Raw genomic sequence first — 576,716 nt, forward strand, 5'->3', positions numbered from 1 at the left:
ATTTATTTCCACAAGATTTTGCATTACAAATTTTCTCCCAATTTCTACCCTCCCCCCCACTACCACATGGCATTATTCTGATTGCCCCATTCCCCAGTCATACCTCCCTTCTGTTACCCCACTCCCCCCCATCCCCATTTCCCTTACTTTCTTGTACGGCAAGATAGATTTCTATGCCCCATTGCCTGCATATCTTATTTCCCAGTTGCATGCAAAACAACTTTTTTTTTTGAACATCTGCTTTTAAAACATTGAGTTCCAAATGCTCTCCCCTCTTCCCTCCCCACCCATCCTCCCTAAGAAGGCAAGCAATTCAACATAGGTCACATGTGTATCATTATGTAAAACCCTTCCACAATACTCATGTTGTGAAAGACTAACGATATTTCGCTCCCTCCTATCCAGTCCCCCTTTATTCAGTTTTCTCCCTTGACCCTGTCCCTTTTTGAAAGTGTTTGCTTTTGATTACCTCCTCCCCCATCTGCCCTCCCTTCTATCTTCCCTCCTTTTTTATCCCCTTCCTCCCCAATTGAGTGTGTATGTTATTCTCTCCTCAAGTCAAATCAGATGAGAGCAAGATTCACTCATTCCCCCTCACCTGCCCCCTCTTCTCTTGCAACAGAACTGCTTTTCCTTGCCACTTTTATGTGAGATAATTTACTCCATTCTATGTCTCCCTTTCTCCCTCTCTCAATATATTCCTCTCTCACCCCTTAATTTGATTTTATTTTTTTAGATATCATCCCTTCACATTCAACTCACCCTGTACCCTCTCTCTCTGTATATGTATATTCCCTTCAACTACCCTAATACTGAGAAAAGTCTCATGAATTACACACTTCATCTTTCCATGTAGGAATGTAAACAATACAGTTCAACTTTAGGAAGTCCTTTATGATTTCTCTTTCTTGTTTACCTTTTCATGCTTCTCTTGATTCTTGTGTTTGAAAGTCAAATTTTCTATTCAGCTCTGGTCTTTTCACTGAGAAAGCTTGAAAGTCCTCTATTTTATTGAAAGCCCATATTTTGCCTTGGAGCATGATACTCAGTTTTGCTGGGTAGGTGATTCTTGGTTTTAATCCTAGCTCTATTGACCTCTGGAATATCATATTCCAAGCCCTTTGATCCCTTAATGTAGAAGCTGCTAGATCTTGCGATATCCTGATTGTGTTTCCACAATACTCAAATTATTTCTTTCTGGCTGCTTGCAGTAATTTCTCATTGATCTGGGAGCTCTGGAATTTGGCAACAATATTCCTAAGAGTTTTCTTTTTGGGATCTTTTTCAAGAGGTGATCAGTGGATTCTTTCAATTTCTATTTTACCTTCTCCTCTAGAATATCAAGGCAATTCTTCTTGATAATTTCTTGAAAGATGATATCTAAGCTCTTTTTTTGATCATGGCTTTCAGGTAGTCCAATTATTTTTAAATTATCTCTCCTGGATCTATTTTCTAGGTCAGTAGTTTTTGCAATGAGATATTTCACATTGTCTTCCATTTTTTCATTCCTTTGGCTCTGTTTTATAATATCTTGATTTTTCATAAAGTCACTAGCTTACGCTTGCTCCAATCTGATTTTTAAGGTAGCATTTTCTTCAGTGGTCTCTTGGACCTCCTTTTCCATTTGGCTAATTCTGCCTTGCAAAGCATTCTTCTCCTCATTGGCTTTTTGGAGCTCTTTTGCCATTTGAGTTAGTCTATTTTTAAGGTGTTATTTTCTTCAGCATTTTTCTGGGTCTCCTTTGGCAAGTCATTGACTTGTTTTTCATGGTTTTCTCACATCACTCTTATTTCTCTTCCCAATTTTTCCTCTACTTCTTTTACTTGGTTTTCCAAATCCTTTTTGAGCTCTTCCATGGCCTGAGACCAATTCATATTTTTCTTAGAGGCTTTTCACGTAGGTAGGCTCTTTGACTTTGTTGACTTCTTCTGCAAGCTCTGCCACACCAGCATTCCTTCTCCCCCAGATCCAGGCAGGGCAAAGCAGGATTTGCACTCCTGCTCTAATCCTAAACTTAATTCCTCCCACCAGGTGAGCCTGGAGCCAGAGGCAACTGCAACTGTAGCTCCAGAAGCAGCCTCAGAGCTGCACTGCTTCCACTGCCCCCTGGGGTGGTGGCTGACCACAACCTCCTTTCACTGCCCCAGCAGCTTTTCCAACTAACCTTCTCTGTTGTCTTTGGTGTTTGTGGGTTGAGAAGTCTGGTAACTGCCACAGCTTACTGATTCAGGGCGCTACTATGCCTGTTCTGCCTGGCTCCTGGTCTGCTTGGTCTTGGCACGGCGCCCATGCTGGGCTGTGCTCTGCTGTGCTCTCAGCTCCGTGCTATAGACCCTTCCCAGTGACCATCCAGGCTGTCCTTGGCTGGAGCCCTGCTTCCCTTTGCTATTTCGTAGGTTCTGCAGCTCCAGAATTTGTTTAGAGCCATTTTTTATAGGTGTTTGCAGGGACCTGTTGGGGAGCTTAAGCAAGTCCCTGCTTTCCAGCTGCCATCTTGGCTCTGCCCCCAGTAAATGCTATCTTGGGGCTGCATTAAAGAAAGGCATAGTTCCAGGGACAAGGAGGTGAGAGTCCCTTTGTAGTTTGCTCTAGTCAGATCACATCTAAGAGATGCTGTTGAGTTACTTGGAGGAACCAGGTATGTTTGACTTGAAGAAGAGAAGAGTGGATGGTTTGGGTGGTTGTTATTGAGTTGTTTCAGTCACATCTAACTCTTTGTGATCCCATTTTGGGGTTTTCTTGGCAAAGATACTGGAGCGGTTTGCCATTTCCTTCTTCCTCTCATTTTACAGGTGAGGAAATTGAGGCAAACAGGGTTAAATGACTTGCCCAAAGTCCCACAGCTAGTAAGTGTCTGAGGCTAAATTTTAAATCAGGAAAATGAGTCTTCCTGACTCTAGGCCTGGTGCTCTATCCACTGTGCCACCTAGATGCCCTGGTGGCACATTATATCTTCAAGTACTGTTGCCAGGGAGAGGGGTTAGTCTTACTCTGCCTTATCCCAAAGAGAAAAAATGGTAGGAGTTGCAAAGAAGCATACTTAGCCTTTATATCACGAAAAACTTCCTAAGGATTAGAGCCATTCAAAAATGGAGTCACTGTCCTAGGAGGTAGCTGGTTCTCCTCACTGGATGTCTTCAAGCAGAGGCTGAATGACTGCTTTTAGGGTGAGGGTTTCTCTTGTGGTGTGGGTTGGATTAGATGGCTGCCCTTCCAGTTCTCAAATTCTGTGATTTATGACCATGGACGTCACCTCTGCATTTAGTCATAAGGGGCACTAAGCAAGTTAATGTAAATTTGTTGTTGTTTTCAGTTGTTTCAGTTGTGTCTGACTCTTCATGACCCCATTTGGAGTTTTCTTGGCAAAGATACTGGAGCGGTTTGCCATTTCCTTCTCCAGCTCTTTGTGTAGCTAGATTAGTCCAAATTGAATATCTGAAAGAAAATGATTCCAGCTCACAGATTACTGATATGAAGAGGCTGGGGCATGTTTTGTGTATGCAAGACACAACACTGCTATCATGATTTTTTTTTTGAAAAAATGCTCAAGTTAGAAAGTTTGTGTGTGTGTGTGTGTGTGCGTGTGTGTGTGTGTGTGTTTGTATGTGTGTGTGTGCATGCGCGCTTGCGTGTGAAGCATAATATTTAAGATCTTTGCACTAAATTAGCTCTATGATCTGGCAGGATGCAAAATTACTATTTTACCTGTGGAATAGTAACATTGTAAAATCTGCTAGGATGGTGACCAGGATAGGGAGAAAACTGGACCCTAAGCCATATAAGGTTGCTGTTGTTGTTTTTCTTTTGTCATGGAAAAGGATCCTGACATCAGGGAGATGATGCCGTGATGTGCAAGTGAATTGGATTTAGATGAGGGAGGGCTGTGCAAAGTCACCGGCCTCACTTTCTCCTCCAGGGCCATCTGGGTCCAGTGGGGAGATACGGATCAGGATGACTGGAGATAGCTCGATACAGTGGGAGACTTTGGCCTTTTCAAGCTAAGGTTTTTAACAGGTCTCAGTTTGACTGAGGCATCGCCCATTCAGTGATTAAGGCTAGGTGAAAAATGAGGCAGAGAATGGCCCCTTTACTCATTAAAAAAAAATCAGTCTGGGGTGGAAAATGTCAACGAAAGGATTCCTGTTCAAATAGAGCCTCTGAGAGGTCCTTCCGATTCTAAGAGTGTATGATTCCTGAGAAATAATGTAGAATGTCAGAAATGAAACGTAATTTTAGCTCTTGGAAAGGCCTTAGAGATTATCTAGTTCAACCTCTCATCTCACAGATCAGGAAAATGAGGCACAGATGTGAAGTGACTTTCCTGAGTTAGTGGCAACACCTGGGGACCAGAACTCCCATTCTATTACTGTACGACATCATTGGGTCTGGAGAGAGCGATGTTTCTTCAAAGGACTTGGGTTCAAATCCCAACTCTGACACTACTGTGTGACCTTCGGCCAAACCTTTTACCTTTGGAGGCCTCTGGTTTCTCACCCGTAAAATGAGGATTTTGTACTACATGGCCAGTGAGGTCCCTCCAGCTGTAGATTTGTGATCTTATGAATTAAATTCATTGGTGTTAGGAAACTTTCTCTACTGATGCACATCAAGGCTCTTCAATTTACGATCCTGAAAGAGTTGTCTGGGACACTGAGAGTTTAAGTAACTTGCCCAAGGTCATGTAGCCAGTTTGTGTGCTTAGAAGTCTATTAGATTGTAAACTCCTTGAGGGCAGGCACTGTCTTTTGCCTCTTTTTGTATCTGGAGTGATCAGCATAGCCCTTGGTAGACAGTAGGCACTCAATAAATGCTTATCGAATTGAATGCAACCTTTCAGCCTTAGTTTTTTCTTCTGTAAAATGGGGATAATAGCATCTACTTCCCAGCTCGGTTTTTTTTTCCGTTTGTAAAAATGGGGATAATAGCACCTATTTCCCAGGGTTGTCATGGTGATAAGATGAGTAAGATGGTAAGATGCCTGGCAATCTTTATAAACAATACTTTTTCTCCTTCTCCGCCTCCTCCTGGTGTAGTGGGAATTAACTCTGAAGAAGGCTTCTTTATGCCATAGGCCTTAATATGTTGTAAATCTCATTTGAGGAAGTAGTTATTATTATCCCCATTTTACAGATGTCAAAAGTGAGGAAGAGACGTTAAAGTGACTTGCTCTAGGGTCTCACAGCTTAGGAAGCAGGATTCTATCCTCGTCACTTAACTACCTAGGGACCTTGTTTCCTCTTCTTTAAAATGAGGGGACTTGTCTAGGTGGTCTTTGGGGTCCTTGGTTGCTATAATAATTGATGATAGCAGCATTTACGTAACACTTACGGTTTGCAAAGTACTTTACATATGTTAACTCATTTAAGACATTTTCACCCTAGATTCACGATTCTATCCTGACTCAAAGGGAGAAGAAAAGGAGGTTATTTTTTCTTGGTGCCCCCAGAGATCTCTAAAAAGCCCTTCTCAGAAGCAACTGAGGCAGGGAGGCTAAGTGGCTTACTTGTCCAGGGTCACACAACTATTAAGTTAGTCCCAGGGCATACGCTGAGTGAGTGGTCCTGGGCAAGTCACTTAAACTCTGGGTGCCCTGGTCAGGCCAGATGTGTTTTCTTTTAAAACAGGGAGCAAGGCTCCAACGTTTTAACTAGCTGAGTGCTCCTTCGCTCAGAAAGGACGCGCGGCAGGGGACGTATCCACACGCTCTGGGAGGCCAGAAGCTCCGGGAGGCGTGTCCGAGCACTCAGCGCTAGCCACGCCCCCGGGGCGGAGCGCACGTGGCTCCCTCAAAACCCTGTTTTCCTCTGAGGCTCCAGCTTGTCTATCCTTGTGCCCCGCGGTCTCGAGGAAGCGCTCGGGCGGGGCTGGAACACGGGGGAGGAGGGGGGGAGGGACTTCTTGTGCCTTCCTGCTCCTCCCCACCTCTGGCCACGACCGGAAATGAGGTCACAGAGGGAAACCCCCGCGGAGAGACAAGGCCCAAACTGCGGTGGCCGTTGAAGGGGGCTGCGGCAGCCGGTGAGTGGGCGGTGGGGGGAAGCCTGGGGGCCCGGGGCCCGCCGGTCCCAGGGATCTCCTTCTTGGATCCCGAACGTGGACCCCTGGGGGGCCGTGGCGAAAGTCGTACGGGCCAGCCCCTAGGTGTGCGACGGTGGTGGGCGGGCCCCGGGGAGGGGTGGCGGGGATCGGGGTCGGCTGCTGGTGTGTTGGGCCTCGGCTGTCAGCGGCTCGGGGCCTTCCTCCGGACGCCCCTGGCCGCGAGAGAGGCCCCGGGCCCTGTTTCCTAGGCAACGCCTTTTGCCTTCTTCTTCCTCCTCCTTCCACTCCGCCTCCTCCTACTTCTCCTTCCCCTCGCACCTCCACCTTCCTCCTCCTCCTCCCCCCTCTTGCTCCTTCTTCCCCTCCTCCCCCTTGTCCTCCTCCTTCCTCTCCCTCGTCCTCCTCCAGCCTCCCTTCTCCTATCGTCTCCTTCCCCCTCCCCCCATTACTACTTTCCCCAGGTTCTGGGGCACGGGGCCCCCCTTCCTCGAGATAAAGAATAGGAAGGGGTTCAGATTTAGTCCACACATCCAGCCGCCTTCCGCACGCTGGAAGAGGGTGGGTGGTGAAACTGATTGCCCGTGGCATTGCCCGTCTGCCCTAGTAGCCTGGGCTAAAGGGGCTCTTCGCCCGCTACTGAGCCCACGCAGGCCCCCTGATGCTGAACCCCAAACTCCCCGGGTCTGCCTTGGGAGGAGCAGGATTTTCCTTTCCTCCAGCAACTCACACGTGTCCCCTCCACATCTGTCAGACAGCTTCAGGTCTTAACTTTGACAGGGCTGCTTCCCTTGGGCTTGTACGTGTCTCTGCGCTTGAGACTGGAGGTGTATGAGTCTGGAAATTCCTCAGACATCACCTGTTTGAGCCATACACAGCCTTTGAGAGAGGGAAGGGTATTTGCTCGTAAGGCATTGCCGTTAGGAGTGTGTGTATGTATGTATATATATACACCCACACATACTTATAGATAATATGTAGGTGTTTGTATATATATTAAACTTTTCTAGTTTGACTTTGTGCGTTGAAGTTGCACAATCAATAAGCCTGAGATGTAAGAGCAGTGAACTCTTTCTAGGGTCAGCGAGGTTATAGGACTGCCTCCCCCTTTTCTTTATCTTGTTTGGTCTCCAGGAAACCAGTGGTTTTCAGTGGTTTAAAACGTCATGTTTTAAAAATTTGGCTCTTGCAGCATTTTGATCATTTGAATTGTATGTCAGAAAAACATCTTCTTGGTAATTACGTCTTTGCATATTCTTCCAGTTGCTATAGTAGATGGCACTCTCCATAGAATTTGCTGTCTTGACTACATAATGAAACTGGAATGATTTGAAGCCCATTGTAGCCATAAACTGGTATCAGAATACTTTGTTTCATGAATTGCCATTAGGGAAATGGGTGATTGAAAAAGCAGGTGGGTTGGTTAGATGGTGAGGGTAAGGGATAACAGGAGGATAGCAGGAGTGTCTCATAAAGTTTTCTTGTGAGGAGAAAGCAAGGAATGCTCTCCAGCACATAGGGTGACCTTCTTTGGAGATCTTAATGGGAGGCCATAAGAATTGGACGGGTTGGGCAGGCATGGATGACTTGGAGGGAATGCCCAAATTGATGTGCCACACAGATACAAAACACTGACTAGTAACCCACCCCTTAAACGCAGTAGTAGGCATTAAGTTTTTTTCAACTTGTGCTTAAAATGGGCTTAATGAGGAATAAGAAAATATTAAATAATACCCCTCTTTCCTGGTTCAAGGCTTCCCTTACCAGGGATGGATATAGGTTGGAAAAGGGTTGGGACTTAGTCAACACACCCACCCCACCTTCTACACTTTGGAGAAGTGGTACTGTGGTTATTTTGTTGAAAAGTTGTCAGAAGCTGTTAGAATTTTTGAAAATTCCACTGCTCTCATCATGAAAATTTTGAATGTGAAGTTGTCTTACAGTACAATTCCTGGTGTAAGCCAGTGTGAAATTTCAAAATTCAGTCACATTATTTTAAGTCAGTGTGAATAAAAAGTCCAGAAAACCAATTAGCCAGGAATCTTAAACCAAAAGTTCAGTTCCATACAATTAATGTCATTTCAGTTTCAGATTAAGCCTAGTTTTGTTTGTTGGTATGTAGGGGTGCTTTTTTTTTTTGTAGCAATAAGACTTTTAATTGGCAAAGATGCCAATGTTTTTAAGGAGAAATTTAAATGTTGGCAATTATTCAATTCCTTTTAAGTATTCTTAAAGAGCTGTTGGTGTTAAGTAGTTTTTTGTACTGAACTGTGTTCTTGGGTGCTGATATTAAGCATTTTTCTCTTTTGTGAGTTACTAGATAATACCTTTATATTAATTGTCATTCTCACAGAAGATCCCCTTTTACAAAAGATCCAGCAAGTCATGTCTGGTGATCTTTCCATTTCATCATGCTGCCTCCTGTTTTATGTGAAACTTTGTGACTCTTCTTTATAAAAACATGTACTTTCTGGCATAGAGCATGTGCCAACCACATATTTTTAGAAGGTTTTTTTGGGGAGAGCAAAGATTGTGGGAAAGGAGTTAGAGTGCATTCTAATGAAAGGTGACTTTTTCCTAGAAGTTATTACTGGTATATGAGTATATACCATGGTAATATGGTATGTTCAACACTATTTACTTCACTTAATTCTTAATTTTGTTTTTAAATTCTTGTTTTTGGCAGGCGTGGCTTCATGGATGAGCTGGTGCATGATTTGGCCTCGGCCTTGGAGCAGACATCTGAGCAAAATAAGCTGGATGAGCTGTGGGAGGAGATGGCTCTGAGCCCTCGCCAGCAGAGACGACAACTTCGAAAACGGCGGGGTCGGAAGCGGCGTTCTGACTTCACCCACTTGGCTGAGCATACCTGCTGCTATAGTGAGGCCTCTGAGTCTAGCTTGGATGAGGCTCTGAAAGACTGTCGGGAAGTGGCTGCAGTCACCAACTTCAGTGACTCTGATGATACAATGGTGGCCAAGCGACATCCGGCTCTCAATGCCACCTTAAAGAGTAAGCAGCACTCCTGGCATGAGTCAGACTCTTTTACTGAGAATGCACCTTGTAGACCACTGAGGCGGAGGAGGAAGGTGAAGCGAGTGACTTCAGAAGTGGCTGCTAGCCTCCAACAAAAACTCAAGGTGTCAGATTGGAGCTATGAGAGAGGCTGCAGGTTCAAATCTGCCAAGAAGCAGCGACTGTCGCGTTGGAAGGAGAATGCTCCCTGGACTTCCTCAGGCCATGGGTTGTGTGAGTCCACAGAGAATAGGACTTTCCTTAGCAAATCGGTCAGAAAGGAGAGGATGGAGTGTGAAGCTGATGAACAAAAACAGGGCTCTGATGAGAACATGTCAGAATGGTGAGACCACCCCCCCACACTAACCAAAGGTTTTCCCAACTAACATTTTCCAAAGTGCAAACACATGGTCTTGTACAAACCTTTCATAACAAATTTGCTTCTGTAGTTTTGATTTTGTCGTCTTATGTTAATCAATAGCTTAGATATCTCCAGGCTTAAATGATTTTAGTAACAAGAGTTGATATCCATAAACCTTCTGCATCGCACCTATGAGCATGTTTTTGTAGTTATTAGAAGCTTTGTGCCTGTAATGTGAAACTTTGAATTTGGCTTTAAAGACTGCTACTCTTTATGTCAAAATTTTTACATAGCATGAGTTATTTAGGAATATCTGAGTTTTAAACTGCTGAAACACTTGGATTATTCAGATATATATCATGTCTATCATACAGACCATCAAATTCTTTCCACACTCATCAAAATTACACGTATCAAGAATAAAAATAATTGGTTTCTGTTAGCTTTTTTATATTAAGTTTAATAAAAGTCTTACCTGTAAGGAATTTTGGCTAACATGTCAGCATAGTTTTTCTTAACCATTTTCCTCCAGATAAGAGGAGCCTAGTGCCTTGGCAGCTGGTAGATCTCTCATTGGAGAGGTTCAACTTGATGTCTCTCATGAGCCTTTTTTCTGTCTCACCCTAAACTTTTTCACACTGCAGGACTTATGACCTCTGCCAGGACTTTGCTTTTCCAAAACATGTCTTGAAAGCATTGGCGTAAATCATGGGGAGTTTCAGGGTAGGATGTGTCAGAAACAGGAAAAGCTGCCTTGTGCTTGAATGTCTGTTTTTTTTTGTTTTTTAATCCCAGCATCTTGATTTCACTCTAAACCTTATATTCTTAAAAGTTTTCAGAAGTTTATCAAGGGGATTTCACAGTTTGACTCTCCTTCCCTTCCCTGAATACATTACTTAAATACTTACCTCTCTTCACATGTATGTGTTTGAATTCTGTAGTTTAGGAAACAGGTTTCTTAAGTTTTTGTTCCTTTCGCATCATTGAAACTCTCTTGACTTAAACAAGTTTTCTTCCTTTTTGGTTTTTTTTTTTATAACTCAGTTTCTTAGATCAGTACGGCTTTAATTTTTAGCATGTTTATAAAATTTTAATTTTTACTAATAAATTATCACTACTTTGGGATAATAGCTTATGACTTTTTTCTAAAAACTTCTTTCTATGGCATCATTTTTTTCTTTTTACATTGGTTATTTCTTAGACTATTTTACATATAGATGTAACTATTGTCTTTCTGCTCCACTCTTGAACCCCTTTTGGCAGTTTGAGGAAGCCTATGAACCCTTGCTCAAAATAATGTTTTTAAATACATAAAATAAAATATATAGACTTGGAAAGGAAACTAATTACATCTTTTTAAAAATTAAAAAAGAAATTTGCAAACTTGGGGTTAAAAATCCCTACCCTCTGATAGACCAATTTTTTTTTTTTTCCTAATCTGGCTTCTAGATGTGGAGCCTCTAGTCGACTAATCAGTTTCTCTTCCCTTCCATCTTGGCTCATAAGCACATTTATTTTATCTGATAGAATTTAGTCTTGACAGTATACTTCTTGGTTATCTGAAAGTCCGGATTATTTGAAGGGGACAGGTTTGTAAGTTTCACATTGCAGAATTTGTGGCCTCTTTTAGGGCTTTGTTTCTTAACCAGATTTTTCTTGAAAATAGGTTCATAGGTATAATTTTCAAGGATTTGAGGATGTGTCAGGAACACACATTCCTTTTTTCAAATTGGAAATAATTCTTTCTAGTTTTGGTTGTCCCTGGGGTGTAGACAGAACAAGGGATGTCCAGAGCTTTCTGTTTCTGACACGTCTCAGAATTTTATTTAATGTCCCTTACCCCCTGCCCCCAGTCCTCTTCTAGTAGTTAGAAAGGAACCCTGGGATGGAATTAGAATCAGAAGCAGAGAGAACAATTCCTTGTTAAGAATTTTATAGTTATTCAGAAATTCCAAAGTCTACCACATCTTAACTAATCAGTACTCAAATGAAAATAGAAAAGCCATATGTTTTGCCCCTTTTAGATTCCCTCCCTTGGAAAATAGGAGAATTTTCCTTGCTCCTCCAGGGCTGTACTAGCATTGAGTTGAGACTTCTGTCAAAATGTTGGTAGTTAAAATTTGTGATTTTTTTGTTAATGATAAATGTGCCCACTACTTTTTATAGATCCTCTTTGCTTGTTGTTCATTGACATGTAATTCAAGATGTGGAATTTTGAAGGTATTAACCAAGTAGATTTCCAGAACTGCCCATCTTGCCCAATTTTCATTGTTAGATTCAAATATTAGTAACTTTACTTTCTACCTTGCTTTATTGAGAATAAGCAAAAGTAGTTCAATTCATGAAAACTTCATGATAAAGTTTTTTGTTATGTTTAGTAGTTTTAAGTGCTTTTTAAAGAAAAGCTGGGTGCTGCTTTTTTTTTTAATGCTGGTGTTAGTCACTTGAAGGTTTTTTTTGTCCAACTTTTCTAAGTTCATTTTTGAGATTGACTAAATATGGAGTCATTTTAGTTTTCTTCTATTTTGCCCTTTTCATTCACCATCCTGTGACAACTAACTCATTTTTGAGTACTGAAAACAATCATGAATATCTCTTATTGTGTATTCATGTATGTGTCTGTCTTTCTCTGCAGGTTATTTGTGCTTACACACACACACACACACACGTATGTTATATAGGATATAGATTTGGTTATTTGTCATTAATTTTGTGTGCATGTGTATATGTGCACATTTTTGTACATGGATCTTGTGACTTAAGATTTTTTGGGGAGGAGAGAGACAGAAGATGTATTTTATCAGATTTTTTCGTGCAGTTCCTATTTCAAAGTCTGTTCAGCAAGGACTAATGAGTTGATTCACAGAGCCTGATCATGGGGTCCTGGGCTAACAGACCAACTTGGTTGTTCCCACTGAATGTAGTTCAGCTCTTTTCTCTTGGGTTAATTGAATTGGTTTGGTGATAGCCTGAAGTGGCAGCCAAGAGCCTTCCTGAAGTGATGTATTAAAGGCCAATTTCACAGGAAAGAAAATATTCCCTTCTCCTAGAAGGCAAGTGACAGAGACAGAGTGCTAAGCCTACCCCTCCCTTTGTAGCCCAGGCTGACCTTCTGCAGCCCTGCAGTGCCTCTTGTTTTCTTATTTTTATAGAAAATCAATATCCCTTCTGACACAAACAATAGTTCAGAAGCAGGAATAAATGGATGAAAGCTGAGCTCTCTGTCTATCACCTCTCACTTAAACTCCCCCAAACTCCTTAATTATGAGCATGCTTTGCTCTAGGTGTTTGCGACACTGAAATTGCTAAATGAGGACCATTTTAACCAAAGATTGGGTGATCAATAACATTCTATAACAGTGGCTTGTTGAATCAATAGCATTCATTATTTCATGGTTAAGGTAAGTAGCCTCCTTTGCAAGTGGAGGTCATTAATCAGTGCTTACTGGAGCTGGGAGAAAGGACATGTCTAGCAGGTTGAAGATAATGTTTTTTAATCCCATAAGTGGGGGTGCTGATCTGTATTTCTCTATATATTTTGCTACTTCTGTAAGCATAGTAGCACCTCAGAATTTTGGGCATCTTCAATAGAATACCTGATTATTTAAAATTCTTATAAAGTTATATAGTTGTTTTCAGTGGTAATTTTAGGTCTATTAGATTAAAAAGGCCCCATTTTTAGAATCAGATTTGTTCACAGAACCATAGGCTAATTCTGGAGAGAGTGTTTTACACTTTTCCCCGGTTTTGAGAATTTAGAGGGATTTTGAAATTTTAACTAGAAGGTAAGAATTAGGGACCTAAAGTTAGGCATTTTCTCTAAGAAATGGTGAAATTGGTTCTATCTGCTATTTCTGAAACTTTTTTAAAAGGTTGACTTGAAGGTCTTCCTTATATACTCTGAAGAAATAGTGAATGGATTAAAATCAAGTCTTTGTATTGGGCTCTGAGGAAAGTAATTAGGTACCCTTGGGGCAACCTAGTCTAAAAGATCTCTGTGAGTTTACTTCAGGTGTACTTTAGGGAATAATACTGAGGTTATTTAGTATAAGAGTAGGGCATTAAAAGGACAGTTTTTTCATCTGTTTCCCCTACCCCCATGGCTTAAAATTACACATCCCTAAGGCCAAGTGAACTTGTTCATTCAAGGTAGAACTTATTTTCATGTAGCTCTCTATTTACTTTTCTTTGGGAAGGGCTGGTCTACCAGCCCAACAGATTTACCAGGGTAGTTTTGCTGTTGCCCAGGAGCTTCCTTCTTCTGAGAGTTAAACTTAAGGTCAGAAGTTTCATTATGTCATAGATTTAGAACTGAAAGAGACTTTAATGTCCATCTCATTTTACAGATGATAAAGTAGGCCCAGAGAATGGAAGTAAGCCTAGGATCTTACCAAGCTACTAAGTATCTGAGGTAGGATTTGAATTTAGGTCTTCTTTAATCCAAGTCTAATGCTTTGTTATGCCATGTTGCCTCTTTCCTCACTGTATTCCTGGATTGGGATATGAGACGAGTTGCACTAAGAGCTGGGTCTATTTTATTCTAATTTTAGGCATATACACCAAGAACCCTGTTTACTCTAGCTTAACCAATGCATTTTCATTTCTTGCCTGCTTGGGAAGTACAAAAATTTAGATGTTATTCAGCTACACAGAGAAATTTGATGCTGATTGTATTGAATGGTTGATTGTTTACTGTTTGTACTGGTTTTGAAGTTTCCTACTTAGGTTCTTTGCTGCTTATTTTTTCTTTTGAGCTCATTCCAGAACAGAGTACCTTATGAGATGCTCTAGTATAGCTGCTTTTGTTGCTGTGTTTGGTCTTGGCAAGTTATTGCGGGATTCACCTCTGGGGATATAACAAGTTCCATAATCTCTCACCCTCAAGGATAAGATGCGCACACATCCACATTTTCAAAATTAAATGGTCAGGCTTTTGTTCAGTTGAAAATTTTCTTTCTATTTTGCATTTTCCCTTTCTATTATCGACTTCCTTGGGGTATGTAGATAGTAGGACAGTCCTGAGAAGACATGAGTAATTTAGTCACTTTTCTCCCATGATTCCAAATTGACATCTGGAATGGTTGTACTACTGTGCTGCTTCACCAAGAATTGCGTCATTGTTACCACAACGTCACTGTCATTGACTTGATTCCTCGTTTTTCATCTTTGCCGTTTGCATGAAGCGAGGTAAAATCTTGGAGCTGTTTTAATTTGGATGTCTCTTACTACTAGTAATTTTGAAGCATGATTTAATGCCATTTATAGTTTTCCAATCTTCCGTTGAGACCTTTGTTCATATTCATAGGAACTATATGAACCTTTGACCACTTATCTGCAAGTTATAGAAAAAACTGGAAGTTTTTTGAGGAAGAAACTATGATTTTTTTTTCAAATATGAATTTTTCAACCATAAATTTCCAAATGCTATTGCTAACTAAATATATCCAAATATTGCATGCAAACATGTTTTTCATGATTGTGAGGTGTAGGTGTATCTCTGAAGAAAATAGCTCTTTCTCATTGTGATCCAGAAACCCCTCTGTTGTTGCACAGAGGGAAAAGGGGTGCCATTTAATGTCTTTTAGTTACTTCATAATTAACTATATAAACATTTTCAACAGCTTCACAGAGAGGCGAGATGACACTAGATGATTAGAGAAAAAAAATAGACAAAGTCATCACAAGATCATTTTATTCTCTGGTAATGATATTGTTAGTAATGGAAAATAAATGTAGGCAGAAAATTTTAAAATTACTCCGGCCTTTGTATTACTTGCCCAGCATTGTTCTTTGTAATGGACAAATGATAGAGATTTTTCCAGTAAGGTTAGGGATAAAGCAGGGATATCTATCATCACAAATTTTTGATATAGTTCTTGAAATGTGAGCTATAAGACAAGGAAAAAAAAAGAAATTGAGGCAGTAAGGTACGCAAAGGGGAAGTAAGATTAATGCTGTTTGCTAATGACTTTTGTGGGTTCATTTTAAGATAAGCAATTCTCAAAAGAAGAAGAGCATACTATCAGTAACCATTTGGGAAAAGATGTACCAACAAGTGTCCAGTCTCATTTTGCATTCATCAGCTGGGCAAAGATGACTAAAAGGGAAAATGAGAATTGTTGAAGGGTTTTTGGGAGAGCAGGCACAGTAATGCATTGTTGGTGGAGTTGTGAATTGCTCCCACCATTTTGGAAAGAAAATGTACTACCAAAGTCTCTAAACTGCGTATCCTTTGACCCATTAATACTAATTAGGCATATACCTCAAAAAGATAAAGGAGGAGGGAAAAGGACCCATATGTATAACAATATTCCTACAAGTCCTTTTTGTTACAGAAAAGAACTGGAAACTAAGGGGGAGGGGCATCAGTTGGGGACAGCTTAATAAATTATAGTATATGAATGTGCTGGGATATTATTGCACCATAAGAAATGACAAAAGGGGTGGAGTAAGAGAAAGCTTCAAATACATATGTGAATTGATGCAAAATAAAGGAAATCAGGAGAACAGGTAATAGAATAATTAGAATACTATAAAGAAAAACAGTTTTGAAAGACAAACATTCTGATCCATGCAATGACTAACTATGGCTCCAGAAGATGATAAAGCATGCTTCCAACCTCTTGACATGGTGCGCTGGACTGGAGTTGTAGAATGAGGTGTAGATTTTCAGACATGGCCAATAGGTGGATTTATTTGGCTTGACCATGTTTATGCTTATTGTCATCTATAATGGAGAGAGTTTTTTTGTTGTAGGGGAAATTGTAGAGGGGACTAGTAAAAGTCTCTACGGAAAAGTTTTATGACGCATTAAAAATGCATGGCTGAGAACAGAAAGAAGCTCAAAGGAGACTGAAGAGCAGAATAATTTGGAACTAATGTGTTGAATTTATTTTATGCTGTAATAAAAAACAAGCAGTACAAAATTGAGATTTGTGGTTTTATATAAAAGATGAAAAAAGGAAACAGCATTTACATTTATAAATGGAGATTATAGTAAAATGAAATAATTTATTAAGAATTCACCTGTTCATGCTGTTGCAAATATCCCAGATTCAGTCAGACAAATTGCTGTTAGCATTACTACTGTATTTGGCTGGATTACAAAATAGAGTAGATCTAGGCCAGAGGACCGTAGCTCAGGAAGCAGATGGAACTTCACAGACTCGGGAGTCCAGAGATAAAAGGTCCAGGGAAGTTGCCTGGTGTGCCTGATGTCATACAAGAGGGACACACCCAAAGCAGGAACCGAACCTAGGCCCTCTTACTCCAGAACCAGGGTTCTTCCCATGGGCAAAGAAGGTATGTTTAAATGCTTCAGAATATAATCATAGGATCACAGATGGAAAATTGGAAGTGACCTCAGAGGACACTGAATCTAATTCCCTCATTTTACAGATGAGGAAACAGGCATAGAATTTGTAACATGCCCAGGGTCACACAGTTAAGTATCTGAGGCAGGATTTGATTTAATGTCTTCTTGACTCAAAGTCCAGCACAGTTGTAAAGTGCTTATCACAGTACCTGGCACATAGTAAGCACTGTATAAATGTAAACCATTATTAGCGTTATGGTTAGCCGCTGTGCCATCTAGCTGCCTGTGATCTTTAGGGATTGCAGTTTTACCAAATATATTTGATAATATGTAACTGTTGTTGCTTCTTGCTGTCCTCAGGTTCTTCTATTTGCAGCGTATGAAAGAAATTGGCCTAGGAAACCTTCATTTCAGAAATCTGAAGATATGATAAAAAAAAATCAAATCATCAGAAGCAGCAGAAACTGCCAATGGTGATGTTTCAGAAAATGAGGCTGATTAGAAATGTCAGATTGAATTAAGCGAGTTTGGTAGTGGTGGTGGCAGTCTCTTTTTTTCTTCTATCTCACCTAGCTTCTTTATGAAAATGAGTGCTTTTAGTACTTTCTTGATATTGGAGATACAAAGTTCAGAAAATGTTATAACTTTCTTTGTTATATTTTGGTGTTGATGGTTTATTGTGTTTCTTGGGTTTTTGTCTGCTCTTATATAGTAGCAGAAAGTAAGATATACTAGGTTCATTAGCGTTTAATAACATTTGTGGCAAAAATTTTTTGTTAAAAATTAAAGTTAAATCTAGGTAGGTTGATATAACACTTTCTAAATTATTTTTGTTGTAGCAAATTACTCGAAGCATTACTTTTGTTTGTAGCAAATGTCTCTTTATGGGGAAACTACATATATCTACATATATATGAATAATGCTGTAAACTAGTTACGCAACTTTACTTCATCAAAGAGTGTTTTCAGTCCAAAGATTTCATTACATTCACATACTCCATGTACAAGACATGGAAAATTTCCAGAAGTTATAAAGCCATGAGTTCTTTTCTGGTTGAGACATGAAATTTTCCCATTCAGAATTTCTGGAAATTTTTCCTTTAATTATTCATAGAGTATGTGGATACAGTGAAATCTTGGAATCTTTAAACTTAATTTGAGATGTCTAAAATATTGTATGACTGGAGCTAATGTATAGTTTTTGTTTGTTTTTTTCTTTTTCCAGTGAAACCAGCAGTGTATGTAGTAGCAGTGACACAGGTCTCTTCACCAATGATGAAGGTCGTCAAGGTAATCTTGATCTCAGGGCCCTGAGGCTGTGCTCAGTATTGATGAAGAGTTGTCTAGTAATCGTAAGAGTGACTCTTTGATGGCACTTATATGATGTATTTGATGTATTTGAATAATAGGTATGGGTCTTTGGGCTGTTATTTTTTCTGAGTCAACAAATATGTCCATCTTTTATAATTGTGTGGTATATAAAACTTGTATAGGAAAAATATAATTGCCTGTATGTATTTTTATTCCTGAAAATGATTAAAATTTTGTTGAGTATGGCTTATTGTAGAAAACATCTTCATGCTATTCTACAAACATGTAATTCGTAACATGGAACACAGCAAGCAAGTTTAATATGTTAATAATAATAATATGTTAATAATAATAAGAGTTTTCGCTTTTAGTGCCTAAGAAGATGTATTTTTTGTTTCATAGGTTTGCCCCATATAATTCTGGGAATGTTGTTTCTCCGTTCTGGGTTGCAGTTCTTTATATAATGAAATTGGATTAGATTTTTTTTTTTAACTAGCTCTAACATTCTAGGATTATTTGTAGGGAGTTAATGGCACAATGATAGTGACTATATTTCCAAGTCATAGTTCACTTTGTCAGACCCCACTAAAAGCTGAAAGGATTCTTTTATGCCTGAAGAGTGTAGGACTATCCCACCCACGCCTCAAAGCTGTCAGAGATCTGAGATAGTATTCTTACCTTCCTACAAGGAATGATAAATTATAGTTTCGGTGGCCTAGTTTGGTTTGGGGGCCTTCTCCCTGGCAGGCTTGTTGGGTCTCAGTACTTGACTCAGTCTTGGTCAAGTCTGGTAATTCTAACCGTGGTCCTTTTTACCTGCACAGAAAACTGTTTGCATATACTGCCCCAAAGTACTCATATCTGATCCCTTATTTTGATTTACTTAAGGAGAAACAATAGAGTGACCTAATAAAATTTTTTTAAGTTTATGAAGCATTATTTTTACACAGGGACATGACTGCAGTATAAAGGATTAAGTTTAGGAAGACCTTTATGAAAATGAGGATTAAATATTGAGTTGCCAAGGGAGATTATGAATTTTTTTCTTGGTGGTCTTCTGTTACTTTCTCTCCCTCTCTCTTTTTTTTCAAATAGAAAGTCATCTTTTAATGGTGGTATAGGTATAGTCCCGAGTAGAGTTAGGGTATCTAGGTTACTTATCAAGATATCTTTTAGCCCAGTGAATTTTTAAAAAAAGTCTTCTGTAAATGCTTAGGAACCACCACTTCCCATTTCAGTAATTTCAGTGCAGTGTTTGGCATTTCTCATACAAAAACATTTATTTGCACAGACTATTCTTAGTGTGAGGTCTAGGGATTATTTTTTTTTGTGGATTAGAAGGTATAATGAAGATGTGTAAGATAGAATATTACATTAAATCATCTTTTATTCTGCTACTTTCCAATTTTCTTGGCAGTTATTGCTGGTTGTATTGGTGTGCCTTTATTGAGGGGACAATGGGCAGACCTGCTTTCATAGGAATATTGTTGAGTACAGACTATTTAACAAGATACAGTTTGTTAGTTGCATAAACTTTGGTTTTTGGAGACCTCCAAAATAATTTAATATTAGTCACAATCCTGTGTTTAAATTCAGATGACTGGCAGGTTCAAAGTAGTTCTCCTAGGATGCAATTCACAGCACAATTAATGTATCCATTAACTCTTACATTGTTACTGGGGTAATAGGTGTAGTCCTTTGTTGTCCTGCCCATTGTTTCTTAATTCTGTGGTTTTGAGAAGAAAAATGAGGAAATTTCCCATGTTTATGTTTTGGCAGGCAGAAGTTTTCTCAACAACAGAGTACATTTTGTTTCACCTGTAGCCGGAGGACACCTTAAACTGAGAGCTAGGAGATGGGATTTCAGCCCTGGCCTGATCATTAATAATTGATTACGTATATGACCTTGAGCAAAGAACATAATTTTTCTGGGCCTCAGTTTCCTCATCTATAAAACAAGGCGATTGGATTACGTAATCACTAAGATCCCTTCCAATTCTGAAATTCTGTTTTTCCTTTTAATTTTGTAGTGGTAGCATATTGAGCCAGTGCTAAATTGCTTGTCTTCCTCCCATTAATGAACTCTTGGGGAGGAAGATGTGAATATATATAATTTTTATTTGATAAAAGGAGACTATGTCACTTTAAAAGGGTTACGTAAAATGTGGTATTATGAAATTTTGTTCATTTTGGTCTCCTTATAAGACTTAAGTGTTGATAACTCAGCTTACCTGTTTCAGGGGATGACGAACAGAGTGATTGGTTCTATGAAGGTGAATGTGTCTCAGGATTCACAGTCCCCAATCTCCTCCCCAAGTGGGCACCTGATCATCGATCTGAAGTAGAGAGAATGGATGCAGGACTAGACAAACTTTCAGATTCCACATTCCTTTTGCCCTCTCGTCCAGCTCAAAGAGGTGAGTCCCCAATGTGCTTGGTAAACAAAGTTAATGATAATTTAGTTATTTGGCCACACATCTGATTAGCTGTAGTCTGGATAATTGTTCCACAGCTGAAGCATCCATAAATTCCTGTCTGCCTGTTGGTGAATGTCTGAGGATGTTCTTGGGATTCCTCCGGACAACTGTATAAGTTTGAGTTTAGACTGGAATGGGACCAAGGCTAGAGATCTTGAAACCCACCTAGGCGGCTACTGGAGGCTTCAGAGCTGGCTCACCATCTCTCTAGGCTTCAGTTTCCTCATTTGTAAAACTGAGATAAAGTGGAATGTGGTGGAGTACACAGTGAGTTGAGAAGAGTTCCTTCAGTCCAGTGCTGCCAGTAGCATTCTTGTTAGGATACTGCAGGTCAACACCTTGTCTCATTGCCTACTTGCTGAGCCACATTGGAGCTAAAGGTTTGTTAGCGGCCCACTGGAGGATGCTGAAATGTTGGCTCTTTGGGCTTGATGAGAACAGATTTCAGTAAGAAATGGTTGTAGAATACTGGCTTGTTATTAAGAGTTGATTAAAAGGTATTTCTTTGAATAACTCTTATTCCCATTTTTAGTTTATGGTATCATAAAATTATAGAATGTTAAAGTTGGTGAAGGCCTTAAAGACTGTCTAGTCCAACCTTTTAATTTTAATAGATTCTTTATACTTATTGCAATTTTTATTGCCACCGCCCCTCTCCATCATTTCATGTTCATTCAGTACATCACCCCTGCTCTGATCTCATTTTTTCTCCTTCACATTCTCAGTCTTGTAGTTGAACACTTCAGCTCTGTACTGCCTTATACTGACTCACTTGGAACTATTGCCACTCACAAATTACCAAACCCTTACTCTGGGTTGAACTTCTCTCCCCTAAGCTCCCCCAAATCCATCTTGTCTGTTTATATTTATGTGCTAATTGATATCCCAGAACTGTGCAGACATTATCTTCTGCAACTTTATGTTACCTGATTTCAGCTGGATCCTTGTAGCTCAAGATAAGTTTTTTATTTTCTCCTATTTGACTTATACTCTAATAATAACTATTTCATGATTTCTGGCCTTAACCCCTTTATGCCATCCTTCCCCCACTTCCCCCACTTCCCCCAAGCAAAGGACCTGTTGTCCTACTTTAATTAAAAAAAACAGGCTGTCTACTGTCAGCAACTTCTTGTCTCCTATTTCACATCACAGACCCCCTCTACTTTGTTTTCGTTCTCTTCCTTTGCTCCCATCTCTGAGGAAAAGGTGGTCTTTTTTTCTGTGCCAAGATTGGGTTCAGAATTGAACAGAAGCGTGAAAGCAGTCCAGATTGCCTTTGGGAAATTACAGAGGTATTTTAATAGTGCCAGTATTTAATAGTGTAAAAAACAAAAGCATATCTTTTTTACCCTAGTATTCTTCTATTGGTGTTGCGTGACTGAAAAGCATGGAATACTTCAGTATCTGAAGAATTGAAATTGAGACTCTCAGATGCATTCAAATATTGATGTATTGACTCTGCCATCCCCTTCAGACTATCCTCATAGCTAGCTCCCTGTTTCCTTTCATAATGAGACTCATAGGAGAAGCAGTCTTCAGGAGAAGTCAACTCATCAACACTTCCTACTCACTTTTTCACCTTGTAGTTTTCCTTTCCAGGCTCAGCTAAACTTTTCTGAGGTGACTAACAGTCACTGCCAGATCCAGTGACTTGTTTTTCTTTCAGCTCATGTGCTATTTATCTTTCTGTAGCATTCAGCACATTGACCACCCTCTCCTCCTACACTCTCTTGAGATGCTTTTCTCTCCTGGTTCTTTTATTTGTTGATTTCTTCATGCTCTGCTGGATCAGTGTATATTTCCCCCTTTAGCATGGGTGTTGCTCTTGATGGCCGTAATTATCTACTTCCATAGTCTTCATTACTACCTGTAAGCAAATGATTCCAAAATCTCTTTTCTTAGTTTTAAGCTTCCTGAACTCCAGCTGCCTGCTGGAGATCTCCACCAGGATATCTTGTCACTATTATGTTCAAAACAAAACTCATTTATCTTTTCCTGTAAACCTCCCCGCCATTACAACTTCCCTATTTCTGCTAAGGGCACCGCCATTCTTCTTGTCACTTTGAAGTTATCCTGACTTTTTACTCTCCCACACCCCTTCGCATCTAATCACTTGCCAAATTTTGTTGATTCTGCTGCCACAAAATCTCTTTTATCTCTCCCATGTTCCCCACTCACAATGCTATAATCGTAAGTCAGGCTCTCATCATTTCTTACTTGGATTATTAAACTTGCCTTTTTATTTTAATATTTTATTTTTTTACTTTTTGTTTTTATATCACTTTTATTTTTGAATATATTTCTCCCTCCTGTCTTCTTTATGTCACTGTAGTCACTGTAGTTTCACAATGGATTTTTAGATTATTATTTGATCTGGTGCTATTTTTTAGAGCTTTGCTTGAGTTAGGGATGTTGAAATGGATCTGTCTGCCTCCAGTGGGCAGTTATCTTAGCCAGGAGTCATATCGTAGCCTTGTAAGTATTCTTTCTGCCTCTAGAACTCAGTAGACAAGTATTTACGTGCTTATGTTCCAAGCACTGTGCTAGACCCTGGGGATACAAAGAATAAGACAATCCTTACTTTTGGGGATATAACAAATATGTGTATCAGTGTAGTATTCCCACAACTTTTTCTAGAACCTCTGGTTTGGGTCCCCAAAGGGTAGCTGACACTCTCTGGTTATCCATTCTTAACACCGTAGTGTCTATGTTACACACACGTGCGCGCGTGCACACACACACACACACATGCACACACACTCATGTTACATAAATTATGTAAGTTATAAAGTTAATTCATGAGCCCTCACCAGTGTGCATTGGTAACCATCTGTTAGACTCTCAGCAAAGGCCTATGATGCTATGTTAAGAACAATAATTGCAAAACATTTTTCTTGTAAATATGGAGCACACTGTCCTAAAAATACATAGAGTATTTATGGAAAGTGTGTGCTCAGCCTTATAGTTCAGTTGTAGTGAGGCACATGTGTAGGAGACGTGTGGCAAAGGCAACTCATAACTGGTAGTAGTAGCAGTAGTAGCAGTAGTGTAGTTTCTGGGAGCCCTTTCTCACCTTGTAATAGCTCCTCTTCGATATGACATTTCTGCTTAGCCAATTGTTTAGCAGTGTTCCCAGCTTCTGCTCTTCTCAGGGATTCCATTCCTTGAAACTGCTTCCTCCTTAAGTGACTGACTTTCTGTATCCATGTCTGTTTAGAGTGTGGGTCTTTGTTCCCTCAGTTGTGCCTGGAACTCTCAAACTGATGAACTCTCCGGACTGCTGGATGTGGGAGAGAGAGACAGACTATTACATAGAGTTACTGTGTTGTGTTTTGTCTTTATACTTCCCAATTATTTGATCAATAAGCATTTATTAAGTAAGTGCCTACTTCGTGCCAGGGCTGTGTGAGGAGCTGGAGATATGACAATAGAATAATCCCTGCCTGTGGTTAATCTTGAGATTTGTGCTTTTTTGTTGTTGTTCCAGACTGATGGGTTCATCAGTGTGAGAACCTTCCTCCGTGGAAACCTACTTTACCAAAGCAAATCAGACCCTCATTTGTGTCTTACAGTCTTAGCCAGCTGACGGGGCACTGAGAGACTTGTCTGTGGTCTAGAAACAGGACTTATACCCAGGGCTTTCTGGCTCCAGGGTTTGCTCTTTTGTACTATGTGCATGGTATAGGTACTTAAGAAATTTTTCCTGAGTTGAAGAAATAGGTTTAGAAAGGTTGAGGGTCTTGTCCAAGGTGCTATAAGTTAGCACTTTCCAGTTTTACTAGGAATTAGGTTTTAAATTGGCAGTCCAGGGCTCTTTCCATTATGCCATTTTACTTCCTTATCACTTGTGAAACAGTGGAATAGACATTGAACTGGGATTTGAGACCTCTCTTCTAGGCCTACCCTCCCTCTGCCTTCTGCCCCCCTTGTTTCTTTGGCTTCTCGTGAGGTAGGTGGCCTTAGGCAAGTCAGTTATTTAGCCTTTCTGAGCCTCAGTTTCCTCACCTACCAAGTAAGGGGATTGGAATAGATGATCTGAGATCCATTGCAGCTCTAGAATTCTGTAACTTTGATTCCCAGTAATGAATCAATCAGTTTTTATGAAGCTCCTGATTTGCATTCAGTACTCTTCTTAATGTTTTATCACTGATATGGTAAGTTTGAGGTATATTATTTGTAGAACTTTTAGCATGGTGCCTGGCACATAATAGGCACTTAATAAATGCTTATTCCCTCTTTTCTCCTTATTTTTTCTTCCCTCTCTTCTTCAGGAACTATTTAAGATCCTTAGTTCAGTCAGTTTTACATGTAAAAGAATAGCTGTGTATGAGGTATGACTTACCAATATTTTAATATATTTCAGAACTCTTACATTGTTTTCCTTAGAATAGGCACCTTGAGAAACTATACGCTTATTCTGGTGATAACTGCCATTACTTAGGATAGTTTCAGAATTCCTTGTTTAGCATTGGCTTCTGCCCCCAAATTTTAATTTTCAACTTACTCTGTTTTCTAGACTTGGCTCTGAAGTACTGAGATTATTTTAAAAATCAGATCTACCACCAGAGAATGAAGATTTTTCACCATTGAGAATGTTTGAAAGAACATTCCATGGCTCTAAAGTCAGTTTCAAAATTGTTGTGAGCAGTGGTAGCACCCCTGGAATAAATAAGTTTTGACTTTAGGTTATGACTGTGAAGAGGACAACTCATTTGAATTTATAAGTTTTAGTATGTGTTTAATTTTTTTTAAAGGCACGTTACCTTGGAAAAATTTGCTAATGATTTTAATAGAGCTGCTTTCTACTTCTCTGGTTGTAATAGAAATTGAGTTTTTGGTAAAGACTAGCATCAGTGTTGCAGCCTAGCTTGAGGCCTACCTTTTAATATATTTTCGAGTTAACAGACCCCTGAACTTCAGTCCCGTGTCTCTATCTGTATTGGATATGTCAAATTGGTTGTCCTGGAAACATCTCAAACTAACATGCATAGCTAATATCTAATATCTAATTTGGATAACTAATGTCCAAAGCAGAATTCATTTTTTTTTTCCATAAACCTACTTCTCTTCCAAACTTCTCTATTTCCTTCGCAGTCATGACCATCTTTCCAGTTCTGAAGTTTGTAGCCTTTGCATTCTCCTCGTCTCCTCACTCTCTCACTCTCACCCCACATATCTAGTTGCTAAATTTTGCCATTTCTACCTCTTCAACATCCCTGGCATCTGAACCCATTTCTATTCACACAGCCACCTTCATCATTTCATTCCTAATTTATTGCATTGGCTTCCTAATCGGTGTTCTTGCCGCAAGGCTTTTCCCCAGCACTAGTCCGTCTTCCACATAACTGCCAAATCAGTTTTCCTTAAGATTTCCTTTGTCCCTCCCATGTTCAGTAAACTTCAGTGGCTTTTTATTGCCTTTCAGATAATATATATGTGTATAAACTCTTCACTTTAACTTTTAAAACTCTTTACAAGTTGGCTGTAAACTATCTTTCCAGCTTTTTTATATAGTACTTCCTGTCCCATGCTCTATAATCTAACCACACTGGCTTTGTCTCTTTCACACAGCCTTCTCCATGCCAAAAGTGTACTTTTCCTTACTTTTGCCTTATAGATTTCCTTCCTTCCAAGATGCAATTATCATGTTCTACATGAAACCTTTCCTGACCCCTATCCAAAACCCCCTCCCCTTTTTGTCCTCCCCCCCAAGATATTTTGCATTTATTCTGTTTATATTCATTCTCTCTTTCCCTCATGCCATTAAAATGTAAGCTCTTTGAGAGTAAGGATTGTTTAATTCTTTGTATTTGTTCCCCTCTCACTCTCCGCCATGACCACAGGGCCTAGAACACTACTTGACACTTTGTAGGTACTTAATAAATGTTTGTTGAATGACTGCTTATTTAAAAAGAAACAGCTTAATTATAGAAGAAACAGGGCACAAAGGATAAAGTGTTGAGTTTGGAAACAGGAAACTTGGGGTCAAATCCCACTTCTGACACATATTAGGTATGTGGCCCTAGACAAGTCACTTAACTTGTAAATGCAAATTCCTTGATTAGTCATGTAAATATAATAATAATAAGCCAAGACTTATTTTTATCCATGGGTTGTGATCTTCATTGGTGAAAGTAGTTCCTCACACTGATGACATCATAGATTCTCCCTGCATGTTTAAAATTGTGGGAATTGAGGAGTTAGGGTTTTGGAATACCTAAATTTGGGAAATGAGCTTTATGAGTCCAATTTCCACGGTAAAATTAGTAGAGTTTTGTTGGTAAAGCCTTCAAGGTAGCAAATATTCTCAATAAGTAGTTAGCTTTATTGAGTACTGAGACTATAAGCTCCTTTAGGATAGAGATGGTTTCACTGGCTTATTGTTTTTAAAATTCCCAGCACCTGCTGTGGTGCCTTGAACATAGTACTTGATTAATAAATACTTGCTCAATTGAAATTAAACGCTGAGGTCTTTCCCTTTATTTCCAGGGTTCCATGCACGCTTGAATCGGCTCCCTGGAGCTGCTGCCCGATGCCTCAGAAAAGGACGAAGAAGGCTTGTTGGAAAGGTGAAGCCCCTCAATGTATTTATTGGCCTAAATAGGGTAATAATAATGCCACCTATTGAGTATGTATACTCAATCAGAAGTGTTTCTGTAAGTTAACAGTATTTCCCCATAGCCAATTTAGCATGCTGGTATTACTTCTGTTAGATCATATAACAGAACTGAATTTATTTGGGAATGAATGGAAAGCTACAGAGCTTGTGGCCCACTTGCTGAGGCACCCCCCCCCCCCCAATTCTTGTTTAAACTTAATTCTGTCTTCTGCTTCAAGTAGAGAAAGTATTGGCCAACAGAGGATTTATTGTGAATCATTTTGTAGTTCAGACCCGCACTTTCCTTATGTTCTGTACTTCAGCTTACTGTTGTATTAACTATGTTACTTAAAGTCTTTTTGCTCTGAGATCTTTTCTATCCCTTATGAAGATTTCTTTGTTCATTTGACTTTTCATCCCAATATTTGTAAGAGACCATCAGAAATAATAGCTGCTACTGAATGAGGCTTCGGGTCTCTTTAGGGACATTTAGGACACAGGCAGTCTTTAGTCTGTTACTTTTTTTTTAAAGCTTTCTGAGATACATAATCAGGGCCAGAAGCATAGGAGCCCTATTTGTCCAGAGAGGGTTAGAAGGAGAGTTAGAGGTAGGAATATGAGGAAGATAATGGAGAATGTATTTATTTTCTGAAGTTTAAAAGAACAGAATACCAGTTTTGAAAAAACTTCTATGGAGATGGGGATGTCACTTTTTGTAGTCATACTCCTGCCCCCATATAGAGGTCATTTAGCCCCACTTCCTCATTTTACATGAGCAATCTGAGAACCAGAGAGGTGTCTTAGACCTCTGAGTTTGGCCCTTTTTCTACTACAGTACACTGCCTGGACTCATTTGTGTACATTCAGATGTCCCCTGTCCCTTTTGCTCTGTTGGAAGCATAGTTGGAGTACATGATAAGATTATGTAGTGGTAGGGGGTGGGGGGGGGAAGAAGGAGGACTGTATCACTTCCCCCCTGCCCCCCCCCAATCTGGTCTGTCTACTAGATTTGATAGCTAATAGTCTCCTTTCCACCTGTCAAAGTTTATTTTAGCTATTGTAAAATAAGAGCCTTTAGCTGGTATGGAGTAAATCAGGCTTTCTTTAGCTAGGAGACAATAAGAGTCTATTGGAAATATCTCCAACGATTTCAAATGAATAGGATAATATTTACTTGTTAAATTCATCTTCATCACCTCAAAGGGGTATTTGTCATTTACAGTGGAGGTCACTGTCCTACCCACCTCCCCCTACTTCCTCATTCCCTGTCCCTCTCTTCTCTTTTTCTAAATGGTAATCATAAATAATGAGTTTCATTCACAGCTCCCTGCCAGCGAGCTGCTAATTACTGAAAGTATGGCTTGTAATTTACACAGTAATAAACTGTAAATTTAAACATTACGGCACTTTAAGTTAATAATTTTTCTGCTGTAACAAATAGCCCATTTTTCACTCATCTCTTCCTGTGGGCCCCCTACCTCATGTGTGTCTGTGACCAGGAGGCATGGCCATAAGAGATGAAGAATACAGGGTGTAAAACCTTTTCATTTAGCTCCATTCCCGCCCAGAACCTGACCTCAAATTAATTTTCTATAGCAAATTGTTATGCTAAGATGTGCAGCTTAATGCTTAGATTAATTCACCACATAGATGAACACACAAAATACCTGCCCAGAGACTGTGTGCACACAACAGGCTTATATATTTCTTGACTTTTGTGCACACTTGACTTGTGCTTACCCAGCCTTAACATTTATACATATTTGTGCAACTCTTATTCATGTTATGTATTAGTATGTGCACACAGCCTAGTCCATTTGCCTTCACAGATACTGTAATGGATGTTCATGTTGAGTGAAGGGTGAGTTCTTCCTGTCATTTCACTATATTCCAAAGATGATGGTTCTGTGCTCATTTACATTCTGAGACCTGTGATGTCAAAAGCTTAGGCTAAAGACTGATCAGTTTGTGAAAAACAGTACCATTTTCTGTTTTTTTGGGAAAGAGGGGGAGGGGAAAAGGGTTTGGTTAGTAGGATACCAATATGTGGTGACTAATTTTAGCCTTTGAGTCCTTAGTAATTCATTCAGCTCACTTAGCAAACGTTCACCAGGACTGCACTAAATATTTGGGAGGGATATGAAGATTTACCTTTATGGAGCTTATAAGTAAGCATATTAGGCCCATTGGAAACAAGTTAACCTGGGCTCCACTATTGACCGATGTCTTTGAATTTGACTTTAACCATAGATGAACCAAGGATGTGAGTTTGAGGTACTTTTCAAAAAGTCTGACAGAAAATCATGCTTTGCTCTGTGTGTCATTGTTCATGGTAGTGGTGACATATTTCACTTCTCTGTCTTTTTAGGAGACCAGCATGAGCACTTTAGGGACTGAGAGGGTAGGCCACATAATTAGTGACCCACATCAGAAAGAGTAAGTACCTATTGTGTTTCTGGTTGGCTGATTTAAGCTCTGAGAAAGAGAAAGATCAGGAATTTCCTGTTCCATGTAGGGGGAAGGGGAATTTTTATAGCCACTAGAAATTTGTCATTAAAACCAGAATTTTAGCATCATAAAAGAGGCTTTGAAATCCAGTGAAATGTTCTTTATGGCATTTGTCCTATCTAAAGCACTGACCCATATGACGTTATGTCTTTTATAGCCGTTTTTTCATTTCTAGTCTGCTTTTTCTCCTTGCTTTGCTTTTTAGGCATATTTGCTATTAAAAGGTAGCCACTCATAAGGTTTTTGTACTCTGAACTCCTAGCTTAATAGTTATTTTTCTCTTTTAATAAAAATTTACAAAATTGATAATTATCTTCACCCTCCACCTCCTTTGCAAATAATAAATATATATTGAGTGCCTACCACTACTTGCATTGGGTTAGATACTGAGTGGCAAAGTAGAGGAAGCTATCAAAATAAATCATGCTTGGTGTTAAATACAAGAGATCTCATGCAGCTTTATAGAGAAAGAATTTTTGTGCTAATTATTGGTGGTGAAATCCTTCAAGGAACTCCGTTTTGAACAAACTATTTATTGTAGGAGAAATGTTGTGTCCTTTCTCATGACAGCCATATGCAGTAAATCTTATTCCACAAAATATGATGGCCCTTTGGTATTTCTTCTTGAATATATTTGTTTATCCCACATAGGTACTATTCAGTCTATAACAGCAGGCAAAGATACTTATAATCTGTGGTTAAGCTCTTGTTGACTTGTGGGTCAGGTTGTCAGTTAGCAGTTTATTTGCATAGCTTAGCAAATGGATTCATTATCATGTTGCCCCATACTTGATATTCTCATTAGGAGGCTTTTCCTTTGAAAAGTTGTTTCCAGTGTGAAGCTTGCACATGTTTAATATTTCTTTCCCTTTCTCCCCCAACTCCATCTTTTCATTTCCTTAATTTGTTTTCCTTTCCTCTCTTTGTTTTCCTTTCCTTTATCTTTTTTTTTCTGCTTCTTGTATTTTGTTTTCTTCCCCTTTTTGTTCTTTCCTCCCTTTAGTTTCTGGTTACCATCAACAGGGAAGAGAGAGCGCAACCAGGTAAGTTGGCTCTTCTGTCATCTTTATTTTCTCATTTGGTTTCCTTTTCTTTAGAAAGAACAAAGTGTTGACTTCTGATTTTCCCCACATTCCTGCCTGTTCACATGAGGTAAGGGAGTCCTTATCCACACATTTAACTTTGGTGTTCTAAACATTCTGTGTTCCCTGGATGTTTGGCTCTTCTTGAATTATGTTATGCCTTAGGTTGCTGTGGCTAATTTCTTTTTCAGTGTTTAGTGTTGTGGTGGTTACTTTATTTTTCAGTCACTGATTCTTTATAGGATGTCTGGTGGTAATCAGTTACTTTGTTTTGAGCTGGCAGCAAGGATATCATAGAAGGAATGGCATGTAGATTTTTCCACTTTGAGTTCTAGGGGTTTCTTTCTCCTAATGATTAGTCTTACAGAAGAGAATATGTAGTTGTTGAGGCTGATCAATAAGAGTTCTTACTTCCATGTGCCCCTGTTGGATTTGGATATCTGTTAGTGAAATGGCTGTCCTAATAATAGAAATGTATTCATATCTAGAAGCTGGAAAGTCATTTTTACTTTTTAAAAGATATGTTTAGGTCTGGGCTTTTTGGGGGATGCTTAAAGTGATTTTGAAAACTTGGACAAAGGAAGCAAGAATACAGCTATCTTGAGTTATTAAAAGTATTAATTAGCTTTCTTTATGCCAAATGTATCATACAGTACCTGACATTTGTATAGTACTCTCTTTTTCTAAACCTTTTAAAGTTTTATCCCAATAACCCTGTGAAGTGATAGGTAATAATAAATAGCACTTTCAAGGTTGCAGAATACTTGATGTACCATATCTCATTGGAACCTCACAACAACCTTGTGAAGGAAGTACTACAGGGATTATTCTTTTATTCCTTATTTCAGCTCTTAAGTTTCAGAAGAGGGATTTGAACCCAGGTCTTCTTAGCTCACGTCTGGCACTTTATAGCATTTCCCTGTTAGAAAACACTGTAAAAGCCAAGAAGTAAAATCACATTGCAAGTTAGTGGCACTGTTGTGACCAAAACCTGGGTTTTATGATTCCCTGTCTATACTATTTTCAAAACATCATATTGCAGATATTTTTATCATCCATCAAAATGTTTCTCTAAGTTAGGTTAGAAAGTAATAATTTGCTAGTCTACTTGAGAATGAGTTCGAATGGAGTCCAAGTTGATAGGCAAAACTGCCAGTTAATGGTACCTTTGCAGAAAATGCTGTACATTAAAAGGTTTTTAGAGGACTAACAGAATAGAAGAATAGTCATTCTTTTTGGGGGAACTGGACTAGTCATGCTGCAAGCACACAGCATAATGTTGAGCATTATAGCCTCACTAAGTAGTTTTGTGATAATGTTGCGGGATAGCATACGTGGTTGAGGTGTCTGACAGTGGGATTATTTTTTCACATTCAGATTGTATCTTTCAAGTGGGTCTTATTGAAATTACTTCCTTTTTGTTCTTTCAGTTCAATCCCCTTTCTCCCCTCTATTCTTTGGATGTTCTTGCTGATGCTTCCCACCGAAGATGCTTACCAGCACACTGTTCTGCCAGGTAATATTTCTAGTCTCTTGGAGGGACTTCTCTCATTTCCTTCTAGTCAGTGCCAATAAAACCTCATCTGAAAAGAATGTTATTAATAGTGCTTTTCCAGGGAGAGGTTCTCTTAAGGAACTAGGTGAGAAAAGCAAATTAAATAGGCTTTTCTTTTTACCACAAAGGTGGAGTTGGATAGTTAGTCTAAGGTTATCTCTTAATTTGGTGCAAATTGATATACCTGAGAAGCTTGTGTATTTCAAACATATTTGTTGTGTGTGTATTGTACATGCAGTTCCTTAGCCAGTTCTTGACCTAATGGCAAAAAAGTCCATGCATTTACTCATTTAATAATTTTTGTATAGGGTTGGCTGTGCAATATTTGAAAAGATGAAGACTCTTCATGGGCGCAGTCATTGTTATCACATGAAGCTGTGACTCCAGTCACAGGCCTCTGATATACTGCAGAATCAAGTGGGCAAGTTGGGAAAAAGTCTTGTGAAAGAAAAAATATTACAAATGGTTGTAAAAGAAAATATGAAAACTTTTTAGTTAGTGTAAGCCACTCCTCTCTTAGCATTTACTCTGGATTTAAATCCTCAGTTTAAAAAGGCAGTGTGAATGCAGTTCCCTGGCATTTGGTTGGGGCTTTTTTGTTTAGGTGGCTATTGCTTTCATCACATGTAAATACCCTCAGACAGACCCAGCATGCTGCATCGTGTCAGAAGCAAAGTGGAGTGAGTAGTTTTGCCCTCAGCCTAGGTCTGCCAGGAAGGTTATACAGTGCTGAATTAATTAGTATCTGTGCCTTCATTGGGATTCCTTGTTTCCTTTAAAAAGCTGTGCTGCACAGCACTTGTGTTTCTTCTCTGTGTATCTCATTAGTCACATCATTATCTTCTGTTTCTTGCTGATCAGTACTGGTGGCTAGGAGGTGGGAACATGAAGAAGTCTAGGCTGTACTCGTGGGCACACCAAACTATAGAGCAACATTGTATATTGCTTCACATACTTGGCATTGGCTGAAGGCTAAGGAGAATGAATATAGATGATGTTATCTCTATTTTTCTCTCACTCCTAAATACCATTCCTTCTTTGTTAATCATTTGATAAGCACGCGTAGCCTCCGTGAAACCTTTAGGAAATATGAACGATAAAACACTGAACCTTCCAGGCCATCTTTTACTTTCTTGAAATAATGTATGTGTCTTTTCTCTGTAGAGTCTTTTAAGGAGGAGGTTTCTAGCCAATGAAGCACTTTCCAGCTCCTCTTGAGGCCAGATAGACAGAATTTAATATCAGCTGTTGAGACTGTGGACTTCAGGTATAGGTAGAAGATATTTTTTTTGGGTACATGCTTGGCACTGAGGAGAGCTGGTCTTAGGATAGAGCTTTGCCTTTTTTTCTGCCTCATTTTGTATGTAGTGGGGAAAGATTTCATTCAAAGCATCTGGGCAGCATGGGAATTTCACACCCATCATTAGAATGGTTTTTTGTATGTGTGGTGACTGTGTTATCATTAGTGGTATAATTTTATTTTGCGAAGAGAGAAGTGTTTCCTGTTTTATCACAGCATTCCCTGAGGACAGTTGGTGTATTAATTTGCTGTATTGCCTCCTGGCTGTTCCCAAGCTGTTTTCCTCTTCATCTTGGAATTTTTAATGGCCCTGGTGCCTCTTGGGAGGAATGCAAGGAAGAGTACCTCAGGGAGTGCTTCCCTTTTTTCACATGCCTATAATTACTCTCCTTTAAGAGCACAAAGAATTTGATAATCATGCTTAGGCTATGAAGGTTTCCTCCTTTCAGGCTGCTGAGCAGAGTTGGCTCCTGCGTGGACTACTTTAATTCCAATTTCCTAAACATTTGACAACTGTAAAGGTTTTTCAACATCTGCACAGCAGACAGCATCCTACAGGTGTACAGCTAGTTTAAGGATCATTGATGGTCTGAGGATTCTTCAAGTTGTTCAAGGAATGTGATGTCAATATTTTTGAAAGCATAGTGTTTATCATTTTGTTTTGAAGGAAAGACTATTGATGAACAAATTAGTAAAAATTTTAAACTGACTTCCTTATCTTATAAAATGACTGCAGTGAAAATGGGTTGGGAGATGGTCTGATCTGTGGTTTTTTGCTCTAAGAGAGCTATAGTTTTAGTTAAAAAAAAAGATGGGGCAAGCGGTTTGATCACATATCTTGTGTTGCCATAGATGTTTCATTGTTTTTGACAAAGATGCTTCATGCCTTGATCGATGGAGGAAGTAAATTTTATAGTTGATGTTAGCTGTGTAGCGTACTTTGTGTTTTTAGGTAGTAGTTTTAGTTCTGTGTAGGAGACTGTATGTTTCATATAGTCATTTTTGATTCTTTGAATTAAAGATTTAGTTTAAATTTGATTTAAAGCCTAGAGGAGGATAATTTCTGTCAATTCAATTTGTTGCCGGTCTTTGGTTGACTCTTTAGCTTCTTAGTTGCTTGTACCATTATACAGTGGTTAGAGTGCCAATAAATAGGGATTGGGGAAGTAGTCGATATTATCCATATAGGAGATGCAGTGATTAGTATTTTGAATTTAGAAGATTTCTTTTAAATGTGGAAGTGCTTGGCTGTTAATGTTGAATATAGAGGCTCTTCATAAGGGCATGATAAAGCTGGAGAAAAAAGTATTGTTGTACTTAGACTGTAGTGGCTTAAGGATATTGGCATTAAGGAAGGATAGTACCACCCTGTCTGGGAAAATAAAAAAAAAATAAGACCAACACCTACCTATCTCTTTATGTTGAAGAAGAGATAGTCTTAATTTTTTTCTTATTTTGTGAGTGTTCCATTAAGTTTTATCCAGCTCAGTAACCTTTTTAATACTTGGGTGAAAATTTTATAGTAAACCTTTATAGACTTTTCGTTTAGTCTTAGCCCCCAAATCACAAAGGACATCTGTAACTTCTTACCTTATGTAGATGAACTTCCCCCTTTCTAAAGAGGCTTGGTTGGTATTCCCCTCAAAGAAGTCTGATGTTTCCAATTTTCACCAGATTGCAGGATCATACATCTAGTGCAGAAAAGGACCTTAGATTATTATCCTGTCCATTCTTCTCAATTTATAGATAAGGTACCTGAGTCCCAGTGAAGTTAAGTGACTTGTTCAGGGTACTAAGTAACAGAGCTAGAATTCCAGCTCAAGTCCTCTGATGGAAATTCAGTACACTTTCTACTCTGCCATGCTGCCTCTTTTAGTTCCCTCAATCCTGTGTTCACAACCAGCTGCCAGACCTGGTAAACTCACACAGTGCATGGAGACTTGTTTTCTAATTGTTTTGTGAAGAGTTCCGTATCTTCAGCCACTGTCTGACTGACTAGGCGTTGGCTGCCAGCGGTGCCTAGAAAACACATCTATTGCTTTTTTTTTTTAAGAGTAACTTTGTGAAGGGTAAGAAGAAATAGAATGTCTTTGCCTGTTAGGTTGGGTGTCTTCTTATTGTTGTTCATGGGTGGTCTTATTTTTTCAGTGCTAAAAAATGCTGAAATGTGATTTTTTTTTACTATATCTTTTTATAGTTTATTTTACTTGGTTATTTTGGTGAAACAATTATGATGCCATGAGGTTTTCACTTTTTAAGTGTTTTGAGCCATGTGCTGAGTTGTGTACAACTAGCTTACAGAAAATTGAATATGAGGTAAAACAAAGCTATAATAGCACACACAAATACTAACTGCATATACTTTTCATTGCTGAAGACTAACTGATTGTGGGAGGAAGTCTTCCTGATGGAATGTAAGCTCATTGAGGGTGGGACTCTTCCATTTGTCCTTTATCTCCAGGTCCTAGCATAGTGCCTGACACATTGTAGGTTCTTAATAAATAGCTGTTGTTTTTTATTTTATTTTATTTTTATTTTTGAGAACTCTTATTTGAGAATTTGATTATTGGTTTGATTTGATCCTTAAAATAACACGCCCCTGAGCCGTGGGACAAATTTTCAGAGTGCATAGATGACTCCAAAGATTACTGTTTATGAAGATATCTGATTTATTGATTTCACAAACATTTATTTAACATTTGTAATGTGCCAGGCAGTGGGCTAAGTCTTAGGGATACAAAGAAGGTCTCTAGATTATGACTGTTTGGTTAAAACATGCATGTGAGACTTGGGTTCGACAAGACTGAGTTTATTGTAATTCAGTTTGTTTTTTTCTTCTGTCATTTATCCTATATGTATTTTGTTTGTACATAGTTGTTTGCATGTTGCCTTCCTCATTAGACTGTGAGCTCCTTGAAAGTATTGACTGTTATTTCCTTTCTTTCTATCCCTAATACTTAGCACTGTGTGTAGCATATAGTAAGCATTTAATAACTACTTATTGGCTTGACTTTTATATGCAAAAGCTTTTTTCACTTTCATAATTGAAATGACCTTTTTTATTTTGTGATTGCCGCTGTTGCTTGTTTGGTTAAGGGTTCTCCCCTAACCATGGCTCTGAAAGGTGCCTAATTAGTTCTCTTGAATTTTTAAAATATGACCATTACTATTGAAGTTCTGGATCTGTTGTAAAGTGCCACACTGCTTTCTAGTTTTCCAGTGAATTCCTGTCAAACGAGAATTCTTCCCCAAGTAATTTATATTCTCAGGTTTATTGCATGCTTAGCTATTGAGTTCATTTGTTTTTCTTTCTTCCTTATCTAGTTTTATCCACTAATCTAATTCTTTAACCAGTACCGAATAGTTTTTAAATTGTTTTTATTGGATAACTTAAAAGTATGGAAATTCTATACTCCCTTCATTTTTCCTTTTTTTTCCATTATTTGCCCTGAAGTTGCGGACTTTTTGTTCTTCCAAATGAATTTCGTTATTATTTTGCCTAGCTATATAAAGTATTCCCTTGGTAGTTTAATGTTATGATGTTGATAACAGTAATAATAATAACTGCCATTTAGTTAAAACTTTTAAGGTTTGCAAAGCACTTTACATACATTATTTTGTTTGGTCCTTGCAACTCTGTCTGGTAAATTGATATTATCCTTATTTTATAGAAGAGAATGCTGAAGCTGATAGCAGTGAAATGAGCTTACCCAAGGTCATACTACTAAGAAGTGTCTAGAGGCAGGATTTGAACTCACTAGAAATTCTGTTGATTTTTGGGACTTTATTTTGTATGCTGCTGCTTTACTAAGGCTACTATTTGTTTCTTTGATAATTCTGAAAGCTGTTCTGAAAGCTGTCCTAAATAAATTATCTTGTTATCAGTGAATAGGGAAAGTTTTGTTTCTTTTTTGCTTATCTTTATGCCTTTCTTTGCTATTGCTAACATTTCTAGAACGGTGTCAAATAACAGTGGGGAAAAGGTCCTTCTTGCTTTACTCATGTATTGTAAAAGCTTGTAGTGTTTCCTTTTATCTGTGTTGTTAGCTTTATGTGTGTGTGTGTGTTATATGTATTATATATTACATATAATCATGTTAAAATGCCCTTCTATGGCTGTTTTGTAGGATTTTTAAATGTACTTTATCAAAAGCTTTTTCCTACATTTTAAAAATTTAATCATGGTTTAGATTGTTTAGTTTTTAATATAAGCAATTATGTTAATTGTTTTCCTGATGTTGAACCATTATTATACCATGCTTGGCATAATAAGGCCAACCTGATCATAATGAATAATTTTTTGGATATTTATTGTAGTCTTTTTGCCAGTATTTTGTTTTAAGATTTTTGACTTCATCAATATGGTTTGTAGTTCTCTTTATTTTGTCCTCTCCTGACTTAGTTATTATGACTATATTTGTTTCATAAAAGGAGTTCCATAGAGTGTTTTATTTCCCTTAAGTTTTCCTTATAACTTTGATAGGATTCTTTTATAAATATAATGTTGGTTTTATTTGTTTTTTGGAGGGGGTGGGTAGGTAAGTGTAGTTCCTTCATGGCTAGTTGGATTTCCTTTTCCAAAATGGGTTTAAGAGCTTTATTTGTTGTTTTGTCAATTTGGGGATTTTATGTATTTGTAGCTAAAGTATTTTAAATTTTTAGTTTTCTCATCATTTGACTTTATATAGTAGATTCTCATTCTTTTTATTTGTTGTGCTTTCATCTTATTTTTAAGTTTGTTAATTTGATTTTCATCCCTTTTTAAAATCAGATTAAACTAAAAGTTTATCAGTTTTGTTGGACTTGTCAACAAGGGCCCCTTCATAGATTTTTCAAAGAACCAGCTTTTATTTTTTTTTTATCATTTCTTTAAGTTTTTAGTTCTATAGTTTCAATCACATAGCACCATTTATTCTGCCTTCAATGTGTCAGGCACTATGTTAGGCACTGGAGATACAAAGACAAAAATGAAACAATTCCTAATCTCAAAGAATTTTTATTTTATAGAGAGAGGCAACCTGTACATATATATTTATGTATGTATGCATAATATAAATACAAGATAGTTGTGGAGGTATAGGGTACTAGCTGTTGGGGAAATCAGGAAAAGAGATCAGGAAAAGATGGTGTTTGAAGAAGGAACGTGAGGTATTCTATTAGGTGGAGTTGAGGAAGAATACTTTGCATTGGGGATGGTTATTCAGAGGCATGGAAATGGTAGATGTTCCTTTGTGAAGAACAAGACAAGGCCAGTTTGATAGGATCATAGATTGTATTCAGGGGAGTAATATATGAAGAGGCTGGAAAGTTGGTTGGAGCCAAGTTAAGAAGGGCTTTAAAAGCTGAGCAATAGAGTTTATACTTGATCCTAGAGTTAATGGGGAGTCCATGGTGTTTATTGAGTAGTGGAGTGACATGGGTCAGATTTGTGCTTAAGGAAAATCACTTTGGTAGCTGAGTAGAGGATGAATTGGAATTTGGAGAATCTTGAGGCAGGGTGATCAATTAGGAGTCCATTTCAGTACTCTAGTTAAGACATAAGGAAAGCTTGAAATAAGATGCTAGATGTGTGAATAGAGGGAAGGAATCAGATTTGATAGATATGGTGGAGATAGAAAGGATAGGATTTGGCAATTGATCAGGTATATGGAGTGAAGGAGAATGAAGAGTCAAAGATAAGGCCATCATGGTTAGGAATCTGGGAGACTGGAAGGATGGAGGTGAGCTTTTCAGAAATAGGGAAGTTTAGTAGAGCAATGGGTTTTGATGGAAAGAGAATGAGGTCTATTTTGGGTATATTGAATTTGAGAAATCTTTAGAATATCCAGTGTGAAATATCAAAGAGGCAGCTTGGTGATATAGCCTTGAAGTGTGAATCTGGATATATAGATTTGGGATAACTAAACACATGAGAACCAGTGAAGTTACTGAGACAAAGCGTAGAGAGAGAGTAGAAGAGTGCCCATGGCAGAGCCTTAGGTACACACACAGGTGTGTTTTGGGGTAAGAGATAGTTAAGGGGTATGATATGGATGATGAGCCAGGAAAAAAGACTAAGAAGTCACATGGATAGGAGAACCAGGAGGGAGAAACATTATAGAAACAAGAAAAGAGAGAATCCCAGGGGAGAGAGTAATTGATAATATCAAATGCTGCAGAAACATGAAGAAGGATGGAGAGTGAGAAAAGACCACTGGATTTGGCATTTAAGAGATAGTTTAATTTTGTAGAGATAAATTTCAGTTGGGTAATCAGGTTCATCCATATTGTAAAGGATTAAGGAAAGTGAGTAAAAGAAAATGAAGTTGGTGAGTACAAATAGTTTTTCCTGGGAATTGGGCTGAGAAGGGAAGGGAGGAAAGTATGATATGTTATGATTGTCTTGAGGGGGATGGTAGGACCCAGTAAAAGTTTTTTTTTTTTTAATTGGGAGAAAATTGGGAAAGGAATTAATATGTAGATAGGAATAGTGAAGATTAGAGAAAGTAGGGGTGTTCATTTAGGGGCTGATCTGCTGCTGAAGACTAGGGAGGATGGGGTTCAAGGTCACATGTAGAGGGATTGGTCTTGGCAAGGAGGAAAGCCACTTCATTACTAGAGAATGTAGGAAAGGAAGACAATGAAGGATGATGGTTAAAGGGTTTTGTGGTGAGGAGATGAGGGAGCTCATGGCAAAGGGGTCTTAATTTTCTCATTAAAGTAAGAGGCAAGGTTTCTTGGATTGTTTTAAATGCTCTGTTTGGTGAAGGTGAGGGAAGGTTAGGATATCTTCTGTGGTGAATGGAATAGGAATTAATTAGGAGGAAATGAAGGATTACCATGGTGAAATTCAGGTTAGATAAAATTTGTAAGGTACCTAGTCAGCTCAGTAGCATGTTGCATGATGTCGTCCAGTTCCACTTATCTCTGTTCAGTTTATCTGTTTTTCCTGTAATCTTCATAATTTCTTTATTTTCTTGTTTTTAATTGCATATTCAATTCATTAATCCTTTTTTTTCTTTCCTTTAGTTTATGTTCTCGAGAATATAATTTTTCTACTGAAGATTGCTTTAGCTGATCCAAGAAGTTTTGACATATTGTCTCATTATCATTCTCTGTTATATAGTTACTAATAGTTTTTGTGATTTGTTTTTGGACCTACTCATCATCTAGGATGTCATTAGTAAGCTTTCATTTTGGTCTGGATCTTTTACTTGTGATGTCTGTGTTAATTACTCTTTTTATTATGTTGTGGTCTATAAAGAATATTTAGCATTTATTTTAACTTCCGTTCCCCAGTAAATGATCTCTTTTTATAAAGGTACTAAATGGTGCATGTTCTTTCATGATCCCAATTGGAAGATTCCATAAATCTTTTACCTCCAAATTCTCCAACAGTTTATTCATTTCTGTCTTTTTATTTTTGTCTTTCTGTTAGATTTATTACACTTTTGTTATGTTCATTGTGGATTTTTTTTGGTCATGAACTCTTCCCCATCTCCATAGATCTGATAGATAACTTCTTCCATGCTGTATTAATTTGCTTATGATTTCACCTTTTATGCCTAAATTATTTACCCATTTTGAGCTTATCTTAATTTACAGGGTGCAATTTTGGTTTGTGCCTCATTTCTGTCAGACTATTTTCTAGTTTCCCCAACAGTTTTTGTCAAATAGTGAGTTATTACCCCAGAAACTGGGATCTTTTGGTTTATCAGATGCCAGATTTGTTGTTGTTGCTATTCAGTTGTTTAGTCATGTCCAACTCTTTGTGACTCCATGGACCACAGCATGCCTGGCCCTTCTATTCTCCACTGTTTCCCACAGTCTGTTCAAGCTCATGTTCATTGCTTCCATGACACTATCTACCCATCTCATCCTTTGCTGTCTTCTTCTCCCTTCAATCTTTTCCAGCATCAGGGTATTTTCCAGTGAGTCCCCTCTTCTCATTATGTGGCTAAAGTATTTACACTTAAGCTTCAGTATTTGTCCTTCTAATGAATAGTCTGAATTAACTTCTTTAAGTATTGATTGATTTGATCTCCTGGCTGTCCAAAGGACTTTCGAAAGTCTTCTCCAGCACTACAATTCAAAATTGTTGATTCTGCAGTGTTTAGCTTTCCACCTCTCACAGCCATACTGGAAAAACCATAGCTTTGACTATATGGACCTTTGCTGGCAAGATTATGTCTCTGCTTTTGAGTATGTTGCCCAGATTTGCCATAGCTTTTCTTCCAAGGAGGAAGCATCTTTTAATTTCATGGCTGCAGTCTCTGTCTGCAGTGATCTTTGAGGCCGAGAGTATAAAATCTGACACTGCTCACATTTCTTCTCCCTCTGTTTGCCAGGAAGTGATGGGACCAGTTGCCATGATCTTAGTTTTTTTTAATGTTAAATTTCAGTCCAGCTTTTAAACTCTCCACTTTCGGGTGAGGTTTCTTAATTCTTCTTTCAAGAGGTTTCTTAATTCTCGTTCACTTTTTGCCATCACAGTGGTAGTATCTGCATATCTGATAGGTGTTTATATTTCTCCTGCCCACCTTAATTTCAGCTTTTGATTCGTCCAGCCTAGCATTTTGCACAATGTCCTCTACATATAAGTTAAGTAAGGTGACAGTATGTAGCCTTGTCATATTCCTTTCCCAATCTTAAACCAATGAGTTGTTTCATGTTCAGTTCTAACTGTTGCTTCTTGATCCACATACAGGTTCCTCAGTAGATAAGTAAGATGATCTGGTATTCCTCTTTCTGTAAGAACTTGCCACATGTTGTTGTGATCCACACAGACAATAGTTTCTGTGCTCATTTGCTTCCGTGTGTTGTGTACCTAATCTATTCCATTGATCAACCACCCTATTTTTTTTTCTTTATTGTTTTAATGATTGTTTTAATGATCATAGCTTTGTAGTATAGTTTTAAGATGTGTCTCGTGTTGCTAGGCCTCCTTCCTTCATATTTTTTCATTGATCACTTTGATATTCATGAGCTTTTGTTCCTTCAGTGAATTTTGTTAATATTTTTTTTTCTAGCTCTGTTCTTTGGTAATTCTTTGGTAGTTTGACAGGGCACTGATTTTGTGTGTGTGTGTGTGTAGTTTTAATTTACGTTGTTGTAATCATTGTATATTTTGTTTTCTTCACTCTGTGTCAGTTCATGTACATCTTTCCATGCTTCTCTGTATTCATTACATAGGTTATTTCTTATAGTACCATAATACTCCTTTACATTCATGTGCCGCAAATTGTTTCCTATTCCCCAGTTGATGGTCATCTAACTTATTTTCATTTCTTTGCTATCACAAAAAAGTACTGCTATAAATATTTTGGTGTATAGTGAGATTTCTTCTTATTGATGGCTTCTTTTGGTTATAAGCCTAGTAAATAGAGTTTGGTTCAAAGGGTATGGACATTTTAGGTATTTTATTTGCATACTTCTAAATTGTTTTCTAAGATGGTCATACCATTTGATAGCTCTACCAACAGTGTATTAGGGTGCCTATCACTGCATAACACCTCCAAAATTGACTACAGACAGTTCTTGCAGTATATAAGTGGACTGTTCTACAGATCTTTATATGTAAAACCATTTTTACGTAATGTGAATTTGCCTGTGGATGTGGGCAGGGGAGAGAGGGAGCTGGCACATGGTTCAAGGACATGTTGGGGCCAGGAACAGAGAAGTGAGAACAAGAGGAGGAATACATAGGGGCCAGGGCCAGCTATAGGGGAGCTTGACCAGAACTGAGAGGAAGAGTATGCAGGGACAGACATATGGGAGATGGACACAGACACGGATAGAAGATGACTGGAGAGATGTGGTGGGGCTGGGGACAGATATGCAGTCCTTGAGTGGGACTTGGCATCAGTGGCAGTTTCTCCATGTGTCGGTTCTTCTACTTTCACTTGGTGGTTTTTTTTTTTAGTATTTTTTTTTTTTAGAATAAATGAATGGAGCATTTATTAGACACTTATGCTATACAAAACACTGTGATAAGCACTGGGAATACAAATAGAAAAGTAAGATGGTCCATGAACTCAAGGAGCTCACATTCTTTTTTTTTTTTTCTTTTTTTTCAATTTAATATATTTAGTTTTCAGCATTGATTTTCACAAGAGTTTGAATTACAAATTTTCTCCCCATTTCTACCCTCCCCCCCACTCCAAGATGGCGTATATTCTGGTTGCCCTGTTCCACAGTCAGCCTTCCCTTCTGTCACCCCACTCCCCTCCCATTCCCTTTTCCCTTTCTTTCTTGTAGGGCAAGATAAATTTCTACGCCCCATTGCTTGTGTATCTTATTTTCTAGTTGCGTGCAAAAACTTTTTTTTTTTTTCTTTTTGAACGTCTGTTTTTAAAACTTTGAGTTCCAAATTCTCTCCCCTCTTCCCTTCCCACCTACCCTCCCTAAGAAGTCAAGCAATTCAACATAGGCCACATGCGTATCATTATGTAAAACCCTTCCACAATACTTATGTTGTGAAAGACTCACTATATTTTGCTCCTTCCTAACCTATCTCCCTTTATTCAATTTTCTCCCTTGACCCTGTCCCCTTTCAAAAGTGTTTGTTTTTGATTACCTCCACCCCCATCTGCCCTCCCTTCTATCATCCCCCCTTTTTTTGTTTTTCCTTCTTCCTCCTTTTTTCCTGTGGGGTAAGTTACCCAATTGAGTATGTATGGTATTCACTCCTCAGGTCAGATCTGATGAGAGCAAGATTCACTCATTCCCCCTCACCTGACTTCTCTTCCCTTCCTACAGAACTGCTTTTTCTTGCCACTCTTATGCGAGATAATTTACCTCATTCTATCTCTCCCTGTCTCCCTCTCTCAGTATATTCCTCTCTCATCCCTTAATTTGATTTTATTTCTTTTAGATATCTTCCCTTCATCTTCAACTCACCCTGTGCCCTCTCTCTCTCTCTCTCTCTCTCTCTCTCTCTCTCTGTGTATATATATATATATATATATATATACACACACACATATATATATACACACACATATATATATACACACACACATATATATATCTATATATCTATATATATATATATATATATATATATGCATATTCCCTTCAGCTACCCTAATACTGAGGTCTCATGAATCATACACATCATCTTTTCATGTAGGAATGTAAACAAAACAGTTCAACTTTAGTAAGTCCCTTGCAATTTCTTTTTCTTGTTCTTTTTCTTGCTTACCTTTTCATGCTTCTCTTGATTTTTGTGTTTGAAAGTCAAATTTTCTATTCAGCTCTGGTCTTTTCACTGAGAAAGCTTGAAAGTCCTCTGTTTTATTGAAAATCCATATTTTGCCTCGGAGCATGATACTCAGTTTTGCTGGGTAGGTGATTCTTGGTTTTAATCCTAGCTCCATGGACCTCCAGAATATCGTATTCCAAGCCCTTCGATCTCTTAATGTAGAAGCTGTCACATTTTGGGTTACTCTGATTGTGTTTCCACAATACTCAAATTATTTGTTTCTGGCTACTTGCAATATTTTCTCCTTGATGTGGGAGCTCTGGAATTTGGCGACAATATTCCTAGGAGATTTCTTTTTGGGATCTGTTTGAGGAGGTGATCGGTGGACTCTTTCAATTTCTATTTTGCCCTGTGGCTCTAGAATATCAGGGCAGTTCTCCTTGATAATTTCTTGAAAGATGATATCTAGGCTCTTTTTTTGATCATGGCTTTCAGGTAGTGCAATAATTTTTAAATTATCTCTCCTGGATCTGTTTTCCAGGTCAGTGGTTTTTTCAATGAGATATTTTACATTGTCTTCCATTTTTTCATTCCTTTGTTTCTGTTTTATAATATCTTGATTTCTCATAAAGTCGCTAGCTTCTACTTGCTCCAGTCTAATTTTTAAGGTAGTATTTTCTTCTGTGGTCTTTTGGACCTCCTTTTTCATTTGGCTAATTCTGCCTTTCAAGGCATTCTTCTCCTCATTGGCTCTTTGGAACTCTTTTGCCACTTGAGTTAGTCTATTTTTTAAGGTGTTGTTTTCTTCAGTGTATTTTTCAGCATTTTTTTGGGTCTCCTTTAGCAAGTCATTGACTTGTTTTTCATGGTTTTCTCGCATCCTTCTCATTTCTCTTCCCAATTTTTCCTCTACTTCTCTAACTTGCTTTTCCAACTCCTTTTTGAGCTCTTCCATGGCCTGAGACCAGTTCATGTTTTTCTTGGAGGCTTTTGTTGTAGGCTCTTGGACTTTGTTGACTTCTTCTGGCTGTATGTTTTGGTCTTCTTTGTCACCAAAGTAAGATTCCAAAATCTGAGACTGAATCTGGGTGTGTTTTTGCTGCCTGGCCATATTCTGAACTAACTGTCTTGACCCTTGAGTTTTTCAGTGGGATATGACTGCTTGTAGACTAAAGAGTTCTGTGTTCCAAGCTTGGGGGGGATGCACCAGCTCTGCCACACCAGCACTCCTCCTTCCCCAAGAACCCCCAACCCGGACTGGACTTAGATCTTCAGCAGGCTCTGCACTCCTGCTCTGATCCACCACTTAATTCCTCCCACCAGGTGGGCCTGGGACCGGAAGCAACTGCAGCTGTAGTTCTGTAGCTGCCCCACCTCTTCTGCCTCTGGGGCGGTAGCCAAACAGAGAACTCCTTCCACTCCTGCAGCTTTTCCCACTAACCTTCTCTGTTGTCTTTGGTGTTTGTCGGTTGAGAAGTCTGGTAACTGCTGTAGCTCACTGATTCAGGGCTCTAGGGCACGCTCCACCCGGCGCCTGGTCTGGTTGGTCCGCGCCGCCCATGCTGGGCTCTGCTCTGCTCCCCTCCGCTTCCAGCTCCGTGCAGGATAGACCTCACCCAGAGACCATCCAGGCTGTCCTGGGCTGGAGTCCTGCTTCCCTCTGCTATTTTGTGGGTTCTGCAGTTCTAGAATTGGTTCAGAGCCATTTTTTGTAGGTTTTTGGAGGGACTCAGCAGGGAGCTCATGCTAGTCCCTGCTTTTCAGCTGCCATCTTGCAAGGAGCTCACATTCTCAGTATTTTTTATTTAAAAAAAAAAAAAAAGATTTATTTTTAGTTTACAACATTCATTTCCACAAGCTTTTGAGTGTTAAATTTTCCCCTCTCTCTCTTTCCTCCCTGCTAAGACGGTGTACAGTCTAGTATAGGCTCTACATATACTTCATATTAAACATGTTTTCATGTTAGTCATTTTATAAAGAAGAATTATAACCAATGGAATGAACCATGAGAAAGAAGAAACAAAACAAAATAAAAAAGAGAGAAAGCAAATAGTCTCCTTTGATCTGCATTCAGACTCCATAATTCTTTCTTTGGATGTGGACAGAATTTTCCATCATGAGCTTTTGGGAGTTGTCTTAGAACCTTGCATTGCTGAGAAGAGCCAAGTCTATCAAAGTTAGTCATCACACAATGGGGCTGTAACTTTGTACAATATTCTACTGGTTCTGCTCCCCTCCCTCAGCATCAGTTCATATAAGTCTTTCCAGGTTTTTCTGAAGTCAGCCTGTGGGGGAGTGGGTGGGAGGCCACAGAGTTCTGAGTTGAGGGGCAGGAGTTGAGAGAGAGGGAGCACGGTACTATACAGTAAACTTAACATAGATTTTTTTTTTTTTGGAGTGAGGATTTCTTTCAGAATTCTTTGAAGTTGAATTTGTGTAATTTGAATATGTGTAAATTTCTTTCAGAATTCTTTAAAGTTGAATTTGTGTAGTTGAAATGTATGTAAAGTTAGAACTTGTCTGTATTGCTATTTTTTGCATATTTTGCCAATTTTTAAGGTTTATGGTAAAACCTCAGGGTTATATTGATTTGCATTTTTCTTATTATTAGTGATTTGGAACATTTTTTCATGTGGTTGTGAGTACTTTGCAGTTCTTCTTTTGAGAAATGTTTGTTTATATCCTTTGACCACCTATTTGTTAGGCAACAGCTGTTGGTTGCATATGGGGTGTGTGTGTGTGTGTGTGTGTGTGTGTGTGTGTGTGTGTGAATTCTGTAAGATACCAAACCTTTCTTAGAGACATTGAATAAAAAAATTTTCCCATTCGACCATTTCAGTTCTTATCCTAGGTTCATTAATTTTGTCTGTGAAGAAGCTTTTCAGTTTCATATAATCAGAGTTATCTGTTTTTTATAATTGTTTGGTTTAGAATACGTCTTCTACCCATAACTGTGACACCTATATGATTTGCTTTTTGTCTAATTTTTTTAATAGTATGAACTTTAATATTAAAGTTGTATATTCATTTAGAATGTATTGTCAAATATGTTACAAGGTTTTGATCCAAGCCTAATTTTTTGCCAGACTGCTTTCCAGTTTACCCAGAAGTTTTTAATTAATAAGGAGTTTTTCTTATATAATTTATAGTTCAATAAGAGCCTAAAGAAAAAAAAATCTCCTTTTCCTGATAGAAATTGTCATAGGAGAATTCTATCCAACTTTTAAAGAACAATTACCCATACTTTACAAATTTTTCTCAAAAATAGAGAAATAAAGCATCTTACTTCCTTTTATGAGACAAATTTAGTCCTAATACCTAAACCAGGGAAGGATAAAATACAAAAGGAAACATATCATTAATCAGTATTGACTCAGAAACTTAAAACAAAATCCTATCAAAAAGCCTATGGCAATTTATCCAAGAAATCATTTATTAGAACCAAGTTTAATTTATACCAGGCATGCAAGGGTGGTTCAACATTAGGAAAACAATCAACATAATTAATCGTATTAAAAACGAAAACATCCAAAACTACATGATTATCTCACCAGATGCAAAAAAAGCCTTTGACAAAACACATCATGTTTTTGCTTTAAAAAAAACTCAACAAAGTATAGAAGGACCTTTTCTTTTTAAAAAAAAAATGTCATTTAAAACACCTATCTAAAACTAAAAGGAAGCAAGATATGCAATGAGGATTTACTAGAACCTCTTCCAGTAAATAAAGGAGTAAAGCAAGGGTTCCCATTGTCCCACTGTTATTTGATATGTTTCTAGAAATGCTAGAAACAACAATAGGACAAGAGAAAAAAATTAAAGGCATAAAGATAGGTAAAGAAGAGATAAAATTATCCCTACTTGTTGATATGATACACTTGGCTAGGGAATCAGCAAAGCTGCTAATTGAAGCAATAGCTTCAGCATGGTTGCAGGCTACAAAATAAACCCTCAAAAATCAATTGCACTTCCATATCATAATAATAAAATCAAAGAAGCAGTAATAAAAAGGGGAATCCTGACCCACATAATACCAAAAGGCATGAAATGTTTAGAGATCAATTTACTAAAGTATACAAAAGACATGCATAGATTCAATTATAAAATTTGTTTTGCCTTTTTATAGTCTTTTGTGACCCTTTTGGGTTTTCTTGGCAAAGATACTGGAGTGGTTTGCCATTTCCTTCTCTAGCTCATATTACAGATGAGGAAACTGAGGCAAACAGGGTAAAGTGACTTATCCAGGATCACAGCCATTAAGTGTTTGAGGCTTGATTTGAACTCAGGAAGATGAGTCTTCCTTACTCCAGGCCTGACACTATCCACTAAACCACCTAGCTGCCATTGAAGTGTTCCTTTAAGAAATAGCTGGAGGAATATTCGGTGTCATCAATGGGCTGCACCAATGTAATAAAAATGACAGTACTACCAAAGTTAATCTACACTTTTAATATTATACCAATCAGATTACCAAGGGTTAATAGAACTTGATAAAATAACAAAATTCATTTGGAAAAACAAAAGACCGAGCGTATCAAGGGAAATGATAAAAAGAAGTAGGGATGAAGAGAGAATAGCACTTCTAGACCATACTATGTTATAAAGGATCAGTCATTAGTGAGCTTCCTCTTCTAACCTGTTTCTGTGTTGTTGTCTTTATGAATATAAATATAAATCTCACCTACCTTTTTTTCTGCTAAGTCTCACTCTTAACCGAACCAGTTCATGAGGGAATCACTCTTCAACAGAATCATTACTGTGTAGTAGAAATCGCCCTAGGTCTTGGATCATATGAGTCAGTCTCAGGCAAGCCCTCACCATGATCATTCTCCTTCTCAAAGGCCATGCTATCACATGTTTAATTGTTTAAGATCACTTACCCCACCCTTCCCTGCCTATTCTGGGTGCCATTTTCTCTTAGGAGCTTGCCCATGAAGACAAAATAGTCTGTGAGGAGGTTGCTTCTTAATGCACACACTTTCCCTAGACTAAACTCATCATGAAGTTTCCATGTTTTAATCCAGACATATACTTAATCCCCATGGGAGAGGCGTGCTCCTCAGTGCCATACCCCTTTATAGTTCCCAGTCTCAGTCCCTCACCTCTGCTGCTTCTCTTATTCATTCACAGCACCCCATCTTGCTGAGAGACTGTAGGAATCACCATCTCTTCACTGTTTTCTCATGGAATTAGGGTATATCACTCATTCCCCTCTGTCCCACACTTCTCCTTCCTTTACTTATGCAGCCTCCTATAGCAACTTTGTTTCTGCTAAGACAAAAGACATAGATTCACCTGTAATGAGGAGGGGCAGCTGTCATGGGATTTAATCCTTGGATGTTTGTTTATCTTCTTTTCTCATATATTTTAAGTTCTATTTAAGTCTTCGTTGTAGCCTTTTTATCCTTTGATGATCCCTCCTTATCCTTTCTCTCACCCTACTGTTCATTCTTCCCCCTCCCCCTCAAACCTCCAAATAGGAGATGTTGTTACTTGTTCTTTCCTTGATAGCTTTACTTGTCTTTCTTATATCCCAGTTGCTTGAGGTCTTTGTAAGTTGAATATTCTTCTCACTTTTGTTTTTCTATTTTGCAGAAATTCCTCAGATGCCTGTTTTGTTTAAAATGAATGATTGCAGGATATGTCATGCGGGGTTGTTTGGTGCCTGTACTTTTGGAATGTATGATTCCACTTTATTATGCGGTTTTTTTTTGTGGCTATGGAATAATCCTGTATTATTTGAATTTCCTTTCCTTCATATTTAAGTCTTTTTGCTGCTTGCAAAATTTGTTGCTTATTTTTGACATTATTAAATTTAACCACTGTTTCTCTAGCATTTGAACTGCAGGGCTTTTTTCTTCCTTTTTTTTCCTCATGGTGATCTGGTATATCTCAATCGACAATTTGTTATCTGTATCCACAAGTTCTGGACAATTTTCTTGCACTATTTCCTGTGTTATGGTATTGTCATATTCTTTTGGGAGAACTTCAATCTTTTAGTTATCTCTGTTCATCCTATCTTCAAGGTCAATCACTTTGACTTGTATGGAATTCATATATTTTTTTAATACTGTTGCCTGTTGTTTTTCTTCTCTCAAATTTTCCTTGAATATTTTTGTTTTCTCGATCTGTTAATCTTTCATTTCTTTAGAGGTAATATCTATCTTGGATGCACTTTTCCTAATCTTTTAATTGTGTTTTTAAATTCTCTAACGAAAGCTCCAATTTCTCACCTATTTTCTTAATTTCTTCTTTTGTAGATTTTATTTCCCTTTTGAACCATTCTGAATTTCTTCTTGTTCCATGTTCTCTGAGGAGCCTGCAGGAGTCTTTTATCAGGCACTGGTGCATCACCTTCCTTCATATAATAATATCTATTAAGAGATCCTTTTGTTCTCTTTAAGATTTTACTCATTCTTCCTTATGGTTTTAGGATCTTCTCTTGTTTTGTCTGTGTAGCTGGGCTTTTATTTAGGCTTTTTCTCTTGAAATTTTTGGTGTTTCAGCCTTTTTTTTTATTCTGTCACTTCCTGATCCCTCCTTCCCTGCTGATGAGTAGATTCCCAAGGATGGTCTACAAAGTTGCCCTCAGCCTCCTCTTATTGGGGAACGTGGAGGTTGCTAACCTGTATCTTTGCCTTATATAACTCCTGGGGGCGCAGCTTCGGGGTCCCTATCCATTATTTACATGTGCTCTTGCTGAAAATGTGTGATGACTGGTAGAGAGAGGTGCTGAGTGAGCTCACTTGAATACGAAACTCTGCTTGTTTTAGGTCAGGGCTGTCCAAAGTGTGGCCTGCCTACAAACATAGAAATTTACATAAATGCTTTAGTAAACAGCTGAGCTCCCGCAGAGCTCTCACTAAGATGGCAAATCAGAATGTATTGTCTGTTGTTTCGATAAAAACCAAAGGTTGGACAGCCCTGTTTTTAGGTAACTCACATATGATTTCTCCTTTTGAGGGATTATTTTCTGCAATAGCCTTTTCACAGGTCTCCCTGGTTATGTTTTCTTTCTCTTGTCTATACTCTGTACAGCTACTAAAATAATGCACAGACCTGATCATATCAATAAGAAGTTCACGACTGAATGTAACTTTACAACTTACAAGATTATTTCTTTAAATAGCCTGATGTGGCGAAGAGTAGTGCAAGCACTATTGAGGAATTGAGGTGCAGTCACCACTAATCAGTGGCAGAGCTCATATTTGAACCCCAGGTCTAGTATTCTTTCTATTGCACTTTCTCTCCAAGTCCTCCTCTGCTTAAAAAAAAAATCTCACATAGCTCCTTTTTGCCTGCCTAGGAAGTTTCAGATTCCTATTACAGCCCTATCTCATTCTCTTACTATCCAAATTAGACTACTTACTATTCTCTTTGCTTTCCTGATACCATGCTTTCTTCTATACTGTTAACAAATGAGATTATATATGTAAAGCACTTTACAAACCTTAAGGTGCCATATAAATGCCAGCTATTATTATTATTATTTTATTATCTACAGTTGAAGTGTGGTCTTCCCCATTTTTGCCTGTTAAATTCTTTTTTATCCTTTAAAATACAACTAAAATGTTACTTTCTCTAAGAATACTTTCCTGTCTTCCACTGGTGCTTCTCTCTTTTGAACTCAAAGTAGTTTGTACTTCTTTAATATGCTAACCATGTATCATTTTATAACATAGACAACTGTGTATATGTCATACATGTACCTCATTTTCTTCTAAACTTTAAGCTTCATGAGGGTAGAGAGATACAGTGGTCATTTGGTAAATATTTGCGGCATAGCTCACCTAAGAATTTAAATTAAAGTAGTGCATTCATTAAATTATTTATTGGATTAAATTATAATAGGAGAGGTATTGAAGAAGGAAATAGAAATATATAATGTGTTGGCAACATTTCAGGACCTTAAACAGACTTTAAATTGTTTAACATTTGGTAATTGGCTTTGATCAAGAAGTGATATAGTTGAAAAGGGTTTGAGCTTTCTGTATATTTCTGAAATGCTTTGGGTGCATGTTTTCTGTTAACTTCAGTAGCCACCCTGAATTGCTCAAAGTCTCACTGCTCACTTGAAGAGATAAGAATATATCATCGTTTAAAAAACAAAACAAAGCACTTTGTTGTTTACAGTTGTATCTGACCCCTTTGGGGTTTTCCTGCAAAGACACTGGAATGGTTTGCTGTTTCCTTCTCCAGCTCATTTTGCAGATGAGGATAGTGAGGTAAGCAGGGTTAAGGTGACTTGCTCAGTGTGTCCGAGGCTGGGTTTGAACTCAGGTCTTCCTGACTCTAGGCCTAGCACTCTATCCGCTGAGCCACCTCAGCTGCCTCTTAGGCAAGCAGAGGTTAAGTGACTTGCCAAGAGTCACACAGGTAGTAAGTGTCTGAGACTGAATTTGAACTCAGATCTTTCTGACTTCAGGTCCAGCTTTCTGTCCACAGAGCCCTGCCTGTCCCTGCCTCACACATAGTAGGCACTTAATAAATGCTTGTCCCTGTCCCTTCCCTCTTCCCTTTTCTATGTGTTATCTTCTTCCATTAGAATGCAAGTTTGAGAGCTAGCTGGGCTGCTGGGTGGCTCAAAGGATAGAGTGCTGGGCCTGGAGTCAGGAAGACCTGGGTTCAAATCTGGCCTCAGACCTTACTAGCTGTGTGACCCTGGGCAAGGGCAAGTCACTTACTAGCACATACTAGCTGTGTGACCCTGGGCAAGTCACTTAACCCTGTTTGCCTCAGTTTTCTCATCTGTAAAATGAGCTGGAGAAGGAAATGGCAAACCACTCTAGTATCTTTGTCAAGAAAACCCCCAAAAGGGTCACAAAGATTTGGACATGACTGAAAAAAAACCCATCATTCCATATTTCATAGATTTGAATTATTCAGATTCTGTTGGTGACATGAATCAAGTCCATGACATGCCCTGATCTGAACTTGGTGTCCACTAACATGAAAAGGCTATTTATAGAGAGATTTTAGGAATAAGTGAATTGTAGTTAGAGACTGCTGTGGGTCAAATTTGAATAAACTAGAATACCGTTCAAGTGTTTTTCTATTGTTACAGGGTACCTCTCTAATTGTTAAAGTTTTCCTTTCTTATTTGCTCCTAGTGTCTTAGGCCCAGATCCTTCTGTGTGTATGAGTTAATAAGAATCCGATGCTTACTGTAATGTTTGTTACTTAGTGCTAAAAATAAATGTTAATTGATGTTGAAGATAAGTCAACAAAGAAAACAGTGTATTGAGGTCCTCAGAAAAGCAAGTTTATTCATGATAGTAGCCATAATTACAGGTATCTTGGTGTGGGTATGTAAGCTCCTTTTCTCTTCTGACACAAAATATGAGTTCTTTTAATGACTTTTCCAAAATTATTGGCTTTAAAAACAACAACGGTATAACAATGCCCAAGGTACCTTGGCATAGTGAATATATATAAGCTACTTTTTATCATTAGAAGTGACCAAAACATCTCTTATTCTTAATCTAAAAAACAAAGTCATTTTAGTTCCTCTTTGCTGATGTTGGTACTATAAATAAGCACATTTGTCCAAAATATTTTCTTCAGAAGTACGTACTTGCCCTAGAGATACAGTCATCTGGTACCTACTTTCCTAAGCAATAATGCAGTTTTAATAGCTCACCTGATCTTCAGTTTCCTGGAGTCAAATATAAAATATAAATATTGTGTGTGTGTACATTTTCAATGAATTGTTAATAATCTGCACCACTCATCCTGTCATTTGTTTTTTGCTGTTTGTCTAAAGCAGTTATTTAAAGTGCGGAATTTTACTTATTGCTTTTGTAGCTTAATTTTATTCTGCAAATTATATGGCCAAATAGTTTCTTCCAGAGAGGTTTGCCACCTCCTTAGGGAAGTCACCAGTCCAACTTCATGTCCTTATTCAGCTATGAAATAAGCCGTTGTCACAATCTGTAGGAGGTTTCCCCAAATTTCATCAATCTCCTTTCTACCTCTTCCCTTCTGAAAGTGATTTCTACGTCACGTTTTTTTTTTTTTTTTTTTTTGTTTTTGTTTTTTTTTTTGGAGCACGGAAGGCAGGGCAGTTGGAATTAAGTGACTTGCCCAAGGTCATGCAGCTAGTAAGTGTGTCAAGTGTCTGAGGTTGGATTTAAATTTAGGTCCTCCTGACTCCAGGGCCGGTGCTCTACTCACTGTGCCACCTAGCTGCCCCTACCTCACATTTTCTTATGCCAGTCCGTCTGGACTTATCCTATGTTCCTCTCACATTCAACTTTTTTTCATACTTATTTGCATGTATGTCTTATCCTTCCTATTAGATAGTAGGCTCCTTAAGTTCAGGAACTATGCTTCAAAAAAAAATACCCAAAACAAGTACTTTATTTCCAGTGCTTTGCCTGTGTAGGTGTTTGATAAATGTTTGAGCTGAGTTAAATTGAATTTTTCACTCAGTAACATCATTAGATGCTGAAACAGGAATCAGGTAGTACAGTGGAAAGAGCACTGGCTCAGAATGAATCAGAAGACCTGGGTTCAAATCCCACCTCCAGCACTGTGTGACTTAGACAAGTCTTCTTTAAACTACTTGGACCTCACATTCCTTATCTACAAAATGGAAGCTGGAGTAGACGTTTCTCGATGTTCCTTCCGGCTCTAGCTCTATGAGCCTGTGTTTCTAAGATGCAAAGAAAATTAAATAAAAACTAAAGGGCCAATACCTCCCATTTTGGAATATTTTCTAAATTCGTGTCCATTATATGGCCTCTTTTTTAAAATGAAGCTTTATTCCTTGGTTTGCTTTAGGACTCAGAAGTTATTCTGGGTCTTAGAATCTGGGGCAAAGGTATTTCCAGAAAGATTATTCAGTATTATTTAATGTCATGTATGTTTGTAGGTGGGGAGTATTTTGTTCTGGTGGAAAGAACATTAGTTTTTGAGTCAAGCTTTTCTTCTGACTTATAAATTCGTGTGGCTGAGAGGCAACTTGCTTCTCTCCGAGTAAAGTGGAGATAGTAATATTTGAAATTATCTCAAAGCATTGTTATGGGAAAGCATTTGATGAAGTTTAGTGATATGTCAACATGAATTTTTATATTAATCATCCCCTAATGCCTAGTACCATGTTTCGCAGATAGTAAATATTTAAAATAAATGACAGTTGAATAAATTAACTGTACTCTAAATTGTGTTGAGAACCTTTTTAATAATTTAATTGGCTTTGGGATGTTATCTTTAAAAGAGTTTAAAATTTGAGGAGTGTTTTTGCTATAAATATATATATTTGGCAGTTCCATAGTATTCAAGCCTCATTTTCTTCCCATGTTTCCCTCTTTTTGTCTCTATCCCTGTCTGTCTCTTTCTCAACATATATATATATATATATATATATATATATATATATAGAAAATTTAATTATATTACGTTACATTATGTGGTATATAATAATAATAATTTCTCTCCCTTTGTTCAGAGTGGCCAGGTCTATCATATGCTTAAACCAATTGGCCTCACTAACTGTTATAAAGAATGGCCAGTTCAGGAACATCAGAAAAGTGTTTGGAGAAAATGCAGATTACTACCTTTTTTATTTTAGCCCTCCTTAATTTTTTCTGCTTGTAGTTAACTGCTTGGGAATATTATTTAAGGTCAATAGTGAAAGGGTAGTCTTTTGTAGAGAAAGATATAGTTCAATCAAGTAGCAAAGAGAACAAATGTTTCAGTAAGCCAACTGGCAAGGAATACGTTTTAGAGATACATGATAGCTAAGCTAGACAGATAGAAGCAGTTTCTAGAGTACACAGTCTGCAAGTCAGATAGCCAAGCCAAGCAGTCTTTTGGCAAAAACCAACAGAAAAAAAAAGACCAAATTGGTCTTTGGCAGAGATTCTTTTGGTAGGTGGAAGGATTCTACAAATTGGGATTGGATTATAGAGCTTCCAATCACAGGGGAAAGAGCACTGAACCTTAGATATGGGATGATGTTCTAAATATCTAGTTCACCATACATTTGCAACAGAAAGGGATCTTAAAGGCCATCCAGTCCAGCATCCTCATTTGGCCCATAGAGACTAAAGTGACTTGTCTGCATTCACACAAGTAGTGAGTGGCAGAGTAAATCTAATACCTTTTTCTTGAAATTCTTTGAAGCCTTTGAAATTCTTCAGGACAAGTATCATCTGCCATTACCCTTCCCTTCTTCCCACTATCCTCAGGCTTCCCAACTTTAGGCTGAATAGCTCTAATTTCTTCTACCTTCATAGGTCATGATTTCCAGTCACTTCATCATCCTAGATGTTCTCCTCTTATTGTCAGTGTCCTTAATTAAATGTAGCACCTAGAATTGAACACAGTGTTCCAAATGTGGCTTACCAAATCACCTCTCTTGATTGGCATCCTATTAATTTCAGGCTCAACTAATGTTTTTAATTAAAAATTTTAAAAAGGAAAAAAATATTATTTAACTGCTGGTCTATAATAGGATAAAAAATGCATGTATTTGGAGGTAGGGGGGTTAAAAGTAACTACTGATACAATATTAGCAAATTCCTGTGTTCACATGGCATTAAACTTTTTATGTTTCTTCATTTGAGAATAGGTATTTCATTAATGATTTTAGAACATTTGTCTCTTTAGCTCTTATACCTAAAATCTTCATGAATATACATTATTATTTCAAAATGAATACTGTATACCTGGTACTCTGAAGTCAGGTGGTAAAGTTAGGATAAATGTATACTATTGGTGAAGTTATGGAATACCTTCAATTAATTCTGAATGGTCTTAGGCAGAAGTTTGATTAAAATTGGCAGAAGGACTGTACAAATTTTTCCATGTTCCATGATTCAGTTTAATCAATCAACTGGCATTTATTAAGCACTAACTAAGGGCCTGGCATTTTGTGTTAAATGGTGGCAAAAAAAGTATGAAATGGAAATGAAAAAATGCCCTAAGAACAAGGATGAATAAATACACAGTAACTTAAGGAGAGAGAGCTCACTAACAGCTCGGGAAGATCGAGGAAGGATTCTCACAGGAGGTGTTACATGAACCTGAGTCTTGAAGGAAGCTAGAGATCCTAAGAGAGTTGAAAAGGGACAACCTTTGCAAGAGCTTCCAGGGCAGAAGGCGGAGTGGTGAGTTTAGGGAGCAGTTAATAGACTGGGTTGGCTGAATTTTGTGTGAAAGGAGAAGAAGATGAAAAAAAATTGGGAAAGGTGGTAGTCAGATTGAGGCTGAAGGCTTTGCATTTATCCTAGAGATAATAAGGAATCACTGAAGATTTTTGAATAGGGAGTGAAATGATGGGGGCAAGTGTTAAGCTTCCAGTGTAAATGAACTTAATATCTTGCATTATAAGAACTGCTTTAATTTATAAGTTGATAGAGCCTTTATCTCTTTTTCTCATGTGCAGACAGGCAAATGTACACTTGGGACCACCATGTTCAAGGGACATAAAGAGGAAACGGAAACCTATGACCACAGCGTCTCTGTCCAGCTCAACTGCAGGTAAATTGGATTTGATTCTGAGTCTTCCCACTGTGTTCTGCAATAGATAAAATATTTGTGTTGTGGTGGAGGGATTAACTAATTGGGATAGTTTAAAGGTCTGTGCCTTTACTGTTTGCTTAATAGGTACAGTGTGCTTTACTTAGACCTGGAAATGACTCTGTTTTCTGAAAGATTCTGAACATCAGTTTTGGCAGATCCTGTCAGCCCAGGAAGGTTTTAATTACAGGCTGATGATAGATTTGTGTCAGCCATCTTAGGACCAACCTGATAGTAATAGCCTACATTTACGTTAGCACCTAATAATTTACAAAATTTTTTTAGAGAGTTGGTAAACAAGCATTTAAGTGCCTACCCTGAGGCACTTGAGTGCTGAGGATACGGAGACTACAGTGGAAGAACCTATGCCTACAGAGAGTTTACATTTTTTTGGGGAGAGAAAACATGTGCACATATAAGTATATGCAGAATAAATACAGGCTAGTTTGGGAGAGAGGACACTAGCAGTGGATTCAGGAAAGGCTGCATGATAGAAAGTGGAACTTGAGTTGAGTCTTGAAGTAATTAAACGTTTCTACAAAGCAGAGGGGGAGGAAGTTCGTCCCAGGCATGGTGGGAGATGGAGTATCATTTGTGAGGGAAAGCAAAAATGCTTATTTGAGAATTCTATAGAGTGAGGGAAAGGTAATCATATTTAATAAGTCTAGAAATGTAGATTGGGAGCAGATTTTGTGGGGCTTTGAAGGTCAGACAAAGGAGTTTAATCCTAAAAACAGTAGGGAACCCCTAGTGTTTATTGAGTAGGAGAGTAACACTTAAAGAAAACCACTGGTAGCTATGAGGAGGATAGATTGGAATGGGGAGAGATTGGGGGGTACAGAGACAATTTAGGAGACTATTATTGCCCAAGGAAGTCATGCTTGAACTAATAATGTTATGGCTGTGGGAGAAATGAAAAGAAGTCAGATGCTAGAGATGTGAAGGTGGAAATAAATTGAATGGATATGTACAGTGTGGGAGACAGAGGAGTCAGGGGAATAATGCTGAGGTTAAAATGTTGGTACCCTGGATTGTAACAGGGAAGTATATAGGAGAGCTGAATTTTTTGGGAGAAAGATAGTCTTTTGTACATGTTGAGTTTGGGATCTGAATGGATATCTAGTTTGAATTGTCTAGTAGACAGCTTAATTGGTGGTGTGGAACTGAAGCTCAGGAGAGAGGCTAGGGCTGGACTTACGGATCATGTAGTCTTCTCATGGGAATTTATAGGAGCTGATGATGTCACTAAGTGAGGGAGTATAGATGGAGAACAGAAGAGGGCTCAGGCCAGAGCCTTGGGATGCATCATAGTTAAGGGCTGTGATTTGGGTTATGCTCCATCAGAGGAGACTGAAAAGAAATCAAGACAAGCAGGAGGAGAATCAAGAGACAGCAGTGTCACAAAAAACCAGAGGGGAGAAGAGGTATCCATGAAGAGAGAGTGGTCAATGTTTTAAAATGCTACAGTCAATCAGTCAGTCAGCAGGTATATATTAAGTTCCTACTATGTGCCCAGCAATGTGCTAGGCCCTGGGAATACAAAGACAAGAAAGAAGGAAAGAATCCTTGTTTGAAGGGATGACTTTCAAACTTGATAATTGCTCTTCAGTCCTCATACTTTAAAACAAGGATCCTTCCTTCCTTGGATCCTTCCTTCCCCCATCCCTTCCTTTCTTCCCCCTTTGTACCCCCAGGGGCTTGCATATTGCTGGCTACATAGTAGGAGTTTTATAGATACTTGTTGACTGACTGTAGCATTTTAACAATTTTCTCATGAGTGCCTTCTCTGGCTTTTTGTGACATTGCTATCTTTTGATTCTCCTCCTGCTTGTCTTGATTTCTTCTTAGTCTACTTTGATGGAGCATAACCCAAATCATAGCCCTTAACTTTGGATGCATCCCAAGGCTCTGACCTGAGCCTTCTTCTATTCCACTGTGCCACTTAGCTATCCCATGAATGTAGGCAGCTTTTATTTTTAGGAGTTTAGCTTAGAAAGTCAAGAGAAATATAGAACAATAAATTAAAGGCCTTAATTAATAGAGTCTAGTAAAAGTTTTTTAAGGATAGGGAGAGTCAGGCATTTCCTTAATGGCTATTAGGTGAGAAACTAGTAGATAGGAAAGGACTGAAGATTAGAGAGAAAATGACTAAGGGGACAGTCTTCTGGAGAAGATTGGAGTAGATGTAATCAAGGGCTCATATAAAGGGATTGATCTTATGAGAAGGACCACCTTATCAGAGACTAAAGTTAAAGGGGCCAGTAGGGGATGGTCAAGGGTTTTGAGAGGAAGAGAAAAGGAGGGGGAGAAGAGTGAGCGAATGATTTCAGTTTTTTCTGTAAAATATGAGACAGGGTCCTCAGCTGAAAAGGGGGGGAAGGTGAAGATGTGCGTGGAAGACTTGAGAGAAGGTTTGGAATAGCTTTGGAAGTGGCATAGAGAATCAGGTTGGGAGGAGTAGATTTTTTTTTTTTTACAGCAGTGATGACCCAGTTGAAATTAGATAACATAAATTTGTAATGGACCTATTTGTAATGGTTACATGAATTCCTCTAGCGCTGTTCCTTAGTATATGAGTGGGGGTAGAGGAGGTAGATAGAAGGAATAATCCAGGGTTGGTGTTGGCGAAGCATTAACAGTAAGTGATAAGAGATAAGTGGATCAAGGGATTTGAGAGTAGAAGATAGTGTGAGGTGAACTGGTTAATAATTATAGAGTTGAGGTTGGTAGTGGAGAGATGTGAAGTCAAAGTAGTGTGATAGCCAGAGAAAATACTGAGGGGTAGAGGTATTGAAGGTTTCTGTGAGGACCAATGAGTGAGAGGTTTATGAGGGGTTCAGCATAGGAAGAGATGGAAGGCTATGATCCGATAAGGGAGTGTAGTTTTTTTTTAATTGTGGAAATGGAACGTTTGTGGTTAATGGTGAGCTTTAGACTGTGAATCAATCCAGTCCAATCCAGTAAACATTTGTTAAGCATCCACTGTGTGCCAGGTAGTGTGCTAAGTGCTGGGGATACAATGAATAAAAAGACAGCCCCTGCCGTCAAAGAGTTCTCATGGTGGTGGGGGAGAGGACAACGCAAAAGGAGTCAGGAAAGTGGGGATGTAGTCTTGGGGGGGGGCGGTGTAGATGAGACACTATGGGCTATTGGTATGGAGCCATCTTGTTCTGTGCAGTTGAAACCAGGCAGAGCATCAGGTGCAGAGTGGAGTGAGCCCCAAAGCTCAGTTTCTGAGCTCTGTAATGGAAGGCATTGGGAGGAATTTGGTACTGCATCCCCCAGGGGAGAGGAGGCCAAGGGAAGTGGTGTTAGTTAAGGCCTGAGTTAGCCACATGGTGATGAGATTGGAGGTGATAAACCTAACGTGGAAGAGGCATGCAGAGTGGAGTGAGGTCTTGGGGTCTTATCTCTAGAAGCTTGACTGCAGGATCTTTTTTCTCTTTTTTTGATCAGAAGAACTCATAAAGAAAGACCTTCTCCTAAGGCATAAAGGATATGTGATCTACACTAGTCAAACAAGTATCCTCTCCAATGAAATCATGGTTCCTTGAAGTATTTATAATGAAAGCTCACTAATGGAAGAACTGTAATATCTTGCCTGTCAGAAAAGCCCGTTTTAAAATTTACAGTCACGTGCATTTTACAATGGGAATTTGTCATATTTTTGTTTCTCCTTGGAATTTGGAGAAAAAAATTGGAAAAAAAATGTAGAGCCAAAAAATAATCCTGAATGTCATTTTATTCCACTTAAGAGTGCATTGCTTTTGAAAAATAAAGGAGGCAAATCTTTCAGGACCTATCAAAATTAAAATTTTCTAGAGTCCTTTCTTAGTGATATTAAATGGAATATGTCATTTGTTACTAGATTTATCTGAAGACCATGAAGAAGGGAATCACAAATGAAGTTACAGAGCAGCAAATGATGACTAGGAGGAGGGTGGGCCTCAGAAAAATAAGGGCCTTTCCATCCCTCCCTCCTTTCCTTCCTTCCATCCTTGCTTCCTTCCTTCCTCCCTCCCTCCCTTCCTTCCTCCTTCCCGCCCTTCTTTCCTCCCTTCCTTCCTTCCTTCCACAAATGACTTCCCATTTTAAAGCTTTTCATTCTCAGAAATTTACCTCTTTTACTATTCTTCTATTGTATTTCAATTGACTGTTAAAAGTGTTTCATACTTGGCCAACTGAAGAGTGTTAGTCAAAGGACTAATAGAGTTAGTGTCTACCCCTGGACGATCACCCATACACTCTAATCTATCCCTATCCCATATACTCTCATCTATTCCCATAGCAACTAGTGCCTTACAGCATCTCTTCTCTCATCTTTGTTGTGACTTCATTCTTTTTTTTTATTGTCCATCCATCTTTTCTATTTTTAGTATTTTATCCTTTGTAGGAGAAGAATGGTTGGTAAGAGTTTTAAAAATTCAGGGCCTTGTCTAAGGTGAGGAATACCCAAACAGAAGGAAATTAAATGAGATGTGTTTTAAACCTTTTCTTTTTTGGAGTCTAGTTCTTGTCTCACTTGTTGACCAGGTCTTGCTTCAGTGAGTTTTTTTTTCCTTTTCTTTTCTTTCTTGTTTTTTTGCAACCTGAGTGCCCCATAGAGGTGAAGGACACAGCCCAAGCCCGCACCATCAGTCAGTAGAACAAATGGGCTTGCTCTGCCTAACATCGGGCCATCTCAGATTCCACCTCTTTTATAGAAATGAGTGATGAAGAGAGGTGCGTTCCGCTATGCCGCTGTATTAATACACATCAGGGGCCAGCTCCCGGCACTAAATCACGCTACTGCATACATCTGTTATCAGACTCTTCACCAGTGTGATGAACAAGACTGCAGATAGAGGCTTCCTCGTGTCATTCTTTATAGGATTTTCCTAAAAGAATAAATAGCTCAGATCTCTGCCAACACTCTCCCCTGTCATTGTGATGAATTCAGCTTCTTTCTTAAACATGCAGCCACAAATCTTTCCCTGTTTTCCCCTCCCCTCCCCTGTCTGTATAAAGTTTTTAGTTGAAATTGACTGAATTTAAGGATGTTAATAAAGGGGCAGTGAATGAAGAGCAGAAGTGAGCTGTGAACCTTCTTTACCTTTTCTAGTGGTAGAAATGAGAGACCATGGAAAAGATCTGTTCATAGAATCATTGAGAAGGCAGTAACTTCCTTTTCTTCTCTTTAAATCATCTCATTTGAAAAGATTTTGTGCTTCCCATGTGATTCAAGTGACCTGCATATGGAACCACACCTAGATTTGCCACCTAGGGAAGGTTCCAAATTTATATGTCACAATCGGAATTGTATAGTAAATCCACTGTCTCAGGTTGAACGAACTTTTAGAATTGTGTTACTAGATAAAAGAAATTGGGATGTTTTCTAAATATATAAACCAACTAGCCAAAAAACAAATAAAGAACCCAGATGAAAATACAACTTTATTTCCTTAAGATGATGTGATTTTTGCCTGTTAGACAAAGTCATGAAACTATCCCTAATTTGGGTTCACTGCAGATACTGTTGTCTTATCTCAGCTTGGTCCTTATCCATAGCACAACATTTTAAAAAATTACTGACCCATTATCACACTTCCCATGGTAATTGTTCTAAACTTTTTTTTCCCAGTTTTACCCTTTCCCTCCACCTTTCTCCCCCACTTTCAGCAAATCACCTCTTCTACAAAAACTGAGGTAATTGTCTTGAACTACCTCTTTTCTGTTCTTTCACAACAGAAAACCTCATTATGTATTCATCAGTCTTCACCTCCTTTCACCCCTTTATGAGAAGATGAGGTGTTCTTCTTCTATTCCAAGACTAACCCTCCATTTGTGCCTTTGATACCATCTCTGTTCACCTCCTCTTGGACTTTACTTCATGAATCATTTCGCCTTCTGTTCCTCATCTTTGACTTCTCACTGTTGGCTTTTTCAGCTCTTTGTAGCGTCTTCCTAAAGAAAAATCTTCTCTTGACTCTGCTAACCCCGCAAGCTAACTTCCTAACTTATCCCAACTATTACTGAACTTCTTGCTAGGAGTAGTATCTCTGCCACTTTATCCTCAATTACTTTTTCCTCAGACTCTTGCAGTTTGCCATTCTATTGATAAAACTTTCTTCAGCATCACCAAAGGTCAGCTAAGTGGCTCAAAGGATAGCGTGCTGGGCCTAGAGTCAGGAAGACTCATCCTCCTGGGTTCAAGTCTGGCCTCAGACACAGGCTGTGTGACCTTGGGCAAGTCACTTAACCTTGTTTGCCTCAGTTTCTTCATTTGTAAAATGAACTGGAGAAGGAAATGACAAACCACTCCAGTACCCTTGCCAGGAAAACCTCAAAAGGGGTCACGGAGAGTCAGACACGACTGAAGCAATTGAACACCAACAATAACAACACAACGGAGGTCACCAATGACTTCTTTTTTTAAATGAATCTTTATTAAAAATGTCTTTATTTTTACATCTCTTTTGTTTCCTGACTATGTCCCTGTCCCCTTTCCTATCCAGTTAAGCCATCCTTTTTAACAGAGTATGAAAAAGAGAAGAAAAAATTTAGAAAAGTTAACCTGACACATCAACCAAGTCTGCCGCGTCCACCCCAGAACCCCCCTTTATCAAAGAAGAGGGGGGGAGATACAGTTTCTTCATTTTGTTTTTATGGTCAGATATGCTTGCTAAAATTAAACTTTCTTTTCTATTCTTTACATGTTCCCTTTTTATTTATTCTTTCTCTTTACACTGAGGTAGTCATTGTGCATATTTGTTTCCTGATTCTGTTTACTTCACTCTACACTAATTCATGTGATGAGGTTTCTCTGTATTCTTCATATTCATCATTTCTTATTGCATAGTAATATTGCATCACATTCATAGGCTATAACTTGTTTAGTTATTACTCAGTTGGTACACATCACTTTGTTTCCAGTTCTCTGCTATCACAGAACGTGCTGAATATTTTGGTGTACGTGGGACCTTTCTTTTGGTCATTGACAGTTCTATGGGATATGCCTACTAGGGAGACATTTGAATAGTTCAGAATATTTCAACCAATTCAGGTGTGGCTCTACTAACGTATTAGCATACTTGTCTTTTTCCACAGTCCTGCCAGTATTGACTGTCACCATCTTTTATCATCTTGGCCAGTTTACTGCTTCTAAGGTGGAACCTTATTTTGACTTGCATTTCTCTTACTGCTTTGTAGTACTCTTTCTCCAATGACTTCTCTGCCAAGGATGGTGGCATCTTCTTAGTTATTTACCCTTTATGTGGTGTTTTCACATTGTTGAGCACTTCACCCATTCCTCCGTGAAGGGTCTTCTCTCCCTTAACTCTTCAGTTATGGCTCTCTCCCTGTTTTCTTCCTACCTGCTTGTTCTTTCTCAGTCTTCTTTGATGGTAATTTTAACCCTATCCCCACCCCCACCCCCCAAGCATGGGTTCCCCCAAGCTTCTGTCTGTCCTTACCCTTACTCTCCATTATCAATCTCATCCAGTCCTATGATTTCATCTATCACCTTTCTACAGATACTATTAAATTACAGAGAGGTTTAAAGTTTTTTTTTCCATTTTTTAAAAAATTTATTTCATATATTTAGTTTTCAGCATTGATTTTCACAAAAGTTTGAATTACAATTTTTTCCCCGTTTCTACCCTCCCCCCACTCCAAGATGGCATATATTCTGGTTGCCCCATTCCCCAGTCAGCCCTCCCATCTGTCACCCCACTCCCCTCCCATCCCCCTTTCCCTTCTTCTCTTGTAGGGCAAGATAAATTTCTGTGCCCCATTGCCTGTGTACCTTATTTCCTAGTTGCATGAAAAAACTTTTTTTATTGTTGTTGTTTTTGAACGTCTGTTTTTAAAACTTTGAGTTCCAAATTCTCTCCCCTCTTCTCTTCCCACCCACCCTCCCTAAGAAGGCAAGCAATTCAACATAGGCCACATGCGTATCATTATGTAAAACCCTTCCACAATACTCATGTTGTGAAAGATTAACTATGTTTTGCTCCTTCCTAACCTATCCCCCTTTATTGAATTTTCTCCCTTGACCCTGTCCCTTTTAGAAAGTGTTTGTTTTTGATTACCTCCTCCCCCCGTCTGCCCTCCCTTCTATCATCCCCCCTTTTTTATCTTCTTCCTCCTTCTTTCCTGTGGGGTATGATACCCAATTGAGTGTGTATGGTATTCCCTCCTCAGGTCACATCCAGTGAGAGCAAGATTTACTCATTCCCCCTCACCTGCCCCCTCTTCCCTTCCTACAGAACCACTTTTTCTTGCCACTTTTATGTGAGATAATTTACCTCATTCTATCTCTCCCTTTCTCCCTCTCTCAGTATATTCCTCTTTTATCCCTTAAATTGATTTTATTTTTTTAGATATCATCCCTTCATATTCAACTCACCTTGTGCCCTTTGTGTGTGTGTGTGTGTGTGTGTGTATACCTACATATATACACACATAGACACACACATGTGTATATATATGTTTACACACACACACACATATATATATATATATGCATATTCCTTTCAGCTACTATGATATTGAGGTCTCATGAATCATACACATCATCTTTCTATGTAGGAATGTAAACAAAACAGTTCAACTTTATTAAGTCCCTTAAGATTTCTCTTTCTTGTTTACCTTTTCATGCTTCTCTTGATTGTTGTGTTTGAAAGTCAGATTTTCTATTCAGCTCTGGTCTTTTCACTGAGAAAGCTTGGAAGTCCTCTATTTTATTGAAAATCCATATTTTGCCTTGGAGCGTGATACTCAGTTTTGCTGGGTAGGTGATTCTTAGTTTTAATCCTAGCTCCATTGACCTCTGGAATATGAAATTCCAAGCCCTTCAGTCCCTTAATGTGGAAGCTGCCAGATCCTGTGTTATCCTGATTATTTTTCCACAATATTCAAATTGTTTCTTTCTGGCTGCTTTCAGTATTTTCTCCTTGACATGGGAGCTCTGGAATTTGGCGACAATGTTCCTAGGAGTTTTCTTTTGGGGATCTATTTGAGGAGGCGATCTGTGGATTCTTTCAATTTCTATTTTGCCCTGTGGCTCTAGAATATCAGGGCAGTTCTCCTTGATAATTTCTTGAAAGATGATATCTAGGCTCTTTTTTTGATCATGGCTTTCAAGTAGTCCAATAATTTTTAAATTATCTTTCCTGGATCTATTTTCTAGGTCAGTGGTTTTTCCAGTGAGATATTTGACATTGTCTTCCATTTTTTCATTCCTTTGGTTCTGTTTTATAATATCTTGATTTCTCATAAAGTCACTAGCTTCCACTTGCTCCAATCTAATTTTTAAGCTAATATTTTCTTCTGTGGTCTTTTGGACCTCCTTTTCCATTTGGCTAATTCTGGCTTTCAAGGCATTCTTCTCCTCATTGGCTTTTTGGAGCTCTTTTGCCATTTGAGTTAGTCTATTTTTTAAAGTGTTGTTTTCTTTAATATCTTTTTCAGTATTTTTTTGGGTCTCCTTTAGCAAGTCATTGACTTGTTTTTCATGGTTTTCTTGCATCCTTCTCATTTCTTGTCCCAATTTTTCCTCTACTTCTCTAACTTGCTTTTCCAACTCTTTTTTGAGCTCTTCCATGGCCTGAGACCAGTTCATGTTTTTTTGGAGGCTTTTGTTGTAGGCTCTTGGACTTTGTTGACTTCTTCAGGCCGTATGTTTTGGTCTTCTTTGTCCCCAAAGAAAGATTCCAAAGTCTGAGACTGAATCTGGGTGTGTTTTCGCTGCCTGGCCATGTTCCCAGCCAACTTACTTGACCCTTGAGTTTTTCGTCGGGGTACAACTGCTTGTAGAGCAAAGAGTACTTTGTTCCAAGCTTGAGAGGATGCGCCGTTGATTTCATAGCTATTTCTATACAGGCACCTCTGCCAGCGCAGCACTCCTCCTTCCTCAAAAACCACCAACCCGGACCTGATGCAAATCTTCAGCAGGCTCTGCACTCCTACTCTGATCCACCACTTAATTCCTCCCACATGTGGGCCTGGGGCCAGAAGTAAGTACAGCTGTAGTTCTGTAGCTGCATCTCCCCCACTGCCCCTGGGGCGGTGGCCAAACCGAGAACTCTATCCCCCTCAGCTTTTCCCACTAACCTTCTCTGTTGTCTTTGGTGTTTGTGTGTTGAGAAGTCTGGTAACTGCTGTAGCTCACTGATTCAGGGTGCTAGGGCCTGTCCTGCCTGGCTCCTGGTCTGGTTGGTCCTGCTGCCTACCACGCTGAGCTCCACTCCCCTCCACTCTGTGCGCGATAGACCTCATCCAACGACCATCCAGGCTGTCCTGGGCTGGATCCCTGCTTCCCTCTGCTATTTTGTGGGTTCTGCAGTTCTAGAATTTGTTCAGAGCCATTTTTTATAGGTTTTTGGAGGGACGTGGTGGGGAGCTCACGCAAGTCCCTGCTTTCCAGCCACCATCTTGGCTCCACCGAGGTTTCAAGTTTATAACACCCACTTTATGTGATTCTTTTATTTGATCCTCAAAACACGCCTGTGAAGTAGGTGATAAAATTATCCCCATCTAACAGATGAGGCAGTGAGATTTAGAGAAATCAAGGTGAGGTCTCACGTAAGCGTTGGAGCAGGAATCTGGACCACTGTCTTTTCCAAAGGCATTGTTTCTTTAAATGCAGCTGCTTCTCAAATTTACGTCCAGCTTGATTTTCTTACCTGAGCTCCAGTTTTATCTTCCTAATTGCTAGGACATCTTTACCCAGATAGTCTACTGGCACCTCAAAATCAGTGTATACAAAAATGAATTCATCTTTTTCCACTTTGAACCTGCCTTTCTTTCTACCTTCCCTGTCTTATTAATGACACCACTGTCTTTTGGTTCACCAAGGCTCTATACCATACCTGCACAACGTTCAGGCTCTAGAACAGGCTACCTGTAGCCCGCCAAAGGATTTTGGGTCGCCCGCCACTGTGCGCTCTCTTGTTTGTCACGTGACCCATGTTAACCAACCATCATCAGTCCTTAGTTACCTTCACTTGGAAAGTGAGCCCCTAAAAACCTATCTGCAGCTGGAAGAAGTTTAGCCTATTTTCATTTTGGCCCCTACCTAATGCCTAGTTGTGCAGGTCTGCTCCTGCACCATAGCATCATCTTTGTTTATTTTCCTCTTCTTCATCTCCCACAGCCAGTGAGTTGCCAAATCCTAGAAATCTACTCACACAATGTCTCTTAAATTGGTCCTTCTCTATTTTTAGTGCTCTTATCACAACTCTTGCCTAGTCTGTATTATAATAGCTTCTTAAGTGATCTCTGAGACTGTAGTCTTTTTTCCATCCATCATTCTTGCAAGTGCCAAATAAACTAGATCCTTGTACTCCCTTATTCAGAAACTTTCGGTGGCTCCCTGTTGCCTGTAGGTTCAGACACAAGCTTCCTAACTTGGTGACTTAAGGTTCATCACAATCTGCCTTCAGCCTTTCTTTCCAGTGCTATTTTAATCCATTCCTATTTATGAGTTCCTGTTCTCTACTGCCTCTCTGCATTTATTCAGGTCGACCCCCGTGCCTGCACCCAATATTTCCACTTAGCCATTGCTGAAATCCTTCTTTCAAGTGTTGGCTTAGCTACCACTTCCTTTGTGAAGCTATTTATGATCCTCCCCATCTTTATATTTCTCCTAGCACTTTGTGTAGATCGTTTCTTTTGTCTTATCACATTCTATTTTGAATGATACTTATTCGTATATATGCCTAATCTTATCCTGTATTCATTTGCAAGCTTGTTGTGGGAAAGAACCAAGTCATTTTTCATCCTTGTACTCCTAAAGCAAAATGCAGGGCCTTGTACAGAGCAGGGTCTAAGTCAGGAGTTCTTAACCTGGGACCCAGAACTCATTTTTAAAAATAACATTTTAATAACTGTTATAATTTGGTTTCCTTTGTAATCTTAAACATTTAAAAATATTTGGTTTCCTTTGTATTCTTAAGCATTAAAAATGCAAGCATTTAAAAATATTATTCTGAGAAGGCATCTGTGACACCAAAAGGTTAAGAATCTCTGTTCTAAATAAACCCTCATCAAATTGCATGCAGGATGGAGTACTGAGCTCAGAGTCAAGAAACCTGGTCTGAAATCCTGCCGCGGACGCTTACTAGCTAGGCGATGATAGGCAAGTTACTTGTCTTCTCAAAGCCTGTTTTCCATGTTTATAAAATGGAGATAGGAATAACTGAACTACCCACCTCACAGAATTGTTATGAGGATCCAGTGAGAGTAAAGTGAAATGTTCAGTAAACCTTATAGCATTATATTATTATTGGTGGTGGTTTCTTGTGTTGAATTTGTTTCAGAAATGGGTAGGATAGTCCCTATCTGTTTGGAAGATAGATATTCAGGTATCTTCATCTGAATATAGTAGACCACTGATTTTGAAATATAGATTTCAGGCTAACTTATTAGAAAAACAAACAAGTAACTTTACTGGGCATTGGGATAGCAGATTTTTCTAGAGATCATCACTATGATGAGATAATTCAAATGAATTTAAACCCTTATATCTCCAAGATATGAAATAAATACTTTATCCTTAAGATACCATTTGGAATGTTAGCTTTCCTTCTCCTTCCCATCAGTTGCACTCTATTAAGTTTTGAATCACAGAATTTTTGTTTCATTTTTTGGTCTAGATCTATATATGATCCTGCGATCCTTATTCCATAACTGTAGGGAACTTCTGGTGTAGAAACTATTAATGCAGGTCAGCAGTTCATCTTAACGTTAGATAGTTGCCTGGGGCTACCAGAAAGTTAAGTATATTGGACATGTTCACACATTGTATGTAACTTTTAAGCCAAGGTCTTCCTGACTCCAAAATTGGTACTCTATCCTATATGCCACAATGCTTCTCAAAGGATGGAATGTGTTTTATTGAGGTAAACTGTTCATAATTCCATTCTTCCCTATTGTGAGGTTGGTTTTTTCCCAGATTTTACTGTATATTCAGAGATGGAGAGCATATTGCCTATTATGTATTAATGGGTAACTTGACCTGGACTACTCTTTGGATCTAATGTTCTTCTTTTTGCCCTTCCTTATATTTTTATCCTAACAGTATTTGGATAAAAATGTTAGAAACTCATGTTAGAAATTCCCACAGCTAAATTTATTCATTTTAAATGCATTTTAACTTAATTTAGGTGGAAACAGGCATATGGATACTTAACTAAGCATCAGTCTTTTCTTTCTGTTAATTTTAAGTAAATTAAGTATACAAGCATGGGTTACTATCGTCTGCCCTTTCAAAGTATTAGGGTTTCTGGTTATTAGTAGAATTTTGTTTTTCCTTTGAAAGTTTTACTATTATTTTAATTTGAGCATTTTTTCCCTTTGCCTGCCTCTCTTATTTCCCTTCCCTTGTCTTGACCCCTTCCCCTTGCTTCTTTCTTATTTTCATTCCAACAGCTCTGCCTGTTCACATGGATGAAGTAGAGGCAATCCCACCATCATCTCAGGCCCAGAAACCCCCGAATTCTGAGTGGTCTGTCCGGACCTATGCAGCAGAGAAAACCACTGGACCCACTCCAGCTACCTTTTTTAAAATGCCGCAGGAAAAAAGCCCTGGATGCAGCTAGAGAGGCATTGTGCCCGCCAGGTGTCGGCTGGATTTGTTGACATTTAGACTTTGGATTGTATTGTTCCAGCTATCCAATTTGGCAATACCTGTCTGGTCATCTTCAGCGCACTTATCTTCAACCACAGCAGCTTGATCTCCATTGGAAAATCATGCCTATGATTCATTTTTTTAAAAAAAAGTATTAACATGTTGGGGCAGTTTAAAAAAAGTTCTTGCTATGCTGTATTTATTCTGTTCATCTGTCATTGCTGTCCCAACATCTCTCTACAGCTGCTTTTACAGAGCTGTTGCTTTTTTGCTGATGTCTGTCTGTCTTTGTTGTTGTGAAATTGGTGACTGCTTTTGCATCTTGTTTTGTGGCAAGGCTGCCAATATCATTTGAAGAAGAGCTGACTTTGCAGCTAGCCCTGGGCAAGTGTGAGAACTGAGTTTAAGGCTAGCATGGAATTATATTTGGCCAGGAGGTAGGAGACCAAAACATGGGGCTGATTTCAAGGCTGGAACTTTGGAATTTTGTCTTTCGGTGATCTCAGAAGCTAACACTCATCAACCAACGCTGGATCTTAGGAGAGACTTGGCCAGCAACTTGGGACTCAGAAAAAGTTTATCCTGTCCTGGTAGATGTCTTAACGTTGCTCATGATTGTGCTATTCATTGCCTTCTCTCCCATAAACATGTCCAGATTGGCACAATGAAGATAACTTAGGTGAAAATCACAGCTCTAGGGTATTTAGTGACATATTGAAAAAATTTCATTTCCCAAATCAAACCTTTTCTTAAGCAAAAAATCCATTATCATGTGAGTTATTGATCTCTCAGGCCAGTAACCTTCAGCTCATATGTTGCTATAACAACTCTCTTGGGCTATCTGCTTTTTTGGTAAAAATTTCTGTCGTCTCCCTTCATATTTGAAGCTGCATTGTGAAAGCCCATAGTTGTACCTGAGGTTAGTGGCAATGCTGTCAATAGAACAGATAAATAACTAATTGGAAATGCTGAAGGGAGGCTGCCATTTCCAAAAGTGGTATTAGAGCCACCTATTTAAGGGGCTTGATTAACTTAAAGGTACTCACTGAATATTTTTTGAGTACTTTATATTGTGAAACATAAAAGAGTAAACAGTCAAAAAACTGACTCTCTTACATGCATACCGCACATAGTACATTCTGTAGGGACTCCCTCTCATATCTCTGATTATTTTCTGTACTAAAGTAGATGTTGAGGGGAGACAAGTGCTCCCATTTCCCGAAGCTCAGAAACTTTTCTAGTAATAGATATAATTAAGGAACTCCCTTACTGCTTTCCCTTTTCAAATCATATTCTTTTATAGATTTGAGAGGGGTTCAGGACCCAGCTGCTTTCTTTTCTCCATAGAAGTATGTGTTGTCCATTGTGTTCTGAAACAAAGATGAAGTAGATGGCACCTTTGACTCGCTATCAGTAGGGCATATACTTTGTGTTTTGATAATAGTAGCAATGGGTTATGGCCTTTTTGTTAACGATGTTACATTTAGTCGATGATGGGTTTGTGGCCCCAGAATGTTATTTTTCCTTGTACCAAACCCACTGGCCTATGTGGGCAGTTGTATGGTTGATAGAGTGCTGGACTTCGAAGTGGGAACACTGGGGTTTGAATTCTGCCTCTGATAATTATGCAGTGTGTGATTATAGGCAAGTCACTTAAACCTTCTAAGCCTCTTGTTTCCTCACCTATAAAATGGTGGTGACAATTGTCATACCTCCTAGAGTTGTCATGAGGCTCAAATGAGATAATAATGTATTGAAGCACTTCACAAACTTCAAAGTGCAGTGTCTACCAGTGCACTGGTTACATTATTAGATTTAAGCCAAGCCTATTGGTCATCGGTGCCATTGTGCCAAGGTAATAGAAGTATAAATAATTGTGTTGACCATCATAGCCCCTTTCTGGCTGGAAGTTAAAGACCATGTATCATCTCATTTACCTTTAACAATATCCCGGTGAGTCACAGAGAGCCACAGATCATTTAAGTGACTTGCCGCATAGCCAACCTAAGACTAAATTCAAGTCTTTAAATTCTTGGTCCAAATGTTTTGCCACTAGACCAAATTATTCCTTGATTATATTCTGATTAATCTCCACTTTGCAGTATATGTAGGGGACAAGTAATTGGGAGGCAGGGTGGGGGCTGGTCTCTCCTTCCTCTTTATGTCCCCCGATTTGTTCTTAACGGTATGTAGAGGCACCTTATATCCTGATTGCTCTCAACTTTGTAGTGTATTATTTGGATGATGTGTAGGGTTTCCCTCCCTTCATTCCAACGCCTTATATTCCCTGCTAGTAATACTGTAGCTTTCCCTCGACCAGCCCGATTTGCAGACTGAGATCCAAATTTATGAAGTGATATGCCAGGATTGCACATCAAAATGCTTGGTTTTGGAATACTCTTGTCTGCTCATTTGAGTACATGTAATAGATGCCACTCAATAAGATGGAAAAATCATTTGTACCTGGGAAAATGATTATCTATTAAGCACATGAATGCTTTTCAACATGGGGGTGCAAATTGTGCTCCTTGACTTAGGTGCTGTATTTGCATGCTTAAGGAATTATGAATATTGACCAAATGTCTTTTTTGTGATGCTTTGTTCTCCATATTCTCTACAAATGGATTTCCGAAGGATGATATTAATCCTGAGTATATTTTGGTTTTTTAAAAAGTCATTGTCCTTTCTGTTATGTCAAGGTTTTAAGAAATCAGTCATACAATCCTACAAAGAGTTTTGGGGAAAACACAGTATTTTAAAATTAGATCATCAACAGAAATCCTTAGAACAGTGTGGGACACACTGCCTTTTGAGCCAGATCTTTAGCCTACTGAATATTTGATTTGCACAAAAGTAATAACTCAGGCTGAATCCCTTAGTTCATATTCATTTCAGAGTTCTGGTAAGTGTAAACTGGCTGTACACTCTGTCAACATATACTGTAACGTTTTGGTACATAGTATGCTCCCAAACCAACAAGAGTCTTGAACATTGTACTTTTAATAGGGCTGTTCACTTTCAAGTTTACTTCCAAGTGGAGACTTTGAAATGGGGCTTTTAAAACTATCATTTTAGAGAACTTTGTTGTTGTAACATTAAGAAAATAACTCACAATTATGTAGGGAAAAAGAAAAAATTACATTATCTTTTTTAAAAGGTGTTAAGTAACATGCAGCTAAGGAGCAGATCAGACAATCTTGGATTTTTGTTTGCAAATCTCAGATGCACCTGAAAATCAAATATAATATTGTCATAATCAGTATTCTTTTATTAGAAGGTGAAATAGATTGCACCTAAGCCATTGCAGTGAGGAAATGACCCTCGTCCGAAGTGAATGCCTGCTGCTTTTGGTGCCTCTTACATCCAGCCTTAAAATTAAGGAGAATTAAAATGCCATAGTAAAGTAGTAGTGTATATGGGCTTTTAGTATTCAGAATATGTTGGATGTTGCTGAGCCCAGTGAGCTAAAATTTTACATAATTTTACATAATTTACATAATTTTACATTATGGGAATAAAAACTGAATCCATACTAGGAAGTGGGAATTCCTAGATGAGAAAACAGATTCTAAAAGTTAGAGAATGAAGGTCAAACGATAAATGCAGTGATCACAGAGATGGAGAACTAACCAAGATTTAAAAACCAGACAAGCAGACGGGGCAGATGATGACGTGGCTGTAGCTTTGCTGCTTCCTGTTTTTCAGAAGATTGCTTCAGGCATAAAATGATTTTATTTAGATACTTTCTCCAGTCTTTGTTTTCCACTGTAGACATATCTAGTCAGTACTTTTAAGGGTAAGAGCTGCGTTACAAAAAGAAAAGAATAGGTTTAGTGGTTTCATGCTCTTCATTATTTAGTCCATCTTAGCAGACCTGCGATGAGGGTAGGGTGAACACAGTTTTGATGTCATTGCCTCAGGGAATGAGCTGCCTTATGAAGTAACATGTTTTCTGTCTCTGGAGAAAACAACAAAACAAGTCTCTATGACTCTTTGAGGATGAGTGTTTGAGTGTGGGGTCAGGGGGCCAGGGTGGTGGTGTTTGAGCAGGGAAGGGGATTCATGCAGTAGATGGTCTCACAGGTTCCTTCCTACTTAAGGTTCTGTGATTCTGTCAGGAATTGTGAGAGACAGGGATCAGTTTGATGTTGCTACCAGTAAACCTCAAGTCACTGCTTTTGGGGACCATAAAAGAACTTTTTTACTACCAACGTATCCATCCTCTTTCCCCACTCCGGTAGTCACTGACCCCAAGCTACTTTGTGGTAGGAGCAAAACCTTCCTGGCATGATTCCTCATTCATTTAGAAAACTAAGTAGCCATGGTGGAAGGGGAGGACATCAGGAGATACATGAATGGGGTTAACCCCAACACCTAATGAAACAGGGATGACAAGGTCTGCATCTAGGAGTTCATAACAGATAAAAGTCAAATAAATGAAAGCATCATAGAAGAAAAGTGAACAGAGATGAGAATTAGAACTGTCTTGCTGAAGTGGCTGGTTGCCAGGGTTATTGCCTAATTTGAGATATATCAAACAGGAATTATCTTGTTCCAAAAGGAAAGAAAAAACCCTCAAGTATCTAATAGACTCCTGATGAGTTGACTGTTTTGGAAGTAGAGGTTTAGCAACAGTTTTGAAGAATAAGAATTGAAGATGTTCCTTAAGAGGAAGCTAGATGGAGGCCTAGGTTCAATAAAATTTAACCAATTACAGATGCATGTGTTACCTAGAACGCTGTGGTATCTACTTTCTTAAAAGAGTAAATGATTACATGGACTTACGGTGATGAAAACTATGATAACGTGTCAGATTTTCTTTGTTGCCCTTATCCTTCACTTGTTAGGGATTAGAATGATCCACTGGAAGGTGCTTCCTAGATGGGATAAAGATGTGGAGAAAATGATACCATACCATGTCTAGATTAAGAGACGTTAAACTTCTTTTCAAAGTAGATTATTCCACCTTTCCGAACAATTTCAACTGACTTAGTAGTGATATATGGGAATTTTTCGCAGTAGTAAAAATTTCAATCTCTGGTGACAAATTAGGTGAATGATTTCAGGATTTTTAAGTGTGTGTAGAACAAGTCATAATTATAAGTACTTTTCATATTCTGTGGTGTGATAATGAGGTTTCAATGTAATAAGCATTAGGCATATAATGAAACAAAAAGCAGTGTGGTCCCTCTCCTCAAAGAATTTTATGGTCTACTGGATTAAGACATACCCAGGTAACCATGACACAAGAGCAAGACAAAGTGATACAAGAAATATAAGGGAATAATCACTTGAACTGGGAGGAATAAGTAAACCTTCATAGTAGGCATCACTACTGAGCTGGTCCTAAAAGGAAGAAGATGACAACAGATGAAGATCTGTCTAGGCTGATCAAGTGTGGACCATAACCTGTGTGAATGCAGAGATTGGAGAGGATGGGCAAGATTGGGAAGCAGCTGGGAATAATTCATCTGAAATGAGGGAAAGTGTAGGTGTAGCCAGATTGTGTAGCCTTAAATTACCTGCATTTACTAAATACCAGGCTGAATAAGTATGACTCACTTAAGTAAAGAGGAGTTAAGAATTCATTTGGGTAGCAAAATGTGACCGTGCACAAATACATGATGAGTAATAATCTATTGCCTAGACTAAGCATGGTGGTAAACAAGATCAGCTTTTAGATGATATTTCCCTTTTGTACTTATTTTAAAATTTAGCCAAGGTTTGTAGAATGGATGAGGGACCAATAGTCCTATTTCCCAAATACTTGGAGTAAGACTATTAAACTACTCCCAAGTTCTCAAAATACTCTTATCATTTTGTTAATATTTTGCAAGTCACATTGATGTGTCCAGTATTCCAGAATATGGCACTTTGAACTTCATGTGATGAGCTGAATTCTGATTGTTTTTCCCCTATACATATGTTATTTGTATAAATTGGCCTGGAACCGAGCAAATTTGTCCAGCATATGAATATTCCAGTTCTCTTTGGCAGTGCCCAAGCATATTCCAAAGCCACATTCAAGTTTTCTGTGGCTTTTCTTAATGCCTCTTTAGACAAACACATCTCAGGAGTCCTTTAGGATGTCCATGTTAGCCTTGGAAAACAACATATGTGATGTAGTCATGCCAATCAGGAACCCAGTGCGTATGCAGCATTGTTCAGGACTCTCTTGCATTTGCCATTGCGGGGTGTGGGGGCCAGTATTGGAAAGAAGTAAATAATGAAAGATGCTGTTTAAATTTCTATGAGTGACCTATGGCTCTTAGAGCAAAAAATCTTGTATCAATTATGGAAATGGAGAAAGGAAGTGAAGGGAACGTACAAAAAACTTGATGTTCATTTATCTGATAACAAGAATTCTGCTAAATTCTGTCCTAAAGGGAGGAGGAAGAATGGATGTGGTGAGGGGGATGGAATCTACCGATAACTGGATGAATCTCACTCAAAACTTTAAGCCCCGTGCAGGGTTTCAGTTCTTTGTGTATTTCTGTAGACGACTTTTACTTCCATTTTGATATTAAATACTTCACTGACTCAGGTGATTCCTAGGGAAGTCTGCAAAGGATAACAATTGGATTTTACCATTGTTGAGAACAGGAACAGTATTTCTAGACATTTTCATGTTTTAAATTCAACAGATATCTAATGTCTTGTCTATGCCAGATACTGTATTAGACATTAGGGTTATAAAGATAAGGACAGACTTTCTGCCCACAAAACTTATAATTTATGGGGGCTGGGGGTAACGGCGGGGGGGATGGTGGGTCGGCGGAGAAATAGGAAATGGTATGTACACAAGCATTATGAAATATATCCAACTATATATTAAGAAGTGAAATATTAACATTTCAAATGTCAAGAATTGTTATGTGGTGGGAAGGTGTGGCACACACATAAGAGATGAGATAGTTGAGAGAGAGCTTTTGGTGAAAATGCACCTGGTTTCTATTTTGAGTATGATGTTCAGTGAATAAGAGAACTACTGAGTCATTGCATTTGCCTTCACTTCATGTGATTTTCCTGGTAAAAGAGTAGGTTTAAGTACAGCTTGGGTAAAAAGTAATGAAATTACTGTTTAGACTTAAGAGATGAGGCAAGTGCTCTTCTGGTAAAAAATATATTAATAATTTGTATGTGTTAATGGAAGTGTTAATTTTCCCATTAATGTATATCTTTGTATATTTCAGCACTGAGTTTAATAGCAGTTAATCATGGCATCTACATCTTTCAATCAGCTCCTTTACCATAGTTGCTATGTTTCCATGGGGCCCAATGTGTTTTGTGCTGACACTTGATGGTTGGTATCATTACGATTATCTTTATTGTTATTATTTTTGATAACAGCAATAACTGCAGAGATTGGGAATATTGGAGTTTCTCTTTTGTTTGGCATTCTATGATGAAACAGTGCTTTCCATACTTTTGAGTGAAGCCATTCAAGTTGGTTCTTCATTATCTTTTCACTCGGTATGGGTGAATTGGCCATATAAAGTAGCACTGTTGTAGAGTATGGTCTAGTATTTTTCCTGGCAAGGTGTCAGATTGGAGTTTCTTAACCCATTTTCCTGTTTGCTTTTTGGCTTGTCCCAGGTATATTTCTCTGTCATTGAGATCTCCAAGTAGACTTGTACCTTCCCTATATGAACACTGTGAAAGAAAGCAAACCTCTTTTTAATTTTGACACCTGTTTTTGTGTCTGAAAGTGGTTAGCATAGTCAATAGTGTAGTGCCTTTGAAGCCAAGAAAATACACATGTACTAAACTTCCTAGGTTGTACGTGTGGTATATTGGAGAGAGCATGAACCTGGGACTCATGAGAGACCCGAGTCCCACATTTGCCACTTAATGTGAAAGGAAGGGACTTGGAGTCATCTCTGAAGTTCCTACAAGCTCCAAAATTATATGATATATGCGTCGTTAATGATGATGATTGGTTGTGCTGGGATAGTCTGCCAAAGTGATGCTGCTCATCCCTCTTGTGAGATGTCTTAGCAAAACAGCTCATCTAAGGGTAGTCTTCCTTTTTGTAGACTAATTTAACTTCCATTTTAAATTAAAATTAAATAACTTCATTTGTCCAAAGAATTGATATGAACAATTTTTTTTTCAACGTGAAGTTAATTGACCTACATGGAGATGGAGCACCAAGAATAGCATATTCACTCCCAGTGAGAGTGGACAACCACTTTGGGTGGCAGATTGAATTGTAGAGGGAGGCATATCCCACCTGGACTCTATCTGCCACCTTGAAACACTATCTCAAATTCTTTCTCTTATAATACATGTAAAACAGCCGTGTATTGTTTAGTACAGAATGTGTACAATTACCCCTTTTGGACTTTGACTCTGGGTTTGAGCTCTAAGGCCAAATGCAGAAATTTGTACTAAAAGAACCTTGGAAATAGTTTGGGGGCATGTAAAAATGAGAAAATTGACTATCGTCTTCATACCAGTGTCATGTGGCCAACGGAATGGTCAGCTTTACACCAACAGACAGTGATAGTTGCACTTTGTTGCTATACTGTTACTGATTGACCTGATAGTAATGAAAGCTTATCTAGTCTGTGGTAGGATGTAGCAGCCTGCTAATTCAAAACAAGCAGTATAGTGTGAGAGTTTGCCTGCTGCTTCTCCAGAAGTAAGGATGGGGACTGTACCTATGATTTTTTTCTAAGAGGCACCTTTGTCCAGAATTGCACAGCCAGTATGTGTCATAGTGGAATATTTGGGCTTCCTGGTCCTGACACCTCCTCTATCCACTATGCCATGCCTCTAAGAAATACTGATGTGAAATTTCCAGAAACACTTCCAAATTAATGAAGCGACCTCAGATATTTGAGGTTTTTTTTTTTAAAGAACAACCAAGTTAAAAACAGACCTTTCCATTTGAAACTTTGAGTGATATGTAGCTAACAACCATGCCTCACTCTGAAGATGTTTTTCCCTTGCTCATGCAGTTCCTTGTCTTCTATTACTGTTTCAGTTTCCAGAATTCTGCAGACAATAACAGGTACTGAATTCCCAAAAGAAGAGGTGATTTTTTTTCTGCTGACCATTCTCAAACTTATGATTATAAACAAACTCTTAACTCTCTCCCTGTAGGTCATTAGAAAGAAAATCTTCTATGGCTTAAAAAAAAAAACCACACCTGCAGATAATAAGCATATTTAATTTATCATTTTTAGAAAGTTGAGTTTTATTAATGTTCTTGCAGTCTATTGTGCGCTTTTTGCACTCATCCTTGTTTCCGTAGCTGTTTGATACCTTGTCTCTTGCTCTGTAAAAGACTTCTTTAGAAGAAACCAATATCAAAGGTGATTATGAAAGATACCCTGATGATGTTGTCGAAGGTAGGCAGCTCTTCTTTTTCCCATAGCTTAGCCCCAGACCTAGTTATCTTATCCTGTGTTATGTGAACCTTATGGCTGTCCAGGTGCCTTCCTTGCAATTTCATATGGAACTGTCAGTAGGGGAAGAGGGAATTTCTGCTTGGCCAAGTATGCCCTTGTGCCTGAGTATGATTATGGCCCTGCTTAATGATAGCAAATTGTCAATCAGTCAAGGATCAAGTAGATTTTCAGTCATTGTTTCATTAAGATCTGAAGTCAGGCTTTGTCAGGATTTGAATGACTTAGGACAGAAGTACTGTAAAAACCAACTTGTCATTTAATTTTAGTATCCACGAAGCCTTGATACTAGAAGTAATTTTTTTCTTTGCATTATTGCAGCATGTAGAGGTCAACTGTATTTTTAAGAGGGAGAATGTGATTTTTGTTACTATTTTATTTAACTAAAAGAGTCCACTTCCTAAATACAGCCTGTTGTTCTGACTAGGACTGGAAAAGAGATTCTTGAAGCCATGACTAAAACTTTAATAGATTTAGGACCATAGAACCAGACTCCCAGGATACCAGATCTGGAAGGGACATTAGAGATAATTTAGTCTATTTCCATATTTTCATCTCTGAGTTGGAAGGGAACCTCAGAGGTCACTGGGGAGGATCTTACCTTAATGAATTCCTTATAATATCCGTGAGTAGATGCCCTGTCTCTTCTTGAAGACCTTCAGTAATAAGGAACTTGCTACTAATGGAGACAGAGCCTCATTCCTCTTTGGGATGGCTTTAATAGGGTTTTTTTAAAAAAAATGTATTGAAATCTACCTTTCTGCGATATCCACTGTGCCACTCTCCTGCCAGTACTGACCTTGTCAGTGTCCTTTGTAAAGTGAGGCACTTCACACTGACCACAGTAATTCAAATGCTTTCTCTTTGGGGAAGGATAAAGTGGAGATAATCTTCTGTCCCAGTATTTTTCTTAAATCTGAGGATCACATTCGCTTTGTGACTGTGGCGTCACACTGTTGATTGCAGGTCTTTTCCATATTGACTGTTCTCCCATCCCATTAACAACTGAAATGATTGGTCTGTCATTCTAGACTGTTGAGAATTATTGGGATCTGGATTTTGTCATCTCTGCCTTCAAGTCATGGGTAAGAATGTTGAACGTTTTACAGAAGAGGAAGCAGACCTAGAGATGTTGTCTTCCCAAGGTCCTACCTTGAGGGAGAACCACAACTAGAACATAGGTCTTCTGTGTCTCTGCAACAACTTTTTAGATGGTTCAAAGATAATCTTTTGCTCAATCTTCCTAAGGTACCAAGTTTGTGTGAAAAATGCTACTGAGATATGCATATACATATACACATACATATACGTTTTAAACAGGAGAAAAAGGGATTACTCATTAAATAGAAATATACATTGTACCTGTAGTGACTTTTACAGTTTTAGTAATTTGCCGCTTTGAGGTTATTTCCCATATTCCCACCTTCTTATCCGTGTGAAGAACTTAATATTCAATGAAGTGCAATATCGTGCTGTCCCTCAGGCACGAAAAATGATAACTACCTTCAGTCAGGAGTGTGTTTCGAATTGTATTTTTAGTAATGACAATGAATTTGTCCTGTTCCTTCCACTTTTTCCACTCAGTTTATATACTCTGTAGTTTATACTTTCAGAATGGCAAGCCGGTGTTATGGATGCATTCAGTAATTATTGAACAGAACAGTGCTAGCTGGTCCGTGCAGGCTTTGGTCCTATGGTCTTTGCTTCTTCAGCACTGCTTTAAGCAAGCCAGACTTAAAATCATATACATTCAGTTCAACAAATATTAAGTGCCTACAGTGTGCCAGTGAGGTGGTACAGAAGGTAGAGCATGGGGCTTGGAATCAGGAAGACTAATCTTCATGAGTTCAAATCTGGCTTCAGACACTAGCTGTATGTCTCTGGACAAGTCACTTAACCCTCTTTGCCTCAGTTTCCTCATCTGTAAAAATGTCCTCGAGAAGAACATGACAAACCAATCCAGTTTCTTTGCCAAGAAAACCCTAAATCAGGTCACAAAGACACAACTGAAATGACTCAACAATGACAAAAAATGTGCTCCAGTACGGTGCCAATTCACCAGAGACGCAGGGATGAAAAGATATTGATGCCAAGGATGAAAGGAGAACCCTTCCCCTGTGGCATGTCCGGCGTGTTTTTATGTGACCACTAGTATTTATATTTAGGAATGAAAAAGAATTCTTAAGTTACTTAAAATTTTATGTATTTATATTTCCATATCACAGTCACTTTTTTTCCCTGGAAATACTGCTAACTTTTTTATGGATAATTTCAACAGCTTTTTGTTGTCGTTCCCATCATGTACTCCAAATCTACTTTAACTGTCTTGTTTATTTGTTTTATAATCTCCTGTCTGGTAACCATGTGAGAATTCTTTGTATCTTCTGATCCATAGTTGCTCGCAATTAGAATCCAATATCTACTGTGATAAGTTAATGGATACCATTATCAACTGAGGAAAATGAAATACCAGGGAATTAAAAGTGTCCTTTGGAATCATACTTTGCATTAACTGGCAAAAGAATTTTGTTTTTTTTTTTAAACCTGACTCAAGCCTTATTATTCAGATGTTAGAATATGACACACCCCCTTTTGGGGATAAAGAGATTTTGATGTGTGGGGGTTGTGATTGTTCATTTTTTAAAAATTTGAGATGAATAAATCAATAAACATTTATAAAGCACCTACTATGTGCCAGGCACTGTGCTTATAGGAGGTGTGGGAATACAAAAAAAGGCAAAAGACAATGCTTGCCTTCCAGGAGCTTCCAACCTAACGGGAGAGACAACATGCAAACAAATGTATGCCAAGCAAGTTATATACAGAATAAACAGGAAATAGTTAAAAGGGAAATGTTGGAATTGAGAGGGATTAGGGAAGGCTTCCTGTAGAAGGTGGGACTTTAGTTGGGACTTGAAGGAAGCCAGAGAAATTGGTTGGTTGTCTTAGGTTCTTGAAGAGGAACAAAATGGCATCGCTATGTTGAGGTCAAGGTACAGTGGGTCTGACTATGATCAGACCAATATGAGCTTGGAGGGCTCTACCACAAGTTGGGCACAAATAGTCCATATTCAAACAAATAGCATGGAAGAGAGAGAGTGTTACAGGCACGGGAGATAGCCAGAGAAATTGTTTTGAGCCAAGAGTTAGGTGCGTCTGAAGGATGGTGTTGACCTCTACGGTAGTAGGTAAGGTAGGAGTAGGAGAGGGTTTGGGGGAAAGATAATGAGTTCTGTTTTGGACATATTGAATTTAAGATGTCTAGTGGACATCCAATTCAAATGTACGTAAGGCAGTTGGAGATGCAAGATTGGAAGTCAGCAGGGAGATGTGGGCAGGAAAAGTAGATGTCAGAATCATCGGCCTAGAGATGATAATTAAATCCCTGGGAGCTGATGAGATCACCAAGCAAAATAGTATAGCAGGAGAAGTGAAGAGGGCCCAGGACAGAATCCTGAGAGATACCAACCGTTACTGGGCATGATCTGGAGAAGCAGATAGAGGTGCAGGTAGGTAGGAGGAAAACCAGGAGAGAGTGGTATTCCACGAACCTAGAGAAAAGAGAGTACCAAGGAGGAGAAAGTGATCAACAGGGTCAAAGGCTGCAGACAGGTCAAGAAGAATGAGGATGGAGAAAAGGCCATTGGATTTGGCAACTAAGAGATCACTACTAACTTTGGAGAGAGTAATTTTGGTGGAATGATAAGGTCAGGAACAAGATTATAAAGGGTTAGGAAGAGAGTGAGAAGAGAAAAAGTAGAGGAACATATTGTAAAAAGCCTTTTCAAGGAATTTAGCTACAAAAGGCAGAAGAGAGAGAATTATCTTTAGCAGGGAAGGAAGGATCAAGTGAGGTTTTTTTCCAGGAAGAATGAATATATGATGGAATTTTTTGGTACTGCGGGTTAATTTCTGAAGTTTTAGGAACTTGAAAAGGTCTGTTATTCTTAGAGCATTTATTTCCCTGGGAAATACACAAATGGGGAGAGGAAGAATAATTTTTCACAAAAGTGGGGTTTTGAAATTATGTTTGAATTAGTATTATATTGCCAGTCCTGTGACACCAAAAATATGGCTCAGCCATCTCACAAAAGGTGGCCAATAAAGCCTGAGTCGCAAGATGAGAGTTGCCCCAGTTATCATTATTATTATTATTATTATTATTATTATTATTATTTGTCCTTCATTTTTAAAGGACGTTTTTAAAGAGGAACATTGACATCATGGAGTGATGTCTTGACTGATGCTTGAGATTTAAGTGAGGCAGAGTTGCACAAAGTCATCTGCCTCACTGTCTCTGGAAAGAGTCATTGAAGTCCACTGGCAAGACAAAAGTCTTCCTGGCAATTGCCCGGGATGCAGTGGATGACTTTGGCATCTTTGATGTCTGACCGAGCTCTAAGTACTCCACAGCACCTGCTTTTTTTTTTTCTACTCTCAACCAGGTTTAGTCTGTTGGCCAAGATGGCTTTACTGGGTTGTGGTCACTGTACATACTACAGTTTCTTAGAGGCACAGGTGAGAGTTGAGTGCCAAGTAGACACCACAGGTGAATGAGCAACCCTGAAAAGGGCTTGGCAAGCCCTCACATCAGGGGTGCTAGTCCTCCCTGAACACTCCTCTGGTTATTTAGATAATACGTTGAATAACAGTTTAACTAGGAAAAGCCTCTTTCTTTAAGTAGCTTCCCACAAATGAAAATAAAAAGCAGTTTACTTAAAACACAAAACTGGTTTGCTTTTTTCAAAAATCCAATTTATCTAGTAGGGCAGATAAAAGGATCTTCAAGGTTATGCTTACTTATTTATCATTGTGCTTTAAAAACATCTGTTGACCTGGTCTGTATATACAATGTACTCTTACTATGCATGATGTGATCTGCTCCTTGCCACTTCCTCTGAACTTGTATCTTCTGGATTGTGCCAGGGGGTATGTGGTTTCTAGGTTGTCAGTTTTCCAAGGTCATTTGTTGAGATTAGCTGTCTGCTGGATGCATTTGCAATAAGTCTGGTAAGTATTTCTTCGGCTGGCTGGATAGGTCTTTCCCTTCTGATGTTAAACTCCTAAGTATCCTCTATCCTGTTTAGTTGCTCTAAATTGCTAATAGAACGTGAATGAAATGTAGAATCTTTTTTTTCCTAAGCCCCCTTGCTCTCTCTCCACACTCCATTCTCACCTCTTCTGCTTGAATGGGTTCAAAGGGGGAAGATTGAGCAAGTGTATACGTTGGAGACTGGGGGGTGGGGAGGTAGGAATGATAAGCAATGACTTGTTGGTTGGAGCTGCGAAGAAGAGGTTATCCATAGTTGAAATGTAAAACCAAATCAAATTGATTTTCTTCTTGAGGGGTCCGGATATTACATCCTGCCATTTCCCTCCAGTCTGTTCCCTCCATCAACTGGGAAGCATTAACAGGGAATAATCAATGAAGCTTTGTCCTGAAAATAAAAGCCTTGTCATGTTCCTTCATATAGTGGAATGGATGAGGACGGGTGTCATGAGTACAGGGCACCTTCTGTCTCCTTTTGGAGGGACTGGCTCAAATATGTCCATGTTTCTCTTTAGTTTGGCAAATAAGAGACCATTAGTAACTTTGGAGAAAGAAATTTTGGTGTTTCTCAATCCTCAATCTGGTTGATCACATACTAACTGGACATCAGGTAAAACAAAATCTGTTTCTTTGGGATGCTTTGTTCCATGAAAAAGGCCATAGGGATGACTACTAACTTGTCAGATTATTCATCAATGTGTTATTTTAACAATTGTAGCTGAATTATTATTATTATTTGTCCTTCATTTTTGAAGAGGATCATTAACATCATGGGGTGATGTCTTGACTAATGCTTCAATTGGATTTAAGTGAGGCAGAGTTGCACAAAGTCATCTGTCTCACTCTTTCTTCCAGCGTCATCGAAGTCCACTGGCAAGACAAAAGTCTCCCGGGCAATTGATCATAGAATCATAGAACTAGAAGAGAACCTAAGAAACCATCTAAAGACTACTCTTATATATTCAATTCAATTCAGTAAATAATAATAATCAAAGGAATACTTTGTGCAGACTAAGGTCCAAGAGAGTCAAAGAGACTTGTCCAAGGTCACCCAACTAAAGCCAAGACTAGAACCGGTCTCCTGACTCCTAATCCTGTGCTTACGCTATATCACCATGCTTTCCTTGAATGCCTATAATGTGTTAGATGTTATGCAGACTCTCGAGGACAAGATCTGTCCTCTCATTAAGAATTGCCAGTAAAGTCTTTCCCAGTTTTTAGTAAGTACCAAAACCTGACCCCTTTTGACTTCAGAGATGCAATCCTGCGATTCTTGATGTTTTCCTTCTTGGCCTCATGAATATGCCTGCTCCTGAAATGTCGAGGAACAGTTTCTATCCAAAAGGCTTTCTCAGTCAAATATCTGGAGGGCCGTAAATTGTTCCGAGTGGAAGCATTTAAGTAGGAAATAAACTCCTCAGCCTTGAGCTGACCCCATGCAATCACCATGCAGATCATGTCAACATTTAAAAACTTCCAAGCTTTCCTACTATGCAGAATTTTTTCTTATCTTTGGCTTTGTGCTTTGAACTCCTGTAGCAACTCTTCTCTGTGTCTTTCTCCCTGTCTTCTATATTCTGGCCTGGCTATGTAAAACCAGTTATTCTCAACATTTGTCATTTAATCTGTTTTCATTTTTATTTAAGAAAGAGAGAGAGAAAGAGAAAGAAATAGCAGTGAGATTGCAGATGAATAATGAAAGAATTCATCACAGCTGTACTGGGATATATATATTTTTTGCAGTGAAGCGAGACGGATTCCCATCACAGCTCGGGGACTCGTTCCATGAAGCCACTCATCTTTCATGCTTGTTGGGGGGAAGGGAGAGGTGGAGAGACAGTATCATTATGGATGTAAGTGGGCTCAGAAGTGACTGGTCAAGGTTGTTGCTTCAGTCTCGATGAAGCTGCTTACAGTAATTTTTTGTGATACTACTGCTGGTTGGTGAAGTGGACAGATGTTTCAAACAGTAGCTTTTCTCTGACTGTCTTTGGTCTCTCTTTCACCACAGGCTCTTCTCGAGGCCTAAAATTTGTCTCTTCTAGGTTAGCTAACTTTAAGCAGAGTATTGAAGGGAGTCTATTCTGACTTCAGGGAATGAACCTTTCTTCCCCTTGCCTTGATTCCATGGCATACCTCATCTTAGATAATTTTTGAAAAACCTAATCAACGCATTTTGTTGAATGTCTATGTACACGAGTCACAAATGTCTCTTTTGCTATAGCTGTAGGTCCCACTCTGCTCATAAATCCTCAAGAAAAGAAAGACATATTTGTAGCTAATAATTTGTGCCCTAGGAGATAAAATGTTTGGGCTTGGAGTGTTTAGATTGGACAAACCCAATACATTTTGATTACTGATTAGAATCAGGAGACAAAAGAACACAGAAATTTATTCATCTGAGGGTTCTTTTAGAGCTCATAAATAGAGCAAGAAAAATAAGGAGAAATAGGTCATGAAAATGATCTTTGAAATGAACAGAGTAACCAGTATGTTTAAGAGGAAATTAAAACCCAAGGTAGATGAGGAGATAAAAAGAGACATGTCTCCTCTAAATTATGATTTCGAATCCCTGATCTAGATGCTATTCTACATTATGAGAGGAATATAGAGGTAAATTTATATAACTGCTGTTATTCATTTTTGAGAAATTGTGGAGAAAATTTCCAATTTTACGAAAGGAAAAAAAGTAAATTTCAGGAATTACTGATTGGTTGAAACTGCTATCCATCCCCAGTAAAATTCTAAAACATTTAAATGGCTTATGAGCACTTAATATGTAAGGCAGCAATCACTACAAATTGGCATAGATGCACACATTTTTTCTATGGCAAGTCAACCTCACATTCGTCTTGGATATGTTATTAGACAGATCAGGGAAATGCTGAAGACAAAATAAGTTGAATATCCGAAACCTACTTGGTACAGTCTTTCATCATTGGGTTCAAGATGAAGAAAGGTGAGGTGGGTAATTATATAGTTAAGGATATTTATAGCTGATTGAATGACCATAGCCAAAAAGTCATGATTAATGATATAATATTAGAGGAAAATCTCTAGGGTTCAGAGGACCATATCTAGAGGTCTTCCCAGTTTAATAATTGCAAGAAGACGGAGTGCTTACCAAATTTTTAGGTGACAAAAATCTGAGAATGACAGAATTAGGATTCCCAAATCTTTCATCAAGTTGAAACCAAGTAGAGATCAATCTAAAGTCTTATTCAGACTGTATATATGTATTCATTTCTAGACAGCCACATTTTAAGGCAGATAATAACAAACTAGAGAGAAAGTATATAATGGATAGAGTGTCAACCTTAAGAGTCAGAAAAAATTGGATTCAAGTCCTACCTTTAATACATAATAGCTACATGACTGTGAGGAAGTCACTTAAGCTTCCAATGTCCCAAGCAACTCTCTTATGTCTATATTGGTGGATGGACTATTCCCTCTGGGAGTTCCCTATATCCATGAAATCACCTTTTGTATCTTCTCCCTTTCCCCCCACTCCCCCAAAAAACCCCAACCAAATTGGAATACAGATAGAGGCAGAGAATGGATCACGATGAAACTAGAATTGGCTGTCTTGTGAAGTAGAAAACGAATTAACAAATGTAAATAAATTAATCAAATGAGTTAACATGTAAAGCACGTTGCAAAACTTAAGAGTGCTATGTCAGTGCTAGCTAGGTAGTAGTAGTAGTAATAGTAGTGATTCTAGTAGTGGTAGTAGTAGTGGTGGTGGTGGTGGTAGTAGTAGTAGTAGTAGTGATAGTGGTAGTGATAGTAATAGTGGTGGTGGTGGTGGTGGTGGTAGTAGTAGTAATATTAAGCATAGTGGTGGTGGTTAGTCAATCATTGTCTTTTGTTCTCAAAGAGGACCAAAATGACCCCACTATGTTGTGGTTAAGGTCTTGTGTGTCAAACTGTGGCTGATCAGACCAATATGAGCTCGGAAGGCTCAACCACAAGGTGGATATATAAATAATCCTTATGACGTTTGGAGCAGAGATGTCTCTGAATCAGCACATCTAATGTTTCTTTTGAGATTGCAATTCTATTTTGCTTATAGAGCACGGTACCTTCTTTGATGCGGGCATGTCGTGCTGGTCAGTCTTGTACCAATGCCTCCCGTGTCTCACAATGGATTCCAGAGTTCTTCAGAGAGACCTGGAGAGTGTCTTTGTATTGCTTCTTTTGATCTCTGTGTGAGCACTTGCCTTGTGTAAGTTCCTTGTAAAATATGTGTGAGTTCTCTGTAAAATAGTGTTTTTAGGCAAATGCACATTTGGCATTTAAACGACGCGGCCAGCCCTTCAGAGTTGTACTCTCTGCAATAGAGTTTGAATGCCTGGCAGTTTAGCTCAAGAGAGGTCTTAGTGTCTGGTACCTTATCCTGCCAGGTGATCTCCAGAATCTTCCTAAGACAATTCAAATGGAGTGATTCAGTTTCCTGGCATGGCGCTGGTAGGCTGTCCAGATTTCACAGGCCTACAGCAATGACATGCAGTTTCATAGTCAGTCTAATACCTCTTCTCTCCCACACTTTCATTTGGAACCTCCCAAACACTGAGCTAGCTCTGGCAATGCATGCATCAACCTCGTTATCAATGTGTACATCCCTGGAAAGCGTACTGTCAAGGTAAGTGAACTTATCCACAGCATTCAGAATTTCTCCATTTGCTGTAACTGATGGTTCCATGTATGGATGGTGCAGTGCAGGTTGGTGGAGAACCTGTCTTTTTCTTGGTGTTAATTGTCAGGCCAAAATCAGCATGAGCAGCAGAGAGTCAATCTTGCATCTCCACCTCAGAAGCTGCATTCAGTCCATAATCATCTGTGAACAAAAAGTCGTGCACCAGTTCTCCCCCCACTTTAGTCTTGGCCTGTAACCTTTTCAAGCTAAGTAAACTAATGTTAGTGAGGTAGCTGACCTTGACGCCATTTTCATCCTCCTCGAAGTATCCAACAGCATCACTAAACACAAGGATGAGAGCAAGCACACAGCCCTGTGAGGTGGAGTGGTTTGTTAAGCTAGTAAGAAGATTCCCATTAGAATGTGAACTCTTTGAAGGCAGGGACTGTCTTTGGCCTCTTTTTGTATCCCCAGTGCTTTGTACAGTGCTTCCATGTAATAGACTATATATAATACATAATGTTTATTGACTGACTGACTGACTCCATGAGGTGGGCAGCTACACCAGATAATCTCTAAGGTACCTTCCAACTCTTGTGATTTATGATTCACCAGAAAAGTTAATAGCTAGGTTATTTGCTTCCTCTCTCCTCCTCCCTTAATTTAATTTATTTTATTTTAGCTCTTCTACTTAGAATTTCACCTGGGGAGAAGAGTGTATCTTTTCCCTCAACTAATAGCTACATCTCCTACCTCCTCTGTTTTCCTGTAACACATCACCACCACCACCAGAATCAAAGAGAAAAGAAGGTTTTGCAGTATCACCACGTTGGCTGTCTGCAGAGGAACAAGGGAAGATCCTACCTACAATGGTACCTCATTTCTTCACCTGTCTGCTCACTGATACTTTGAACTCTAGATGTCTTTCCTTAATGTTTAGGTTTTCGACTTAGCGAAAAATCATTTAACATTTCTAATGGTTTTTCAAACCCCTTTAGGGACAGTTGTAGAAATAGGTAGTGCTTGAATTTTGTATTAATGAACTAGTGTGCACATTACATAATGCTATGAAATGCTGCATAGCCTTGCGGAGAGAAGCCTGGGCTTATTTCATCCCACAAGAGTCAGGCTACCTGGCTCATGGCTCTTACAACCCAGATACGTTTGTCACCTTGGGTAATCTGCTTTGTGCCTCAAATTCTCCATCTATTTAAAAAAAGACCCTGCTTACTAAGTTTGGGGGATAAAATGCAATGAGCTGAAAGTGATTCAATTAAACTCAATTCAGGGTAAGATTTTAGTCATTAATGCAAAGTGGAAGAAACCCTGGCCTAGTCCACTAGGCTATGATGACTTTCAGAGTTTTCTATCACAAGAAACTAATTCACTTTCTAGACATAAAATTCAAATTCTATTGGTCTCTATAGTAGTCCCGTCGTTAATATTATATCACAGTGCTTGGACAATACTGTTTTGTTACCAAATAGTATATGGCTAGGCTTGTGGTTTAAGATTGTAGCTTTCCCTCAGCACTTCCTGCCCTCTTTCTTCTTTTTGCTCTGTTTATGAGCTCCAGAAGAGCCCTCAGATGGATATGTTTCCATCTTGCTTTGTCTCCTTTCTTCTGACTTAATTAGTTCTCAGAATTTACTGTGTAGTGCCCCCATAGCACTAATCCTTCTCATGGTTGAAGGTAACCCAGGATTCTCAAAGGCCATGTTCATGAAACCCAACCTCTGCCAGATCCCACAGAGCCAGAAAAGATTAGCATAAGGTCTTAGTGATGCATTGCACATCCCAGGCTCAGTCTTGCTAAGCTTGGAGAGGTTCATCAGAGAGAGTTGGCCACCAGGTGATGAATTTGTTTTCAGCTATAACAGCTCATGAAAACATCCACAATAACATGGAAGGAGTTGAGCACAGTGCGCTGGAAGAGAATATCTGCCCATATTGATGAATCCTTGTTAAATTAAGTAATTTAATTAATTTTATTAATTTAATTAGTTATTATTATTATTATAAATTTTATTTTTTATTATTCTATACTGATCATATTCTGGGCTTACCATAATCTAACTTGAATATCACTCCATATAGTGTAAAATGTGAGGCTTAAGTCTAAAAGAGGATAACTCGTAGGGCTTGAATGGTGACTTGCTATGAGACATGAGTGCCCATATGTATGGTTCTTGCAACATTAAAAAAATTAAGACTGGGTCTTCCTGTTTAGCCAGGCTAGAAATGTAGGAGCCGTTTATAAGCCCCTAGTTGGCATGACCGCTGTAAATTGCTCTGTTTCTAACCTGAGCTAGTCAGCCCCTGCTTGGGCAACCTAGAGGCATCCCATGCCTGGGTGCTCATCACATTAATGTTGAACTTCATGTAGATACCATATTGCTCAGCCCACTACGACACAGAACTTCCAAGCTTGGGTGATCTAGCCCAGGGGTGGGGAACCTGTGGCCTTGAGGCCACATGTGGCCCTCTAGGTTCTCAAGGGCAGCCCTTTGACAGAATCCAAACTTCACAGAATAAATCTCCTTAATAAAAGAATTTGTTCTGTAAAACTTGAACTCAGTCAAAAGGCTGCACCCAAGGACCTAGAAGGCCACGTGTGGCCTTGAGACTTCAGGTTCTCTACCTCTGTCCTAGTAGCTCAAAGTGAATAGATAGCAGATTCAGGTAGTCCAGGGGACCAGATTTCATTCAGAATTTGTTGGTAATGGTGGCACCTTAAGATTTAGCTTCTTTTTCCTGACATTGTACCCAAAATTCATTCAATAGTTTTGATATTTTGGTGCCTAATGCAAGGACCCAGTTTGGCCACTGTAATTGATGGACTGTAGGGCAAAAGAAGAGCAGGGAGTTGGGACAGGGTTTCATAGTGGCAGGTGGTTCCCAGTGGTGGAATGTTCCTTATCCTAAATCAACCTGGATCCCATGTTGCTGATGGTGCCTTCAGTATCAAGGTCATGGTTTTAATCATCTCATAGGCCAATCAGCTCTTCACGTAGACACTATAGACAAGACTATACCGCAGGCCGACCAGTTATCTTGCCAAAACCTGTCAATGATCACCCGTGGGAATTAGATGAGAAAATGATTCAACACAACCCATCACAAGTCACAAGTCGTAGCACGCAGCCTACCAAATGATTCAGGAGTATCTTTTTTAATGTGCTTGATTTGGAAGAAACTGCTGGTTGTATTTCCTGTGCTAGTTATTTTTTGAGAGGAAGATACTTTTTAATGTTAATATGGAAAAGGACTCTGTATGTAAGGTGAATTTTAGTTTGTGTAAAGTGGATTTTTGTTATTCTTTCTTAGAATTTAATTTCCCAGGATCCATGGCCATAACAATCTCTAGTTCCCAGGCTCATAACTTGTAAACATCTCCACCCCACTTGCGCGTTATATAATGATAAATAATATAAACATTTGTACTTAAATTTGCAACTGTGCAGTGAGATATAACAGTGAGATAATGCAAACTTGTGAGCTTAAGGTTGGCAAAATGCCTTTTTTTTCTGTTGCCCTGTAAATCAAGTGGGCATTGGTCAGTAAGTGGAGAATATGACAGTGTTATGTTGTGTGTGCCTTGATTGGCCCCTGTCAAGGCTTAGGGGGATTTGAGATTTGGGTAATGGGTAGAGGAATGCACATATCTGCCTTGGTCGGCCCTCATCAAAGCTTGGGGGGGATTTGACTATGTGTGTTTGCCCTGGCCAGCCCCAGTTGAGGCTTAGGGGACATATAGGAGTTGTATGTCCTAACTATTCTTGCCTACGAGAAGAATTGTACAGGAAGCTGTAGGAGTTGGTGCTCCCATTACCATCAACTCTCTTTGAGAAGACTAGACTAGAATAAAGTAAACTAGCTTATTTAACCCCTTATTGTGACTCCGTTCCTGTCTTCCTGTTTGCTGGATCAAGAGTGAATCTATGCTAATGCTAGGACACCTGCTGCAGCCCTCTGCTGTGTTCTCCTGCCCAATAGACTCACACCTTCAAAAAGTAGAACTATCTAATTGCAGCTAAAATAGCTCAACAAAAAGGAACTAGATAATATTGTTAAGGCACAGTATTTGGTTTTCTTGGAATCATTTGCTACCATCAACCTGAATTTCTGAATTATTTTTATTCTATTCTCCACCATTTTGAGATGCCTTATAAAAATCATCTTATTTTCATTTACCTAGTTCTTCCACGTAACATCTCTCCATCCCCCAATTGCCTGCAGATCCCACAATTATCATAAAACTAAGTACTGTAGTATTATGAAAGAATGAATTTTCATCATAGAAGATCTTTGAAATATCTGATACAACTTGCTTCAACCTTGGTTGACCTCACAGGGAAAAAAAAAAGGAGATGCAGCACATACGAAAAAATTGATGTGGCTCTAAATAAATCTCCCCCTGAAACCGTGGCTCTGGAGGTATCGCTTCAAACTTCCTTTCCTCGGCAGGACCCTCTACCTTCAGAATAAGATTTAAATCAGGGCTTTCTAGTACCTCACAAAGATGATAATGCTACAAGATGCCTTTCTCCAGAGTCTGCAAATATATGGGCTAGGTGAGAAAAGCCAGGGTCTGGTGCTCATAGGGGAAGAGATTGAGATGCCAAATGTAGCAATGTGGAAGCCTAAGCAGCAGCTTAAGATCCTGTGAAAGGGGCTGTTTAATTGAGTCTCGAGGGTGAGATGATCCACTTGCATGTGTGTTTATGTCACACGTTTTCTTGAATATTTTTGTCGTCTTTTATAATAGAAAGGTTCTGCAGTCATCCCGATGGCTTGTACATGCAGTTACTTTACAGGTCATTTCATAAAAATGTACTCAGAAAATCAGGGATTGATTTGTAGCTGAGGTCAATTTATCTATCTACTGCATTTTTTCAAATAAAGTCTTTTTAAAGCCCTGCATGTTACACAAAGCCTCCTTGCCATTTATATAATGACCTGGAGCATTTAATTTATCCCTCGGTTGCTTGTTGTCCTAGTCATCTTAATAATATTAAATTATTAATATCAATTAATTAATATAAAATATTAATATAATAATACTAGCATAAATTAATGATAGCAGTAATAACTAGCCTTTAATAATGCTTTAAGCTTTACAAACAACTTTACACATATTATCTCATTTGAGCTTCATAAAGGCCCTGAGAATTAGGTGGTTTTATTATCTCCAATTATAGATGAAGAAACTAAGACTGGAGAAATTAAGGGTCTTGCCCAGGGTCACACAGCTAAGGGGAGCAGGATTTGAACTTAGGTCTTCCACGCTTCAAATCCAGTACTCTGTCCACACATTTCCTACAACTAAAGGAGGGCTTCAAATCCACTGATATCCAATTTGCTCTTATTTATTTTTTTTAAATTATATGCATTAAAAATTATATATTATATATATATGTGGGGCTGCTAGGTGGCACAGTGAGTAGAACACCGGCCCTGCAGTGGAGGACCTGAATTCAGATCTGGCCTTAGACACTTGACACACTTAACTAGCTGTGTGACCTTGAGCAAGTCACTTAACCCCAATTGCCTTGCTTTCTTTCCTCCCTCACAAAATTATATATATGCATATATGTGTGTGTACATGTATACACGTATGTACTGAGAAACACTTTGACTTAAGGAGCTGACCTTGGAACCGGGAAGACCTGGCTTCAAGCCTTACCTCTACCGTTTATGATGGACAAGTCATTTAACCTCAGTATAACTGTGTAGGCTGTGACTTCCAGAAGTCTCTCATAGACTCTAAATGGCAGAGAAGGAGATGATCTGCCTTAGTGAAGGAGTTTCCTCACCTGGGAGTTCCCTGTATCAATGAAGCAGCGGGTCCAGTACCTAATCCTATAGCTCTCCTTATTTTTTAGCCTCTACCCTTTACCAGCCTTCTAAACTCTACTTCGTTTTTTTCTTAACCTTCTGTAGCTAAGCATGATGGCCATGTCAAGGTTTGGTGACTACATGTGGTTGTAATAGCATGCCACTTGAAGTCTAGCAGCAATGTAGAATTAGATATGGGCCTTACCCTTTTGTGAACAAGCATGTTTGAGTTGTGTTGACGTGCAGCACAGAGTCTTAATTTGGTGAATTTTTCAAATGGGAGTTATTCACCACATAATAGAAATGTAAAATAAGCACATAGCTAACTCTACCCAGTGACCATTTAATGAAGGATTACACTATTTAATATGTTGGTTTGAGCTCATGTCACCATAGAGTTTTGGAAAACCTAAATGAAATAATTATACACAACAGCTATGGAAGGTCACAAAAACCAGGGAAATACTTGATTGACTTTCTGATTCACTTGTCACAATATTCAACTTGGTCTTTGGAACAGACTTAGAATGAAGCCATCTGCTATTCAATAAGGTGCTATGGTGCATTGGTGATTTCATTAATGGAGATATCCCTTTCGTCAGTACAAATTCATGCCCTCTCATCTTGTGATGTGCTTTCCCATGTTTCCTCATAAATCTACCATAAAAGAGCTACCCAATGTGCAGGAAAGCACTGTCCAAAAAAGAAGCAATGTTGTCTCGCATGCATTTGCTATTTTGGAGCTTCTCTTCTACTACCATTTGCTTTGTGGTTTAACAAAACAAGAACAAAATGTGAACTTATTGGTAAGAGGCCAAACTATAGGTGGGAAGGGATAGGAGAGGCGAATAGTTAAGGTATGATAAGATTAGATATAAGAATGAGTTATCTGGAAATGTGAATTAAAGAGACATTGAATTCAGTTCAACTAATATTTATTATGGCGACTAGATGGTAGAGTGGATAGAGCACTGAACCTGAAGTCAAGAAGATTCATCTTTGTGAGTTCAGATATGGCCTCAGACATATACTAGTTGTGTGACCCTGGGCGAGTCACTTAACCTCTGTCTGTCTCAGTTTCCTCATCTGTAAAATGAGCTAGAGAAGGAAATAACAAACCAATATCTTTGCCAAAAAAACTCCAAATGGAGTCATGAAGAGTCAGACACAACTGAAATGACTGAATGACAACACCACCATGTTAATCAGTTTATAATCATTTAATGTGCCAGGCGCTGTGCTGAACACTGGGGATACAAAGAAGTAAAAAATATCCCTCAACCTCAAGGAATGTGCATTCTAGAAAGGGAGACAACATATACATGACCAGGTACAGACAAAACATATACAGTTATCCCTTCCATATTGCAACTTTCCCTATCATGGTTTCCATGTATTATGGATTGGCATAAAAAATTAAATGAGAATTTCTGGGGAGTTTTTTGGAAACTACAGACGACATACAAATGCCAGCAAGCACAGTAAAAGTCTAGAAACTCAGAAATGCATAAAAATATATATAGTATTACATAACATCAATATACTTTATTTTTTAATACCATAATAATTGACTTCTTTTCTGGTATGAAGGGAGGACCAAAAGATTTTATGCAGATTTTGCAGATCACGGGGCACCATGCCCATAATCCCCCCAGAAGGGATAACTGTACAGAGTACATGAATGTAATCTGAAGGGGGAAGACATTAGCAGCTGGGGGACTGAGAGAGGCCTCCCACAGAAGATGGGTTGTGAAATGAATCTTGAAGAAAGCTATGGAAACTAGGAGGCAGAGGTGAGGGATGCAGAGCATTGCAGACATGGAGGACAGCTGAAGACCAAGGGATGGGAGATGGAATGTTGGGTTTCAAGAATTGCTAACAGGCCAGTGTAGCTGGATTGTAGCATGTGTGTAGGGGAGTAAGGATGTGAGAAAGGGACCATGTTATGAGGAGGTTTAAATACCAAACATTATTTTATGTTTGGTCATAGAGGTAAAAGGGAGTTTTTGTGTCTCATTGAGTTGGCATGAGGTGGGGAGGAGGATAACACGGTTCTGTCTATGCTTTAGAAAAATGGCCTTGCCATCTTGGGAAGGAGGAGAGAAGGCAGGAGGAGAAAATTTAAGACTTATGGAAGTGAATATTGAAAACTAAAAATAAATAAACTTATTTAAAAAAAGAAAGAGAGCCTTGGCAGCTGAGTAGAGGATGGAATGGAGTAGAGTGGGAGGGGACTTGAGGCAAGGCGATATTGCAGTTGTCCAAGTGAGAGGTTATGAGGGCCTGAACTAGGACTGTGTCTGTGTGAATGGAGACAAGGGTACCTATACAAGAGTTTTGAAGGTAGAAATGACAAGACTGGACAATAAATTGAATGTGTGGGGTGAATGAGAACGGGGGGCTGTACTAGGGATACAAAGATGGAAAATGACATAGTTCCTATGTTCATGTGATAACTTTAGAGCTTGAAAAGAAGTTGGAAAGTCATCTAGTATAGCTCCCACATTCAACAGAGGCGGTTACTGAGTCCCAGAGAGCTTAAGCAATTTGTCCAAGATCACATAGTAAGTGTAAAATTGGGGATTCGAACTCAGAATTTCTGACTATGCGCAGTACTTTCCCCACTGTATCACTCTGCCCATAAGGAGTTTACAATCTAATAGGCCATGCCTAGATGCACTAACAAGCCTTGAGATAAAGAATGTTCCAGGACTGTTGTCCTTGGGAAAAGATGTCACCTTTTTCTTTTTTCCCCCTGAAATTTAAATATACAATAAGAGAAGAAAAAGAAACACATTACCAACTTACTGGCCTCAACTTCTATAACAACTCTGAGACAACACCAGCTCCTATTCTAGACATATGAACTGTCCCACACCTTCTAAAACCATATTTATTTAGGCATTGCAACTCATTAAGCTGTTTACTAAAGCATGGAACAGTTGCAGTCTTCATGGGTAGAGTGCCTACACGGACAAAGTTGTGTATCGCTGAAGTATTTGTTTGTTGGAAGATGTTTGCTTTCATATTTCATGGAACTGGGGATCTCTCCTTGTTTTTACTTATACTTTAGTAGCTGTTGTTGCTGTTTCTTCATTCTTGAAGAGAGCCAATGACATCATGAAGGTGATATCTTGACTTTTGGCTGAATTGGATTTAAATGAGACAGAGCTAGACAAAGTTATCAGCTTTACTCTCTCTTCCAGAGTCATCAAAATCCAATGGCAAGTCAAAAGTCATGACAACTGGTGATGACCTGGGATGAAGTGGATCACCTTGGCCTTTCTAAATTAAAGTCTTTCTGGGTCTAAGGAAAATGATAAAGTAATTAGTGTTGGAGACCTCCAAAAGGGGTTAACTTTTTTCCAATCAATCCCTCAGAGGCCCTCAATTGTCTAATTTGCAGAGGAGGTGGCATAATACAGAAGGATGTGTGTATACTTACACACACATATGTGTTTATATACATACATACATGCACCCATTTATCTATATCTTTGTTATCCAGGATAAATGGAACATCCCAAGACCCTGTTTTTTAACATTTCTCATTATTATATAGATTTAATTTTACCATGGACTAACTCATCTCTACCCAATAATATATACTGAAAAATACTGATAGAGTTAGTACCTACCTATCTGACAGTAGGGCAGGCACCAATTTAACACCTCTCCCCAGCATACCATTAGTTAAAGATTACAATGTACACACAGATATCTGAAAAATGCAGATCAAAAAAAATCATCCTAACTAATAAAGTCAGGTACTTCTCTCCCCTTGATCATGGTCCCCAACCATTTTCTTAGAAGTGCTAATTGGCAAATTTCAGTTTGACTTCCATTCTTCTCTGCTATACACCCTTAAGTGGAGGTACTAATAAGTGGGGAAATGTCCAAAAGATACAGCAGGATGGAAACGAATGGACAAGAAAGGCCTGGATAATGCAGAAACTGGATAATCATTCTTTGTGTATTTGTTAACTCTTGTTTTCGAAAGCTAGAGCAAGTCACTTACTGTCCCCACTTTTTGCTGTGCCCACCCCCTCTCCCCACATATTCTCTAGCTTTGTCTCATATTCAACATTTTAAATGGGAAGGTGTATATGAGAGAGTTCAAAACTTGTCTTGACCTTGTTTGTTTAGGGGTATGTGTATGGGTATATATTTTTTCTTTATTTTCTTTGCATGAGCCTCTAATTGATCTTGAAAAGAAGGGACAGTTAAAGAAGATGTTAAGGTGAAATGAAGCCATAACTGTGACTGGAGACTTTTATTAAGTGTGGCAAAGTTCCCTGGGCCTCGCTGAAATTGTTTATTGATTTTGGTATGGCTGGGTGCTCGGGAGTAATCGCCCGCAGTGCCGCTGGAGAGAGCTCCTTGTTAGCTCCCGTTCAACTCCTTGGCGTACTTTTCCTTCAGTCAGATTTTGCCTCTTTAACCTGTAAATAAATATCCATAGCCCTGGTTAACCCTTGAGGTGTATCTTGAAAGAATTTGGACCATCCTTTCCCTGGACTTTATGACCATAACACTATCTAAAACAAAAGTTTTTAATGTAGGGTGTCTATACATAAATTACAGGGGATTTGTGAATTTGTTTGATTTAAAAACATTTTGATAACTCTGTTTATATATTGGGTTCCTAGTCTCATGTATTTTGTTTTATGCATTTAAAAGTATTATTCTGAGAATGGGTTCTTGACACCAAAAAGGTTAAGAACTCCTGATCTAAAGGATAATGTTTTCTTTTTGCCCAGGGGAAGAGTTGGGCTCTATGCAATGCAGGGATAAGGATTGGAGTTAACATTTATAATTGTAATATTTTCAATTTTGTTTTAAATTGTTTATCCTCTTTTCCCTTTAGATGGTGAATTGGGGAGATAAAGAGTAAGAGGAAAAGTAAATTGAGATGCTTCAGTTGCCATCAGTTTCCCATTCTTCCCTTCTTACTTGTATATATTAGAAATTGCATAAGCTTCCCCTTATTTGTGCTCTCTCTGTCTCTCTCTCTCTCTCTCTCTCTCTCTCTCTCTCTCTCTCTCCCCCCCCTCTATTTGTCTCCCTCCCTCCCTCCCTTCCTTCCTTCCTTCCTTTTTCCCCTACCTCCATAGTGCTTGACCTTTTTGTCTGAGGAGGATATGAGGGGTGCTGTCCCTTGTCTTGAAATTATTGCCATGCTGGGGGCTGCAGTTCTACCCAGGTACTCTTCAATCAGCAGTAATCTTATGGGAAAGAGAATGCAAAAAAGAGCCCAAATGTGTCCATTCTGCATTTGTATTTCCAGAGACCATTCTATGAAGTCCCATAGTCACTAGTCAGGACTAGGAGAAAAGATCCAAGAACTCTGCTGTGATATAAAAGCCTTAAAAACTCTGATCTATTAAGACAATTCCAAAGGACTCATGATGGGCAGTGCTATCCACATTCAGAAAAAGAACTATGGAGTCTGAATGCAGATGGAAGCACACTATTTGCTCTCTCTTTTTTTGTTATTGTTTCTTCCTTCTTGTGATTTCTCCCATTGGTTCTTAATTCTTCTCTACAACATGACTACTGTGAAAATATGTTTAATATGGATGGATATGTAGAGCCTATATCAGATTGCACACCACCTTGAGGAGGGGGAAGGGGAAGGAGGGGGAGAAAACTTAGAATTCAAAATCTTATGAAAGTGAATGGTGAAAACTAAAAATAAATAAATAAATAAAATAAAAAAAGAAGTCTGATCTAGCTTTTGGTGTTCCCCAGTTCGAAGAACCCCAGAGAAACTAGGTTGAAAGAGACAGTTCTGACTCCCCAGGACCATTCTGGGGTGGACTATCCTTAGGAAGGCTTCACTCCTGATTTACATTCTTGGGCTTGACAACCTCAGGATGAGGGTTGAGGATGGGGAGAAGAGGGTTACACAGAGGAAATTGGGCTAAAAGCTCTTTACCTTGTTAAATTCTATTCTATGTTATTCCATTAACAATTATCATTTATTTTCCCCTTATCTTCTAACATTCTTCTGGAATTTCTTACTGTCAGATTCTTCCCAGATCAGATGTTTACCAGCTTCATTATAATATTATTGTCAGCCTACCAGCACTGTTCCACACAATAATTATTATTACTAAGTAGGCAGGTAGGTGGTTCAGGGGAGTCTAGAAGAGGAGTTCAAGTCTTACCTGAGACACTCAGCTGTGTGACCCTGAGCAAATCACTTAGCTTCTGTCTACTTCAGTTTCCTCATCTGTAAAACGGGAATAATTATAGCCCTTACCTCACAGGGTTGGTAGGAAGATCAAACGAGCTAATTTATGTGAGGAGCTGTGCAAGCCTTTAAAGTGTTGTATTAATGTTAACTATTATTAAGTAGAAATCCTAAGTAGTCATTGGAAATTCTCTAGCTCTTTACTCTTTTTTTTAGCTTAGTCCTTATTTTGTTCTAACTCTGATTCTTGTAGAATCAACCTTCTTGTTCTGTTCCAGAGACATTTTAGAGTATTTTAATAAGATCTATCAGAAGTTCTATGGAGACTATTACAGTCTGCTCATTTCTTTGCCTTCCCCAGGCTTAAAAGTTGCATCAGTAGTGTCTCATGACTTGGAGCAGGGCTGTCCAAAACGTGACTCACGGGCCAAATGAGGCGCGCAGTGCGATTTATGAGGTGCGCCTACAAGCATAGAAACTTACATAAATGCCTTAGTAAACGAAGCCGAGCTACTGCAGAGCTCTCACTAAAATGATAAATCAAAATATATTTTCTATTGTTTCAGTAAAAACCTAAGGTTGGACAGCCCTGACTTAGAGGATAAGTTTACCTCTAGGGAAAACAAAAGAAGAGAAAAACCAAAGGAATGGCAGATGGGTTGGGAATAATCCCAAATCACAATTCATCATGTTACGTAACTTGTCCTTTCCTACCTCTACATTTCATGTCTGTAAAACAGGTATGGCAGTGTTGGCCACCAACCCACCTCATATATATGTATTTGAAGACTGAGGAGAGAATATGAGATTTTTAAATTGAAATGTGCTAGAGATCAAATCCCAGGACAATAATTCAAATAAGTAAAGATGCATTAAGCACTGGTATATGCGAGGCATTATGCTGGATTATGGGGATATAAATTAAGTTAAATTCAATTAGTATTTATTAAATGTTTAATATTCCTGGTCATAGTGCTAGATATCCAAAAACAAGAAGCTCCCTATCTTATCTTCCATTCTTCTCTTTGAGGTGAGGTAGTACAGCCTGTACACAGTAAGTACAAGGAGAGTTCTATGACCACGTCACTCTAATGATCACTTCCATGGCTGCTCATTGCCCATTGGCTTCAAAGTCCTTAGTTGAAAAAATAATGAGGGCTAAGAATTGTTGGTAGGGAAGGTTTTCTGGAGGACTTTGGGATGTGGGAGTACATTCCAGGCTTAAAAAGGAATTTGAGTGAAAGCATGTGGGTGGGAGATAGACTACAGAGTTCAGGGAATGGCAAGTAGTTTACTTTGGTTAGATTATAAGCTTGCCAAGGAATAGTAGGAAATAATACAGATGAGAGTCGGACTGTGGAAGGCCTTAAAAATTCCAGGCTAAGGAGTTTGTAGTCTATAGGCAATGGGAAGCCAATGGGGTCATCACATCATAGGATTATAGCTGTAGAACTTGAAAGAAACTTAGAGACTATTTAGTTCAACCATCTTAATTTTACAGACAAAGATGCCAAAGCCCAGATAGTTTAAATGAATTTCCCTGTCATACAATGACTACAGTAAGTAGTGGAGCAGATATTCAAATTAAGGTCCTTTGACTCTCAATCCAGGGTTCTTAAGCCTAATGAAATAAATCTCTGCTCTCTAGGACCTTATTGCTACTGGAGGTTAGGGAGAGATAGAACTTTCATCCAAATGTGTAAATACAAGGTAATTTGAGGAGGGAGAGGACAATTAACAAATCAAAGGATAATAGAAGAGGTGGCAGGGATCATAGAAGAGGTGGTAGCTGAGTTGAACATTAATAATAATAGTAGCTAGCACTTATATAGCACCTAGCGTGTACAATAGGCACCATACTAAGTGCTTTACAAAAAGTATCTCATTTGATCCTTCTGACAACCTTGGGAGGTTGTTGTTGGTCGTCCTTCATTTTCGAAGAAGACCAGTGTCATGAGGGGATGACATCTTGACCTGCATGTGAACCACGCGAGGCAGAGTTACGCAAAGTCATCAGCCTTACTCTCTCTTCCAGACGTTGGAGTTCAGCAGCAAGACAAAAGTCAAGACAACTGGCAATGGTCTGGGATGAAGTGGATGACCCTCACATCTTTGATGTCTAACCAGTCTCCAAGAACTCCACCAAGTTTGTTTCAGCCACTTTCATGGCTATTGAAACAACTTATTTTCGTTCACCTGCTCACCAGGGAAGTCTCCATATGTTTGGAGTAAACGTCCCCCTAACTCACTGATGGGTTTGAAGTAGATGCTGTTATGATCCCTCTTTTAAAGATGAGGAAACTGAGGCATACAGTCAAACAGCTGGGTAGCTGGTGTCTGAGGCTGGATTTGAACTCAGATTTTCCTGACTCTGGGACCGGCGCTCTATCTGCACCACTACCTAGATACCTTATAGGAAAGCAAGGTTTTGGAAAAGGGGCCATGAGGAGACAAACATGTTCCAGGTACTGGGAATAATTGTGCAAATTCATAGAGGCAGGAGATGGCACAGTACCCGCTACTAGGCCAGGCTGGTTAGAAGATACAGTGCATGAAGGGGAACAGTGTGAGACATAGCTAGAAAGGAAGATTGGAGCTTTAAATGCAAGGCAGAAAAATTAGTATTTTATCTGATATGTATTAGGGAGTTATTGAAAGTTTTTGAGCAGAGGAGTGACATGAATGAATGAATAAATATTAAGTGTTTACTGTGTGTCAAGCACTGTGCTAAGTGCTAGGGATAGGCAGACAGAGAGAAAGCTCCTGCTTTGAAGGAGCTAACTGGGAGAAACAACATAAAAGAAAGCTCAGGGCCGTAGCATGTATGGAAAGGCCATTTTAACCGTGGAGGAGGTGGCAGGTTCTAGAGATCATTAGGTTACATAGGGAGTTAGGATCACAGTGTGGGAGGAGGGCAGATGGTAAGACGGAGGTCTTCCATTTCTTCAGAAGGAATGGAGTTGTTAACTCTCATATACTCCTAACCCTGTCAACAGTCAAGCAGTCCAAATGAAGGAGAAAGACCGGCTGGGAGTGTCCTCTGTCTTGGTGGTGTTAGTGACTCTTCACCCTGCCCAGTTGTCCTGGATGGATTCTGGAGTCACCCTAGTGGAGGAGGAAGTGAGGAGGGAATGTAAAGGAAGGAAAGTGTCCCTACCATCCAGGAATCCAGTGGGTTGATCAGCCCTGCACCTTAAAATGTTTTTTGGCAGTTGTACGGAAGTCGTACCAGAGTGGTGGAGAGATTGGAAACAGAGAGACCAATTAGAACTCTGGGTTTGGAGTCAGGAAGACCTGAGTTCAAGTGTGGCCTTGGACACTAGCTGTGTGACCCTGGGCAAGTCACTTAACCTTGTTTGCCTCAGTTTCCTCACCTGTAAAATGAGAATGTAAGCGTGCTTATCCCCCAGGGTTGCTGTAAGGATCAAATGAGATAATGTTTGTAAGGCGCACAGCACAGTGCCCGGCACACACTAGGTCACCATATAAATGCTAGCTATTATGATTGTCATTGTTATTAATTACAACAAAAGTAAGTGTGACCAAAATATTTCTAATCCTTGCTTTATTTGTCCTCAAGCAGCACTTTAGATGCCCTCACAATCTTTTTTCTAAGATGTCGTTTGACAGACTCCACCCCACCTTCCATCTCTGCAGTCGGGCACTTGATATAGAGACTCTCTCATCTCCTATTGCTTCCCTGCCCGCGCCCCTTAGAGAATTTAGAATTCCTTTTTAGAATTCCTCATTCTGCGGCCTCCATTGGAAAGAATTATTTTTGACCTAGCCCGACCCCTTCTTGAACAACAATAAAATGGAGATCGGGAGGAATGTGGTACAGATCAATAGGTTATCCCAACAGACGTGATCTTTGATGCTGTTTTTTTCTCAGACACGGGCAGCGGTAACCAAGAGAAGTGTTTGCTTGATTACATTGTCGTCGGAGCAGCAGGTGGCTTGGTGGGTCAAGAAGTGACCTCTCGGGAGGCCTGGAGAGAGGCCGGGGCTGGACGGCAAATAGGGTGAGGGGTAAGAAAAGCCGCCCTGGCGACAGAGAAAAGAAAAGCAGTCCAGAGGGCAGTATGGACCTTTATTTCTTTTCCTATTAGCTAGGACACATGGATTTGGTTGTCAGTTTATAAATAAAAAAATAAAACAACAAATGAAGGCTATTAATGCTTAAATTCCTGGAATACGGGAATGAAGATAGTGATGATACAGATAATTCCTTCCCCCTCTGGTTCCATCAAAGCCTCCTTGACTGAGAGAAAGGTGAGGAAGAAGGAGGCACTGTGGATGGAGGCAGTTTATGAGTTCCAAATTTTCTCTCCCTCCCTCTCCTTCCCTCTCCCTGCCCCAAGATGGCATGTGATCCAATGTAGGTTCTACATATACCTTCACAGTGAACTTATTTACATAATGATCCAGTTGTAAAGAAGAATTATAACCAATGGAATGAATCATGAGAAAGGAGAAATGAAACCAAAAAAGAAGGAAAAAAAAAGAGAGCACATAGTTTGCCTCCATCTGCATTCAGAGTCCACAATTCTTTCTCTGGATGTGCATAGCTTTTTCCATCATGAGTCTTTTGGAGCTGTCTTTGAACCTTGCATTGATGAGAGGAGCCAAGTCTATCAAAGTTAGTCATCACAGATACTGTGTGTCTGTAATCGTGTATAATGATCTCCTGGTTCTGCTCCCCTCAGTCAGCATCAGTTCATATAAGTCTTTCCAGGTGATACAAGCACTTATTAAGTGCCTACTAGGTACCAGGCACTGTGCTAGGTGCTGGGATACAAATAAAAAGAATAAAACAATTCCTACACACAGAGTTCGCATTCTAATGAAGGAGACAATAAGTATACATATATGTATATGTATGTGTATATGTATGCATGTATAATATATATAGTAAATATAAAGTTAATAAATACAAATATATAGCAAATAGCTAAATAAAAGATAATTTGGAAAGGAAGGCTCCAGCAGGGTACTAGTGGATGAAAGCTGCCTCCATTCTCTCCCATCCCCACACAGAATGCCATGGGACTTCACATCCGGAGTTTGAGAGAAGCCAAATCTTTACAAAGTGGATAATTTGCAAAGGAGGGATGAAAGTTGTCCCTTAATTGTGTCAGTGGGGAGATGCTAATGTTAATGAATCAGTTTCATCTCTTTTCAAAAAATTTTAGCTGCTGTACAGACTTAGCCCCTGTGATCCCAGGCAAAATCATGCTGATCTCTGGTGCCTTCATATCCCTAATGCTATGAAATCACCTAAGTGAGCAGGATCTATGAATTAATGTCTGAAAAACACCCCAAGGTATCTGGATGTAACTTGGGTACAGGAAGGCAGAATAATCCTGTCATTTGATAAAGTACCTCCCATTTCAATTTCTACTTGTCTCTTCATCACAAAACAACTAAAGAGAAACCAACAGAAAAGCCTTTGTCTAAGTAGACATTTGTGGCATCTGTAATCTCCATCTATAAAAGTAACGTGAAAAAGGAGACCTTAACAGAGTCAAAAGCAGTGTCTCCCTCTAGGAGTCCGACACCACCATGATATGAGGTTCTCAAATTGTGACTCACTCCCTGGATAATGGTAATGTTCTCAGTACTGCTGGGGATCATGACATAATATTCTGGGTGGGGGGAGGGCGAGGAAGAAATTAATTAATTCACGTTAACAGAAGGGCAATCTGTTTTATCTGTTTTTCAACCAAAATATACTGAAATACCTTGCCAAAACTCGTTCTCTGAATTAGGGGTTCTGGGAAGATCCTGAGTTTTTAATTTTTTTTTCTCTTTGACCCTGCCCCATTTTCACCCCTTCCTTTTTGTTGGGAATATATGAGCCTGGCGGTCCTTTGCAAAAAAAAAATCACTCTTGGGCATCTGTCCTATGTCTCACCACCTCTCACTTTATTTTGCCTTTAATGAAATGTATATAAAGGGCAAAGTTGAGAAAGAAGAGGACTTTATTTATTTATTCCATGTCATGGTATCATAGTTCCCATCTGGCAAACAACTCAGCTGCCCTCTCTCCACTTGGGTTAAATTCAGGTGGAGACAAACAGGCCTCTCTTTGCTTCGGAACTCAGAAAGTCTCCTTAGTCCCTGAGAGCTGGTACAGCTGCTTCAGAATTCTCCTGGAGATATATCTGTTGGTGCTGCTTAAACTGGGCAATTGTAACCAAAGCCAATTAGTTCCTTTGGATGTTGAGAGCTCTTTTTTGCTGCTTCCTTCTTAGCAAGAAATCTGTAGACATAATTCTATCACCAGCTTTGGGGATAAGATAAAGTTAGAAGGAGAGGAAAAATAAAACCAGCCAATGGGAAGCCCTCTTTTGTTCTCTAATTTGCCTGAGGGAGAAGAGCCCAGGTTTGGGCTGAGTGTCAGGTATCTCATGTTGGGGTGTCTGTCACCTTACCTGTCAGGGATCTAACTGCAGAGGAACATTCCAGCCTTTGGGTGAGAGCGCCTCTGTTCTTGACCTCTGGAATCTGATTTTTCCCCCCACTGTAGCCATTCTTTTATTATTATGTTACATTTATTTACGTATTTGTATATTTTAATTCTTATTATATTTTATTAAATGAAGATAATTTTGGGTGTTTATGAGTCAAACTCCCCAGTATTGTTATGACTTAGGTTTGCCATTTTTAATATCCAAGTAAGACCACTGTCTGTCATATCTCCCTGCCACTATGTCGCTCTTTGTCCCATCATTGAATATGATTTCAAAGAGAAGCCAGAGCAGAGCATAGAAACTCAGTTATTTCTAGTATAGGGCGCTCATTCTATATACTCCTCAAAGCATCAGTGATTGTTTGTCTCTCTTGCTCCATATAGAATTTGTCCCAATCAACACTTAAATGCTCTTTGGTGATTATTAGCAAGAAACATGTTGAATGGTCAAAAGTTTCAGTAGTCATCGCAACATCATCCTGGATCTCCTCTTTTCTCCAATCATTCCATCAAATGTGTTTTTTTTTTCATTCATTCCATGGTTCTTGATCAGCTCCAAGAATCGGAAAGTTATCATCTTTTCTGCATCTGTTCTCAAATGCTCGGACGCTTTTCACTTTTAGAGGATGGGAAATGCTTCAGAACACTGGCATTGCAATGACTTTTGAAGCTGTATGAACGAGGTCAGTTTCTCCCCTAAACTGTTGGAGGGGCAAACCCCTCAAAATTAGATTAGATTTTGCGATTGTTATAATTATTTCCTCTGATATTTGGAAAGTGCTTCTTTCTTTGCTAAATAGGAGAGTGATACAAAATGAATCAAATAGTACTTGAGTTTCAATAAAAACGTTTAAAAATTTTCCAATAGAGTTTGATGTACTATCCTGTGAAGATTTCCCTCTCAGATGAATGCTTATTGGCTGAATGAAATGAAAAGGAAGGAGATAACCATTTATTAAGTACCTATTATGTGCCAGACACTGTGTGCAGTACTTTACAAATATTACCTCAGTAAGCCTCATAAAAAACCTGGGACGTTGGTGCTATTATTTTCTTTATTTTACAGTTGGGGAAACTGAGGCAGACAGAGGTTAAGTGACTTGCCCAAGGTCACACAGTAAGTGTCTGAGGTCTTCCTGACTCCAGGCCCAGCAACCCAGCTTCCTTCAAGTTGAAACTCTGAATGACCATAACAGTTACCCGTGGTTCGAGGGCCAATTAGCACCATGGGTGTCCCTAACATGGGCATTTTCACGTTAGAATACCTGTTTTTTTTCCTCAAGGATCTCTAAGGAGACTATGAAGGAACTTGATATTTACAGTCAGATTCAGCTTATGTTTGGGTTGGGGGATAATTTCAGAGGAGAGTTAGCTGGAGAGAAAGGGCAAAATTAATCTAGATTTGGATTCAAGGGAAAACATTTTAGAAAGTAATAGCTAAATATGACTAACTAGAAATTTATGATGCATGTTGGGAGGGCTTTTTTGGTATAAAATCTCACACACTTGGATAAAATCACACATACATGTGTGTATGCAATGAATATATGCTCTTCTCTTTCTATATTTCTCCACTGGCCTCTACTCCATTGGCACCATGTGGACAGTTTACATTTCTCCATCTCCAGCTCTGACCTCTCTCCCCAGATCCAATCAGAAATTTCCAACTTCCAGTTAGACATCTCCACCCACATGTTCTAGGCCATCAAATATAAGCAATCTCCAACTAAACTGATCAGAATAGCTCCTCCTTCTGACTTGCCTATTTTCTTTTAATGGCATCAAGCAGCCACACTCAAAACCTTGGTATCATCTTTGACTCATGCAGGGCATACTAGTAACAACCGGCTCTCCTGGAAAAAATGTATACACGACATACTTTTAAGTTTAATCTTATCTTTAAGTTTAAGCATCATCGTTATCTTCTCCATCACTTTCTTGGGTCTAGATGATGAACAAGATAATAAATTGAGCCCATGTTTTAGCATTTACTGATTTCTTAGGTGTAAATAGTAGCATTGAAAATTTATCAATTGGCTTTTGCTAGACAGCTTGAATTAGCTACAGTGTACCCCTGGATGTGTCCCTCCTCCTTCCCCATCATATACAATGACTGAGTTCTGGTGAATTCTACTTCTAAAATATCAGTATCAACATCGAATATCTAAATATCAATATATTAATATGTCTAAATATCAATAAAATATCAAATCTGTTCCTCCTTTTTCTATTCTCACTACCACCCCTAATTCAGGATTTTATTATTTCTTGCTCAGATTCTTGCAGTAGCCTTCCAACTGTCCTGCTTGCCTTTAATCTCTCCATTATGATAATATTCCCAAAACAAACCTCTGATCACTTATCTTCGTTGATCAAAACCACTGAGAGGCTCCTCACTGTGGATTTTAGTATGAGCTCCTTAGCCTGGAATTGAAGAGTCTCCATATTCTAGCTCCAACCTAGATTTTGAGCCCCTATCCTTCACCACTCAGCTATAAGGGTGCTAGGGTGTAGGAGGTGTTCAGGAAGGACTAGCTCCTCTGGTGTGAGGGCTTGCCAAGCACTTTTCAGGGCTGCTCATCTACCTTTGGTATCCACCTGTCACCCAGCTCTCACCTATGGCTCCAGTTAGCTATAGAATGCATATCAGCCACACCTCAGTAGAACACTCTTGGCAGACAGGCTAAACCAGGTTGGGGACAACTAATAGCCTCAAACCCTCCATGAGGTAGGGGGATATCTACCCCAAGCATGTAAAAACTCCCTCCAGTGGAATGGGCAGATGAGAACAATTTTTTCCACTGGCCATGAAGGCAACTAAAGCAGAAGCTGTGGAGAACTTAGAGCTTGGTCAGACATTGAAGATACTAAGACTATCCAGTGCATCCTGGGCCATTGCCAGTCATCTTGATTTTTGTCTCGTCATTGGACTTCTGTGACTCTGGAAGAGATAGTGAGGCTGACAACTTTATGCAGCTCTGCCTCACTTAAAACCAATTCACATGAAAGTCAAGACATCACCCTGTGATGTTACTGGTCCTCTTCAAAAATGAAGGATGAAGAAGAAGAAGAAGAAGAAGAAGAAGAAGAAGAAGAAGAAGAAGAAGAAGAAGAAGAAGAAGAAGAAGAAGAAGAAGAAGAAGAAGAAGAAGAAGAAGAAGAAGAAGAAGAAGAAGAAGAAGAAGAAGGAAGAGGAGGAGGAGGAGGAGGAGAAGGAGGAGGAGGAGGAGGAGGAGGGGGAGGAGGAGGAGGAGTAGGAGGAGGAGGGGGAGGAGGAGGAGGAGGGGGAGGAGGAGGAGGAGGAGGAGAAAAAGAAGAAAAATGATGCTGGGATCCCACCAAATTAAACTTCTTCCCCAAATACACCTCGATCTTCCCTTTCTCTGACACTCTCTGATCCTGCCATTTTCCTTCCACCAAGAATTCTCTATTTGCAACCTGTTTTTTTACTTCCTAAAGGAGTTGTTCATACAGAAGCCACCAAAGTGTCTCTGTGCTTATTCAGATTGACTCTTTCTGAGAATTAGTGATAAATTAATAGCTGGTATTTATATAGCGCTTTAAGGTTGGAAAGGTGTTTTACATATGTTCTCTCACTGGATCCTCATAACACCGCTGGGAGGTAGGTATTGTTTTTATCATGAGGAAGCTGAAACAGACAGAGGTTAAATAACTTGCCCAGGGTCACACATCTAGTAAGTGTTTGAAGCCACATTGGAACTCACATCTTTTTGATTCCAAATCTGGTGCTCTCCGTTGTACCACCTATAGTTATCTTCATTTAATTTTTATTTAATTTGACAAACATTAATACCTTCTACAGGCAAAACAGTGTTAGCACTGGAGACAAAAATTATAGAAACAGTGGACTTCTCAAGGAGTTTGGAATCTCATGGTGGGGGTTGGGGGGATGGTTGTTATATATAGAAATAACTATGACATGGGAAATGATGAAATGCCCAGAAAGTAGCCAGGAAAAATGCTATGAGAAATTTATGGAGAAATAGGTCGGTTTCTGGTGAGGATAGAGATGGGGAGAATGATTAGAAAAGTCTATAATGGTGGATACCTTGATTGTATTTTATGGAAAGGAGGGACTTAAAAAATTGAAGTGAGGGGGGATAAAGCTCAGTGTAGGTATAGAGTACTAGAAAGCATGAAAACAGAAAAGGACAGGGCAATGATAGGGGAGAAAGAGAGTAGTGCTGGTTTATTGGCATCTAGAATACCTAAAGGGAAGAAGTATGAGATGATACTGAAAAGGTGGATTGGAATCTAATTGTGAAGAGCTTTGAATGACAGGATCAGGAGATTATACTATATTTGGCAGGTAATTTGTTGAGTTCCTTTAAGTGGCATCATGGGATCAATGCATCAGAGAGAACACTTGGGTAAAGGTGTGGAGGATAAACTGGAAAAGGCATAGGCTAGAGTCATGAAGATCACCAGTTAGGAGACCATCACAATAGTTAGGCAAGAAGAGATGGGGGTATAGACAAAGGTAGTTTTAATGGCAACAGGAAGAGAGGGATATCAGAGTTCTGTTGTTGTTCAGTTGTCTTTCAGTCTGTTCAACTCTTTGTGACCTCATTTTGGGGTTTTCTTGGCAAATATGCTGGAGTGGCTTGCCATTTCCTTCTCCAGCTCATTTTACAGATGAGAAAACTGAGGCAAAAAGGGTTTAGTTACTTGTCCAGGATCACACAGCTGTTAAATGTCTGAGGCTGGATTTGAACTCAGGAAGATGAGTCTTCCTGACTTCAGGCCTGGCACTCAATCCATTGTACCACTTAGCTGCCCCTTATCAGAGTCTACTGAGATAGTATTAATAACAATATGCAACTAATTGGGAGAGTCAAACATGGTGGGTACCATCAACCAAAATATCAAAGGTAGGAAGAGAGATATATTTTTTTGGGGAAAATGAATTTAGTTTTTGATTTGTTGAGTTTGAGGTAGTGACTTTGAATACTCTATCCATCTTCTTGTGGTAATAGATATCTGGCTCTTCCCAGAAGACATTATATCTGGTGCCTTCTCCAATACTGGGTCTGCATTTCCTGCCCTTGTTACACTGATCTAAGAGGAGGAGTAGGCATGCTCCTTGCTCCTCATCCCTACTTTGACTATCCTTCTGCCACTATCACTCTGCAATGTCTTTTCCTTTGGAGTTTACTCCATCTAGCTTAATCACTCATCTCTTTCTTTTTTCAGTTACCTGCTGACTTCCTATTCTTTTGTTTCTCAGGCAGTTTGTACTTGACTAATAGTCTTTTTCTCTGCTTTTGTCTTACCTTCATACTTGGGAATTTCAACTCTAAATGTAATATACTCTTGAGCATTCCAGCCTTCTACTTCCTGATTCTCCTAAACTCATTACTTCCATCTTCAGTCCACTTTAGCCACACAGATAGACTCTGGATCTGACAGTAACTCATAAGTCAAGTTAAGATGAACATTTGTTGAATGGCTATTAGTTGTCATGAACTGCTAATTGCTAGGGATGCAAAGAAAGGTAAAAATAAAAGTTCCTGCCTTCAAGGAGCTCACACTCAAAAGGGGAAAACAAGATGTAAACAATTATGTATAAACAAAAATATATACAAGAGAAATTGGAGATAATCTGAGAGGAAAGGTATTGCCATTAGGGGAAATTAGGAAAAACTTCTTGTAGAAGACAGACTTTAACTGGGACATGTAGGAAGTCAGAAAGCTAGAATGAGGGGGGAGAGAATTCCATGTATGGGGGACAGCTAGTGAAGATGCTCTTGGTAGATGGTAGATGGAGTGTTGTGGAGGAATAGTAGCACTGAGGCCAGTGTTACTGCATCACGGAGTATATGGAGGGGAATAAGGTATAAGAAGACTGGAAAGGTAGTAAGGGGCCCAGGTTATGAAGAACTTTAAAAGCCAATCAGAGGATTTTATATTTGATCCTGGAGGTAATAGGGAGTCACTGGAGTTTAATGATTAGAAGTCATGACCTGCACTTTGGGAAGACCAATTTGCTAGCTTGAGTGGAATATGGATTGTAGTGGGGAGACTTGAGATAAATCCTAACCCTGGGTTGTCCAGACCACCTTCTGACTTCTTTCTCGCATGCTGGGTATTGCTCCTCGTGAAAATTACTCAATTTTTTAGACCGAATTTCCTACAAATTGATACTATCTAACATCACCTGGGCCCTCACTGCTGCACAGCAATGCTTTTATTCTTCCCTAACTAGTTCTCTATCACCCTCTTCACAACAGTTATTCTAAACCTCCTGTTTTCTCACACTAACTGTACCACTTTCATCCCCCACCCTTCCTTTTTAGCAGAGGTGGGACTCCTATTTTCTCCTTTCCTTCATTCCTTTGTTTCTTCATTCCTTCATTCCTTTGTTCCTTCCTTCCTTTCTGTTTCTTTCTTCCTTTCTTCCTCTCTCCCTTTCTTTCTTTCTTTCTTTCTTTCTTTCTTTCTTTCTTTCTTTCTTTCTTTCTTTCTTTCTTTCTTTCCTTCCTTCCTTCCTTTCTTCCTTCCTTTCTTTCCTTCTTCCTTCCTTCCCTCCCTCCTTCCTTCCTTCCTTCCTTCCTTCCTTCCTTCCTTCCTTCCTTCCTTCCTTCCTTCCTTCTCCTTTCCTTCCTTCCATTCATTCATTCATTCATTCATTCAGTTTTTTTAAAAGATCATCCTTCTGGATTCTTTCTTCTTCATTCCCTATCTCAAAACTCCTCCTTCTCATCCTCATCATCATCACCATCATCATCATCATCTCGCTCTCTCTCACATCTCTGATGAAGAGGTAAGCTTCCTCTTTGTTGAAGGTAACTTCTTCACTTATGCTTCTGATTGCATTCCTTCCTCTTTCTCTCCTTGATCATTTCCTCTCTCTCATCTCCAATCTGTCACCCACACTCAAACTATGGTATTCATCCTCAACTCTTCCCTCTACCTCAAAACTCACACAAGTCAGTGGCCCGATCTTATTGAACTTACCTCTGTGATATCTCTCATATCTTTCTCCTTTCTCTTTTCACTCGCATAGCCTCTGCTCTAGGTCAGATCTGTATCACCTCACATTTTCCAATAGCTTTATTTTTTGTCATTAAATTTTTAAAAAATGTAATATTTTACTTTCTCCCAATTACATGTAAAAACACATTTTAACATTCATTTTTTACAATATTAAATTCCAAATTCTCTTCCTTTCACCCCTTCCTCATCATCAAAGAAAGCAACTATTTAATATAGGATATACATGTACGGTCACGCAAAACATTTCCATGTTAGTTGCATTGTGAAAGAAAACACAGATAAACCCAAGAAAAATAAAGAAAGTTTAGAAAAGTATGCTTTGATCTGCATTCAGACTCCACCAGTTCTTTTTCTGGAGATGGATAGCATTTTTCATCATAAGTTCTTCGCAATTGTCTTGGATCATTGTTTTGCTGAGAATAGCTAAATCATTCACAGTTGATTGTACAATGTTGCAGTGCAGCGTACAATGTTCACCTCGTTTTACTTTGTATTAGTTCATGTAAGTGTTTCTTGGTTTTTCCTAAAGCATCCTGCTCATCATTTCTTATAGCACAATCATATACCAGAACTTGTTCATCCATTCCCCAATTGCTGGTTATCTCCTTGATTTCCAGGAGCTTTCCAATCAGCTTCCCCGCCTCCAGTCTCTTCCCTCTCCAATCCATCTTACAGAGAACTGCCAAATTACTCTTTTTTAAACTCAGATCTGACCATTTCACTCTGCTCAAAAATCGTCCTATTGCCCTTCTGGTAAAATGTAGAGTCCTCACTCTGGCATCAAAAGCCCTTCACAACCTAGTTCCCACTTACTTTTCCAGTCTTGTTTCATATTGATCTCCTTTACATACATCCTAACTCAAAGTTGTCTGCTGGTTATTCCCTACAATCATTACACCTTCTGCTTCTTTGGCTTTGTACAAATGATCTTCCACTACTAATGCACTGTTGGTGGAGTTGTGAACTGATCCAGCCATTCTGAAGAGCAATTTGGAACTATGCCCAAAGGGCTATAAAACTGTGCATGCCCTTCGATCCAGCAATACCACTGCTAGGTCTACATCCCCCAAAAGGAAAAATATTTATAGCATCTCTTTTTGTGGTGACTGAGAATTGGAAATCAAAGGGATGCCTGTCTAGTGGGGAATGGCTGAACAAGCTGTGGTGTATGATTGTAATGGAATGTTATTGTGCTATAAGAACTGACAAGCAGGTAAATTTCAGAAAAACCTGGAAAGATTTACATGAACTGATGCAAAGTGAAATGAATAGAACCAGGAGAACATTGTATACAGTAAAAGCAATATTATTTGATGAAGAACTGTGAATGACTTAGCTATTTTCAGCAATACAATGATCCAAGACAATCCCAAAGGACTGATAATGTAGCATACTATCCACCTCCAGAGAAACAGAGACTGAAGCATGCTGTTTTTCACTTTCTTTCATTCTTTTTTTCTTTTATGCAAGTCTTTCATACAAAAGACTAATATGGAAATGCTTTACATGATTGTATATGTATAATCTATATCTGATTGCATACTGTCTCAGGGAGAGGGCTAGGAGAGGGAGGAAGGCATAGAATTTGGAACTCAAAACTTTAGAAAAAACAAATGTTAAAAAATTGTTTTAACATGTAATTGGGGAAAACATATTTTTAAAAAACAACAGGCAATCTCCCACATCTAGATTGCACTTCTCCAGCCCTGCCTTGTAGAATAAAGACAATTTACATTTAGATATGGGCAGCTAGGTGTCACAGTGGATAGAGTGCTGGGCCTGGAGTCAGGAAGACTCGTCAGTTCAAATCTGGCCTCAGAGACTTATTAGCTGTGTGACCCTAGACAAGTCATTTAACCCTGTTTGTCTCAGTTTCCTCATCTGTAAAATGCACTGGAGAAGGAAATGACAAACCACTCAAATATCTTTGCCAAGACAACCCCAAAAGGGGTCACAAAGAATCTGACATGACTGAAAAATGACTGAAAAACAACAAAACACTTAGATATCACAAAATATTACATATTACAAAATATATTACAAATATTATTTGAGGATCTCTACATTCCTTCAAATCATAGTTTTGGTGCCACCTCCTACATCAAGTTTGGAACTAGAGGCCAACATGGAGTCATCACCTGTTGCCCAGCCTGATGTTACAGTTGCAGAGGCTGCTAGGGAACAGAGGCCACAGGAAAGCCAGCTTGAGGCATCTATGAACTTAGGATTGGAGTTTGCCAGCAGTCCTGGCTAGGCTGATAATCAACCAACCACAAGCTCAAGGAGGGCTTTACAGGAATGCTAGGATTATTCAGGCAGGAAATGGAAAGTTATGATGATTCAAGAAAAATGGGAGAGGTTGTTACTCATGTAACTGACTTAAAAACTAAACTCACAGATGGACTTCAGTATTTTACCGTGCTAAGTGTTTTGTTATCAAATTATATTAATGGATTGTAGTGTTCATATCCAGGCTGATATGCAATGCTTTGCATTATAATACTGATAGGTGCTTCTCTGACATGTATTCTCGCATATTTACTATGTGCCAGACACTGTGCTAAGCTCTTTACGATGATTATACCTTTTAATTCCCACAACAACCCGGGAAGCTGTTGTTCTTCAATAATTCTCAGTCGTGTCTGACTCTTCATGACCCCATATGGGGTTTTGTTGGCAAAGATCCTGGAGTGGTTTGCCATTTCCTTCTCCAGCTCATTTTACAGATGAGGAAACTGAGGTAAATAGGTTTCAGTGACTTGCCCCGATGAGTGTCTGAGGCCAGACTTGAACTCAGGAAGATGTCTTTCTGACTCCAAGCCCAGCACACTATCCACTGCACCAAATAGTTACCATATTATGATAAGGTCATATACCATGTTCCTACATGAGACATATACACTTGGTTATTATATGCAACTCTACTATGTATAACCATGTATTTAGGGATGAATGTAATCCTCAGGCCCCTCAGCTATAGTAGGCCTGGATCCTTGTGGAAGAATATTAATTTCTGTATTATTTAAGAATTGTACCATATGGACTTTACTGTGTATCTTTAGTACAAGGTTCTAGGGAAAATATTTGAAAGGATGATGCTTGAGGCTCCCCAAATCACTGAAGAGCTATCCAGCATTTAGGATAATGGACAAATGTGCCCAAAACACAATAGCTGATTTGCTGGGGACTACACATGTTTAAGTTCAGGGAGAATGGGAAGGGGGTAGTAATTGGTCTCTGGCCAATTGATTCCAACTCTGACCCCCAGACCCTACCAGTAATGTAGTCTCCAAAAGCAAGGGACAAATAAAAGAGGTAATGAGGTATTGATATGTTAATTAAGTCCAAAGATTAGTTAATACCCTGCTATCCCTTTGTGAGATATGAAAGCATTTTCCTTGATTGAATTGAAAGGGGAGATTGGCCACTATACTTCTTATGGCACCTTAAAAAGCTGATCGCACCAGCTTTGGTAAGATTGGAGGAGGGAGACAATTCTAAAGAAGACTGGAATCGAGAGAATTCGGCATATGGGAACTGGCCTGTGGAGAGGAGCAGATGTGGGGACCTCAGACGAGTGGCCTGGCCAGTAGAAACTCTGCACCTGTGGGGGCACAGTGTGAATACTCCACGGAGAAAAAAGGGATACTAGATGGCACCTTGGATGGCACTCAGAACCTGAGGTCAGGAAGACCTGTGCTTGAATGCTGCCTCCAGTATTTGCTAGCTGTCACCGTGGACAAGTCTCTCCACTTAGCTCTCAACCATCGATCCCTCATCTGCACAATGTCAGCGATAGGAGCACCTACCTCACAAGCTTATTGTGAGGGTCAGGTGAGTTAACGTGTGAAATGCTTTGCAAAAACTTGAGAAGCGCTGCGTAAATGCTGGTTATTATTATTACGGTTACTCATAGAAGCCCCGTAGTGCTGGAGGCTAAGTGGCCCAGGCTGCAGGTACTTCCTACACGTGTACCTCAGGACCATTGTATTGTAGGCATCTCAAAATATAACGCCTATGTATGGTAATGTGTCAAAGCCAGATGTGGGGAACCTGAAGCCTGGAGGCCACATGTGGCCTTCTATGTCCTTGGGTGCAGCCTTTTGACTGAGTGCAAGTTTTACAGAACAAATCCTTTTCCTAAGGAGATTTGTTCTATGAAGTTTGGATTCAGTCAAAGGGCTGCACTTGAGGACCTTGAAGGCCACATGTGGCCTTGAGGTTGCAGGTTCCCCACCCCTGCCCCAAACCATCCCCCTTTTGAACTTTCCTATTGCTGTTGAGGACATCCTCCTAGTCAGCCAGGTTCGTGGTCTTAGTGTCGTACTAACCTTCTCACTCTCATTCGACACGTGAATCCAATCCATTGCCAAATCTCATTGTTTCTACCTTCCTAACATTGTCTATATGTGTGTACACACATACATACACATACACATATATGTTGGGATTTTATATACATATACAATGAGATATATACACATGCACACAGGAGATATATATGTGTATACATACATACATATATATATATATACACATATGTACATACACACGCACAGAGAAATATCCATCTATCTATCCATCCATCCATCTGTCTATCTGTCTGTATGTCTGTCTATCTATGTATCTATGCATCCATTTGTCTATCTATCCTTCCATCTATCTATCTATCTATCTATCTATCAGCTACCTTTCTTCCCTCTCATACTGTTACTACCCACACTCAATCTCTCACCACTTCGTGCCTTGACCATTGCAGTAGCTCCCAATCAGTCTCCATGCTTTCAGTTTCTCTCCTTTCCATCCAACACCTCTTCAGCTACCGGGGTGATTTTCTTAAAGGATAAGTATGACCATGTCACCTCCGTACTGGATAAACTCCTGTGGCTCCCTATTACCTTCAAGATCAAATAGAAGCTCCTTTGTTTCTCTTTTAAAGCTCTTCGCAACCTGTCCCCTCCTTACCTTTCCACTCTTCTTCACCTTCCTTTGCCCTTGCTTGCACATGATACTTCATCTTCTATTTTCATGCCTTCACATTGGCTCTCGTTCATGCCTGCAATACTTTCCTTCCTCATCTCCACATCTTGAAGTCTCTGGATTCCTTCAAGACTAGCTTTAAATCCCACGTTCTGCTGGAGGCTTTCCCTGGTCCTCGCCCACTTTTTAAGCCTTATGCTCTATGGTTACCTTCCAGCTATTCTTTATTTTTATATACCTACTTATCTACATCATGACTCTCCCATTAGAATGTAAGCTCCTTGAGGCAAGGGTTGTTTTTGCTTTTATATCCCTAGCACTTAGCACAGTACTTGACACACAATATCGGTTTAATAAATGCTTCCTGGTTGAATGACCAGCATCATTCATACAATGTAAAGACAAGCAGCCTTCCTCCTATGGGGGATTTATGGGAGAACATCAACAAGAGTTGAACAGGATGAGAAGTTATAGGTGGGTTATGACCTAAACTTTCAAAGGGAGTGCCTACATTGATAAGATCACACATCCATCAAAGTATTAATAATATGGGGCAGCTAGGTGGCTCAATGAGTAAAGCACTGGCCCTGGAGTCAGGAGGACCTGAGTTCAAATCTGGCCTCAGACACTTGACACATTTACTAGCTGTGTGACCTTGGGCAAGTCACTTAACCCCAATTGCCCCCCCTTCCCCCCTCCAAAAAAGTATTAATTATATATCAAAGACTGCTGAGAGTCAATAATTTGTCTGAGTTTGTAAATATATACACACCTACACATATGCAGGGATCTCTCTCCCTCTCGCTCTCTCTGTCTGTCTCTCTTTCTCTCACTCTGTCTCTGAATATATATATATATATATATATACATATATATATATGTATCTAATTTATCTATCTAATTTCTCTTTATATATCTATATCATCTATATATCTATAGCTATCCATATAATCTATCTCTCTATAGCTCTATCTCTATCATCTATTTATCTATATCTATCTATATCATCTATTTATATTTCTCTATATCATTTATCTATCTATATCATCTTTCTCTATCTACATAATCTGTTTATATCTATACCTATCTATATATCTTCTCTCCATATATAATCTCTCTATATCTATATAATCTGCCTATATCTATAATTATAGCATTTCTGTATATCTATACCTATTTATATCACCTCTTTCTTTCTCTCTATATACATATATATATATATGAAATCTATCTCTCTATAACTGTGTCAGCTATTTCTCTCTATATATCTATATCTTCTATCTGTCTGTTTATCCATGTCTATCTATGGCATCTCTCTCTCTCTTCCTCTTTCTCTCTCCCTCTCTCTCCCTCTCTCTCTCTCCACCATCCATCTATCTACTTATCTCTTACTTGCCTAATGAAAACTTGAGGTAAAATAAGGGAGATTAGGAAACTAAAGGGGGAGGTTGGGAACTCTAAATCTAATTCTTTAGTCCAAAAGGACTTTGCTGGTATTGGTTTAAATCAATAAGTCAATACATTTATTGAATATAGTGTCATGGAAACAGCCTTGGACTCAGAAACAGCAAACTTGGGTCCCAGTCCCAGATCTGATCTTTATCCCAGCTCTGTTCCTTACTCTCCGAATGACCCTGGACGTCATAATCTTGTTGAACTTTTAGTTTTCTAATGTCCAAAACAAGGAAGTTGGCCTGCATGGTATTTAAGGCTCCTCCAGCTCTAACGTTCTAAGAAGCTGAGTGCTTGTTCTGTGCCCAGCCCTGTGCTAGGGAGCAGGGGAAAGAAAGTGACAGAAGAAATATAAGTCAAAGTGCTTATAAACGATTTGGGAAGACAATAGAACGAGATAATTAGAAAGCAATTAAGTGCTGAACCATGGGACTGATCGTCAAAGCAAGAGAAGTTTGGAGAAAGGAGAAATCAGCTGCTAAATAAAATTATATTGATTGGCTGACTAACTAATAAGTAAATGTTATGAATATTCTTATTTTTGCCCTATTGATAAATGTTTTGTGTTTAAAAAAATTAAAAAAAAGAAAAACGCGTTTCATCGTCTCTTCTCCTGAGTCAAGATTAACGTTAGCAGATGAATGTTTACAGGTCAGTCTGAAAGGAGAAACTGCAAATGTTATTATGCCCATGGTACAGAAGAAGAAGCTGTGGCTTGGGGAAGTTATGTGACTTCCCTAACACAGGTAGTTAGTGTCAGAGCTGGGTTATCTAGCATGCTTTCTACCATATTGTCTTCCTTCGATGAGGAAAATTAAAATAATCTCTATCCAGGAGCTGTGAGGATGTAGAACATCAAGCCTGCCTATGAGTAGGTGTATCAACAATTTGGCCAGCAGCAGCTGTAGGGGTGTAAGACCCAACAGGACAAGAGCTGCCAGCACAGGTTCTTTTGATCGGCTTTACTAAGGAAAGCAACGTTAAGGGGTTAACAATCTCACTCTAATCCATCATACATATAACATTCACTTAGTTCAGGAGGAAAAGCCAGCAACCTGAACTTCAGAGCAAATACAATCAAATTACAAGCATACACAATATAAACAGATCAAATCACAATTCATAGTTAACAGGAAAGCATCAACATCTGGGTTTTATGAACCCGTGAGCTCCTAACAACGGCTTGCCCAGAGTCACACACCGCTCCTCCAGTGACTGAGAACCCCAAGAGTCAAAGGCCAACCTTGGATCTTATTTACATGTGTCAGGACCTGAAGGATTCACACCTAATCAGCAAAAGGGTGTGGGCTTGGGGTTTAGCACCTGGTTAGCAAAAAGGATGGGCCTGGGGCTTTGCACCTAGTGAGGCTTAACCAAAGGCATTTGATTACTTTAGCATTTCTAAAAGAGAAAACAATAAAAAAAGTCCCACCTTAACTACCAATACAGTAGTATATGAAATTCTCTCTTTATAATTAGAGAGAGCTGGTTAAGGAAGGCAGCAGTAAGTAGTAGAAAGAGAAATGAACTTGGAGTCAGAAGCTAGGTGGTATGGTGATTAGAATGTGGTACTGGGAGCAAGGATAGACCTGACTTCAAATCCAGCTTCAGATACTTACTGGCTGCGTGACCCTGGACAAATCCCTTAACTTGTCTGCCTCAATTTCCTCATCGATAAAATAATAATAGCATCTACTTCCCAGGGTTGTTGTGAGGATCGAATGAGACAATATTTCTAAAGAGTTCTGCAAGCTTTAAAGCACCCTGTCAATGTCAGTCATTATTATTGTTAATATCATTATTATTATTTAGGCCCAGGTTCAAGTTCTGCAAACTTTAAAGAACACTGTCAATGTCAGTTATTATTATTGTTAATATCATTATTATTATTTAGACCCAGGTTCAAGTTCTGCAATCTTTAAAGCACCCTATTATTTAGACCCAGGTTCAAGTTCTGCAAGCTTTAAAGCACCCTGTCAATGTCAGTTATTATTATTGTTAATATCGTTATTATTATTTAGACCCAGGTTCCAGTTCTGGCTCTAACACTGACTAATTTTGTTACTCTGGAATAGTCGCCGTCTTTTTGAGTCTCAGCTTTCTTATCTGTAACACGGTGAACTCATGGAATTGTTATAGTGAAAGCCTTGCATAAGCCTTAAAACGGTACTTAAGTGTGAGTTATCACAGGAAGTTTTACATGCTCATTGTAAAAGATGCCTTTGTCTTCTCTGCCACTGGGAAAGGAGGGAAGAGTATTTTGGAGAGAGCTAAAACTACGGGGGAGTGATTTTTGGTAATGTACTGTGAAGGGAGGGCAGTCGCAGGAATGGGACATTAAGCCGTAAGATGGAATGCAGGATGCATTAGAAGGATTCTAATCAAGTTTTGGGGAGAATATAAGTTAAGATTGAGCTTCAATTTAAATAGTTAAGTATTAGTGAGAAAGGTACCGAATTGTGCCTCTGTGTTTCTTCGTTCTCAAAGTTTATTTTTTTCATTGTTAAAGTTTTATACGTTAAAAGAGTTTGCTTTTGTTGTTCAGTCATGTCTGACACTTTGTGACCCCATTGGGGGTTTTCTTGGCAAAGACACTGGAGTGTTGCCATTTCCTTCTCCAGATGAGGAAAACTGAGGCAAACAGAGTTTAAGTGACTTGCCCAGGATCACACAGCTAGGAAGTGTCTGAGGCCAGATTTGAACTCAGGTCTTCCTGACTCCAGGGCTGGTGCTCTATCCACTGTGCCACCTAGCTGCCTCAGATGTTTTGGTAGAAACTAGAATTATATTTTGACCCACCTCAAATAGGGAAAAATTCATGGTTGTTGTCTGGAACTTAGATTAAGAACCCATCAATCAGTATACCTACGATCTGATGGCAGCATATAGGAAATAATTACATATACATAGATACATATATATATATAGATTATATATGTATATGTATATACACATATACACATACATACATATAATATACATACACACATACTTTTGAATTGCAGGAAAAGCATAGAACATCTTGGATGGTTAACTTGCAAATCTAAAGTTACGAAATGATCACAGACAATGCAGTCCTGAAGGCAGGTCAAAGCATTTGAACTTGGTGTGCTAGAGTTAGATGATTCCTAAAGTCCCTTTGAGCTTTCAATCCCCATGATTTATTAAAGCACTCTCATATGTGTTGGTCTGCACACTTGGTCAATGAAAGTTCCTGAATTGGGGAGTAACATGGTGAAAATGGTATATAAGGAGGATGAGTCTTGTGATGGGAGGCAGGCTGGATTAGGTAAGGGATAGCCTGGCGACAGAGAAACTAGGGAGACTGGTGTAATAATATAGCTGTGGAGGGATCCAGATGCTGATTCCTCAGTTGGATGGAGGGTAATGGTATTAGGAAGAACAGATTTTTGGTTCCACGGAAAGAAATGGCAAGGGACCTTTGGGGGTTAATAGGATTCAAGCTATAGGTAGCATGAAATTTGTATTTCAGGTCTTATCCTCTTTTCCCAATCTGACTTGTTATTCTGAGATAGCAGTTTCCTGCCTTATGATGCCAAGATTCTCCTCCCCCATCTGGATGTTGTCTATTCCCAGGTGTTTATACTCCTGGGTCTTACCTGCAAGGCCGTTCCCTGTGATGACAACCACTTGGATCCTCATCAAAGACTCCATTTAGAATCGGCCGTGGACTGAACAGAAAACTACAGTGTTTGGCCTGGAACCTGACACGGGAAGGCACAGCCTGTTTTCAGTGGGGTTTTGACAACCCATGACAGCTCAGGTCTGTGAGCCCTTCCTCCTTCTCTCCCTGCCCCTCCCCGCTCCCTGGCCCCAGACATGTTGGTCTAGCCTCATGCCAATGATACAGGTCCATTTCCACTTAGAAAGAAGGATGGGGGAAGGGAGAGGGACAATATGTCCCTGTCTATTAGAAAAGATTCTTAACCTTTTTATGTCATGGACCCCTTGGGCATTTTGGTGAAGCTTATGGACCTTTTCTCAGAATCATATTTTTAAATGCATAAAACAAGATGCATAATTTACCAGAGGAAACCAACTATCTATCTATATGTAATTATCAATATATGTATATATATGTATATTGTCTATATATTATTAATATGAAATAACTATTTTGGTGTTTATGGGGACTTTTTTTTGATGGTTTTCTTGTTGTATAAGTCCAGTAATAGAGTCTCTGGTTCAAAGGATATGAACTTTTTAGTCCCTTTGTTTGCATAATTACAAATTGCATCCATTTGCTTTTTCTTAGGCAATTGGAGTTAAATGACTTGCCCAGGGTCACACATCTAGTGAGTGTCTGAGGCTGGATTTGAACTCAGATTCTCCTGACTCCAGGGCCAATACTCTATCCACTGTGACACCTAGTTGCCCTATCTATTTTTTTTTTCAAAACAGATTATTCTACCCTCCTTCTATTCTCCCAGTATACACACACACACACATATATGTCTATCTATCTGTCTATGTCTATCTATCTATCTTATTACTTTCATCAGCAATATTAATGGAATTTTAGCTTTCTTTTGCACTTGGGCCCTGTCTTAGATTCTAGTGCGTCTATGGGAGTTCTTAACCTAGGTCCATTGCTTGAAAATAGATAAATTGAGAGATAGAGATATATGCCAATATCTATTATGTTAACATAAAACACAGATATCTAGATTATCTATTATAGTTGTATATATTACATATAGATATTGAAGAAAAGGCTACAAGCCAAGACTAAAGTGGAAGGAGAGGTGGTATGTGACTTTTTGTTCACACTCAATGCTGACTCAGAGGCTGAGATGCCACAGAGTATGGATTGGTTTTCTGCTGTTTGTCACATTTTGACCTGACAATTAACATCAAGAAAACAGATTCTGCATCACCAGCATCACATCATTGCTATTTATAAACATTGGTTACAGCAGATGGAGAAATTTGGAATGCTGTGGATGAGTCTGCTTACCTTGACATTGTACTCTCCAGGGATGTACACATAAATGATGAAGTTGAGGATGTATTGCCAGAGCTAGCTCAGTGTTCGGGAGGCTCTGGAGGAAAGGGTGGGGGGGAAGTTTTAGGCTGCCTGCCAAATTGAAGGTCTGCAGACCCATTGTGTTGATTTCATTGTTGCATGCCTATGAAACCTGTACGGTTTGCCAGCACCATGCCAGGAAACTGAATCACTTCCATTTGAATTGTCTTAGAAAAATTCTGAAGACAACGTGGCAAGATAAAGCACTGGACACTGAGGTCCTCTCTCAAGCTGAACTGCCAAGCAGTCAAACTGTACTACAGAGAGCACAACACTGATGGAGTGGTCATGTTGTTCGAATGCCAAATGTACATTTGCCTAAAAGACTGTTTTACGGAGAACTCACACAAGGCAAGCACTCACACAGAAGTCAGAAGAAGCGATACAAGTATACTCTCAAGGTCTCTCTGAAGAACTTTGGAATCAATTGTGAGACACTGGCACAGGACTGCCCACTATGACATACTTACATCAAGGAAGGCGCTATGCCCTGTGAGCAAGGCATAATTGCAGTAGCTCAAAAGAAATGTGAGAAGAGCAAATTTAGAAACATCTTCACTCCGAATGTTCATATAGACTATTTGTGCCCTACCTGTGGTAGAGCCATCTGAGCTGGTATTGGCTTGATCAGCCCCAGTTGGACACACTGTACATTGATCCTAACATAGTGATATCATTTTGGTCCTCTTCAAGTACAAAGGACTACAACTAACTAAAACAGATATTGACATCTATATAGACATCGATACCCATTTCTCTCTATACCAATATCTACCTACCAATCAATTGATCTATCTTAAAGCAGTGGAGAGTAGGTCAAGAACTTCCTTGGATTCACTAGAGTCTAAGAGAAGACCCAAATGCAAAAGGAAGCTAAAATTTCTTTGAGTAGCATTATATTGCTGATGAAGGTAACAGGTTTATAATCTACTGTATCTGTGTCTTTGGCTCTTCTTGCTCTGTATTTGGCAATGATGATGACTTTTTAAATTAATTTATTTATTTTTAGTTTTCAACATTCACTTCCATAAGTTTTAAGTTTTTCCCCCTCCTTCCCTTCCTCTCTCCCCAAGATGGTGTGTAATCTGATATAGGCTCAGCATATACATTCCTATTAAACATATTTTCACATTAGTAGTGTTGTATAGAAGAATTAGAAAGAATGGGAGGAACCATGAGAAAGAAAACAAAACAAAAAGAAAATAGTCTGCTTTGCACCACATTCAGACTCCACAGTTCTGTCTCTGGATATGGATGGCATTTTCCATCATGAGTGCTTTGGAGTTGTTTTAGGTCCTTGCATTGCTGAGAAGAGCTAAATCTATCAAAATCAGCCATCTCAGGTTGTGGCTGTTGCTGTGTACAATGTTCTCCTGGTCCTACTCACTTCACTCAGCATCAGTTCATTTAAGTCTTTCCAGGTTTTTCTGAAGTCTGCATGATGATGATTTTCTAGAACGTGGTCCTTTGGTAGTAGGAGAGTCCAGGGCAGGGCACCAGGAAGCCAGGCTCTGCGTTCAAGTCCTCTGTTTATTTCTTGTGTGTCTTTGGACAAATCCTTTTACCTCTTAATGTCTGTTTTGTTTATTAAATTAAGTTTTTGTCAATGTCTTGTGTTTTTTACATGACCATAGTTGTCACCAGTATTCTTTCCCTTCCCCCTTGTCACTTAATCTCTGTTTGCCTCAGTTTCCTCAACTGTAAAATGTAGATAATAACAGCACCTACCTCATCAGGTTATTGTGAGGATAAAATAATAGTTGTCTAAAAAAGTGCTTAGCCTAATGCAGATATTGAATTATAGCATGTAGTGGGTGCTACATAAATGCTTATTCCATTCCATTTTTAAAAATAATTTTTATCAATATCTTCTGTTTCTTAACATCATCATAGTTATCCCAGGTATCTTTTCCTCTACCTCTCCCAGAGTGTCATCCCATAGGCCAAATAGTATTTTTAGAGAGAAAAGTAACTCAGCACAACCGATCAATATATTGAAAAAGTCTGAAAACACGTCCAGTGTGTAACACCAATGGCTCTTCCACCTCCATGAAGGGGTGGGTTGGTGGTGTCCACTCCTATCTCTTCATTCTAGTCCTGTTGGGTCTGTATAATTTTGTTACATTTACTTTTGGTTTATTGCTGTGCAATTGTCCTTTCCGTTCACATTGTTGTAGTTACTATGTATATTGTTTTCTTGGCTTTGCTTTCTTCACTCTGCATCAGTTCATACAAATCTTTCCAGTTTTCTTTGTTTTCATCACACACATTATTTCTTACAGCACAGTAATATTGCATTATATTCATGTATCACAATTTGTTTAGCTCTTCCCCTGTCTGTGGATATCTACTTTTTTTCCAATTCTTTGCTATCCCAAAAACTGCTGCTATAAGTATTTTGGTGTACATAGAGACTTTCTTTTTTTAAACAGCTTCCTTGGAGTATAAGCCCAATAACAGAGTCTCTAGTTCAAAGGAGCATGCACATTTAAGTTACTTTATTTGCATAATTACAAATTGCATCAGTTTTCTTTTAAAAACAGATGTTAACTCTACCCTCTCTCTATTTCCTCAGGCAGAAGTGGCAATGGCAGTGTATGGTATAGCTTTGACTACTTGAAAGTTTACAATGCACTTTTGCAAATGTAATTTCCTTTTGATATCCTGTGAGGTTGGTAGGGCAGAGACTGTACCCTTTTTGAAGTCATACAGCTATAAATGGCCAAGCCAAAGCCACTTGAATCTTCTAAGAAGGTCAATGTTCTTCCCACCGGCACAGAGAAAAAAGATGGCAAGGGTTTCATCAGACTGCCACAGGGGTCCATGACACAAAAAAGGTTAAGAACTTCTGCCCTAAAAGGGGCAGCTAGGTGGTGCAGTGAATAGAGCACCAGCCCTGGAGTCAGGAGGACCTGAGTTCAAATCTAACCTCAGATACTTGACATTTACTAGCTGTGTGACCTTGGGCAAGTCACTTAACCCTGATTGCCTCGCCTCCCCCCTCGCCCCCTCCCCTCCCCACCCTAGAGATGATAGGGAAGTACTGGAATTTATTGAGTAGGGGGGTGAAATAGTTGGCTCCACTCAAAAGGAAAAGTGCTTTGGCAACTGTGTGGAGGATGTAGGAACAAGCATTTATTGCTTATATATTATTAATAATATATAATTATATGTTTATCATATAACTATGTAACTATGTATTATCAATAAGTGCCTGTTATATACCAGGCAGGCACTGTGCTAAATGCTTTTACAAACACCTTATTTGATCCTCACAAAAACCCTGTGAGGTAGGTGCTATTATTATCCCCACTGCAGTCGAGGAAACAAAGGTTAAGTGACTTGCCCAGGGTCACAAGCTAGGAAGACTTTGAGACTGGATTTGAACTCAGATATTCCTGACTCCAGGCCTAGAACTCTGTCCCCTGTGCCACCAGACTGCCTCTGGCCTAGAGAGACAGCTGTGTCCAAGCACATGGTATTATGAGCAGTGCCTCATGGTTGAGAGTATTTCTGAAAGCAATCTCAGAAAAGATCATAGAGGAAATGCTGGAATTAATGAAGAACCAAGTAGGATTGGACTGCGCCGGGGATGGGGAACCTGCGGGCTCGAGGCCACATGTGGTCCTCTAGATCCTCAGGTGCCACATCGGAGGACCTAGAAGACCACATGTGGCCTCCAGCCCACAGGTTCCCCACCCCTGGTCTATGCTTTGGGAATAGGGAGAGAAATATTCATATTTCTGAATAGCCCCTAATGGTTCTCCATTTGCCTCAATCCCTCCCTCCCTTTCTCCTACCAGCCCACCCTTAATTTTTTTTTGAAACCAGAAAAGTAACATTTGAATTTATTAAATACAACAGATCTCTCTTGCAAGAGTCCTTTCTGCTGTACTCTGCATTCAGACACCTGGTCTACCGAGAAGGCCATTCGTTCCATTGGGAGGCTGGAGGTGAATTTCCAGTTATGTCTTCATACTTATGCTCCCTCCCCTCTCCTCAGCTGGAGCAGCAGAAGTGGCAATGGAAGAGGAGGGAGAAGCAGGGACATTTTCTCTGGGGAGTGCGTGCAATGACCAAAGCTCTCGGCTTAGATAGTGAGGCAGGAGGTTGAGCAAGCCTTTAGGCTAGAATCCCTTCAAACAGACAAAGCTAGAGGCTTAGGGCATATCTCTTCAGGTGCACCCCGTTTGATAGGGTCTCTCCTTCAGTTGTATAACTTCAGGCAACGCCCAGGACTAACGGTATTGCCCTTTTCTGTTATAGAATCCCACATACTGCCGTGTGTGTGTGTGTGTGTGTGTGTGTGTGTGTGTGTGTGTGTACATGTACACAGGTGCTTGTGTTCTTACAGGAAGGTTAATAAAGATCTATAGCCTTGGTTATTATTTAGTTTTTATAAATAAATAAAAAAATAGCAGATAAGCAGAATTCATTACCCAGCAATAGGATCCTTTGCAGCTTGCTGGTTACACATTTCTCCTCTTCTTTCCTCCTATTCATAGTCCTCCCCCCACCCCAATTTCTACACACACACACGCACACACACACACACACACACACACACACACGGGTGCGATTCTCCCTTTAAAAATTTTTTTAAAAAAATTTGTTTTGATGAATGAGTGACAACCCTGACACCCGATTCGCTGAGATTAATAGAAACGACACAATATTTACGTCGCGCCGACGAACAATTATCCTGCCATCTATCTCTGAGATTATCTTCCTGATTGAAAACTACTCATCCGTGTAATCGGAATTATTTGGAATTAGAAGGGAATTTATGGCTCCTCTTGTGTGTTCTCTCTTCCCCCTCACTCTTGTATACTTCCATTTAAGTCTTTCTCTTGTTTCTTCTCTAGGCATGTTTCTTCCTTTGGTCTTTTCGCCTTTTGCTGTGATGGGATGGAGAAAAATCCATTGCTCAAAGGACCCTGCTTGTCAAGAAAGCGTATGCTTCTTTTTAGTGGAATGGGAATGAACAATATGGAGATCTGGACGTGGTAATGGGAATAAGAGGTAAAGACAGGTGGTGGTGATGAGCAGGAGGCCAGAGGGCCAGGCTGGATACAAATGGATGTTGAGATAAATATGAAATTGGACAAGGAGGTTTAGTACAGAGGAAGCAGGATCCGGAAGAGGAAGGGCCTGGGTTTGAATCCAGTCTCAGACATTTACTAGCTGTGCGATCCTAGGCAAATTATTTAACCCCTCTGTGCCTCGGTTACCTCCTCTGTAACATGAGGGAATTGGATCGCTAGACAAAGGTCGAATCACACCTTCTGTAGGAGCCCTTTTCCTCCCCTCCCCCCATGATTCCCTTTGAAATTACCTTCCGTTTACACTGTTCGTATCTTGTATATCCACAGCTTTTGTACATTGTCCCTTCCATTAGAATATGACCTCCACAATAAAATAATTTCAATAGCAGACATGTATATAGCACTTTAAGATTCACACAGCGCTTTATGCGTATTATCTCCCTTTATCCTCATTACAGCTCTGGGGGGAGGTGCTATTATTATATTACAGATGGAGACCCTGAGCCAGACAGCTTAAGTTCTTTTCAGAGGGGGAGGATATCACAAATATCTGGTACGTGTCTCAGGCAGGATTTGAACTCAGGTCTTCCTGGCTCCAGGTTTGGCCCTCTTTCTACTTCTCTGCCTAGCTCTTTAATAATGCAAATCCTAGGTCAACATGAGGAATTCTCCATTAAGGGGAAATGGGTGTGTTGGTTCTCTGCCCCCTCCCTGATTGCCTGTGCTTCAGCTACCACGGATTTACTCTCTCATTGTTTGTGATGAGAACCTTGCGCTTTCCCAGAGGAAGCACAGCTATTGTATGCCTGACCCTGGATGGGAACCAGGACATACGCATATGCACACATATTCATATATGTGTATATATATATACACACACGCACGTACATACATGTATGTATGTAGATATCCATGTGTGTATATGTACGCAGTTTATACATACACATGCGTACATACACACATGTATATTTATACGTACATATATAAGCATATACATACACACACATACATCTCTATATCCTGGTTCACATCCAACTTCCACCATAGGCACGCCATTTAATCTCTAACTAGCTCAGATGCCTCACCTGTAAAATGCGGATCGTAAGAGCGCCCAGCACAGCTGTGAGGGAGAAATGAGATAACAGTTGTGAAGTGCTTTGTAAACCTTAAAGTGCTGTATGAATATTAGCTATTATTATTATTATTATTATTATCACTCAAAGTGTCTTGCAAACTTTAAAGCGCTGTATGAACGCTAGCTATTGTCATTGTTTTATTGTTATTATTTAAAGGATTTTGCAAACCTTAAAGCGCCATAGAAGTGCCAGCTCTCATTGCCATCATTACATACCTGTTGGTCGTTAACATGTCTTAGATCGTTGCTGTTCAGGCATTTCAGTTGTGTCTGATTCTTCTTGACCTCTTCCGGGACATTCTTGACAAAGAGACTGGAGCGGTTTGCCATCTCTTTCTCCACCTGTTTTACAGATGAGGAAACTGAGGCAAACCAGGTTAAGTGACTTACCCAGGGTCACACAGCTAGAAAGTGTCTGATGCTGGATTTGAACTCACATCCTCCTGACTGCAGGCCCAGCAGTCTATCTACTGCCCATATCTTAGATACCAAACCTATATCAGAGAAATCCAATACAGGGATAACTTTCCCGTTTGACCATTTCCCTCGATACATTAATTTTGTTTATACAGAACATTTTCAGCTTTGTGCAAAGTTATCTATTTTATCTCTTTTAATTGCTCATCCTGTCTTTGCGGCAGTTATGCAGGCCCATTCCCCATACCTGGAAGGGTCTCCCGCCGTGGCTCTGGCAACATCCTTTCTCTTCCAATGAAGCATTTAGTTCTCTCCCTCCCATCAAGATTCTCTCCCCCTTTAAGCTCTCATTTCACATTTCACATTTTAATTTGTCAAAGGTTTTTTTCCTTCTTCTTCCAGAAATGTCATATTTCTCTACTGCTACAGACCGAAGACTCCTTCCGGGCAGAGACTGTTGTTTTTCATCTGCATGTCCCCGGCACTCCCCATCACAGACTACATATATATCTTTAAAATGTTTGTTGAATTAAATTGAGATTATTTGTAGGTGGTAAGAAAAAGTGTTGGATCAGGGAAGAAGTTACGCTTGAACTGGCTTTGAGGGGCAGGCGTGATTACGCGAGGCAAAGATTGGGAAGGGTGTTTTAAGAAAAGGGAGGAGCAAAAGACAGAAGAAGGGGAAGTTCAGTTGGGGAAGAGAAAACAATACAGTACAGCTCCCAAATAGTGCACCGTGTGTCAACATAACAGATTCAGAGGGATGACATGGAACATTTTAAGTTTTCAACATTAATTTTATTTTTTTCCTTTTTAAAATGTATTTTATTTCAATAAATATGTCCAATTACATATAAAAAAATTCTTAACAATAATTTAAAAAAAGATTCTAAATTCACTTTCTCTCTCCTACTTCTGTTCCCTCCTTAGAAAGCAAGCAATATGATATTAATTATACATGTGAAATCCTAAAAAAAATTCCATAGTAGCCATCAACATTAATTTTCAACTTAAATGAAATTGGTATTTCTTTTGGCTTACACTGAAAAAAATTACTAAGATAAGGGTGCCATGAACTGAGAAACTCTGAGAGCCTTCATCCTAGAACTTGTAAAAGGAAGTAGTGATTGACATAAACCTGGAATCATCAGTGAGGTCGGATTGTGAAAGGCTCTGAATGCCATTCTCAAGTGTTTTATTCTATGGGCAGTAGAGAATGCAGACTTTTATTATTAGGTCCAGAACTAGGGTAAAATGGGAAAAGGAAGAAGAGAATGGTTATGAGAGATATTGGAAATTAGAGATGATAGGTTTTAATAATGGATTGGGTGTGAGGGATGAAGAAGGAGTCAAAGATCACAGAATCACATAAGATAGGAATTGAAAAGGACCTTAGAAGTCATTGAGTCTAACCAGTTCCCGACCAAAATCCCATCCAACATCCCTGAAAAGTGTTCATCTAGTTTCTACCTGACAAAGATCTCTAATGATGGGGCATCCATTATCTATGGGTAATTTATTCTACTTCTTAATAGCTTTAATAATTAGGAAGACTTTCAAGTCAAAATCTGCCTTTGGAACTTCCACCTACTGCTCCTAATTCTGCCCTTTGGGGTGTCATAGTTATTTTAATCTCTTTTGCGTATTTGACCTTCAGATACAGCTGTCCTCTGCTTGTAAGTCTTCTCATCTCAATATCCCCATAACTAGTCCATGTATGAGATGTTCTAGTCGTCTCAGGATCCTGATTGCCTTTCTCTGGACTCATGGCAGTTTGTCATTGTCCTTAGCATTCAGAGCTTTGCACAATACCCCAGAAGTAGCCTGAGCAGGGCGGAAGATGCCAGGATTATCACCACTCTTTCTGGACTCAATACCTCCATCAGTGTAGCCTCGGGTTTGAGTCCATTCTTCTGGCTGATTCTCAGATCAGATATCAGATTCTCATCCGTAACTTCTCTCTTGACCTCCAATTTCCTATCTCCAACTGTGTATTGGATAACTTAGACTGGATGTCACATAAACATTTTAAACTCAATATATCCCAAACTCATCTTTCTCCTCTAAACCATTCCCTCTTCCTAACCTCCTTATTACTGTTGAGGATACCATCATCCTCCAAGTCACCCAGGCTTAAAACCTATCATGCTCACTGTCTCTCACCCCCATCCCTCCCATCCATTCCACTGCCAAGTTCTGTTGATTCTCCCTTCAGAACACCTCCCATACATGTACCATTCTCTCCCCTGACATTGCAACCATTCTGATGGAGATCCTCATTGCCTCATGTCTAGACTATTGGAATAGCTTCTGATGATCTCTCTGCCTCAAGTCTTTCCATGCTTTAGTCTATTATCCAGTCAACTATCAAAGTGATCTTTGTACAAGTATAGGTCTGGCCATCTCACTCCCCAGTCAATCAATTCCAGTGGCCAAATGTTATGAGCCAGGCCTGACTCAATCAAGCTGGTATTCAAGCTCAGAATTGGAATGAAATGAGATACTTGTAGACCATTCATCACTTAGCAACTTAACATTAGTCTCACCATCTCCCCAGCCTCTGCCACAGTCCAATCTGTTGCCAAGTCCTATCCAGTTTACCTTCACAATATCTCTTGTATATACCTTCTTTTATCTTCTGACACTGCTGCCATACTGGTATAGACCTTCATCACTTCACACCTAGACTTTTGTAATTGACTTCTGGTTAGCTTCCCTGCCTCAAGTCTTTCTTCACTTCAGTCCATCTTCCTCTCAGCTATTAAGGTGATCTGAATGGACATTGCCTTAAACAAACTGAGACCTGGGAAAGACCTTAGTTTAAAAAGACCGTGGGTCACCCACTGCATCCTGGACCATTGCCAGTTTTGCCACTGAATTCTGATGATTCTGGAGGAGAGAGTGAGGCTGATGACTGGGTGGCTCCACCTCACTTAAATCCAATTCACACACAAGTCAAGATATGTCCCTTATGATATCATTGGTCCCCTTTGATACAAAGGACAAACAACCAAAGCAATTGTCTGACCACATCACTCCCTATTCATTTCACTCCCTAGTCAATGGTTCCTATTGACCCCAGGATCAAAAATTTCTTTCTTTAAAAGCCCTTCATGACCTGCCCCCTTTCCAGTCTTCTTGTATCTTACTTCTCTCTGCAGACTTTATGATCCAATGACTCTGGCTCTTTTGCTATACCTCACACAAGACACTCCACCTTAAGACTCTAGGCATTTTCACTGGCTGTCTCCCAATCCTCTTGTTCCTCACTTCTGCTTCCTGTCTTCCCTGGATTCCTTCAGGTCCCAGCTAGAATCCCACCTTCTGCAAGAAGCCTTTCCTGGTCATCTTTAATTCTTTTCCTCAGAGGCCACCTCTATTTGATCTCTTTTCGTATCTGATTGTTCACATGTTGAATCTCCCATTAGACTGGAAGCTCCTTGAAGGCAAGGACCATTTTTGTCTTTCTTTGTAAATCTTGTAAAACTTAACCCAGGGCCTCAAACATAGTAGTTTTTTAATCATTTCAAGTTGACTTGACCTTGCCGCTATATGACACTGTTAACTCACATTGAGTTTGTAGACCACAAAAATCTCCTAGATTTTAATCTGTACATCATGAGCTATTGTCTAATCTTGCCTATCTTATCCTGTAATTGTGTAGTTGAACTTATATGATTAAGAAGTTGCTAAAGCTAAAAATTGGGATAGAGACAATAAGAATAGGACGTGGTTTGTGGGGTAGGGCGGAGGAATAAGATTAAATTACTTTTGGAAAGTACATCTAGGTGGCACAGCGGATAGAACACTGGGCTTGGAATCAGGAAGACTTGTCTTTCTGGGTTCAAATCTGGTCTTGGACACTTACTAGCTGTGTAATTCTGGGGAAGTCACTTAACCCGGTTTCCTCATCTGTAAAATGAGCTGGAGAAGGAAATGGCAAAGCACTCCAGTATCTTTGTCAAGAAAACCCCAAATGGGGTCATGGAGAGTCAGATAGGACTGGAAGGACTGAGCCACAACACTGACAACAACCTTTGGAAATGTCTGGAGTATTGGCAGGATATCCAGGGTGAGCTGTCTTTCTCTAATCTTCCTAGAATATTTTGTTTGTATCTCTCCCTTAGTTAGATCATATTCTGCATTATTTTATGTTTATGCATATTATAAACTTTCTGAGAATGGAAATTCTGTCACTTTCTAATTTTCAAAGCCCAAGGGTCTAGAATAGTGCCTCAATCAAAGTAGGTGTTGGTTGCGTCTAATTAACTCAAATTTAAATTTGAGATGTCCAGTACATGGCTGAAAATTGAGTCCTGGAGTTCAGGTGAGAGATCACGGCTGGAGATGAAGATTTGGAAACCATCTTCATCAAGGTGATAGTTGAAAGCCTGACAATGAGTCTGAATACAGAGAGGCAAGAGAAGCCTGAGGAAAGAACTGTTCTGGGAATGACTATATTTAGGGCTGGGGAGGAAGAAAAGGAATCAGAGATGTAGAGCAGAGATGGAGGCCAGAAAAACAGGAAGAAAGCCAGGAGAGTGTAGACACAAAACCCAAGAGAGGATATAGTTATGAGAGGGAAAGTGTAGACATAATAGCCAAGGGAGAAGAACATTGTGAGGAGGAAAAATATCAAGTGTTGCACAGAAGGTTAAAAGTGAGAAAAAAACCATTGGATAGAGAGATTAGCTGAGCTGGCTTTCTCTGCTCCTCTGCTGTTGTTTTAATAACACATAGTTTAGGATAAAAGAAGGAAGAAACTAGCAAAGATAGCTCCAAATCCCAACTGAGAAATGTCTCTTTGTCCTGTGGACTAGGCCAGTATGGCGAGCCTATGATGGCTGTTCAGGATAATTTGCTTCCCTAAGAGAGAAATGCTTATTCATCAGGTCTTGAAGCTTATGAAAAAACAAACAACTGATGGAACTGATACTTCTCTGGAGTAAGAGAAGTGGATATCTGGACACATTTAGGGTGTTGTAAGCCCAAAGTCTGTGTGGCCTCTAGACATTATAGGATGTATCTTTGATAGTATGTCAAAGAAATGCTTAGAGAGGACCCTCATCTGGACCCTATGGTGTGGATGTGGAGAGAGGGATTTGTTTATATTATGAGAATAGTCTCTATTTTTACGCATCTTTTGAAAGTGGGTCAAATCAGTTTTGATAACTTGGACTTGAGAAATGAAGCTTTGTTGTTTGTTTTAAATACAGCTGATTGGTGGAATTTGGGCATTTCTACTTTGGGTAATATATTTGTTGTTGAATCATTTCTGTTGTGTCTTCATGACACTCTTCATGACCCCATTTGGGGTTTTCTTGGCAAAGATACTGGAGAGATTTATCATTTCTTTTTCCAGCTCATTTTATAGATGAGGAAACTGAGGCAAACAAGGTTAAATGACTTGCCCAGAGTCACACAGCTAAGTGTCTGAGGCCAGACTTGAACTCATGAGGATGAGTCTTCCTAATTCCAAACCCAGTACTCTATCCGCTGCACCACCGCGCTTCCTGGGTAGTATATACAACGTACTTTACCGAAGTCATTGGGACATTGCCCAGTATAGAACTCCCTTTAGCCATGGAAATTGCAGAGCTAAACAACTGAATTATTAGCTTAGTATAGACAGGCTGAAGAAAAGGTTTTTTTAAACATCCAAACTTCTTACCTTTTTGCCTCTCTCAAAGTTGCATTCTTATGAAATGTCTCGTCCTAGTTTCTCACTCCCCACCAAAACAAGAAGAGAAAGAAATAAAAATAGAATTGTATTTGAAATCCTAGGCTATAATACATAAATTAATGACTGAAAGAGCATCCCAAAGTAAAACTAGCATTACCCTCTTCATTAGTATCATATTTATCATCTTGACCCCCTGACCCTCCACCATTTTCCTCACTGGTTCCTGTCATCATGTCCATGACCACTTCCAGCTTTCCCTGGCTCCTTGGTTTTTAGCACTCAGGTCTCCAGGAGACATGAGACTGGCTTCCTATAGGAGCTGCCAAGTAGGAGGTACATGTATACGGTTGTTCCCTTCTTTATGAAATGCTTTGAATGCAAATAGACAATTCTACAGAGGACCTAGCTGTGGCCCAGGGACCGAAGCTGAGTTTTATTTAAAATGACAGTGGATCAGTCTGTATTTGTTTGGGAATGAAGAGTTGAAGAGGGGGACCTCCATGAGGTTTGGGCTGTTCTAATGGGGTCTGAGAACAGGGAACAGGCAAGGCCATTGGTGAACTCACAAAGTGTGAACTTGCTTGCCCTTTGGAAGTGTTAGGTACTAAAGGAAGCTAAGCAGAATGTGTGTCTTTAGAGAGTAACCTCTTCATTGGAAGGGCCATCAGGGACAGAATCAAAAGTCACCAGTGTGACCAGTTTTTAATAAAGGCAGAAGATGAGATCTGAGAGGGGCAGGTTAGTGCAGAGGAGTTTGGGGAAAGAAAATAATTGTGGGGAAAACATCTGCAATTGAGAAAGAGAGACTGAGATGGATTTCCCAGCCTCCGTCCATCCCCAAATTCCCTGTGCTCATATTAATTAGCACGGAAATCTTTTCACGTCTGCAGAAAGGGCTGCTGAATTGCCAGTGGGATATCAGGGTGGGCAGACTATCAAGTAACTACTAATTAGGTTACTTCCCACTGCTGTTGACATGCTGGGGACACGTTCCTGAGCCAAAATAAAAGGGGGTGGAGGAGACAAGAAGGGAGGCAGAGATAAATGAGCAAGACAGGATTTTCACTGCTTATTCTGGAAAATGGAGAGTCAAGATGAAGAAGAAAATGTGGGTCTCCTGCTTAAAGAATAAGTCGAAATGAAAATGACAGGTAGCAAGTGGCGAGGTTGTCTGGTTATTTTCACCATGCCAGTGATTTATCTTTTGTGGCATCATTTCATCATTTTGTTAAAATACTTTGAAAAACACATCAACCACAGGAAGCAGCTCTATGCTCCTGTGTGGCCTGATTTGAAATTTGAGTCACAGGTATTTGGATCACACGGACTGAGGCTGTATTCATTTTTCTTGTTTTCTTTTCTCACCAGAGCTTCCTTGTTTTACCTTTCCCCCTAAAATATAATCTTCTGTGAAGTACAGTTAAGTTCCCTGTTCAGGGGACCTCAGCTGGGAGGGACTCTATATTTCCACAAATTAGAGAATCCAAGGGGTGGTAGGGACACTGAGATGCCATCTTAGGCAGGGCTACATATTTTTGGAGCAATGGCACAGGACCTTTCAGTCACTTCCTCTAGTACCTTCACCATTAGGAAACTCTTCTTCCTGTCTGTATTTCAGTTTGTCTATTTCCTTTTTCTCTGTCCTCAACAGAGGTAGAGAGTAATTTATTTGTCATTTTAAAATGTATCTGAGTATCATTAAGTAGCCTCTCAGTCACATCTTCTCTTGCCTGGAGGATCATAGTTCTTTCTATCTTTCCTCATAACCAGTATTGGAAACCAGACCAAGACTGCAGGAGACAACAGATCACTGCTGCTACGTTTTGACCTCAAAAGCATAGATTGCTTCATAGGCCACTAAACACATGGCCTTCTACTTTCTTGAATGTTTCTACCTAGCTTATAAATCCTTCATTCATTCAGCTAACTAACAGTCCTACTGTTAAGTGCCTACTATGTGCAAGACACTACTATAGATTGGCAGGGAGAGAGAGATAGGAAGATAAATGAGATAAGGTCCCTGCCCTCAAGGAGTCTATACTCTAGTAAATTCTCAGCCTTACCTGATTTACCTCATCTTAGTTAGTTTGTGGAAACTAACACCAATTACACTCTCCTAGAAAGAGTCTGACCTGTGACAAATGTTACATATTTCTGTAACACTTTACAATTTGCAAAGTACTTCACCAAAACTTTTTTGGGTAACTGGGGCAGGTACTATTCACCTCACTTTTACATATGATGAAACTAAGGTTTATAGAAGTTGTTACTTGTCTAAAGTCATATGGCTAATGGGTATCATAGACTGGAATTGAACCTAGTCTTCTGACCATACCATACACCAACTGCCTTCAATATATGATGGAAGGGAAAGTTGAGACATGCCTGTTGACTGAGCATGGTTCCCAGATGTTATACTTTTTTGTACATATCCAAGTGCCATGCTCATTTTAAAAATTAAATGAGTGTATAATTTTCACAAGAGCCATTGTTTCAAGAGGAGAGTAGAATTGAGGTAGTTTCTATCTTTAAGGCTTAATCTAAACAAAAAAGAATGGATGGGAGTAGGGTTGGGAGGGGAAGGCAGTGGTTGTGCTATAGAAAGAGCTGAGAATGAGTGTCCTAGACAGTGTACTGACCGTCACACACACACACACACACACACACACACACACACACACACACACACTTGAGGAGAAGAGATCTAACCACAGAGGGGTGAGATAGCAGAACAAATGGGTTACCTAAAAATAGCAGTGCTGGTTTCCCACATTAAAAGATGGGGCCTCTGTGAATTTCTCTGGCTGTTTGTAGAGAGTTGATTTATTTATTGAGAGATGGAGAGAGCGGTCAGATAATTCACTCAAAACAGAAAATCAGCAACTTCTTCTGCCACTAGCCACTAAACTGATGATGCAAAGGGTAGGTACCTTCGGATATGCCTAGGTACGGTCCTTAAAGTAGGACTTAAACTTCTCTTCGCAGGTTGGGGTGATGGAGGAGTGAAATGATGGATTGTTGGAAGGGTGGGCCTCTTTCAGACTTTGACAATTTTGCTGATTGAAAGAGGCAAGGAGTAAAATAAATGTGAGCCACGGATATGGAAAAAAAAATAAAACACTAAGAAAGCAGAAGCAGTGTAGTTGCCCAGGGAAAAGACTGATCTCAATGCCTTATTTCCATTTCTCATTTGCATATTTCCAACTAAAGAACATTGGAGTTAGTAATTAGGTACTGGTTTTTTTTTGATTATTGGACAAATATACATTGCGTAGTTATGGTTTAGTCAGGAGAGATTGATTACTCAACATAAGCCAGAATGTTTCTTGTGGTGAGGATGAAGCCTGGAATCAAGATTGTCCTAAGAAAAGACTTCACAGTGGTGTGGAAGAGAGATGATACTTCCCTGCACTTCTGCTTGACGCTTTGGAGGTGGAAATCTCTCAGAGCCCAGTAGGACTGGAAAGATTCTGCAAATTCCATGGTCAGGGTCTCTACCCTCTCTGAAAGAGGACATTACTATCCTGGCAGTGAAGAGATAGCGTAGCTGTATAAGAGTCCTCTCACCGTGAAGCAGGCCAGCACAGCCTTCAGTGAATTTTATAGGGACAATCCCCCGATAACTATAATTGCTAACATTTATTTAGCACCTACGATGTACCAGGCGCTATGCTAAGCACGGTCTAATTATTAGCTCACTTGGGCCTCACAACAACCCTGACAGGTAGGTGCTATTATTATATGCATTTTCCAGAGGAGGAAATTGCGGCAGACGGACGTTAAGTCACTTGCTCAGGGTCACACAGCTAGTAAGTGTCTGAAGCCAGATTTGAACTCAAGTCTTCCTGACTGTAGGCCCGGTGCTCTATCTACTGCATCACCAGCTGCCCCTACAAAGAGGGTATAAAGGACACTGAGGCCCACAATTTGAGAGCTGTGAGGTTCCCTGCCCACGTGTATTTTCTACATATATTCCTCCCTACAATAGCACTTTAAATTTGCATCCTCTACTTCCAATGTGTGCCGTGGACATCAGTGGAAAAATATGCTCCTGGTTTATGACTGGGATGTTATGTAAATATTATTCTTGCTTTAACTTTTGAGTACATTCTTCTGTTAAGGGAGAATCGAGTCAGCTGGCTGATTTGCTAATGAGAAGCACGCCGGTGGGAACTCTGGATCCCCAGTAGTACGAGTATGCCCCACTCCCTTTACTGTTAGATCCTTGAGAATAGCTGTAACAGCTGTCACCTTTAAGGGGAGCCCCAACCTGCCGGGATGGCTGCACGCTGAGAGAGCGAGACTACGAAAGAGAGAGCCTAAGGAGGGGGAGCGGGCAGGCCTGGAGAGGGGCTTGAAAGTGAGACTTCCTTTCTCAGATACACATAACGGAGGAGCAAAAATGGTGGATTTCCACCACTAGCCGTACTGATGGAGGTCCTCAGTCATCAAAGTCCCCGTTGGTGGATTCTTAATATTCACGCACAAGTGTAGGTATTGATGGCATAAGTATCAAAAGTATTGTGAGAAGCTGCAAAGTGTTCATAACATCACCTCTTTTAACCAAGATGCCAAGAAAACAACAGGAGGGGAGAAACAGTAGTAAGGATAGCAACAACTCACCTTCGTACATTTTACGGTTTACAGAGCGCTTTCCAGTGCAAATGATGGCCTGAGTGGCCCCTGAATCATAACTGAACATTCCATTAAATAATAAAATCTAAATCAAAACAAAGCACGTGCAGATATATGTATATACATATATAATGTACACATGTGGGTATGTATATTTATTTGTATTTCTATCTCTATCTTCCCTACTTCTTTAAGAAGCACATTTTAAACAGCAAATAGCTCTTTGTTCTTAGAGAAGATAAAACTTTGTTCAGATATTTATAGAAAAAGCTCAGGCTTTATTTAGTATTATTTATTATTACTTTTTTGAATTTTTTGTATTTTCTTATTCTATTATATTCTTAATGTCAATTATTGAAGGGTTGGTCCCATCATTAAGGATTCAGTGAAAGAGGAATAAACTATGTTTCCAAGATGGGCTGAGGAATAGACAGAAGAAAGAAAAGTTTTCTCTTGGTTTCTGTCTTTCTGGTCCATCTATTTCCTGAACATATCTAAGCGACTTGACCCAAAGACAAAACTCTGGCCCTTACCCTTAGGACCCTCACAACCAGCTCTAACATTTCATAATGATCTTGATTATTAATATCAGTGGATTGGGCCTCCATTTCCCCCCTCCATATCTTTGTACAGGCTATTCCCCAAGCCTAAAATATTCTTGATCCTCACCTTCCCCTCTTAGACTCTTGCTCGCCTCAATGGACAGACTAGGTACCACGATCTCCATACAATTCTCCTGATCTGGCAGGATGTTAGCACTCTTAAAAATGTTTTGTATATATTTTGTATTTCCTGATTCTTGAAATTGGGCGGCTATGTGGTACATTGAATAGAATGCCAGCCCTGGAGTCAGGAGGACCTGTGTTCAAATCCAGCCTCAGATATTTAGTAGCTGTGTAACCCTGGGCAAGTCACTTGTCTCAGTTTCCTTATATGTCAAATGAACTGGAGAAGAAGATGGCAAACCCCAAATGGGGTCATAAAGATTTGGACACGACTAACAGACAGAATGACAACAACAGCACATTTTCTCAGGAGAATGTAGGCTCTGTAGGAAACAATTAGTGGACACAGCGCTGGCCCTGGAGCCAGGACAGTCAGTTTAAATTCAGCTTCATAAACTCACTATTTGTGTGGCCTTGGGCCAATCACTAAATCTCTGGTTGCCTCAGTTTCCTCAACTGTAAAAGCATAGCAGATTTTACACATAGTAATTATATATCATAATAACAGCACCTACCTCCCAGTGTCCTGAGGATCAAATGAGATAATTGTGAAGCACTTAGCACAGTGCCTGGTACATAGCAGGCACTTCATAAACCCTTCCTTCCTCCCTCCTTCCTTTCTTCCTCCATCCCTCCTTCCCTTCCTTCCTTCCCTCCCTCCTTCCTTCCTTCCTCCATCCCTCCTTCCTTCCTTCCCTCCTTCCTTCCCTCCCTCCTTCCTTCCTTCCCTCCCTCCTTTCTTCCCGCCCTCCCTCCTTCCTTCCCTCCTTCCTTCCCTCCTTCCCTCCCTCCTTCCTTTCCTCCCTCCTTCCTTCCCTCCTTCCTTCCCTCCTTCCTTCCTTCCCTCCTTCCTTCCTTCCTTCCCTCCCTCCTTCCTTCCCTCCCTCCCTCCTTCCTTCCTTCCCTCCTTCCTTCCTTCCTTTCCTCCTTTCCTCCTTCCTTCCCTCCTTCCTTCCTTCCTTCCTTCCTTCCTTCCTTCCTTCCTTCCCTCCTTCCTTCCTTCCTTCCCTCCCTCCTTCCTTCCCTCCCTCCCTCCTTCCTTCCTTCCCTCCTTCCTTCCCTCCTTCCTTCCCTCCTTTCCTCCTTCCCTCCTTCCTTCCCTCCTTCCTTCCTTCCCTCCTTCCTTCCTTCCTTCCTTCCCTCCTTCCCTCCTTTCCTCCTTCCTTCCTCTTTCCCTCCTTCCTTCCCTCTTTCCCTCCTTCCTTCCCTCCTTTCCTCCTTCCCTCCTTCCTTCCCTCTTTCCCTCTTTCCTTCCTTCCCTCCTTCCTTCCTTCCCTCCTTCCCTCCTTCCTTCCTTCCCTCCTTCCTTCCTTCCTTCCCTCCCTCCTTCCTTCCCTCCCTCCCTCCTTCCTTCCTTCCCTCCTTCCTTCCCTCCTTCCTTCCCTCCTTTCCTCCTTCCCTCCTTCCTTCCCTCCTTCCTTCCTTCCCTCCTTCCCTCCTTCCTTCCCTCCTTCCCTCCTTCCTTCCCTCCTTTCCTCCTTCCCTCCTTCCTTCCCTCTTTCCCTCCTTCCTTCCTTCCTTCCCTCCCTCCTTCCTTCCTTCCTTCCTCCCTCTCTCCTTCCTTCCCTCCCTCCTTCCTTTCTTCCCTCCCTCCTTCCCTTTTGTCTTCATATTACTAGAACCTAGCACAATGACTTGCACATAGTAGGTATAATCAGCAAGCATTCAAAGTGCCTGCTCTGAATAGAGAAAAGGGTATAGTAGGAGAAAGCAAACATAGTAGAAAGGGCGTTGAACTAGGTATTGGGAGACCTGGATTTGAATCTTAGCTCTGCCACTTACAAGCTATATCTTAGTTTCCTTAGCTATAAAATAGAGATAATATTACTTAACCTTATATATGACCTTATATACCTCAACCTTATATATCACCTACCTCCGGGTAAAGATCAAATGAGATAATGATTTTACAAGTGCCTAGTGCAGTGCCTGGCACACAGTAAATGCCATATAATTCCTCCTCCTCCTCCTCCTCCTGATATTGCCACGACTATCGCTCCTACCGCTGCTGCTATCAGCTCCCACGGCTTTGATGGTCTCTATGCAGACACATCCAGACTTAGTTTCTTTTCAGAGCATCACCAGCTTCCCATTGAGCATTTTGAACTGGATGCTCTGCTGCTGCTGCTGCTGTTGCCGAGTCATTTCAATCGTGTCTGACTCCTTGTGACCCCACTTGGGGTTTTCTTGGCGGAGATCCTGGAGTGGTTCCCCATTTCCTTCTCCGGCTCATTTTCCAGATGAGAAAACTGAGGCAAACAGGGTTTAGTGACTTGCCCAGGGTCACACAGTTAGTAAGTGTCTGAGGCCGGATTTGAACTCACAAAGATGAGTCTTCCTGACTCCAGGCCCAATGCTCTATCCACCACACCACCAGACCACTATAGACACCGCAAATTCAACATAACTAAAATCGGACTCCTTACCTGCGCTCTCTTCCGAGCTTCTCCATTTCTGACAGGGGCACCCCTTTCCTTCCAGTTCTCCAGGTTTGCCACCCACGTGTCATTCTCGGTTCCTCGATCTTACCTGACGTATCCGCTCAGTTGGCAAACCTTGTCATTTTTGCCTCTACAACTTCTCTCGTATCCATTAACTTTAATCTACTCACACAATCATTAGCCTAGTTCAGACTCTTATCACCTTTGGCCCAGACTATTGCAATAAACTTCTAAATTGGTCTTTGTTGCTCAGACGTTTTAGTCATGTCCTCTTTGTAACCCCATCTGGGGGCTTCTTGGCAGAGACGCTGCAGTGGTTTGTCATTTTCTTCTCTAGCTCATTTCATGGATAAGGAAACTGAGGCAAGCAGGGTTAAGTGACTTAGCCAGGGTCACACAGCTAGTAAGTATCTGAGTCCAAACTTGAACTCAGGTCCTTCTGACTGTAGGCCACCTGCTTCACGTCTCAAATCTCTGCCTTCAATCTATCCTTCACACAGCTGCCAAAATAATTTTATTAAAGGGCAAATCTGACCATATCACTTGCCTATTTAAATGCCTACGTCAAAGATCAAATATAAACGTCTTTAAAGCCCTTCACAAACTGGCCTCAGCCACCTTTATGGCTTCACGGCATACTCCCTACAGACACTGCAGTCCAGTCAACCTGGCCTTTCTTTGGCTTCTTTGCCTCCCTGTGTCTTTGAGGTACTCCCTCCATACCACCATTTCTCAAAATTCCTTTTATTTTTCTTTTCCTAAAAAGCAGATCAGAAGCTACCTTCTCCACAAGGCCTTTCCTGATACCCCAACATATCTATTTTATATAAATCTACAAATGTGTGTGTCGCCTCCCCTGGCAAGATTAGATACTCTTTGAGGACAGGGTTTGATTCTGATTTTGTATTTTTAAAAATTTATTTATTTTGTTTTTAATTTATGAGATAAACAAGTATTTCCATAATATAGCAGAATAAAAAAGATGATTGCACTTGAAACTGCAAATCTATTATGTACCATATGTTATTCCTTTTAAATATATTTGTGACAAAGTTACGTACATTTCTTTTTTCTCTCTCCCCCCACCCCCAGCTTAGAGATGGTTACAAATACGTTTACATATGTAAAATCATTCTATACATACTTCTATTTATCACTTCTTTTTCTGGATGCAGATAGCGTCTTTATATCGCCAGAGCCTGGCACAGGCATAACCTGGCATATAGTTGATACTTGAGAAATGTTTGATGATTAAATGATTGTAGAATTCAAACGTACGTCTTCCTGACCCTAACTCTAGCATTTTGTCCTCTACTACTACAGTGCCTCTTATTGTTATTAGGGGCAAAATCTTTAGGCCAGAACAGAGGGGGATATCTCCCTTGGCTCTTCTAAGCCACCAGATACCTTAACTTTCTTTTCCCATTCATCCTAGAACCGACCAGAAACACTTTTTATATTTTTAAAAATAAAATTAAAAAAAATAATAATATGAAAAGAACACAGCAGGTAATAAGAGAAAATCTACAAGGAAGCGTAGAATGCAGGATAGCTTTGAAAATGACAAGTAGTACTTTAGTATATAGTCAAAAGAAAAGGTAAACTTTAGTGTATAGTTAAAGAAAAAGGTAAACAGAAATGTAAAGTCATGGTTCTATAGTGAATCCTCTTTTTAGCTTGTGCTGTGTGCATGGAAATGTCCTTTTTTTATTTTTGTATTTGAGTTCAAAATGAATTTTAAAAATTAAATTAAAAAAATAATGAGGCCTGAGTTCTGGCCTGTCTTGGCACACACACACACACACACACACACACACACACACACACACACAATGTACCAGAAACCTTTCTCTCAAAACCAAAAAAAGAGTGCCTTAGTAAAGAAAACAGATTAAATAGAAAATTTTTATTCTATATCATTAATACAAAAAATAGGTATATATATATATATATATATATATATATATATATATGTAGAAACGTGTTTTATGAGATCTCTCACTCTATGGCTTAATATTTAACTTGTCACCTTGCCTTGATGTCGATTTCTTTTATTTGTCTTTAATATTTCCACCTTGATCTGACTGTATCCCTGGTTACCTGTATGTAGCTGCGGTTTTTCGATTAAGCCCGGGCCCAGCACTGGTTAGTTCACTGCAATTTGCTATACTTTTCACCTTAATAGCTAGGATCTGAGGCATTAACATTTGGATAAAAGGGAGGAGAATAAGGGAATAAGCATAGGCTAGGGCAACTAGGTGGCACAGTGGATAGAGCACTGGGCTTGGAATCAGAAAGACTCATCTTCACGAGTTCAGATCCAGCTTCAGACAGTCATTGGCTGTGTGACCCTGGACAAGTCACTTCACCCTGTTTGCCTCAGTTTCCTCATCTGTCAAATGAGGGGGAGAAGGAAATGGTGGTTCGTGAAGGGTTGGACATGACTGAAGCAGCTCAACACAAACAACAACCATCACCACTAAGTGCTTTACAAATATTATCTGATTTATTCCTCACAACAACCGCGAGAGGCAGTGGCTGTTATTACCCCCCATTTTATAGGTGAAGACGCTGAGGCAAACAGTGGTTAAGTGACTTGCCCAGGGTCACACAGCTAGTAAGTGTCTGAGCCCAGATTTGAACTCAGGTCTTTTCTGACTTCAGGTCCCGTACTCCACCCACTGCGTAACCTAGCCATAGATGACACTGAGATTAGTAGAAAGAGAACTGAAGGTAGCAGCAGGTATCTGGGTTCACTTCCTAGCTTGGCTAGTTATCAGCTGTGTGACCTACTAGTTCACCTCATCTCTAGACTATAGGGTCCTCATCTGTAAAGTGAGGGTTTTGGATCAATGAACTGCAAGATCTCTTCAAGTATTTAATCTGTGATCTAAGGTTACAATCACTGAAAGATTATTTTAAGAAAAAAAAATCTCATTTTAAGGGCTATGGATTTGGTGGTGAGAATACCACAAGCTCCATGAGATCAGGGGCTGTTTCTCACTCTCCTTTGGATTACGTAGGATCCATATGATAGATGGAAGGAACCTTAGCGGTCATCTAGTGCATTGCCCTCATTAAAAATATATATGTACATATATATATGTGTGTGTGTGTGTGTGTATGCATTATATATAAATATATATATTTCCAACCCTCTCATTTTAAAGATGAAGAAGCTAAGGTCCCAAGAAGTTTCATGGCCTTGATCAAGGTCATACAGTTAATGACAGAGCCAAGATTTGAGCTCTGGTCCTCAGACACCCAATTCAGTGCTTTTCCCCTGTGCCTTGTATACAGTAAGTACTCAATAGATGCTTGTTGATTAGAGCATCTCATGAAGTTTTGCTCCCTGTTAATACTAACAATGCTGTTGTTTACTTGTTTTTCAGTTGTGCCCAACTCTTTGAGACCCTATTTGGGCTTTTCTTGGCAAAGATCCTGGAGTGGTTTGCCATTTCCTTCTCCAGCACATTTTCCAGGTGAAGAAACTGAAGCAAACAGACTTAAGTGATTTGCCCAGGGTCACACAGCTAGTAAGTGTCTGAGGCCAGATTTGATCTCAGGAAGATGAGTCTTCCTGACTCCATGGCTGGTGCTCTATCCACTGCACCACCAAGCTGCTTTAATACTAACAATACCTTACATTTGACTTTTAGAAATTAAGACATATTAGCTTTCTTTCATGATGCCTTAACTTTTTGAAGTTGATAAAGTAGATATGATTATCTCTATTCCATAGATCAAGGAAGGGAGGCACAGAACAATTTCACTTGTCCAAGGTCACACGAGTCAGTAGGGATACAATGTGGAACAGTAGAAAGAACCTGGGACTTGAAGCAAGAATGCCGGGTGTGACCCAAGGTACTCCTGACCAAGCCACCTCTTGGCAGTGTGATCCTGGGTGAGCTTTTAAAGCAATTAACTTGAGTTTGTTTCTTCATCCTTAAAATGGAGATAGTACACTTTTTCTGTGAGGCTCAAATGGAATAACCAGAGTCCATGATTAAGAGTTTTATTTATTTATTTTCTTTTAAAATTCATCATAATATGAGTGTCTTAGCAATATAGTAACTTAAAAATACAAATGATGGACATGTGTGTTTTTATAATTGTTGTACTCAATATACTTAGTATCCTGTGAACTTAATATACTTATTTTCAACAAATGCTCTCCATTCATTCCCAATAACAGTAATATCAATAGTGGTTTTACCCAATAAAGACAATTCATTGAAATGGTTTTATTTTAGTAGTAGGATTGTGAAGTGCATTTTCGCCATTCTTCTTTGATAGTGTGGTTTAGCATCTAAGCTTTTATTCAGAGCAACAGCACTGCAAAATTACAAATTATATCAAAATAAGCAATACATTATTTTGAAACAAATGTTGCACATTGTAGCATAAATATCCTTTGCTTTTTCTTATTAAAAAATCCATCGGTACCATTACAACGGCCCCTTTAACACCCACTGAGCAAATAAAAACAAACCAAAACAAAACAAAGCTGAAAAATAAAGCCTTCCCTACAGAGCTGCACAGCTCATCAAGACAAATTCCCACATTGGCCATGCCCGAAAATACATCTCTCTCTGAATATTAGAATCATCACCTCTGTGTTAGGAGGTTTCATCTTCATTCTTTTGGACATGTGGTTTATCATTTTGTTGAGAACAGTTCTAAAGTCTTTCAAAGATATTTTTCTCTATAATATTATCATCACATTAATTATTTTAATTCTGCTTTCTTCAACCTGCATCACTTCATAGAGGTCTTCTCAGGTTTCTCTGAACTGTCTATTTCATAATTTCTGATGGCACTATAATATACCATTATATTTGTACACCACAATTTATTTAGTCAGTTCCCCAATAGAAGCCTAGCCCCTTAGTTTCCAACTTTTAGCAAACAAAAAGAACTGCTAAATTTTTTTACACATGTTCTTTTACTCTTTATTTGATTTCTTTGGGAATATAGGCCTAGTCATGAGTTAAAGGCTGCTGGAGGACATTGAGGTAGGTAGGTGGTGGTTAAGATCACAAGGAAGCAAAGATGTCCATTAGAGAGGAAGTTTTTTTCTTCCCTCTTGTCATACTCCTCCCTTCCAAGTAATTGTGATTGTCTAGCACTGTTTCTGGCTCCAAAAATAATATACGTGAAATGCCTTTCTTTCTTTCTTTCTTTCTTTCTTTCTTTCTTTCTTTCTTTCTTTCTTTCTTTCTTTCTTTCTTTCTCTCTCTCTCTCTCTCTCTCTCTCTCTCTCTCTCTCTTTCTTTCTTTCTTTCTTTCTTGTCAATTAGTCATGTCCAACTCTTTGTGACCCCATTTGAGGTTTTCTTGGCAAAGATAGTGGAGTGGTTTGCCATTTACAACTGACATTTTAACTGACTAAACAAATCGTGGTGTACGAATATAATAGAATATTATAATGCCATCAGAAATTATGAAATGGACCGTTCAGAGAAACCTGAGAAGACCTCTATGAAGTGATGCAGGTTGAAGAAAGCAGAATTAAAATAATTAATGTGATGATAATATTATAGAGAAAAATATCTTTGAAAGACTTTAGAACTGTTCTCAACAAAATGATAAACCACATGTCCAAAAGAATGAAGATGAAACCTCCTAACACAGAGGTGATGATTCTAATATTCAGAGAGAGATGTATTTTCGGGCATGGCCAATGTGGGAATTTGTCTTGATGAGCTATGCAGCTCTGTATGGAAGAATGTATGAGCTGGAGAAGCTCATTTTTTACAGGTGAGGAAACTGAGGCAAAGTTAAGTGACTTGTCTAGGGTCACACAGTTACTAAGTGTCTGAGGTCAGATTTAAAGTCACATCCCCCTGACTCCAGGCTTCACACTCTACTCACTGCACCATCCAGCTGCCTCACATGAGATGCTCCATAAAAATAAGTGGTTTAGAAGTCAAAAAGGTACCATATACACCAAAATATTTATAGAAGCACTTTTTGTGATATCACAAAATTTGAAACAAAGTATATGCCTCGCAATTGAAGGAATGGCTAGACAAATTGTGGTATATGAATGTTAATGGCATAATTCTTTGCTATAAGAAATGATGAATTTGATTAATACAGACAAACAGGGAAAAAATCTTTTATGAACTGATGCATAGTAAAGTAAACAGAGATAAGAAAAAAACATACCTAATAACTATAATAATACAAATGGAAAGAACCACACAATCAAAAGTAAATGTTGCAAAATGGCCCAGAACAACCACGACCCCAGAGAAAAGATTTAAAAGGTGCTTCTATCGCACTCCTCTGCAGAGGTAAGAGCTCCACAAATGTGTTGCATTGCACATATTTTCAGACTTTTTCCAATGTATTCCCAGTTTTGCTATTTTTTCTCTTCTTTTTTGTTTCTTTAAAAATATTATTTGTTAAATGAGATGGCTTTCTGGAAGGAGAGAGAGGGAAGATTACTGGGAAAAAGTTTGGAGAGATAAAAATGATATTAGCAAAAACTTATTTTAAAAAAGTAAATGGTTTAGTTGTTTTCATCATCTGCTGTTGACCAGCTAAGTAGCCTACTTGTCCTACTCCGATACCTCACTTCAGCTTGACAGTGACTCTATATTCTTGAAGGCTAAACCAGGGGACCACAAGCCTTGGGGCTGGCACTACCATGCTGGAAAAGCATTGAGAATGGTACCAGCAATTGATTTTGTGTCTATCATCTGAGGACCAGTTTATCTTAGCTCAGAGAAACTAATCACAAGGTTGACTATAAGGTAATGAATGTGTGCGGTTATAGTGACTGCTTGAGATCATCCACTCAGTCGTACAGGAAGGCCCGGTGAAAGGAATATACCTACAGTAACAACATCTCAGATCTTTGAAGGATATTGATTATGATAACGATGATGATGGTGATGATGATGAAGATGGTGATGATGATGAAGATGGTGATGATGATGAAGATGGTGATGATGATAACGATGATGATGGTGATGATGATGAAAATGGTGATGGTGATGATAATGATGATGGTGATGATGAAGATGGTGATGACGATGAAGATGGTGATGGTGATGAAGATGGTGATGGTGATGATGATGGTGATGGTGATGAAGATGGTGATGGTGATGATGATGAAGATGGTGATGATGATGGTGATGAAGCAGAGCTAGGACTAGAACCTACTTACTATACTCTCCAGCCTTATACTTTTTTTAACTATAGCACTCTGGCTGCTGAGTTTGTTGCTGAGTGCTAAGGGATGGACACCAACATTACTATAAGGACTAGTCAACTACCAGACAAATACTCAAGTCAAAGCTAGTTAATCCAGCAGATCTGGAATTTATGACCTGCAACGTTCCCATGAAATTTGTTTTTGTATTACATTTGAAAAAACAGTTTACTAAGTAAAGAAATGGCTTCAATAAAGCTAAAGTACAAATGTTTGACCTACTTAAGAGAACAAACTATTTCTCATATCATTAATAGCAGCTATTTATATACAAACAACATTATAATTACAGATGAGTCTTATCTATTCATTAAAGCAGGCCCAGCAGGAATGCAACTTGGCATCTGTTAACATTTAATTTGAGTTACTACAGATACTTGAATCATATAGATCATCAGAACATTTTTGGAGCCATGAGAGACCTTAAATATAGTCTAAAATATCTATCTTTTAGAGATAAAGAAAGATGCATTTCTTTTAAAAAATTATGTAGTTTGAGGTAAAACAAAATTATGTGTCTATTCAGGAATTATCCTAGATAATATGAAGGATAACAAGGTTAATAAGGGACTACCCATGTCCTTAAGGAACTTAAAATCTAAATGATGTTTGTATAGTTTGAACGGGAACAAGAATTTATTAAGTGCCTTCTATGAGCCAGGTACTGTATTAAGTGTTTACAAATTTTATCTCCTTTGGTCCTCACAACAACCTTGGTAGATAGGTACTATTATGATCACCATCTTATAGTTGGGGAAATTGAGGCAGACAGAGGTTAAGTGAATTGCTCAGGGTAACACATCTCAAGCTGGATTCCAATTCAAGACTTTCTGACTACTGCAACACCTTGCTGCCTCTATTATAATGCAAATCAGAGTATATGTATTGGAAAGTTTCAAAGAACTATAAAACTGCATACTCTTTGACCCAGCAATAGCACCACTAGATCTGTATTCTAAAAAGATCAAAGAAAAGGAAAAAAGATCTATATATAGAAAAAAATGTAGCAGCTCTCTTTGTGGTGGCAAAGAATGGAAATTGAGGTGATGGGGAATGGCTGAACGAATTGTGGTATATGATTGTGATGGAATACTACTTTGCTATAAGAAATAACAAGCAGGTTGGAATCGGAAAAACCTGGGAAGACTGATATGACCTGATACAAAATGAAGTGACCAGAACCAGGACAGCATGGTACTTAGTAACAGCAATATTATACAGTGGTCAACTCTGAATGACTTGGAGACAATTCCTAAAGGACTTATGATGTAAAATGCTACCCATCTCCAGAGAAAAAAAACTGATGGAGTCTGAATGCAGATTAAAGCCTTTTTATTCATTCATTCATTCATTTGTTTGTTTGTTTATTTATTAACATCTGCTTTTAAAACTTGGATTTCCAAATTCTCTCCCCTCTTCCCTTCACACCCAGTCTCCCTAAGAAGGCAAGCAATTCAACACAGGTCACACGTGTATCATTATGTAAAACCCTTCCACAATACTCACGTTGTGAAAGACTAACTATATTTTGCTCCCTCCTATCCAGGCCCCCTTTATTCAATTTTCTCCCTTGACCCTGTCCCTTTTTGAAAGTGTTTGCTTTTGATTACCTCCTCCCCCTGTCTGCTCTCCCTTCTGTCATACCCCCTTTTTTATCCCCTTCCTTCCTCTTTCCTGTGGGATAAGATACCCAATTGAGTGTGTGTTATTCCCTCCTCAAGTCAAATCCGATGACAGCAAGATTCACTCATTCCCCCTTACCTGCCCCCTCTTCCCTCTCTACAGAACTGCTTTTTCTTGCCACTTTTATGTGAGATAATTTACTCCGTTCTATCTCTCCCTTTCTCCCTCTCTCAATATAGTCCTCTCTCATCCCTTAATTTGATTTTATTTTTTAGATATCATCCCTTCATATTCAACTCACCCTGTGCCCTCTGCCTCTCTCTCTCTCTCTCTCTCTCTCTATATATATATATATATATATATATGTATATATATGCACACAGACACACACACACACACACACACACACACACACACACACACATATATATATATATATATATATATATATATATATATATGTATATTCCCTTCAGCTACCCTAATACTGAGGTCTCATGAATTACACACATCATCTTTCCATGTAGGAATGTAAACAAAACAGTTCAACTTTAGTAAGTCCCTTATGATTTCTCTTTCTTGTTTACCTTTTCATGCTTCTCTTGGTTCTTGTGTTTGAAAGTTAAATTTTCTATTCAGCTCTGGTCTTTTAACTGAGAAAGCTTGAAAGTCCTCTATTTTATTGAAAATCCATATTTTGCTTTGGAGCATTATACTCAGTTTTGCCGGGTAGGTAATTCTTGGTTTTAATCCTAGCTCCATTGACCTCCGGAATATCATAGTCCAAATCCTTCGATCCCTTAATGTAGAAGCTGCTAGATCTTGTATTATCCTGATTGTGTTTCCACATACTCAAATTGTTTCTTTCTGGCTGCTTGCAGTATTTTCTCCTTGATCTGGGAGCTCTGGAATTTGGCAACAATATGCCTAGGAGTTTTCTTTTTGGGATCTTTGTCAGAAGGTGATCGGTGGATTCTTTCAACTTCTGTTTTACCCTCTGGCTCTAGAATATCAGCGCAGTTCTTCTCGATAATTTCTTGAAAGATGATATCTAGGCTCTTTTTTTGATCATGGCTTTCAGGTAGTCCAATAATTTTTAAATGATCTCTTCTGGATCTATTTTCCAGGTCAGTGGTTTTTCCAATGAGATATTTCACATTGTCTTCCATTTTTTCATTCCTTTGGTTCTGTTTTATAATATCTTGATTTCTCATAAAGTTACTAGCTTCCACTTGCTCCAATCTAATTTTTAAAGTAGTATTTTCTTCTGTGGTCTTTTGGACCTCCTTTTCCATTTGGTTAATTTTGCCTTTCAAGGCATTCTTCTCCTCATTGGCTTTTTGGAGCTCTTTTGCCATTTGAGTCAGTCTATTTTTTCAGGTGTTATTTTCTTCAGTACTTTTTTTGGGTCTCCTTTAGCCAGTCATTGACTTGTTTTTCATGGTTTTCTCACATCCTTCTCATCTCTCTTCCCAATTTTTCCTCTACTTCCCTTACTTGCTTTTCCAAATCCTTTTTGAGCTCTTCCATGGCCTGAGACCAATTCATGTTTTTCTTGGAGGCTTTTGATGTAGGCTCTTTGACTTTGTTGACTTCTTTAGGCTGTATGTTTTGGTCTTCTTTGTCACCAAAGAAAGATTCCAAAGCCTGCGTCTGAATCTGAGTCTGTTTTTGCTGCCTGGCCATGTTCCCAGACAACTACTTGACCCTTGAGTTTTTTGTCAAGGTATGACTGCTTGCAGAGTAGAGAGTACTTTGTCCCAAGCTTGAGGGGTTTCGCTGGTATTTTCACAGCTACTTCTACACAGCAAGTTCTGCCACACCAGTGCTCCTCCTCCCCCAAGAACCACCAACCTGGACCCTGACTAAGATCTAAGCAGGCTCTGCACTCCCGCTCTAATCTGCTGCTTAATTCTTCCCACCAGGTGGGCCTGGGGCCGGAAGTAACTGCAGCTGGAGCTCTGTAAGCAACCTCAGAGCTGCACCACCTCTGCTGCCCCCAGGGAAGTGGTTGAACCATGAACTCCTTTCACTCCGTTCCAGCAGCTTTTTCCACTAACCTTCTCTGTTGTCTTTGGCGTTTGTGGGTTGAGAAGTCTGGTAACTGCCACAGCTTACTGATTCAGGGCGCTATGCCTGTTCTGCCCATTTTCTGATCTGGTTGGTCCTGGCATGGCCCATGCTGGGCTCTGCTCCGCTCCGCTCCCAGCACCTTGTGATAGACCCTTCCCAGTGACCATCCAGGCTGTCCTGGGCTGGAGCCCTGCTTCCCTTTGCTATTTCATGGGTTCTGCAGCTCTAGAATTTGTTCAGAGCCATTTTTATAGGTGTTTGGAGGGACCTGGCGGGGAGCTTAAGCGAGCCCCTGCTTTCCAGCCATCATCATGGCTCCCAATTGAAGCCTTTCTAAAACTTTTTTTTCTTGTTTTCTTTTTGGCCTATGTTTTCTTTTACAACATGGCTAATATGGAAATATGTTTTGCATGACTTCAGATTATAATATACATCAAATTGCTCACTTTCTCAAGTGAGGGGGAGAAGAAGAAATCTCAAAATTTAAAAAAATAGCGTTTAAATTGTTTTTACATGTAATGGAAAGCAAGAAAATACAAAATAACACATTTTTAAAATAATCTTATGTCATAATAATATGTTTATATATTATGATTCGTTCAACTATTCTCTAACTGATGGACACTCACTTTATACAACAAAAGGTGCTACTGTAATTTCATTGGGATATTTTCCCCTTAATTTGGTTTCCCTGGGGCATATGCCTAGTGATCATTTTCCTGGGTCAAAGGGTATACTGCATTCTCCTCTCCCTGCCTTTTTCAGCTCCTTCAGGGCAGATATGATCTTTCTTTTTGCTTATATTTGTATCATCAGTGCTTAGCACAGGGCCTGGCACATAGTAAACACTTAATAAAGACTTGTCTTGCCTATTTTCAGTGAAGTTTACTACCAAGACTTTGTTTTCTCAGTTAACTATTTCACTCCCAATTTTCACTGCATTGACTTTTTTGGTGCAAGATCTTTTTGATTTAATGTAATCAAAGCTTTTCTATTTTCTCTTCTGTATTCCTCTCCATCCTTTAGCCAAGCATTCTTCTGCCCGTTCTGAAGAAAATTAGTTGTTTCTCTAACTTGTTCGTGATATGACTTTCAATATCTAGGTCATGTATACATTGGGGTCTTATTTTGGCATAAGCTATAAAGTGTGAAATCTTGTTCTAAACCTAATTTATGCCAGACCATATCCCGGTTTTCCTAGCAGATTTTTGTTAAACAGGAAATCCTTACACCCAGTATTTGGAGTCTTTGGTTTATCCAACCTTGTGTACTATATTGCCTTTGGTTCTTATGTAGCTAATATGTTTCACTGATCAACTTAATGAAAATCAGTACCAGATGGTTTTGATGATTTCTATTTTGCAATAAAGTTAAGATACAGTAATGCTAGACCCTCTTTTTCCCACTAAAAATATTTCCCTTGAGATCTTAGAAACATTATTTCTCGAATTGTTTCATTTATTTTTTTGCTATTTCTAGCAAGTAACACTTTGGTATTTTGGTTGGTAAAGCACTGTATCCATAAATAAAGCACTAGATCTATAAATTAATTTATTCAGTTTTGTCATTTTTAATTATATTGACATACAGCCATGATCAATGAACATTAATTATTTAAGCCTGTAATGGTATTTTATAGTTGTATTTGTATAATTCCTGCATGCATCTAATCCTAGATATTTTATGCATCAAGTAGTTATTTTGAAAGGAATTTCTCATTCTGTCTTTTCCTGTTGGGTTTTGTTAGTAATATACAGAAAGGCTGATGATTTTTGTGGGTTTATTTTATATCCTACTACTTTACTAAATATTATTTCAATTAATTTTGATTGAATTTTTAGATTGATCAAAAAACCAGATCATAACTGCAAAATTTTGATTGAATTTTTAGATTGATCTAAAACACCAGATCATAAATGCAAAAGCACTAATTTTGTTTCCTTTTTGCCTGTTTATTTACTTAACTTCTTTAGCCTGTCTTTTTTGCTATAAATAACATTTATATACCTCTATCAAATAATAACAATGACAATGGACATCCTTGTTTTACTCATGACCTTACTTGAAAGGTCTCTAGTGTTTTCCCATTGTAGATGATTCACACTCTTGGTTTTAAATAGATACCGTACCAGAGAACAGTCCATTTATTCCTTTGTCCAAGAGTGGCAGCATGACATAGTGACAAGAAAGTCAGCCTTGAAGCCAGAAAAATCTAGTTTAAATTCTACCTCTGATACATGCTGGCTCTGTGATCACATATTAGTAGAGACTGTTTCTTCACTTAGAGTTTTCTACACTAATGGATTCAAAAGTTCAGTCTCCATCAATTTATTACTTTTCAATTTTTTTAAGGAGTATTGTATTTTAGCAAGAGCTTTTTCTGCATAATACAATTTATTAAGTTTTTATTTTTTCTAACATTGAATCAACCTTACATTTTTGGTATAATTACAATCTGGTTATGACATAATCTTTTAAATATGTTATTGTAGTCTTTTGCTAACATTTTATTTAATATTTTTGCATTAATATTCATCAGAGACCTTGAGCTATGGTTTTCTATTTGTGACATGGAAGGAGTTTGGCAGGATTCCTTCTTTCCTTATTTTTGCAAATAATTTATGTAATTCAATTAATTATTCTTTGTTTGATAGAATTTACTTATGAATCCAACTGGTTCTGGGATTCCTCCCCTTTGGAAGTTCCTTTATGATTTGTTTAATTTCTTTTTCTAAGATTGGGTGATTTAAATTCTCTATTTCTTATTATCTTTATCTGGGTACTCCACATTTTTATAAGTAAACATTTAAATCAAATTTGTTATTAATTTTAGTGACATATAACAAAATTTTTAATACTTTATTTTTTCTAGTTGTTGTTAATATTCTTTTCATTTTTTATTTTGGCAGTTTGATTTGCTTCTCTTAAAAAACAAATTAGACAATGGTTTACTTATTTTATTGTCTTTTTTTTAAAGCTCCTAGTTTAAAAAAATTTTTATTTTGGCTTTAAATTTTGTTTATCTATTTCTTATTTTTTTGTGTTTAGATAGGTTTAAAACATTTTTAAGATTGAATAGACAACTTGTTTCTCTTTTGTGGCAAAAGTTTTTAATGAGGTATATTTTCCTCTAAATATTACTGTGGATCAATTCCCAAAGTCATCATTTTATCCCATTGTCTTCATTTATTTTGATAACTGTGTTTTCTAATATTTCTGTGATTTGTGCTTTTACTTTCTTTGGTTTTAAATGACTTATACTTCATCTATATTTTGATTCTTTCTTCAAATGACCTTTGTTGATTATAATTTTTATAGCATTTTATTCAGTAAAACTTGAATTTAATATTTCTGCTTTTCTGTGTTTGTTTATGAGGTTTTATGTCCCAGCATAGGGAAAATTTTTGTAAAGGTGCCATGCATAGCTGAAGCAAGTGTATGTTCTTTTCTATTTCCATTTAGCAGTCACCAAAGAGTTATCATCTAACTTTTACAAAATTATATCTAAGCCCTATATTTCTTTATTTTTTTTTGTTAGATTTATCTAGCTCTGAAAGGAACACATTTGAGGCCCCCAAATATTAGAGTTTTACCATTTATTTCTCCTTGCTCTTGTATTAACTTTTCCTTTAAATATTTAGCTACTGTCATTTATTGCACATATATTTGATACTGATATATTTTTTGTTTGTTTAAGGATAGAGGAGACCTGAGCATGTTTCTTAGTTAGTGAGAAGGAATTAGTGTAGAAAAAGAGTTGGAAAATTCAAGAATGTGGAGATGACAAATGGATTGAAGTCCTGGGTGAGTCATAAAGATCTTGAGATCAAGAATAAAATGGAGGGATTAATCTTTGAGAGGGTAAGAGGAGAGTAAAGGGAGCTCAAGTTAAATGTTTCTAACTTGGAAAGCTCATCTACTATGGAGAGAATATGTAGACTAGGGGTTTGGGCAAGATGGAAAAAGTTTGTGAAAGCTACTGCGAAGAATTTGACAGGTAGCTGATGTGTACAAATTTGCCTTTTTTTAAAAAAATAAGTGATAATCTCACTATATTTCTAGTTATGCAGACAGGATACATGGCAATTTAATTACCTTTTAAAGTAAGTAAAAGTAATCTATATCACTTTATATGATTAAAAAGTTGATTATTAAAAAAATCTCACATAGTTTGAACCTTATTCCTTACCTCTACCCTACTGTGTGTATGCACTAGGAAATTAAGCCAAATTACAAAAGTTCGCATTATCATGGTATGGATCAGAAGCATTACTGCAAGATTATCAGATCTTATCAAATCTAAAGAGAAAAATGAATTATCTAAGGAAAACTTGGGGACCAACGGACAAGAAAACCCCAGGATAGCAGGCCTTTCTTGAGCCAGTGGTACTGTGGTTTGAAGAAGAATAGAAAGCTATTAGGGAAGCTAGGTGACAGAGTGGATAAAATGTCAGGCCTGGAGTCAGGAAGACTCATCTTCATGAGTTCAAATCTGGCCTCAGGTACTTACTAGCTATGTGAACCTAAACAAGTCACTTAATCCTGCTTGGCTCAGTTTCCTCATCTGCAAAATGAGCTGGAGAAGGAAATGGCAAACCATGCCAGTATCTTTGTAGAAGACTGATTCAACAACAACAACAGAAATTACAGAAAATGTCTTAGAATCATATATTTAAACTAGAAGAAACCTTGGAGGTCCTCTAGTGCAACACCTTCCCTTTGACAACTTAGAAGATCCAGAAAGTTCTTGACAAATTGGAGCACTGGGCTGAACCTAATAAGATGAAATTCAATGAGAATAAATGTAAAGTTTTAGGCTTGGGTTCAAAAAATAAACTTCACATGTACGAGATATCCTGAAAAAATATCTGGAGATTTTAGTGGATAACAAGCTCAAGATGAGAGGCCAGTATAATATGGCAATCACAAAAGCTGATTTAATTTTGAGTTATATTAAGAGAGACATAGCTTCTAGAAACAGGAGGAATGGTCTCAGTGTGATTTTCTCTTGTCAGACTTCAGCTGGAGTAATGTGTTCTGGGCAAACCAGTTTAAGAAGAACATTGATAAGCTATGGAGTGTCCAGAAGTAGGTAACCAAGACGGCAAAGAGCCAAATCCTTACCAAATGAGGATTTGTGAAAGATACTGGGAACATCTACCCTGAGAAGACTCAGGAAAGTCATGGAAGCTGTATCCAAGTATTTGAAAGGCTTTTATGTGGAGAAGGGCCTAGAGCTAGGAGACGTGGTGGAAGTTACAAGGAGGTAGATAACAGGAAAGGCTTCCTAACAATTAGAGTTGTTCAGAGTTGGGATGGGCTAAGTGGTGGTTTCCCCTTTGAAGTCTTCAAGAAGAGGATGGATGTTTGTTATTGTGGGACTTCTGTTTGTGTATGGATCAGACTGGATGATTGTCAAAATTCCTTTCAGGACTCAAATTTTGGGATTCTTTGAGGAATTGTGGCCCAGGGAGGTTGAATGACTCATTTGAAGTCTCAAAGGTAGTTAAATGATAGCCAGGATTTTAACTCTCATCCTACGACTCGAAATCCGGCCCTCTTTCCTCTGTCATTTTGCCTCCTTTGCTTGGGAATATTATAGTTTATTGCAGCTAGCTGGCCCAGTGGATGGAGCTCCAGGCCTAAAGTCAGGAAGATTCATCTTCCTGAGTTGAAATTTGGTCTCAGACACTTACTAGCTGTATGACCTGGGGCAAGTCACTTAACCCTGTTTGCCTCAGTTTCCTCAGCTGCAGAAGGAAATGGCAAAGCACTTGCCAAGAAAACCCCAAATGGGGTCCCAAAGAGTTGGACCTGACTGAACAACAATAACAACAAAAAAACAAGTTTCCTTTTTGACTTAGGGGTCTCAAGGTCTTTGTAAAGTCAAATGGTCTTTTCTCCTTTTGTGCTTAAAGAATAGCCAATGGATGTTCAGGATGAGGTTAAAGAACTATCGTCTTAATTTGCTTTACTTTATGCTGGGGTTGAGGGGGAGGAACAGAAAACTAATTTTTTTAACCTGATACTTTTTTTAAAAAAAGTTTTTAAATTTATTTTGAGTTTTCAACATTGATTTCCACAAGATTTTGAGTTACAAATTTTGTCCCCATTTCTACCCTCTCCCCACCCCAAGGTGGCATGTATTCTGATTGCCCCTTTCCCCAGTCTGTCCTCTTTTCTATCACCTCCCCCCCATTCCCTTTCCTCTTACCTTCTTATAAGGCAAGATAGATTTCTATACCCCATTGCCTGTATATCTTATTTCCCAGTTGCATTGAAAAACAATTTTTTAACATTTGTTTTGAGAACTTTGAGTTCCGTATTCTCTCCCTTCTTCCCTCCCCACCCACCTTCTTTGAGAAGGCAAGCAATTCAATATAGGTTATACATGTATCATGATGCAATACACTTCCATAACAGTCATGTTGTGAAAGACTAACTATATTTCCCTCCATCCTCTCCCTCCCCCATTTATTCAATTTTCTCTTTTGACCCTGTCCCTTTTCAAAAGTGTTTGCTTTTGATTGCCTCCTCCCCCCATCTGCCCTCCCTTCTATCATCCCCTCCTCTTGTGCCCTTCCCCCCTACTTTCCTGTAGGGTAAAATACCCAATGAAAATGCATTTAAAAAATAATAATCATTACTCTCTTTTAATTCACATTCCAGGGATGCTAAGGTAACATCCACCAGTTAGTGACCTTTATCATTTATTTGCTTGATTCTTACCCTCTTTTTTGCCTTTCTTGTCACTGCCCCCATTCTTCTAGTCTCTCCTACTTTCCATGTTGCTTACTTAGACATTTTTATTTCCCGTTCCTACATTTACACAGTTTTCATGTTGCTCCTTATAGAGCTTCCATTTCAGACCCTGACTACCAGTGACTATTTTGTTACGCTATTACTGTTATTATTGGAAGATGATCTCCATAGTCAATTTTTTTTGGATAAGTCGGCATAAATTTTTAACTTGAATTAAAAAAATTGAGTCTATATTCATTAGCAAGAATAGTCTATAATTCTCTTTTGCTTCATTATCCTTCCTTGAGTTATAGATTAAGATTATTTGTCACATAAATTAGCTTGGTAAGGTATGTTCTTTCTCAATTTTTGAGAATAGTTTGTGTATATTAGTACACATTAGTATTGAAAAATTTGCTAGAATTCCCATGTGAATCCATCTGGAACAAAATTCCTACATGCTTCTTAGTAATAGTTTCTTTTCATCTAGGTTATTTACTGAGATTGGATTCTTTAAGAATTTTATTTGGCATCGTATTAATTCAAGTGTTTTATTTTTTATAGAAAGTCCTCTTTTTCCCTTGAATTCTCAGTTTTATTGATATGTAATTATCTACAATGCTTTCTGATAATATTTTTTATTTCTTCTAGGTTTGTTGTGATTTTATCTTGTTCATTTTCAATTTTGTCGATTTTCTTCTCTCTGATTTTTAATCAGGTTGGCTAATGGTTTAATAATTATGTTACTCTTAAAAAATCAGTTTTTACTTTTATTTAACAGTTCCATCTTCCTTTTGGTTTCTAACTCATCTAGATCACCTCTAATTTTCAATATTTCCTCTTGCATGCTTAATTTGAGTTTAGCTACTGACTTTCTGATTTTTAAAATCATGTATTCATTTTATTAATCTTTTTTGGTTAATATATGTTTTTAAGGATATAATTACTTCACTGAGGATCAATTTAGTTACATGCAAGAAATGTTGGCATGTTCTCTAGTCATTATCATTGCTTTTCACCTAGTAATTATTTCTATGATTTGTTCTTTGATTCATTTGCTATTTAAAAGGCCATTATTGTCTCTGTTTTTTGTTTACTATATCATTTTATTGTTTCTGAAGGATTCAGTATTTCTGCTTTACAAAAAAACCCCAAAGCTTCACACATTTATCCACTATTTTCCTCTGCCATAATACGTAGTATATTTTTGTAAAAGTGGGGGCAGCTAGGTGGCGCAGTGAGTAGAGCACCGGCCCTGGAGTCAGGAGGACCTGAGTTCAAATTCGGCCTCAGACACTTGACACATGTACTAGCTGTGTGACCTTGGGCAAGTCACTTAACCCCAATTGCTCTGCCAAAAAGCAAAAAAAAAATATTTTTGTAAAAGTGAATACTTAGAAATATATATATATATATATATGTATATGTATATATTCTTTAGTAGTCCCATTCAGGAATCAATGCCTAGCAGATAATAAATGACTTTTGCCTAACTTGATTTTTTTTTATCTTTCTGATATATCTGTCCATCTATCAGAAAGAAACATTAAAATTTTCTACTGTTAATTTGTTATAGCTACTATTCAGTTTTACCCCAAGTCCTTCCAATTTACCTTCTCATTAACTGTACCATATTATTTCTCCGTCCATGTCTATTTCACCCTTCTGGCTGCCACCTTCCCCTAGGGATCTGAGTATCTCTACTCCTAGGACAAGATGTTGCTCATGGAGGCACAACAGTCTCTCAAGAAGATGGTTTCCCAACATATCAGTTCACCTCAGAATAAACATCATAAGAACTCCATTTTCCCAATGCAGACATATACAATGGGAGTGCTCTTCAGTGAGTTGCCCTTCCTCCATTGGGTTGTTTCCAGTTTCAAATCCTCCATTCTTCTACCTCTCCCATTTTCTTGTAGCTCTACTTTTTTTCTGAGACATAGGCATCATCATCATCCCTTCAGTGTTCAACTATGGTCTTGATAAAGGTACATCACTTATTCCCCTCTATCCTCTACCTGCCCTCTCCCCATTTATGTACCCTTAAACTTTACAATTCTGTCACACAAAAAGTTTGATTCACTGTAGTTCATGGGTTTAGTCGACAGATGCTTGAGTTTTGCTCTTTCACCTTCTCTTATTTCTTTCAATTTTGCTTAGACTTTTCATCCCTATATGAGCTTTTTAATCTTTTGATGATGCTTCATTTTTTTTAAACTCATAGTTTGATTTATTTTTCTTTCTTTTTAAAAAAGAATCCTCTAAAATGTATTTCATTACATTTTTTTCCTTGGTAATTGTACCCAGGAACCCTGAGGGTCATCCCCTCCAAGTTTGATTTTTTTTTGAGTTTTAATTAAAAAGGCTATCCCTTGATTAACTTCTTAAAGAGGCCCATTCATTGAATGGGCATTACCTCACTCAAAGTGAGAACCTGAAAAGATCTTAGCCTGAAAGGGTGAGTGTCTCCTAATGCATCCTGGGCTATCTCCAGTCCTCCTGGTGAATATCAGGCTACTGGACCCAGATGGCTCTGGAGGGGAAAGTGAGGCTGGTGACCTTGCATGGCCCTCCCTCACTCAAATCAAAGTCAACTGCAAGTCATGTCATCATTTTCCTGATGTCATGGCCCTTTTCGAGAATGAAGGACTAACACAATGACAACAGAAGTGTGGTAAATGTTTAACAGTCCTCCTCTCCACAGAATACACTTCTAAGTTTAATCTACATTATTTACATTTTCTTTAAGTCTAGATAGTCAACAAAACACTAAATCAATTCTGATTTGTAGGTTTACTAAGGTGTAAATGCTTAGACTGAAAATTTAACAATTGGCTCTTGTTTCCCTGTTTGAGTTGTCTCTAGCACATTCCTGGATATATATCTTTTTTGTGTTTTTGTTATGTGGAGTGTTTACAAGCCAACTATTTTCCTCACATCTGCTTTTATTTGTGGAAATGCCTTACATGACTCTCTTTGTTGAATGTTCTCTCAACCTCAGTTCCCTTGCATGTAAAATTGAGATAATAATAACCCCTACCTCAAAAGGTTATTGTGAAGATGAAATAAGGGAAAACTTTAACACCACCATATAAACCTTAAAGCACTCTATAAATGCTAGCTGTCCCTGCTATTATTATCTTTGATAATCAGCCTGAGGTTGGCAGGCTATGTAACTCTGGGTTGCAGCTTGAGCTGCTCACCTTTTTGGAATATATTATTCCATTCCCTTCTGTGATTTCTAATGTGTACAGAATAATCTTATGCCATTTGAATTTCTTTTCCTTCATATTTTAAGGATATAAAGTTTGAAAGATATTTGAAGTTCTTTTCATGGTTGCTTGAAGAATTTGTTCTTTGTCATTGAAATTATTAAGTTTAATCACTATGTATTTTGGAGTTTGAAGTGTGAGAATTTTTCTCTAGGTGATTTATGATACTTTCAATAAATGTTATGTCTTCTCTATTTGAAAGTACTGGGCAGTTTTCTTATATTATACTCTGCATTATGGTGTTCAGTCTTTTGAAAATTTGTCATGTTCTTCTGGGAGTCCTCTGATTTTTAAGCTTTCTCTGCTCATCATCCTGTCTTCAAGATCAATGACTTTGACTTGTATATTGTGTGTTGTTTTAAAGTTATTGCCTTTTGTGCCTTCTTCAAAATCTTCGAATTCCAAATCTATTAATCTCTCTCTTGCTTCTTTAAAGAAACTCTCCACCTTGGATTCATTTTGTTTTCTGATCTGATAATTGAGTTTTTTTTATTACTGGTTTGGGAACTATATTCATTCCTAATTTCTCTTTTATATATCATTTCTTTTTTTAACCTTTCTGGAATTTCTTGTTGCCTCATGATCCTTTTAGGATTCCCTGGGTTGGGGGCGGAGCCAAGATGGCGGCTGGTAAGCAGGGACCAGAGTGAGCTCCGTACCGAGTCCCTCAAAAAAACTATAAAAAATGACTCTGAACCAATTCTAGAACAGCAGAACCCACAGAACAGCAGAGGGAAGCAGGGCTCCAGCCCAGGACAGCCTGGATGGTCTCTGGGTGAGGTCTATTCCACACAGAGCTGGGAGCTGGGAACAGAGTGGAGCGGAGCCCAGCCTGAGCGGCGTGGAACAACCAAACTTGGAGTCGGGCGGATGGGGCCCCTAGCACCCTGAATATGTGAGCTGCGGCAGTTACCAGACCCCTCGACCCACAAACACCAAAGACTGCGGAGAAGGTTAGTGGGAAAAGCTGCGGGAGTGGAAGGAGTTCGCGGTTCGGCTTCCAGCCCCGGGGGCAGTGGAGGTGGGGCAGCTACAGTTGCTGCTGCTTCTGGCCCCAGGCCCACCTGGTGGGAGGAATTAAGTGGCAGATCAGTGCAGGAGTGCAACAGCCTGCTGAAGATCTCAGCCCAGCCCGGGCTGGGGGTTCTTGGGGAAGGAGTAGTGCGGGTCTGACAGAGCTGGCACCTCCCCCCCAAACGTGGAACATAGAACTCGTTAGTCTACAAGCAGTCATACCCCACTGAAAAACTCAAGGGTCAAGTTAGTTGGTTGGGAATATGGCCAGGCAGCAAAAACACGCCCAGATTCAGTCTCAGACTTTGGATTCTTTCTTTGGTGACAAAGAAGACTAAAACATACAGCCTAAAGAAGACAACAAAGTCATAGAGCCTACAACAAAAGTCTCCAAGAAAAACATGAACTGGCCCCAGGCCATAGAAGAACTCAAAAAGGATTTGGAAAAGCAAGTTAGAGAAGTAGAGGAAAAATTGGGAAGAGAAATGAGAAGGATGCGAGAAAACCATGAAAAACAAGTCAATGACTTGCTAAAGGAGACCCAAAAAAATGCTGAAAAATACACTGAAGACAACAACACCTTAAAAAACAGACTAACTCAAATGGCAAAAGAGCTCCAAAAAGCCAATGAGGAGAAGAATGCCTTGAAAGGCAGAATTAGCCAAATGGAAAAGGAGGTCCAAAAGACCACTGAGGATTCCCTGGGTTTCTGTGTTTTGGGAGGCAGTGATTAATTTTCTTTTGTCTTATAATATTTAAGAGAACCTTAAAATCTCTTTGAGAGTTTAGTACTCATACTTCCTTCAAGTTTTAGGATCTTTTTTGATTTATGTGCTTGTGCTCTGGGTTTTTATTGAATTTTATTTCTCTTGAAATATTTGATATTTCAGATTTTTATTATGTTCCTCTGGCACTCATTTTTCCTACTTTTCCTTCTTTTCTTGGTGTTACCTCTCCTTCCTCCTTCCCCAGATGTTTCAGCCTCCTTCCACACTGATAGGTTTAATTTTCACTAGACTTAAGTTTTTCTCTAGGTAGCATCTGGGAGAATAGCACTGGCCCCAACTGAGTTTTAAACCCATTTCCTCCAGGCCTAGGACACCCATGCACACTGGCCCATTTCCCAGTTTATCCTTTGAGTCTTCTCCTTTCCTTCTGTGGCTAGACTTAATTAGTATCTACCATTTTTTGTTTGTTTGTTTTTTGTTGGAAGGGAAGGCAATTGGGGTTAAGTGACTTGCCCAAGGTCAAGTGTCTGAGGTCAGATTTGAACTCAGGTCCTCCTGACTCCAGGGCTGATGCTCCACTTACTGCACCACTCAGCTGCCCCATTGTCTACCATTTTTTTCAGGGTATGGTAGGACTGTAGCCTCGGACTGCCCCCAAAAGAAGGCAGAAGTTCTCCCCACTCTTAACACCCACACACGTGTGACTGGGCAGAATCAATATCTGCTATTTGTGGAATGGGAAGGGGTTGGTATATGCTGGCAAAGACTATCACAAAATAGGTTACCTATAAGGCCCTCAGACAAAGCCTGTGAATAGTTTGTTTGCTTACAGTGAGCATGCAGGATGGTGGTGGAAGGGTACTGAGTAAGTACTTTAAGAATGACCGTTTCCTGGTCTTAATTCTGAAGGATTTTAGGCATTAATTCACAAATATTTTTACCTTGTTAGATCTCTCTCTCTCTCTCTCTCTCTCTCTCTCTCTCTCTCTCCCCCTCTCTCGTCCTGGGGATTTAACTGTAATTGCCTTACATCTGGTTCGTAATTCTTCTTTGGGGGGTTTTGAGAGTTAGTCGAGACTAGGCAAAGTCCTGGAACCTAAAAGTCTGGAGGAGGCTCTCCATTCTGTTTCTAAGCTTATCTCTTACCTCTGGTCTCATTCCCCCACCCACTAGCTTCTTGACTTTCCATTTTGGTATTCCTGCTTCATTAGTCTGAAATCGTTTTTCTCTGGGGACTCCTCTACATCACACGCCTCTATGTTACCTACATATTTCCTGAAACTGATTTACCCTAAGCTCATCTGCTCTTTCTGTTCACCAAAACTACTCATTTATAAATCATTGCTATTTTAAATGTTGTCAATGAATGTAGTGTTGTCATTTAACTAGTGGCTTAACTTATTGTTATTATTACTACTAATAACCTTAATTATGAGATCAGTTTAGGTTTAAATCCAAACTTGGGAAGTTGTACAGCATTTTCATTGACTCCAAATGACTGTTCAATTCCACAAAACTCTACATTTTTTTAAAAAATTGCATTTTACTTTTTAAAAAATGCCAAATATTTATTTTCTTCTCTCCTATCCCCTATTGAAAAAATAAAAAACAAAAACAGGAAAAAACGAAGATTTTGTCATAAGTCTGCATAGTCAAGCAAAACTTCAATGTGTTAATGTTTTGCTGACTTTTTCTCTTCTTTTTTTTCTTTTTATTTAAAATGTTATTTGTTATATAGAATGGCTCTCTGGTATGGGGAAAGGGAAAGGGATATTGGGAGACATTTTGTCAATGTAAAAACAGAAAATATTAATAAAAATTTATCAAAATAAAAACCCCAAATATTGCATGCATGTATGAGCAACAAAGATGATGCATTTGTCATGTTGTGAGAATGAAGAATAGCTAGTCTGAATAGCCCATGGAATACGAGGGAAAGCATAAAAATTTTTCCAGCACATAAGGTAGAATTTCTATAATGGATTTACGGAAAGATATGCACAAGAATTGAACAGGATGAGTAGGGGCTATGATTTGCACTGGTAGTTCCCATATTAATGAAATAATAGATATTTCAAAGTATCAATATGGGGAGGGGGCATGCCTGGGATTTCATTGGGAGTAGGGAATTCCTAGAGAGGAAACTTTTTACTAATGAAAATCTGCAATTGTTTTGTCATTTATAGTCTTAGAGAGTTGCCTCAGGATAATCAGAAATTAAATAATTTGCCCAAGAATAGTGGTTACCGATCCAGTGCCAGTACCCATCCAGAAACAATACTGGAACTCAGGTCTTCCTGATTCTGTGGCTGGCTGTTTATTCATTATGACTCATTGCCTTTCCAACGAGTGATAGTAATAACAGTAGCCTACTCTTATAGATCCCTGGAAAAGGGATTCCTTGCGCAGTAGTTTCTCCTTCTTAGCCTCAGTTAACCAATCATCGGGAGGCAAATCAATCACCCCCAACCACTGGGAACCAGTTAGATGCACAATGCCTGTGTCCTCTAAAGCAAGTCTAGCTCCACAGAAAGTACCTCTTTCCAACAAAGGTAAAAGTCCTTTAATCTCTTCAAGTTATTAAGTGCCTCACCAAATGGATCATGGGTTCTTCTGATCACCGCTATTTTATACAGCACAATGATTTTTAGAGACAATTCCAAATTATTTTTCAGAATAGTTAGAATAGTTCATAGTTCACCAATAGTACAGCAGTATACCTGTCTTCTATGCCCCTCCTACAGTGACCATGTTCATCTTTTGCTACCTTGGTCAATCTGTTAGATATGAAGTGAATTTTTGTTTCTATTTGCATTTGTCTTTGTGCTAATGATTTCGGTCATTCTTTCACATTTTTCTTTCAACATTTCTTCTTTTGAAGAGTACCTGTTCTATTTGACCATTTTTCTATTGGTCAATGTCCGTAATCAATGATAATGTTGTTGTTGAGTTGTTTCAGTCATGTCTGACTCTTTGTGACCCCATTTGGGCTTTTCTTGGCATCCCCATCAGATGGGGAAACTGAGGCAAAAAGGGTTAAGTGAGTTGCCCAGGGTCACGCAGCTAGTAAGACAATTCTCTAAATTTTTAATCACTTGTTCTGGAAAATAGCATGAAACTATAATAAGTTTTCTCCTAAGGTCACTTGCAGTCCACTTTCTTTATTGTAATGTGCTGTCACTGTTTCTCCAAAGTGGGAGAAGCACTAACGTCAGAAGGGGAATTTGCTGATTGTCTGCTGAAGTCGTGATTAACAGCATCTAACACAAGATATATGAGTATCTCAGGCAAGAAGCTTTGAGCTTTTACATGATACACATGTGACTTTGCTGCGTGTAAGTATTTTTATATGTGATAAAGAGAAATGTTTCCGGCATTAAATGTACATTTATTTAAAAAACCACAATAATATTAAAAGTGCCCTTCATTGTGTCTCTTTTTCAAAGTATAAAACCCTAGATAGGTTCCTCCCTCACATGTCCCTAGACTTGGTTCTCCTATTATCTTCAATAATTCTAATATTTTAAATTATATACTATGTTCCCATGGTAAGAGTTACTGTACTTTTTGGAACTCAAGAAACCACATAAGAAGGTACTAGGATATGATTTGTGCCCTCAAAGACAGACAAGGTAGAAGATCCCCAAATTCTGTCCCCATTTATATTCAGTTTGACAAATATAATTTATTAAGTGCCTACTGTGTGCATCGTACTATGCTAGGTGCTGGGAATGCAAAATCAAAAACTAAAGCAGTTCCTACCCTCAAGGGGCTTATGTTCTATTGGGGAGAGAGAAGCAAATACACAGAGAAGTAAATATAAAGTATACATGAAGTCGTTTTGAGTGGTACAGATAAATATAAGGTAATGGTGGGGATAGGAGGAAGATGCTAATTCCTGGAAATTAGGAAAGGCCTAGTGAAGATGGTAGCACCTGAGCTGTGTTTTGAAGGAAGTAAAGGATTCTCGTCCTTTGCTAAGCTTGGCTGACATTCTGCCCTCTTGAAGGTCATTCTGGGGACTGACCATCTCACTGTGGAAAATGTGCCATAATCAGTGGTGGGATTCAGCCGGTTCACACCGAACAGGTACCAAACCGGTTGTTAGCGGGGGCAGGCTTGTGCCCCCCACATCAGCGGTGGCTGCGGCACCTCTGCTCCTTTCTGTGGAGAATTAGTTGTTAATTCAATTAAGTCCCACCACCTGCCATAATCCCCTTACCTGGGCAAAGTGACCCTTGACAATGCCTTTTTCATTAAAGCCAGTGGGTATTTTTCCTTAGGAAATAGCTTCTTCTCGCCCTGAGTCTATGATGACAACAGTTCACTGTTTCATATAGAGGCTTGAAACTAGGACATTAAAGCCTTTAGGATCAATGTTAATGATATAGAAATATCTAGTTTTATAGGCCTTTTACCTATCCTTAGTCATGGAACTGCCAGGGGAAGCCTGGTACCCTTGGATTGTGGTGTAGTCCTCCTTACCTATATCTATACTTATATCTTTATCTATACCTATATCTATACCCACACCTTTACCTATATCTTTATTGCTGAAGTGATATTCCTTGGGGATAGGTCTGACCCTACCACTTTCCTACTCAAAAAACCCCCAAAACTCTAGTGACTCCCCATTGCTTTTAGGATCAAATATAAGCTCTTGTCACTGACATTAAAAGACCTCCACAACCTGATCTCCAGCTACCATCGCAATCTTATTATCCAGTGCTCCTCTTCATGTACTCTACACTCCAACTAAACTTGCCTTCTTATTGTTCCTCATGTATGTCATCACATTTCCTATCTCCTTGCTTTTGCTCAGTGCATCCCTTGAGCATACCTTCACCTCTTAGAGTACTAAGTTTTCTTCAAAGCTTAGCTTAACTTCCATCTCTTCCATGAAGCTTTTCTTGAGATTGACAGCTACTAGTCCCTTCCTTGACCCCTGCCATTGTCTTATATTTATCTTGTGTTGATTTTCTATATATTTATTTTGTATGTATTTACATATGCACATGTTGTTCTCCCCATAGAATATAAATTCCTTGAGGGCAGGGACTATTTAATTTTTCTCTTTTTCTCTTTGCGTTGGTATAACAATGATAGATGGTTCTTGGCACACAGTAGGAGCATATTGGATGTGTATATGTTGATCAATTGGTTTACTTGTCTCATTTGGACTGGAATATAAGCCACTTGAGATCAATTACCAAATATTTTCTTGCTCACTATATGTTTCAGCTTCAATAAGACACTACTTTGGTGTCTAGTTGGGGTGTTCTCAAAGACTATGCCAACGAGGCACAAACTCAAAAAGCTTTGATAAAAGACCCACCAATAAATGTCTGTTGTCTGAAGATGAACTTAGCTAAGTTTGGAGAGATGCTTCACCAAAACTCATGGAGAGCTAAGGTTTGAAGGGCATATTTGTCAATGGGGGATAGGCGATAGGGAGTAGAACTCAGATTTCATTGAGATATGAAACTCCTGGAAGAGGAAACAACATCTACCAATGTAGATTGGCAGTGTCTCGGCAACTTACAATCTTAGAGAATGACCTAGGGAATTGGAGAGACTTGCCCAGGGTTGCACAACCATTGCACAATATGTGTCAGTCTTGCACACAGGTCTTCCTAACAGTGAGACTAGGGCTCTATCTACCATGACATTCTGTCTCTGAATGGAATAACCATATCAATAAAATCACAAATTGGGGGCAGCTAGGTGGTGCAGTGAGTAGAGCACTGGCCCTGGAGTCAGGAGGACTTGAGTTCAAATCTGGCCTCAGACACTTGTCACATGTACTAGCTGTGTGACCTTGGGCAAGTCACTTAACCCCAATTGCCCTGCCAAAAAGCAAAAAAAATGAAATCACAAATCTTTTGAAGCATTGAAATGCACCTCCACATCCTCTAGGTGGATAATGGTAGTTAAATTGAATTGGAAAGAGAAAATATGTCTAAAGATGGCACAATGAAAGGAGATTGAAGCATCTGTTGCAGGTAAGTTCTTCATGTTTTGCCCTTTACTTAATACATAGTACATTAATTTTCCTAATTATATATCATTAATAGACATAAAAGAAACTTAGGATGTAAACTAGTCTCTTATTCATTCATTCATTTCTTCATCTATCTATCTATCTATCTATCTATCTATCTATCTATCTATCTATCTATTCATTTTGAGACTTGATCTTCCTATCTTTTCTAGCCTGAAAGTGTGGAGGTGTCCCATGGACCTATTTCCACACCTATCAACACAGGAGCTTTCTCCATCTCTATATTTCTACCCAGGCCTGGCTTCTCCTCCTTAGGCAACCTGGTGGCCTCCAGCTCCAATTATCATGGCAATAACAAACAAAATAAGTATAGACACCCTATTAGCATAATCAAGTGAAACTCAGAACTCTTGAGCTTAAGAGATCGCCAGCCGTATCCTCCTCAGTTTCAGGGATTATTGGCATGTGTTGGCAAGCCTGACAAACTAGATCTTTATGCTCTCAGACACATTAGTATTTTGGGATGTATTCTAGCTTTCCTTTCTTTTTTTCTTTCTGTCAAATATTTATGCCCATTTGGGACAAGGACCATGATCAGTCCTGCACTGTTAATAGATGCCAGTGAACAGCATCTCTCTCCAAGATGTTCCTGGCGTCTTCAAAGACTTCTAAGAAAAGCTGATTCATCCATATACTGCCCTCGAGAGAAGGGCTGGGGTCAATTGTAGTCATCTCTGTTTTGCAAAAGAGGAAAATCAAAATCTAGAGAGAAGTTTGATTGCCCAGTGATGGAGAGACAGCTAGGAAGAGAAGTGAAAGCTAATTACTTTGTTCTGTTCTCTAGATCTTGTCACTCTTCCTTTTTCTTCTTCCTTTTTTCCCTTCCTCTTCCTCATCCTTTCCTCCTCTTCCTATTTTCTTCCTTTAAACTCCCTAAGAAAAGTGAAGGGGAGAGTCTATTTCCCGTGACTCCCTCCCTCAGCTTCTTGGTTTTTGAGCCCCAGAAATCACCCTTTCCTGTGTTCTAGGGGGCCTGTCATGACCTAGACATGGAAGCAGATTGACACCCTTTCCAGAGACCCTGAGACCCTGACACTAGAACCAGCAGAGGACAGCCCACTCATCAAACCAACTGGCAGCATTGATTCCCTGAGCTTGTTGCCTTAATCCCTTTTCTCTGCCAAATGGCTTGTTGTCCAACCCTGTAGGGAAATCAGTGCTAGAGTCTCTACTCAAAAAAACAATCCATACACACATACTTATGTACATACATATGTATGTACATATATGTATGTATGTGTGTATATATATATATATGTGTGTGTGTGTGTGTGTGTGTGCGAAAGAGAGAGAGAGGGAGGGAGGGAGAGAGAGAGAGAGAGAGAGAGAGAGAGAGAGAGAGAGAGAGAGAGAAAGAGAGACTTATTGTATATATAAAGCCATGCTAGGTACTATGGGGGAATACAAAGAAGCTAGTTTCATGTACACGAGAATGCTGATTAGTGATACAAAGCAGTACTCAGGTGCCATTTGAGTTGTACAGACAGTAGGGGCAGGTATGCAGGGTAAGGAGAGATTACCTTGGGCTACAGGGATCAGGAAAGGGTCTTTGGAATGGCAGAAATTGGAAACATCCTTGAAGAATAGAGAGGAATTAAATGGAGATCCTAGACCCTAGACCTCTACTTCCTTGTAGATAGAAGAGCAGAATCCCAGTAGAATATAAAAAGATATAGGGCACAAGGCAACTTTCTATGTGTGGTGGAGATAGTGAGTAGACTAGTTTGGCTAAAGAGGTGGGGACTGGCAGGAGATTTATGAGGGCAGTAGTAGGGGATAACATGGGGTGGGGAATAGCTATGTGGCACCTGCAGACTGGATTTGGAAACAGAAAGACCTGAGTTTGAATCCTGCCTCAGAGACTTACTAGCTGTGGGACTTTGGACAAATCATTTCACCTCTTTGCCTCAGTTTCTTCATATGTAAAATGAAGGAGTCCAATTTTATGACCTCCCTTCCAGTTCTAAATCACGATCCTGTAACTGGAATATTTGCTTTGGATTAGGATTTTAGGCTGAGGCTATTTCTCTTGATATTTATTATTATTATTTATTATTATCACTTCCCTTGTTATTTCTCTCTGCTACTGCCTGGTACCTTATGGCATTCTAAGTCACTGGATTGTAAGACATTTACTCAGCTTCTGGGCTTAGTAGAACAGCTGGCAAAAACAGGTTTACAGGCTGTGGTTGGACCAGACAACCTCTAAGGTCTCTTCCAGTCTTGAGATTATGAACTAACCTAGAGAGTCATCTTTCTGTGCATGTGTGTACCTTGAGATGCCATCTTTCACTTTCTATATAGGACTATTGATAAAATTAAACTATTTTTTTACCTTTTGCTTTCCTTTAAAACTAAATTTATTTCAATCAACAGTTTTTTTGTTTCCCGTAACTCCTTCCCCCAATTGAAAAAGAAAAAGGAAATCCTTATAACAAACATTAATAGCCAAGCAAAACAAATATCCTCATTGATCAGGTCCAAAAACGTATGTTTCATTCTACATTTCTAACACCTCTACTGCATTCTGTCATCTCTCTCTGTCAGGAGGTGGATAACATGCTTCATCATGAGTTTTCTGGAAAGATGGTCGGTCAGTAGGTTGATCAGAGCTCTTAAGTTTTTCAAAGTCGTCTGTCTTTACAATGTTGCTATTATTGAATACATTGTTCTCCTGGTTCTGCTCTTTTCACTCTGCATCAGTTTGTATAAGTCTTCCCATTCCCATTCCATTTTCCCCCACCCATACCAGAGTACAGAACATCCAGAGGTGACCCTTTTGCCACATGCCCTCAGTCCATTTAAATGAATGTGATTAAAAGGAGAGCTCAAAATGCCTGATGCCTCATCTGCTGCCTTAGGGAGGTAGATGATTAATGAACTAAGTACACAAAGAGCTATTTAGGTTTATTCTTGAGTGTGTGTACATATATTTGCATAAGTGTCTGTCTTGGAATATATATGTAATACATACATACACGTGTATGTATATATATTCCCCCTCAGATAAAACAAATGTAAATGCCTTCCAATTTTTGCTCATGCTACTACTTCTGGATTAAGCATCCCACCCACATATCTCACGCTTGGCTCTTTATGTTAGGGAGAGCTGAAAAGTAAATGAATTGATAAGCCTGGTGAGGGCTTGGGGGTGGAATTGTGCGTGCAAGGTGGGCAGAGTTCCTTAGTGGCTGATGTAAATAGTGTAAAGTCACCTTGATGTGCTTGCTAGATAATGCCAGCTAGAGGAAGCCAGACTGAGAGAAGGCTGAAAAGTCTTGTGGCATTGAGCCAGGTGTGTGGGTGTATGTTTCTGCAGGAGTAGAGAGGGGCTTAGAAGACATGGTGTATACTTCCTAGCCTTCTTGTTCTTTCTTAGTGGGGATGAAGCACAAGGGAGAAAAAAACCATCAGCTAAGAGCAAGTGCAACTTCCCCTAAGAGACAGTGAGGTGAGACAGTCTTGAGAAGTGATGTTAGATGAAGAGAGCTAGATTTAGAATCATATAGAGTTATACTCATCTCTGTTTTGTAAAGCACTTTACATGTATTTCTTCACCTGATCCTCACAAGAACCCTGTTAGGTTAGGTACTTTTGGTGTTGTCATCCCTATTTTATAGATGGTAAAACTGAGACTCAGAGGGTTTAAGCAACTTGGCAATGGTGAGAGAAGTGTCCAAGATGGGATTTAAACCTCCTTTTTCCTTTTTTTTTTTTTAAGACTAGTGGCATAGTGGATAGAGTGCTGGGCCTGGAGTCAGGAAGATGCATCTTCATGAGTTCAGATCTAGCCTCAGACACTAGCTCTGTGACCCTGGGCAAGTCACTTAATCCTGTTTGCCTCACTTCATCTGTAAAATGAGCTAGAGAGGAAAAAAGGCAAGCCACTCCAGCATCTTTGCCAAGAAAACCCCAAATGGGGTCGCAAAGAGTCAGAAGCTGAAGCAACTGAACAAATTGTTCAGTAACAACCTTTGGAGTGGGAGAGAAAGAGGATCTCTCCATTGATCTTGGGGTTTTCTTTGGAATCCCCAACAGCTATCTACCAGGTCTCTTCAGTCCTGGTGGATAGATTGTGTTGGTAAGCAAAATGGGCTCTTAGCACTTAGTTCAACAAGTGACCTTGAAGAGTTTGGTTTGTTTCCTCTGAGTAATTCAGTGTATTTCATTGAGACTTACTAGGTGCTAAGCCCCAGGCCCAAACCCCTATTAGGTGTAAAACCTAGGTGGGCGTGGATTGGTAACTAAGGTCGGGCCCCAGGTGGGGCTAACTCAGGGGAGGGCCTAGTTTACAAATGAGTTTGAGTGATAGGTTTGGGACATTAGAGGCTCTTAGACCACATGGGTTTAAGTCGCCTCTTTGTGACGATTTTAGGTCACTTGGGTGAGTTGCATGTGTGACTCACCCCGACGCTGAAAAAGATATTAAACCAGGGGTTGGCCTTCTCTTCTTTGGAGCTCTTACCCACAGCAGTGGTGGTGCAAGTGACTCTGGGCCAGCCCTTGTTCTGAGCTCCTGGGCTGAACCTAGATGTTGGTAACTACGAATTGTATTGGGTCTGTCTGTTTGTAATTTGTCTGGGGCTCTCGCTTGTGATGGTGCTGATGCAGAGACTCCAGGCAGCTGTAGCTAAGGAGCCCTCCAGCTCATAAACGCAGATGCTGAGACTTTGTTGAACTCTGGTAACTATGTATTAGGATTTGAATCAGACAAGGTCTGTCTGTTGATGTTTGTACTTTGTTTGTATTTTGTTCTGAAGTTTGGGGTGCTGGATTTTTCCCCTGAACTAAGTGAATGATATTTGTATGCTGAATTAAAAGTAAGCTTGTCAACCCCTTCACGTAGCTTTCCTTAGTTAAGCAGATCAAAAAAAGCTTGTGCTTTTGCAGCGTGTTGGCAGCTTTCTGGGTGCTGGTTGTTGGTGGATCTTGCACCCCCACAGAAGCTGCTAGCTGGATTGTGGAAACAAGACCTTAAGCTCTTTTCAGTTCAAAGGTTTCCTGATAGACCTTGATCTTTCATTTTCCGGTGGAGTGTCCAATTGAAAGATGAGCATTGTTAACGGCAGGGGCACAGTCAACACCCAGGGAGCAAGAATAGGTGCATGGCAATCCATTGTTAGTGAGGGGCAGAGTGGGAAAGGCAGTGGAATTAGAGTCAGGGGACCTGGAGTTCAAACACGGGCTCTGCCCCCTACAATCTGTGTGCCCTTGGGCAGGCTGCTCCTCTTTACCAGATTTCTGCTTCCTTATCTATAAAGTGAGGGGGTTGGACCAGATGACCTCTAAGAATCCTTCATTCTGTCAATAAGCCTGTGAATTTTCCCGTCTATGTGTTTCTTTCCTTCCTCCTGACTTTTCCTTTCCCTCTTACTCTTACTAAAATACACACATACATACCTACACATACACACATGTACACATGACACATACAATTCAATAGAAACCCATACACATAGCTCCAAAATAGATACAAGCAAATGAAAAAAAGCCTATACCTTTTTTTTTCATTCTGGACTTTATCCAGGTTCTGCAAGTGCCAAGAGGTGGAGAGAGAATGGAATGATTCATGTCTAAGTAGTAATTCTATTTTACCCAACCCTGGCTATACTAAACCAAGCTAATGGAAAGCAGAGAAAATCAGAAGTTTTCTCTTAACTGTGTGACCTTGGGCAAGTCATTTAACTTTGCTGAGTCTCATTTTCCTAATCTAGGAAACAGGGATACCCTCCTACTTCATCAGGTTGTTGTGAGAATCAGATAGCAATATTTGTGTCTAATGGTAGCCATCTCTAGGGCAGGGATGGGGAGAAGAAAAAAATAAAAAAATAAATTTACATGATAAATTTGTTGTGTATTTGAAAGGAATAGCAAATTGTGCAGAGTACATTTTCAGTTTCATATGCAATCAACTTTTTATCATGCTATGTTATGGAAATGATTATTTTATTCCATAAATTAAAAAGAAAATAAATTTTAAAAATAATATACACGAAATGCTTTGAAAATCATGAAGGGCTATACAGAAATATGATGACATATCATAATTATAAGTTGACGTCGTGGTGAGTGTGATTAGGCCCCGATACAAAGTTTGCTTAGAGGAGTGTGTATGTGTGCGTATGCGTGTGTGTGTGTCCGTGTCCTTTTCTAGTAGTCTGATACCACATGCTTCTAGAAATCTACAGAATGGTAAAGGCGCGAATAGGATCGGCAGATTCCAACCCTTTCCTTTTCTAGAAAAGCAGTCTGAGATTCGGACTGGTAAATTAACTCTCCTAAGTCACAAAGCTTGTGGGCAAGCCAGGCTGGAGACACATATTGAAGTCAGATTGTGGAGGGCCAAAAGTGTTAGGCTACAGGGTTTGTATTTTATCCTAGGGGTAAGGATACTTACTGAAAGTTTCTGAGCAGGGGGATATGATAGTAAGACTCAGGCCTATATGATAGGAAGCCTTAGGAAGATTGTTTCAGCAACTGTTTGGAAGATGGATTTGAGAGAAGGAAGATTGGAGAGACCATCGCAGTCCAGGTGAGAGGTGATGAGGGCCCGAGCTAGTGAAACGGGAGTGTTAACGGAGGGGAGAGATGAGAGAAATGTTGTGGAGCCAATAAAAACAGCAATGATAGTTGGAGAGGAAGTGAAGCGCGGTGGATAGGGGGCTAGCCTTGGGACCATAGCGACCTGGGTTCCAATCCCGCCTCTACATGCTAGTTGTGTGACCATGGGCGAGTTAGCCTCCAGGTTGCTCTCAGATTCTGATAAGGTCCCCCTTCTCCCCTCCTGCCCAGGAAACACTCTAGGACTATAAATCTATAAATTAGAGACGAATTGCTAATCTACAGAAAGATTTAACATCCGGAGAGTTTCTATATCCCGCCCCTCAAAAAAAAGGTCACAGAATCCAGTTGTTCAATCCTGTCTGACTCTTTGTGACCCCACTGGGCTCATTTAACAGATAAGGAAACTGAGGCAAACAGGGTTAAGGGACATGCCCAGGGTTACATAACTAGTGAGCATCTGAGGTAGGTTTTGAACTCGGGTCTTCCTGACTCTAGGGCCAGTATTCTATCCACTGAACCACCTAGGTGCTCAGAATCCAGACCTTTCCCTAAATAATAACAGTTGAACTCTATGACACTACTCTCATTTGTCATCTTTTCTCTACTAGCATTGCCACTACTTTGGCTCAGGCCCTCATCACCTCTCACCTGGACTACGGCAATAATCTCTTGAATGATCTCTCTACCTCTAAACTCTCTCCTTTCCAATATTATGTAAATGAATGGTTCTAAAACTTTTTGGTCTCGGAATTCCATTAATGACCCCTCCTCCCCACCCAGAGCTTTGGTTTATATGGCTTATCTACTGATATTTACTATATTAGAAATTAAAACTCTTTAATATTATTATGAAAATAGCTTTGACCTCAAGGACCCCTTGGAAGGGCATTAGGGACTCTCAACAGTCCTTGAACCACACTTTGAAAACTGCTGATATAAATGAATTCAATGTATTTATATAGTGTTTTTAAGTTTGCAAAGCACTTTGTGAATATTATCTTAATTTTTATAAACATTCTATAAAGTAGGTATTATAAAGTGGTATTAATTTCCATTTTATAGTTGAGGCAACTGAGGCTCAAAGAGGTTACCTGACTTGCCCATAGTCACACAAATATTGAGTGTCACAAATGGTATTAAGAGTACAATCCTGACTGCAGGGCTAACACTCCCTTGCTCGTGTCACCCTGTCTCATAGAGGGTTAGGAATTGGTAGGACTTGGTCACTGTCTGGATGTGGGGAGTAAAGAAGGGGGAACATGATTCCAAGGTTTCAAGCTAGGAAGACAGTAGTGGCTTCAGGAGAAATAAGAAAATTGGGCGGAGGGATGGGTTTAGAGAAGAAGATAAGTTCAAATTTGGACGTGTTGATTTTGAGGTGCTGGCAGGACATTTAGGCTGAATATACAGGTTTAAGGGTCATCTGCCTAGAGGGGATAATTGAATTCATGGGAATAGATAAGGTCACAAGGGAAGAAGTGTAGCAAAAAATGAAAAGAAGAGGGCCTGAGACATAGACTTGGGGAACATTAAGGAGTGGGAAGGAGGAGGATGAGTAAAGGAGAGAGAAGGAGCTCTCAGACAGGTTGTTGTTCATCCTTCATTTTCAAAGAGGACCAGTATCATCATGGATGATATCTTGACTCATGCATATGAATTGGATTTAAGTGAGGCAGAGGTAAGTAAAAATATCAGCCTCACTCTCTCTTCCAATCATAGAAGTCCACAGGCAGAACCAAAGTCAAGATGACTGGCAATGGCCCAGGATGCAGTGGATGACCTTGGTGTCTTTGATGTCTGTCCAAGTTCGAAGCTCTCCATGGCACCTACTTCAGCCACCTTCATGGCTGTTGGAAAAAATTGCTCTCATCTGGCCATTCCACTGGGGAAAGTCTTCACATGTTTGGAATAGACATCTCCTTACCTCACCAATGGGTTTGTGGCCAGTAGTTCACCCTCAACTTGGTTTAGTCCATCTGCTGAGATGGTTTTACCAGGGTGTGGCTGCTGCACGTGCTACAGCTCCTTGGAGCCACAGGTGAGATTTGGGTGACAGATGACTAGAGATGGATGAGCAGCCTTGAAAAGGGCTCAGCAAACTCTCACACCAGAGGCACTAGTCCTCCTTGAGTACCCATATGCTCCATCAGATAGGTGGAAATGATCAGAGAGAGCAGTGTCATGGAAGCTAAGGGAGAAAAAGACCACCCAGGAAGACGTGGTTGTCATCAGAGTCTGAAGCTTCAGCTAGCTCAAGGAAGTTCAGATTCAAGAAAAGGCCATTGGATTTAGCAATTAGATCATTAGTGACCTTGAAGAAAGAGAACAGCTTCAGTAGAGTGGTAAAGTCTGAAGCCAAATCATAAGGGGCTGATGAGTGATTTGGAGGTGAAGATAAAGAGCCAAGGTATAGACTACTATTTTTGGTTGAGGGGGAAAAATTTCCAAAGCTATGTCTCTCAGAGAAGAAGCCTATCTGCAAAAATTTTAATGTAGGTTTTCAATCCTAAATGATCCAACGTGGAAGCCAGTTTGGTTTCTCTGGAGTGCAGTCCCTCTGCATCATGACTCTCCAATTTAGAATTATAGATTCATCATTGGAAGAGGCCTTTGAGATTATATGATAATGTTACCCTAATTTTACAAAAGAGGGAATTGAAATTGTGACACTCCCAAAGTCACACTGACAGTCAGGATTTTAACACGGGTCCAAATCCTGTGTTTTTTCTGCTGGGATCATAGCTAGAAGGTACCTTACTGGCCTTCTAGCCCAACCCCCTGATTGTATAGATGAGGACCTGAGGCCCAGAGAGGTTGCTTTTCTTTATTTTTATTTGTTTGGATTGAGGAAAGTAGATCAAAAGACAGGGGGAAATGCCAGGATCAGGAGATTGTCGTGTCAAAGTGTGAAAAGTTTATTGAAAAATTTTCTCTGGTGGCTATCCTACCTCTCACCTTGCTAGTAAGGTTGGAGAGAAAAGATGCCCAGTTCTACCAGAACAAATAATATTTTGGTCCCCTGCAATCTGGGATAGAATTGTGCCTCCTGAGTCACGGTTGCCGTTGTCGTTTCCGTCACAATGATGTTTTTCAAACTTGGCGTATACCTAGCTGATGGCGTTCAGTTGGGTTAGTCGCATCTGACTCTTGGTGACCCCGCTGGGGGTTTTCTTGGCAAAGATACTGGAGTGGTTTATTTTCCAGGTGAGGAGACTGAGGCAAACAGAGTTAAGTGACTCGCCCAAGGTCACACAACGAGTAAGTGATTGAGGCCGGATTTGAACTCTGAAAGGTGAATCTTCCCTTCCCTGACTCCAGGACCGGCGTTCTATCCATTGCAACACCTAGCTGCCCATGCGCCTAGGTAGTGTAGTGGATGGAGCACTGGACCGTGAGTCAGGAAGACTCAGACACATACTAACTGTGTGACTCTGGACAAATCACTTTGTCTTTATCTTTTTCAGTTTCCTGAGCTGTAAAACAGGGATAATAGCACCTACCTCACAAGGTTATTGTGACTAGCAAATGAGATAATAGTTGTAAAACACTTAACATAGTGCCTGGTACATAGTAGGCACTTAATAATAATGATTTCCTCTTCTATTTAAGTGACTTGCCCAAGACCATACTGGTAATAAGTAACAGAGCTGGGATTCGAACCCAGGTCCTTTGACTCTAAATCCAGGATTCTTTCCACCGTAATCTGCAGCTTCTCGCCACATAGCACTTCCTTCCTATTATACTTACAGAGGACTGGGTTCAGTTGTTGCCTTCTGGTCCTGACTCGTGGCTAGCTCAGAGGAATAGGTAGTACTTTGAAGACAGCTGTCCACCTGGTAGATTTGACCCCATTGGAGCCAACCCAGACAAAACTGTAAGAAAGGCAAAAGGTGCTCGCTCTAGGAAACCTTTTCTACTTCTCAGGGTGACAGCCTTCCACTTCAGATCTTCCTATCACTTTATTCTGTAATTCTCTAAGGTGGTGATCTATTACTGGGTTATCTCCTACTGAATCGTAGGATCTATAAAGCAGAGAATATCTAATCTAACTCTTGCATCTCTCCCAATGTCTAGCATGGGGTTATGAGTAAATACACTAGGTACTTAACACGTCTGTGGCATGATATTGCCTTTGATGTCCTTCTACCATCTGCATCCCTAGTGGTCCAATGACACGTTTTCTAGAACACTCATCAAAGGGCTCTACTTATGTGTCCCTGAAATATGCCCTTTACTTGGACTTTCCTGTCCTCACTGCCACCATTCAAAACTTGTCGCTTTGTTTTTCAGTTGTATCTGACTCTTCATGACCTCATTTGGGGTTTTCTTGGCAGATACTGGAATGGCTTGCCATTTCCTTCTCCTGCTCATTTTATAGACGAGGAAAACTAAGGCAAACAGGGTTAAGTCACTTGTTCAGGCTCACATAGCTAGTAAGTGTCTGAGGGCAGATTTGAATTCAGGAAGATGAGTCTTCCTGACTCCAGGCCCAGCACTCTCTCCACTGCTCCACCAGCCACATTTACCTTTCTGGTATCTCTTCCTTTTGAGCCCTGAAAATCTTAGGATGGTTCTCAAGGTTATAAAATATCATATTCTATCCCTCACCATAATAGAAGAGGTTCCGGTTCCAAGGTCTTCACTTGTATCTACTGAAAAGAAAGAGGGCTTGTATGATTCTCCCAAGTGAATCTGCTGGTGCAGTTACAATAAATAGAGGTTTCTTTTCTTCCCTCCTCTCTCCCCTACCAATCTCTGAGAGCCAGGATTGGATTTCCCCAAATGGCGATCAGGTACTTAGCTGGTCACCTATAGAGTAACCTATGCTTTCTTCACTTTTCTGTGGAATATGGGCTTTGTTGCTCCTTGGAAAACTCTGCCCGGTGAATTGCCACCCAAAAAACTTAACCAATGTGTTCAGTGGGTGTAACCCTAGCCTTCCCTGCACTATAAGAATGATAGATAAGTCCTCATATTCTTGTCTCTACCTGTGTTTTCATGTCTCAAATGATGAGCCTTTCTGTATTTTCCTGGAGGATACTTCTTTAGACAAATACCAGGAAAATTTCTTAGATAAATGGAAATGTGTCTAATCTCCCCCAAATAAAACCAAACTAATCTAATTTCCAACTCTGAGTATTTCCTCAGGTGGGACTATCTTCTTCAGGATTCCTTTAATCATGCTACCCATAGGCTTACTGTATCTTGGGATGGCAGTATAAAAGAATTGGAGACTTTATTCTGTGCCCCATGCTTTATGTCCCAACCCTCACATAGTCTCCAAGTACAAGATTCCTATCACTGAGTCCTTTTCTCCTACCTGATTTTGCAGTATGATAGAAACTTTCTTTTTTTTTAAAAAAAAAAACATTTATTTCACTAAATATTTCCTAATTACATGTAAAATTTTTAAAATTTATTTTAAAAAAATTTAATTTTAATTCATTTTAAAAAATTGAGTTCCTAATTATGTTTCTTTCTCCTATCCCTCACCCATCTCTTGAGAATGCAAGCAATATGATACCTATTATGCATGTGAAGTTATGCAAAACATATTTCCACACAAAACCCCAAAGAGAAATAAAGAAAGTAAAAATACATGCTTCAGTCTGTACTTGGAATTCTTAAGTTCTCTCTCTGGAGGTGGATGGCATTTTTCATCATGGGTCCTTTGGAATTGTCTTGGGTTATTACTTTGATCACAGCAGCCAAATGATGATGAATTATATTATAGTGATGAGTTGATCATCACTATAATATTACTATACTGTGTACAACGTTCTCCTGGTTCTGCTCACTTCATTTTGCATCAGTTCATATATGTTTTTGCAGGTTTTCCTGAAACTGTCCCCTTTATCATTTTTAGGGCACAACAGTATTCCATCACAATCACATACCACAACTTCAGCCACAATGTTCCGCCATTCCCCAGTTGATGAGTATCCCCTCAGTTTCTAGTTCTTTGCCGCCACAAAAAGATCCGCTATCAATATTTTTGCACATGTTGGTCTTTCTCCCTTTTCTTTGATCTTTTTTGGAATACAGCCCTAGAAGTGGTATTGCTTGGTTTAAGGGTATGAGCAGTTTTATGGCCCTTTGGGCAGAGTTCCAAATTATTCTCGCTAAGGTTGGAGTAGTTCACAAAGGATGGAACTTTCATGGAAAGCGCTTTGAGCTGATAAATGCTTTCAAATCAGAACTTTTCCTCTGCCCTGGGCTGTTGGAGCTCAGGGTTTCAAGTTTGTCTTTTGAAGCATCTAGAAGCCAGCCCAGAACTGGGTTTTCCCTCCTCTCCCCTTCATTCCCCATCTGCTAAACTTCATTCATTTGCTTTTGTGACCTCAAGTTGCTAGGGAAGTAATTATCTTTTTCGCTTTCTCTTTTTCACCTTCTAGAAATCATCTGCCTCCTCCCCTCCCCCCTCCCCACTACATACATCTTCACTTTATTTTTTCTACTTTTGGAGGACGGGTGCCTATTCGTATGTGTGAAGTGGTGTACATGGGGTTTGATACAGTGGAAAGACTATAGCTTTAGCTGTTTTGCTTAAGACCTGGTTATTTTTTTTTGTCAGCTGCCTGTTATATCAATCACGGAGCCGGGATCTATTTATAGGTTGGGAGTACTGTGTCCTTAGTCACAAAGAGAGACACAGACAGGGGACTGTCGGCTTATGCAGGAGGAGCCAAGCCAACGTCTAATCAGCAATTAGGAACACCTGAGGGGTAGAAAATTCCACCACAGCCCCCTTGGTCCTGTTCTCCAAACCCGAAGCATGTGAGTAACCAAACTTCTCTCTTTTTCTTGCCCCCGTGCCCTTCCTTGCCCTCTCTCCCCCCTCTTTTTTCCAGGAACCCCCTTTTCTCTTCTCCTTTATTTGTGGATTGAAATATCACCCGGCACTAATCTTTCCACTTTTCATCCTGGTTCAAAACTCCGAAGCATCTCTAATGAGGCTGAGAGGAAAATTTTTGCCTTTCTCAGCCTGTCACAGGAAGGTCAGAGTGACTCAGAATGCTAGGGTGGGTTGGCTCCACAAATCCATTGGGAATCAGTAGGTTTCCTTTTGTTTTTATTTGTTTGTGTTCAGAAAAGTAAGTAGATGAAAAGGGCAGGGGAAGTTCCAACACTGCTCAGCGGGTGGTTATGTCTCACAGCATGAAAAGTTTTTGGTGGTGGCAGATCCAGTCCTTTGCTATGCTAGGAAGCTTAGAGAGGAAAGATACCCAGTTCACACAGGACAGGTAATATTTTAGTGTTCGGAACCTCTGGTCCAGTAGGGTATAAAGTTATCATCGTCAGAATGATTTTAAGAATCTGACATACACCTTTTTTTTTTTCGAGCCAGCAAGTTAAAAACAATTTTGCTTTATGCTGTGTTGTGTTGTGTTTTGTGTGTGTGTGTGTATGTGTGTGTGCCTGCATGCACGTGTCTGCCCAGGCATTCAATTCCTTTAGGGAAGTGGGGGGAGGTCCAGTGGAGATCTGATGATTTGTCTTATTTTAAAAACTCTTTTTGGTTTTGTGTTCTGTTGGGCATCCTTAATCTATCCCTTGTGTGTGTGTGTGTGTGTGTGTGTGTGTGTGTGTGTGTGTGTGTGTGTTTGGAGGGTTGGAGGGGTTGGGCAAGGATGGGGGGGGGAGATTCTCAAAGAGATAACCACCAGGAGTTCAGGGCTGCTGAGGAAGTGAGCCCAGCATCATTCAGAGAGGAGAAACTTAATCTCATTATTCCTCTTGAAACAGCATTTGTTTCAGACATTTAAAACTGTGTACAAGCTTGTAAGTCATTTTGTCCCCAAAGAAGAAACTTAAAATTCAATTAACTTGTATTTTATAAAATCTATCCTGTAAGTCTCTTTAAAAAGCTTCAGTTTATACCTTTAGGCAAGTGGAATACAAATAAGCAAGTTTAGTTTTGGATGGTAAGTAAGAGGGGGAATAATTACTTTATAATCTTAATACTAGCACAAAATCCCTAAAAGGGGTGGGGGCAGGGGGAATGCAATGTCATAGGACATGGACGTAAGATGTTTTTAAGTGGACATTCTATGCTCAACCTTAAAGTGATGCTTTAGTGTTTGCACACAATTTCTTTAACATGTTATTTGCAATATTTTAAATTGCTAAAGAAGAATCCCTGACCTGTTTTTATTGTGCTTAAGTTCTGAAACAAGGTTGATAAGATGAATTTCTTAAATACTTAATTTGTTTAAAAGATCATCTCATTTCATATCAGAAAGAGTCTCCAGTGCCTTTCTTAATAAACAGCAGCCTAGGAGCATGTTGAACTTGATAAAGGTAGAAAATTTAAGACCAAAGGTTTAGTCATTGTTTTAAAAAATATAGATAGTAGTATATGTATATATCACATATATAATGTGTATATGTATAAAAACACACACATATTCTGTATATAGTGGGTAAATGCAACTTGAACTTTTTCTCAGTTCTTTATTTCTGTGTGTATTTCCATTGGCTTTGTATATAATTGCTTGCTAACTAACCTATATACTTTCTGTGGGGGGAAGAGGGAAGGGATTTGAGCTTCACAAACCTTGTTAATAAAGACAAGTTAGTTAATGGGGAAATTCAGAATCAAGAATTGTGGTTTAAAAAGAAAAATCATTACTATTTAAAGCTTCCTTTGGAAAATAGGATGAAACAAATAAACAAATTCCCCCAGTGATGAGTGAATGACTATATACAGAATTGAAGACTTTCAACTTTGCCTCTTGAGGCATTTTGGGATTCATTTTGGTACCTATATGTCCCTCTGACATTCCCAATTACATTATGGGGGGGAATGAAATGATTGGAAAACCAGTTTCAGAATGCACTGTTCAATCCAGCAAATGCTCACGGAATGTCTCCCAAGGGGAGGGTTCTAAGACACAAAGACAGATAAAACAGTAAGGGATTCTTACCCTCAAGGAGATTTTAGTCCATGAGGGTAGGTAAGACAGGTATGCAAAAACTATAGTAAAACAGAAACTGTGACAAGTACATGCATAAAATAGGTAGAAACAAAGTCTTAGTAAAGTTTAGAGGAGAAAGTTAACTATATGTTGACTTCTGGCTTCTGGTGATTTCTGGAGAAAGTGTAAATGAAAAAAAATTTAACCTTTTAATATAAGGACAAACAGCTCCCCTCTCCTACCAGCGTGCACACACATTCAGGCATGACTGCACACACATCCATGATTAAATGCATTGGGAGAAACCCCAGCATTCCTGCCCAGGTCCTGCTATTTCTTTGGTGTTAACTATTAGGTGAGGAGAATATTTGTTGGAGCCCTTTAGGGAAGAATTGGTCCTTATCTCTTACTACCTTGCAGATGCTTTTCCAGTGGAGAAGGGCAATTTCCTTGGAAAAATGATGGAGGGCCTTGTGTTCAGAACTTGGGGGAGGTTGTTTTTCCCTTTTTTTGTGCTTGGATGGAGAGATGCAGTTGGTGGGGAAACTTCGATGCATTTGCATGAGGCAGCGTCTGATTATTTAGTTTCTGCTTCAATAACGATTAATTTTATGTGGACTGAGCTCCCATCAGCCTCATTTTTTCCAAACTGATTTCTTAAATGTAATTTGTCACGGGGATGTCTGTGATTTCAGGACTGCGAAATCTAACTCATTCTATCCTTGTCATTGTTTATATCTCTGAATGTAAACTAGCAGTCGTGAGCACACTAGAGTGTGTGCCTGGGCGCACTGTGATTTTTATTTCTGTCCCCCCTCCCCTTCTAGTGCTACGCATGGAAATCCAGAACCAATCTTCCATGTGGGATAGAAGCATGAGGTGCAGGTGTCTGGAATAGAGCAGGCTCAGGTGCACAGCTATAAATCTCCAGGAAGAAGTGCAAATACCTAGAAAGTACTCACCTAATTCAAACAATTTTACATAGCTGAAATCTCTCCAAATATCCCATAAATAAAAAATGGCAGCCAGCAGGATTTTTTTAATTTCTTCACTTGTGAAGTCTATCTGTCTGTCTATTTCTCCTCTCCTCTCCTCTTCCCCCTCCGTTTCTCTTGGTCTCACTCTCCATTGCATTAGGCTCGTTCTCTTTCTCTTCCTTTTTCCTTCCTTCCCTCCCTCTCTCTCCTTTTTCCTGAAAACACATTTCTATCTGGCACAGAAAATAAACTCAGATTGTGGGTAGTTATGTTAATCTAATTCAATCCTCTGTGGGTTAAGAGTGAAATTCTAATAGTGGAACTGTTGAGGGCTTTTTTGTTAATGGCTTGGGGATTACATTGAGTTAAAGGCTCATTTCCTAATCAAACAGAGAGGGAGAGAGTGACTCCGAATATTTATGAGTCTCCCAGTGAGAGTTTAAACATTCAACTCCAAAAGCAGGATTTCTGCAAGAGGAAAGAGTTAAAACCCCTCAGGGCTGCTATGGAAAAAAATTAAGCCACTTAAGCTATCAGCATTTTCAACTACCTGTACAACTTGAGTTCCGCAAAGTGGAAGGGAGTAAGTTGCTGAGGAGGGAGGAAAAATAATTTCCCAAAGCTGAAATGGAAACAGTGTCAAGAATTCTGAATCTAAAACTGGATGATGGTTTCTGAATAGAGTCCCCTGTAGGTAGACACACATACCCAATACACACACCAAAGGCCTGATGGGAGGAGTATGTGTCATAAACCCTCCAGAAAAGATCGGTTCTCCCAGTTTTCTCACTTCTAGATTGGACGAAAGAGGAGTGTAGCTCAGTTGACCAAAAGCTGGCATTTTCATCCAGCCTCGAACAGGTTAGTTGAAAGATATGGATGTATGGAGGTAGAGTGGATTGGGGGTGGGGAGAGGAAGCAGCCAATTTAAATGAGTCCCCTACTTTTGTCCTCTCCTCAAAATGCTAAGAACCATTCTGCCCTCCTTTCTCCCCTTTACATGCAAATCTTATCGAGTCATTTCTTCCCCCATATCAATGACTCAGTTTGCCAAAATCCAAGGGTGGATAGAAGGTTAGACTAGTGTTTGGTGATACAGCTGGGTGACTGAAAGCATTGAACAGGGAGGGGGTGGGGTAAGGACCACACCACAAATGATTGAGGTGTTCTGCTTTCTGTTGCTTTTAGAATAGCATCTTACCCTCATACAGTACCTTCCCATGAGGATCTCAGAGCACTTTGTAATGACAATCTCATCACATCCAGGTGAGAAGCAGTTAGGAATGACTTTTAAGTCAGAGAAAGTGAGGAGTCACTTCACCAAGGTCAAGAAATGTCAGGGCAAAACTGTGCTCAGAATTTTTTCTTACTCCTACCCAGAGTGGTCTGGCCTTGGTCACCCACCCATTTACCTCTGGGGAAGTGAAAGTGAAAGAGAATCAGACCGAGGTATAAGCTCATAGTCTTTTAGGTTGAGGCTTTCCTTTTTGCCTATTCACTTTTTAGCACTTTCTGGAAATGTTGGCTGGAACCAACTGGAAAGTTGGCCAGCTCCCCCATTCTCTTCCTCTTGGTGCCCCAATCCCCCAATCTATCCACAAAGTACTTCAGAGCATAGGTTTTTGAACTAGAAGGGATTTGGGAGCCCATCTGGTCCAACTGCTTCATTTTATAGGAGAGGAAATTCAAGCCCAGAGAAATTAAGTTAATTGGCCCAAGGTTAGACGTGTTGTAAGTGTCAGGACTGGGATTTGAACCCCAGGTCCCTGACTCTCAACCCAGTGCTTTTTTTCATTCTGCCCCCTCACTAACAATGGACTGCTATGCCCCAGCTGGAGTCCTTGTGCGTTGGCTGAGCAGATGCCTTTGCTGTTAACAAAGCTTCCGGTCTCATCTTTCAATTGGACACCAGAAGGAAACAAAAGATCAGGCTATATCAGGAAACCTTTTAACCTGAAAAGAGATTAGGGTCTTTAGCCAACATGACAGAATAGACCTAGTGGGCAGTTGTTTAGGATTCCAAAGTTAGATCCCCAGGATCAATAGACAGATTCCTGTTCTTCCCTAATGCTGTTGAAAAGTGCCTCATTGGCCATAGACCACACATTTTCCATGCTGTGATGGATGGCTCCACTTTTGTCAGGAGGTTACACCTGCACCTGCCTCTATTTCATCATTCCTGGAAAACAGGTAACAATATTGTGGACTTTCAGCGGTTTTCGACCGTCTGGTTTCACAAACGTATTCTCTCTGTGTGTTTGTGAATATGGTCAGGATTACGATACTCAGGAAATAAAGTGCCCATGTCCTTCCTTCTACTTATAAGCTATTGGGTTCCTACATAGGAAATAAAAGCAGGGTTCTTACATTCCAAAGACATCACTGTAGCCAAGGGACACTTGGAAGAATGTTTTGTTCTTTTAAAGGTCCAGTTAGCTAAACAGCATTAGGGTGAACCTAATCCATTCATCTTGGTTCCTACTTTTGATCTTTTTCCTATTCTCACATCCTCAAATCAGGTGCATCTTCTATGCATTTTTATGTACTGTCTTTCCCAAGAATATACCCTAGTTCAGGGGTGGGGAGCCTGTGGCCTTGAGGCCACATGTAGCCTTCTAGGTCCTTAGGTGCAGCCTTTTGACTGAGTCCAATTTTCCAGAACAAATCCTTCTATTCACGGGATTTGTTCTGTGAAGTTTGGATTCAGTCAAAGGGCCACACTTGAGGACCTAGAGAGCCACAAGTGGCCTCAAGCCCTCAGGTTCCCCACCTCTGCTTTAGTTACTAATGTGACTTTGTTGTAGTTATCCAATGTAATTGCTAAAGTGATATCTTTTCCATGTGAATTCTGTTCTTGTACTCTGTCCTCTCCTGTTTCCTAAAGTCTCTGCAATACCAAGGCAGGTGGGTGGTGCAGTATACAGAGGGCTAAGCCTGGAGTTAGAAAGACCTGAGTTCAAATGCAGCCTCAGACACTTACTAGCTGTGCAACCCTGGACAGGTCTCTTAACCTGTCTGCCTCAGTTTTCTCAATTGTAAAGTAGGATAATAACAGCCCCTACTTCCCAGGATTGTTGTAAAGATCAAATGAGATAAAAATTGTCTGGCACACAGTAGGTGCTTAATAAATACCTCTTTCTTTTCTTCCTCATTTGTAAAACAAGGGTGATAATACCAGCACTTACTTCACAGGGTTGTTGTAAGGATCAAATGAGTTAACATAAGGAAAGCACTTTAAAGTGGTATTCCATCCTTCCTTTGGTCATCAGTGGTGAGTCTGAGCTTCTCAGACCTATTTGGTGGCTTTTTAGATCCCCTCTTTTTTGACTCTTCTGGTCAGCTGGCACATGTGAAGAATAAAGGGTCAAAGGTGCTGTGCTTGGATGAGAAGACTGGCATTCAAATCCTGCCTTTGTGAGGTCACTAGCTGTGTGACCAGGGACAAACCATTTTAATACCTGAGTCCGTTTCTCCATCTGTCAAATGGGGATAAAAGAATTTGTACTACCTACTTTACAGATTCATTATGAGGAAAAAAAGCTTTATAAGCCATAAGGAACTATACTGGGCATCCCAAAAGTCTTTGTGTATTTTAAAGTTTATTAAAACTACACTGAGACTTTTGGGATGTACTGTATAAATGTGAGTTATTTGTAGTTTCCAGATATGAATGTTTTGAAAGTTATTGAAACACATTCTTCGATTTCTCTTCCCCTCTTCCCCAGCCCCATAACATTTTAATCTTGTCTTTGCATATAGAAGGTAAAAACTCTGGATGGACTGAAGAGGTTAAATGATACTGATAAAGGTCTAGGTGTTTCCTTGGGGAATGGTGACTGGCTGAGTGAATTGATTACTGTGGCTTAGTGATCTCTCTAGCAATATTCAGGACTGAAATTATTGCTGATTTAACCAGATTTTGTGTATGTGTGTGAGTATGCGTGTATTAGAGAACACAGTACTGCAGAGTGATGAGATTTGGGGCCATGTTGGGGTGAGATGTAATTAGAAAAAGAAAAAAAAATGCTACTAGGTTGATTGTTTCCAATTCACTCCAAGAATGGAACCTGCCACCACAGAGCATTTTCTCTGTGTGTTTAAAACTGTGAATCTCGAGTATATAGAAAGGATCCCTGGACACATATCAGCTCTGTTGTTAGCCACTAGGTCCTCAGTAGAGATGCTGAACATACCCATCCAGAGCTGAGATGGGCCCAGTAGGTTTCAGTTGTGTAGCATTTTGGGGGAAAGTTCTTGCCAAGGACTGAGCTCAATCATATTTTCCCTGCTGACCTCTTTTTATGCTTTCTATTTATCTACATGTATACTCTTTGAGGTGATGTAACCAATACCAGAAGGAACTCCTGCGTCCTTATAGTCTGTCTTTTTCCTTGACTTTTTTTCAAAACCTTTTGGGGATTTGAGAGGCATTATGGATAGACAGCTGGTCTCCAAAGCAGGAAATCATGGGTTCAAGTTTCACCTCTGACCTATACAGGCTGAATGGAGACCTTGGTTAAGTCTCTTAACCTCTCAGTGTTCTAGACAGCTCTTTCAGGCTGTAAGTTGATGAAGAGATGCTGACCTGCATTGGTAGAGGGAACTTCCTCACCTGGGAGTGTGAAATCATTCTAGGATCCAGTCCCTAGCCCTATCGCATTTAGGATATAAGGGAAAATCAGTCAGGATTAATTATTTGTCATGGTTTATCTGTGCTTAGCCATAAGTATGCCAAAGTGAAACTTCTGCATGGTCCCAGAAACTGTATTTGGGTTTCTATATACAGGAAGTCTGAATCTGTGGGCACCAGATTACTAACAATCTCTCTATAATAGGGCACATGGATGGATCCAATTTTTTATTCTCCCTATATTTGTGGCTTATAGGAAGCTAGTGGAAAGTACTCACCCCTGGGAGCCAGCAGATGTTTTCAGTGATGATCTTGGGCAAGTCTCTTAACTGTCAAACCAGGCTAATAATACCTGCTCTACAAACCTTCCAGAATCACTACGAACATGAAACGAGGCAACAAATATGACGTCACTCTAAGAAGTTAAAAGTGCTCTATGTGTGAGGTTAGATTACTGTCAATCAGACAGCATGATGGGATGGGAACAGCAAGCATGGTGGATGGTGAGGTGCTGAATTTTGATTTGGGAAGACCTAGCTTAAAGTTCTGCCTTAGAAACCTGCTAGCTGCATGAATGTGGGCATCTTCCCAAGACTCAAGGTTCGTCATCTGTAAAATGAGGACAGTCATAGCACCTGTCTCACAGGGTTGTTGTGAAACTGTGATAAGACGATGTTAAGTAAAGCTCGCTGCAAATCTTACACTATTTGGATAATTAACAATTATGAAATCATAGATTTAGGACTAGAAAGGACTTTAGTCTAACATTTAGTCCAAAGCCCCTAATTTTTACAAGGGAAGAAATGGAGGCCCGGGGCGGGGGTGACTGAGCTGGGGTTCAAACCTGGGTCATCTGACTCCAAACCCAGAACATTTTTTCCTGTGGTATCTCATGATAGTCTATGGTACAGAGTCAGCCGGGTGGTGCAGTAGATAGAGTGCCAGGCATGGAGTCAGAACGGCATGGGCTCAAATGTGGCCACATTTACTAGGTGCATCACTCTGGGCAAATGCCTTAACCTCTGTTTATCTCAGTTTTCTCAACTGTGAAATGGAGCAACAATAACCTTCCCTTCCGAGGTTGCTACGAGGACCAAATGAGATAATAATTGTAAACACTTAGGTGCCGTATAAATGTTAGTTTTTATTATTTTTATAATTCTGCATTATAAGTAGTAGCATAATAGTTACTACTCTGTATGTGATTGGAGATTGTTTTTTCTTCTCCCGTTTCCTTTTTGGCAGCAGCTGCCCAAGAGACAGCAAAGTTCAATGGAAAGATCTAGGGTCAGAAGACCTGGTTTCTAATCTTGGTGTGGGTTACTGGGTGTGGAACCTTGCTGGTCTCAGTTCCTTCATCTATGAAATGTGGGCGTTGAATTAGATGACCCCTGAGGTTCCTTCTGTGCTCCTGAGAATCACAACTCTGGGAGTATGCCCCATAGGCTACCATTTTGACATCTCTGATTTAGAGAATTAGGGAAAATGAGGAGGATTATTGCCTCCCGGTTACCTAGTTTACATATCGGCAGTTGTTTGGGCATTTTCTGAACCAAGCCTTTCTTCTCATTCTGGAGAGTTGGGCCAGTGTAGCCCAGTGTGTAGGGTAGCTAGTCTTAAAGCAGACCATGCCTAAAGATTGCCTCTAAAATGGAAACCATTTTAATTAGAATGCCTACTAGTATTACAGCATCACATTACCCCTATCTCAAACACAGCATACTCAAAATAGCCCTGTCCAGGTTCAGAGCTATATTGTGGGTCCATATTCATTTGAAGTGATAGCTCATGAGTCCTCACTGATGAATTAACTTTTTCCCCAGCCAGCCAAAGGACATAATGAATTCAAAAGAAGAGCATTTAATGAAATAGCATAGTAAGAAGGTATGCAATACAGGGGCATACTCTCCCACAAATAGAAATGTTATCAGGAGGACCCACATGTGGACAATATATGTTGAACTCATTCCTATGACATTTAGGACTCTGATATCTTCAGGCCACATCACCATTCTGCTCTTACTAGGCTTCTCTTTTAGTGGGCCTTGTATCTCCATGGAGCCTAGCATCTCTTATCATATCTACTAGTGTATCGTTTGGCTTTCTGCATGTCTTTGTTGGACACTTTTACCAGCTACTATATTCTGGGATCATCTTTTCAGAGCCAGTCAGGCCACCTCAGCTTTAGTCTGCTAGGGTAAAGTAGATAGAATCTCTCCCCGATAAAAGGGGGTTGGCTGTTCATTAGTCACATCCATCATACCTACCTAACTAAAGCCAGGCAGATTGCCTCTCTCCCACCCTCACACCAATTTTTGATCTTTCCTTTTTGACTCCCATGTCTGGGCCAGATAGTAAACCTTTTTGTTTCTGTTAACTAGCTAATTTAAGGTTCTTGGTGTCTTATACATTTTCAGGATCCTCTTTGGCTTAGCTGCAAATGAATTTGAGCCAAAACAAAAGATAGGCTAAGGCGGTAAGGTTAATGTTCCCTATCCACCTAGCCCTGAATTCCTGTCTTTATTATCCATAGCTTCCAGAATGTTTCACAGTATTGTGGACAGTGAAAATCTCAGTTGCCTTATATTCATGTGTTCCCTCACTATCCCTATATCCACAAGTGCTCACCAATCCTTAAGAATTGGATGTCTCCCATGTGGTTTATTGACTTTCATGTGCAGAATATCCATCTTGAAATTTTTTCTCTTTATAAGATTCAACTATTTTGATTGAAGCCAGAATGGTTTCAAGGTTATTTCTGTCACCTAAAAGGAATCAGTTGTCTAGAAATCAAGGATTTGGAGAATTTAAGATTTTCCATCATCTCTGGGAGTTGCTTAAAATTTGGTCTTCTATAGTCCTGTGTATGTAAATATGTGTTAGGTATGTTGAGGGTCATCTCAAACCTTTCTCTTCTTTCCATGTTTGAGGCTGAAAGTAATTTGGAAAGAAGGAGTAATTACTGTTTGTTCTGGAGTGCTCATTGATTGTAGCCCCACATTATGTCTTTGGGGCTAATTTTTGCTTCAGACAGGCACATGCTACTACCCTAGTGAAAACCAAAGGAATCTAAATGCCAGCATCTAAACGTGGAGAGAGACATTTAGCCCTAGGTAAAAGATCAGAGGTTATTGGATATTTATTCTCTGTGAATTTAAGCATTATCTCCCATTGCATTTTCCCTGCAAGGAAATCCTTATCCAGATCACTCTTCTTAGAGATGGAAACTGCCAAGCTTAATCTACAATCTAATGAGCAGCCTCCTTGGACATGGACAGTAAGCAATCAGTAAGTAGCCCATTTAAACAGCAATGATGGGGAAGGGAGAATTTAAAGAGGACATCTACTGAATAACTTGATTTCTCCAACTTCTCAGACTATTTCTTTTTGGGCATAGAGTCACTAAATTGATTGGGGGGGGGAAAGAATGGAATACAGTAGATGCATTCTATCCTCACCTAAATAAACCATTTTACATGAATGTTTGCTTGTTGAAAATCTTACTTTGAAAAATCAATTCCCAGTGGCGTGGATGGAGCATTCTCTCATGGAGGCCAAAAAATGTTAAAGTCTGATTTGTATTAAAAGGAAACATTTGCCACTAGCTGTCAGAAAATCTAGATTCCGGTTCCGGCTGAGTCATAACTATTTGTGTGACTTCCCCTCTCTGGGCCTCAGTTTTCATATCTGTAAAGCAAGGAAGTTGGAATAGCTAATCTGCAAGGTCCCATTCACTTCTAAGGTTCTATGATTCCATGTCTTAAATAAGAGATCGTGGGGTCTAGGGATTGCTTAGACGGGTAGTATTTCGAAATTTTATGCGCTTGGCCATGTATTGTATTGTATCACATGTATTGTGTATCTCTGCCTTTTTTTGAAAAGCTCACATTCTTTACACATCTGACTGGCTGTCAGTCGTTTGGCTTTTGCTTATATAGCATCAGAAGACCTTCCAAGCGCTGCACAAGCAGGGGAACCTTAAGCCGATCCACTTAAAATTCTGTTTAGGAATGACATCATTTCCAAATTGCCATTCCTGTCCCTGCGTTCCCCTCCCCCCAAGATTCTATTTACTAAAAATATTCTGTTTTAGAAACTGTTAAATAAGAATACCTCTGAGCATAAATTCTCTCCTTCCTCTCTCTCTTCACTTCCTTTATTCCCCCTGTTTCTGTCTGCTGCTTTCTAAGGAAGATTTCCCTCCCTCTCTTCCCAACCCCATGGCCTTGATTTCCTCCTTACTTAGTAGTGTCACTTATTTCTAAAATATTCACTATTGTGATTCCACCATAATGCCTTAATTCCTTTCTCATTGATCCCCTGTGCCTCTTTCCACTCCTGTCTTTACCTTTTCATAGGGTTCATAAAGCTATTGCTTTATCTATAAGACCCCTGATCTCAGGTACTCCCTAGTCATCTGCCAATTGTTCCCATAAGGTTCTTACAATTGGACCTTCGCTAGTTAGATGGTCTTAAGGGTCTCTGTCATTTCCATACTCAGCCTGGGGACATGCTTTGTTCTCTATCCCCTGAAACCTCACATTTCCTTTAACCAACCCTTTCCACGTTGGCAGTGAGAACAGAACACATTTCAAGTTTTTACAATTTTTCAGCATTTCTTTTTCACTTTTCTTCCTGCCCCTGGGAGAAACCAGTCCTGAAGCATTTCACATTATTTTTCCTTGTAGTGATCTATCCTTTCTCTAAATGCCTATATTGTCTGTACTGCTCATTTGTTACTTGATCATATTTCCCCTTTGTGACATCTATTTAATTTTTGCTTTGCTATATGAATCAGATATTGTTACTTAGTTATTATATCTTGTCTCACTTACTGTATCGTAAGTTCCCTGAAAGCCAGACTCTTGCGCAAAGCCATACACTTTGTGTAAGTGGTGGAATATGGATTCTAAGCCAGGTTTTCTGACTTCAAATCTCATATTTTCCCCCCTATATCATACTGTTATCTATTTTATCTTATCTTCTCTATTTATTTGTATTTTAGAATTTCTTCATTTTGTTTGCCACTCTTGTCTGTTTTCTATCTCCTTCATTTTCCCTTTCCTTAGCTCTGGGGTGGGGAACCTGTGGCCTTCTAGGTCCTTCGGTGCAGTCTTTTGACTGTGTCCAAGTTTTATAGAACAAATCCTTTTATTAAGGAGATTTGTTCTGTGAAGTTTGGATTCAGTCAAAGGGCCATATTCGAGGACCTAGAAAGCTACATGTGGCTTCAAGGCTACAGGGTCCCCACCCCTGATCTAGCTTGTTTCCTTAACCTACTTATTTTTTTGCACAAAGATTTGATAAGGTCCCTTCCAGCTCTGATAATCTATTAATTTATTTTTCTTTATAAACCTACTGAACGTTCTCTCCAAAGATACAAATGGGGTAGACAATCCCAAAACTTTCTCTAGTTCTTTCCCCTCCCACCTGCATCTTCATAAATATATGTGTATATGTATATATATACACATATATATATATATATATATATATTATAATATGGAACACATAAAGCACCAGACCTAAAATAAAATAATCTGTAATTATTCTTAGTTTTTCTTTAGAACTGCTGTTAATTTTGCTTTTTTATAACATGATTAAAAACAAAAACAGAAAAATTGGTGATGCAGATGAAATTAGACAAAACTAGACCATATATGTATCATATCTATGCATATGTATATGCACAGACACACACATATATGTAAAACTAGAATTAGAAAATTCTTGTTAAAGTCTGTTTTTACAAAACCTTTTCTATTTCCTGCAGCTTTTTTGTCTCATCTTACTTCATTCTCTGTTCTACCTTGCATTCCCTACAAATGTACCACAAATCTCACAAGACGGAAGCCTCTTGCTATCCCCAGGTTCAGGGTTTTGGGTAATCATGGTTATTATGCAAATATGACTCAAACCCCCAACTGGTGCCTTCATTACTAACAAACCTGGAACTATAAGACAAGTAACAAAGTTTTAATTAAGACAAAATAGCAAAGTAATAACAAGGAATCCCCTCTCTGCATAAAGGGATATAATCTCCCACAGAGTTCCACATCACTAGTGGGAAAGGGAACACTTTTAGGAAATTTATAATCCTAAGTTGTATCCCTTCTGGAAGCCTTCTCATGGCTCATTTTTCCAGCAACCAGAGGTGCCTCACTCCTGTTCTATCCCGCTTCCACAGCTGCTGTTTCTCTCTGCCTCTGAAGCTACTGTATGACGCTTCTTTTCAGAACTGCTGCTTCTGTCTGCTGTTGGGCTGCTGCTTCTCCAGTGAGCTGCTGCCATCTGCTACTGGGTTGCTGCTTCTCTGCTAAGCTGTTGCCATCTGCTGGAGCTGTCTTTTGATTACTGGGGCTTCTTCTTCAAAAGGAGTGTCATCACTCTTTTGTAAGACTGCCAAAACATGCCAAAGGCTAGTCAACAAATTTTGGGCTCTGTTGCTATGCCCGCAGTCACACTCAGCTAGAACAGGAAAGTAACCCTCTGGTCAAGTACAGAAATGGAAAAGATTTCAGAGGTCATTTGGTTCAGTCTGTATTAAAACAATAAACCCATCTAACTCCATCTTGAAGAATGGCTATGCAGCCTTTGTTTGAAGATTTGCAGCGAAGGGAAAACACAGCACTTCTCAGACTAGTTCTATTGGCTAATCTGGGATTTCAATTCAATAAGCATTCATTAACCACCTATTACGGGCAAGGCAACATGCAAGGCACTGGGGATACAAAGACAAAATGTAAAACAGTTGCTGCCCACAAAGAACTTAACTTCTACTGCGGAGATAAACTTATAAACACATGAGGGCATACATTATAACTTGAGAAAAGGAGAGCCCTAGAGAGGACTTTCCATAGGAATGCAAGATGCTAATCGCTATGAAAAAATCATGGAGATGGGAGATGAAATCCTGAGCTCAGGGAACAAGTAGGCAAAGTTGACTGAAGTGTAGAACACTTGAAGTGAATAGTACAAAATAAGCCTGGAAAGGTAGTCTGGCATCACGTTGTGGAACGCTTTATTTTTTTCATGCTGGGGAGAAATTTTATTTAATATTTTTAGTTTTCAGCATTGATTTTCACAAGAGTTTGAATTACAAATTTTTCCCCATTTCTACCCTCTCCCCCATTCCAAGATGGCATATATTCTGGTTGCCCCATTCCCCAGTCAACCCTCCCTTCTGTCACCTCACTACTCATCCCCTTTTCCCTTACTTTCTTGTAGGGCAAGATAGCTTTCTATGCCCAATTGCCTATCTATCTTATTTTGTAGTTGCATGCAAAAACTTTTTTTTGAACATCTGTTTTTAAAACTTTGAGTTCCAAATTCTCTCCCCTCTTCCCTCCCCACCCACCCTCCCTAAGAAGGCAAGCAATTCAACATAGGCCACATGTGTATCATTATGTAAAACCCTTTCACAATATTCATGTTGTGAAAGACTAACTATATTTTGCTCCTTCCTATCCTGTCCCCTTTTATTCAATTTTCTCCCTTGACCTTGTCCCTTTTCAAAAGTGTTTGTTTTTGATTACCTCCTCCCCCTATCTGCCCTCCCTTCTATCCTCCCCCCTTTTATATCTCCTTCCTCCTTCTTTCCTGTGGGGTTAGATACCCAATTGAGTGTGTATGTTGTTCCCTCCTCAGGTCAAATCTGATGAGAGCAAGATTAACTCATTCCCCCTCACTTGTCCCCTCCTCCATTACTACAGAACTTCTTTGTCTTGCCACTTTTATGTGAGATAATTTACCCCATTCTATCTCTCTCTTTCTTTCTCTCTCAATATATTCCTCTCTCATCCCTTAATTTTATTTTATTTTTTAGATATCATCCCTTCATATTCAACTCACCCTGTGCCCTCTGTCTCTGTCTCTCTCTGTCTCTCTCCATATATATTATATATATGTACATATATATATATACATATGTATGTATGTATATTCTCTTCAGCTACACTAATACTGAGGTCTCATGAATTATACACATCATCTTTCCATGTAGGAATGTAAACAAAACAGTTCAATTTTAGTAAGTCCCTTATTATTTCTCTTTCTTGATTACCTTTTCATGCTTCTCTTGATTCTTGTGTTTGAAAGTCAAATTTTCTATTCAGCCCTGGTCTTTTAACTGAGAAAGCTTGAAAGTCCTCTATTTTATTGAAAATCCATATTTTGCCTTGGAGCAGGATGCTGAGTTTTGCTGTGTAGGTGATTCTAGGTTTTCATCCTAGCTCCATTGACCTCCGGAATATCGTATTCCAAGCCCTTCGATCCCTTAATGTAGAAGCTGCTAGATCTTGTGTTATCCTGATTGTGTTTCCACAATACTCAAATTGTTTCTTTCTGGCTGCTTGCAGTATTTTCTAGGAGCTCTGGAATTTGGCTACAATATTCCTAGGAGTTTTCTTTTTGGGATCTTTGTCAGGAGGCAATGGGTGGATTCTTTCAATTTCTATTTTACCCTCTAGTTCTAGAATATCAGGGCAGTTCTTCTTGATAATTTCTTGAAAGATGATATCTAGGCTCTTTTTTGATCATGGCTTTCAGGTAGTCCAATAATTTTTAAATTATCTCTCCTGGATCTATTTTCCAGGTCAGTGGTTTTTCCAATGAGATATTTGACATTGTCTTCCATTTTTCATTCCTTTGGTTGTGTTTTATAATATCTTGATTTCTCAAAAATTCACTAGCTTCTACTTGCTCCAATCTAATTTTTAAGGTAGTGTTTTCTTCAGTGGTCTTTTGGACATCCTTTTCCATTTGGCTAATTCTGCCTTTCAAGGCATTCTCCTCATTGGCTTTTTGGAGCTCTTTTGCCATTTGAGTTAGTCTATTTTTTAAGGTGTTGTTTTCTTCAGTATTTTTTGGGTCTCCTTTAGCCAGTCATTGACTTGTTTTTCATGGTTTTCTTGCATCACTCTCATTTCTCTTCCCAATTTTTCCTCTACTTCTCTAACTTGCTTTTCCAAATCCTTTTTGAGCCCTTCCATGGCCTGAGACCAGTTCATGTTTTTCTTGGAGGCTTTTGATGTAGGCTCTTGGACTTTGTTGACTTCTTCTTGGTGTATTTTTTGGTCTTCTTTGTCACCGAAGAAAGATTCCAAAGTCTGAGTCTGAATCTGAGTCCATTTTCGCTGCCTGACCATGTTCTCAGCCAACTTACTTGACCCTTGAGTTTTTTGTCAGGGTATGACTGCTTGTAGAGTATAGAGTACTTTGTTCCAAGCTTGAGGGGCTGCACTGTTGTTTTTAGAGCTATTTCTACACAGCAAGCTCTGCCACACCAGTGCTCCTCCTCCCCCAAGAATCGCCAACCTGGACCAGACTCAGATATAAGCTGGCTCTGCTAAGATCTGCCACTTATTTCCTCCCACCAGGTGGGCCCAAGGCCAGAAGCAACTGCAGCTGTAGTTCTGTAGCTCTGCCTCCTCTGCTGCCCCTGGGGTGGTGCAAAATCCTTTCACTCTGTCCCAGCAGCCTTTCCCACTAACCTTCTCTGTTGTCTTTGGTGTTTGTGGGGTTGAGAAGTCTGGTAACTGCCACAGCTCCCTGATTCAGAGCTCTAGGGCCTGTTCTACCTGGCTCCTGGTTTGGTTGGTCCAGGCGCAGTCCACACTGGGCTCTGCTCCTCTCCGCTCCCAGGTCCCTGCGATAGATCTTACTCAGCAACCATCCAGGCTGTCCTGGGCTGGAGCCCTGCTTCCCTCTGCTATTTTGTGGGTTCTTCAGTTCTAGAATTTGTTCAGAGACATTTTTTATAGGTGTTTGGAGGGACCTGTGGGGGAGCTCACGCAAGTCCCTGCTTTCCAGCCACCATCTTGGCTCTGCTTCTTGTGGAAGGCTTTAAATGCCGACTTGAGGAGTTTATATTATTCTAGAGGCAATAGGAAACTACTTACAGTTCCCAAGCATGGCGGTGACATTTTCAGACTTGTGCTTTAGAAATATAATTTTGGCAACTGTGTGGAGGACAGATTGGAAGGGGGAAAAACTAATTGGAAAGAGTCCAATTAGAAAGCTATTGCAAGAATTCGGGCAAGAGGTGATTAGGGTCCGAACTAGGGTGAGGGCAGCATAAGCAGAGAGGAGGGGACAAATGTCAGAGATATGTCATAGAGACAGGAGTGACAACATTTGTCAACTATTTAGATATGATGGATGAGGGAGACTGAAGAATTGAGGATGACTCTGAAATTGGCAATGTAGGTAACATGAGAAGAGAATAAGTTCCATGTTGGAAATGTTGATTTTGAGATTCCTATGGAACATTAATTTGGAGATTTTCATATGCAAAGTTGGTTTTTCCACATGTTGAACATGGATCTGTTTCTTCTCTAAGATGTCAACTCAGGGCCAAACAGAATGTGTTTCATCCCTCTTCTGTATGATAGGCTTTCAGATGCTTGAAGAGAATTATTGGGTTCCCACCTTACCTGCTCTCCCTAAGACTTTTCTTCTTCAAGTTTAAAATCCCCAGTTTCTTCCATTGTTCTTTGTATGGCATGGTCTGCAAGGCATTATCCTCCTCCTCCTCCTCAAGATGCTCTCCCTATTAATGATGTCCTTGTAAAAATTGTGGCACCCTGAACTAAACAAAGCTTTCTAGATGTGGTCTGAACAGGGCAGAATCCAGAATCCTCGTGACCTGGACACAAGGTCTTCCCTCATGTAGCCTCAGACAATTTGAGGTTTTTTTTTTGGCTTCCATATCACCCTATTGGTTCATGAAATTCGCCGTCCACCAGGATCCCCAGATCTTTTTTGGATGTGGTTTTTATCTAGCCATACCTTCTCCAGCCCATACTTTATAACTTTTGGAAACCTAATCTGATTTTGCTTTCATATCTTATTAGCATTAGCCAGCATTTTAGCTTATAAGGATCTTTACCTACCCTGCCATCCAGTATGTTAGCCATCTATCCTAATTATCCCTTATTCTGATTTCTCTGCATATTATGTTTATTGAATTTGTATCTGTATAGCTCTGTGTATTTCATAAATTTGCAAATGAGGACTTGCAAAGTAGCTTGGCATAGCGGATAGAGTCATCCTCTGAAATAGCAAGACCTAGCTCCTCCAGTCCCATCTATAACATCTCTCGGGTATATGACCCTGGGAAAATCACTCGACCTTTCAGTGCTGCAAAGCAATTCTCTAAGACTATACATTTCAGATCTTCATTGATAAAGAGAGTTTCTTCACCAGGACTTCCCAACACCAAAGAAATCCCAAGTCCCTCCTTCCCACCTTTGCCTGTCACCAGGATCATCCTATTAGAACAACATTTGTATGGTTTTCTTTCTATTCATGCATTGTACTAACCTGAAATCTGTAGCACATGAGAAGGATGTTGTAGTAGGGAAATAATGCTGGACTTGGGGTCATGAGTCTTGGGTTTGAATTCTGGATGGGTAGCTTCCTAACTATGTAGTCCTGAGTAAGTTACTGACTCTCTGTTCCTCTGAACAGAAACAGAAGCTCTCCAAACTTCAATTTCATTATCTGGAAAATTGGGATAATAAATACATGTACCATCTGTCTCACAGAGTTGTGATTAGAGTATGTTGTATATCTTAAAGCAGAGATATCAAATGCACACCACTGGGACCTGAACCAGATTAAAATGTAATTGGGAAATATTTAACAAAATGAGTAAAGATACAATAGAAAATAGATAATCCTAATATGTGGTTTCTTAAGTCAATACATGCTAACAGGGATCCTTGTGTATAGTTTAGTGGCTCTTTCTATTTGAGTTTGACACTTTTGTTTCGAAGTATAAATATGAGTTTGAAAAAAAAAACGGGAGAGGGGGTAGATGTCTGTTGCCTCTCCCAAGGGCTGTTGACTACCAGCTAATATTGCCTTAATTTCTTTTGGGGCCTTTTGAAGTCCACCTTTTGACTCCCAGAATGCCAGCCACATTTGCATATCATTTTCTCTATCTGTCTGCTCAGATAAACCAATAAGCTTGCATTGTTTTAATACAATGTCACTCTTTTTCTTGTGCACTTACCTTTAGTTGATCTAGGTCTATTAGGCTACCTGACCACTTCCATACTTCTCTTAAAGTACTGAACAGTCTGAAGCTTTTGCAGCCCAGAATGAGGTCTTGTGCATGATTGATGCATCCCTTACTCCCTGTGAATACAATAAGAATGCTTGCAAGACAGCTGATAGGCTAAATTCAGTGTATAATTTCTGATCCTTATTGGATTGCTTAGGCCTACTCAAATCCTTTGTTAAAGGCTTAATTTATATTTTTATATATTTTAAATATGTATATATTTTAAAATATTTTAAATAATTATACGATTTCATGATAAACTCATTGTGGGAGCACTCCATTTCCTGGGGAGCTTTCTTTCTTTCCTTCCTTCTTTCTTCTTTCTTCCTTCCTTCCTTCCTTCCTTCCTTCCTTCCTTCCTTCCTTCCTTCCTTCCTTTCTTTCTTTCTTTCTTTCTTTCTTTCTTTCTTTCTTTCTTTCTTTCTTTCTTTCTTTCTTTCTTTCTTTCTTTCTTTCTTTCTTTCTTTCTTTCTTTCTTCGTTTCTTTCTTCCTTTATTTCTTTCTTTCTTTCTTTCTTCCTTTCTTTCTTACTTTCTTTCTTCCTTTCTTCCTTTCTTTCTTCCTTTCTTTCTTCCTTCCTTTCTTTCTTCCTTCCTTTCTTTCCTTCCTTCTTTCTTTCCTTCCTTCTTTCTTTCCTTCTTTTTTCTTTCTGTCTTTCTTTCTTTCTTTCTTTCTTTCTTTCTTTCTTTCTTTCTTCCTTTCTTTCTTCCTTCCTTTCTTTCTTCCTTCCTTTCTTTCCTTCCTTCTTTCTTTCTTTCCTTCTTTCTTTCTTCTTTTCTTCCTTCCCTCTTCCTTCCTTCCTTTCTTTTTTCTTTCTTCCTTTCTATTCTTCCTTCCTTTCTTTCCTCCCTTCATTCTTCTTTCCTCCCGTCCTTCTTCCTTCCTTCCTTCCTTTCTTTCTTTCTTTCTTTCTTTCTTTCTTTCTTTCTTTCTTTCTTTCATTTCTTTCTTTCTTCCTTCCTTCCTTCTTTTCTTTTCTTCCTTCTTTCTCTTTCCTTCCTTCTTTCTTTCTTTCTTCCTTTCTTTCTTCTTTTCTTCCTTCCTTTCTTCCTTCCTTCCCTTCTTTCCTTCTATCTTTCTTTCTTTCTTCCTTTCTTCTTTTCTTCCTTTTTCTTCTTTTTTTCTTCCTTCCTTCCTTTTTCCTTGCTTCCTTCCTTCCCTCCTTCCTTCCTTCTTTCTTTTCTTTCTTTCTTTCTTTCTTTCTTTCTTTCTTTCTTTCTTTCTTTCTTTCTTTCTTTCTTTCTTTCTTTCTTTCCTCCTTCTTTCCTCCCTTCCTCTCTCCCTCCCTTTCCTTCCTTCCTTCTTTCTTTCTTTCTTTCTTTTTTCTTTCTTTCTTCTTTTCTTCCTTTCTTTCTTCCTTTTTCTTTCCTTCCTTCCTTTTTCCTTCCTTCCTTCCCTCCTTCCTTCCTTCCTTCCTTCCTTCCTTCCTTCCTTTCCTTTCCTTCCTTCCTTCCTTGTTTTTTGACTCCAGACCCATCACTCTATCCACTGTGCTGCCTGTCTTCCTTAGCACATTTTTTGTTATTATTTCTAAACAACAGTGAACCTCTTTAAGTTTATTCTTATCTTCAACTATCATAGGAGCTAAATTTTGTCCAAATTTAGGATTTCTTATAATGGGAAGGGTAAAACTGAGGGATACAGGCTTACTGACTGATTGAATCCAGGACCGTCCATGCCAGTAGAATGAAGAGAGTACTGTTTTTCATGAATGTTTCATCCCAGGCTTATTTATAGGAAGGATTCTGAAGGATTTTGAATGTAGCTTTTTCTTTTTTTAAAATTTTTTTAAATTTTTTAAAATTTACTTATTTAACATATTTAGTTTTCAGCATTGATTTTCACAAGAGTTTGAATTACAAATTTTCTCCCCATTTCTACCCTCCCCCCCACTCCAAGATGACGTATATTCTGGTTGCCTTGTTCCCCATTCAGCCCTCTCTTCTGTCACCCCACTCTCCTCCCATCCCCTTTTCCCTTCCTTTCTTGTAGGGCAAGATAAATTTCTACACTCCATAGCCTGTGTATCTTATTTTCCAGTTGCATGCAAAAAAAAATTTTTTTTTGTTTTGAACATCTGTTTTTAAAACTTTGAGTTCCAAATTCTCTCCCCTCTTCCCTTCCCACCCACCATCCCTAAGAAGTCAAGCAATTCAACATAGGCCACATGTGTATCATTATGTATAACCCTTCCACAATACTTATGTTGTGAAAGACTAACTATATTTTGCTCCTTCCCAACCCATCCCCCTTTATTGAATTTTCTCCCTTGACCCTGTCCCCTTTCCAAAGTGTTTGTTTTTGATTGCCTCCACCCCCATCTGCCCTCCCCTCCCCTCCATCATCCCCCCCCCCTTTTTTCCCCTTCTTCCCTCTTCTTTCCTGTGGGGTAAGATACCCAATTGAGTATGTATGGTATTCCCTCCTCAGCCCAAATTTGATGAGAGCAAGATTCACTCATTCCCCCCTCACCTGCCCTCTCCCCTCCTCCCACAGAACTGCTTCCTCTTGCCACCTTTATGTGAGATAATCCACCCCATTCTATCTCTCCCTATATCCCTCTCTCAATATATTCCTCTCTCATCCCTTAATTTGATTTTATTTCTTTTAGGTATCCTCCTTTCATCTTCAACTCACCCTGTGTCCTCTCTCTCTCTCTCTCTCTCTCTCTCTCTCTCTCTCTCTCTCTCTCTCTATATATATATATATATATATATATATATATACATATATATATATATATATATATACACATACACATACATATATACAAACATGCACATTCACATATATATATATATACATAAACATATATATATATATGCATATTCCTTTCAGCTACTATGATATTGAGGTCTCATGAATCATACACATCATTTTTCTATGTAGGAATGTAAACAAAACAGTTCAACTTTAGTAAGTCCCTTGCAATTTCTTTTTCTTGTTTACCTTTTCATGCTTCTCTTGATCCTTGTGTTTAAAGTCAAATTTTCTATTCAGTTCTGGTCTTTTCACTGAGAAAGCTTGAAAGTCCTCTATTTCATTGATAATCCATATTTTGCCTTGGAGCATGATACTCAGTTTTGCTGGGTAGATGATTCTAGGTTTTAATCCTAGCTCCAATGACCTCCGGAATATCGTATTCCAAGCCCTTCAATCTCTTAATGTAGAAGCTGCTAGATCTTGCATTATTCTGATTGTGTTTCCACAATACTCAAATTGTTTCTTTCTGGCTGCTTGCAGTATTTTCTCCTCGATCTGGGAGCTCTGGAATTTGGCGACAATATTCCTAGGAGATTTCTTTTTGGGATCTATTTGAGGAGGCGATTGGTGGATTCTTTCAATTTCTATTTTGCCCTGTGGCTCTAGAATATCAGGGCAGTTCTCCTTGATAATTTCTTGAAAGATGATATCTAGGCTCTTTTTTTGATCATGGCTTTCAGGTAGTCCAATAATTTTTAAATTATCTCTCCTGGATCTATTTTCCAGGTCAGTGGTTTTTCCAATGAGATATTTGACATTGTCTTCCATTTTTTCATTCCTTTGGTTCTGTTTTATAATATCTTGATTTCTCATAAAGTCACTAGCTTCCACTTGCTCCAATCCAATTTTTAAGGTAGTATTTTCTTCAGTGGTCTGTTGGACCTCCTTTTTCATTTGGCTAATTCTACCTTTCAAGACATTCTTCTCCTCATTGGCTTTTGGGAGCTCTTTTGCCATTTGAGTTAGTCTATTTTTTAAGGTGTTGTTTTCTTCAGTGTATTTTTCAGTATTTTTTGGGGTCTTCTTTAGCAAGTCATTGACTTGTTTTTCATGGTTTTCTCGCATCCTTCTCATTTCTCTTCCCAATTTTTCTTCTACTTCTCTAACTTGCTTTTCCAAATCCTTTTTGAGCTCTTCCATGGCCTGGGACCAGTTCATGTTTTTCTTGGAGGCTTTTGGTGTAGGCTCTTGGACTTTGTTGACTTCTTTAGGCTGTATGTTTTGGTCTTCTTTGTCACCAAGAAAGAATCCAAAGTCTGAGACTGAATCTTGGTGTTTTTTCGCTGCCTGGCCATATTCCCAACCAACTAACTTGACCCTTGAGTTTTTCAGCAGGGTATGACTGCTTGTAGACTAAAGAGTTCTATGTTTCATGTTTGGGGGGGATGTGCCAGCTCTGCCACACCAGCACTACTCCTTCCCCAAGAACCCCCAACCTGGACTGGGCTTAGATCTTCAGCAGGCTGTGCACTCCTGCTCTGATCCACCACTTAATTCCTCCCACCAGATGGGCCTGGGGCCGGAAGCAACTCCAGCTGTAGCTGCCCCACCTCCGCTGCCCCTGGGGCTAGTAGCCGAACCTTGAACTCCTTCCACTTCTGCAGCTTTTTCCACTAACCTTCTCCTCTGTCTTTGGTGTTTGTGGGTTGAGAAGTCTTGTAACTGCTGCAGATCACTGATTCAGGGCACTAGGGCCCGCTCTGCCCGGCTCCTGGTCTGGTTGGTCTGAGCCGCTCACACTGGGCTGTGCTCTGCTCTCAGCTCCCAGCTCCCAACTCCCAGCTCCGTGTGGGATAGACCTCACCCAGAGACCATCCAGGCTGTCCTGGGCTGGAGCCCTGCTTCCCTCTGCTGTTTTGTGGGTTCTGCAGTTCTAGAATTGGTTCAGAGCCATTTTTTATAGGTTTTTGGAGGGACTCGGCAGGCTGCTCACTGCTTTCCAGCCGCCATCTTGGCTCTGCCCCCCTGAATGTAGCTTTTTTAAATCTGATTTCTGTGACTTACAGTGAGAGGCTTCCTAAATATGAAGGCTTCTAAGCCTTCCTAACAATTCCTTGTTATTACAATCAGGGCAGGAACCTTTTTGGTTATGGACTTCCTCAGAAAACCCTGGCCCCAGTCACCTCACCCTTCCCCCTGAATTCTCCTGCCAGGAACCCTCAAATCTGAACTAAGAAGCAGTTTCCCCAGGAGGACAGGGAAAGGAGCCAGCAGATACATGTGAAGGGGCTTCATTGCCTTTAATCCCACTTCGAGGATTAGAGGTCAAAATAATCAGGGCTGGAACAAAATGGTGTTCAGGAAAAATAGCCGAAAAGACTTTTTTTTTGGCCACTAGATAGTTTGGGGAGGAAGGAAAGAAATGTAATTAGCAGGGAGATGTACAAAGAGGTCTTATATAGAGAAAGTCATAGGTAAAGGAATAATCTGGATGAAAAGGGTCAGCTGACTATCCTCCAAGCAATTTGTGACCCTGTTATCTTCTCTCTTTGAATTTTAAAATTTTTCAAAATTCTTTCTCTTCTTCTACCCTTCGAGAAGGTAAGAAATATAATACCCATTCTACATATGAAGTCATGCAAAACATATGTCCACATTAGCTATATTGTGGAAGAAACATGGCAAGAAAAATAAAGAGAAAAAATATGTTTCAATCTGCATCTAGAATCCATCAGTTCTCAATCTGGAGGTGGATGGCATTTTTTATGAGTCTTTTGGAATTGTCATGGATTTTTGTATTGATTAGAATTGCTAAGTCTTTCACAATTGATTTTCTTTATAATATTGCTGTTACTGTGTCAATTATTCTCCTGGTTCTGCTCACTTCACTTTGCATCAGTTAATACAAATCTTCCAAGATTTTTCTTTTCTTTTTCTCTTTTTTGTAGTGAATAAAGCCAGTTATCCAAGCCATTGTGCTCCTGCAATATGTTTACCATGAAACTATATAAATTAGGCCTTTAGCAAAGGATTTCAATGTGCCAAAGCAATTGATCAGATTTCTGAAAAAGGTCAGAAGTTGTATTATGGAATTTAGCTTATCCCAGGTTTTTCTGAAACCATTCCATTCATTATTTCTTACAGCACAATAGTATCCCATTATATTCCTATACCATAACTTGTTCTGCCATTCCCCAATTGATATGTGCTCCATTTCTATTTCTTTGCCACCACAAAAAAGAGATGCTGTAAATATTTATTTTGCACCTATAGGTCCTTTTCATTTTTCTTTGATCTCTTTAAGATATAGACTTATTAACAGTATTGCTGGGTCAAAGGGTATGCACAGTTTTATATCTTTTGGGGTATAGTTCCAAACTGTTCTCTAGAATGGTTGGACTAGTTCACAACTCCACCACCTGCGCATTAGTGTAGCTATTTTCCCACATCCTCTCAAGCATTTGTCATTTTCCTTTTCTGTCATCTTAGCCAATCTGATGGGTTGTTTTAATTTACATTTCTATAATTACTAGTGATTTAGAATATTTTTCATGTGATTATTGGTAGCTTTGATTTCTTCTGAAAATTGCCTGTTGATATTCTTTGACCAATCATATTCTTTGTTTATATTCTTTGATCCATCAGAGAATGATTCTTATTTTTTTAAAAATTTAACTCAGTTCCCTATACATTTGAGAAATGAGACCTTTATCAGAGAAACTTGCTGTAGATTCCCCCTGCCCCACCCAAGTTTCTGCTTTTCTTCTAATTTTGGCTGCATTGGTTTTGTTTGTTGTTTTCTCCAAGAACATTTGAGAGTCCATCCTGTCTAATGCCGAAAATAAGCATTCCATTCTGACTTCAGTGCCATCTCAGCCATATTCAGTGTATGGAGTCAGGGCTCAGCAACTTATTTCCTTTCAAGGAACAATGTTATTAAAGGAGGTCCCATCAGTTTCCCCAATTATACCTTTTAGACAAGCCCCCTTAGTTGCAAAATGATCTGACCCTATTGGCTCTAGATTGAAGTGATCACCTTATCCCAAGGTATCCTTACCTATTTCCTGGGCCCTCACAAAGATCAAAGGTTGGATGTTTTCACTGAAATGGGTCGAATCTATTGCCTGATCTTTGTTTCATCCCAGAGCTTGTGGGAAATAGAAAAATCTCTTCAAAGGAGAGGATTGTTTGTGTGTTGACAGACACTAGAGGTGTATTCTACACTCATGCTAGCCTTGCTATGGTCTCTGGAGGACTGATGAGTGGTAAGAGGAGGGAAGATTCTTCTGTAAGGAAAGTTAGAATTTAATTGTGACCATCACCATTCTCTTTATAATTTGAATATGAGCTTCAGTTGCTCTGCAGCTTGGGCCCAAGGGTAGAACCCATTATAAATGCAACTGAATTCCAGTTTATTGAAGTTTCCAGGTCATAGAGACCAGAATGGTTGTCATGCTGTGATTTCGAAAATGCATAATGACCCGGGAAGAGATGATGAGATCTGTCTCTCCACAGTTGTGAACCACTTACCAAAGAGTAGGAAGTATAAGAAACATCTTACAATTTTATTATAATTTATATTTTATTTATAATACCTTTTTGCTCTGTCTGGAGAGTTGGAAATGAAGTCAAAGTTCCTTAACTTCCCAGCTGATTTCTGCCCAGGTCCTTATGATAAGAGTGTTGGTAAAAAGCTGTGGTCATTTACCTGCATCAAGGGTTTTTTGGTCTTTCATTCAGAGATAGTCTAGTTGTCTATAGGGAACCCAGAAGGGTTGTCCGTACCACTTATTTTTCCATCGATCTGCCTGTTGCTTTCTCTGTCCTTTTGGGAAAACTGTTTCTTGGCTCAGATTTGGGGGACCGTGGCAGGAGAATTCAGGGTCAAGAATGAGATGAAAGAGGTTTTTTTCCTGAGGAGGTTCCTCACCAAGAGGGTTCATGTCCTGCTTCTAATAGCACGGTGAATGACACATAGTAGGTACTTAATACTTGTTTATTAATGACTGATCATAGCCCCCAAGTACTTTATCAAATGCTTCTATGCATATGACCTTGTGCTGGGTGCTGTCCTAACAGAGTTGACCATGTTAAAATTGGGGAAAGAGGAAGAGGGAATCTTAATTACATTTTACTTTAGCCAAAGCATAAAGGAACTCTGTGAGTGAAGGCAGTCTTTGGGATGTGCTGACAGTGCTGGGGAACTGAATTTAGAAAACCTCTGAAGGTCAGGCCTGTTTTGATCCTGTTGCCCACATGGGTGGCTACAAACCACAGACAGCTAACTTAGTATTTTTCTCAGGTCATATTGGAACCCAAATTCTTCACAGTTTCTCATTTGCCTCAACACTCAGGTTCATTCATGACTTCTTGCCCAGCCTTGATACCCATTTATGCCCATCTACACTAATACTTTAGTCTAGTCCTAAAGCATCCTACATACTCCCACACATAAGCAATTTCCTTTGCCTTTTGAAAAAACACAAGTCTTCTATGAAGTCTGATGTGAAAATCTGTATATGATCTCCATTTTCAGCACATCTCCCCCACTCTCTTAGACTATTCATTTACAATTTTGTTTACCACTTGCAATTACTTCATGAGTATAATCAGTGTAGCTCCCCTTCCTTGACCCGATCTTCTGGACTGGGACATTTCCCATGGACATAAACTTGGGCCCTGGTCACTTCCAGTAGAAACATGTGTTTTGGCCTCTTGCTGAAGGGCATGCATGAACAAAGGTTCCCAGGTGGTCTCTTGGTTCTTGTGACTTGGGTGGGATTCACTGTGATAAAGATGATATGTCATGAGGGTGATATATCATGGCCATTGACTCAGGAATTACTAAAGTGACCCCTCACTTTCCTTCTTACTCTCTCCCACTCTCTGCCCCCCCCCTCCATTTCCCCCACCCATCCCCAACCTTCATCTGTCAAATGTGTTAGAACTTTTAAAGCTATCCATTGGACTTCTACTGAAATGGAGGTATATTTTTTTTCTTTCCTTCTCTTCCAAGCTGCTATGACAGCTGTTTGCACATGGTGAGAAGAGCATGAAGCCAGACTACTTGTCACTGAAAGTGGCCAAGGTGCAGGCGAGGCTCTGTGGGAAGTGCATTAGCGCAGAAATGTTGGGGGTGGGAGGTGGGGGTTCCCCTGGTTACCCTCATAATAGAGATTCTAAAAAAAATTATCTGTGCATGTGTCACATTCTCCCAGCAGAATGTAAACTCTTTGAAGTCAAGGGACTTTTTATTTCTATCTGTATCTCCAGCACCTAGTACACTGCCTGGTACTTTATAGTATGTAAGTACTTAATAAATGATTGGTGAATAAATTGAATAATTGTGACTAGATTTATATGTACATGCATATGTATATGTATGTATACATATATGTACATATATATTCACATGCATATGAATGTCCATGCTCCTGATTATCTTTAAGCCTGTCTCATTGGCCCAGTGAGATTCTATGGCCAATTTCATACACATAACAAAAATTTAACACAGGGATGGTCACTGCCTTGAAAGAGTTTTTACCCTGTTTGAAGGAGTAAGGCCAAAGGGAAAAGTTAGAAGAATGATATGCTAAGTTCAGTGCTATATAGAGGGAAGGAGATGAGGAGTAGATGGAAGGACAGCTTCTAGAGGAAAAGTGGTGAATATAATGAGAAAAGGTTGCTGAATCAGGAATTTCCATTGGGGTGAAGAGGAGAGGCGAGGGGGAACAGATGAAGTCTGGAGGACTTTTGGTGTCCTCTGATATACATACCCTCAGGATCCAATCAGACTGGTCCAGGACCCAGCCAAGAATTCTAAAGCTTTGTCTCCTCCTATGGCTATGGCACGGCTGCCAGTAGTTCTTTCCAGAGTCTGGAATGTTTTTTCCTTTGGCGTGGAGAGAGGGTGCTGTTGGTGCATAGGCCACCATCTGCCTCAGGCTCTGCACCTGTCTGCAATACCAGCTCAGTTCCCCAAACCGTGTCCCTTAAATTGGCAGATGTGTTGGAGGATGCCAGGGGTCCAGGGCTTGGCATGTGTGACCCCTACAAGCTGCACTTTCTGCTCCTTGGGGGCGCATTGTTTCCCTCTCCTGAGTATCTGTCCAAAAGTCCACTACTGCCCTTTGCTACCATCAGTACATTTCCTTCAGCTAGCTCTGCCAGAAGCTTCCGATGGTGGGAAATGACTTCAGAGTAGGCCCACTTTCTCTTCTGTCTGTTGCTTCCTATGGTCCTCAACTTTACATGAAGGAGCTTGTGCAAAGAGGCAAGGACCCACCTGTCTCTCAACGCCCTCACTGTCTTTCTTTTAGGGAGTTAGCACTTCCTTACGAAATTTTCTCTGTGGCCTCTGAAATATGTGAAGAAATCCTTTGAAAGGCTCCAAAAGACAGACCTGTGATAATGTGATAGACCTGCAGTATAATGCTCTGCATACAGTAGGCTTTTATTAAATTAAACTGAATTGAATGTATGTTAATCATATGTAATGTGTCAGTATTAAAAACTGGCCCTTTGGAAAACCTTGGTGGCCTGAACAGGGATTTCTCTTTATTTGGAGCTTCCTAATCACTGGGGCTGAGGTTGGGGCTGCTCATATTGTGAAAATAAACCAAGATAACATACGTGAAGTGCCGCATGAATGCTGGCTACGGTTGTTGTAGTAATCATGTTTTTGTCGAATCGTGGTCAGTAAAGGAAGTAGTTAATTTCTGCTTGTTTTCTTTTGTGGGAGTTTTTCTCTGCATTTGAGGTGTTTAATGTCCTAGCACATGGTCAGTTTCGGTGCCATTGCTGTAATCATTTTATATGCATGTGAGATGTCATGCCTTAGACATTTATGTTTGGCCAAGGCATCTACTAGGTGACTCACTGTCCAAGGTGACCTATAGGCATGAATACCCTCACCTCACCATCTACTAATATAGCCTAAAGAAGGGGAGAAAGAGATGATTTTTAGGCAAGAAGAAACGAAAAAAATCCTTTACTTTTGCTCCAACCTAAATTCAGAGCCAAATTGGACTTTAATTCTGAGAAGGTAAGTACCAGTGAAATTTTTCCCAGGTTGTGGAAGGGTTGGGGAGTGGGCAGTTCCTATAAGTAATAAATGGTTCAGCTGGTCTCCGGGGTCTAACTTCCGACAGAGGGAGGTCCCCTTGGCCTGATTGGTCACTGACGCCAGATGGAGCCTGAGCCAGCGGACCACATCTGCATACCCACATCCCCCCCCCAACCTGCCTTCCATGGAGAGCCGTGGCCCTTCAGGTCCCCATCTGCACATCTGGAGGCAGCCATGCACACCTCATCCTATGCCTATGTAGACATTTCAGGCACTGACCTATGCAAACAGAGGCAGAATTGTAGTGGCACATAAACAAATTAGCATGCTTTATAAGGTGAAAAGCACCATAAAATTGTCCTGTTTTTGTTTACAGCATCGGGGTAGGGGGCTAGAAGTGGAAGGAAGCTGAATTAAATCATAAAGGTGCCCGGGTTGCTCTTGTCTCCTCTCTTCTCTCCGTACAGTGGCACCCCCCCAACCCTGCCTTAAATGGACGCTCAGTCCATCCTGCCATTGTTCCTGCCAGCCTGGGTCCCAGCAGGTGTTCCCTAATTAGCAATCTCTTCATTTCCAATCAAAGCACAAAGCGGCCCCAAAAGCCTCTCTTTATGAGGGAGCTGAGCAGCGGCTGGGGATGTGGAGTGGGATAATTGTCTTCGCCACTGGCAGCAGTAAGCAGGATGGCTAATTCATTATTGTAATAACTTTGCTTGTCCTTGGGGAGGTGGGGGGAAAGGGATGATGGCAGTTATGGGGGAGAAAGAACCAAGTGTGGCAGGGCTGGCTCAGCCGGGGGGAGAGGGGAGTTCAGCTGGTTTGCATTGTCGGGCAGGTGAGGGCCTCAGGAGTGGGACATGGGGTGGGGAACGTGTGCATGTGAAGTGCCTACACTTTCCCCCTCATCTAGCCTCATGGCAGTGAACTGTTCATCTCCTGTCCTGTACCCCCCTTCCTCTGACTCCTTCAAATGCACAGTAAGGGGTAGGGTCCAAAGCAAAGTTGAGGGTGGCAGAGCTGGTTAAAAGCTGGTTTAAAGAGTGTTTGAAGAAGAAAATTTCCTTCTGATGGGAGTTAGTTGCAGCTAAGTTACCTAGGCCAGGGGAGGGGAACCTGTGGCCTCGAAGTCACATGTGGCCCTCGAGGTCCTCAAGTGTGACCCTGTGGCCTCGAGGTCACATGTGGCCCTAGAGGTCCTCAGGTACAACCCTTTGACCAAAGTTGGATTCAGTCAAAGGGCCACACTTGAGGACCTTGAGGACAACATGTGGCCTCAAGGCCGCAGGTCCCCCACCCCTGACCTAGGTATAGTCATCACCTGTGAAACTCCCAAAGGTCTTGGGAGAGAATAGAAGTTTCCATCTCAGAGCTGCTGTGGTAACTCATTGTGCCTCCTCAAAAATTCTGCTAACTGAAAAGAGATATGTGTTACATTTATCACAGAGGTCTTATTCTACCATATTATTCCATCTCCTGACTCAATGACTGCCTTGGCAGTCCCTCAAGTCTCCAATATTCCTTCTCCCTTCCAGACTGCCTTCCCTGGTTTCCTTCAGGACAGCTCAACTCCCATCTACTGTAGGAGACCTTTTCTGGTGTCCCCTACTACTAGTGCCTTTCCCCTGAGGTTACCTTATACTCACACTATAAATGTTTTGTATGTACAATTTTTGCATTTTATCACATTAGAATGTAAGTTGCTTGAGGGCAGGAACTAATTTTTTTCTTTGTATTTTCAGCATTTAGTACAGTGCTTGGACTAATAATAAATGCTTAATAGATAAATAAATAAAAGAATAAATGCTTAATAAAAGCAGTAGACTGGTTGGCTCCAAATTATCCCACAATTATAACCCTCACCAACCTCAGCTGTGCTAAGTTTCAAGAGTTACCAGCTTGCCAAAGATCAGTTATTCAGCTTAATCACGTGGCTGGGTTTGGTTTGTGCAGAAGTGAATAAAGGAAATTGATATATCTAAGTCAGAGCAAGGACACAAATACATAGACCCTAAATTGGAAAGATAGCAATGAATGAATGAATAAAAAGGCTTTTATACTAAACACTGGAGTAGTGGATAGAGTACAGGACTTAGAGACAGGAAGACTCAATCTTTCGGAGTTCAAATCCAGCCTCAGATACTTACTAGGCATGTGACGCTGGGCATGTCACTTAGCTCTGTTTGCCTCATTTTCCTCATCTGTAAAATGAGCTGGAGAAGGAAATGGCAAACCATTCTAGTATCTTTGCCAGGACTAGCTCCAAGTGGAGTCACCAAGAGTTGGACAGGACTGAAAAACAACTGAACGTGTGTCAAGCACTGTGTTAAATGTTGGGGTTACAAATACAAAAGCAAAGAGTCTATGAACTCAAGGAATTTATGTTCTAATTGGGGGAGACAACAAATATAGGGGAGTGGTGATTAGGGAGGGGTACTTTGGTCCAGAAAATTATAAGGAACATGAATAGGGGCATAAGAGAAATAGATTGATACACCCCTTTCAGGAACAATGGCAAAGTTGATTTAATCGTGGTTTGGTGATTAACAAAACAAAACAAAAAAGTAAGGTAGCTGTTTTTTACGTTCTTTTTACATCTGAATGAAGGTCATTATCCTGAAGTTTATGGGACTTGGCTTCTAATCGTGTGGAAGAAGATCTCAGTCCCAGTGTTACCATTACTATAGGACAGGACCCCGCTGGGATCAGAGTCAAGCGAGTTGCTACAGAAAGTCTTTGTTCTGTACTAAGGATTAATATCAAATGGAAGGGACCAGTCTCTGAGTGGGTTAGGAGGTGGAACTGCCCCCTACAGGTAGTAAGTGAGACCAGTTCCATCCCTCAACAGAATGGGTAAGGGTATGCCTTGGAATGCCCAGCTAGCACACTGTTGGGTGCCAAAGAGAATTTTCCTGCCTCCTGCGGGTATCTGTCCTATGTTGCGTTAGGTGCTATGGGAGATGCCCCGCTGCAACAGAAGGCAGTAATAACAACGTAGATGATAATTGTCAAAATGCCCATGTGGTTCTGTACTGCCAAGTACATGAGACTCTCCACAGAGAAGGTAGAAGAAGTAAACCATTTCTTCAGACACCAGAGAACCAGACCCCACAAGCCATTTATCCAGTCCATCAGAGCAGTAAAGCATTCTACACACAATGTGACAACCTTCTCTGACCCCCTGCTGGGGCCTTCCCCAAAACAGACTCGAGTACAGGTGTCACAGTCGGTGGCCATTAGCGGCCATAACTGCTCTCTCTCTCTCTCAGCATTTCCTGTGACATAACTTCCTTTTCCTGTCAGGAAGCTCCTCCCACCACATGGAACTTAGGATTCCTGTGACATAAGCAGGTCACATGGCCTATTAATGGGTGGGAAAGATCTTCAAATCTAAATTGCTGCTATGCCTGCCCTCAAAGATGTCAGAGTCTAGCAGGGAAGACAAGGGATAAATACATGGAACAACTAGAGAATAAAATGATTTCTGTAACTGTATCTATAAACAGATATAGTTATATTTACATTTAACTATCTATAATTATATAGCAGTGAATAATAAAGGGATGCCAGTGGTAGTTGCAGTAGCTAGTACATGTGTGTATATATGTATATGTATATATACATGTATGTATGCCTATACAAATATATATACACGCACATATCCATATATACACATGTATATACATACATGCACACACATATGTGTATATATAGCATACATGCATATATGCATATGTGTATATAGATGTGTGTGTATGTATATATAGTTCCTTAGGTTTGCAAAATGCTTTTCATACGTTATCTCGTTTTATCCTCGTGATGACCCTGTGAGGTAGGTGCTGTTAGCATTCCCATTTCATTGAGGAAGAGACTGAGGTGAGAGAGGCTATTGGAGGTAACTATTGGAGGTAGGATTTGAACTCATGTCTTCCTGGCTCCAAGCTCCTGAGCCACTTCACCCACTCAGTTGGCAGATACAAATAGTAACTGCAGCCAACATGTCAGAGAACAGCGATCACCTCCTCCATGAAACCTTTCCCACTGAAAATGTTCTTCCCTACTCGAATTTCGCCAGAGCACTTTGTCCAGATCTCTCCTCTGCCCTGCCGCTCCTCCTCTTATATTATTCTTCGTGTCCTATTCCCCTAGCAAGGTGTAAGGGCCTTGAGGGGACAGTCTGTGTCATGTTTGTTCTCCTTGTTTCTTCCCAGTGCCCAGATCAGTGGACACTTTTAATGAATGTTGAATGAATGAATGAATGAATGTTGAATACTGCCATAAGTCATGCCTTGAGGAAGTTAAACTAGGACTTTAAGGGGCTGTTTGGGCGATAGAGGAGATTTGAGAGGTGGGCTGGTGGTGCTAGAGACATCCCGAGTATGGGGGAATCATATGAACAAAGCTTAGGGAAAAGGGAAGGAAATACACATTTATTAAGCACCATATGCCAGACACCACGCTAAGAACTTTACAGATTTGATCTTCACAATAACCCTGGAATGTAGGAGCTGTTATTATTCTCATTTTACAATTGAGGAAATCGAGGCTGATGGAGATTAAATGACTTGCCCAGGGTCACACACACAGTAAGTGTCTGAGGTTACATTTGAACCCAGGTCTTCCTGACTGCCGGCCCAGCCCTTTATGCTCTCTACCACCCAGACACACGTGAGCATGTGGGTGGAAACGCAAGGGAGATGGACCTCGTTGGAGTGGATGGAACGTGTTGGAGTAATATCGCTAGGTGAGGTTGGATAGGCAAGGTGGGTTCGTATTACAAAAGGCCTTGAATAACCAGACTGAAGAGTTTGGGCTTGATCTTAAAGGCAATAGGGAACCATAGCAAATCAACACTAAAGCTCCTACCAGGAGAGGGCTGAAACATCACTTGTGGAATCTATGTGTATGTACAGATTTCTGTTGTTATGCCAACAGTCCTCTCTTACAATTTCCATTCCTGTCACTTTAGTTCACACCGTAATTACCTCTCACTCAGCCCATTGTATTTCTGGTCCTTATTTGTATCTTTTAATGACAGCAATAATAATACCAATTAATAATCCAATAGTTAGCAGAATCCTGTCTCTCTCTTTGTTTAACCTTTCTAATGCCCTCATCACCTTCTCATTTGTATTAAATTATTTGGATACGTTTTACCCTCCTGTTAGCCCATAAATCCCTTGAGGATCTGTAAATGGAAGAATTCTCCCTCATATCCCACACCGTCCATTGCTTATTCTTCTCTAACGTACTTAATCCTGTATACACTTGTCTGTATGTATATGCTGCATGCTTTTTACCAACCCGTAGGCTCCTTGAAGGCAGGAGCACTGTTCTACCTCAATTTTGTACCTCCTTCAGTCCATAGTATAATGCTTTAAATAAATGAATGAAAAAAAAACCAATCATCCATTATTAAATGCTCCCTATGCGGCAAACACTAAGCTTGGGGATACAAATGCAAAAGCAAAGACAGTTGTAGCCTTCTAAAAGCTTATATTCTAATGAGAAAGGCAGCAAACATAGCAAGGGGCATGGCCAGGGAAGGACATTTTGGTCCAGAAAGTTACAGGAATGCTGAGTATGGTCATAGGGTAATGCATTGATATGTCTCTTCCTGGAATAATGTAGAGTTGGTCATGATCATGGTTCCAGAACTGACGAGAGAGCTGGGAAAGAGTCCATGGCAGTTGTGGAGGTCACTGAGGAGTGGGTGGGGGGAGTAGTAAATCCTAGCTGGGGCTTGGGTGAAATAGTGGACCAACTAAGTCAGGAGAGTGTGGCCGAGGGCAGAAGTTGTGGGTATGAAAGGGTTAAATCCTCCATGGCACGGTCTTTGACCATGGTGACAAGGTGATTGGTGAAGTTGGTGAGATGCCTGGAAAAAGAGTTTGCATACAGTAGGGGCTTAATAAATGTTTGTTGAATTTGAATTTTGAAAAAAAGAATGCTACAGAGGGCCAGGGATGGAAGAGATTTTTTTTTCCTTCCTGCAGCTGCTTTGTTTTAAATTCCCTCTTATCTTCTTACTTCCTTAAATCTCCATCTGATTTCATCTCTCATCTGCTATCCCTTCTCATATATTCTCTTCTTCTTTTCTCTTGCCTCTCACATTACCCCTCCCCATGCCAACCTTGTTCATAAGCACCCCACATATACCCTCATTGCTAGGCAGGCAGGCTACCATAAAAAGAATCTTTCCTCTTGGCACCACTGGGGAAGAAGGGACCTGAGCAGGACTTCTTAACCTGGGGTCCATGAACTTGCTTTAAAAATCTTTTGATAACTTTTTTTTAAAATTGATTTTCTTTGTAATCCCATGAATTTTATAGCACATATTTAAAAAGGTGACTCTGAGAAGGAGTCCATAGACTTGCCCAAAGCAGTCCAAAACACAAAAAAGGTAATGAACTTCTGGACTTTAGAGACAGAGACAAAAACTGGAAATCATGGTCAAAGTCAGAAATTTAGTTGGCCTGAATATCTTCCCTAAGTCCCTACCCAGACCACACAGAAACCATGACTAATCTTCTCAGTCTCCACCTCCAGCCATTGGTGCTCCTTGTCTCAAACTACTGAAATGCAGAATCATCAACAGCCAGGAGATCTTGGTGCTTGCTCAGTAGCAGGATGGCTTCCTAGGCTCTTAGCCCTTTGAGACTTTCTAAAGGGAAATTTGGGAATAGGCTTCTGGGTCTCTACCTATTTTACAAGTCAAGGAAGACACCACCCAGTACACAAGTACTTCTTCACCCAGAGATCATTCATTTTCACATCTGTCACTTTGATGAGAGGGACCTGAGGACCCTGAAAGAACTTGGGAGCAAACCTCCTGAATGTCTATCACCTTATTCCCAAGGGGACTGAAGGCAGCTCTGCCTGGGGCTGTAAATGACAAAGGCTCCAGGGAGAGCTGGAGACTAGCGTTTCTGCCCCAGCTGGAGGTGTTGGGTTTTTTTTTCCTCTCCTTTCCCATCTTCTTTGAGCCTAAACTGTTGCTCACCCAGTAGCAGTCGTGTGTGAAGAGAGCCAGGGAGTCGGCTGGAGGGGGAATATTAATGATCCAATTTTCAGCCGGGTTCCACTCCAGGGCCTTGCCTGCGACATGCATTTTTAATCATAACAAAACAGAATGACAAAGGGAGTCATTTGGAGCAAGGCAACCCTGCAAACTAGCCCCTGGTGAAGGACCTCCACGGGATGAAGGGGGAGATGGGGATGGGAAAGGTGGGAGATAAGTGGAAAGGAGGCTCTGCTCCTAGCCCTTATGAGCAATTCCTTAGCCTAGCTCCCAGAATGGAGATCCATGCTCTTTCCATCCAACTTCAGAGAAGTCTGATGAGATAGACTCAAAGCCAAAAGGCAGAATCTGAGCCTTCCTTTAGTACCTCACTATAATACTGGTTCTAGAGAAATCCCTTTGGTGGGGGCTGGGGATTGGGTGGTGGTCTGGCAACTCAGAGATTAAAGGACATCCTTGGATTTCCATTGGTTTGAGCCTAGAGCAGCTTGGAGGTTACTGTGGAGATCAGCCCTGCTGGTCTGGGACCCAAGAGGAGGTGATGGTGATGGTAGGGAGAGAGAAGATGTGGTCAGCTTCTCCAAGTGTGATGGAAGCCCAAGAGAATGAAGATGTCTAGAGGGAAGGGAAGGGAATTAGCATTTATATAGTACCTATTATGTGCTAGGCACTCTAGGAAGGAAGGAAGGAAGGAAGGAAGGAAGGAAGGAAGGAAGGGAGGAAGGAAGCAAGGAGGGGAGGGAGGAAGGGAGGGAAGAAAGAAAGAAAGAAAAAAAAAGTATTTTTAAAGTGCCTACTATCTACCAGGCACTGTATTAAGCATGTGACAAATAATATCTCATTGAATCCTCACGACGAACCTGCAAAGTAGGTACTATTCTCCTCATTTTACAGTTGAGGAAACTGAGAAAAAAAGAGGTTAGGTGACTTGTCCAGGCTCACACAGCTGTCTGACGCCCCAATGAGCTCAATTCTTGACCACCACTCCATCCACTTATTTCAGGTTGTAACCCATTGCTCTAGAAGAACCTAAACTAGTGTAATACATTCATATAATGTACCGTGTAATGGTTTTTTGTTTGTATCTTATCCCTCTACTAGATAGTAAGCTCCTTGAAGACAATGATTGTTTTATGTAAACTTTATCCTTGTCACCTAGCAGACAGAGTGTTGCACACAGCACATTCTTTCATTTATATTTCATTCAATAATTATTGAGTAAAGGAATGACTGATGAATCCCAGTTTTGTTAATTTATCTATTGGCTCCAACCCTGGTTGCATTCTGATGCTATGTGTGTCCCTTACCTTTTCATTGCATGGACCTTTTGCCTTATCTCTGCTGCTCAGGACTATTTATGGATTCTATTTCTGCTCCTTGGCTCCTATCAGACACTTGTCTTTGTCTAGGTGGGATAAATCATCAAGAAGCTGGGATAAAGGAAGGTTTGTGTACTTAGACATAGACATCAACCGTCTTAAGCCACCAAGAGAAAACTAGAGTTGGGAGTCCCCTAGGAGTGTTTGCTGCCTGCCTCCTTCTGGTCCCTGGAGTTTTAGGAAAAGGAAGAGCTAACTAGCTGTGTGACCTTGGGCAAGTCACAACCTCTCTGAGCCTCAGTTTCTCATTTGCAAAATGAGGGTGTTGGTCTAGATGGCCTCTAAAGTCTCTTTCAGCTCTTAGTCTACGATCTTATGATAAAGAAATCTTACATTAAAAATGAGATGCATAATACCACCTTGGGACCACTTTTTGTGGTTCTGAGGGCTTCCTATGAAGAACTTTCTTAGGCAGTGCAGAGGAGGGTCTTAGTCAATAAACATTTAATCAGTCAATAAACATTTATTTATTAAGTACCTACTATGTGTCAGAAATTATGCTAAGTGATAGACTTAGGTACCTGAAAATAATTAATTTGATTGTACAGTGTAAAGCATAGGATTCCTTGAGAGTGGAGATGACTTTTTTTTTCTTGCTCAAAGGAATAAGGTTTATATTTTATTTTGATCTTGGTCCCCGCAGCATTTCCACAGGGAGTAATTCTTTGTCACTGGAGAGGCAATGTGGTATAGTGAGAAAGCTACTGGAACTGAAATCTGGGAATCTGGGTTCAGTTCTCAGCTTCGAAATTTATTAGTTGTATGGCCATGGATAAATCACTTAAACTGAGTCTCAGTCTCCTCACTTATAAAGTGGGGATAATAATATTTGTACTAGCTACCTCAAGGTTGTTGTGAGGAATGTGTTTTGTATCCCCTAAAACGCTACATAAATATATCATTATTCTTCATGTATATAAAGATATGCATATATGTATATAGAAAAAGGAGATAATATATAAAGATATATATAACATATAAAAAGCAGATTTTATCCATCTCTCTATATAAAAGGATATCTATGTATATCCTTATATCCCAAATTCCTGGGATCCTCACTGCCCTCCAGGGAGTCCTGGGGATGGTTAGAGCAGGGGACACCCTGGGGAGTCAGCTTGCATTTTGACTTGATACAGCTACCACATCTCAATCCTCCATGCTTCATCACTTGGGGCCCTCCATGCGGTGTAGGGTGCCCCGCTGGACCCCTGGTTTCCAGGGTGATGCTGGGGCCTCCTCACAAACTGAGCAGCCTGACCCTCACGACTCTTGCTTTTTGTAAGGTAAGTGCACCTGTGAGCAAGCGTATCTTATAGATACATTGAATTCACTTGCCTTTCCTTATTCCAGGCGCCTCTCTGATTTAAGGGCAGGTTTTATTCCCGAGCTGCCTCAGGGCTCCTCTTTCTGATTGCATTAAAGTCTCCGTAATTCTCCCCTCATTAATGATTGGCGTATTTTTACCTCTCACTAAAGGAGCTTCAAGGCAACTCCCGGGGGGCCGTGCTCTACGAATGAAACAATTTCATCCTGCTCCAGAAACGCATTAAAAAGGGTTTGTCAGGATCTTATCGCTAGTTAGAGAAAGCTAATCAAATTACTTCTATTTATTAGCTGGTGCAGCAATGTGTCATTCTATCAAGCCCAGGTGCCAGCCCAGGCTGGGGCTGGGAAGGAGCTGAGCGTTTCCCCACCAGCCCCAACAGCACCATCTGCCGCAGGAGTCCGGGCACTGGGATGGGCTTGCTGCCCAACTCCGGCGGTCTGCTGTTGACATTTCCCCCAGCCCAGGGAATTTAGAGCTGCCCACTGGTCCTCCTGAACTGTGTAGGGCTGACGATACCCCCGTACCATGTGTTTATTACAGGCCACAGACAGATAGACCCTCCTGGATGCATCCCTGTTGGTACGTCTATATTTGTGCCACTCAGCACTGGAATTTCAGGGGGCACCAGGTCAATAGCAAATGTGACTGTGGGTCAACATCGGAGAAGCAGCTGTTATTGATGTAAATAAAGTTACACACAGACAATGCATGCCTGCCACCACTTCTCTTTATGCAACCTAGCTCCCATAGTAATAACTCACATTTATGTAGCATTTAAAAATTTACAGTGATCATAAGAGCTAAATTAGGAAGCATAAGCATTTTACAAATGTGGAAACTGAGGACCAGCATTTTCCCCATAGCCATTTTACAGTCAAGGAACCGGTTAAGAGACTTGCCTAGGGTCACACAGCTATTAAATGTCTGAGCTGGGACACGAACCTGTGTCTTCTGACCCTGGGACCAATGTTCTTCCCATAATGCTATGTTACTATGAAAATATTGGTCTAGGTCAGGGACGGGTGGATCACTGATAAAAAGCTGCAGGAAACATCAGGCCATCCAACTCCAGCCCTTTATTTTAGAGGAAGAAATTGAAACTTGATTGAGGTGACTTGCCCACATTCACAGAGTGAGAAAATGTGTGATGCCACATTGCTTCTCCAGTGACAAAGAATGACTCCTGGTAGAAATGCTGCTGGGACCAAGATCAAAATTACTCCTCTGAGCAAGAAAAAAAATGCTCATCTCCACTCTCAAGTCACTTCACCCTGTTTGCCTCAGTTTCCTCATCTATAAAATGAACTGGAGAAGGAAATGGCAAACCACTCCAGTATCTTTGCCATGGAATCATGAAGTCAGATGTGATTGAAAAGCGACTGAAAAACAACAACACTGCCTCCTGGGGGAATCGTGGGGGAAGACAGCATGGTGCAGTGAAAAAGGGAGAGCCTGGGTTTGAAACCTGCCTCTGGTGCTTCCTATCTGAGTGATTACGGGTACATCCCTTAGCTTCCCTTACGTTCAGAATCCTTATCTGTAAAGGAAGGAAAATGGATTAAATGGCCTCTGAGGTTCATTCCAACTCTAGATCTATGAGTGTCCTTTCAGTTGTATCTGTAAGATCATAGATGTCCATTTTGCCTCTTTCCACACCCCCACCCCAATGTAGGCTGTTGTTCGGTTGTTTCAGTCGTGTCCGACTCTCTGTGACCCCACTTAGGGTCTTTTGGCTGGAGTGATTTGCCATTTCCTTCTCTAGCTCACTTTATAGATGAAGAAACTGAGGCAGAAAGGGTTAAGTGACTTGCAGAGAGTCACACAGCTAGGAAGTGTCTGAGGCCACATTTGAGCTCCTGAAGCTGAGTCTTCCAGACTCCAAGCCTAGTGCTCTATCCATTCACCACCTAGCTGCCCCTGTCCTTAGGGTAGTTCATTTCAAAAGGACCAGTGACCCTACAGAAGAAAAATTAAACTGGAGTCAAGAAACTGGTCTGGTCATTTAAAAAAAAGGGCAAACTGTGTGAGATAGATCCTCTAAAGTTATCCAGATTTGGAGGCAGAGGATTTCAGCTCTGTTTTATGTTACTTGTATGATCTTGGGTAAGTTAGTTTTGGTTCTCACTTGTATGAGGGGGATAGACTAGACGTGGGGTACTTAGCTTTTTTGTGTACCAAGGAATCCTTTGGCAATCTGATAAATTTCTCAGATTATATTTTTATATGCATAAAACAAAATCTATGGGATTATGAAAGAGACCCATTATATTGAAATAGAGTGATCGAAACATATTTTTTTAAAAATTTCTAGGACCCTAGATTAAGAACCCTCGGACTAGATGATTTCCAAGGTTTGTTCCGGTCCCACATCCTATGATACCGTGTGTCATTTGGCTTTTGGTTCTGGTGGCACAATCAGAGCAGACAAAGACCTGGCAAAATTAGAAGCCAAAATCCAGCGCCTGCCACCCTGCAGTGAAAGTATACTCAGAACCGCTCAGAGGAACTCAGCTGCCTTGCACAATCCAGGCCCAGTTCAAAAGGCTGAGCTGAGTGCCCCATCACGTCCAACAAAAGGACATATTGATTGGTTTGTAGGAGTATTTCCTGGGGTCCTTTATATCTCTCTCCCCTGTCTCCCATAATGAAGAGGCTCAGAGTGGCAAAAATGAAAGGATAGGCAGGCAGACATCCGGGTGGGATTTCTCCATCTTATCAATCAGGATTTTAATTAGACACGTCCAAGAGGGCAGTTCCATCTCAGGGCAGGCAGTAATCTTTATCAAGCATGCCACATCTCTAATTACTGTTTACTGACAGATAACAATTGGGGGACAGGAAAAGGAGCAGAGGCTACAGGGAAAGGACAGTGGGAGCCCGAGTGTGTCCACCCACCTAAGGAGATAGCCCCTTTCCGAAAGTCTCTAAAGCGGAGCTGAATTTCTCTTATTCTGCACAGAATGTCTGAGGCAGGGGATATGGCCTCAAGTACCCTCTGGCAAAATGAATGGTAAAGAAGGGGCATTCTAAAAGGGGAGGGGGAGGGGGGGAAGTTAGATGCATTGGTGGAGAAGCAATTATTTTTCTTCTGTTTTCCTTTTTCATTTTTATATCTGAATTGGATGATAGGATTCTAGATTTAGAACCAACTAGAAGCAATCATAGAGATCATCAGGTCCAACATATTCATTTTACAGATGAAGAAACGGGGCCCAGAGAATTGAAGGGACTTGTCTTAGGTCACACAGGTATTAAGGAGTGAGTAATAGAGGCAGGATTCAAGCTCAGGTCCTGGGCTTCCACATTCAGCACACTGTCTGCTGAACCTTATAAATGTTTTCCATTGAACTGAATTGACTTACTGTTCTCTCTCTTTCTTTTCTGTTATTTTCCTACTCTTTTTTTTCTCCAATAGAGCAAGGATTACTTTTTGCCTTTCTATGTGTGTTGGGTTCAGCCCAGTACCTGGCACATAGTAGGCACTTAATAAATGCTTGTTGGGTTCTATAAGGCATTCCTTTATAGCTGGATACAGGATCTAAAATTATTCAGATTCCTGAGGGAGTAAAGACAAAAGCCCCTACCTGTTTTGGGGTGTTTCTTCTGGTCAATGGTATTGATAAACCATCAAAGTAGATGGACCCTGGAGACCACAATTCGTGAAAAGCTCAGCTTGGATGGCTTTCGTCCCTTACCCACAAGACTGTGTGTCTGCTGCTCAGAGATTAACCTGATGAGATAAAATGTGACATAATTTAGGACGTTAACTGACTGGACACTTCCAGACAGTCTGGGAGAAAGTGACTGTTCTGTGGAAGAAGGATAAGACTGCTTCTGCTGGGTTCCAGATGATAGAACCAGGAACCGACGGGTAGGGCACAGATTTCATTCCATATGGGGAAAATCTTACAATAAGTTTGTCTGTTGTTGTCCCAGCCCCTACCAGATGGAACGAGCTACCTCTCTGAAGTAGGGAGTTCTACGTTGTTATAGGTATCCAAGTAGAGACCTAGGAGATGCAATAGATGGATTCATGCTTTGGGTAAGGATCTGACTAGGACCTTCCCAGCTGTGGGAATTCTATTACGCTATTGCCATAGGTCCAATGAAGATAGGGCCATTTGGAAGGTGTGTTCAGTACAGCAAAGGCCAAATGAGTGGTAATGGGTTAGGGAAATCTGTCTATCCATGGGACTTATAATGGCCCACTTGTCTTTCTGCTGTTGTAGTTCCTTGACCTTTGAAGCTGGATCCGCATGACCCCTGACTAGAAGTTAGCCTGAGACTAGTCTTATTACTAGGTTATATGGAAAGAAGGACCCCCTCTAGCAATTTTCAGCTTTGAGTTAGTCTTCCCCATAGTTCCTCATTAACAATTCATACCCCATTCACCAAGGCATGAGTTCTTGCCTTGTACCCTGGTGATTCCTCCCTGTTACCCAAGTCCCCTCAACACTAGCTTCTCCCCCTGAGACCCAGTCTTTTCATAACTGGGTCCTCAATTCCTTTCAGCCTGGACCGTTGTTAATAACCCTCCCTGTCTCTCCTCAGGCAGACAGCCTAGATCTTACAGGGGTGGGGAACCTGAGGCCTCCAGGCCACACATGGCCTTCTAGGTCCTCAAGTGTGACCCTTCGACTGAATCACATTCTATGAAGCTTGGATTCAGTCAAAGGACTGCACTTGAGGACCTAGTTGGCCACATGTGTCCCGGAGGCCCCAGGTTCCTCATCCCTGTTAACTATGGGCTAGACCTGTGACAATTGAGGACTTCCTTTCCTTTTCTCCTGTTCAAAACTAACTTTGGGCTCACCTGTTTTTTTTTTTTCATCATTTGCCCCAAATGGAAGTAAAAGGAGACTTCTAGCCAGGTAACCCCCTAAGTCGTGACACATTTTATCTCATCGGCTTAATTTCTGAGTGTTAGAAGCATAGCTTCATGGGTCAGGGACTGTACTGTCCTTGCTGTGTTGTTCACAGATTAGTCTCAAGGGTCCAGCTCCTTTGGCCTAGTTCCCATGGGATGTCCAGTTTCCAGTCTGGTCTCCTTCCTGTGGGTTTACGTGGATCCTCCCAGTCTTGGCCTGTCCCACTGCAACCAAGATCCAGTTAGATAAGGTTTAGGAGCTCTTAAAATGGGGAAATCATTAAAAACTTCTTCTAGGTTTTAAGACTAAGTACTAGGCTTAGGTGGGGATCTGAGTATTCATGGTGGAGAGGTTGGAGCCTCACACAGTTCTGCTACAGGTTTACCTAGTTGGGCACAGCCCTTAATGAAAATTCTCAAGTGGAATGTCCACAAAGGAAAATATCCTCCTCACTGCTTCTCAGACTGTCAGCAGGTGTTCTCAGGTTAACTGGTATATGTGTGTGTAGGGTAGTGATGAAAACAGGGAGTGTGTGTGTGTGTGTTGGGAGGGGGTGTCTTTTTACTCAGTTCTTGGTTTAATCACAGAACGTTTGGATTCAGTCAAAGGGCTGCACTTGAGGACCTAGAGGGCCACATGTGGCCTCTAGGCCTCAGGTTCCCCACCCCTGGGATGGTGCTGAATAATAAAAGATTTGGATAAAGGTGGTAGTTCTAGAAGATTGGTATGGGGTGATCTGGTGGTATAGAATAACTGGTTGGTATTAGCACACGCAGACATGGCACCACTGCGATTCTCCAAGACTCACTCCCATTATGTTAAGTAGGTTAACATGTGGGGATGGTCCCAGAACTATTACATCAGGTCTGATAAAGCAATCAGTATGTAGTGGAAAAGAATCAGAGAACCTGCGTTTGAATCCTGCTTCTGCATCTTTCTACCTGTGGGATTTTATGCATTCACTTCATCATAGCCTGGGCTTCCTCTAAGTTCCTTTTCTCCAGCGCTAAATCTGTGATATAATTCACAGACTCACAATTTAGTACTTGAGGCAGATAAAAGGTGCTGTGTATTGTATGATGGACTTGGAGTCAGGAAGACCTGAATTCAAATGTGACCTCTGGGTGAACCTAGGCAAGTCACTTAACCCCTGCCTGCCTCAATTTCCTAATTTGTAAAATGGGGATAATAGTAATGCCTACCTCTCAGGGTTGGTGAGAGGGTAAAATGAAATTGTAGTTATAAAATACTTGCAAAGTTTAAAGCTCTTTACAAAGGCTAGCTAGCCATCATTATCATCATCAATCATTTTTAATAGCACCTCCTTCACAGGGTTCAAATGAAGGATCAAATGAAGTACTATGTACTTCTTCTACCTTCTACCTTTACTATGGAAGGTGCTTTGCAAATCTTATAACACTTAGTATTACTCCCCATCATCATTAAGTCCTCTTCACCTCGGAACCAGACGGCCAAGAAATATTCATATGAAATGCTGCAGGAAATGTGTAAAAAAACATCAACTTGGTCCATAGGGTGAAGGATTTTATCATGTAGGAAGGGAGATGCAACAGACATATAGGACAATAACAAAGGAATTAAATGCTTTTCTGTTTGGTATTTAAAGCCTTACTAATCTCTCTCTCTCTTTCTCTCTCTCTCTCACACACACACACACACATGCACACAAACACACACACACACATACACACACTACATTCCAACCACTCTGACCTTCTGGATGTTCCCCATTCATCACACTCCATCCCTCATCTCCATACTTTTGTGCAAAAGCTATCCCTGAAATGTACTTCTTCCTCACTTCTGCCTCTTGGAAATCCTAGATTTCTTGGATGCCCCAGGTGGAAGCACTCCTGCCTCAGTGTCCTTCAATGACTTTGTATTTTGTATTTGTTTTGCACACATTTTGCATGTCCATGTTGCCTTTGTGTCCCCTCTCTCTCCCGCATTACGTAGGCCCTTTGAGGGCAGGGACCATTTTATGTTTGTCTTTGCAACCCCAGGACCCACAGTGCCTAGGACATAGTAAATGGGTACTCAGTAAATGATTGCTGGATTGAATGGAATGAAATTGAATTGTTACACTACAGGATGCTGAGTATAAATGCAATGGACATTCAGGGAGAAGAGAGGTTTGTGTGGACTGGAGAAATCTGGGAAGGCTTTGTGGAAATGCTGGGACTTGAGCTGGACCCTTGCCTCCTTAGAGGGGAAAGATTGAAATAAAGGGAAGGATGGAGAAAAGACATTTCAGGGGTGTATTGTGGAGGGGGGAGAATAGAGGAGTTGGGTGGGTGGTGGGTGGGAGAGGAATGGCATATGCAAAGGTATAGAGAGGTGAGAATGAATATGACATAAAAAAGTCTTTTGGATGGAGATTGGCCTAAATGTCACCCCATTTCCTGAATACAAAGCCCAGGATTCCAGACGAACTGAGCTCCAGTGGACCAAACTTCCTACACATTCTTATTCTTTGTCCTGGGTTTGAATCCTAGATGCTCATTAATTGTGTGACCTTGGGCAAGTCACTTGCTATCTTTGAGTCCTATTTAAAATGAAGATGATAATGCTTATAAAACTGACTTCATAGGGATGTTATTCAATTTGCTTAAAGTTTTTCTATTTGCTAGGTACTGCAGTACTGGGCATACAAAGATTGAGAGTCACGAGAGTTTTTTAAATCCAAAAAGTGCTATATTAAGTGACTTATTTGAACTACTGTTGTTGCCATGTTGCTTATTATTCCTTCTCTCCCCTAAGAAGGAGGCTGCCTATTAACTAGTCACTCAAGTCAGAGGACCTGGGTACAAACCCTACCTCTGCCATTAACTGATCTGTGTGACCTTGGACAAGTCACTTCCTGGGGTCCATGAGGACAATGAAGTTGGTGGCATCAGAGTTCAGCATCTAACATGTATGAACAGCCCGGCTGAGCCACCCTTGTTAAGGAATCCCTGCCCGCCTCCCTTTGATATCATTCTTCAATTCCCCAAGTATATTTATCCATGTGCAGATCAGCATTCCCCCTGTATTTGGTGGTTCTAGGACAAGGTGGGAGGGAATAAGGGACCATGGTGAATTATTTGTCTTTCATGCCAAACAGCTCTTCATTAACCACAGAGCAATGCCAGGCATCTCGGTGCCAGTCTCGCCCCTGGCAGACCCAGCTTAGAGCATCAGCATGCTTACCTTCTATTCAGCCCTCCCACCAGGCAGCCGGACTCTGCCTAGGAATCACAGGTTGGCCATTGCTCCTGGGCAGCCGGACTCTGCCTAGGAATCACAGGTTGGCCATTGCTCCTGGGCAGCCGGACTCTGCCTAGGAATCACAGCTACTGAACTGATTCCTAGCCCCTGCGCCTGACACATCCAGCCAGTGCTGCAGAAGGGTGACCACCAAGGCTTGGCCCAGCAGGCAGCTTCCCACTTAGCTGAGAGAACCAAGCGGGAGCAGCAGAATGTGCCTAAGATCAACAAGGACTCAGTAATTGGACTGTTGTTCTTTCATTTTGCGACGAAGTAGCGAGCGGATTATAGACACCACATGCTATAGATTTCCTGTCAGGCCTCATGAATCAGTGCCACTGTCTTATTTACTGTCGGCCAGTGGCTGTGAATAACATCACAGGGGGATGCACATTCCCGGGTTTCTGCAAACGCTTTCCTTACAGAGGAGGCTGCCAACCCCAAATGTTCTATGGCAGATTTGGGGCAGAAAGTATGGCATTCTCTTCCATCCATCCTCATGCCTTCTCACCATGGGCCACCCACAGAAACACAGCGGCCAGAATCTAAGCACACATTTGTTGCCTTTAAAAGCAACCCTGGCAAATGGGTAACCCCAGGTGGAGGCCTTGTTCTCTGGGTCCTTTCTAGATTCAGAATTTAGGTTTCTCCAGCCACTTGGGTGTCTTATCTTAAGATTCTTGTTGGATGGTCAGCATCCACATCCTGGACCTATTTGCTCCCAGAGTGATGTTAGGCACTGAAAAGAATGAATAGTAGTTATTCTTACCCTTCTGAGCCCTCCCTCTGCTCCCTTCTCCCAGCAAAAACTTCAGGAAGAACCTTCCTTGTATTTTGTTACCTGTAAAAATGATGTAGGTGGGAGAACACTAATTTTGGTGGCAGAAGATCTGATGCTTTCTAGCCTCATGACTGACCAAGCCACTTACCTTCTCTAATTTTTTGAATCTGTAAAATGTGGATGATGATACTTAATTATCTGCCTTATAGAGTTGTAAGAAAAGGGATTTGAGAATCTAAAAGTGCTCCCTGAAAGAGAGCTGTTATGATTAACATAGTAGGTGTTTGTCGATTGATCATCCATTTATTAGGACAATTTCTTTTTATCATCACATATCTCATTGAAGAGGCCCTGTAAAATTCTGGAGTTTGCACCCTGGTTATTGTAGTTCAGGGAATGATTAGATTCTGTTATGATTTTGCTTCTTCTTTGTTAAGCATCTTGGCAATTTGTAGCATTTGGGTGATAGAAGAAGTATCTACTGGGCGTTTGTGTGGTGCAGTGGATAGAGTTTCTGGGTCTAAAATCAGGATGACTCATTCTTCTGAGTTCAAATCTGGTCTCAGACATTTCCTAGCTGTGTGACCCTGGACAAGTCATTTAACCCTATTTGCCTCAGTTTCCTCAACTATAAAATGAACTGGAGAAGGAAATGGCAAATCACTCCAGTATCTTCACTAGTATCTTTCAGAAGAGTTGGACACAACTGAAAACAATTCAGTAACAAACAGAAGTATCTACTAAGATTGGAAACTACCAGTGCAGGCTAGTTTTTCCCTGAAAAGAGTGGAGGAATTGTATTTGAGACTTAATTGGCCCACTTAAAGAAGGTTTGAACCATTGACATAGCTTCCCGGTTTCCTAAGGCGTAAAAAGTCCTGCTTATAAGTCCTCAGGATTCTTCATGCTTGATGAGCCAGTACAACTCTGTATGGAGATGAGAGAAGCTATATCTAGTCGAGTCAGTGCTGTATCTTTGCTGACTGTCTTTCCCGTGCTATTAAGTAAACTTCTTTTTACAAAATGTTATATAGTCTTTGAGTATTTTATTTTATTCCAGTCCTGAGGTCAAACTACTGGACTGCTCTAAGCCAGGCCTGACTTAGACCTTTTGGCATAGATGGCAGGATGGATATGGAATAATTCTAGGACCTCATCCAACCTCATTCCTGGAAAACTAAAATAGCCTCCTCACTTACTGGCCTCCCTGACTCCAGTCTTTAGGTCCCCTCCAATCCATTTGGTGAATTGCAAGATTAATCTTTATCAACTGTGTCACATTTGAGTTCAATAACTGTCAATAGTTCCCTATTTGCCTAATTCATCAAATCTGGGTTCCTTCGCTTGACTTTCAAGGCTGTTCACAATCTGACCCTTCTCTACCTAAGCAGTCTTATTTCCCTTTATTCCTTAATACCTCTCTCTTCCATAGTCATTCTGGTTCTCTTGATACCTCATAACAATGATATAAGATTGTAGAATCATATTTCCAGACCTAGAAGACTACATATAGTCCAGCCTCCTAATTGTGTAGATTGAGGTTCTGGGAGGTTGACATGTTCATTCCCACAATATACATACATACATACAATATATGTGTGTATGCATGTATATATATGCATGCTTGTATGTATGTATATATATATATATATGTATATATATGTTCAATGTTTTTCTCCTCCCCTGAAACACTCTGCCTTTTCCCCTTTACCTATTTAAATCCTATCAAGCCCACTGAGCTTGATGGCATATTCGTGGACTGCTTGCTGTGGTGAGGCTGAGACTAGGCATAGGTTTCCAGAATGGGGGATACAGCCCCCTGGGGGGCACTGGAATGATCCAGGGGGGTGGCAGTAGCCTCAGGTAAAATTGGGGGTGTTGAATAAAATAAGGAGCATAAGGAGCATAAGGAAAGAGACGAAAAGAGAGAATTTTGAAAAACCACTTGTACATGTTTCATCTGCTGTGTAACAGAACTAAAGTGGTAGTCATCATATTCTTTTCCAAATAAACACACAAAATGCAAGTTCTAACCAATCAGTGGTCAAGTCCGCCAACAGGTCTTAACAACCAAATGTTGGCAGGTAAATCTGTCATGCATTGTTGGGAAGTCTGGCATTCATTGGCAGGAATATGTGCATGTGATGTCTTATTTACAATACAATATTATATGGTTACATGACACAATACTGCATCATCAAGATTTCAATGTAGGAAAAAACCCACAAATTTACAATGAATTATTAAATTTAAGATACATCATTTTAAAAAAAAATGATATTTTTTCAAAATGACACAAATTAAAAAGAAGTTAGAGGGCTAAAGAAAGTGGATCTCCAGAGGATCTCTGAGTAATTTTTTTTAAATAGGGGTGGTAGGCTAAATAAGTTTGGAAACTTCTGGTCTAGATGATCTCTGAGCTCAGGAGTTCTGAGCTTCAGTAAGGCTCAAGCCCATTTGGTGTCCGCATCAAGTCTGGCAACAATATAGTGAACTTCTAGGAGGCAGGGTCCATGGAGCCAGCTGCCTTAAGTAGGGAAAACTGGCCCAGGTAGCAAACAGAACCAATTGATCTGTGAGTGCCTTCTGAACTTCCAGCTTAGGTGGGATAAGTAGGAGTAGTCTCAAAAACAAAACAAAACAGAAAATCCCTTAAAAAAACCCAAACCAACCAAAACCAAAACAAACAAACAAATAAGTAAGTCATACACCAATCCTTCAAGGCCTAACTCAAGTCCTATCCACTATTCTAGTTCTCACTGATACTCTTCTATGATTCACTGTGGCATTTGAGGTGAGACTGTGTCAAGCCCTTTTAATGCTCATTGATACACTATCCCAGTGGCAGCTGGGTAGTGCAGTGGGTAGAGTGCTGGGCCTGGAATCAAGATGACTCATTACCTGAGCTCAAATTTGGTTTCAGATACTTAATAGTCATCCCTTCCACATTTCCAGGGTTAGGGGAGTAGCACCCCTCATGATTTGGAAAATCTGTGTAAAAATTTTTGGCCCTCTCTTTGTACCAGAGAAGAAGTCTGAATTCATTCTTTTTCTTTTACGGGGTATTTATACTTTATTGTAAAATTTGGGTTAAGTATTTGTCATAGGCTCTGTGTTGTCTGCTGACCTTCATGTGTTGTCTACACTTTCCACAAAACTCCCCCCAAATTCCCATTTAATCTCTTATGCCAACCCACAATATGTTGAAATCTCAATGGGGAAAGTCATGATGTGGAAGGGACAACTGTACTACCTGTGTGACCCTGGGCAAGTCACTTAACACTGTTTGCCTCAGTTTTGTCATCTGGAAAATGATCTGGAGAAGGAAATGGCAAACCAGTCTAGTATCGTTGCCAGGAAAACCCCATATGGGGTGATGAAGAATCAGAAGGGACTGAAACAAGTGAACAACAGCAAATATTGTCCTGCTATCGAGGACAATTATTTTGTGAATTACAGTTATCTCTCCAGTTAGATTATAATAGCCTTGAGGGCAAAGGGATGTTTTCTTCTTTTATATTTAGATGAATAGGAGTGGGGTGGGAGTGAGGCAGGTGGATGGCAAGATGGGCAGAATGTTGGGCTTGCAATCAGGAGAACCAAGTTATAATTCTGCCTTAGACAACCAGTAGCTGTGTGATGCTGGACAAACCACTCTCTGTACTTCAGCTGCCCACTCTGAAAAAGGAGGGAAAATGAGGCAGTAGGATTCACCAGCCTCTAAGACCCCTATGATCCTACTTTTTGATTGATTGGTTGAGGAACTTACAGTTCCAGCTCAGTGTAATGGGGACTTTTAGTACCTAGGCAGCTATTTCTACCAGGATTGCATCTGCTCTAAGCTAGTGTCAGGCACAAGTGACACAGATAGATAGACATTAACCCTCCCTTTCTTCTCTTTTTCTGTCTCACTCAAAAGACAATGGTACACAATGGACCAAAGTAGAAACTTTAGCTTTCAGTGAGGCATCCATGCCTTTTTGAAAACCTACTAACTTCTTGTTTTGTCCATCATCTTCAGTCTCTTTTCCCCTCCTGTCCTTCGAAAAAAGGGAGGGGGGAAGGAAGGGGAAAGAAAGGAAAGAAAAGACAAGCTCTTCATTTGCTTGTCCTCAGCCCAGAGGAAATGTTTTGTCTTCAAATGTAATTGTGTCTGAGGAGGTGTCCTCTGCAACCTGGCAGGTCACAAAGCCATCTAATGAGTCAGCATATCCTGGCAGAGTAAATTAAAACAGCAGTGGCTGATGGGGGGCAACTCGGGAGTCAGAGGAGTCAGAAATAAGATTGAGCTGCTGAGATAGGGAACTCACCCCAGCTAGAAAACAAACCGAGACCCTATTGCGTGGCTAACCCACTGGGCCTTTGGAGGTAGATGGAGACGAGGCAATTGAGAGTCATGTAACAGCTCTAGCAGAGTTATGGAGATGTCCATTTTGGTCTTGAGGAGAAGAGGAAGAAGAGGGCCAGCTTGAAGCCCCTGTGGCTATTTTCTACTATTCGTCCTGGGATTTGGTGTGTTCCCATTGCTCAGAAGCGGGGTCTCAAATGCTGAGCTACTGTTCTCCATATGTGGTTGGTTGGCTGTCTCTATGTCATTTCCCCTTTATGTTGCACAAGACCATTCAGTCAATCAAACGAACCTATTGATTGTTTACCATTGCCTGACACTGGTCAGACCAGATATCTCTCTGTTTCTCTCTTAGCTTTGGTAGGGGTGTAGCAAGTGGCCCATGAGGTTAGAGAATTGAGAATCACACTTGCAGATCTTAAGCCTATAACACGCAAATGTCTCTTTGGGCAATGGTAGTAGGAGGGAGAAGAGAGAAGGACAGTGTGGAAAGAAATATAGCCTTTTGTATGTAGAAATGTTTGAGCTCACAGCTGGGGAAAAACAGGGTGATGGAAATGGCTTGCAAGTAGAAGCTGGAAGTACAGCTCAAAATCCCTTCTGAAATATATTTCGCTCAATCTGTAGCTTTCACCATTGTATCCTGTTCCAAGTTCTCCACAGTGCCTAAACAGGTACACCCAGGTACATATGTCCAGGACCAAAAGGCAATCAGAATGGCTGTTATTGTTATTATTCAGACATTTTGGACTCTTCTTGACCCTATTTGGATTTTTCTTGGTAAAGGTCCTGGAACGTTTTGCCATTTCCTTCTCCAGCTCCTTTTCCAGGTGAAGAAACTGAGGCAAACAGGCTTAAGTGACTTGCCTAGGGTCATACATCTAGTAAGTGTCTAAGATCAGATTTGACCTTGAAGATGAGTCTTCCTGACTCTAGGCCCAGTATGCTAGCCACTGTGCTACTTAGTTGCCCATCAGAATGGATCTAATGGAAATCAGGTGACCCTAATGGCCACCTCATTGGTATCAATAATAATAGCCCTCATTTTTATAGCTCTTTAGGCTTTGCAAAACATCTTACATATATTATCTCATTTGACCCTCACCTCACGGAGTCATAGATAGAATGTGAGTCTCTTTACTTGCCATGTGTCATAAGGCCATAAGCCAGGCCGCTCCCTTTAGAAATGGGACCCTGAAGAAGCTATTCTGCTGGGCAGAGTGATAGATTTAGAGAGTGGGGACCTGAGTTCAAATTCTAACTGTGTCACTTACTATCTATGTGACCTTGAACAAATGATTCAATCTCTCTCAATTCCAATTTCCTTAACTGTAGAATGGGTGGGAGGGGATATTGAATTAAATCATCTCAAAGATCCCTTCCGGCTCTAAGTCTGTGATCCTATAACAGTGAATGCGACTCAGAGAGTATTTATGCTATTTTGTGTATTAATTTTCTTCTATGTTTAAGATTTTTTGCTATAAAATTATAGTAAATTATTAATTTAAATACAATAAATAATAAATACAAGTTTTTAAGTTTATTTACATTTTTTATGAAAAGTGTTGGTGGAAATGCATTATTTTTCTAAATAAAGTGGGCAATGGTACATAAAATCTTATTAATTTCAGATTCTCTTTCATATCATCTGTTCCATTGATTTCTGTTCCTATTTTTTTTAAACCTGTATCAAATAGTTTCAATGATAATTTCTTTATAATATAGTTTGTGGTCTGGAAGTGCTGGTTTCCCTCTATTCCTGCCTTTCCACCCCATTATTTCCCTTCATATTCTAGATCTGTTGTTTCTCCAAGTGAATTTTGTTGTTACTTCACCTTACTCTGTAAAGTATCCCCTTTGTAGTTTGATATAGCATTAAATTGCAAATTAATTGGCAGTATTGCCATTTTTGTTATATTGGCATGGCCCAGCCATGAACACTGAACATTCCTTCAATTATATAAGTTGTCCTTTATTTCTCTAAGAGTATTTTGTAATTGTCTCTACACTGGTATTGAGCATTCTTGGTATTTTATGAATTTTGCAGTTATTTTGTATGAGCATAATCTTTGACAAAGTAGAAAGGCTGAGACTAAAAGTGATAGGTGGCTTCCTTACTACCCTTGTTGCATTTGGTCTTAGGGTGAATCATGATGTTGAAGGACCTTGCCAATGTGGTTCTACTCAGTTGGATGAGAATTGAACTATCTCTGCGCGGCTTTCCATCCCCTGGAGGCTTAATCATGATCATATTGCTATCTTTAATAAAAACAATAACAAGAAAAATAATTCACATTTACTCTCCCCAATAATAATAACAAATTTATATAGTGTATGAAGGTTTACCAAGTGCTTTCTTCAACACAGCAAAAGTAGGCATCATTAGGTAGGCATTACAGATTAGGTCAGCAAAGCTCAGCAAATTCAGTGGCATTACCCGTGGCTACCCAGCTAGTGATGTCAGAGCCAGAAGACTGGGTTATTTTGGAAAATAAGATCATAGGAGGATTTAGAGCAGAAAGAAACCTTAGAAACAGCCAACTGCAATTCCCCTCATTTTTACAAATTAGTAAATTGAGGCCCAGATAGGTTAAACAACTTATCCAAGGGACCAGCACTTGAACCTAGATCTTCTAACTCCAAATCCACTGTTCTTCCTAACTACTCCATATTGTCTCCCTGATTAACCGGTCAGTGTGAACATGACAGCATTTCCTAGTCTTTTGGGCTTTTCCCCCATTTCTTGGCTCCACTTGCTAGAGAGGGTACCTTGGGGGGAAAAACTAGACTCATAGTAATTAATTTGTTCTTGGTCTATTCAAGTGCTGGAAATAAAAGTTTCCACTCCACTTTCTGTTTCCTATTGTACCCTCACTACCTCTCCCTCTTCCCCTTTTCTTCCCCATACACAGAAGCACATTCACACATTGGATCTGGAATTACAATTATTGCTATCTCCATCTGTGAGATTCAGGGTGCCCTCTGGTGGTCAAGGATGTCTCTGCTGCACCTCTGGAGCTGGGGACTGGCTGTGACAGCTCCCAGCTTCTGGCCAGTCTCCAGCTTTGCTGAAGGTCGTTGAAAGGGTCTATTTGCCATTCCCAAGGGCTCTTGCTCTCTTTTCTTTTATTTTCTCTCTCTTCTACTGTTAAGGAGAAAGCTTTGTCCATTCTCTGCCCCCCAGTCATCTGCTAACTCTTAGCTTTTCTAGAATTCTGGAGAGCAGCAGGGAACATAGATGAATCCTGCTGGACAGAGGCCACAAAGAAGCCCCGGGAACTGAGGAAGACCGAGCAGAGGGAAGAAATAGGTTCGTTAGTGTAGTTCATGGATGGACAAGAGTTCCATTTCCTGGGGATCCTGGCACCATGGGGGTTATGATAACTAAGGAGCATCTACTTTTCTTTTCCTTTAAAAAAATCTTAGTTTTTCTTTTCTATAAAATGTTTAAGCTGAGTTTCAGACAGAATAAAAGAACTAATTCTGATTCCCCAATTCTTGAATTCAAGTCAGCCAACAATTATTAAGTGCAGAGGCAACTGTAATGTTGTGGTTCAGTTGCTTCAGTTACGTTTGACCCTTTGTGACCCTGTTTGGGGTATTCTTGGCAAAGATACTGGAGTGGCTTGCTATTTCCTTCTCTGTTGGATCCATTTTGTCAGGCAATCAGAGGTTAGGTGACTTTCCCAGGGTCACAGAGCTAGGAAGTGTCTGAGACTGGATTTGAATTCAGGTCTTCCTAATTCTAATTCCAGGTCTCTACCTACTCCACAACCTAGCTACTTTACTTGGTTACCTTCCTGGCACTCCACCCTGACATTCGGTCCAATACTTTCTCCCCACCTCTAGATCCCTCTGGAATTAGATAGTCCCTGGATGCCCAGGGTCTGTGGAGTCTATCTTCATTAGATGATTCTGCTTCTAAGTGACATTTGCTTATTGGATTTTGATGATCTGATGGATTTCATCCTAAGGCTCCTTGACTGGCCACTCACCTGAGCAAGGATTCTGAATTGAAATCCACCAAGTAAGAAAGCCTGAATGCCAATGAAAATTAAGAAATTTGTGCCATGTCCATCTATATAAACTAGAGTCAATTCCACCTATTGATATTTACTCAGCAGTAAGTCTCAGGTCACCTTTCTTGGGAAAGGGGAGAGAAGGAGCAATCAATGGAATATTGGCCCCATTTTAGAGAGGGGAACACTTACATAATTAAAGTGCCACGACTTCTTTATTTCACTGTTTTGACCTGGTAAACAAAAAAGTGTCTGTTAGGAACTTTGGGGGTGAGTTGTATGTTAGATTATATGCTGGTTTTTTTAGGTGATAGCAACCTCCAACATTTTTTTGCATTTCTTTTGTTTTCTTTCAGTAGAGAAGAGGGAAAGTCAGTCAGATAAGTAATTACATAAGAATCTAGATAGAATAACCAAAAGGCAAAGGTGGCCAGGTCACCTTTGACTAAGGACAAGCTTGGCATTATAGATTTAGTAACTAGGGAAAATTAGAAAATTATGGACGGTAAGAAAGCTCTGTTTCAAGCTTGGGTCTTCCTGACTCCAGGCTCAGCATTCTATCCATGGTACCACCTAGATGCCTTTTCCAGGTGTGTGCTGGGGCCAGATCTAACTGTCTCTGGAGACCTGACTAGAATTTTCGGTGTGAGCAGTTGGACCTCGGAAATCAGCAAATGTAACAAATCAAGACTTGATTTATTGTATTGTTGACTGTCTGGACTTAAGAAAGGATGAGGAAAATATTAGTAATGCAGGTAAATCTTAAAAAGTCTGTAATGCATCCCCCATCCTTCATGTCTATCCAAGGTGGTCATTAAATATTTACCAACACATCCGTGCCTCTATCTGTTTATCTACCAATTAACTCCAGTTGGAGGAGTTGGTACCCTAAATATTCAGGGATTCAACTAGATTCATCATATCAGAGCCACAGGGATGGATCTTTCCCTTGTGGTTAGCAAAGAAAGAAGTCAAAGCTACCAGAAGTACAGTGAGCTTTGGAGAGTGTGCAAGGATCTTTTTTTCATGAAGTAGATTAGCAAGAGAATGAGACATTCCACTAACTGATACCATCTGAATGACAACCATCCCAAGGGGCAGCGTGCTGCTGAGAGCTGGGGAGAAAGGCTTCCTGTTCCATGGCTGGCAGGTGGTCAGCATAGGTGAGTGGAGGATTTCACTGAAGGTTGAGGAAAGTAGATGTGCTCAATCTAGAAAGAATCATGATGGGACTAGCTAGACAGAATAGCTTAATGCCACTTTTTATCGTTGCTGTTCAGTCATATCTGACTCTTCATGACCTCATTTGGCATTTTCTTGGCAAATATACTGGAGTGGATTCTCATTTCCTTCTCCTGCTCATTTTACATATGAGGAAACTGAGGCAAACAGGGATAAGTGACTTGTCCAGGGTCACACAGCTAGTAAGTGTCTAAGGCTAGATTTGAACTCAGGAAGATGAGTCTTCATGAGACTTCAGGCCTGGCATTCTATCCACTGTCCCACCTAGCTGCCCTATTGCCTTGTAGTCTGTAGCAATGAGAACCCATGTTCATATAGTGCTTTAAGGTTTACAAAGAGCTTTGCTCCTTACAACAACCTTGTGAGATGGGTGCTATTATTATCTACCTTTTACAGTTGAAAAAAATGAGGCTCAGAGTGGTTTAGCAAGCTGCCCAGTGTCACACAGCAATTAAGTGTCTGATATGAGTTAGAAAACCAGGTTTTCCTGGTTTCTAAGGGCAGCATGCTATTTGTGATGCCAAGGACTCACAAATTCCATTCTTCTTCTTATCTTGCATTAAGATCTGGCAGTGAGAAACTTCTTAAACCTCTCTTAGAAGATGGTTCTCCCTCCACATGGACTCTCCCTATATCCTGTTGGGGATATTAGAGCTAAACACACTAGATGAAGGCATATAGCTACAAGGAACGAGAAGCTAAACTCTCAGTGAACTTCTTTTATTCTTTTCATATGGTAGAACAGCCTTTCCTTTCTTCACCTTAGATGTTGTGCATACTTTGAATTCTCTTTTCCGTAGTACATTATTTCTGAATTTTTTTGTTCACATATAAATAAACCCCAGAAAATGTACTCTTGAAACCTGAAGTGTGTAAAGATAATAGGGGATGAAGGAAATAGCAAAGGGAGTAGTAGAAATAGACACCAAAATTTGGTGATAATGGTGACAGAAGAGGTTCAAGGAGTTAGGGACTGAGTAGGGAAAATTTCTGATCTCAGACAGCTGGTTCATAGACCTTCCAAGAGGTTTGGGACCTCAAACTAAGAATCAGGGATAATTGAAGTTTATAAAGTAAAAGTGGAATATGAATGTCCTAGGTCCAAGGATAAAGGTCTTCAGGACTGGTTCCAAAAAAGGAACTGATACCCTAGGAAGACAGACCCACCATCCTCTCAGGAACTTGGATTTTCAAGCTTCAACATATTTGACTCTTACCTTTCTCTCAACATTATACACACACATATGAGTGACAAAAATATACATAATAAATATATTTCTATATACATAAATTTATAAGATATAATTTAAACATAATATATGTAAGAAATATAGAAGTATAATATATAATATATATAATAGATATATGATACATACATATAATAAATCTATAATGACAGGGATAAAAACTACATATGTATTCATGTATGTAATGTGTGTATATATATATTTATATATACATATGTGTGTATATATGCATGCATACATACACACATATAGTTTTTGTCCCAGTCATTTGTTTCCCTTTTGTGACTCAGCTTCCTTGGTGTGATTTTGATATTGTCATTTTGGAAGCAGTAGGGTATGAGGCTGGAGGCAGCACAAGATTGGGGTGTGGACTGACAGAACTGAAGAGACTAAAAGAGGTAATTAGTGTCCTGAAGTTACGTAGGGGAGCTTCCATTTCTTGGATGCATAGAGTCGAGCCCAGGAAAACAGAATTTACATTTTATAAGGTCTCATGATTTTTTTTCTTCTCAGTACCTTGCTTTAAGATTTGCAATGAAAAATTCTTCATTAACCTCTCTAATAATATAGTTCCCAGCATGTAGCCCCTGACTCTTCCTACCCCAGGGCTGTATGGTACTAGTGTCTACTTAGCTAAAAATGTTAGAGAAAGAAGATTAACGACAAAGGATTGTGACCTAAACTTTAGCTGAACTCACTTTTTTCTTTTAACATGCTATAATGATCTTCATCTGTCTAAATCCTGTCCATCTTTCCTGGTCAATCAATAGTTAATAGTAATCCAGGCAAGCCAGCAAGTATTTGTTAGGTATCTACTATGTTCCAGTCACTGTGCTAAAGAATAGAGATGAAAAGAAAACCAAAAACCCCAGCCCCTGCTCCCAAGAAGCTCTCAGTGTAATGCTGTGTTGAGACAATATGCAAACAACCAGATACAAACAAAATACATCCTGGCTAAGTTGGAAATCATCTCAGATGGAAGGCACTAAAGAGGACTGGGAAAAAGTTCCTTATGGAAGACAGGACTTTACCTGGGACTTTAAGGAAGCTAGGGAAGCCAGTAGACAATGAGGAACAGCCAGTGGACATGGCTGGAGTCTGGAGTATGAAAGGAACAGTGAGGAGACCAGTGTCACCAGATTGCAAAGTAGATGGAGGGGTATACAATATAAGACTGGAAAGGTAAGAAGTAACCAGGTTATGAACGACTTTAAAAGCCACACAGACAATTTTATATTTGATCTTTAAGGAAATGGGGAGCCACCGGAGTTGATTGAATGGGGGTGAGATGATCAGATGTGCTTTAGGAAGATCCATTTGATGACTTAGAGGAGGATGGATGGTGTGGGGAGAGACTTGAGGAAGGTAGACCAACCAACAGTCTATTGTAATCGTCTAGGCAAGATGTGATCCTGCTCCACGGTGGTGGCAATGTCAGAGGAGAGAAGAGGGAGTATCTAGGACATGCTGTGAAGACAGAAACAGAAAGACTTGGGAACTGATTGGGTCTGAGGGGCGAGAGAGCATTAGGAGTCTGGGATGACAGTTAAGTTGCAAATTGGGTTGAATGACAAAGCCAGAAACCAGACCACGGAGAATTAAGAAAGGGAGGGGAGAAAAGCAAGCGGAGATTGTCTTCTTGTCTTCTTAAGAAGCTTCACCGTGTGAAGGAGGAGAAATACAGGATGACTGCTCACAGGGATGGATGGATAAGTGAAGGTTTGTGAAGATGGGGAAGACATAGACACGTTTGCTGGCTGTCAGGAAGCAGCCAGTCATGTATGTACGTATATGGATAGATTCTGTATTTACTTATCCAAGAACATGTGTGTATATATGCATGCACACATATACATATATGTACAATAAATATACACATGTGTTTGTTCAGTCATGTCCAACTCTTTGTGAGCCCAGTTGGAATTTTCTTGGTAAAGATATTGCGGTAGTTTGCCACTCCCATTTTACAGATGAGGAAACTGAGGCAAACAGGGTTAGGAAGTGTCTGAGGCCAGATTTGAATTCAGAGAGATGAGTCTTCTTGACTCCAGGCCCAGCACTCCATCCACTGCATCACTTAGGTGCCCTACACAAACATATGGTAATGTAGAAATGTAATTGCTCTATGTACGTATTTATGTATGTCCATATCCATATAAACACACATACCCACATACATACATACATACATGCACACACACGTATACATACATACAGATTTGGCAGGAGGCACTAACTGAGGGAAAGATCAGGAAAGACTTCTTAAAGAAGTGGTTCTTGTATGAACTTAAGTTAGAGTTTCCAAGGGGAGGAAGAACATTCCAGTCATGAGGGATAGATGGAAATTCATGGAGACATGGGATGGAAATTCATGTGTGGGACCCAACAAGTAAACTAGTTTAGCTGCAACAGAGAGTAAGGGGAAATGATGCATAATTAACCCGGAGGCACAGGCTGGAGCCAGAACAGAAAAGGCGTTAAATGACTTCGTATTTTATCCTCAAGGTAATAGGGGGCTCCTGAAGGTCCTTCAGCATGGAAGTCTATGTGGTTAGGCTTGTGTGACCTTTGGTATGCCACTTTCCCTCCCTGGGCTTTAAATCTAAAATCAGGAAGTTGGACTAGATGGACTCTGAGGTTCCTTCAAAGCCCTAGATCTCTGAAGTGGTGAGAGAACAGAGAAAGAATATCAGCTGATATCTACATAGAGGGTAGTTTGGAGAAGAGAGAGACTGGATGTAGGGAGATCAATGAAGGTCTTTTTGCAATAGACTGAGTGAGAGGTGATAAGGGCCTGGGCTAGGGTGGTTGGGATGTCAGTGGAGAGAAGGGAAGGGACAGAACAAATGTGGAAGTGTTAGAATCGACAAGACTTGGCAACTGATCAGATATGGGGGCTGAGGTCTTGGATTGCAAACCTGGATGACTGGAAGAAGGAAGGTTCCCTTGACAGAAATAGTGAGGTTTATGCCAGAAGTGACAAAGTGGTGGCCAAAAGAGGAGGGTCAGAACCAGATTAAAATATAACTGGGAAATGTTTGACAAAATAAAGATACCATTCAGCATAGATAATGTTAATTTGTGGTTTTCTAAGACAATATACACCAGCAGGGATTGGTTTCTTTTGACACCACTGGTTTATGCCCTTGGCTTCAATGACTACATCCCACACAGATGGTACAGAAATAGACATCTCTAGCTCCAACCATTCTTTGAGGTATACTATAACTGCTTAGAGGAAATCTCCATCCCTAATACAACACCCTAATATAGGGTGTATGGGGCATTCAGGGTAGACTAGTACTTCTGGTGTGAGGGCTTGCTGAGCCCTTTTCAGGGCTGCTCATTCACCTTTGGTATCCACCTGTTACCCAACTCTCACGCGTGGCTCCAAGAAGCTTTGTATGCGCAGTGACCATAGTCTGCTAAAACTGTCTTGGCAGATGGGCTAAACAAGGTTGAGGGTAACTGATGGGTCTCAGACCCATAGGCAAGTTAGGGGTATGTCCACTCCAAGCATGGAACGGGCAGATGAGAACAATTTTTCCCAGTGTCCATGCAGGCAGCTGGAGCAGACACTGCGGAATGCTTAGAGCTTGGTCAGATATCATCAACTGCATCTTGGGCCATCACCAGTCATCCTGACTTTTGTCTTGCCACTGGACTTTGATGACTCTGGAAGAGAGAGTGAGGCCGACAACTTTGTGCAACTCTGCTTCACTTAAATCCAGTTCATAAGTGAGTTGAGACATCACCCTGTGATGTGGTCACTCCTCTTCGAAAATGAAGGACAAACCGTGACAGCAACAACCACAACAACAACTCACCACCACCAACCTAGAAAATGCTAGCAGTCTCCTAATAGGAGATTTCTTGCCTCTACTCCCTTTGTCCCTTTACTTCCTCTTTCCCATTCATGCTGATTCATCTACTTATGAATAGATCTGGTCACGTAGCTCTTCTGCTCAAAAATTGTGAGCAGCTTCATAGAACAACCCAATAAAATTCACACTTTTTTTGAATGGCATTCAAAGTTCCTGACAATATGGTGGGACAGTAACTTTTTATCTTTATGTCATAGTTTTGGACAAACTAGACGATATCTTAAGTATGTTATTCACTTTTTCTACCTTTGTAGTTTTGCTCAAACTCTTCCTAATTCGAGAAATGCTCATCCCTTCTTTGATCCCCTTACCTCCATCTCTCCTTTATGTCCAACTCAAATGCCACTTCCTCCTTGAAACCTTCCCCAATTCTCCTAGTTGATCATGCCATCTCTCCTACTCCCCTACATCTCACATAGCACTTTATTTGCAACTCTCTTATACTATTTTTAGTCAATCAGTAAACATTTATTAAGTACTTACTATGTGCCAATCACTGAGAATACAAAGAAGAGGAAAAGATATTCTGAACTATTCTCAATAACTATGTACAAATACAGACTTTGTATTATTTGTGTACATGTTATAACTTCCTTCTAGAATACAAATGACATTATTATGATTATTGTTATTATCATATGACTTGCCCATAGTCTCACATCTAGTAAGGGCTGGAGTTGGGACTTGACTCCAAGTATTCTAAATCTAAGTAATTGGCTTTGCCTATCATGCCACCTTGTCTCTGAATGTCAATTGTATTGTAGGAAAAGTCACAGGATTTAAGGGATTATAGGCATTTATTTGAGGGATGGGGAAATATTAGTCTGTAGCACAAAGTAGGTTAATGACTTATGGAATTCTTGGATTTGTAGAAATATCTTCTATCTTAGAGTATGACTCAGGTCTTGAAATACAATTCCCTGTCTGTTTAGAATGAAAAACAGAAAGATGTGGAGAGAGAGAGAGAAAGAGAGAAAGAGAGAGAGAGAGATAGAGAGAGAGAGAGAGAGACAGAGACAGAGACAGAGAGAGAAACACAGAGAGACAGAGAGACAGAGACCGAGAGACAGAGAGAGAGAGAAACACAGAGAGACAGAGACAGAGAGAGAGTCAGAGAGAGAGAGGGACAGAGACAGAGACAGAGTCAGAGAGATAGAGAGACAGAGAGAGATATGGCTAGACAGATGGAGAGAGAGGGACAAATAAATAGATGGATAAATAGATAGGAGGATATTTTATTACGTTTACTATGTGCTAGGCACTGTGCTAAGCACTAGGGGTAGACATACAAGCAAATAAGACAGCATCTGCCCTCAAGAAGTTTGCATTCTAATGGAGGAAGACATCACATAGAGGAGGGAAGAAGGGAGGGACAGGAACAAGCGTTGATTAAATGCCTACTAGGTGTTAAGCAGGGGCCACTAGGTGGCTCAGTGATAGAGTACTGGGTTTGGAGTCAGGAAGACCTGAGTTCAAATCCAGCCTCAGACGCTTACTAGCTTTGTGATCCTGGGCGAGTCACTTAGCCCTGGTTGCCTCAGTTTCCTCAACTGTAAAAGGAGCTGGAGAAGGAAATGACAAACCAGTCCAGTATCTCTGCTAAGAAAACCTCAAATTGAGTCATGAAGAGTCAGACATGACTGAATGGCAAAACCACAACAACAACGTGCTAGGAGCTATGCTAAGCACCTTATAAACACCTCATTTGACAATCAAAGGTCGCTGGAGGACAGGTACTCACAGGACAGCACAGGGTAGAGATGGATAGGGAGTACAGGGGAGGAACAGTTGGGGCAAGAGAAAGTGCAAACTCAAAACTATCAGAGCCTTGTGTCTCAGGGATAGAGTTAAAGTTTGGGGAGCAGGATCGAGAGGAGAATGATGGCTGGGGGGGCGGAGGAAATTCGGAGGCAGCTTCAGAATTCTGGGCAGGCTGCTCAGGCCTACATCCCTTGTCCTCCTTGGTGACTGGGGGAAAGGCAAAATGGGGTGGAGATGAGTAATTTCTTAGGAAGGAAGTAATTTTGCGGTGATTGCTGTTTTTCTCCAACCTTTCACAATACTCAGGATCCTTGTATCGGATCTTGTTACTACACCATGTATCAGCAGTCTAAAGAATGACAGGGCCTCAAATCTTAATCGAATTCTTACCCACCCAAAGCTTAACATCTTTGAGAGCCAGGGATCGTAGGCCTCTCCTAATAGGTATGGTTAGTCTACCACATCTTCATCTTGAGTTCTATACACGTGGTCATAAATTTAGAGTTGAAACGGATTGTTGAGGTCATTTAGACCAAGGTTCTTAATCTTTTATTGGGTTGTAGATCCCATTGGCCATCTGGTGAAACTTCTGGACCCCCTGCTAAGAGTAACATTTTTAAATGCATAAAATAAAATACAAAGGATTAGAAAGGAAACCAATTCTACTGAAATAGTGATGCATTTTTCCCCATCTAATTTCATAGATACATTAAATTTACCCAGTGACCTCTTGGGGGAAGGGTCTCTGGATAGCAGGTCAAGAACCCCTGATCTAGTCCAGTTCCATTTTAGAGATGATGAAACTGAGGCCCAGGAGGGTTCAACAACTTACCCAGGATCACAAAGGTAGTGACTGGCAGAAATGAGATTCAAACCCAACTCCTTTGATGCCAAATCCGGTGGTCTTTCCAGTGTACCTTCACTGCCTTTCCACATGAACCTCCACAAACAATGGCATCACCCCACATTTCATCTCGCTGCTTTGCTCCTTGCCAGACTTTCACAGCAGAGATGAAAACCCCAGGGAAAAAGAGGACAAGAATTACATCAATAAATAGTCGTTTCTGTCTGTCCCCATCAGTGTACAGCACTTTGATGGCTCATGGGTGGCTGGATAGCTTTTAGGCCAACCTCATTCTTGCCTCTGTCCGGCTCCCTTCTTCCCTCATGTCCATTGTTGCTCCTGATCTCACAGCACACAGGGAAAGAGTTTGTTGGGACTTTGGTAGTAACCTACAATGGTTTGCACATATGGGGAATTCCTTAAAATTGACCTTTTTATAGTACTTTAGGGTTAGGGATTAGACATATACACACACATACATATATATATATATATTCATACATACACATACAGATATATACACACACAAACACAGACACATAGACACAGGGATACACACAGATGCACAGATACAGACACACTCAGACACACACATATGCACATATCTATACATATACATATATATGTGTGTGTGTGTGTGTGTATGTATGTATGTATACATGATTGGTTTAGGGAATTCCCAAATTAGGAAACTCCCTCTGCCAATGCAGGTTGACACCTTCTCTGTACCTTAGTCACAGAGACCTGCTTAGAGCCTTCCACAGTTATAACTCGCCCAGGGTCACACTGTCAGTTTGTTTCAGTGATAGGATCTGAAACCACATCTTCCTGGCACCAAGGCCAGCTTGATAGCCACTACACCATTCGCTTCTCTGGGAAATATTTTAAAATTGGTACGTTGCTTCTCATATGTTATCTCCTCTGGGACTATGACAAAACTGTGGGGCAGGTATTTTTATGCCCACTGCACAGCCAAGGAAGCCGAGGCTCACTCTGTGAGATTAAGGGCCTTACCTGTGGTCACATGACTAGTAACTGTTCCAGATAAAACACCAACCCAGGCCTTCCTGATTCAAATTCTAGTATTCTATCTACCATGACACCTCTGTGTATTTTATACCTGTTATAGACATAGGATTTCACATACATACTATATATAATATATATATATACACAATATGTATATATATGTATAGTATAGCATGTATATATATAATATAGACATATAAATTTATATACAATATGCATAGATTTTAAATATACATATTATATATAGAATTTTATATGTGCCTTATACATGAAATTTACATTCATAACAATTACATAGAATTATAAATATTATTTAGAGCATTTATAGATATACTTTGAACGTAATTTTACATGCATGTTATATATAGAATTTTATATGTATTGTGAAATCAAATGCATTGCTTTTCCTATGGCACTACTCTGCCTTTACAATGTAAGTTCTATTTTATAAATAGCTAGGTAGCACAGTGAATAGAGGGCTGGGCCTAGAGTCATGCAGATTTGAGTTCAAATCTAGACTCAAGCACTTATTAGCTGTGGGACCCTTGGCAGGTCACTTAACCTCTGTTTGCCTCAGTTTCCTCAATTGTAAAACAGGGATAACAAGAGTACTTACTTCCTAGCACTGTGCTGAGAACCAAACGAAACAATATTTGTAAAGTGTTTAGCACTTTACTGGCACATAGTCAGTACTTCACGAATGCTTGTTTCCTTCCTTCCTAATAAGAATTTGACTGCATAAAGACATTTATTCAGAGAGATGGGTTTGTGTTAGGGTGCAACGTAAAGTGGGTTAATGCTTTACAGAATCTCTGGAGTCACTGGATTTGTGGAAGCCTCCCTTATCTGGAAAAGTGAATCAGGCCTTGAAGACCTCTGAAATACAGTTCTGGGTCTTCACGCTGAATGACCAAGGTGAGAAATTCTGAGGCAGCTTCAGAATCCTGGGAAGGCTGCTGAGACCTAGCTTAATTGTGTTCCTTAGTGATGGGGAGAAGGAAAGGGGAAACAGGGGTGGTTAGAGGCTGATAAGAATCACAGCCTTTGTTATCCCCAGCATACTTCCTTAAGATATGTTTTGTTGTTGCTGTTCAGTTGTTCTCCAGTTGTGTTTGAGTCTTTACGACCCCCTTTGGGGTTTTCTTGGCAGAGATATTAGAGCGGTTTGCCATCTCCTTCTCCAGCTCATTTTACAGATGAGGAAACTGAGGCAAACATGGTTAAGGGACTTGCTCAGGGTCACACAGCTAGTAGTTTCCCATTTCCTTCTCCAGCTCATTTTACAGATGAGGAAACTGAGGCAAATAGGCTAAATGACTTACTAGATTTGAAGTCATGAAGATGAGTCTTCCTGACTCTGATTTACCCACTGCACCACCTGGCTGCCAAGATAGGTTTGCCTTATTGAACCGAACTCTTCAGGCCATCAGAAACCAGAGGTTTCCTATATTCTATTCCTATTAGGTAGAATAAGATTTACCGAGTAGTTAACTGGCTGCTTCACTGTAAGCTCCTTGAGGACATGAACCTTGTTTACACGGGACGGGGTAGTGGCATATGAGAAACGTTTTAATGGAGGTACGGCCCATGTGCAGAGTCCCTGTAATGACATTTTTGTCACATGGGGGTGATAAGATGGCTGTGATGACTCTGCCATTTAGTTGCCTTCCAGACTGTTTAAGGTCACAAGACTGGAGGCTCTCCTCTCTTCACAAGTCATCATGAACAAAGGAATCTTCAAGCTCTCCCAGAGGAAATGTGGTCAAACCTTTGTGTATGCCTCTGTGGCCAGTCAAAGGGCCTCCTCTTCACCACGTGGTTAGCCAGCCAGGGTCAGTCACAGGAGGTCCATGTGTCCTCCATAGTTTCTCTAAGGCACTTCCATTCCCATTATCATGACTCTCCCAGAAACAGAAAGCAGACGCTAGCATCTTCAAGTGGGGAGACACCATGAGAAGCGCTCTACACATGCATACGACACCCCAATTTCAATACATTATATCTAAATCTTGGCATCTTTACAAGGTTAATAGAAAGGTTAAAAATAAACAAATTAAGAACTTCAGACCTTGGATCAAAACATTTCCACTACTGCTGTGCCTCACTGGTGAGGGGAGGAAAAGGCAATGAAAGCAGCAGCATGACGAGTTGTACTCCACAGAACACTTGGTTCTACTTGGCTTCTTCATCTGAGCCTAAATCAAGAAGAGGATGTGAAAGAGGAGGGAAATAGAAAGCCAAATAGAAAAGTTCCTGTGATTAATTACTTATCCAGGTGTTAAATGGTGATCTCTCCTCGAAAGCAGGAAATGTTTAATTTTTTTGCTTTTTTATCTTTATCACTTAAGAGTGTCTGGCACATAGTAGGTGCTTCATGAACTTCTGTTGATTTATTGCTTGATTAATCTCATCCAAGTCTGGCATTCCTTCCAGTGATGCAGATGGCAACTCAACCATGGCCATAACCCCTATTCATGTCATCCAATAAGTTTTCCATAGGCCCACCCTACATTCTTGAGGCCTTCCCCAAGTTCTCTTGAAGGGGGAAGGTAACAAGCACTTATCATCAACCTACTATGTGCCAGGCATGGTATTAAAGCTTTACAAATAGCATCTCATTTGATCATGGTATCAAGAGGATGCCATTGTAGCACATAGGCTTTCCTTAGGTTAGTGCTTGTTCTTGTCATGTGACTAGCCCACCCTTTTCATTCATAGAATTCTTGAATGACATGTTATTCTCTTTCTTCTAATTCCTTAATTGAAATGCATTCTGGCCTGTTCATGCCCACAGACTTCTCCCTTGGCCCTGTGGCTGATTTTCAATTTTAACCCTTTGGGGACTATCATGTTATATGGCTGTAGATGTAACACCAGATGAATAGGGATATTAAAAAGACAAGGCTTTATTTTAGAAAGAAGCTTGGGGTTATTAAAATAACTATAATTTCCTATCATTGATTCAGCCTGCTTTCCTTCCTTTTATTTAATTCTGGGCTCAACTCATCTATTGTCAGTGCTTGCCATACATACACACACACATACATACATACATACATACATACATACATACATACATATGCATACGCATAGGAAAAGCAAATTGTTGAGGTCAGTCCTGAATCAATTTGATGAGTTCCTTAATCAACTTGCTGAGATAAGCCATGAGAGACACATCTAAGGGGCATCTCTTCATGGAAAAGGATATGTTCACTGGCACCTTGCTGATAGGATATAAGGATTTCCTAATGATCGACCAACTGAGACTCAGGAGGAAAAACTTGTCTAAGGAACTGCCCATTACGTGATCTATAAAAGCAAAGACAGACCATTGTCAGTAGATTAGATTTGAATACTGGGGAGTTAGGAAGGAAGCTGTGCTCATGAATAGGGTCTTTGCTTCAGAAGTGGTTGATAATGACTTGCAGTAGAAACATCAAAAGAGATAGTTATCTGCTCTCACATTATCCAAGAGGAGAGTTCCTGTGTGTGGACTCTCCTAGCTCATCAGATGGAAGTTAATGGTGGACTGATAGATTTCCTGAAAAAGCACAAGGTGGAGATAGGCGTGTTCATGCCCACTCAACCTGGGAGGATAGTTAATGGTCAATGTTTATGAACCCCACACTGTTGTGTAGAAGAGGGGAGATTTTTAATTCTCCGGCGATGCAGTCCTGGAATTGAACCTTCTAGTCACAGGAGGAAGACTTCCTAGACAGAACCAGCTTTGGGAATTGCCTCCTTGGTGATCCTAAGTTAGAGAGTACTAAGTTCGAGAGTTCAGGGAACAGACCTTTTAGAAACAGAAGGGGATTTCTTGATGCAGTGAGCTTCTTGGAGAATAAGAGAAGTGTATACACATTCCTCTTGCTTAATGTCTTAATTAGAGAGCAAAGCCAATAATTACTAAGATGGGGTAGGGGATTACTAACTCAGTAGCCCACAAAGTTTGTTTACCTTCTTGGGGGAATCTAAACTACAGGGAATTGCTAGAAGTCCTAGAGAAGCTGTAGGTTGGTGTTGGAAAGGACTCACTACAATAGCAAAGGGCTGCCCTGATAGTAGCTAGCATTTACATATCTTTTTAAGTTTTGTAAAGCACTTTCTATACCTTATCTCACTTTTCTTCTCACAACCACTCTGGGAGGTGGGTGCTACGATTGGCTTGTTGCTGTTCAGTCATGTCCAGCTCTCCATGACTCCATTTCTTGGTAAAAATCCTGAAGTGGTTTGCCATTCCTTCTCCAGCTCATTTTACAGATGAGGAAACTGAGGCAAACAGGGTTAAATGACTTGCCCATGTTCACAACCTAGTAAGTGTCTGAGGTTGGATTTGAACTCAGGAAGAGGAATCTCCCTGACTCCAGGCCTAGCACTCTATCTGTTGTGCCACCTGGCTGCCCAGGTGCTATTATTATTCCCCTTATATAAAGAAACTGAACTTGAAAGAGTTGGGGTGGCTGAAGGAATACTTGAGTATTTTATGTATTTATAAGTTCATAGGAATCCTTTGTATCATATGCATGAAGTGATATAAAGATTGTCCTGTGCCTGGCATGTATTTGTATTTATGTGCTCATATGGGAGCTAGGGACCCTATTTGGGAAACCTGAAAATTGTAAGTAGAGTAAGTAGAGTTGAACTTTCAAAGCCTTCAAAGAGATCTTGTCTCTTCCTCTGTTTTTCTAATGCTGGCCAAGTTGGGTAGGCAGACAAGAGACACACAAGAGCGAAGGAAGTCTTTTTCCCAGTCCACAGAAATGTACGGCAGTGAACACTACTTAAAAGGGAAGCTAGGTGGCGCAGCGGATAGCTCCCTTAGCTTGGAATAAGGGAGACTCATTTTCATGAGTTCAAATCTGGCCTTAGACACTTACTAGCTGTGTGACCTTGGGTTAGTCACTCAACCCTACTTGCCTCAATTTTCTCATCTGTAAAATGAGCTAGAGAAGGAAATGGCAAACTACCCTAGTATCTGCCAAGAAAACCCCAAATGGGGTCATGAAGAGTTGGACATGACTTAAATGATTCAATAACAACAACATAATTGATTTTTTCCTGGCTCAACTCCAGGTGGGGGCAATGAATAAAAGAGAAAAATTGGCTCTCATGGATCCGTGAGATCACAGATCAGAACGTGTGAGTCCGAAGTCTGGAAAGGGAGATACCCTGGGCCACAGGTTACATATATGCTGATGGACAAACTATATGGACAAACTATGAGGGGGTTGGATTAGGTGGTTTTTAAAGTTCTCTTCAAGCTCTGAATGTGTTATCCTATGACCGTTTAAGTGGTGGTACTCCAGTGAATATGTCGTTGTTGTTCAGTCGTGTCTGACTCTTCATAAGCCCATTTGGGGTTTTCTTGGCAAAGATACTGGAGTGGTTTGTCATTTCCTTCTCCACCTTCTTTTACAGATGAGCAAATTGAGGCAAACAAGGTTAAGTGACTTGCCTAGGGTCACCCAGCTAGTATGTGTCTGAGGCTAGATTTGAACTCAGGAAGATGAGTCTTCGTAACTCCAGGCCCATTGCTCTATCCACTGACCCCAGGGAATATGGGGCTGACCCTAGTTTTATTTACCCTCTCTACTGCAGTCAAACTTGTTTGCTTATTGCTTCCCAATAGATCTTTCACTTCTTTAAGGACCTGTCCACCTCTCACAGTCCTCTATGTTTTTGTTCATGCTGTTGTCTTCACCTGGAATACCTTTAAAGCACAGCCTGGCGCACACTAGTGCTTAATAAATGCTCTTTGACTTTACTTTTTCTTCCCTCTCCATCAATTTAGATCCAATTCATTTTTAAAGGCCCAAATCAAACCACATGTTCACAAATGTCTTCTCTGACCACCCCAGTTGGAAGGGATCCTGCCTCTTCTGATTTCCTACTGTGTCAGCTATCACCTCTCTCAAAACATTTGGCTCTGTATCAGGTATTACCTTGTAGTATCCTTTTTGTTACCTTGAACGGTTATTTAAGGCTTGTGTTATCAATAATTCCAAAGGACTCATGATGAAAAGGCTATCCATCTCCAGAGAGAGAACTGATGAATTCTGAGTGCAGATTGAAACATACTTTTCACTTAATTTTTCTTGCCCCCAACATGGCTAAGGTGGAAAAAATGAAACTTTAAAATTAGATTTAAAAATAAATCTTTAAAATTGAATAAAGTGTTATTTAATTTTGCACATTTGGCTTGTCTCTCCAACTAGAAGAGAAGCTCTTTGAGGGAAAAGACCAGGTCTTAAAATTCTCTTGTATCTCTACGGTATCCACCACAATTCTGGGTACGTAGTTAAATATCATTTGATTTGATTTGAGAGTCAGGATTATAACATTTTAGAACTTAAGATAGTCACAAGAAATTAGTAAAATTGTGGCATCATGAGAAATGGAGGTGGAGGTGTATGAACTATTGTGTATTCAAAGAAATGATATTCAGGAACCATCAGCTCCGGGATTGTCACTAGAGGGTTTGCCATAGAAAGATTATACATTTGACATCTAGGAGCATAGATTTAATACTGGAAGGGATAGATGAGGTAACTGAAGTCCAGGGGTTAAGCTCTAGACCACACACATAATAAATAATAGTGCTAGAATCTGAATCTAGGTCCTTGGACTCCAAATCTACCACCATTTAAAGCATTCCATTTTCAAATTAAACATAGATTTAAAAGAAAATCAGCATCTTTAAGGGAAATTACTCTAGAAATATCTCCTCTTCCTTTGAGGGTACCCTCATAGCAGCAGGGAAGAAATAAGGGTACTCTTACTCAGCAAGGGGGCACAGCAGATAAAAGTGGGACCTGGAGTCAAGACTTGAGTTCAAATTTGGCCTCAGATACTTACTAGCTGTGTGATTTTGGGCAAGTCACTGAACCCTGTTTGCTTCAGTTTCCTCATCTGTAAAATGAGTTGCAGAAGTGTAACAACAATGCTACTTGCCGCTACTGTGGCTGTGTAAGACCAATAACACCAGCACACAGGAGAGCTGCTAGCACAGGTTCTTTGATCTGCTTTTCTAAGGAAAGCACTGTAAGGGGTTTACAATCTCACTTTAATTAAACATACGTATATCATTCACTTAGTTTGGGGGAAAATGTCAGCACCCTGAACTTCAGAGTAAACACAAACAGAAATTACGAACAGAGAAAATAACACAAATCAACAGACAGGCTTCTAGTTGTTTGTCCAAGATATTACATACATAGTTGCCAGAGAAAGAAGCATCAACATCTGGGTTTTTCAAAGCAGGAGGCTCCTTAACGCCTACCCAGAGTCTCATCTGGTCAAATCACAGGACACTCTTCCAGTGACTGAGTCTCTAACAAAATACTAACCTCAGAGTACATGTATATATATATGTGTGTGTGTATATATATGTATATATATATATGTATGTATACACACATACATATATACATATACATACACACACACATACACACATATACTATATACCTCTTCAAGGTCTGAGAGCTTCACACCTCTCCAGGGCTTCACACCTCTCGTGACCAAATTAGCAAAAGGGTTCGGGCCTTCCTACAAACAAAGGCAAGACAAAATCAAAGGCACTTGATTGCCTTAGTGCTGAGAAGCATTCCAAAACAAAAGACAACAAAAAGTCCCACTTTGCTTGCCATTACATGAAGGAAATGGCAAACCACTCCAGTATCTTTGCCAAGAAAACCCTAAATGGGGTCACCAAGAGTCAGACAGAACTGAAACAACTGAACAACAGCAATCTTCTTTGAGTTCTTAATTTAACCACCGACATCTGTGGCATCTACCATTTTTCTATCGTTTTGCTAAGAGGACTTTAGGATAATGCTGTTTGAACATAACTATATTACAAAGAGTATAGGTTTTTCATGTTATAATGAGAGAATTTCACTTGTATCTTTATATCCGGGTTGGAGTTGGTGGATGTTATTTGACCAAATCTGTGGCCAACATCATGGCTTACCAAACTGCTTTTTATTGGCATTTTAGCTGACATTTTTCAGCATCCTTTTGGTCTTTTCTGTTACTTTTAAACTAGGCTTTGATGATAGGAAAGATGACTTGGTTCTCATCCCCACAGACCAGCCAAAGGGTCATCTCCTTAGCAATAAGACTTCCATAAGGGTATCAGAGTATATGTAACTGTATCTTTCTGACATGACTCTACTCCTTCCTGCAAACCTGTTGGGATGACATGGTATTTACCTTTAATGGGCTTCCATTCTGTGAGATTTATGCATTTCCTTCTCTCTCTCTCTCTCTCTCTCTCTCTCTCTCTCTCTCTCTCTCTCTCTCTCTCTTTCTCTCTCTCTCTGTCTCTCTTTCTCTCTGTCTCTCTTTCTCTCTGTCTCTGTCTCTCTCTGTCTCTCTCTCTCTCTGTCTCTCTCCCTGTCTCCCTTTTCCTCCCATTTCCCTTTTTCCCTTTTCTCTCTGCTCTGCTTTTTCTCTCCTATTCTCTCTTCTGAGCAATATCTACCCCATGCTGGCTAGACCATGTTTCTTTACAAAGTATTGAAATTGGGGCAGCTAGGTGGCAGAGCAGATAGAGCACTGACCCTGAAGTCAGGAGGACCTGAGTTCAAATCCAGGCTCAGACACTTGAAACTATCTGTGTGACCCTGGGCAAGTCAACTTAACCCTGATTGCTTTGCCAAAACCCCTAAAAAACAAAAACACAAACAAAACCCCCGAAAGTATTGAAATTGTCCTCAAGACTTACTGGTACAGAGGACTAATGTCCGAAGCAATGACGTTGCTTCCTTAGTGGCCTAAAAAGAAAAGGCAACCCAGAAGAAATGAGGAGCTCTTCTTCCAGGCTTGACACAAGTCTGGTCAAAGCAGAAGCAGGGAAGGGATACCCAACTGAATCAATGCTGCGTCACACCTGAACATCCCTTCCATGCTATGGGTAAGCAGACTTCCTTTTGCGAACTTTTAGATGATAGAAAAGGGTCTCTACAAGGAATCATTTGTCGAGTTTCATAACTTTTGTATTTGGAGGTGAAAGTAATCTATGGGCACACCTGCTGTGGTAGGCCTTCACAAATGCCTGGGCTTTTGGTACTAAGAACTATTTCTGAATGGACCGCTTGGGACTTTCTGTGTGGAATTTGAGAAGTCATTGGGAACTCTGCCATGTGGGCTTTTTGACTATTCTTTGGTACAAGGCACTGGAGCAGGCACTTGAAACGACAATCCTTGATCTTTGCCAGCCCCCATAGACCTTTTTAGAATGTTGGATAGGGACAAATATAGCAACCACACCCCAGGTGATGTTCTGAGGCCAGAGGGGGCTGTGTCAATGTAAAGGGAGAAACAGCCTTACCTCTTGCTCCAGATCATAGTTCTCTTTTTTCTCTTTGGGACATTCAGCGAGGGGCGAGTGAAAATCCCAGACGTTCTCCCTAACTCTTACAGAAATACATCTGCTTGTACCTGGCAGACAGTTAACATACACTGGCCTAGCTCAGTCTCTGGCACCCCTTCTACTTTGTATCTCTCTCTATGCATAGGTAAGTCAGCAGAGATTGTGAAATGGACATTTCTGTGGGTTTGAGAGTTTAGCCAGGCAGAAGGGGAATGGTGGCAGCAGCGTTCAGCTCCTGGCACAGGTAGGACATTGCTTAGGACCCAGCATAGGAGAACATTGATAACATCCATTTAAGTTCTTGACCTTGGCACAGAAGAACATTGCTAGACCCTGGCACAGGAGGGCCTTGACACTTGGGGCATTGGCTCTGTGTAGAGCTCACAGCCCAGCATAAGGGCCATTGTTACAACCCAGGTGTGAGAGGGAGAGGAGGTTTCAGGGCCCATGGACCTGGGCAAAGGGGAAAATTCTTGGCCCTGGCATAGTAGGCAGTGTAACAGGATCCAGTGGCCAATGGGCAGTGGAGTGCCGCAGGCCCCAGTGACAGCAAAATGGATAGCAACAGTGGGCAGACCCCAGCAGAGTGGGTGCTGGCATGATCAACACCATAAGTGTTACAATTATCATTGTAGCCTTTTGTTTATTGTAATCTGGAAGTAATAAGGCCTTTCCACATTTCTGTCATTATAATACCCTGTGGTACTTGGGCACTGAATTCTCAGGAAGGGCTTGGAGAACCAAGGGGAGGAATGGTAAATAAATGGCTTGCTTTCTGGTGACAGAAGAAAGCTATTAATTTCCATGAAAGAAATGGACAATCTTTTAGCAGAGTCCTTTAAAGGGACAAATATTTTTGTATCATCTCCCTGATGGTGGGGAGGGAGATTTTGGCTGGTGGGCCAGGGAGCATTAAGTAGGTAAAGTTATGGTACGAGTCTCAGTATCAATTCGCATCCTATAAAAGAGTGCCTACTATTGCTAAACACAGGGTTAAGTGATGAGGCTACAAACAAAAAAACACAACAAGATAGATCCTGCCCTTGAGGAAGGAGCTTACACTCTAGTAAGGGAAGTCATGTAGGAGAATGGTAGACAAGGAGTGTTTTGGTTTGGGAAGTCACAGGGCTGGTGAGTAGAGTCTTGTGGCCGTTCACTAACACGTCCTATCCAGGAATGGTAGTGCTAATTTGGTTATTGTTCCCAGAACAAGAGTCGGAAAATAGAGAATGAGACACAAGACAGTATAAAGAGGGCCAGAGAGCATTATGGTGTTTATGGGTGATCCTAGGTATGGAGAACTCACCATTCAGGATCCTACACTTACCATTTAGGAAGCTACTGTGACCCTGAGGGTCAGGACGGAACACTGGGTCTTAGCAGACGATGGCAGGTGGAGAATGATTAATGAGCTCAGATACTTGACTTGTGTTGGAATCATTATCATGGCAATTGTCTTATCGCAGAAAAGGATCAGAGAGTCTTAAGGAAGTCCTAATATGGAGTAATTGTCCCCCTCTGATAGCTGAATAAGGATACTAACCAGTTTGTTGCTCTGGCTTTGCTTTTAGAATATAAGCTCACTGTAAGTAGGGATCCTTTCATTCTGTGTATTTTTAGCCCTAGCACCATGCACGGTGCCTGACACATAGCAGTTACCTGATACATGCTTGTTCATTGATAACAATATAATAATTACCATAGTGGGAATGACTTAAGCTTTTTTAAAAAAATACTTTATTTTCCCTCAATTATATGTAAAAACAATTTTAACATTTATTTTCAAATTTTGAGTTCCAAATTCTCTCCATCCCTCCTCCCTCCCTTTCTTATTTAGAAGGCAAGTAATTTGATGTAGGCTATACACGTGTTGACTTACACTTTAAATATCTTGGATTCCATGGGTGTAGGTACACTTCCTAATAATACTCTTCCTTATCTACCATAATAGTTAGTCTTCATTTTTTAGATACTGTGGCCAAAAAAGCATTTTTTCCCCTCACCTGATGACCAAGCCTCTGGTGATGAAGTTTTCAACATAGTCTGGGCCTAGAAATATATATATATATATATATATATATATATATATATATATATGGCTGCTGTTGCTACCTGAAGCCCTTCCAGCTTAGTAAGGCCTGCAACAGCTCACACTATGTTGGCTCACTTGAACACCCCAAGGAGGTGCTTGAGTGTGGCCTTGGTGAAAGAGGTCAGATCAATTGAACACGTATGACATCGTTAAGAAACTCACCGTGAGATGATTGTGGAAGTGGTCTGGAAGGGAATCTCTCTGCCAGGTGCTGGAGTCTTAAGAACTGTTGCCCTTTATCTACAGTCAGAATGATACGAGCTTAGATATTGTGGGACTTGGGGGTGAGATGAGGGAGAGTGAATGCCTCGGAACAGAAAACGTACAGCTGTCACACCGAATAAGATCAGTCGCCAGTTACGGTCTCCGTTGGGTCCTGTCCTACGAGGGCAGAATCTTATCAAGGCTTGAGTGTGATAGAGTAAATGGATACAGCCACAAGGGAGAAGATCACTGAGAGGTCAGATCGGAGAGCTCCCATCCTAACTCCCTCAGGTTGGTGGCGCAGACAGAGTTCCTCCATAGACACCTTGTGGAGCGTCGGAAGAGAACGGTATGGGTTGGGATGCGAAGAGCGACTACTTCACTGACTCCAGCCCTGTTGTGCCTACGTATATGCGCGTACTATGTGTAGTTCAAACTGCATACGTGTGTCTATGTGTGTATGTATATACCGTATGTAGTATGAACCGAGTTACTTAAACATTTTTTGAGCTTGCACACCGCAGAAGAGCATTTCCATGGGCACAGCGGAGCTCAAAGGTGACAACGGCAAGCAGTCACGCGGCGTTCTAAGGTTTGCAGAATGCTTCACGTGTGTTATCTGACTCCATCTTCTCAACAGCTCTGAGAGATATTTGCTATTATTTCCCCATTTTACAGATGAGTAAATTGAGGCAGGCTGGAGTTAAGTGACTTGCCCAGAGTCACACATCTCCTAAGTGTCCAAGGCAGGATTCGAACTCATCTTCCTGACTCTGCCGCCTCACTTCAGGATTGTGTATGAAGCCGCAAATCTCCATTATCACCATTATCTACCTCATCACTTATATTTCATCTTCCCCATTAGAATGTAAGCTTCTTGAGGGCAAGGACTGATTTTTATTTTCTTTGTAACTCCCAGACCTCGTGACAGCGCCTGGCACATGAGAAGCCTTTAATAAATGCTTTTTTTGGAGGGGGGAAGGCAGGGCAGTTGGGGTTAAGTGACTTGCCCAAGGTCACACAGCTAGTAAGTGTATCAGGTGTCTGAGGCTGGATTTGAGCTCAGGTCCTCCTGACTCCGGGCCTGGTGCTCTACTCACTGCACCACCTAGCCGCCCCTAATAAATGCTTCTTGAATCATAACCCAACCCCCTCATTTTACAGATGAGAAAGCTGAGGACCATAAAGTGACTTACTACCAAGGGTTGGTATCATGCAAGTTGACCACGCTTTCCCATAATACATCTTTGGTGCCTGTGCCAGAGACAGTGATACATCATGCATCTAACCCAGCCTGGCAGGTCTTATATTCTTATAACATCACTTAGATCAAATGAGATCATATTTGTAAAGCACTTTACAAACTTCAAAACATAAATGTTAGCTATTACAATTTAGATTTCACATGGTTAAAGACTCTTGTTAAGACAAGTCCTTTCATGATCCATTATGAAAAAGTGGCTTTAAATTAAAACGTTCTTAGCTGTGGCAGATTTCTTTACAATAGCTTGAATTATGTAATAACTTGTCCCCAGTTTCAGGTGAACAAAGGTTTAACTAGGACTTTGGTCCAGTATCCTCATGAGTGCAAAATATAGTTATTAAAGTAACCAATCCTCCTCAATTAAATTTGTCTTAATCACTTTTTATAGTATTTTCACAACATGAATTACAACATTGATTGGAGGGTTCTTTTGTACTGCTTGTTCCCCGCACGTTTCTGTCTCAGGTATTAAAGTTCTTGGTTTTGACTCGATAGGTGAAGATGAGTCAGAGAACTACCAGCCCCTTTGCAATCCTTTACTACTGAGCACAACAAAGTGGATCAGTCTGTTTGAGTAACTGGTTTCCCGAAACCCAGAAAGCAAAATAAAAGGTGTTTGGAGCAACGAAAACCCCAAACTATTTACTCAGTTACTTCACGTCCTGCTACTTGAAAATGGAAGTATCTAGAGAGAAGGTCTCCTGAATTTTACTGGGGAAATTAAGCAAGACTAGGTCTCCTACTTTGTGGGTCTGTAGGAATGACTGTAGTAAATCTGGGTGGGTCAGAAAAATGTTCCGTGTTGGAATGTTTCCAGCTCAAGCAAATTGCCTTCAGTGAGCAGACTCCTGGGCTGTAGATTGTCTTTTGGAAAACAATGTAAATACTTTCATTTCTATGTTCCCCCCTCTATCACATCATGTTTAAGTTCTTTGAGGACAGACGTATTTCTAGCACTTCTCATGGTGTCTGACATACATTAAGGATTTAAGCAATTATCTATCTATCTATCTGTCTACTGTCTATCCTTCCAAGCTTCCATATATATTATATATCCATTCTTCCTTCCTTCCTTCTTTCCTTCTTTCCTTCCTTCCTTCCTTCCTTCCTTCCTTCCTTCCTTCCTTCCTTCCTTCCTTCCTTCCTTCCTTCCTTCCTTCCTTCCTTCCTTCCTTCCTTTCCTTCTTTCTTTCTTTCTTTCTTTCTTTCTTTCTTTCTTTCTTTCTTTCTTTCTTTCTTTCTTTCTTTCTTTCTTTCTTTCCTCTCTCTCTCATCTATCTAGCTGCTATCTGTCCATCCAAGCTTCCATATATGTATCCATTCTCTCTGTCTGTCTCTCTGTCTCTCTCTGTCTCTCTGTCTCTCTCTCTGTCTCTCTGTCTGTCTGTCTGTCTGTCTCTCTCATAAAAATTTATCCTTTAGGTGTCTGACTTTTTTAAGGAATCAGCTACCTTCCTAAGCAGTATAGTCAATAAGGTCTTGAACTTGGAGTCACAAAGACTGGAGTTCAAATGCTGCTTCAGACACTTACTGTGTGACCTTCTGGCAAATCACTTAACTTCTCTGACTTCAATGTCCTTATCTGTAAAGTGAGAGAGGTGGACTCTATGACCTCTAAGGTCCCTTCCATCTCTAAATATGATTCTGTTATACTTTTCTTAGCTTCTTTCAATTCCACCCTCTAATAATAATTACCCCACACAATACGTGTATGCATGTATATATGCACATACATGCATACACATACAAGCACACATATTAACACAACACATATACATGTATATACCTGTGTGTGCATATGTATATACGCATACACATACATATACACGCTGTATACTCACACACTATATATATACACATATATATACATATATATACACACATATATATATACACATATATATATACACATACACATATGCTCATATTGACAGAAAAACAACATTTACCTGCAGGAGTCAAAAAAACCTAAATATTTGTTGGATTGAATTGGTTGGACTTCTCAATGAGGACATTTCAAGTGATTTCCAAATGCAGAGCCTCACTTTACAACTCTGTTGTGTTTCAAACTATTTAATAAGTTGTTTGGAATTAAGGACAGATTTTCCTACTGAAACAATATCATTACTGTTAACTAATGATCTCAGTACATTTGTGGTGGGGAAAATAGTAGGAAACTATAGTTGTAATGCTGGAAATTAAACAAAACAGAGAAACAGTGCAACTGAATAGGAAATAGAGTTTTATTTAGTCTATAGATCATATATCATAGAATTGTAGAACTGAAGAGACCTTGAACACTACTGCTTGAGGTAAAGCAGGTTTGATTATCAAGAGGTGAGCTGGTAGGTGGAGTCCACTGTGAGTATTCTGAAGGAAACTTGAGGGCAATTTCAAGGATTTTCAAGAGTTGTAGAGTAAATAAAAATAATTCACAATTATATCATCCTTAAAGTCTTACAAAGTATGTTCCTCACAATAACCATGTGGGGTAGGTAGCTTAAATATTATTACGATGCCCCTTTTTTACAGATGAAGAAACTGAGGCTTATAGAGGTTAAAACTATTAAATAAATGTTATATCACTGTTGAGTATCCTGCTTATGCCATGACTCAGTAAATTTCCTTTTGTCAGGTGGTCTACAAGGGTCTCATTTCATTCTTTTTTTTTTTGGAGGGGGGAAGGCAGGGAAATTAGGGTTAATGACGTGCGCAAGGTCACACAGCTAGTGTGTTAAGTGTCTGAGGCTGGATTTGAGCTCAGGTCCTCCTGATTCCAGGGTTGGTGCTCTACTCACTGCACCACTTAGCTGCCCCTCACTTCATTGTTATGCCAAACGAGCATCAGACTGTCTCCCCTGGAGACAGCGTGGTGTAGGGTCCTAGGCTCAGAGATTTAGAGCTACAAGAAACTTTAGACATTAACTAGTCTAATTTCCTCATTTTACAGAGGAAGAAAATGAGGTTTACAGAGATTGTGTCCCTTCATATCACACAGATAGGGACAGAGACAGAGGGTCACAGAGCTGGTGATTGTCAGAGTTGGGAGATGAATGACTTAAAAGTCTAGTTGCTTCCCATGCCACCATATTGCCTCTCAGTATTATTTCTGGGTAATAAGGGAAGCCTGCTTTTTTTTCTCAAAGTTTCTTGGCTACAAGGGAAAGAGGGAAACAGAGGAAGAGTTGGAATAGAAGGGAATCAGGGAGGTGGTTAAAGGAGATGTGTGCATGCCCCTGAGAAAGATATTCTCTCCAGACTGATTCATTTTATGGATGGAGAAAGATAAAAGGAAAAGAGAGAGTCATATTAGTGCTAGTGAATTCCCTGCTCAGTGACGATGGAAGAGGAAGGAAGATGGCAGGAAAGAGTCTCCTGAGCTAGCCAGCCACCAAGTAGCATTATCACTGTGATTTGCTCCTAAGAACAATTGAAACAGGGAGAAGGGCAGACTTAAGGGGAATGAAAGGAAGGAGAAGGAACGAAGTTCAACCAACTGTTCAAATCGTATAGCCCTATGTGTGTATACACACATATAATATATATGTGCCAACCTCTGTTTGCCTCAGTTTCCTCAAAAGTAGGATGGGAATAATGTTAGCACTTGCCTCACAGGGTTGTTCTGAGAATCAAATGAGATTTGTCAATCGCTTACCATAATGCCTGGCACGTAGTAGGTACCATGTAAATGCTAGCTATTATTACTACTAGTAGTACATAGGTGTGTATATATTTATATAAATATATATAGCCACACATTATACACACACACACACACACACACACATATATATATATACACATATACGTGCACACATAGGTGTGTATGTGAGTGTGAATGTGTGTATGCAATGTTCCTAAGTTTTTAACTCAGGGAGTATGAGTAAATATAGATGAATGGAACCTAGTGTCTTTTCCCCTCCGAAATCAATCACTCAACCAATGAGCATTTATTAAGCACCTGTAATGTGCCACCATGATAGATAGTGGGGATGTAAAAACTAAAATGAAATAATTCCTAACCTCAAGGTTCTATAAGGGGAGACAATGTGTTTTACGTAAGTATATGGGAAATATCTAACAAATAAATACAAGGGAATATGGGAGGGGGGTGAGACTGGCAGCCAGAGAAGGTCAGGACTCAAGACTGAGAAAGATGGTAGAACCTGAGCTGAGCTCGCTCCAAGGGTGATGCACTAGATTTATAGTCAGTTTTTTTTTAGCCAATTATTGCCAAACAGTCATACCTTACTCCAATGGTCTGGCCACGCTGTTTGAATGCCAAATGTACATTTGCCTTAAAGACTATTTTACGGAGAATTCACACAAGGCAGGCACTCACATGGAGGTCAGAAGAAGCAATACAAGGACACTCTCAAGGACTCTCTGAAGAACTTTGGTTATTGACTGTGAGACCTGGGAGACACTGGCACAGGACTGCCCAGCATGGTGTGCCAGCATCAAAGAAGGCACTGTGTTCTATGAGCAAAGCAGAATTGCAGTAGGTCAAAAGAAACGTGAGATGAACAAATTTAGAGACATCTCCCTCCCAAATGGTCATACGGACTATTTGTGCCTGACCTGCGGTAGAGCCTTCCAAGTTTTTACTGGACCAATCAGTCACAGCTGGATACGCTATACCTCAGCCCCAACATCTTGAGGTCGTTTTGGTCCTTTTCAATCATGAAGGACAAACAACAACAGCAAATCAGTGGTTCTGAATTTACATGTCAATTCTGCATCTTACCACCTATATGATGTGATCTGTCTGGCCTTCAATTCCTTATTGGTAAAAGGAGGGCAGCTGATTAGTTAGTCTCTAAGATCCCTTCCGGTCTAAATCCTTCCTATGACTAATGATTAGAATGCAGGCACTTGGATATGGACACGCCATCTCCTTTGGGACCTTATTGTTCATCCCTGCCTCCGTGTGTGCCCGGCACCTTTAGCTTCTCCCCTTCAGAAGCACCTTTGGATCCACATTAGCATCTTTATTATCATTGGGTTCTTTCCAGATCGCTAGTGTCCCCTTTGTAGTTTACTTGTGGAGTGAATCCCCTAGAGCTGAACATAGAACTCAATCTGTGTCTTCACTAAGCCAGAGTAAAGAGGACTTATTGCAACTCCCTGCTCTACTGGGCTCTACAGAATTATCCCAAAGCAGTGTTTAGAATGCCATTGCACTGGATGGCCGTGTTTAATGTGCTATCTGTTTTGACCCCGGGGCTCTCTCTGCATCACTGCTCACTAACCAGCTCTCTGGCAGGCTGCGGCTCTGGATAGGGTCATTCCTGACAAGTGTATTACCTGTGTTTATCCACATTAAATCTAGTATCATTAACTGCCCTCTGCCTATTTTTCTAAACTCTCTTTAATCTTTCTACTGGTTCACTTTCTGCATTTTGTTAATGGTATGTCTCTTCCTGGTAAAGCAAACCATTTGAATCTATGAGTCCTATCAAAGCTGGGTACCATAGGTCATTTAACACAGTGTTGCAGGGTAATCCTCAATACGAAACAGTTTTGCCCGGGACTGGTACGGCACCAATCATAATGATGTGGCAGAGAGTAGCAGTTCTCAAAGTGCAGTCTGTAGACCTCTGGGGATCCCTGAGACCCTTTTGGGAGGCCATTGAGGTCAAAACTATTTTCGTAAAAATGCTGAGTTATTTATCTACTAAAACACTGCTCCCTTTTCCAGTTGTTGGTCAGTCGTTTTTCAGTTGGGTCCAACTCTTTGTGACTCCATTTGGGGTTTTCTTGGCAAAGGTATTGGAGTGGTTTGCCCTATCCTTCTCTGGCTCATTTTACAAATGAGGAAACTGAGGCAAAGAAGGTTAAATGACAACTTGCCTAGGGTCTCACTGCTAGGAAGTATCTGAGGCCAGATTTGAACTGAGCAAGGTGAGTCTCCCTGACCCCAGGCCTGGCACTCTGTCCACTGCACCACCTAGCTGCCCTAGCTAGGGAAGATCAGATTTTCTTAGACTTTAGCCAAACAAACAGATTACAACAGATTGAATGCAGAAGCAGATGTGAGAATCCAGCTGTCTTCTTTTAAGCCAGTCATTAAAGACAGTTTAAAAAATACGTGAAACAACACCAATCTTGTTATTTTTGGTTTTGAAAAATATAGCCTTTTAATAAAATGTTTTATTCATGTTAGCATGTAATGGGCTTATTATTGTTATTTTAAACGAATCAATAAATATTTCAAAATTTTATCAATTTTAATTTCTAGTACAGTAAATATCAATAGATATAACCTACGTAAACCAAAGCTCTTTGGGGTCATCAGTAACCTTGAAGAGTGTTAAAGGTGGGGCAGCTAGGTGGCGCAGTGAGTAGTGCACAAGCCCTGGATTCAGGGTGACCTGAGTTCCAATCCGACCTCAGACTTTTGAGACGCTTACTAGTTGTGTGACCTTGGGCAAGTCACTTAACCCCAATTGCCCTGCCTTCCCCCCTTTCAAAACAGAAAAGAGTGTTAAAAGGGACCTCAATAATTTTTTGGGAGTATAAAAGTGTACTGAAAATTTGAGAACTGGCATGTTGAATAGGGCTCTGGATTTGGAGTCAGAAAGCCGTGGGTTTGAATCCCTCCTCAGACATTTGCTAGCTATGTGGATCTGGACAAGTCATTAACCTCTCTGTGCCTCAGTGTCCTCATCTGTAAAATGTGAGCTTAGTGACTTCTAAGATTGTTTCCAGGTCTAAATCTATGATCCTATGACTTAGTAGTGTCCAGGAGTGAGAAGTCCAGCACCTGGTTTTTCAGCTTGCATGTCTCCTTTTAAATAGTCTAGTCTTACAGCACAAAAATATTTCCTCATCTGGAAGACAAATGGGGTTGGACCAGATGATCCCTAAGATTCCTTCTCTAAATCTTATGATCCTCTGTATTGCTATTATCAAATAGAACTGTTTAAGGATGAGGATTTACCTTTACAATTAGTCAGTCAAAATAAGCGAGCCTCAGACACTTACTAGCTATGTGACCTTGGGCAAGTCACTTCACTTAGACCTTTGAGGGTCCCTGAAAACTATTCAGGAGGTCTTTGAGGTCAAAATTATTTTCCCAAGAATGCTGAGTTATTTACCTATGAAAAAACTCCTCCTTTTCTCAGTTGTTTATTTATCTTCTTTCTTTTGGAGAGGGGAGGGCAAGGCAATTGGGGTTAAGTGACTTGCCCAAGGTCACACAGCTATAAGCAGGTCAATCGTCTGAGGCTAGATTTGAACTCAGGGCCTCCTTACTCCAGGGCCGGTGCTCTATTCACTGCACCACCCAACTGCCCCCCTCCATCATTTTTCAGTTGTATCATGACTCCATTTGGCTTTTCTTGGCCTCAGTTTCTTCAGATGCAAAATGAGCTGGAGAAGGAAATGACAACTGCTCCAGTATCTTTGCCAAGAAAACCCCAAAAGGGGTCTTGGAGAGTCACACATGACTAAAACAACTCAGTAACAACAATGATAAAAAGACAGATTGAGCCAGGACTTTCCACAGCTCACCCTTCTAATTATCAATTCAGAGCTGGAAGAGACCTCAGGAGCTAGTAGAGATCTAGCTCAATCCTTTTCTTTTGAAGATGAGGAAACTCAGACTCTTAGAGGCAACGTGATTTGCCTAACATGGCATTCGAACCCATGTTCTCTGACTCCAGACTGCAGACCTTTTCCGTTGTACCACCCAAGACTTCTTCAATGATTGGTCTTGGGAACAGAAGCGTAAAGAGAAGAATAACTCAGGAGTTTTGCAATTGTTCTTTCCTGCTATGACTATTAGCTGACTTGTTAACAGCTATATTGAACAAACACAAAGTTTTCTTTCTGTCTGTGATGATCCCCTGGAATGATTATTTGAGGCTTCTTTATTTTAAGAAGTCATCATGCTTGGGTGGTTGGCAAAGACATGAAATTCATGAAACATTATATGTGACATGGACAGAGAGGTATGGTCTCTCATTTTCTCGTTGCGGACAAAATAATCCACTGCAGTGGAAACCAGTTTCACCGGAGGGGTGAAATCCTCCAGCTTCAAACTACACCTCAGCTTCAGACTATTCTTCAAAAGCATAGTCTGAAGGAGGAGAAACTATTAGGGTTAGGATACATGTCTGCTTTCTCTTTTGGATGATAAAGAAGAAAATAAGCTTTTAGCTTCCACAGACTGTCAGTTCCTGAATCCTGCTTCCTCACCATAGCTGCTATCTTGCAAACCTCTTACAAGGGTATGAATCTGCTTGGTTAAAGGAAGACCAATCACTTGGTCTCCAGTGCCATGTTTTGCATGGGTCTTGGAGAATCTTAGAAAGTTAAGTGGTCCTTTGAAAGCAGTTCTTAGGGTTCCTTCCTCTTTGCAGTGACCTTCCTAGAATGAAGAGTGTGTGTGTGTGTGTGTGTGTGTGGTGTGTGTGTGTGTAAGTGAATTAGGGGGAGGAATCCAAACATTTCTTCCCCCAAGAAGTTCCCTTTACTTTTCTACCTTTGTTGTAATGGTAACAATACTAATAGGATATGAGACTTTTTGTACCAATAATGGCCCATTACAGCTTCAGGAAAAGCCATCTTGTCTTCTCGGCATTTATCTGTCAGCAGGAGACTATTACAGGAGCACAAACTCACATTGTAGTAATGTTATCAGTTAATTATGCCACATGGGACTTATGCCAACCAATCAGGTAGAAAGCTGGCTGACCACCACTCAGGGACATAACTCCAAATCCTAACTTAAAGGGAGTCAGAAAACAGCATATAAAGTAGGGGACAGCATTCCCTCCAACCTGGGGTCCATGAAACCCTCATCCTTGGAAATGACTGGCTAGAGCGATAGACCGGCTTCACCAACCAGGCCCAAGATAGAGTGAGTGACCGTTGACCAAGGACTTATTGACTTCCTGAACAAGCTGACCCCAGTCTTTGCCCTGGTGTGGAACTGAAGTGAGCTCGAGTTGAGGTTTGTGGAAGTTCAGTGGAGGCTTCTTCCATACTCCAGGTTGGTGGTAAGAAAAATCCTAGCACATCATGCATCCTTGCCAAAGCACCACCCTGAAAGGGAAGCTTCTCCTGGGAAAAGTGGGGAGGGAAAAGAGTAGCCAATTTAAATGAATGGTGACCCACCAGAATTAGTCTCTTCTTATTCAATGAAATTATCTTGGCTAGTAGACCACCTTGTAGCTTCTCATTTGATTTTATCTTCTAGGGAGGATCAGTCCAATCTAGTTACATGCTTTTTTGGAAGCTAGGATGGCATCTGTAGAACCTGCCAAACCATCATTTTTGAAGCATATGAACCCTTCTGGCAATGGAAGGTTCAGTGGTTAGGGAGCTGGACCTAGAGTCAGGGAGACTTGACTTCAAACCCTGACTCAGACACGTAGGCAAGTCACTTAATTGCTATCAGTCTCAGTTTCCTCAAATCTAAAGTGGTCATAATAAGAGCACCTACCTCACAGGGCTGTTGTGAGAGTCAAATGAGATAATGTGTGTAAAATACAGTGTAAACTTTAAAGTACTCTAGAAATGTGAGTTATCATTATTAGAGTCATAACTCTTTGGGGAGACTTGGGATTTTTAAAAAAATCTATACTTGCCTTCTTTTTCATAAAAAGCTATTTATTCAGTCCTGGAAAATGACCTTGGTAGAACAGAGGTTGAGCGAGCATGTCAGGCAATAATTAGTGTACTTTGGGGTAGAGACTTCTCAGTAAACTCACGGGAAGAACTTCCTTACTGAGGTCTACCCCTCCATCCCTTCACGTGGCCATCTCCGGTCATCCTGATTATAGAATCCAGTTACCTCATTATGTGAATTCAAGCAGTGCTCACGTTGGCAAGATCCAGCCTCCTTGCTGTGAAATGTGCATTAATTACTAGTGTACTGAGTGTTTAGGGGGCAGGATGGACTGGACAGTCTGGACCAAGCATCCTAAGGGGTGCATGTGAGGATGCTCATCCACTTACCCTTCCTTTCAGGAGGATGTCTATTGAATGTTGTTGGTGTTATGCTGTGGAGAAGTTAGGTAGGTATTGGATAGATCATTAATGGTGTAGAGGATAGATCGAGTTGGGAAGACCCAACTTCAAATCTTGTCTCAGACTAGCCATATCACCCTGGGTAAATCACATGATTTCTGTCTGCCTCAGTTTCCTCATCTATAAAAATCAATCAATACATATTGATTAAGCTTCTACTATGTGCCAGGCACTAAGCTAAGCACTGGAGATAAAAAAAAAGTAAAAGACAATCCTTGCCCTCAAGAGCTTACATTCTAATAGAAAAAAAGGGTTTTGGACTTGATGCTCCCCAAGGTCACTTCTAGTGCTAAATCTTTAATCTATTGATCAGCATTACCTTTTCCCCTAAAATGTATCAGTTGGAGATGATTGGGGTAGGAGTGTGGGCACAAGGACCTTTGCCTTCTACCCCATGCACGGTGGCACCAAAAGTGTCCCTCCGTTGAATGTATATTGGTGTAGTAGATAGAGTGCTAGACTTGGAACCACAAAGACTGGAGTTCAAATCCTTCCTTAGACGCTGGCTAACTTTGTGACCCAGGGCAAATCACTTAATCTCTATCTGCCTCAATTTCTTTATCTATAAAGCAGCAAAGATAAAAGTACCCACCTTCCAGGGATGTTCTGAAGATCAAGTGAGATAATAAATGTAAAGCACTTTACAAACCTTAGAGTGCTATGTAAATGTTAGCTATTACCAGGTCTTCTACGATTGCTAGGTTTAGTTTTTCTTAGGAAGAAGCTGACACTTTTTAAAGAAAGGGGGAATGAAAGTATGGAAAGCCGTTCAGAGAAGAACTTAGAAGTTGAATAAAGGGATAAGATCTCAGAGATGAGCAAGATGTAAACAAATACATTGAAGAGCTCTGACATTCACACTGAGTCATAGCAACTCCACAGCTTCTAAGCCCACTCAATATAATGTCCTTTACCCACCTCCTTGAAATTTCATTGACTTATCTCTTTGGGGATAGCTAGAGGGAATGGGAGGAGGCACAGTGAGTATTATAGCTAAGGGAAAAGTATGAGGGTGATGAGAGTTTGTTTCCTCAAAAATTCCATAGGGTTGTATTATGAGCGGTACCTGGTGACAAAAGTCACCCATTCTAAGAAAGCAAGACCTCCCCTTCTTTCCAGCATGGTGGCAGAAAACTGAAATTTTCATGAGCCACTTGGTTGAACAAAAACCACAACCCATAGGCTCATAGAATGTTAGGACTAGAATGGACCTTTGAGGTTATCTCATCATTTTATTAGAGGCTGAGAGGTATCTGAGAACACACTGGCAATTAGTGGTACAATATAGGCATTCCTACCCTTAATCCAGTGTTCATTCTAGTTTATCAGGCTTCCTCTCTTACTAGAGTCACCAGGACCTGACCTTGGGCTTCAGAAACAAAGAACTGCTTCATCTGATATCCCATCCTATGTGAGAAGCCTTGTGAAGGAGTACCCAGAAAGGTCACTTCCACGTATAGCCGTGACCCAGGAGAGATTTTACAGAGGGAATCCAAGGAAGGATTTAGGTCTTCCAGGTCATATCATATCACTGGTACTCAGCTCTCTGCCATCAGATAGGTCCTAGGTCCTGCTTATCATGGAGGGAAAAGGGAAAGAACTTCATGTATATTTGCACAGGATACAGGCAGTGAGAGAGTGGGGGGTTAGATGGATACAGGTAGGAGGAGGGAGATCAGAGGACACCTGTCTCACAAGGGCAATCGGTTTGTGCCCTGAAGTATGGCATTCAGTCATCCTTAATTCCGTGCCATGGCTGCTGATGTTACTATTGCTGGTCAGAGCGTTAGCCAGGATTTTTAGTCAACAAAGCCTTATTTTCCCTGTGCCCTCCAGTGGCTCGCTTTGTAGTGCCATTGTATTGGAAAGTTCTTTTTCTTTGAATTAGCATCATGCACAAAGACTTTTGATCACCTTGGTATATGGTCAGTCCCTTCTTAAGAAGAAATGACACACCTAAGTGTACACCTTTATTTACGCTTTGGTCCTTTTAACCCAGTCTGACTGAATGAGAAACTCCTGAATAACCACCCCTCCAATCCTCTTGTTCTGGATAACCTCTGTGGTTATCTGTCTTCCCAGTATGTTTGGCCCATACCACAGCATTCTCATCCCTGGCCTGGATGTCCTATTCCCAACTTTCCTAGCATAGTTCATTTATGTAAATTAACACTGGGGACCATGCTCAAGGGGAGACTCGTCTGCAATCTTTTGTGGTAGGTGCCTATGATTTTCCTTTCTTCCTAATGTAGCCATGTGGTTTTTAAAAAGAGAATTGGAACTGCTGCTTGGTCTTGCACACCAAGCAGATATCTTCGTCCCTTGTTCCCTGTGATGCCTCCTAAGTCTCTCACTTCAGAGAGTCCCACAAGTTCTGACAACATTTGTATACATGAAAAATCTCAATTCCATTTCCCAGTATGTATTAACTTGCATTTATCCAAGTCAAACATCATCTGCCACCATGCTGCCCAAACTCCCACCTCTTCCCTATATGATTAGCCCCTCCTGGGGTTTCTCACAATTCTCACTGCTTTTATTTCTGACGGGCTATACTGCTGCCTGCCGTTACATTCCATTTAGACATTATTTTGATGATAAAATTATGTCTTTCCCCTACTGGCTCATTGTCTTCCTCAGACTATAGGAGAATAAGGTGGTGGTCTCTCTGGAGATTTTTTTCTCCTCTCTCTTTAAATAATTCTTTACCTTATTTGACTCATTTAAATTATTAAATTGATTATTATCCCTTTGGCTGGCAAAACTCAAAAGATGAAAACAGAAGAAAAGGCAGAAAAAAATAAATGGTTTGTCTGACAAGATGTTTCAATAAGATGCCACTACACAATTGTACATTGTATGGTCCATGAAGGATTCTGTCTAGAAATATGAGGTGTTTGTGCTGATAGCTTTTTATAGGTATTAAGGTGTGTGTTTGAAGGGGTGTTCTTGGGTATACACCTTCCAGTGAGTTGGGGCATGTAGGTTATTTTAATTGGCCTCCATCCTTTGCTTTCTTTAGTATCACCACAAATCTGAGACATTTATATTCATAAATTATGTGGGTAAAGAATGAAAGATGTATGTCTGGAAAGTGTTTTTCATAGGAACTGAATGTCGATATCCCAATTGTTCGGGGGAGTTTCAAGACTGATTCAGTGACAATACTATTAAGGAATCTACTTCTTCTTTTCGCAGCATTCACACTTCACACGTGCACTTTGGCACACATAAGCAGGGTCTAAGTCTGTGAATCCCCAAGTATTGGGAATTCTCATCTTTTAGGTAGAAAAGACTATCACGGACACAGGAGAGATGTGGCCCTTACTCAGTTTGGAAGGCAAACTGAGATCTATGTCGCAAAATGGCCCATAGACTGCTTGGTTTGACTGCCCAAGGAAAAAGGGATGAGGGGTCTTAATCAAATTACCCTATCTCCCCTAGCCCCAAGTAGTCCTGGCTTTGCCCAACCAGTCTGACATGTTTTCATTAACTGTGAGACTGAAAGCCCTCTGGCTATGTAATCCATGTTCTCCTCTTCTGATGGTATTAGACCATGTGTGGGTATTTGATTCCATTGAAGTCTCACTTGCTTCCCCCCCTCCCCCCACCCCAGTTCTGTTCTGTCACTTTAAGTCCAGCCCCCGAGAGGTAGCCAATAGGAGCAATACCATATTCATCAGTCTCTCAGTCTTAAAGCTACAGTGGGGTTAGTGGGATCTAAATCTCTTGTGCCCGAGTCTCCTCAGCTGTCTCCCTTCCCCTCTGCCAACCTCAGTGTGTCTGGATGAGTGTGAGTGTTTCGATGTGCATATGTCTTTCCCTCCCCACCCCCATCCTCCCTTTCTCTTTCCCTTTCACTGTCTCTTTCTCTCTCTTCTTTCTCCCTTCTATTGTCCCCCTGCCTGGATTTCGGACCTTTTCATTAGCCTTCACTCTGTTTTCCGTGTGATTCTTTTTGTCGCCTTTCTCTACCAACTGGGAATGCTAAAACTGGACTGATGGACATGTCAGAACTTTGCATCTCGGACCCCCTCAGCTACCACAACCAGTAGGTGCCCTGCTTGTCTGTCTATGTCTGTGTCTCTGTTCTCAGTTTCTTTTACTAGGCATTAAAAAAATAAAGTGATGGGATGTTGCTGAACGCAGGTGGGGACCTGAAAAGTGGCAGGTGCTTTACTTTGAGTAGGAGAGGAGGGAGGCTGTCATACTTTTGGGGTTTCCTCTGTTTGAATAAATCATCCCGTAACTTTTTCTCCACCTTTTCCTATTCATTTACCTTTTGGGGAGAGCATCTCCTTCATTCATTCTCTCTTCTCCCTCCGTTTCTTCTCCTTCTTTATTCCATTGTGAAGAAAACATTTGTATTATTATCGGATAGGGATGGGAGAGCTCCAAATGGGTGCAGAGACGGAAGTTTTTAACCTCGGCTCTCGGGCTGAGAGTCCGCTACTCAAAGGAAAAAGACTCCTGCACACTGTTTTTACTTTATTTTTAATTTTTTTCTTTTCCTTCATTGGGGAGATATTTGAGGGCGAGGAGGTGGAGGAATGTAGAGGGAAAATTCAACCTCTCGTGGCATAGTTTTGATTCAGCAGGTTCACTCGTGTTTGCTCAATGGTCCTCACTCGTCGGCAAGTCCGCCCTTCTTGTGTTCCTTACGGATTATGATATGCTGTGTGCACAAGACTGTGTGCAAAACGAGCCCCTTTCCATGCTGTATTCTCCCCTCCTCCAGGTAGGAGAGGGGGATCCTGTACAACTCCCTAAAATCCAGAGTGTAAAAAGACTCAGCTTCTTTCTGGACCCTGGGGGAAAGGGACGGAGGCTAAGCAGCGAGCAGGCGTCCCGCCCAGGAGTGGATGGAAGGCAGAGATGCTGAGGCTGGGACTGGAGCCGTAAGGCAAAGAGGAAGAGAGGTCCCACTCCTCTGATTTCAGTCGAGAGTGTGTTGGGCGCTGGACACATAGGTCTTCAGGAAAGTTGACTGGGAGACTTTCGTGAAAGTTGGAAAGAGAGAGAGGAAAATTACTTTACGTAGGATCCCAATGTGATTTCTTTTCCCACCAACTCCTCCCTAATAGGACTGTACCAGGGCTAGGCTGTTCCCAGCTTCTTACTGTGCTGTCAGTACAGGGCTCTAGGCGATGGGGACCCAGCACATCCGATCTTTAGGACAGCTTCACTCTCCTCCCCTCCTTAATTTAGTGTGCCTAGTGTGAGAAGATGCTAAAGAAACCCGTACCGATCTCAAATGCCAGAAGAATGATGTTCTCTCTCTGTCGTCTGTCCTTCTCTCGGTCTTCTTCAGCTTTTATTGTCTTCTTTATTTCCTCTTAGATTCATCTTCACTTAATTTCAGAGTTGTTCCTGTCACACAGCTTTCCCTTGTTCCCAGTCCTTTCACTCAGTCCATTAAAAGAAAGGGCGCGTGTGTATTTGTAAGTGTGTGGGTTAAAAAGATTAAAACAAAAAACGGACTTTAGGGACTTGGGGAAAAAAACTTTCTCTTGCTCTTCTTTCTTTTTGTCAGCAATCAAAGTTAACATTTCTTTCCCTTCCCCATCCTATTCTATTCCGTCCCCCCCCCCCAATTATTACATCAACCCCCTGCACCTCCCAAGAAACGCTCTGGATTTCATGGAACCTTTAGGAAATACATCTAATGTACCCCCACAATCCCCACAACCATCCCCATGACTCCCACCCAACAGAAATGATAAAGCCACATGGTGATTTTGAGGCAACCTCATATTTGGAGGGCATGGCTATTACAGTCTTCAGTTTTCCTCTTTCAAACAAGTTCCAATATCTTTCTAGGCACAGTAGTAGTACCAGAATCTTAGGAAGGAAAAGGTTGAGATGGATTGAAAGTGGGGAAAACCACCCTGCAGATGGAAGCTGGCCTCTGGTCAGGTTTCTAAAGGGAATCTCTTTGCATTTAACGGTGATCCTACTAACTTGTAAGGCAGAAAGGGACTTTTTGGTTAAAGAATGGAGAAGGGAGAATTTTAATGTTGGTATTTCCCAAGAATAGAAGGGAAAGAAAGGGAAGAAACAAGAAGAAACCTGAATGTGTGTGGTTATGATTCTGTAGGAATATTGACATACCTGTATCCATTTTTTCCCATGTCAGATTGCCATGAATGCCAAATATTGGATATCTAAATTATTTAAATTTGGTCTCTCCAAAGATGACCTTTTTTTAGTTGTGCCTATGTGTGCATACACACATACACACACATAGGCACAATCATATATATATATGTGTGTGTATGTGTGTGTATACATATATATATATATATATATACACATATATATTCTTTCTTGGTTTCAGACATGTTAAGCAACTGTGATAATTTTGTATAGAAAGTAGATCCTTTTGTATGTATTGCTCAGGCAACCGAGGGAAGATTGTGTATCTAGGGGTGGTTGGCTCATCAGTTGAGTTGCTATAATACCAGGATTGAATCTGAATAGACACATGGCAATGAGGGAAACTCAAGGAATGAAAAAAGGATAGATAGTCAGCATCCTTGGGAAGAATCCGAAGAAGCAAATGCCTTCGAAACAAACTGACAAATGTTTGGACTCTGTCATATACATTCTATCAGTTTGTCTGACTAGCAGAAAGATACCTACCTGCTGTCTTCATTGAGGAATTAAGAAACCATCTGAGGAAAAGTCCTGTCATGATAATGTACTGTTTTGCTCAAGTCCAAAGCCTATGATGGCAGAAGCCATCAGCACCTTTAAGCTGGCACTCGTATATATTTATGCCAGTGTGTGTGTGTGTGTGTGTGTGTGTGTGTGTGTATGCTTGTGCGCATTCCTCTCGACTGGCTGTGATTCAAAGTGGGCTCAAATTTTCTGTGGTTGAGGTGCTGCGGTGTCCAATGGAGAGAGACCGTGGTGCCGTAGTCTGAGCTGGTGTCTGGGGAAAGTTTTCTTCTTTAGGGTCTTTCCTTTCTAGCTTTCTCTCTGTGACAAGTGAGCCAAACACCATGGAAGAACCTTCCATTAGAGCAGGAGTGGCCCAATAACAAAGCAGATGATTTGAGTCTTTTGCCTGGCAGGTTGAGTGAATGCATCAATTGAGCTGCTGGTGGAGTGGGTAGTGACACCACATGCACTCTGTCATGATTGTGTATGTGAATGTGTGTACTTGTACACTGTGCACATCATAAACAGGGTCTTTTTGCATGAGGTTATCTGATAGCTCTGCATTTTATACAAATCCAAGAGTATGCCACAGCTTAAATTCAGAAAGAGAGAGAGAGAGAGAGAGAGAGAGAGAGAGAGAGAGAGAGAGGAGAGAAATTTCCATATTTTAGCCTTTAATGTTCTTTTCACTTTCCCAGGTGAGAAGAATTCTTTCCTTCTTTCTCCTTCATTTTCAGCCAAGTCAATAAATGTAGGTGAAACCATTACCATTTCTAATCAATATTTTATATACACATATAATCAGCAGGAACATGAGTGTGCTTGTATATGTGTCCATGCTGTGTGCTCAGACACAATTGGGACCGACGGGAAGGCAGCGGCCACAAAAACAGTGACAAATGTGGATGTCCTCTCAACCATCTTATTCTCAGACCCACTCTCTCTGCTGTAACCCAAAGCAACAAAGAACAAACTGGACTAAAGGTAAAAATGTGGCCTCAAAATAAATAAATCGTCACATCATAATTCAAAATCAGTGGCCCGGAGGAAAGTAAAAAATACATCAATTTTCAAAGACAGGTTTTTTTGGCTGTTAAATTGAGAATAGATTGTCTCACCTTTTCCAAGGAATTTTAGGAAATTTTCTGTCCAGTAAAGCCTTGGGAAGGAGAGGGGGGAAATAAGGGGAAAGACATGGGCAACTATACTGCTGGCTAAGACTTCTATACTAAGGAGTTATTTTGGCCCCTGACGGGATTGGGGAGGGGGGTGGTGAGAGTTAGGGATTGTTCTGGGGCAGAGAGTGATAAATAAGCAGAAATTATTAGGTAAATGTTGAGTTCTCAGGTTGGCTATAAGGCTCTTGCTCAGCTTAATAACTGACCTTCACTGGAAATCTTCCTCCAAGTCTTTAATTTTCCTGTTGTTCTTTCTTTTATTTTTTTTTAAAGAATCCTTTTATCATTAATATGGAAACATGAAAGGCTCAATTTATTTAATAAAAAAAGAAAGAAAAGAAGAAACCTGCCTACCCCACCAAACAGGAACCTTTTCATTCTATTGATTTGGAGTAATCAATAAATATTCCATTTAGTCAGAGATAGAAGGAGAGGGAGGACTTTCGGGGAAAGAGCAGCAAGGAAAGTTGCTTCGATGGAGATTTTCGCATCTCAACCACAGCATTACTGGATGAACACAAGGGCCTTCATTCCTTAGCCTGCTCCTTTATCCTGGCCCATGCCCTTCTCAACTGATCCTTCTTATTGGGTGCTTGACTCATGGCCTTGGGAATTTAACATGTCTCAAAGTCATCTTTTAAGGTTCTGTTAACTCATAAGGAAACTTTGCTCCATCATCCCTTTGGATTTCTTCCTTTGGAATTCTTTGTGGCCATTTCCTGAGCTGGAAAGACCCAAATGACTATAGTTGACAGAAAGAATTGCATATGGAGGAAGATGTGAACACGATATTTAACCTTCTGGATGAATGTCTTTATTTTGGTGACTGTCTTGATATTTAAAGGAGAAAGAATGGCTAGCTAGGTAGAGGGAGAAGGAGAGAAAACAGGAAAACCAAATACTCCCATTTCCCCACCAGCCCGACCCAAATCCACATGCTGGATCACAGGAACCAGTCCAAATGATCCACCTCTTTCCTTTCAATTTAAAGGCAGTTCTCGAAGAGAGAGCTGCTATCAGCTAGAGTTGTGTGTGTGTGTGTTGTGCGTGTGTGTGTGTGTGTGTGTGTGAGTGTGTGTGTGTGTGTGTGTGTGTGTGTGTGTGTGTGTCAGAGGAAGCAGGGAATCTGTTACAGGAATCAGTCATTATTCTACTTGCTTTCCCCAGGAAGCCCCTTTCTTGGAATTTGAGGGCTCTTTAACTTAATTTTTCAGCGGGGGATCCAAGCTTGTACTTTCATTCCTGAACTACTGTTGAATAGTTAATCTTTCTTCATACTCTTGTAAAAAAATCTAGGGGAAGGAGGCAGTGAGGTGGCAAAGGATGGAAAATACAGTAAGATCTTTCAATGTATTGGGGGAAAGGTGTGAAGGTGACTGGAGGCCGGATAGGTCTGAGCCCAGATTTTCCTAAAACTCTCTACTCTGTCTTGTTTTCAGTCTTGGAAGGGATGTTTGATGTTTGTTGGATTGAGTTGAATTGAATGGAATTGGTGAGTCCCTATGTGTCCTTCATGTCTGTTAAGTTTTTTTTCTCCCTTCCTGCCTGGAGTCATACCAGGGTAGCCTGGACAGTCATGGGAGGTAGTCATGACCCCAAAGAGGCTGCAGAGAATCCCTTGGTGTTGAGGGAGGGGAGTAATGTTCCTGGAAGCCTGGCACCCTTGCTCACCCAGAGTCTCCCAGCCTGTCAGCCCTGGGTGGCCTCCTGCTTGCTCAGGGAATGTAGTGAGTATGTTTGTCATGTTTGTAATTGCAAATGTAATTAGCAGATCAGCTCTGGGGGATTGGGGATGTTCAACTTTCCCTGCATATCAGGATGACCCTTGTAATGTCTGGGCCAAGACATATTAACCCTATCCAGTCTACCTTGCTTTGCCTTTTTCCCTTGATCTGGGTTCAGAGTGTGGACTAGTGACCTTTTAAAGCTTCTGTTCTACCCTACCTCCACTCCCGCTGCAAGCAGTTTAGAGGCAGGGTCAGATGACCTTTACAAAGAAGATTTTTCAAATGATCATGACAATCATGATGCTGGCTCATGAGGAACAGTTTCCAAAGGGGCAGGTGGAGAAGGTTCCCATCCTCTAACAGTATAAAAGTCTGGGCAACAACATACTTTATAAGCCATGGGTGAAATATTCTATTTCTATCTATGGTAGTCTGATTCTAGGATTCAGAGAGTTGTAGAATCTTGCTTCCTACCCAGACCCCCAATATACACATAGACTTTCCCTTCCACAGGGCTAAGGCTTTATCAGAAATCTCCCAAGCCTGTTTGTCTCCTTCCAGCATTGCCAGCCTGCTCCATCAGCCACTCAGTAATGGTTCCTAGTTAGAAGGTGAAGTCCTTATTTTAAAAAGGAAGCCCCACCACCACCATCACACAGATCATATAAAATAGTGACTCTCCATCCTAGTAGATTATTTGTGTGTGCTCACTGCTTTCCCTCACTTTGCAGAGACAACCTGTGAAAAGCAGGGGGCAGGTTGTTATCACATAACCCTGCCTGTCTGGGATCAGAGTCCCCAGCAGAACCCAATGGTTGGCTGTTCTTTTTCTGAATGGGGATAGAAGGCCAGGGTAGAGCAGGATAGAACACGGGAGAGCATGGAGTAGGGACAGAGGAAAGTGGCTAGGAGTAGAGATATGTTTTTTTTTGTTTGCTTTGGTTTTTTTTCTTGTGGAGGGAGAAAGATGGAAGGAAGTGAATCTAGGAAAATTTAGTCATTTGATCTGGATTTAAAATCAGACAAATCACTACATCGAGCACTAGTATAAAGGAGAATATGGAGCTTTTATAATAAGTAATATTCCTCTATTTATTTGTATTCCCCAATCCAGAAGGGACTTTATATATACATACATATAGGTAAGTGTGTGTTTCTGAGTAATAAAAGCTGACTCCATTCATAAGAAAGTCACAAACTATGTGCAGGATTTTTTCCCTTCTCTTTTTTTTAAGGCTTGGCTTTCTTATGCAAATCTCTTATTTAAAACAGCTTCCTATTCTCAGTCTTTTTTGGGGAGGGGGGTGGTGTTAGGATTTAACTGGCTGGTGCATTCTTTGATAAAAGCGGCTGTTGTGTTTTAGATTTTTTCCATAATATGAAAAGGAGTACAGAGACACCTGCCTTGTCCCAGCCTACATTGCCGGAGAGGTGTTCTGTCTTTTTAGGGCATCTTTCCAATTTTCTTGTCTGGATGGGGCTGGAAAAAGGGGCTAGGGAGGGAGAATGGGAATCTGAGTCCCTTCTTTGGGTTAACAGATGGCAACAGTCAAAAGAGCATTTGGACAATCTTTGTGTCAAGATCCCAACTTTGCTTCCTTTCCATGGAAAGAGCCATGGACATTCTATAGCCTTTAGTGTCAAACATTTTCCTGGGTAGAAGAAAATCTTGGTTAATCTGCTCATGGGATTTTCAGATTGAGTAGAAGGGAAAAAAAAACAATTTGTCACTTAAATGCTTTCGATTCAGAATTAGTCTGTACCATATTTAAAAAACAAAGAACAACGACAAAAATTGTCCTTGATAATAGGAAAAAAAAGATTTCTTTCCCCCTTTTCCCTCTGCTTTTTCCCCTCCATTCATTATTGTCTTAGAGAATGGAGGTGAGTTTTGTTTGTGGGGGAGGTCGTTGAATTTTTTCTTCTGCTTATTTCTGAACACTTCAGAGTATTCTATTCAGCACTGTCACTCACAGTCCCCGTGATTGAACAGTTTCTGGGAACAATGTTGCTGGAGAGGGTCATTTTATTTCCCAATGTCATTTTATCTCTAGAGGTCAGAAGACAGTCCCTAAACATCCCCTAAGAATATTTCGTTTTCCTCTTTTGGTCTCAAATATGAGCATTTGTTGTTTTAAAACACAGCAGATTTACCTGCTATGCAGGAGTTGAGAAGCAAATGTAATTTCCTGCTGGTTGTTATTTATCTTAAAATTGCATTTAAAATGATAGGTAAGTAAGATACTCAATTAAGAGCAGTTGTCTCCTTGTAGCTAGAAAAACAAAACTTTAAAAACATTGATGTATCCATACCTTAGCTTAATTCTTTAAACAAAAAAGACTTCCTTGAATTAACTGAAGTTGCCAAGTTTTCTTTTTGCTAAGAAAATAATCTCAGTGGTCTCATTACATTTAGTTGTGAGTGCCTTCCCCTGCTTTTTGCTTTTTAATTTTTTAAAAAAAGATACTTGGAAAGGGTTTCTAAGTGTCACGGGATCTTTCACCTGCTCTTGGTTTCTGAAGGACATAGAACAAGGAAATACTGTCTGTCTCAAAGGAAAGGAAACAGGGGAGGGTGGCCAAGATGTAGAGAGAAAAGGTTTAGGTGAAATTTCTTGGGAAAGTTCATTCACACTTCGTCCTTTCCTTTTGAGAACTTCTCATCTTTACCCTGCTTTTTCTTTTTCTCTTCATTCTAAGTGTCTCTCTCCACCACCCCCCATCCCCCATTTTGATTGACTTAAAGAAAGTGTGTGCGTATATGTGTGTATTTGTGTGTCTCTGTGTGTGCATGCAGTTTCTAGCCCAGCTTGCCAGGGTGGATGCTGATCTACCCAAACAAATCTTGTTCGGTTGTTTCAGTCCCGTCTGACTCTTCGTGACCCCCAAACAAACCTAGTGATACACAAAACCCTAATACCAGTAGAAATGATCATCTCATACAGCTGTCCTGCTCAGACACTTTGGTGGAAAGGAAAGGAGGAAAGTAAGGCCCTGATGTTTCTTCATGGGCTTACTAGCCTCTGAATTCCAGGCAATTACAAAGATTGGTTCAGTTGTGGAGGCTGGGGTGCAATGGAACATAGGCTTGAGGTGTTGTAGAGAGTGTCAAAAAAGTTTGGGGTTTACTTGGGATTCATTAAAAACTGATTTTTTTAAACACCACCATCCTCTTCACCCACTCCTGCCTGCCCATTTGAGGGTCAGAAGAACAAGGTAGGTTTTAGCTAGATCTGAGCTTCCTAACCATTTGTGGGTCTTAGATTCCTTTGGCAGTCGGCTGATACCTATAGAGCCCTTCTCAGAATGATGTTTTTAAACTCCATAGAACATAGGATTACCAAGGAAACTAATCACATTGCAATATAATTAGACGTATACACATACGTGTATATATGTAGATGCAATATACATATGTCATGGTATTCTATGCTATGCTATGTTATATTATGTTGTATTACGTATAAGAGCTCACAGACCCCAGGTGAAGAACCCCTGAGTTAGAGGGAGAGGGCAGTCTCATGGAGGCCTCTGTTTTCTAAAAAAAAAAATTCCTTTTTGGTAGTGAAACATAGCTCCAATGCACAGATATTAAGCAGTATTTATCCTTTCCTTTGTAGCGTCATTCTTTACTACTTGTCTTGTTGGTGTCTTGGTATTGTATTAATTACTTAAGGGGATAAGCTGAGGTGAAAAGAATTCTGGTTTACAGTCATCGTAGTAATAATATAAGAATGCTAAGTATTATTAGTTACTAATTTACTAAGTTACTAATAATAATATCTTACAGCTTTTTTTCTTCCCAATAACTCAAAGCAATTCATGACCAGCTTTCTCACAGCATCTCACCAAAGCCCGAGCTTTGTCCTAAACATGAGCATCTTGACACAAACATAAAGACATAAATTTACACATAAATGAATTCTTACGTATATGTGTCTGATTTCATCTGAGTGTCAAAACTGTATATTCTCTAGGTTAGAACAAATAAATATAAGACAGGGACTCAAGAAGGCAGGCGTGTTTTATGTAGAAGAATATGGAGTCTGATTTAAGATTTTTTGAACCATTGATGGGCAAGAGGCCTGGTGACGCACCAAGCGGAGTGTTGAGCTTGGAGTTAGTTCATCTCCTGGCTCTGACACTTATAGCTCATGACCATGAGCAACTTTTGTGAGGCTCAGGCAGCTCTCTAAGACTTATCCACAGACTTATAGATGTGTTGACTTTGGCTTAATGCAGCCAAAGAAAGGTAATTGATCTCTGGGTGACCCAGAGCTCCATGTCTGGGGTGCCCAAGGATCTTCCTTGCAGGACAAGGAATGGGATTTCACAAGCCCAAAGTGCAAGGGAATACAAGAATATTTGGGGGTTTTGCCATGTGAATTGACAGGGAAAGAATTCTTAAAGAGAGAAGAGTTTTTCTGCCCTTGATTACTTTCTTGACCATGAAGTAACCATCTCTAGGCATCGTATACCCTGCACTGGAAGCTTGTGGAACAAATCCTTAGAGACAACTTCCTAGAGTTGATCAAGAATACCATTCCTCTCTGGACACAGACTACACCTTGAATGAACCTTTTCCAGGCATTTTAACATTGATTACCAAATTCAGTGACGTCTTACCCTTGAATAGGAAAATGCCTTTGTTATGGCTTCCCTTTCTTTCTACTTTCATCTATTTGCTACAGAAATATAGGGCAACATAGTGTTTCTGGCATTGGCACAGCTAGTTAAAGTGCTAGGCTTGAGACTTAAGTTCATATCCTGCCTCAGACACGCTATCTGTGTGACCCTGGACAAGTCACTTAATGTCCCTGAACCTTATCCATAAAATAACAGTAACACCCACCTCTCAGGGTTGACGTGAGCATCAGATGAGTTAAAATGTGTTTATAATACACACTTCACAAACCTTGAAACTAGCTTTAATCTTGTGTGTATATGTATAGTCTCTTTTCTGTCCTACACCCAACCCCTTGAGAATTTTATCCATATTGTTTTATGAGAAAAAAGCAGAAAAAACATGTGTTGCTTCTAATGATCATTAGTTGGCTTAACAATACAGCACCAAGGAAACTAACCCAGAGTTTGGCTGAGCAGCTCTGAGGCTGGAGCTGCCTTTTTGCTTCAATCGGTGAGAAATTTTATAGCTTCAATTCCCCTGTTGGGCCCTGAGTAAAAAATTAATTCATGAATAATAAAAACCAATCAGTCTTGTTGAGTTTAAGAAGGATTAGGAAAAAAGGGTGTTTTTTCTTACAGAGAGCATTTGGAATCTGAGTGTCATCTCCACTGAGCGATCAGGAATGGCTCAAGCTTGCCTTTATTAGCAGCAGACAGAAGCAAAGCTGGTAAATGAGATGTTTATTATCCCAAGGAGTATTGTGTCTTTAGTTGTAAGGTCAAGTTCCGATGACCAAGGGGCATCTTCCACTCATTTCTTTTCTTACGATTTTGTACTTCAAACTGGTAAGAAGTCATTGAAATCATTTTCCTATGCACATAATCTGCAGCCAAAGAGCCTCAGACCCTATTGTTATGAATAAGCTCATTTCTGAATGGATAGAGTTGTCCTTGGTCCATACCCTGACCCTGACCCCCAATAGGACTGAGCCTTTATACAATAAAATGGACCAGCTTTGGAAAGAACAGAAGTTAGGCTTATAGACATTCCCTTTCTTTAAGTCTTCCTCTTGATCGCATGCTGTCGATTTATTATCATTTTACTTTTTTCTTTGGCCCAGGATGTGGGGCAAGAGTTCTAAAAATGTACTTTGCTGTTAGCACCATTACACAATCAGAGGTCTATCCAGCCCTGAGAGACTGAGTATTGACGAAGCTGCATTTTGGTGGAAAGGAGCTAGCATTCAAATTAGTGCATGATATTGGGAGTGAAGAAGAAAGAATGAATTCTTGCAGTGGGTATATAAATATATGTATATATACACATGTATACATATATATTCATGTATATATACATACGTACATGTATATATTACAGCTAGGTGACATAGTAGATAGAGCACTAGGCTTGGAATTGGAAGGCTCATCTTCCTGAGCTCAACTCTGGCCTCAGACACTTACTAGCTATGTGACCCTGGATAAGTCACTTAACCCTGTTTGCCTCAGTTCCTCATTTGTAAAATGAGCTAGAGATGGAAAGGGCAAATCACTCCAGTATCTTTGCTGAGAAAACCCCGAATGATGTCAAGAAGAGTCAGACACTACCAAAATGACTGAACACCAATACCAACATATGGAGATAGGTATATATACACATATACACACATATATGTGCATATATGCGTGTACAGATATGGATACGCATACCTTGCAAATACACATACATGTGTGTATCTATCTATCTATCTATCTATCTATCTATCTATCTATATATTATACATACACACACACACATATATATATATACATATACATATACATATATACACACGTGTATATATACAAGCAGCCAGGTGACACAGTAGAGTGTCAGGCTTGGAGTGAGGAAGACTCATCGTCCTGAGTTCAAATCTGTCCCCAGAAACTTACTAGCTGTGTGACCCTGAGCAAGTCACTTAACCATGTTTGCCTCAGTTTCCTCATCTGTAAAAATGAGCTGGAGAAGGAATTGGTAAGCCACTCCATTATCTTTGCCAACAAAACCCCAAACAGGGTCATGAAGAGTTGGACATGCCTGAAAAATGACTGAACCACAAATGTATGTTTACATGCATACACATGCATGTAGACAAAAATATGTCCATCTGTGGTTGTGTACATGCACATATACATGCTTTACACTTAACTTGGTAAAAGCTTAGTTTTCTTCTAGCCAAGCTATGAAGACAGCATTTGGTCACGTGCCAATATTGTATTGTTTTATTTCATTCTTTGTGCAGCTTTAAATAACTTACCTATGTTAGCTCATTGGACTTGACCACAACCCACACTAGTGGGTAGAAGGAATGAATATCATCTAAATACCCTGACAATCTTGCAGTTTGAAAAACAGTCATTTGGTCAAGTCTCCCCAGAGCTCTTGGCAGGATAAGACCTGAAGAACAGATTGAGATGAGAGACCCCTCGGATCCTGAAGTTCTCTGACACGGGAGTCCACTTGATGGTTGATTTTTGGAGACTCCAAATCCCTTGTCCTTCACTGCCCAGGCACGTAGTGGTGGCTGGCTGGCCACTCCTACTACTACTCCTTCCCAGGGGAAGGAAAACATAAATCAAGCGTGAGTGAATAGAGAAGTTGAGCAAGAAATAGAACCATTTGGAATAAGGATGAACTGACATCCTTATGGGGAACGAGTGAATGAATGGATGGGTGAATGAATGAATGAAAAAGACCCCATTAGCCTCTATCCTTAGAGTAATAGAGTACATGGTTTTAAGCCTCTGCATCAAATAGCCTAGGGTGTGGAAAACAGAAGCATTCTAGAGCCCCCTGCAGGGCTTGGATAAAACTTCACCTACATAACACTGGTTAAAGCATTCCGGAGCTATGATATTCCGGAAAGTGATTCCATTAAAAAATCCTGCGGAGGTGAATGATCTGGAGGAGGGGCTTCATTGCTTATCAAGCTTCAGGAAACAACTCCAGTTCCTTCCTCAGTTTTTACTTACCTTTAGAATTCATATATCAGTTTTTCTCTTAAGCCATACTCCTCATTAGGACCACTGTCTCACTGTTCAAAACGCTGCGTTCTTCCGTCACCACCCATATCTCACAGTTTTGGTGTTTCCTCAGTTTCAGCAATTATGGAGTCCTATACTGGAATGTCAAGAATTCAAGGGTCCTGCAGTTGGGAAGATCTGATCATCTCTCTGTCCAGATATTGGCTGCTGGCAGCCAGTGATGCAGGTACCCCTAGGCTACAGGCAGTAGAGAAACAATTCCACCAGCATCAACCAGTGGTTTGCACCAGATCTCAAACTCTGAGTCAATTAAGCCCCAGTGGGATAATTTCTCCAGAGAAGAAAGGTTTGGATAGGTTGGAAATGAAGGAGAGAAAATACTATAGAAGTAGGAAACTAGAGAAAGCATCCAAAGAGGACCAACTAAATCTTAGAATTCCTTTCTGATTTAAAATATTATCACTCCCCTCTCCCATTAGAATTCCTGACCAGTGCTGTCTAAATTATCCCCATGGGTTTGGATCCTGCAGTGGCTCACAAATGTGAAAAATCAATGGCTGGCCCGCCTCTGTTAGAACCTTTGACCAGGTGTTCATACTTACTCATCTCAGCAGTGAGGATTCAGAAATTTAAGTTTTGTGTTTCAAGCCTTTTAAATAAATCCCTCAGTTGCATGTGGATAATATGCAGAGGGTTGTGTGAAAGGGGGAACCTGAGGCCTTCCTTGTACTACCGCATTGGAGTATATGTATACATGTATACACACATGTATGTATGTGTGTATGTATAAGTGTATGTGTATACACATGTATGCACACATGCATACACACATATATGTATTATATGTAATGCATAGGAAGGAAAAACAGTTAAGGGTTAGAGGGAGTAGAGGGAGTGAAGAATGGACGTAAGCATTGCTATAGAATGAATGAAACAAACATTTATTAAATACTTACTTTGTGCCAAGCAATAGGCTAAGTGCTGGGGTTGCAAAGAGAAAAGTGTGATAATTCTCGCTCTCAAGGGGCTCACATTCTAACTGAGCGGGACAAGAAATACAGGAAGGAAGGGTTCGGCTAGAGATGGAAAGTCCTGGTATTTCTTAGGGTGTCATTGCTCAGGGATCTCTACGGTATAGTAACAGGGCAGAGGAAAAGGCCCAGTGGTCCCCCATCTTATAGGAAGGATTGTAGTTGGTGATTCCCATTTCATCCAAATTGTATGAATAGCCATGTTAGCCCAAAGCCAGCAGTAGAGATGGGATAGAGGGATCCAGCCCTTAACCACTAGGAGGAGGGTTGAAGTGGAGTGGGGTTTTCTGATTTTCTGCATTGAGAGGGGTGAGGATGGAGTGTGGCGGGGGGGAAATCAACATCTAGTCAGGAAGGAAATGGAGGCTGGGGAGAAAGGGCTCCCCATGGCATCTTCTCTGCTGGAAACTTGGATGCCCATTAGGTGGGGGTGGTCTGGGGCAGGCAAGGGGAAGGGTTCGACTCTCCACATTTCTGCTAATACTGGGTCACCAGATATGCATTGTTCATCTAGTCCGTTATTCTTTAGTGCTTTCCAGACACACAGTCTTTGCCAGAAGTATTAAGGTATTGTTTTCGTTAACATTGACCTCAAAGGCTGAAAACACGACAAACCCCAATTTTGTGGAGAAAAAAAACCAACTCATACAACTGGAGATTTATCCAAGCCATTTTAAGGGGGGAATTCTTTACATTTTCAGCCTGTTCAAAGATTGTTTGGAGGAATAACTATGGTATAGTATGGAAAGAACAATGCATTAGGAGTTTGCGTGGAAGCTCTATCACTAAGCAACCATCAGACCCTGGAAGAATCACCCCAACTCTCTGGCCCAGAGTTCACTCATCTGTTACATGAAGAAGTTGGACAAATGGCCCCTAAATTCTTTTCCAACTCTAAGTCTGTGATGCTAAAACTAGGTCCTTTCTAGCTCTAACAGATAATGACCTCTGTGACTTTGCTGTCCTTTATGGGAGATTTTGGTTTTGTTTAGTTGTTTTCAGTTGTGCCTATCACTCCAGGGCCCTATTTGAGGTTTTCTCAACAAAGATATTGGAGTTGTTTGCCATTTCCTTCTCCAGCTCATTTTGCAGATGAGGAAACTGAGGCAAACAGGGTCATACAGATAGTGAGTGTCTGAGCTCAGATTTGAACTCATGAAGATGAGTGTCACTGACTCCAGGTCCGGTGCTCTATCTACTGCACCACCTGGCTGCCATGCTTTATTTGAGGCAGGTCTTGCTTTTCTTCTTGTAATTATCAGAAACTAGGATGAAGCATAAGCCATGCATCAGAGAAAGAAAGAGTATGATGGTAGTAAAGATACCAAATTCAATAAGAAGCAAGCTCCTGGCAAAGGCTGGTTTCTGAGGGTAAATGGCCTGATGTAGAGAAACAGCCAGAAGACACAGCTCAAAGAGAAAATGTCCCGAGGCTTCGACATGGTACAGTAGAGTGAGCACTGATTCTGGAGTCAAAAGACCTGTGTTCTAATCCCACCGCTGATTCTTACTTCCTGTGTGATCTTGGACAAATCACTTAACTTCCCTTGTCCTCAGAGTCCTCATCTGTAAAATATGGCTTGGACTGAGTGGCTTCTGGGGGCATCTAGGTGGTGTAGTGGGTAGAGAGCTAGCCCTAGTGTCAGGAAGACTCATTCTCCTGAGTTCAAATCTGGTCTCAGACACTTACTAGCTATGTGATCCTGTTTGCCTCAATTTCCTCATCTGTAAAATGGACTGGAGAAGGAAATGGCAAACCACCCCAGTATCTTTGCTGAGAAGACCCCAAATGGGGTCATGAAGAGTCAGACATGACTGAAAATAATTTGTTCGACAATAATAAGAAGAAATATTACTTCTGAGACACCATGACGTGAAAACACCTGACCAATCCTGGTAGCAGCAGGTTAGATCAAAGAAAAGAGAAAGAAGGTACTGAGATCCCTATAAAAGAACGTTCTGTATGAAACTGAAACTTCCTGAAGAGGTCGAGCAAAGTATCTAGAAGATGATAGAGATCTAGAAGATGGTGAGATAACATTTAATTGCGATCAGATAGAGAGACCAAGGCCAATGACTCCATGAACACCAAGGCAGGGCAACCCACCATTCTGGAAGCCAAATGAGATGGGGTCTGGATGATAAGAGGATATTGATTACCCATCTCAAGCCAGGGTTAAGTGGTGGAGAGGTTCCTGAGAATGACCGAATGGTCCTTGCTTTTCTCATTGGAACCCTGCTACTGCCCTTAACCTTGATGGAAGTATAGGAGGTGATTGGGAGGCCAAGGAGAGCAGGGCCGTAGACTGCTTGTCAGGAAGAGAAGAAAGGAGGGTCAGGTGTTGTAGAAGCTAATTTGTTTTTGAATTCTCTGCCTTGGGTCAGCATGTGTATAGCTTTTTGGGTTTGTGGCTTTCACTGCATTACTGAATCTGGAACTTGATTTGCTCCAGGTCCTTACTCATTGGTTTAATGCAGAGCCACAGTGCTTCATGTGTTCCATAGGACAGTGGGGTCAAACTAAAATAGAAATGCATCCCTACTGCATATGGCTTTAGAAAATCACAAATTAACATTATCTGTGTTGTGTTGTACTATTTATTTTGTTAAACATTTACCACTCCTGGTACAAATTTAAAAAAAAAATTTCACCAGATCTCAAACTGTATTACAAAGCAGTAATTATCAAAACAATTCAGTGCTGGCTAAGAAAAAGAGTGATAGATCAGTGGAATAGATTAGGTACACAATACACAGTTAGTAGATGACTGTAATACTCTAGTGTTTGACAAACTTAAAGATCTAAGCTTTTGGAACAAAAACTCATTATTTGACAAAAACTGATGGGAAAACTGGAAAACAATGTGGTAGAAACTAGGTACAGACAAACATCTCACTCTGTATACCAAGATAAGGTCAAAATGAGTATATAATCTATAGGTAAAGGGCATGAGCAAATTAGGGTAGCATGGAATAGTTTACCTGTCAGATCTATGGATAAGGGAAGAATTTACGATCAAACCAGATATGGAAAGCATTACGACATGTAAAACAGGTAATTTTGTATAAAATTGAAAAGTTTTTACACAAACAAAACCAATGCAGCTAAAACTAGAAGGAAAGCAGAAAACTAGGAAATATTTTTTATAACAAGTATCTCTGATAAAGGCCTCATTTATCAAATATATAGAGAATGGAGTCACATTTATATGAATAAAAGTCACTCACTAAATGGTCAGAAGGATGTGGACAGGCAGTTTTCAGACAAAGAATTCAAAGCTATCTATAGTCACATGAAACATTTCCCAATTACATTTTAATGTGATTCAGAGGGTTCACTTGGGAGTTTTGCAGACCTTGAGTTTGACACCTCTGAAGGGCATTCAGTCAGTACTTTGGTTTAGGGCAGGAAATCAGAGGTAGCATTCACTGAATATCATGTACCAAATAAAAGACACCATGGCCTAAAAAAGATAGTATTGTATTTGAAATCAGGAAAATCTGTTTTTAATTTTATTTCTGATACTTAGAGGTTGTGTGGCTGTGGGCAAGTCACTGAGTCTTAGGTACCTCTCTGAATTTTAAAGTTATACACAGATGTCATCTGCCTTAAGAATATGATGAACATGAAATCATAGGTCCCATTAGAATGTGAGCTCCTTGAGTTTTTGCTTTTCTTTTTATCCTGGGCATTGAGAATGGTTGACTGACTTGTAGATATTGACCAATCACACATCCTTGCTGCATTTTGGAGATAGCCTCATTTCTTATATCCTCTCTTTGCTGCCCAGAAATGAAGACTGATCAGGAAGCCGCTTTAAGGGTCTGGGCCAGCAATGGAGCAGACCTAGGGACTCTGGGAAGCTATCCTAGAAGTCCATCCAAATGCTATTGACTTAGAACGTCTAAATTCCCATGGTTGCCTTTGAGTAGTTTTTGGGTTTGTTGCCTTGGACCAGCTCAGAATCCACTTGTTCTCTCAGGGTGCTCTGAACTTTGCAGAAAAGTCAAGCTCAGAAAACTGCCTTCCTCGTACTCCCCTGGGCACTGTCTAGTCCAAATCAAGGCAGTCTTACCAGTCCCTGAGAAGACTTCAGCGCTCTGAGTCGGGGGGGGGGGTGTATATAGTATCTAAGAAGTGACTGTACTATATTAATTTCCCTGGATGGACATAGGCTGCAGCTCCATTCAGGGCAGCTCTCTGCAGCAGCCACCATGGGATGAGCCATCAGGGACACATTTGATCACCTTCAGCAGTTTGCTTCTTCTTCTGTCTAAGCAGTGGGAATAAATATCTATTTGTACCAAGGATGAGTGAGATGCCAAGAGGACACAAGCGCTAGCCTCTGTTTTTCAGCCTGATACTCAATTCTTTATTAAATGCCCTTGGAGTAAAGGGTCCTTTGCAAATACACAGAATGTTTTACAGTGATAGGGACTACTTGCGTTTGACCTCAATGTGTAGTTTATTATTGGGGGAGGGGAAAGGTTATATTAAATGTTAATTGTTGCAAATGTATGTACTTAGTGTTAATGAGCAAGAGTGTTGGTATTTCCTGTGATAGTTAAGGGAGGGGATTATTTTGTGGCTTTTTTTCTATACCTATGTGAGATTAGTAATTTCTTCCTTTTAAAAATTTATTTTATTTTTTTTCAACTAAAAAGCATTTATTTTTCTTTCTTCCACTCAGCTCCAATTTAAAAGAAAAAGAAAATCTTTTTAACAAATATGCATAGTGAGGCGAAACAAATTCCCACGTGGTCCATATCTAAAAACGTATTTCTCATTCTCCACCTTGAATCACTTTGAGGCAATATAGTATAGTGGAGAGAACCCTGAAATTGAAGTCAGAGGACCTGGGTTAAATTTGGATTTGGCTACTGATTGTCTTTGTGACATCGGGCAAGTCATTTGACTTCTTTGGGACTCAATGTCCTCATCTGTAAAATGAGTTAGACTAAATGACCTCTAAGGTCTCTTGCATCTTTAAATCAATGTCCTTAGGATTTCCTGTGAATTTGGTGCTTACCAAGCCTCATATATGAAAGGTGGCAGGCTAGATCAGGTTGAGGGTAACTGACAAGCCTCAAACCTATTGGCGAGTAAAGGGGCTATCTACCCCAAGCATGTGAAGACTTACGCTGGTGGAATGGGCAGATGACAACAATTTATTCTAATGGCCCTGAAGGCGACTGAAGTAGGCACTGTGGAGCACTTAGAGCTTGGTCAGGCATCAAAGACACCAAGGTCATCCACTGTATCCCAGGCCATCACCAATTGTCCTGACTGTTGTCTTGCTACCATACTTCGATGACTCTGGTTTTTGTTTTTTGTTTTGTTTTGTTTTTTCAAGGCAATCGGGGTTAAGTGACTTGCCCAGAGTCACACAGCTACTAAGTGTCAAGTGTCTGAGGCCAAATTTGAACTCATGTCCCCTCTTGACTTCAGGGCTGGTGCTCTATCCATTGTGCTATCTAGCTGCCCCTGGCAATGACTCTGGAAGACAGAGTGAGGCTGGCAACTTTGTGCAACTTTGCCTCACTTAAATCCAATTCACGTGCAAGTCATCACCCCATGATTCCACTGGTCCTCTTCAAAAGCAACGGACAAACAAAAATATGAAAGATAGTGCCAGAAGGATAACCTCTTATGTTTGGGATAGGAGAGCGACAACTGAAGCCAGCCTACCCTCATTGCCTCTGGGAAGTCCTCAGAATGAAGATTAAATTGCCCCCCAAGAGGTAAATCTTATTTTGAAATGATACAGTAAAAATCTGGCTGGCTTGTCCAGAGGGTCTCTCTGGCTTTTTCCAGTGGAGCCTTTCTGTTCAAAGACTTCCAAGGGAGATGGATGCCCATACTCTTGACCACCGGCTCATCACAAGGTGAGGTGCAAAAACCATGAATGTGGAAACTAGACTAGAAAACCTGCTTGCTTTTTATTATCTAGTACCAGCCAGCCATTGATAGCTATTGGGCTGTGAATCTAAAGAACACTAAATAAATATGGGATTTCCCAGAAAAATTGAGTGGGCTGCCAGTAAATGCCTAATTCTGTAAGCTAGCCAGGAGAATAACAAGAAAACAAACTGGATAATCTGGGGATGGGCACTGGAGGAAAAGTGGTTAAGATACTTTTTCCCTCCTTACTATCGATGCCTTTTGTTTAAACATCACATTTATTTTGATATAGGCCTCTCTGCCCCTTCTCTTTCCAGTGATCCTTCCTTTGTAACAAAGATTTATAAAGAAATCCAAATAAAGATTTAAAAAGAAATCGAAAAATGAACACATCTGGTACTATATATAGCATCCTACAGTCATCCTTCTCCATGCTAACTAATTTTTTCTTTAAAATTTTTTCTTTTGATATCTTTTGTTGTTGTATCACCTTTCCCAGAGATATCCCTCCCCACTTCCTTGTAACAATGAGTAAATGATGAATAAAAGACAAAGAGTTCATCAAAATTAATACATTCCCCCAATTCTAATACATATATTCTATACCCCCCAGTCCCCCACCTTTCCAATGAAGGTACCAGAGTCTATTTTCTCATTTCTTTTCTGAAGCCTCAAGCTTGGTCATTTTCATCATATAGAATTCAGTTCTGACGGATTTTGTTGTTGTTTTCATTCATAGTATTGGAGTCGTTGAATGTTTTCCTGGTTTTCATCATGAATCATTTCATATAAATCCATGCTTCTCTGAATTCTTCATTGCCATCATTTTTTAAAGTAAAGTAATATTCCTTTATATTTGTGTACCACAATTTATTAAGCCCTTCCCTAATCAATTGGCATCCATCTTATTTTCAGTTCGTTAGTACCATGCAAAGTACTCTATGAATATTACAATGCATAAAGGACCTTCCCGTCTTTAACTTCCTTGAGCTATACAGCTAGGTCTTGATTAGTGCAAATAAATGTATCCCTTGAAGTGGTGGCATTATTTGAATTCATATTGCATATTTCCATTGGACTGGAACCAATGATCCATATTTTATGTAATTATAAATTCGGATAGTGCAAATTTGTTATCACTTCAGGGGAGTCGTTATTTCCACTAATTGGGACCTAGCTTATATCTAGCAGTGGGATCTCTAGGTCAACAAGTATGGACATTTTCATCACTTTTTTTAAAGCATAACTCTAAATTGCTTTCCAGAATGGTTGAACCAATTTATAGTTCCACAAACAGCGTATCAATGCACGTATTCCTATATTGACCATTCCTATATTTTGTAATCTTTTGTGAATTTTTATTGGTGTGAGGTATTTTTCAGTGGGAGGACTTATGCATCTTGCTTTACTAGTATATACTGAAGGCCAATCTCTCCCATTCAAGTGAAAACAGAACTCCTCCTGTCCATGGTACATGAAGCCTACACTGTTCATGACAAGACAATTTTCATAGAAATATATATGTATATGTATATATACATATACATATTATATATGTATATGTATATGCAGTGGTGGGATTCAAATAAATTAACAACCAGTTCTCCATGGAACCAAACTGAGGCACTGCTGCTGCCACGGCTGATGTAGTGAACATAGGCCCAGCCCCTGCTAACAACCAGTTTGCCAAACTCAACCTAAAATTAGGTGCTGGTTCTACTGAACCTGTGTGAACCGGCTGAATCCCACCACTGTGTATATGCCTATACATACCTCCATATATGAACGTATTCTTTTCACTTCTTTCTTTCAATATCACTTCCTACCTTTGTTTTTCATAGTCATTTTCTCTTTTCTTATTTATCCTGATATCTCCATTTGTTTCACTCTCTTTTGTTTCTGAAGCAAAAACATAGCAATAAAACCTGAATGCAGACTAGGCGACCGATGTTCTGAGAGAATGCACACCATTCAAAGAAGCCTACAAGGAGCCTACACTTTAAGTTAGTGCTACGTCAATTTACTGGATTCTAGGTTCAGGAGGATTGATTCATAGAAGGTCATAGAATTTTAAAGCAGGAAAAGACTTTAGGAATAATCTAGTTCAACCTCCTAATTTATCCATGCCTCTCATCCTAAAATTATTTTTCCCCCATTTTACTAGTTTTTTTTTGGCAGGGGGAAGGCAATTGGGGTTAAGTGACTTGCCCAGGGTCACATCGCTAGTAAGTGTCTGAGGCTGGATTTTGAACTGAGATCCTTCTGATTCCAGGGCCAGTGCTCTAGCCACTGACATATTACCTGTTTTTTTCCACCCATTCTATGGATGGGTAATCCATCCAACATCATCCTCTGAACAACTGTTTCTTTACACTAGTGGTTGTCAAAATTTGCTCTATGGATCCTTTAGGGGCCCTAACACCTTTTCGGAGAGGGGGAAGGTCTGAAAGTTCAAAACTATATTCATAATAATACTAAGGCATTCTTGCTAATTAAAGTATTCCACCTTATTCCAGCTACTATCTGTGTGAAGCCAGTTTTTTCTTTCCCAAAATTGCTTCTTAATCAAAGCAATGCATCACAACAGATTGAATACAGAAGCAGATATGAGAATCTAGCTGTCTTCAATTAACCCAGACATTAAAAAGTTTACAAAATTATGTAAAACAATATCACTCTTCACCCTATTTTTTGTTTCGGAAAATATAGTTATTTTTCATTAAAATGTTACTTATGTTAAGTTATAATGGGTTTATTATTGTTTAAATGAATTAATAAATATTTTAAAATTTTACTAGTTTTAACATATAACATGATAAATATCAATAACTAAAATCTGTATAATAAACTAAAGCTCTTTGGGGTCCTCAATAATTTTAAATTATTAATTTATTAATTATTGATTAATAATTTTTAAGAGAGTTAAGGTGTCCTGAGACCAAAAAGTTTGCAAACCACTGTTTTAAACCAAATACATGAATGCAAATTTTAAGGCAAATCAAATGTACCAAGTAATAGTGATGAAGGTTTTGGGGTGCTGGGACCCCAAGAATGACAAGACAGAGTTGCCTGGAGTGAATTTCTGCACTTAAGCCTTCTCTTAACCAAGTGGCAAAGAGTTTATTATAACGCTTCAGCAAAAGTGGGCAAGGGTCCTTATGGAACCTGTGAGAGACTAAGGATGGTGCTGGGGTTTATATGGAAAAGGGGCATGGGAAAGAAATGCCAGGGAAGCTAATTAGGTAATCTAAGAGTTCAGGTGTCTTTGGGAGCTATGGATGGGAAAGTGTAGGGAGTATACTAGACATTGAAGAAGTTGTCAGAGGCATGGACCTTGGGGATCTGGCAGGAAGAAGAGTGTTTGGGCTAGGCAGGGACAGAAATCCTTGGGCCAGGCATCCTTCTGTCTGTTCTGATAAGAGAATGTGTTCTGCAACAAGAGAAAATTTTCTCATAGGACAAGGGCCGACTAAGAAATTGGGAGGCTGCCAGAGACATGATCTTAAGGCAGGGGCCCAAGCACCCAATTAATAGACTCTCCTGGATTTGAGACGCTGAGAAGGCAGCGTGGTGTGTTGGATAACTGGGAGTCAGGAGACATGGGCTCTTTGTTTCAGCTCTGTCCCAAACTAGCTGTGTGACTTTGGGAAAGTCACTTTACTTCTTTCTTTCAATATCATTTTCATAGTACTTTTCTCTTTTCTTATTTATCTTGGACCTCAATTTTCCCATTTTTTTAAAATGAAAAGATTGGACTAGATAATCTCTAAGACCCTTTTACGTATCTGGTATTTGGAGGACAGCCATACTCCAGAGAGCCGTGTGTCCTTACTATACAGTAAGTAAAGTTGCAGTGCAAATGTTTTGAAATGACTTGTTAAACCCAAATGACTTTGCAAACCCAAGGCAAAGCCAGGGACAGAACCCCGGAGTTACGATTCCTAGGCTGTTCACCAGAGTATTTAGATGCCATTGTAGCTACCCATGAATGAAAAATTAAAAAAACCCCAAAGATTCCCAAGACAGTTATGACTGAAGGAGATGTAATTTGGTAGTTAATAGACAATATTAGGACGATTCCAACCTACAGCCTATCTCTCTTTTTCCTTATCCAGTGTGTGTATGTGTGTGTGTCTGTATGTGTGTCTGTGTTTGTCAGTGTGTGTGTGTATTTTTTTCTCCTCCTAAGCTATGTTACAGAGAGAGAGAGAGAGAGTACAAAGTTTTGTGTCAGAACAGATTGGGCTCTTTAGGCAGGAAAGGATATTTATTTTTAAAAGACCATGCTTAAATTGTCACAAAGGAAAGAACACATCCTTTAGCACTGCACCAAAGGAAACAAAATTTTCATCATTTAATTAACACGTTAAGTTCCCACTATGTGCCTAATCAGGTAATATAAAGCTAAGGGGATGGGTTCCAGGAAACGTTGAGAGTTCTATGAGATTGTTTTTGTAATAGGGGGAAGGGAAGTGTTGAAAGGAAAACTCTTTGTTTGGACTTTTCACCCTGATTAAGGAGGCAAAACTCAAGACAAAGAGAATTAAAAGCAGTTTGTTATGAGTACATCAAGGTATCAACACGTTGATGGGCTGATTACTGAAGATCAGCCTTAACCACTTCTTCAAATCTTATCTGTGCCTAGCTGTGTGTACCCAGATGTGCTCCTTCTGGGTAGGTGTGTCTCCCCAGGGAGCTCTTAGTCCTATAATCCAAGAAAGCCGGCACAGTTTCAGACAGGTTGGAGTAGAATATTAAAACCCCCAGCAGATGTGAAGGCCTTGGTCCTCTTGGGTCTTTACTATCTCCACCTAATTCCCGTCATGTAGACCTTTGCTTCAGGCTCTGCCAGATGACACCTGACTAACAAAGCCTGTTCAAGGTCAGTACCAGGGTTGCTAAAGTGAAGTAGTGGTTTCTGTAGGTATCCTCTGTAGTCTAGCCAAATATATCTTCTGCTGAGTTTAAGAACCCTGGGAAAGGAGTCTTTGGAACATCGGCATGGTGCAAGGTTTCTTTGAAGAGTTATCGCTTCAGGGGCGGGTCTCAGCCTCCTATCTCCATCTTTTTCTGCTACCACCAATTCTTCCTTCTTCTGTTCCTACTCATGGGCAGTATTAAGGTTTGCTGATAACTATAATATGAGAAGAAGTATGTAATATTTGTGAACAGTGCCAACACCAAACATAGTTCAAATCTACAGGTAAACACTTTTATAGTTATAAAGTTCTTTACATATGTCTTGCATAATAAAGTCAATCCCTCTGAGTCTCATTCTTACCCATGTAAGATGGGACAGGAGCATATTGACAAATATTTAACAACTGGCTTTTTGGGAAAAAACCACATGACACACTTTTAAATTTTACCTGCATTGTTAACATTGTCTCGACTTAGTTCGGACAATCAACGGAACAATAAATTAAGCCATGATTTATAACATTTGCTGATTTCTGAAGTGTAAATACCTGAAAATTTAACAATTGGCTCTCACCAGAAGTATGAGCTCATACTACTCTCTTTATTTATACCACAAGGTTGTTGTGGGGCAAGCTTTTTATAACTCTTCAAGTGCCGTATAATTTTAAATTTAGAAATAATTATTAAGTGTCTGCTGCATGCAAGGCCCTGGGGTTATTGTCATCATCATTTTTGTTATTATGGTAATTGTTATTATTAGAAGATGGCATTCATTAATTAACAAAGCAATATTTTTTGAGCACCATTATTTTTCTAGCTCAGGTGGGTCTGTCCTCACGGATACTTAAAAGGAGTGGTGATAATTGTCTAGTCACAATTGAATTACCAGACAGGGTTTGTGAAGTACTTTCTCTATGTAGCATACCTTAGTAAGCAGTATCGGGAAGCATTAAATACATAATCGACATAATTCTTGCTCTAGAGGACATTAGAGTCTAGAAGAAGAATTAGCTTCCCTCCCCCCACAATCCTGTGGCTTCCCTAAGATAAAGTCAAATGATTGAAAAAAAAGCATTTATCAAGCTCCTATTGTGTACCAAGCACTGTTGATTAACAGATGCGAATCAAAATGGATGAAAATCTGTAACAGAGGGCTTCAGGGCTCTCTCCTTGGCTGTATCCTGATCGATATTTTTATCAGTGACTCGAAGGAAGAGAGGAACATCCTTATCAAACCTTCCTAAGGTGATTTAATGTTAGAAGGGATATGACAGAATTGTGATTTTTAAAAGTCTCAAAAGGGTGTATTAAGGCTAAGGGGATGAAAAGTAATAGGGATAAAGTTAAAGCCTTACAATTGGGTTAATTTTTTAAAAGCTTAACAAGTACAGGATGGGGAAAATTTGGTAAGAAAATAGCTCATGTGGAAAAGACTCAGAGATTCTACTGCAAGCTCAGCAACAGGAGCTGGTAGGATGTGATAGACAAAAAAGAAGGATTTTAGGTAGCATTAATAGCAGCTAGGTAGCTCAGCGGAGAGAATACTGGGTCAAGAAGACCTGAGTTCAAATCCAGCCTCAGACATTTACTAATTTTATGACTCTGGTCAAGTCACTTAACCTTGTTGCCTCAATTTCCTCATTTGTAAAATGAGCTGGAGAAGTGTAACAGTAAGGCAATAATAACAATGTAGATGATAATTGTCAAAATGCCTGTGTAGTTCTGAATTGCAAAGTATACAAGACTCTTCACACAGAAGGTAGAAGAAGTAAACCATTTATTCAAACACCAGAGAACAATATTCACAAGCCATTTATCCAGTCAGTCCACTTCATCATAACAGCAAGGAACCCCAAACACTCAACGCACAATATAATATAACAACCTGGAGCCTCGCCATCCCAAAACCTCTCCCACCCCCTGCTGGGGTCTTCCCCAAAACAAACTCACAGTACAGCTAAGTCGGCCTGTTCAGTTCTAACGATCACAAGGGTGGCCATTAGCAGCTGTAGCATCTCTCTCTCTCTCTCTCTCTCTCTCCCCCTCTATTTCCTGTGACATAACTTCCTTTTCCTGTCAGGAAGCTCCTCCCACCATATGTGACTTAGGCTTCCTGTGATTTAAGAAGGCCTATCATTGGGTGGGAAAGATCTTCAAATCTAAATTGCTCCTACAAACAGGAAATGGAAAACCACTGCAGTATCTTTGCCAAGAACACCCCAAATGGGGTCACAAAGAGTAGGACATGACTGAAACAAGTGAACAATAAAAAACCCTAGAATAGACTCACTACACATTGCCTTGGTCAGACCATCTCTAGAGTACTGTAATTGATCGGGCTGCCATATTTTGGAATCACCATAAATGAGAGCCCTCGTCTAGAAGAAGCACACCTGGAGAATGAGGACACATAGACTGGAGATATTGAGGCCGAATAAAGGATATTTAAAAGTACTATCGTTACTTGAAGGGATATGCCTTCCTACATGGAAGAGGAAAAAGGGAGAAGAATGAAGCAATCATTTGTCATGCCAGTATTTTTATCATTCACGTTATAAATAATAAATATATAAAAACAAACTATAAATAACTATAAATAAAAATTATAAATAATGCTTTACAAATAATATAACAACCCTGGAAGGCAAGTGATATTATTATCCCTATTTTGCAGTTGAGGAAACTGAGGAAGACTAGTCAAGTGACTTGTCCACAGTCACAGCTAAGTTTCTGCAGCTGAATTTGAACTCAGATCTTCTCAATTTTAGACACAGCATTCCACACTCTTTGCAACCTAGCTCCCCAAAGCTTAGAGTTTTCTGCTTAAATCAGAGGGCAGAATTTAAGAATAACAGGTGGAAGTTACAGGGAGACAGAATTCAGGTCCTCATGAGGAAAAATCTCATAACCATCACAGCGGTCCTTAAATGTAATGGAGCAACTCTTGGGGGTCTGGGGCTGTGGTAGTGAGTTCTTCATCACTGGTAGTCTTCAAGCAGAAGCAGGATGGCTACTCTTTGTTTAAAGGTCATTCATGACTTGACTGTGGGTAGAAATCAGATTTCCAGGAAAGAGCTTTTACAAACCTTAAGGGGTCCTATAAATGGGAACTAGTTATTTAAATGAATTCTGAGGCTTCTTCCAACTCAAAATCTATAATTCTATGGGATATAGACCCATGAAAAATTCCATTTTTATTAAAATGGAATTATTAAATTCCATATTTATTTTAAAAAAAGACCCTGAAATCAGGAGGACCTGTGTTCAAATACTTACTAGTTGTGTGACCCTGGGCAAATCACCTAACCCCAATTGCCTCAAAAATAAGAGTACATAAAACAAATTGAGGCAGCTGGGTATCACTTGACACCTACTAGCTGTGTGACCCTGGGCTAGTCAGTTAACCACCAAAAAATCCATTAAAGAAATAAATACTATGCTAACATGGAGAAACAATGGAAACAGGTTTAAAAGCATTAGCGGAAGTATTCTGATGCCTACCAGGATCAGTGCTGGTTTGTCCCACTTGGGGATAATGCTGATTAGGTGAGGCTAAGCCGACTCCATTGGAAAAACTGTTCTTGACATTTGCAAAAGAGTTTGGATGAAAGTTGAAGAGACCAATGAGCAACCATTTGGAGGTTACCCCATTTCTCTGCCCCATGGCAGTTTGGCAGCTGAGGTAGCCAAGCTTCCATCCCCACTCCACTCAGGAAGTCTTAGCTAGCTGGAGCAGTCTGTGCCACAGGCTTCCCTGAAAGGACTGCGTTAGGAGAAGCTTTAGAGCAGCGTCTGCAGAGCATTCACTCCCAGCTCAACCCTGCTCTGGACCCCTTCCACCCTCCCCCTCTTCACTAGCAGCCTTGCCTTCCCTTGAGATGCCTCTGCCCTGAGACCTGCCCTCCTGATTGGTGAGTCCCTGGACATGACAAACATTTATGAAGAGCCCCAGGCAGGCTCCCTTTACTCCCAGGGGTTCAACTCACTTTCTGGATTTCTCCATTTCCTTGCCAGCAGCCTTGCCTCCTCTATGTTTTGTTTTCCCCTGCTATAGGGGTTCTTAGTCTTATTTGTGCCACAGCAGTCTGGTAAGGTCCATTGCCTCCCTCCTCAGAACGATGTTTCTAAACGCAGAAAATAAAACATATAGGATTATAAAGGAAGTGAATTCTATTGAAATACAGTTTTCAAAATTAAAAACAAAACAAAACAAGTTCATAGGCCCCAGGATAAAAACCCTTGCTCTATTAGAATGTAAGCTTCTTGAGAGTAAGGATCATCTTGTTTGCTTGTATTTGTATCCACATTGCCTGACACATAGCAAGCACTTAATAAATGCATTACCATTTCTCTCTCTCTCTCTCTCTCTCTCTCTCTCTCTCTCTCTCTCTCTCTCTCTCCTCTCCCCCCTCTCTCCCACTTCCCCTCATCTCTCTCCTCTCCATCTCTCTCTTTTTCTTCTCTTTCTCTCCCTCCTCTTCCTTTTCCTCCTTCTCCTTCTTTTTCTTCTTCTTTCTTCTCCTCATCCTGCTTCTTCTTCTTCTTCTTCTTCTTCTTCTTCTTCTTCTTCTTCTTCTTCTTCTTCTTCTTCTTCTTCTTCTTCTTCTTCTTCTTCTTCTTCTTCTTCTTCTTCTTCTTCTTCTTCCTGCTTCTAGTTCTGTCATTTGCTATGGAGTCCTTAGCACAATTACCTCATGATAATACTGTGACAGCCTTGAGTACTATGATTCTAAATCTGAAGGATTTGCTTCCCAGTGATAACTGCTCCTCCGAGTCAAAAACCGAATAATTCCCCACCCGCTTCTCAACAACAAATCAAGCCCTTGAGTTCTTCTCACCCATGTGTCTTTTGCCCTTCGTGTCTGAAGGATGTGCTGATGTCCTGTACCCGGAGCCCTGTACCTGGGGCCCTGTACCTGGCGGTGGCAGTGGCCCATATCTGGAATTCATCCTCATCACCCTTTCCTTTCTGCACCTAAAAACCATCCCAGGCCAGCTCTGGGTTCTTTCGATAGTGGACTGAGACCCTGAGAAAAGACCATCTTTTGTGGGAATGTATTTTGACTCCAATTCCCTAGTTTAGGGGCACCTCAAAGAGAAGAGTCTGCTGACGCTGCTCATTGTTCCTCCACTGACGGGGCCTGGGGGATTCAAGGTCATGGGAAGACACATGCCTTCGGAAACAGCCTGCGCAGCCACATGCCTTGGTTTAGGGCGCTGAGAATGAGCTTGCAGGCAGAGCTAGACACGGCTTCATGTAGTACAAGAAAAGCATCCATGGAGCCAGGGTTCAAAGCTCTCTACTCTGTAAGCTGAGAAGTTCTTGTGACACTGGACCAGAATTTATTTTCACTGTTGGTCTCTGCTCTTCCTGCTCTTTGTCCCCTAAAACACACAAAGTACAAGGAACCCTGCAGAATAATGAGCAAATGACCTGTTACCCTCTGGGATGGTCTGACCCTGCCATGAAGAAACTAGTCTTGAGTTACAGAACCAATTTTCTGAGTGAGGAAAATGTTAAGGTTGCCAACTATAAAGATCAATGAACCAACAAGCATTTATTACCTACCTGGCACATGCCGGGGTCTGTGTTAAACACTGGGCTACAATGACAAAAATGAATAGTCCATGAGGGAGACAACATATACTTTTATAGGGAAATGAAAAATACAAGGTTAGGGGTTAAACCTCGAATTTTTTTTGTATACAGGGATTCCCAGGTGAGGAATGCCTCTATAATATTGTGAATTGGAACTTTCTCAGCAATGCATGGTTTTAGTGAATTGCCTAGAACACTGAAAAAGTAAGTGACTTACCCAAGGTCACACAGCTAGGATAGAATCAGACTTTTATGAACCTGGGTCTGCCTTAAAAGGCCACATCTTTTTCTAACTATGTCGTGTCTCTCCAACTATATCATATCAAAATAGTATAAAATAAATAGTATACAATAGCATAAAAATAAAAATAAATAGTAGAAAATAAGATTTTGGGGGTGGGATGGGGAGCAGGCACTAGTCGCTGCGGGGATTAAGAATGAGCATCATCATGATAATATTTGTAGTGCTTTAAAAAGTTTGGGGGCAGCTAAGTGGCACAGTGAGTAGAGCACCGGCCCTGGGGTCAGGAGGACCTGAGTTTAAATCTGGCCTCAGATGCTTGACACACTTACTAGCTGTGTGATCTTGGGCAAGTCACTTAACCCCAATTGCCCTGCCTTACCCCTCCAAAAAAAAAAAAGAAAAAAAACTGCTAAAAAGTTTGCAAAGTGATTTACATATGTTATCTCATTGGGTCCTCATGACAACCCTGGGAGGTAGGTGCTAGCACGCTTTACAGATGAGGGATCTGAGGCAGGTTAAATGACTTGTCCACAGTCACACAGCCAGCTATTATCTGAAGAAGGATTCACCCTCAGGTTTCTCCTTTATCTATTGTGTCATTTAGCCTTCTTAGCACTAATAGATGTAGGGGCCAGGAAAGACATGATGCAAAAGATGGAGTGCTGATGGATACAAGAGATTGGAAGGGGAAGATGTGAGTAGGGAGTGAATTCTAGGTATGGGAGAGAGCCCGTGCAATGGCCAGAAGACAATTCTGGTAGGTGAAGTAAATAAAAAGAGTGGGCTTTTGATTAGTCTGGGTACTTTGGTCTCCCCTTTCACTACAAAAAAATTGCTATTTCCTCAGAGGGGAACACCCTCCACTAATGCAAGTAACAGCCCTCAGTTGTCTGGGATTTAGTATATAAGTCCCAGATTGTTGCTTGATGCACATAGGAGATAAATGATTTCTCTAGGGTCACACAAATAGTTAAGAGTGAGAAGCAGATTTGAACTCTGGTCTTCCTGAATCTAAACCCAACATTCTAACCACTATTCCAGCCTACCAGTCCAAACATATTCTATTATTTACTATGTTTCTATGTCTAGTTACTTTAAAATGTAGTGATTTTATCAGTGTAGTTACTTTTTCTCCCAATACAGATCATAAACCTTCCATGCTTGAATACTGTTCATGCCAAGTGAGCCGCCCCCTGTAGATGAGTCTCTTGACATTAAACTAGGCTGATTCCTCAGTGAAAGACATGTTATATGTTGCTAGATCCCCACTCAGTCTTTCTAACTTGTTAGGAATGATATTACATGCCCTCTGCTCTCATAGTTTTTTGCAAATCTTGGGTCACTTCCATGCCATGGTGTTACATTGGAAGAAGAGGTAGGTGATGGTCCCATATGGTTCTTCAGCGGCATCCCATTCCTTTTTTTCCTGAGCCTGGACAGAAAAAATTGTAGGGGGACCTGGTTTGCTCATGTCTTTACTGGGTTTCTCAGTATATTATTTAAGTTATTAAAGTGTACTTAAGTGTTCTATAATTGTATTTATGTTACTAAAGCTTAAAACTACATGAAGACTTTTGGAACACCCGCATCTCGGCACCTTTTATTTTCCCCTGGGAACTTTTTCTCTATAGTTGTATATGATACTTACTAAATACAATAAAAAATCCCAATAAATACAATTAAATCCCAAATCTCAGAACTCAAACATATCAAAATTTAAATAGTAGTAAGAGATTACTGGCTTTCTGCCAGAAGCATTTCCCATTTGTCCTAGTGTTAGTACCTCTGACATCACACACACACACAAACACACAAATGTGCGTGTGCTCGCACCTAGCTGTTTTCATGTTGTTGTTCCCAATTAGATTGTGAGCTCCTCAAGGACAGGGAGGGTTTTTTACATTTTTGTATCTCCAGCACATAGAGCACATTGCCTGACACACAGGACACACAGTAGGCACTGGACAAAAGCTTGTTTACTTGTTGGTTTTATAGAATACTTATTGATTTTCAGCATTCTTCAAAATGTTGAAAAGTTCAGTGTTAGGTTCCTTTAATAAGCCGCCTTACCATATTTAAAATAGCGTTCAATTTACAAAAGGTTGATTGTTATACTACTCTGGGGATAGACAAGTGGGATTCACCAGTATACTTTCTCCCCTTATTGGGAATAATTTGTTCCCCCTTTTTTGTGGGCTGAGAATATTGTTTCACTATTAATTTTGATCTTTAAGAGAAAACACAATTCTTATACCATATCATTTGTGCCTGTCTAGAACAGAGGCTAAATTTGATTTGGCAGATCATGGTGGGTAAACATGGGTGTTGGGATGAGGTAGGAATGATGGACATCTAGGAATATGGAGAGGAGAGGATGGTAATAGAACAGGGGTTAGGGGCTGGTGACCCATACCAGGAGGTGAGAAGCAGAGACAAGGATGAGTCAGGGTCAGGCCAGGACTAAGAAAGGATGACTTTAAGATGACTTGAATTATGGTGTTTCTTCTGGGGGTCTCAAAGTATTTTACCTAATTCTCAAATGTTTTTTTAAGCAATTTGGTTGAGGTATGTTTGTTGTTTAGTTGTTTTAGCCATGTCTAACTCTATGACCCCATGTGGGGTTTTCTTGGCAAAGATACTGGAGTGGTTTGCCATTATAATAAAATAGGTAAAGAGGAGAACTTACTATTATCATTTTTCACATGGGGCCTCAGAGAGTTTTTCTTGAGGTTGGACAACGAATTTTTTATCTATTTATTTATTTAATTTTTAAAAAATTTTATTTTATTTTTTTGAGGTTAGGACAATGAATTTTTGGCCACGGTCAGATTCCCTCTTGTCTCTTTGTTTCATAGTAGTAACGAAGGCAGGGAAACTCGGGCCTTGACCCAGAACACTGAAGTATGGAGGGCATTGGACCAAATGGGCTTAGTGTAGAGTTAGAAAGAATGATTAGTTAAAATGGGAAGTCAAGTCATATTAGATTTCCTCCACAGAGATGAGCTCCACTCTTACCTGGTCCCCTACATTACTCTGTACATTTTGTGATGCTTATTCCAGTGCCAAAATGACTAGTTATGGCTCGGTTTTGTTCCGTACTCCCTTTTGTGGATGGAGACAATAAAAGTATCTCATAAGCCATGAAGAAAGTTTGGGGTGCAACTTGAAAGTAATGCCCAATATTTTTTAACAAAACTGCTAGAATTAATGTGTCCAAAAGAATGTTGTTACTTTCAATGCCATAACCTTGGAAGTCTGTGCACTTATCTCAAGCTGTTTTTTTTTAAATTTCTCTTTGGGAATTACCTTTGGAGCCTTTGGCTCATTATATTGCATATCTTCAGGGATGGCAAATCTTTATCCTTTGACGGTTGATTTCAATTCAGAAAACTGTCAGAAGTCAGTCAGAGCCAAGTATGGTAAATAAAGTGGATGATCAAGGTGAAGAATACAAGAAACAAAATGTGATGATTAAAATGATTAAAGAGATGAATTTAAGAGAGATTCCAGAACTGTTTTCAGAAATGAAAGTATCCTGGCCAAAAAGTATGGAATCTCTCAAGGAGACTGTGCTAAGTATAACAATGTCCATTTGGATGAGTGTGCAAGTTCTGGGGGTTTTGTTAAAAAAAAAGTCCTCCTTTTTAGTCACAACTGAGAGCCCTGGGCCAGCTGACTAAATGCTCTTCAGCAGTCTTTGTGAGAACCCAGATTGGTAACAGAGAAAATTTAGGAAATTGATGGCAGATGAAGGTTGCATCCACAGGCCCCAGCTGTATTTCTTACCATCAAAAATGGCCAATTTCCCAGAAGGACTCTGATGCTGTCCTTCCCTGTGAACATACCAGAAAGCCCAAATGATCGGGAACTAGCCACTGATTAGTGGAGACAGCAAACATACGATCCAATTGCACTGTATATTATTTGTTCTTGAAAATTAGCCTGACTGTAGGAACTCTACAATCAAGCCCTTACATACCCTTTCATTTGACCATAGCCCCCTGACATTTTCTCTTCCTAGAAAGATCCAAGAGACATTGCTCTGTGGAAAGGTGGAGGCTCGTGAGCCCTGATTTTAGAGGTTTGGAATAAAAAAAATGGCAAGCTGTGATTATAACAGGAGGCCAAGAACAAGGCTGGGAGGACCCTGGAGGATGTTCCAGGAGAAGCCAGTCTTCCCTGAACCCTGAAGAAGGACAGCTAGAGACTCTGGACCCCTAGAAAGTCAGGGAAAACAAATATTGAAGCCTGCAATCTAAGCTGAGAAGGAACGTGGTCGGATCATATGTCAGTCCATCCTAGCAATTCTATTCTGCCTACATGGAGTTCTCCTCTTTCATTTTGTTCAGCAGGCAGGAAGCCGATTTTAGGTCTCAGAGATATAAGATTTCTTTTTGTGATTGGTTCTGAGCACCACAGATAGTAACAATGTGGTCACCTCTTCTCCATCCACAAAATCCCTCTGGAGTTTGCGCTGAGCTCATGTCTCCTGTTCTGCACTGCCAGACTCATGTCTGGGAAGAAAGATTCCTCTTACCCTTTGTCTTGATCTCTGGGTCCGAGCCATTGCTCGTGCTGGGCACAGCCAATACTAGTCACTTGGGATGGATTGTGAGAGTTGGGACAAATGTTTTGGAGGAAAAGCACAAAACTCCTAGCCTTGAGGGAAAATGAAAGGATAAATGTGATTCAGATCAGGACCGCCATTCACAATGGAAGTCACCTTTAAGAGTTCTCCGCTAGTCCTTTAGCCCCAGAAGATTCTACGTAATAGATTCATGATGTGTTTGGATCAGGACTGGTTACTTTCGTAGGCAGAACTACTTGAGACAGTAAGTAGAATTAGAACCAATGGGAAGAAGCCATGTTGTTGTTTTTCAGTCTCTTCAGTCATGCCCAACTCTTGGTGACTCCGTCGGGGATTTTCTTGGCAAAGATGTGGGAATGGTTTGCCATATTCTTCTCCAGCTCATTTGACAGATGAGGAAACTGAGGCAAATAGAGTAAAGTGACTTGTCCAGGGTCACACAGCTACTAAGTTTATGAAGCCAGATTTGAACTCAGGAAAATGACCCTTCCTGACTTCAGACCTGGCACTCTATCCATTGTGCCACCTAGCTGCCTAGAAGCCATAAGGAAACATTTCATCTTAGTATAAGGAAGATTCAGACTGGGCCACTTGTAGCTAGTAAGTTCCTTGGCACTGGAGATCTTTAAGAAGGAATTGAGTGAAAATTTGGCCTAGAATCATAGACCTGGAGCTAGAAGGAAGCTTAGATTCTAATTAAGACAACCTACTCAATTTATAGATGAAGACATTGAGGTCCAGAGAATTTAAGGGACTTGACCCAGGTTGCACAGGCAGTAAGTGACAGTCAGGTTTGAACCGAGGTCCTCAGATTCCAATTCCAACAGTCCTTCTACTAAACCATGATGCCTTCAACACTCAGTGGAGTAAGTTCAAGAATAGACTCTGTAGCTGACCTCTGAGGTCCTTTCTATTATTGAGATTCTTTGGCTTACCTCAGGGAATCATTCTTGCTTCCTCTAGGCAGCAGAGAGGAAGCGGCCAGCAATTGCTGCCTTGTCTCTCCTCCTAGTAGCCCACACAAATGCCGTAGTAAAAAGACCTCATATAAGACATTACCAGTCAAAAGTATTTCTTTTCTGAAGAAGTTGTGGAATATGATTGTGATGGAATACAACTGTGCTGTAAGAAATCATGATCTCAATAATCTTAGAAAGGCATGGAAAGACTTGCACAAAATAATGAAGAGTGAAATGAGTAGAACCAAGAGAACATTGTCTACAGTAACAACAATATTGTTTTAAGAGTGACTTTGAATGAATAAGTTATTTTGACTCTTATAAATACCCAAATTAGCTATAAAGGATATATGAAGAAAGATGCTATCTACATCCAAAGAAAGAACTGATAAATGTATGTATAGAATAATTATGTATATGTGTGTGTGTATGTGTGTGTGTATATATGCATATGTGTGTATGTATATGTATGTATGTATATATGTATATATATACACATATACATATTTGTGTCTAATAGTGGCCATATCTAGGGCAGGGTTGGAGGAAAGAGGTAAGAAAAAATGAAAAAGAAATTCATATAATGACATTATTGTGTATTTAAAAGGAATAGCAAGTTGCACACAATAGATTTACAGTTTCATGTGTAATTATCACTTTAATTGTTATACTATGTTATGGAAATGCTTATTTTTTTTCCACAAATTAAAAATAAAATAAATTTTCTGTTACTGCCCCAGCTGACCAGAATACATAAACTATATTTCGTAATTAAATAGATTGGGAATCCACCCTGACTTTAGGGAAGAGATACATGTCCTGTTTGGGAGTGGAAGACAAGGCTAGAAATGTACTGTCTGCTGGCTATATTTTCACAGTCAAGCACAAATTACTTAAAATTATAACTCCGTAGTGCCTTGACATGTGCAAAACCTATTCCCCTTCCCTTAGCCCAGTGGGGTATCAGCTCCATTTTTTAGATGAGGAATCTCAAGCTCAGAGAGTTTGTGTCTTTTGGGGGGCCATGCAACCCAAATGTCTGAGTTGGGTTTTTGAAACTGGCTTTCTTGACTCAGAGTCCAGAACTCTGTCCCATGGTAGTAGAACTAATTGTGGCGGATTTATTGGAGTCATAGAACCCAGGTTCAAATTTCAACTCTGATATGTTTTACCTGTGTGGTGACCATAGACCAGGAGTGGGGAACCTGCGGCCTCAGGTGGCCTTCTCCCTCAGGTGTGGCCTTTTGACTGAGTCCAAGTTTTACAGAACAAATTCTTTTTATTAAGGGGATTTGTTCTGTAAAGTTTAGAATCAGTCAAAGGACGGTACTTGCGGACCTCGAGGGACACATGTGGCCTTGAGGCCACAGGTTCCCCACCCCTGACATACAGAAGTCACTCCTCCCTGGATCTCTCGGTTTACTCACCTGTCAAGGTGAGTGTTTAGTTAAGTGGCTTTTGAAGTCTCTTCCAGATGTATGAACCTATGATCCTTCCAACTGGGTTCAGGTCCCATCTCCCTAGGCCTTCACTACCGTCATCTGTAAAATGAGGGGGTTAGATGAAATGGCTCCTGGGATCCTTTCCTGCCCTAAACTTATAATCTCTGTGATAGTGAACCTTCTATGGTACCTGGGATACATTTCACTCTCTCACTACCTGCTGCCTTGTCCCTATTTGAGTTTTCACAATCCAGGTTTCAGTCAAGATTCAGAAACACGAGGTCATTTCCCCCACAGTTGAGAGAGCTTTGATGGAGAAGGAAAAGAAATCAATTCAACAAACATTTCTTAGGCTCATAGCACTTAGAGCTGGAAAGGCTGTTAAAGATTACCTTCTAACCGAACCCCTCAATTTCCAGATGAGGGAGGCGACTTCCCCAAGATCACAGCAGGGATTAGAGTCTAGGTTTTCTGCCCCTAAACCCAGGGCTGTTCCCCTCCCCCTTCCACTCTGCTGCCTGCCATGTTAAGAGTTTCCTATGCTCAAGGGACCGTTCTGGGGGAGATTTGCAGTGAAAACAGATAGCGTCCCAGCCTTCGCAGAAGGAGGAATAGAACACGCCATCGTGTTCTGAGCATGAAGAAGCATAATTTCCTACATCATCCACGATTCACTTTCACTTGTTCCATTTATCCAATCACATACCAAATCTTGTCATTTCTAGCTGCACCACATCTCTCAAACACACCCCACTCTCTCTAGCCACATGAACCCCATCCTAGTCCAAACTCTAACCATTTATTTCCTAAACTATTGCAATGGCCTCCTAATAATAATTCTCCCGCCTCAAGTCTTTACCATCTTCCACATGGCTGCCAAAGTGATCTTTTGAAAGTTATGGGTCTGACTGTTACTACCCTACTCAAGAAACTCCTGTAGGAGCTCCCTACACCTGGTCTATGGTCACACAGGTAAAACATATCAGAGCTGAAATGTGAACCTAGGTTCTGTAACTCCAATAAATCCACCACAATTAGTTCTACTACCATGGGACAGTTACAACTTCTACCTCTAGGATCAACTAGAAAGCATTCTTTTTGGCATTTAAAGTTCTTGACAATCTGATTCCTTTATATCTTTCTAGGCTTATCCTACCTTACTTCCCTCTATACACTCTATATTCTAAACTAACTGGCCTTCTTGCTGTTCTTCATACACGACACCCTTTCTTCCATCCCTCTGCCTTGCAATGGCTGTTTTCCGCACCTGGAAGGAAAAGAAGGAAAGAAGCATTTATTAAGTGCCAGCTGAACGCTAGGCTATACTTAGTGCTTTACATATATTATTTCATTTGTTTCTTACACCTTGGGAGATAGCTTCTAATTATTATCCTTGTTTTACGCTTCAAGAAACAGGCAGATAGCAGTGAAATGAATTGCTAAAGATCACATAGCCAGTAAGTGTCTGAGATCAAATTTGAACTCAGGTCCAGCTTTCTATCCACTGTGCTACCTAGCTGCCTCAGGGGATGCCCTTGCTCCCCATCTCTGCCTCTTGGAATCACTGTTTTCCTTCAAGACTCAATTTGAGCCTTTCTTCACTATCCTCTTTAGCTTATACTATCTCCTTCCTGCCCTTCATCCACCTTCACCCCTCCAAGATTACCACGTGTTTTGTATATACCTGTATATGCACCTGTTGTCTTCCCAGTTAGAATGTAAGCTTCCCATGGGCAGGGACTGTTCTAATTTTATCTTTGTATCCTCAGTATCTAATACAGAGCCTGGCACCTAGTAGGCATTTTTTAAATGCTTGTTGATTGATTAGTTCTAACAGGCAATCAGGGAAGGCTTTCCAGAAGAGGTAGACCAGTTACATAAAAATAGTAAAGCTTATCTCTTAAACAGGGAGTAGAATGAGATTAATTAAAAACCATCTTCTGCACAGAGGTCGTAGGATCATAGAATTTCAGAGTTGGAAGGGACCTCAGTGACCATCTAGTCAAACTTGAACCTGAAAAACCATCCTCTCAGTTATTTTTGACACCGGAGAGGAACAGGGAAAGAGACATCTTGAAGGTCAAGACATATTGGGAAGCAGAGGAATTGTAGGGGGAAGGGTATGGTTAATAAATGGGAAGGAGGCTTATAACATTCAATCAAATTCCAGAAGGAGGATGTCACATCAACTTGAAAAGTCAGAAATCCAATGTCCGGTTCTGATCATTGCAAGTAGATCTTGCCCTGCCCTTTTCCTGACACTGGAACTTCCCCTTATCCTTGGACCCTGACTTGGAAAGCTACAGACAAAGGAAGGGTTAAGACTAACAACCAGGCATCTTGATGATTGGAGCAGGATCTCTTGGGTCAATATTTGGTGTAACCTAGTGAAATCTGAATGTCCCTCAATGTCTGCCTGGTCATTCACTAATTGAACAATGGTGTCATGCTGTACCTCGCAATAGAGATTTCTAGGAAAATAATCTCAACTGTGGGTGTTTCTGTGTATTGTCAGCAGCCAATATTTACTGGGTGCCTACTGAATACATGGCACCGTACTTGTCTGTTTATCAGACTGTCATGTGGACTTGCAAAAATGCATCCTTTGGGGATCCTTGTCCGACACTACACTACACTCAACAGATTTGCATATACTTGTGTGCGTGTCATAATCAATTCAGTTGAATTCATCAATGCACAAGGCACTGGGGATACAAAAGAGGCTCCGCCTTAAAGCAGTTTACATTCTACTGAGGCAAAACAACACGGAGACAAAAAGGCAAATGCAAAATTTATTCGTAATAATTTCCAAAAAGAGAAAATGCTAGTAATTGAGAGGGATAGGAATGGTTCCTTAGGAGATGTTGAAACCTGTTCTATGATGGTAGACAGTGATATATGTCATATACACATATCTAGGAAAAATAGATATGGCACACATTATTTTTCAGTCATTTCTTATTCTTCATGATCCCTTTGGGGGTTTTGTTGGCAAAGATACTGGAGTGGTTTGCCATTTCCTTCTCCAGCTCATTTTATGGATGAAGAAACTGAGGCAAACAGGGTTAAATGACTTTCCTAGGGTCACACAGCTAGTAACTGTCTGAGGCTGGATTTGAACTCAAGATGATGAATCTTCCTAACTCCAGGCTTAGAACCTAGCTGCCCCATGTTATATATTGTGTATATGTATATGTACATGTATATGTATGTATATGTGTGTGTATCTACATGTATATATGTATATGTGCATATATACACACATACATATATACATGTATGTATACAAACACATATACATCATACTATTCACCCATCTAACACATTGTTGCTCAGTCATTTCAGCTGTATCTGACTCTACGTGACCCCATTTGAGGTTTTCTTGGCAAAGATGTTGGAGTGGTTTGCCATTTCCTTCTCCTGCCCATTTACAGATGAGGAAACTGAAGCAAATAGAGTTAAGTGACTTGCCCAGGGTCACACACAGAATAATGTCTGAGGTCAGCTTTGAACTCAGGTCCCCCTGACTCCAGGACTGGCACTCTATCCATTGCACTGCCGAGCTACTATAAATGTATGTATAAATGTATGTAGCCCACAGATGAGAAGCAACATGGTATAAGCTTGCCTTGAAGTCAAGAAACCCTGCATTCCGGTCCTTCTCAGGCACATACTGGCTGGCTGTAGCCAAATCACTCAAACTCTTAGTTCTCTAAGCAGTTCTCTGAGGCTAAAAAGTGTTACGGTTGAATTTTTTAAAAAATGTTTTAAATGTTTACAGAAATATCAGGACCCACGCATTCAAATGATCGTTGTCCTCTTTGAAATAGAAATCTGGGGAAGCCACACACTTGATTCTATTGGTGTTTTCACTGACATTGCACTTTTGGAACTCCTCTTTTGGGAAACCTGAAGGAACATGAATGTTGGTAAATCTTTGTCCTTTGAAGAGAAATGTGAAAGAAATGTGGAGCCTACTCTAATGAATAAGGTGGGTGGCCAACCTGGGTCACATTTTTAATAAAAACAGAAACACAAAATCTGCCTCCATGGTAAAAGATGAGATTTGTTTTTATACATCCGTGTGTGTGTGTGTGTGTGTGTGTGTGTGTGTGTGTGTGTGTGTAATTTTTAAACTGGCTCTAAAGGCAAGTCCAAAAGAGGAATTTCCAAAATATTTTACGCATTGGCAGAATTGTTCTAATAAATATACAGTCTGTTTTCTAAGTGTTATTGCTGCCCCATTTTTACACCTTAATTACGTCCCCAATATACCCCCTACTCCTACCCTAGGACTCCTCTCTTTAAGAGAAAAATCAATGGACACAGTAGCTATATCTGTCAGCATTTATCACGTCCCAACCTGAAGATCCTTGCTGAGAGGAGAAGGGTAGTCCTTCTTATAAAGCCTTCTTTAAAAAAGATGCACTTATTAAGATGGGTAAATCTTGGTATTTTATAGGTTTTTTTAATAATCCAATTTTATTGAAAAAAAATGTTGTGTTTCCTGCATGTACCTAAACACAAATACATGCAGCTCTTGAAGTCTTGGTAGCTGTTTGACTGATTAATGGGAGGAAGGTATTAGATACTTGGTAGGTAAAGATTTAGAGGGAAGATGGGTGAATAGACAAAGAGAGAATTCTATACATTTGTGTGGGAGAAGGAAGAAGAGAATGCTGAGAAGTGAAGGAGCAACTTGGGATTGGACACTTGGCTTCAAATACTGGCTTAGCTAATTAATACTTTGGGGTTTGAGGCCTCAGTTTTGTCATCTGTGAAGTGAGTAGGTTGGCCTAGGTCAGGGGCGAGTGCTAGTAAACATCCACACGTGGCCTCCAGGCCGTAGGTTGCCCACCCCTGACCTAGGTGGTCTTTAGCCTTAAGTCCTACGAATTTATGTGCGAGTACCAGGATGACCCAGCTCCAGTTTGTACTGCAGGCTACTCAGCTGTATGGAATGGGCTGGATCTGATCTGCTGACCTCTTTATACCTATTGTCAATAGAAATGAAGCCACCCCTTCGGCATCTCTACAGCTGTACAAACCTGGAACTGGTCATTCCCTTCACTCTCTTTCCCTTACAATGACTTCTCTCTCCACCCTTCTCTTCTTGACTCTAAGTAACCTTCACACCAGTTCGAACTTCCCTCTTTCCCCAAACCCATTTCCCAAATCTTGAATCACTTTTTTGATGAGGCAGCATCATGCGCAGTAGTGGAAAGAACAATGAATGAAAAGTCAGGTGATACTCGGGCTCTTTTCCCACCTCTGACACAAAACAACCAAGTCATAGATTCTGTCTTCCTCAGTTGCCTCATTTGTAAAATGACAGGTTAGGACTGGATGCCCTGTAAGATTCCTTCTAGCTCTAAGATTCTTGGTCCTTCTCTGGGCTCTGGGTGCCTTATCGACATCTCATGGAGGCTTAAGCTGCTAAGCTGCCATACCGGACGCCGGCCTTTAATTAATAATTAATTCAATAAGGGGTGGGATGAGGAGAGACATGTCATAGTATTATAGACTTAGAGCTGGAAGGGACCTTAGTGAGATTGACCCTTCATTTTACAGACGAATAAACTGAGGCTCAGAGAGCTTGAACCATTTGCTCTGGGTTGTATAGCTAATAAGCGGTTTTTGTCATTTTTTCCTGGAATGGTTTTTTGATCTATCACTTTAAGCTTCCTACTTGCCCCATTCCTATTAGCTTTTTTTTTTTAAACCAACAGTACTGAGTAGGCTAGATTTTACTTAGATTCAAGTATGTGGTATATGGAATCCGGGCAGAATCTTACATCAACAAATAAGATGGGGATCTTGAAGAAACAGGGAATCGGCAAGTGCCAAGTTCTAAGCTGTAACAACAAAATATCCTTGGGATTTAGCCTTTTGTTTCTTCAAAACCCCTTTCACTGGCTTCTCAAGAAAAATCTAAGGAAGCCAGGCAGTTTTCTTCAGTCTGATCCCCTCTGCCCATCTCTGAGAAGAAAGAGTACTGGCCTATTAGATTGTGAGCTCCTGAGGGCAGGGACTGTCTCTTGACTTTCTTTGTATCCCTGATGCTAGCACAGGGCCTGATATATGTTGTTGTTCGGTCGTTCGGTTGTGTCCACCTCTAGGCCCTTCTGAGCTCCACTGTCTCTTGAAGTCTGTTCAGCTTTACTGTTCCATGACACTATTTATCCGTTTCATCGTCTGCCATTCCCTTTTCTTTTTACCTTCAATCTTTCCCAACAATAGTCTTTTCCAATGAATCCCATCTGCTCATTATGTGGCCAGAGTATTTAAGCTTCAGCTTCAGAATGTGACCTTCCAATGAATATCCTGAATTAATTTCTTTAATTACTGACTGATTTGATCTCCTTGATATCCAAGGGACTCTCAAAAGTCTTCTCCAGTACCACAACTCAAAAACAATAGTAGGCACTTCATGAAATCTTGTTGACTGACTGAGAGTACCCGGCGTTTTTTTAGCATTGCCTTGGGACTCTTGCCTTGGATGTTCCAGTTCCATTCCATGACTTTTCTCTCTTCAGTGACTCTTTCCTGGAAGATCCTTTTCTTTGACCCAACAGGGTACCATCTTCTCTCCCGATCAATAGCTTATTGTAGCATACTACTTCAGAGCTTTGTACTGATTAGCCCCATCCTTAGAACAATGTGAAAGTGAGTGGTGATGTTGGAGCCCACGGGACTCCAGGAGGACCTACCAAGGTTGAGGAGTCCAGAGAAGCTAATCCCCAGAAAGAACTTGGTTTTCTCAGCTCAACAGTATTTAATAAACATTTATTAAGGATCAACTATGCACAAGGCTCTGTGGATACAAAGACAAAACAATCTTCAAGACAGCTTTCCTTCGCACCATTTATACAAATAAGTATTCAGGCAACGAGCATTTATTAAGCACCTACTAGGTTCTAGGCCTTGTGCTAAGCACTTTGGATACAAAGAAAAGCTAAAACATTGTCCACGTTTTCAGGGTGCTCATAACCTAACGAGGAGACAATGCTAATAACTGGGAGATTGGGAGAAGCTTCATGTAGGAGGTATTAGAAACTGACACCTGAGCTGTGCCCTAAAGGAAGCCAGGCATTCTATGAGGTGGAAGTTAGGAGGTAATGTATTCTAGACATAGCATGGTAGATTTAGAGCTGGAAGAGATAATAAAGGTCTTCAAGTCTACCCCTCCCCCATTTTACAGATGAGAAACTGAGGCTCAGAGAGTTTGAGTCATATGAGCAGCAAGTGGCAGAAATCCTTTGATTCCAAATTCAATTCTCTTTTTACTCTCTTAAGCTACTTTTTACTGTGTGTGTGTGTGTGTGTGTGTGTGTGTGTGTATGCGTGTGTGTGCGTGTGTGTGCGCGCGAGCGCGCGCGTTGCGGACCCTGGCATCAGGGAAATGATGGCATGACTTGCAGTTGACTTTGATTTGAGTGAGGGAGGGCTGTTCAAGGTCACCAGCCTCACTTTCTCCTCCAGAGATATCAGGATCCAGTGACCAGATATTCACTGAGATGACTAGAGATGGCCCAGGATGCAATGGGAGACCCTGGCCCTTGTAGGCTCAGGCCTTTTCATATACTCGAGTGAGGTAATGCCCATTCAGTGAATAAGGCTCTTTAAGAAGCGAGTCAAGGGATGGCCCCTTTAATTAGAAAAAAAAATCAAGCTGGGAGGGGAGGACCCTCAGGGTTGCTGTTCCAAAGAGAAACCGTTACCATTGACATTCACTCTAAGCCAGGAGGGTCCAAAATACAACCATTAAGTGTAAATCTTGTGCAAAGGTGTGTCTGGGTAGAAAACCACTACTCTGGATATAGGTTGATTCTGTGAACTGGGCTGGATATCACCTGCCTGCCTCTTAGTTATTGCTCCTTATGTCTCTGAACACTGCCAGAGGTGCCAGAGCTGCCATGTGAAGCTCGGCTCCCAGGTGCTAAGGACTGGCTTTAGAACTCTTCGCATTTCTCTCCTTTGTTGCTGCTTTAACATCTTGGGATGGAGCCCAGGGGAAAACAGTCTTTGTGAAGCATTAGCAGAGCTCTGTAACATGAGAGCAAGGCAGAGATGAATAGTCAAAAGCAAACTCAGGACTGAGCATGGGGAGGCCAGAGCCCTTATCCTCGCATACTGTGGTTTAAGGGACCAGCCTAGAACACGTAGGCCACAAGCCTGTGGCCAGAATCAGACTTGAACTCATAAGTTGGACTTCAATGCCCCTCTAGGCTCACGCTACCTCTCACTGCTTCTGTGATGAACAGCAGCTGCCTTCATCCTTTAAATCATTTTTGGATCAGGTCCTGGAGTTATGTATAAGTCCCTGGGCTGGCCTTAGGAAGTGGGCACATTTACAGCATTGTCCCTTGCATAAAAGGCCACATCAAAAGTGTGAGGTCCTGTTGACAACATGGGGTCATCCACTCCCTCTGTTTCACCATTTGTTCTCAAAGCTACGGCATACTCTGATTTTTGAGCTGCCTAGGAGCCTAGACTCTCAGCCTGCTCCACGGAGGTCATTTGGCCCTGGCTTTCAGTACACAATCTCTTCTATGTCTTTGACACTCCAATCCTTTACCTTTAGAAGGTTGCTTACAAAAAGGTCCCCAATTTTCCCTACCCCCACCCATTATTTTCTATAAACTAAAGAGAGAGTAACTATTTCTGAGTGCAAGGGACTGCCTGCAGAATGTCTCATATTCTGCCAACAAGAGGCCACAGCACTGTGGCGTCCCATTCATTCTCAGTCTTTAATTTCTGAGCACTGAGACAAAGGCATAGGGTCCAGCAGAAGCCCAGATGAGAGCTGCTTCAGGGGAATACTGTGTGGAGTTCTGTCTCTGCCATGGATCTTTGGGAAAGGGCTGGAGACCGCAGAAGAACACTAACCGAATCATGTATTCTCAGGAAAACTGACCCTCGGGATGCTGGTTTGAGTGGGTCAGTGTCCTTGCAAGGGGGCTTGCAACTTGAGATTGGCTGGAACTTCTTAAATCTGACCCTATGGATGACTGGAGAGCTATGAACTTCTCTAGTTGTTTGGGTGCCCTGACATTGGTGTGACGATTCTTGTGCAACTTCCATCCTGAACTTAGTGGGAAAACAGAGCCTTCTGCAGGGAGGGGGCGCTGCAGGGGACTGGGGTGGGGAGGTAGCGTAAAAGAGGATAGGAGGGCCAAAGATACAATAGGGATTCCAGACTTAAAGTTGGGGCCAAATGACCTCCATAGGTCATTCCTATGGGAAAATTCCTATGAATTCTGGCAGTTTCTAGGTGGCAATGGACCACTAATGCTTTTTCTCCCCTTCTGTTCTCCTCCAAGGAAAAGTACCGAGTTCCACTCCAAACCAGTGGGCACATTCTCAGTTAATCTCTGGTGAGGTCCCACCAAAAGCTATAGAAAGGAGAGAGAGGAATGAAAACAAATGCAATAAAATTTGGAATTTTAAAGGGAGAGGGAAACACATTTTTCTTGGGGACAAGGAAGACATAAGCTGTTAGAAAAATCGGGTCTCCACTACCATCCCCCTTCCCTCCCGCCTCATGCCTCTCTCTCATTGAGGGGAAGGACACGGCGACAGGCTCACTTCTTACTTAATACAGAATGTGTTTTATCTCCACCGACTTCTTGCAGACTTAGTTTAAAGATCTCAGCTCAATACCATTAGTGTATCTCAGCAGAAGGCCCTTTGTAAAATTGATTAGAAAGTGGGCTTTTGCATGTGGTGGGCATGTGGAAGGGGGGGCTCTAATCTGATTTGAGTCCAAGATGTTATCTTTAATTCAGTGCATCGTGGCAAGTGGCTTTGTAGAACTTCCTGGGGAGTCAGGGCCCCTAATATGGTTTGAGAATACATTAGCCAAACGAGTTCAGGAGGCCCATTTTGAAGATGGAGTACGTAAGGGGAGGTGGTGGGCAGGTTGACTACACAGAGAGATGATTGTGAATTCAGCCTAAGTCCTAGGCATAGGTTATTTCTAGAGTTAATAGGAAAACAGGTAAGAATGAAAACTTAATTGCTGGCCTTGGTGGTCTTCTTGGGAAAAAGAGAAAACATGACCCTTTCTGATGCAGGGAAACTACTTGAGACTATAGAACAGTTGGGTACCACTCATGTTTCATTTAGCTTTGGCACTTCTCCAAACTTGATTTTCCCTGTGTCGAAGTGTCATCCATCTTTTCATTTCATCCAGTCTAGACCAATAGGCATTTAGACATAGCATCTTAGGATCATAGCTTTTGAGCTAGAAGGGACCTTAGCAATCCTCTGGCCCAACCTCTCATTTTGTAGATGAGAAAATTGGAGCCCCAGTGACTTACCCAAAGTCATACAGACAGAAAATGGCAGAGAAATGTTTTGAAGTCAGGTCTTTCACTGCAGATTCTTCCACCATACCATATCTTGATCAGCCTATAGGCAAGGTAAGCTTGTTGGGATAGGCCCTCTACAATGAGTCACTTAAACACCTACCCTTCAAGTACCAGGAGAGGCTTTCCAAGTCCCTTCCCTCCGCCCTGCCCACCCGAGGGCCATGGAGATGGAATTCTTTTCTCTGTGTATATAAGTGTATACACACACACACATACCCACATAATACACACATACACACATATACATGCATGCACACATAATACACACACATATGCATACATACATACACATATACACATATACATACACGCATACACACACACACACAGAAAACAAGTCACTGACCAAGGACATGGGTCCACAGTAAACCTAGAAATAGAACAAGCATTCCTTTTCCTCATATTTTGTCTATCACTTCTCAATAACAAGAAAACTTCTGAGACAGAATTAAAAGGTGTTCTTTCTGAGCTCTGGACTTTGAAAAGGAAGCAATGGATGACCATAGACTTGGGGTTAGTTCTGGTAGAGGAGAATTCCATCCACATGACCCTCAGGAATCGCAGATACACACACACACACACACACACACACACACACACCCTTTTTTTAAATTAAAAAAATCTGTGTGATTAGTGTAGATTAATTTCTATAACACAGTCTGTACTGTACTACATTCCTAACTACATTCCTGACTCTCTAAAGAACGGCTACAAAGACCAGATAAACTGGTGATGATATCTAAAACATAGGGATGCAGAGTTGTATTTGGCTATATCCAAAGTTCCCACGATAAGCAGGGGGCCAGATTATTTCTCCATTTCTTCAAATGAGAGAGAATGATGCTCCCTATGTGGGCCACTAGATGGCACAGTGGACAGAATGCTGGGCCTGGAGTCAGGAAGACCTGAGTTCAAATTTGATCTCAGATACTTAACTCTGCCTCAGTTTTCTCATCTGGAAAAGGAAATGGTAAACCACTCCTGCCAAGAAAACCCTAAGTAGTGTCAAAAAAAGTTGGACATGACTGAAACAACCAAGCAGCAACAACATGTTGGTTGGGTGAAGAGCGTGATGTACATAATGGTGTTTGGGCTACCCAAATGTCCAAGGTTTAACCTCTTCCTCCCAAATCCAGCTCTTGTTCTGCCACAAACCTCATGGAAGGCCTACTCTTCCAGGATAATCTGAGCTATATGTGTGGGTCAAGCCTCATCAGAAGGTAGATGGAGAGACTAACCTTCATTTCCCCATCTTATTCCATTTGGTGTCTCCTTTCCCCTGGCCCCTCAGTAGAATTATAACTAAAACCTATATTTGTTCGAACCCTACTTCCTCAGTGGAAAGACATGGAATCAGGGGGTCCAGATTCAAATCTGCCTCTGATATTTATCGCTTGTGAGATCTTGGGCAAGTAACTTAATCTCCAAAGGCCTAAGATTACTCATTGGTAAAACGAAGGAGTTAGAACAGATGATCTCTAAGGTTTGTCCCAGCTTTAAATCTTTGAATCAATGATCTTCAGAGAGAAGATGCCACAATAGTAGGGGATCTCCTACTTTTTTTGTTGTTCAGTTGTGTCCGACTCTTCATGACTCTGGGGTTTTCTTGGCAAAGATACTGGAGTGGTTTGTCATTTCCTTCTCCAGTTCATTTTACAGATGAGGAAACTGAGGCAAATAGTGTTAACTGACTTTGCACAGAGTCACACGGCTAGTAACTGTCTGAGGCCAGATCTGAACTCACAAAGCTGAGTCTTCCTGACCTTAGGCCCAGACCTCTATCCACTGTACCATCTGGCTGCCTCACTCCTTACCTTACAGAAACCATTTAATAAAGGAAAAGTAGAATTTATACAAGTGACTTTTATTCCTTTTTCAAAGTAAAATCATTGCATCCATTAGGAATGGCATCTTAGGATTTCTGAATCTGGATTTCAGAGCTGTCTATGGGGTCAAGATAATTCGAGGCAAGAAAATGAGCTAATAGCCAGGTTTGTACTACCTCCAAAATTTCCCTATTGGGCATGGGTTACTGCCTTTTTTGGGAGATAAACTAAAAGCCAGAATTGGGCTCACCCCCATCTGTGTGCAGCATGCTCCCTCAGCATCCCAGGAGAGCTGTCCTCTGTCAGTGATGTTCCCAGAAGGTTCGTTGATTTTTTTTTCCTTCCCATATGCTACTCCTCCCCCGTCCTCCACAGGATCTTATGTGCTAATGCTGAGGTTGGTACATTCTTCTCAGTCTCTTGCACTCCAATGGACTTTCTTACTTTTTCATCTTCCTAGGCTGTCAGCACTGCAGTGCAGGAGAATAATTCAATTTCGCTTGATTATTAATAATTACTTTCTGTGGCTGTTTTTGTTTATTACTTTTTTGGGGGCATTCTAGATTGAATTGAGTTGATTGATTAGAATAAATGCTGATTGAATAGCCTAACCTGCAACACTATCCTCCTTTCCTCTCATGCTCAAAGAGAAGAGGCCAAACATGGTAATGGCCTGAGAGTTAGGATGCCTGGCTTCCAGTCCTAACTCTGATGGTCATGGGAAGATCACTTCGTGTCTCTAAACTTTAGTTTCTGTATCTAAAATACAAGCACCAGATGACCTAAAAGATAATGCAGAACTTCTATAAAATTATTTATTACCTTATAGAATTTGGAGCAGGAAGGGACCTTAGAAAGCGCCTTCTTATTTTAGAAAGACGCAAACTGAAGTCTAGAAAGGCTGAGTCAATTGTCCAAGGTCATGTAGGGAATAAACATCAGAGCCGGGATTTGAACCCAAGATTATAGAAAGGATTCTTCTTTACATGTGAATTGACTAGGATCATAAATCTAGAACTGGAAGGTACCTCAGAGATCTTTTAGTCCAATCCATTTATTTTACAGTGAGGAGAGTGAGTGCCAGAGGGACTGAGGGGCTTAACTGATGGGGTCACCCGGGTAATATCAGAAATGGGATTTGAACTCAGGTCCTGTGATTCCAGAGTTGACACTCTTTTCCTCCATCCACAATTATAAAAGGGGCCCCAATTTAGTCATGAGTGGACCAGATGAAGACCCTTCTACTTCCGATGCACTACGATTTCATGAGTAAATGCCCCAGACTAGAAGAAAGCACAATGTAATTCACCTTCCAGTCAGATTGCTAAGCAACTATTTCTCTGGCTTCTTCCCAGATGAAAATGAAGTCATTTCCCAGTAGTTTGCATAGAGTCTGGCACATAGTAAGTGCTTTCTCATTGATTTATCCATTTATTTGGTCATAGACCAGTAATTCTTTGATGTTTATCATATTTACATTTCTTCCAGTGGGGCAGACCACAACCAAGCCATACCTACTCATCTTATGCCATTCATCTCCATGTTTCCCCATAGTTCTTCCACAGAGGGTCTATTCTGTGTGCCTGAGTGCTTCCTCTTTTCACATAATTTGAGGACAAGTGAAACACCAGGATTTTCTCTTACCACCATCTGTCATCCCTTAATCTCATCTACCAGCACCAGTCAAGTTCTTTTTCTAATTATACATTTCCTGGGTGGTATCCCTTTATGTCATTTCCGATACCTAGCTTTGTGACCATGGGCATTACTTTTGTCTGCCTCATCTGTAAAATAGAGATGATAGTAGCATCTACCTCCTGGCATTGTTGTGAGGACCGAATGAGATAATAATAAGAATTGTTGTTGTTCTCCAGCTCATTTTATAAATGAGGAAACTGAGGCAAACAGGGTTAAGTGATTTGCCAGGGTGCCACAGCTAGGAAGTGTCTGAGACTAGATTTGGACTCAAGAAGTGCCTGACTCCAAGCTCAGTTCTCTATCCACTTCACCACTTAGCTGCTGTAATATTTACATAGCGCTTATTATGTGCTGAGAGCGTTGAGGTCATTGATGAAAATATTCTGCAGACCACACCCACTCTTTGTCCCTACCTACTGCCCTTCGGGTCACCTACAACACTGATTCTTCAGAGACTGGGGGTTTTCTAAGATTCTCAGCAATACAGAGTCCATGGGAGAACATTTGTGTTAAAAATATGGATTTTTATGCCAGATGTTCTCCCTTAGATTTAGAGCTAGAAGGAATCTCAGAGAACTTCTGACCTTATTTCAGAAAGGAGGAAAGCCCTGCTTAGAGAGCCTAAGAGCTCAAAGTCACAAGAACCAAGATTTGAACCCAGGTCTTTGAACTCTGAAAAACAACACTCTTTACCCTTCACCACACTGTCTTTTAATCATGATAAGTCACAATTTCCTAAATGCAATCCAGGCCTCTCTTTTTAGTTTGTAGGACTTATTGGAATGGCAGATCAGAACTGAGCCCAAGTGATACAGCAACCATTAACTCCCCAGGCAGAATTAGAGGAGTTTACCTAATGGGTTAAAGAAAAGAATTAAAAGAATATTATCATTTTTCTTGCTTTTTTATTTTTTTAATTTTAAATTTATTTATTTAACATATTTAGTTTTCAGCATTGATTTTCACAAGAGTTTGAATTACAAATTTTCTCCCCATTTATTGAAAATCCATATTTTGCCTTGGAGCATGATACTCAGTTTTGCTGGGTAGGTGATTCTAGGTTTTAATCCTAGCTCCATTGACCTCCGGAATATCATATTCCAAGCCCTTTGATCTCTTAATGTAGAAGCTGCCAGATCTTGGATTATTCTGATTGTGTTTCCACAATACTCAAATTGTTTCTTTCTGGCTGCTTGCAGTATTTTCTCCTTGATCTGGGAGCTCTGGAATTTGGCAACAATATTTCTAGGAGATTTCTTTTTGCGATCTATTTGAGGAGGCGATCGATGGATTCTTTCAATTTCTATTTTGCCCTGTGGCTCTAGAATATCAGGGCAGTTCTCCTTGATAATTTCTTGAAAGATGATATCTAGGCTCTTTTTTTGATTATGGCTTTCAGGTAGTCCAATAATTTTTAAATTATCTCTCCTGGATCTGTAGTCAGTAGTTTTTCCAATGAGATATTTCACATTGTCTTCCATTTTTTCATTCCTTTGTTTCTGTTTTATAATATCTTGATTTCTCATAAAGTCACTAACTTCCACTTGCTCCAATCTAATTTTTAAAGTAGTATTTTCTTCAGTGGTCCATTGGACCTCCTTTTCCATTTGGGTAATTCTGCCTTTCAAGACATTCTTCTCCTCATTGGCTTTTTGGAGCTCTTTTGCCATTTGAGTTAGCCTATTTTTTAAGGTGTTGTTTTCTTCAGTGTATTTTTCAGTATTTTTTTGTGTCTCCTTTAGCAAGTCATTGACTTGTTTTTCATGGTTTTCTCACATCCTTCTCATTTCTCTTCCCAATTTTTCCTCTACTTCTCTAACTTGCTTTTCCAAATCCTTTTTGAGCTCTTCCACGGCCTGGGACCAGTTCATGTTTTTCTTGGAGGCTTCTGTTGTAGGCTCTTTGACTTTGTTAACTTCTGTCTGTATGTTTTGGTCTTCTTTGTCACCAAAGAAAGAATCCAAAGTCTGAGACTGAGCCTGGGTGTGTTTTCACTGCCTGGCCATATTCCCAACCAACTAACTTGACCCTTGAGTTTTTCAGCTGGGTATGACTGCTTGTAGACTAAAGAGTTCTACGTTCCATGTTTGGGGGGACTGCACCAGCTCTGCCACACCACCACTCCTCCTTCCCCAAGAACCCCCAACCTGGACTGGGCTTAGATCTTCAGCAGGCTGTGCACTCCTGCTCTGATCTGCCACTTAATTCCTCCTACCAGATGGGCCTGGGACCGGAAGCAAGTGCAGCTGTAGCCGCCCCACCTCTGCTGCCCCGGGGGCGGTGGTCGAACCTCGAACTCCTTCCACTCCTGCAGCTTTTCCCACTAACCTTCTCCACTGTCTTTGGTGTTTGTGGGTTGAGAAGTCTGGTAACTGCTGCAGCTCACTGATTCAGGGCGCTAGGGCCACTCTGCCCGGCTCCTGGTCTGGTTGGTCCGTGCCACTCATGCTGGGTTCTGCTCCACTCTGCTCCCAGCTCCCAGCTCCGTGTGGGATAGACCTCACCCAGAGACTATCCAGGCTGTCCTGGGCTGGAGCCCTGCTTCCCTCTGCTGTTTTGTGGGTTCTGCAGTTCTAGAATTGGTTCAGAGCCATTTTTATGGGGTTTTGGAAGGACTCGGCGGGGAGCTCACACCAGTCCCTGCTTTCCAGCCACCATCTTCCATTTTCTTGCTTTTTTAAAAAATTTCTATGACCTCACATATAAGGATAATCCTTTCAACAGCCCTTTGACATTTGCAAAGCATTTCATAAATGTTAGATAGCTGGGTGTTGTAGTTGTTTGAGTGGTAAGTCTGGAATTCAGGAAGACCTGAGATCAAATCCAGCTTCAGACACTTATTAGCTATGTGACCCTGGGCAAGTCACTTAACTGATATTTGCCTCAGTTTCCCCATCTGTAAAATAGAGATAATAATAGCCCTACCTCCCAGGGTTTTTGTGAGGACCAGATGAGATAAAATTTTAAAGTGTTTAGCACAGTACCTGCCACATAATAGATGCTATATGAATGTTGTTATTCAGTTGTTTCAGTTGTATTTGGTCTCCGTAACCCCATTTGGGGTTTTCTTGGCAGATACTGGAGTGGTTCGCCATTTCCTTCTTCAGCTCATTTTCCAGCTGAGGAAACTGAGGCAAATAGAGTTAATGACTTTCCCAGGGTCACACAGCTACTAAGTGTCTGAGGCTGGATTTGAACTCAGATCTTCCTGACTCCAGTGTACTACCTACCTGCCCAATAATATAATAATTTAATAACATAGTAATAGCAATAACAAAGTCACTCGGGCGTTCAAATTCATAAATAACTCTAAGACATTTGAAGACTTTTGCCATCTGGCTCTAACCTATTTTCCCAGTCTGATTTCATATTTCTCCCTGTCACATATTCCACGGCGAAGCCAAGCTTCTATACTTCATACAACCCTCACACAGCAGTTGTCTTTTGTCTTTGAGCCCTTGTACAGTCTGCCCTCTCCCCATGCCACAGGCATCTTTCCCCTACTTACTTCTGCTTTCAGCAACCTTCAAGGCTCACTTCCACTATCTCCTCCTAGGAAAAGCCTCTCCTGGTTCCCCTCAGTTGTTGGAGCTCCTCCTCCCAATTGGGGTACGAGGTCCTACTACATTCTGGGTGCTGCAGATACAAAGATAAAACCGAAACTGTTCTATTGCCAAGGAACTTAGTCTACTGGGAGTCAGAGGGAAAAAGGGGGCCATGTAATAGATACAGTCAAAGTAACATAAGAATAAGAAAAGTCGTAATAAATGTCACTTAAGAGTAGAACAACTAACAACTGGGAGAATCAAGAAGGATCTCAGACTCTTTAGAGAGATGGTCTTTATACCCTCAGCACTTAGCTTTTGTTGTTATTGAGTTATATCCTACTCTCTGTGACTCCATGGACCATATATGGCACGCCACTGCTCTCCATGGGGTCTTCTTGGCAAAGATACTGGATTGGTTTGCCATTTCCTTCTCCAGCTCATTTTACAGATGAGGAAACTGAGGCAAACAAGGTTAAGAGTCATTGAGTTATGTGCTACTCTCTGTGACCCCATGGACCATAGCATGCCACTACTGTCCACAGGGTCTTCTTGTCAAAGATACTTGAGTGGTTTGCCATTTTCTTCTCCAGTGAATTAAGGCAAATAGAGGTTATGTGACTTACCCAGGGTCACACAGTTAGTGAGAGTCTGAGACCAGATTTGAACTCAGCTCTTCTTGACTCCAGGTCCAATGCTTTATCCACTGAGCCACCCTGCTGCCTCACCTAGCTTTTAAGAGCAATTTAATACTTAATGAATTAAATACAGGGTGTCCCTAAAGTCTGGACATGTAGGCAAAAATGCATATTTTCAAGAAACGAAATGAATGCAATTTTCAACAACATTTTACTTAATTGGAATATTAACACACCTAAGCCCCCTTGACTTCTTTTTCTGCGGTATGCTAAAGGAGAAGGTGTACTCAATGAAAATCACAGATGCAACATACTTGATTGAACGCATAAAGAGTGAATGTGCTAAAATTGACGGCAACGTAGAGTTGTTGCATCGAGTTCATGTGAATTTGGCAAAGTGCATCAACCTTTGCATCACAAATGATGGGAGTCATATTGAAGATGTTATTTGTTAATATTCCAATTAAAGAAAATATTGTTGAAAATTTCATTCATTTCATTTCTTGAATATATGCATTTTTGCCTATGTGTCCAGACTTTAGGAACACCCTGTACAAGGACAAATGGTATAAGAACAAAGAACTTAGCAAAGTACTATGAAGAATTTGAGAAATATGTGTGCTTTTTGGATCAGAGAGGAGGAAGTGATGGTAGAATCATAGATTCAGAGTTGGTAGAGATCTTAGAGGTCAGTTAGCTCAATTCACTTCTCTCTCCCTTTCACCCACTGATCAGTTTTGCAGATGAGATAATTTAGGCCCAGGGGGTGATTTGCCTGAGGGTACACAGGTGACCAGGATTCAAATTTGGGTCCTCTGAGTCCAAATCCAGTCCTCTTTCCACTGCAATGTGGAAAGGTAGACCCCTCATGCCCCTTTTCCAATCTTCTTATACCTTCTGCTCCCCACATCCCCATAGTCTCTGCTCCAGTGACATTCATTCTATCTTCTGACTCCAGGAATTTTCACTGGCTGTCGCCATGCCTGGAATGCTCTCCCTCCTTATCTCCACACCTCCTGGCTTCCCTGGCTTCTTTCAAGTCCCAGCAAAAATCTCACTTTCTACAGGAAGTCTTTCCTAATCCTCCTTAATTCAAGTACCTTCCCTGTTTACTATCTCCAATTTATACTGTGAATATATTTTTGATATATATGATTGTGCATGGTTGTTTACATGTTATCTCCCTCCCTTAGACTATTAGCTCCTTGAGAGCAGGCACCATCTTTTGCCCTTTTTTGTACCCCCCCCCCCCCAGCTTAGCATAGTGCTTGGCACGTAAGAGGTGCTTAATAAATGTTTTTGACTAATTGAATTTTCCATCAATAGCCTACTGCACAGACAATGGCATTTCTTCCCTCCCTACCCTCATTCCCCTTTTTTGCGTTTGTGTCAGAAAGCTGGAATCATAAAGGCTTATATCTCTTGGGGAATCACCATTGTGCAGAGGGGCATCCTTGCCTATAGGCTGATCTGGAGCACCTTCTCTAGTTGGTTAAGTAAAGAGACTGGGGAAGGTCAACAGGGTTCTAGGTTTTTAGAGGGGTCCCACAATGTGCTTCACACCCCAAGATGTAGCTCTACTGCTACTGCCTCAGGCCCAAGAAACTGGTCTGTCGATGGTGAATGGCCTTATTCTTTGTAAACTCCAGTTTCTTATATAGTTTATGATATGACACATATATATATGTATATATACTGATGTGTGTATATGTACATATACAAATTTATATGCCTATTATTATAACCCTAACCCTAATACCTTGCATTTATACAGTGTTTAATTTGCATCCATTATCCTACAACATTATCCCAACAACATTGAGGAGACTTTCTATGATGAGGAAACTGAGGTATAGGAAGTTTAAGGGTCTTGACCAACCTGGCCCTCTACTTTTTACATTAGACCATGCTCTTCTTTGATCCTTTTGAGTCTTTAGCCAGCCCCACATCCCCAAATTGGGCTGTTGGGGGATAGATTTGGTAGACTTACAGAGAATGCTGCTGTCTCCATGAAGCCAGCACCAATGATCTCAGCCTAAAGTGATCTCTACCCTTCTCTCCTAAACTCACAGAACCATAGAAACTTAGAGGTGGATGTAACCTTAGAAGTAATAAAGACCAGCTTCACATTCCACGCAGAAATCTGCCTAGCAGCCATACCAAGTTGTAATCCACCTTCTGCTTGAATATTTTCAGTGATGGGGAATCAAGTGCCTCAGAAGGCAACTGAGCCCACATATTATCCTCCTTTGGCGTTTCTTGTCTCCGCTGCTCATTTGGCACAAATTATTGACTGTCTGGTGAATCCTTTTCAAGCGTGTGATCTCATCTGAACCCTTTAAAGGCAGAGTCTACGCTTTGTATCCCCCACAAAGGATTGTTGTGTCCTTGTATAAATAAATGGGACTTAGGAAATACTTAGTGGTTGGTTGATGTGAAGGCTAGAGAAAGTAACCATGAGGTTACTCCAGCATCTCCTGTGGAAGTGTTGGAACCTGTACCTTCCTGTCCCGAATGCTTTTCTTGGAGATAGTTCAATAGTGAGGAAAGAGCTTAGAATTTAAGGTCAGACAATGTGGCTTCAAACCTATGTCTCTCATCTACTATCTGTGTGACCTCAGGCAAGTGACCAACTCTTTGGGAGTGAAGGGGTCAAAAGTTTCTTATCTCTAAAATGAGGGGAGTTGGACATCCAAGACATCCAAGATCTCTTCCTGTTCTGAATCTATGGTCCTACAATAAGATGGCTCCTAAGGTCTTTTCCATCTTAAAATCAATGACCCTTAAAGAGACAGTGCTCTAAGTTTTTAAATTTGTTTTTTATTTTTAGTTTACAACACTCAGTTCCACAAGTTTTTGAGTTCCAAATTTTCTCCCCCTCCCTCTCCTTCCCTCCCCCCCCCGCCAATGGCATATAATCCAATATAAGTTCTACATATACCTTAACATTAAACTTTCTAAGTTTTTTAATATAAATATTGTTTTAATCTTTGCACTAAAGTATTCCTCTGATACTTCATTCTGGTGTGAAGTCAGTCTTTGATATTTGAAGGCATAAACAGGTTCTATGAGGTTAGAAAAAATCCCTTTTAACCCCAGTGACTCACTATGTCTTTTCTAAAGACCAACATTATAAAGTCTAGAGTGTTGATTGGAGGATGGAGCTAGGTGTCATGGTAAATAGAGCAAGACCCGAGTTCAACTGTAGCTAGGTGGTCAAACACTGGGTCTGGAGTCATTTTCCCAAGTTCAAATTTGACCTCAGATACTTTATAGCTGTGCGACCCTGGGCAAGTCACTTAACCCTGTTTGCCTCAGTTTCCTCACCTGCTCATGAGCTAGAGAAGGAAATGCCAAACCACTCCATTATCTCTGCTAAAAAAAACAAACTCCAAATGGAGTCACTAAGAGTTGGACACGTCTGAACAATGAGTTCAAATGCAGTCTCAAAGACTTACTAACTGTAAGTCACTTAACCTCTGTCTACCTCAGTTTCCTCATCTAGAGGGATGGTTAGAATAGCCTCTGTCTCCTGGGATTGTTGTGAGGATCCATGGAAATGCCAGCTGTTATTATTACTATCATTATTCTTGGCCGTACAAGTTCTCAAAGACCAGCCTATCAGCTTGTGGAAGGGTTGTGAGCAAGGAGAACCCACATGGACAAAATCATAGATCCTTGAAGTTTTAATTAAATCATTATGATTATTGGATATTGTTGAATGGATATAACTTGGAAGTCAAATGCCTGAGTTCAAGTCCTTATTCTGCTATTTATTCGCTGGGTGACACTGGACAATTCATTTCACCTCTCTGACTCATTTTCATTATCTGTCCGATGAGGTCAGTAACAGTTATACTACCTACATTAGCCATATCATAAAGCAGGAGTTCTTATCTTTTTTGTATAATGGACCCATTTCACAGTCTGGTGAAAGCTATGGACCTTTTCTCAGAATAATGTTTTCAAATACATAAAATAGAATACATAGGATTACAAAGGAAGCCAATTATATTATAATAGTTAACAAAATATATTTTTAAAAACCAAGATAATGGACCTCAAGCTAAGAACCTCTGCAAACCTTACAGTAGTTATATAAAAGTGAGTTAATATAGTATTCATTTTATTACTCTGTGCGATCTAATATAAGAGTACTTCAAAGTATTGGTTTGAGGGTAGAAGAGATGTGGTTAAATGACTAGAATGAGGAAAAAGGATTGAAATAGCTGATTAGATCAAGGAATCATAGGATTGAAAGAGATCTTTGAGGTCCCACATCACACGTAAGAAAACCACTGTCCAAAGAGACTTGGGATTCACCCAAAGAGACATGAGAGTTGATGGCAAAACTGGACAGAGAAACCAAGTTTTCTGCCTCCTCATCCCATGCTTTCCACCCCACCTCCCCTCCTCCATTACTGAAGTGACAGTACGTGAAACTTGGAGCCTGCCTGGGCTTTGTGTCGGGGAGATGAAGTAGGCAACTAGATGCCCCAGAGCAGGCTGGATAGAGGTAGGGTTAGGACAGAGAGTGTGGTTTGGCTCTATCTGTAGATTGGGGTTGGAGGCTAGAGAATTATGGATTCTCTGTCTTTACACATCATATTGATCACACTCCAGTGTATTATGGTGAGTGTTTCATTTGTGTAATGTGGATTTTTCTTTGGTCAACTTTATTTTTAACCCTTGAGTTCCCATTAGTAGGTTACTGCAGGCAGTAAGGGGAAACCAACACATGGGAAAAGATGGTGGCTAGATTGGGAAGGACCTTATTTCTAGATGACAATAGTCCTTAATGATGATGATGATGATGATAATCATCACAAGGGCATAAAGGTAGCACAAGTGACCTTAGAGGTCATCTAGTTCAATGCCCCCATTTTATAGATGATGAAATTGGGACTCCAAGGTATGAAATGACTTGTCCAAGATCACACAGATATAGGTGCTAGAATCTGGACTCAAACTCATTTCCCGTGACTTTAAATTCATCACTTTTCCCACTTCATTGTATCACCTCTCCATCCTTAGCATTGGATATCACATCTTCATTTAAGCAGCTGGAATGTTGTCTCATGTGCAACTTCACTCATCTTCTTGACCTTCCTAGTGTCTTAGAATTTAGACCTGAAAAGGACTTTAGAGGTCATAGAGTCAGTCTCTTTATTTTACTTTATGTTTAATTGAACAATCACCAACAAACACTAGAATTCTGGTATACAAAGAACAAAAAAAGAAACCATGATCTAGTTATATACAGTTTTTAAAGTGTATTTTGAATTTGGTATGGTAGTAACACAATCATCTTGTGTGTACCCCCTCATCAACTTTTGGTCCTCTTGTTATTTAAGCATATTGTTGACTTTTTTTTCTTTCACTTTTTTTCTTTTTCCATTTCTATTGGGAACCACTTCTTCCTACCCAAGAAAAAATGCCCCCCTTTAACAAATTTGTTCTTGTTCAGTTGTTTTTTGGTCATGTTCCATTTTTCCATGACCTTTCGGGGGTTGTCTTAGCAAAGATACTACAATAGTTTGCCATTTCTTTCTCTAGCTCATTTTATAGATGAGGAAACTGAGGCAAATGGGGTTAAGTGACTTGCCCAGGATCACACATCCAACTACCCTGTACTAACCAAGCCTAAAAATGTTTGTCTCTGCCAATCATCACTCTGCCAAGAGGTGGGAAACATGTTTCATCTTTCATTGGTCTACTGAAGTCATGATTGGTCACTGTATTGATCAGAGTTCCGTAGTTCTCATTGTTTCACAGACGAGGAAACTGAGGCCCAGAAAAGTGACCAAGGTAGTCGAGAAAGGATCCAGTATTCAAAATCGGGTTCTCTGGCTCTATAACTTGTGCTCTTTCTTTCTAACTACATATTCTTTGAGAGCAGGCCGAGTTTTTCGTTTTTACATTTCTTGGTTTAGAAATTTAGAAAGGAGTGGTAGCACTCCCACCAGTGCTTAGAGCAGTGCCTGGCACATAGTAAGTGCTTAATAAATGCTTGTTGATAGACTGACTGACTATGCTGGAGATGGGCACTCGTCTCCATTTTTTAGATGGAGAGGTAGAATGACTTGTTAGGTCCAATGACTTTCCAAAGAACATATTATCTGTGGTAGAACTGAGAGTAGAATCCAAACTGACCAATCGATCAATCATAAGTGAGTATACCAGTGTTTTCTTCTATTAGATGATGGCTACACTAGGTTATGGAGATTTTTTTCATTGTGAAAAATGAGATCAGAGAAAAAATATATCCCAGCTCCAACCTTTGGGGGAGCTTGATGAAAGAGTGATGAGGGGAGGGTGAGTCACAGGCTGGTGACTGAAAAGGGCTGTGATGGTCCAAAAGAGTATTAAATTTGCAGTAATTTCCCTGGTTTTCCCGTTAGGAAATTGTTCCCCCATTTTTTTGTCCAGCCCCATGAGCATTCTGCTTCCAGGATGTGAGACTTCCCTCTGTCCAGGCCAATAGGTAGTTGTCTCAAGTTCTCCTAATTTCTATTGGCTCTTAAGGGTCTCTAGGCCCATTTTCTGCTCTGTTTCCTATCAAAATTTGATTTTTGATGCTTCATCGATTAGGGTCTCAATCTTTGATTTCTTCCTTGGACATTCTACCACCTTGAATTCTTGAACTGTGGGATGTAATCCTATAATCTAAGACCAGTGGTTTTCTAGTCAGCTGTAGCCTACAGAACGTCCAGAATTTTCTCTCTTCTTTTCAACCTACAGTGAAAAGGATGAAATGGTTTCTCCTCTTCCCAATTATTCATCTCTCCCCAAACCCCATGTACTATATACTGCTTCTTCACATCCTGTCATAGCAAGGAAGAGGACTGGAAAAATACTCAAAGTCTCTCTCTGTTTCTCCTAGAATACTCTCTATCTTTAAGTTATATATGTGTATATATTATATATCTTAAAATTATATATCAATTATATATCTTTAAATTATAATATAATGGATGAATTTAAAAATTATAATATCCCTGTTGTGTATGTGCCTAGCTCTTTTAACTTATTTTCAAGGGTGTCACATGCCTATAGAGAGGCGGTGTGAGCTACTAGATCAAGGGTTGACCAAAGAGTCGATAAGGCTCTTTTTTTTCTAAATCCTGCCTCTGACACATACTGGCACGCACTAATTATATAACCTCTCGGTACACCCAGGACCGTGTTGGTTACATAGATACCAGACAAGTTTCTGATGTGAATTGATGACTGGGAGGTCCCCTTACACTTGTGAAAACACAGGAGTGGGTAAAAACAAAATTCATGCCATATAACTTTTTTGAAGTATAGACAACAGGTATTCTTAACCCATCTTACAGATGAGGAAACTGAGGTTCAGAGAAGTTAAATGATTTCTCCGTGGTCATACAACTGAGTGGTGGCAGAGCCAATCACACATCATTAAAGTTTTTAGGAGAGAATTTCTAGGTACTGAGGCAGACTAGGTAGGCTGAGTTTCTCCCCAAGCTGAGCAGTAGAATACACTTCATCAGAATCTCAATCTTCTGATGGTCAGTTTGGCCATCCTGATGAGTCACCTCACTCCATCCCTCCTTGCTCACCCTTGATCTTGTCTCACTCCTACTATTTGAAGCCCACAGCTGCTTTTTCTTTGAATTCATGTCTGTACACCCCCATCCACAGAGGCTTGTCTGTCCATCTCCAATCCCCCTCTTCTTTTGCACAGCTAATGGAGTGTGGTAATCCCATTAGGTCCTTGCAGTGGGTACTGCCGAATGTGCTCCCAATGCTGGTGCCAGGTCGGGTGTCATTGCCAGCAGCTCTCTTGGTGGGATGAAGGTTGCATTAGTGAGCAGTAATTGAAATGCAAAATAACATTTTGATCGAGCGAGCAGGCTGTTTATTTATCAGATCAATAGCCAAAATGCCCCATCTGGAGAAGTCAGTGTGATAATAAGTGACAGCATTTCCAAGGGTAAGCAGGATAGAGAGCTCTGACTCCCCAGACTAGGAGGAGGATCAAGGAGAGGCTGGAAAGTGACACTCACCTCAACGACTCCCCCTTCCCTGACAAAGGCACTTGTTTGTAGTGGCTGCAAAGGACCTAGAATTGTTACAAAGAAGCTTTGGCTGTATGGTAAAAGGGGACAGGGAAGGGCAGTATGATGGGGTGGGGAGTGAATCCGATTTGGCATGAGGACCTGAATCTGAATCTAGCTCTGCTACTTATTACCTGGGTGACCTTGGGCAAGTCAGTTTGTGCCTCACTTTCTTTCTCTATAAAATGGGAGGGCTGGGCTTTGGTGTATGGGTTGGACTAGACCAAAGACTCTTAACTTGGGGTTCATGAATTTTTTTTATATTTTGGTAAATATATTTCAGTATGATTGGTCTTCTTTTTAATCCTATGTATTTTTTTTCATTTAAAAACATTATTCTAAGAAGGGGTCCATGGGCTTCATCAGACTGCCAAAGTGACTGATGACACATGAAAAAGATTATGAACCACTGTACCTACCCTGTCCATTAAGACTGAACAAAAAGGTCACAAAGTGAAAATGACCCTGAAGTCCTCAGCATGTTGACTTAGCCTTCTTTCCAAATCACCCTAGGGAAGGGACTAAGACAAGGAAGGGATGGTAGAAAAGAGTCCACTTTCTCACTAGCTTTTACCTTCTGTGGAAGGAGAGTGGGAAGACGGGATCCAGATAGATGATTTCTGGTTTGGATTTTAAGATTTCTATTGTAACTCACAGAAGAATCTCATAGAAAACAGTTAATCTGATGTAAAAGCAAATCTAATAAAACCCTATTATAAGACTTCATGGAATCATAGAATTTGAGAAGTGGAAGGGACTTTAGCATCCATCTAGTCCAACTCATATGATAAAGGATTCTCTAACGTAACAAAGATGACAACTTGGTCATATGCTTATGCTTAATTATCTCTAAAGTCCTTTTCTACTTTAACGTTTGTGAGGCTCCCATAGGGGATGGGATCTTGGATGGGGAACAGTGGGGTGAGACCTGGGCAGGAGCTATGGAAAACCATGCCATTCTGAGTTGGAGAGAAGCCTAGAAAGTTAGAAGCAGCCTTGGCTACCATTTAGTCCAACCCTTTCATTTTGTAGCAAAGAAAGTTATGAGATTAGGACTAAGAATTGGTAAATGGGGAAGCGGCAATCCCATTATATATGTGCAGTTTCTCAATTCCATTTTAAGCCTGGTGTCTCCTCCACCATGGCACCCAAAATATCCATTCTTCCCTGTTTTAACATATGGACTCTATATTTGGCTAATCAGGCATATTTTCTCACATTCTACCAATTCCATTAGTCCTTTCTTCCCTCCTTGGAGGTGAGCTCACTATAGAGGTTTAAGATCCTGTCACAGTCCACTTCCCACTCCTTCCTTCCCAGGTGACTGTCCACCTGAGTTACCTCATCTCTCTATCACCTACCTACTCTATCCATTATCAAGAAGACTGAAGAATCAAGTCATAAAGTGAAACTGACACTGAAGTCCTCAGGGTGTTGACTCAACCCTCTTTCCAAATTACCTTGGGGAAAAGAGCTAAGGCAGGAGAGGTGTGATAGAAAGTCCACTTCCTCATTGGCATTTTATCCCCTGTTAAGTGAGAGTGTTGGGAGTAGTGATGGTGGATGTAATTGTATGGTTTGTAGTTTGGACTTTCTGTTGTGTAAACTCATAGAAAGGCAAGCCAGTAAAATTCCATTATACAGTTATCTCTTCCATATCATGGGAGTTAAGAGCTCAGCACCCCCCGTGATCTGGAAAATCCTCATGAAAATTTTTGGCCCTCCCTTCCTACTTGAGAAGAAGTCCATTGATATTATACAATACTATACATATATTTTATGTATTTCTGAGTTTCTAAACTTTTTCTGTGTTATCTGCTGGCCTTCATGTGTTTTCTGTAGCATCTGCAAAACTCCCCCAAATTCCCATTTTATTTCTCATGCTGACCCTAGATATATTGAAACCTTGATGGAGAAAATTGCATGTGGAAAGGACAATTGTAAAATCTTTTTCTCTTCATAGAATCACAGAATTTGAGAGATGAAAGGAACCTCAGCGACCTTTAATGCAACCTATACCCAAACAGAACTGCTCTCCCACCTCCCCCATAACGTTCCCACCAAGTAGGCATTCAGACTCTGCTTAAACACTTCCAAAATAGGAAAATCCACACTCTTTCTCTGGGTAGATTGTTACACTTTGGGACAGCTCTAATTCTTAGGAACTTTTCTTAATATTGAGTAAAATTTTGCCTGTTTGCCTCTTCCTCCTGGTTCTTCCCTCTGGGGCTAAAGGAACAAATCTAGATTCTCCAAAGCCAGGTCAGATTTGGTTACATCACAAGTCAAATTATAGCCGCCATTCATGCTGTAACCTAGAATGCATCTTTTGCAGCATCCCAGACAATCTTTTAATGCATTCTAAGGCTTTGACCCCCAACACTAGAGTTAAAAGAGAATCCTACAAGCTCATGCTTACCCTATATCCAATCTTTCAAAGTACCCTCTTGTCATTTCCCTACATTCACAGTCTGCTTGGCACAAAGCCCTAGTTTCTATAAGAACGCCCCCTTCTCCTATGGGAATAAAAACGATGCTAGAATCAGAGGTCTTAATGATAGAAGATACAGATCAAAGCATACTTTGTTTCCTTTCTTTATTTTTCTCGATTTTTAATGTGTTTCCTTTCGCAACATGTCTATTATGGATATGTTTTGCATGATTGTATAACCTAGGTTGAATTGCCTGCCTTCTCAATGAGGGGGTGGGGTAGGGAGGGAGGAAGAAAGAGAATTTGGAACTCAAAGTTTTAAAAACAAATGTTAAAAGTTGTTTTTACATGTAACTGGGAAAAATAAAATACTAAATGGAGCATAAAAAGACATCAATGATGGAAGAGAAAAAGGGAAGATGAAGATGAAGAGAAAAAGAGAGAACAAAGATTTAAAACATTACTTTCACCTTTGGAAAATAGAAAAATGCAGCCTATCCCATTCACTCTTCTTTCTTTGAGGACAGAGGGATTGATTTGGCATGACCAGTGTCTGGCCTTCACTTTCCTTCCTAGTGGGGTGGGTAACCTTATTACTCCCTAAGTGGCAATTCTCAGGCCTGGGGGCAGCCTTCATGCATATGAAAAATAAAGCAAGCTAAAGTAATAGTTTTTACTGTTATATTTCCTTCCTTTCCATCTCCTCCCTCTGCTTTGGAAGGATGATCATTTATTCCAGCAAATATATACTAAACACCTGGTATCTGTTAGTCTACTAACATTAACATCCATGAGAGGCAGATTACAGTTGCTTTGAAGGCCAGCCCTGCCTATGGCAGAGAAAGAGAGTAGAAGGCATATATGTATATGATTTGAATGCATGGATGATAGGGGAAAAGAATTATCCCAGAAGGATAACCTATTAACAAGGATTAATTTGTCTGATTAGCTCTGACCTAGAGGTAACGGAGAGTGCTCAGACTCATGCATGTTTTCAAATACTGTACAATTGAAATCACTCAAGACCTGCCAAGCCAAGTGGATTTGATTGCTTTCTTCCCTGTTGGCTAGTTTGTCTGGGAGATAATTGTTGAATTGTCATCTATGGTGCCCTTCTCCCCACTAGTTAGCCAAAAGACTGCTAAAGCATTTGGACCATAAGCCTTTAGGGAAAAGACTCCTGTGCCTCTTAACTGTGGGCCAACAAAAGCAGCAGGTTTGATAATGATACTAATAATTAGGTGCACTCCTAATCTCATGCCATCCTGTCTGAAGAGATCTTTTTGTTCATTTTCTGGGCTAGTTCCTGTTCCTGTATGAAAGATTGAATGACTTGGGTCTGTAGATCTCTCTCTTTCCCAGCTCTGAAGTGAGAGAGAAAATGTCCAGCTCAGGAAGGTTACCTCCACAGAAATGCTGTGTGGTGCCTTGGCCCTAGGACTCCTTACCTGTATGACTCATTCCCTTTCTCCTTTGCTCCCAGGGTTCCTGAGCCTTCAGTTATAGGGATGCTGGTCCACCCATACAAGTTCAAAAAAACTGCACAGTAGGTAGTAAGAGCTAAAGCTAGAATTGACACTTGGCTGAGGTATGGTCTATTTCTTCTAGTGTCAAAGTAGTTCATATTTTGAGAGGGGAGGGGAAATTCTTGCAAGCCCCTTGTTATTTGGTACTTCTCAAGGATTTATGAAACTTGAAATGTTACTAGTAGGGTCCTGGATCTCTTCTTAGGTCAAAATTGTGACTGTTCTGTGACTCAGACCTCCCTTTAGAACATTCTCCAGTGACTCTTTTCTTTCACCTAATTATTAATTCTTTTGATATCTTCTTTCCATATGTACTTCCCTCTGGCATCCCCAAAGCAGTCTAGGAAAGTTTCTCCTGTGTTTCTTAATATTGAGAGAATGAGCAGACAGCTGTGAATGATAATCTGCTCCTAGATTATGCAACTGACTACTTGCTAGACAAACTAGTTTGATTTTTGGTTCCCCACAGATTTCACCTGACCAAGGACCCCTGCCAAATTCCTGTACGGTCAGGTTAGAGGTCATGGCCAAGCAGTGCCCAGACTTGACAAGGGCAATCCATCTTTATCCACAAGACACAATGAGACTGAGGTCTTGAAATTACAGCTGGCAATGAATTGTGGCAGGGAGAGATCATGTGGAGATCAAAGTCCGGACTGGTCAGACTTATTCCACATTTATTCTATGACACCAGCATTTCCTTCTCTTTTTCTAAACAATGAGCCTCTTCCCTGGGTCAATGCTACCAATAAATTGTTCCTTCAAACACACTTTTGCTTGCCTGATATATTAGTTGACAATAAAAGTTTATTGCTTTCTGATAAACAAATACATAAGTGTTGTGAGTTTTTACCATCTAGTTCAATTTGGGCACTTTAGATTTAGGTTGGAAAGTTTTTAGAAGGGGGAAAAGTTGATACCTACAAGTGTATATCTGGCAACAGGCATTTGTTAATTGTTTACTTTGTGTCAAATGCATAGGATACAAAGAAAGGCAAAATACTGGCCCCTTCTCCTAAGGAGTTCAGAGTCTAATGGGAAAGACAACATGCAGGCAACTAGGTATAAACATGATATATTCATGATAAATTGGAGACAGTCAGCAGAGGGAAGCCATGGAGGACAACCAACGAAAGGCCATAGTGTTGGGAGGTGGAGGGTCGTGTGGAAGGAATAGTAAGAAGGACAGTGTAGCATAATCTTAGCATACATGGAAGAGAAAAGGCATATAAAGACTGGAAAAGTAGGCGGGGGCTAGGCTATCAAAGGATTTAAAAGCCAGACAAAGGACTTTAAGTTTGATCGTGGAGGTAATAGGGAGCCACAGGAGTTTATGGAGAAGAGGATTGAAATGGTAAGATCTGGGCTTTAGGAAGACCTTTAGAGAATTCTTTGGGGAAAAAAATCCCAGGTCCCCTAGAAAGGTCAAACTGGGAAGAGGAGGGGAAAAATAAGCTTTGGCATGTGTATAAGGATGAGCCACATGTAAATCTGTCTTGTCCCTCTACCTTAGAGTTTCTCTTCATTTCTCTTTCCTGGTGTCCCTGCACTTAAGAGCATCGGGGATGGTGGAAGAGATGATGAGAGGTGAATCCCATACCTTGTTCTTCTCCTAACTATTATAGCTTACACACACACACACACACACACACACACACACAGCCACGGGACTTTGAGGCTGGAGAAAAAAATATTACCCACCCACATTGCCCTTATAGTATTTTAGTCATGGTATAGACATAGGGGTGAAGTGACTTGTTCACAGCTAACTAAGGGTTCCTACTCCTAATCCAGTCTTCCTGTTTTACTGCTTTTCTTCCTATTTTCTTTTCCTGTTTTACTTTTTTGAGATGGGCTAGATATAAAAATAGATTCAAGAAGGGTCTAAGGAAGACTTGAGTTCAAATCTGGCCTCAGATACTTACTAGCTATGTGACCTTGGGCAAATCACTTAACCTGTGTTTGCCTAGGAGGCATTGAGGTGGTTCAGTGGATAGAGCATTAGGCCTGAAGTCAGGAGGACCTGAATTCAAATCCAGCTTCAGACATCTACTAGCTGTGTGATCCTGGGCAAGTAATTTAACCTCTGTTTGCCTTAATACCCTGGAGAAGGAAATGGCAAACCATCCCAGTATCTTTGCAAAGAAAACCCCCATGGACACTATGGTCTATGGAGTCGAGTAAAGTCAGATACAACTGAACAGCAAAAGGCTTTAAGGAAATCTATACATGATAGATCCATAAAGCTTCTGAATGGAAACTAGAGATGTTTATGGTTATAGTCTTAATTTTTTTTGAAACTGAAAGCTTGGCGAATAATCAGAGGCAATTAAGTAGTGCAGTGGATCTCTGCACCAGGAATTAGAAAGATCTGAGTTCAAATCTGAACTCAGACATTAAACTAGATGTGTGACTCTGGGCAGGTCAGTTAACCTCTCAGCCTCAATTTCTGAAACTGTAAAACTGGGATTATAATAGCACCTACCATCCAGGGTTGTTGTGAAGATCAAATGAGGTAATATTTGTAAAGTGCTTAGCACAATGCTTGGCACATAGTAGGCACTTAATAAATGGTTTTTTCCTCCCTCCCTCCCTCCATCCGTCCCTCCCTCTCTTCCTTCCTTCCTTCCTTCCTTCCTTCCTTCCTTCCTTCCCTCCTTCCTTCCTGTCCCATAGCTCATCCTTTGGTACCCCAGTTAAGGACATTGCCCTGACCTCATTGGACTTTGGATCTGCTCTGGGGTAGCAATTCTTATGCTTTGATAACTTAACCCAGCCCCATGGCCCTCTCTGCAGTGCCAGGTCCAAATTCTTACCAGTCTCAGCCCATTTTTTTCCAATTGGGCAGGGCCCCTGAGCGCCATGCTATTTCACGCTGCTTCTGTCCATGCTCATCCTGATTGATGCTTCCAAGAAAGTCGGGGATAAAAAACCCTGATTGAAAAGCACTAATTACCCATCATTATTTTCCACGCTGTAATTTGTGTGGAACGAGATTTCAATCAGTTGTCCAGGAACGGCCTGGTTTTGACTAATCTTCCTAACTACAAGACACTTAATTACAGATTTCTCCCTGAGCTCCAGTGGGCACTGAACAGGCAGCCTCACACTCCAGAGCTTATGTTTGCTTTGGGGTCATTTTTCAGCAAAGGGTCATGGAGGGGTCCCTGAAAGAGAAAGAGGGTGGGGGAGTGGGGAAGGACACAATAGGCAAGGACGGCTTCTGAGGAGACAGAAGAAAGTCGAGCCTTGTGAGAGCCAATACAGCAATGGAATGCTTCAGACCTAACCATTGGCCTTGGATTTATACCAGGCTTGTCTTCTGATGCTTTTTATCTCCAAATAACCTGGACCGGATACCTTCTCTGTCACACTCGCTATATGACCTTAGGCAAGTCACTTTACCACCCTGGGTCTCAGTTTATCCATCTGCAAAAATGAGTGTGTCAGCTAAAGTCCACAGTTTCCAAACTTATTTGCTCTGGAAAACTTTGGGTCTTGAACTATATCCATGAAATCTAATAATATAGCTTGGGAAGGGGGGCCTTAGAGACACAAATTTTTTTAAGCTTAGACTTCTAGAAATTCCCAGTGAGAGCACCTTCCAGTCTTAGAGAACTACCTGGGGCACAAAGAGGTCAAGTGAATTGACCAGAATCATAAACCATGTATGTGTCAGAGGCATAATTTGAACTCAGGCCTTCTTGACTTACCTAGGATGACTGTCTTTAATGATGCTGATGATGATATTATTAAAAGAGCATTTTGAGGTTGGCAAAGCACTTCACCTATGTTATAAAATCTGATCCTCACAACAAACATGGGAAGTAGGTACTATTTTTATCCCCATTTTACAAGTGAGGGAATTGAGCCACAAAGAACTTAAATGACTTGGTTACACAACTAGTTAGCATCTGAAACAAGATTTGAACTCAAGTCCATCCTGACTGCAAATCCATGACTCCATCAGTGGATAGGGTGATACCATCTAGCTGCCTTTCCAGGTATGGAATTCCCCCCTGGATAAAGGAATGTCAGGGAAATTTTAGCCCAAAATAGAGGAAATGGAGCTTATCTTCATACCAAACAAATTCTGTATGCAAGTATTTTCATATGGATGTATTTTCATATTTAATACTTTAAAGGGGAAAATACCATCGGTATTGAAATGATTTCACCAAAAGCCCTATTCATGTCATTTGGAACCTCAGCACTTCATGGAATGTAGTTTGGGAGACACTGGACTAGGTGATATCCCAGGTCTCTTCCAACTGTTTCCACCATACTAGTGTGTCTGTGGAGTAGCTAGGTGGTGAGGTAGATAGAGCACTGGACTCGGACTGAGGAAGACTCATCTTCCTGAGTTCAAATCTGGCCTCAGATACTTATTAGCTGTGTGACCCTGGGCAAGTCGCTTAACTCTGTTTGCCTCAGTTTCATCATCTGTAAAATGAGCTGAAGAAGGAAATGGCAAACTACTCCGGTATCTTTGCCAAATGGGGTCATGAGCAGTCAGACATGACTGAATATCAACAGAACAAAAATAGCAGTGATGAGAAAAAGTATGTCTGTACTGTGTGTATTAATTAGAAAAAAGAGCTACAAGATAAAAGAACTATTCTCACAATGAAATAAATGACAGAAGTATGGAAAATACCACCAGTAATATAGGAATACCAGTGGTAGAACTATAAAGTAAGGGATAGGATCATCAAAACTTTGAACCCTCAGCTTTCCCATCTCAACCACCAAGAAGAACCTCCCATTCCATCCCTACTGTAGCTAACAGTTGTAAGTGACAGGGAGTGATTGGGATAGTAACTGCAGCAGAGGAGAAAGTCATGAGGATGAGGGATGTTGCCTGAGGTTCAGTGAATCATAGAAAACAGAATGAGATGGGACCTTAGAAGGCCCTCTGATCCAAATGCCTCAGTTTTACATCAGGAGGAGGCTGAGGCCTGGAGAGAGTAAAAGTGCATTGCCACAGAAGTAGAAGAGAGCATTGAAACCAAGGTCCTCTAACTCCAAACTGAGTGTTCCTTCTGCTGTACCATGGAATTAAAACATGAAATAATATGTGAAAAGTTAAACAACAGTAAAAGAATTCAGTGATAATATTCTCTTTATCCATCGTTCAAAATCTGCTCTTTTCCTATATTATAAAAAGTCTTCCCAAGCTATCTCTTTATATAGAAATTTTTTTCTGAATTCAGAAAGCTTCTTGTCCATCTATAGACCTCTTTTGGTATCTATTGGTCAATCAAGGATTACTCTGTGATGTCTCCTAAACAACAAATTTGTTTCCTGTTGTTTATTTCTTGTATCGGTATTTAACCCATTTCATATCTGAATTTATCAATTAAAAATAGCTTTATATTAAAAATAATGCTTTAAACATTTCTAAAGCTCTTTAAATGCATCATTTTATTTGGCTCTCACAATAACCCCGTGAGACAGATGTTCTCATTATTACAGATGTTTTTATTATCCTCGTTTTGCAGGTGAAGAAACTGAGATCCAGAGAGCTGCCACAGGTCTTGTAGCTAGTGTGTAAGGCAGGTTTCAAGAACAAGATACTATCTGCTGTATCAAGCAACGGGTCTGTACTCCCTTCCCAATTAGATGGTGAACTCCTTGAGGATGAGAACTTCCAACCAAGATAGCATTCTTTATATCCCTTCCAGCCCCTAGCACTGGGTCTTGTACATAGTCAGTTTGCAATAAATATGTGGGATTGATTGGATTGTCTTGCTATCTTGCCTCCATGTTGTTTTACAGAACAGATCCTTTTACATACGGCCTTCTAGATCCTTCAGTGTGGCCTTTTGATTGAATATGCATATAGAAGCATGCACACATTTTTTACATATTTGTACATACATTTGCATACATTTTGCACATATTTGTACATATATACATGTGTATATATGTGTAAATAATGCAAATGTGTTTATAGATACACATATACACATGCATGTGTATTCATGCACACATATATACATATATGTATGTATATTATATAATATATATGATAAATTGAAGATCATCAACAGAGGGGAGGCACTAGAATTGAGAAGAGAATACTAAAGCTATGGAACAAGACAGAAGAGATCCTGTTACTCTCAGTTTGGAATTAAGATGCTTGAAGTTTCTATGAAATCCTCCCCCTGCTCCCACCCCAAAGCAAACCTACAGCATTCATTCCCAGGGTTCATTCTAAGAATCTTGTCAGAGCAGTGATGCCTGAGAGTAAGATGCTTTACCCTACCGAGACCTCTTTCTAGGAGCTCAGAGGGATGAGACTGGAATGGGTTGGACACAGTTGGGGAGGGAGGACGCTGTATTGGTTAGGATGTTGGTAAAAATCTGGGTCAGGGCAGGTCTATCAATATGTAGCTCAGATCTAGTTACAAGATGGATCAAAAGGAAAACAATACCCCTGGGGGCTTAGGCCACAGAATATTGCTCTTACAAAAGGCAGCTCTGACTCTGGCCTCGAGTCCCTCCCCCCAAAATAGTCAATTTTCATTGATCCATTTTGGAACTGGATTCCAGCCAGGAATACACAATGGACCTGATATGACCCACTTCTCCCCAGAGTGAGGACAGCAGTTTGAAACCAATCCACTCTTCCTCCCTTTCCTGGCCTTGCTTCTCACCACCACCTCAGAGACACTGACAGAATTTCTGGATGCAGCGTAAGGGGTGCTCCTTGGCCAACAGTTTTAATCCAATCCTTCTAAGTTTTGTCTCTCATCAGCTTCTTCTTGTGTGTTGTCTACCTCATCCTTACCCTGTGCTATCACCCATAATAATTATGAAATTAATTTAATGATGAAATTTGGCCATGTTAAGAACTCCACAAAGGAGTAACAACTGGTAGCAACAAGAAGAAAGAGGAAAAATGGGACCAAGATGGAAGTTTTCTTCTTGGCCCTTAGCTTCATGGTGGCAAGAAAAATTTCCAGAGTGGGCCACATCTCTAGGTAGCAGCTATGTGGCCCAGTGGATAGCGTACCAGACTTGGAATAGGGAAGACCTGAATTCAAATCTTACCTCAGATACTTCCTGTGTGGCCTTGGGCAAGTCACTTCACCTCTGTTTGCTTCCGTTTCCTCATTTGGAAAATGTGGATAATAATAATACCTTATATCCCAAAGTCATTGTGAGGATCAAATAAGACAATGCATATAAAACGTTTTACAAACCTTAATGACGTGTAGACATGGTAGCTGTGATGATAATTTTGATGACGTTTTCCAGGCTGCTTGGGTGGCTTAACATAGCTGTACTCTTTCTTAGCCCCACTCTTAATAATTCATTTGTGGCTCTATGACCCAATCTACCTGCTATCTACCGGGCGTTCCTAAAGTCTGGACACAGAGGCAAAAATGCATATTTTCAAGAAGTGAAATGAATGAAATTTTCAACATTTTATTTAATTGGAATATTAACAAATAACATCTTCAATTCATTTGAGATGCAAAGGTTGATGCACTTTGCAAGATTCACGTGAACTCGATGCCATAACTCCATATTGCTGTCAATTGCCTATGTGTCCAGATTTTAGGAATACCCAGTACAATACAGAAACAGATTTGGGAGAAGGTGGAAGAAAAGTTTACTCCTGAGACAGGAAGAACCACTTGTTAAAAGAGGGATCCGATGGGATATATTGGAATCACCCACCATCACCCAGACCCAACCAAACACTCATTTTGAAGATTTAGGTATCTTGAGAACTTCTTCCTTTGGTCTTTTGGCAACAGGCCCTAAGTCACTATTCCTCCATCATCGATACTCTCATTCCCTTGAGTTTAGGTCCTCTTCAACAAATACTTACCTTCCTTGGCGTCTGAGGCGTCAGAGTGTCTTAAGGTCAAATGCCTTCATTGGAATACTTAAATTCCTCTTATAAGACAAGAAAACTTAGTAGTCCCTGCTTTGAGATAAGCTTAAATTGGCGTGAGACACCGGGAGAAGGCATGCATCTACACCTCCCAATAGGGCCGGGAGGAAACATAATGTGGTGAAATCCAGTGGATTTTGAAGCCAAGGACCTGGATCTTGAATCCTGGCTTAGCTCCTTTCTACCCAGCTGACCTTGGTAGATATATCCCCTGTCCATGACTCTTTTTTCTCACCTGAAGGACTGAGCTACATGAGGCAACCTGGAGTAATGGATGGAGTGCTGAATTGGAAGTCAGGAAGACCTGTATTCAAATTCCTCCTCCCTTACCTTCTAGCTATGGCAAATTATTTAACCTATTTTCTCATCTGGTAAAATGAAGGGGCTGGAATCAATGGTTTCTAAGGTTCCTTCCAGCTCTAAATCCATTAATTTTGAGATCGCTAAGATCTTTTCCAGCCTTGGATCCTAAGACTGGGTACCTTAGCCGGTTCACTCCAGTCAGAGGAGCTAGAATTTGGCCAACCTCCCCAGCTGTCACACACACACACACACACACACACACACACACACACTCTCTCTCTCTCTCTCTCTCTCTCTCTCTCTCTCTCTGTCTGTCTGTCTCTCTCTCTCTCTGTCTCTCTCTCTCTCTGTCTGCATAGCCCTTGCACTGTGTGTAATTCTAGAAACCTCAGGACAGGAAGGAACTCTCTGGGGTAAAGGCAAAGCTAAAAAATGGTCACGAAAATGGCAAAGTGAGTAGAAAGAATGACCTCAGAGGGGACACTAAGAGAATGAAATGCTTAGATCCCCCAGCTCCCAACATCCTCAAGCCCGTGACTCGTACACCAAAATAGCAACCCAGCTTCCCGGCCAACTCCGAGGAAAGTAGGATCAAATTTCTTTCTTTTTCATTCTCGAGGTCACCAGAACTGAATGAACATGTCTGACATTTTCTGCGTAGGATGGAGAAGGGGCTTACTGGGCCAAATCTGTATAGAAGGTGGGAGCTTGGGTGGACCAGTACTACTGTTGGGTTTCCTGTTGCCCTTCCCCTAGGTCTAAAACAAAGGGTAAACGTTCAGGATGGAGAAGGGAAAGCTCACTGGGGGCATGTTTAAAGACAAAGCTGCAAAAACCTAGCTTGCTCTAAGTACTATCTTCTCCCCTTGCCTCCACTATGAGCCCTCATCAGAGGATCAGTGAGGGATAATGAGGCAAACATCCTTCCCTCATTGTCCTTCGCAAGGACTGTGTGGCGGGTCTTTGTCTAATTTCCTCTGGTCAGTTGCCCACATCACCTAATGACTGAGAGAGCTCAAGGGTTACTCACTCTATTTCACCAAAGAGAGTGGTCGAAACAGATGTGGATGAAAGCAAAATCTTAGCAAAGGCTGGTGTTCTGCTTATTTCTCCAACAGGATAATTTTGTTTTCTCCGAAGGCCGATCAGCAGAACTGGAAGCAATAAAACAACACGGATTGTTTACACAACTCTTAGAGATTCCATCTTTCCCTGTGGGGTGTTTTTTAGTTCTTTTCCTGTACATAGTAGGTTCTAAATACTTGTACATAGTACTAAGTAAAGGTTGAATTGAATTGTCTGATTCCCATGTCTTATCTCTCCCACATTGCCAAATATTGTGCTTCAACTGAGAAGGTACCCAATTAATTAATTCATCAATGAAAAAAAATAAAGTGTACCCAGTCAACTTACAATGACCTGAGCTAACAGAAGGAAGCAGCGGTATGGATTATCGCAAAGAGCAGATAATAGCCAAATTATCATCATGTAGTTCTTTCCCATCAGATTTACCTTCCTAATGAGACTCTGCTCAGGCTGATATTAAAATGTTTGCATTCCGTGAATACACACGGTAGGAAAAGGCCTCAGGGATCACTTGGTCCCACCCATACCTGAAACATGAATCTCTTCTCCAGCATCCCTGCTGCTGGTTTCTCTCAAAGGGCTTGCTAAAGGAAGGGAAGAGGACTCTCTCCACCTTGCTGCTCGCCTAGATCAGCTTTCATTGACTCTCAGGATCAAAAATCAGAGCTGAAGAGAACTCAGAGGTCATCTAGTCAGGGCCTTTTATTTTACAGATAGGGAAACTGAGACCAGAGAAGGGAGGTGACTCATGTAGGATCACACACCTAATAAGTGGCAGAGCCAGGATTCAAACTCAGGTGAGCTAATGCCAAATCTGGTACCCTTTCCACTTTAGGACAACAGAGGAAGATTCTCAGAGGGCACAGTAGGAAGGGAAGGCAAAGAGAGTGCCTGGGGTAGAGGTGAGGTGAGCTAAGCTGGCTTTTGGGGAATGGGGGCCAGCAGTGGCCAGTGCAGTTATGGCAGAAAGAAGTGTGTGTGTGTGTGTGTGTGTGTGTGAGTGTGTGTGTGTGTGTGTGTGGTGTATGTGTCATGGGTCCCCCAGGTCAGGCAGTTCATGGGGGAGTAAGCAAGAGAATAACCCACCTCACCTGGTGGAAAAGTACCAGGAAAAGGGCATGACTGGCTCAGGCCTCTGGAGATGGAGAATATATTTAGCCCTTTGAGCCAAGGAAACTAGCCAGTTAGTAACTGTGACCCCACACAAGTTCTGGTATCATGGGATAAAGACCCAGATTCATCAGCAAAGTTGAGACCCTAAGAAAAGATTTTTCCTGTTGTGACAACCTTAGTGCTGTGTTCCCCTGGGTTCTGTGCTGGAAAGCACACATAATGAATTGGAGAAGCCCGATCCATCTAATCTAAGAATGAAAAGGAAAACAAGCGAGTTGGGTCTAAAATAACTGAAGGCATGGATTCATGAATTATCAATCACCAAGTGATGTCAGGCAGCCACCAAACACCCTTCTAAGGCTGGGGCTGATTTTCTTAAAGCCCATGTTCAGTGGCTGGTAAGTTTGATGAATGCTAATAAGTCCAAGGTCGTGGGTCCAATCTCTTTGTGGGCCCATTAGTTTGGCTCTGCTCTATAGCCATAAACTATCCTTCTAGCCCTGACTAGCTGACTTTAAAAGTTGTTGTCCAGTGATGGCAGACTCTTCCTGATCCCATTTGGAGTTTTCTTAGAAAGATATTGTAGTGGTTTGCCATGTCTTTCTCCAGCTCATTTTACAGACGAGAAAACTGAGGCAAACAGGATTAAATGACTTGTCCAGGGTCACATATCTAGTAAGGGTCTGAGGCTCAGTTTGAACTCTAGAAGATGGAGTCTTCCTCACCCCAGGATGGGCATTCTATCCACTGTGCCACCTAGCTGCACTTGAAAAGGAGTAGTAATACTCATAGAAGGAACTGGGTGAGGGTATAGAAAGATCAGAGCACAGTGGCTACCATAATTGGGAGGTGTGTGGGGATGCTTCTAACAGATTTAACTTACTCCTCTGATCTTGGAAGCAGAGCTCATTATCATATATGAATTATAGTATATATTATTCAGCAGAGTTAGGAATGGAGATTCTGGTTAATTAAATATTCTAGTTAATAGAGTGATCATGAATAATAATTTCCAAAGAATTAGAATACAATAGGTTGCAAGTTAATAGACAATAAAATGACCTTGAAAAGCAGCCTAGCATAGTGGTTAGAATGCTCAACTTGGTGTCTATAAGACCCAGGTTCAAGTCTTACTTCTGAAACATATTGGTCATATCACCCTGGGCAAACAAGTCATTTAAACTCTCCATATCCTAGGTCATTCTCTAAGACTATATAAGTTATGGAACAATTGCTTATCTGATTTGGTGGAGGTAGTTTCTTCACTGAAAGTTGTCAACATCAATGAAATCACCAGTCCGATTTTTTAAAAAATGGATTTAGTATTAAAATGCTATTGTTAGAAAAAATTGGGGACAGCTAGGTGACTCAGTGGATAGAGCACCAGCCTTTGAGTCAGGAGGACCTGACTTCAAACCTGGCCTCAGATACTTATTAGCTGTGTGAGACTGGGCAAGTCACTTAACTCTGATTACTTTGAAAGAAAGAAAGAGAGGAGGGAGAAAAGAAGGAATGAAGATAGAAAGAGAAAGAAAGAAGGAAAGAAAGAAAGAAAGAAAGAAAGAAAGAGAAAGAAAAAAGAGAAAGGAAGGAAGATGAAAGAAAGAAAAAGGAAGGAAGGAAGATGAAAGAAAGAAAGAGAGGAGGGAGAGAAGAAGAAAGGAAGAAAGAAGGAAAGAAAGAAAGAAAGAATGAAAGAAAAAGAAATTCTTTTGATAAATGAAGATCTTGAAGTTGCAGCCTCAGATCTGTTGTGAAACCATCATTGTCCTTGGTATAGACCCGTGTTCCTGCATTAGAATCAGCATTGAATTGTGTAAAGGACACTGGCTCTCTAGTCAGAGGTTCCTGTTCAGTTGTTTTCTGCCATGTCTGACTCTTGTGACCCCTTTTGGGGTTTTCTGGGCAACAATACTGGAGTAGTTTGCTGTCTCCTTCTCCAGCTCACTTTAAAGATGAGGAAACTGAGGCAAACAAGGTTAAGTGACTTTCCCAGGGTCACATAGCTAGTAAATGTCTGAGGCCAGATTTGAATTCAAAAGTCTTTTCTGATTTTTAATCCTGGAGGTCCATCCACTGTGCTACCTAGCTGCCCCAGAGTTCAGATCTTGCCTGTGGCACTTTGTACTTGGGTATCCTTGGCAAGTCACTTAACTTTCCTAGTCCTCCTAATTCCTTCCTTCCTTCTTTCCTTCCTTCCTTCCTTCCTCTCTTTCTTTTTTTTGCAAGGATCTTTATATATGGTTTATTTTTTTAAAAACATAAATATTATTATATTTTAAAACCAAGTGAATATGCAGCCCGTAGAGATCCTCAAGTACAGATTACTGAACCTTGTTTCTATTTGAGTTTGATGTTTTATTTGTAAAATTTGGGGGGGGTGGATAGATAGTCCTTTCCAGTTTGAGCTCTATGAGCCTATATGCCCTGGCTGTGATACTTAATATAGTTTCTGGGCCAGTTACTTGATCATTCTCAGACTCAGTTTCCTCATCTGGAAACTTGGATCATAATGATTTTATTGCCTGTTCCATAGGGTTGTTGCAAGAAAAGTGTTTTGTGAAATTTAAAAGTGTTGTGTAGATATAAGTTTATTATTATTATTATTGTTATTGTGAATGATAAAATAAAATAATTCTTTTTCATCCATTAGCAGGAATATATGTTATGGTCTTCTCGGCAATCCAGGAATACCACCAGTCAAATAATACAGAGCCCATCTCTTTCTGTGACAATGCCAGGGACCTAATCTATGGTCAATTGCACCCTTGCCATACCCCTGCAGGACCCAGATCCTGGCTCATTTCAATAGGTGACTCCTTTTGCCCTCTCTCTACAGGCTGCTGAATAGGATGTCTGCAGAAGAGCGGCACCTCACCTCCAGCTGTGGCTCCTTTATCAAGACAGAGCCTTCCAGCCCATCCTCGGGCATTGATGCTATCAGCCACCACAGCCCCAGCGGCTCCTCTGACGCCAGCGGTGGTTATGGCCTGGCCATGGGTCATCCCAATGGTCTGGACTCACCTCCCATATTCAATGGCACAGGCCTGGGTGGCACTCCCTGCCGCAAGCGTTATGATGACTGTGCCAGCGCCATCATGGAAGACTCGCCCACCAAGTGCGAGTATATGCTAAATGCCATCCCCAAGAGGCTCTGCCTAGTGTGTGGGGACATTGCTTCTGGGTACCACTATGGAGTAGCTTCCTGTGAAGCCTGCAAAGCTTTCTTCAAGAGGACAATTCAAGGTACAGTGACGTCTTTGTGTTTGTACTCAAACATGAGGCTGCACGGGAAATAGAGAAATCTGGGAGAGACAAGAGCTCAAAAAGTGTTACTATAGAGAGAGGAGATTAGACTGTTCTGCTTGGCCTTAAAAGACATAAGAGCTGGGGATGGGAGTGGTAGAGAGGCAGAGATTGGCTTGATGTATAGGAAAATCTCCTCACAATGAGAGTTGATCAAAGGAAGCATAGGCTGTCTCAGTTGATCATGGGTTCCTCATTACTGGAGGCCTTCAGGTAGAGGCCTGATCACTTGTTGGTGATATCATCAAGGAAAACTCTTGTATCTCTCCTGACCTTGTGATTTTTGTGATTCCTCCTATATTGATGGTTTAGGTCAAGTCACTGTATCTTGGGGAGCAGGAGACAGGGAACAATATGGTGTGACTGACAGACTGCTAAACTTTTACACTGAGCTTGGAGTCATGGGACCTGTATTTGAATACCAGCTCTACAATTTATTACTTTTGCCACTATAGTCACTTAATCTTTCTTGGGTCTCAGTTTCTCCATCTGTGAAATAAGAAGGTTGGGCTAGACGATCTCTGAGGTCCTTTCCAGCATTATATCTATAATCCTTTTATCCTTCAACCCTAAAATTCCAAGTCTCACTGTCAACCATGATGATAGGTATAAATTCCTTAATTCCAAACAATTGCATGTTGAAAATGAATATGCATGTACAGATATAATATATCAGCAGCACACATGTGTATCTGGGTTATTTATCAGTGTAGTTAAAAGACACATCCAGATTGTGGCAGACATTGGGATGATAGATGTAAAGCCCTCTGAATACTTTGAAGGACTATATAAAAATGCTAGATTTGATGATTGTCATTATTATCGACACATATGTATGCGTGTGTCTATGCCAGCAAATGCTCACAGATATGCAAAAGAGCTCTGTCATTAGAAAAACCCTATTGCCATTCATCCTGAAAGGGCAGAAATATTGAATTTACAAGGTCTCTCACTTTATGTAATTGATGAGTTCCTGAAAATGTTACACGAAAATTGAATTTTTGTAAACTGAATCACGTTTTAATTGCCATAGGGAAGGTGAATATTTTCAAGACTTCTATGTTAAATCCTTTTGTAAACGAAGATCTTCCCATTAATTCATCTAATAAAAATTGCACTTTCATGTTTTGGATTTACTTTAAAAAAGGCCAGAAAGCAAGTGTCTTTGGGCACACATAGTTCATGGAGGAGTAATATGTGGTTCATTTTCATATTATTTCTATCATACTTCTGACTCTGACACATACTGAATGTGTGACCCTGGGGTAGTCATTGCAGGGCCCTTGACAATTCTCTTAGATCTAAGTTACGGAGAAGGTGCTAACCTACAACATACAGAGAATTTTCTTACCTTACTCTTCCTTATAGCAATGAAATCACAAATTTGGTTTCTAGCCACTTGTGGGTATAAAAGTTTAGGAAGAGCAATTTCCATAACTCCTGAGTAACTGGATAGATTCGGTTCAAGTTTTCTAAAATCTAACACAGGAGGCAGAGATATGAGTAGGCGAAATTTGAGCCAGAAAAAAGTGGGGGTTGGGGGGAGGTATCTCAGACAGTCATCAGCAAGTAAGAAAAGCAAGCTGTCTTGAGAATCTGTAAATACATTTAATTATTTGCTACCATGAATAGGATAATGATCTCTGCTTAGAAGTCAATCTTGAACTCTTCTTTATAAAATACTGCCATGGCCAGGGCAGATGGACGGTTGGGATAATGACAGAGAGCAGTATTTGACAGGTAAGAATTGAGAAATGGATTTTGAAAGAGTCAAAAAACCCTCCCATGTGGACCAGGTTGCTTTTAATATCGGTTATCTTTTCAGTTTAGTATTGACTAAAGAGACACAGGGCAGTAGGCACCATATAGAAGTGGAGAATGTTGGAGCCATAAATCCCCTTACAGATCATCTAATAAAAGTTCCTGACTTTTTTTTTTGTATCCCTCTGGCATTCTGGTGTAGCCTATGGCTCCCTTCTCAGAATAATGTTTTTAAATACATAGAATAAAACATATAGGATTACAAAAGAAAAACAATCGTATCGCAATAATAATGTAATTTCCACTCATCCAAGTTCATGAGCCCCCTGAAATCTATCTATGGACCCCTTGGTGATCTGTGGACCCCTGGCTAAGAACCCCTGTTCTAGGCCAATTCACACTTTCTAGATAATGAAACTAAGGCATTTGAGACAGGGTGACTTTTCTTAATGTCAAAGAGCTAGTGAATGGCAAAGCCAAGACCTGTGATCCTGCTCTTTGGACTCCATATTGATGCTCTTTCTAAAGTCCCATATCATACACATATTCCAAGAGTCAACCTCAAATAAAACACTGGGGCCAGAGAATAGCTGAAGACGTTGGCCACTGGAATGTACAAAATACACGCACCAAAGACCAGTGGGTAAAAGCCTATCTGTGTGTAGCTGCAAACGGCCAGGTGGGATCTACCCAATTTCAGAAAACCATTAAAACCATTAGGGTCATCTATAACCAATAGAAGTGTCAACACATTGTGAGAGAGGGCTATTAGTAATGCAAATGTCAGTTCTCTAACTTTAATTAAGCCCAATAAATAATAAGTCTGTTAAGATATACTCACAAGATATTCAGGCTTTGCAAGCAAAGTTTTCAGAAATTATAAAAGCAGTAGATGGGATTTCTGCTTAGCTCAGATTAGAACTGATAGTCAATGACTTTTAATGGCTCTAAAACAATGGTTCTTAACATGTGTGTGTGGGTGTGTGTGTGAGAGAGAGAGAAAGACAGAGAGAGAGAGAGACACAGAGAGACAGAGAGAGAGACGAACGCCAATTCCAATATGGTGAAGCTTATGGATTCCTCAGAATGATATTTCCAAATGTATTAAAATAAAACACATAGGATTGCAAGAGAAACTAATTGGATTATGAGCTCCTCAAAGACACGGATTGTCTTTTGCCTTTCTTTGTATCCCCAAATGTTTAGCACAGTGCCTGGCACAGAGTAGGTGTTTAATAAATGCTTATTGATTAAGTATTGGCTGACTAATTATATTGAAATAATTATCAGGATTAAAAAAAGTTCATAGACCCCAGGTTAAGAAGCTCTTCTCACAATGATTCTTCATATGTGGATGGGGACTATCTGATAACATGCAGATTTCTTCAGGTACTCATCTTGATTTAGGCGTAACATCTATGATTCTATATCTTGCAGTAACCTCAGTTTGTGATGTTAAAGTTAGAATAAATAGAGAGGGGTCTTCAGAAGCCAGTCCCAAGGCTTAATCTCATCAGTGTCTTTTTGATGATGCAGAAATTGAGAATATGTTTATCATATCTGCAGGTAACACACATTGGTTGGAGCTGTTAAAACTCTAGAGTAGAGAAAATAAAACCCCAAATGGCCTGCTAAATTAGAAAGGTATTCCTATGAAAACAAGAAATTTAGTAAAAATAAGAGTAATAGGATAGACTGAGAGATAGAAACTTGACATGATCATTTGAGGGAAGAGAAAGATGAAGAAAGCGAAGACTAACCTTGGGAAGGTCAGAGTTTTAATATTAGCCAAAGATGTTAGTAGTCAGGTCAAAGATTGATTTCAAAGTCAAAGATTGATATCAAAGTCAAAGACTGATAGCAATCAAGCACCATGTGACAAATACCAGCATGCCATAGACACTTATGGGAGCCTGAATTGCAGGTGCTAGGAAGGAATCCTGCTAGTATGGCATTGCAATAACTAAATCTATGGGAGATGATTACATCTTGTTTGGATCATCACACTTTTAGAGGACATGGAGGAATTAGAGAAGAAAAGAAAGGAAACATCATATGTCAGTGTTCTACATGTGTGACCTTAAAAAGTTGACTAGCTTCTCTGGGATTGTCCTTCTCTTTCTAACTTTCCTATTACTGTTGAGGGCACCAACATCCTCTTAGTCAACCCAGTTCTGAAACCTCGGCATCATCCTTGACTCCGAATTCACACTCACCTCCCTCCCTCATATCTAATCTCTTGCCAAGAGATTTTATCATTTTTCTCTTTGCAACATCTCTTGTAACTGTCTCTCTCTCTCCTCTGACATGGCCACCACTGGTGCAAGCCCTCATCACCTCACAAACGGACTATTGCAAAAGTCTTCTGGAGGCTCTGCTTCTCCCCAGTCCAACCTTTCCCCTATTCAGATGCCAAATCATCCTTATGTCATTGCCTTACTCCAGTGGCCCCTATAGCCTCCAGAATAACCTTGATGACCTGGTCCCTTCCTGCCTTTTATATTCTTCTTCTACCTTTCCCTCCTATCTGTACTCTCCATCCACTGACATTTGCTGTTCCTCACAAAAGACACCATAGCTCCATTCCATGCCATTTTACTGGCTGTCCCCCACTTTCTTCTAAGCTTTCAGGGATTTCCTTGGCTTCTTTCAAGACTTAGCTCAAATCTTACCTTCTGCAGGGAGCCTTTTCGGTTCTCTCTCGGTCTGTCTCTCTATGTCTCTGTCTCTCTCTCCTTGTCTCTCTCTGTCTCTCTCTGTCTCTCTGTCTCTCTCCCTCTCCTCTCTCTTCCTCCCTCCCTCCTCTCTCCTCTTTCTCTTTTTTGTAGTCTCTTTCTCGGTCTCTCTGTCTCTGTCGCTCTCTCTCCCTCTTCTCTCTCTCCTCTCTCTCCCTCCCTCCCTCCTCTCTCCTTTTTCTCTTTTTTGTATTCTCTTTCTCTGTCTCTCTTTTTCCATTCCCTCCTTTAGTGCCTTCTCTCTAGGAGTGCTGTATATATCTTATATGTACAATGCTGTATATATCTTATATGTACGATATTTTAGGGGGGCACTCTTCCACTAGAATATGAGCTCCTTGAGGGCACAGACCATGTCTCTTGTCTCTCTTTGTATCCTCGGTGCTCTTAGCACAGTGCCTGGCATACACTAAGTGCTTAATGCATGCTGATTGAGAGTAAGATAAAGGCGCAGTGGTATTAGACAATCTATCTGAAGTCTCTCTCAACTCTAAATCTAGAGGTTTTTAAGAAATACATAATTCAGAAATCTGGATGTTTATAAAAGATGAATCAGAAGATAATTTATTTGCTTTACAAGGGGATTTGCAATAAGGAAAAAATATTAGTTTCTTTAGTATTTAAAATGTTAGCTCTCTTGTACTTAAAATAGGACTAAATTTACCAAAAAAAAAATTACATGCAACATTTAGGAACACATTGATGAAGTACAGTAAAATAGACTAGTGTGGCCAGTGTAGAAGAAAGACTACAGGAACTGACACTTTTAAAAGCCAGAAGAGAAAAAGGTTCAGAGATGGCTTTGTTAACATCCAAGGATTTATTTCAGGGCTATCCAACCTTAGGTTTCTATTGAGACAATAGACAATATATTTTGATTTGCCATTTTAGTGAGAGCTCTGTGGCTCAGCTTCCTTTACTAAAGCATTTATGTAAATTTGTATGCTTGTAGGTGGGTCACATAAATCTCACTGTGAGCTGCATGCTGCCACAGGCTGCATTTTGGACAGCCATGATTTATTTGATAAGTATTTAAAAGAGGAATACTGACCTGTTTTGTCCATGTCCATTGAGAATTGGCTAGGAAACAGGAAACAAAATGGACATATATTATTAAAGCAGGGAAAATTTGTTGGTATCTTACACATGGTAGGTGCTTTATAATGTCTGTCAGATTCAATTGAATTGAATGTCCACATAGAAGTGGGAATTGGACCTGGAGATAAAATCTTCTGAGAGAATGACTCCTGGAGATCACCTTTGTATCGGCCAACTTTAGAGGTTCTTCCCAGCCTTGGGAATGAGGAAAGGGAAGGAGGGTGGTGGAACTTCGCTGAGAGATAAAGTATAATTAGTGGTGTACTATTGAAGTCATATTCAACTCTTCACAACCCCATTTGGGATTTTCTTGGTAAAGATACTGGAGTGGTTTGCCATTTCCTTCTCCAGCTCATTTTACAGATGGAGAAACTGAGGCAAACAGGATTAAGTGACTTGCCCCAGGTCACACAGCTAGTAAGTGTCTGAGGCCAGATTTGAATTTGGGAAAATGAGTCTTCCTAACTTCAGACCCAGCATTCGCTGTGTCATGTAGCTGCTCCGTGGTGTACTGGTAAATGTTTAACTGGCTGGGAAAAAAAAAATTTATTCCCAACACATTTTTAAGTTGAATTTGCATTATTAACATTTTCTCCATAGCTCTTTTAAGTCTAGTCAACAAAACAATAAGTCAAACCCTGATTTGTAGCATTTTCCAATTTCCAAGGTGTAGATGTTCATACTGAATGAGGGGGATTTTATTACATGACTTCTTAGGTCTTTTATGATTTCATAATCCCAATTGGCCCAGCAAAGCCAACCCAAGCCTGCCTAAGTGGAATTTAGCTTCCTTTCCTTTCTTCGGGAAGGGGAATATAGCATTAGGTGAGGCTTTGATGTGACATGGGGGTATTTTCCCTAACGGAATTGCTTTGGGGGATCTGGAGGTATACACTGACCAGACATGGCATTGAACTGGTAGGCCACCAGCTCACATGGCAGCCAAATATGGCTCCAGCATCTTTTATTTATTTACAGAAAAAGGGAAGAGTGGGCAAGGTTGTAGTGGGGAGGGAGGCAGAAGGGAGACCTTCAAAATGCTTTTGTTTTTCACTTTGGGTCCTGATATGAGACTGGAAAGAATATTTCCCCAAGGAGAAGCAATGGCAGGAGGTGATTGATCAGTTATCAGAAGTGGGGTCTGCTTGGCTGGTGCTTGTCTAGATCCAAGTCGTTCTGGATCACTTCCAAGGCCTTTTGTCCTGGAAAACATTGGCTGATCCAAGGGGAGATGAGTTCAGTGACACACATGGGCGTTTAGAGATAAAACCTTTCCAAAACAGGCAGACGCTAGAACGACACAAGGGTGGTGTCTGGCACCAGGAGCGGATGGGATTGTTGGAGCTGATTTCCCTCTGCTTTTCTTGATCTCTTTGGGAAATGCTGTAATCCAAGAGTCACTTCACTGCCAAGTGTCCCCTCGTGGCTTCCCCAAGGGCTGTATGTATAAGCATACACTGTCCCAGAAAGCTCTCAGCTTTGGTGGCTTTGATCAAAAGGTTACAAATGCAGAACATTGGAGCTAGAAAGCCCAGCGATTCTTAGCCTTTTAAAAAAGCCTGTAATTTACAAGCCTTAAAATGATACCTAAATGTTGTTGTTATTATTAATTATTATCATCCCATGTGGCAGCCTCATGAAGTCCATGGACCCCTTCTCAGAATGATGTTTTTAAATATACAAAACAAAACACCAATGAACTTACAAAAGAAAGCAATTATGCTGAAATAGAATTATCAAAATTTTTTAGCTTTAAAAAACTAATCCATAGACCTCAAGAGCCCCTTATCCAGCCCAACTTCTCCTTTTACATATGAGGAAACAGAGGCCCCAAAAGGAGAAGTGATTTGCCAAAAAATGCACAGCTAATTTCACAGATTTAGATCTAATAAGGGCTTTAGAAGTTATCTGCTTTAACCCTCTAATTTTGCAGTGCAGTTAGCTGAGGCCAGAGAAGTTAGGTGACTTACCTAGTCACCTAGATAGTAAGTAGGAGAGAAGGGGTAGGAAATAAGTATTTATATAGCACCTACTATGTGTCAGGCACTGTGCTAAGCACTCTGCAAATACTATTTCATCCTTACAACAAGCCTGTGAGATAGGTGCTATCATTATGTCCACTTCACAGATGACAAAACTGAGGCAAACAGAGGCTAAGTGACTAGCTCAGGGTCACACAGCTTAGTAAGTATTTGAGGCCAGATTTGAATTCAGGGGCTTCCTGATTCCAGGTTTAGTGTTTTAGCTGCTTCCTAGAGCCAAGAAGTAGCATAGAGCCTTATTTCCAGTCTAGGGCCTCTGAGTCTTTTTTATCCATGTCTAGTATACTTCATGGGTGCAGCTAGGTGGCTGAGTAGATAAAGTGCTGGGCCTGGAGTCAGGAAGACCCTAGTTCTAATCTGGCCTCAGACGCTAGCTTTGCTACCCTGGGCAAGTCACTTAAACCTGTTTGCTTCAGCTTCCTCATTTATAAAATCGACTGGAGAAGGAAACAGCAAACCACTCTTTGCCAAGAAAAACCCATGGACCATATGGATGTCCTATGATCCTTGGGGTCATGAGGAGTCAGACATGACTGAAGAACAAGTACTCTTCATAGTATGCATATTTCTTCTCCCTCCCTTCTCATTTAACTTCTGTTTTTTTATTTTTGGTCCTTTGGGTTTTTTAAAATAAAAGTAGAAGGGTGAGAGAATAGGAAATTGGCTATAAACTATTATATTAGAGACAGACAAACAAACAAAAAGATGAAATGGGAGATAGAAACAATTTGTTTTCCAAGGAAAAATCCTAGGATTCTCCTGACCCTTCCCATTGCTGTCAGATCCCAATAGCTGTTAATTAAGGCCCTCTTGCCATCCCAAAGCTGGACTTTTTTGTTGTTCAATCATTTTCAGTCATGTCCAACTCTTCATGGCCCCATTTGGAGCTTTCTTTGCAAAGATACTGGAGTGGTTTGCCTTTTCCTTCTCTAGATCATTTTCCAGATGAAGAAACTGAGGCAAACAAGGTTAAGTGTCTTGCCCAGGTCAAATAGCTATCAAGTATCTGAGGCCGGATTTGAATTCAGGAAGATAAGTCTGCCCAGCTCCAGCCCTGGCACTATCCAGCGTGCCTCCTAGCTGCCCTAAAACTGGGCTTAATCAAGTTGTTTTGACTGACCTCTGGGTTAGTCCTTTTGGAAGTTAGCTCAGTTAGATGCACAGATCCTAGAAAGGATTCAGGCCTTCCGAGAAAGGAGGGAAGGGCAAGGAGCCCATGGAAGTGACGAGAGTCAGGGCTGGAAGAAAGGAAGGAAAAGATTAAGTAGGAGAAGGAAAAAATGTAATAATCATAATTATACTATAATTGTAATTATAGGAATAATAAAAGCTAGCATTTCCATACTCTACCTATGAGATCCTTGCCCATAGACTAATGGTACAGAATACCCTCCTCCAGTAATAGAACATATTAATCGACTTATTATGATAATAATGATGGCTAGCATCTATATGGCACTTTGAGGTTTGTAAAGTGGTTTACAAATATCTCATTTAGTCCTCAGAACAGCCCCAGCACACAGGTGTTGTTATCATCACCATCTTACAGATGAGGAAAGAGGGAGACAGAGACAGAGACAGAGAGACAGAGAGACAGAGAGACAGAGACAGAGAGACAGAGAGAGAGAGATACAGAGAGACAGAGAGAGATACAGAGACAGAGACAGAGAGAGAGAGATACAGAGAGAGAGAGAGAGAGATACAGAGAGAGAGAGAGAGAGAGAGAGATAGAGAGAGACAGAGAGAGACACAGAGAGAGAGAGAGAGAGAGAGAGAGAGAGAGAGAGAGAGAGAGAGAGCACTAAGTGACTTTCCTAAGGTTACACAGTTAGTAAAGTGTCTGAGGCAATATTTAAACTTGGGTCTTCCCAGCCCTTTACCCAATACATCATCGACCTGCCCTACACAGGTAGTGGGCACAGCACAGGCCACAAAAATCACAGATGCTCAACAGTTGTTTGTTGACTGGCTGACTGGTACAACTGAAAGTTATGCTAATCAGGAACTAGCTGGATGAATGAATCAATGGATGGCAATGAACAAAGGGATGAATGAATGAATGAGTTACAGACAATGAATGAATGAATGAATGGCTCACTGGCTTCTAGGAGTGTCCAGCAACTCCTGACTGCAGCCATTTTTAGAAAAGCCTTTATTAAGTGCTTACTGGATGTCGGTCACTGAAATATGCCATGTGCATTGGAATGATGTGGCCACTTCAGGGAATTCCTTATTTCCACTAATTAGGACTCAGCCGTACACATCAAGGGGCAAGCGCTCTGTGTCCATCCAAGTGTGTGTAGGCATTCCTCATTGACCTGGCCTTTCCAGGGTATACAGTCAGAGTGAACTCTATTGAGTGACTACAGATGCCATTTAGGGGACTCTGAAATGTTGATGCCATCAACCCATTATCTTCTATAATAAGAACATTGGGAGGACTGGTTGAAATGGTTCTTGTTGCCTTTGATTGCAATGAACTTTTCCAACTCTCTTAGTCTTCAGGAATCTGTGTGTGAGCCATCTGTCCCTTGAGTTGCATCTCCCTTTTTTCTTCCAGTTTTGTTTATAGTTGCTGAGAGGTAGCTAGGTCACATAATGAGGAGAGTGCTAAACCTCAAGTCAGGAAGACCTGAGTTCAAATCTTGCCTCGGACACTTACTAGCTATGTGACTCTGAGCAAGTCACTTAACCCTGCTTGCCTCAGTTTCCTCATCTGTAAAATGGCACTCACTTCCCTGGGTTGTTTTGAAGATAAAACAAGATAATATTTGTAAAACGTTTTCCAAACTTCAATGCACTCCATAAAATGTTATCATTATTATTATTATAGTAAGAATATTAAGATGAATATAATCTCTTCCTATAGGGGTGTCCATTTATTGGTTCCCTAGACAAGGATCTTACATTTAGGGTACCAACAGCTAAATTAACGTTTTTTATTGTTGTTGAGTTGTTTTTCAGTCCCGTCTGACTTTTTGTGACCCTTTTAGGGCTTTTCTTGGAAAAGATACTGGAGGAGTTTGCCATTTTCTTCTCCAGCTCACTTCACAGAAACTGAGGCAAACAGGGTTAAGTGACTTGCCTAGGGTCACACTGCTAATAAGTGCCTGAGGTCAGATATGAACTCAGGTCTGAACTCCTGACTCCAGGCCTAGCACTCTATCCACTGAGACATCTAACTGTTGCATTATAATTAATTTAATTAATTGTATATTATAATATATTTAATTAATTGATTGATTTAATTAATGTTTATAGATGGTCTAAAATCGCACAATTCTTAACACCTAATACTACTCCACCATCTTTTCACCACTGGGGCACCATCACCATAGAAAAAAGATGCCATGCAAGACTATGATCAGTTTTGTGATTTTTTGATGTTTCATGGCTTGCCAGGGTCAGAGAATCATCAAAGGGACACTTCACTAGTGAGATTTGACAAATTCAGGTAGCCTGGTCCCTGGAAAGCATAGTCTGTTGCTAGAGTCATGCTCAAAACCTTACCAGTGTAGTAGAACCTACCGGAACTTTTACTCAGTTGGCAAAACCTTCAGCAACCCAAGGTCATCTCCACACCACAATGGAGCATCAGAGTAGGACTTTGTGGAGGCTATTTCTTGAGATAAAATGGGAATAATACTGAAGCTATACATTTCTAAATGATAACACTGACAATAGCAAGGTTATTTTTAAAACTAGAGAGGCCCATTCTTGTATCTGTGCCAGCTGCTACCCAAAATTCGCTCCTCCCCCAACCTGATCCCTGACACCTGCAAATTTCTTTAACTCCTTGGCTCCCAAATGGTTTCAAGATTTGCATATCCTGTCTCTGAGAATACAGAGTCCCCATTCCACTCCCATAATTCACTGCATCTAAGATAAGCCATTGTCCCATGCATGTTCATTGATAGCTGTTGAAGATAATCCTTGAAAGATGAGCCTTCATTAGTTCAGTCCAGGATGACAGGGAACCTGGGTATCTCATGAGGGGTAGAAGCAGAGTGGGTCAGATCTTCAGGAAGACTCAGCCGTATCCATAAGTCAATAGACTTAGCAGCTATCAAGTTCGAGGCCCTGTTGGTTGGTTGTTGTTCAGTCCTTTCAGTCCTTTCTAACTCCATGATCCCATTTAGTGTTTTCTTGGCAAAGATATTGGATTGGTTTTCCATTTCCTTCTCTAACTCATTTTACAGATGAGGAAACTGAGGCAAACAGGGTTAAATGACTTGCCCAGGGTCATACAGCTAATAAGTATCTGAGGTCAGATTGGAATTCACAAAGATGAGTTTTCGTGACTCCAGGCCAAGCACAACATCCGCTGCACCACGTAGCTGCCCTGGGGGCCTACGAAGATGAATAACACATAGTTCCTACCTTCAAGAACCTTACAAGGAAGCAGGGAGTGATAAGAAATAGAAAATAATTATCAAACAAAATAGGAAACAATAAATTCAGAAAGTACTGTGACAGTTCATAACAGAAAGAATATTTTTGGTTGGGAGTATCAAGAAAGAGGTTAAAAGGATCATAGATTCATAGGTGGAAGGACTTTAAAAGCAATCTGGTCTGATCCTTTCATTTTCACAAATGAGGAAACGGAGTGTTTTATCTAAGATCACACCGCTGGGAAGCAGTTGAGTCAGGGTATCAATCTATGCCCTCTGACTCCAAATATAGCAAGAAGAGGTGAAAGAAAGACATATCAGGAGTAGGATACAGTATCCAAAAATACACAAATCAGAGACAAATTTTGGAAGATGGATAGTCCTGTTTAGCTAGAATACCATGAAGGGAAATGGCGCCATAGGCCCACCCTCATCCGTACTGCATGGGATGGTCCCCACTACAATAAGAGAAGGCCTCAAAGTGCATTTTTTTTAGATTAGATTCCTGTTGTATCTGAGGACACTTACATACAAACCCAGGCCTGGTTCTATGCCTTCCTACCCCACCCCAGAGCTTTGAGGTGAAGCAATGCATGGGCCACTGAAGTTTTGATATTAAAAAAAAAATCTCAAACTGGATGCCACTTCCTCTAAATGTCACAGCTAGAAAATTTTAAGCTGTCTTGCTCGGCCTGGTTTTTACATGTTCAGGTAATACTTGACATATAGTCATCCTGCCATGAATGCATGTAACCCATGCAAGGACCTCTGAAACCCTCCTACCCCTGCCCATTAGCACTTCCCCCAGCCTTGCAGCTCTCCCCAGTCACCCCCTTTCTTAGCATACAGGAATATGAAGCAGGACGTGTGACTGCCTGCCCCTGAGAGACTGCTGGAATTCTGATGAGGTAATCTCATCACTTTATCATGGGGCACTTACCGAAATTACAAGACAAAGCTACCAGCAGGCTTTGCTGGCAGCCAGCCGCCAGGCCCATAAAACAAATTGAAAGGGACATAAATAAATAAATAAACAAATAAAATCAGGACCTTCACCCTCCCCTACCCCCACCCTCATTCCCAGTCTGGACCCTAAAGGGCCAAGAACTTTACTTAGGCTGTTGCTACCGACCCTCTTCCCACCTGCTCTCAGGAGGTTGGACCCGGGGAAACTAATGGGTTCTAATCAATAGAAGCATCATGCTTAGAATGAGAAAAATAGTGTTTCCTCACCTCATCAGGCCATGTCTGGAATATTCTGTTCAGTTCTTGATGCTTCATTTTAGAACTGACAAACTGTAATGTACCTAGAACAAGGCAAAAAAAAATGGTGAGGGGATTCCAAATCATGCCTTGTGAAAATGGAAAGAATCTAGGGTGTCAAGCCTATAGAAGTGAATACTTATTGAAAGGGTCAAAGGATTAGATCTGGCCTCAGAGGGAAGAAGTGGGAACAGCATATGGAAGTTACAGAGAGTCAGATTTTGACTCAACATAAGAAAAAAATCTTCCTAACCACTAGAACTGTTTCATAATGGGATGGAGTGGTAGTGAGTTCCCTATCCTTAGTGTATGAGTAGGAGCGGATGACCAGAGAGGTTGTACGTGGGATTCAAAATTTGGATTGAGGTTGACCCAAATGACCTCTGAGGTCCTTCTTAATTCTTTCTTTCTTTATTTTTAGTTTTTTACATTCACTTCCATAAGTTTTAAATTTTCTCTGCCTCCCTCCCCTCACCCCTCCCCAAGACAGTATGCAATCCTATATAGGCTCTACATATACATTCTTATTAAATATATTTTCACATTAGTCATGTTGTATAGAAGAATTAGAACAAATGGGAGGAACCACGAGAAAGAAAAAAACAAGACAAAACAGAACAAAACAAAAAAAGAGAGCAAACAGTCTTCTTCGATCTGGATTCAGATTCAATATTTCTTTCTCTAGATGTGGGTGGCATTCTCCATCATGAGTATTTTGGAGTTGTTTTAGGTCCTTTCACTGCTGAGAAGAGCCAAGTCTATCAAAGTCAGTCATCACATGATGTGGCTGTTTCCATGTACAGTGGGTCCCTCTTAATTCTAAGATTCTGAGATGCCGTGATTCTTTGCTGATGGTGGGAGCCCTGGTCCACAGACTCACCACAGCCACCAGTCTCTTGTGGCTGGTTTTGCTTTTACCCGCAGCGGGCAAACACGACCACAGTGACAGCAAAGTCAGGAGGAGTAGATCCGTCTTCCTCACACCCCAACCAGCAGCACCCATTTTGTTGTACCACTTCCATGATGACACAGCAATTAGATAAAACATAAGATAACCATAACAAGAGATGCCACAAGGCAGTATAAGTGCTATTAATAACAGCTGACATTTATCTAACATTTCACATACATTGTCTCATCTGAGTCTTGATACAACTAATAATTATAACTAATATTTACATAATGCTTTTGGTCCTCACAACAACCCTGGGAAGGAAGGGCTATTAACATCCCTGTTTTACAGATAAGGAAGCTAAGGCAGATGGTGGTTAAATGACTTGACCAGGGGTCATGTAGCTAGCATGTTTCTGGGATGAGATTTGAACTCAGGTCTTCCTGAGTTCCCAGGTTCAGAGCTCTATGCACTCTGCCGCCTAGCTGCTGCCATCCGCCTCTTTTTCCTACTCCCACTAGCACTAGAATTTAATTAAGGTTACGAAACACTGTTCAAGGGTTATCTCATTTATTTCTCACAATGCCTCTGTGAGGAAAGTGCTATGATTATCCCCATCACATAGATGAGAAAACTGAGACTGACAGAGGTTAAATTATTTTTTCCAGGTCACACAATGATTAAATGTTTGAGGTGGGACTCTAAGGGCAGTGTTCTATCCACTACACCACATAGATACCCCGCTATGGATATTATTTCAATTTTATAAATAAAGAAACTGATAGTGACTTGACCATGGTCACACAGCTGATAAGTAGCACCTCCCAGAAAGAAACATTTTGCGGCCTAGCAACTCTGTACCAAAGTAAAATGTCAATGTGGTGTCATAGAAAGAACACAGAATAAATTTAAAAAGAAAAAAACAGGACGAGGAGTCCAGAAGCATAGGTTCTAACCTTGGCTCTGCCTCTAGGCCACGCTATAACCTAAGGCAAGTACCTTCATCCTTCTGGGTGTCAGTTTCCCAAAAAGAACTAATGGAACTGCTGAGGATGAAGAGATAAAAGCTTATAGGCTAATTATATGTTGTCTGTGCACAATGAGTTCAATGTGGAGCCAAGGGTAGATGTGCATCCTTCGTTCAAAGTCATTTAGAATACAGTTATCCCTTCCACATCACGACTTTCCCCATTGTGGTCTCGATATATTGCAGGTCAGCATAAGAAATTAAATGGGAATTTGGGGGAGTTTTTTGGAAGCCTCAGATGACACACGGAAGCCAGCAGATGACATGGAAAAACTTGAGAAACTTAGAAATGCATAAATATATGAATAGTATTGTATAATATCAATATAGTTTATCTTTTGGTACCATAATAATTCAGACTTTTTCTCCGGTAGAGAAGGTCAGAAAATTTCACACAGATTTTCCAAATTTGGGCAGAGTGGGCGCCGTACTCCAAACCCTGTAATGTGGACTTTGTGGTCATGTTAGATCTCAGGATCTCCATGCACTGTGCATCCTGGTGGTGACATTTTCATAATTTTATTACTATATAGTCCTACCTCAGTTAGATGGCCTAATGAGTTCAGGTGGGGATGTGGAGGCAGACATGAATGGGTGCAGGGATAAGCAAAGACTCCCTAAAATAGAATGGGCTACCTTGAAGAGGAGTTAATTCCCCATTACCAAAGACTTTCAGGAAGAGGCTAGATGCTCGAATGTCAGGGGCATTTTAGAGAGGAATTTTGTTCAGGAATAGGTTGGTCAAAGATCAGTGTTTCCCATAGGTTTTTGTTCCTTGAACCACTTTCAAGAAAATAAAAATGTGTTGTGAACCTCCAGGATAATTTAATATGCTATTCATAATAGTCTGCAGTTATTTACTGTTCAAGGTACCATTGAATTTTTAGTATAAGCCCTTTGGACCATTGTCTGTAACTTCCAAATGGAAGTCACTGGACTAGATCAAAGCTTCTGAAGCTTTTATGTATCATGGACCCTTTTGGCAGCTGGTGAAAACTATGGACCCTTTCTCAGAATAATGTTTTAAAATACATAAAATCAAACATGCATGGGGTAGCAAGGTGGTGCAGTGAGTAGAACACTAGCCCTGGAGTCAGGAGGACCTTAGTTCAAATCTGGCCTCAGTCACTTGGTGCACTTACTAGCTGTGTGACCTTGGGCAAGTCATTTAACCCCAATTGCCCTGCCTTCCCCTCTCCAAAAAAAATTTAAAAAATTAAAAAAAAATCAAACATGCAGGATTAGCAAGGAAGCAAATTATATTGGAGTATAACTATTGACTTATCTTTTAAAAAGTTTGTGGGCCCCGGGTTGAGAGTTCCTGTCCTAGATGATTTCTGGGGTCCATGTTGGCTCTGAGGCTCTCTAATTCTATGGTATGGTTACTCCAAAGCGGTGGCATCTCCCCAGAGCATTTATATTTGCCTTTAGAATATATTATCTGGTTTTACTTTCCTAATTATGCTTAACTTCCTCCCATGTGAAATTAGTTTGCATTTATTGTGGGGAAAGTGACCCATGGATAATTGAGAATTGGCTGCATTGAGTTTTCTCTTTGTGATTGAGTCGAGCTGAGTCTGGTCTCCAAGAGTGGCTCTATAGGACCTAGGCTGGTTCAGGATGTGAGGAGAGATGCTGGAGACAGGAAACTGAATTTCCAGAGACCAGTCACCTCACAATGGGAACGTAGGCGGTACAGTGGATAGAGCACAGAGCTGCGGATCAGGCAGACTTATCTTCTCGAGTCGAAATCTGGTCTCAGATATTTTACTAGCTGTGTGACCCTGGGCAAGTCTCTTAGCCATGTTTTTCTCAGTTTCTTCATCTGTAAACTGAACTGGAGAAGGAAATGGCAAACCCCTCCAGTATCTTTGCCAAGAAAATCTCAAATGGGGTTATGAAGAGTCAGACGCAATTAAAATAGCAACGATAGTCACTTCACAAGGCTGTCCCAGGTCAGGGAAGCCCAGGGAGTTGGCTCAAGCAACTTAGTGCTTTGGCCCCCCATTTTGTTTCAGAGGTGCCCTGGAGCCAGGCTGCGAAGATAGCAGGCGGTTCATGAAGTGTTAGGGAACCAGGCTTAGGTCTTTCATGGGCCACAGAAGCTAAGGCTCAGACTCTCAATGACTTCCCTGAAGGGGTTAGGATATTGAAGCTGAGACCAACAAAGGTGTTTGTCTGCAGCTCTTCCCCTCCCAGGTGATTCTGGCCAAAAAGAATTGCCCCTAATTCTGTTGTTGAAAAGGGGAACATACTTTTAACACATGGCTATCTAATAGGCTTTGATTCTCCAGCTCACTGATGATGATGATGGAGGAGGAGGAAGAGGAGAGGGAGAGGGAGGGGGAGGGGGAGGGGGAGAAGAGGAAGAGAAGGAGAGGAGGACGAGGAGGAGGAGAAGGAGGGTCACTGAGACGTTTTGAAATCTTAGAGAAATGTTTGAGAAAAACTGCTACAGAAAGCTACCCACGTGGGCCCCTGTGGTTCCCTCCACCCTCCTCTCCCTCTCTGGATGGACAGATGGGTGAGAGCCAGACAGACAGGGCAGGTGCTGTGCCATGAGATGCCTTCCAAGAGTGACCTCTCTGTGTCTTGTTGCAGGGAACATTGAATACAGCTGTCCAGCCACGAATGAGTGTGAAATCACAAAACGGAGACGCAAATCCTGCCAGGCATGTCGCTTCATGAAATGTCTCAAAGTGGGGATGCTGAAGGAAGGTAAGAGGCTAGGTGAGACGAGGGTGGGGGTGGAGGGGGATCTTTCTGTCTGCTGACCTGTGACCCGTCTACAGTCTACAAGTTTCCTGGTCTAGGGAAGTCACTTTCCCCAACTTTTTGAATTCCTTCCCAGTGTAGCATTTGCCCCAACTAGGACTTCTGAACTGCTCACACAGGTTGAAGGCAGCATCTACCCCCATGAGCAGTATCTGTGATGAGCCCTACCAACAATTCAGGGGCTTCTCTCCTTTCTCCAGGCAGAGAGGTGGTATTGGGGAAATGTGGTTTTAAAGGTCTTGATTGAAGGTCAATATATTGCTCTTCAGAATCCTCACCCACGCTGGGACTAGATAATATCCAACTCCCAAGCTAGCCCTTCTCCTCTCCTCCTTGTCCTCTTCCCCTTCTCCTCTTGAGGGGATTAGGCTATGAATTGCTTAGGGAAAACACTGGATTTGATGTCACAAGACCTGGGTTCCAATATGAGGTCTGCTATTTACTTTCTTTGTGACCTGGGGCAAATCAGTTAACCTCTGTGGGCCTCAATTTCCTCACTGGTGAGAGACAGTGTGATAAAGTGTGTAAGGGCTGGCCTGAGAGGCAAGAAGTCCTGGCCTCAAGTCCTGCCTTTGTTTGACCCAAGACTAGTTGTATGACCCCCCATGCAAATCCCTTAACCCCCTCAGTGCTTGGGCATTTCTCAGACTAGAAATCATAGAGAAAATTCCAGACTGAATTGTTAGAAGGATTTTCCTTATCTGAGACTTTCCTACATCAATAAATTTGAAGGTCCAGTCCCTATCTCTGTCCTTTCTCATATGTAACATGAAGAGATTGGACTGAGATGACATCCAAGGTTCTAAATTAATTCCACAAACAATTGTCCTATGACCCCATGTTGGGTTAGTCCTTTTCCCTTCACACCCTCCATTCCACATTCAGACTAAAGACTAAGACTTTAGACTCAATGAATGATAAGTGACCTCTTTACTGTGACAGTCCATGGGGAAAAGGCGCTCATCCTGGAGGAAGTGGATTGCTATGGTTGGCCCAAGATGCTGCTGCTTTTCCTTCTTGCTCCCCTGGCTCTTTTGTTCTTTCTCCTTTTTCTCTTCCTCCTCCCTTCTCTCTTTCCTCTTTCTTTCCTTATTTCTGTTTCTCTACTTTTCTCTTTCTTTTTTTTAAAATTCTTTTCTGTTTTGTTTCTCTCTTACCTGAAACTTCCTTACCGATTTGCTCAGGATTTCTTTGAACAGTGCTCGGTCTTTCTTTCTTTCTTTCTTTCTTTCTTTCTTTCTCTTTCCTTCTTTCCTTCTTTCCTTCTTTCCTTCTTTCCTTCTTTCCTTCTCTCCTTTTCTTCCTTCCCTTTCTTCCTTCTTCCTTCCTTCCTTCTTTCTTTCTTTCTTTCTTTCTTTCTTTCTTTCTTTCTTTCTTTCTTTCTTTCTTTCTTTCTTTCTTTCTTTCTTTCTTTCTTTCTTTCTTTCTTTCTTTCTCTCTCCCTTCTCCATTCAAAGTAAACCACTGGGAATTCAGTGGCAATTAAACACATTCTCATGGATTGACTTCAAAGCTTCGTAGTCCAGGATTCCCTCTGGAATGGGAAAAAGCTGGAGTGTACATAGGGTAGGGGGAGGTGAGGAAGAGAGGAGAGAAGGAAAAAGACTTGAATGCTGCTTACTACATCATGCTACACGTCCCTATATAGCTGGCTCATCTTATCCTCTTGAGATCCAGTGAATTTTCTGGATCCCATCCTTCTGAAGTAACAAAGGTCACCAAGGTCATTCCTTCCACCTTCCCCATCTGAATGCATGTGTGTGTGTGTGGGGGGGGCCGTTTGGGAAAAAAATGTGGTTTATCTCACAGCTTGGAAAGAGAAAGGAATGAGATTATTTCAGGCCCTCCTAGAAAAAAAATTACACAGATCCTGTCATAGCCTCTCCTGCTTGCTTGAAATTAGTGATTTAAAGCAAGAAACCTGCAGATTTCTTCTTACCAGAAGCTCTCTATCTTGTGATATGTGTGTGGGGGAGGGGGGGAGATTTATGGTTTCTAAGTTACGTGTTTTTATAATAATCATAGCTAACATTTATGTAGTACTTACTATGTGCCAGGCACTGTGCTAAGCACTGTACAGTTTGTATCTCTTTGGATCCTCAGAACAATCCTGAGAGAGTGGGGCTATGATTAGCCTCATTTTATGCATGAAGTCACACAGCTAGTAAGTGTCTGAGGCTGGATGTGAACCCAGGTTTTCCTGTCTCCAGGCCCAATGCTCTATCCACTGCACTGCCCAGCTGCCCCTAAGTATCTTATAATGGCGTTGTACTTACATGACACCTGTACTTTTAACTGGCTTTCACAACTATTATTTCATTTTTTGTTCTCCCTACATCTTGGAAAGGCAGTGTGGCACTGTGCGTCGAGAGCTGGCCTAGGAGTCAGGAAGACCGTGGTTTGAATTTTCTGTCTGACCCATACTACCTGTGTGACTCTGGGCAGATCACTTCAACTTCCTATGGCCTAGGCAACTCTTTAAGATTATAAGATGCTGAAAAAGTACCAATCTGAATTTGTGGTGGACATTCCTCATCTGGAATCTGTTTCTCTTAAGGAAAATCAGAGATCTGACCAGAAAAATGTGTGTGTGTGTGTGTGTGTGTGTGTATCAAAACCATACCCAGCTTTGTTGGGCCAATCTAGCCATTTTTATTTTATGGATTTGGGAAATAAGGTTCAAAGAAATTAAGTGATTTGTTCAAGGTCATTCAACTCAACAGAACTAAAAAAAATCAATCTATCTGTCTTCAGTCGTGTCCAACTCTGTGACAATACTTGGGGTTTTCTTGGCAAAGATACTAGAGTGGTTTGCCATTTCCTTCTCCAGCTCATTTTACAGATGAGGAACAAACAAGATCAAGTGACTTGTCCAGGGTCATACAGCTAGTAAATGTCTGAGGTCAGATTTGAACTCAGAAAGATAAGTTTCTTCTGACTCCCGACTCCAGGCTGGGTGCTCTATTTGCTGCCCCACCTAATTTCCCTTAACACACACACACACACACACACACACACACACACACACACACATCCATGGTGAAATTGCATGCATAATTCTTCCAAAGAACTCCAAATGTTTCATATACTTGCCTATTGGTTCACATACACATATCACAAGATGGAGAGCTTCCGGTAATGAGAAGAGATTCCCAGGTTTCTTGCTTTAAATCACTACTTTCAAGCAAGCAGGAGAGGCTATGATGGGATCTTTGTAATTTTTTTTCTAGGAGAGTCTGAAATAATCTCATTCCCTTCTCTTGGTTCTTACCATAACCTTAGAACAGAGGTTCTTAACCTGAGGTTCATAGATATCCCCAAGGGTCTATGGATAGATTTCAGGGTGTCCATGAACTTTGATGGGAAAAATTACATCTTTGTTTTTGCACACATCTAATTGAAATAGAACATTTCTCTTATTTATGAATATAGGCAACAAACTATTATTTTTAGAAGGGGTCCCCAGGTTGTACCATATTGCTCCAGGACACAAAGAGGTTAAAAAGATTTTGGGAGGAGAGTGATTAGAACTTTGGAGCTACCGGCACTCTCAGAGAGCCTCAAGGACAATTGACCCTTTTGGTTTACAGATGGAGAAACCGAGTTAACAGAGAGGTGATTTTTGCCCGAGGTCACACAGCTCTTTGTAACAGACAGGATTCGAACCAAGAACTCCTGATTTTTGGTTTCCTGCAAATGAGACAGGAGGGTGTGGATGAGAGCTAAAGAGAGAAGGATGTTGTGAATGAAGGAGGATGAGTTTGGGGATGTGGAACAGTAAGAGTGTGAGGGAGAAGGATTGATGATGAGAATAAGAAAGTATGAGAGGGCCTGGAACAGAGAAAGGAAGCTGCCCCCCTGAAAATCCCTGGAGATTCACGGGATGCTAAAGATGGATTCTCAGTAAGAGCTACCTGGTGCTGGGAAGAGAAAAGAGGAGCTCTGCAGTAAGGGAAAAGGAAGAGGAGGGGGTGGAAGGGGATGGAGATGCACAGGGGAAAGGGAGGAAGGTGCTTGAGCTCCCAATCAATAGGCAAGAGCTCAGATATCCGGCTGGGCCACTTTATTTAAGAGAACCGTGATCAATGCTGTGTATCTGGGGCAGGGGAATGAAGGGGTGGGTGGAGGGAAGTGGGAGAAAACTTAGGAGAAATCCAGTCTCTTTGAGAGGAGGCTTCAGAGTAAAGGACAATTAAGGCTTGAGCCCAGTTGCCTACCATTGTTGTGTCCTTAAGTCAGCCCCAGGGCAGAGGCATAGAGGATGATTGGGGGTTGAAGCCTTAGAGACAAGTGAGCCTTCTAGGCCTGGAGACAGGCCTTCTAGGCCTGGAAATGCCTGGCCTGCACAGGGAAGAACGCAGAATTGCCAGCTGGAGAAAAGTTTTTCAAGTGAGATAGAAAAAGGTCTCTCCAGGGTCAGTTAGGCACCTTGGACTGTCTCTCCCTGAGGACAAGCATCAGAGTTCTGCCTGTGACCCTAAGAAACTTTTCTCACTTAGAATAGCTCAGCCTGAAAGAGGAGACAAAAACACAGCCACCAGGGACCTCAGCACTGGCATCTCCAAATCCAGAGAGGAAAAGACACAAAGGTTTCCCAGTGCTTGACAGAACAGAGCATCTTGGTTCAGTCTCTTTCCTCACTGGTTGCCTGAGCCCCTGTTGACTGGCAGAGAAATCCTGGGATCTGTCGACCCTCAGGGAGCTGTCTCCTTTGGAATCGTGTGCCTTGTTCCCCGGGCTGGGTCCCTGCCAGATAGGGGGCTTTTGGCAGCATCTACTGCTCCTGGCTTTGTTTGGGTGCTTCCTTCTCCCCTCTGCTGGCAGGCAGTGATGCCCTCTGGGAGCAGTACTGTGACTAACCCCCCCTCCCCTCCCCAGGTTGTCACTGAAAGGGAAAACCATTCAATCTTCCCTAAAGACCCAAGCCTTTCCAAAGCTCATCCCTGGAGGGCTCTTGCCTTTGAAGACCCATGATGGTGAATTTTCCAAGATCAAGAATGACTGGAGTGCAGATACCAGGAAACCTGGAGTATAAGAGGAGGAAACTTGATGCAACGTGGTGGTCTAGGGATCAGAGCTGCATTTTACTCCGTAGTGACCACAAGCACATCTCTTTACTTCTCCATGCCTCAGTTTCTTTCTCTGCTAAATGAAAGCATTAGACTAGATAGTTTCAAAAGGCTCTACTATTCTGTGTGCAAAACAACCGCTCCTAGTTTCTATTCAGAGTGATGGTAGTGAACCTGAACCTGTCTGAGGATGGGGAAGCATATGCTGATTCTCTCCTCCAGGTCCTTTTCTGCTGTCTCTGATGGGTTCATGCATTCTCTCTGCCTTTATCTCTCTATTTCTGCCTTCTCTCTCAATGTCTCTCGCTCTCTGTGCTTTCTCTCTCTCTCACAACACAGTCATATCTATCCATGTTGCAAGGTTTTCCATAGCAGTTCATCAAACAGTTCTAGGCATTTATATTCATCCCCTCCTCCCCTTTTTTGAACAAAAGGGTAGTAAGATATAGTGGACATGGGACTGCACCCGGAGTAAGAAGGCCTAGGTTTGATTACTGCCTCAGAAACTAGCTGGGTGACCCAGTGTAAGTCACTTAACATGCCTCAGTCCCTATGGGAGCTGTTATTTCTTAATCCCCGACTCTCAGCGATCATGGAGAAAAGGTTGACAATCTTATACTTGTGAGCACTTTGTTTTTCAGTCGTTTTTCAATCATGTCTGACTCTTTGGGGTTGTCTTAGCAAAGATGCTGAAGTGGTTTGCCATTTCCTTCTCCAGCTCATTTTACAGATGAGGAAACTGAGTCAAACAGGGTCAGATGGCTTGCCCAGGGTCACACAGCTGGTAAGTGCCAGATTTGAACTCCAGGCCTGGTACTCTATCTGCTGGGACAAGAAGACCAGGGTTCAAATCCTGATGTCATCACTAGTCAGCGGTGTGATCTCAAGACAGCTGATTTACTTTACTGGCCTTGTTTGTCACCAGGGGTTTCATCTATATCTCTCTCATGAGGTTGTTTTAAGGTAAATGCTTTGTTGATGCCTTTTAAAAAATTATTTATTTTATTTTTTAACTTATGAAATAAAACAAGTATTTCCATAACATAGTAGAATAAAAAAAAGGTGATCGCACATGAAACTGTAAATCTAAAATGCTTTGTAAGCTGAAAGGCATTATAAGGGGAAGGTAAGGCAACAAGCATTTAAGTATCTACTATGTGCCAGGCACTATGCTAAGTACTTTTTAAATATTACCTCCTTTGACCCTCACAACAATCCTGGGAGGGAGTGCTATCATTTTATATTCTATTTTATAACTGAAAACTGAGGCAGACAGTGGTTAAGTGCCTTGCCCAGAGTCATACAGATATTGTCCGAGATAGAATTTGAATTCAGGTCTTCCTAACTCCAAGCCCAGCGCTCTATCTACTGTGCCACCTAAGTGCCTCTAATAATTGTGTGAATTACTTTTTCTATCATTGTTCTTGGACTTAATCCTAAAGGAAAGAGCGGAATGTGCTGCTCCCTATCCCTGGGGGTCCAAAGTGAAAAGAAAATGGATAAGGAGAAGGATGACATTTCTCTTTCCTGTCTCTCTCTCTCTCTCTCTTTCTCTCTCTCTCTCTCTCTCTCTCTCTCTCTCTCTCTCTCTCTCTCTGTGTGTGTGTGTGTGTGTGTGTGTGTGTGTGTGTGTGTGTGTGTGAGAATAAAGCAAAAGCTCTGCCCCAAATACCAAATACTTTCCCATTCTCTCCTGGTCCCCAGAATACAGGACAGAATGTGAGGGAAGAGTTAGTAGAGATAAAAAAAAAACTGGGATTTGGGGCACCAGAACTCTCTTTCTGGGTGCTTCTAGAATATACATGGAGCCTGTATCCAGGAATAAAAGAACAGAAATATTATTTACCAAGAATTTTCCAGGATAGTTCCTAAGTCAAAGGGCTAGTTTGGGGATTTGAGGAGACGTTCACAGGCCAAACTGGCCCTACAGTAACTCTCATTGGAACCCTTTCTGCTCCTTTTCCTTCTCCTCTTCATCTCTTCTCCCCTCCTCCTTCACTTTTACCCATGTGTTTTCTAAAAGATATTTGATTTCAGCCAAAGCTGGGCTGACATCCATGCAATATGCTCTCACTCCTTCTTTGTGCTTGCTGGGAAGGATGAGGACTCCTCCGGGGATTCTGGGTAATTGGGTTAGTGGCCAGCTCATGTCAGGAAATTAAAAGGCAGCCCTGATCGGGTTCCTGACTGCATGAGATTTAATGGTTTTGTATTTATAGAGTATTCTGCCTCTAGCCCGTGCCAGAAATATCACTTTTCTGGGCATCCAAATGAAGAAAGAGAATGAGAGACAATTCACTTTTAAAAATTCTTTTTCTTTTCTAAAATATTCCCGTGTTCAGAGACAAACCAACTTTCCTGCACTTCAGAGGATAGGACTGAAGTATAGCTGAGAAACTCTGATGTCAGCGTCCTTCCTCCCCTTCCCCCGATCCCCCAACATACATCAGCTTTTAAGAACATAAGACCTGCCTCAGCATCCCTGAACTCTGGACCACTCAGAACGCAGTAGATTGGTTTCCTCTCCTACTTGTCAGAGTATCCGCTTGCTTTGGGAGAATTCCAGTCAGAGCTGAGCATGCATTATGAAGGACTGAGCTTTTAATGTTTCAGTGCCTAGAAATCATGGGCTTTGGAAATGGCAGAGTCACTTTTGTTAGGCAACTAGATGGCATGATGGATAGCGCCCTTCTTACTAACTCTATGACCATGAGCAAATCACTTTGCCTCTGCTTGCCTCAGTTTCTTCAACTGTCGAATGGAAGTCATAACAGCATCAGGGTTGTTGCAAAGATCAAATAAGATACTTATAAAAAAAACTTAGAATAGTGTCTGGCACATAGTAGGTGTTATAGAAGTACTTATAATGAGAGGAATAAGTTCCTCTTTCTGGTGTGTGTGTGTTTATTCTTAGGTGAATAAAGCAAAAGTCCTTCTCAAAATAGTCTTTCCTTCTTTCCTGGTCCCCAGAAGACAGGACAGATCATGGGGGAAGAATCAATAGATATCCAAAAAGGGCTTATAAGTGCTTGTTCCCTTTCCCTTATCTTTGAACTCAGGGTCCATTTCCTTTCATCTTATTAATAGACATAGAATACTTCTTCCATCAGATGAATATTCTATGAGAATTATAATAAGCCTTGTGATTCACGGTGGCTACAGGTTAGAAAGGTTATATTTTGGTAGTTATTCAGCTAACAGATATAGTTTGTGTGCCTTTTGTGAGACTATCACTGTAAGAAATAAATATAAGGTATAATATCATAAAGTTATAGGAGCCTAGATTTTTGGAGCTGTAAGAGAAGAAGCTTGGGGAAGCTAGGTGGTGCAGTGGCTAGAGCACTGGGCCTGGAGTCAGGAAGACTCATCTTCCTGAGTTCAAGTCTGGCCTCAGACACTTACTGTGTGACTCTGGGCAAATCACTTAGCCCTGTTTGCCTCAGTTTCCTCATCTGTAAGATGAGCTGGAGAAGGAAATGGCGAACCGCTCCAGTATCTTTGCCAATAAAACCCCAAACGGGGTCGTGGCGAGTTGGACACAACTGAAAAATGACTTACCAACAACAATAAAAAAGTGAAGAAGCTTAGAGACTTCAGAGGTTAGAGTAGAGTGGGTGTTAGACTTGTACTCAGAAAGCTGTGGGTTTGAATCCTGCCTCACCACTTACTGACTGTGTATTGGATATAGTGCTTGCCTCTCTGAGTCTCAGTTTCCTCATCTTAACAGCAACAACAGACAATAATAATAATAAATATCCATTTTACGGGTCACTGTGAGTCTCTGAGATAATCCATTATGTTTTTTAAACTTCAGAACACTACATAAGTATTTGTTACCATCATCAATACCTAGAACAGCCCTTCATTGTTATAAAGGAAGAAATTGTGGTAACATGATTATTTTTGAAGCAAATACATCCAAATTTTTACGTTAAATGAGTTTTATCCCCTCTCAGAGTAGTCTCTTCAGGAAGTTATTCAGGGGGTATTGCTCAGAAGATTTGGGGAATTCCACTTTGGAAATTGTCTTTAAAGCCAGCAGCACTTTCTCTGGGATAATAACTAACTTTTATATATTGTTTTATTGTCTCGTTTGATTTTTGTAGCCACCCTGTGAAGTAGGTGCTATTATTGTCTCCATTTCTATGGATGGGAAACTGAGGCCGAGAGAGCTTAAGTGACTTGCCCAGGGTCATACAGCTAGTAAGCATCTGAGGCAGAATTTGAGCCCAGGTCTTCCCGACTCTAAGTTTAATGCTCTGCCCCACATGACACCTAGCTGTCAGAAAGAGCTGAATTTCTTCAAATCTGGCAAATCCTTCAAGAGTATAATTGACTTTTGGAATCCAAATTTAACAAACCAAGTGGGTTTATCAAGCTAAACAATACTATTTGGGATAAAAAATTTACCGTGAGTCATAGGATTGTTCTTCTGTGACTCAAATTAATGGTGAGGTCCATTTTCAAAGAAGAGTTCCGTACATATTTGAAGTAACAGCAGTATTACCTGAAATGTGTTTGACTCCGAAGTGGAGGATAACACTCATTCAGCTGTACATATACTGGTAAATTTGTTTGAACACATATATGCTCACATACAAATGCAAACAAGCAAGGGTGGAAAGATGTGACTCATTGCTTTTTTTTTTTATAACAATCTGCCTTCAAGGTGCTAACAGTCTAGTTGGGGAAATTACCTATACATTTATAAAAACTCAAAAAAAAAAAAACTCCAGTAGAAACCTGGGCAGCTAGGGGGTATAATGGATAGAGTACTGAGCATGGAGTCAGGAAGACCTGAGTTCAAATCTAGTCTTAGACACTTAGTAGCCCAGTGACCCTAGGCAAGTCACTTAACCCTGTTTATCTCATTTTTTCTCATCTGTAAAGTGAACTGGAGAAGAAAATGGCAAAGCACTCCATTGCCTCTGCCATGAAAACCCCAAATGGGATCATGAAGGGTTGGAAACAATTGAAACAACTGAAAAACAACAACAAAAGGGAAACAGTGTATATTTGGCCCCAAGAATGAATACGCCCATAAGAACCTGTTGACCCTATTCATAGTTCATAATTCTATTCACTGTCCTTGTGAGGCTTGAGCCTAAAGTCTGAATTAGACCTTAGGTCCTTCCTCAGATGCTTCTGAGCTGTGTGACTCTGGGCAAATCACTTAACGCCTTTGATATTCCTTTTCCTCATCTATAAAAAGGGATAATAATAATATCTATATCATGGGATTTTTTATGTGGAGATAATAGCTAATTTTTTTATTGCTTTAAGGTTCACAAAGTACTTGATATATGTTATCCCCTTTGACCCCCACAACAACTGTATAAGGTTAGTTACCATCCCTGTTTTACAGATGAGGCAACTGAAGCAGAGAGAAGTTGAGTGTCTTGCCCAGGGTTACCTCATAAATGCCTGAGGTGAGACATGAACTCAGGTCTTCCTGACTTCAAGTCCAATGCTCTATCTACCTAGCAAATGAGATAATGGATGTAGGGTTCTTTGCAAACCTAAAGCACCATATAAATGTCATGATCATCATCTGTTTAACCTGCTGAACAGCTGACATTGGTCCCCAAATATCAGTCTACTTCCTTGTCTCCATCCATCGATGAATTTTTCTTCTTTGAAGTCTCGGTGTTCTCAAGAGGTTAGGCTTGTGTCATTCTCCCCTTCCAGTTGATGTTAGATTACACTGCCAGGGCAAAGGAGGCAAATAAAAATAACCCTCGCATCTAAGGCAGTCAGGTATTCTTACAACTCACAAGGAAACCCCGACAGAATTGGGCAAGAGGTTGGAAGAACAACAGCTATAGTCGTGGTGGGTGGGAGTTGATTTTATTTTAATATGCAGTAACAAATACATACATACATACACATGCAAATATAAAATAAACTTGGAGTTGTCACACTCTTCAACATATTAGGGGCCTTGTGAGGCCTGGCCTCCAGAGGAAAGAACATGAGTAAAGGAGGAAAGTTGTAAAGAAGGAGATTGGAAGTGTCCAAAGGCAGAATGGATGCTGTTCCCTGTCATGGAAGGTCTGTGTGTGTTGGCAAAGTTATTTTCAGTGAGGTCCAGTTTGGGCCAGATGGCTTCTGGGATCCCGCTGGAGATGGTGGAATTCTATAACAAACATGAATCAAAAAAGCATCTGTCATCAGGTATGGTTCATGGTCTGGGCGACCTTCTGTTTAAGGCATCAATACCAATGCTCACTTTTGGTGATATTTCTTTCCCTTAGTTCATTTAGAGGAAGAAGCAAGCACATATGACATAACAAGCCTTAGCTTTATTGGGGAGGATGGACAGAACTCTCATTTGTCTCAGAGAATAAGTTTACAGGGAGGTGATGCTTTTGAATAGCAGAGAATGAAGGTGGCTTGGTGGCCAGTTATTGGGATGATAGGGATTTCTGGTCAAGTGCTGTATTTGAGAAGAGACATTCCCCTAAGAAGAGAACCAGCCATTCCTGACCCTCACTCATATCTAGGATTATCCTGAATATGGTTTTTCTCAGGCAGACTTCTAGGTGCTTCTAGGAGGAAGGGGGCTGGAAGGGGAGAGAGCAGAGAGTATGCTGATTGGGATGTTTCAGGCTTCCTGACTGGTGAGGGGTTTAGCTCCATTCCTACCAATTCATTAGCTTTTGATCAGCTCCAATATGAAGTGATGTGAGTCCTATAACTCAACCTGACAGATGCCACTGGGATGGGCCCACAGTGCCCACCATCTAGGGCTGTTCTTCACAAGTGATCACAAATTATTTTTAGGTCTGAGGAATAAAAGAAAGAAACTTAAACTGACTCCCCCTTCCTGCCCCTAGCCCCCTCCCCAACACACTTTGCTATTTTTACTTCCAAAAGACTGGGATCTAGTCCAGCTGTGTGAAAGAAAAAAAAATGAAAGAATGAAAGAAGTGGGAGGGGGAGGGTATCAGGGGAAGCAGGAATTATTTTACTTCCATTAAGAAAAAAAGTCAGAAGCCTGATGTTATCAAGGGAGCAAGTGGACATCTGATCCAGAACTTGCCAGGCAGACTTGCCTGCATTTCTCTGACGTGGCCTGATGGAAAGGTTTTGGAAAGATCAGCAAATCGGGGATGTGCCGCAGAGGCCCAGGCTGGCAGGATTCCCCTTCCCGAGAAACCCATAACAGTGCTCAAGACACAGAAGTTAGAATGGGGGAGAGGGGAGAGGGGATTGGTCAACCTGGCAGCCTACCTGCTAGGGGCCCAGGATGGACATAAAAAGGGTTATTTTTGGTTAAAGGTAAAAATCTCTGTCTAGGGAGTTGGAGGGAGTTAACCTTGGGAGGAGTGCTCTTTCCCCTCTGGTTTCATGCCCAAGTTTAGGTTGGGATTATTTGCTCATTGGCACAAAAGCTTCCCTGGGTGGTACTGGTCCTGAATCAGAATAAATAGAACTGTGTGATTGAGAACCAAAAGCAGCCCTCAAAGGGCCAGGTTCATCTATGATCCCTTGAATGAGAAGTTTCATGGTAAAGCGCTGTCTCTGAAATCAGAGGACTTGGGTTCGATTCTTGCCTCTGACATCTATGACCTTGGGCAAAAGTCACTTAACTTGCTTGAGGCTCATCTGTATAAGCCTAGGCTTGTGGTCTGATGAGGCAGATTTAAAAGGGCCCAAGTTCATAATAATTCTGACCTTGAAAGTGTAGTTATGAAACATAGTTTGGACTGGATGGCCTGTGAGTCCCCTTTGAGATCTCTGATCTGAAGAAAATGTTACTTCTCATCAAACCATGCCCCACCCCCAACCAGTCCCACATAAATGATCACAGGCCATGCATGCACATAGTCTTACAAAGAACGTGTGTGTGCCAAATGAGTCTCTCATTTTCCCCTCTGACACCAATGTGAAGATGGGCTCCTCCATTGTTTGTTCGGGTACTGAGCTATTTCCAGGGGCTTGGGGGTGCAGGACTAGATAACCTCTGAGGTCTCTGACAACTCTGTAGTTCTTTGATTTTCATTGCCTTAAGGAGTGTCAATCATGGATGGGAAAAAGGGATGTGGATGAAATTAAGTGGCCAAGGCCTTATATGAGCAGGGCTGGGTACTGTCCTGCTCTTTGGGATAGGAGTTGGTAATAAAGGAATCTATTTGTGGCTCTCTTATCTCCATTAATTCAATGAAGCCTTTTGTGTCCCATAATCTGATTGAGGATCCCAAATACCTCTAAGCAACTTGTGTAGCCATTTTCTTTCTGTGTCCTTTGCAAGAGTGCTATAGTCTTCTCTGCGGCACTCTAGGGAAAACAGAAAGCCAATCCTCCTCCTTCCCCCATCCCTCCCTCCCTCCTCTTTTCCCCCCTCCCTCTTCTCTCTTCCCTTACTGCATCTCACAGAAACTGAAGGTGCCCCCAGGGAATGTCCAATCCAGCTGCCTTTAAAGGAGCCTCCTACTTCCAAAGAACACACTGGACTTTTTTTCCCCCTTCTTCTTCTATTAGAATCCCGGAGGCCATCAGGAGGAAAAAGAAGGGCTAAGTTTATAAATGCTGTGGAGAGGAAACAACATAAAAGAATGAGGTACAGACATACACTGTGCTCCCTCAGTTTAGAGCTAGGTTGTTTGAGGAGATTGAAGGATTGAAACTAGGCCCTGAAAGATGCCTAGATAAGCAGACAAGGTACCAAGGGCATTCTAGGCAAGGTTATCCTAACCCAAGCCACTTGATCTCTGCAAATGGTGTTTAGTATGGGGACAGCCACTTGCTAAGGGGCTTCCCTGCAGATGCCTCTTAGATTCACTCGTCCAGACCTAACTTCTTTCCTGACCTCCAGTCTCACATCTCCAGCTGCCTTTTAGACATCTTGAACTGGATATCCCACAGACATCTTAAACTCAACGTGTCCAAAATTGATCTCACGATCTTCTCCTCTTCCCTCCCGCCCCAACCTTCCCCTCTTCCTAACTTCCCTATTATTGTCATTGGCACCACAATCTTCCTAGTCACCCAGGCTGGCCACCTAGGTGCCATCCTAGACTCCTCATGTTCTCTCACCTGCCATATTCAATCAGTGATCAAGTCTTGCTGTTCCCACCTTAATAACTTTTCTTATATATATCCACTTCTCTCCTCTGAGACTACAACCACCCTGGTGTAGGACTTTATCCCCCCCATACCACAGCCTGCTGCTTTTTCTCCTTGCTTCACATCTCTGCCCACTCCAATCTATCTTCTACTCCACTGTCAAATTGATCCTCCTAAAATGAAAACCTCACTCCCCCTCTGCCCCACTCCATAAATTCCAGTGACTCCCTTTTACCTCCAAGATCAAACACAAAGGGTCTTCATAACCCAGGCTTTCCCTAGCTTTCTAATCTTCTGACATCTTACATCCTTCCAACTACTTTGTAATTTAGTGACACCATCCTTGTACACAATAATCCATCTCCTGATTCCCAGTATCTTTACTGTCTGTCCCCCATGCCTGAAGTTCCCTCCTTCCTCATTTCAGCCCCTTAGCTTCCTTCAGCTCTGAGCTAAAGTGCCACCTTCTATAAGAAGTCTTTCCCAGGGCTCCTTAATCTTAACACCTTCCCTCTGAGAGACCCACCTCTCCCCCAATTTATCCTGCATATATCTTGTCTGTATATAATTGTTCACATGTTGTCTCCCCCATTAGACTGTGAGACCTTTGAGAGCAAGGACTGTCTTTTGCCTTTCTTTGCATCCCCAGTTCTTAAAATAGTGCCTGGTAAATAGTAGGTGCTTAATTAATGCTAGTTGACTGACTGATTTTCATTTCACACTGTCAACTCATATTTGAAGTCCACTAAAACCCCCAGATCTTTTTCAGACAAACTGCTATCTAGCTCTATTTTGCCCATCTTGTCTTTGTAAAACCAGTTTCTTCAGAGTGAAAGCTTTTGTATTTATCCCTCTTAAATTTTCTTCTTAAATTCTGCTTCATCCTCTCAAACTTGTTGTCTGTGATTTATCCAAGTCACTAATAAAAATGGTAATAATTATCAGAGTCAAGCATGGATCCCTGGGTTTCATTCCTGCCCTCCCAACAAACTCTAGACCAACCATCATTTTATGGTCATGAGTTATATTAAGAATCTCTATAGAGACAACTATCCTTGTTTATGTTCTTCATAGTTTGACCCTAAAGTTCTAAGAGGTAAGAAAAAAAGGTGATTAAAATCTAGAACTGGAAGAGGTGATCTAGTGGAACCCCTTCATTGTACAAAGGAGACAGTGAAGTATCCTGAAAGGAATGACTTTCACGTAGTCACATGGGTAGCAGGTGGCAAAGATAGAAATCCAGGGGCAGCTAGGTGGCACAGTGAGTAGGGCACTGGCCCTAGAGTCAGGAGGACCTAAGTTCAAATCCGGCCTCAGACACTTGACACATGTACTAGTTGTGTGACCTTGGGCAAGTCACTTAACCCCAATTGCCCTGCCAAAAAGCAAAAAAAAAAGATAGAAATCCAAATCAGACCCTCTGACACCAAGTCCAATGCACTGTTGGCCATACCAAGTTGCTGGGCAACCCTCTGAGAAGGCAGTTTTATAATGATGATGATGGCAACAACAGCTAGCCTTTATGTAGTGCTTACTGTGTGCTAGGCGCCGTGCTAAGAGCTTTATAATTATTATCTCATTCGACCCTCACAACAACCCTGAGAAGTAAGTGCTATGATTATACCCATTTTATAGAGGCAAACAAAAGTTAAGCAACTTGCCCACACTCACAAAGCTAGGGCTGAGGTCAAATTTGAACTCAGGTCTTCCTGACTCCAGGCCTGGCGTTCTATGCGCCGGTCCACCTAGCCGCTAACTCCTTCGGCAGTGTTGTCCATGAGGTGATAAAGCAGATGTAGTACCCGACCTGGAGTCAGGAAGATCTAAATTCAAATCCCTCCTCGGACGCTTCCTAGACATGTCACTCTAAGCCAGTCATCTAATCTCTCTCAGACTGTACCCTCATCTATAACACGGGATCAGTAACAGCATCTACCTCCCAGGGTTATTGTGAGATTCACATGAGATAGAATGTAAAGTGCTTTATCAATACTAGCTATAAATTATTTTTGCTGTTAATTATTCTCACCCATCTTACGACTTGTTTTCTTTTCTGGGCATCTATGTCTTTTCTGATCAAAGAACCCCGACCCTGTAAGTTGGCTTTATTAGAGAAAAAGCTCTCCTATAGACTTTAGGATTCGAAAGAATCTATGTTAGTGAATGAGGGAAGCAGCCATAGAGAAACATCAGTGAGGGGGACAGGTAGTCTCTTACTGGTAATGTTTGATTGGGGCTATTTGCAGCACTCCCATGAATCTTAGCAGCTAGCGTGGTTGAGCAGATTGGGGTTTTAAATACCGGAACACTTTGTTGCTCTTCACAAAGGATGAAGTTGGTGGCACTGTCCTAGACACATTGTATTTCAGTATTTCTTTTCTGCCAACGGGCTGGGGCATTATATGTGGAAATCTGATCCTAGAGTATCTCTACACATGGGTGTTTGTCCTATCCCTGGAAGGCAGAGAAATGACTGGGATTTGCATAGTCCTTTAATCCTCCAACGTGCTAACAGAGATGGATTACACAGTCTAAGTACTAGGTCTGTAACTCTTAAGCTTATGGAAAGTCCTGGTTCAGCTCCTTTCAACGTCAGCAACAGCCGTCATCCTCCAAGGCACATAAGCTGGGTGCCAAGCCGTTAGTTCACCAAGAAGGATTCTTTTAGATGAGACCTTTGAGAAGGAACAGGGATTTGCCCCAGTATCCAAACCCAGATTTCCTTAGGTGTGGAATGACCTGGTCAACTCTAGAGTAGTGGCAATGCATCCTACTACCTCTAGAGGGAGCTACTGAAATAGGACATTATGCCACCCCCCACCCCACTCTCTACCTTCGCCCCCCTCCACCCCCCAGGACTTTACTCCATATCAGAGGGGATTGTTTATGTACACTTAGCTAAAGACATCCTTTTACTTTGTATTGTTCCATTTGCACCTAGGGAATTGTATTCAGTACCAAGAGTCCTCTGGGAATGGGTAATAATAGCTCAAATTTATAGAGTCAGCAAGATCTGGATTTGAATCCTGCTCCAGGTCACTTAAGTCACCTTGGACAAGTCACAACTTCTTTCAACTGAAATTTCCTCATCATTAAAATGAAAATATGAATAGCATCTACCGTATGTGGTTAGTGCGACAATTAAATGAGTTTGCGTTTGTATATGTATATGTGTGTGTGTTTGTGTGTGTGTCTGTGTGTCTGTGTGTGTTTATGTGTGTGTGTGTGTTTATATGTGTGTGTGTGTTTATGTGTGTGTGTGTGTATCTGTGTATCTCTATCTCTCTCTGTCTCTTTGTCTCTGTCTGTCTGTCTGTCTCTCTCTCTCTCTCCAAACCTCAAAATACTGTATCAGCAGTGGTGGGATTCAGCCGGTTCTGGTACCTCATTTTGAACCTGTTGTTAGCCGGGCAGCGCCTGCACCCACCATGTCAGTGATTCGGCTCAGTTCCGTGAAGAATCGGTTGTTAATTTATTTGAATCCCACCATTGTGTATAAGTATCATCTATTACATTCAGTAGGCATTTATTAAGCATTTTCTATGTACCAGATACTACGTAAACACCGAGGATATATAGAAAAGCAGAAACAATTCTCTCCTCAAAAAGCTGAGATTCTAATGGAGAAGACAACAAAGAAATAGCTGGGTAAATACAACACATACGTAGAGTCGGGTTCTCAGAGGGGAAAGCTCTAATAGCTGGGGAGACCAAGCAAGGACTCTTGTAGAAGGTGGACCGTGAGCTGAGTCTTAAAATGAAGCTAGGGAAATAAATGAAGGGGCGGAGGAAACAGCTGAGAACATACCAGGCCTGGAGCACAGCCGGAGCAGGGAAATAAAGTGAGTGCTGTGTGAGAAGAAGCAGGGAGGCCAGTATGGCTGGAACACAGAGTTCATGGAGTGGAACAAAATGCAAGATTATTGAAAAGACAGGAAGGAGCCAGGGGGACCCCACGGCCCATATGAAGAGTTCTAAATGCCAAACAGGATTTATTATTTGAAATAGTCACTCCATCTCTCAGCTCTGGACATTTTCTCTGGCTGTCCCTCATGCCTGGAATTCTCTCCCTCTTCTGCTCCTCACTGCTCACCTCCCAGGCTTCATTTAAGTCCTAACTAAAACCCTCCCTTCTACTGAAAGCCTACTTTAACCCCTCTTAATTCCAGTGCCTTCTCTCTGTTCATTATTTCCTGTTTATCCTGTACATAGCTTGCTTTGTTTATATTTGTTTGCATCTTGTCTCCCCCATTAGACTATAAGCTCCTGGAGGGCAAGGGCTGTCTTCAGCCTCTATTTGTATCCCCATCTCTTAGCACAGTGCCTGGCACATAGTAGGTAGATAGTTAATAAATGTTTATTATTTGATTGACCCTGGAGATAATAGGGAGCCACAGGAATGCTTTATGCTTTTTTTTAAAACAGGGGATTTCAGCAGGTTTAAGAGCCCTAATATCTCCTATAGATGGATCTCAGAAAGGTATTGATTATTAAGAAGGAAAGGCAATCCTGCAGCAATGGCATGCCTAGGCAGAGTAGTTGTGTTGGGATGGTGAAGAACAGACTCCGTAAAGGCCTACTATAAATATCTGATCCCAGCACTTTTTGTACTTCTGACACCCTGCTTGCCCTGAGTTAAACCCCATAAAGATATTGCTTGATGTTGAAGTTCAGAAGCCCCACTAAGAGACTGGTGATGGTATGTCCAGTAAACATTTAGGATTTTTCTCCATTTTCTCCCTTCTTTCCTGGACAGGGGTTCGCCTTGACCGAGTTCGTGGAGGCCGCCAGAAATACAAGCGAAGGCTTGACTCAGAAAGCAGCACTTACCTGAGCTTACAGATTCCTCCTCCAGCCAAAAAGCCCTGTAAGTACTAGCCACATATGGTATCCCCTGTCCCAGCATCAATTCTGCTTCCCTGATCTGTACCCTGTGGCTTCCCCTGGAACCGATATTCTTTTCCATGGCACTGCCAAGGGTGATTGAATATTAATGACTCCCATTTGTAGAGTGCTTGAAAATTTACAAAGGATGTTTTGCTTCTTTAATTTGTAATCATTTTAGAGCTGGAAAGGGTTTTCAAGATCACCTAGTTCAACCTTAATTCCTGAGAGCTGAGATAGAGGCCAAACAATAGAATGCAATCTTACATTTGTATAAAACTTTATGGTTTCGAGGCATTTTATTTACTTAATTTTATTTAATATGCCTTATTTATCACAGTAGCAGTATAACTTCTGGTCTTAGCACCCATAAGATATTCCCTTGTTCTAGTCCTCATGAGCTCCTACTTGCCTCATTTCTTGCCTAACCTTAATCATTGGATGGGTGTTGCCTCAGACAAACTGAGACCTGGGAAAGACCTTAGTTTAAAAAGGCCAAAGACTTCCACTGTATCTGGGGCCATCTCCAGTGGTCCTGATCTGTATCTTGCCACTGGACCCAGATGGCTCCAAAGGAGAAGGTAAGGCTGGTGACTTTGCACAGCCCTGACTTCAATCCAATTCACTTGCAAGTCATGACATCACGTTCCTGATATCATAGTTCTCTTCAAGAACCAAGGACAAACAACAATACTGGATCCTGAGAAGAAGCAAGTCTCATCTCTACCAAAAGTCACGGTCTTTAGCCATGAAGGTCTTGCCCTCAGATCTTTCTTAGAATGTCACATCTACTCTTCATCCCTATGATAAATAGCAAAGGTATCTCTAGTAAAGGGGCAGCTAGGAGGCACAGTGGATAGAGCACCCAGCCTGGAGCCAGAAGTCCCAAATCTGGCATCAGACACTTACTAGTTGTGTGACCCTGGGCAAGTCACTTAACCTCGTTTGCCTTAGTTTCCTCATCAGTAAAATGAGGGAGAGGAAAATGGTAAACCACTCCAGGATCTATGCCAAGAAAACCCCAAATGGGGTCATGAAGAGTCAGCCTGATCCACTGAACAAAGGTCTCTCTGACGCAGCTAAAAACATCACCTGACATGTAAATGCTGTCTATATTGAGCCTTGGAGGAAGGGGTCTGCCTTGAAAAGCAGTTAATTCTGACTCTAGAATGCTCCATCAGTTCACCCACAAGAGATGCTGATATCCGAAGCACAGATCCCATACAAATGGCACTCCTGTGGATGCTGAGGTGTTGCTAATGTCCAGGCTGAAGCTCTCTGGCTCCTCCTCCTCTGTCTGCCTTCTGCATGCCCCAGGCTCTCTTTTCCTTTCTTCCCAGGTGCTCACATTTCCCTCTTTGGCCCTTGCAGTGACTAAGATAGTCTCCCATCTCTTGGTGGCTGAGCCGGAGAAGATCTATGCCATGCCTGACCCCACCATGCCCGAGAGTGATATCAAAGCCCTGACCACCCTCTGTGATCTGGCAGACAGGGAACTTGTGGTCATCATTGGCTGGGCCAAACACATTCCAGGTAAGTCATTTCCATGGGATAAATGTGGATGGGGGCTCCTTGGGCCAGAGGTAGGAAAATGCGGGTTAAAAAAAAACCCTCAGATACCAATACACCAAGGTTGGTGCTCTTGTTCATAGGAGGCCCAGGAGGGAAATCAAAAGGCTAATTTCAGGCCTTCATTCCTTTTAAAAGTTATAGAACAGATAGCCTGGTGCCAACCCTGTTGGGGCAAGTCAGTTTTGACTTGTGTCTTTTCCCTATTTTGCTGGTGGAAAGAAGAAGTTTAGAGCACAAGTACCTTGTGAGTAAGGATTGTTTCATTGTTTGTTGTCCCCAGTACCTGGTACATAATAGGTAATTAGCAAATATTTCTTGATTGATTGATCAAGGTTCAAATAATATTCATGGACAACAATAATACTAAAAGGATTACTCTTGTAGAAGCATAGGAGCATAAGTTTAGATCTGGAAGGGCCCTTTGCTATTCAGTTGTTTTCAGTCAGGCCTGACACTTTGCAACCCTACGTGGGGTTTTCTTGGCAAAGACAGAGTGATTTACCATTTCCTTCTCCAGTTCCTTTTACAAATGAGGGAACTTGAGGCAAACACAGCCAAGTGACTTGCCCAGGATCACAGAGTAAGTGGCTGAGGCTAGATTTGAACTCAGAAGTGACTCCAGGCCGGGTACCTCTATGCCCTACATCATCTAGCTGGTCATCAGATCCAATCCCCCCATTTTACAGATGAGAAAGCTGAGGCCCTTGCATAGTATATAGAAGACCACTCTTAGTGTCAGGGAGACACAGGTTCAAGTCCTACCTCTGACATAAAATGGCTATGTAACATTAGGTAAGTCACTTAACCTCTTAGTGTTTAGACCACCTTTTTAGATTAAACTGCCTATTTATATAGGCCATTTTCTAAGAGTATGAGTCACGAGGAGCTGTCAGTCTATATTTGTGGAGACCATTTCCACACTGGGGTTCTAGGAGTTCTCTATACAGATGAAGACATAGATCCAGTACAAAACAAAATGTAATTAAATAATATTAACAATGGTAACTCACATTTATACAATGTGATTATTTAAAGGTTTTTTAGACAAAGGTTTAGAAAGTACTTTTTCACAACAACTCTGAGGTAGGTAGGTAGTAGTATTATCATCTCCACTGTTCAAAGGAGGAAACTCAAGTTCATCAAGGTGAGGTGACCTACCTGCCCAAGGTGAGACAGTGGCAGAGGCGGTGGAAGTGCTTTGAGCCTCGGAAGCAGTTGATGTACACAGAGACATGATATCACCATCACCCGGGGAGGTGTTTTTAATTACCTTATATTCAGCAGAAAGGATTCAGAGAGCAGGTCCCTTAACCCCAGAGAGCCAAAAGTATAGGATTTTCCTAACCTCTCTCTCCCAGCTGGGAACAGTGGAAAACTACAGACCAAGCGAGTCACAGGCTCTATTGCCACTCTGCTGGGAAGGGAAGGGCAGAGCAGTGTATCCTTATGTTGATGGCCCTGATTTCTAGAGATCTGTACAGCACATCTTCAAAAGCCACAGAGAATCAGAGCTCAGTGATTGTTTGTGAATCAGGGGTTGGGGGGCAGACCCCTTCCTGCCTCAGATGGGCCATTTATTGCCAGTGCAGGGCTTGGTTGCAGAGGCTGGAGAAACAGAACAGGACTGTGGGGGAGATAGGTAGAGGGTGTTTTCTGCCTTGATTCACCAAGGATTGATGGGCAGGGGCTCATCTTCTTCCTTCACTGGGGCTCTGTGACTCTCAGAGAGTTTTAGGTTCCATGGGTTTTAACACTGCAGGGAGACCATGTAGCCAATATGTAAAGGGCCCAGCCCCCCTCAGTCATCCCTGCCAGGAGCAGCCAGTGTGACCTGATTTGATAGATCTCTAGCCATATGCATATTCTTCCATGTTGACCTTCATACAGTCTCTGTGTACTAAAACTTCAGTAACTTTAGTTATGGCTCTAATAAAAACACGGTGTCAAGGGTTTTTATTTTTTTAATTTCTTTTTTATTTTTAGTTTACAACACTCAGTTCCACAAGTTTTTAAGTTCCAAATTTTCTCTCCCTTGCTCTCCCCACCCCTCCCCCTAAGATGGCATGTAATCTGATAAAGGTTCTACATATACCTTTGCATTGAACATAACAGTCCAGTTGTAAAAAGAATTATAAGCAATGGAATGGATCATGAGAAAGAAGAAACAAAACCAAAAAAGGAGTAAAAGAGAGCAAATAGTTTGCCTCCATCTGCATTCAGACTCCTTGATTCTTTCTCTGGATGCGCATAGCTCTTTCCATCATGAGATTTTGGAGCTGTCTTTGAACCTTTCATTGCTGAGAAGAGACAAGTCTATCAAAGTTAGTCCTTACAGATACCTTGTGTCTGTAATAGTGTATAATGTTCTCCTGGTTCTGCTCCCCTCGCTCAGCATCGTATCACGTAGGTCTTTCCAGGTTATTATGAAGTCTGTGTGCTCCCCATTTCTTATAGCACAATATTATTCCATTACATTCATATACCATAACTTGTTTAACCATTCCCTAATTGATGGGCATCCCCTTGATTTCCAATTCTTTGCTACCACAAAAAGAGCTGCTATAAATATTTTTGTACATACTGGTCCATTTTCCCACTTGTGTGATCTCTTTGGGATACAGTCAAGGGCTTTTATTTTAAAAGCATGTTTATCAAAGTTGGAGACTACTATATCACCCAGCTGTATACCTCAGACTGGGCGAGAAATTTTTAAAAAAAGGGGGGTCAAATAAACTCTGACCTGCATGTTATTAGCTGACATTTCTTTCATGTGCTAAGTTTTGTTAAGCTCTTTTTATACATTATTCTTTCTGATCCTCACAACAGTCTCCTGAGGGAGGTGCTATTATAATGTCTGTTTTGCAGATGAGGAAACTGAGTCTCAGAGATGCTTAAGTGACTTACACAGCTAGTAAATGACTTAGGTGAGATTCAAACACCACTTTCCTGATTCCACATTTGGGGCTTAATCTAGTGGGCCTGTATCTTCTAAGAACTGTAGGCATCGTCATCTGTGAGAAAGAAAATTCACCCCCTTGTCACCAAAACCTTACAAATTAGACCAATAATCTAAGTTTTTAATTTTTAAAACTTTATGTGGATTGTAGGAAGATCCAACACTCCTCTTATAATGTATCTTCCTTCTGTCATGCTTGAACCATCCTCGGAAAGGCATGGCAGCTGGTTAGTGGGGAGGAGGTGTTGGTTATAATCTTATGGAGATGGGACCCAATTCTGGAGTTTGGAGACAAGTAGGAATGATTGTTAGTTAGCCCAGCAGACTGTCTGGGATTTCATCTTGCCTGTTTTCTTGATTCTTTGGATTTGGGGAGCTGGGATGGCCAACTTCAGAAAGCCTTTCTAAGCTTTACAGACTATAGGACTCCCCCTTTCCCTGAGACACTTCCCTTTTAGTGCAGAAAGCTATCTATGTTATTCCGACTCAGCATGCGTGTGTGTGCAGGCGGTTAATGCGGGTGTACCCTCTCTTAAGGAGATCAGCCCAGGGAGGATTAGATACTCAGTGCTTTCCGAAGCTGCCTGTTGCTGGTTCAGCACCAATGGAGGGGTTAGGCTGCTGCTAAAGATACCTCAGCCTGGATTGCTCCACTAACCCAGCTAAGAGATCCAGTACAGTCTTCCGGCTTGTACATTGAGCCTGAAGCTCATGAGAGTTCAGCATGGGGGAAGGGTGAGAGGCCTGCGTATCAACAGCTGCTGGGCGCCCCTTGGTGTCACTACTCTGTTACCACCTTTGTCTCTCTGTCCTGAACTCCTCTCTGAAGGCCACTGCAGCCCACCCTACTGCCGCTTGGTCTTCCTCAATGTGATGTTCTTCCCTTGTTCTCCTTGACCCCCAGTGGATTGAAACAATTTACTGCTGTGGATCTGGGTTTGAATCCTGTCTCTGCCACTGACCAAGCATATGGCTTTTGGCTGGGATCACTGATCTGGGGCTTCAAGCTGGTTCGATTCAAAGTAGGACGTTTCCTCTAAAACCTGAACCCCCTCAGGTTAACCTGTGTAACCTATGGCTTGGCCTTCTGGGGAAAGGTCTTGATGTGTTCTGGTTCCATCACTTATTTCTCGTCGCTTCTCTGAAATGGAGACCATAATTCTTGCACAGGGTTGTTTCACAAGGTTGCTATGAAGATCCAATTAGATGATAATCTAAGTATAAAACACTTTGGAAACCATGGTTTAGGGACTGGACCTGCGATGTCAGGGGTATAGGGAACTCCCAGGTAAAGAAACTCCCTCTAAGCAATGCAGATCTGCACGGTTCTGCAGCTGGCAGTCTTAGAAAGATTGCTAGAACGCTAAGTCAGGTTATTTGCCCAGGGTTACAGAGCCAGAAGGCAGGACTTGAACCTAGGTCATCCTATTTGGAGGCTGGCTCCCTAGCCACTGAACCACACTGCCTCTTCTAAGTGATATAAAAAGGTGGCCTATAAGAACAATTATTCATGGAGAAGCTCTATGACCCAGGGCAAGTCACTTAATCTCTCGACACTCTAGGTAGCTTTCTAGGGCTGTAAGTTGCAGAGAAGGAGAAGATAGTATAACAATAAGAACACCACCACCTAACATTTACATAGTACTATTCTGTACCAGGTACTTAGAAGCAATTTGATCGCTGCAACAACCCTGGCAAGGAGGTCCTATTAATATCACCCCCGTTTTACAAAGGAAGAAACCGAAGCAAACAGAGGTGAAGTGACTTGTCCAAGGCCACACAGCTAGGAGGTATCTGAGGCCAGATTTGAACTCAGGTTTCCTGACTATAGGCCCAGTGCTCTCTCTACTGCTACTGTGTCTCCTGACAGTACAGTAAAACAAAGCTGAATCCAGCTGCTTTTTATCTGTCGTAATGAAAGGTTGCCCTTCCCCATCCCCTGAATTATGTTGTACTTGGGAAAACTAAGTGGTGCAGTGGATATATTGTAAAATTTAAAGAGCTATATAAATATTAGCTGTTATTAGTTATTAATTAATAATTATTGTATCAACTAGAAAAAATAAAACAAAACCCCCCAATATTAACTTGCTTCTTGTTCTAAATATGTTTGTATGCTGAGTTCTCAGATATTTAATTCAAGGGCAGATGTGAAGAGGAGCCTTGTTTCATTCATCTTCCCGCCCCGATCATGGGTTACCAACCTTTTCTGAATCTCTGCACTCTCTGAGATTTTCAGTAAATCTTCTCCTACCCTTTTATTCAATTTGAAAGGAAGTGAATCTGAGTTTGCCATGCAAACACAGTAGGACTGTATTTTTGTTGAGGTGTGTGATGTATTGTACATATGTGAATATGGATCCAAGCGTCTCCACTCAGTTCATAAAGTTCAGAAAAGATGGTTGGCAAAATCTTGATTTTGTTCATTTACCTCAAAGCTCACTGGAACTAAAAAAAAAAAAACACATACAAAAGAAATATATAAAATACATAGAAAATAAAATAATTTCAATAGGATAATATAAATATTTGACGAACGTTCATACTCGCAACTTAGCAAGCTTCTCATACCTCTGGAGTGCATGCTGTGATTCCTCAGGTTGGGAGAGCCTTTCCTAGACAGAGAACAAAACCCCTTAGGTCGTTCAGGGACAGACCACACAGAAGGGGCTCTATCACCTAATCCATCAACAAATATTCATTAAACTTGGAACGTGTGTGAGGCTCTGTTAGCTGTAGTGGGGGGAGGAGGGGAAGGCATACATGGCACCTGAGCAGCTCTTGAGGGGTCTTAGAGTCTAGTTTGGGACCCCCCCCAACACACACATACACACACATGAAGAAACAACTAATGAGGCCAGACGTGATTTATTGCCAAATGAGTGATATGCAGACAAGAAATATTATAGAATTTCAGAGAGTGAAGGGGCTCTGTGAGCTAGGCTAAATCATGAGGATTTCATGGAGAGAGAGGGGAGACAAACTCAGTCTTCACTGATAGATAAGATATTGACCAACAAAGGGAAGCGGGGAGAGGGAAGAGGGGTCCTAGTGAACAAAAGTGGGTTCGAGGGACAATGAGAGACCTTGTCTGAAGTAAAAGGGGTAGCAAATTCTCAGTGACCATTCCCCTCCTGCTCCCCAAATTTCTAAGGACACAGGACCCCATTCACAAGTGTAAGTTGCACAGTCTGACACCAAGAAATAAGCTGAACATTAGAATGAACGAAATCCTGCCTGTACAGCAGGGATAGCCCCTTAGAGACAGGCCCTACATAAATTAACAGTATCATTACCACTTAATTAAGGGCCAGGTCTGCCCCTAAACATGTGTTTTTGCCTTGTATTTTCCTTTTTTTTTTTTTTTTGCTCAGGCAAAAAAAAAAAAATCCAAGTCCTTAAAGGGCCTGTGGCCCAGCTTTCTTTCCAGGTGAGGGAGAAGATTAAATGGAGAGCCCATGACTACAACCAAGAATGGGAATTACTTGATTAATTGCATTCAACAAACATTATTAGCTCAATATCCTCCCCAGGCAGCTTGGAGGCCCTCCCTTTCCAGTGAGGTCTTCCCTTGTCTCTTGTCACTCCCGGTGCTGCCCCACCTCCCTCCCACCCCTGCATCTATCACTCCTGACATTTGCATGCTGCTTGGGAGGGGCCACCTGGAGGGGCCTCCTTACTGACAAGGGAGGCTCTGGGAGATTCTCTTCCCAGGGTAGCCACTGTCTCTCGCTCACCAGGAAGACAAGAGCGCAGGCAGATGATGAAATATGGGGAGCCGAGTGACAGCAGCTGTGTCTGGAGTGGCCTCAGATCCTATAATTACATCTCCCTTTATTACCTCTGCTAATGGCCCTCCAGGACGACAGAAACGATAATAAATTAACAGATTATGAACTCTACTTGCCACAAATTATGTGTTTTTTTTTTTAAATTCTGGGAGCTCATACTGCCAAAGCAGAGAGAGAGGGAGAAAAAGAGCTTGAATGTCACAACTTAAGCCAGTGCCGATAAAGCAACTTTTCTGGGACCTAGATGGGTCTGGAGAGGAGCTTTCTGCCGGTCTCCTAGACTGTAGCACTCCCAGGGAGGGCCTATGATACAAGAGCCCACTCCATTCCAGGGATGCCCGGGGATGGTGAGCACTGGGAGAGCTGATGAACCCTTGTCCTAGGAGAAGCTTGAGATGGGCTTCCTTGGGGGAGGGACTGCTCAAAAGCCAGGGCAATTCTGAAACCCCTTTAGGGAAAGAGCCCAGCCCTGAGTGCGACTTAGACTTTAAATTCAACAAGCTTTTATTAGGAGAAACCTTATTGTGGTTCAAAGTATGATCAAAGGGACAACTGGGTGGTGCAGTAGATAGAGCACCAGCCCTGGAATCAGGAGGGCCTCAGTTCAAATCTGACCTCAGACACTTATTAGCTGTGTGACCTTGGGCAAGTCCCTTAAGCCCAGCCCTGGAGTCAGAAGGACCTCAGTTTAAATCTGAACTCAAATACTTACTAGCTGTGTGAACCAGGGTAAGTCACTTAATCCCGATTGCTTCCAAGGGGGAGGGGGGGATAAAGAAAGTATGATCAAAGATTTTAGACCACTGAGTTGAGAGCCCTCATTTTATAGGTGAGGAAATTAAATAATATTAACTCATATTTATATAGCATTATAAGCTTTACATATATCAGAGCAATAGTGTCAAAATCATTTAGAAAGGGATCCCAGGCTCTCCAATATTGACTTAGAAAATTACAAGTTAGGGGCAGCTAGGTGGCACAGTGAGTACAGCACCGACCCTGGAGTCAGGAGGACCTGAGTTCAAATCAGACCTCAGACACTTGACACACTTACTAGCTGTGTGACCTTGGGCAAGTCACTTAACCCCAATTGCCCTGGCTTCCCCTCTAAAAAAATAAATAAATAAAATTTAAAAAAAAAAGAAAAGCACAAGTTAACATTATCTGTGTTGTATTTTGTTTTTTTATTTTTTTTGTTAAACACTTTTTTATTTTGTTATTTATTTTTATTTATTTTGTTAAATACTTCCCAATTATATTTTATTTAACCTGATTTGATCTGCATGTGGGAGTGTGATGATGCCTGCATGTTTGACACCTCTGTATCAGAGGTAAGTGCTATTATTATCAACTACCCCATTTTTACAGATTAGGAAACTGAGGCTGAGAGAAAGGAAGTGACTTGCCAAAGGTCACATAGCTAGGAAGTATCTGAGGCAGGATTTGAACTCAGGTTCATTCTAACTCCAAGTCCAGATTTCTACCTACTGGGCTCCTGGCTTCACAGAATTTAATTAAGCCTAGGTAATTCAAGTACTACAGCTAGAAAGTGCCTGAGGCTAGTTTCAAACCCAGGTCTTCTTGACTCTAAATCCAGTAACATTTCCACCCTGATGCCGGAACTCTAGTACGTCGAACTGGGAATCAAAAGAACCAGATCCTGGTTCTAATTCAGTCACTGTGTGACCTCAGACAAGTTACTTAAGTGAATCTTGATTTTTCTATTCTTAATAAATGTGAATACCACCTGCCCTGTCTATCTCACAGTTTCGTTTCAGACATCAATGAAATGATGCACCTGAAAGCAATTTGTAATCCCTAAACTGTATGGCCTTAAGCAAGTCTTTTAACCCTGATGTCCCTAATCTGTGAAATGGGGATGATACCAGCACCCCCCTCACTCACTTCCTGTTGTCAGGATCAAATGAGGTAACATATTCAAAGTGTTTGGATAATCTTCTAAATTCTCCATTGAAATTTGTATCCTCAGAGTTTAGTATAGTGCCTGACAATATAGTAGGTACTTAATAAATGCTTATTGATTAATTGATGCTGACTATTATTATCCTCTAAAACACTATATGAATTAAAAACTGTTCTAAATGATTAAAATATGAGTACTTTGAGAGCAGGGACTGTCTTTTGCCTTTTGTTGTAGCTTCAGTGCTTGGCACACTGCCTGGCATATTGTAGGTACTTAATAAATACGTGTTGATTGCCTGGCATTTAATAAAAGTAGGCAGTTAATAAATGCTGATTGACTGCTTTATTAATGTCCACTATTATTGTTATTATCCCATAAAACATTATACAAATAAAAGCTATTCTTCTTGTTTTCATTATTAAGGAATTATTATTATTATTATTATTATTAAGAACTTAGTAGACTTGTTGAATCCCAGAGCTTGAAGGGACCTTAAAAATCACTTGTTGAACTCCTACCTGAAACATGAAACCATTAAACAGAATCTCTAAACCAAAGTCATCCGGCCTCTGAATACTTCCAGAAATGGGTGAGCTCACTACCTACCTCCTGAAGATAATAATGACAATAACATCATATAGAAGACTTTAAGATGTGCAAAGTAATTGGACATCACAAATATCGAACTTATAACCAATATCACAAATATCGAACTTGTAAGCGATATCGTGAATATCAAACTTGTCACCGGTATCACGAATATCTAACTTGTAACAGATATCTCGAATATCGAACTTGTAATCGATATCACCAATATCTAACTTGTAATCGATACCACAAATATCTAATTATCGTCGATACCACAATTACAAATTAGATATTACAAATAATATCTCATTACATCCTCATAACTACCATGGCAGCCTTTCAATTTTTGAAAACAACCACGTCTCCTCCCCAAAGTTTTCTCTCCTCTAACACATCTCCAATTCCTTCAGTTCATCTTGCACACAGAACACGGTTTTAAATACTTCACCATCTTGGTCATCCTTCTGCGGACACACTCCAGCTAATGACTTCAAGTCAGTAAACACGGAGTGCCCACTATGTGTATAGCAAACATGGAGCTAAGCACTGAGTGAGATGCTAGGTTTACGAAAGTCGTGTTCCTATGCTGCTCTCGTGGCGTGTAATATACAAATTATGATAATGTGAAATTATATGGTGAGTACTTCAGCGCTGCATACAAAGTGTTATGCTAAGGCTCAAGAGAAAAAGGGCATTGCTCACTGAAGGCTTCCTAGAAGAGGTGCCAATTGAGTTTGGCCCTAAAGGATGGATTCAGTAGTTAGAAGACAAGGAAGAGCATTCTTGATATAAAGAGCAGCATGAGTAAAGGTACGTAAGAAGGAAAGTGCTAGTCATGCATGGCAGACGTAGGTCATCCAGTTTAACTGGGACAGGGAGTATGTGGAGAGAAGTAAGCTAGAAAGGCAAACCTATGGCACTTTGTGGAATGGACTACCAGGCAAATGAGTTAGAGCACTACTCAATAAGCAATAAAAAAACTATTGAAGGATTTTGAGCAAAGGAGTGATATGACTAGATCTCCATTTAAAAAGATCGCTCTGGCAGTGCTATGATGGATAAATTAGATGGGAAAGAACTAAGACACGATGAGACTTGTTATTGTTGTTTATCCTTTGTTTTTTGAAGAGGGTCAATGACATCAGGAAGGCGATATTTCGACTTGTTTATGAATTGGATTTAAGTGAGGCAGAGCTGTACAAAGCATCAGACTCACTCACTGCTCCAGGGTCATAGGAGTCCACTGGCGAGACATAGGACAAGACTTGTTACATAGCTATTATAAAAGCCCAGGTGGGTGGCAATGAGGGCCCATACACGGCAGTGGAGTGAAAGAGAATGATGTAGATATTGTGGAAGTAGATTTGACTTGTTCAGTTGTGTCTAACTCTTCATAACCCCATTTGGTGTTTTCTTGGCAAAGATACCAGAGTGGTTTGCCAATTTCCTTCTCCAGATCATTTAACAGCTGAAGAAACTGAGGCAAACAGGATTAAGTGACTTGCCCAGGGTCACACAGCTACTAAGTTTCTGAGGCTGACTTTGAACTCATGAAGATAAGTCTTCCTGACTCCAGGCCTGGCACTCTATCTACTGTACCACCAGGATACCCCAGAATTGGCTAGATGTGTTAAAATTAGATACAAGTGAGGAAAGGGAAGAGCCAAACATAACAAACAAGGCATTGAATGTGGTTGCCTTGGTAAATAACAGTGCCACCAGTGAGAATAGTGAAATAATCTAAACTAGCATTTACATACTGCTTTGAAGTTCACAAAGCACTTTATATCTGTGTATCAGCTTACAACAGTCCTGTGAGTAGAAGGAAGCTAACTTAAGAGGTTAAGTGACTGACTCAGGGTCACCCAGTCAGTAAGTATCTAAGGCAATATTCAACCCCAGAGCTTCCTGAATTCAGGTGCATCATTTGATTCACTACACAAACAGGTGGAATGGATTTAGATGGAAAGAGAAAAAGCTGAAGGCTCAGCTTGTTGAGGTTGAGGGACTAATGAGTCCTTCAGGCACTTGTCAGTAACCCTCCTAAAATGTGGCACCTGGAAATGAACACAATCAAGGAGTGCCACCTTTTTGACATGATTCTTTATTCCAAGCAACCTAAGTGAAGGCTTTGAGTTTATTGTCCATTAAATCTCCAAGTCATTTTTCCCCATGTGAATTACTATCTAATCATATTTCTCTCGTCTTGTAATTGTGTTGTTGATTTAAAAAAAAAAACCTAAGTGCATAACTTTACATTTTTCACTATTAAATTTCACCTTATTTATCACCCCTATTATTCACTTTGGTACTAGAAATGTTAGCTTTAGCAATGAGAAGAAAAAGAAATTGGAGGAATTAGAATAGGCAAAGAAGAAACTAAGTTATCACTCTGCAGATGACATGATGATTAACTTAGAGAATCCTGGAGAATCAAGTAAAAAACTACTTGAAACAATAAAAAACTTTAGTAAAGTCGCAGGATATAAAATAAACCCACATAAATCCTCAGAATTCCTATATATTACTAAGAAAGCCCAACGGCAAGCGATGGAAAGAGAAATTCCATTTAAAGTTACTGTAGACACTATAAAATATTTGGAAGTCTACCTGCCAAGACAAACCCAGGGCCTATATGAACACAACTACAAAACACTTTTCATATAAATTTCACCTTATTAGATATAGCCATGATTCCAGCCAATCATGATCTTTTTCTGAATTCTGATTGTATCACCCAGGATGTCAGCTGGCCTCCCAGGTATGTGTTATCTGCAAATTTAATAAGCATCCATGGTTTTATCTAAGTCATTGATAAAATGTTCAATAGAATATGACCGATGTCAGACTTCTGTATTACTACACTGGAGAACTCCCTCCTGGTTGGAAATCAGTACTCTTTTAGGTTAACCAGCTCTAAAGCCTCCCAAGCCCACCAGGATTTAATGTGAAGACAGATGTATTGCTCAAGTTCGGGCACACTAAGTCTGGCATTCCCTGATCTGGTCTTGACTTTTCTCTTGCCAGTGAGCTCTGCTGACTCTGGAGTTGAGAGTGAGGATGATGACCTTGCATAGCTCTGCCTCACTTAAATCCAATTCATGCGCAAGTCAAGGCATCACCCTTGTGATGTGATTGGTCCTCTTTAAGATCGAACAACATTTCCTTGATCTAGCAAGCCTGTCAAAAGAGGAAACGAGGTTAACATGATTGGGCTTGTTCCAAGTGAACCTCTCCTGGCTCGTGGTCACCAATGCTTCCTTTTCTAAGTTCTCACAAATGTTGCCTTTGTTCATCTTTCTGAGAGTTTTGCTAGGGGTCCGTGTCTAGCTCTCTGATCTATAATTTGTGGATTCAACCTTTTTCCTCTCCTAAAAAGTAAAGGTCCCATTTCTCCATCTCCATCCCAGTGGCACCTAGTTTGTTATGATTCCTTAAATATCAACAACAGTGGCTCACCAATTACGACTGTTAGAGGAGTTTTTTTTAAGTCTTACTGATGTTTCGTTTTGATGTTACAAACACAGATCATCCTCACTTTTTGAGAGGTCTCTTTTAAAAAATAAAGCAGTTAAGTAAAATTAATATTACTTTGATATCATCTGAAAGTATGCACATTTCACATCTATAGAACCCCCTTTTCCTATTTTAAAAAATTAACAGAAGTCTATTTTCTCTCCTTCCCACTTTCTACCCCAAAAGGAAAAGAAAAAAATTCTTGTAACAAATATGCATATTCAAGCAAAACAAATTTCTTCAATTGCTGTATGCATATATAGATATATGTATTGGAGGCAGCTGGGTTGCTCAGTGGATAGAGCATTGGGCCTGGAGTCAGGAAGACTTGAAGTGAAATCTGGCTTCAGACACTTGCTAGCTGAATGACCCTGGGTAAGTCACTTGAACTCTGTTTGCCTTAATCCTCTGGTGAAGAAAATGGCAAACCACTCCAAATCATTTGCCAAACCACATGAAGTGCATTAGTGTGCTATGGTCCATGAGGTCAAGAAGAGTCTGACATGACTGAACAACAGCAACAACATCTGCGTAGAAATATATGTGTGTGTGTATATTTTTAAATATATATGTATACACACATGCCTCATTCTGCACTCAAAATCCATTGCTTCTCTGTAATTGGTAGATTCCTCATGGATCCTCTGGAATCATGAATGGCCATTGCCTTGCTCTTCGTTCTTACAGTTTCAAAGTTGTTTGTTTTTACAATTTCATTATCATCTAACTTATTTTCCTGATTCTGCTCATTTCATTCTCCATCAATTTATAAAAATACTCAAAATTGTTCATTTTTATATTACTGTTATAGTATAAATCATTCTGGTTCAATTAAACATTCCCATGTGTTTTTGAAATCATCTATTTCCTCATTTTTTGAAAGCACAGTAGTATTTACATCACATTTATTGCCAGTTGTTTTCGTAGCAAAGAACTGTTACTAAAGTATGCTTTGTTCTCCGAGCTCTCAGCATCAGAGTATCTTTGCCCATCTTCCTACTTGTTTTCTCCTTTGATGGTCAATTCCACTATTGTCCACGCCATGCCAGATGTTGTCCATGTCGTACCAGATGCTGTCCATGATGTCTGACTTGGCAGTTATATCTGCGCACTTTTCTTCACCACCCACCCTTTTGATCATTTAGCAAATCCCCAGTCAAAAGTATTCTTCCTAGTTCTCAAAAGGTGGCCAAAAGATCAGCAGAACTTTAGCTTGACCTACGGAGTCTGATCTGCAGAACCAAATACTACTCTCTAATAGTATGTCCCCAAATCCTCTTTTCTAGTCTAAAATCTTCATTTTTAATTTAAAGTGGTGAGGAAAGAGAGGGGACCCCTCTCTTTGACCCCCAATTGAAGGGTCATGCTCAAAGAGACGACAGGAGTGGATGGGATCAAGTGTGCGAGGAATGGTGTTGGTATTAGCAAGGGAAAGAGCCGCATTTTGAGACATATTCTACTTAGTCCTATAGGTCAAAACTAGGAGCAATGGGTAGAAATTATACTGAGGCACATTTAGATTGATGTAAGAAAAAAATTGCTACTGATTTGAGTAGCCCAAAAGTAGGATGGGGAACCTTGGGAGTTAGTGAGATGCCCTTCGCTGGAGAGCTACAAGAGGAGACTTACTGTTCAGTCATTTTTCACTTGTGTCTAACTTTTTGTGACCCCATTGGAGGTTTTCTTGGCAAAATTACTGTAGTGGTTTGTCATTTACTTTTTTTGTTAATTTTAGAGACGAGGAAACTGAGGGAAACAGAGTTAAATGACTTGTACAAGGTCACTCATCTAGTAAGTATCTGAGGCCATATTTGAACTCAGGAAGAAGAGTCTTCCTGACTCAGCACTCTATCCATGGCACCACCTAGCTGCATTAAAGGATACTAAATAGCCATTTTTTGAGATGTTGTAGGAGGGATTACAGGTCCAGTATGGATTACATGAGAGGCCTCTTCTAACTGAAGTGCCAACATGGCACATCTTTTCTTCCTGGGTCTGATAACTGATTTTCTTGTACTTGTTGACACCTATGAATTCTTGTTATAATTCTGTGGTGCATAAAATGCCTTTTCTTACTCAAAAGATACAAATCTACTTTCTATGTCAAGAGTCCCATACCACTTGGGGATCTTATCAATCAGTCCAATGATTCAGATATTTCTTCTTCTTCTCTTGCATTTCTGTGTCCTGTTCTCACATTCTTAACATTGGTTAAAGTTTCTCTCTTCTGCCTCAGATGATTCTTTTCCATGGGCTCTTGCTTCTTACTTGGATCATTTCTTTCAAGGGGCACAGAGAGGAGAGGAAAAGTCACCACTGCTCTCCTAGAATGGCATACAAATATGCATATGGGGATATTTTGGAATGAGGTTTGGGTTAAAATGGGGTTTGTGGAAAGAGGTTGACCCCTTTCAAAGAGAACCGAGGAAAAAAGAGATCAGAAGCCCAGCCCAGCTACTCATACCAGTAATGCTTAAGCTGACATGGTTCTTTTCATACCTTTTGCTACACATGGTAGGCACATAATCACAATACAATATCAACTTCCATGGGATCGCCAATTTCCCTAAAAGTAGGACCACCCCTCACAACATATACACATGCACACACACATACACACAAACACACACATACAGAGAGAGAGAGAGAGAGAGAGAGAGAGAGAGAGAGAGGGAGAGTATACCATATGCAGAGGCCAGTGACTTTAAAACAGCCTAAGGGTAGAAGAAATACTTGTTCAGGTTTACTTTGAACTGGATGGTTTCCAAGGTCCCACCCAACTCTGAAATTCCATGGTCCTTAGTATGAAGTAAGTCTCCATAGGAATGCCCTCTCAATAACGAGGAAGCCAATGGCCATTAGACAGAGTTCATGTTATCTAAAATCTTTCTGGTTTATTTTCCTGATTACACCAACAGGACACTGCTTGGCATTTTCCCTCCAATTCCAAAGGCCTTGACCCCTATTTTATTCTGGCTGTATCCCTTCTCCCTCCTCTTCTGCCACCTCTTCAACTCAATGGTCTATCGATTCCTTTCCCTTCTGCCCCCTACTCCTCTTTCTCTTCCTTCCGCCTGTCTGCCTTTTACTCCCCCCCCCAACCCCTATCCCCAATCCAACATATTCCAATACATACACTCATAGGCCTGCTGATTGGTATCTGTTAATTAATGTAGCCTGAGGCCTCTCTCCTCTTCAGTGGCCTGATAAGGAAAATTGGATGTCCATCCCTAGATTCTCCATTATCGTCTCCCACCTCCCCTGGCAACCATAGGCATGCACACATCCTCTCACACTAACAGCATTGTGATAAATACATAATCACCTGCCCCTCTCTTTGCTACTGCATCTTTGGCTGAGATAACACATATATCAAAACCCAATGCATGGCCAGTCAATATAGCAATCATCAGCTCTTTTGTTAATTGCTGACTTGATAACAAGGAACATCAAATGATCATTGAAGACCTGGGCTCTGCAGACCCAGCTGCAGGCATAAGGATGCTCGGACAAGGGGGATTCTGGGGAGTCTATATAATTCACTCCCTGGGTATGAGCTCTGTCTGCTACAAGGAACTCCAAAGAATGTGGAGCATATGAATGCGAGGAGGCAGTGTGTTCTGGTGGAAAGACTATTGAAGTCAGAAGACCCAGGATTGACTCCTACATGACCCAAAGTAATCAATTTATCAAGTCAGCTAACTTCTCAGAGCCTCAGTTTCCTCATCTGCCAAGTGAAAGTGGTTGGACTAAATGGCCTCTAAGATCATTTCTAGCTCTAACATTGTGATTCCCTTTTGGGGAGAAGGAAGGTGGAAAAGGAAAAATACATTTATAGAAAAAAATCCATTAATAGAAGAGGGCTAGTGACAGGCTAGGGTAGAGGGCATGGGGGCGTAAAGGATAAAAATAGATGATGGGAAGAACCAAACACACTTGAAAAGAAAAAGTCTGCAAATACCCCCATGAAGTCCACAATTTAACTTACCTAGAAGCAACTAAAGAACACGTAAAGTCTATTTGTATCTAATTGGCATTTGCTGTGACCAGTACTTTGGGGCACTTAGGTGGTACAGCAGATTAGACCACTGACCCTAGAGTGGGGAAGACCTGAGACTCTTATTAAAAGTATGACTCTGGGCAAGCTGTTTAACCTTGATCTGCCCAGTTTCCTTATCTGTAAAATGGAGATCATAATAGTGCCTACCTCTCAGGGTTTTTGTGAGGATAAAAAAAGATAATATTTGTAAAATGATTTCAAATAGTTCTAAAACACTATAGAAATGCCAGCTATTATTATTATTAAGAGATGGGACGGGGGAGAGGTAGGAATTGGCAGGAGAAAGAAATAGCATGGATTATCCAAGACAATCCTCGGATCATCAAAGGATACCAACATCAGCTATATTTGGTTTTGGCCAATGTTTTATGAAATCTTTTGGCCCCCGACTTTCTCTTCCTAATTTTATCTTGTCAAGGTTAATATTCAAAGGAGTCTGCATCCTCTGAGAACACAGCAACTAGAAGGAAACTCAAAGCATGGGCATGAGGATGTGAGGGTAGCAATCTAAAAGTCTCTTAGTTGTGAGTGAAACTAACCTGAGATTCAGCCTGGTTAGTAGACTGATGATGCATGGAGTCATAGAATTATAAAATAAAATATTCAGGACAAACTGAAAATATCACAGTCATTGTATACACGCAGACATAGAATCATAGACTGTCAAATGCTGAAAGGGACGTCGGTGGTAATCTGTTCCCACCTGGTCAACTTCTAAATAAGAAACTGAGACCTTGAGAAACGAAGTGACTTACCAAGATCATATAACAAGGGTGTGGCAAAGTCAGGACAATTCAATTTAATTCAACAAACAGTTCTCGTAACCATGTGCAGAAAGGATGGCTCTCTCAGACTAGACCAAAACTCAGCTCTGCTTTATTCCTAATTTACAGTAGCGCCAGGTAGATAGGTGGAAAGAGTACTGGGCCTGGAATGAGGAAAACCAAACTTTAAGAGTTCAAATCCAGCCTCAGACACTTACTATGTGTGTGACCCTGGGCAAGTCACTTAACTCTGTTGGCCTCAGTTTCCTCTTCTATAAAATGAGCTGGAATAAGGAAATGGCAAAATACTGTAGTATCTTTACCAAGAAAACCCCAGATGGGTCACGAAGAGTCAGACACAACTGAAAAATGATTGAAAGAGAGAGAGTAGCACCAGCACGTATATTTAGGTGAATTCCACCTATTCTTCCCTAATCACTTTGCCATCCCTTAACGACCTCAATAGCTTTCTCCTTTTTTGTTGATTTTCATTTGACCACAGAAGCCATAGCCTCAGCTTCAAAAATCAACCAACCAAATCAGCTCTGTGCCAGACCCTGTGCTAGGTGATGGGGATAGAGAGACAAAAATGAAGAAGGACCCTCCCTCAAGGGGCTTCCATTCTATTGGTAGGGACCTCTCTCTGTCTCAGTTTGCTCATCTGCAAATGAGAATAATGATGGGATCTATCTCACAGGGTTGCTGTGAGGACAAACTGACATAGTATTGGTGGAGTGCTTTGTAAACAGTAAAGTGGTATATACACACTATTACTGTTATTGTTTACATACGAATGGAATAAATGCAAAATCAACACAAGCCAATCTGGAAAGAAAGCTTGTGGAAGACGGATCAGAGAAAAGAGAGGGTTGAAGTAGGGAGACAGATAGTTGGAAGAAAGGTAATGAGAACCTGTTCTGGGATAGCATGTGTGAGTGGAGAGAAAAGGATGGATGAGAGAAATGTGGTGAGGGTAGAACTGATAAGACTTGACAACTGATTGGACATAGTGGGAGGAGTGAAGGAGAGGGAAGAATCTAGGAAGGCACCAAGATTTCAAGTCTGAGTGACTGGAAGAATGGTGGCACCATTAACAGAGATCTAGGAAGAAGGTAGGGTGTTTTTATTGAGGAAAGGAGGGGATGTGTTTTATTTTAGACCAGCCAAGTTTAGTTTTAAGGGAATTTTCAGCTGCCAACCTAAAGTAATCTTGATCCCTCATTGTTATAGCAATGGCTTGAAAGAAAGAAAAAAAAACAGATGAACAATTTCTTCATAAAGCCAGATCTAGATCATAGGTATCAAGTGGAAGGGATTGTAGAGGCCCTCTTATCCGTACCCCCCTCATTTTACAGATAGGGGAAACTGAGGCCTGGGGAAGTTAAGTAACTTGCCCACAGTCACACAGGTAGTAAGTGACAGAGAGTATTTGAACTCAGATCCCGTGGTTGAAAGTTCAATACTTTTCCTCCTGCATCATGCTATTCATTCAACACAAATGAAATTCCACAGAAAAACCTAAGAACTGAGTCAGACCAAAAGACCTAGGCACTGCCTCAGTGCCCTCAGAAAAGTCTAGAAATGAAGGCTGTCCACAGGAAGGAACAAGTGACAGCAAGAAGCAATGCCATCATTTCAAGCCTCCAACTCTGTCAGTTTCCTGTTGGATGCCCTTTACCCAACATATTCCCATGATGCTAGACAATCACAGGCCACTTGCAAATGTTCTTCCAGTAGTGATGTAACATCATTAGTAGGAGCTGAGATTAGGAACAGGGTAGAGATGGGTCTTAGACCAAAGGATTTTGAGCTAGAAGAGACCCTTAAAATCATTTAGTCTAACCTCTTTGTTCTGTAGTATAAAGAAATGGAGGCCAGACAAGGCTATGACTTGGCCAAGGTTAAAAAAGAAGTGCAAAGAAAGGATTTGAAGCCCTAGGCTATTTGGCTGCAAACCCAGTGTATTTGCTACTACATCAAGCTGCCTCTTAATACTTATCCCCATTTTACAGGTGAGGAAACTGAAGAGGCTAAGTGACCAACAGTCACTAAGTGGCACAGCTGACATTCAAACTCAGGTTTCCTTAATCATTGATTCATACAAAATCTTGGAGGTAGAAGGGGCCTCAATGACTGTCTAGCTCAGTCTGTACCTGAACAAGAATCTCTTCTACAACGTAACCAATGAGGAAGGACCTTTCTCCCAAGTCAGCCCATCCCACTTTTGGATACTTTTAACTGTTCAAACATTTTTTCCTTGAATCAAGTCTAATTTGCCTCTTTGTAATTGCTGCCCATCTATTACTCCTGATTTTGCCCTGCATCCGGTACTACTGCTTTTTACACCACGGTAGGCTGTTTGGTAGCTGGCTGGCACCATCTTCTCCTTTACCTTCCTAGAAAAGCATTGGCTACATTAGAGACCACTGGGCAAACACTTTTCTCCCTCACCTTAATTTGACCCAGATCTTGTGTTTTGGCTTTCTTGCTCTTCTAAACCAGGGTTCTCAAACCTCTCCCTGGGAGACCAGATGAGCCTGCTGCAGAGTGCCTGGATGGAGATCCTCATCCTGGGCATTGTGTACCGCTCCTTACCTTATGAGGACAAATTGGTGTACGCCGAGGACTACATCATGGATGAGGAGCACTCCCGCCTCACGGGACTGCTAGAGCTCTACTTGGCCATCCTGCAGTTGGTGCGCAGGTACAAGAAGCTCAAGGTAGAGAAAGAAGAGTTTGTGACCCTCAAGGCCCTCGCCCTCGCCAACTCAGGTAATTGTCCAAGCGACATTGGCACAAGCCAGGGAGACCCTTGGGGTAGGGGAAACTGCAGGAGATGGGCAACAGCATCTGCTTAGTCTAGAACAGAGCTCTTGGGTCCAGGAGTTCCTGAGTGAACTGGACAGTCTAGGCTATCAACAATGACTGAAGTCAAGAGAAGAGAAGTAGGAGTGGATTTAACCAGCAAGGGCTATAGAGACATAATGGTAAGATACAATCAAGTTTCTATGACCTCAACTAAGAGGGAGGGATTAAAAATAGTAATTATTATAGCTCCTTGATCTAGTATTTGACAATTTACAACTCTGTGAGGTAGATACAACAAGCATTATTAGTGTTATCTTCATTTTACATATGAGGAAAATGAAGCTTAGGAGGATGAACTGATTTTTCCCATAGTCTCAGACTAGAACCCAGACCTTCTGGTACCTAGTTCAGAAAATGCTATCCATATTACACTATGTACCAGAATGCATGATGACTTTTTGATAGGTGGTAGATTTACCATCCTAATTATTTTGCTTAGTGTAGCATTAAAACAACTTTACATTTCATTTCCCGAGAATACTCAAGCAGAAAGCTAGACAATGGAGAGTGGGAAGAGGAATGATGTAGCTGCCAGGAGGGTACTGGGCATTGTGGGCAAGTCAACTTTAAATTAAAAAGACACAGATCACATCATGTGAGTTAGAAGGAGGTCTCTGCACATCTCCTCAAACTCACACCTGGTCAGGGGGCCCAGGTACAACATCCTCTCTGTTCTCTCTTTCAATACCACTGACCAAACCTTACTCCCTAATCAAGTCTATCCTCCTGACTTCTATGGCACTGCCTCTTTCCTCTTTGCTTACCTATCTAGATACTCTTTTTGGTCTCTTGTCATCTCCTAGCTTGTCACCAGTTTTTTATTTATTTCCAATAAGAGGTTTATTCCGTCATTCAGCTCCATGCCTTTCCTTGGGGGCCCTGAATTACAGAGAACTCTGCCTCCAGAGATGACCCAATGTGATTTTGGACAGTTGTCATTCTTAGCTTCTATTTCACAAATATCTGACGCAAACATAGACACATTAAGAGACTGATTTTAGTGGAATCAGGTGGAAAAGGCCCTTTTCTAACAGAAATGGCCTTCAGATTGTACCCTAACCTTGCATTGGATTCAGATGTGGTTTTTTCTACCCACTCCTTTGTGATATGTGCACATATAGCTATGATACAAGGTAGAATGTGATTTATTGCTATAAGAGCAGAGACCAAGTCTGCTTTAAACTTTGTACCTCCCCCAAGGCCTAAAGTGGTACTCTGTACATACTTATATACTTAATAATGTTTGCTGAACAAATGGATAGAGAAATGAAAGTGCGATGGAGGAGGCTCAAGCAGCTATTCATGTTATATAATCTCAATGGGCCCTCACTGTTGCATGGCAATGTTTCATTGTTCCATGGTTGGCTTCCTCTATTACAATCCCTAAAGTAGTTCTTACAAACTTCTTTCTCCAAGCTCCCTGCATATTCCACAGCCCCCTCTCTTTCATCAGATGTCCTTATCAACTACTTCACTGAGAAAATCAAGGCCTTCTATCTTGGATTCCTTTGTCTCCCCTAATCCACAGGTCAGTAGATAGAGTGATGGTTCTAGTCAGAAAGAACAGAGTTCAATCTGCTTGTAGATGCTAATAGCTGTGTGATCCTGGGTACTTAATTTTTGTCTGCCTCAGTTTCCTCTACTGTAAAAATGGGGACAATAATAGCACTTACATCCTAGAGTTTTTGTGAGGCTCAGGTGAGATAATATTTGTAGCATAGTGCCAAATATATAGTAGGCACTTAATAAATGCTTGTTCCCTTCCCTTTCCCAACCCCATTTCCATCTCTGAGGACAAGATAACCCTCCTTCTTGCCAGCTATTGCTGCTTTGATCCTATCCTCTCCCTCTCTTCTGGGACCTTTCTCAGCAATCATCCCATCCTATCCTGTATCATCTTCAGCATTTCTCTTTCTGCTCTTTCCTTACTCCCTACAAATATCCTCAGCTCCTCTCCCACCTCTGCCATCCTTGCCCCAAGTCTTCTCCCATTCTTGCTCAACCTTGCTGTTCCTTTCACAGCCACGATACTAGAAAGAGCTGTCTATGGTTACCAGTTCTAATCTTCACTCTTCACTCATTTTCGCCCCTTATAATTATCCTAGTTCTATTATATATAGTAGAATACATGGTTCTATATAGAATATAGAACTATATTTTAGAACTATAATATAGTTCTATTCTGAAACTGCTCTCTCCAAGGTCACCGATGATCTTTTAATGAACTTGGCCAAAACCCCTTTTCTCGGCACACATCATCCCTGACCTCTGGAACTTTTGACACCACTGACCAAACTCCTTGTTCAACGCTACCCTCTTGACTTTGACGATACTGCTTCACTTGCCTATCTAACCACTCCTTTTAGTCTCCTGACTTATTACCAATTTCTTCTTCCCTTGGTCTGGTTGGCTTTAAGCTTCTTTCAGGGGCCCTTTTCTCACTCTATCTTCTTGCCCTTAGTGATCTCATCAGCTTTAATGAGTTCAGTTATCATCCCCACACAAATGACTTTCACATTTATAAATATAGCCCTAATTTTGTTCTTTTGTATTCAAGCTCAAGTATTGCCAACTGCCTGCTGATATATCCATTTGAATATCCCAACAGCATCTCAAACATGCCCTCAAATAATTTATCAACTTCCCCCTTAAACCTACTCCTAAATTTCTGTTGATGGTACAACCACCCTCCCAGTCACCCAGGATTAAATAAAATGATGTTTGTGAAATCCTTGGCCCAGGGCTTGGTATATAACAGGTGCTTAATAAATGCTTGTTTCCTTCCCTTCCCTCCCTTCTCCTCCTCTCCCCTTCTCTCCTTCTTTCCCTCAGAATCATCTTATACTCTTTGTTCTCCCTCACTGCTTCAGTCAAACAGTGGCCAAGTTCTATTTCCACAACATTCTCAACACCTATACCCCTTTCTTTTCTCCCATGGCCCTTACCCTAGTTCAGCCCTCATTATCTCCTGACTAGATTATTTTAATAGCTTTCTAACTCATCTACCCACCTCCAATCTGTCCCCTCTACAATGTATCTTTTACATTGGCTACTGCCAAAGTAGTCTTCGTAAGACCCAGGTCTATCACCCCCTTGCTCAAAATCCTTCATTGATTCCCCATTGCCATTAGAATAAAATAATCAGTCAACCAGCATTTATTAACTGCCTGATGTGCCAGGCAGAGTGTTAAGTGCTAGACACTGTGCGTGATGTTTAAGGTTCTCTGTGGTATGGCTCCAGCTTAACTTTCCAGCTTCATCCCACGTTAGTCTTTTGTATGAACTCTACTTACGGTCAAACTGGACTAGTTGTTCTCTGAACTTGTCATTCCATCTCTGACTGTGCAGTTATGAAAGCTTTCCCCCATGCCTGGAATGCACTCCCTTTCCATCTCAGCTGCTCTGAGACCTTATCTTCCTTCAAGACTCATCTCAGGTGTCTGCTCTTTGTCAAGTCTTCTTCCTCCCCAGTTGTTAGTTCTATTTTCCTCTCAAATTACCTTGTATTTCCTTTTCTATGGATTTGTCGCACCCCCAATTGGTACTTCTCTTTTCCTCCTCAAATTACCTTATATTTCTCTCTCTCTCTCTCTCTCTCTCTCTCTCTCTCTCTCTCTCTCTCTCTCTCTCTCTCTCTCTCTCTCTCCTCTCTCTCTCTCTCTTCCTCCCTCCCTCCCTCTCCCCCTCCTTTGCTCCTTCTCTCTCCCTGTCTGTCTATCTCTGTCTCTGTCTACACACACACACACACACACACACACACACACACACACACTCTTACCTTCCACCTCTTCCCAATAGAATGTAATCTCCTTGAGTGTTGCTCCCTACATTTTTTGTTTTTGTATCCCCAGCACCTACTATAGCACCTTGTACACAGTCATCTTTTAATAAATATTTGGGGGCAGCTAGGTGGCACATTCAGTAGAGGACCGGCCCTGGAGTCAGGAAGAACTGAGTGCAAATCCAGCCTCAGACACTTGACACACTTACTAGCTGTGCGACCTTGGGCAAGTCATTTAACCCCAATTGCCTTGCCTTCCGCCCTCAAAAAAGTAAATATTTGATTGACTTGAAAGTGCTGATGGGAGAAGGGAGTCATAATTTCTAGCTTAGGACAGATGGGGATAGGAAAGGAAACTAGAGAAAGCTTCATAGCTGCAGTGATATTAGAGCAGGGCTAGGTCTTAAGAGGTTGGGAGGATTTCAACATGTATTGGTGGGTTGGGAGGGCATTTCAGATGGGGAATTAGAATTAGCAAAGACATAGAGGTATGTTAGAGAATAGGTATGTTCAAAGGATAATGAGTACTCAGGTGTGCAATCATCTCTTTCTGTTCTACTGTGCCCATTTTATTTGGTGTTTGAAGCTCAAAATAAAAACACATTAAAAATAAAAGAAAGGAAGAATTAAAATGACAAGTAGCCAGTTTGGCTGGAACTTAGGGTATATGTGGAAAGGAGTGTGAAATAGAGTTGGAAAGGCAGATTGGTGCTAAATTAGAAAGGATCTTAAGTTTGGATTTTTGCAATGGGAGTCATTAAAGACTTCAGAAAGCGAGTGATGTGATTAGAATGCTACTTTAGGAAGCTTAATCTCACCACAGTATGTTTGGGGCATGAAGGAACCAGAAGCAGAATGCCAGATCAGGACAAACTATCGGACAGGTAATGTGTCCCTTCACTACTCGGGTAATAGCAGTAAAAAAGAATGAGGGAACTATTATGGAGTTAGAAGAAGGCAGTACAGACTATTAATGCCCTCTTCATTTGGCTCAGTTCGTGGAGGTATGGGGGGCTTTTTTCTTTAGGAGCTGAGATGCAGGCAGAGGAGAGTGCTGGGTTCCATGATGGCTATTGTGGCCAAGGATCCCCTGGGAACTCTGCTGGCCTCTGTTCACCCTGAGCCACTGCAGTCCCAAAGTTCCCTGACAGCAGTAAAAATTCATAGTCATTGATTTTGTAATTAACAGTTTATCAATGCCATCAATACAGACTTGCTGATGGATTGCAAAGAAATTAATCCTGCAAAGTTTTTTTTTAAGACAGCTGCCAATTTCATTCTCCTTTATGGGGGTGGTGTGGGGGGAGTGAGGATGGGGAAAAGAAAGGCACACAGTAGTTGGGAATCCAGGGGATGAGACAGTGGTTCCGTATGGCCACTTGCTGGCACTCTTCCAAATAGCCTCTGGTCAGGTGCAATGGAGATCTCTTTATAACCTGCCAAGAGAGGAAGAATGGAAAGATGTACTTGATCCAACGTGTGACAAAGGCTGACCTCTCACTGGTTGCTGAACAACATTACCCCTGACCTACACTTTTCTAGCAAGGACAATGGGGCCAGTAACACTTAACCTAGAAAATGGCACTGTTACCAGGCCAGATAAATCATAGATTCTGCCACCCCTCAGGAAAACAAGACACAAGACAAGAGTCTAAGGATACAATGTGATTCTCTTAGCCAACCCCTCCCCCCAAAAAAAGGCAGAGGTAGAGGTTTAGGCTAATAATAGACTTCTGGGTCAGAGAGAAGTCTTGGTAAGTCATGCAGAATCACACAGAACCTCAGAGTAGGAAGGGACTCCCAGAAGCCATCTAGTTTAACTCATACCTGAAAAAAAATGATTCTGTTTCTCTCTACAACATACCTTACCAATGGTAGTCCAACCTTTCTTAAAAGTTTCAAGTGGTGGGGACTGATGGGGGGGAGATCCACTACTTCCCAAGGCAGCTCATTCCATTTTGGGGTACCTCCAGTTCCTAGAAGATCTTTCCTTCCACCAAACCTAAATTTTCCTCCCTGCAGCTATGACCCATTGTTCCTAGTTCCTTCCTCTGTAGCCAAAAAAGTCAGATATAATTCCTTTTCCCTGGTGGTGGAATTCAAATGAATTAACAACTGGTTCTCCACGAACCAAGCCAAGGCATCTCTCCAGCTGCTGATGAGGCAGGCGCAGGCCCCATCCCCACTAACAACCGGTTTTCTGAACTCAACCTAAAGTTAGGTACCGGTTCTACCGAACCTGTGCAAACTGACTGAATTGCACTACTGCTTTTCCCCACAATAGCTCTTCAAATACTTGAAGACAGAGATCAATCTTCAATCTTTTCTTCTCCAGGGTAAATATTCCCAGTTCTTTCAACTGATCCTCCTATGTCATGCATTTAAGGCACTTTATCACCCTATCTGCCCTACTCCAAACATGGTCCAGTTCAACAAATCTCTGGCCGTATTTGTGTTTGAATCTACCCAGAAATTATTCATTATTTTTTTTCTTTTTTAGAAACCTCAAAGTGTGTGTGTGTGTGTGTGTGTGTGTGTGTGTGTGTGTGTGTGTGTGTGTTTAATGATTTTTTTCTGGCTTTTCTTTCTCTTCCCTTGGTTTATTCCAATAATTCAACATCAGGACATTCCACTTTCATGTTTTCTAGTACATTTGTGCCCTCGAGTCAGGGTGAGAAGGTGGAGATGTTGGGGTATCCATTTATTCAGTTATTCAATAAATATTAATTAGGTGCCCACTACATGGAAAGCCCTGTACTTAATGCTGTGAAGAATTCAGAGATGGACAAGATACAGTCTCCTTCCTAAGAAACATACCATCTAGTGGATTTTTGAAGGGCAGAAGCCTAGGAAGTCAGTTTCACAAAATTATTTCATTTCCTCACAAACTAAAGCATATATTTTGAAAATCTACATGTTTATAACACAATTCTTCATCCCACAGCATGAGATCTGACCAGTTATGAATTTTTTAAATGGAGATTTCTGTATTTCAAAAAGAAAAGCTCAAATACTCCTGCCTGTCTCTCTCCGCCCCCTTAACTAAAAATGCTTTCCCTTCTCTACCTCTTGTACCTCTGTAGGCCCAAAAGCCTGAAAGGGTCTCTGGAGAACAGTAATACAGGCATGATGTAAGGCAAACTGAAGGTTTTATAGGGTCAAGGACGGAGAAACAACACGCTGATGAGCTATCCCAACAGTACTGGGCCATCAGTATTTCCTTCCTCCAAAGTTTAGCTCAGCCCATGGGCCTGGCTGTCCAGGTAGCACCACTCTACCCCATAGGTTTCTCTGCCACAATAATATTTGTAAAGCACTTAGTCCAGTGCCCGGTACACAGTAGGTACTTAATAAATGTTTGTTTCCTTCTTTCCTTCCACAAGCCCAGATAATTCAAGACACCCAAGAATCCTAACACCAGCTACAGTTGGCTTTCATCAATATTTTATGAAATATTTTGGTAACAGACTTTGCCTGCCTCATTTTGTCTTGCCAGGGTGTTCTACTCCCCATGAAATACTAGAGAAACATCAGAGAGTCAATCTGATTCGAGTTTCCTTCACCTTCTGTGATCTTCTCGCCTCCTATACCACCTCTGATATGAGTGTGTGGATATAGATAGATATATGCAAATGTATGTATGTCTATATGTAATATGTCTGCATATATACATATATATATTTTTCTATATCTATATGTTATTTCCTCTTATAGAATGTAAAGAGCTTGAGGGAGCTTGCATTTCATTATTTCATTTTTGGCCTCATATTCTTAAGTCCTAGAATTGTGCCTTACACATAGTAGGTCCTTAATAAATGTTTGCTGATTGACTGAAGTGCTAATGAACTCCCAAGCATGTATTCTGGTGTGTTATAATAATAATTATCATATTATTGTATATTTATACTATATAATATCTATTTTAATAAGAAATATATGGTATAATATAATAATACGATAAAATATATTATATTTGTAATATGATATATACTCATAGAATATAATTCATTATATACTATAATATGTATTTATAATACATCTGTAATAGAACATTTTATAGAACACATGCTCAGGAGTTCATTAACACCTTAATTAGTTATAATAATAATAGCTAGCATTTATGTAGTACTTTAGAGTTGGCAAAATACTTTAGAAATATCTCATTTTATCATAGCAGCTCTGGGAGGTAGGTGTGATTATTATCCCCATCTTACAGATGAGGAAACTGAGTCAGATGGGGGTTGAGTGACTTGCCCAGATTCACACATCTAGTTTCTGAGGCTGGATTTGATCTTAGGCGTTTTGACTCCAGGTCCAGAGCTCTATCCACCGCACCACCTAGCTGCCTCCAGAGGTATGAAATATAGTGGTAAGGGGTAGAGAGAAGCAAAGTCAGAGTCATACACAAAGCATACACAAAGCAGAAGGGAAACCAGGTATAACTCTAATGAACAGGCACTTATTAATTTCCTCCTATATTCTAAGAACTCTACTAGTAACTGGAGATACAAAGGTTGTATTCGTCCTTCATTTTCAAAGAGGACCATGGCATCAGGGGAACCATGACATGATTTGCAGTTGACTTTGATTTGAGTGAGGGAGGGCTGTGCAAGGTCACCAGCCTCTCTTTCTCCTCCAGGGTCATCTGGGTCCAGTGACCAGATATAGATCAGGATGACTGGAGATGGCTCAAGATGCAGTGGGAGGCCTTGGTCCTTTTGGGCTAAGGTTTTTTCAGGTTCTCATTTTGAGTGAGGTAACACCCATTCAGTGAATAGGCCTCCTTAAGAAGTATGTCGAGGGATGTCCCCTTTAACTAGAAAAAAATCAAGCTGGGAGGGGAAGCCCCTCAGGGTGGCTGTTCCAAAGGCTCCCCAAAGTCCCTAAACTCTGAGAATTTGCCTACATTCTCTGGAGGGAACACAGAGGTGTCAAATGTCAGTTCTACCCGTGCCTTACGGAGTGATTGAGTGAGTGACTCTGGTGGTGGAAGACAAAGGAAATACGGGTGTGGTTGTCCCTTCCACATTGCAGGGGTCAGGGGCACGGTGACCCCACAGTCTGGAAAATCTGTGTCAAATTTTTTGGTCCTCCCTTTGTACCAGAGAAGAAGTCTGAATTATAATGGTATTAAAAGATAAATATGTTGATGTTATTCACCACTATACACATATTTTGTGCATTTCTGAATTTCTAAACTTTTTCTGTGTCATCAGCTGGCCTTCGTGTTTCATCTCTGGCTTTGGCAAAACTCCCCCACAATTCCCATTTAATTTCTTATGCCTCGATATATTGAAACCACAATTGGGAAACTCGTGTTGTGGAAGAGATAATTATAATTGGAGCTGAACCTGTACGGGAATTTCCTAGTCCCATGCTCAGGGGAATAGTAGGGCTCAATAAAAGAGATAGGGTAGTATAGTGAGAAGGTAACTGAATTAGGCGTCAGGCAGCTTCAAGTCTGTTGCCTGATTTAACAGAAACTAGCTGTGTGACCTTGGCCAAGTAATTTCCTCTCTCTACCCGGCCTCAGCTGTCTCATCTGTAAAAGGAAGAGGTCGGAACAAGGAAGGTTCCAGCCCAAATATCCTATGTTCCTAAGGTTCCTTCAGGCTCACATAGCTTATTATGTCCCTAAGATCTCTTCCAGTTCAATCCTGTGATTCCAATATTTATTTGCGGGGGAGTGTTTTTTTCCCTTGCGTTAGTCACCGCCATCTTGCTCCTTGGCCTTTCTTTTCTTCACAGATTCCATGCACATAGAAGACATGGAGGCCGTGCAGAAGCTTCAAGACCTGCTCCATGAGGCCCTTCAGGACTACGAGCTGAGCCAGCGCCATGAGGAGCCTCGAAGGGCAGGCAAGCTGCTGCTGACCTTGCCCCTGCTGCGGCAAACAGCGGCCAAGGCCGTCCAACACTTCTACAGCATCAAACTGCAGGGCAAGGTGCCCATGCACAAACTCTTCCTAGAAATGCTGGAGGCAAAGGTCTGATGGTCCTGGCGCCCACTCCTAGCAAACACACAGACTCCAGCCCACAGACAGATGTGGGGAGGGAGGGAAAAATCAATCCTGTGGCCACTGGCTTTTAACTTCCAATCATTTATTATGGCTAAGAGCAAAACCGGAAGAAGTCATTTACCATCTGTCCATCTGTCTGTATGCAGAATTACATGTACAATGGGGAGTGGGGATGGGGGTGGGGCGGGAGGGGGCGGGCTGGGTTGGAGGAGGGGCTGTTCAGTTCATTTGTGATCTGTTTTTTTTTTCTTTTTGGTTGTGCTTCTTACTTCTTCATGGGCAGCCCTGAGGCCCTTGTCAATGCCAATTCCTGGAAGGAGATAGGAGATCCCTAGAGGAGGCATTGAAACTAGCACCCCCAATCAGAAGACAGCATGTACACTGCCCAATTCCTACCCCACTCGTCCTGTCCTTCCATTGCCCATGGATGTACCAGTTATGAGACGAGGGTGGGCAGAGAGGAAGACAGGAATGATGGGGAAAATTGTCCAGTAGGATTGAGGAAGAAGGAAGAGGATCCAGAGGAATTTGTTGTTCCCCCTTCCAAAGAGAGGAGATTTTGTCCAAATCTGTATTGTCAGTGGGGGCAGTGGCAGGAGGGTCAGACCTCCACCAGAGATGCTCATAGGACATTGGTCTTTTAACTTCTCTGGGCTTCTAGTCTTTTTCTTTTCACCTTAGTTCCAGGCTGCCATGTCTTCTCATCATCAGCATCACAACTCTTTGCTGGCATGGAAAGGCTAGAAGTCACATGCCCAAACACCCAGTCAAGCTCACCCAGAGTTCAATACCAGAACCCCTATTGATGAAGGAGCCACAGCCAGTGCTAATGTGCTCTCTAGCTTATCTCTGCTCTTCCAGATGAGTCCCTCCACAGGAACCAAATACCTTCCTAACTTCCTTTCCCAACATATAATTTCCTTCTCCCTTTCTCCAAGATTTCTCCTTGGCTACATATAGTCTTACCTCAGCTTGCTTGGCTGGGGTGGTTATCCAGCTAAGGTGTCACAGAAACTAAGGGAAACATTTAAATATGAAAAATCAACTGGTATATGGGGGAGGGAAGCAGGGCATCTGAACAGAAAAGAGAGACAGGAATATAAAACCCAGAAAATGTGTTCCAGCATGTAGCCTTGCATAGCACCACTAGAACTTGCTCCAGATTAGTTTTAAGGCCTTGGTGGGGCAAGGGGTCTGAATTACGGTGAGTCTAGGTGGCAAGAAAGAGGAGGAGTTTGCTGTAGTCTAGAGGTACTCAGAGTTCTCGATCTAATCTGTAGACCCTCTGAAATGCCAGGTTGAGCCTCTTTCTCTTGGAGAGATTTATATCACTTGAGAGAATAAGGATTGCTGAGTCCCAAGTCACACCAGGGTCTTTCATACTTTCTTTTGCTCCTCAAGCCATTGGGGACCATAAAAAAGAGCTGCTAAGGGGGTCCCTGGAGAATGCTCATCCAATTACTGATGACTAAGGGTCTAATAATAATCCAGCTGGAAGAGAATCATGGTATTTAGACAGTCTACCTCCTGCATCTTGGGGTCAACCCCCCTGGTTGTCTCCCCTAATCTTCTCCTTCACCACCATCCATCAACCACACCCCAGCACCTAAGGCAGGGGAAAGACAGGGAAACAGAACATTGCAGTTGGTTGTCTGGGTCCTGGTCAGCTGGTCTGGTCACAGACTTTGGTAGCTGGGAGTCAAAGAGCGAAAGTTGCTGGTGGAGGGTAGTTGGTGGCTTATCTCTGGATATCACACAGTAACTCAGGGAGATAGCTAACTGTGACCCTATTCTGCTCATGTACCTAAGAGATTAATTTCAAAGATTTTAAAAAGAGGCATTTAATTCAATCTAGTCAGCATGGTGATAGGGACAGAGCTCTGAGCTTGGAGTCAGAATGACCTGGGTTCAAATCCTGGCTCTTCCACTTACAAGTTTCCTTGACCCTGAACAAATTGTTCATCCTCTATGGGCTTCAGGCAGCTCCATAGGCTTTATCTACTAGGTTTTTAGCCCGATCTCACATTGAGAATTTCCAGTTCGATGAAATCATAGGTCATTTATGTATTTAATTCATACCAACAGACCCAGCTGCCCACGGGAAGTGAGAAAATGTCTGAAACATTGTCAGAAAGCAAAGCCCAAGGTTGCTTTCCTTATTCCAAGCTACACAGCCCTGTCCACCCCCTCACCCCACTTCCAGCATCCATCCTGATCCAACCTAAGAAATGCACTTTTAACTGCAGAGAATCTGTCACTCTCCACCCTAGGTTAAAAAGAAAAAGCCAGATGTGTCTGTGACCTCTGGGTTGTGTCTGTAGCTGGGAAGCTAATGTGGGATCACTTGATAAAGGAATAAGAAGCTATTGCGCTCCCTCAGTTACCCCTTTCAAAGCTCTGCTCCTGGCTCAGTCCTAGAAAGAACAATGCTTGGGCCTGACCCCACAGCTTGTTTATGTCATATCAGTGGTATACATATATAAGGTATATGATGAACCCCTGAAGTTGGAGAGGGGAAATAAAGGGTGCTCTGAGTTCCGCTGAAGACTCCTTTGGGCATGGAGGGGTGGGCTGAGGTTGTATCTGTAAAACCTGTTGGCTCCCTTGAGAACCTCTGATTGGGTAACATGAAAGCCCCCCATAATTAAGTAGTCCTAGAAGTGGGGGGTGGAGATTTGGGGAAGTCCTCCAAGGCCTTGAGTACATATCACCCCTGAACCCTTATAGGTCAGCTTTCCATCAGAACCAAACCCACATATCTCTGCAACCAGCTAAGGGGACCAATTGACAAGGAATTCAGTTGTTCATAAGGCCTTCCTGGTCATTTCTGGAAAAAAAAAGACCCTTCTCTTGTGATCCCACAGAAATCCTGCATGTGTTCAATGAGGGAAGGAAGAGTTAGAGGTAACTTAATATGAACCACGCCTTCTAAAGCAGGGCAGAGGGACTCCCTGCTGAGTTGGCCAAAGGGAACAAAGAAAGAAATGCTATTCCAAACACCAGGATACCAGGCATCCCCACTCTTCCACCCCTACTAACCAATCCTCCGTCATTCTGAAAGCCTGGGTACCCTATTCTCACTTGACAGACATTATCTAAGCCACATCGTGTGGCAAGGGCAGAAAAGGACAAGGCAGTCAAGAATCCTCCTGGCCCCACCACTCCAAACCACAATTCCTTCTACCCTGATCCTGAATAATTATCCAGTAGGAAGCAGTTACAGAAACTTCTCTACCCTTTAACACATCCACCCTTGTCTCTTCACCTCAACAGACTCCACCTCTGTCCTACCCCCAACAGGGCTTCTGGCATTCATTGAGACCTGACCTCCTTGTAGCAAACCAGGATGTTTGACAGACTGGCTCGATAGCGAGTTGGCAGCAGCAACATAGTAACTGTTAGGACTTTGTGTTCACATAGACTATTTCATCCAAAAACCACAAGAGAACTTCACCAGGAAGCACTATTCTCCCTATGGTTTGTCTGTAGGGAAACTGAGGCTTGGGGAGCAAAAAAGGACTTGCTAGCTTCATACTGCAAGTCAGTGGAAGCATTGGGACCTAAACCTGTACATTGCTCTTCATTCCCAGCAACGATTACTCACCCATCGACCTTCATCTATACAGTCATAAGCACCCAAAGCAATAACTCTCTCTCAGTCACAAAGCTGGGATCTGGCCATTATAACTAAGAAACCACACATAGTGCAACAATATCCCACAAGATACATCCTTAGAGTCCCAATGCTCTACCGAGTTTGAACTGAAGAAACTTAACAGAGGACAAATTGGGATGGGTTTTATGGGAATTACTCTGTGATTTCTGACAAAGAGAACTCCTAGAGGAAAAGCAGAGGATGGTTGGAGAGATGGTCCCCACTTCATCAGCAGCGAAAATTAGGCCATGGGTCTTCCTTATGGTGACACTTCCAGCACCCCCAACAGAACAGCCCTCAGCCAACCTAGTGTAAAGAACAGCTCTGACCCCAGAGGTTCAGAAACAACTCCTGATATCTGCTCCTGATCTATTCTGGAAAGAGGCATTCTTGGCTGCCGGTGCTATGGGAGACAACACAATTCAGGTTAGAAAATACCATGGGGGATGGACCTTCCAGACAAAACTGAACTTTGTCCCATTCTTGGATGCAGAGAGGACATTGTATCTCAGAATCATTGTCCCAAACAAGGTGATCATAGAACCTGTGCTTCTGCCTCCTCCCCTTTTCATTACTACTGGGGAGAAGGAGGGATCAAGAGGTTCTTCCTCTTAAATATATTCAGAACATATTCAGAACTTGCCCAGAAACCAAAAGTTATTACTGGCAATGGGAAAACTTTTGGTAAATGGTTGGCTCCATTGGATCCATCTGTAATGGAAGAAGTACAAGTGGCTCCACTTTCTGTCACCTTTGCCTGATCCCTGAGGCTGGCTCATATGTTAGGGGTGGGGATCAGGGGGTGAGGATGGGGTATTGGATGCCCAAGGGAACCTGAAGAGATGGAAATGTGGGAAGAAAGGCTCAGGGGCACTGCCATACCCCCCAAAAAGACTTAGCCTAAAGGTCATACAAAACAGCTGCTCCTGAAAAATTCTGTAAAGAAGAAATACATGCTCTAATCAATTGTATTCTTGTGGTACAGGTCATTTTGAACAAACCAAGAAATAAAATGTAAAAATCCAACCCTGGAAAAAATAGTATTTGCTGGGCTTTCTTGAATCCTCTCTCTCTCCTCCCAGAGGAACCTTAGAGATGTAGGATTTTATTATTATTTGTGTTCACTTTCCTGGCCCTGAGAGGCTCCCCTAGTTTCCACACACTGCCCTTTGCAGCCACACATCACATCAGAGAGAAGGAGATAAAAGAACAAGATGTAAGGATCATCCCTTGGAGTACAGCAAAGCACTCAGTCCCAGACCAGGTGTCACCAGGCCATGCTGGTGGCTTTAAATTGTCCAGGTAATACTCTCAGTGGTTCCCTAGGGTAGATGGAGTTGGACCTCCCCCCAAATTTTCCTCCCTGTTGAAGGTCCCCTTCCTTTTCTGCTAGACTCTAACCTCTTCATCTGAGCCGCTATCCCCAGGGAGGTAGACGTTTGTACAGGTAGCCCCATTCAGCTTCCTGTGGAAGCTTGAGAGAAGCAAAGAGACAACCTGCAGCAGTGGCTCCTAAACAAGAGAGAGCCCAAGAACCCATCCTCATGGCACAGTGGCCCCTAAACAAGAGAGAACCCAAGAACCCATCCTCATGGCACAGTGGCCCCTAAACAACAGAGAACCCAAGAACCCATCCTCATCAAACAGTGGCCCCTAAACAAGAGAGAACCCAAGAATCCATCCTTATGGAACAGAAAGGTGGGAAGAGAGAGAATCAATCAAACAAACAAATGCTGAAAAAACTTTATTTTTTGGCTCAAATGGCTTCTCAAGCTGTGAACATATTTGTAAAGACACCATCCCAATATTGCAGCATCTCTCATTTGTCTCATCTGTCTCCATGTTTTTGCAAACAACTCCCTACATATAAAATGCCATGAGACTGCTCAGCCCTATTTCCAATAAATCACAAAAGGTATATGGAAAGTTCTCTCCCCGCTTTTTGTCTTTCTAGTCCCATTTCAGGCAGAATGAACTGCCTGTGTGTCCCAGCCTATTGTTGAGAAGACCCTCATAAAAATTCAAAGGGGTAAAGGTTCTTAACATGGTCCATGAAATTTAAAAATTTTATTTTGGTAATTATTTCAGTTAGTTTCCTCTTTAATCTTATTTATTTTATTTTGTGTATTTAAACATTGGTCTGAGAAGGGACCCATCTGTAGGTTTTACCAAAGTGCTAAAGTGGTCCATGACACAAAGAAGGCCCAGCTCCAAAGTGTGTTAAAACTCTCAAATTTCGCGAGAATTCCTGCCAGTGTTTTAGAACATCTACTCGACAGTAAAGCCTGAAGGAGAACAAGTTGGGAAGAGGGGTGTTCTCATAATGTAGACATGAGAGGCAATCTGGGGAACAACATTTTGTGACATGATTTGGAGAACGGTGTGGAAAGGTTCCCTCTGCTCAAGTCCTCTTCTGATTCCTGGTTATGCTGTGGAGGTGACTGTTGACTCCCTGATGAGAGGGTAAGCTCCTGGAGGACAGGGACTATCTTTTTGCCTTTTTTCATGTCTTCAGTGCTGAGCACTGAGTCTAGCACATAGTAGAGGCTTAATAAATGCTTACTAATTGATTGTCTGGGCAGCTAAGAAACACAGTGGATAGAGAACTGGGCTTGGAATCAGGAAGACTCATCTTCCTGAGTTCAAATCTGGCTTCAGTCACACTAGCTGTGTGACCCTGGGCAAGTCACTTAACCCTATTTGCCTCCATTCCTCATCTGTAAAATGAGCTGGAGAAGAAAATAACAAACCACTCCAGTATCTTTGTCAAGAAAACTCCAAAAGGGGTCATGAAGATTCAAACACAACTGAAATGACCAAAAAAGCAGCGATCAACTGACAAGACCATGCCAGTGGAGTGCAAGGTCTGACTGATCCTACCAAGTCAAGAGATGGTGTAACCTAGTGAAAAGAGCGCCAGTCTTGGATTCAAGGTCTAAGCTCAATACCTCTCTCTGCTGTTTTAATTAATTGCATAAAAACTTAGGCAAGTCCCCTTCCAGGTCTCAGTTTCTCTATCTGTAAAAATTAGGGGTTTAACCTCTAAGTCCCTTCTAGCTCTAAATCCCATGAAAGGTTTGTGTATGGTCTGGTGACATTTGTCTGTTGTCTGAGGACCAGAAGGCAAGCAGGATTCAAATTTGGCTTCAGACACTTATTAGCTGTGTGACCCTGGGCAAGTCACTTAACCCTGTTTGCCTCAGTTCCTCATCTATAAAATGAGCTGGAGAAGGAAATGACAAACCAGTCCAGTATCTTAGCCAGGAAAACCCCCAATGGGGTTACAAAGAGTTGGGCATGACTAAAAAATGACTAAATAACAACAAACGAAAGCATTTGCATAGTGCTTTAAGGTTTGCAAAGTGACTTTATAAATATTAACTTATCTTCACAATAACCCTGAGATATAGGTACTATTATTATCCCCATTTTACAGAAAAAGAAACTGAGGTGGACAGAAGTTAAGTGACTTGCCCAGAGTCATACACCTAGTAAGCATCTAAGGCTGGATTTAAACTCAGTTCTTCCTGACTCTAAGTCCAGTACTCTATTCACTGCAGCACTTAGTTGCCTCAATTTGGAGCTAGAAGGTATTTTGGAGACCATCTAGCCCTTTATTTACAGATGAGGAAACTGAGACCCAGAGAGTTGAAGTGACATAACAAGATCACATAGGTAGTAAGTGGCAGGAGTGGGATTTGAACTCAGATCTTCTGACTTCAAACCTACTGTACCTGGTATGATATATAGTATGGTCCTAATAAATATTTGTTGAATTGAAATTATTCACACTATGGATTATTTTCAGACAGCATTCAGGTCACCCTCTGCACTGATACCCCAAGCATTTCCAACATACTTGCCACTATATCCAAATCATCCAGCCCTTACCTCTCTCTACCCACCCATGGCTTTTGCCTACACTTGGGGATCAAAAGTAGCAGCCTAAATAAAACAGAATTGGGAAGGTAACCATGTTACCAAATTAGAACGAATTCTAAAGATAAATATGAAGTGTGTTTCAATTTGAGGCTGTGTGCCTTCGTTGGTGTGAACCAAACATTTATCAATTGTTGCTCATTTAATCGAGTGGAAAGACCCTTACCATTATTCACGTAACTATCCTACCTTTGACAGATCAAGGAGCTAAGACATAGCATAGAGAGAGGGACAGAAACTCTGTAATAACTTTGTACTACAGAAACTCTGTAATAAGTTGTGAAAACTGGGAGCAGAGCCTTCCTTAATAACCCATTTCAGGATCAACATCTCTCGATATCCACAGTCTCATCCTTATGAGCCTTTCCTTAAGCCCTCTGCTATTTTGGTTTAAGCCTCTTTTTTCTTGTCCTATTCTATGTTCAGTGGATGTAGGATGTCCAATGACACTACCTTCTACATACTCAAAGTCATATGTATTTTCAGGATTAAAGTGACCTTAAATTCATTTTGACTTGGCAGCATTTACAACCCCTCTCTCCATACCTGGAGATGCCTTGTTAGGCAGCAAAAGAAAATCAGTGCCCACCAGGCACTTCTCCCCCTTTTCTACTGGTGAGTCACTTACGGGAAGGAACAGCCATGTTTTATGATTGTTCAATTTTTCCTGAGAGGAATTCTAAGTCCTTCACTATCTCTTCCAGTCTCATTGGAATAGAGACATAACCCATAATTTACAGAAGAAAGATCCCTGTTGTGATGCCAGATCAACAGGAAGTGGAGAAATTCAGGAGATTAAAACCCTGAAATAATAGAGCCCTCCAGACCTTTAAGACATTTAGTCCAATGATGTCATTTTATTGATGCCCACAGAGGGCAAATGATTTCTGTGTTTGTCATAAAATTTAGAGCTAGAAGGAACATTTAAGACCTTCCTATCCAAACATCTCTTTTTGCAGATGAAGAAAGTGAAACCCATTTGCCCAAGATCCCCCAGCTCATTAGTGGAAAGGTTGGGGCTGGAATAGAGGTCTCGACTCCTGATCCAGTGCTGTAGAAAAATATCTTGTAATCTTTTATTTTTGTACCACATGTGCCCCTGTATTATATGTGTTTCCCCATAATCCCTGCTCCTACCCCCTGTATTGAACCTACCTTTGTAACAGCAACATTTAAATAGAGTCAAATGGCATAGCAACCACATTTAACAGTATATACAAGGTGGGTTTCCTTAGCAGTCTCTCCAGCACTAAGATCATTCATTACGATTCATTAGAATTCAACTGGTGGTTTTGGGGTTTTTTTGTTTGTTTTTAGCATTGGTTAGCAACTCCAAGAGTTGCTGAATCTGCTTTCGGCTGTAGCCAAAATGCCCGATATTGTCTCACTCACACTATTTCAAATCCAAATAAATAGTACTTTACTTACCTGGCTAGTATTGGCATAGGGGGTACAGTGCTGGACTTGGAGACAGGACAACCTGAATTTAAATCCTGTCTTAGACACTTATTGGCTCTGCCACCCTGGACATCATTCAAATCATTTTCCCATCTGCAAAGTGGGGAATGCTTTTGGCTATAGCGCATAGCTTTACAGTGTTAATGTTGTCTTACCCATCCTATCTCAATTCTCTTCCCCATTTTCCTGCAGAAAGGATAAGTGGCTACAGTCATAGACAACCCTTGTCATAGATGGGGGCAATCTTCTGCTTACCAGCAGCCTGGGTCATCCCCACCACCCAGTTTTCTGTACTGCCATTCTCAAGCTGCTGAAGAAAATCCTGAAACTGTGGAAGCTGAATTCACTACAGATTCAAATTATTTGAGTTCTACTGCTCAATCACTACGGAATAGAAATCCTTTTATTCATCTCTATTTGGCTACTTATCCAGAACAGTAGCTAGCTAGGGTTACCAGAGCTTTTTTTCTGGGCACCAAAATTTAGCGGTTACAAAAATTTAACACATATACTCCTTCAGCGGTATAGAAGTCACTAGAATAACCAATCTTCTCCCCCATTCAAATATATATGTCTTATTTCTTATAAAAAAATTTTACCATGAATTACAAAATTTCTTTGAAGGTTCATTTGTTGCTGCCTGCCCCAGACACCAAAAATGCTATAACTATCACACTCCCTACTTTGGCTCTTCCAAAGCAAATCTTTTTTTTCTCAAGCTTCTAATTCCAATCTCCGCAACCCCACTCCTTCAGCAGATGACCTCCTCCCTTACATTACTAAGTATATTGAAGCACCACTGTTTTACCTTACCAAATTTTATTCATGCTTCAAAGTCTCTCTAGTATATATCTCATCTTTCCTCCTTTGTACCAGTATCAAAGGATGAAGTAGACTTCTTTTTATCAAGACTAACTCCTCTACCTAGGCTTTTAATCACATTCCTGTCCATGTCCTTCTGGACCTTGCGCCACTGATCATTCTTCATCTATCTTCTCCATCTATCTTCCAGTCTGTCCTTAACTACTCACTCCCTCTCTTCAACCCACAAACACATACAGGTCTTCCTCAGTCTTAAAATAAAAACAAAGACAAAAAACTTCCCTTGACCCTGCCATCCCCATAGGCTAACATCCTATATCTCTGTACCCATTCACCGCTAAACTCTTAGAAAGAACAATACTATCTACAATCTCTGTTTCTTCTTCTTGAAGCCTGGTTTCAGACCACACCACACTCCTGAAATTCCTCACAAAGTCATTAATGTCCCCTTAATTGCTCAGTCTGATGATATTTTTCTTTAGCCCTCATTCTCTTTGACATCTCTGTACCTGTCAACATCACTGACCACCGCCATCCCTTACAAACGCTAATCAATTTCCATGGGATCAGTGATCACCTCTACACTGACAGTTCCCAAATCTATGTAGTCTTCCCTATATCCTCTACTGAACTGGCTTCATCTCTAGCTGTCTGCTGGGTATTTCTCCTGGATGTCTTGTTTCAACTCAAACTCAACACATATAAAATGTAACTCATCACTTTCCCCAATAAACCTGTCTCTCCTCCCAACTTCCTTATTTCTGTTAATGGTACCATGGCACTCCCATTCATCCACGTTTGAAACCTCAGAGTTATTTCTGACTTTCCCCTCTCACTTAACCAATCAGCTGTCATCTCCACCTTTCCTATTCCTCCTCTTTCTTCATCTACCCCAGATGGAAGTTTTCTCTCCTTTCACAAACTTTCCTAGTGAATCCAATCTGTATCTTTCCTTTGTCCTGAATTCCACTTTGTATTATATGTGCACAATACTTAACCCACATAGCAAAATGTAAACTCCTTGAGGGCAGAGACTATATAATTTTTTATCTTTTCATCCTGGCACAAAGCAGACCTTTAGTAAGTGTTTTCTTAATAAACTGAATTGTTTCACACAAAGGAAAGGCAAAGAGGCCACAGGCCTTGAATATAAGCCAACCCCACAAATACAACTTTAACAAACTTCCTTCTTGACCTGACACTGGCTAAACACTGAAACTAAACATATTTTGTTTTTTTTTCCTAGAATTAGAGCCACCTGGAATCTAAGAGATTCCCACTGCCTCACAAAGCAAATCAAACTCAGGTTTTATGTAATCAGAGGTGAAAAATTTGTTTTTATTAAGTCATCAGCATTTTTTAAGCATCTACTGTGTCCTGGGTAGTATGCTAAGGCCTGGTAATATAAAGAAAGGTGAAATCAATTCCTGCTCTTAGCTCATAATCTAATAGGGGAAACAGCATAAAAATAATTATATGTATCATAGACACACACACACACACACATACACACACACACACACACACACACACACATATATATATATATATATATATATATGTATGTATGTATGTATTTTCTTCTTCAGTCTTTCAGTCATGTGGATCATAGCCTGCCGATACTGTCCATGAGGTTTTCTTGGCAAAGATACCAGAGTGGTTTGCCATTTCCTTCTCCAATATATTATGTATATGTATATTTAGTTATGTAATATATATACATGCACATATAACATATTATGTAGAATTTTTATTTTATGCACACATACGGGTATTTGTACACATATATGTGTTCACATATGCACTTTATATATGTCCATATTTGGTGTATACATGTGCCTGTATACATAGCATGTATGTGTTTCATGTGCGCATGTGTATACATGTGTGTGCATGTCTGTATATTATAAACTAGAGATAATCTCAGAAGAAAGGCACTAGCACTGAGGGGGAAAGGCTTCTTGCAAATCAGGAGAGGCTTAATCAGCAAAGGCTTTTCCCAAAAAGTGGGATTTTAGCTGAGACTCGAAAGAAACCAGGGAAGCCAGGAGGCAGAGGTGATGAGGGAGAGCATTCCAGGCATGAGAACTGGCAGTGAAAATGTCTAGATCCAGAAGATGGCATGTCCTGTAGGAGGAACAGCAAGGAGGCTAGTGTCCCTCGATCATAGAGTAGGTGGAGGGGAGATCAGAAAGGTAGAAAGGGTCCGGGTTAGGGAGGGCTGTAAAAGAGTGTTTTATATTTGATCCTGAAAGTATCCTTATTGTTGTTGTCATTCATTTTCTTTTTATAGCAAAGCTTTTTATATAGCGGTTTAGGTCATCAAGTACTTTGTTCCAAGTGATGTAGTGGAAAGAACATTGGACATAGAGCGAGGAGACGGCCTGGGTCCTGGCTCCGACACCATTTAGCTGGGTTCAGATTATTTCCTTTCTCCAAAATCCAATTTCCCCATCTGAAAAGGGGGATAGATAGTAATACGTGAACTATCTTCCTCATGGGGTTGTTAAAAGGAAATCACTTTGTTAGTTGTATAAATATGAGCTACCATTCCATGGTCAGTATCCTTGCCTGACCCCCTCACACGATCCTCAGTGTCTCTGTCACAGACAGGGCTGAGCATACCATGGGGCTGATCCGATGAAACATATGTGATGTTCAGGTATAGTTAGACCTTGAACGTTCATTTCCCTTCTCTATCCCTTAGTTTCTTCAACTGGAAAATGAGGGAGTTGGGCCAGATGACCTCAATGATCCTTTCTAGCTCTAAAATCCTATGGACTTATTATCTGACCTGTGCAGAGGGGTTGGGCAAAAGAGAAGGGGTTAGGAGAGGATGGTTCCTGGGAGCCTATAGGAAACTTTTCAATTTCCCTCTAGCCTGCCTTCTCTGGCAATTGCTTTGTTTAAAATGCAAAATGCAGAGGTGTTTAGATGACATATCGGCATCAATCACTGGATGCAAATGCAGGCCCAGGAAGAGAAGGCTCCCTGTAAGTCACTCCTCAGATGTGTGCCAGCCACTGGGGGCAGCCAGAACAAGGTAAGGCTGGGTGATAGGAGAATGCTTGGTAAAGAAGATTGATAAAGGGTTGGAGGGAACCCAGAGACCCAGGCAAGGGGCAGGATTACACACATGCCCAAGAAATAAGGTCAGCTCCACCAAAAGCATTTACATAGACCTCAGAGATCGGGCCCAGGAGTGAACTCCCTTAGGGAAGCTGTCTGCTTCTTGCTGCTGGAAATAATGGGGACAGTTGAAGGATCCCCTCTATTTGGGGTCGGAGGACATAGGGTTGAAGACTTCCCCTGTGATTCCTATGACCTTAGGCAAGTCACTAAATCTATGTAGGGATTTATAGGAGCTGCACTCAGGACTTCTGAGATCCCTTCAAAATCTAAATTTCAGGACTTAAATCAGTATTTGACTCAAGTTCGAAATCCTATGAACCTTAGGTGCTGTCCAACACTGGGACGGTGAATCATAGTTCCACAGAGTGATGAGAACTGTGATATTTACAACTCCACAAAATTCAGCCTTGATTCCCTATGTTCTTACAATATCTTCTCATTGTTCCCTTTCTCCCCAACTATACCAGATTGTCTCCAAAGGGAGTCAGTGTGGTGTGATGAAAAGGTCACTAACCTGGGAGTCAGGAGGTCTAGGGTGGAGATTCAGATCCGGCACTAATAATGTGCAGTGTGATCACGGCCAAGTCCTTTCCCTTCCTTGAGACTCAGTTTACCCAACTGTAAAATGGAATATTTGAACAAGATGGCTTCTGAGATCTCTTCCAGTTCCAGATGTATGATCTTTTCATTTCCTTTTCCCTAGACAATCAGCAAAGTCTTCTCCAGAGGCAACTTTATAACATTTTTTTCTGTATTGTGAGTGGGTTACCTCTAAACCAGAGGTTCTAACCTGGGATCCATGGGCATGCTAGATTTTGAGGAGCCCAAAAACATGCCTGAGGGAAAATTATATCTTTATGTTAATATAAAATTTACTAGCTGTGTGACCCTGAGCAAGCCACTTAACCTTGACTGCCGTATGTGTGTGCATAGCAACATATGTGTATATATGTATATGTATATATATACACATGAATGTATGTATATATTATGTGTGTTATATGTATGTGTGTATGTATGTGTATGCATATATGTATATGTATATAATTATTTACTTTAGGTATTTAAAAACATTCTGCTGAGAAAAGGTCCATAAAGCTTCATCAGACTATCAGAGTCCATGACACTAAAAAGATTAAGACCCCTCCAGTCTAAGTAAATTAAGCACTGATAGCAAGACCTTTCTAAGACACTGGCTCAGTGGAGCTATCAGTCTCTAAAGAAGTTGCTAAGCCCCCAATAGCAGCTTACATAGGAACTTTTGCTAATTCTCCAATGCTAAATCCACATCAAAAAACAGGAAATATTTTTTCAAGGATTTCTTAAAATATGAGTGAAAAGTTGTGAAAATTTGGCTATTAGCCACAATGGAAGTATAATGAGGATGATAAAAAGGTATAAATTTTAAGTAGGCATTCCCAGTGATCATATAAATAAGGAGATTTCACCATAATTACCAGTGCCTTTTTAGATACATGCTATCTCCCCAACTGCAATTATCCCTTCCACAGCATGACTTTCTCCATCATGGTTTCAATATATCATGGGGCAGCATAAGAAATCAAATAGGAATTTGGGGGGAGTTTTGCAGAAGCTGCAGACAACACCAGTACAACTCTACTGAAAACTCTACAGACAACTTCTACTGATGTTGACGCGGATGGCAATTACTCCCACTAAGACGTCTGCTTCTTTTTCTATGAAGTGATCAAGGCCAGCCTATCTTTTCCCAGCAGCCCAAGCACATTCCCGTGAAGTGTGTAACATCACTTAAGAGGTAGGAATAACGGAGGGCTGCACCTCCACTCCTTGACTGGCTGGCACTATTCCTCTTCCTTTCACCCAGAAAAGTATAGATAAACTCCAGGGCAAATGTCACCTTACCTTCTAAGGTAGTCCAAACTTCATCAGTGTGGTGGAGCACTAGGAACAGAGGTGTGGCTGTAACAAGGGATAGCTCAGAGACTGCTAGCCAATCATACAAAATCAATATCTTTTTGCTGCCCAATAATACTAAAAAAGAATAAAGTTTTGAGTCAAAGTAGTCAACAAAGGAGATACAGAGAACAGAAAAGACTCAAGGCATAGAAGACTCAGTCATGGCAGGAATCAAGATGTAGACCTTGGTATTGTTGAATATTGTTGAATAGTCTTTCTTATGGAAACATGCTACTCTCCATGGTGCTTCTACTGATCATCCACGCCTGGGTCATTGGTAGGGTCCCAACAATTATGTATCTTCCCCTGAGCTATAACTAGGAACATTTTTTTCACCTGGGGTACAGACATTTGGGGAAGGTAGGTGATGTGCAACTAAAGAGAGCAGTTAGACCACAGGACTGTTCAACCTTCAACCCCTTACAGAGTGAGGGCTGGGTAATAGAGACAATAATAGAGAGGCACCATGGCAATGGAACCCTAAGAAGGAGGATTGGGGAGGGGACAATAGAGATTCAGGGTCATCAAGAGGAGGAGATATCCTCCCTTTCTCTGAGAGTGTTTGTTCTATGGGGCAGTAAGGAAGGGTCACAAGGACAAAAGTTCCTGCAAGGGTGAAAGTTGCTATGAGAAGGATACATGCCCCACAGGATTCTGGAGCTCTGGGGCAAAGCCCTGATTACTTCATTCTAGGTATAATTCTGTTTACCTCACTAAACAAACCATAATAAACCTTTCCAAAGGTATATAAAAAACTTCTTTGCATTACAAGTCGAGCAGTGTATCAGTGAGCATGATACATAAGGATCATTCAGGAATCATTATCAGGTCAGATTCTGGCACCATTGGTATTAACTGGCAGCGCCAACTATGCTTTGGCACAGAATCTGTACTTATATTGAACCTTGGGATATGGCTCCGTCAATGTGGTGAAGGAAAAATTAGAAAAACCTTTAAAACTTCTCATCTTTATAACTAGACTAGAAGACAAGGGAAAACATGACTTTTTAGTTCTCTGCCAACTGAACATTTCAAACTTGATGTTCCCATAGATGTCTCAAACTCAACAAGTCCAAAACAGAACTAATTGTCTTTCCTCTCAAACCCATTCCTCTACTAAATTTCTTTATTTCTGTTGAAGATATCAGCATTCCTCCAGTCTCTAAGGTTTATAACCTTGGTGTTATGAACTTCTCTCTCTGTCTCTATCTCTGTCTCCATCTGTCTGTTTCTGTCTCTGTCCCTGTCTCTCTCATCTCTTTTTCCTGTCTCTCTTCTCTCTTGTTCCCTCTTTCTCTGTGTCTCTCTCTGTCTCTCTGAGTCTGTCTCTTTCTCTCTGACTCTCTCTCTGACTCTCTCTCTCTCTGACTCTCTCTCTCTCTCTGACTCTCTCTCTCTCTCTGACTCTCTCTCTCTCTCTCTCTCTCTCTCTCTCTCTCTCTCTCTCTCTCTCTCATCTGTTTCTCTCTTCTCTCTCTTACTCTTTCTCTGTCTCCTCTCTCTTGCTTTCTCCTTCTCTCTCTGTCTCTGTGTCTCTCTTTCTGTCTCTCCAATCTGCATATCCAATAAGTTGTCACATCTTACCTTTTCTACCTCTGCTCCTTCTCCTCTCATACATCTCTCCTTCTCACTCCTCACACAGCCACCACCTTAGTTGAGGCCCTCATCATTTCTCACCAAGACTATTCCAGTAGCCTCCTAACTGGTCTCCCTGCCTCAAGTCTCTCCTCCACATCAATCTATCTTCCGCAAAAGCTGCCAAAATTGTTTTCTTTAAGTACAAGTTTGATCATATCACTCCCTTACTTAATAAACTCCAGGGACTCACTATTACATTTAATATAAATTGTAAACTCCTCTGTTTGACTTTTAAAGCCCTTAACAACCTGTCCTAAATGTATCTTTCTAGCATTATTATGTATTACTTCTCTTTCCACACCCTATTTTCCAGCCAAACTCACCTTCTCTTCATTCCTCTCCTAGGGCACACTGTCTCCTGTGACTGCTAATTCTGTAAGCTGCTGTCTCCTCACACTCCACATCTTAGACTCTTTTGCTTCCCTCAAGGCTCAGTTCAGCTTAAACCTCATACACAAAGCCTGCCCTGATCCACACCATTAGAATGTAAGCTCCAAGAAGGCAGGGGCTATTTTGTATTCTTAGACCCTAATATAGTCCCTTGTATATAGAAAGCACTTAATAAACGTTTCTCGAATTTAATTTAACTTCCCATATTTCATGGGAATGACTTCAATGGGACAATGAGGTAGCATGTCACATCTTTAAAATACCTTAAGGAACTTGTTCATTCAGGCTATACCACAGGCATTTTTATATAGTAAGCATCAATGCTTTGTTGCTGTTGTTCAGGTACGTCCACCTTTTTGTGACCACATTTGGGGTTTTCCTGGCAAAAATCCTGGAGGGGTTTGCCATTTCCTTCTCTGGCTTATTTTACAGATGAGGAAGCTGAGGCAAACAGGGTTAAGTAACTTGCCCAAGGTCACACAGCTAGTAAGTGTCTGAGGCTAGATTTGAACTCATAAAGATGAGTTTTCCTGATTTCAAACCCAATGCTCTATCTACTGTATGACCTAGATGCCTAGGGCATCAATGGTAAATGATACCAACCCTACTGAGATGCCCATTAGTCACTATTTCAAGACCTACTAGACTAGATGCCCTCCCCTTCCTACAATAGCTCTAGAAAGTTGGACATTCAGAGTTCTAGAATACATCCTCTAGAACCAGATGGTTGTTTTATGTCTCCAGATAATAGATCTAGAGTTGGAAGGGCCTCAATGCAATCATACAATTTTACAGATAAGGCAACTGAGTCCTAGACAGTTTAGGTAACTCACCCAAGGTCACACAGATAGTAAACAATAGAGGTGGAATTTAAATACAGGTTATCTCAGTACATATATCTCCACTATTCCATTGTAATATATTTCCCCTTTGACTATAATACTCCAAGGAGTTTCTTCTATCTTCCAACCTTGGTTTTTAAAATTCCCTACTTCTCCCTATAGTCTTAGGTCAGCAAAAGAGACGAAAGTAAATTTTCCTATGTTCTATGGTATTGATAGTTTTCATAATACTGAACCAGTCCTGCATCCCTGTTACAAATCCAACTTGGTCTAGGACGTAAACACTTCATCATGACTTAGCCCCTTTTTAGCTGTTTTTCAGTTGTGTCCAACTCTTTGTGACCCCATTTCAGTTTTGGTGTTTGTTTTTTGCAGAGATACTGGAGTTGTTTGCCATTTCCTTCTCCAGCTCATTTTACAGATGAGGAAATGAGGCAAATAGGTTTAAGCAACTTGCCCAGGGTCACGCAGCTAGTAAAGTGTCTGAGGCTGGATCTGAACTATGGGAGATGAGTCTTCTGACTCCAGGCCCAGCACTCTATCCCCTGTGTCATCCAGCTGCTTCTATTTCACCTCTTACAGCTGCTTAAATCTATTTAACTTTCCTAGATTTCTCTTGACTGCTGTGTTTATGTTTCAACATTTCTACTCAGCTTTGCTTTTTAAAATCAAGAATGACCATAAGTCTTGTATTCTGTTTAAAATCCATTTCCCCCTTTTAAGAGCATACTTAATTTTATAACTATAATTTATAACACATTGCCCTTTGGAATATTGTATTCCAATATAGTTAATTACCAAACATAGTTATATTTTATATTTATATATGTTACATATTATATGGTACTAGTTATTACCAAATTTTGTGTAATCCTGGCTATTGGCTCCTTGATACTTGAACTCTTTCTTTCTGGCTGCTTGTAGAAATTTTTTTTTTGACTTTGAAGGTCCACACAGGTATACTTTGGAGATATTGCAGACCACTTCAATAAAGTTCCAGATCACTGCAATAAAGTGAATATTGAAATAAAACAAGTCACATGAATTTTTTGGTTTCCCAGTGCATATGAAAGTTATTTTTACACTATGCTGTAGTGTTCTTTATTTATCTCTCATTGAAAACACCCCCAACCTACCGCTTTGTGAAAGTGGGAGGTCCACAGGTGTGGACAATGCATAGTTTCTCAGACTTTTTCAATGTATCAATCACTTTAGCTGACTGTTTTTCCTCACTAAGAATGCTCCTTATTATATGGAATGGGTCTTTGAGAGGGGCAAGGAGATGTTTTGAATAACTGGGATAAACTATGATGCTGTAAGAAACAGAAGACATAGATAAAACCTTATTTAAAAAATCTCTCTCATTTATCTGTTTTCTAGGTCAATTTTTATAGTAGATAACATATTTTATTTTATTTTTCAGGCTTTTGACTCCGTTCCATTATTTGCTGTTGTTTTCAGAGTCATTGAAATCTGTTGCTCCCTTCTTTCTTTCAAAGAGTCCAGTACTTGGGTAAGGTTTTCTACTTTCTGTTCTAAGCTATTTATTCTCCTTTCATTTTTTTTCTCTCAAACTCTAATCTCATTTTTCTCTTCCTTTTCTTTCAACCACTTTTCTAGCCCTTTTGGCCAAGTTTTCTTTTCCCCTCCTGAGACTCTGCTTGCAGTTATGAAGCTCTTCTCTTTTTCTGTTTATCTCTTGGACTTCTTTTGCCCACAAATTTTCATCATTGTGTTGGGTATTTTCTTCTATATACTCATATTTTAGCCTTAGCTCTTGGATTGGGATTCTGTGTTCTGACCAGTCCTTCTGGCACTCCTGGATAAGTCAAGCAGGCTTTGTTTGGTTCTCTCGCCTCAGTAATCTGGATGCCACTGCTGATCCAGGAGAGGTGGCTGGTATTAGGACCCACCATTAACTCAGTCTTTAGTTTCAGTCTCAAACACTAGAAGTGGCTGTCCACTTCGTTTTCAACAGTCAGTTGGTCTCTTTTCCTTTTCTTTCCTTAATTTGGATTTGATCCCATCCCTTACTAGTAAATACAGATCTCTCTACCAGTCTCTACTCTTTACAACCAGTATTTTTGTGCAGTTCTGCCTGGATAGGAGTATGTCTTTTTCTTTGGAAAGGGAGAGGATTTCTTTGTCTTGATTCTTTTGAGGCCACAGTGGGATGTGGGAGATCATAATGGGCAGGCCTTCTGTACTACCCGCCCTGTTATTGCCACCTGGATGCTGAACTGGTCCTACACCCTGCCATAACTCTCCAGTGCTCTGAGGATTACCTGACCATGCTCAGAGACCTCTGTCTCCCTCTTTTGTTATGCTATGCCAAGGTGTGGATCCAGCTTCAAGTGTCCAATTATCACAGCAAGTAGTCCCTTGTTTGGAGTATTGACAGGCTTCATTTCCATTTGCAGACCCTATATTCCCCCATCTCTCTGCCACTGCCACCTTCTATCCAGGTTATCAGAGTGCATGCTGGTCTCTTTTCCCAACCATATCCTTACCTGTATCACTAATGCACTCACTTGTGCTGATACTGGATTCCCTGGTTTGTCCGTTCTACCAACCTCTACTCTCTACCAGAGCTGCAGTTCTGGCTTGGATGGGGGTATATATTCCTCTTTTTGGAGGATGGGTATACTTCTTTATCACTGATCATTTTGAGGCTGGTTTCAGATATTTGCTGAGGTTTCTGTAGGACTCTTGAGCTTCTCTATGACCTCTCATCCTGGCTGGAAGTCCAAAGGTCAGTTTCAGAGATGAGCCCAAAGGACCTAGAGTTCTTTCCCTTGGGGAAGAACAGAGGCATGAACAAGGTAACTGAGTGGCCAGAGGGGCCCAGAGAGTGGGGGAGGGGGAGCAGGTGGAGGGTTCCAGCTTAACAAGAGGATGATAAATGATAACAGCACAAGGAACAAAACGAGGCATCCTTCATGCTGTCAGAGCAATGAAGCCAGCACATAACGAGATGCGGGCACAGGGCGGTACATTGCTTTCGAAAGATGCACCGACTATCAAGTCACTTCTGCTCAGAGTCAGCAGCCCAATCCATCTTCTTTGGGGGTGCCTTCTAAAATGGGGTGGAGGGAGAAGAGAGGAAATCTTGGAGTTGGTGGGAGAAGGGGAGATCAATGTGGCCTTGCCACTCTCCACCATGAGGAGTTTCTCCATCTCTGGGGAGAGTTCTCCTTTCGGAAATGTCTCTTTGCTGTACACAGCATCCTCCAGGACAAAGGGGTACTTGTCACAGTTAATCAGATGGGCTTCAGCCCTAGCTTAGTGGGGGAAATATCTTCCATTAGAGGCACTAAAATATTAACACAACCCAATATCATCTAGGAACAAAACAAACAAATTGAAATGGACCCACAAGGAGGTGAAGAGATAATTAGAGATACGAGGTTATCTCAAGGTTTTTTTGGGGTGGGGATGAAGGGATTATCCTGGTGCATTGAGTTAAAGGATTGGAAGTTGAGAGGCCTATAGTCTCCTCCTGGCTCTATTATGATATTTAACTGTATAAATTTGGGAAAATAATTTCTTCTCTTTGGGCTCCTTGCCTATAAAATGAGGGATATGGACTAAATACTCTCTAAGGTACCTTTTTACTGGAATAGTCTTTGATTTTGTTTGACTATCAGCACTCAGAATTATCTCGTATTTAAATCCAGAAAAAGGACATACATGTGTATTTATGTATATGCATTTATGTATATATATATTTGTATAACCATCCGTGATCATGCATGCCCATTCATACATATGTAACAGAGGCAAGCCCAACGAGAACAGATTGCATTTCTTTGAATACTTGGTCCCAGAAAGCAATTTGTTGTTCAGACACTTCAATTGTGACTCTTGTGACCCCATTTGGGGTTTTATTGGCAAAGACACTGGAGTGGTTTGCCATTTCCTTCTTCAGTTCATTTTACAGATAAGGAAATTGAGGCAGACAGGGTTAAGTGACTTGTTCAGGGTCACACAGCTAGTAAATGTCTCAAGTCAGATTTGAACTCTGGAAGATGAGAAGTTCCTAGAATTTCAGTTTCCATGAGATTGCATACCAGTGGAGTAGAGTGATTGCCTCATGGGAAGATTACTCTGGAAAAAAGAGATGTGTCCGTAGGGTTACAGGAGGGAGTATCTGAGACTATAATGAAGGTGTCCAGGATCTGAGGAGTCTTGTCATGTAATTAAGACAAAGCAAACAAGTAAAATAGGCATCCATGTCATTGCAGAGTTACAGAGATTGACTGATGCTACAAGCAGAAATACAAGCACCAAGTTGGTGGGGGCTGGGCAACCTTTTGTCCAGAAGCATCTGAGACTATGACTCACTTTCCCCATTTCAGAGATGTGAGTCTTAGAAAAACAGTTTGCCCCGCTACTCTGGTAGGGCATGGGGGTGTTGGCGTTGGTGTTGGTGATGGGCAATGATGCGGCACAGTAGAAAGAGTACGGGACTTAGAGTCAAGAAGACCTGAGTTTAAATGAAGCCTCAAATATTTACTAAGCTGTGTGACACTCAGCAAATCACTTAAACTCTGTTTACCTTAGTCTCCTCGTCTGCAAAATGGGGTGATAAAATACCTACTTCCCAGGATTGTGTTGAGGATAAAATGAGATGTTTGTAAAGTAAACTTTAAAGCATTGTATCAATGCTAGGTGACTGTTATTGTATATTATGTTGTGATATAAAATAATTATTATGTATTATATTATAATAATTATTACTGTGGTAATGATGTTGATGATAATTATGAAAATTAATATTGGAAGTATTGTCTTCCATCTTTCACAGAAACAGGGAGGGAAGTTTAAGAAAGTCAAGGCAACAAGCATTTATTAAGCATTACTATGTTCTAGGTGCATTGAGGATACAAAGAAAAGCAAAAAGAAACCCAGTCTCTGCCCTCAAAGAACTTAGATTTTGGTGGGATAAGACAACACACAAAAGGGAATGAAGGGGAGGATTAAGGTGCCACGCTCAAGATGGGGCATGGTGATGGAATTGGAAGCATGACTGGGAAGGGAATGAAAGTTGGTCAGGTTGGGCCCCTCACCAAAATCGAGACCTTGGGAGGAATTCACCAATGGGAGTTGGCATGGTGGTGGTTGTTTGGGTGATGACCCCAGTAGCTGATGGAGATTTCAGGGTAAGATCTCGGTAAAGGGTTGAATTCAGAATGTCAAAAACTTGGCCAGAATCTTGGCGTAAACAAATAATCGATCTGGAAGAAAGTGAAGATTCGCCATCACACTTACTCTGCCTCTGTACATTCCTCTCCTGTCCTGTCACACATCTCTGTATTTTGTTAACTAACGAAGATGAATGAACTTCCCCAAATGGGACCTAGGGCCTGACATCCCACCCTCTAACACAGACCAGGTTGTTTTGGAGAGCCTTTCCTGCTAACTAGTTACCTGTCAGTCAGATTAGATGACTTGTCCTATCCCCTTAGTCAGGTAAGGTTATTGAGTGAGGCATTTGTATTTCTTTGCTCAGGGGTGAAAGCATATATCTATATATACTCTAAGCCCACTTGCATGCCTATTATTCTTCATTAGCCCTAATTAGAATTCCACAGAATAATCATATTATTCTAATACGCTGGGTAATGATTAAGAATAATGATGATTTCCATCACTCTCCCACACACACACACACACACCGAACACCAGGCTCTTCTCCTCTTACTACCTCTCCTTCTTGTAGGAGAATTGCTTCCTTTTCTTTCCTCCTTCTATGTGGGGGGGATGGGATGGGTGGGCTGTGGCAAATATCAGCAAGAGAGCTGGTTGTGTTCTGAGTTCCAATCACAATTTTTTCAACATGTTCTTCAGAAGTTCTACAGACACTGATGTTCTTATACACGTCCCATATCATCCCGTAATATTTGGGTGCTGATAAAAAGAAATCAAGGGCCTGAAACAGTAGCAATATAATAATATGTCCACCCTTTCCCCCATGCCCATAGCGTTAAATGCTAGGGTAGGATGAAGAGACAGGAAGTGCCCCCAGACCCAGCCTGGGGAGAGAAGGAAGGATGACAGAAGGTCCTTTTAAAGGTGTATGAACTGGAACCAGATGGACGTTCTGGGTGAATTTCCCTTCCAAGTGTGTATGGGGAGATGCTACTACAAGGGAGAAGAGAGGGACTGTGGGGAGGGAGGGAAGAAGTCAGAACCAGCTAGAGAAAGGTTTTTCTGGAAGAGTGATTTAGGTTGCATCACAAGGTGTAAGCTTAGGTGGGTGAGTGGGGAGAAAGAAGTGCTATCTACCCAACTCAACTGTCTCATTCGGAGTCTCATATACCAGGTAATATGTACCATATTACAAACATACAACTTCGCCAATTCCTGAAAGCTACGTCCCCAGAAATTCTCCCATTGGCTTGGTATTGCAAGGATATTCCTTGGATATTCCTAAATTCAGCAGAGAGGACAAACACTCTGGAAAAGACAAAAACATTTATAAACCACTTATGGATAAGTGCATACTCCTCTGTGAGATTCAATTTTATAAATCTTCCTAGCTTGTGCTAATGACTTTATTAGCCAAGTAGGTGAAAAACACAATGATAAAAAACATGACAATATATACAGAAATAACTCAAATACAAAAGGTCAATTAATCAACAAGCATTTTTAAGTACCTGATATGCACCAGGCCCTGCAAGATACTGAAGACACAAAGGGGAAAAAATGAAGCAACCCCAGACCTCAGGGAGCTTATAATCAGCTCATGGAAAGAACACATAAGTCCTGAGGCTGTGTGGATCTCTTGAGAGTCAATAATTGAATTTTGAGCATGAACATTTACACCTCAGAAGTTAGCAAATACTATAAATCAGGGCTTGATTTATTGTTTTTTCGATTGTCTAGACTTAAGGAAATTGTATAGAAAATGTTAATAATGAAGATTAAATATATGACACATAAACATTTTTCCCCCTGCAGAGCTGGTTGCTAAACACTTGCTAGCACATCCTAGATATAGATTCCCCTGAAAGTGTCCATAGACTGCTAATATAACTCCCTAGGGGAAAGTGTTATCCACGGAAGCTTTGAGGCATTCATGTCCAGATTGGTTGAGATCTTGCAGGTCCACAAAGTTTGGGGCATTAAGGTTGGAGGAACAAGGAGACCATGGACTGTCAGACCAACATTAAAGTGATATAGACAGACATGCAGACAGATAGGCAGACAGACAGGCAGATAGACAGACAGATAGATAGACAGGAAGGCAGGCAGACAGACAGACAGGCAGATAGACATAGACAGGCAGGAAGACAGACAGACAGACAGGCAGACAGACAGGTAGACAGACAGACGACAGACAGATAGATAGATAGATAGATAGATAGATAGATAGATAGATAGATAGATAGATAGATATAAGTTTTTATGTACATGGAGTATCTTGGTTTCCTCTTCCCCTCAGCATTCATAGGTTTGCACATTGGATCTCCAAGAGGGGAAGTACTCCCAGGTTCAGAGGTAGTCTGGGAATCCATACTCCTAAACAAATTTACAAGCCCAATTTGATGAACTTATTTTTAATTGTTACAATTTGGTGGCAGCTACATGGAGCAGCAGATAGATTCCTAGGCCCAGAGTCAGTAAAACCCATCTTCATGAGTTCAAATTTGGCCTCATTTACTAGCTGTGTGACCCTGGACAAATCACTTAACCCTGTGTGCCTCAGTTTCTTCATCTGGAAAATGAACTGGAGAAGGAAATGGCAAACTACCCCAGTATCTTTGCAAAGAAAACCCCACATGTGGTCACAGAGAGTGAGACATGATTGAAAAGTGACTGAACAACAACAAAGACCCAATTTGCACAAAGCGAATGCATTTACTAGTATGACATAGGAAGAGTAATAGCTCCAGAATACCCTCATTCCCACCACAATCAATCAATAAGCATTTATTAATTACATGCTACATGCCAGATACTGCGCTAAGCACAAAAAGCCAAAAGACATTCCTTGCCCTCAAGAAGATTACAGTCTAATTGGGGAGACAACATGCAAACAAATATATACATACAAGAGAAATAAGAAATAATTAACAGGGAATACGCTTCCATAAATGCACATGGTGTCTGTAGGAAGAATGGGCACAAATTTAGTGGTGACTCGTACTGAGGCACACACATAAGGAACGTAGATAGCTGAGGTAACTCATAACTCTGGTACTTGAAAGTCCCAATCTCATTTCTCTTTTCAGGGACTTCATGCTGCTCGTCTATGATCCAATATTTCTGCTATGAAGGTCACTCAGCTGAGCTCCCTGGGTCCGCTCTTCTCCAAAGCTCAGCTCAACTATGGGAGTTAGTTATCTCTTGAATACATAGTTGACTCTCTTTTCTGCTGCCAGAGGTCATGCCTCTTGAAGCTACTTCTGTCCCTGTCTCTCCTCTCTGATCACTGTGATGTCTCCTATTGAATGAATTATTAGGCTTCCAGATGCCATAGCCAATGGGCGGGGGGATGACAAATCCCTTTGCCCTTTCTGCCCTCTGGTAGAAATGCATGGACCATATTCCATAAAGGGACTCCCTGACTCAGGTTCCTCAACTCCTTCTGGAGATGGTGGTCATAGCTTTCTAAAGGTCACTAGTAGTATGTTCAGTCTTCTGTCAGTCAATGGCCAACTGCCCTTCCAATTCCATTAGGAAAACTTCTTCATAGTCCATAAATAGATAACAGGACATAGACTAATTTTTGCATTTTAGCAGGAACCTTTTTGAACACATTGATACATAGTCTCTCTGTTACTTGCTCCCTTTTGTGATTTTAACAACTGGACTGGGTGGGAAAACCAAGCCATATTACCCCATACATACACCCTACACAAATGAATACAAAATGAAAACAAGGTGATTTTAGAGGAGAGGTTCTAGCAGTGGAAGGATGGTGGTGGGAAAGGGAGGGGGTTGGACTGAGCTCTGAAGGAAGTTAGGGATTCTAAGAGGGACACACAAAGAGGGAGAGTTTTCCAGGAATAGGGGACAGCCTGTGCAAAGCCATGGAGATGGGGGAGCAAATGTTATGTGTAAGGAACAGCAAAAAGATTGATAGAATTGTAGATTGTGTGAAGGGGAACAACGTATAATTGACCTGGAAAGGGAAGCTAGGGTCAACTTGTGAAAAGCTTTGAGTGGAAAAAAAAGAGCATAAAAAGATATGATACAAGCTTCTCTGATGAGGGCAATTAAGGAATACTTAATGGAGCAAATGGACTTTTGGATTATATCTTAAAATATTGGACCTATGAGAAAGGGGTTCTTACAGAGGTAGTCTGCTAAGTTTGGGAATCCCCTTCCACTAGAAATTTACCCTCAGGCAGAGCTATAACTAGTCGTTGAAGCCTGGGACATAAAGCATGAAATGCCCCAGCAGATCAATTTCTCAAGACAAATTCAACTGAGAAGCCAGGAGAAGAGACACTTGTCCACTACTGAGGCTGCTATGGGGAGCAGGATGTGTCTGACAACCTGGGGTGAAGACATCTGCTACCTGGTAGCTTCCTTTCAAATTATTCTTGCTATCCAGGTGCTCAGCTCAATTGTTCCTATACTGCAGAGAGAAGTTCAAGTACCTCAGGCTAAATTCCAATGCTCTAGGCAAAGACCTATCTTACATGCCCTGTTTAGTTTCCTCTCTTATTGGCAGCTCAGAGGCCCCAGAGAAGGAATCTTGTTTGGCAAAGACAACCATGACTAACAGGAGAGGGCATCACACTGAGGCATCCTGGCACTCAGAGAGCTCATGCTTCTAACACTTCCTTTCTGGCTACCCAATTCAAAATCCCTGCCCAGCCACACAGGTGGGTATGGGACGAGGGGGTAGCATGTATGGGGTTAACTTTTCTGCATTCCTGCCCAGAGACAAATGGTTTCTGATGAGGAGTTGCTGCTGGGAAAGAAGGAGGGAGAGAGAGGGAGAAGGAAAAAAGCCCCTTTTTTATTATTCCGAGGTGCATTTTAATTTGCACAAGCCACATTGTGTCTGTGATGGATTACATCGAGGGAAAAATTACAGCCCAGGAAGCCCAGCAAAAGGGAAAAAAATAAAGGAGATAGAGCGAGGATTAAAAACAACTCAGTGTGATGCTGCATCTTGATCAGAGTCCAGAGGCTGGGGAGGGAGCAGGAGACAGAGAGGTTGAGTTGGGACCACAAGTAAAAGAGTCTGTGGGACACAGTAGAGACAAAGGGGAGGAGAAAGGAAAGGAGGGAGGGAGGGAGGCAAGCCTTATTCGTGTTCACCCTCCAAATTACTTTGTACTTAACTGTACATTTTGTTTCTTGCCCCTCACCCCTCCAGTAGTAGAGCTATTTTGTAGAAAATGTCCCATCCTCCTTCTGGATTATAAACTCAATTAAGGACCGGGATTACTTAATTTAATAATTAACAATAATAAGAACTAACATTTATATGTTAGTTTACTATGTGCCCGGCACTGTGCTAAGCACTTTACAATTACTATCTCATTAGATCCTTAAGCCAACCCTGGGAGGTAAGTGCCTCCATTTTATTATTATCTGCATTTTATAGATGAGGAAACTGAGGCAAATGGGTTAAGTAACTTGCCCAAGGTCACACAGCTAATACATGTTGGAAGTCAGGTTTAAACTCAGGTCTTAGGGATTCCAGACCAGATCTCGATCCATGGCCCCTAGCTGCTTCTTAATTTTATCTTGGTGCCTGGCACTGTGGCACATACTTAGCAATTTGCTAGTTAAATTAGCTTAACACTTCAACAAATCCCTGAAATGCCTCCTATATTCAGGACTAGACCCTGGGGAGGCTCAGACTGAAAAAAAAAACAAAAACAAAAACAAAAGTGCTAGGTGTCCTGGCCTCCAGCAATTCATAGTCCAGTAGAGGGATGAGAAATACGCACAAATAACTAAACTACAGGGTGGATGATTTCTAGCTGGGGTTGGGAGGAGAGGGTTACAGGGGTCAGGGAGCTTCATGAAGCTGGCACCTCAGGCTGGGTCTAAGAGGAAGAGAAGGATTGAAACACATCAAGTTGTGGAAGAAATCCCTTCCAGGCAGGTGCATGATTCCGATGAAGACAGGAAGGCCAAGGCAAGATTAAGAATGGAAGGCCATTTGGGCTAGAACATAAAGTGTTAATGCTGTGTGTTATAATGTTGGAAAGGTATAGAAAAATCAGAGAATCTTGGAGTTAGCTAGGGTCATTCAAGCTCAGCTGAATTGGAATCCCTCTATGACAGCCCCAATATCTGGTAGCTACTTGAAGGCCTCAGGGACAGGAATCATCAGTGAACAACAGGTTCCACTTTTGTGCAGTTTAATGTGGAGAAAACTTCTTAATGATTCTAAGAGAATCTTAGAATCTTCTTAGTGTCTTCTACCCATGGCTTCTAGATCAGCCCTCTTGTTGCTGAATTGTTTCTGTCATGTCTGACTCTCTGTGACCCCAACTGGGATTTTCTTAGCAAAGTCACTGAAGTAATTTGTCGTCTTCTCCAGCTCATTTTACAGATAAGGAAACTGAGACAAACGGGCCCAGGGTCACATGGCCAGTATGTGATCAAGGCCAAATTAAACTCCGGAAGATGAGTCTTCCTGGCTCTACTGCACCACCTAGCTGCCCCTCTTTCCTCGCCTATAAAATGGGGAATAACAGTAGCACCTACCTCCCAGGGTCGTTGTGAAGTCTAATGAGCTAATATTTGTAAAGTGCTTGACACAGTGCCTGGCACACAGTTGGCACTTAATAAATGCTTGTCTCCTTCCTTCCTATCCTGTGTTTGTGCAGCTGACCTTTTGAATCCAAGTTAAAGTTTTTACGTTTATCCCTATTCAATTTCATTTTATTGGGTTTGGTCCAGTTGTTCTAATCCACTGAGTTCATCGCTCTCTTTTAGAGCCTGATTCTACCATCCAACATATTTTATGTCATCCACAAACATGATATCATCTGTGTCTTTATCCAAGTTATTGATAAAACACATTGAACAGCACAGAGCCTAGCAGCCAGATTTCAGAGGCTGGGTTAGACCTCCTGACCGTCTCTGAGTCCCAGCAACCCAAGGTGGCTCTCCACCTTGATGCCTAAAGTGCACTTACCAGAAGAAGAGCATCGTAGGCAGGTCTAACCTGAGGTGAGCCTTTCTGTGCTATATTCTCCCACTCTCAGTGAAATCAGCCATGTCAGTCATTGACGCCTGGATGTGATGGTTAGTCAGAGATCCCTCTCCCAGGAGCACTCGTATTTAAATCCTTGTAATTGTGGAAATGAAGGCCTCATTCCCTGTTAAAGAAATTCCAAGAAGGGATGTTGTGTGCGTGTTTGTGGTGTGTGTGTGTGTGTGTGTGTGTGTGTAGGTGAGAGAGAGACAGAGACAGAGACAGAGGCAGAGAGAGACACAGAGACAGTGACAGAGACACAGAGACAGAGAGAGAGATTTGGGGAGCTACTGTTCCCATTTAAGTGCCAAGGCTTGGATTGCTTACTCTGTAGGGAAGAGGTTGTGTGGAAAGAGTCCTGCCTCCATCGTCTAAGGATTCAGGTTCAAATCCTGCCTCTGACTTAGTGACTTAGTCAGTTTACCTTCCTCGGGCCTCAGTTTCCTCACCTGTAAAATGAAGGAGTTGGACAACATATCTTCAGCCCTAGTGCTATAATCCTATAACCTTCGGTAAATTCTAAACAGTCACACAGCTTCAATGGCAATAGTTTCCAACCATTCCCTTCTGTGACGTCCCAATTCAGTGTCTCAGGGCAGGGTGACACTTTAGGATCATAGAATTTTGAGTTTAAAGAGACTTTACAAGTCATTTAGCCCAATCCTTTCTTTTGTAGATGCCTAGAGAGTCTGTGACTTGCTCAAAGCCACAGGTAGCAGAAATAGCATTGAATGGATTTAACTCCAGCTCCTCAGATTCCCAGTCCAGGACTCTGTCCACCCCAATAACTGTTCCAGCAGACGGAACTAGCAGGATCCCTAAGGAGGCTGTGTATGGAAGGGTGGAGCGACTATTAAGGATTTTCCCCAAGAGGATTCTCTCTGATACCAGCTGCAGTAAAAATAGTGTCCTACCTCCTTGGCATCTATTTATTACAAGCTATGAAACTCTGCACAGTCGATAGAACTCTGTGCCTGAAGTCAGGAAGATTCATCTTGGTGAGTTCAAATCTGGCCTCAGACCTTTACTAGCTGTGTGACCCTGGGCAAGTAATTTAACCTTATTTGCCTCAGTTTCCTCCTTGGTAAAATAAGCTGGAGAAGGAAATGGCAAATCACTCCAGTATCTTTGCCAAGAAAACCCCAAATGGGTTCACAAAGAGTCAGACACAACTGAAACAACTGAGCAAGTTCAAAAAGCTCTGCTAGAACTAATGACTGAGCTGGGCTGTGTCTCTGCTTCATGAGGTAGAGGGCATTGAGGAGAAACTGAGGCACAGAGTCACAAGGTTGTCCAAAGCTGTGTGATAAATAAATCTGAAGCATGCTTCAAATATGCCAATCCTGGATCCAGGACTCTGGAATAATAAAGACTGCAATTATTATTGGAAATTGCAAATCACTGCAATACAAAGCAGGATATGATAACTGCCACATGAATGGTAGGAGTTAGGAGGAGGAGAGCGTGCTTCAGGCTGGGGTGATCAAAGAACTAGAGGTGGGAGGTAAACAGTGAAGGTGGGGGTTGAAGGGTAAACTGGATTTCTATAATCCAAGAAGAGGGGTGAAGGCATTCCAGGTAGACCAAATAGTTGTAAACCAGGGCAGGGAGTCTGGAAAGGGCCAGGTATATTGTGAATGATAATGTACAGACTGTTCTGGCTGGAGTTGAAGGATTCATATAGGACAGTGATGGAAGATGAAGCTAGAAGGGTAGGTTGGGACCAATCTGTGGAGTACCTTGAATACTAAGAAATATCCTGATGTGCGGGGATTGGAGCTATAGGTCATTTGTGTCATCAGTTGAGGTAGGTGAAGGATTTGGGAACTGGCCCAATTGTCTGCTGTTCCCAGAGCCTTGTACCTACAGAATCCCTCTTCATTTCTCCCGCCCAAACTAGTTATACCCATCCCAACTATGCCCAGAATCACCAGTCCCTCTAGGGCCGTTTAATTGATTTTCTCTTGTGAGAGACACTGGCAAGGATCGGTTGAAGAGCCTCTAAGACAATCTTCTAGACTGAGATTTGTTTTCAAGTCATGGAATAAATGTGACAAAAATCTCCCTAGGTGACCATGATAGGGACACTCTACCATGGCTCCAAGATAGTATGTAAGTCTTCAGCTCCCTTTAGACTGCCTATGCCCATTCCGTTTTCCTTCACTTCCTCTTGCGTAGCTGGCTTCTATTCCCTCTCTCTGCCCCACACCCAGTGGTGGGATTCAAATGAATTAAAAACTGGTTCTCCATGGAACAGAGCCAAGGCACCACCGCCAGAGCCGCCCCAGCCGCCCCCACCACTGACATGGCGGGTGCAGGCCCTGCCCCCGCTAACAATTGGTTTGCAGAATGTGTAAAATTAGGAATTAGTTCTACCCAACTGGTATGAACTGGCTGAATCCAACCACTGCCCACAGTAGTAGCACCTGTTAGGGTTTGAAAGAGAACTAGGCAGAGCCATACCTTGAAATTCTGGTACCAAAGTCAGTTGAGTGGAAAAGTGGAAAAGTGACATAGCAGATGCCCAACCTCCTAACCCCTAGGAAGAGGCAAAGGATTAGAAATATGGCAGGTAAGGGTGATGGTAGTAGCAGAAAATGGGTCCTTGAGAGATGTGGGACCCTCAGGGATGGAGGCAAAAAGTTCAGAGCAGGAAAAAGGTTGAAAGGCATGGAGTAGGCAGGTTGGAAGATTGCTTCCCCATCAAGATGTTGTTGCCCTGGCACAAATCCCTGGGAACCCTGTCCTAGTTATTACTCTGTGGCTAGGGGGAAAAGCCAGACTGGGGTGGGGGTGGGGGAGGGGGGAATAACTTTGCACACATACAATCTCTTGCCATAGTATCTGTTATTGTATTTGAGGTATTTCCGGGGTGGCTGTGTGGAAAATGCCTTGTAAATTATAAAATGCCATAGAAATGCAAGCTATTACTACCAACTCCCTTTGTATCAGTAGGCAGCTATTTATATGCTGTGCTTTTAGGGATGGCCAGTAATAGTTCCCCCATCATTAGCCATGAGACCCGAAGTTGGTCAGACTAACCTATAGGGCAATGAATCAAAGGAAGATGGGGAGTGGGGCTAACTTTTAGTGAGGGGCCTAAAGCTAGTGGGGGATAGACTTTCTCAGACCAGGAGGCTTTTCTGGTACTGTTTTTAAACTTTTCTATAACAAAACCCTCCTTGATCACTGCCCTGTCATGGCAGAGGGGCTTGTGTAGCTCAACAAAACTATGAGCTACGCCGTGGAGGGTTACCAAGACAGACAGGTCATAGCGGAAAGTTCTGTCCAAAGGTGGTTGTTGTTGCTGGTCCTTTGTTCTCATAGAGGACGAATGATGTCATGAGGGTGATAGCTTGACTTGCATGTGAATTGGAATTGAGTGAGGAACAGCTGTGCAAAGTGGTCCATTGGAGAAGGAAAAAAAAAACATTTATTAAGTACTCTGTGCCAAGTACTGTGCTGAAACCCTGAGGCTACAAGTATAAAAAATAAGGACATTATTCACCCTCAAGTAATTTACATTTGGAAAAGAAGAAGCAGCATATATAGGGAAGTGGTGGCCAGTGAGAGATATAAAAGTTTATTTTTTATTCATTCATTCATACTACTCTACAGTTTTTAGCATATGGTTTTTTCCTGGGTATACCTCCCACCATGTGAGGTTTCTCTAGGGCAGAAGTTCTTAATATGAACTTGTTCTTTTAATATTTTGATAACTATATTTCAATATAATTGGTTTCCTTTGCAATTCTATGTATTTTATTTTTTACACTAAAAAAGAAGAGGTCCACAGGCTTCACTGTTCTGTCAAAGAGGTCCATGACACCCAAAAGGTTAAGGAGCTCTGCTATTTACTGTTCCTACCCTCCAACTACTACTAGTAGTTACTCCCATTTATAATTCCGCATGGCCATAAAACATTTCACATGTTTCCTCACATGGATCCTCACAACAATCCCCTGTGGCAGGTTATATAAATACTGTATTATTGTCCCCACTTTGCAGGTGAAGAAACGAAGACTCAGAGATGAAGACATTTGTCCTCAGTGGGGGATACGCCTTGTAAGTGGCAGAGAGCAGAGTTCCATCTAAATCTTCCAATTCCGTTCTCATTAAACCAGGATGCTTCTCATAGTGAACTGCTTGGCCATGAACCTCTGAATGTGAATGGACACAAACCTACCCTCCAGCAGAGTGCCAAGAAGCCCAGGGCCTTCTTTGCCACCATGCCTCTCCAGTTTGCTGCTGGTCATTTATTATGACCCTTGTTTATACCCGTTATGTCTCTCTCCTTGTGACAGTGCCTTCTCCGTGCCAATTTAAATTCATTTTGAAAGCCAGTTTTCATGAGACATTGAATCAAAGATTTTTCTTAAAAACACACTAAATCTTTGGCAGTTCTGCAATCTGTTAATGCTACAAATCTGTTAGAATCAAAAGGCATGGTGGAGTTCTTGGTGTGGGTTTTGTGGGTCAATCTGAAAAGATGACCTCAGAATCCTAGATCAGTTGCTCTCCTGATGTTCATTCATTCATTTATTTTACATTTGAGTCTAGGAAAAGAGCAGAAGGCTAGGTAAGGGTCTGTGAAGTTTGGATTCAGTCAAAGGGCTGCACTTGAGGACCTAGGGGGCCACATGTGGCCTCTAGGCTGCAGGATCTCCACCCCTGGTAATGGTTCTACTATTGTCTCTGCTGCCTACCTAGCTGTGTGACCTTGGGCAAGCCACTCTACCTCACTGTACCTCAGTTTCTTTGAATGTAAAAGGAGATTGAACTATATGAATTCTAAGGTCCCTCTCAGCTCTAATATTCTATAAGATTTTTCTTTTGGCTAATTCAGGGACTGGACTTATGATTCAACTTGGGAAATTTACCATACTAATTTTCTTTCTATTTTTAAAGACTACTTTAAAGACTAAAGGTCAAAGCTTGCCTTGTCCAAACCGTATGAAGATTTTGCCATCTCCCTAGCCAAACCATTTCACTTTGGAATAGTTCTGGTAATTAATTAGTAAATTTTTTTCATCTTACCAGACTCTAATTTGCATTTCTGAGGAAGCTTGGAGTAGTGGATAGAGTGTTTCATTTGTAGTCAGGAAGATGTGAGTACAAATCTACCTTAGATACTTACAACCTGTGTGACCCTGGGCAAGTCACTTAACCTCTCTCTTCCTCAGTTTCCTCACCTGCAAAATCAAAGGTTGGACTTGATGGCCTCCAGGTTTCTTTTGCTCCAGGTCTATAATCCTATGAACTTCAATTCCTTTCTTCTAGTTCTGCTCTCAGGAACAAGATAGATAGATAGCTAGACAGACAGATAGCTAGACAGATAAATAGATAGATAAACCCATAAGTGGATATATGGATGGATAGATAGATAGACAGATAAATAGATAGATAAACCCATAAGTAGATATATGGATGGATAGATAGACAGATAAATAGATAGATAAACCCATAAGTGGATATATGGATGGATAGATAGATAGATAGATAGATAGACAGATAAATAGATAGATAAACCCATAAGTAGATATATGGATGGATAGATAGACAGATAAATAGATAGATAAACCCATAAGTAGATATATGGATGGATAGATAGATAGACAGATAAATAGATAGGTAAACCCATAAGTAGATATATGGATGGATAGATGGATAGATAGACAGATAAATAGATAGGTAAACCCATAAGTAGATATATGGATGGATACATAGATAGATAGGTAGATGAACAATAGCATTTATATATTGCTGTACCAGGCACTGTACTCAGCAATTTACAAATATTATCTCGTGTGATCCTCACAACAGCCCTAGGAGGCAGGAGCTACTATTATCATCCCCATTTTACAGTTGAGGAAAGGGAGGCAAACAGAGGTTAAGTGACTTGCCCAAGACCACACAGCTAGTAAGTGTCTGAGGCCAGATTTGAACTCAGGTCTTCCTGGTTCCAGGCCCAGAGCTTCACCCACTATGTCACAAGCAGGATAATAATGCTCATTCTACTTTCATATGCCTATTCTTCAAATATTTAAAAGACAACTATTATATTCCCCTCCCCAAGTCTTTTTCTCTATAGGCTAAACACTCCTAGTTCTCTCAATCAATTCTCATATGGCAAGGCCCCTCGCCATCTTGGGTGCCCTGCTCTGCATATGTTTCAGTTTTTCAATGTCCTTCTGGAATCAAAGCATCCAGAACTAAACCTGGCTCTCCAGATGTGGTTTGACCAGGGCAGAGCCCCCTTTTGCTCCTGAAATCCCCAGAGCCTTCCCTCTTCCAGTTCATCCTAACTTCCTGAAACTACTTACCAGGAATTACCTAGGTTCATTAGCTAATACTCTTTAAAACCTCCTATATGCATGCCATCCAACATCTTGATTTATGTCAGCACGTGGTATTTAATTTTTCTAAGTGAACCCTCTACCTGGTTTTTTATTATTACTTTGTAATTGCATACATTTCCCTTCCTTTTCTTTTCTCATTAAAAACAAGCTTGAATAGACAGCCTCATACTCAGTCACCAGAAGTTCCTTATTGATTTTGCTCACCTCATCACTTGGGAAGAAGTTACCTTTCTTTACAATGTTGCTTCACCCCTGGCCTGCCTTATCTGCAATCTAGATGCTTGCTTTCTTTTCCTTCCCTCCATTTCTAGAAGAGGACTAGTTTGTATTCCCAATTTTCTACTTGTAATCTCTTTGAAGGCCAGTGACAATGTCAATATCCTTCTCTGTGTCTTTCTCCCCTGATCCCCAAGCAGACCAAAGAAAGTACTCGGGTCATGTGTGCCTTCTTACTCTTCTCCTACAGACCATTCTGTGTTCTGAATTCAAAAATGAATGATTGCATAGATGAATTAGCGAAAGGACAGTAATTCAAGTTCTTGCTATGTGACACACAGTGCCTTACGTTCTGAGGTTACAAATAGAAAATACAAGACAATTCCTGCTCTCAAGGATCTCACACTCGAATTGGAGGAGACAACACATAAAAGTAAATGATGGTGCTTCACTAGTTAGTTGCTCAATGTCTTTCAATCCCCCTGGATAAAGTATGCCCTCCATTGGTTTACCGGTCGTTTGCCTGCTTATGTTAGATTGGTAAAAAAAAAAAAAAATATAATATTAACATTCAGAAGACTTCACTTTGAGTCCCCAGCTGGCTATTTCAAATGATCCCAGAATCTTAAAATTTAAGAGTTAGAAGACGCTTCAGGGTTCAACCTATACCCTAAAGGAACTTTGTTGGAACAAGTGGTTGTCTGCTCTATACTTGAAGCCCTCCAAGGAGGGACCTCTTGAGGCCTCCCATTCTAATTCTGGACCCCAAATTATGAAGTCTATCTGACCTCTGAACTTCATTTTCTTATCTAATATTGATAATAATTCCCAATATTAATAGTAGCACTGGTAATTGACATTTGTATAACATTTATGACATTTATATAACATATTCATATAATATATTGTTGCTACCATTCAGTCATTTAGGACGTATCCAACTCTTCATGTCCTTATTTGGGGTTTCCTTGGCAAAGATATTGGAGTAGTTTGTCATTTCCTTCTACCGCTCATTTTATAGAAGAGGAAACTTGAGGCAAACAGGACTAAATGACTTGCCCAGGGTCACACAGCTAGTAAATGTTTGAGGCCGGATTTGAATTCAAGTCTTCTTGACTTCAGTCCCAGCACTCTATCCACTGTTCCTTCTAGCTGCCCATATAACATTTTAGATTTTGCCTTTACATACTTTTATGTAGTTCCTTTGATCCTTACAATCTCACTGTGATTTAAGTAGTACAGGTTTTACCGTGGTTTTTTTTTAGCAGATGAGGAAAATGAAGCTCACAGCCTAGAGTAGGTCTCAGTCAACTACTTGGGGATGGGCCGACCAGCTCTGATAATAGCTCCTACTTCTATGGTACTTTTAGACTTTAAAGTGCTTTTCTTACCACAAGCCCTGGGAGATAGATACTGCAACTATTATTGTCCCCACTTTTCAAATACAAAAACTAAGGCTCAGAAGTAAACTTCAGAACTGGGATTTGTACCCAGGTCTCCTGACTCCAAGTCTGGCACTCTTTTAACTATAGCAAGCCTGGTAATTTATGGATTGTAGCCAGTAATGCTTTCTTTAAAGAAATAAAATAAAACCTTTATCAATATAATTTGTTTCTGTAGCACCTTCATGCCCAAATATTTCTTCCCTATTTTCTTCCTCGGAGACCTATCACAAAGAATAAAAAATAAAGGGGAAAAAAGCAGCTTGTTGTTGCTGTTGTTGTTCATCCTTCATTCTCAAAGAGGACCAATGATGTCAAGAGAGCCTTGTTCTGCTTGAGAATTGGATTTAAGTGAGGCAGAGCCATGCAAAGTCGTCCGCCTCTCTCCCTCCTCCAGAGTCATTGGAGTCCGGTGACAAGACAAAAGTCAAGATGGCCCGTGATGACCCAGGATGCAGTGGGTGACCTTGGACTTTCTAAATTGAAGTCTTTGCTAGGCCCCAGTTTGTCTGAGGCCGTGAAAATTAACAACTACATCAACCGGGACCAACAGTGCAAGCATCTGGGGCTCTCTCTCCACATTCATTATCCCTCACCTCCTCAAAGAAGGGATAGAGGCATATTTTCTCATCTTCAGCAGTAATTAGCCTCCCCTCCAGCCCCCTTTCCAGCCTTACTCACATTACATTTGCTTGTAAGCTGTAAAACTCCAATACTTTTACCTCAGATTGACTCTGCTTCTTTTTTTTTGGAGGGGGGGAAGGCAGGGCAATTAGGTTTAAGTGACTTGCCCAAGGTCACACAGCTAGTAAGTGTATCAGGTGTCTGGGACCAGATTTGAACTCAGGTCCTCCTGACTCCAGGCCCGGTGCTCTACTCACTGCATCACCTAGCTGCCCCTGACTCTGCTTCTTTATTGGGAATTATCAAAGGAGGGTAGGTGGTACAGTGGATAGAACACTGAGCACTTACTAACTGTGTGACCCTGGACAAGTCACTTCACCCTGTTTGCTTCAGTTTCCCCATCTTGAAAATGAGCTGGAGAAGGAAATAGCAAACCACTCTAGTATCTTTGCCAAGAAAACCCCAAATGGAGGCACAAAGAGTCAAGCATGACTGAAATGACTGCACAACAGTCATCAAAAGGCAGCATAATGGTTCCATTTGACTAGAATCCATCCAACAGTGCCTGGAGAATCCCAGAGACAAAGCAGCGTATATGAATTCTTGAGCCTGTGGCAGGATTCCGTCTCTGCTACTCGTGAACTTCCTTCCTTGGGAGCCCAGACATTCTTTAAACCAGTATCACCAGATCCCTAGAGGGTCAGGGGCTCAATCGGTAGTGAAGTTCACATCCTCGGAACAGCACTATCCAGGAAAAAGAAGTGAAGAGCCCTCTGGGTAACTTCCTAAGCCTATTGAGCTCCCAGGGCTCTCCGCAGACTCTTGATGGAGAGCTACATTGGGAAACCATGGGGAGCAATACACATGTGAAGATAAAAGTTTAGACTATTATATGCATTTAAGAATCCCCCTTTTGTTATGTAAACTATAGAGCAAATGGGTAAGTGAAATGATAAATCAAATGGGTTATATATCACACATTTAATACATTTGTTCAGTAAATGTAGATAGTTTCAGTTTTGTGATTCTAGCCACTGGTCTCATGGAAGGGCACCTTCAGTTTTTGGAAGACTGTTATTTGCCACCTCATGTGGCCCATGTGGGTCTTTTGACATCTTGGTGCCTCATTTGTTGTTATTTGTCCTTCATTTTAGAAGAGGGACAATGATATCACAGGGTGATGTCTTGACTGATATGTGAACTGGATTTAAGTGAGGCAGAGCTGCCCGAAGTTGTCTGCCTCACTCTCTCTTCCAGAGTCATCAAAGTCCAGTGGCAAGATGAAAGTCAGGACAACCGGCAATGGCCTGGATTGTTGTGGATGATCTCAGCATCCTCAATGTCTAACCAAGCTCTAAGTGCTCCGCAATGCCTGTTTCAGCTGCCTTCGTGGTCACTGGAACAAATTGTTCTCTTCTGCCCATTCCACCAGGAGAAGTCTTCACGTGCTTAGATTAGACATCCCCTTCTCACTGATGGGTTTGAGGCCTGTCAGTTACCCTCAATCTGGTTTATTTAGCCTATCTGCTGAGCCCATTTACCAGGGTGTGGCTGCTGCACATGCTACTTCTTGGAGCCACAGGTGAGAGTTGGGTGACAGATGGACACCAAAGGTGGGTGAGCAGCCCAGAAAAGGGCTCAGCAAGTCCTCACACCAAAGATGCTAGTCCTCCCAGAACACCCTATACATCCCATCTGCGAAATGGAAATAGCTCATGCCTAAGCCTAACTGGCAGGATTAGTGTTTACTTTTATCTTGCTGATCAAAGCAGAGAAGACTGAAATCATGCCCTCCTCTAGATGGTTTCCAAAGTGGCATGCCACCTTCGCTCCTAAGGATTGGCACCCTTCTACACTGATTTCCCTTATCCCATGGGGTCTATTGGTTTCTTCCCACTAATAAAGTGGGTAATTGCCAATGAAATTGTAATTCTAGAAAGAACATACAAATATATGGAAGGAAACAAATAGTTAATGGGTACCTATTATGTGCCAGGCACTATGCTAAATGCTTTACAAATATTATTTCATTTGATACTCACAACAACTTGAGAGGTAGGTGCTATTATGATCCACATTTTACAGTCAATGAAACTGAGGCAGACAGAAGTTATGTGACTTTCCCAAGGTAGCAAGTAACCAAAGCTAGCTTTGAACTGAGGTCTTCCTGACTCCAAGCCCCAGCATTCTATCCACTGTACTTCCCAGTACCTATACATGATAACATAAAAGAATATGGAGTAATCAAATTTTTCTTTAAATTCTATCAAAACCTATGGGTTCCTGGTGCTTTAACTACAAGTAGAAAAATATAAATTGAGGCTGAGGGATTCAGGGAATAAAGGATTAGAGCCAGAGTCAGAAAGACCTGGATTCAAGTTCTACCTTTGCCACACACTGAAGCAGCTAGGTCTTATAGTGGATAGAATGCTGGGCTTGGAGTCAGGAAGACCTGAGTTCAAATCTGGTTTCAGAAACGTATTGACTTGTGTGACCTTGGGCAAGTTACTTATCTTCTGTTTGCCTAGGAGGCAGCTAGGTGGTGCAGTGCATAGACTAGAGGGCTTGGAGTCTGCAGACCTGAGTTCAAATCTGGCCTCCCATATGTATTAGCTATGTGACCCTGGGAAAGTCACTTAACCTCTCTTTGCTTTAACCCACTGCAGAAGGAAATGGCAAACCACTCTAGTATCTTTACCCCTCTTCTAAAAGGAAGGACAAATAACAAGTATGGCCCGTGGGGTCATGAAGAGTGGGACAAGACTCAACAATAATAATAACACTAATATTATGTCTGTGGGCAAGTCATTGAGCCTCAGATTGCCCCAGCTGAAGCCTCTGAGCCTGTGTGCAGAACACGCGGGTTGCCTTCCTACGTCTGCAGAAGGATCTACCAGCACAGTGCGCCCTGGAACTTCCCCACAGCTATGAAAACACAAATCCAGACAAAACAAAACACATTCCTGCTACTCTATTTTGTCTTCACAACAACCCTTTGAGGCAAATACAAGTATTGTTCACCTAGTTTACAGATGGGAACACCAGAGTCCAGACAAGTGATGCACCGATGAATTGCTCATCTGCATGGGCAGATGGGGTTTCCACAATGGAAGTACAAAACAATCAATCGATAAACATTTATTAAGCACCGGGCACTGTGGTAAGGACCAAAAAAGGAACAGCAACAAGTCTACAAGTGGGAGCTACAGTCAGTCAGTCAGTCAGTCGATAATCGTTTACTAGTGTCTCCTATGTGTCAGGGAAGCGCCGCTTGCCCGATGAGTCATAATCCTTGCCTCCCATTTGCATGTACCTTTGCAGATTTCAGGGCATTTTCATGTCCATTTTCTCATTTGATCCTTATCTTCCTACCACCCCATGTGAAGATGGCAGGATGTGTATTATTAATAGAATGATCTTTTGGACAGGTAAGGAAACTGAGGCCCAGAGTACAACAGTGGCGTTCCAAAAGTCACACAGCTAGTTAGTGGCATGCCTAGACTAGACCCCAGACCTCCTGCCTCCTTGTCCCATTTCACTGTGGCCTATTCCAATCTTTAGCCTGGGAGAGAAACAGCTCCAGGAAATTAGAAGCCAAAAGGAAGGCACTACCAGGGGATTTGGAAAGCCCTGCTCAGAATCATCTTCCTTTAATTTCCAGTAACCAATAAACATTTATTATTATGCTGGGCCACAATACTGATAACGGCATTCGCTGCGTAACCGCCCGGGTTCGAGGGGAGCTTAGGGCTGTGTCAACTGGCAGAGCGGCTATCCTTTTACTTAGAGCCAAGACGAGGAGTTTATGTGCCCGAGGCAAGGCTCGATTTCATTCTCTGTGCATTTACTGGCCATCGGAGGGTTTGGGCAACCGCTGCAACTCATCATTTGCTTTAGAGTCACAACATAAATACATGGAAGCACTCCATGGAAAGGGGAATTTTCTGGCATCAGAAATCAGTACGTTTCTGTTTAAATGTATTATCAAAAAGGATTTCTTGCTGTGGCTCTCTTGAGTGTTGTGCCGTAGGTGTTTAACGTGCTATGCTGAAAAAAATGCTGGACTTGGAATCAGCATCCTTGGGGTCGTTGGGAGATCTGGGTTCAGATCTTGGTTCAGACATTTTCTGGCCTTGAGACAATGAGCAAACCACTTTTTGTGTCTCTGTCTTCAGAGCTGAACAGAACTGTGCATATATAGTCATTTTTCAGTCGTATCCGACACGGCGTGACCCCACTTCGGGTTTTCTTGGCAAAGATACTAGGGTAGTTTGCCATTTCCTTTTCCATCTCATTTTCCAGATGAGGAAATTGGGTCAAAGAGGGCTAGGTGATTTGCCTAGGGTCACACAACTAGTAAGTGTCTGAGGGCAAATTCAAACTCAGAAAGATGAGTCTTTCTGACTTGAAGCTGGGCACTTTATCCACGGTGCTACCTAGCTGTCCTTCATATGCTAAACATATCCGTAGCAGCTAGGTGAAGCATTGTCTAGAGTGCTGGGCCTGGAGTCAGGAAGACCTGAGTTCAAATTCCGCCCTCAGACATTTACTAGCTGTGTGACCCTGGGCAAATCGCTTCATCCTGTTTGCCTCAGTTTCCCCATCTGGAAAATGAGCTGGAGAAGGAAATGGCAAACCACCCCAGTATCTTGGCCAAGAAACCCCCAAAGGGGTCACAAAGAGTTAGACACGACTGGAAAACGACTTAACATACATAGCAGGATTTCTGTGGACAAAGCTAGAGGAAGTGTTGATGCCATGGAAGAAAAAGGTATTGTCTCAACACAACGTGTATTATTTATCATACATACTTTCTTGAAATGAAAGTTTATTGTTACATATTTTGAATCCTCTCTTATACTCTGCTATGCACACGACATGCTTTTTTTTCTTTCTGACTTTGTATTTAAGTTTCTGATATGTTTTGTTTCTTTTCTCTATTCCGTATTTGTCTTCTGGCCCTTGAGTCTAAAATGAAATTTAAAAAAAAAAAGAGAAACAGGTATTGGATTTGATGGCAGAGTATCTGCATTTGCCTTCTAGAATCGCTGTTCACCAGCTATGTGGCCTGAAGGGAGCCACTTCCCCTCTCTAAATCTCCATTTCCTCATCTTTAAAAACGAAGGAGTTGGATTGTATAACCTCTAAGATAAATTTATTTATATAATATATACAAATAATATATGTATTTATAAGAAACTTAGAAGTAATCTAATTCAGCCCTTTCATTTTACAAACAGAGAAACTGAGGACCAGAAAACTGAAATGATTTGCCTCAAGTGACACAGGTAAGATCATAGACTTAGAACTGGAAAGGAATGTAAGTCACTGAGTCAAACCTGCTCATTTTACAGATGATGTGATTTGAGGTGAAGTGACTTGTCTAAGGTTACATAGGCTGTAAGAGTTAGAGTCAGGATTTGAACCCAGTTCTTTGACTACAAATCCTGAGCCCTTAGCACTCTGTTATGACGGAGTTGGAATTTGAAGCCAGGTCCTCTTACTCCAAACTCAGAGTTTTTTCTCGTATCCCTCAGCCTCCAACTCCCAATCTATTAGCCTAGGAGTGATAGAAATGCCATCTTTCTTCTTATTGTTCTAGCTTTCTTCCTACCTTGTCTATTTCTAGTCCTGGCTTTACTCCTACCAATACGATTTTTTGAAACCGGCACCCCAATTCTTAAAGTCTTCTCTGCTCCTAATCTGGGTTGGAATGCCTGGGTGCATCAGTGTGAAGGGAGAAATCTTATTTCCTTCAATCCTTCTTTCGGTTATGGTGATCTCACTCCAGTCTCCACCCTGGGTCACCCAGATCATTACCTCTGGGATTTTCTTCCCACACGTGTGTGTGTGTGTGTGTGTGTGTGTGTGTGTGTGTGTGTGTGTGTGAAAGAGAGAGTGTGTGTGTGAGAGAGAGAGAGAATGTGTGTGTATGTGCGTGTACGTGTATGACAGTGTGTTTGTGAAAGAGTGTGTGTGTGTGAGTGTGCCTGTGTGTGAGAGAGAGAGAGAGAGACAGAGTGTGTGTGTGTGTGAGAGAGAGAGACAGAGTGTGTGTGTGTATATGTGTGTATGTGTGTGACAGTGTGTTTGTGAAAGAGTGTGTGTGTGAGAGAGAGAGAGAGAGAGAGAGAGAAACACTGAGAAACACTGAAAGAGAAGTAAAGACTAGAAGGGAAAGAAGAAAGGAGGGAGGCAGGGAGGGAGGGGGAAAAAGGCATTTGTAAAATTAAAAGGCAAGGCCCCATCAGATGGTATTGGGCAGGGAAAGCCTGTTGTAGGCAGGAGTAATTGGTAATCGGAGCCGATGTGAAGAAGAGGATGATTTATGGGAGCATGGAGACAGGGGTGGAATAATTTTTGGAGCAGAACGGGGAACTTACTGAACGTCTGAAACTCAGCTACTTATCCACTCGTTCTTGTGATGAATTAGCTCTTGTTTAAAGTAAGCGAAGCTCCATTTTTCATTCTGATTACTACACTTGATATCTTTCTCTCCCTCTGTTTCCCTCTGACCACTGCCCCTTAGCAGGTTCTAGGAGCAGAGGCAATGGGTTTATAGAAACTCTTCCCCTCCTCCCCACCGCACCTTGTCACCTTCCCTCCCTCTCCCACCCTCCAGAACAGAGAGATTAACCCTTCAGACTCCAAGTCAGAAAGACAAACCCTAGCAATAATAATATTAACAGTTTTTATACTGTGCTTTAAGGTTTGCAAAGGGCTTTCTAGGTGTTATCTCATTTGGTCCTTGCAACAACCCTGGCAGACAGGTGCTGTTATTAACCCCCATTTTACAAACGAGGAAACAAACTGAATAAGTGACTTTACCAGCATCACACCAGAAGGAATTGTTTGAAGCTAGATTTGAACTCAGGTCTTCCTGACTCTAGATCTAGCACTTAAAGTGCTGAATTTACAACCTTGCAACTTCTTGAATAATGACATTAGAAGTGACAAGGGGCTTGTCAGATACTTTTGCTTTTGGTGGCTGGACCTGGACTAACGGGGTTTTTCCGCCAACTTTGTCTCAAATGCTTTCCATCGGCAGGTTTCCCTCACTTCCACGAGGTGGGACTGTGTTGTGTGTGGGAAATGTCCTCCTCTGCCCAGCTTTGCAGGCTCTGAGAGATCCTTTTTGGGGACGGACACTCTCTGGACCTTCCCAAGGCTTTGACACAGAGCAATAATATTGCCTTTCTTTTGTGTCCAATGAAATGTATTCAAAATAATGATCGAGAGCAGGCGGAAAAAGCTAAGAAGTGGGGAAAGATGGCTGGAGTAGAGGGGAAATGATTTCTCAGCTGTCAGTCAGTCACTACCAGCAGGCTGGCTGTGGGGGAGAATATAGGACAGGGAAGGAACCAAAGTGGCCTGATTCTCTCACTGTGCTGCGGGAACAGGACTGCTGGGATAGTCTTGATGCATCCTTATCAATTGTTTGAGCAAGAATCCTTGGTGTGACATTCTCCACAAGTAGTAACCTGGCTTCTGTTTGTAGACTTCCACAGGAAGCACATTTTCTTTGGAACAGCTTTGGAAGTGGTGTCCCAGGTTATCCAGCTTCGATCCACCAGAAATTTCTGTCTCTCCAAACCCTCACTCCTTGCTGGTACAATCATCACTATTATTCAGAAAGCCAAAATGAATGAATGAATGAAGCATTTATTAAGCACTTGCTGTGTGCAAGAGACTATGCTGAATGCTTGGGATCCAAGTAGAGAAGTAAGATGTTCCATGCTCTCAAGGATCTCACAGTCTATTGGTGGAGAAAATACATATGCAAAGTTTCAGCTGCAAGTCAGATGGAAAGGCCCCATGGTCTTCAAAGTATGGTGGCAAAACAGACAGTAATGCCTCCTTTTTAGCATCATTGCCACTGATAAAATAATACTCGTGTCTGATACTGAAACATTTGACAGTGCCAAGGACTTTGGCGGCAAATAGTTTCTTTTCTGAGTCTTCAGTAGCTGTTACTGGAGCACCTACAGGAAAGGTTGCCAGGATGCATTTATAAAGGAGTCGCTTCCCCAGATGATCGCTGAGATGTTGTACTGGAGTCATTTCTATTCCTGCTGCTCTTGGGTTCAGGGTCCTGGGCTATCTCCACGTAGGTCTGAGGGCAAATGGTGGTCAAAGTTATGGTGATTATTTGACTTGCCTGGCATATTCTGCCTCCTGTCTTTCTCTCAGCATCCCCTGAGGCTTCAGGGTGACTCATCTGACCAGTGAATGACATTTGGTTGGCAGTTGGTGGATGTAGCTGATCCTTTCCCTGCAGAAGCTTCTACCCTAGACAATGGCTGTGAGGTCTTTGCTGGAAGCCAGACTTATGATCTAAGGGGTTCTACCACTCCCAGGGTTCCTGTGTTTATCTTCCATCCACCAGAAGATCTTATCTGAAATTTGAATGCTAGATGCATTTTATTGTAATTATAATAACTGACACATATAATATATATGAGGGGGGAGAGAGACAGAGACAGAGAGACAGACAGAGATAGAGACAGAGAGAGATGGAGAGAAAGAGACAGAGAGAGATGGGAGAGACAAAGAAGGAGAGAAAGAGAGAGAGAGAGAGAGAGAGAGAGAGAGAGAGAGAGAGAGAGAGAGTTCTGAAAGTCCTTTAGTGGAAGAAAATTTCCACTTTAATTTCTCAACACCCCTCTAAATTTGGGGGAGCCTGGTTTCTTATTCTTCCTGTAAAATGAGAAGGCTGGACTAAATCATCTTCAAGGTCCCTTCCATCTATAAAATTCAGCGTTGAAATGATGAATGAATCGCTTCCTGTAGGGGAAGTTGCCAAGTGTTTCTCGGCTTGGCTCAGGACTAGCAAAAGGTCTTCCTCTTTAAAGGAGACCAGGCAAATCTCCGTGATACTGGCACTCAAGGAAAAGATTCTAGGTCCTTCTTGCCTCTACTTCCTTGCTACCGTCTCTGTCTTCCACCCCTTTCAGTTTGGCTTCTGCTCCTGACCACTCTACTGAACTTATTCTGCGTATGTGAAGGTTGGGCTTGGCTGTCCAAGCAGGTAGGAATTGGTGACAGTGTGTAGCAGGATGATTATTCTATGTTCTATGTCCTAGTCACCCCCATGAAAAGCCATACTGGAAACTAAGTGGGTGCCTATTGGTTGGAGAATAGCTGAATGAATTATGGTTTGAATATGATAGAAGACTATTGTGGCACATAACATATGCTTAATTAAATGTTTATTGAATGGATGAATACCTAAAAAGTTCTATCTAACAGGAGTCTCTAAATATGAAAATTAGAAACAATTGCCATTTCCTGAAATCATATACACAGAGTCACATCATATATGTGTGCTCTCACATTCAGACTTATTATTATTACTTGACAAATGGGGTAAGTTATTACATTTTTACTTATTTTTATTGTATTTTTAAATGTTGTATTGCTTATCCCCCACTTAAGGCCATGTCTAGGTTTTCATTAATAAGAGATAAAACTGTGTTCCTTATCCTCCCTCTACTTCCATCTTCCCTAGACATAATTTAATATCATTTAATATTTTACCTTAGACCCTAGAGCCCAAACTAGGGTTGAGTAACCAGAGTTTTGCCCCAGAGGAAGAAATTTAGAAGATGATAAAAACATTCGTACTATTCTAAAGAAGAACATGATGGATAGAGGCTGGAACATGCTAAGATTGGGAGCATGAGCAGGACCTTTCTGGGGGAGCAAGTCATAACTCAGCTGCGGTTATGTGTCTTGTCTCTCAGGGTTCCCCAAGTAGAGCGGATAGAGAAGGAGAATGCTAGCCTCCTTCAGCCCTTCTTGAAAGTATCTATTTGCTGTAGACATCACATTCTACCCCTAGTACCCAGTAATCAGGCTATTGAGAAGACAAATCTGAAGAAAAAACTAGCTTTAGCACCCAGTTAATTAGAATAACAAGTGAAAATAGGAAGCTACCAGTTGGTCCTCTCCCTCTCTCTGGGCTCATCCTCTCTAGGGATGGTATTTTGGTATTCCAGGGTTTCCATCCACGAAAGCCTCTGTCCCAGGTTTGTTGTCTTTCCCCATGACAGAGTTTATCCTCACCACCCCAACTGAGAGTACCTTTCATGGTGCTCGTCCTTGATGCAAAAATCCCTAGTTATGTCTCTGTCAGACCTGAACCAGCTCTATGCGCATAAAAACTCACATGCATACTCACATACCCAGAATAGTTGAAAAAACACTGAACTTGTGTAGGAGAGACTTGGTTCTATAACCTACAGTCATTCAGTCATGTCTGACTTTTTATGACCACGTAGACACCATAGCAAACCTTCTGTCTTCCACTATCTCCCAAAGTCTCTCCAAGCTCATGTTGGTTGCTTCCATGACACTCTCTATCCACCTCATCCTCTGCTATCCCCTTCTGCTTTTGGCTTCAATCTTTCCCATTATCAGTCTCTTCCAATGAGTCCAGTCTTCTCATTATGTGGCCGAAGTATTCAAGCTTCAGCTTCAGTATTTGTCCTTCCAATTAATGTCCTTTGGTATTTATCCTTCTAAAAAATCTGTAGCATACTAGCAAGTCATTTAAGCTTTCTGAGCCTCAATTTCCTCAAATGTAAAATAGAGATAATAATATATGTACAACCTCTATCACAGGCCTACCAAGAGAATTAAATGAGATATTGTATATGTAGTTCATAACCCTAAAGTGTTACATAAATAGTAGCTACTCTTTTTAGCCAAAGAAAATCAAAGTTTATTAAGGATTCCCCATGCTGAGTAGACTCTTAAGGAACCTGAGCCTTTGTGACGTTTGTATTGACAAGTGGGCCAAAACAATCTGACCCAGATTGAGTCTGGCTTAGATTGAATCTGAGCATCTTCATGGAGGCAAGATGAGACTTCTATGCAGAAAGATTGTAGGAGGGATCTAAGTTGTCCAAGTAGTCTGGGGTGACTAGAGGAGGGGTTTAGGGAGGGTCTCAAGGAGTCTAAGGAGGATCTTGATGGGAGTGGCCAGTAGTCTGGGGTGACTAGAGGTCAGACTCAAGGAATCAAGAGAATAGTAGCTATTGTTACAGTCATTTTATTAATTTTGAAAATATATCATAAGTCAAAGAATGAACTTCATTCCAGCCTGGACTTTGGAAATAACCATCTGACTCTCCCTTCCCCTGCTACAGTTGCCAAAGATCAAGCAACTCACCAAGGTTCTTATCAAAAATCTCTGGCTACTTAACTCTACAAAGTTTTACCATTCACCATCTTTGTCTACAAAGTAATCCCCTTTCCCTGTGGTAGCACATTCCTCCAAAGCTCCCACTATCGTGTTCCCTCAAGCCTAGTCATCCAGTCACCAGCATTGAGACAGAAGTTCCATCTTGCTGGTACCTTCCTTCCTAATTCCATTCTTATTCACCTAACCCTACTCCTCCTCAGGCCACATCCTGCCATCCCTTCCATGGATCCCCAATCCTGGACCACTTTCTCCTCTACACTCATTCCAAATTGACATGGTAGGGCTTTCTCCCACCATGACTCCACCACTCTGGCTGCCTCTCTGAGCCTGGTCACTCCTTGAACTGCTCCTCCAATTTCATGGGGAATAGAAGAGAAATCAGCCCGCTCTTTTCTCCCCACTGCCCCTTCCTTACCCTTGCTTTCCAACATGACTCTCAGAAACCTCTTTGAAGTTCATACCATCAATCATCCCATCCCCTCCTTATCTGTGTCACTATTTGCCAACTTGCTAAACACCTTCCCTTCTTTCTGCATGATTGAACCACTTATTGAACCGCCATCCTTAGAGATTTCAATATTCATGTGGATAACCCTTCTAAAGCCTTGTCTTCTTAGTTTGAGGCAGCTAGATGGTTCAGTGGGAGGAGTGTTGGGCCTGGAGTCAGGAAGACTTGAGTTCAGATCCTGCTTCAGACACTTAGAAGCTAGCTATGTGACCCTGGGAACGTCATTTAACCTCTCTTTATCTCAGTTTTCCGAACTTCAAAATGGAAATAATAACCTTAATAGTATCAACTATCTCACAGGGTTGTTAGGATGATCAAACGAGATCATATTTGTAAAGTTCTTAGCACAGTGCCTAGCATGTAGTTGCTATTATATAGATGTTTATTCCCTCTCTTCTCCAAAAAAAACTTATCAAGTAAAACTTTCCATTTTTAAATTGTATTGATATCTTTTGGTTTTCACTTTACTTTAATCTTTTAATACGTCCCCCTGCCCATGACATCCCTTGTAACAAGGGATAAAAAGGAAAGAGGGAAAAAGGCGATTCAGCAAAATTAACCAACACATCAATGGCAGGTTCCATAACTTCCACCTCTACTCTTCTGCAGCTATTTCCCTGGGCAGGTTGGGAGTGAGATAGGGGTAGAGAGGAGAAGTCGTACTTCAGTCCTCAGTATTACTCAAAATTGCTCTTTCTCCAAGATTCTGAGCTGCGAAATTCCCTTCAGCCCACAGTGGTCCTTACACCTTTCTTAATTCCCTTATTCCTCCTTAAGGTGGTCTTTTTCCGCTTTTGACTCCTCCCTGTTCCCCTTGTCACTCCACCCTTGTGCTGAGTTCATTTTCCTCTCTGTCTCGTCTTAACAGAGTTAGCCACTTCAATAATACTCTCTTCTATCCCAGAGACCCTTGCACCCTTGGTTTCTTACCATTTCTGCCTGCTAATAAGCCTCTTGTACTCCCTAACCTATTCAGATCCTAGTCTGACCTGCTAGACACTGTGGAAGAACATCACAAAGTCAGGCTGATTAGGTCCACTACAAATATATGCTACCAGATCTCAACTGAGTCCTCCCTGGGCCATGAAATCTTTTTATTAGACTCTTATTGACTATTACACTCCCTATAACAGTTGTTCCAACTCTTCTATTGTAAATCCCTCAATTCCACTACCTCTTACCTCATTTTCCGAAGATGACCTCATCCTCTTTACTGAGAAGATGAGGTTTTCTGACACAAACTCCCCTTTGAATCCCCTCCTCTAAGTCTATCAGTGTCATCCATCTCCTCCTCCTTCCCTCCAGTCTCAAAGGAATAAGAGGCCTTCCTCTTTGCCAAAGCCGACTCTTCCATTCCCATCCCATCCCATTTTCCTTCATGATGCTTTTCCATCTATCATCCTTCCCCTCCCCCCATGCATCAATCTCTCTCCCTCTGTACTGGGTCCTTCCCCTCAACTTATAAACATGTTCATGTCTCCTCTAGCCTGAAAAAGCAAACAACCTTTTCTTGACTTGGCCACCTCCCTTGAGCTATTGTCCCCTCTCCCCATTTGCTGTCAAATTCCTAGAAAGAACAGCCTACACTTGCACCTGTACTTCCTCATGACCCCCTCACTCCTTAATCCCTTGCAATATGATTTCTATCCCCACAATTCTACTGAGATTGATCACTGCAAGGTCACTAATGCAAAGGCATTTATCACTAACCTAATACCTCTTCCTTGAAGTCTCTGTGGCATTTAATGTTGAATCACCTTTACCTTTATGCCTACTATCCTCTTGACTTTGATGACATGGCTCTCCTACTTCTCTCACCCATTTTCCCTGTTATCTTTTGCTTGTATTCTTCTCCCACCCCATAAACATGGTAGTGCTTTCAAAGATCTATCTTAGGCTCTCATCTGGGTTTTTTCAACATCTTGTACTCCCATAACTTCAATTATTACTTGCAGTGATTTTCCAAATCCCTATTTCTATCTCTACATTCTCCACCAAGCTCTAGTTCCACATTTCCAACTGCCTTTTAGATACCTCCACCTGGCACCTCAAATATAAATACACAATTGAACTCATGTCCCCTGCTGTAATTCTTCCCTTTTTCCCAAATCCTTGTTTGGATTTCTAGCCCTGCCATTCTTCTAGTCATCTAGATTCCTAACCCTGATGTCATCTTCAACACTTCTCTCATCCACTCTCTCATATTCAATTGATTGACAAACCCTTTAATTTCTAGCTTCCCATTATCTCTTGTATGTGTTCCTCCACTCCACCATCTCTGAAAATAACTTATTTTAGTCCATAATCTCTGGCATGAAGAGTTGGACATGATCAAAATAACGGAACAACAAACAACAACAAAATCTCTGGCATATGATGGAGTATTGGACATGGAGCTAGAAGGACCTCAGTTTAGATCTTGCCTCTGTTTCCTACTTTGTGACCATGGACATGTCAAGTCTGAGCCTCAGTTTCCTCATTTGTAAAGTAGGGATAACAATACCTGTGAAATCTGCCTTCCAATCAGTTCAAATGCAATAACGTATCTGAAGCACTTTGCAAACTTTAACGTGCTTTAAAAATGTTAGCTATCTTATTCTTGCACTCTAGCTAAACTAATGTAATAGTCTCCTAGTTGATCTTTAGGCCTACAGTCTATCCCTTCTTCAAATTCATCCTCCAAACCACCGGCCAAATAACTTCAATGTACAACTGTGATCATATTTTTCCTCTATTCAAAAAACTTTTAGTGTCTCCTGAATAAAGAAAAAACTCCTGAACCTGACCTGCAAGGTCCTTCACGATCTGGCTTCACTTTACCATAAAGTCTTATTTCAAACAATTCCTTTACCTGTAGGAAATATAGATATTTCAATCAAATTGAACTAATGTCTGTTTCTAATGCTCATTCTGCCCCCACCTGTTTCTGTAAATAAGCTCATGATGCCTAGAATGTATTTCTTCCCCTCAGCATTTATCTATTAATGTCCTTCTTTTTATTCAAGGTCCAACATAGATGCCACTTTCACCATGAAACCTTCTATACTAATCCCTTCCCTCTGATCAGGTGAAAGTGATGTCTGCTTCCCTAAACTTCTCATAGCACCTGGCAAAGACCTCTCCATTTATACTTGCTTCATTCTAATTTGTGTTATAGATACTTTCATGTTTGCCTTCTGCCCCCTTTAAATTGTAAGCACCTTGAGAAAAGACTATCAGTTCTATTTTTGAATAGCTGTTGCCTCTTATAATGCTTTGCACAGGGTAATGCTTCATGAGTGTTTGTTGAATGGAATTGAATTGGCAAGGGGATTGAACAGGTAAATGATCTGCAGTAAGTTACAAGGCTATGCTGGAGCCAGCTTGAACCCGTTTGTCTGATTGTAAAATTTTCAACATGAGAATTTACATCTCAGAAATCAGCAAATCAGGGCTTGATTCATTGTTTTGTTGGTGTCTAGACTTGAGAACGTGATAGAGAAAAAAAAATTAATTAACCCATTAACCTTAAAAGTGATTTTTAGAAGAGTCATTTGTTAAAATTTACCAGAACGCCTATATCAAACTCTTTTTTAATAAGCACATAATGCTTCTCAACTACTTAAAAAGCATTTGTTCTTTTCATTGGATAAACACCTGGCCATCTCATTTACTTTGTTCTCTTTCTTAGCAAACTCTTTTGCAGAATAAGAAAAGACAAATTTCAACCCAGTCTGGTCTAAGTCATCACTATAGACATACCTCACTTTATTGCACTTTATTGACTACACTTTGCAGATATTGCATTTTTGTTTTGTTTGTTTTCATTTGTTTGTTTTTACAAATTGAAAGTTTGTAAATGGCTCTATTGTTGACCAAATCTATTGGCACCATTTTTCTAACAGCATGTGCCCAAATCGTGCCTCTGTGTCACATTTTGGTAATTCTCGTGAAATTTCAAACTTTTTCATTATTTTTATGGTGACCTATGATAAGTGATCTTTGTTGTTACTATTATAATTGTTTTGGGGGCCACAAACTGCACCCATAAAAGACTTCAAACTTAATTGATGAATGTTTGTGTTCTGACTGCTCCTCTGACCAGCCGTTCCTCATCTCTCTTCCTCTCCTCAGGCCTCCTTATTCCCAGAGACACAACAATATTGAAGAATATGACATAAACATAGTTGATAAAGCAGTGGCAGGGTTTGAGAAGATTGACTCCAATTTTGAAAGAAGTTTTATTGTGGGTAAAATGATTGCAAACAGCATCTCATGCTACAAAGAAATCTTTCATGAAAGCAAGAGTGAATTGATGTGGCCAACTTCATTGTTGTCTTATTTTAAGAAATTGCCACAGCAACCCCAACCTTCAGCAACCATGCCCTGGATCAGTCAGCAGTCATCACCACTGACACAAGACCTTCCACCAGCAAAAAGATTATGACTCGCTGAAAGCTCAGATGATAGTTAGAATGTTTTATCAATTTAAATTAAGGTATGTACAGTTTTTAGGATAATACTATTGTGCACTTAATAGACTACAATATAGTGCAAACTCATTTTATATGTACTAGGAAACCAAAAAATTCATGTGACTTGCTTTATTGGAATATTCACTTTACTGTGGTGGTCTGGAACCGAACCCGCAATATCTCTAAGATATGACTGTAACTTCCAAATGAGTGGAATACAGATTAGTGAAGTGTTGTTATATCTTAATCTCTTTCCTTATTGCATTTTTGTATCATTTGACTAAACCCCTACTATATCGAATCACTTCAAGGCCCCTAGCATTCAATCGGCAGAGCAATGTAATGAAACGGTTAGAATAGGTAACCTCTAAGGTTCTTTCTAGTTCTAAACCTATGATTTTTATGATCCTACTCTTTTTTTTGCATGTGTCTTCAAACTCAGTAAACACTCAATCAATTTCACATTGTGGATAAACTTTCTGAACATTCCAGGACCTTGCCAGGCGTCATATTTTACCATGAGCAGACCTCATGTCAGGTTGGGGGTGCTAGATCTGTTATCCGACAATCAGCAGTTTACATTTCTAAAGTACTGAATCATTCACAAAGCATTTTCCTTACCAGAATAAACAAATAGATGAATGAATAGATAAATTTATGAATGAATAAATATTAGGAAGTTAGTGAATGTGTCTTTATACCCATTTGACAGAAGAAGGTAAATGACTTATCAGAATCACAAAATCTCACTGGTGGAAGGAGCCAGAGGCAGTGTGGCTATGGCAAAAAGAAAATTGGATTTGGAATCAGAAGAATCAGTTTTAGATCCCAGCTGTGTCACTTACTAATGGGGAGATGCTGGGCAAGTCACCTAACTTCTATGGTACTCAGTTTCTGCATCTGTAAAATGAATAGGTTGGACTAATTGTTCTTTCAGGTACCTGCCAGCTCCAAATTTGTGATTCTAGGATATCAGAGTTTATCTAACTCAGTGGTGTCAAACCCAAATAGAAACTTATCCCCAAAGGCTGCATATTGACTTAGAAAAGAAGAAGTTAACATTATCTATGTTGTAATATATTTCTTTATTTCATTAAACGTTTCCCAATTATATTTTAATCTGGTTCATTGCCTGGGAGGTTTTTCAGGCTGCACAGGCCTTGAGTTTGATATCTCTTTTCTGTTGTTGTTTTTCAGTCATTTTTGATCCTGTCTTTGCCTTTGAGAGCCCATTTGGGGTTTTCTTGGCAAAGACACTAGAGCAGTTTGCCATTTTCTTCTCCAGCTCATTTAACAGATGAAGAAATTTAGGCAAACAGGGGTTAAGTGACTTGTCCAGGGTCACATAGCTACTAAATGTCTCAGGCTGAATTTGAACTCAGGTCTTCCTGACTCTAGGCCATCTATCTCTCCAATGTGCCACCTAGCTCTCTATCTCTTTGATTCATCACTATATGTGACTTGACTCAGGAAGAGGAGAGAAGTAGAAGGAACTCCAGCTAACTCCACAACTAATTCTAAGAGACTTTTCAAGGGGTTCATAGCAGAATGCCCCCCCTGTTATCTTGGCCACTTAGGACATGTGGCTGAAGTCACACAGAGAATAGAGTCAGAGGTGGGATTTGAATTCAGTTTCTTCCGCTTTCCAAATCCCATACCCTGGAGAGAGATGAATCAGACAGTGGGAGTATAGTGGAAATTCCATGGCAGGGTCAAAGTACTATCCAATGGACTACCTGCAACACCCCCACACACACACACATACACACGATTTTTATTATTCTACTCACGCTTATTGGCTGTTCTGTCTCAGAAGCAGTGAGATAGTGGTCTGGGTGTCTGTATGTCCATCTATGTTAGTGCCACATACTGGAAATGTTATTTCAGCGGCCAGAGAGTTGCCCTGGGGGTCTGTAAAATCTTTTTCAATCCCAAATAGACAATCTTATGATCCTATCAATTCTGCCTCATGCGTCTTTAAACACAGTAGTCATTTGGGCAACTGTATACAGATTGATGGAATTTCCCTGGCCCAAGTCAGGCTACTGAAGCCTGCCAGAGAAAGAGCCATGCACAAACATCCTATGGGAATGTCATATATTGGAATTAACAATAATAGCAGCTCCCATGCTCACATCTTAAGGCAACACACTTTAGATCTAGGCTTCACAAATCAGGGTCTTTTTCTTCTTTTTCTAGTTAACTCTACACTCAATCTTTACTCACCCCAAGCTTGAATCATTTGGGAGAGATGCAGCCCGTTTTGGATCTTTCTATTGCTACTCCCTAATCTAGCCTGGTTTTCTGGGTTCTCCATTCACCTGCCTGCCACCTCTCCAAAGACTGACCTAAGTGTTGGGGATGACGTCCTTTATCCAACTTTTCCTGCCTAATGATTAGGATACTGGCAGGAATTTCTGACACCCAACTCAATTTGATCTGAATGTATCCAACAAGCATTTAATGAGAAACTACTACTATGTGCCAGGCACTGTGCTAGTTAGTGAGAATACAAGGACAAAATATGAGAAAGTCCCTGTCCTCAAGGAGTTTGTATTCTTCTAGGGGCAGGGAGAACATAGGCAAGATAATTTGAGGAGGGAGGGGAAGAAAGATTCAAAGGGAAGAAAACAGACATGGTTTACTACCTGCCTGGGCCCCCATTGCAAGCTTGATCCAACAGAAGAAAAAAAATAAAACAGAATTGTAAGTGGGGCTAGGGGTTGGGGAGGAGGGAGAATCGATAAACAGGTCCATGATGGATCTGGTTTTTCAAGAGCCATCCTTCCCTCTTCTCTGGTACCCCCACCCCCTTAAAGGTGAACTGCATATCTTTAGTTAATAATTAACTTGTCACAAGGCCCATCAATATCCCATCACAGGAGTGACAGAGGAAAAGGGAGGTGACTGGAAGGGGGCAGGGGGACCAGCCCAACAACCCAGCTCTGCCAGCAAACCAGGAGCTCATCTGGACCATAATAAATAGGATGAAAGGCACTCCTGATAAATGCCCATGTCATGAAGAGATTTTACCTTCACTCAGAAACAATGTAATATCTCAGCTATTACCCAAAATAATTTATCAATGTGTAATAGCTTTGTGCAGACCTCAGATAGGAGGGGAGCCGCACCGTGCGCACTATCGGAGATGGATGTAGCCTACCTTCGGCTTTTAATTTTTAATGCTCGCAGGCAGCTTCGCATTAAAGGCCAGGTGTCATATAAAGACTTAATGTAAGAGAGGAGTTCATGAATTCTAATCAGGAGATCGACTCCCTCTGCTTTCTGAAGTCACCTCCCTTCTTTTTTTATTGATCTTTTGTTTTCTCTCTCCCACACCCCTTTCTTCCTGCTCTTCCTTCTTCTTTCTTCTTCATCCTATCCCATTCCATCCCATCCCAAGTTTCTTGGCCTCTTGACTCATTTTCTTTTCATTCCATATGGGGGTAATACTCTCTGGCTGGCAAGGGTGTGGCGGTGCAATAAAGGACTCTTTAATAGATGGTCAAGGCTCTGAAATTATTCGTAGGGAGAGGATTGTCCTAGTGCGCATGATATGGCATTTAAGTGGCATAAGAATATTTATTCATTTGTCCATTTATTCAGTTTATTATTCATCTAGTCCTTCATTCACTCAACAAGCATTTATTGAATGTCTGCTATGTGTACTTGAGCTTAGGGAGTTCAGAGGTAAATCTGGAATCTAGAGCTGAAAGGAAACAATTGTCTAATCTAATCTTTTCATCTTACAATTAAGGAAACTGAGACCCAGAGGGATGAAATTTTTTATCTAAGTTCCCAGAATAAGTTAGTGGAAAAGTGGGGACTAGAACCTGTGTCTCTTAAACTTGAGGAACCTAAAATTTCCCTGGGAGACAAGAACTCATACACATGTGTAAGTCACAGTAAATTTTATAGACACTTAATGCAAGAGGAATTCAGAGAAGGAAGAAAAATGTAAGACTAGCTAGGAAAAGGAAACTACAATGATGAGAACGTTTTCTTCTTTCCCTTGTGTCTTCTTCTCGATAGTAGAACCACAGCCATCTTCAGAACTGCACTCTCAGACAAAAGACTGGAGAGCTTAGTGTGAGTTCTGTCTCATCAATGACTGTCATCTCTAGTAACCTGACGAACTCAGATCAATTCCCTGGAGCCTTCTTACCATCCACAGAGAGATGCAGAAAGCAAGGGATTCCCAATCAAGTATCCCCACTGACCTGGAAACACAAGGGGCATGGCATTTTCGCAAATAACCTAAAGGAAAGAAGGAAGGAAACAAACATTTATCAAGCACTTCCCTATGTGCCAGGCACTGTGCTAAATGCTGGGAATATATGGTTACAGTTGCTGCTGTTTGTCCTTTGTTCTGGAAGAGGACCACGACATCAGGAAGATGATGCCATGACTTGAAGTGAATTGGATTTAAGTGAGGGAGGGCTGTGAAAGATCACCAGCCTCACTTGTTCCTCTGGAGTCATCTGGATCAGGACGACTGGAGATGGCTCCCACTTGGAATCTAAATACCAGGAAAAAGAAAGACAATGTGTTCTTGTCTTCCAGGGCAATTTTGGGTTCTTCAAGTTCAAGAGACACAGGTTCTAGTCCCCACTTTTCCACTAACTTATTCTGAGAACTGAGATAAAAAAATTTCATCCCTCTGGGTCTCAGTTTCCTTAACTGTAAGATGAAAAGATTAGATTAGATAATTGTTTCCCTTCAAAGAGCTTACATTCATTCTAATGGGAAAAGACAATACAGAAGGGAGAAGAAAAGTGAGTGTGTGTGTGAAGGGGTGCGGAAGAAAACATCTGATATGGAGGCCTGATTTTGAAGTTTGGAAGTCAGGAATAGGATGGAGAGAGGGAAGAAGGCCAGAGTAGTTCCCTCCACAAAATATAAGCTTCAGGAAGAATTCAGCAATGGAAGAAGTGGGGAGGATTTTCCGAGAGGTGTTCCAGGTTAAGAAGGTCACAAGAGTGGTTTCAGGGTGAGGAGACCTCAGTCACAGGGGGACGTTCCATGATGACACAGCATAATTTTAAAATCTAGAAGCCAAGACCAAGGTTGCAAGGGAAGACATGGACATTCACATAAAGTTCCAAAAGAGAATACATTTTTTAGGGTGGTGATTGCAATAGCTTAGCAGTGAAGAGATACAAGTTCTAGTCCCAGTTTTTCTACTAACTTATTCTGGGACCTTAGATAAGTTAATTTACCTCTCTGGATCTTCATTTCCTCAATCATAAAATGAAAAGATTAGATCAGATAACGACTGTTTCCCTTTGGTTTTAGATTCCAGATTCACCTCAGAACTCTCTATAGTCCAAAGTTTTCTACTTCTATTTCCTGAAGTACAAAGGTCATGGCCTTAGAGCATGTCGTTAGAGCAGTGGCATTTTGCTCTATAAAGACCTCAGTTCAGAAAGATGAGAAAGATGGTTGATCAGATCAGCAGTTCAGAGGAGTCCCTGATATTGTCCTAGCCAGGGGTGGGCCACATGTGGCCCTGTAGGTCAAGTGCAGCCCGTTAATTGAATCCAAACTTTATGAAGTTTTGCTCAAAGGGCCTCACCTGAGGACACAGAGGGCCACATGTGGCCTCTAGGCCACAGGTTCCCCACCCCTGTGACGCAGGCTAATTGTATCTAGTGGGGCAGCTAGGTGGTGCAGTAGATAGAGTGCCACGTACAGAATAAGGAGGACCTGAGTTCAAATCTGGCTTCAGATACTTACTGGCCATGTGACCCTGGGCAAGTCTCTTAATCCTGTTTGCTTCAGTTTCCTCATCTGTAAAATGAGCTGGAGAAGGAAATGACAAACCACTGCAGTATCTTTGCCAAGAAAACCCCAAATGAGGTCATGGAGAGTCAGACAGGACCAAAAGGACTGAACAACAACTCCATGTCTAGTAGGTATAGAGACATGATTCCAGCTATACATATCAACTACAGTATTGCTCTCTCCTTCTCTCTCTCTCTCTCTCTCTCTCTCTCTCTCTTCTCTCTCTCTCTCTCACACACACACACACACACACACACACACACAGATTCTCTTACTTGCTTCAGGCTTCTCTACTGCAAAAACCTATTCCATGGGCCACTGGTACGCTAAGGATAACTTCGGCCAAACATCTATGAATTTGCTTACTCCCTGCCAGGCTGTTGTGCCCAAGAATTTTCTTTGTCAGCTACAATAATTCTTCCAACAAATTGTTTCCTACTACCTATCATATTAAATCTAAACTCTGCCAAGCATTTTCAGTCCTTAGCCGCTGAGCCCCACACCCCTCTCTAATGATATCTCTCATTTGGTCCCTCAGCCCCAACTCAGCTAGTCTACTTACAAGACTTTTTCGACCTGTGTCCATGACTTTCGGAGGGACAGATTCAAGACTAGGACTTTTTGAATTCAAGTTCAATGTTAAGATTAAATGAGGCACTTGAAAGTCGTTGAACAAAGGAGATTTATTTTGTCTCTAAACAGCAAGAATATGCAATAAAGATAAAGTGCCACTTGGCTTTTATGGAGATGACCTCAATTGTACTCCATCTTGGAAGTGAGAAGTGTTGTGACCCCACTTGGGATTTTCTAGGCAAAAATACTGGAATGGATAAAGCACTCCAGTAAATGGTAAACATTTCCTTCTTCAGCTCATTTTACAGAGGAGGAACTGAGGCAAACAGGGTTAAGTGACTTGCCCAGGGTCACCCAGCTAGTAAGTGACTGAGGCCAGATCTGTTTACCAGGGGTGTGGCAGCTCATGTGGTCTTAAGCACCCATCAAGACTGAGAGGCAGTCTTATGTTCCTACAAGACCAGAAAGCTGGATCAGAGAATCCAGGGTCAATCAAGTCCGGGGGGTAGCTTTGTCCTAGACTCATCCCTTGGTGGCTGAGGCTTGGGGGTAGGGAAAGAAGCTGCATCTAGAAAACTGAGTCCCATTACGTTGCAGGGGGCAGCTTTATTCTACCACAATGCCTTTGGACATGTTATCCTTCCTCTATTCTTTAATGTGCATTTGGCCTTTATTTAGACCTGGACTCAGTTCTGCTACTGTTCTGGGAGAGGCAGCTTCCTGTAAGGTAGAGGGAAGGCCAAGAAGAGCATCCAGTGCTGTGGGAGCAATGTCTGACTTTATTCTTTTCAAGTACATTCTGCCCTTAGCCCTTCATGTTTCTTATGAAGTTATAGGACCTTTTTCATTCAGCTGTCAGATGTTAGAATGCCTGGGTTTCAAACTGGATTACTATTTCTACAAAACCCACAGGGCGTAACCAAGTTTCCTCAACCAATCCAAATACATTTCCTATATATCTCCACCAATCCATTTAGTCCAATGGCTTTTAAGGATTGCGAAATTAAACAAGGCTTTCCCCACCTAATCTAAAGACTTCGATTGATCCATTGACTCAACAGAGGTGTTTGTGTCTGGTTAGTGGAATTACTTTTAAGTGGGGTGGGGTGATTGATGATTCATTGGTTAATTTAATGGATCCCCACTCTTACACTAGGATGATATTGTCCCCTCAGAGCATGGGGCCAAGGATACTACCTACTGACTAAATAGCGTCCTAGCCATTGCTGGCCCCACTTTCTCTACACATTCCAATATAAGCACCCCTTCCTTTTCTTTTTTGTTTCTTTCCTTCCTCTTCTCTTCATTCCCAATACCAGGCCCTGAAAGAGTTCCGTCTTATTATTCTTTTTTGTCACTCTTACCCCATGTCAGGGATTGGTAATTTGCAGGCTCTCTGCCTTTCTCAGATGTGGGTGATATTTCTTAGGTTTGATTCTGTGTCGCCCATGGTCTCACCCCGGTGGGCATAGGAAGTAATAAAAACAGCTGACACTTATGGGGTATCCATTGGTTTTCAAAGTGGCTCAGATACCATTTCATTTGATCCTCTCAACAATTGTGTGAAGTAGGTAATATAAGTACCATTAACACCATTTTAGAGATGAGGAAATTGAGGTTAAGAGCAACTAACCTTCTCAACCTCCATTTTCTCATCTGGAAAATGAAGGGGATTGGACTAGCTCACCTCCGAGTTTCTTTCTAACTTTAGATCTATGATCCTGTGTTCCCTTGGTCAAACCGCTAGTAAATGTCTGACCTGGGATTCTAACTTGTTCCCCACCACTCCAAGCCCTGGGGTCTTTGCTCTATACCCCAGATTTGAATGGGTAATGGGACCCATGGCACGCAGTGACTCCACTTGATCTGATTCCTTTCTTCTACCTAGAAACTCCAGGGCTTGACCTTAGCTGTCACCATCTCCCTTCTCTGGATTGGATTCCCTGAACCTTAACTTGCCCTGGAAATGACCCCCTCTCCTCCAGTCCTTTCTGTCTTCTTGCTGTTGGAGAACATCATATTATCATTATCCTACCATTATATTATAACATTTTTGTTATTTTAAATTGTTGGGATTCCATAGTTTTTTTGTTTTTAGATTTTTGGGGTTGTTTTTTCAGTACTGAGCATTACAGGAAAATATATTGGGGGAGGACAGAATAACAATCAAAAGGTCACATAACAGTGGAAAGACCATGGCTTTGGAGTCAGAGGACCCAGCTCTGCTCATTGACTCCCTGTGTGATATCGGGCTGCTCACTCCCCTTTCCTGGGGTCTCACGTTCCTCATCTATAAAAGGACAAGGTTGAACTAGTTGGCCTCCGAGGTCTCTTCCTGCTCTAAATTAATGATCTTATTATTCAGTCTCAGGCTTAAGCACACACTTGGATGGTACTAATTTTGACTGTTTTCGTTCTTCTTTCAGGATGATGCTTTACTTCTCTTTATGCCACAGTAAGCCACATCGCTATCATCTACCATAGGCTCTTGGTCTCTAGCTGACTGCAAGGTCCTAAAGGGCAAGAACCATCTTATGCGTCTCTTTGTATCCCAGAGTTTAGCTCAGTGCCTGATGCTAATTGACTGAATGACGGATGAATTACACTTAACCAAGCTGTGAGGGACTCAGTCCTTCTATAATCCACTTTCCCAATCCCTTACCTCTGGGTACCGCAGCCCTTGGCCTCGATACATTATTGCTTCTGCTAAGCCTCATCATCTCCCCAAACAAGCTTTTCTCTTCATTGATAAGGCTTGGGGAGAAACTGTCTTTACCCCAATTCTGACTATCTAGATGAAAAAGACCCTTCCCTCTCTTCCCCAAGGACATGTTCCCTTGGGCTTTAGACTGCCACTCCCAACTTATTTCACCCTTTTTCTAAGTATATCAAGGAGGCTCCAGCCTTGGAAGCTGCCGCTCATCTTTAGAGCTAGAATGGACTTCAGACATCATCTAATCCAGGGCTTCTTAAATTTTTTTCACTCATGACCCTTTCAGCACTTCTCTATTAGCCGTGTTGCAAATACACACACACGCACACACACACACACACACACACACACACAGATAAATAAAGTTTTAAAAGTATGCTTCAGTCAGAATTCTTCAGTTCTCTCTCTGGAGATGGATAGCATTTTCCATCACGAGTCCTTTAGCATTGTCTTGGATCAATGTTTTGATCAGAGTAGCTAAGTCTTTCACAGTTGATCATTCCTACAATATAGCTATTCACTATGTATGATGTTCTGGTCCTGCTCACTTCACTTTGCATCAGTTCATAGAAGTCTTCCCAGGGAGTCACAACTCACTTAAATCCAACATCCTGATTTTATAGATAAGGAAACAGAGGCTTGGAGAGGTAAAGTGATTTGTCCAAGGTCACACAGGAAGTAAATGGCAGAGGTGGTATTTGGACAAAAGTCTCTGACTCCAAGTCCAGAATTATTTCCACTGTACAGCACTGCTCTGTTCTGCATCCTTTGAAGCAGTTCCTCTGGTCATTTGTATGGCACTCACCTTGCTTTGTAGTTGGTTTTTCTATCATATGGCTCCAAACTAGCAGTTGGGCTCTCTCTTCTCTGGAGTCATGGAACATGAGCCACTCTCAAACCACCAGTTCCCTAGACCACGTGATACTTGCATTTCACACTAACTCCTCTCTGTTCTTTCTTTTTCTTTTTTTAAGTCTGTGTCCATTAATGCACTGTTGGTAAAATTGTGAACTGGTCCAACCATTCTGGAAAATAACTCGGAACTATGCCCAAAGGGCTATAAAACTACAAACCCTTTGGCGTAGCAATGCCACTACAAGGTCTGCATCCCAAAGAGATCAAAGAAAAGGGAAAATGACCTATTTGTACAAAAATATTTATAGAAGCTCTTTTGTGTTGGCAAAGAATTGGAAATTGAGAGGATGCCCATCATTTGGGGAATGGTTGAACAAGTTGTGGTATATGATCGTGATAAAATACTATTGTGCTATAAAAATGACAAGCAGGATTCATTCAGAAAAACCTGGGAAGACTTATGTGAACTGATGCAAAGTGAAATAAACAGAACCAGAACATCATATAGAGTGAACAGCCATATTGTAACAATGATCAACTGTGAAAGACTTAGCTACTCTGATCAAAACATTGATCCAAAACAATGCCAAAGGACCCATGATGCTATCCATCTCCAGAGAGATTACTGACAAATTCTGGGTATGGATTGAAGCATACTTTTTAAACTTTATTTATCTCAGGGGTGTGTGTGTGTGTGTGTGTGTGTGTGTTTGCAACATGGCTAATAGGGAAATATGTTTTGCATATTACGGATTTACATATTAAGGATTCCTAAATTAAACAAGGCTTTCCCCACCTAATCTAAAGACTTCGATTGATCCATTGACTCAACAGAGGTGTTTGTGTCTGGTTAGTGGAATTACTTTTAAGTGGGGTGGGGTGATTGATGATTCATTGGTTAATTTAATGGATCCCCACTCTTACACTAGGATGATATTGTCCCCTCAGAGCATGGGGCCAAGGATACTACCTACTGACTAAATAGCGTCCTAGCCATTGCTGGCCCCACTTTCTCTACACATTCCAATATAAGCACCCCTTCCTTTTCTCTTTTGTTTCTTTCCTTCCTCTTCTCTTCATTCCCAATACCAGGCCCTGAAAGAGTTCTGTCTCATTATTCTAGTCATCATTATCTTATTATTATAGTCATCATAATCACGATGATGATGACAGTAATAAAAACATAACAACAATAGTAATAGTCAGCATTAATATAACATCTGCTACGTGCTAGGCACTGTGATGAGCGCTTTAAAATATATCATCTCATTTGAGATTTCATTTGAGGATTTGTGATCCTCACAATGGCCCTAGGAAGTAGGTGCTGTTTTTATCTTCATTTTACAGTAGAGGAAACTGAGGCAGGGATCACACAGCCAGTGAGTGTCTGAGGCCAGATTTGAACTCAGGTCTTCCTAACTCCAGGCCTGGAACTCTATCCACTCTGACACATATTGACTGTGTGACCTTAGGAAAGTCACTTAAACTCTCAGTGCCCCAGGCCGTTCTCTAAGACTCCAGGTTGCAGAACATTTGCAAATCTACATGAGTAGAGGGAGCTTTGTCACCAAGAGCTCTGCTGTACAGATGAAACAACAGGTTCAGACTAATTATAGTGATGATAGCAGAGATGATTAACACTTCTTTGAGAAGAAAAGAGAAGAAGAGGATTGATAGACATTTTTGGAGCATATGACAAATAGGTCAGAAAACTACAGAAATATTTTTGGAACAAGCAGACATTACTGAGCCTTAGTAAAGGCACATAACAAGTACGCTACGTTGGATCTGAAGTGGTTTACGGATGGAATGTTTGAAATGACTGAGGTCCGAGGGTAATATCAAAAGACCCCCCAACTTTGACATTCACATAAAAGCAGCCAACAGTGTATCAACAATGAAGCTTTAAACAGTTGGATGAGCCATGCAGAGTCTTTTTCGTGGAAATGATGGAGGAAGGGGAGGCTGGTTTGCATTGGCAGTTGTGGGACAGGTTATTGCTGTCAGTGAGGGGCAGCTAGAGGGTGAAGTGCATAGAATACAGGGGCTGGAGTCAGGGAGACCTGAGTTCAAATCCAGACTTAGACACTTCTTAGCTATGTGACCCTGGGCAAATCACTTAACCCTGTTTGCCTCAGTTTCCTCGTCTGTAAAATGAGTTAGAGAAGGAAATGGCAAACTACTCCAGTATTTTTGCCAACAAAACCCCAAATGGGGTCACAAAAAGTCAGACACAACTGAAAATGACACAGCAATATCAATTGCTACAAGAAATTACAGGAGACTGTAGACAACAGTAGGAAATGGTAGAAATGGTTTAATACATCACTGATGGCTGCAAAAATTTAGCACCTGCTGAATACTTAGAAAGATATGGCCCAGTAGTTAGAAACACATTATCTTTCAAGGACTAACAGAAAAATAAATATTCATATTGCAAATATATTAAATATATTTAAATAAATATACTTAATTTTAAATAAATAAATATTAAAATATCCTAGAGAATTCACTCAATAAACTATACTAGCACAAGACCATCGTCGCAGAAGAAGCTGTTGCCCACAGATGTATGGAAGTAACATTGATCCATAAAAACCTGAGAATAATTTGAAATGTATGTATATATATTCATTGTTACACCAGATAATCATAATCTCCCAGTTACATGGAATGAAAGGTTTTAAAGCAAAGACACCTAGCAGAGGACATTAAAATCATATGGGACTAGGATGAGGTATATATGATCTCTGTGCTCTTCTCATGCTACTTATGCTTTCACTGAGCTTACAGAAGATAAGCTAATAACCTAACAATTTTATTAGATGCAGCTAGCTGGTGCAATGGATAGAGCACTGGGCCTGGAGTCAGGAAGCCCTAAATTCAAATCCAGCCTCAAACACTTAGTACCTGTGTGACCCTGGGCAAGTCACTTAACCTCTCCTCAAATATAAAATGGGGATGATGATAGTACCTACCTCCAAGAATTGTTGTAAGAATCAAATGAGATAATATCTGTAAAGCACTTTGCAAATCTTAAAGCATATACATGCTAACTATTATTATTCAACCACCAAAAGCTACTATTTTGTCCTTCTGTGCATCCATAAATCATCAAACATAAAAAATAATAATAGTGGGACAGGGATGTTTCCTGGGACTATTTCTCTTGTTTCTATCTAGACACTATTGAAGAAGATGAAAAAAAGGACTTCTAGTCAAAATAGTGACATAAAAGTTCATAGAGAAGTGCAGCTTTCCCATATGAATCCCAGAAAATGTCTGACAAAGATCTCACCAAACAGCTCTCCTCCATTCTGCCCAGAAATGCACAAAAAAGACAGCTTGAAGCTGACAGAGAAGTCACAGAAGGGAAGCCAGTGCAAATGTAGATAAAATGAAAAACCAGCAGAGGTCGGGAGAGGGGCTGAATCAGGAAAGCTAGGGCAAGCTCTGGCCAGTGTATGCAAAGTCAGCTGATGTTCTGAACAGGGAGGATTCCCAGACACAAGTGATCTCTCATAATCTGGGACTGAAAGTCACTACACTGGGAGACAGGGCTCAGTTCTGCTGTCCTTGGAGCCTTAGGAGCCACAAGCAGGAGACTCAATCACCTTAGCATCTGGGTGCCACTACTGTGGACTGTGCAGGAGGCCTAAGATCAGTGTGTTCTTCATCATCCCTCTGTGGACATCCAGAGCAAAAACCAAAACCAAAAACAGCTCCTGTGAAAGGAGAAAAGAGAGACTTACTGAAGCCAGAAACTGCAGTGAACCACCAGGAGACCAACTGTGACTGGGGTACAGGATGGGGCTTACCACCTCATCAAAACCAGTATCAACAGTGACCCCTAGACTGCAGAGGGATTGGGATCAAACCAAGTCTACCCAACCTATTCAAGGGTGCTGGAGGAGCCTAGCCCAAGTACAAAATGCCAGTCTCAGAACTGATGTGAAAAATGTGAGCAAACAGAAGCAAACACTGAACAAATAAAGAAATAATATGATTTAAGAAAAGTCCAAGAGGTAAACCTAAAGGAAAAGACTAACTCCCATTAAAAGCTACAAGCAGAGACTCAAAGAAAATAAGGACTTGGTAACAGAATTACAAGAATGACTGGAAAAAGTTGGGGAAGAGATAAAAAAGAAATTATAAATAGAGTTTGAAAGGAAAAGATGGGAAGGAAAATAAGTTGTTAGAAAAGAAAGTAAAAAGTTAATTCAGGTAATAGAAAGTAGAAAGTTTATTCAAGTAATAGACAACCTGGAAAATATAATGGAGCAAACAGATGCTAATGACTTCATGAGACAATAAGAAATATTAGAATGAAGTCAAAAGCTTGGGAAAATAAAACAAAAAAAATAATCAATAAATATTTATTAAGGGCCTACTATGTGCCAGGTACTGGGGTAAGTACAAATACAGTGCTAAGCACTGGGGATACAAATCCATTTTTTAAAAAATCCCTGCCCTCATTGAGCTTACAATCTAATAAAATGGCATGTGAAGTATCCTCTATTAAAAAAAAAAAACTGGGGGTGGGGGAGCTGATCCAAGATGGCAGCTGGAAAGCAGGGACTTGCTTAAGCTCTCCCCCAAATCTCTCCAAACACCCGTAAAAATGGCTCTGAAAAATTCTAGAGCTGCAGAACCCACAAAATAGCAGAAGGAAACAGGTCTCCAGCCCAGGAGAGCCTGGACGGTCACCAGGAAGGGTCTATCGTATGGTGCTGGGATTGGAGCACAGCCCAGAATGGGCCAGGCCAGGACAGATCAGACCAGGAACCACCCAGCCAGAACAGGCCTTAGGGCCATGAATCATTGAGCTGTGGCAACTACCAGACTTCTCAACCGAAAAAACGCCAAAGAGCAGGTTAGTGGGAAACTGTGGGATCAAGTTCAGAGCAGACCAGCCACCAGCCCTGAGGGTGGCAGAGGTGGTGCAGTGCTGGCAGTGGCAGCAGCAGGAAGTTCTTGAGGCTGCCTCCAGAGCTCCAGTGTCAGCTGCTTCCCGAGTCCCTGCCTCACAAGGTGGGAAGAATCTATCAGCAGATCAGAGAGCAAGGAATGCTTTGTAGCCACAAAGGCAGGTTCTCTTGCTGTGCCATGTTTGGATCTGGAGTGCGGTCCTGGCTGGCAGTTCTTGGGGGAGGAGAAGCATGCTGTGACAGAGCCTGGAGTGATTGTGGAGTAGAAGTAGCTCTGAAAACAGCAATGCTTGGACCCTAAAGCTTAGGACAAAGTACTCTCTACTCTACAAGCAGTCATACCCTGACAAAAAGCTCAAGGGTCAAGTAGTTGACCGGGAACATGAACAGGCAGCGAAAATGAACTCAGACTCAAACTCAGACTCAAACTCAAACTCTAGATTCCTTTTTGGTGACAAAGAAGATCAAAACATACAGCCATAAGAAGTCAACATCAGAAGAAGCCTACATCAAAAGCCTCCAAGAAAAATATGAATTGGCCTCAGGTCATGAAAGAGCTCAAAAAGGATTAGGAAAATCAAGTAAGAGAAGTAGAGGAAAAATTCAGAGGAGAAATGAGAGTGATGCAAGAAAACCATGAAAAACAAGTCAATGACTTGCTAAAGGAGACCCAAAAAAATACTGAAGAAAATAACACCTTAAAAAATAGACTAACCCAAGTGGCAAAAGAGCTCCAAAAAGCCAATGAGGAGAAGAATGTCTTGAAAGGCAGAATTAGCCAAATGGAGAAGGAGGTCCAAAAGACCACTGAATAAAATACCACCCTGAAAATTAGATTGGAGCAAGTAGAAGCTAGTGACTTGATGAGAAATCAAGATATTATAAAACAGAACCAAAGCAATGAAAAAATGGAAGACAATCTGAAATCTCATTGGAAAAACCACTGATCTGCAAAATAAATCCAGAAGAGATAATTTAAAAATTATTGGACTACCTGAAAGCCATGATCAAAAAAAGAGCCTAGACATCATCTTTCAAGAAATTATTAAGGAAAATTGTCCTGATATTCTAGAACCAGAGGGTAAAATAGAAATTGAAAGAATCCACTGATCACATCTTGAAAAAGATCCCAAAAAGAAAACTCCTAGGAATATTTTCACCAAATTCTAGAGTTTTCAGGTCAAGGAGAAAATACCGCAAGCAGCCAGAAAGAAACAATTCGAATACTGTGGAAACACAATCAGAATAACACAAGATCTAGCAGCTTCAATATTAAGGGATGGAAGGGCTTGGAATATGATATTCCGGAGGTCAAAGGAGCTAGGATTAAAACCAAGAATCACCTACTCAGCAAAACTGAGTATCATGCTCCAAGTTAAAATATGGATTTTCAATAAAATAGAGGACTTTCAATCTTTCTTGATGAAAATACCAGAGCTGAATAGAAAATTTAACTTTCAAATACAAGAATCAGGAGAAGCATGGAAAGGTAATCAAGAAAGAGAATTCATAAGGGACTTACTAAAGTTGAACTGTTTCGTTCACATTCCTACATGGAAAGATGATGTGTATAATTCATGAGACCTTTCTCAGTATTAGGGTAGTTGAAGGGAATATACATATATATAGACAGAGGGCACAGATTGAGTTGAATATGAAGGGATGACATCAAAAAAAGAAATAAATTTAAGGGGTGAGAAAGGAATATACTGAGAGAGGGAGAAAGGGAGAGATAAAATGGGGTAAATTATCTAACATAAAAGTGGCAAGAAAAAGCATTTCTGTTGGAAGGGAAGAGGGACAGGTGAAGGGGAATGAGTGAATCTTATTCTCGTCGGATTCAACTTGAGGAGGGAATAACATACACACTCAATTGGGTATCTTACTCCACAGGAAAGTAAGGGGAAGGGGATAAAAAGGCGGGGATGATAGAAGGGAGGGCAGATGGGGGAGGAGGTAATCAAAAGCAAACACTTTTGAAAAGGGACAGGGTCAAGGGAAAAACTGAATAAAGGGAGACAGGATAGGTCAGAAGGAAATATAGTTAGCCTTTCAAAACATGAGCATTGTGGAAGTGTTTTACATAATGATACATGTGTGATCTATGTTGAATTGCTTGCCTTTCTAGGGAGGGTGGGTGGGAAGGGAAGAGGGGAGAGAATTTGGGACTCAAAGTTTTAAAAGCAGATGCTAAAAAAAAGTTGTTTTTTGCATGCAGCTAGGAAACAAGATATGCAGGGAATGGGGCATAGAAATCTATCTTGCCCTACAAGAAAGTAAGGGAAAAGGGGATGGGGGGAGTGGGGTGACAGAAGGGAGGGCTGACTGGGGAACAAGGCAATCAGAATATATGCCATGTTGGAATGGGGGGAGGGTAGAAATTGGGAGAAAATTTGTAATTCAAAATCTTGTGGAAATCAACACTGAAAATGAAAATATTAAGTAAAAATGATAAAAATTTAAAAAAACTGGCCTGGAAAATATATCTGTGAGAAATAAATTAACAATTAGGACAAATTGCAGAACTCCCTGAAAATAATGTCCAGATGTACAGCCTGGACACCATATTTCAAGAAATCATAAAACAAAATTGCCCAGATCTATTAGCAGCAGAAAGTAATGTGAAAATAGAAAGAATTCTCCAATAATCTACTGAAAGGACCCTCAAACTGAAAACACACAGGAAAGTCATAGTCCAAATCCAGAGTTTACACATCAAAGAAAAATCACTATGTGCAAGCAGAAAGAGCTCAAGTACTTAATGACCACAATTGGGACAACACAAGTCTCTGTATCCAGAAACAGCGAGAGCAAAGGTCTTTCTAACCAAGAAAGCACCAGGATGATAAGAAACCTAAAAATGTGGACCTCAGAAACAACTAGGAAGTATAGAATGATGTCATGGATAAAGTGTGGACTTGAAATCAGAAAGACTTGGGTTTGAATACAATTTCAGCCTCTTACATGTTGTGTGACCCTGGACAAATCACTTATCTTCTCTAAGCTCAGTTTCTTTATTCATAAAATGAGCGGTGGTAGACTCAGTGATCTTTGAGCTCTCTTTCAGTTCTAAATCTGTTGTTATCCTAAAGGAAAGGAAAAGACAATAAGAGGATGTATTATCATGTAGGGAAATATGCAACTAACAATTAGTAATGCAATTAGTAATGATGAACATGAATGGAATTAAGTGACCTGTAAAACAAAAGACAGCAGAATGGATGATGAGAAAAGAGAATAAAAAAGTATGTTGTTTATAAGAAACACACTTTTTATATATACACTTTGTTTCTAAGAAACACACATAAAGATTACAGAGTCAAAATAAGGGGATATATCAAAACTGATTGGTTTTAGGCGAGCTAAACCAGTAAGGGCGATGTCAGCAGTAAAAATTGACTGTTGTTGTTGTCCTTCATTCTTGGAGAGGACCATGATATCAGGAAAGTGATGTGATGATTTGCAAGTTAATTGTATTTAAGTGAGAGAGGGCTGTGCAAAGTCACCAGCCTCACTCTCTCCTCTGGAGCCATCTGTATCCAGTGGCAAGATATAGATCAGGATGACTGGAGATGGCCTCCAGTAAAAATAGATATGGTTAAAGGAGATACATAGGGAAACTGGTTGTTGAGTCATTTTAGTTTTGTGATAGCTTTTAGGATTTTCTTGGCAAAGATACTGGAGTGGTTTGTCATTTCCTTCTCCAGCTCATTTTACAGATGAGGTACTGAGGCAAATAGGGTTAAATGACTTGCCCAGGGTCACACAGCTAGTAAATGTCTGAGGTCAGATCTGAACTCAGAAGACTCATCTTCAGGCCCACCACTCTATCCACTGCACTACGTAGCAGCCCTGGAAACTACACAGTGGAGAGAGGCACCATAGACAATGAAATAACAACACAGTGACTGCCATATAAGGGTTTCTCAATGGATTGACTTAAATGTGATAAAAAGCCTAACACCTAAGTGCTTAGGAAAATTAATAGAATTATAGTGAGAAATAGACAGCAAAACTATAATAGTTTAGAGACTCACTGCACCCCTTTTAGAACGAGACCAACATTTCTAACAAAAAGTTAAACAAGAAAGAAGTTAAGGGCTTGAATAGAATTTTAGACAAGTTAGAGATGACATATTACCTTATAGAGCTAGGAAAAATTAATAAAATTAATGTAGAGAAACAAAAGGTCAAGAGTCTCAAAGAAAGTAATGAAGAAAGTATAAAGGAAAGAGCTGTATGAATACCAGACCTCAAGTGATAATACAAAGCTGGAATTATCAAAACTATTTGGTCCTGGGAAATGGTAGAAAAGTTAATCACTGAAACAATTAAGTTGACAATACAAGAAGCAAATCAACAGAGTAACATAACTTTCGATAAGCCCAAAGATACCAACTACTAGGATAAGGACTTACTATCTGACAAAAACTGTCAGGACAACTGGAAAGCAGTCCAGCAAAAATTATGTTTGGAATAACGTCTCACACAATATAACTTAATCAGCTCCAAACATGTGCATGACCTAGAAATAAAAGTTAATATAAAGAAATAGAGAATAGCAGATACCTTTCACAATTCTGGAGAGAGGAAGTGTTATTGACCAAACGAAAACTGAAAAGGATCTTAGACGTTAAAATTGATCATTTTAAAAACAGATTTGAAAAGGTTTTGTACAAATAAAATCAATGCACTTAGAAAAAAAATAAGACCACACGGGAGAAGGATGAAATGCTTGTCTGTAATTGGAATTGTTCTGCGAGTCTATGGAAAATGAACTTACATCCCAACACTTTCATTTAATTGCAAGAATAAATTATTTTATTATTGTTATCATACAGTCATGTTGATACTTCATGACCCCATTTGGGGCTTTCTTGGTAAAGACATTGGAATGGTTTACCCTTTCTTTCTTCAGTTCATTTTACAGATGAGGAAACCGAAGCAAATAGGGTGATGTTACTTGCCCAGGGTCACTTAGCTAGTAAGTGTCTCAGCCCAGATTTGAGCTCAGGAAAATGCATCTTCCTGACTCTAGGCCTGGCACACCAGCCACTGTGGCACCTAATTGCCCAATTATTTTATGTACCTGAACAACAGATAGATAAATATTAGACATAAAAGAAAAATAGTAGGATAAGGATTTTTCCTAAGACCATTTCCATCTGGACTCCACAGAACAAAATAATAGTAACTGCTGGTCATTTTTCCTCTTTCTAAAACAAAACATGCCTCTGTATAACTTCCGCTGTTCCTAATTCTACCCTTCACACCCAAGAAGTTCAAGTTGAATCCCTCTTCAACAAGACAACTTTTCAAACGCTTCGAGAAAATCATATTATCTCCCACAAGTCTCTCTTCTTCACTCAAACTATTAGTCAGTTGCTCTGTCCAGTCTATACGTGACATGAGATACAGCCCCATCACCATTCGTTGCTTTACTCTCTAGGCAAGTATTCTAGCTGGTGAACAACTCCTATAGATGGGGTGCCCAGAGCTTGACAAAATGCTTGAGATATAGTTTGGCCCAAGCAGAAGACAGCAGACTCATCACCTCCCTTATTACAGACATCACGCTTCTATTAATGCAGACCAAAATCACATTGGCTTTTTGGCATGTCAGATCTGATACTATATTAAGCTGGCAGCTAGCCCACTAAAGCCCTCAAATCTTTTTTAAGTGAACTTGTAATTGGGAAAAATAAAAGAAAATACTATTTTAAGAAGAAAAAAGTGAACTGCTTTCTTGGTATTTCTCTCTCAGTTTGTTATTTCAAAGGTCATGCAAGTGAAAAAAAACCAAACCTGTCTTAGGTACCAATTAAATGTCACCTTGTTAGCTTTAGCATACAGATCTAGCCTAGCAAGTTCTTTCTGGATACTGATTCTGTCATCCAGAATATGAACTATCCTTCCTAACTTCTGCCATTGAGAAATTTGATAATAATATCATCTCCCTAGGGGTGTGATAGAGCTCATCACACTTTGAAAATCAGCAAGTACTACCAACCAAGGCTTGAATGATAGTTTTCTTGATTGTCTAGACTTAAGAAAGTGATGGAGAAAATATTAACAAGGCAGATTAAATTGAAAAGTTTCTTGTGTATTTTTCCTGGAAAGCTGGTTGTTAAACATTTACCAGCATATACCTGCATCTACCTCTTCATTTAAGTCATTGATAGAAAAAGTTAGAAGCCTGAATTCCACCCACTGTTCCCTCTAATTAATCAGGATGCTGTCTGAATAGGGGTTGTGCAGTTTAGATGGAGCCCTGGGTTTGGAAACAGGAATACTTATCTTCATGAGTTTAAATCTGGCCTCTGACACTTACTAGGAGGTGACCCTGGGCGAGTCACTTCACTCTGTTTGCCTCAGTTCCTCACTGTAAAAAATGAGATGGAGAAGGAAATGGCAAACCACTCTAGTATCTTTGCCAAGAAAACCCCAAAATGAGGTCACAAAGAGTCAGACTGAGACAACCAAACAACAACAAAGTTAGTCTGAATGCCAGAGTCACACTTAATTGTTGGAGGTATGTAGGGAAAAAATAAAATGATTCCACTGTCTCTTCCTATTCTCCAACTTTCCCTCCCATCATCCTACATGTCTTATTTTCTTCTTCTTCCGGGTATTGCATGTTTAAGAGGGTATTGAGAAGCTAGGAACAGGTCACTAAAAATCACCTACGATACACCATGACACATCAGTAAGGGCCTCCATGGCTTCACCAGGGTACTCCTCTGAGTCCCAATCCAATTTGGTTCATAGTTTTGGTGCCGGCATAACCCAAATACTATTTAATTTAATCAACTCGTAGATTCTCACCAGCAAATAGTTTCTGTGACAAAGTACTGGCTAAGAGAGTCAAATATCTGTCAGTTGGAAACACCAGTTGAGGAGGGTCATAAACTTAGAGCTTAGAGCAGATGGGTCCTCAAAGCCCGTTTGGTACAAACCCTTTCAGGTCACAAATGAGAAAACTGAGGGCCAAAGGTCTTAAGTCACTTGCCAAAGGTCACATGGGTAGCAAACATCAGAAGCAGAATTTGAACCCTGGTCTTCTAACTTCATAGTCTATGCTCCTTTCGTTGTGCCATCTTTCGGGATAAGAGGACTTAAAACCACCCCTTATAAAAATTAGTTGAAGAGACTGAGAGTGTTTAAACTATGGAAGAGAAGACAGAGTAGATGCAGGGAGATAAGATAGCAATCTCCAGCTCTTTGAAGGGATGACGTATTCATAGTGAACTGAAGAGACTGTTGGACAGAGAGTCCGGAAAGCCTAGGTCCTATCTCACCTCTGACACTGACTGGCTGAATAACCCTTGAAAATTCACTTAACCTCTCTTAGCCTCAGTTTCACTGTATGGAAAACTTGGATAATAATAGAACCTACAGTAAAGGGTTGTTGTGAGGGTCAAACAAAATAATGTTTTTATGATATAGCATAAATTTTAAAATGCTACATGAAAGTCAGAAATGATAGATGTGTTAACAATGGTGATGTGGAAGAGAGATTAGACATGTTCTGTTTTTAATTCCAGAGGGGTGTGATAATCAGGGCTTTTAGTTTCCTACCAGCTTACAGAGCCCAAACTCCTGGTACCACAGTAGTGTATCATTGGCAGATTGCCCCGAAATTGCTTATGTCAGAAACTCACCAGAGAAATGATTTTTTTAAAAGACTTCTAGTATTAAAGGCACATTTCATATAAAAACATACACTATATACATACATACATACAAAATATACATACACACAAAAACATACAGTTGTTGTATTCATGCTCTTTTGTTATTCAGTAATGTCTAACTCTTTGTGACTCCTTTCAGGGTTTTCTTGCCAAAGACACTGGAGTGGTTTGGCATTTCCTTCTCCAGCTCATTTTACAGATGAGGAAATGGAGACAAACAGGGTTGAGTGACTTGCCCAGGGTCACCTAGTTAGTAAGTGTCTGAGGCCATATTTGAACTCAGGAAGATCAGTCTTTCTGACTCCAGGCCAGAGGCCCTATCTACTGAGTCACCTAAACTGGCCGTTAAGCTTCTAAGGATGCCATAGAGTCCATGGCTGGCTGATAATTATCCAGTTGTACTCTTCTCTGGTGAGACCACATCTGGAGCATTGTATTTGGTTCTGAAAATCACATTTTAGGAAGGATAAATTGGAATGCGTCAAGAGGAGAGCAACCAGGATTCACTTTGACCTCATAGAGTTAGGAAAAAGGTGGAAAGAACTGAAGATGTTTAGACTGGAGTGGGGAAAAGGATCAGGGCCATCATAAGAAAGAGGGTCAGACTTATCCTCTTTGGCCCCAATAATCAGAATAAGGGTCAATGGCTAGAAGTGTCAAAAAGAAAAGTTTAGGCTTGATGGCAGGAAAAAGAATAACTTTCCAACCATTTCATTTAGATCTAGCTAAAAGTGAAGTGGGCTGCCCTGAGAAGTAGGGGTGACCCTTCACTGGAGTTCATGAAGCAAGGGCACTGGCTAACTGCCTGCCAGTTGATGAATGTCATAGTAGGGATTGGTGTTCAGGGATGAACTGGAACACAAGCCTCTGGAAGACTTGTGTTTCTTACAGGGATGTCACATGGCAGCATGTGACTTGGGCTGCCCCAGAGGATAACCAAGCAAATGTCTTTTGCTGCCCTGGACATTGTGGGGAGGGAACAATGGGCTGCTCATGCCTGTTTACTCTGTCCTGTGAATTGACCTTATGAGACTGTCCCATGCCACCTTTGGGAAGGTCATCTCTTTGCTACTTCTCTATCTCCTAGGCGTACACTTACTTGGCCAACAAGAGAGGGAGAGACTGAAGGTTTTGTTTGCAGGTACTTGCATTGCCTTCTCAGCAAGGTCTCATGCTTGAGAGGCTCTTATCTGGCTTGGGGCCAAGTAGAGTCCAACACATCTTGCTCAGGGTGGGGAGGCAGCACCCAATGCTAAGGAGGTGAATAAAATGGTTGCATCTCCCATAGCTCCAGCAAACTCCCATATCTTCTGATCTGAGCCCGTCCCCAAGAGCAGGACAAGTGGGAAAAGGCCATTGCCAGGTACTCTACTTCCTGGTGCCTCAATGTGTAAGCTTTATCAGGGTCTATCGCTGTCTCATTCCATTGCTAACACAGTGAGTCAAACTGCCGTGTACTGCAAATTAATTCATTCCTTCAGGCCTTGCTGTTCAGTAACTGGCTGTCACAGCAATCTCCCAAGGAGCTAATTGAAAGCTGCCATCCATTGCAGTCTTTCCATTAGAGCTGTAATGACGGGCAGCCAAGACACACACACACACACACACACACACACACACACACACAAACATACATATACATATAAGCACAAACAAATGAGCATGGATGTACATACAAATATGTATATGCTGTACAAATCAAGATATATATTCATGATCACAGTCAAACCTAGATACAGGAAGTAAATTAAGATGCATACAGTTTTCAAGTAGTGATAGGCAGTATGAAATATGGAAAAAAATGATAGACTGGGAGTCAAGAGATTGAGGTTCAAATCCCAGTTCTGAAACTTACCATGGTAAGTCATCTGATCTTTTTGGGACTCAGTTTCTTTATCTGTAAAATTGGGGGTGGGGTAAGAAAGCAAGGCATGGTAGATAGGAAGCTGGCCTCAGAATAAAGAAGATCTGAGTTCAAGTTCTGACTTTCCTATGCTGTCTATGAGACTTTGGTCAAGTCATTAGACTTCTCAGTGTCCCAGGAAATTTCCTAAGACTTTAAATTGTAGAGCATTTGCTGATTTGCATTGGTAAAAGGCAGCCAGGTGGTGACATGGATAGAGTGATGGGTGTGGAGTCAGGGAGACCTGAGTTCAAATTTAGCTTCATACATACTTATTAGTTGAGTGACCCTGGACAAGACACTTGACCTCGGTTTGCCTCAATTATCTCATCTGTAATGTGCAATGGGGGTTGATAATAGCAGCTACCTCCCAGAGTTGTTGTGAGGTCAAGTGACATAATAATTACAAAGTACTTCGCACAGTGCCTGGCACATACAAAACATTATATAAAAGTTAACTATTACTATTATTAAAAGGAGTTTCCTTACCAGGAGATTCTGACACTAATGAAACCACAGGTTTATTAAAAAAAAAATACGCACACAAAGAAAGGTACTTTCCAATTTGAAATCCTTTCATATTAAGCTGAAGGAGGCTGCAGTAAATTTGAGCCTGGAGGGCTAGGATTGCAGGTAATTTGCCAAGACTCCAAAAACTGCCCTCCCATCCGCACTCCACCCACCACATCCTGCCCACACAACCCTACCCAGTCACTTATTTCCTTCCACCTACAATACAGGGAGGTTTTTATCTGAGATAAAATTGCTTACGACCTTTGTTGGTACTGGCTTCCCTGGTGCAGCTTCTTGGGTCATCCAAAGGTGTAAAAAGTCCTAGTCATCTGGAATCTAGCTAAGCCCGTCTGATGTGGTGGCTTTCAGAAGATCATTAGAGTTACCACATCTTTCACCCTATCCCACCCTGATCTTGTGATTCAAGGGGCTGAGCCTTATCCAGAGAAGATACCTTGTGGCAGACCCTTGCTGTGCCAGCACTTAGAGGAGAGAGACAGGTGGAGAGACAGAGACAGAGAGAAGGGAAAGAGAGGGGACAGACACTGAGATAGAGAGAGAAAGGGAGAGAAAGTGAGAAGAGAGTAGGGAAGGAGAGAGAGAGACAGAATCAGACAGACAGAGAGAGCCAGAGACAGAGAGAGAGAGAGAGAGAAGGAGGGAAAGAAACAGAGACATAGAGAAGGTGAGAGACAGAGAGAGAGGAGGGAGAGAGAGGAAAAAGAGAGCTCTCCAATTATATAAATGAGCTTCCAGATTTTTACCAGTAAAATTCCAGTGGCTTCCCTGGAACACAGTAAGTGCTTAATAAATTCCTGTCGATTCATTGACATGTTGTCGCATAAAAGCACCTGTCAGTCAGTGAGCTTTTATTAAACACTTACTATGTGCTAGACACTGTTTTAAGCACTAAACATACAAAGGCAAAAGCATAGTCCTTGCCCTCAAGGAGCTCACCATCTAATAGACTAGACAACATCTAAATAGCTAGATATACATGTGATTTATCATAGTAGTTGTTGTCCTTCATTCTGGAAAAGGACCAAAATGACATCACAAAGCACATGCGGTTGATCAGACCAACGCGAGCTCAGAAGGCTCTTCCACGGGTTGGGCACAAAGAATCCATTTGAATATTTGGGATGGAGATGGCTCTAAATTTGTGTATCTCATTTGATATATATGGATGGAACAGATGGGAGGTTATCTGAAAGAGGAAGAACGTGAAGCTGGGGAAACTAGAAAGGGGCTCTTGCAAAAGATGGTCTTTGAGCTAAGTACTAAAAGAAGTCACCAGAATTAAGAGGGGAAGTAATGGGTAGGGGATTGGACAGAGTATTCCAAGAATGGGAGAAAGCTAGTTCAAATGCACCCTAGCCTGCTCAGGAGAACCCACTCCCTAATCTGGCACTAGCTGGTATAAGGATTTTCTCCCATGAAACCTGTAACTATCCACAAAGAAATTTTGGTGACACTTTCACTGTCTCATACCTGCTTTCTCTACCCTCCCTAACACATGTGCTCTCCACAGATGCCTCTGAATTTTTCCTCAAATAATATATTGCAGGAGGTCAGTGATCTCAGTGACATGAATATTTCCTCCAACGAATGATACACGTTGAAACCTACCCATACCTTCTCACTTTGTGTGATCCTTGTCGGTGTCTTTCCATCAATCCTTCAGGATGGGTTTTTTTCCAATTTGTTATAGGTTTTCCTTTGATTCTTTTGAGAATTAGGATCAAATCCTGCTTTAGGCCCTCACCAGCTATGTAACCCTGGGTACCTCTCTGTGCCTCAGTTTCCTCATCTGTAAATAAGGTGTTTAGATTCAATGACCTCTCAGTTCCCTTTCATCTTTGATCTGAGGATCTACAATTATGTGGGTAAGAGTATAGCACCAGGACTGCCTACCTGTCATTGATTATACTCACCTAAAAGACAGCCAACTTTCTCTCACCATATATCTTTTGGATGATGCCTTTTCCACCTCCACTTGCGTGCTTGACATCGTGGGTAATATGCTGCAGCTTCCTTATGCCTACCATGCGTCTCCCTGCTGTGTCATGGGTGACCCAAAATGTTCATTCTTCAGCAATTGTGGTGCTCCGTGATTTGCAGCCATATAGCATCCTTGAAGAATAGATAGTCCATTGAGTGAGTCTCTCAGTAGATATATCTTCGACAGACACTGCAGATGAACAATGCGTTGGATTGAGAGTGGAAAGGGAAGAGGAAATTGGAACAATATAGGATGCTTCTGGTGATCCCAAACTGCTTATATTTAATTATATTTAACACCAGTATTTTGTCAGTGAGGTTGTATGACTCTGGGAAGGGAAGGGAAAAAGCATTTATTAAGTACTTACTATGTTCCAGGCACTGTGATAAGCACTTTACAAATACTATCTCATTTGTGAATTATGGAAAACCTGAATGAGTTAGCCATATTAAATTTTTAATCTCAGGCTGTATTCACTCTGACACTCATCACATTATGGAATCAGAGCTAGTATGTGGTCAGAGAATGCAAACCACAGTCAGAAATTACCAAATATTAAAATTAAATTAAAATTAAAAATAATTAAAATTATATTTAACATTATATATAAGTATCATATATAACGATTTTATTTCTATAATATATTAGCAATTCCAAATGAGAGATTTAAAAATTGTCTGCAATTTAGATTTATATAGACACTCATAGAATACTAGTGCTTGAAAGAGCCAATCTCATGTAAGAAATTGTTTTTATGTATAACTTTTGTTTTTCATTATCTTTAATTACAAATATATCCTTCATTCCTCACCTACCCAGAAAGCTATCCCTTGTAATACAGAATTAAAAAGAAAGAGGAAAAAAAGCAGGCCAGCAAAATTAATCAGTACCTCAACTAATTCTGACCTTTATGCACCTTTATTCACACCCAAGGCCCCCCCCCATCTCTGCAAAGAAGGGAAGTGGCTTCCTTTCTCTTGTAATTATATATCATTCATTTGATTTTGTTGTTCTTTCCAGTGATGTTGGTATAGTAATTGTGTACATGCTTTACTGGGAACCACACTCACTTTACTGATGAAGAAGCAAGTTTAGAAAAGCTAAATAATTGAGGTCATATATAAGTAGTGTCAGAGCCAGGATTTCAATTCACATCTTCTAACACTTAGTACCAGGGCAGCCAGGTAGTGCCACAGTGTATAGAGCGTTGGGCCTGGAGTTAGGAAGGCCTGAGTTCAAATACGGCCTCCTTCACTTACTACCTGTGTTACCCTGGGCAAGTCACCTCATTCTGTTTGCCTTGGTTTCCTCATTTGTAAAAAGAGTTGGAGAAGGAAATGGCAGATCACTCCAGTATCGTTGCCAAGAAAACCCCAAATGGGGTCACAAAGAGTCAGACATGACTGTAATGACTGAACAACAACCACAAAAGGTACCACGAACTGAGAAAGTCTGGAAACCTCTGATTTAATCCAATACTAACTACAAGTGCATGTTCCCCATCCAGCAAAGAGTGTAAGCAATATCAGCCAAGGATCAGACCAGTCAGCACAGCATTCTGACTCTGAGGGATGTGTTATGAAAGGGCATGGTTAGGTTATATGATATCAGCCCCTAAATGCTGGGGGTTGAGGGAAGTCGAAGATTCTAAGGAGCAGAGGAGAGGGAATGTACTCTAAGTATGAAGGACAAACTATGAGAAGCTATTGAAGTGAGGGATGGAGTATTTACGCTTAGCAGGACAGTATAGCTAAATAAGTATGAAAAGGTAGACTGACGCCTGATTGGCTTATGATGCCAAGCTATGGAAGCTGTATTTTATCCTTGAGGCAATAGTGAGCTACTGAAGATTCTTGAGAGTGGGAATGACAAGGTCAGGCTTTAGGAGGATGTGCTTCAGGAGGATGATTTTGGCAGCTGTGTTGATGTTAGATTGGAGAAGGGAGAGACTAGAAATAGGGATATCCATCTGGAAGCTATTGCAATTGTTCAGAATATATCTTGGGGCTTGAACTGGAATAGTAGTCATGTGAGTGGTACAAAGGCGGCAATGAGGGGGATGTCATTGAGGTTAAATTGAAAAGAGTTCATACCTGATAGGCTATAGGGGATCAGGGAGAAGAAAGAATCAGATATTATTCATGTTTCAAAGCTTGGTGATTGGAAGCATGGTGGTGCAATTTACAGTAATAAGAAAGTCTGGAGGAGCCATGGGTTTAAGCAAGGCGAGAATGAGTTTTGTTTTGGACAACTTGAGTTTGGAATGCCTATGGGACATCCAGGTAGGTACGTCTAGCAGGAAATCGGGGGTGGAGGCATGGAGCTCAGGAACAAGATTAATTAGGGCTAGGTATATTTATTGGTTAGAGATTATTCTGGTCTACATCTGACTCGAGCCAGGCCCCCTCATAGTTTAGAGTTTACATTAGGACAAAATGAGACACTTGTAGGTAGTTCAGAAGCTAATTTTTTAAAAAATGATCTATTTAACCACAACAGGAGAAGGATATTCAACAAGGATAGGCATCTAGGCCACCTTGAGTTGATTCTGCTGGGAGAAGCTATCTTGTCTGAGTTGCCCATTGTAATCCATCAGCCAAGACTAAGAGACCCCCCTGGAACAAAGTACGGCTACTTTGTATTCAGGTGATGAGGAAGTGACATTAACAATCTGAGCCTCTAGTATCCTGAGCCACCCAAGACTAGAGGAAGGTCTTAATTCCTTTTAAGGAAAAATTTCCCTAATTTGTAAGAGGGGAGGGATTAGGATATTGCTCCTACCTACAGAGATGATCATGAATCCATGAAAATTAGGAGATCAAAGAAAGAATTTAGAGAGAGAGAAGAAAAGAAGGGTCTCAGGACAGAGCCATGGTTGGGGAGTGAGATATCAAGCAAAGGAGGTTTAGAAGGAACAGTTGGGCAGGTAGGAGGACCAGGAGAAGGCTACATCACAAAAGCTAAGGAGGAGAGTGTCCAGAGTTTGATCAGTGGTGTCAAAAGCTACAGAGAGGTCCATATAGTAAAGACTGAGAAAAAGCAAGATCATTTAGCAGTGAAGAGATGGTTGGTAGTCTTGGAGAGAGCAGTTTCAATGAAGTAATGAGATCAGAAGCCAGTTAGCAAAGGTGAAAGAAATGAACGAGAGATAACAGTGAAAATAGATGCATTTTCTAGGAATTTCTATGTGAAAGGGAAGAGAGATAGAGGATAATGACTTGAAGAGATAGAAGGGTTAAGTGAAGTTTTGGAGGAGACCAAGGCATAAATGAATGAATTAATGAATGAATGAATGAAAAAGCAAGCACTGCACTAAGTGTTAGAGATTAAAATAAACAAAACTAGAGAGTCCCTGTTCTCAAAGAATTCACACTCTAACTGGGGAAGATGATACATCAAAGACACTACAGCTATAGAAGGGATAGGAAGACTTGGAAATCCAAAGGTTTCTTCAGAGGGGATGATGGCAAGTCCCAAAGATCCCTAGGTTACGTTTGTATGTCAGATGATGGTATTTGGGTACGTTATCACAGGGCATACAGGCAGAACAGAAGGTAAGGTCTGGTGGTCCTCCATGCTACTAGAAGGCACAGAACTGGGTACTCACTTCTCATCAGAACCATGTAAGCAGTAAAGAAGCCTGGATATCTGGTGAAAGACAGCAATAGTGGAAGGGTGCCCCTGCCCATGGCTGCCCAGCCATTCATATGGGTTCTGGAACTGGTAGGGCGAGATAGAGAGTGAAGGAGAAAGTCAATGAGGATTGTGATGTTTGCTGGGAAAAGGGAAGAATCTGGTAGATTAGGAGAATTTAAAGATGAGGCAGAAGGACCGAATATAATCCAGGAGGTCACAAGTGTAGGCCTTGGCAAGGAGAAGGGCCATTTCTTTGTCAGATTGGAACAAAGGAGCAGAGAATGAGAATAATATAGAAAGGCTTTGAAATGCGCAATAGGGAAGAAAAAGGCATCTATCTAGCCAGAGATAGTATCCCTTCAGGGTTCCAATGCCTATTTTGTCAAAATTGCTATCAGGTGAAACAGAATGTATCAATGGTACAGGACTGAAGTCAGCTGAGCTACAGAAGGCCATCTATGGCAGAGGTAGGGAACCTGAGGCCTCAAGCTCACATGTAGCCCTCTAGGTCCTCAAGTACAGCCCCTTAATAATAAAAGGATTTGTTCTGTAAAACTTGGACTCAGTCAAAAGGCCACACCCAAGGATCTAGGCCACATGTGGCCTCAAGGCCACAGGTTCTCTACACATGATCTATGACTTTTCTCTCACCAGGACACCAAGGGAACTTATTACACTAATACCAATGCTGCTCCCACCACCACGAGCTCTCGCCAGAGTCAGAAAATCTTTGCTAATTCAGCACCATTGATTTTTTGTAGAGGGATGGAAAAGGTAAGAAATGAGATCCAGAGGAGGACCTTCCACTAACTCTAGAACTATTTCAACCACATACTTCAGGGGCTAAAATTAGAAGTGAAAGTTGCAAACACACAATCAGCCCTGGAGCCCAAGGACTCAGTATCCTCTGATTGTCCTCTGCTTCTCTGCAGTCAGTGGCCACTCCTTCATTTTCCCAGCTGTCTTCCTGCTCTAATCCTTTCTCGTGGTTGTTACCCCAAACCCTGTCTCCCAACTCCCCTCCATGCCTTGCATTTTTACCCTTTTGTCCAGTCTAAACAATACTCCCTACTGTCCCACTCTGTTGTATGTTTTCTTCCGTTCATCCATTCCTTTTCATTAGGTGTCCCAGGAGACCCCTGAAAGGCATTCCAGAGGGAATCTGGAGAGGTGCAGGCTTCTCAACTCTCCTAGGTATCTATTCTCAGATACTATCAGACTCCTCTTGAAGTGTACCCCAGAGGGAAAAGGATTGCACTCTCACTCTTCCTGCTTCACACTGACAGCGTGAGATGACATGGCTAGACCCTCTCTACTCTCTCATCAATCCTATGGAAAAGCCTGGTTGAGGAAGAAAAACAACCTTGATTCTTTTTCATGTTCTGTTCAATTTTTGAAACGAAAAAGTAGGTATGGAATAAACTAAATATTTTCTATAGCTTGATTTGCAAGCAGGTAAAAAAACTCTAATATTCAACGCTGTCTTTAAAAAAAACTTATGTCATATGCTACTCCTTACTAGTCAATAGTTCTAATGTGATTTTCCTAAAGTCAAGTGTGACCATGTCACCTTCTATTCCATAAACTCTTGTGGTTCACTATTGCCTTGGGGATCAAATATAAATTCTGGTATTTAAAGTTTTTCATTATTTGACCCTTTCATTTTCTTCCAGTCTCCACACATTACTCCAGTCCACTAACTCTATGGTCTAGCCATTTTAGCCAGCTTGCTGTTCTTCACTTATGATGCTCCATCTCCATCTCTCATTTCCCATCTCCATGCTTTTGCATTGGCTGTTCCCCATGGTCTTCCTCCTCATGACAGCCACATAGAATCCCAGGTTTGTTTCAAGACTTGGCTTCAGTTTTACCTTCTAAATAAATCCTTTCCTGATTTCCGTAGCTTCCAATGTCTTCCCATTCAATGTGGCTGATTTATATATGTATATATGATTATGTTTGGTATATTTATACATTGTTTCCTCCATTAAAATGTAAATTCCTTGAAAGCAAGAACTGTTTGATTTTTGTCTTTGTATCTGCAGTGTCTAGCACAGTTACTGGTACATAACAGGCATCACAGTGTTCAAGCAAGCAAGCATTTATTAAGCATCCACTAGGTACTGATCCAGACCAAGCTTCACAACAGTGGTGTGCTAGCAAATGTTTAACAACTGACTCTCCAAAACAAAGAATATGCACAACCCACTTCTAAATTTCATATGTATTTTTATCCATCATTTCTTAAATTTAAACAGTGAATCAAGCCCTGATTGATAGGGTTACTGACTTCTGGGATGTAAATGTTCACACTAAAAATTTAACAATCAACTATCAAGTTGATGAGTTGGCTTTAGCAGGCCCATCCCATCATTTACCAGAACACCAGAGCCCAGCTGGCATGGACATCCTGCCATTTTTATTTGTTTCCCTGGCACCTAGCAGCCTTCCTGGTCCACAATAGGCACTTAATAAATGCTTTGAGATTGATCCCAATTCTGAAATTCTTTGTTTTTTAAAAATGCAAAAAATTAGGGTTGGGGCTTACATGTTGGTCTGGCTATTCCCAAATGGGTCACTGAACCAAAGTGTCCTTTTCTCTACCTTACTCTACCTCCCCCCCTTCTCTTCCTTCCACCATAGCTTATTTCAATTTGGGACAATTTTAATTGCTAGGGATTTTTTCCTTAGATTTATATGAAATTAGCTTCTTTGCTACTTAGTTCTGCCTTTCTCCCAAGTAGGGAGTCCCTCCCCACCTTCAGATCTCTATTTTAACCTCACTTCCTCCAGGAAGGCTAACTCCAATTAACCTCATGTCTCCCATCATCTCAGATTCCACTATAAAACCCTCCTCCCAGCACTTACCCAATGGTGACTGTTTACCAACATGGTATCTTACCAAAGGCAGCGATGGGGTCACACCATGTTCTGGCCCCAAGAGAATACTGGGAATTGCATCACGGGGTCATAAGATCATTGCTCTAGAACTGGGAGGAAGCTCAGAGGCAAGCTACTTCAACCCTCTCATTTTAAAGACAGAGAATATGATTGTCTTCATCAGCCTCCTATAGGCATCAGTAATCAAGGAAGCTGAAGCTGGTCCTGAAGGCTGACTGGAGGCCAGCATTCATTTCTCTCTCCTTCCCCTCCCCCCATAGATACATATCTAAGGCATTGGCCTTACTGTGTCTAACTTATTACTTATTCTTTTTTAATTAAATTTTATTTTTTCAATTAGCAAGCATGTATTTTCTCTTACTCCCACCTTCCCTCCCACTACTAAGAAAGAAAAAAAGAAAAACAAAACCCTTGTAACAAATATGCATGATCAAGCAAAACAAATTCTTACCCTGACCATGTCCAAAAAATAAATACTTCATTCTATGTCTTGAGTCCATTGCCTCTCTGTCAAGAGTTGGGTAGCATGCTTCATCCTCAGTCTTCCAGAATTTTGTGGTTGGTCATTGCATTGATAAGTTCTGAAGCCTTCCAAAGTTTGTTGTCCTTATTGTATAAAATGGTTCTGTTCACTTCACTCTGCATTAGTTCATTCAAATTTTCCCAGGGTTCTCTGCAACTGTCCCTTTCACAGTTTCTTACAGCACAATAGGATTCCATTAGAGAAGAAGGCTCCTACTATGTGCCAGGGACTGAGTTTTTTACAAATATTATCTCCTTTGAGCCTCACAACAACCCTTGAGGTAGGTGCTATTATTATCCCCATTTTACACCTGAGGAAACTGAGGCAAATAGAGGTTAAGTGACTTGCTCAGGGTCACAAAGCTGGTAAATGTCTGAGATAGGATTTGAACTCAAATCTTCCTGACTCCAGGCCCAGTGCTCTATTCCCCACACTTCCAGCTGCCTTATTACTTCATTCATATATCATCTTGTTCAGCCATTACCCTAGATGATAGGGTTAGCATCTATTCTAATGTTTACCTTGATGTTTATTAATTTTCTGATATCTCTTACAAACAAACAGAAGGTAGAACAGAGGAGGAGTCCATTCTCTGACCACACATCATTTGGGGAGACACATCAGCTGTGGCATTGCCGTTGCCTGTAGGCTATGAAGGAGATATCCTGGTCTTGGCCTGCAGTGAATTTCTTGTATGAAGAAGTTTGAAATTATATAGCCCAACACTCTCATCTTACAAAACAGGAAGTTGAAGGCCAGAGAAGTGATGTGCTTTTCTCAAGGGTCACAGGGATACTCCTCTAGAGACAGCTGGCTTATTCAGATTATTATTATGCAGAATCTGGAGTTTTAAGTTCCAGGGGGAGAGCATGGTACAGTGATAGACCTAAAGAATGCTATTTAAGAAGATGAAGAAAGAAGAAGCAACCAGACTTCTGGGAGCCAAGTAAGCAGTAAGTTGCTCTCACCCTCCCTTACTGACCTTGAAAAACCCAGAAAATACCACCCCAGTAAAAATCTTAAAACACTGGAGACAGCAAAAAGATGGGGTACAACAGTCTTTTAGCTCCGGAGGCTAGGGGGATTAATTGGAAAGGTCCTTCTTGTTGTGGCTGAAGGTGATTAGTACAGGATGGGAGGTGTCCCAGCAAGCCAGCTGCAAGCCCCACCTCAGCAAACCAGTGGGAGATCCTGAGCCCCAGAGTGATGAAGCAGGCAAGCACCCACACCAGGAACCCCTGTGATTGTTGGAGAACTGCCACATGAGCCAGCAGACAGGCATCTACCAGCAACTGAACCTACCCATGCTCTACCACAGCCCCAGGTGAGGAGGTAACCTCAAGTGGCCAGACCACCCCCAGCCCCACACCCCACTCTGCAAGCTTCAGTGTAACCCTGGGGAAACACAGAAAAACCCCACCTGGCCTCAGCACACACCAGCCACCACAACCACCAGTTCCAGCTCAGCACCAGGTAAGCTACCAGACCCCTACAGCCTCAAGCTACCAGCATCTGAGACCTCAACACACAGCCAGTAACCAGGCCCCTAGCCTCCAGCACAAGAAGCCTGGGATGGTACTTTCTGTGCCCCAGAAGCAGATATCAACTTTAAAAGCCAGGAAAAAGGCAAACACCATGAGCAAAAAGCAACAAAGAAAAATAATGACTATAGAGAATTATTATGGTTACAGGGAAGATCAAAACACAAATTCAGGAGAGGACAACATTGTCAATATACCCACATCCAAAACCTCAAAGGGGAATATGAACTAGTCTTAAGCCCAAAAAGCCTTCTTGGAAGAGCTCAAGAAGGATTTTAAAAGTCAAATAAGAGAGATAGAAGAAAAATTGAACAATTACTTTAAAATTACAATTGATAAAGTAGAAAAAAGTACACTGATGAAAACAATTCCTTAAAAAGTAGAATTGGCCAAACAGAAAAAGAGGTACAAAAACTAATGATTCTATGAGACATCAAGAATCAAACAAAATAAAAAGAATGAAAAAATAGAAGAAAATGTAAAATGCCTCATTGGAAAAACAACTAACCTAGAAAATAGATACAGGAGAGATAATTTAAGAATTATTGGTCTTCCTGAAAGCTATGGTAAAAGAAAGAGCCTGGACAGCATCTTTTAAGAAATCACCAAGGAAAACTGCCCTGAGGTCCTAGAATCAGTAGGTAAAAGTCATCAAAAGAATCCACCAATCACCTCCTGAAAGAGATCCGAAATTGAAAATGCCAAGGAATATTGTAACCAAATTCCAAAATTATCAGGTCCAGAATTACACAGAAAATAGTGCAATCAGACAGAAAGAAACAATTCAAATATCGTGGAACCACAGTCGGGATTACACAGTGCCTCGTAGCTTCTATATTAAAAGATCAGAAGGCTTGGAACATGATATTCTGTAAGTCAAAGGAGCTTGGATTATAACCAAAGATCAATTATGCAGCAAATTGAGTATAATCTTTTAGGGGAGGAGATGGACATTCAACAAAATAGGGGACTTCCAGATCTTCCTGATGAGAAGTCCAGAGTGCAACAGAAAATTTGATCTTCAAATACAAGACTGAAAAGAGGCATAAAAATGTAAACAAGAAAGAAAAGAACCATGTATGGACAGATAGGGAGAAAATCTGGAGCTCAAAATCTTATGGAAGTGAATGTTGAAAACTAAAAATAAATAATTTTCGAAGAAGAAGGAGAAGAAGAAGAAGAAGAAGAAGAAGAAGAAGAAGAAGAAGAAGAAGAAGAAGAAGAAGAAGAAGAAGAAGAAGAAGAAGAAGAAGAAGAAGAAGAAGAAGAAGAAGAAGAAGAAGAAGAAGAAGAAGAGAAGAAGAAGGAGAGAGGAGAAGGAGAAGAAAAGAAGGAGGAGGAGGAAGAAGAAGAAGAAGAAGAAGAAGAAGAAGAAGAAGAAGAAGAAGAAGAAGAAGAAGAAGAAGAAGAAGAGAAGAATAAAAGAAGAAGAAGGAGAATAAAAGGAGGAGGAGGAGGAGGAGCAGAAAAGAAGGAGGAGGAGGAGGAGAAGGAGGAGGAGAAGGAGGAGAAGAAGAAGGAGGAGAAAATAAGGAGGAAGAGGAGGAGAAGAAGGAGGAGGGGAGAGAGAGAAGGAGAAGAAGAAGAAGAAGAAGAAGAAGAAGAGAAGAAGAAGAGAAGAAGAAGAAGAAGAAGACGAAGAAGAAAGAAGAAGAGAAGGAGGAGGAGGAGGAGGAGTGGAGAGGAGGAGGAGGAGGAGGAGGAGGAGGAGGAGGAGGAGAAGGAGGAGGAAAAGAAGAAAAAAAGGAGGAGGAGGAGGAGAAGAAGAAAAGAAGGAGGAGGAAGAGGAGGAGAAGAAGGAGAAGAAGAAACAACCATTCCCTAGCTGAGGCCCAGGACAGGTGGCCTTTGGAGAATCCCTTTTTCCCTTTGAAACTCAGCTTGAGTACCACCTTCTTTTTAAATTTTTATTTATTTTATTTTTGATTTGTGGAATTAGACAAGCATTTCAAGCACCACCTTCCATATGAAGTCTGTCCTGATCCCTCCTGTTGCCAGAGCCACTTCCTCTCCACCACTACTCACTTTTTGTTCTTTGTATGTATTCACATGTATATACGTTGTGTTCCCCAATAGAATAAAAACACCTTGACAACAGGGAGGATTTACTGGGTATGTTTGTCTTTGTATCTTCAGCATCCAGCATAATTCTTGGTATATATTAGGTCATTACTGACTATCATTTATTTAATTGAATAATGCTATAAGGGGGGGTTGTTTAAAACCACAGGCTCAAGTACTCCACGGGTCACTACCATCACTCTATTCCATTTTTGTTGTTGTTCAGTCTCATCCAAGTCTTTGTGACTCCATTTGGGGTTTTCTTGGCAATGATACTGGAGTGGTTTGCCATTTCATTCTCTGGCTCATTTTACAGATGAGGAAACTGAGGCAAACAGGTTTGAGTGAATTGCCCAGGGTCAGCCAGCTAGTAAGTGTGAAGCCAGGTTTGAACTCAGGAAGATGATTCTTCCTGATTCCAAGCCCAGCGCTCTATCCACTGAGCCATCTAGCCGCCCGGATAAGTTTATCCTTATATGGAGACAAAACTACACGTAAGAGTCCAGATGTCAAAGAAGCAAGAAATTCCTGAGGGTAGCAATGCCAGTTGTCCAGGCAGGGTAGAGATAGTGGAGAGGCGATAACCTCACCATATCCCTCAGCTTTGCAATCAGATCCCTGCAATCAAATGGCAAATTCCGGGCAGGCCAATCACTGCTTAAGTCGTTCAGTGAGGAAGACAAGGCTCCCACGGTTGGTGATTCTCTTCAGTTCAGGGTAGAAGGACACTTACTTCCCACCGGCTCACAGCTGGTACAAGTCTACCCTCAGTCCCTCCCTGTCTGAAGAGAGCAAGGGGCTTCCTCTTCTCTGAGCAATTTTCTCCTCCCATGATCCTTCAGCTGAGAAAACTATGTTGGCCAAAAAGGGGCTGCATTTTGTGTGAAATTATACAAACTACAAATGTATACAAAATATAAACAAAATTAGTTGTGAATAAAGCATCTTCTTACGTAGTCCCTTTCAATAAAAAGAGCTCACATTTCTATACTCCTTCACAATTTTACAAAACACAGCAACCCTTGGAAGTAGGAAGTATAGAAGTTATTATCTTGTCACAGTTATTATCTTAGGGCAACTAAGGGCATAGAGCACTGGACCCAGAGTCAGTAAGACCTGAATTTAATCTGGTCTCAGGCACTTAACAATCTTTTTGACTCCAGGTAAATAGTTTGACTTCTGTTTGACTCAGTTTCCTCATCTGTAAAGTGGGGATAATACCAACACCCACCTCCCAGGGTTATTGTGAAGATCAAATGAGATTATATGCGTAAAGCCCTTAGCACAGTGCCTGGAACATAATGGTGGCTATATAAATGCTAGGTATTCTATTAATATTACTGTTATTAATCATCTCCCTTTCAAACAGGTAAAGAACTTGAGGCTTAAAGAGGTGATTTGACTCATCTAGATTCATGCACATAACAAACATCACAGCAAGGGTTCAAATCCAGATCTTCTGACTCTAAATTTAATGTTCTCACTCCTGCACCATAGCTGCCTTCCAACCAAGGGTATGCTGGAGGCAGCTTGAGCTGGCTCAGGAAAGCCGATTGTTAAATTTATCAATGTGAAAATTCACAAACCAGAAATTGATGCTGTTCGTAGTAGGTGTATGACTTCGGGCAAATCATCTAGGCAGGCAGATCTCTGAGTCTCAGTTTCCTTAACTGTAAAATAAAGAGGTTGGAATTATTGGATCCACTCAGGAGTGTGCAGGTAAAAGTTTAACAACCAGCTCTCCAGAAGAAAAAAAATTTGCTATGCTCTCGACACACTTTTAAGTTTAATCTGCATTAATAACATTTTCACCATCGCTTTTTTAGGTCTAGACAATCAACAAAACAATACATCGATCCCTGATTTGTAGCATTTCCTTATTTCTGAAATGTATTAAATACCTCACACTGAAAATTTAAGAATCAGCTCTCTCCAGCAGCTGGTCCCAAAACACCACTGGTCTTACAGTAGAACTTAAACTATAAACTACAAATAGAATTTGTCCTACCAGTAGAACTTAAACCCTTACCTGGCAAATTCTCAACCCAGGTGCCAACCCTACGCTCTCCAACTTATATCCATGGAGGAAACTAGGTGTCATTGTACTAAACTTAAAGTCAAGAAAGTCAGAGTTCAGATTCTGCCTCAGAAACATATGACCTTGGGCATGTCACTTAACCTCTGTCTGCCTGAGTTCCTTATCTGTAAAACAACAGCAACTAGCTCCCAGGGTTGTAGTGAGAATAAAATTATAATTCCACCTATATGAATTTAAATCATTATATAAATACTGGTTACCGTCATGGTTCTGGTACAACATAAAGAGTATTACATTTGGAGTCAAAAGACTTTGGTTTAAATTCCGACTAGGAAACCTACAACCTGTGTGACTTTAGACAGGCTCTTAGTCATCTCTCCATCTATAAAATGAAAAGATCCATTTGAGCTCTAAATCTATGATTCTCTGATTCCCAGCAAGCAGTGTAGATGGGTTTGATGCCCCCTCCCACCTTCCTCTCAATGATTTCACTGCCAGTACCCAAACCACCCATCTCCTTTCTCCTGTAGCGTCATAAGGTTTCAGAGAAAGGAAATGTCCTCACCAAAGGCTAGAGGGCCCCCTAGAACACATGTTAAATTCTGTTCCAGCTGTAAGACTGGATTTGGAGCATACGGTGTTCAGGGAGGACTAGCGCCTCTGGTGTGAGGGTTTGCTGAGTCTTCTCAGAGCCACTCATCCATCTTTGGTGTCCACCTGGCATTCAACTCTAACCTATGGCTCCAAGAAGCTGTAGCACGTGCAGTGGCCACACCTCAGTAAACCATCTCAGCAGATGGGCTAAATCACGTTGAGGGTAACCAGTGGGCCTTAAAACTGTAGGTGAATGGGGATGTCTACCCCAAGTTTGTGAAGACCCCCCCAGATAGAAACGATTTGTTCCAGTGACCACGAAGGCAGCTGAAGCAGGCTCTGAGTTTGGTCAGGCACCTAAGGCCACCAAGGTCACCCACTGCATCCTGGGCCATCGCCAGTCATCCTGACTTTTGTCTTGCTGCTGGACTTTGATGACTCTGGAAGAGAAAGTGAGGCTGACAACTCTGTGCAACTCTGCCTCACTTAAACCCAATTTACCCATGAGTCAAGACATCACCCCATGATGTCATAGGTCCTCTTCCAAAATGAAGGACAAACAACAGCAAAAGATTGGGTCAGGAGATTGTCCCGCCATCTATGCTGGCAAATGAACAATCTGGAAGAGGCCCTCCATATGGGATCAGGACCCCTGGAACCCCTATCCCCCTCTGGAGCACGGGGGTCATGACATAGCCCAAACTTGAAGTGATAATAGCAGTACAAGGGCCAAACCATAGCTTCTTTTTTGTATTAACAAAAACTAGTTCCTCTGAATGCAAACTCTTTATGAGCATGAACTGTGTCACAGAATTATCTGGAAGCTACCATAGAGGATGTATTCTATACTCTCATTTTACTGATGACAACACTGAGGCTTAAGGACCTGAAATAATTTACCCACAGTCTTACAAGCTTTAAGGAGCAATGCAAGGTCTTTGAATCTAAATTTAGCGCTTCCCATTCTACACCATTGGCACTCAAAGCATCTTGGAAAAGGGGTCAACACTTAATGCCCCTGTTCCATCTGTTCATATTAAGTAACCCTCTTCTCTGCTTCAGGACTCAGTTTCTCCAGATATGAAATATAGAAAAAAGACTAAGATCATATTCTGGCAAAGGTGAAAGGGACCATAGAGATCCTCTAGTCCAGGGGTTCTTAATGTGTGTGTGTGTGTGTGTGTGTGTGTGTGTGTGTGTGTATGTGATGGACCCCTTTGGCAATCTGGTGAAGCCTCTGGATTCCCTTTCAGAATAAAGTTTTAAGATACATAAAATGAATTCTATAGGATCACAAATGAAACTAATTGTATTGAAATACAGGGTGTTTTTTTTTAAATTAAGAGACCCCAGGTTAAGAATCCCTACAGTGTAGTCCAAGCCGATCATTTTACAGATGAACCCCTGAGGGATAAAGTGACTTATCCAGAGTCTCCCTTTCTTATTTAGAAAATGATGGGGAGGTGGATGGCATTTTTTATCATAAGTCCTTCAGAATTGTCTTGGATCACTGTATTCCTGAGAACAGCCAAATCATTAACAGTTGATCATGATACAGTATTGCTGTTACTGTGTACAAAGTTCTCCTGGTTCTACTCACTTCAGTCTGCATCAGTTCATCTAGGTCTTTCCAGGTTTTTCTGAAGTCATCCTGCTTATCATTTCTTATGGCACAATGGTATTTATTCCACCGCAGTCATATACCACAACTTGTTCAGCCAGTCCCCAATTAATGAACATCCCCTCAATTTCCAATTCTTTGCAACCACAAAAAGAGCTGATATAAATATTTTTATACTTATAGGACTTTTTCCTTTTTCTTTGATCTCTTTGGGATATAGATCTAGTAGTGGTATTTCTGGGTCAAAGGGTATGCATAGTTTTATAGCCCTTTGGACATACTGCTAAATTGCTCGTCAGAATGGTTGGATCAGTTCACAACTCCACCAACAGTACATTCATGTCCCATTTTTTCCACATCCTCTACAACATTTGTCATTTCCCTTTTCTGTCATATTAGCCAATCTATGTGAGATGGTACCTCAGAGTTATTTCAATGTACATTTCTCTAATCAGTAGTGATTTAGAACATTTTTTTTCTATGACTATAGACAGCTTTGCTTTCTTCTTCTGAAAACTGCCTGTTCATATTCTTTGACCATTTGCCATTTGGGAAAGAATGACCATTTTTTAAAAATGGCAAACAAGCCCTCTTGAATGGACACATCGCAAACACCTAGGGATAGAATTAAATTTTCTTCATAGTTTGTAGGGTTAATACATTGTGCATATTTAATGATTGCAGCAGTTTAATAAGCATATGCCACCAATCCATTAACTAGTGATATTGCCTCTTTATAATTTTCTATTGTAAAAAACCACAAGTTGTTCCAAAAAAAAAAAAGAAAATGATGGGGTAGCACCAAATGATCTCTAAGGTCCCTGCCAGCTTTAGATCTATGATCCTATGATTCCCAAGGTGACAAAGTAAGTATTGATGTGGGGATTGGAACCCAGGTCATCTGATTCCATATCCTCTGTACTAAGTTGCCCAAGGCACAGGATTGGTTATTTACCGTGATGCTTGAAGAGGAGGAGCCACTGTGAGGTGACAGATACCAAGAGTAACCAGTAAGAATGAGGAGGACAAAAGGAGATGGGATTACCAGGCAAATACAACAAGCCTGTGTTTAAAGCCTTCCAATTTCAAGAAAGAGGGGCAGAAAAAAGTACCACAAATTATTTCCCTCTTCTAGAAAGAAGAGGTAGGGTGGTGCTAGGGTTTGTTGAGGGGGAAGGGTCTATATGTGTTTGGGTTGGGAGGAGGTAAGGGGTGGAAGGACATCTTGTTTACAGTGGTTCCCAGAGAAGAAGCCACAATGCCCTCTGGGGCTTCCCTGCCTAGCAGGGTGCAGTACTCACCCCCCCCCCCACCCCTTTGGTGCCTCCTCCCACCCTTCCACCCAAACACCCTCCCTCCCTGGGAGCTCCAGAGCTGTACAAGGCTGAGCTGATGAGCTGTTCAGCCTGGTGTGAAATGCGTTACATTTTCCCCCCAGCTGCTTCCTGATCACAGTATTTACTTTTAATCTCCTCCGCCTCGATGCCCGATAAAAACTTTGTCACATTAGATGGTGACAGATGGGGAAGAGAATGGGGGGATCACTGCAAGGGAACGTCCTGACTTCCCAATAATTTTTCACAACGCCAATTATGTCCTTCAGTGCTTCCCAGTATGGGCACCCATGTCAGCAGACATGGAAATAGAAAGGCATAAATAAAGACAAAAACCAGGCGCTGCGCAGCTTTAATCTGCAGAATAACATTTCTCATTTGTGTGAAATATCATCACATTCTCTCTTGGTGCTATCAATGCACACATGAACATGCCCATGCACACGTATGCACATAAGCACATGGATGTTTGCACAGACATATGCACATGACTTTCATGTCTATAGAGCAATTATTCTCAAACTTTTTGGCCTCATGACCCCCTTAAAAATTATTGAGGATTCCAAAGAGCTTTTATTTATATGGGTTATAGCTATGAATATTTAATGTATTAGATATTGAAACTGATCGTTTTTAAATATTTATTCATTTAAAATAACAATAACAAGGCAATTACATGTTAACATAAATATGTTAATTAAAAAACCTATATTTTCCAAAACAAAAATTTTTTCATTGAGAACAATGGCATTATTTTGCATATTTTTGCAAACCTCATTAATGTCTGGCTTAATAGAAGACATTTGGATTCTCACATCTGCTTTTGCATTCAATCTGTTGTGATATGTTGCTTTGGTAGAAGTATATTAAGAAAATCTGGTCTCACCCAGATACATAGTTGGAAAAGGGAAGAGTATTTTAATAGGTAAATAATGTGTTGCTATTGTTATGAAAACAATTTTGACCTTGAGGACTTGAAAGGGTCTTTGCAACCCCAAGAGATACACAGGCCCCATTGTGAGAACCATTGCCTTAGAGCCCTATAATTTAAAACATGTTTTCTTTAGAGCAATCTTGTGAAGGAAGTAGAATAAGCATTATTCTCCCTTTTTAACAGATGAAGAAACTGAGGCTTAGAGTGGTTTAGGAATTTCACCAGCTAGAAAATGGCAGAGGCTGAAACCATGTTTTCAGAATGTAAATCCAATGGTCTTTCCATTATACCCCAACAGTCTCCTACACAACTCCACCTCTCAGCCACCACCACCCTCACCCCCGTGAGTACAGGAGCAAGGATTCTGGTCCAGGACAAGTGTGCCTGATGGGTGGGACACGAGGGTGGAAAAATGGACATAGAATGAGCATGCCTACCCTTAAAAGACTGAGGCAAAGTTCTAAATTTGGAGCCCAAGAACCTGAGTTCAAACCTGTTTCTACCAATTACTACCTATTTGACCCTGGGCAACTCTCTACACCTCTTTGACCTTGACTTCTTGGCAAATAGAGGAGTTGTCTTTGATGCCCTGTTTATGAGCTGTTTGGATCATAGAGCACAGATTCAGAGCTTTCCAGGCATCTAATCCAATGTTTTGATTTACAAATGAATAAATCACACCTCAAGGTGGAGATCTGATTTGCACAAAGCTACCTAATAGTTGAAGTCACCACCTCTCTGGGACTCAGTTTCTTGTAAAATGATGGGCTTGACTGGATCAGGGGTGTTAAACATACAACCTACAGCTTCTCAGTGTGGAGGAATCAGATTAAAAAGAAATTGGAAATATTTAACAACGAAAAATAATTTAAATACCACAGAACATAGATAATGTTAATTTGTGGTTTTCTAAGTCAAGATGCAGTACTGTTTAGTGGTTTCATTTCTATTTGAGTTTGGACTAGACTACATGGACTGTACTACACTGTACTACATGAGCTCTATAACCCCTACCATTTCCAATCTATGCTCCAAGTGTTCTTGCTTTCACATTTTTACCATCTTCTGATTTTCCCTGAAATATAATTTCTCCCTAGGATTCCATACCTCCTGTAACCCTCTCCAAGGTTGGTTGCTCCTTGTTCTAGACTCCATGACACACAAAGGTAGGAGGAAGAGTCATCATACTCCTTGCTCCCCAATTCTACTTTCAGAAACTCATTCTTTCACCATTAGCCAAAAGTAACCTTTAAAGTTCACTCCACCGCTATGCCCAAAGGGCTATCAAACTGTGCATACTCTTTGATCCAGCAATACCACTTCTAGGTCTGTATCCCAAAGAGATCATAAAGAAATAGAAAAGGACCTACATATACAAAAAATATTTATAGTAGCTCTTTTCATGGTGGCAAAGAACTGAAAATCGAGGGGATGTCCATTAATCAGGGGATGGCTGAACAAGTTGTGGTATATGAATGCAATGGAATACTATTGCACTATAAGAAATGATGAGCCTGTGGGTTTCAGAAAAACCTGGAAAGACTTACATGAACAGATGTTGAGTGATATGAGCAGAAACAGGAGAACATTGTACAAAGTAACAGCCACATTCATAGATTTGGCTCTTCTCAGCAATGCTTCCATTGCATTCCATTAGATCCTTCGATCTAAGACAACTCCAAAAGACTCATGATGCAAAATGTTGTCCATATCCAGAGAAAGAACCATGGAGTCTGAATGCAAATCGAAGCATACTCTTTTTTTCTTTTTTTGGTTTTTTTCATGGTGTTTTCCTTTTCTTCTGATTCTTCTTTCACAAAATGACATGGAAATATGTTTAATATGATTGTACGTGTATAACCTATATCAGATTGCATGCAATCTTAGGGAGAGGGAAGGAGAGGAAGAGAGGGAGAAAGAAATAGAACTCAAAATCTTTTAAAAGTAAATGCTGAAAATTATCTTTACATGTAATTGGGAAAAACATAAAATACTATTAAGTAGGGAAAAAAGGAAAACAATAAAGTCCTCTCCTTCCTGTCTAAATTCTTGTTGTAGTCATCAATGGACCACTAGGTCACTCTACCTTCTTTCCACTCAGTTTAATACCTAACTCACAGTCATCTCCATCCCAATACCCACTCCTTTAAAAAAATAACTTACCCTCCCAGTTGTGTTGTGTGATACTCATCTGGTCACTAGAATTACTAGCTCTGGCTCTTGCAACATGTAATTAACACAAACAGCACCAAATGGCACCCTCCATTGATTTTACAATATTAATAATTCTTTGAGAATGGTGTAATGAATGGAGATCTGGCCTCACACCCAGCAAGAGCTTTGTTCAAGTCCCACGTCTGACACATACTGTCTGTGTGACCTTGAGCAAGTGACTGAAATAATGCTATAGACAATTCAATAACATTAACATAAATTTCAGAGCAAACATTGATCCGCATTGGTAGAGGGAATTTCTTCACTCAGGAATTCTCTATACCAGTGGTGTCAAACTCAAATAGAAATGATGCCACTGAACTATAGATAGGGGCAGCTGGGTGGTGCAGTGGCCAGAGTGCCTGACCAAGAATCAGGAAGACTCATCTTCATGAGTTCAAATCTGGCCTCAAATACTTACTAACTGTGGGATCCTGGGAAAGTCACTTAACCCTGTTTGCCTCAGTTTCCTCATCCATAAAATGAGCTAGAAAAGGAAATGGCAAACTGTTCTAGTATCTTTGCCTAGAAAACCCCAAATGGGGTAAAAAAAATTGATGGACATAACTGAAATGACTAGCAACAACAAAAACTATATATAAGGATCCCCTGGGTGCATATTGGCTTAGAAAACCACATATTCACATTATCTATGTTCTATTATATTTATGTTTATTTTCTTAAATATATCCCAATTACATTTTAATTTGGTTCAGGCTTGTATTGCCACAGCATTTGGCCCAGGTGGCCATGTGTTGAAAATCTCTGCTGTCAACCAATGACATCTCAGGTCTAGTCTCTCTCCCTAATGATCCTTTGCAGAGAACTTTATCCCTTACAGGGCAATTTATGCCCTTCAAAGGTCTTTCAAAGGCATTGTCTGATGTGATCGTCTCTGTAACGCAGACCAGGTGCCATCCTTATTTCAAGATGAAGTAATTGAAAAGTGATATCTGGTCTCCTTATTCCTAGCCTTGGACTCTCTCCTCTATGCCACACTGGGTACTGTACTTTAAAGATAAGACCAAAGACTAGTGACAGAACAAAATGGTCACTTTGTTCAATTCTGTTAAGTGCTGTGAGAAGTGTTTGCAGTGCATCTTTTTGCAGATGGGGGGAAGAGAGGACGATGAGGAAAGTTGGAGAACAAACTGAAAATATTAAGCAAGTGCTCAACTTTCCCACACATCTATTAATTGTTTCGGTCTGACTCAGGCTACCAGTAGGTGAAAGGGGTATGTCCTTACCCTCATTCTATGACATCTAACAAGATAGACTTTCCCATGTAAAGTACATAAATCTAGTAGTCTACATGGGGGGAGGAGAGGCAGCAATGGAATAGCACTGAGTTCTGGGACTGGCCTAGGAATGATGAAGGACCGGGAATGAATGTAATATCAATTAAATTGGGACTTTTTTTTACTGTTTTACAGAGATAAATTAATTAAGTGCCTTTGACTGAGCCTTACTAGGTGCAAAGCCCCAGGCCCAAACACCTATCAACTAGGTGCTAAGCCTATGTGGGCATGAAGCCCTCAGGGTTCTAAGGGGAATTGCTAAGACCAGAGCCAATAGTAGGAGCCTAAGTTCTGGTTGCTCAGATGAGGGCTGATGATGGCTAAAGAGTGTATAAAAAGAGAGAACAGAGCTATTTGCTTGGGGCTCTCATTCCTGGAGGAGTGCCACCTGACTCTGGGCCAGCCACTGTTATGAGCTCCCCGGCTCCTGAACTCAGATGTTGATGGTTTCTTGGTAACTATGAAATGTATTTGGTCTGTTTATAATGTATTTTTGTAATTTGTTGCATCTGCTCTGAAGTTCAGGGTGCTGGCTTTTTCCCCTGAACTAAGTGAATGATATTTGTATGTTGGATTGAAATAAGATTGTTAACCCCCTAACACTCCTTTCCTTAGTAAAGCAGATCAAAGAACCTGTGCTGGCAGCATTCTTCTTGTTAGACTTGTGTTGGTTTTTCACCATCACAGCAGCTGCTAGCTGAATTTTTGCAACAAACGGTGTGGTTGGCAGGATCTGCAGATTAAAAGGAAAGTATGATGTTTCAGGGTACTGAGGTGATTGAATGTTTCCCAGTTTTTGGATTGCCCTTTGTACTTGGGGTGGCTATGGTTCTATAGAGCCCCAGAAGCAACGAAGACCTGAAAGGAAAAAAAGGCCAGTGGCAAGGATGGGAGTGGTTTCCCAGAAGCCCAGAGCAGGGACTCCGGGAAATAATCCCTCCTTCTGAGGGCTTGAGCTGAGAAGCCTGGCTTTGCTGCCTCAGAAGCAGAGTTCTCTTGCTTTGCCCTGCTTGGATCTGGGTTGTGGTCCTGGTTGGCGCTTCTTGGGGGAGGAGGAGCACTGCTGTGGCAGAGCTTGTGGTGACTATAGAGTAGAAGTCCCTCTGAAAATAGCAGCACAAGGCCCCTAAAGCTTGGGATAAAGCACTCTTGACTCTGAAGGCAGTCGTACCCTGACAAAAAGCTCAAGGGTCAAGTAGTTGGCTGGGAACATGAACAGGCAGTGTAAAAGGACTCAGACTCAGACTATAGAATCTTTTTATTGGTGACAAAGAAGATCAAAACATACATCCAGAAGAAGTCAACAAAGTTAAAGAGCCTACATCAAAAGCCTCCAAGAAAAATATGAACTGGTCTCAGGCCATGGAAGAGCTCAAAAAGATTTGGAAAATCAAGTAAGAGAAATAGAGGAAAAATTGGGAAGAAACATTCAAGAAAATCATGAAAAATGAAAATCATGAAAAATGAGTCAATGGCTTCCTAAAGGAGACCCAAAAAATACTGAAGAAAATACACCTTAAAAAATCAACTAACCCAAATGGCAAAAGAGCTACAGAAAGCCAACGAGGAGAAAAATGCCTTAAAAGGCAGAATTAGCCAAATGGAAAAGGAGGTCCAAAAGACCATTGAAGAAATTACTACCTTAAAAATCAGAATGGAATATATATATACATACACACACGCACGCACACACACACACACACAAACATACATACATACATATATATATATATATATATATATATATATATATATATATATATATATATGTATATATATATATATATATGTATAGGGCTGGATGGATTTCTATGCCCCATTGGCTGTGTATCTTATTTCCCAGTTTCATGCAAAAACAACCTTTTTTGAGCATCTGCTTTTAAAACTTTAAGTTCCAAATTCTCTCCCCTCTTCCCTTCCCACCCAACCTCCCTAAGAAGGCAAGCAGATCAACATAGGCCACATGTGTATCATTATGCAAAACACTTCCATAAAAGTCATGTTGTGAAAGACTAACTATATTTCCCTCCATCCTATCCTGTCCCCCTTTATTCAATTTTCTCCCTTGACCCTGTCCCTTTTCAAAAATGTTTGCTTTTGATTGCCTCCTCCCCCATCTGCCCTCCCTTCTATCATTCCCCCATTTTTATCCCCTTCCCCTTACTGTCCAGTTGGGTAAGATACCCAATTGAGTGTGTATGTTATTCCTTCCTCAAGTCAAATCCAATGAGAGCAAGATTCACTCATTCCCCCTCACCTGCCTCCTCTTCCCTTCCAACAGAACTGCTTTTTCTTGCCATTTTTATGTGAAATAATTTACCCCATTCTATCTCTCCCTTTCTCCCTCTCTCAATATATTCCTCTCCCACCTCTTAATTTAATTTAATTTTTTAGATATCATCCCTTCATATTCACACCTCTGCCCTCTGTCTATATATATATATATATATATATATATATATATATATATGTATATACATATATATATATATATACATATATATATATGTATGTATGTATGTATGTATGTATGTATATTCCTTTCAACTACCCTAATGCTGAGAAGGGTCTCATGAAATACACACATCATCTTTCCATGTAGGAATGTAAACAAAACACTTCACCTTTAGTAAGTCCCTTATGATTTCTCTTTCTTCTTTACCTTTTCATGCTTCTCTTGATTCTTGTGTTTGAAAGTCAAATTTTCTATTCAGCTCTGGTCTTTTCACTGAGAAAGCTTGAAAGTCCTCGATTTTATTGAAAATCCATATTTTGCCTTGGAGCATGATACTCAGTTTTGCTGGGTGAGTGATTCTAGGTTTTAATCCTAGCTCCATTGACCTCTGGAATATCACATTCCAAGCCCTTCAATCTCTTAATGTAGAAACTGCCAGACCTTGGATTATTCTGATTGTGTTTCCACAATACTCAAATTGTTTCTTTCCGGCTGCTTGCAGTATTTTCTCCTTGATCTGGGAGCTCTGGAATTTGGTGACAATATTCCTAGGAGATTTCTTTTTGGGATCTATTTGAGGAGGTGATCGATGGATTCTTTCAATTTCTATTTTGCCCTCTGGCTCTAGAATATCAGGGCAGTTCTCCTTGATTATTTCTTGAAAGATTATATCTAGGTTCTTTTTTTGATCATGGCTTTCAGGTAGTCCAATAATTTTTAAATTATCTCTCCTGGATCTATTTTCCAGGTCAGTGGTTTTTCCAATGAGATATTTCGCATTGTCTTCCATTTTTTCATTCCTTTGGTTCTGTTTTATAATATCTTGATTTCTCATAAAGTCACTAGCTTCCACTTGCTCCAATCTAATTTTTAAGGTAGTATTTTCTTCAGTGGTCTGTTGGACCTCCTTTTCCATTTGGCTAATTCTGCCTTTCAGGGCATTCTTCTCCTTATTGGCTTTTTGGAGCTCTTTTGCCATTTGAGTTAGTCTATTTTTTAAGGTGTTGTTTTCTTCAGTGTATTTTTCAGTATTTTTTTGGGTCTTCTTTACCAAGTAATTGACTTGTTTTTCATAGTTTTCTTGCATCCTTCTCATTTCTCCTCCCAATTTTTCCTCTACTTCTCTAACTTGCTTTTCCAAATCCTTTTTGAGCTCTTCCATGGCCTGGGACCAGTTCATGTTTTTCTTGGAGGCTTCTGTTGTAGGCTCTTTGACTTTGTTAACTTCTGTCTGTATGTTTTGGTCTTCTTTGTCACCAAAGAAAGAATCCAAAGTCTGAGACTGAATCTGGGTGCGTTTTCGCTGCCCGGCCATATTCCCAGCCAACTAACTTGACCCTTGAGTTTTGCAGCGGGGTATGACTGCTTGTAGATTAATAAGTTCTATGTTCCACGTTTGGGGGGGAGGTGCCAGCTCTGCCACATCAGCACTCCTCCTTCCCCAAGAACCCCCAGCCCAGACTGGGCTTAGATCTTCAGCAGGCTGTGCACTCCTGCTCTGATCCACCACTTAATTCCTCCCACCAGGTGGGTCTGAGGTCGGAAGCAACTGCAGTTATAGCTGCCCCACCTCAGCAGCCCCTGGGGCTGGTAGTGGAACCACGAACTCCTTCCACTCCTGCAGCTTTTCCCACTAACCTTCTCCGCAGTCTTTGGTGTTTGTGGGCTGAGAGGTCTGGTAACTGCTGCAGATCACTGATTCAGGGCACTAGGGCCCCCTCCGCCCAGCTACTGGTCTGGTTTGTCCACGCTGCTCATGCTGGGCTCTGCTCCGCTTCGCTCTGCTCCCAGCTCCCAGCTCCGTGTGGGATAGACCTCACCCAGAGACCATCCAGGCTGTCCTCGGCTGGAGCCCTGCTTCCCTCTGCTGTTCTGTGGGTTCTGCAGTTCTAAAATTGTTTCAGAGCCATTTTTTATGGGTTTTTGGAGGGACTCGGCGGGGAGCTCACGCTAGTCTCTGGTTTCCTGCTGCCATCTTGGCTCTGCCCCAGATTGTAATTTTTTAAATAAAATTATGAGCTTTTTGATGGCAAAGACCATGTTGAACAACAATAACGTGCTGTCTTTCCTACTATCTGTTTTTAAGGCAATCAGGATTAAGTGATTTGCCAGGGTCACACAGCTATTAAGTGTCTGAGATCACATTTGAACTCGGCTCCTCCTAACTCATCCGGTGCACCATCTAGGTGCCCTTCTCTGCCAGTATCTTGGTATCTCATCTTTGGCATCCAATGTTATTTAAGATCTAGTACTTTTAGGGTAAATGGAGAGAAAGGTAGCTGCAGAGTAGATGCTTTTGCCTGGAATAGGACTTTGAAAGAACTTGCGATTCTTCAAAAACCTCCTGTCCTCACTCCTGCTGAGGACTGCACGAGTGAAAGAGGAAGGAGGCACCACTAGGGGCAGGATGGGTCAGCTCACCTGGACTTTCCCATCAGTTCACCTGGGCTTCATGACCTGTGTTTGGCTTGGCATCTAAAACTTCCTCATCAGTTAACAGCAAAATAGCTTTTCGGGTTGGGAGTGACGGGGTGGATGAGAGGGAGGAGGAGATCTTCTCTCCAGAGCTTCCTATTATAAAACAAGCCACAGGGACTTCTCTACTTGCTGTAGGATAGATGTATGGCTGCAAGTGCAACATTCCTTAAATGCTAATTTTATTCCCAGGCTCTCTAGGTGGTATGTGTGGGGGGGGGGGGCAGGGGTTGGGGTGAGTGGGAAAATAGATAGAAATCAAGTGCGCTGGACTTAGAGTTAGGAAGACCTGAATTCAAATCTGGCCTCAAACACTTCTGAGACAATCCTTGCTGTCAAGCTCCTCATATTTTAATGGAGGAGATAACACATATACAGTGGATTTCAGAAACAAGTCAAGTGGAGAGACCCAGTGGTCCTTAGGGTGCCTTGGCAAAGTAGATAGTAATATATTTTCTTTAATGCTATTTCTATGAAACCTTTTTGAATCCTCCCATCCCCCCAGTTGCTTGTGTGATCTTCTTCCCTCAAATCACATGGCATTATACTCATCTGTATAAATGTTGAATCTCAATAGAAATTTTTTGAAAGCATAGATGGTTTTATTTCAGTTCTTACGTCTATAGTGCCTTGCACATGAATAAATGTTTGTAGAGCTGAATATAATGTAAGTGCCTATTAAGTGCACATATGTGCTAGGCACATAGATTTCGAAAAAATAATCATCCTTACTCTCAAGGAACTTATTGTCTGCTGGGAGATAGGACCTATACACAGAGAAATATACAATAAGTTAGGACATGATGGAGAAGTAGAGGAGAGATATAGACAAGTTATTTGCGGATAATTTGAGGAGGGAGAGATCATTTCCAGCTGAGGAAATCAGGAAGGCTTCACAGAGAAGGCAGCCCCTGGGTTGCACCCTGGAGGAATAGAAGGATTCCATCTGAAAGACAGAGAGGAGGAGGCAGTGCATTCCACATACGGGGCATCGCCTGTGTGACTGCACAGCATAGGGTGACCATATATTGAGTTTGAGGAAGAGTTTAATAGGCCTGTTGGGTCTGAACATGGAGTGCATGAAGAGAAGTAACATAAACAAAGCGATATTGACCTAGAGTCAGAAGAAACCTTGCAGGCTGTCAAGTCCAGGCCCCTCATTTTTAACAAGTAAAGAGACTAAAGCACAAAGAGATTTTTTAAAAGTGACTGGCCAAGATCATACAGCTAGTAAATATCAGTGTTATGATTTGAACCCAGATTTTTCACACTCCAAGTCTAGCGTGATATTCACAAAGTCACACTCCCCCTTCCATAAGACTGGAAAGTTAGGTTGAAGCTAGATTGTTGAGAGTTTTAGACACTAGGCTTGAGGAGTTTGCATTTTATTGTAGAGGCATTAAGATGTTACCAAAGGTTTTTGAACAGAGGAATGATACGATCAGACTGACCTTTGTACCAGGAAAATTGTTGTGGCGGCTAAGTGAAGTTTGAATTAGAGAGGGAAAAGCCTGGAGGCAGGAAGACCAGATAGGAGGCCATTCATCAAGCCTAGAGGTGATGACGAAGGTCTGAAATTGGGTAATGACTCAGTGAATGGAGAGAAGGGAATAAATGCAGGAGATGTCACGGAGGTAGAATCAATAGAACTTGGCAACCACAGTGGGGAAGAGTCGAGAAAGAGTCAAAGGTAACTCCAATGATTTGAGCCTAGGGGACTGAGGATGATGACATCATCTGCAGAAACAGGAGTGCTGAGAGAAAGATCAGGTCTAGAGGAAGGAACAGCTAAAGAAAGCAAAAGAAAGCTGCTGACAAGTGGGCAGAGAAAAAGATGTACGGGGAAAATAATTTCTCTCTGGCTTCTGAGTCAAAATTTGATCCCCCAATTTTCTTCAGTCTTTTTTTTTTTGAGGCAATAGGAGTTCAATGACTTGCCCAGGGTCACACAGATAGTAAGTATCTGAGGCCAAATTTGAACTCAGGTCCTCCTAACTCCAGGGCCAGTGCTCTATCTATTATGCCACCCAGCTGTCCCTTCTCAGACTTATAATAAGAAATCCTCTGATCCTTCCTGGACTCTGACCATGTTATGAATACCAATTCTCATGGAGGATATGGTAGAAGCAATACCCTAACCAGGGGTGGGGAACCTGCAGCCTTGAGGCCACATGTGGCCTTCTAGGTCCTTGGGTGCTGCTTTTGGCAACTTTTATAGAAAAGATCCTTTTATTAAGGGGATTTGTTCTATGAAGTTTAGATTCAGTCAAAGGGCTGCACTTGAGGACTTAGAGGGCCACATGTGGCCTCGAGGTCACAGGTTCCCCATCCTTGTTTGTCCTCTCCCCACCATGCAAGTTAGGCTAATTTTTCCTTAAAAGTTATTGAGACCGTCCTTGAGCCTTGGTTGGTTCAAGGTACCAAAGTCTCAGACTGTAAAGTAAAAGCCATGAGGAGCACTGGGATCTCTCTGATGTTTGGCTGGTGGACCGTGATGAGTAACTTTCCAAGGAGCTTCTCTATCAGCTCTTCTCCTTTTTGAATATCCTTCTTTTGCCATCACTAGGTAAATCTCTTTTTGCTAACTATAGAATGACCTATGAGGGTCTTATTTTGCTCCAGTTTCAACTTTAAACTTCCAGGGAACTGGCTTGAAACAAAGCCAAACAAGAAACTAGAGTTGGTGACACTCCAGACCAGGCCTGCACAACCTGCAAAGCCACCCACCAAAGGATTTTGGGTGGCCCTCGAAAAATGGAGAAGAAGTGCTCTGCACTTTTCACGAGCCACCTTAAATCCTTTGACAAGGCTGCAGGTTGTGCAGGCCTGCTCTAGACAAAGTAAACATTTATGCCTTTAAGACATAATGTTTAACATATGCCATTTGTTGTTGTTTGTCCTTTGTTGTGTAAGAGGATCGATGACATCATGGTGGGGTGTCTTGACTCATGAGTGAACTGGATCGAAGTGAGGCAGAGCTGCACAAAGTGTCAGCCTTACTCTCTCCTCCAGAGTCATCAAAGTCCAGTGGCAGGACAAAAGTCAAGAGGACTGGCGATGGCCCAGGATGCAATAGGTGACTGTGGCATCTTTGATGTCCAACCAAGCTCTAAGCATTCCACAGGTCTTTCCTTCAGTCGCCTTCATGGCCATTGGAACAAATTGTTCTCATCTGCCAGTTCAGGCGGAGGAAGTCTTCACTGGCTTGGGGTAGCCACCTACCTAACTTGCCAACATGTTTGAGGCCTATTGGTTACCCTCAACCTGGGTAAGCCCATCTGCCAAGATGGTTTATCGGGGTGTGGCTTCTCTTTCTCTTTCAAAATCTTTATTATAAATAATACACCTCTGAGTTGGGGAGAGAAAGGGAGATTCAGAAATGAAAATCATGTAAAAATAAAAGATTTCAATTAAAAGAATTTTCTTTAGGGGCAGCTAGGTGGCACAGTGAATAGAGCATAGGCCCTGGAGTCAGGAGAACCCGAGTTCAAATTCAACCTCAAACACTTAATGTTTACTAGCTGTGTGACCCTGGACAAGTCACTTAACCCTCATTGTCTCAAAAAAGGGAAACAATTGTTCATTTCCATCTCCAGCTCATTTTCAAGATGAGGAAACTGAGGCAAACAGAGTTAAGTGACTTGCCCAGGGTCACACAGCTAGTAAGTGTCAGAGGCCAGATTCAAACTCAGGAAGAGGAGTCTTTCTGGTTCTAAGCCCAGGACTGCCTGTGCGCATAATAAATATTTTTAAAGTTGTTGGAATATTCTTTGATCTAAAGTCTTCCTAGCCTAGTCATAGCAGCTGCCTACCTTTTACCCTCTTCTGGGAGTCAGCTGATTTTCATAGGCTGTAATTTACACGCGCTGTGTAATTCCTGTTCATTCGTAGAGCTGTTTAGTAGGATTTCCTTAGGCATATACTGTGCTGGTTATCACTTAGGTCAACCAAGTGCCCTTGAAGAGTGTGGCCTTTGTTTCTTTGATTAGATTTGGGTGTCCTTGGTGCCTCCTTGCCTCAGGGGAGGGCCTAGTTTACACATGAGTTTGAGTGACATGTCTGGGACAGCAGAGGCTTTTAGACCACGTGGGTTTAAGTCGCCTCTTTGTGATGATTTTAGGTCACGTGGGTGAGTCGCATGTGTGACTCACCCCTGACGCTGAAAAATATATAAAACCAGGGGTTGGCTTCCTCTTCTTCAGAGCTCTCACCCACAGCAGTGGTGGCGTGAGTGACTCTGGGCCAGCCCTTGTTATGAGCTCCCGGGCTGAACCTAGATGTTGGTAACTATGAATCTATATTTTGTCTGTCTGTCGATGTTTGTAATTTGTTTAGGGCTCTCACTCGTGCTGGTGTGCTGATGCAGAGACTCCAGGCAGCCCTAGCTAAGGGCCCTCCAGCTTGTAACCCGGATGCTGGGACTTTGTTAAACTCTGGTAGCTATGTATTGGGATTTGAATCAGACAAGGTCTGTCTGTTGATGTTTGTACTTTGTATTTTGCTCTGAAGTTCTGGGTGCTGGTTGTTTCCCCTGAACTGAGTGAATGATATTTGTATGCTGAATTAAAGTAAGCTTGTCAACCCCTTAACGTTGCTTTCCTTACTAAAGCAGATCAAAAGAACCTGTGCTTTTGCAGTGTGCTGGTAGCATTCTTGTTCCTGGGCTTGTGTTGGTCTTTCACCCCTCACAACAGCTGCTAGCCGGATTGTTGAAACATATACTGAGACTATAATCGTAGGTCTCTTGTAGGTAAGGCAGAAATCCATGATAGTAGGTTGGTAGTATTAGTTGGTAATAATAGTGGGTAGTAATTTCCATGTTACCTGCCTTCTCATGTAAAAGTTGTAGTCATATGTTTATCCCACCCTTAGGCAGGGTTGACTGGGGTTACTTTTGGGTCAAATGGAGTTCAAATCTCACCCCGGCACAGAGGGACCCAGGCTGGTCAGGTCATACCAATCAATCCATCATGAAACTTTAGAGGTCTTGGAGGGGTGGGGCCAAGATGGCAGCCAGAAAGCAGGGACTGGCTTAAGCTCTCCCCCAAATCTCTGCAAACACCTGTAACAAATGGCTCTGAACAAATTCTAGAGCTGCAGAACCCACAAAATAGCAGAGGGAAGCAGGGCTCCAGCCCAGGGCAGCCTAGATGGTTGCTGGGAAGGGTCTATCACACTGTGCTGGGAGTAGAGAGCAGCTCAGCATGAGGCACCAAGACCAACCAGACCAGGAGTTGGGGGAATAGGCTGTAGGACCCTGAATCATTGAGTTGTGGCAGTTACCAGACTTCTCAACCCACAAATGCCAAAGACAACAGAGCAGGTTAGCAGAAAAACTGCTGGATCTCAGTGAGAGGAGTGCTCAATCAGCCCCAACCCCAGGGGCAGTGGAGGAGGTGCAGTGCTGGGGCTGCTTCCAGAGCTCCAGCTGTGGTTGATTCTGGCCCCAGGCCCACCTGGTGGGAGGAATTAAGCCACATATCAGAGTGGGAGTGCAGAGCCTGCTTTGCCTTGCTTGGATCTGGGTCACATTCCTGGTTGGCGGTTCTTGGGGGAGGAGGAGCACTGCTGTGGCAGAGTTTTCTGTGTAGACGTAGCTCTGAAAACAGCAGTGCAGACCTTAAAGCTTGGGACAAAGCACTCGCTACTCTACAAGCAGCCATACCCTGACAAAAAGCTCAAAGGTCAAGTAGTTGGCTGGGAACATGGACAGGCAGCGAGAAAGGATGCAGATACAGACTCAGACTCAGACTCTAGAATCATTTTTTGATGACAAGATCAAAACATACAGCCAGAAGAAGTCAACAAAGTCAAAGAGCCTACATCAAAAGCCTCCAAGAAAAATATGAATTGGTCTCAAGACATGGAAGAGCTCAAAAAGGATTTGGAAAATCAAATAAGAGAAATAGAGGAAAAATTGTGAAGAGAAATGAGAGAGATGCAACAAAACAATGAAAAACAAGTCAATGACTTGCTAAAGGAGACCCAAAAAATACTGAAGAAAATAATATCTTAAAAAATAGACTAACACAAATGGCAAAAGACCTCCAAAAAGCCAATGAGGAGAAGAATGCCTTGAAAGGCAAAATTAACCAAATGGAAAAGGGGGTCCAAAAGACCACTGAAGAAAATACTACCTTAAAAATTAGATTGCAGCAAGTGGAAGCTAGTGACTTTATGACAAATCAAGATATTATAAAACAGAACCAAAGGAATGAAAAAATGGAAGACAATGCGAAATATCTCATTGGAAAAACCACTGACCTGGAAAATAGATCCAGGAGAGATAATTTAAAAATTATGGGGCTACCTGAAAGCCATGATCAAAAAAGCTATTCTAGAACCAGAGGGTAAAACAGAAATTGAAAGAATCCACTGATCGCCTCCTGAAAAAGATCCCAAAAAGAAAACTCCTAGGAATATTGTCGTCAAATTCCAGAGTTCCCAGGTCAAGGAGAAAATACTGCAAGCAGCCAGAGAGAAACAATTTAGTATGGTGGAAACACAATCAGGATAACACAAGATTTAGCAGCTTCAACATTAAGGGATTGAAGGGTTTGGGTTATGATATTCTGAAGGTCAAAGGAGGTAGAATTAAAACCAAGAATCATCTACCCAGAAAAACTGAGTATAATGCTCCAAGGCAAAATATGAATTTTCAGTAAAACAGAGGACTTTCAAACATTCTCAATGAAAAGACCAGAGCTGAATAGAAAATCTGACTTTCAAATACAAGAATCAAGAGAAGCATGAAAAGGTAAAGAAGAAAGAGAAATCATAAGGGACTTACTAAAGTTGAACTGTTTTGTTTACATTCCTACATGGAAAGATGATGTGTGTATTTCATGAGACCCTTCTCAGCATTAGGGTAGTTGAAAGGAATATACATACATACATACATACATACATACATACATACATATATATATATATATACTAAAGTTGAACTGCTTTGTTTACATTCCTACATGGAAAGATGACGTGTATGATTCATGAGACCTCAGTATCAGGGTAGCTGAAGGGAATATGCATATATATGTTTATGTATATATATGTATATGTGAGTATGTATGTATGCATATATGTATGTGTGTGTGTGTATATATATATATATAAATATATATATATGCAGAGAGAGAGAGAGAGAGAGAGAGAGGACACAAAATCAAATTAAGGGATGAGAGAGGAATATATTGAGAGAGGGAGATAGGGAGAGATAGAATGGGGTGGATTATCTCGCATAAAGGTGGCAAGAGGAAGCAGTTCTGGGGGAGGAGGGGAGAGGGCAGGTGAGGGGGGAATGAGTGAATCTTACTGTCATCAGATTTGGCCTGAGGAGGGAATACCATACATACTCAATTGGGTATCTTACCACACAGGAAAGAAGAGGGAGGAAGATAAAAAAAGGCGGGGGATGATGGAGGGGAGGGCAGATGGGGGTGGAGGTAATTAAAAACAAACACTTTTGAAAGGGGACAGGGTCAAGGGAGAAAATTCAATAAAGGGGGATGGGCTGGGAAGGAGCAAAATACAGTGAGTCTTTCACAACACAATGATACACATGTGGCCTATGTTGAATTGCTTGACTTCTTAGAGAGGGTGGGTGGGAAGGGAGGAGGGGGGAGAATTTGGAACTCAAAGTTTTAAAAACAGACGTTCAAAAACAAAAAAAAGGTTTTTGCATGCAACTAGAAAATCACAGGCAATACACAGGCAATGGGGCGTAGAAATTTATCTTACACTACAAGAAAGGAAGGGAAAAGGGGATGGGAGGGGAGTGGGGTGACAGAAGGAAGGGCTTACTGGGGAACAGGGCAACCAGAATATACACCATTTTGGAGTGGGGGGGAGGGTAGAAATGGGGAGAAAATTTGTAATTCAAACTCTTGTGAAAACCAATGCTGAAAACTAAATGTTAAATAAATAAATTAAATTATAAAAAATTACAATGTGCTATGCTAAGATAATAGAAATAGAACTTAGAAAGGAAACACAGTATAGAGGGCTAGTCACAGAGCAGGGAAGACCTGCATTCAGGTCCTATCTCTGATACATCTTACCTTTGTGACCATAAGCAAGACACTCAATCTTTCAGTGGCCTCACTTAACTAAGACTATATGGTGAATTAGATATATTGTTAGATTCAGTTGATATGTCGGTTTGTTTTACAGAATTGATTTTTCTTTATTATTTTTATTTGTCATAAGGGATGGTTCTCTGGGTAGGAGGAGAGGGGAGATATGTGCAAAAATGAAGGTTATTTTTTTAAAAGGATCAATTCTTTAAAAATATTATATGCTGATAGGCATCAGTGGAATGGAACTCCCTTCAAGTAATTCCCTAAACTGATAGAATCTCAGGTATTCCTTCCCCCACAAAAAAAGAATAAATCATTTATTTTAGGAAGGCAGAATTTATGATTTCAAAGAGAATCTCATATGTGCCTAAAAGGTCCGGAACCGCAGGATATAAGGAATTCTCTAGGCAGAAGGCAGGAGAACTAAAGCATGTATTTACACTCCACAATAACAAGTCCACAAACCAATGTCCCCATTTTGATATTTTCATCAAAAGCTTCTAGGCCCAATAAGTCCGCCTTACAAGGGTAATCAGAAGGCCACAGAGAAGCGAGATGGTATAAGGCAAAATCGTATACATGCTTCCCCTCTACGGTAAGAAGATTACCCACTAGCCTCTAGTCAGCTCTGCTACCGGCAGCTCAGCTTCGGCTGTAGGTGTCTCTGGCTCCAACCGGAAAAGGAAAGGAGGATCTTCAAGCTGTCCTCTCCCCTCTTACAGAGTTTTTGACATCATCAAGCGCCGCCTGAACGACCAGGGCCGATTGGTTCTTGACTTGGCCCCTCCCCCAGCGTAGACCACGTTAACACACCTCCCCTCAGCCAGCGCCACAACTCATCACACAGGAAGCTCTGGTCCTGCCCCGGAAGAGCAAGCCCTAGTGTCCAGGGAAGCTCAACGAGGCGAGCTGAGTCATTCAAAGAAAACAAAGTCCATTCTGGCTACATCATTATAAAAATGCTAATTGCTGCTGCTACTAACTACAATTACTATATGTTGGTGAACCAAAGAATAAGCATTTGTGAGGCATTTACTATGCATCAAGCATTGGGCTAAACACTAGAGATATAAAGAAAGACAAAAATAAAAACAGGCTCTACCCTCAAAGGGCCTACTTTCTAAAGGGTAACCCAATGTATACATAAATCATTGTTTCAGTTGTGACCTACCCTTTGTGACCCCATTTGGGGTTTTCTTAGCAAAGATACTGGAGTGGTTTGACATTTCCTTCTCAAGCTCATTTTACAGATGAGGAAACTGAGGCAGACAGGGTTAGGAGATTTACTCAGGGTCACACAGCTAGTATTTGAATTCAGGTCTTCCTGACTCCTGGCCTGAGCTCTATCCACCACACCACCAAAATGTCTTACATAAATCATTACATACAAGATAAATACAGGGTAGATGGAAGGTAGTCTTAGACATGAAGGTACTAGCAGCTAGTGAGACTAGGGAAGGCTTCCTGGAAGAGATGGCACTTGACTGAATCTTAGAGAGATTCTAAGAGATGAAGATTAGAAGGGAAAGAATTCCAGGAGTGAGGGATAGCTAAGGCAAGGCACAAAGAGAAGAGGTGGAGCGTTGTCTGAGAGGAACAGCAAGTAGACAGCTATGGCGAGTAGAGTGTGTTGAGGGCGATAATGTGCTAAAAGGTTGAAAAAGATAGGAAGGGACCAGATTGTAGAGAACTTTAAGTGACAGCCACAGGAGTTTATATTTTATCTTAGGGACAATAAGGAATTGTTGGAGTTTTTTTATTCATTCTTCTTACCCTTTTAGGGGTTGAAATTGTCCTGGGACAATTGTCTATAGTTCTGTTGACTATTGCATGGATGCAAAAACTGTGTTTTGTAACTGAATAAAAATATTAAGACATAAGTTGACCCTCTGAAAACATCTTTGGAAAAGTTTTAGTAAGAGACAGGACAATAGGTGTGACAGTTACTTCACCCTGTTCCCAGATGAGTTTCACGTCTTATGTTAAGTCTCTATATTTTGAATTTTTCATTCCATGTAGTTTGGAGATAGTGATATGCAACACAGTGATATCTATTAAATACATTGTTCTTATAATGCTGTTAATCAATAATATGTCCTGATGATTGGGGGCAAGAGTTTTGCATCTAGTTCCAGTATAGTTTGTTCCTTGAATTCTCAATGATATTTGGGGGTCTCAGTTCATAGAGGATAACAAATTTGAGGGATATGATTCTAACCACCACGTCATGTTTTGCTAGTTATTCAGTAGTTGCTGAGTTTTTGTAACCTGTAGTGATAAGTTATCTAGCTGTTTTAATAATAATAATAATTACTATTAATAATATTATTATTAATAATACTCATTACTATTAACCAAGATATCAGAACTGCTTAGTAGTAAAACTTTGCTAGAGAGAGCCTGGCTCTCTTGGTTCCTAGTGAAGTAAGTTGTATATTATAAACAGGTTGGGTTGGGGGTGCCCTGTTCCCTCTGGGGTCACAGTGGGATACATCCAAATCTACTTGGGGCTCCAGCAGACTAGACTTGTTTCTATCCTGACTACCTTTTATATTATAATTAATAAACTCAATAAAGTTGGTTTGTCTTATTGTCTTGTGTACTCCATGTTTCTTTGTACTATTGGTATTCCAAACCTTCCTAAATCTCAATTGACAACTAGTAAACGTCAGAGCCAGGATTAGAACAACCTGACCCTTAATAACCCACAGTACAGGATTGGTCAGGGTATCTGTGATTGCTACATCAAGATTTTTCTGCAAAAGAAAAAAGCCTTCATTCAGTTTTTTCTTGCCTAGTGGGTTCCAATGGACCATATTGTTATGCATAAATGAATTTTGGCATGTTTGATTCTGTTTGAGATCATGCAGAATCAGTTCTACAAAAAACATTGCTCTTTCTTATTCCTTTTCACCCTGTTCAGCAGTAGGGACATTTGCTGAGTTACTAGAGTATCTTTCTTCCAATCTATTCATGTAAATAGAAATAGGGATGATGCCAGGAATGGGAGAGGGGAGGGGAAATTCTACATAGACCTTAATCCTAGGTTAGAGAGCTGATTAGATATCAACAATGCAGAAAAGGACTTGGGGTCAGAGCAGATACCGTATTAAGCAAAAGGGTCCAGGTATTTTGTGGTTATGAATCCTATTGGAAGATATGGATAGGTTTCCTCTTTCCTTTTCAGTGAGAGAATGCAGCTAGACTCCCGAATTCAGCTCTAGGTTTCTACTTTAGAGGAACAATCCATAAGGATGCCATAGGTCTAAAGGAGAGAGGATAAGGGGATATAAAGGCAATTAAAGAAGAAAGGAGAGGGGACTAGGAATGCAACAGTATTGGCAAGGAAAAAAGTCTATAATGGAATCATGCCCAAGGGGTTAGAGTTTTCTCTAGTTTTAGGAGATTAGACTTGGTACTAGAACCTTTACTATACCAATATAGCACACTATCAACTGGTCCCTCACACTTACTAATCAATCAATCAATTTATCAATAAGAATTTATTAAGCACCTATCTTGAAGCAGTTAGGTGGTGTGGTGGGTAAGAGTGCTGGCCTTGGAATCAGAAAGACTCAATTCAAATCCAGCTTCAGATACTTATTAGCTGTGTTTTTCCTGGGGGAAGATAGCTTAACTTCTCCCAGCCTCAATTTCCTCATCTACAAAATGGGGTAACTTCTCCTCTTGGCTTACTTGTGCCACTCTCATTCCAAGTGTTATGTATTTCAGCATTTGAATATACTTATTTACATACGGTAGTCTTGGCTTTCCATTGATACCATTGCGTGTTTGTCCTTCATTCTCGAAGAGGATCGTGACGTCAGGGAAATGATGACATGACTTGCAGTTGACTTTGATTTGAGTGAGGGAAGGCTGTGCAAGGTCACCAGCTTCACTTTCTCCTCCAGAACCATCTGGGTCCAGAGGTCTGATATTCACCAGGTTGACTGGAGATGGCCCAGGATGCATTGGGAGACCCTAGCCCTTTTAGGCTAAGATCTTTTCAGGTTCTCACTTTGAGTGAGGTAATGCTCATTCAGTGAACAGGCCTCTTAAAAAGGCTTTCCACTGATACCATAAGCCCCTGAAGACAAGAACTGTCTTTTATTCTCTTTTTGTTTCTACCCTCTCCCTTCTCCACCTTTCTGACACACAGAATAGAATAGAGCTAGAGTCTATAAAAGTGAATGCTCAAAAAATATTGGTTAATTTAACTTGGGCCTAAAAAACTCAACACTATGGAGAAAGACAACAGAGAAAGATGGAGCCAGGATTGTTCATGAAAGTCTTAGGTTCAAATGAATGGAAATCCATTGACTCCAGAATCTGTGCAATTCCCTGGCAGTGGATCAAAGGAAAATCATACATCACTTAGCACAGTGCCAGGCACATAGTAGATGCTAAATACAAGCTTCTTCCCTTCCCTTCCTTTCCCCAGCACAGCCAACAAAAAGAAGTTTAGATCAGCCCCTATTTTATACAGAAGCCACATGTGTATAGAGAAGAGCTGAATGGACCAACGCAGGGGTAAAGCACTTGTGTGCCTTAGATAAGGAGTGAAAATCACCTCACTTGACTGCTCCTTATTTTGTCTGTGTAGTTCAATCTACATTTATAAAAAAAATTATTGTGTAAAATAAGGAGAGGTGGCAATGCTTAGTGGACAGAGGGCTGACCTTAAAAGTCAGGAAGACCTGGGTTCAAGTTCTGCCCCTGACACATACTGCTTGTGTGACCCTGGGCAAATCACTCAACCTAGCAATGTCTCAGACAAACTTCTAAATCAAAAAGTCTAAGACTTCTCATGCCTGAAGAGTAGTGAATCTGTATTTGTGGAGGAAATTTCCATCGTGGGAGTACTTCATTTTTCTATTAGGTCTGACTCCCTTCCTCAAATGTGTGTGTGTGTGTGTGTGTGTGTGTGTGAAAGACCAGGACATACGTGCATTTATACACCTAAGGGTATGAGTGTGCATATGTATACACACACTTATTCCATTTCATATGTTCACTATATATGTGTGTGCATGTATATTGTATCATGTGTGTATGTGCACGTGTGTATACATCTTCATATATATATATATATATATATATATATATATATATATATATATATATATGTGGGGTGTCATGGTATCCCATAAATCTGGTGTGGTTTTAATAACATATAATTACAGTCTATAGTGTATGTGATATTATATACATATATAATGATATGTTACAGTATGTGTAACATATATCCATATAAAGAATATATATAGAATATATGTGAAAATAGGTAACATATAGAGATACAAGTACATCTGTACAGACATATACAGGATACTACATACATATGCATGCATATAAGCATGATCTTACAAATATACGTGTATATATGTGTGTGTATATACATGTGCATGTATGTACATTTTACATGGACACATATTTTGAGGGGAAAAATGATAGAGAGATGACTTCAGAGCCACGACATAGTTTTTCAGTCATTTTTCAGTCCGTGTTTTCTTGGCAAAGAGGCTAGAATGGTTTGCCTCGTCCTTCTCCAGCTCATTTTACAGATGAGGAAACTCAGGCAAACAGGTTAAGTGACTTGCCCAGGGTCACACAGCTAGTAAGTGTCTGAGGCCAGATTTAAACTTAGGTCTTCCTGACCCCAGGCTTGGTGCTCCACATACTGGATCACCTAACTGCCTCCCAGAGTCATGAAGATGGCTTCAGGTTATGACTGTGATGAACACTGGCTGTGTGACCCTGGGTAAGTCACTTAATTTTCCAATGTCACAGGCAACTCTTTAAGTCTGTAAATTTCAGAACAGGTACAGATCTACTTTGGTAGAGAACTTCCTCATACCAATGAAATCATGGGTCAAGATGATAATAAATATTATTTCAGTACCTTTTAAACTTTAAAATACTTTCTAAATGTGAGTTCTTGCTGTATCCTCTTCTCTGTTCCACCTTCCCTTGAGTATCTTACCCCTCATATCAACTCATATTTTAGGGAAAGTGATCAGGAAAAAGAAAAGGGTTTGTCTGGATTTGTGAAACAATAAAAGGGGGGCATCCAGAAAGATTATCTCACTGTTCGATTTCGTTAATGAAAGAAATAAATTAACCAAGCTCATTTTTCAGGGAATTCTTGTGTAAACTGGAAATTTTCCAGTCTGTGAGCCCTGGGCTGGGTGCACCCATAAATCACAGCAAGCTCGTTGAGCCAGAGTAGTTCCGATCTGTGGAGAAGGGGGAAGGAGATGGAGATCGGGAGAGAGAGCATGAGAAAGAGGAGGAGGAAAGAATGAGATGGGTGTGGGGGGGGGTTAAAAAAAAACAGAAAAGAGAAGCTCAGCATATGTTCGCCAGGAAAAAAAAACAAGGAAGCAAAGCTGAGATTGGAGGAAGCCACAGACATTCCCCTGCTCTCTCCTTCCTCCCATTCTACTAGGAAAAGAAAATCAGGACTAAAAAAAGACAAACACAGCCACATGTCTCTGGGTGCAGGACCATACACTGTCTATAAACAACCACCCCCTCAAACCTGGAGAGGGACCCCAAACAGGTCATTTTTTAATTGAATACAATATTAATTACTGCGTGCATCATTAACGGTTTGTGGGATTTGACTAATTAATGTAATAGTTTTTGAGTCACGCTCATTAAATATGAAAATTACGCTGGTGAAAGGTATTGGTTTCATTATTAATCTTGTATGGACAGGATGGGGGTGGGGCCGAGGAAGGGGGATGGACCCCTGACTGCCTCCTCTGACTTGGAAACCTTCCCATGCCAGGTAGCCTTAAGGGAAGCTGAAAAGGGGGAGTGAAGCAAACAAAGAAAAGAGAAAGATAGAGGAAAACCCTCCATAGGTAGAGTTCAGTGGTCACACAGGTCTCTGAAAATCTAGATTCCTGGGCTCCATTTCTGCTCCTTTGCCATGTAAGCAATCCTTAAATCTTGACTAAATTCATTCATTCTATCAACAAACAGAAATTTTTTAAGTACCTACTCCGTGTGACCTTGTGTAAGTCACTTTACCCCAGTTCTTCTTCTGTAAAATGAGCTAGAGAAGGAGAAGACAAACTACTCTAGTATCTTTGCCAAGGTCCAGGAGATATGTGTGTTTATACACATAAGTGTGTGAGTGTGCATATGTGTGCATACAACCAATTATTTCTCCAGTATCTTATTACTCTCATATCTTTGCCAAGAAAACCCCAAATGGGGTCACAAAGAGTTAGGCATGACTGAAATGACTGAACCACAACAAAAACTCTGCAAAGCAGTGTGGCAGTTTGGGATGCAGGGGTGGGGGTGGGGACATGGCATAAATCCTGCCCTCACAGAGTTTATAATCTAGCTGTACATAAATAACTATAATACAGAGCAGCATGATCCATTCCAACGTAGTGGAAGTGTTAAAGTTGATGGGCAGCCATGTGAAACTCTTTGTGACCCCATTTGGGGTTTTCCTGGCTAAGATACTGGAGTGGCTTGCCATTTCCTTCTCCAGCTCATTTTATAGATGAGGGACTGAGGCAAACAGGGTGAAGTGACTTGCCCAGGGTCATACAGCCAGTAAGTGTCTGAGGCCAGATTTGAACTCATGAAGATGAGTCTTCCTGACTCCCGGTCCAGCATTCTATCCACTGTGCCACCTAGCTGCTAGATCAGTAAGTCATCTGTAAAATGAGTTGGAGAAAGAAATGGAAAACCATTCTAGTGTCTCTGCCAAGAAAATACCAAACGGGGTTATAGAGTCAGACATGACTAATTGACCAAAAATTACTCGATGCTAGAGGCATTGGGGATGTCAATAAAGTCCTAGACCAGGAAAAGCTTCCTGGTAAGGTCTGATTTGATTTAGGCCTTGAAAGAAGGATAAGAAGGGTAGAGGAATATTTCAGGCCAGGGTAACATGGGAAAAGGTTGAAGAGGGACATATACATCCCTAATAAAAATGTAGAGGTGGAGAAACAAAAGATATATGGGGTGCGGAGGGGCTGGAGGGGGGCCTGGAGACAGAGTGGTGAATAGCCCAGTCTGACAAGAGTGAAGGTTCTGTATAGGGGACTGGTAGAAAGTAAGTATTTCCCCTCTCCAGGAGCCCCAGAGTGATTTTCTTAAAGTCTGGTCTGACCATAGCACTCTCTCTCTCAAGAAATTCCAGTGTCTCCCTATTTCTTCTAAGCTCTAATATAAATTCTGCTTGGTCTTTGAAACCCTTCATAACCTGACCCATTTCTATCTTTCCAATTTTATTATACATTATTCTCTTTCACATACTCAGTTAAAATTGCCTTTTTACGTTTTCTCACATACGATAATCTGTTTTCTGACTGAATTTTTTTCTCGTTGTACCCCATGCCTGGAATTCTCGCCCTCTTCTCCTTCTCTTGGCTTCTGTAATTTCCTTCAAGTCTGAGCTAATATCCCACCTTTTACAAGAAGGCTTGTCCCATTCTCCATAAATCTTAATATCTTCCCTCTAAGGTTATCTCTAATTTATCCTGAATATATCTTGTTTGTACATAATTGTTTATATGATGCCCCTCCCACCCCTCATTCTCTCCCCCGCCCCCCGCCCATATTAGATTGTAGGCTCCTTGAAGCAGGGACTGGTTTTCTCTTTTTGTGTAGGTGCTTAACATAGTGCTTGGCATATAGTAGGTACTTAATAAATGATTACTTTGCAGTGACTTAGCCTGAAGAACCCTGGTCTAGTCCAACCTGTACCTGAACGGGTACATAACCTAAACGTGGTTATTCGTCCATTGTGTAAAGGGTTCTAGTAAAAGAAAGCCCACTACCTCCTGAGTCGGCCCATTCCACCTTCGTGACATTCTTTCAAATCTCCCTTTGTAATTCAATGAAATTCCAAATAAGGCAATGTACCTTAAGTGTTCTTCAAACTTTGAAGCTATGAAAAAATATTAATAACAATAATTTCTGCTCATGTGATAATGGAACTAGCCCATGATTAGAGCTGAGTGTGGTAATTAAAGGAAGACTTCCTTGAGAAAGGAAATTAATAACATAGATTTTTGGAAAAGAAGGGAAAAGGTCTACTTTATGCTCCTATTTGCGTATTTGTAGAACAGATAGGCAGCACAGTAGATAGAGCACTGGGCTTGGAGTCAGAAAGACCTGAGTTCAAATCCAGCCTGAGAAACTTCCTAGTTATATGAGCTTGGACAAGTCACTTAACCTCTGTTTGCCACTGGAGAAGGAAATGACAAACCACCCCAGTATCTTTGCACCATGAAGAATTGTACACAAATGATACAACCGGACAATAGCAACAATTTTTGGGGACAGCTAGGCAGTGCGGTGGATAGAGGGCCAGACCAGGAGTCAGTAAGTTTCATATCCCTGAGTTCAAACTCAGCCTCAGACACATACTAGCTGTGTCTGGGGAAGTCGCTTACCCCTATTTGCCTCAGTTTCCTCATCTGTAAGATGGTCTGGAGAAGGAAATGGCAATCTACTCCAATATCTTTGCCAAGAAAATCCCAAATGGTGCCACACAGAGGCAGGCACGACTAATCGACCAAAAATAACTCATAGCCATAGGCAACAACACTCTTGTCAGAAGCTAGAGATTTTTATAATTTCTAAACTCACTGATTATCTGTGACACTGAGTAATTTCCTCTACCTCAGTTTCCTCACTTTTAAAACAGAGATGACCATTAGGACACACCCCTTTATTTAATTCAGAGAGCCAGGATAAAAGTGTCAAAAAAAGCAACAAGTATTTTTAATGCAAAGGACTGGTTCTAGGAAGTCTAGTTCCTAATCATAGAAAAGTGGCCAACTAGAGGTGGTAAACTAACTGTAAAAGATGAGGCCGCACCAGGTGGCTCCCATTTTGAAGTGTAAATTAGTCTATTGAGTGAATCAAGAAGAAAGCTAGGATGAAGAGTGCCGGACTATTCCTAGGGGTGACCTTTAAAAGTCAGTTAGCCGAGTCCAGGAGACAGACTTGAAGATGAACCCAGATCCTGATGGAGAGTTGTTTTTGTTGTTGATCCTTTGTTTTCAAAGAGGACCAATGACATCATGGGGTGAAATCTGACTTGCTTATAATTGAATTTAAGTGAGGCAGAGTTGCACAAGTTGTCAGCCCCACTCTCTCTTCCAGAGTCATCAAAGTCCAGTGGCAGGACAAAAGACAACTGGTGACGACCTGGAACACAGCCCATGGCATCTTTGATGTCTGACCAATCTCTAAGCGCTCCACAGTGCCTGTGTCAGCCACCTTCATGGTTGTTGGAACAAATCCTTGATCTGACCATTCCACCAGGGGAAGTCTTCACATGCATAGGGTAGACAGCCCCCTAACTCAGAGACGGGTTCGAAACCTATCAGTTACCCTCAACCTGGTTTAGCCTTTCTGTCAAGACAGTTTTACTGGAGTGTGGTCACTGCACATAGTACAGCTCCTTAGAGCCACAAATGAGAGCTGGGTGAGAGATGGACACCAAATGTGAATGAGCAGCCCTAAAAAAATCTCAGCAGACCCTCACACCAGAGGTACTAGTCCTCCTTGAACACTCCATATACCACCAATGTAGTGAAGGAAAGGAAATCTGTCAGAAATTGTATGGAGTAGAAAAGGTAGAAGAGAAGAGAGAGTCAATCACCACAAAGAAAGATCCTGGATCATGAGAACAAAGCTACTTGGACTGATGGGTTTGAGGTGTGTTAGAACAGAATCTATATCAATAAAATTCCCTCTTCCCCTACTATAGAAGACCCTGAGGAAGTAATTCTGTATCTTCTTTGCCCTCTTTGAGTTACTTTATGGAAGCTTGAAACCTTTTCTAATGGAAACAGAAGGGAAGTCCTTTTTAAATCTTTGTTTTAAATATTTGCTTTGTATTTATATAGTCAGGGTGTACTTATTTGGTATGTAGTTGGGAAGAGGCAGCCTAAGGGGAACTATCCCCAGAGAAGAAAATAGATAGATCTAAAGTACTTTGCCAGAAGTGCTGTCTCTAGCTGGGGGCTCTGAGCTAACAAAAGAATAAAGAAAATTACAGATTCTTTGATACTACTTCCTAGAGTGGGGAAAGAGCATTTATAATAGCAAATCTGTCTGGAAAAGAGTCAAAAGTGGGGTGAGGGACAAATCTGAGTGACTGAACAAACCTTAATCACCACTCCCTTCCTTCAATTCCATCACAATAGAATACTTCTCTAAGATGATGTGTTAGGTACCAGAGAAATATAAAATAGTCACAGCCCTCATAGAGGATACAATGTACTTGACAAAGGTACATATAAAAAGATGACTAATAGTACAGTGTCCAGTGTAGTTTTACGAAGAGTAAGTGCTACAAGGGTATGAAGGGAAAAATGTTTCTTTTCTTTTTTTTGTTTTTGACTAGGGAAGCTTTGTAAAGTACACTGGGAGAAAGCCCTCTTCTGTCTTCACCTGCATTCTGTTTAATAGTCTGGAGCTCTATCAGTAAATGCATCAAAATGGTATGGAGAATAATAGTTACAGCAAGTCATGTCCTTATCTGTAGAAAGATAGGATTGGATTAGATAACCTGGAAAAGTTCTGTCCAACTTGAATTATCTATGAGGATAAATAGAACGATCCCTGGATTTGGAGGCAGATCAATTTGGGTTCAGATCACCCTTTTGTCAACCTGTGTAAATTTAGACAAATCACTTAACCTCTGCGGGTCTCAGTTTCCTAATCTGTAAAATGAGAGTTGGACTAAATGACCTCTGAGGTCCCTCCCAGATCTCAATCAATAATCCTACGATCTCCGTAGTCTCTTCTAGCTCAAGAAATCTACAGTTCTATTCCAGCACTAAGTTATACAGACCAAGAAATATACGAGAGGAGTTACCTGTATGTCCAGAAAGCAATGGGAGAAAGGATTGGGGAGAGGTAGGGGGCAAGCAGACTCCCCCCCTCTCTGCACCTAAATCTGAGCAGAGTTACCTTCCTTAAGTTTGAATGAAATCAAGACTTGGGTTCTATAGTGTTACTTTTAATAACAATAAAAATATTAATTTATCTCACGAGAGAGGCAGACAGACAGAGAGACACAGACACAGAGAGAAGGAGACACAGAGAGACAGAGAAAGAGAGAGCCAGAAGGCGAGACAGAGAGACAGCCTGAGAGTGATTGATTCTGGCCGAATCTCTTCTAAGCTGCTAGCTCAAGGCAGGGAGCTGGGGTAGGAAGTACCAGCAGCAGGGAGGTGGAAAGCCAAGAACCCCTGAGGAAAATAAAAGTCTCCTGTCACTTAGGGCTCTGTCTTCTCAAGCACCGTGAAGGGAACTGGGGATGTGGGGCCCTGTTAGCGACAATGAGTGACTGCAGCATTGGGAGCCCTGGGGAAGCAGGGGAGGGAAGCATGTGCCAGTTCTATTATTTTTATAGCTGTCCTCTTGGCTGGCTCCCACGTGCTTGGTGAGTGCTTCTCAGAATGGCCTGGTGCCAGCAGAGGGGGGGGCTGGGGGAGGGTTTTTTTTCAGGTGTGGGGGCAGGGTGAAGATAGAGGTTGTTTCAGGGAGGTACTGCTCCCTAGATGGAAAATGAGGAAGTGGGTGATTGAGGGAGAGAGGGGATGGGGTGGAAAGTAAAGTGAAGAGAAACAATATATGGACCAAAGCTTACTCTCAGCATAGAAATCATTTTCCCGAGTAAAGAAATAAGGGAATCTAGGAATTAAATGTGGTAAATAAGGATAGGATAAAATCAGAGAATGTTAGAGAATGATCAGAGAATGATTGGCCTCAAGGGTCATTTCATTCAAATGCCTCATTGTAGAGGGGAAAAAAGTGAGGCCCAGAGAGCAATGTGCTTATTATTATGAAATGCAAAATCAGAGAACCAGGATTTAAGCTCAGGTCTCCTGACTCCAGAGTCAGGGGCTTCTTCTGTTCCACAGGCTTGTTATTGTTGTCCATTCAGTGGTGTCTGACTCTAGGTGACTCCAAAGCCCACGGTGGGGTTTCTTAGCAAAGATACTGGAGTGGTTTGCCATTTCCTTCTCCAGTGTGTGCCCATTTTACAGATAAGAAATTGAGGCAAATAGAGGTTAAGTGGCTTGCCCAGGGTCACACAGCTATTAAGTGTCTGAAGCTGGACTTGAACTCAGATCTTCCTGACCTCAAGCCAGGCACTCTATCTCCTGTCCACAACCTGCTTCCCAACAAAATTAAGCCCCAGAGAGAAGAAACTGTAGGTCTCATTTTGCCAGAAGTGTGGAAAAGCCAGATTCCTTTATTTTGGTCAGACTCTGAGGCAGCTAGGTGGCTCAGTGGATAGAGCACGGGACCTGGGTGTTGGTAAATAAAATGGGCTCTTAGCGCTCAGTTCAACCAAGTGCCCTTGAAGAGTTTGGCTTTCGTTTCCTTTGAGTAATTCAGTGCATTTCATTGAATCTTACTAGGTGCTAAGCTCCAGGCCCAAACCCCTATTAGGTGCTAAGCCTATGTGGGTGTGAAGCTCCCAGGGTACTAAGGGGAGGTGCTAACTCAAGAGCCAATCATAGGAGCCTAAGTTCTGGTCATTCAGATGATGTTTGATGACGTCTGAAATGGTATAAGAAGAGAAAACAGAGCCATTTGTGCAGGGCTCTCACTCTTGCGGAGACTCCAGGCAGCTGTAGCTAAGAGCCCTCTAGCTCGTAAACCCGGATGTTGGGACTTTGTTAAACTCTGGTAATTTTGTATTGGGATTTGAATCAGACAAGGTCTGTCTGTCGATGTTTGTAATTTGTTTGTATTTGCTCTGAAGTTCAGAGTGCTGGCTTTTTCCCCTGAACTAAATGAATGGTATTTGTATGCTGAATTAAAGTAAGCTTGTCAACTCCTTAGTGAAGCAGAGCAAAAGAACCTGGGCTTTTGCAGCCTGCTGGCAGCATTCTTGTTGTTGGGCTTGTGTTGGTTTTTTACCCCCACAACGGCTGCTAGCCGGATTGTTGAAACAACCTGCAGTCAAGAAGACCAGAATTCAAATTTATTCCTCATAGTATCTATGTGATCCTGGGCAATTCACTTAAACCTCTGTGTGCCTCAATTTCCTCAAATGTAAAAATGCATATTATTGTGAGCATCAAATGAGAGTATTTGTAAAGAACTTTGCACAGTTATTATTATTATCATTATTATACCACTGTGTGACTCAGTTTCCTTGACTGTAAAGTGGGGACAATAGCATGTACCTCCCAGGGTTGGGGTGAAGAATAAAATATTTGTAAAGCACTTAGCACAGTGCCTGTCACATAGTAAGTGCTATACAAATGCTAGTTATTAATTATTATACCTCTGCCACAGTTTCTTCAACTGCAAAATAGGGAAAATAAGAGTAGATCAAATCAAAACAGTAAAAGCACTTAGCACAGCCTCAGGCACTTACTAGCTGTATGACCCTGGACAAGTCACTTAACCCTGTTTGCCTCAGTTTCCTCATCTGGAAAACGAGCTAGAGAAGGAAATGGCAAAGCACTCCAGTAACTTTGCCAAGAAAACCCCAAATGGGTTAATGAAGAAAAATTCAACAACATCTTATACTCCCCTCTGACTTCCAATGCAGCACACTATCTACCATATCATGCTGCTTCACATACAAAGTGCTATGTGCTAAGAATTTGGGTATCATGAAAAGGTTGGGCTGATTGGTTGTGGAGAAAGGCTAAAGGAAGGACCCTGACAGAAAACAAAGGACCCTAGGGTGAAAGAAACTTGCTCCCCAACAGACTAGAGTATCACTCCTAAGTTTCTCTAGAAATTCTATTTCCCAGTGACACATTTGCCCTAGAGAATGAAGTTTTAATTTCCAACCATGAAAAAAGAATGATGGTAGGAAGCTAAGGCACCCCAATACAAGACTATACCAAGAGTGTAACCAGCACATTTCATTCCCTGCACCAAGTACAAAGGTAGAAGGAACTAACTAGAGCCATAACTAAGGCAAAACGACCAGAGCTTTGCCCTAGGGTGCCAAAGTTTAATGGGCACACAACATGCAATCTAGGGCATACTTCCTCCTCCCCTCCAAAGCAGTCATGCTTTGAGATAAATTCCTCCTCATTCTTAGCAATGGCAACCTTGTCCCAAGCTTGTCCATCCCAGCCCCTAGTCCACTCCCTTCTTTCCCATTGGTAGTCAGTCCTTCCTTTTTTTAAAAATCTTTATTTTCAGTTCCAAATTCTCTCCCTCTACCTCCTCCCCCACCCATGGAAAAGGCAAGAAATACCTTACCCATTAATATATAAAATCACACATAACACATTTACACATTAGCCATGTTGCAGAAAACAAAAAAAAGTGCTTGGTGATCTTATCAGCTCTCATGGATTTGATCATTATAGCTATGAGTGATTCTCAGATCTCTTTATCCAGTCCTTCAGCACCAAAGCTACATGGATAGTTCCCAGAAACCAGCTGCTGCCCTCCTGATGAATTTTCTCTCTCTTCCCTTCCCATCTATCTCTCATGCTCCAAAGGCAAAAATTCCTAGTTACATCACTAGAGCTCATTTTGAGAGTAAGAGACATTAAAAATGACTAAGACTTTCTCTGAGCTTTCAGCTGTTTGCCTGAGAAAATTTTCAAATGTTCCCACTCCCTAGGTAGGACAGAAGAATGGAGGACAGAGTACCCAAGAGAACTCAGGCTCAGAGGTTTAGCCTCAATTTAATGTCTGTTGTGAGATAGATTCTTCGCCTGTCTGGATTCCAGCCCTCCTCGCTTTGAGATGACAGACTGGGAGGTATCTAATACATTCTCACTTCATCTCAGCTCTTTCCGGGCTGGGCTCTATTTGAACAAATGTGTGTATTTGAGGAGCCAAAACAGCATAGAGGCCACTCTCTGAGGAGCACATAGCTATTTACCCAAACTATTTAATTTATCTTCTGGAGAAAATGACATCAACATGCCCAAACTGCACCATCCCAATGTCCCTCAACCCCTATCTCAGGTTGAGCAAACTGAGTGCCAAGGATTGTGCCACGTGCATGAGGTGGAACGTATGTCAGAACCACTACAATGTCAGCTCTCAAAGACTAGGGAATTTCAGAAAATAAGCCAATATTAGACTTCATAGGTCACTTTTTGCAACTGCCTCATTTTACAGATGAATATATGAATGAGTAAATAAATCAATAAGCATATAAATCTAAAAAATTATTAAAGACTTACTGTGTACTAAGTACTATATTAAGCCCTGAGGACATAGTTTCAAAAGCCCAGAGAGTCCTTGTCCTCACAGGACTAGTATTCAACTAGGGGGAACAAATAGAGGTATCTAGAGATGGGTGGCTCAGATAGAGTGCTAGGCCTTGAGTCAGGAGGATCTGAGTTCAAATCTGACCTCAGATGCCTACTAGTTGCATGATCCTGGGCAAGTCACTTAATCCTGCTTTCCTCAGTTTCCTCATCTGTAAAATCAGCTGGAGAAGGAAATGGCAAACCACTGCAGTATCTTTGCCAATAAAACTCCAAATGGGGTTGCACAGAGTTGGATTCAACTGAAACAACTCAGTAACAGCAACAACAACAGAGGCAGCTCCATTGTACTGGATAGAATGCTAGGCTTGCTCAAATCTTGCCTCAGAAACTTATTAGCAGCCCGAACTTGGACAAGTGACTTAACTTCTCCCATCCTCAGTTTCCTTATCTGTGAAAAGGGGGATTATACTTTTTTGTTTATTAAATCACTTTATAGGTCTTACATTTGACAACTTAACTGGCATCTCTGGAACTAACAACAAAATACGCAGTTAATTTCTGATATTCATCCCTGAGGACAAGATGCTATGTTGGAAATTGGACAACATTGTACCTACTGATCCATTTCCTCTTTCTTCAGTCTTTTTGACCTAGTAGCAGGATCATTCAGCCTGATATTTAAAGTTGTCTTCCACCACCACCCTCTCTACTGCCCTCCTCCACCCCCTTCTGCTTCTTTTTAAAAATTTTTTAAGGTTTCTTTTTTTAGATTTTTTTTATTTTTAGTTTACAACACCCAGTTCCACAAGTTTTTGAGTTCCAAATTTTCTTCCTCTCCCTCCCCTTCCCTCCCTCCTCCCCTCTCCCCCCAAGACAGAATGGAATCTGATATATGTTCTACATGTACCTTCTCATTAAACATATTTACACAATAGTCAAGACATCCTTGATGGCCTTTCAGGTCCCTTCAAATTTAAAATCAACTTTCCTGTGGCCAGGGAGCAGTACTTGTTTTGGAAAGTTATAGGAATGGTAAGTATAGCCAGAGGGGATCAGATTGACATAACCTTTACTGGAGAAAAGAGTCAGATAACAAGGATTTATTAAATACTTTCTGTATTCTAGGCACTATGCTAAGGCATACAAAGGAAGGCAAACAACAGTTACTACTTTCCAGGAGCTCACATTCTAATAGGAGAGATTGCATGAAAACACTATGTACATTTAAGATAAACACAGAATAAATTGGGATTGATCTCAAGTAATTTTAGCAGGTACTGTCATTAGGGGAAGTTGGGAAAAGCTTCTTGAAGAAGGTAGGATTTGAGCTGAGGCTTGAAGGAAGCCAGAAAACCCAAGTGATGGAGGTGAAGGAGACCATTCCAGGCATGGGCGGGACAGGGGCACCAATTAAAGGGCTACTGCTGGGATGGAAGGAGATGGGCTAGGGGTGGGGGTGGACAAGCTTGGGACAAGGCTACCACTGCTAAGAATGGGGAGGAGTTTGCCTGAGGTGTGACTGCTGTGGAGGGGAGGAGGAGGCACACTCTAGATTGCATGTTGTGTGCCCACTAAATTTTGGTACCCTAAGGCAAAGCTCTGGTCATCTTGGCTTAGTTATGACTCTAGTCAGTTCCTTCTACCTTTGTATTTGGTTCAGGGAGGGAAATGTGAGGGGAGAATGGGGTATGCTGGCAACACTCTTGGTATGGTCTTGTATTGGGGTGCCTTAGCTTCCTACCGTTACTCTTTTTTCATGGTTGGAAATTAAAACTTCATTTTCTAGGGCAAAGGTATCTCCTAGAGAAACTCAGGAATGAGTCTTGTGTAGGGAGTAATAAGAGGGCCGGTGCCACAGGATCATACAGTATATGGAAGAGAGTAAAACGTAAGAACACTGGAGAGATGGAAAGGGTTAGAATGTAGAATTTATGGAATAGGGGGCTGATAAGGTCAGACCTCCATTTTAGGAAGATCACTTTGACAGCCCAGTAAAGGATGGGCTGGAGCAAGGAGAGACTTAAAGCAGAGAGATCAACCTACTGTGTTGGTCCAGATGTGAGGTAATGAGAATCTGTACCAGTGTGGTGGCAGTGTTAGAAAAGAGAAGCAGTTGTGTATGGAGGTGGAATAGACAGAACTTGGCAATAGATTCGATATGGAAGGACAGAGAGAGCAAGAGAGTGAGAGAGAGGGAAACAGAAAGTGAGTTGAAAAATTCTTTTAAAAATTGTCATTTTCAGTTCCAAATTCTCTTTTTGTCTCTCCCCTCCCCTTCCACTGAGAAGGCAAGAAACACTATACCCATTATACATATGAATTTACACAAAACATATGTCCACATTAAACATGTTGCAGAAGAAAAAAGGTCCTTGGTGATCTTATCAGCTCTCATGGATTCAATCTTTATGTCTATGAGTGATTCTTAGATCTCTTTATTCAGCCCTTACCTCTCCTGACCTTCAGTCTCACATCTCCAGCTGCTTATTGGACATCTTGAACTGGATGTCCTATAGACATCTTAAACTCAACTGTCTAAGTGCTACCTCTCTATTAATCCCTTCAATGTGTGTGCCAGATGATGAAATCAATGAACGTAGGGAACAGGTATGGAGACCATAAGGTGTTAGAGTTCTCCAAGAAGTCAAAACAAAACAAAAAGTCCCTACATTCTGTTACTCCTTTTCAAGGTGTGAAGTTGTTCTCCATTAGGGGAGTCAGAGGGCAGCTACCTATTGGATGATTAAGTGGCAGTAGCCCTAATGGTCCTTTAAAAAGCAGGTCAACTTTCTACAGGAGGTATTAACCTGGGGAACAATATTCCAGTTGAACAACAAGGCTTTCTCTTTCCTTCCTTCCTTCCTTCCTTCCTTCCTTCCTTCCTTCCTTCCTTCCTTCTTTCTTTCCTTCCTCCCTACCTCCCTCCTTCCCTCACCCCTCACCCTCTCTCTCTTTCTTTCTTTTTTTCCTTCCTTTCTTGCTTTTTTTGTAACTTTTTTGTTTTTTTCTCTTTTAAAGACCAGACTTAACCTCCAATCTCTCAATATCTCTATATCTCATACCACAGTTCATCAGAACCAAATGGTGGCATGCTTATGTTATTTCTAGAAAGACGTAATTCAAAGCAAAGATAGTTACTGAGATGGCATTGTGAGAATAGTAATTACAAAACGTTTCCCCTGGAAACCTTGGATAAACTCCCCCATACATACACATAGCATCAATTGGCCAATGATAGGTCCCAGCTCTACTTGGTCATTGTTTGGGCCCTGATTGGCTCAGAATGGATGTAAATAACAATTGTTTCTGTTTTGTCCAGAAACCCTGATCTCCCCCCCCCCCCCAGATCTATTTTTTTAAAGAGGCCATTCTTTGCCCCATTTCTTATTAAGCCTTAATCACTGAATGGATGCAGCCTCAGTCAAACTTGAGACCTGTGAAAGACCTTCACTTGAAAAGGTCAAGGTCCCCCACTGCATCCTGGGCCATCTCCAGTTGTCCTGATCCCAATCTGGCCACTGGACCTAGATGATTCCATAGGAGAAAGTGAGGCTGGTGACTCTGCACATCCTCCTCACTTAAATCCAATTCACTTGCATGTCATGGCATCACCTCCCTGAGGTCATGGTCATATTCGAAAATGAAGGACAAACAGCAATCTTGACCTGGAGTTTGTGAATGTTTAATTTTTTTGATAACTGTATTTCAAGATAAATAGTTTCTTTTTTGATCCTATGTATTTTATTGTTCACATTTAAAAATATTATTCTGAGAAGGAAGGGATCCATAGGCTTCACCAGACTGCCAGAGGTGTCCATGAAACTTAAAAGGGGTTAAGAATCCCTGCTCAAGAGAGTCAGCTGAAGCAGAAAACAGGTCTGAGGAGTGTCAACTCTAGCAGTTGAGAAGAACCTAGGTCTCGAGAGGGAATCACTTATCCTGCCTCATGGGAAATCACTCTTCTTGACTTATAGTGGAGTAATTGACACCATGCTCAATGGGGACCAGATCAAGGGCATCTAGCAGAGGTGCTGCCACCAAGAAGGGTAGCAGAAGGATGCAATGAGGAGAGAGAGGGTCTTAGGACCTTATAGCATCAGTGGCATGAGTCACTTTAGCCAAATGTCTCCTCTAAGTGCCTCTCTATTAATCCCTGCCCATTGATGCTATGTATGGGGAAATGTTTTGTAGTTACTGCTCTCACAATACCAACTCAGCAAATATCTTTGCTGGTTGGAAGTAAAATATATGATGCATTGAGAGAGTGAAGTAGAGTCAATCCTCAACATTCATGTATTTAACTTTTGTGACTTCAAGCATTCATGTGATTTCATTACTAATTTCATTTTTACTTTCCAACTGACAACCATGAACATTCACGTCTATATGCAGTGGAGAGAAGAGAGAGAAAAAAACACGTGTTTTTGTGGAGCGGGCACTTCGCTGGTTTTGTTCATCTTCTTGTTGTACAGAGCTCCCGGTGCTTGCATTGCATATTTTCGTTGTTTACCTTTAAGACTCAAGTTTTGTGTTGCAATTATGACCCCAAGGCAAAGTATAAGTCCTACGGACTCTAAGGTTATATCAAGACATCACCAGTCTCAGTATCTTCTGACAGCAACAACTAAAATCCCAGCAACCTCTCCCTTGATTTTTAGAGTAGCCAAGGTAGAGTGGTTTACAGCAGCATAGTAAACTATACAACACCTTCACACCACCATCTGACACAGTGGTAGGTAAGATTCAGGATAAAAATGTATTCATTTTAAGGATTTTATTTACTATACAGTCTTTATGGTGCCGTAGATTTCATGTGTTATGAAAAGTGAATATTGTCTGACATCAGTGCTGTTGTTTTGTTGCAATATGTTAGCACAAAGAGTCACACAGAATTCTAGGGAATTACTAGCAAGAAAAAATGTTTTGCATGTTACCAATTTTATTTTGTGTACTGTGTTTTATGGGTTGTTTCATAGTTACTGCATAAGGAAAAGTGCATATTGTCAGAATTAATGTTTTGTTATAAAGAAACGTATGCAGAAAAGTGTATTTTCAGGGGTCTCTAGTGAAAGATTACAGTTTTCTGGTGGTCACATGATCCCAAACCCCTATTTCCCGTAGGTTCAATTATCAGTTTTCATATTTTTTTACTTTCACATCATTTTCTAGGAATGTTACGTCCTTCTCCCCCACCTTCCCCCCCCAAGTTGAAAATTGATTATAAATAGAATAAGGAAAAAAATATACACAATGACTACAATAAAGTTAATGAAAAGAACAGCAGCAACCAAAAAATGACAATAACCCTGAAATTGAGTTCTGTGTGGGTATAACAAAGCTTAACACCAAAGAAGAAATGAGAAAATTCACTTTTCTCCACTCTTTGCAGAGATAGAGGACTGCGGATGTAGAACATTGCATATACTTTCTGACTTTTGACATGTCGGTTATTTTTGTTGAATATTTTTTCCTTTTTTAGCTCTTTGTTACAAAGGATGGCTGTCTGGATAGGGAAGGGAAGAGGGATACATTTGGGAAAGGAGATACAAAAACAAAATATAGCAATAAGAATTTATTTAAAAATTATAAAAGGTATATGTTGTAACTAAGAACGTGAAGATCCCGAGAATGTCTGTGACCTTCAAGCTGACTGAAGATGGTGCTCAGCCTTGGCGGGGCTAGTTTCTCTCTTTCAGAAAAGGATAATACAATTCTACTTTTTATATGTTATGCACACATAGATTTTCCGGATTTCTCCATTACTGCTAAAATGGTTTTTGCAAAGAAGTTTGATTGGTATATTTGTTTTGAGTGAATATTTCCCTGAAATAGTCAATATGTATTTTAGTCCTGTGAGTTCAAGGAGAAATCTGAGCATGTGTGATTTATCAGAGTGCAATCTATCAAAGCATACTATTGTCAATTGTCTAAAGATCCCTGAGTTTAGATGACTATGTCAATGTTCATAATAATTTTAACATTTTATAAATATTAAAACAAGGAAACATGATCATGTGATCACAGAGACATAACAGAGCTGAAAAGGACCCAGATATGTCATCCATCTCACTACCTACCTCTTCCCTGTAGCATGAAGCAGTGAGGCTTTGGCTGCTAGAGGAGAAGGAGACAAAAACTATGCAAAACCATGTGATGAGACACAGTTACAGGCGTTAGTTGCCCCAGACAAGTCAAGGACTTGGAAACTGCAAAGGGATGAGACATAACTATCTCCTGTCAGAAACTTGAGCTAAAAGGTTTATGGTCAGATACTACAAGGATACCAGATTGGCATGCCCCCTTGTTCCAAGACTGAGGAGCGCTTGAGACACAGACAGAGGTCCCCTGCAAATGACAAGATGGATAAGCATTAGATCTCAAAAGAGGTCCCCTGCAAATGACAAGATGGATGAGTATTAGATCTCAAATCCATGTCCTGTGTTGCAAGGAGGAGTTGAGTTCTAGGTCTAGAGTTCTTGAGTCTGCATCTAATGACTAGTCCTATTGGATATAGGAGTTGAACAGCTAGAAGCTATTTTATGTTTCCTATACTCTTTTTCCAATCATAAGAAGTATGGTAAGGATCAGGGAGAAGGGCAATAAACTGTATCTTTAATAGAATTCCTGAGCATGTATTGTCTAGAAGGGTTATGGGAGCACAGATGCATTTTAAATGTTTTATCATTATATCATTATAAGCCATTATATGTATAAGTCATTATATGTAATGGAGCATATTCAGTCTCTTCCTGTGAAGGAAACAATTCCATTATACAAACCTACTTCACACGACTAGAACTTAATGAATTCTAGCAAGTTGAGGGAAGAGATGGGGGGTTTGCCAATAGGATGGGGGCTCAGGGTTTATTTTGAATGAATAAATCTACACTGATTATACCCCTTAGAGAAGGAGTTCTTAACCTGGTCTCAGGAAACAGGTTTTTTAAACATGTATTTTCATAACTACATTTCAATGTAATTTTATTTCCTTTGTAATCCTATGTATTTTATTTTATGCATTAGAAACATCATTCTGAGGAAGATCCACAGACTTCACCAAACTGCCAAAGGAATACACTATAAAAAGATTAGAACCTTCCTGCTAGAGTGACAAAATGGTATAACCACTTCCAAAGAGAAGTGGCATGGATAGTTTGTCCACTCTCTGAGAACCAGAGGGAGCTTGATAACTTCCTCAGTACTTCTAGTTAATAGGAGGGAAAGAATGCTAGAGTAAATATGGAACTGCTAAGCTCTGGATTTTTTTCTCTTCAATAGAATCATGTTAGTGGCTAGCAGCATGACATGGTGGTTAAATATAGAAGAACAAACAAAACAATGGGACATATGGAGACATTGGAAAGGACTCTTGAGTCTGAAATGAAAACAACTGAGATCAGTTGATACAATCATAAAGAATATAAGGAAGAGTGGACACAGACTTGTTTTCCAAGCTCCAGAATACTAGAATTAGGGTAGTAGTTGAATTTTGAAAAAAACTCCAAATCCAGTGTTCTTTCTAGTGTAATAGACTTGGGTCTGCTAAAGATCTTGCTCATCCCCTCATACTTTACACATCACCAAATGAACTTATGGAAGTGGTTACACCCAATAAACTATACAGACTGAAAATATAAATAAGTTCAAGAAAGGTTATATCAAATCCATATTGAATGATGCATTATCCTCTATGAAAATCCTACTCTGATTCTTGGAGTTCAATGGAAGTCACGAAGAGTCAGACAGGACTGAAACAACTGAATGACAACAGCGATAGTTGTTCAAGAAGTCTAAGGATGTGTTCTCATAGTCACCTGAAATATCTTTTGTGTATGGGGATATGGGTACAATAGAAGACTTCCCAAGAGCAAAAGTACTTTGGTCTGGAGAAATCGTTTTAAGTCATAGACACATCTGGGAGCCCAGAGGCTCCAGAATGGCTGCACTTTCCAGGCTGAGAACAAATTCCCATGAAAGATGATGGGAACTTTTTCTGGAAAGTAGCAGAACTGCCTCGTGAGGAGACAGAGTTACAGTGAATATTGGAGATGAGCTAAAGGAGGCTGAGTTAAATATGGCAGTGGAATTAGGAGCTGAGATAAAACGGGAGAGGCATAGAGAATATAGTTATCCCTTTCACATCATGACTTTGCCCATTGTGGTTCTGATACATGGTGGATCAGCATAAAAAATTAAATGGGGATTTGGGGGGAATTTTGCAGAAGCTGAAGATGATACACAAAGGCCAGCAGACAACACAGGAAAAAATTTAGAAAATCAAAATGCATAAACTATATGTATAGTATTGTATATCAACCCAAATTTTACAATAAGGCCCTGTAAACAACTCAAAAGAAAAAGGAAAAATTTAGACTTCTTCTCTGGTATGAAGAAAGGGCCAAAAAATTTCATGTAGATTTTCCAGATTGCTGAGGTACTGTGCCCATGATGCCTGATTTGGGGAACGGATAATTATAATGATCCAGTGGCTGAAGGGAATCCCCAGAGGCAAAGAACCAAAAGAGTAAATTACCATGGTCTTCTTACTGTATTCCCAAGGAGAACAAGGACTTAAGTAACAGAGACTATACCAGTTTTCAGTTGTATCATGCCTCACTGAGGAGGAGGTTTGTGCACTCTTTAGGGACTTATACATGAAACCTTTCTGTATGCATTAATTTATACATAAAACTGTGATAGGTTTTGAAGCTTGTAAGCCAAATAAATTGTTTATAAGAGAGAGACTTTAGCTAACCTTGGGGGAATGTCAGATATTGATGTTCCCAGGTTTCACCTGGATAGGGGAAAGAAACAAGAGAAGTGAAAAGTCCTCAAAATGTAACGGTGCCCTTTGCGTTAGGGAAGATCATAAGGGTTACCTGATACATGAGGATGTATTCAACACTGTTTTTAGTTTGTAAAGGTCTCCTGATGCCTCTTTTGTCCTGAGCTGCTGACCAGGAGTGCACAAGTAACATTTGGGAGCCATTAAACAAAATTAAATCCATTGGTTTCCTTCCCTAGACTATTGAGGGAAGTAAAGAAAGGGGTAGGATATGGTCCCTTGATAATAGGTGACCCCTAAAAGGTATGTTCAAGGTAGCATCCTATTGAGGCAGTACCTGAGCATCAGAGACTTTCCCAGAGAAAGTTTGCCTATGGGTCTGTCAGGCTGCCTCATCCCCCTCTCCTCAACAGTGTTGGACTCCACTCTCCATTTGTCAATTTTAAGTGATAATTTCTATTCAATCTGATACATATTATAAGAATATAAACAAATGCCTCTCCCCTTATCACCACCGTGATCGCTTTCTTTTATAGCTATCATTTATTATGGGATGACAGATGGCCAATTCACAGAATTCCAAAGAGGCTATCCGCCGGCCAATCACCCGGGAACACACACACATTTACATTTCTCCCAAACAGATGGGGAAGGGAGGGAGGAAGGGATGAAGATTCCTGTCAAAACTTTGGCACTCTCCAAATTTTTTTTTCCTTTTCTCCTCTGTATCCCTCATCTTTCCTTCCAGGTGTGTCCTCCTCTGCTCCCCTCTCTGACCGCCAAAAACCCTAGTCTACCATGGTAGGAACCAAGATCAGGAATTTAAAACTGCCAAGTATAAATTGTTCCTTTGGGGTGTGAGGGCCAGGAAAAGCCAGTCCTTTAGGGACTTATAAGGGCTACTACTACTGCTCCACCAGGGAATTAGTGACACTCCAGTCCTCTTTCAAAGTAGAAGGAGGGAAATGGG

At 40.8% G+C, this 576,716-nt stretch overlaps 2 protein-coding genes across 4 annotated transcripts; both read left to right on the top strand.

Annotated features, from left to right (window-relative positions):
• Positions 1-5,809: 5,809 nt before the first annotated feature.
• Positions 5,810-77,481, top strand: GPATCH2L (G-patch domain containing 2 like). Of its 3 annotated transcripts, none has more exons than XM_036735773.1 (10): positions 5,810-6,019; positions 8,724-9,395; positions 17,954-18,018; positions 20,280-20,456; positions 27,006-27,085; positions 29,483-29,550; positions 30,626-30,665; positions 32,135-32,220; positions 58,132-58,226; positions 71,676-77,481. In XM_036735773.1, the coding sequence occupies exons 2-10, from the start codon at positions 8,734-8,736 to the stop codon at positions 71,843-71,845; spliced, it is 1,443 nt and encodes a 480-aa protein (XP_036591668.1). In that variant the 5' UTR covers positions 5,810-6,019; positions 8,724-8,733; the 3' UTR covers positions 71,846-77,481. The 3 variants fall into 3 exon arrangements, 2 of the variants coding, with proteins under 2 accessions (XP_036591668.1, XP_036591667.1); XR_005008979.1 differs by having other exon boundaries at positions 5,956-6,019; positions 30,626-30,774; positions 71,676-74,820; XM_036735772.1 differs by lacking the exon at positions 30,626-30,665 and adding an exon at positions 30,720-30,774 and having other exon boundaries at positions 5,956-6,019; positions 71,676-74,820.
• A 112,544-nt stretch (positions 77,482-190,025) lies between these two features.
• Positions 190,026-435,423, top strand: ESRRB (estrogen related receptor beta). The gene is made up of 7 exons (XM_036736273.1): positions 190,026-190,131; positions 365,972-366,378; positions 384,249-384,365; positions 403,317-403,427; positions 404,816-404,977; positions 425,118-425,387; positions 435,013-435,423. Coding segments are annotated over exons 1-7 (1,314 nt in total). The 5' UTR covers positions 190,026-190,129; the 3' UTR covers positions 435,258-435,423.
• The last annotated feature ends 141,293 nt before the right edge of the window (positions 435,424-576,716 follow it).

The sequence above is a fragment of the Trichosurus vulpecula genome, chromosome 8, assembly GCF_011100635.1.
Source record: "Trichosurus vulpecula isolate mTriVul1 chromosome 8, mTriVul1.pri, whole genome shotgun sequence".
Classification (NCBI taxonomy): domain Eukaryota; kingdom Metazoa; phylum Chordata; class Mammalia; order Diprotodontia; family Phalangeridae; genus Trichosurus; species Trichosurus vulpecula.

What these genes read in the sequence shown, in the direction of transcription:
- GPATCH2L (XM_036735772.1), top strand. Translation starts at nt 8,734, where the DNA reads ATGGATGAGCTGGTGCATGATTTGGCCTCGGCCTTGGAGCAGACATCT. An exon ending in CTCTCGTCCAGCTCAAAGAG is followed by an intron (nt 20,457 to 27,005) that starts GTGAGTCCCCAA and finishes CTTTATTTCCAG; the next exon opens with GGTTCCATGCACGCTTGAAT. An exon ending in GAAGAAGGCTTGTTGGAAAG is followed by an intron (nt 27,086 to 29,482) that starts GTGAAGCCCCTC and finishes CTGTCTTTTTAG; the next exon opens with GAGACCAGCATGAGCACTTT.
- ESRRB (XM_036736273.1), top strand. An exon ending in AGTGGGGATGCTGAAGGAAG is followed by an intron (nt 384,366 to 403,316) that starts GTAAGAGGCTAG and finishes TTTCCTGGACAG; the next exon opens with GGGTTCGCCTTGACCGAGTT. An exon ending in TCCTCCAGCCAAAAAGCCCT is followed by an intron (nt 403,428 to 404,815) that starts GTAAGTACTAGC and finishes TGGCCCTTGCAG; the next exon opens with TGACTAAGATAGTCTCCCAT.